The sequence below is a fragment of the Ceratotherium simum genome, chromosome 13 (assembly GCF_057802395.1).
Source record: "Ceratotherium simum simum isolate JZ-2026a chromosome 13, ASM5780239v1, whole genome shotgun sequence".
In the NCBI taxonomy this organism is placed as follows: domain Eukaryota; kingdom Metazoa; phylum Chordata; class Mammalia; order Perissodactyla; family Rhinocerotidae; genus Ceratotherium; species Ceratotherium simum.
This window is the reverse complement of record NC_141912.1, coordinates 38,870,929-39,306,714: the sequence shown is the minus strand read 5'-3', so window position 1 is coordinate 39,306,714 and position 435,786 is coordinate 38,870,929. Positions and strand designations below refer to the sequence as shown.

Here is a 435,786-nt window from a genome sequence, read left to right as displayed (position 1 = left end):
CAACATCTGTACCCAGGATACACTTGCCCAGGACTGAGAAGGAAGTGGCTACGGGTTTCACTGTCCCTTCTTCTATCTGGGTCCACAAAACTTCCAGGATATTCTACTTGTTTTATCTATTTAAATTTTGAAGATCTAAAGCCTTGGACTTGGAATTCAAGATGGCAGACTGTTAGTTTGGAGGGCAGTTCAGCACTGTCGACTAAAATTTAACATGTGCAAAAGAGGCAAAATGAGTATACGTTGTTGCCTTCTCCTCCTCCTCTAAATCACAAGTAATGACAAAAAAAGATATATAGAAAAAAAGAAAACAGAATGGAAAATAAAGAAGGGATGCCAGAAACTCAGGAAATGGTGAAAGATAAGCAACAGAGGGATTGCCTAAAATCATGGTGGGCTTGATTTGACATGTACATGTAGAAGACGCTATACAACAAACGGAGGACACGATTCTCTTCAGATACACATGAATGATTCAAGTGGCCACGTCTCCGCTAAGGCGGGCCCACATGTTGCCAAGGCAAAGGAGATGCATAGCTCTTCCTTCCCAGGCCCCTGCTCACTGCTCTCGTTCTGTGGAGAAGCAGCATGGCTCAGGCAGACGTTTATGTGCCACGAGTGACGTCACCTCTCCAAGCCTCGGTTTTCTCGTCTGTCAAGTGGAGCCAAGAGTAACATTTCACAGGACCGTGAGGATTAAATAAGACAGTGTTGAAAGGATCCTGGGCCAGTACTCAGCAGGAAGCAGGTGTGTGATACATGCCAGCTGTTCTGACTACCTGTTAACCTTACTCCATTGGCCTAAAGCACTGGCCCTTTCTATCTGCATTTTTCTATTCCAGAAATAGTTTTAAAACCCCATTTCATCATCAGGTACATTTCCCCTTTCCTGACCACTACAAACTCTAAAATGGCAGGGTCCTTTGTCCTGAGATTCCAGCTCCTCCACTGATCAGTTTTACAGGGAGGAACAGCTCCCGTCTTGCATCCTCCAACTTCTTAGTAATGGGCTGAGAAGTGGGCTGGGGTTAATGGACCCTCTGCCAGTGGTCTCGGGGCATCACTGGGTGCAGCAGAAACACAGTCGACACCTCACCTTGCCATCAGGCGTGGCTGGGCCACCACATCCCTCCTGAGTCTCTGTCATTCCCTGCAGGCTTTGGGGCATCTGAGTAACGCTCTCCTGGGCCTCGTTGATCCAGCATTGTTGATCAAGTTGTGTCCTTCTAGTCCCATCAAAGGGCCCACCCCACTGGGGTCTGTTACCCCAAACACCCTCCATCCCGGTGCCCTCCATCAGGTTCACCTGCTGGGCTCTCCCTACAACAGCTGCTCAAGGTCAGCAGTTTGCCCCAGGGCCCTGCTCACCCCCAAAGGGATCACACAGCCCTGAGGCAGAGGTGCTCAAGAGTGGATGGTGTGGAACCTACCAGACATCCATGGAGGAAAACCGCACTGCCGTTTGGGGCCAAGTCTGATGTTATCTGTCATATACTCTTGCCCAACTTCTACAGGTTCCAAAGGTTTAAGAGGAAAAAATGGGAAGACACTTTGGAGGAAATCCACCCAGTACCTTCTTAATCTGCAAACTAGGGACAGAGGCTGTTAGCGGGGGAATGCCAGGTTGAGAATTAGTGTTTCAGATGGCTACAGACAGACTCATTGTGCACTCTTGCAGTGGGGCAGGAGCGATGCTGCATTAGAGCAGTGGCCTCAACCCGGCTGCATCTTGGAATCACCTCGGCAGCGCTGTAAAAGAACACCTATGAGGATACCCACCCGAGGTATTCTGGTTGACTTGGTCTTGGGTGGATCTGGGGATGGGGATTTTTTAAAAAGTTCCCCAGGTGGGGCCGGCCCGGTGGTGCAAGCGGTTAAGAGCGCGTGCTCCGCTGCGACGGCCTGAGGTTTGCCGGTTCAGGTCTCGGGCACACACGGACGCACCGCTCATCAAGCCATGCTGTGGCAGGTGTCTCACATATAAAGTAGAGGAAGATGGGCACAGGTGTTAGCCCAGGGCCAGTCTTCCTCAGCAAAAAGAGGAGGATTGGCAGATGTTACCTCAGGGCCGATCTGCCTCAAAAAAAAAAAAAAAGTTCCCCAGGTGATTCTAAAGGAGCCATGGCTGAGAGCCACCAGGTGAGTGTCTGGGATGGTTGAACCTTCCACATTCCCCCGCTGGGGAACAGGCCAGAGGGAATGAGTCAGAGGTCTCCCAGACTGGGAGAGGCTGAGCTGGACCAGAACTTCGTCCTGAATCCCAGTCCAGGGCTGCCTTCCCTGCCGCAGGAGCTGACCAAGTGGAAGGGCCATGAGAACTGGGAGGGAAGGGTATTCCATTGAGGACCTCACTGAAGGTGCCAGAATCCACTGCCTCATCAACACCTTCTGCTCACCACCACCTTCAGTGCCTCATCAAAACCCTGGGCCTTGAGTCCACCAGGAGGGCTGCGGTCACCTTCTTGCCCCTGATCACTTTAGGCCCCCAGGGGGGTCCTCACCCCGAATCTAATGCCCCAATAGCTCCCTGGACCACTGTCCTCGCCTCGTACAACCACATTTGTGAGACAGCTCCACCCTCCAAGAACCTGGATGACTGAGCCCTCTTGAAATCCATGATGCTCAGAGGGCCAAGAGCTCCCTGCAGTCTTCTGACATCTCCTGTTTCAGTCACATCGCTGCAGACCAACCACCCCAGGACTTAGTGGCCTAAAACAACATTAATTTTGTTCGCAAATCTGCAATTTGGTCAAGGCTCGGCAGGGACAGCCCATCTCTGCTCCACTTGGTGTCAGCCGGGTCAGCCGGAAGGCTGGGCTGGGTCATCTGAAGACTCACTCACTCCCCATGCGTCCAGTGTGTGCCCTGGGAAGACTGACAGCTGGGCTCCTGGACTTCTCTCTGTCTCAGTCTGGGCTCTCCACATGGTCTCTCCAAATGGCAGCTTCAGGGTGGCCAGATTTCTCTCTTAATTGAGGTGAGATTCACATCAAATCCACCATTTTAAATGAACGATTGGGTGGCATTTAATACAGTTACAATGTTGTGCAAACAGCCCCTCTATCCAGGTCAAAACACCCCAAAAGGAAACCCCTCACCCATTAAGCAGTCAGTTCTCATTCTCCTGTCCCCCTACACCCGGCGACGACTCATCTGCTTTCTTTCTCTATGGATTTATCCATTCTGGACATTCCATTTAAATGGAATCTTATAATGTGTGGTCTTTTGTGACTGGCTTCTCTCACTTAGCATAATGTTTTTGAGGTTCACCCATGCGGTTTTTGAGCATGTGTCAGTACTTTATTTCTTTTTGCACCTGAATTGTGTGAATATACCACATTTTGTTTATCCATTCCTCCCGTGGTGGACACCTGGGACACCTGGGTGGACACTTTTGGCTATTGTGAATAGAGCTGCTGTGAACTTGTGTGTGCACAAGCTCGAGTTCCTGCTTTCAATTCTTTTGGGTGTATTCCGAGGAGTGGAATTGCTAGGTCATACGGCAATTCTGTTTAACTTCTTGAGGAACCACCAAACCATATTCTACAGCGGCCACACCATTTTACATTCCCACCAACAATGCTGAGAGTTCTGATTTCTCCACATGCTTGTCAATGCTTGTTAATTTCCATTGTTTGATCATCACCATCCTAGTGGATGTGACTAGCCAACTTCTCACATGTTGGCTCTGGGCTCCTGAAGCACATGTCTCCAGAGAGCCAGGTGGAAGTCTTACCATATGCCTTGTAGATCTAGCCTGGAGCAGGGAAGCACCACCTCAGCCATTTGCTCGTCATCAGAAGCGAGTCACCAAGGCCAGCTCATATTCAAGGGGAGGGGCTCCACTGTTTGATGGGAGGAGTGTCAAACAATTTAGGAACATGTTTTAAAATCATGACATCTCCATGACATTTCTCATCCACTCTCTTAGACCAGTGCTACTCCGAGTGCCAGTCTGTGATAAGGAGCTTACACCAGAAAATAAATCAGCACGCTGCCTCCTTCATCAGGAGTCTGTCAGCTGACCTGTGCAGGTGCTCAGCTACACAGCTGACTTACATTCAGACCCGAGCCCATCATCTCAGCCTGAGACACAGTGGAAGGACCTGTGGGCTCCTCTGAGTAGCACTGTGAACCTAAGTGACCATTTCACGCCCTCAATTCTCTCCCAGGTTTTATGGGGCCTGAAGTTTATACAATTTGGGGGCCCCTCTTTAAGAACAAAAATATGACCACAAAACTAGGTTCAAAGGTGACTATGAAGTATGAGGTGTCACAGCAAATTACACATTTTTAAAAGTTGACAAATACCTAAACATCAAAAAATCCAGAAACTCAACACAACAGTTTTAGTGATTGTGACACACCTCTCTAACACAGTCACATGCTACACAACGACGTTTTGGTCAACGACTCACCGCATATACGATGGTGGTCCCATAAGATTAGTACCATAGAGCCTAGGTGTAGTGGGCTTTACCATCTAGGTCTGTGTAAGTACACCCTATGATGTTCACACAACAAGGAAATCGCCTAACGATGCATTTCTCAGAATGCAGCCCCGTTGTTAAGCGACACACAACTGTACTGAGACCTACGGTGATTTGGCTGTGTACTCTTTGATCACCCCTCCACACGGTGATGATTTCATAAAATTGTGTAAGAACAGGATTCCTCAATCTTTCCTCTAGCGTGGTTGATAAAAACTGGTTTTGAATTATTGATACTTTAGAAAAGTTTCTTTCATCTTTACAACTCACATTGGCACGTACATTTTAAGAACTGTTGTCAAATGCGGGGAAACTGTTATCAGGTTTCTTTCATGTATGAGCTGTAAGATTCCAAGACACATCAAGAATTCCTAAACTAACCTTTAATACTCTTTGCATTGAAAAAGGTATGGTGCATTTATAGCAGTACATGCTGCACTGCCGAGCATATTCCTGACAAGAGCAAACTTCTGTTTTGAGCAAGCATGGATGAGAATCAAGCCTTCCTCTTTAAGTTCACACATCCGATGACTGGAAGAATTTTCTACAAACTAGCTTCTGGCTCCATACATTTCAAGTCTTGTCTCCCCTCCATGACTCACATACTCCCTGTGCCAGGTTCTGTGGGACATGTTCATATCGCAACAATCTTGGCCTGGCGCCTTCAAGTCACGACATAGGGTGATGGGCAGAGTGGGCAGTAGCAGTCTTCCCAGAAGCCATCCCTACCCCAGGATGATCATCAATAACCCAACTAAACACCAAAGTGACTGCAAACCACACAAATATATCCCACTAACTCAAATTAAATACGTCCCCAACTTGAATTCCCTTTAGCCAGATCCCAAAAATGCCCACGTGGCCTCAGGACCACCCAACAGAGGAGGAAGTGTGATGGAGGGGAAGTTGAAATGGAAAGAGGGACCAGTTTCAACCAACTACAGTTAAAGTATCTTGCTCTTGCAAATTTTATAAAACCTTGTGAACATGTGAACCCGTTGCTAAGGCCCAAGGCAGCACTTGGAAGGGGTCTCGGCAAGGAAGGGGCCTCCAGCTAAAACTTCATTTCACTGTAACTCTACCTCAGCTCTCATCAAACCTCTGATACTCCCTTAGCCAACCTCACATGCATGCCTCTGATGACCCTGCTTCCTATTTCCATGAGAAAACAGAACAGAGAGAACTGCCACAAGCTCCCACTGCCACTTTCACCCACCTGCCTGTGCCTGCACACCTTGCCTCATCACAAGCACCACTCCAGACTTGTCCCCTCTCTCCTACATCATCTATCTCTCCCTCTCTACTGGGTCATTCCATTGGCAAAAAAACACACAGTAAATTCTCTCTATTTAAAAATAAACTCTCTTGCCCCCACACCTGCTCCACTACTGCCCATTTCTCTGCTTCTATTACAGCAAAACTCCTTGAAAAGGAGGCTCCTGTAGCTAGGCTTCCCAGTTTCTCCTACTCAGTGACCAGACCCAGACCTCTCACGCGGCCACACCTTTCTCCATGAAACACATCAGGACTCCACTCTCTCTTGGTCTCCTCCTTCCTTGTTGGCAGCTTCTTCTCGGTCTCCTTTGCAGGTTCCTCCTTGTCTCCCTGGACCTCGTAATACTGAGATGTCCCTGACAAAAGCGTTGGTCCATCTCCTTTCCTCCATCTGTATTTACTCCCTCCCTCCCTTCGTGACCTCTGCCAGGCTGGTGACTTTAAGTACTAGCTCTACACTGATGACTCAAAAATGCACATCTCCAGCCAGGACCTCTCTACTGAGCTCCCGAGCTGTGTATCCGGCTTCTTCTCCACATTTCCACCTAGATGTCTAGTCTACACCTCAACTCAGTCTGTTCTGATCCAACCCCCAATCCTGCTCCTACCTGAGTGCTTTGTTAATGGCATCTCCATCCTTCCAGTTGTTCAGGGCAAAACCATGAAGTCACCCATAACTCCTCCCTGTCTCACCCACATCCAATGTCAGTTACTCCTATTATCTCTACCTTCAAGGTAAGACCAGAATCCGACTCTTCTCACCACCTCCCCTGCTACCTGAGCTCTGTGCCATTACCACCTATTACCTGGATTATCAAGTAGCCTCCGCCCTGGCCTCCCGCTTCCTCCCTTGCTCCTTTCCAGGCTGGTTTCCTTAAAATCCAAGGCAGACCACGTTCCTCCACAGCTCAAACCCTCAATGGTCCCCACCTCAGAGAAAATCCCACAGGCCCTCCATTTCCTAAACCAGCCCCCTGCTTATTTTGTATTGCATAATATTTATCCCTTCTAATATTCTTTGTACTTACCTTACTTTGCCCCCATCCTCCCTGCAAGGTAGGCACCACTCTACACCCAGTGCCTAGAATGGTGCCAAGCATGTAGCAGGCGTTGAATGAGGGCCACCACAGCCAGGGCTCAAGGCTGAAAGGTGCCCCTGATGGGGCTCGCAAGGTGTGGACCAGGAGCTTCCACTTTTCAAGCCTGTCCCCCGATCACTGCCCCTTCCCTTTTGGGCACTATGTCACACGGAGCAGATCCCTCTCCTCCTAGTCTGGGACTCCCTCTCCCACAGCTCCTCCTGCCGCCTGGTGGGCCTGGGCCTCTTGATTCCAAAGACCACACCAGTGCTCCCTCCCTTCCCCAGGGGGCTGGCAAATTCTCACATCTGACTCTGTGGCCCTCCTGCTCCCACAGCCTTGCCACAGCCCTGGCCCCCAAGTCCACACTCCTCCCCACAACAGCTCAGGCACTTTCTACCTCCAGGAGGAGGGCAGGATGGGGCTGTCTAGAGGAGGTGCAGCAAAGAGGGCTCTGGAACCAGCCCTCGAGCCCAGCCTCCCATGTCCGTGAACCCAACAAAGTATTTTATCACCTGTCATTCATGAACACGAGTCCCTGGTCTGGCACCATCTCATTTGGCAATAGCTTAATCACCAAAATCTGTGGGACCCACCCCCCCAGAGCCCAGCGGCTTTGCGTCCCCCTCTTCCTAGCCCGGCCCTCTCTCGAACACCTTGAAGGTGACCCATCAGTTTTACATCTTAGGCCATTTGCTGAAGCATGCCGGGGCCTGGCTACAGGCCTGTGAGCAGGGCGGAAGCAGCATCTCCAGGGAAGGAGCCTGGTCTGAAGCCCACTGGACCCCACCGTCTTGCTCCTGGCTCACTATCCATCTCAAACTCCCTCCAGTAATTGATGGGAAACACCCTTACGTGTAAAGCTGGGGAACATAATTTAGGCCAAAGGAAAGGTGAAGTTCTAGGAATCAGCCAGCAACCCCAGCCAGGAGTCTGGGGTGGCGGGTTGCTGGGACAGTGTACCACATATAAGCCGGAACCTCTGGGCTGGCCCAGCTAGAATCAACCCTAAGTTTCTCCTCAAGAAAAACAGAAGTGCTCAATGAACTGGCGCAACTTGTCCCAAAGCATGCTGATTAAGAGAAGGTCCCACGGTAAAAATAAGTCATGCACTGCGCGTTGTGATGCACCAGCTGCCTGCATCTTCCAAAATGTCTCTGACCAGGAAACCAGTATTCCACTTTGCATCGCTGGGGACCTGAACTCCCTGGGGAGTGTGGAGACAGGCTGGTTTCTGAAGACTCAGTGTCCCAACATCCTGCGAGGGCTGGTCCCTTTTGTCTTTTTTAATTTGAATTTTTTAAATCAACATTATACATGTGCATAGTCATAGTACTTATAATAATAAATATAATAAAGCTTACTGCATTCCCATTCTTTATCCCCAAAGAAAACCACTGAACTTTTAGCTTCTTCTTCTGCATTTACCTCCACATTTCTTTCTTTTTTTTTTTTTTTTAGATTTTTAATTTATTCAGTTTTTTCCCCCCAAAGCCCCAGTAGATAGTTGTATGTCATAGGTTCACATCCTTCTAGTTGCTGTACGTGGGACTCGGCCTCACGTTGGACGGAGAAGTGGTGCCTCGGGGCGCTCCCGGGATCCGAACCCGGGCCGCCAGCATCAGAGCGCGCGCACTTAACCGCTAAGCCACAGAGCCGGCCCTACCTCCACATTTCTAAATAACATGCCTATGTTGCTCTCTTGAATTTTCAGTTTTAGACATTATTTGCTGACTTCCTACCAGGGACGATGGGAACTCAGCCTTCTTATACTCTACACACACACTCGCTCGGGCTCCTAATCGAGTTCCATCATTAATTTTTACCAGAGCAACATTCATCATTATTTGTATGTGTTTACATTATTATTTGTATGTAAATTATCTTCCACAGCTGAGTCATGTAGAGTCCATGGTTCCTCTTCCTTCCTTAATATTTTTTGTTTGACAGTAATAAATTGTCTATTTTTATTTGCTTAATTTTCTAGCTCAGATTCACGTCCAGACCCTGTGACAGATGCATGAATCAAGTGTTGACACCCTCAGTCTCCTCAGACTCTCTCGCAGGCCCGGTGTGGCCGGGATGCTGTGGGCTCCCCGGTGCAGTCCCTTCACGGCACTGTCTTCTGTGTCCGGGACTCCACGTCTTTCTCCGCTTACTCCTCTTTTCCCGGAGCCGTCTCTCAGCCAGCTTTGAGAAGGGCTGAGGAGCAGGAAAATTTTCTGAAGCCCCTGCAGACGTTTCTTGGGTGTTTCTATTGCTCTGGTGCCTGTCTGGGGTCCTCCCTTCTCTGCAGCAAGAGAGCTCTCAGTTCCCCAAATGTGTGGCTGACTGCTGCCTTGATGACCACGTCCCACTCCCACCCAGGGCTTCTTGTTCCTCACTGCTGCCCCCCGGGAAGCTCTTCTTCTCTTTTGACCATGCCCTCTTCCTGGTGTGGGCTCTTGTAGGCATAAACAAAAGGCCTCCCTGATCAACTGGCAGATGCTCACGGGGAGGCACGGGGGTGCACAGTCCCACTGCTCCTCACCAGGCATGGCAAGTTCCAAGGCCACCAGACCCCTGTGCTCTTTGCCCATCTGCTTGTTAGCCTCCACCATGCACTTCTGATTTCCTGAGGATTTTTCATCATCTTCACGACAACTGTGTCGTCACTATTTATGCCTTAAACGTGGTCGGGTTGGGTACCACTCCTCTGCCACACCCCGCCAAATGTGTTGAAACATCTTAAGACGTATTAAGTGTATCCTCTACACCAGAGAGTTCACACAGCATATATACATCATTCTGCTTCTCTCTTCAGGGAACATTTCACCCTTCACCCTTCAGGCCCTTCTTTGGGTGGGGTTTGGGTCTCAGAGATGGGGCCCCCCTCCTCCCCAGAACCCAGGGACACCTAGGGGCCCTCAAGGCAGGTACTCATTTTTTCCCATCTCCCCCAGATCTGTAACCTCCTTGTGCCAGTGAAGACTTGGCTCAGCAGACACACCTTCACCCAGTGCCAGGCCTCGTGACCTCCCAAAGCAGAACCAACCAACAGAAACCAGGAGAGCAGCTATTTTGCCTGGAGACTTACTGGACACATGATCTCTAGACAATGCAGACTCTCTGCACTCCAAACTCGCTGCACACAAGAGCCCCCCATCTCTTGTGGCCAAAGGAGACTTTTTACTATTTTTCCAGTTATCCAGGTGGCACTTAGGAGAACCGGCGAAACAGAAATCCAAACTTTCATACGACTGGTTTAATTTTTTTTCAGCAGGAGAAAAAAGAATAAAGTTACAAGATTCTTTTAATATTTTCACAATGTTAAAACTAAAACTGAGCTCTAGGCTATGTGTGTAAGTAAATCTAGAACATAAAAGGGTTAAATAAGATTTTCTCTTTTAAAGATACAAGAATTTAAGCTTTCCTTACATTTAACAAACTTCACAGAACAGATACTGCAGGGGAACAAGCCCTTCCCCCCCACCCCCAGCTCTACCATCAGGAAGTGAACATGGGCTTCGAGCCCTGTGTGCCGCCGGGCTCCCCAGAGAGCCTGCTTCCCGTCGCTGCAGCAGCCGACGGGACCTGAGGAGGGCCAGAAGGGCGCGTGGCTGGCCTCTTCAATCAGAGCTTCGCAGGGGGCCTAGACGGGGCCGCCTCACTGAGGATGGCCATGTACTGGCCAGAGGGCCGTGGCTTGACAACAGTGGTAAACGCGAACAGACCTGGCCCCTCTGCCCTGGGCTGCCCTAGAGCAAGACACCGGTCTGGGTCCTGAAGCAAGAATTAAGGCTGGAGATTTTGCAGTGGATTCCACTCTGGTGGGGGTGGGCTGGGAGGAGCAGGTTGGGAAGAGCATGATTTCCTATTTCAGTACTTCAGATCAAAAAATATTTGTAGTTGTAGGTGTTTAGCTGTTAATTTGCAGACAGAGCTGAACGTTTGTTGTGGTATAAAAGGGAAAGTTGCTGGGTTAAACTATTCCAGTACCTCGTGTGTGGGCAGACCCAAACTGCCCCTGCAGGAGCCTCCAACTCTCACAGACCTGGATCAGACGGGGGCTCTGGGCTACTCACCCCTGCTCAGGCTTTCAAGGGACTCTTAATCCTGTCTACTGACCCCACCCCCACCTGACTGGTGATGATTTCCTAATATAGGCAAATAGGCCCATCACTACCCTTCCCAAGCTACTGAAGCCACTGAACTCCTCCCTGCCCACGTGAAGAGGCACAGGCTGAGAAATATGCCCTCCCACCCCCACCCAGTGGAGCAAATGTCTTTCTCGGAGCTGAGCCATGGCCACAAACCACTGTTCTAGACAGGTCAAACCCGCAGTCCCTGTGACATACGCTGCCTGCCCTTACTAAACCGCTATGTGGTACATGTGGACTGGTTATCCTCGGACTACGGGGCTGCACAGACACGAGGCGAGACCACAGCATCATCCTCTTGGCCCCTAGAGGGAGAGGGGCTGAGCACGCTCCTGCTGGAAAAGGCAGCAACTTCCCCAGGTGCTCCCCAGCACTTCTACTGATTCCTCTTGGCTATGAAACGTCTTTTAAAAAACTCCCAATATAGAAATCTAGCTGCAGAGGCCAGTTTGTAGACCCCAACGGCAGCTGCTGTGCTGCAATTAGCCTTATTTGATCAACTGCCAGATCCCTGCACTTGGCAAATGGCAAACCAGAGCCAGCGGGGTCAGGGTGTGCCCCTGGTGGCTTCTCATGACCATAGGTCCTGTGTAGAAAAGGTGGTCTCCTTCGTGGACTAGTCTTGAGTGGAGCTAATTTTCAAAGTGAGGTTACTGTTTCTCTTCTTGCGTGATGAGAGAGTTTTTTCATAGCAAGTCAGATAAAAAATTTTCATGAGAACCTGCCCCCCACCCCCATTTCCAGCTCTGTGGGAGAGCAAGGCCACCACCCAGCCCAGCCACGTGGCCAATCTCAGCAGCCTCCTGCAGCCCAGGCACGCGTGGCCATCAGGGATCCTGGCTACTGGGACTAAGGATAAGTGAAGAGGTGAAAGGCCGAACATTAACCAGAGTTTCTGGCAAAGCCATGTGCGTCGTGGGGACTTTAACACCAGCTTCTACTCCTCTATTAACTCAGAGTCTCCGTCTGGAACACTTTCCACTTAAGGCTTTTTTAAGTTTGACTCCAGCAGTGACAGGTATGTGTTGTTTTAAATCCACTAGCCATGCTCAAAAAAAATATTCTTCATGTTTTAATTTTATACAATGGCTAGCAGGCACCTTAGTAACCAGCCAGAAATCAATTTCAACCACCATCAACCCCTAAACTACAGTACCAGGATGGCTGGCTAAAGAAAGGAAACGGACTGGCTGTAGTCTGACGCGTGCCCAGTACAAGGTGTCTGGCTGACTTTGTCCTAAATAAGGCTAACATTAGTGAACTAAGAACAGCATCATGTGGTGGCCGTGCCTGGCCTTCAGGAGCACCCCTCCCCGATGCGCTGGCAGGAGCGCCCCACTTTCCGGTCCAGTTTCACCATTTTCATGATGGCTTCCTCTCGGCCGCGGCCCATGTGGTCAAATGTACAGTCATGCTGCTCAGGGAGGCGATGTAACATACAGAACACGTAACCTGCAGTAGCGGGGAGAAGCAGAGAAAACAGACTGTTAAGGTGGCCTCCAAATGCCTAAAGTCCAGCCCTCGCTCTGGTCCAGAAGACAGGAGGGGCATCTCAGTGAGTGAACAACGGCCACAGCAGGGGCTTCTGCTGCTGAAGAGAGTTTATTACCACATCCCCCCACCCTTTAACAAGAGGGCCAGCACTTCACATTCCAGAGCTCCTCCTCAAGTCAGTCTCCAAGAGGCATGACTCCTGCCAACGGCGGCTGCTTCTGCATTCAGTGCTCCTCCTGCCTGGACCCTGAGGTGGAAGCCCAAAGGCGACTGCTGCAGTGAGACACCCCCTTCCCTAGGAAGTGAGTGGGCTCTGAGCCCCTTTCCTCTCAGCCACCATGCAGGTGGGAGAGCACAGAGCTGCCAGATCAACACTTTCCCTGGCTTGGGCAAAGTGTAATATCCACCATAGGATACCCACCATTTCTAGAAGGCAGAAAGGGAGCAGAAATGATTATGGCTTAAATTACATTCTACCTCCTGTTCAGCCAAGGCTTCGGGGGCAGAGGGGTCGGAGTGATCAAACCCCAACCCACAAGTGAGCAGGGAATCTCAAAGGACAATGGATGTTTTCAAGTGCTGGAAAAGTATTACATATAAATAGAGGAAAGAACAGAAATGTTGAGCTCTAGACGCCATCTCAAAGGAGCCTGATGCTTCTAACTCCACCTGGTAGGTAGGAGGTTGAGGTCCCCACACTCAGGGCTTCGCACTTGCTCTACCCTCTCAGAAGCAGAGGAGGCTGCAGGGCTGGTCCTCTCTTTCTGGAGCAGAGACGTCCAAGGGAGACACTGGTGAGGCTGGTGGAAAAAAGGATTGAGGAGAGGCTGACAGAGCAGCGAGATGTGTACGTACAGATGAACTCCCTCTGGTAGGAAACATTGAGAGGAGGCCCTTGGGGAGTTAGCAGAGAGGCTCAGAGGACAAAGGGAACACAGAGCTGCATCAGGATGTGGCCCTTTCCCTCTCCCTTTCTTGTCAATTTCTAGGAATGCTGATGGGTGTGTACATGTGTGTGGGGGACAGACACTGATGTCCTCTGGGTCTGTCTGGTCTGCTCTTTCAGGGAGAGGGGGAGGGAGAAGTTCTGGGCTAGGAGACACTTGCCAGTTCTGGCTGGCTCCTCGCCACCACCTCATCCCATCAGTTCTATCTGACCACACCTCCAGGCCTCATGGACCTAGACCAGGTCCACAGAACCAACCTGTAAGTGAATCCGAATCCTTTCCTAAATCTCCTTTCCCTGTGCACCTGGAGCAGGCATCTCACAGCACCCTGCCAGGCCAATGCTGTCTTTACTCATTGTCTAAGCGAATGGCATCTCTTCTCAGAGATTTCTTCCTTTTAAGCCTAGATCCCAGTGGTCAGAGTGAATGTACAGCTACTCCTTGCAAACTGTGATTCGTTCACCTCCCATATATCAATTTCTTTTAGTTTCAGAGATGAGGGGTGGAGGGAGTGATTTTAGAAGACTAGCAGAAGTTGAAGCAAAGTCTGAGTGGCCAGGATGGACAACAGTTTCAACAGCCTTAACTTTTAAGATTAAGTTCACCCAGAGAAGATTCCTCAGCTGACAGGCACAGCCCTGCACTGATGCCTTGCGCTCATGCTGTATATGGGCACGCGCACATGGCTCAGGGGCCTGAGCGACCAGGCTGAGCCTGGACCATCCATTGTGCAAGAAAACACATTATTAACTGCTTCCCAGAGAGAGCAGGGCAATATGTTTGACTCTAAATTGGGACTGGGTTTAAGGAAAAGAACAGAGATGAAATTTTTGTCTCCAGAGAAGCTGAGCTCCCACTTGGTCCGAAAGCAAAGTTAAGATTAATGAGCTCATGTGTTATATTTACTGATAAGTCCATTACTCGAAGATATTGGATACCAGTTGTCTTTCTCCTAAAGGATTTCATAGCAGCAGTGTGGATGGCCTCAGTATGCATCCTCCATCTAATAAGCACAATCATCTTTTTGGACCAAAGCCCACTGGGTGGGGGAGAACCTGCTGCCAGGTCAGGGCTTGGGGTGGAGCACCAGCAGTATGGTGGCACGAAGTGTCGGCAGACATGTTTGTCACCAAGTCCTGACATATTTCCATACCCTCAGCATCTATAATAAGGGCAGGAGGACCCCTGCTGCCCCTTCCCTTCCCTTTCTCCAAGACATTGGGATGATGCAGAAGGTCCCAGGGGCTCTTCTCTCCTTCTGATGAATGGAGTTGGCTGAATAAAAGTAGCAGGAAACGCATTACCCCTGAAATTAACTCGGCCTTGGCGCAGCCTAACGCCTCATTAGTCAAAGGCAGATTGGGGTGCAGGGGAGCGGCTCCAGCCTTGACCTCACTACGGCCCCCACAACTTTGCTCAGCTTGCCTTTTGCCAGCTAGTGAACAGCCAACTCGGTGGGTTGAGAGCCCCAGGCTCTGTCGGGAAAAGGAAACAGGGCATAATAGCCACAGCCACTCCCTGATATCCCCTCTTCCCACCCAAGGATTCTCCACCCAGCCAAAAACACTTGCTTTCTCTCCCTAAGTTCTGTGTACCTCTGTTAGACATACCTTGACACATGGCTTTCATTTTTGATAGGTGGGAACCACTGAATGGCAGCTAAATTTTGGGAGCGGTGCTGATAACAATTAGTATATATGGTACTGTAATTCACTGGGGGAAACTTTGGAATGCTAACTTCCCACGTTGCTGCATTGACATTATTAGATGACATAAATTAAGCTCAATCCTTCTCCTGTCAGGATCACTCACCAAGAGGCAGTTATATGCTGGAACTTGTCCCAAATGCTGAGTAGGTATTATCCACTGACAGTAGCCAATTGGCTAAACGCATTTCGGTGTCAGTAGTCAGGAGTGGGCTGCTCTGGATATGGGGGACGGGGGTGGGGGAGGGTGGGAATGACTGGTAGGTGGGATGAATCTGTATCCTCTTCTCTTGGTAACCGCAGATATGTTTCCAGAAACCACTGCAAGTGTCATGAACTGTCAATTACTCTCTGATTGAATTCTGGAGACCAAGCTGGGTATGGAAAGAGATGAGTTCAGGCTGCTGAGGAGGGTGACTGTTCTTAATTTCAGTGATGAACACAGTTTTAAAGCACAAGGAAATTTACAGCCTCTGTCTGGGCTAGGCCTTCCTCCACGCTGTTCATTAGAAACCATTCTGGGCCTTTCCAGAGAAGGTCAAACAAGGCAGTGTCCAGAAGGAATGAAAGCACCAAGGACACTGACTGAGCAGCTGAGCTGCAACACAGGCTTGGGTGTTATCCCCCGTGGTATTATGTAATTCTTTTTTTCCTGATTTTATAAAGATATGTAGTAAAATCAAATACACGCTCTCATTCACATATATACAATCCATATCTACACTCTCCTTATGGCCCCATAGTTCAGCACCATGTTGTTTTAAAAACAATTTCAATATACTTTTGCTTATGAAAGCTATATATCATACAGTGCTTTGGAGGGATAAGGAGAAATAGGGGTAGGAGAATATGATTAAAAGGATGCTGACCCCCAAAAGAGAGGAAAACACCCATGGCAAAAGTTTTTGAAAATATGATCTGTCTGCTAAATGTGATTTAACCTCAGCCCTTTCCCCTGCTATGTCCCATGACTGGCTGTCCTGCTCCTTGGAGCCTGGGATTACTGGTTTTCCACGAAATACTGGCCTAGGGGGAAGCCAGAGGGCTCCTTTAAGACTGCTGGAGTTATTTTCAGTAAATCTGCACAAAATGCTCAAGAACTTGTGTGGGCATTGCCTTACTTGCTGGCACTGAAGACCAATTTGGCATGAGCCCTTAACTAAAAAAAGAGGGTGAAGAAGCAGCTCTCTAAGCACTTTGTCCCAGGGCCCACCCTTGCATGCCCCTCTCCACCTGCCAGCACCTGGCTTCTGACAGGCCATCCTGGGCATGGGAAGAGGGAGAGGAGGCCCAACCACAGCAAGTGATACCACTCAGCCCCTGCCCACTGGGCTGGAAGGTCTCCAGAGGATCTCCAGCAGCTACACCCTCAGTTTGAAAAAATCTTCTCCAACTAAGTAGGCAGCATCAGGAGGGGAGGACGAGGATGTCTGGCCAGACAGCCACAGTGGCTGCACCACGGGGGGCTCATCCCAGGGCCCTGCCGAAGCCTGTAGCTGTGGACAGCAAGAGATGGGGGGACAGCAGGAGCTTCCCTGACTCTGTCACTATCAGAGACATAAGATTACTATGCATAAGGCAAAAAAATACAATCCAAGACCTACCTAACCCTCTGTCCTGAAAGGATCCCATGTGAATGAGAAACGCAGAAGGCAGCATTCAGGTCACACTGAATAGAGAGGCCAGGGGGGATTCTTCTGGGAGGACAAGCATTTCAACGGACGTCACTCATGGGTATAAACGAGCACGTCTGGACTTGGACCTCCTGACGTAGACCCAGGGCCTGTGGCCCCAATGAGCCATATGCCATACAGACCTAAAGATGCCTAATACCCAATGGCCCTAAAAATACATTTCCAGCAGAAAATGAACTGGGCTCATTCTTCCAAGACTCATAAAGGTCTGACATGCAGGTTTCTAAAAATGTTCATTTAGTGGAAACCATACTTCTGACCTGACCCTTCAGCTTTTACAGCTAACATCTGAAAGTCATATAATTCATTTAGACGCCTTCATCCACAACTAAATCTCACCTCTGCTTACACAAGGAGGGGGTGTGGTTATTTTGAGACTAAACACACATGATCAAGGACAATTTGCACAAATGCCATCATTAGGCAAAGATGACATAACACCCAACACCTTGCTCTATGTGCTATGAAAGTTGTAACAACATTTCCTGTTTCACTCACTCGTTTACAAAAATCCCTGACAATCCCTGCCCAAGAGGAACACTAAGAGGCCTCACCCAGGGCCCGAGAAGAAGGGGTCTTGTGTTCTCTACCTCTCAGTAGCACCGGCAGGCAGGGCCCTGAGGGCAGCTGACTAAGATAACTGGCCTCATCTGCCAGTTCCCTTCCCTCCACTGATCCCTGCACCCACAGGCCACGGGGAATGGCTACTGTACCAGGGGTGTGGGGAAGGTGGGTCAACGAGGAGCTGGAGGGCCAAGGGCGGGAGCCCACGTCACATCCTGCAGGCAGTGCAGCCTCTACCCTGGGCCCCCAGGCCAGCACTTCCTCCAAACTCTAAGAACTGAGCAGGGATGGGGCCGGCCCGGTGGCGCAAGTGGTTAAGTGCGTGTGCTCCGCTGCAGCGGCCCGGGGTTCACAGGTTCGGATCCCAGGCACGCATCGACACACTGCTTGTTGAGCCATGCCTTGGCGGCGTCCCATATAAAGTAGAGGAAATGGGCACAGATGTTAGCTCAGGGCAGGTCTTCCTCAGCAAAAAGAGGAGGACTGGCATCAGATGTTAGCTCAGGGCTGATCTTCCTCACAAAAAAAAGAAAAAAAAAGAACTGAGCAGGGGTTGGAACTGTCTTTTTCCATGGAATTTCCTAAGAGAGACAAAGAAAGTGATGCCAAAATTCATATTCAAAGTCTGAGCCCCTGACATTTTTACTCAATCCTTGCCAGACAGAAATGTTGCTTCTCGGCTTTATCTTGGAGTAAAAAGCACCATTGGAAGTTGGCAAAACTGGGCAGGTCTAGATAATTCTGGACTTCAATTAGTTAAACATTTGTTTTCTTGCAGATTCTCCCACTCAGAGGCTCCCCTAAAGCGGCATTTTAGTAAAGCCACAGACCAGGGCCGCAGCTCCAGTGCTCCTGTGTTTTTACCTCACTTTCAAGAAATGTTCCACACTCTCGCTCATTTGAATTTTAAATTGTCAAAGGTTCAAGCAGAACCTAAAAATACTGACAAGCCTTGGGGAACGAGGCATTGTAAAATGATCCGCTGGTGTGCAGCCTGAGGGTAGCAGTACATGTATGCGTGCTGCCTATGCACAGACACGTCTGTCCTGGCGCGCCTGCCCACCAGCCCTCCCAGCCTCTGCTGGCTGCAGCCTGGTGATGAGGCCCAGGCAGGTGTGTCTAGTTCAGAGGAAAATCAGAGACTGTTCCTACAGATGCACGCAGGCTCCCGCAAAGAGCCTACTCAAGACCTCCCAAAGCTTCCTGAGAAACCTAGGTAAAGGACCCTTCAAATGTCAATTCATCAACAGGTACCACTTGCTATCTAAAGTGTATATTTTTATTACAAAAGAACAACAAACATGCCTGACCCATGTGTCTGAAAGGACCAAGCAAGCTCGCTGGAAAAAAAAACTCACATTTTTCCAGCAAGGTGAAAGTTTCTTAAAGCTCAGGACAGCTAACTGACCTCACAGCTCATTTGTAAGTGCATGCTGGGAACAGCAGGTGGCTATAGGAAAGCTTGTTGGAAAGCATTAGCCATTTATACTTCCACCAGCAGCAATCCCTAGATTATACCACATCCCCTGACCCAATGCCCAAGGCAGAATTCGTAGCACAGAAATGTACTCAAGGATCTTAATGCATTTTATTTCATCAGGCCCATGGTACAGGGAAAGCAGCTGCAGGTGTTTCAGGAATGGACTGTGTCTGCTTTCCACTCTCCTCCATCCTTGGCTTTGCATGGCGGAGGGAAAAGCATCACACTCCAAGAAACAGACCTGGATCCTGCTCACTGAGGTGGTTGACACAGTGCTCGGCTGGGCTGGGGGAGAGAATGGGCGGATGGACAGAAGTCAGCTGCCCAGGGCGCTGGAACCAAAGCTAGAGTGAATCACCAAACTGGGCATGAGTCTTTCTTTTTTTTTTTTTAAATATTTATTTATTTATTTATTTAGTGTGTGTGTGTGTGTGTGTGTGTGTGTGTGTTTGCGCGCGCGTGGAAGATCAGCCCTGAGCTAACATCCATGCCAATCCTCCTCTTTTGGCTGAGGAAGACTGGCCCTGAGCTAACATCCGTGCCCATCTTCCTCCACTTTATATGGGACGCACGTCCTCCACTTTATATGGGACGCCGCCACAGCATGGCCTGACAAGCAGTGTGTCGGTGCGTGCCCGGGATCCGAACCCGGGCCGCCGGCAGCGGAGCGCGTGCACTTAACCACCAGGCCACGGGGCCGGCCCCGTCTGTCTGTTTTTCAAAGAGAAGGAGAATTTGCAATTTAGAAGAGCCACTCTACTCAACAATTTAATAACAACCATACTGAGACAATTCTAAAACTTAAGCAATCATTTGTTTTCCCCTAAATCAATTAAAATATCAGTTAGATACAAGCTACATGTTAGAACAAAAAGCAATGTGATAGACGGCAAAGACACAAGGGCCCTGTGCAATAAACTGCTAAGGTAGCTGTGTACACTCGGCAAACAGCTCTGAGAGAGCAGTCAGCAGCGAAGGGAAATGAAACTGTGTCACAGTCCAGCTTAATGAAGCTCCTGAGAGTTTGTACACACATCATTTTAAAGGTATAAAAAATTTACCACTCTTGGTCTCCTTTTTGTTGTCTCTCCAGATAGCCCCATTCTTGCAAAAATTCTAATGACCTCTTTCCTCTCGTCTGCGGGGAATGTCTGCCCTGTTCCAGCGCCTCACTTTACCTCACATTCAGAATCAAGTCTTCCTACCTTTCATTCTTGCCTCCACTTAGGTAAAACCTATTCCTATTTTTGCTACTGTGGGTGGGAGGCTGGGGTGGGCTGGGACCGTGGAGGGTGGGTGCCTACACCATGAAGGATACTGTGCCATCAACTCTGACTTGTGAGAACCGTCCTCGAAGCAAGTGCTTTAGCTCTCTCAGTGCACGAGAAGGAGGCTGGCTGCAAGCTCACATTATGCTAGGCTGCTTTCTCCATAGGAATAATGACTTGCTCTTTCAAACATTATTTCATTTCAGTAGCTGCAAGGAGGCAGCATTAGTCTCTTGGTACCTGGGACAGTTTTTAGGATCTGAAAAACTCTCGAAGGTGCCTGCACTCCTGGCCTCCTCTCTGTCCCCCAGCTCCCATCTAGCCTCTCTAGGGGCCTCGGGAGAATAGTGAGGTACTGGCAGGAAACTTCTGTTTTTTGGGTGACCTTCTCCTCCTCTCAGCAGGCTCCTGATTTGTTTGGCCTTCTCTTTCAGCATTTCCTTGTCCTTTAAAAGTTTATCTTCTCAAACAGAGAAGTCTCCTAGAAAACTAGCTCCAAATCCACAGTGAGGGCAAGATAAAGAGCTGCACCCATCCTACCCAAGAGCCGCAAGGGCCTGGCCTGAGCCCATGGGGGCAACTCAGTCACCAGGCTCCTAGCACATGGCTCACCAGGGAACTGTGGCCTGTTTAGCCATCGCTGAAGGCTAAACTGGCAAGAGCTAGTTCATCCAAGTCACACAATGTCCAAGTGGCAATGCCTTCAGGGGGCATCAGATTATAAATGCCATGTGTCTTTCTCCACAACAACACTTGGAAAAGGAAGGGACATTTTTCCCCATCTTTCTCTGCGGGCCTTTCATCCACATGCGAGGGTTGAAGGGGAGTACAGAGACAACAGACTGGAGCTGGGAGAGACCTATTGCTAGTCTCTACCCCTGCCACTATGGCAAGTCCCTTAACAGGGGAATCTCAAGTGCTCTTTCTGGATAATCCAGTGAGGAGCTTCTGCTTTGGAGCCCAAGTACTGGATTCAAGTTCCAGCTGCACTGCTTTGACAGTTGTGTGGCTGTGAGGAAACCATTTAAGTTTTCAGAGCCTCGTTGTGTTGCCTATAAAATGGGGTTGTTATGGGCATTAAAGTAGCTAGTGCATGTGAAGCCCCTGGCACTGGCTCAAGGAAGGTCGGCTGTTATGGGATGGCTCTTGCAGCTCTTGTCATCTCTCACACCTTACACAGTACAACTAACACACTTGGCTTGAAGGCTGGGAGCCCCTCCTTCCCCTGCTCCTTCCTCCCCGACTCCCACGGCTCTCTTTCTGCTCCTCCCTCTCTTACTTCTTGGTCTAGACTCTGGTTCCCTTCTCCTTTGAGAAACCGCTACTGACAAAGGAAAATGAATGTGGAAATCTTCCTCTGAACATGTGACGCACAAGTTTCCTCTGGCCCTCTCCACAAACCTCTTTATACAGACTATAAATGCATGGTAAGTGACAAGCTCAGTGAAGACTTCTGTTGAAGTTATGCAAATTTTAGAGAAACCTGATTTAAATATATGAAGACTACACAGGGCAGCCTGGAAAGCATTCAGTGGTTAGGGACAGCATGAAAGAGACACAGAAACTTTGCAAGGACAGCAGAGAGCAGCTTCTCTGATCCTGAGGGGGTTTCTCCACATGTATGGTTGAGAATTCTGCAAGCCTCTCTCATAAGCAGAAGCAGGGCATGTGCGTTTCCAAGCTTGGTCACGAACTGACCGTGTGTCAAAGAACGCCCTATTTCCCTGCGACTGTCTGGGAGCTGTAGTGAAAGGATGAGCGAGAGAAAGGAATGGGCTGTAGACACTCCGCAAACAATCTGTTTTTACCCAAACTGTGCCAGCAACACGTGCACTTGTTTTATGTGCTTCTCTTAAGAATGAAAAGTCTCTCTACATGCGTCTTGTTTTCACCACAACAACTCAAAAAGGTCATTCTGAGGAGCTCAAGAGTGTAAGGATACTTTTGTCTATTTTCACAGAATTTTAAAGTCACAAGTCCCACAATGCCTGGTGTCTACTGTTACAGCGTGTGTGTTGGGGTCGGGGGTAGAGAAGCTGGCTTTTTGATTCTCCAGGTTTAAAGTTAGTTTATTTAAGCATACCTCCCCTGGAGGAGAAGAGGCTTACTCAGTGGCAGAATGTTTTAGCCACAGACATGAGTTCAAATTTGAAGTCAGATTATGGACTATACATATAGTTACAACCCCCACTGAATGGACAGCCGCCCCAAGATTCTAGAGACTTTCTGCCCAGATGGGTGGGAGGAGCTGACCTCATAGTCCAGTTCCAGTTCACTTGGTGAGTGGGCAGAGAGGGGGCTCAGATATGAGGACTTCACCATATGGTTACAGTCTGGGTATAAAAAACACCATGAATGGGGGACCGGCCCTGTGACATAGCGGTTAAGTGCGCATGCTCCGCTGCTGGCGGCCCGGGTTTGGATCCCGGGCGCACACCAATGCACCACTTGTCGGGCCATGCTGTGGCGGTGTCCCATATAAAGTGGAGGAAGATGGGCATGGATGTTAGCCCAGGGCCAGTCTTCCTCAGCAAAAAGAGGAAGATTGACATGGATGTTAGCTCAGGGCTGATCTTTCTCACAAAAAAAACCAAAACAAAACAAAACATGAATGGAACCTGAACATTGTTAAATCCAAGGGCCCTTTTCAGTTCTCAATGACAGCATCTGGAACAGCTGACACTCCCAAGGGCTCTGAGACATACTCCTTTTCTTGTTTTCCTTCTCTTCTCTGGTAGCTCCTCATCTACTGTCCTTTAAATATTAGAATTATTCAGGGCTAGACTCTCTTTTTGTCTCACCCTACACTCCCAAAGTTTAAAATTCTAACTATATGCTAACACCTCTGAAATTTACCTTTCTGCCCCAGACCTCTCTTTGGAGTTGCAGGCCTCTCTATCCAATTATCTACTTGGTATCTTGTATATCTCAGACTTAAGATGTCCCAAATGGAACATTTGCTACTTCCCTAGAAACCTGCTTCTCCTTCAGTGTCCCCCATTCTAAGAGAACGGGGCCACCGTGCAGCCAGTGGCTCATGACACAAACCTGGAGGAGTCATCACTGGTATCGTCTTCATTCTTCACATTCAGTTACCAAGTCCTGTGGATCCTATCTCCAAAAAGCAAATCCATGCTCTTCTTTCCATCTCTACTGCCACCACCTAGTCAAAGCCACCAGTATCTCTTACCAAGGCTCCTCTGGGTGGTTGCCCACATCAAATCCATCCTCCTCGCAGCAGCCAAAGTGATTCCATACATCCCACTCCTATCTGCAACAACTGCGCACTTTTATTGAAACCTTTAATGGTTTCCCATGCATTACAATAAGCTCCACCCTCTTAGCATGCTCTCGGTCCTGCTGCTTTTGCTCCCCTTGCGCCATTCACCCCGGAGTACTCTATGTTCCAGACACACTGACCTCCAACAAAATTCTTGCTTCTTCAGGCCTCAGTTTCAATGGCTCTTCCTCAGGAAGACCTTCCTAGATCCTCAGACTAGGCTAGGGCCCCAATATATGCTTTCATGGCATCTTGGACTTTTCCTTCAATCACTAGTCACAATTATTCATTATAGAGTCATTTGTGTAGTTTTTTCATTTAACTTGTTTCCCTTACTAGATTTCATGAAAGCAAGGACCACGCTACTGTAATTTATCACATATCCCCTATGCCTAGAATAGTGCTTGGTGCACACAAAATATTTTGGTTGAGTGAATGAATGAGAGGTTACTTACAAATAGACTGCGTTCTCTTAACCCCAGGGGACAAGTAAAGGCCAATTAAGAGCTCAAGTGGCCAAATGCAATATCCTTACCCTAACCTCTCAGCAGCATTTGTCTACTTTTCCCTCTTTCTTGAAGTACTTTCGTCTCTCATCTTCTGCGATATCACACTCCTGATTTTCTTCCCACCTCACTGGTTGCTGTTCCTTGGAATCCTTTACTGACTTCCCTTCTGAAAACCACAGAAATGCAGTCCTCCTGCATTTTCTCCTTTCATATTCTCTCTTTTAAGTAATCTCACCCAGATCCAAAGCTTTAAGAATAATCTAAATGTTGATGCCTCTTAAATTTATTTTTTTATTATTATTATTTTTTTTTTTGAGGAAGATCAGCCCTGAGCTAACACCCATGCTAATCCTCCTCTTTTTGCTGAGGAAGACCGGCTCTGAGCTAACATCTATTGCCAATCCTCCTCCTTTTTCTCCCCAAAGCCCCAGTAGATAGTTGTATGTCATAGGTGCACATCCTTCTAGTCGCTGTATGTGGGACGTGGCCTCAGCATGGACTGACAAGCGGTGGGTCAGAGCGCGCCCGGGATCCGAATCCGGGCCGCCAGTAGTGGAGCGCATGCACTTAACCACTAAGCCACGGGGCCGGCCCTTAAATTTATATTTCCATCCACAAATTCTTCCCCTAAACTCCAAACTCCTGTATTCAACTGCCTACTTTACAAACACTTCCAAGTGGATTGGCTAATAGGAATCTCAACTGTAACATGTTTAGAACTCTAATCCTCTTGACTCCTACATGAGCTCACTGCGTGATCTTCCCTCCTCGGTAAATGGCACCATATCCACCCAGCTGCTCAAGCCAAACCCAGGACTCATTCTTGAGTCCTCTTTCCCTTACTCCTCATACCAACTTTATTAGCAGTCTTATTGGATTTAACTCTAAATGATGTCCTGAATCCACCCTGTTTCTCTCCATCTCATGTAAAGGTCCTGTTGCAGGAATAAGCTCAGCATGCTGATGGAACAGAAAGAAGGCCGACAGGGCTGGGGTGCAGTGAAGCCAAGCCTCCACCACAGCTTGCTAGAGCCCACAAAGAGTCACCCTGCTTCTGCCTTTGCTGCCCTCCAAGCCTTCTCCTTCACAGCAGTTAGAGGGATTTCTTTTCTTTTTGGGGGGTTGGGGGGAGTAGAACTGAGATGTACTTGTTTTACACTTGTTAATTTATTCTTCTTTGAACAGATAATACACGAATATAATAGAAATTCAATTTGTATAAAATAATATTCAGCAAAAAGTCAGTCTCCCATTCCATTCTCTGTTACCCTCCCCAGAGGCAAAGCAACCAACACTACCAGTCCTATGTAATCTTGAGAAGCTATGCATACACAGCATTTATGTTTATCTCCCAGAGGGATATTTTAAAAAGGTAAACCAGATCATGTCATTCCTTTGCTTAAAACTCTTCAATGCCTTCCCACTACTTGTAGAATAAAATTCTAACCCCTTGCACAGGCCTACTAGTCCCCATCTGGTCCCCGCCTGCCTTTCCACTCTCATCGTGCACTGTGCTCCAACCACACTGGCCGCCCTTCTGGTCCTCAGACATGCCAAGTTTGTTCCTGCCTCCAGAGCCCTTGTTGTTCTGTCTAGGACACTCTTCTCCTAGCCCTCTGAAGGGCTGGCTCTCCCAGCTTTCATGCCTCAGCTCAGCTTTCACATCCTCCCAGATGCTGGCCTCCCATCCCTGCTCATGGCTCCCCCTTGCTCTCCTCATTCTCTGCCATTCTATTACATCATGGCACTTACTCCTATTAGAAAGTTATCTTGTTTATCTGTTCCCTTGTTTACTGCATCTCTCTCCCAAAGAACAAAAGCACCATGTGGTCAGGGACTTTGTCAGTTTTAGTCCCTGCTGTTCCTCTGGAACTCAACGAAGATTAGTAAGTAGACTGAACTAATAAATAATTTGAGCCAACATTTAACTCATTAAAAATAGAAGAAAATTACTTCTAGCAATAAAAGAATATTAAATGCTGGTGACTGTGCCCCTTACTCCATTCCTGGAGAGGACCACCACCATACAGCCTAATTCCAATTACCCAGATGAACAGGGGTACAGTGAGCGCAATCTAAAAACAACTATTGTTTGGCTTTGGGTATATTCCATTCTTTTACACAGTAGCAGGTTTACTTTCCTAATTATGCTTTTCTATTGCCATTATTAATATGAGCCTATATTCGCTGAGCTCACTCTGAGAGGCAACCCAGAAATGTCCAAGATGGCATTAGATGCTCTCCTGAAACTAAAACTGCTGTAACTTGTGATCACAAATAAGCTGAGTACAGAAAATGAAAAACTGAACATAATCACACAGGTTCCCACTGACATTCGTTTCCTACTCTACCCTGGTATTTTGGTCTATTACTCTGGATTCTGTGGAAAATTAATCCTGGGGTAGCAGTTCAGTTCAATAAAAGAGCAATTTAATTGATGCAAGGGTATTAACACAAACCTGACCCTTTAATTTATAAATCTGAACTTTTTCCCCTTCCCAGGTGAATCTGTAACACTCAAGTGCACAGCTCTAGAGAGTACATGTCATCCCATGTATTAATCACAAGGATGCACAAACTCCATCGTGTGCTGACTCACAGCTTCCATCTCCCAGGGGCTACTGGGCTGACATGGTTCAAGCAGAAGCACGCGTGAGTGTGCGGACAGCAGTGGCCTGCTGTTGCACAGCATGTGTCTTTACCACCCAGTGAGGAAGAGGCCTGCCTAGCTCCTTGAGGCACAAATGGGCTGCAGCTAGACTAAGCCTTCTTCTTGACCCACAGGAAATGTCTTCAATGGCAGTAACCACTGCCTGCCACATCCCACCCTATAGCCCAAGAACAACTTATCTCCTGCATCAAAAGCAATCTCTTGACTGATACTTAACAGGAAATTTTGGCCAGAGGAGAGCATCTAACACCTGCACGGTACACTTCCCCCTAGCACCCCTGCAGCCTCAGAGTACTTTTCTGGAGGACTCATTGGAATAAATGAGGCAGGCCTGGCTGGCTGCTGTGGAAGACAGCTATCGGGCGGAGTTCCCCACAGGCTAGCGTCATCTATCTCCCAGTCATCCACCCAGGCACAATACTCTGCATGTACAACAGCTGGTGAGGCCCTGTGATTATGTACAAGGAGGTACCCAAAGAAGAGGGGCACTCTTGCTCATCTCTTCCTTCCAACTCTGTTCCAGGTACTGTGTTGGGGTAGAGAATAAATTAGACAATATGGGCTGCTCTACCTCTCAACTCTATAGGCAACAACAGAGAAAGCGAACACCCTTCCAATCTCAGGAGAGAATAAGCAGTGCCACTCTCTGAAGCTCACACCACCCCTTGAGTAAATGCCGGTGGACTTCCCACACTCCACATCTCCATTTCTGTCCTCCTCCCATTTCCTTACATTTTTAATCCTTGTCTACTTTGTTTCCTTCCTCTTTCTCTCCAACACCTTTTTTCCCCTTTTTTGTTTCTCAAGGTGCCTTAGTAGCTATGGCTGCCTTAACTCCTGATCTGACAGTGGGAGGTATTTTCTGGAATGCAGGCTCAAGGGCAGGCCAAATTGGTGACGCTGGTGAGTATCCACACCAAGCAGCTTCTATGCACGCACCTCTCATCTGTCTGCAAAGCCCACAGAAGATGCTTTAATTTCCTGCTGCATTCTGCCTAACCCTGAATAGAGATGGGAATAATGTCTTTACAAACAAGGAGATGTGGAAAGGTGAGCAATTTCCTAGAGAAGCCAGCTGATCCAATTAGTTTAGGCACTTCTTCAATGAATTATAGGGCTGTCTCATTCACCTTTTTTAGTTTTTGGCCTCTGAACTTTGCTGCAATATTTCCTGCTCAGTCTTGACTACCCAAATCTGCAGTGTGAGAGCTCCTCTTCCCACTAGCTAGGAGAGCGCCATCTTCCAGCACTTATTCTCCACCTATCCAGCACTTGTTTCTTTTGAGTCTCTGGGCCTCATGCCCTTTGTAGGTTCTGTCCCAGGGACCCAGGGTCCCTAGCAGCATGACTTTCAATCTCAGAGACTGAACAGTTCTAGTGCCCCAGAGTTCTATTAACATCAGGCATGTGTGAGAGCCACCCATGAACACTGTGCATGGAGCTCTGGTAGTGGGCAGATGTATTGAGCTCTAAGGCAGCCTTCTCCATATCTGACTTCCAAAAGATGGCAGTGTCCCCCAAACACAAGTTCTCTTTTTGTAACACTGGCTACAATATCACTCAACACTGCAGAGCTTCTGTTGCTATTTGTCACAGTCTTACTCAGGATCACTACCGGCAACAAGATAGCAAAACCTGAAGTGGCGAGGCTTTTCCTGGAGTCTGCATCTCCAGGGTCCAATAGTTGAGGAGTAAGGGCTATCATGTGATTTTATCAGAACCTTGGTCTGCTTAGGTAAAAGCACTTTCCAGAAGCAGAAACAAACTTCATTGATATTGATCTCTTCAGAGGAAAGGTGCTATAGAAATCTCATCTAATAAATAAAGGATTCAGGCTCCAGTGTTAGGCTGTCAGTCCAGCAAGGGAAAGAAGCTATCAGACTCAAGAAGTCAAAAGTATTTATTGGTCATCTGTGCACTGTTTACAGAGCTCTATTCTAGCGGCTGGGTGGAGGAGAAGGAAAAAAAAGAAGTCACTAGTTCCTGCCTTTAAAGACAGCTGGAGGTGCACAGAGAGGAAAACAGCTGAAGGACACAAGTAGCAAAGCAAGAAATCAACTGCAAATAAAATCAATACAATCCCGCTATGTGTAATAAATCGGGGGCACTGAGGAGAGGTCAACCGCATAAGGTATCCTGGAGGAGATAAGTTTTCAAGGAAAATGAGGACACGAATTAGCACTCAGGAGAAAATGGAATGTACATGTCAATAAGGATTAAGTGCCACTGTGTCTCGTATTACCCAGGGAGTGGGAGACAAAAAGGTGGCAATGCCGTGGACCCTGTCCTCCAGTAGGCTCTTGTCTAGATGGAGTGACAAGTGGCATGTGGAACACATCTATCTGAAAACAGTGCACTGAGATGACCAATTAACACAGTCTCAAGTGGTTCTCACCATGGTAGGTCGCATAAATTTTTACCACTCCATGTTCAATAAAAAGTATCTCTGAAATGGGGAAGTGCTTAAGGACTAGGCTGAGCTCTTTATGGCTGAAAATATAGATAACTCATGCTGCAGTCATCTCCTCATTGTCAAGGGCACCCCATGAGCCAGCCTGGGGACATGAAAAAGTGGTGGGATTCTGGGAGCTCAACAGACCTGGGCTCAAATGACAGGTGCTCCCTTAGTATTTCTGAGTTACCTAACTTTAAAGCTTGAGTTTTTCACCTCTGTAAAAACAGAGTACCATTTGTCCAATGATGTTTTTGTAAGGGTCAAACGATATAACACAGGGGCAGACATCCAGTATATAACAGATGCTCAATAAAGCTGTTCTTTTTCCTTTACCCAGAGGATCACAATTGCGATGGTACAGGGTTCACCCATTCATTCAAATGTTCACTAGGCATCACTGCACACCAGGGACTGCAGGAGGGGCTGAGAGCCGCCAAAGAACATGATATGGTCCCTGCCCTCTAGTGCTTATGGTCTGGGAGGAAGGACAAACATGTAGACAGACAATTGCAATATGTTCTGAGAAGTATAGCAACAGAGGCCAACCATGGACTCCACAGAAGAGAAGACTTTTGAGCAGTCTCAGAAGGAGATTAGCAGGCTAAGGGTTATGTTAAAAAAGACACCCAGAATTTGTGAGGGCCTCTGATGAGAAAACTGTAGAGACAAACACTGAGCCCAGTCTGGCATTCCTGTACCTTACCCTGTCCTTGATGTCCCTATACCAGTTCTTCAGTCCCTGTGAATACACTTGCTACTGGAGGAACTAGGATGCTGGAAAGCCAAAGTCCCTGCGTTCAAATATCTGAGGAGTGGGGCTTGCAAGAGAGAAAGATGGTTTGTATAGGTTGCTCTGGAGGGCAGAGTGAGGAGGAACGAGGACATGTTAAAGAAGGAGGCTGTTTCAGTTCAGTGGAGGAAGCGCCTAGTCAGTCTAAGCTGCCTAGCAACAAGACATGCCACACTTCCCCCAGGCTGGAGATGTACAAGGTGGCTGGATTACCTGCCAGGGCACTTCTGATATAGTTTTTGCAGCATCAGTTCAGGGGGCTGGACTGGCACCAGATGCATAACTTCTAAATCACTTAAGTGCTTGGATTCTACATCAGAGAGTGACAGGTTAGTTGGGCAGGAATGAGAGACTGGTGTGGCTACATGCAGTAGGTTTGTGACCTAGTAGTCTCTGTGACCTCCAAAGAGTCCACCTTATTCATGTGCAAGATGAATCACAGGCTTTATTTATACAAATACACCCATCCCCAAAGTCGAGTATTTAATTAAACCACAAGCATATCAAATAATTTTAATTAGATCAAGCGAGTAATGCTACCCTATCTGATGGTATACAGTATATGTCTTGTCTGCTTTTCTCCCCCTCTACCAATAAAAATTCAAGTCAGATAAAACTATGTAAAAATAAATAATGCTAAGGTTCTCTATCTAGACCTATTCCTTAAGCCAAATATTCCATTGGGAAACCCTCAGGTTGCACAGCATACCCTGGCTTCAAGAATTTACATGGAGAGTGCTCACACATTTTCTCTCACCTGCCTGGGCCTGCCTTCAAATACTACTACAAAAGGGCTTTCCCCTAAAGATAACCAGCAGGCTCACCAGAACACCACATTTCTTTGATTTCTCATTTTTTTCTCGTACATTATTAGTCATCACTGACTGGGTACCCACTATAGGCCACATACTCTAATAGGGGCTGTGGGGAAGCTACAGAACAACACATGGTCCTGGCCCCTAAGGATTTTAGAATCTAGCAGGAGAGAGGAGACCAATGGAGGAAGGCATATGCTAAACACTCAGAAGATGTAAATCCCTAAGTGAAAGAGAATGGAGTTGAACAGATCTGATACAAAACCTCTATGATATGGGTCACCTCATTTGAAATTTCTAGTAATTCTATTTGTTCTTAAATTACCTTTGCATTTCCAATGAAAAAAATGAGCTATTAAGTATATAGACAGTATATCAAACTTTGGAGTATATTAGAATTACCTGAGCAACTGCATTTTTACTTTCTAAAGAAGCAGCACCCTCCTCTGTCCAGGGACTCTCAAGTGCTGGTCTGAGGCCCACACTTTTTAAGTAGTACTGCTCAAGAGGGAACCACATAAGAATCTACTAGGAAGATGGATAGTGTCTAGTAGCAGATATTTGCATACAATGTACTGAACACAAATTAGTTTTAACTACACACATTAAAGACTCTGGAAAGACATTTCTTTAGCAAAGTTTTGTGAATAATTAATTTGTTATCAATTTGAAAGAAAAAAATTTTTAATCCTATTATTTTGACTAAATACTAATAACTATTTTTACCACAACTGGTCTAATTTGATGACATTTTGCCACAAAGGGCCCATACAAGAGTCCCAAGTCCTGAGCAAGGTTTTAGAGGCTGAACTAAGGTTAAAAGAGTCAGGTGCATTAATTTGGAGGAAATACCAAGAAATCTTCCGGGTACTTCAGAAGAGAGAAGCTGGGTTCAGTGGAGACGACAGAGCAGGTGTCCAGGGAGGGATGGGCATGAATATGTGATGAGGAGCTGTAGTTAGTGGGGACTGAAACTTACGCTGATGGGAGGAGTGGGCACTGTTGTGAGTAGTCATTTTGGTCAGAAACTCTTCAGCAGTCCTCGAGGTTTAGATTAAAGGCTGCATGAAATACCAATATTTAGCACACAGGTATGATCTGAGGCTAGTGTCCACTTTTCTGATCCCACTTTCCACAATTATAAAGAAAATGGGGTTGGACTAAATGACTGCTAAAGCTCCTTCTAATCCTGGTGGTATATGATTCTATTATTTATCTACCCACAAATTTTTATGTTTTTTTCTTGTGGTAAAAGCATTTAATTCAAACAAAGCATTTCCAAGCATCTCTCAGTGTGGTTTGCTTTCATTACTTCAAGTGAGAACAACCCAGAAAAGCATCTTGGGTGTCTGTCATGATATCGGTTTGAGAAAAAGAGGAGTACTCTCAGGTCACAGGCTTTCCCTGCTATAACTAGACAGACATGTTACATATGACTATCAACACAGGGAATATGCTTCAACTATAAACAGAAATGAATCCAGGGTTGGCAAAACTCTTTAAAACACAGCTTTGTGGACCTTTTTTAGGCCATATGGTAGTTCACGAGGGGCTATATCATCCGTTTTGGGGAAATGTATTTGAACATTTCTTATGTTTTCCTAGAATGTATTCAACAGCCACAATATTAAAATTTGTTGGGGTGCGGAGAGAGGTGGCAGATAGTCATAAAAAATCTTCAGCTAAATCATACTTAATTGTGAAAGACTGCATGCTTTCTACTGAACATCAAGAAAAAGGCAAGGAGGTCCATTCTTAACACATCTATTTAACATTATGCTAGAGATCCTAGACTTTGCAATAATGCAAGGAAAAAAAACAGACATACAGATTGCAAAAGAGTAAAATCACCTTTATGTACAAATGACATGATTATGGATGTAGAAAATCCTAAGGAATCTAGAACTAGTAAGTGAATTTAGCAAGGTTGCAGAATAAAAAATCATATACAAAAATTGTATTTAAAGTGGCAGCAAAGAACAATCTGAAAATAAAATTTAAAAATCCTATTCACAATAGCATCAAAAAATTAAAATACTTTGGAATAAATTTAACAAAAGATGTATACTGAAAAATACAAAACACTGCTGAGAAATTAAAGAAGACAAATAAATGGAGAGACATATCATACAGGTTGGAATAGTGTTAAGATGGCAATTCTGTAAATCTTCTAAAATTTGGGCAAAAACTTTAAAAGTACGAACAGACTCTTCACAAAAAAAGATATATGAGTGGCCAAAAAGTATATGAAAAAGATGTGTAACATCACTGGTCATTAGGGAAATGCAAATTAATGTGCCACAGTGAGACAATACCACAGACCCACTAGAACAGCTCAAGTTAAAAAGAATGACAATACTAAATGTTGGCAAATTATGGAGAAATTGGAACCCTAATACACTGCTAATTGGATTTTCTTAAAATGTAAAATGTATACTGACCATTCAACCCGGCAATTCCACTTCTATGTATCTACCCAAAAGAAATTAAAACATGTCCACAAAAAGAATTGTGCATGAATATTTATAGCAGCTCTATTCATAACATCCCCAAACTGGCAACAACCCAAATGTATGATAACTGGTAAATGTTAAATAAACAAATGTGGTATTATCCATACAATGAAATACTATTCAACATTAAAGATGAGTGAACTACTGACACGTAACAACATGGATGAATCTCAAAAACAACATGCTATGTAAACACACAAGACTATATATATACTGTATGAATCCACTGATATTAAATTCTAGAAAAGGCAAAATTATACCAACAGAAAACAGAGCAGTGGTTGCCTGGGACTGGAGTAGGGGAGTGTCGGGGTTGACTGAAAAAGGGTCCATGGGGAACATTTTGGGGTGATGGAAGTATTCTAAAATTTGAATTTGGTGATGGCTGCACAACTTTACTAAAACTCACTGAACTGTAAAATAGGTGAATTTTATGGTAAGTAAATTATATCTCAAAAAATATATTTAAAAAAAAAAACACACATTCCTTGCTGGGCAAAGAATTAAGTGAAACTATTTACTCTTGGAATTAAAACAAAAAACATCAATGATTCATTTCCTTTTGCAATAATCCATTTTTTATCCCCATAAAGAAGTATTCTAAGCAAGGTAACGTATCCAAATAGCTTTGATAAAGTTATTATTGTGCTGTTATTACTGGTAAGATTGGACTACAGAAGTAGTTGCAAATTTGCTACGCAGATGGAAAATATTTCACTTTCTGGGACAAGGGTCTCCCAGCTCACCTGTCAGTAGGGTACGAGACACAGGCTTTGGCAGATGTGCTCTGTACATTTTGTCTTCTAAAAGCTCAGTCTTTGATGCTCCTTTGCTGGGGAGGGGAGCTCTCCACACTTCTGATATCTCTCTACAGCCTTGTCAAAGGACATATGGTAGGTTGGATCTCTGGGACTGTGCAAACTACTGGACTAAATACACGGAGTGAGTGTTCAGTAAAAAGTCTTATTTGTTTTGCTTTAACACCTCAATCTGCAATTTATGGAGGAGCAGCACAGGACTAATCTGTTTGGTTTTATTTTATTTACTTATTTTTTTGTGAGGGGATCAGCCCTGTGCTAACATCTGCCAATCCTCCTCATTTTTTGCTGAGGAAGACTGGCCCTGGGCTAACATCCGTGCCCATCTTCCTCCACTTTAAAGATTTTATTTATTCATTTTTTTCCCCCCAAAGCCCCAGTAGATAGTTGTATGTCATAGGTTCACATCCTTCTAGTTGCTGTACGTGGGACTCGGCCTCGGGTTGGTCGGAGAAGTGGTGCCTTGGGGCGTGCCCGGGATCCGAACCCGGGCAGCCAGCATCAGAGCGCGCGCACTTAACCGCCAAGCCACAGAGCCGGCCCCATCTTCCTCCACTTTATATGGGACGCCGCCACAGCATGGCTTGCCAAGCAGTGCGTCAGTGCGCGCCCGGGATCCGAACCGGCGAACCCCGGGCCACCACAGCAGAGCGCGCACACTTAACTGCTTGCGCCACCGGGCCGGCCACTAATCTGTTTGGTTTTAGACTAAAACTCTTACTCATTAAAGATTAAATGAGGAATACAGATAGCAAGTTCCTGTTTAGGTAAAAGTATAGTCTACGTGAAAGGAACAGAGTAGCAAAGGGAGAAAATTTTCTCAAATCTGCCTCAAGAGATCCAATTACCCTTAGCTCTCACACATACAATCAACTTCCATCAAAGAGGTTTTTATTTTGGGGAGGGTGGGCAGGACATCTCTTTCTCTTGAGCCATAGGTTAACATATACCCAGCTTCTGTCTTAGAAGTACTGGAGAAAGTGTAGCTTTTCACTGCCGGACTCAGCATAAAAAAAAAGAGCTCCTAATGGGCTGGGGGGGTCTTGGTAACCACTCTCTCTCTATAACACATGGCAGAGCATCATGGACTCTCCACTCAATGGCAGTAATGCTAACACCTAACAGGCAAAATCAATTTGGTCATGATAAAGGATCTCAGGTGTTTCCCTGGGTAGCAGGGTTTTCTGACGGATCCAGGCTAGAACTCCGTACACAGAAATCAGGCATTTTATAAGAAGATACTGCCTCACTTTCTTTTAGAAACATAGGACAGAATGCTAAATGCACCCGACAGGTTCAAATCACACCCGGACAAGAGTTAAAATAAAGGCACAGACATGTGGGCTTATTTGTGATGATTTTTGATGCTGGTGAAATGGACCAGCCTGGTAATTTCATGTCACCAACATGCTTCATAATCACCACAGCTCCTTCCCCCACCCTGGACCTTAAGATATCACTATTCATTCACTGTGCAGTCCCCTGTAGTGGAGGGGACGGCTGTGACACACGCATATTCCTTTCCACTTAGTGAATCCGTTCACATTCTTCCTAGATCATTCCTCTGAAAAGATTCAACAGCCTCCTGGGCTTTCCCATGTGCTTAATTAAAAAAAAAAAAAATCAAATTAGATCATGTTGACCATATTCAAAATCACTGATGGCTTCTCAGTGCAAATCAACATCTAAACCTTACAGCCTGGAATCTGGAATCCCTTCCCTCCCTTTCTAGCAGTCTCTCCTCACTTGACCCCAAGGCTCCATCCAGCTGCACAGAGGTGACCTTCAGAACACCAGCTTTGTCCAAACATTCCCTCTTGCCCCACATCTAAGTCCCATCTTTCCTTTTAAAGCCCCAATTGTGGAAGCCTGTCCAGAGTCCTCCAGTTGGAACTAATCTTTCCTTCCCTATATTCTTATAACGTACAGCTTGTACCTTGGCTAAAACTCTTAGGTAGGCTGCCTTGGATGCCAGTTATTTTATGCGTGTGTCTGCCTTCCTTTCAGGCCCAGCAAATCTCTACGTTGAATGCATATTAAAATCACCTTGGAAATCCTTGGAAAAGTGGCTGATTCCAGGACTGGGCAAAGGTAAGTACAAGATGCATCCAGAATACATCTTGTTATGCCAGAGAGTAAGGAAATGCTCAGAAAAAAAAAATTGTGGGGGGGCACGTCACAAGGATACGGAAATCAGCTTGAAGGAACTTCCACTGGACAAATCTGGGACAATTTGAGACCAAAATAAGTATAGTAATGAATTATAAACCACTGAAAAATATAAGAGCCCATGAGTCCATACCAGTAACAGATAAATAAATAGGGGAGGGGGGTTCTCACAGAAGAACACTGAGTGCCAAATGGTAAATATAGAAGGAGGGCTGGAGTTAGAAAAAATCATCATTTTGCAACCATCATAGTAAAGATTGATTTAGGCAAAAATCATCAATGGATGCTAAATCTAGGAGACATTTTTGATGAGAAGTAGGTCACTTACGTGGTCATAAAATGTCTTCCCACAGATTGCCTACTAGTTGCAAGGGCAAAAATAGTAACTATACTGTGGAGAAACTGGATAACACCCTGACTGGGTGACTGAATCAAAATTAACAGCAGCAATGAGGGCTGATGGACATCTCTGCCTCCCAATGTAAAACCCTGAGAAGGACATATCACTTACATAGCATTCTGGCTGGGAATATGTAATTTGAATATAATCATGAAGAAACATCAGACAAACCCACAATGAACAGTGTTCTATTAAAAAAAAAGTGTAGGGGCAGGGTTGGGGAGATGTGGCCTTAAAAAATGTCAGTATCATTAAAAACAAAGACAGGCCTTGAAAACATTCCAGGTTAAAAGAGTCTAAAGAGACATGAAAACTAAATGCAATACCTACTGGATTCTGTACTAGAGGGGAAAAAACGCTTTTATAAACGACATTATCAGAACAACTGACAAAAACAGAATATGGACGAGAGATTTGATAAAAGTACTGTATCATTATCAATTTACCGAAACTGATAACTGTGATTCTATAAAATCATACCCCTACTCTTAGGAAACATTCATTGAAGTTTATAGGGATAAAGGGGCCATGATCTTTTTGCAACTTACTCTCAAATGGTCCTGGAAAAAACTTTTAATTTCCAAATAAAAAGTTAAAAACAATACCTGGGGACTTTTTCTGATTTACTTGTTTACAGTGAAGCCCAGACACTGTATTCTTTAAAAGCTTCCCAAGAGTGAGAACTGCCGAGAGCAGCAGTTCTTAAAGCATGGTCCTTAGACTAGCACATCAACATCACCGAGGCAAGAATTTGTTAAATATGCCCACACCTACTAGATCAGAACCTCTGGGTGTTGGGCCCAGTAATCTTGTTTTAACACGTCTTCCATGTGATTCTGATGCCCACTCAAGTTGGAAACCACTGACCTAGACTACAAGCTCCTACATTCTATATTTCTAGCTTCTATGTTCCCCACAAAACCTAGCAAAATGCTTTGTGTATAGTCATATCTCAATAAATGCTTGCTGAATTTAGTCTGGCAGTGAATGATAAGGCAAAAATGACCAGTGAGGCACTTAGAGATGATAAACTACTCTAAAGGTCCCAGCTAAAGCATTACTCTGAGTTTCTAAAGTGAATTTAAAATTTATTTTGAAAACAATAAAGGAAGTTGGATTACTTGAGAGGTTAGTAAAAGCACTGTTGTACCAAAAGGGAGCAGATCAGCTTACAGTTTGTTAAGTCACTGTCAATTGAAAATATGCGATAACTTACGAAGGTCTTGGACTGGTATTTAAAAATTAATTCTGTGGTTCTGGGAAGCAATGCACAGTGATTAAAAAGCCATGCTGTGTGTTACCATGCAAGATCTGCTTAGAGAACACTACATTCACATGGCTGTGATGTGGCCCAGATTTAATGAGGATGGCCAGATTTCAGAAGAACATCCTCTAGGTGGCATTTGGAGAGACAAGACTCCCGTAATGAGAGTGAGCTGATCAATTTGCCTACTGAGTAGAAAATGAAACAAATAAATCCATTTTCATGCAATTGTTTTCTATCTTAAGAAGTTAAACTGTTGAAGATACTCTAGGATGCAGGATATTATCCCAGCCTCACCACATGCCTTTCCTAATTGGCACCCTGAAAGATTTCACAGGAACAGGGTGTTACTCAGGTATCGTTGATTTAAAGGTTATCTAGTCACAGCAAGGCAGAGGAGAATTCATCTTCAAAATTCACCTCCTTGTTGAAAGCCCATAGAGTGTCTTGGCAATTAACAATTCCTATCACCTCTAGCTGTTCCCTATAGAAGACTCAGAACTCGCCTTACAAATTGCTCTTTTGAAGATCAAAGGGAAGCTGAATGTGCCTGTGTGTGCTCTTGATGAGACTGTGATTTAATGGAATTTTTAGAGAAGGCTTGCTGGTAGTGTTTGGATGACAGCCCTGGGGCTGAGGATTCAGGGGAGCTTGGCTACTCTTCCCTCTGGAACATCTTCCCTGTCTTTAATTGGCACCTCATTAGAAATTAATGAAAATGACATCCTCTGTTCTTCCTGCTCTAGGCATCGAATGCTACAAAAAGGCCCATCACAATTCATAACACACTCAATTTATATAGCAATGGCTCTTAAGCATTATTTATGAGATGTGAATTTCTTGTCAGCAGTTAATAACCTGTACAGAGTGGAAGGGGAATGGAAAAAAAGATTGTGAATATATATATATATATATATATATATATATATATAAAGATTTTCTGCAGTGGATAAGTGTTATGTTTGAGTTCAAACTATCTTCCTAAGTCTTCACTTTTAGTAGTAAATTACTGTTTCCCCCCACTCTAAAACCTTTCAGGGCAGTTAAATGTCTCTCCACACTCCATACATCCTGAAGGAAATAACTACACAACTCACCCTTTCCGAGAGAGATCCAAGCACACAGGCAGGAGGAACACAAAGCTGTTTGTCAAAGACACTCCCAGAAGTGTATGTTCCCATTGCTGTCCTTCATCTTTTAAAATGTGGCAGTAGACTCAGTCATTTTTCTGGGCACATAAGTGTAATGCTCTCAGTGGGCCAAATTGAACTCTCCTAGCTCTCTCTAGGAAGGCTACACCTGGAGGGACTGTAGAAAGCTCAGGGCTTTCTTCCCCAAAAGAAAAATCAAATCTCTCTATAAGCAGACCCTCAGAATTGGGCACAAGCCAAGAGATTACATGTTAGCTCATTTAAAAAGAATGCATGTTTGTGGCAAACCCAATTGGCACTTAGAAATCCAGCCTCCTGCCCAGGGGGTAAAGAGCACAGCAGAGTAATCTGCACTCACCAGAGACAGTCAAGTAAGTTGGCTTCACTCAGGAGCACGTGATATCACCTAACATGTATTTCTAGATTTTTTTCAACTGAGTGCTTAAGACCTTAGGAAATTAGGTGGTTTGCATCAAAGCTGAAGGGTAAATTGGGCAACTCTGGTTGGTTACAACACCTCTGGATCTCTCAGCGCTAAACTGTGAATTCTCGCTGCTTGCCTGACAAGGAGAGGAGGTATTAGTCACTGCCAGAGGCAAGATAGCACACTTGATGGACCAATGGCTTGATCCACTAGGGCAAATCCTGTGTATAGCCAGGATTCAGTTACTTTCAAGAAGGAAACAAGAATATAAGGTACAGGGAAATCCCATGATTCTAATTTAGGAACAACCAAAGGCCCGTGTTATAAAAGCAACAGCCAAATGGTCAGGTAGGCTTCACAACACTGCTAAAAGACTGAACTACTGAAATCCCCCAATAGTTCAAAGACCAAAGCAAGAATTTGCAGACTATAAAAGATTAGACAAACCCGTCAATATGGGCAAAGTTGGTTAGCCATTAGGCCCTAGAGTTTCCTTGGCTAACCACAGCATTCCTTCTCTACCTCGCCAAGAATTTAAAATTACCTGGCAGGGTTAAGATGCAGCCTAAGAAGAAGGTTCTGGGCTCACTTCGCCATGCCACACGCATGAACACAACTAAAGTTTGAAAAAACTGCTGACAGCCTCTTCTCCCATCTCTCATCCTACCTCTCTTCTTTACACTTCCACTCAAACATTTAATAGGATAACTAAATGCCAAGCTAAAAAAATAAAAACTCGTCCAGTGACACCTGGATGCCCCATGCTGGTCCCCATTTCTGAAGCTGAATATAAGCTTCTGATCTTAAATACCACATACCAGAGTGTGCAACAAACAGATTCCTAGTCATGACAGGAAAAGGAGTTCTAACTTCGTTTCCATGAGAAGCTGGTACTCCCTCCTTTCCTCCTCATTTCCAACAGGGCAGATAATTGACAAGAGCAGCAATGGCTGTCTCTTCAGAAGATGAAGGACTTTGAGTAACTGTAACTTTATAACTGCTGAGCGATCATCTAGTCCTGACCACCAGCATCAGTACTCGTAGGATATCTACAGCTATCCCAGAGGTGAAAGGAGGCTTCTAAAACTTACTCCTAAGGATAAAGGATATAGGATTCGCCGAGGCTAGAGCCAGGCCTCAAAGTCTGCCTGATGACACCTCTGTCCCACAGAACAATTTTATAATACTATGCTTTAAAATCAGGAAATAAAAACAGGGACAGGAAAACTACAAGTTAGCCGAAATAACGCAGCTACACAATTTTGTTCCTATGTTACACGACAGGCCCCAGTTTTGTTCCATTGTGGGTAGGCATAAAATTTTTAAAAATACCTCCCTGTACAGCAATTCTAAGAGTTCGTATTACACTGGATAATACAGAAGGAAAGGTTACTTTAAAGCTATTTCAAAGGGTTAACTGACAATAAATTATGGTTCAATAATTTTCTAGCCAAACTTTAATTTAAAAGGGATATGGGGGGAGAAATCTTCCATTTATTATACATAGTAAGAAGCTCATTCAAAATTAATTTAATGTCTGAATTACATGGTACATATCCCAGAATTTCGCTAATTTGGTTAATCTCTAAATAAGTCATCAACGAGGAGGAGCCAGAGTAATACGCAGTGGGGAGAAGCTGAAAGCAGTAAGCAGTGACAATGCAACTCTAAAGAAACACGTGTAAGAGTAGTTGGGGATATTTTTGCCTTTTTTGTACGTGTGAGAGGAAATCAAGGGTGTCTGGAAGTAAGAATCTTCTCCTGATTTCTCAAGCTCCAAACCAACAGCTTGCAGAAGAGGTACTCAGGAGAAGAATGAAGGACTTCAGTCTCTTAGGAATAATTTCCAAAGCTCCATCAGGGTGTCAAGGACACAGTCTCCATCAGGCCACTGGGGGAGATGCTTACCACAGCGGCACGATCCCAATTCCTGCTGCACCAGCTCCAGTTTGGTTTGGCACTGGAAGCACCGACGTCGACTCTTCTGTTTAGATCGGCTGGTTTCCTCGGATCGTTCAGTATTCTCCAGTAGTCGTGGCCGTTTCACTGGCGAAGCCTCATTCTCAGACTGTGAATCTGACCAAAAGAAGACATTTGGGGGTCAGGGTTAGTACTTGGCCTGGCAAGCACAGCTGATTAATGTACTGCCAGGCATTCTTCTGACCAGGTTACTGCCCTTTTCCAGGAACTGGACCTGTGTAAGCAAGAGCCAGTTCTGACTGGCCTGGTTTATACTGCACAAATTGTGACAAGCATGTACCTTCAGGGTTGACTTCTAACAAGCTAGGCCTGAGCTAGGAGAGGAGGGTGGGGTGGCTCAACAAAAATCAGTTCTACGTTGTTGTTTTTAAAAACAGCTGTCTCTATGAGGAGACAGCTGGAAATGGGATCATTTCCATTCAAGCTGGAAATGGGATCCTCTCTTTATCTGTATCCCTTCTTTTGGCCCTGGCTGTTTACTGCTTATATTGGTTATTTACCCCTTCTTGGACAGTTGCTTGTCTTCAAGTAGACTGTAATTCTTTAGAGAGGGGCTATATTTCTTTATATTGCCATGCTCAGCACAATTCCATACCTAAAGCCAATGTTTGATGGGTGATCCATAATCTTTTCTAGTAAAAATACTCATGTTTCTACTCCTAAACATACAAGAATCAGCTTCTAACACTGAAAATTATTCCAACTTTATTCAGAGTGAAGGGAGTATGCTTCCTTGTTCACAAGCAAGCTGCCCCATGGCCTCCACTGTGGGGTGGTAGAGGCAGCACCTGGCACCACAACTCTAGGGTTGGTGCCAAATTGGCAGGTGGAGGGAGGTGTAGTGTGTGACGACTTGCGTTCTGTATAACCTGTAAAAAAATAACTAAGATGCAATAAAGTTCATGTGATAGGCAGACTGTAAATAATTCTTGCCTTCAAAAAAAAGGCAGCACTTGGGGGCTCTGTACTTCCGGAACTGCCACCACTGCATACTGAGGATGCACCTCTAGTCAAGGTCCCAAAGTGGTTTGTGCTAAACCACCTCTGGAAGGGACTCTCCCAAACCATCTTCTTTAAAACAGATCCACGGCCGGCCCCGTGAATTAGCGGTTGGGTGTGCGCACTCCGCTGCTGGTGGCCCGGGTTTGGATCCCGGGCGCGCACCGATGCACCGCTTCTCCGGCCATGCTGGGGCCGCGTCCCACATACGGCAACTAGATGGATGTGCAGCTATGACATGCAGCTATCTACTGGGGCTTTGGGGGAAAAATAAATTAAAAAAAAAAAAAAAAAAAAAAAAACAGATCCAGATCCCACCACTTCTCACCCCTCTACCACCACCATGCTGATCTAAGCCATCACCATCTCACCCAGCCTAGTACAACAGTCTTTTAACTGGTCTCCCTACTCACTCCCTTACCCTTACAATCTATTCTTCACACAGCAGCCAAGTGATCCTGTTAAAAATCAAGCTAGAATCACTTTACTTCCCTGCTCAAAACCCTCTAATAGCTCCCCTTCTCAGAGTAAAAGTTCAGATACTTACTATGACCCTCAAAAGGCCCTGTATGATTTGCCCTCCTCTCATCTCTCTCACCTCATCTCCTGCTGCTCTCTCCCTTTACTCCATCCACACTAGCCACCTTATTGCCTCCTACCTCTCAGGGCCTTTGCACCTTCTGTTTCCTTTGTCTGGAACACTCTTCACCCAGATCTACATGGGATCTCACCTCTTTTAAGTCTTTGAAGTCACATTTTCAATGAATCTTCTTCCCTGATCACTCTATCTAGATCACTCTTGTCCCCTCTTCCCCTAGCACTGCTCTTCCTCCCTTTTCCTGCCTTTTATTCCTTCATAGCACTTATCTTTTAACATGATCCACCAGAAGAATATAAACTCTTGGAGGGCAGGAAGTTTCACCTGCTTTGTTCACTAATATGCCCCCCATGCCTATAACTCAGTAAATATTTCTTGAATGAATGAATCTTCTCCTAGGCAGTCCTGATTTTCTATTTAAAGTGGCTCCAGTGAGAAGCAGCAGACTATTGGATGTATTTTTTTTTTTTTTTTACAATCACAGTGGACAATTTTAATCCACTTCACTCAGTAAACAAGCTAACAAATATTAGATGTATTTCAATGAAGTCTGTCTGTATCCCTTTCCCCAGCCTCCCACTGTGTGAAGAAGATGCTGTCGAAGAGCACTCACTGGCACCAAAAGTGACGATGCTAATGGTTTGCTCAGAGCCCCCAGCCCACTGCATTGTGCACTGACTTACAGAAGGCACGCATGATTCTTAGCAATTGTAAACTTCATTTTTTATCTCATTTAGTTCTTCCAGTCCTACGTGACATTTTCCCCCAATACGATCCAACTAAACAAGGCCTTTGATGAAAACAATTGAAAGCAAGTTCAGCCTATTTCCCAGCTCTGCTGAACGAAGCTGTCCTAACCCAGTCGGTGTGATGACTGAGGCAGCCACAGACATGCCAGGCCCCTTCCCCTACAAGAGCAACAAGCAACAATCTAAATGTAAATCACTACAAAGCAGCCAGCCAAAAGGAATTCACCTTGTATGAGCCACATTGCTCTCTAGAGGTCTTTTTTCACAAACCAGCAATGGCACTATTTGTATTAATAACCCTATTTAGACATACTTTTTTTTGGTAACAAGAAGAGAAAATTCTAGAGTAAAAGCCTGAACAAAAAAAATGGTGTTTGTTCTGAGACAAGGTCCTAAATGGGAGCATCCTTATAAGAAATTATCCCCTGATCCCGGGGCTGGGGTGGGGGAGGAGAAAGAGAAGGGTCCACAGAAGAAGGGGAGGCAGTTGAAGCCTTTGCATTGTTAATATTGCTAAATTAATAATTAGTAATTATTAACAATTAATATTGTTAATATTGCAAATCTAGAGGGCCTTGACATGATGCCAGCACACCTCTAATGTAAAAGAGGACCACTCAGACCCTAAGCTTCTTTCATTCACACCACCATCTGATAGAACCAAGCGTGTGCCTGGAAATGCAGAGTTCACATTCAAAGCTATTTTCCACATGAGTCTGTCCCAAACTGTCAAACGTACTGTCTACCTGCATAGCACCCATCTCCATTTCTAAAGCAAACCTTTGCTACAAGGAGAAGACAAATTTGCTTTCAGTGTGACAATGCTATCCATAGCTAATTATTTTCAAATAAGCAAGGGAGTGATATGTGAAGAAAATATTTTTTAATGTATGATTCCTAAGATTGGGAAATAGAATTCGTATTTATATTATCATAATCATCATTAGTCACCAGCAAACAACCCACTTGATGAGACCTCCCCCACCAAATTAGGAGACCTGTCTAGGCATGATCTCTTTTCTTCTACTTTCCCACCTGTCTGACCAATGAGCATTCAATAATAATACTAAGGAATAAGTCTATGCTTAGGTCTCATGCTGAAATTTTCCTTTATCCATTCCACATTATACATAAAGACCACTGAGTTGTTTGTTCTGGTAGGCAGGAGGCATAGGATATTCCTGAAATAATGGGTCCTATGGGGGGTTTCTGATGCTGCCAATAGCTTCTGGCTGCACTGCACTGCCCATCCTAAAAGAACACCACTCAGCCCTAGTCAGTCCTCTGAGAGTCAACGTCTCGGCATCTTTACAAGTCTAAGACCAAAGGCATCCAACCATGTATAGAAAGTCTGAGCCGTGAGAAGTAGTCCTCAATGATTCTAAACCAAGACAGACGAAATGTTTACCAGAATGTGTTATTTTTTAGAATCAAGGAACTGTTCCCAGACATTAAGAGATCCATAACTTTTATGCTCTGGAATACACCCACTTAACCTTCACTCAGTCTATGATCTATTAAATGGAAAGGAATCCTTGTGCCCTCTAGTGCTCCCTACCACAAAGACAGAGGGAAAATAAGCTTCTTCAACTGTTTACTACCCTTCACACGCTGCCATCTAGGAAGGTGACTGTGTTATATATAACTTCTTGGTGAAGCAAACCATTCTTTGGCATTTTCTCACAAGTCAACTTAGTGTTTTAATTAGAAGCTAATGAAATAAATAGCAGTCTACAGGATCATCATGTCTGCATAAGAAATTTTACATCTCCTCTGCTAATTACTTAATGAAACTTTGTGCCATGGGGTGAGTTGCCTAAATAAGAGAAACAGATGTCCAGGGCAGGGATTCTAATTACGTAATAATTAACTAAATAATTCAACCATTCAATTATAAATTTTATGTCAATTAAAAAAGGACTACTAGAAAGAAAAGATTCAAACATGGTCAACACTAAAGGAACCCTCATCTACTGTCCATATTTGAATAAATTAAACTTTGATCATTTACTTTTTGCTAAAATCATCATTCCTGTTACCCTGAAGCGTTTTTAATTTCCCCATCAGTGACAGAAAGCACTGAACAGTCTACTTGCATAATCTGAACTTGGGCAGTAAGGGTTAAACGTGGAGAGAGAGGTGAACAGAAATAACTCTTACATGCAGTTTTAACTGTCAGAAGAAATGAGTTCTTGCAAGGAGCATGCTCATTAGCAGCAGGAGGAGTTGTAGTGGCAAGCTAGAAATTGTTCCCAGCCCAGGAGTTAAGAGTGACTTTTAATTAAGGTCCTTCACAAAGGGCCAACAAAGCACATTTCTTCTAGTATGCTTTTTCTTAAGAGCATAATCTAGTCTGTATATACCTACACAAGAGCTACCCCACTCCCATGCCAGGTTTACAGTTCTTGGTACTCACCGGACCTCCTTCCTCTGCCTATGTTTAACAGAATGAAAAAGATATCACATCAGATCTTCCAGACAATGGAAAGTTTGATCAAGAATCATAATGTGATTAAATGAGAAAGGAAAATCTGAAGAAAAAGGCTTTTACCTATCAGCTTCCAAGGTTTGAAAGTAATTACTGCTTAATTTGTGACAGAGAAACAAGTACAGTGATTTTAAAAACATATAATCTTCTGAAGAGAGAAATTCTTCTAATTGTACTTTCCTAGCCAATCACAGAAAGTAGTCGTAAGACTTTCAATTTAGCAACACAGTTTAAGTGGAAAGCTTGACTGGAGACAACAAACAGAGGTACTTCTTTTAAAATTCTTTTTTTTGTCTCTGACAGAAATTCACACTTGTTCCTTACTGTCACTGTTCTTGTCTTTATTACTCATGTTCTCTCCCGAAAATCTCCAAATAAATTGTGTCAGGCCTGTCAGAGTTGAATCTCAATCTCTCTTAATCTCCCGTCATTGTGCAGCTGGCAGCCCGCGCACACCCTGGGCTGCTAACCATAACTGCGGCCTTCTGACATCTCAGGCAGCTCTTAGCCCTCTGTAGAAGCCAACATTCACAATTTAGAATAGGAGAAAGGGAGAAGCAAAGTGGCAACAAAGAGAAGGAAGCCTTCTGTTCGCTCCACCCACACCTTCCCTCACTTCTAAGAAAGAAAGATGAATCTGTTAATCTCAGGCTCTATGACAGCTTTTGAGGTACTCAATCATTTTTTTTAGAACCTATCACAGTGTCTTGACAGATTGACATTTACGATCCCAACAGCCTGTGCAAACATCAGTAAGAGCAATAATTAACGAACCCTCACACATCACTGCTGTCTCTCCTTCGACCATTTAAAAGTAGCTTAAGCTGCTAAAACTTCTGGTCATGAAAAACACCACACTCTCACTGGAAAAACTGATAAAAGAGACTTTTAAAAAAAAGCTGTTTTATAGGTACTTTCTCTCTGCATCTCCCCTCATGCTTTGCTTTTAGAGTGCATGCAGGAATTAGAATCACCCCCGCCTGGCATTTTACTATGTGCGCCATAAAAGATTTTAGGAGAGAAAACTCCCTCATTATCCATTAACAATTTTTTTTCCACTTTGTTCAACTGGACTTCCCCCTCCTTTTTTATCTTCCTAATGGCCCTAGAACAGTTCTGGAATAATGCACCTGTTAAAAAGCTATTACGTGGGGGCCGGCCCGGTGGTGTAGTGGTTAAGTTTGTATGCTCCGCTTCGGCGGCCTGGGGTTCATGGGTTTGGATCCTGGGCCCGGACCGACGCACCACTTGTCAAGCCATGCTGTGGCGGCGTCCCATATAAAGCAGAGGGAGGTGGGCACGGATGTTAGCCCTGGGCCAATCATCCTCAGCAAAAAAAGAGAAGGATTGGCAACCAATATTAGCTCAGAGCTAATCTTCCTCACACACACACAACAAAAAGCTATTACGTGGACAGAGAAAGAAGTTCACGTCTTTGGAAGAGGCTGAGGATTAAAATTTTGTGGAGAATGCCTTCATTTTTATTTGATATATGATATGGAGATGAATCTAGCTTGAGATACACCTAGGAATGCCATGTCTTATATCATAACATCATTTTAAAGGTTAGTTTTTCGCAAACTGCCAGGCAGTACTATTCTTAAGCATTAATCTCTCTCTTCTCCTTCCATCTCTACCCCCATCCTCCCATTTTTTCTGGCTCTCTCTCTTGCTATTAGAGATATCCGAGGGTGGTCTCCTTCTCTATCACAATCTCAAGACTTAAAGCAGACCTCTGACTCTTCCTCCCTGCTGGAAACACAACACTGGGAGACCTGGGGTGGCTGATCAGTAGTGCCAACTATCCTGGGAGTGCCCTGAACTTTTGGGGTCTCTGTCCTCTTCAGTAAGCTCAAAAGACATAAGGCATCAGAAATCTTCTTGGGGTTAATTATATCATCTACCCATCTGATTTTGGTCCTCACGACAGCAGTGCAGAAGCTGCTTCTGGCGGGACTTTTTCGGATGGAAGAAAGCTTAAAGAGCAGCAGAACACATGCAAGTCATGAGCCTTGATTTGTACCCTTCAGGAGATGAGTACCCACATGTCCCAAAGGCATGTTGTAAAGACTGGGATCAGATTTATCACTTCTGCATAGCCAATCTTCCCTTCTGATTCCCGCTGGACAGTAAGCTGGAAGCTGATTTCGGTAGCACATCTTGGCAACAGAAAAAAGCAATTATGAATTCATTAAAGGATCAAGTAAGAAAAGCTAATGGGCTGTGGAAAGAACAGCTCTCCATTAAATAAAAAAATCTTAAATAAAATCATGGCACCAGAGTCCAACAGTTCTAAAGGAAGGGGTTTCCGTCAACTTTGCTTTCTTTCTTTCTTTCTTTCTTTTTTTTTTTTTTGTGAGGAAGATCAGCTCTGAGCTAACATCCATGCCAATCCTCCTCTTTTTGCTGAGGAAGACTGGCCCTGAGCTAACATCCAGCCGATCTTCCTCCACTTTATGTGGGATGCCTGACAAGCGGTGCATCCGTGTGCGCCCAGGATCCTAACCCAGGCCACCAGCAGCGGAGCGTGCGCACTTAACTGCTACGCCACGGGGCCGGCCCCAACTTTGCTTTCTTTCTAATCTGTCTGTCTTTTCTTTCTTTTTCTTGCCTATTGTACTAGCTAGGCTTTCTAGTATGATGCTGAACAGGAGTGTTGCGAGTGGACATCTTTGCCTTGTTCCCAATCTCAGAAGGTTAAGTATTCAGCCTTCATCCAACTTTTTATTTTGAAAAATTTCAAACATATAGAAAAGTTCAAAGAACAGTACAATAAACACGTGTGCACTCCATTGAGATTCAATAACTGTTAACAATCACATTGCTTTATCTCTTCCTTCCATATTTATACTTTTTCCCTCCAAACCACATGAAAATAAGTTGCAAACATCAAAATACTTCACACGTACACATCTAACAATAAAGCATTCCTTACATCAACAAAGTATCACACCTAAGAAAATTAAGAATGCCTAATGTCACCTAATAGTCAGTACATATCCAAATTATCTCCATTGTTTTAAAAGGCACGTCCAATCAAGTTTCACGTGTTACATTTGGATCTTATGGCTACGTCTCTTTTACTCTAGAAGAGTTCGCCCCTCAAACTGTTCCTTCTTTCCTTCCCTCAAATGACAGGGACTTTTTGAATAGTATTGGTTAGTTTTCCTGTGGAATGTACCACATCCTGGATTCTATCTATCTATTTTTAATGGCATCATTTAACTTGTAAGGAAGTAGATTTTTAATTGTACATCTCCTCTTCCATATTCAAGACCAGAAATTAAAACTTCCAGCAAGCACCTGACAAATCCACATGGTTGGAGGGTTGGCACAAGTAAGGGCAGGCGAAGAAGGACAAGTACTGTGTAATCAGCCCAGTTCCTAGGGCACCTTGGCAGTGGGAGGAGGAATGGTTTTCCTCTAACTGCCTCCACTGCACCTCTGCCAAACACTGGATATCAGGACATAGTTCATCTGTGCCCTGGCAACGAATGGGTGCTTAGGTGAACATTAGGAGATGAGCTAGCTACTAGTGTTTTAGCCCATGATTTCTTATAGTCTGATGGCACTGCCTGTGACTGAAGTTGGTCCCAGAAGGCCACAAGTTATTCCTCCAATAGCTTCCTGGCTTTTTTCTGACTGCCTTTCCCTCTTGACTGACTCTACACTGTCGCTAATTGTTGCTATAAGACATCTCTTCACTGCTGAATCACTCAACTCCCTAAAATTCTTCCTTATTTTAAACCTAAGGAAAAATTTCACCAGAATAAAAAATATAAAGCAAAAGCCCAGGCTCGTTTGCAAAAATAATCACAATCTCATTAAGTACAATAATATTCTCAATTTATTTGGTCTGTCTAATTTATATAGGCCTCTAGATTAATCACTCCATTCAGGGCCCTGACAACAGTCAACATTTCATTAATTATTTCTCAAGCGCCTACTGTGTACTAGGCACTGGGCTTTTAACTGGCAAATGAGAACTGTGTATGGCAGTGATGTCTCCCTTCAAGGAGGCCACAGTACAGAAGGAAAAGCATATATGCAAATAAACCTACAGCATAATAAGCAGCATATTAATATATGATCAGAATGCTATGAACAAAAAACATGGAAGTGATAAATTCTGTTGGGGGGGTTGACTAAGATTTAGAAGAGGGAAAGGTCAGAAAAGGTACCTCTTGAACTTAAGAACTAAATTGTACATACGTAGACAGGTGATTTTTAGTTCACATTTGTCATCCCCACATTCTTCTGAGGGGCCTGCTTTCCAGAATATCATTTGTATATAAGCTGTTGCTCATCTACCTTCTACCTTCTTCTCTTTACCAAAAATCATATCAATAGACCATTTCACAGTCTGGGGAGCAAAGGCACTTGGAGAACACCAGTTTGATGGGTTTTTAGAGAAACAAAGCTGCTGTTTCTTTTTCCCTTCTCTTTGACCTTAACTGCTTCAAATCTTTTTCTGGAGGTTCACGAACATCTCCCTAAAATGTCAATGACCAGCTCACAGTTTTCCTTTTATCATGTTTATTAATCTTAATATTTGTCTGTCTGTCTGCTCAGACATGTAGATGGCTTTAACTGCCAATTTTTCTCTACCTATTAAGAATCTTCCAAGCCCATTTTCTTTTTATTATTAAACGATTTATTTTGAGATAGCTAGGTCCACAAGTAGCTATAAGAAATAATACAGAAAAACTCCACGTACCCTTCACCCTAGTTTTTCCCTACAGTGACATCTTGCAAAACTCTAGTACAATATCACAACCAGGATACTGGTATTGATATAGTCAAGCTATAGAACATTTCTATCACCACAAGGATATGGTACCCTTTTATGCTGCCCTTTTACAGCCGTGCCTACTTTCCTCTCTCCTCCCTTGCTCCCTGGCTACCCCTGGCAAACACCGATCTGTCCTCCATTTCTATAATTTTGTCATTTCAGGAATTTCATATCTACGGACATATACATGGACATATAAACGGAATCATATAGTATATAACCTTTTGTCCAAGCTCATTTTTAAGGCCACTCATCACAGTACATAGGTACGACAAAAGAGATTCCTTAAGTTAAGCTTCAGTAATAACGGCAATTAACAAGCAATAAAACAAAAGCACTTATTCTGTACCAGCACTTTCTAAATGCTTTTACATATATTAACTCATTTAATTTTTATAACAAGGTTATGAGGTAGGTACTATTACTACCCTCATTTTAAGGGATGAGGAAACTGAGGCACGGGTTGAGTGAATTGCCAAAGATCGCACAGCTAGTAAGTAGAAGAGTCGCACAGCTAGTAAGTAGAAGAGTCAGAATTTGAACGCAGGCAGCCTGGCTTAGAGTCCTTGCTCTTAACTACTACGCTATCCTGTCTCCAACTGTTGTTATACTTCAAGATTCTACTTCCGCTCTTCCATGAGAGTACCTTACTACAAAGGTGAGTTTCTGCAACAAAGACCCAGCTGCCTCTGGGATGAGGATAGGGGGCAGATCCTGGGCCAAATATGGGAACAAAAATAAGCACTGATCTCTGATCCACTTAGAATCTTGTTATCCAAATATCATGGTGCAATTTCTCTAAGATACGTCTCTGTTGAACAACCCTACTTGTCCTCTGCTCTTAGAATATGACTTATAAGACTTACTCCTCATAAGACTTACTCCTCATACATTTTCTTCCCATTCCTACTAAATCTCTGCATTTCTGTGGTTTGTAGTGATAGTATTTAATTTATATAAAACCAGCTTTGTTTTTTCTCACGTTATTTTTTTTAAAAATCTGTCCAAAGAAGTTTCTTTACTGATTATTTATAGGATGATACAAAAAAGTTTTCTTCCCCAAAAGCAAAAGAAAAGCCAGTTATCTTTACTTAAAATTTTATTTCTTGTAATACTCAGAAAATGTAAAACATGCCTTCTCGCCTTTATATGGGCCCCACAGGCAGAAGTCAAAGCTTCCTCTTCTCAACCACCCTGACAGCTTCCTACAGCTCATATACCAAGTCTCCTTAAAGAAGCACAGGTAAGGGTGGATAGCCCATAAACCCATAACCCACTCCCAGGTTCTACTAAAAACCTGCAGCCACCATCCCTGTTTGTTGAGTGCCGTTCCTACTGCACTATTTACTTAAAAGCTATCACCAGGAGCTAAGTTCTGTAGAGGGGTCGCTGGTCAGCAGAACCTATCAGACCAGCAATACAGTAGTCACCCTTTGTAGCTGGCAACTGGCCTGGCACTAGTTCCTTGTTTTAGCTTCTCCATTAGCAAGACCTGTCCTGCCTGGCCAACTAAACCATATTACTTTTTTCCATAGATTTTTCAGTTACTCATTGTAACTAACAAATTACCCTCAATAGATTATCTTTCCTTTTTATAACTTGCTTGGGTATTTTAGAGTTCAACAACATTACAATGCATTGATTTTTTAAAATATTACATTTATAGCATCAATAGAGAACAGAATAAGGTAGCACTATTAAGGTGAGAGAAACAGCGAGCAAAGCACGATTAAGAAACCAAAGAGAAAGATATACTTCTCAAAGGCCATATGCCCAAGTTCCCTCATTTCTGTTCCTTGACCACAAATCATGATATATGACAAAGTGCAAGGATTCTAAGACTCTTACTCTTTTTTTTTTTTTTTTAAAGATTTATTTATTTATTTTCCCCCCAAAGCCCCAGTAGATAGCTGTATGTCATAGCTGCACATCCTTCCAGTTGCTGTATGTGGGACGCGGCCTCAGCATGGCCGGAGAAGCGGCGCTTGGGTGCACGCCCGGGATCCGAACCCGGGCCACCAGCATCGGAGAGCGCGCACCCAACCGCCAAGCCACGGGGCCGGCCCTAAGACTCTTACTCTTTTTTTTTTTTTTTTTTTTAAAGATTTTATTTATTCATTTTTTTCCCCCCAAAGCCCCAGCAGATAGTTGTATGTCATAGGTTCACATCCTTCTAGTTGCTGTACGTGGGACTCGGCCTCGCGCTGGACGGAGAAGTGGTGCCTTGGGGCGCGCCCGGGATCCGAACCCAGGCCGCCAGCATCAGAGCGCGCGCACTTAACCGCTAAGCCACAGAGCCGGCCCCTAAGACTCTTACTCTTGAATCTAAGGATTCAAGACTGGTCTTGAACTTCTGTTCAAGTATTTCCAGTATTTCCAGAAAACTAAGATCAGCCACAATTTCTTTTCATTTATCCAAAGAAGGGGAAATTTGAGAGAATCCATGAAATATCTACATATCCAGATTTATTTTCATATAACTGTATACAAGACAGGCAATACTGTTTTCATTTAGTTTCCTAGAACACTCATTTAGAAGTTAAACTGCCTAAAAATATGGAATAAGTCTTCTATTTACTCTGTAGTTACATGAAGCCTAGAGGTTTTCAAATTATGCCTTATAAGATTATACAACTGTTTTGAGCAGCTGGGCAGCACATGGACTATAGCCACTTCTTCCTACTGTTGATTTATATTTAAAGAGGCCTGGGCCGGCTCCGTGGCTTGGCGGTTGGGTGCGCGCGCTCTGATGCTGGCGGCCCGGGTTCGGATCCCGGGCGCGCCCCGAGGCACCACTTCTCCGTCCAGCGCGAGGCCGAGTCCCACGTACAGCAACTAGAAGGATGTGAACCTGTGGCATGCAGCTGTCTGCTGGGGCTTTGGGGGGAAAAAAATGAATAAATAAAATCTTTAAAGAGGCCTGAAGGAAAGGGATAGGACAGAAGTCTTCAAATAATGTTGTACCTCCCTCTCTTAGTCTCCAAAGAATGAATGGTTCCCCCAGGGGTTAACCTGACCTGGCCCTGGGTCTTCTGCCAGGAAGACTGAAAACAAGTGTCCTTTACGGAAAAACACTGAGTATGGGGGATAGGGTAGGGAAATGGACAAAGAAGAATGAGAGACTAATTCAATTTTTCTGATTTTTTTGTTAAAAATATACACACAGACAAAAATTCAAATATTTCCATGCAAATCATTTTACCCCTATAAAGCTTAACTATCCTCCCTGTGGGTGTTTTTAATTTTTCAATTATTTTGTCTGTCTGACTTATAACACAAGCCTCTAGGGGCAGGGGCAGAATTGGCTATGTTTAGTACTCCCACTGGTGCTCAACAACAAAATAATAACAACAACAACAACAACAATAATAATAAAGAATATCTCTATAACAGGGGACAAGTTCTTAATGATGGTAATCTTGCAATGAGACTGTCATCCTGTGGGCTGTGCTCCAGGTTTAATGTAAGCAGAAAAAACGTTTGAACATTTATACTTTGCTATTTAAAAAAACCCAGCATGAATGCATAACTAAGTAGATGCTAAAATTAAATAGCTGATTTGTTTTTAAACCATTTTTGTTTCTAATTTAGCATCAGCTTAATTCAGTTCCTTGCTCTACCAGTATCACTTAGTTTCTTCCACCAAAGATCTAGTCTTTTGACTCATTACTCCCAGGGTAAATCCCTGAACTTAAAAATAAATACTTCTGTGCCTCATTTTAACTCTTTCTGATGTGAGGCTAAATGAACCTAAAGTTAGAACTTAACATATGATGACAAAGAGTGCCCAGAGAAAGCCTTGTTTTTTTTTTTTTTTCTGAATGAGTACAACATTAGGCATTCATTACTCAGGGTTGTATCAGTGTTGATGTAAGTACTACCAAGTGTTTAGAGGGCTGAAGAAAGACAGCTTAAGAAAATGGCTTATGAAAGAAAGAGAAATAACCCCCTTTGTAAAACGAGCTGCTGGAAAATCAGAGGCAAGGTATTTTGCATAAAATCATTATGAAAATTGTTTTTAGTCCAAATTTGAAACATGAAAGGAGCAAGCACCTAACATTTTAACCTCAATTCAACTCTTCACTGAAAGAACTATTATTTTTCAAGATGTCCACGCCATGAACCACCATACTCAAAAATAAACTGTAAATTATATCAATGTGAACTTCCCAATTTTGAAAACTGTACTGTGGCTATGTAAGATAATACCTTGATTTTAGAAATTATACACTGAAGTTTTTAGTATAACAAAGGCAACTTACTGAAATGGTTAGGGATATGGATATAATACACATGCACACACATGGGGGTGGGGGGGTTGGCAGAGAAAGCCAATGTGGTAAAATGTTAACATTTGGGGAATCTAGGGGGGGCGGTACCTGAGAATTCTATGTAATCTTCTTATAACTTTTCTGTAAGTCTGAAATTACGTTAAAAAATAAAACAAAACAAAACTATATTCCAGAGTAATCATACTTGGAGATGACTGGCTAGAGTGCCTGCTGAATTCTTTCCCGGAAACAATGACATTGCTTAGGTCTGATGGGAAAGTGCACGACAAAATGGTCGTAGCAGGTAATCAACAGTAAGGTCAAAGCTCATGCTTCTCTAGGTTTGTAGTGAAGTCAATATTTATCTGTAAGCACATGTGAAAGATGAGTCAGACTTTTACATGTCTCTCTCTTAGTCTAAACTTCCTCCAGTCCCTATAAGGACCCATTTTTTTTTTTTTAAAGATTTTATTTATTTATTTTTCCCCCAAAGCCCCAGTAGATAGTTGTCTGTCATAGCTGCACATCCTTCTAGTTGCTGTATGTGGGACGTAGCCTCAGCATGGCTGGAGAAGCGGTGCGTCTGTGCGCACCGGGGATCCGAACCCCGGCCGCCAGCAGCGGAGCGCGAGCACTTAACCGCTAAGCCACAGGGCCGGCCCAGGACCCATTTTTTTTTTTTTTTTTTTTTTTTTGACATAATCTAACTTATGTTTTATTCAAGGAATATTCACTGTATACCTACTAGGCACAGGTGAAATCAAACATAGTTCCTGCTCTCGTGAAACTTATAGTCTAATGGAGAAGGTAAATATGAACAAAGAATTAAACAATAAAACAGGAAAGTCATCTAAATTTCACTTCAACATGATCTTGCCATAAGGAAAGGTGGAGATAAATAATAAAACTATTATTTATAAAACTACTATAAAACTATTTTTTATCTCCATCTTCTCTTTATTATTTACACAACAAGATCAAGAAGAACTTTCTGTGTGCCAAGCACTTTACAAGCATTATGTTATTTAACCTTCACAAGAAGCCCCTAGTGGTAGATAATATTATGATGGCCAAATTATAGCCGAGGAAATTTAGGGTAGAGAGATGTATGCAGCTTGTAAGTGGTAGTACCAGGATGTGAGCATGTGTCCATCTGTCCGACTCCTGGGTGTGACATTCTGACTTCTACACTATACTAATAACAGCTCTAATAAGTAATTAAACTGCTTCACTTATTGGGTGTGTCTGTGTAGCCTTCAGCTACAGGATATTTGTTTCACTTTGTGGAGTGGTTTTTTTTTTTTTTTTTAATTTTTTGTTTATTGCAGTAACATTGGTTTATAACATTGTAAAAATTTCAGGTGTACATCATTGTACTTCTATCTCTGCATAGATTACATCATGTTCACCACCAAAACACCAATTACAACCCATCACCAGGACCCATTTTTTAATTGCATCAATTTCTGCAACTGCTATTCCAGGAAGGATGATGATCAAGACCTCAAAATGTGATTCTAATCTTCCAGAAATGGATTTATCAACAGGACGCCAAAGGAAAAATGGATTTGAATCCCTGTTAGTTTCAGGAACTGTCAGTTAATGCCAAGCTGGAAAAGAGACTGCTGCAGCTAACACCTTCCATTCAAATCGGTACCACGTAAGTTCCCTCTCCCAGCCCAACTTTCTTTTAAAAGCCATCCTGCGTATGTGGACATATAATTCAAGTTGTAATGTAATAACATCTTTGAAAAAGAGTTGTTCAACTTTCTCTAGAAAAAAAGAAGCAGCACACAGTATATTTTTTCAAGAAAATATTGGCCCACATTCAAGGTAAAAATCTTAAAGACTGTCTCTGCTGTATTCTCTTTCTCTATCCCTTGCTAAAGTAACAGAAAAATTAACATAATCTGAGTTAAATGCCCTATTTTCTTGCTTATATATGTATACATTTTTAATAAGTTTTGAAAGGGTGGATGGATGTGGGAAATGCATAGCATGTAACTAATTCCCCTGTCCATTGAGCTAATAGAGATGTGGTTTATTTAAAATTCTGAGTTCTGGTTCTGCTATTTGGGAATGGCTTTCCGAAACTCTGTGGGTGGATACTGGTAATGAAACAGAGAATTCAGAACGGTGGGGAGCATAAGGCCAAATAAGCTTTTATAGCAGAGTGTGTGTATGCACTAAAAATAATTATACATATGCAGTGGGAGGCTGGTTAACCGAGCCCACAGAGGCACTTGGCTGTTCAGATAACTAATCACAATATGAAGTCCCCCATGACAAAAATGCTTCCAAGGTTAAACCATCTGATTTTTAAACATAAAGAAGTGAATTTACTGGCTAAAGTTCTCTCATGTTGGTTTGGATGCAAGTCAGTCTTTTGTGTGTATGTGTGTGAGGAAGACTGGCCCTGAGCTAACATCTGTTGCCAATCCTCTTTTTGCTTGAGGAAGATTGTCGTTGAGCTAAAATCCGTGCCAATCTTCCTCTACTCTGTGTATGGGATGCTGCCGCAGCATGGCTTGATGAGTGGTGCGTAGGTCCTTGCCTGGGATCTGAACCCACGAACCCCAGGCCACTGAAGCAGAGCACACAAACTTAACCACTACGCCACCGGGCCAGCCCCAACAGTCAGTCTTCTTATCCAGATTTTAACCACAAGAAAACTATCAACCCTCTGTGGCTCCTACATTGTGATCTGCCCCAGAAAAAAGAAGAGTTGTCAATTATAAGTATAAAAGCTCAGAGAGGAGCTCAGGAAATAAGAGTATTTTGGAAGGCAAGCTTGTGAAATCTCTGTAAGAATTACTTTCCACCAATACATACAGTAAAATTTTACTTTCAAAACAAGGCCTAGAAGCAAAACAAATGGAACAAAAAAGAAGTTTGATTTTCTCAGTTCTGATTCCCAATTTTCTTAAGAAAGGGTTTTCTGGGCTTCCTGTCATTCACACTCTCATCTGTTCAAACAAGGGCTGCTGACTGCCCTCTCCTCTCCCCTTGACCTCACTGACCTCCGGTCCCTTACTACGTTGCACTCTCCAGTCTGCTTGGCTTCGGGTCCTCATTACCAGTTCTGATTCCACCTCTTTCTCCAACCAGACTATCTGAGTTGTGTGAGTTCTTGCTCACTTTTATCTACACTCCCTCAAATTTCTCTTCTCTCTCCTTTCATTCAGATCGTCAGGTACCTTCTGCCCACATCTCTACTAACTATTGAGCATTCATCAAGCACTGTGTTAGGTGCTTTAAATGCATTATCTCATTTCCCTCATAAAAACTCTATGGCTGGGTCTATTATTCTACAGAAGAGAAAATCAAGGCGCACAGAGAGGTCTAACAATTCTTCCTGTTACGTGGTTGGTAAGGGGCACAAGAATGTGAACCCATGCAGTGTGCCTTTAGAGCCCACATTCTCAACTGCCAACCTCTGTATGTCCTCTCCTTCAGGGTTAGGGGCTTTACCCTGGGTACATTCTCATCCCCTAGACTTCCTATGAACCACAACATTCTATTGAGGCTACCCTTTCCTTTTGTGTTCCATCAATGATTAAATCAGAAGGGACAGTCCTGACTTTGTCCCAGATAACTTTTAGTTCAAGAGGACTAAACACATTTTCCTCTGACCTCTCCCCAGACCCAAGTGAAATAAAAGCACAGATATAACAGGAAGAATGAACCCATTGTAATAAATATAATTGTGTGTGTGTTTAACATAATCAATAAGAGATTTTAAACAAATTTCTAGATGTTAACAGAGATGGGAACGGGTTGAGGCTAAACTTGGTGACTGCAGAGATGGCAGCCACTGCATGCAAAGAAAGTCTTAAAAGAAGCAGAATGAGAAGCAGGGAAGAAAGCAGGGGGATCCACTGAAAGTGTATTTGTAGAACAACTGTACTGGTTTACACCTCCTACCCTTGGCAGCAGCCCACTTTTACCTGGCAAAAATCTGGATAGCTCTTCTCTAAAAAAACTGAATGACCGGTCTGGGCAAAGCAGTTTCCACGGTTCCTCATAGTCAACCCTCCTTCTCAATTTAAGAGCCTGACAGCAGGCTCTCAACTTCCTCACAAGAAGTTCTGCCAGTTAATGTCTCTACCTCACTCCACCCCACACAGAGCCCCCAGTAAAAATTCCCATTCAAGAAAGAGACACGGTAGAAACCCTTCCAACCCATCTAGGCCTTCTTTCTTAAAAGTCAACAGAAGGGCCGGTCCCATCGCTTAGCAGTTAAGTGCGCACGCTCTGCTACTGGCGGCCTGGGTTCGGATCCCAGGTGCACACCGACGCACCACTCGTCCGGCCATGCTGAGGCGTCATCCCACATACAGCAACTAGAAGGATGTGCAACTATGACATACAACTATCTACTGGGGGTTTGGGGAGAAAAAGGGAAAAAAAGGAGGAGGATTGGCAATAGATATTAGCTCAGGGCCGGTCCTCCTCAGCAAAAAAGAGGAGGATTGGCGTGGATGTTAGCTCAGGGCTGATCTTCCTCACAAAAAAAAAAAAGTCAACAGAATACCAAGATTCACCAGGCAAATGAGGAGAACCAGAAACATGAAGGAAAGAACTAAGACGAATAATAAAACTGGCCTCAAGGCAATCACAGATAACTCAACAAACAGAAGAAAACAACAAGTAACCACTAATTAATATACTCAGAACATATTACTAAATAATAATATTACATGCATAAACAAGAACAGGATACTATGAAAAAGAAACCTTCATAGAATAAGAAACAAGCTTGTTAAAAGTATGACTGTTGAAATACAATCAAACGAAAGGTTGGAAGACAAAGTCAATAGAAACATCCAGAACACAGAGGAGATGGAAAGCTGAATTCCATGAGAAAGGAGTTAAGAGAAAGATCACCAATCTAGCAGGTTCAACTTCCATACTATGAGTCTCAAAAGAGAAGAGAAAACTGGATTAGGGGAACATCAAAAACAGTCCACAGCTTAAGGACATCAGTCTTCAGATCTTATGGGCCTAGCAAGTATCCAGCATCTTGAACGGGGGAAAAAAGGATGACCACTAGACACTTCATTACAAATTTCAGAACACCAAGGATAAAAACAGGATCCTAAGAGTTCTGGAGGTGAAAAAAATCCCAGATATATTAATTATAAAAATGAAAATCAGGGGCCGGCCCCTGGCATAGTGGTTAAGGCCAGTGTGTTCTGCTTTGGTGGTCCAGGTTCGTGGGTTCAGATCCGGACACAGACCTACACCACTCATCAAGCCACACTGCAGCGGTGACCCACATACAAAATAGAGGAAGATTAGCACAGATGTTAGCTCAGGGCTAATCTTTCTCAAGGAAAAAAAAAGGAAGATTGGCAACAGATCTTAGCTCAGACTGAATCTTCCTCACCAAAAAAAAAAAAAAGAAAAGAAAATTGGTGGCAATTACTGATTGCCACCAATCATAATTACTGACTTCTCAGTAATAACATGGACCCTGCTAGAAAACAAGGAAGCAATGATTTTCATCCAAGAATTCTATACTTTATTTTCCATCAAGCTGGGGGCATAAAAGACATTTCAGATATGCAAGAACCCCAACACTCTCAGGAACTTATTTAGGGGTTGTATTCTGAAAAATGAGGGAATAAAAGAAAGAGAGAACAGTGAAGGGAAATTCTGGGGTGACACAGCAGGCTTAAAAAACACCTAGGCCAGATTGGAGCAGAAAGATGGTGGGATCCAGGAGGGAGGTCTTGGGTAAAAGGTGTAAATACACGTTAGAAAAAAAATATGGACATAAAACCAAATATTGCAAGAAAAAAGAAAGGCAATTATAAATTCTAAGAGAAAAACTGTATCAAAAAGTTAAAATCTAAATATAAAGCAAACAAAAGCGTAGCACGATTTTTGAGCACCTGATGAAAAAACAGATTTGCCACTGATGTAAAAACATTCTCCTTCAATGGCCCAGGGACTGTGACGTTAGACCCATACAAAAAGAAATTTATTTCTAGCATATAACTTGGCTGCCTGGCAAAGAACAACATTTACAGAGCCATAATAATGTAAATGTCATTTACTGGCTGTCAATTTTTAGAAACAACCTATGGACATAACATGGATGATGTGCTTGTGGTTACAAGGCCCGACTGTAAATAGTTAAACAACTGTGACAATATAAAAAGTACAAGTAGCTGACAGGAGGTATAAGAAAGTATCTCTAATCAGAGGTACTAATATTCTCATTAAGACATGGTGCTGAAAGTTGACAGATCAAGAAAGAGGAGAATGAAAACAAATAATATAAATACCAAACACTGAGATGAGGAATAGTATGAGCTAAATCTTCATATTTCACACCACTTGACATCACAAAAAGTAGAGATAAAAGCCTTTTTTTTCCTTCCACAGTTAGAAAGGTAACCTATAAAATGAAAGTACTAAAACAGAAGCTGTCAAGAGAGAAAGGCTGGTCAGTTTTGTGAAGCGGGATTGTCTCTAGACTATTACTTTCTCTTATAAACTATTCTGTGTTATGATGTGCTACCATGTGTTACTTTTGTGAAAATGAAAACATAATTAAAAAACAAAGAAACGAGCACCACATGTTCTCTACTTGTTCTTTTCTTCTGGGTTAAATGTAGTAGCCAGAGAAAGCCTCATTTTGGCCCACTATAAATTTAAACTATTTAATGACGGTCTGGATTAGCTACTACTTCCAAATCCTGTTTTCCCTCCTCAGTCCCCAACAGTTCACTCCTTACAACCTCAGTTCTCTGCTGCTACTTACAGCTGATGGTATTATCTATTTACTCAGAAAATGATGACCTTCTAGGATGAACTCCCTGGTTCATCTTGTCTCACCTGTCTGTACATTACAGGAGAAAATCTATTTATCTATACCTGCATCTCTTTCCTTATAGTCTTAGAGGGAATTAATGCTTCTAGGTTTTGCCTCTAAAGACTCTTGCTTGTGTATCTCTTCTATTTCTCCTCTAATATTTTCTATTTCTTTCTCTTTCCATGTACCTTTCCTTTGTTTCTTCTTTATTTTTTTTATTTTTTTATTTTTGTGAGGAAGATCAGCCCTGAGCTAACATCCATGCTAATCCTCCTCTTTTTGCTGAGGAAGACCAGCTCTGAGCTAACATCTATTGCCAATCCTCCTTTTTTTTTTTTCTTCCCCAAAGCCCCAGCAGATAGTTGTATGTCATAGTTGCACATCCTTCTAGTTGCTGTCTGTGGGACGCGGCCTCAGCATGGCCGGAGAAGCGGTGTGTCGGTGCGCACCCCCATCCGAACCCGGGCCGCCAGAAGCGGAGCGCGCACTTAATCGCTAAGCCACGGGGCCGGCCCCAACTTTGTTTCTTAACAAAGGCAAATTACTCCCCTGTCTTAACCACCTCCACACAAAGAAATGCCTGACCCTTCCCTCCAACTACCATTATTTATTGGTTTTTAAAGGCTCCACTAACTCCTTAACTAAATGACTTCTGTCTGCTGCCTTTATTTCTTTGTTATTCAAGTGCCTCTTTAATAACCTTCCACCAGGCTTTGGTTTCTCACCACATACACTAACTTCCTTCAGGTTTTCCAATGATTTTGTTAGCCATAGGCAACAGCTTTCCTTAGTCCTCATGTTTCCTGGGCCCTCTTATGCATCTTTCATGATCCTGTATGAAGCTTTCTCCTTTCTTGAGCTTCCTTAACTCTCCAGCTTCTTTTTCTCTTTCCCAGCTCCCTAAGTACAGTCCTTGGTCCCTTGTTCATCTGTATTCATCCCCTTACCCACTTGTACACCTTTAATCATTGCTTTTAGATTGATGATTTCCAAACTAGGCCTATAGTTATAATTTTCTTCAGGTCTATCTATAATAACCTAAAATTTAGCTCACCAGAAACTGAAAATAGTTTCGACCAGTTTTTCTCCCTCCTTGTTCCCTGCCATCTGTCACATCTGTCTTCCCTCGGTTCCCCAGGTTTAACTTTGCATTCTTTCTTCAGCCAACTCTAATCAGCCATCAAATCCTGTTGTTATTATTTTAAAACATTTTTCTCAGATTCATCTCTCTTCCTCCATTCCACTAGCCACTACCCACAGAACACTCCCTGAATAAATGGGATAAGCAGGAATTGATTTTTTGGTAAGTCAAATATTACTTTATATGCAAAAGGAAAAACTTATCCATATTAACCCAGTGGCAAGACATTTTATAGACTGAAGGACTCTCCTAAACATTAATTCTTAGTTCATCTGGTTTGTATTATTGAAATTATCATATATCAGGCTTCTTTAAAAAGAGGTATACCTATGCATAACTTAAGGCATCAAAGAACTCCATAAAAAACTACAATTTCTCTAACAGCAGGAAGTCTCCTGATAGGTTGCTTCTGAAGGTCCTGCACCTTATTCATTTAAAGGCACAAATGACAAACAACTGAACTACCAGAATGCTCATAAACTCCGGGATCAAACTGGGAAGCCCTTTTCAAAGCATTCCTCTATGGCTCTGCTACAGATTTCTCCTCTCTCAAAGCTCTAATTACTATGGTTTAGTGAAGTTGAGTGATTGAAGTTGAACAGAGCTGTATCTCAATTTTCCCAAGTCTTAGGTGCTACTCAAAACCATTGCCAATATCTGCAGTTTTCCATTCACTAGAAAACACAATCCTATTGCTTGACTTTCCCTCCACATTCCAGTATCCCTTTATCACTCCTCCTGACTCTAAGGAACTAAATTCTAACCATTTCACCAGGAAAATAATTCCTTAAAAGAAAAAGACCACATGAGTATTATATTTGCTCCTAATGATTAGCATAATTTATCCTCCCTGTCCTCACTTTTAAAAACAAACATTAGTTATGTTTCTTGCTCTCTAAAGCTGGAATTAGCTGTATTTATGTTTCTGTACTTATTCTGTCTCTTTATGGTATAAGCTCCCAGGGGCAAGATGCATGCTTATCACTTATGCATGTTCCTACAGAATCTACTATAGGACTCTATCACGGCAGTCTTGTAATAAAGTACTGGACTGGCTGACTAACTACGGTGTCTCTGCTGGTCCTATATTCCACATAAGCAACCACTTCTGAAGGTGTGATCTATAACCATGACAGCAGGCAATACAATAAGATTATGGCTTTAATCGGCCATGATTATGAAATATTTGTGAAGACTCTTCATGAGGGGGGTGCCTTAGAAGCAGACACAGGTATGAGGAATAAATGCCAGCCCACCTGCTGGCAGGAGAGGCATTGGGACTGTCTCTTCAGATAGATGAGCAAGCAGGAAAACAGATAACACAACTTGTCTTGGAAGCAAGCAGCACGATGAGGCAGTAAAAACCCATCAGCATATATCATCCTATCATGGCCTAGTGTCATTCCCAGCCTCTATTAGCCCTCGCTGCATCAGCGCAAGTCCCAGACACTTTATCCTGTTTATAATTGCTGATGAGCAGTAATAAGGCCTCCATGCCTCAGCTCTGTCCGTTCCACTTCAGCACCCACCTATTAGGTAATAACTTTTATTTACAGCCTTGCTTGATATGCTGTTCTATTAGTACAGCCAGGAACTGAGTAGGGCAAAAAAAAAAAAAAGTCTCCTTAATGGGCAGTATCATTGCGAGGCTTAGATGATTTATAATGCAGCTTTGTGGCTGTTCTATCACGCTCCTTCTGGCGAGACTGCATCAGGAAAGCTACATTTGTATCACGCTGTCCTCTAACAGACACACACGTGCTGTGGAGCAGCACCTGAAAGGCATCCCCCAGATCCACCCCCCTAAAAACCCAAAAGTTGCAAAGGAGGAGAGGGGTATTAAATTCCCTTGATATCCTTTTTAAATAGTGTTGGCTCAGGCATTTTGCCCCAGTGGAGCAATAGAACAGCTAATTAATGGAAGTTCAGGGCTTTTCTCCTTGGTAAGAGTGCAAGCTATGATAAAATAAATGACCATAAAGGCCAAAAAAACCAGTTGTAACTGCATTCAAGGATCCAAGCAAACTGAATTTGCACAAAGCATGTGGAGCATGCTTGAGCAGCTCAACACGAAAGCCTAGGCTTCTCATATACACACACCCAAAATAGCAATAAGCCTCATCACATTTCCTTTTCCTCTTTATACTTAAGTGCATTTCTATCCTTCAAGTACAAAAATTCCTCTTGATGAGACTGGCACCCTGGCTTGATATTCACTTATATCAGCCTTTTCTCAGAGGGGGTGCGACTGCTTCTCACAAGTAAAACCCAAACAAGCCCTCTGAAACAAGCTTCTGACGTCAAGTTCAGCAAATTTACGCGTTACACGTCTCGCCCACCTGTAAAACAAACACAGCGATTGGTGGCAATGGCGCCTAACTCTCATTTAAGGGTACAAATGAAAAATAGTAAGTTCTCTCTAACCCTTTATGAAATCTATACATTGTGTGAGATGCTTTTAAATTCACCTGCTATTATTTACATACTGAGTATCAAATCATCTAATTATATAGTGCACCTTGTGATCTAATTCGATTAATATAAAAAACAACTCGGGCAGATTAAAGTTTTTACAGAAAAACACACACACACACACAAGAAAAATCATTTAGCAGATTATTTCCCTTCCCTAGTTAACCACTCAAAGGCCAAAAATCACATACTGTCAGTAAACAGCCACTATGGCATACCATGATAACCTGTGGGTTTTTTCCTATGGTAAAACATGGCAAGATGGCACCTTTTAGATTAGAGAAATTTTTGCCAAATGTTTGGTATTCATTTTGTCCCCCACTCCAGAAATCAAATGAACTCCTTCTGGACCCAAGACAATGACTGCACAAGGTAAAACATTTTTTTAATACTTTTTTCCTTGCGATGACAGATTTACTGTTTTGCTCTTTCTTCAATGGTTATATTAAATGCTAATAAAAAATGAAAGGTTTATATCTTCCCTAATATTCTCCTGATGGGAACTTGCATATTACATAAGTAGGTCAAATTTCTAATTTTCTGTCTCAAGTGCTGATACTGCAGACCTGAGGGAAAACCTATACCTGAAGGACTAAAAAGAAAGAATGAAAAAGAACTGAATTACACAGTTGAACTCACACCCAAAGCCACCTTCCTTCAAAGCTCCACAGAGTCCTTCCTAGAAGAGTCACCTACAGTGTGTGATATTGACCAATACAGTCTGTAGTCACTGACTCAACTCTCTAGTATTAAATGCACTGGTTGAAATGTTTCCACGAATATTGACTCTACTAGCAGATAAAACACACAACTGTAGGTATTTCTTAAGATTCACAGGGCCACCTCTGATTTAACACTACCACCATTTAGCTTCTGAATCAATTTAAAACATCTTATATAAACCTCTTGGTAACATGACAATGCAACATTTCCCTTTAACTGGCTTCTGAACACTGACATTGAGAGTGTTTAGCAAATCAATCTTCTCTTAACTCTCAGGTGAAAGGGGGTTTCTTCTTTTGTCTTTGTAAGAATAGACAATAATATCACAAGCAGGTCGCCTGAGAGAAGGAGTCAAGAAATGGTTTGGGGTGGGGGGCTGGGGGGGAACAATGAACAACACAAGGCTATATTTAGTTCATGTCACTGTTTATCACACTGAAAGGAAAATAGGTGACCCAAAAGGATAAACATGTGCTTTCCTAAAGAAAAGAAAAGAAGAAAAAGGAAAAGAAAACTAAAGAAAGCAGGTAGGGGATATACAATTAAACTGAATTAACATGCTTCTTATAGAGTGGAAAGATGATATTTTCTGGAAACACTTGCCTTGATGTTTAATGGGACAGTTTCTAGTTCCACCTGCTTTCATCTCAGGCTACACTACAGCCCCCTTATGGCCCCACAAATGGCTATTTTACTTGCTATTCTACTAATCATAACCACATTTTTAACATACACATAGCATTTTAAAACCAACATTTTTCAAGGCTATCAGAGAGAATGTTATTTACTCAACATACTTAGAGGAAGAAGAGCAAAAGGGAATAAAGATATAGTGGAGCAAAAGTCTGTTGATAGTACCTTCAAGTCTGTAAACTTGTCTATAACTTTTTTCTTATTTTAACTTAAAAAAAAAAGAGACTATAAAATGAAAAAAACAAAATAAAGCCACATAAGAGTGGTGAACTAGGTAGCGAAGGAGCAATTTCCTTTTTTTTGTATGCTAAAAAGTCTACCCCTTAATATATTCAACCTAGGGCCTAGAGCTAGGAGTTGGTTAATGCCCCACCTGGAAGAAGCAGGGTCCTTGGGTTAGTCACTGTTCAAGAATCCTGCTAGAGAGAGACTGTTTTTCCAACAAAATTTAAGACGAGACATTGTTCTATCCATCCATTGTGACTTAAATTTTAGGTTCATCAATAGCAAGCTCCAATAAATGAAATACAAAATAACTTATTTCTTCTCCTGTAACTCTGCAAATAAATCTTATGAAAAAATAAGAAATCCTAAGAAAAGACAACAAACTTCTCTTCTTTCCTACAAGGCACTTTAAACATAAAAATATGACCTCATGAAGATGTTCACCTCAATACCCAAATATCTTCCAAATAAAGTTGTCCAAAGCAGATGACCATACCTCAGATTATAACATTCTGGCTGAAGGTATAACTTGATAGTAAGAAAAGATGAAGGACAAAAGGGAATCTTCTGGTGGTTTGTTGCCAAGGAGAGCGAACTCCTTCCTTCACAATATACTCACTCTTGGCAGGAATGTTGTGAAAATTTACCAGAGAACATGTGCAAAACATTCTGAGCTCTTTGAAGAAATGTTGACTGTCTCTAGTAATCTGAAGGTGTGATATGCTTTAACTCTCACATTCTAAACAAAAGCAACCTGGGACTTGGCAGCACTTTTTCAGCTCTTTGCTGACTGTAGATATCCGAGAGCTCTACAAAGCCACACACACCTTCGCTTAATTTTTCCTCTGCTTAAATAGCAAAATGATCATGATGCTACTGTTTTTTTCCATCTAAAGATTACACAGAATTTAGCCGTTAATAGTTCTATGTGGCTAAAAGCCAGCATCTAAAGAAAAGCCTTTCCCACCTAGTTCACAAATACAAACTGATCTTTCATTGCCACTATTGCTACTTTTTGCAATGTGCTTCTTAGACTCACAGTTAATGCAAAGCAATTTCTTAAAAAGTTTCCTCTCTCATTTTGATGGCTGCAGACCAGCCACTCTACACTGCTGTCCACCTCTCTAAATTACAATACCCTCTGATCAAACAGTAGTCACGTGAAACATAGAGACATTAATCAACCACTCAGGCTTACATTCAGGCCCTGACTTATTCAACCACATGATACAGGGTCTAATGCTAATCTTTAGCTCTAATTTTCAAAGTTCTAAAAAGAAAATGACCTGTTTACTCAAGAGATCACTAACCATTTTTGAGTGTATACTCCTATCTCAGATATGTAGCCATTTACCTTTAATATGTATATATTTGTATATGTATTTGCTGGTTTTAAATTAGTATGGACTAATATATAATTATGAAATGAATCCACAAAACAGAAATTTTAAAAGGCTGTGATAAAGAGCTTTTACTATTTTCTATCCACACCTCAAAGATTGTACATCATATATGCCCTTCTTCAGAGACCGCTGACTTAACAAACCACTTTATTCTAGCCTAAGTATCCTTTTTCTAACACACATCACTACTAAGCTGGAGGCTGCTTTAGGTCCAAACCTGTATAGACAGACTGGCTGGGAGGGGATTGATAAAATCTAATTCAGAGGCTTTCAGGCTACGGCTCCTAAGAAATGACATCACTGTAAGGTAATTATTTACTGATCATCTATGCCTGCAATCATCTAATCTCTGTGCTCTGGGAGTACTACTGTCACTATGCCCCTTATGGTAGAAGCACCACAGAGCATGTGTTAGAGGCAAGAGTCCTACTCTTGAAGAAGCCAGACATAAAGAATACAAGAACACTCCAGCAATGTAACACGAATAATCGGTGATGCTAAGAAAAATGCTCAGAATCCACACCATGGGCAACCTGCTGATTCCAGAACAGACAGAAAGATGGAGACAAAAACAGCCAACCTATGGTTCTCAAAGGAAATCAGTTAATTTACCTCTGGAAACCAGGAAACTCTGTCCTCTAGAGTCAGGACCATTATTTAAGGCTGAGGCAGTATAGCTAGCTCAAGAAGCCTGAGGGGGCACAGACAGGCTTCTGGAAAAGAAGTGCAGCAGGCTGAACTTGATGGCGTTTAATGTCTACGCTGAGAAATCTCAACTTTCCTACAGGCTTTTTAGGAGATGACCTGCATATTGCATTAATTTCCTTCCAAGCTAGAAAGTCTCCATCTTTTTCTAGAATTATGAGAATTATGTATTCACCTAAAAGAAGGCCTGGAAATGTGTGAATGAGAACTCAATGAGTTTATCATTTCACATATGGAGACCTAAAAATATTACCCTCAGTTCCTAGTTTCAGTGTCTAAGCTGAGCACAGAAGCCTCTAAATCTCTCAGGATGAGCCAATGTGCTCGACGCTCACTCCTTGACTGCTACCTGATCATGTCAGTAGTGCTAACAGCAAACCCTGCCCTGAGGACCGAGAACGGACGGAAAGAAGAAAGACTGAAGTACACTGTGTGTGTGAAGCGTTGGACCCGAAATCACCGGCTCTGAACGTTTTCAAGCTTCTGGCTGGAGTGGGTAGGAAGCTGGCTCTCCGACTTCCCACTGGCTAATCAGGACAGTCTGTCTCACTCCAGGGCACAGTTCTCTTCTATCTCAATTAGGAACTACCCAGTGGAGGTTGGGTACTGGGCACAGGAGGCATGAGACCATGCCAAGACTATCTCGCATAGCCCTGCCTCAAAACTGATCATCTGGAACAGAAGAGTAAAATTAAATTCCTTAGAGTTCAGTGCCTGAATGTTACTCTGGAACTGTGCAAGGACAGGCCTATTTGAGGTTTAACATCAAAACTACGAGCATTTAAAGAGGCTGAGGTTTCAGCGTAAATTTGTACACAGAAATAGTTTGTGATTTTTCTGTTGGGGAGTTAAAAGGACTTTTTAAGTTATGAAAAATACTTTGTGACCTTTAGAAAAACAAAATAATTACTTTGACTCTTCTAAATATAATCCTTAAGATATTTTAAATAGCAGGCTGCATTATTAGAAAAGACAAATATTGTTTAAAATAAATTAAGCTAGAGGCTAAGGGAGCAATGGGCATTATTATGACTGCTCTTTAGAAAGCTACAAGATTCATGACTTCATGTTTAATAAAAATGTCACAGAGGCACAAAACTCTTTTGGGACTCCATGCATCTGAAAAGAATGATTTCAGCATACCCCATGGCTTTAAGACAAATGAGAGAAAATAATTTCCTAAAACTATTAAGACATTATAATAGCCAAGTTAAAACACTGATTATCTGTACTACAACTTCATTCACTCTACAGCCTCCATTATTTAAATAATGTTTTTTCAGTAAGTCCAAGACTTAGACAAATGAACCACATGCTAGAAACTGGGCAATGATCCACTAGGCATTTTCTGTATGTTTCATGCCTTAATAATATTCTTCAGACATTAGGAAGTTGGTGAATTTTGATGTCCACCTTCTTAGTTCTAGCTGCCAGCATTAACTCAGTCAACCTGACTTCCAAGAGCACCACTCTGACCCCTGCTCACACTCTACTCCCAACACTATGCACGTATACATCACTTCACAACTGATGGAAGAAATCAGAGTACCCTGGCAAGGACACCACGTTAAAACCAGTAGCTATGGGCCGGCCCCGTGGCTTAGCGGTTGGGTGCGCGCGCTCTGCTGCTGGCAACCCTGGGTTCGGATCCTGGGCGCGCACCGACGCACCGCTTCTCCGGCCATGCTGAGGCCGCGTCCCACATACAGCAACTAGAAGGAAGTGCAGCTATGACATACAACTATCTACTGGGGCTTTGGGGGAAAAAATAAATAAAATTAAAAAAAAAAAAAAAAAAACCAGTAGCTAATTTCTGTGAAGAATTCAGATAAGCATGAATCCAGATAAGAATGACGTACATACCTGTACCACAGGATCTTTTGGTTGGTGTGATTAACGAGACATGAGCTGTGTCTGAGCATGGCCCACCTAGAAACATAAAGGCAGGCACATCAGTCAGGACATATCCTCTACATGCCCATGGCTGCTATCTTGGATAAACAGAAACCTAAAAAGGCAGGGATCAACCTGCAAATATGCATAAGGAAGGGTAGTGGGAAAGGTGGAGGTGGTAAGGGTAGGTTAACTCTAAGGATCTATTTTAGTTCAGCAATTTAGTCTACAGATCCATATTCTTTCTACATTATAATGTGTTTTTCATAAAAAACAACTGAGCCTCACATAATGTTAAGAAGTTAAAGGATAAACTTTTAACTAGAATTCAGATCCAGGTGAGAGGAAATTAGCCATAAGTTTGGGGAGATGAGTTTTTCCACAGAGCAATAAGCAGGAGTACTCCCTCTTAGGTTGATCACCCTACCTTTGACTTTATTGCAAAACTAGCCTTATCTGAAAGGGGGAACTCCTTAAGGAAAAACAAACTGTTTGTCCGAAGAAATAAAGATCATTTTAATATATAAAGAGAGCATTACTGACCAAAGAAGAAAATCTAGTTTAATTCTAAGAATATTATAGAGGGCCTTCATGGAATTTTTATGGGCTCAAAGATCTGCTGGATAGGTGTAATTCAAGAGTATGCAAGAGATACAGTCAGTCAGTGGGTGAAGGCTTGAAAAGCAATAATTTCATTCCGCAGAATCAGAACCACCAACAAATTCTTAAGTTGATATTGATAAATACCCCAATACTCTCCACCAACCATGCCCTACCTTCTGAAATAGGAAGTTACTGTATAAACATGAAGACCAGTGGTTCCTGACATGCCTTGGGATGGGCAGTGGTGGTGATCACAGGGGAAGAGAACACACAGCAAATGTTACATATATTTTGAAAAGGCTCCCTAAGTGACTATGACTAGCAAAGGGAAACATGGTTACTTGGCATAATTGTATGTCACCCATAACAAGATTTCATATCACTAAAGTCACTCATCAACAAGGAAGGAAAGATGAAAGAGCTCTGAGACTGGTTCCTAGAGTTGAAGATCCATGGGTTTAAGTACCTGGAGATCCCACCTAAGAAGCTCCTTGTTAGTCTACTCCTTGTTAGTCTACTCTTTCCTATACTAAGGTCGTAACAGCAGCAAAACCTAGTAGGTGTAAGACGGGGGGAATATGAAAAAGGGGGAAAAACCAAGTAAGTGTGTTGTTTATGTCAAAGGGCACTTAGTGAAAACCTGCTGTGTGCCACCATGGGTTAGTTTCATGCTTAGGGAGCTTATAATCTTGTTAGGAAGACAAAATTTGTGTAAAGAAAGAAAGAACAGTACATGGCAGCAAAAAAGAGCTGAATGGAAAACGATCAAGTGCCAAAGAATATGAAACAAGTAATAAATGCTAATAAGAAAGAAGGATATTCATCATTGGCTGGCATCACCTGGAAATACTTCCCAAGAATTTGAAAATGAGGCAAGAATAAATTGAAAGTCAGAAAGACCAAAAGAGTAGGGAATTTCAATTGAAAAAATCTTCTAGAAACATTACATTCACCAGAGAAAGCTTAATATACTAAAATTCCAGAGGTCCAAATGGGCAACTATGGCATGAAAATAAGCAACATGGAGAGACAATGAACCGCAGGAAAACCTAATATCGACTCCACATCCTTGAGAACTCTCTGGGCACTGGCTTCTATAGCTCCATAAAATGCTATAGCTTCTGCTTCCATGTGAAGGTTTTTTGTTGTTGTTGTTAATTGAAGCATTCTTATTTCTGGGAAAATATAGGCTTTTCTAAAAAGTCTCAGTTTAAGTCCTATAACTACTCCCTACTTGCTGAGTAATTTGGATAAATGGTCCTCAGTTTCTTTAACAAAAAAATGGGGATAGTAAAATTGCCCATAAACCACAGTGTTGATGAGATCATCTGTACCAAAAGACTTCATCAACTATAAAGCTTTATATTATGTAACATCACTTTTTCTTCCACCAGATTTTATACTCCCAAGGGTCAAGACCCACTATGTCATCTACTCCAGGATCATGACTATGTGGACAGTGGGCATTTAATAGTGTTCATTAAGTGACCACCGCAAGCTGCTTGACCAAATGAGGAGAGTAATGTACATTTTTTAAAAGCTTTTTTTATTGACGTATAACATACAGAGAATAAAATACTAGAATGAAGTACACAAATCTTAAATATATACCCTGAAAGGTTTTAACATATATACACTTGTGTAATGACCATCAGATAAAAATATGAGCACATTTCCAGAATCCAGAAAGTTCAAGGGAGTATTTTAAAAATACAGATTCCCAGGCCCTGACTCTGGAAATTTTGATGCAATAGGTTGTGGTGGGCACAGGAAGAGATTAGAGTACATTTTTAAACCAGCTGAGCACAATGTAAATATTAACAACACAGTTAGTTCCAATCTCTGATAACATTTCCTTTAACTTGCAGCTCAACATCTGGCTAAGATCACTGAGTTCCCACAACACTGTGAACTGCACAGAGCACAAGGGTCAATAACAGCTTAACTACCAGAATACTTTTTTAAAAGGACATAAAATAATTCATCCAGTAAAATTATAAGAGAAGGAATAACTGGTCAAATCAAAACCCTTGAAGAAATTTGGCTAGGACTCATGAATTAACACTCCCACGTTTACAAATGCAGTCTTTACCTCATCTGTAGATTGAGAGTTTATCCTTTCTAAAATTCCTAACGAATGAATTTCTGTATGTTTTGGCAAATATGCAAATAACTTTAAGGCCACCTAGCATATCTCAACATGCATCATCATGAAAGTGTTCTCCAGAGAGCTTGTTAAACTAACAACCCAATCCAATGTATTCACTACATTACAGTAAAGTACAAACAGAACCATAGTTGAGCCAAAACAAATTGACAACAAGAGTAACTGGCCACACACCGACGCACCGCTTCTCCGGCCATGCTGAGGCCGCGTCCCACATACAGCAACTAGAAGGATGTGCAACTATGACATACAACTATCTACTGGGGCTTTGGGGGAAAAAAAAAAAAAGGAGGAGGATTGGCAATAGATGTTAGCTCAGAGCCAGTCTTCCTCAGCAAAAAGGGGAGGATTAGCATAGATGTTAGCTCAGGGCTGATCTTCCTCACAAAAATAAATAAATAAATAAATAAATAAATAAATAAATAAATAAATAAATAAATAAATAAATAAATAAATAAATAAATAAAATAAATTTAAAAAAAGAGTAACTGGCAGTGATAATACATCCCAGCTTTGATAATTGGACAATATTATAAACAGAGAGCTTGGAATTAAGTTTGGTCAGGCAGACTATAACCTATGAAACTCTTTAAAATGCAGAATAGATGCTTGTGAGCACCATATGTATATTCTACACTAATTGTGCTGTCATACAAAATTCCTATATTCTAAGATAAAAGGAGTAGCCACAAGAGATTACAATATCTACCCTTACACAATTAATTCCAAATCAACTCTGTTAAAATGAATGCAGGAAGTTAAGGGTCACTCAAGGGGAACCTTTTCAGTTTTTTGTCCACAACAATAAATATATAACATGGGCCCCATGTGGTTACAGCAAACAAAATAATTTTGAGAGTTGATGGTAAGGGTCAAAGTCAGAGCATCTGCTCCACCAAGGAATGGAGCTGCTTTTTCTTTACCGGGCTTTCTAAGGCCTGAGAGAGGGGCTGGCATATGGTCCCATAAATCACTGTAAACTCTGCTCTTATTTGTGGCCTTTCTTCCTCTTCCTTCCAAGTAGCAGGGTGAACATAGCTCAAAACTGAAGAGCAAGGTGAGGAAGCCTCTTTATGACTGGGTTGTATAGGTGAAGGGGAAAGAGGGAGAGAGAGGGAGGGAGAGGGAGGGAGAGGGAGGGAGAGAGAGAGTTTGGTGGGATCAAGGTTGGCATCAAGGTTGGGCAAATAAATGTATTTCTAAGCACAGAACAATTCAGACCATTACCCTCTAGCCTATATTAGTGGCAACTGAGTTTGGAACAGTAAGTTTTGTGTTTTTAAAAACTAACAAAAAATCATAAAGTTCCTTGCTTAATGAGACAGGCTCTGGGGATTCTGAATCAGATGATATCAAGATTAACTAACCTGAACTTCTAGCCAATCACCATGAGTGCTTTTTGCTTTCTTTTGATAAAACAAATTAAATATCTGAATTTTTTCAAGTTTCTTTATTATCTGGAGATATTTAATAACAGACTATCATTTTTTATTTGATATTACATTCAGAGGACTTTTTCCTAAGTTTCAACAACTCATAGTCTGGAGTTTGCAAGTAAATAATGTCTGTGGTAGCTTGTGGTTTGTGACCAGAAGTCTGAATACTCTGTCTTGTCTTCTGGCGATGCTTCTATTCTTGTATTAAAGGTGTCATACATAATGCAGCACTATGGATCGCATTTGCAATTTCACATGGGAGTCATGAAATGAAATTCTTCAGCTGTATTCCTAACAACTAGAAATCGTTATAGCATTTGCAATAGGGTAGTAGATTTTCTTGGGGAAACAGTACTGATTTCAGCCCTGTAAAGTGGAAGACAGGGGTTAAATCTGCATACTAACTTCACTGTAACCTGCAAAACCAGAAGGACTGAATAGAGGTACCCCATTAACTATCAACATTCACATTTCAAGCCAAAGTAGCAGAATTCTTAAATTTTCTTTTTCAGCCTCCTGTAGAGTTACTAAGCATGTCAAAAAACTCTGAGCTACCATGTAGTAGTCAATTCCATAGACTGGCTGAAGATTATGACTCAAAGAGGAAGTAGAGAACACAGGTTTGGAGGGCAGCTGCATTTAGGCTGGCAATCATCTTAGGCACTCAAAATCTAAGGCTGAGTAAACACAGAAAAATAGTATTTCTCCTTAACCTTGAAAATAGAGATCAACAATCAACCCAGAAAGGTTCTGTTAAAACAGCCTTGATGACTGGTTATTTTTGGCTCCTGGTTCCACTAGCCCTCATTGGCTGCAGTTATACCATGTGCTAAAACACATCAATTAGGAAAAATGAACTGTCAAGGAGCCAGTCAGCTAAAAATTGCCAGAAGCTCAATAATCAAACAAATATTCTACGATCAGCTCTTTTATGGTAACTGGAAAACATTAATATACAAAAATAGCCATTCCTTTTGCAGATTTATAACACTTCAATATTCTTGCTTAATTAACATGACATTTACATAACAGTATCTAATTAATTTCCAACTAAAGGCACTGTGAGCTAATTAGAAATGCATCATCCTTTTTTAACCAGCTTGTCAATTCCACTCTATCATAACCTGCATATTGTTTACCTTTGCAGCATCTCACTTTTGCACACTCACTGTTCAAATGGTAATTTCGGACAACAGATTCAAGGGCTACAGTTCTCCTCTGTCTCCAGAGATCATAATATGGAGAGTTTTTTGATGTGGCGTCTCAAGAAAAAAATCTATGCAACGGACATAGTGAAATAAACTCTACACTGTCTCCTGATGTGGCAATATTAAGAATGTAAAATCATCTTTTAAAAATATTTAAAGAATCTATATTTCTTCAGCAGTAAAGTATTCCCTCTTTAAAAGCCTTCAACATACTTAAAATAGTAAATGGTAATAAATGAATATCAGGTACAGATCAGAATGCACAAGAAAATAAGTCATCTCTTCAGAAAAGAGAACTCTATCCTCCAATCTCACCCTAAACCTGCAATTCATGAATTGTTTTAATCAGGAAGGACATACCTAATCTGTCTACATAATTGAGTTTGAAAAGCACCATCGATTAAAAACAAAGATACATAAAGATATAACGAGTGGGAATCTAAGTTTACAGAAAATCTTCAGCACAAATACTAGCCCTCCCATTTCTCCAAATGAAACTTTCAAATTAAACCATTTACAAAGCTTGTTACAGAATCTAAGTGTTAATCTCTTAGTTAGAAGTTCTAATCCTAACTCATTGCATGACCTCTCACATCACTTAGATCTAAATTAGGAATTTATGAGAAGGGAATTTTCAAAGTGGTTAGAAGCTGCTATTGGTAGCTATCTATTTTGCTCATAAAGGGTTTCTCAACAAAATTTTATTACCATTCTACCCTTACCCCCCTAAATAATTACAGCGCTGGGCAGCCCCACAAATATTTGTGTGTGTGTGTGTGTGTGTGTGTGTGTGTGTGTGTGTGTGTGTGTTCTTAGCCTATTTGCTCAATAGAAATAAAATTAAAAATTCTCCCACACCACCTTCCCCAGGGAACACTACTAGGAGCAAAATGAAATCAGGAATGTTTTGCATTTGCCCAGTACTGACAGACTATTTTACAAGAGAGAGTGGACATCCCTACCGGGACCAGAGGATGTGTTTTGGAAGAAATGCTTTCTCCTGACTCAGCAATGGCCTTAGGGGCCTTAGGGGCAAAGTCTTACTCATCTTGGTATGCTATCTAGCATATCAGGTGTTCAAAATATATTTTTCAGTATTGAATGAAAATGATCCAGGCCAAAAGCAACTATTGGACATACACAGCCATTCAGAAGGGAAATGGAACTATTAACAAATACAGTTGATTTTTATCATATTTACATGTTGATCTAGCACAGTAGTTCTCAAACATTTTGGTCTTGGCACCTTTTTACATTTAAAAGTTATTAAGGACACTAAAGAGCTTTTGTTTATGTGGGTTATATCTAGTGATATTTACCAGATCTGAAATTAAAACCGAAAAAATTTAAGACTATATCTTCATTTAAAATTCATAAAAATAATTACATGTCAACATAAAAACATATTGTTTTATGAAAAATAGCTATACATTTATAAAAAATAATGAGAGCAGCCGGGCTTAAAGGAAGACACTTGGATTTTCATATCTGCATCTGCATTCAATCTGTTGCCATGTATTGTTTATATGAAGCCTGTGAAGAAAACCACCCTCACACAGCTATGTAGTTGGAAAAGGAAGGACCTTGTGGACACCCTTAATGGGTCTTGGGGACCTCTATAGATCCTTGGACCAAACTCTGAGAAACACTAGTATAGAACAAAACAGTGAATCTAAAGATTAATATAATTTCCAATTTCTCTATACTTTCCTCACAGGCCAATTGGCTTATTCTAGTCTTGCAAAGACCAATCGATGCACTAGTATAAATAATATAAAAGGTTTGCCTAATTCCAACAAAATGTTAATATTTAAGTAACTAAAGGCCAGGGATAGTAGAATAAACTCTACAGTCATAATTTCAACCCAGGACATTCTATTTCTGCTACTTATGTAGGAAGAGTAAAAACATGTTTCATGGAACTCTGAGCAGTCAAATTTGTTCAATTTTAGTTTTTCAGACACAATCTCTCATCTAGAACCCTTACAACCAAAACAGAGCTTCCCATATATTAAGATACTGACAAACACCCACCACCAATACTCCAAAATGTGATGAAGTCTAACAGTAATCAACACTTAAATTCTAAGACAGCACCATCTGGGGATCCAAACTAGAATCTTTTCTTAAGAGGTCAAAATATCACCTGGCTAATAAAGTCAGTTCTATTTTTAGACACTTGTTTCTCTCCGTGACAAAGCATATTTAGTATGGGTATGAAATCAGGAGCTGTCACTTCTCCAATTTAGGCTTTTCAGTTCTGACTATTTACAGGCTTAACTAAGGCCCAACTCAGATTTCTATATTTGCATTTTACCATCAACACGAGCATGAATCTTGTACCAACATTACTGGTGAAACCACTCAGTATTAGAAGAGCTTTTATTTTTTTGACATAGTTCAGCTACCAAGAGTGTTTTCATAAATCTTGGCTTGCATGAGCAACTAAAAGGCTCAATGCCTTCCTCAGAAAGGGAAGTAATTTGTGAATGTTCTTCATAAAAGGCTTCCGAGAAAATGGAAAAAGACATCTATTTAGGCCATAGGTATTGCCCCGTGGACATTTAAAAAGAATTTTGAACACAGGTGCCCTTCTTCCCTGACCCTTTGCTGAGCCTCTCCTATGGGTAGCTGTACCACAGCTGGCAACGTGTTCAGAGTTACACTAAATAGAAGGTATCTTAGTCCAACCTTCTTGTTTCACAGAAGTGAACACTAGCAGGTCTTACTAATAGGACCTCTCTTTGCAAATAACAGTTGAAAATGTCACAATCTGAATTATGCAGAGAAGTATTTATATTGATATTTTGCAATTTAAAAAATTCCTTTCCAAGGTGGCATCCTATAGTTTTTATTAAATCTAAAGAATCATCCTTTTGATAAATCAAAAAGTAAAATGGTTTATCAAGTAACAGAGCACATGAATACAAAATGTAAAGTTATATGTAGTCATTTTTTGGCATTGGCAGCTCTAAATTTTTGGAGAGAAGTTCACAAACACAATTAAAATATATTCATGCAAGGTTAAAATAACTACTAATATACCCAAACAGATGCCCCTATTATAATATGATTATTTCAGCCAAACACTTCTGTCATAATAAAGCTTAGATTTAGTTTAAAATCAGCACAGTGTAACCGACGACCTGTATCTATACAAAATAAAAACAATGTATCTATACAAAATAAAAACAATGTAACAACTGCAAAAGGTTAAAGCTGTGTGAAGTGTGGTTGTTCACTGTGACCTTTATTTTCACAGCAAAGTATAGAGCATTTCATTTAATAAGAACATTAAAAAAAAATCTGCATTTACAAAGAGGGGGACAGTGATGATGCTTCAAGAGCTAGCCTGAATATCAATAACTGTATAATCTCATAGGTGCCTGAGGAAATCAGGAAACCAACCTTTCAGACTAGCAGACTTCTTCAGGGATCCTTGAAAATGAGTGTTTCAAGTTTGCTAGTCTTCTCTCTTGCCAAGGGGAATCTTGAAGGGGGAAATTCAAGTGATAAAAGAAACACCTATGAGCAAAAGCTGTTATTTCCAAGAAGCAGGTGGCTATTTGCACAGTTAAAAAAAAAAAAAAAAAGTGTCTCCCATTATTCTAAAAGCTCTGTTAAGAGATGAATTGTCACCACAAAACGACAACCAAATTTCAAAATTTGGTAGGGAAACTACCTTTTTGAGTTGCCTCATCTTGAGGTTACTGAATGGCATAGAAAATAATAAAAGAATATTAAGTAGCTATTCAAAACAGGTTCAGGCAATGAGAAGCCTCTTTTTAATGTATCAAAACACATGAAGTAAGTTTCCTAAAGTAAGAAAAATTAGAAAAATTTTCTAAATATTTAAATCACTAAGCATTTACTGAGTACTGCCTTGCCAAGCACTGTGCTGGCTGCTCTGGGGCAGAGCAAAGCAGCATAAAATAAGGTCTCTGCTAATTTTGGGTTTAGCCTCTAAACTGGTACAGAGAGATGACATTCTCATGTCAAACCAAGACAATATGTGATTAGATATTACAAGTAGGAAGTAGAGGAATTCCTTGGAGGAAGCAATCAGCATGGATGAAATGGTTTTAAGGTGGGTTTCCAAGAGCATGAATAAAAATATACTATGAGTACCCCCATGTTTTCTGGGGACAAAAGGAACTGGTTTAGTTCAGAGCTGAGCATTAGTGCTGGGAAGCGTAGCAAGGTCAGATACAATGAGGGTCCAGATTATGGGGGAGAATGGCTGATACAAGATTAAGAATCTGGATGACCAAATAGGCAGTGATGAGTCAATGAAAGAATTGCCTTTTCTGTTTAACATGATATCAATGGGAGATTTTATCTGACAAGTTTATGGACTAGGGCAAGATTAGAAGCAAGAATCGTCTAAAGATTATGGCTGTAATCCTATGAAAGCACAACAGTAGCAGTGACAACTTCCCAGACCTTTAATATTTCTCCACTGAACTAACTAGAGGATCATAAACAATGACGATTAGGAAATATAAATAATATCAGAGTAATTAAAAATAAGACTTAGTTTGTGTACTTGGTACAATACATACTGTAAAATTAAAAGCACCTTTAATACAAGAAATTTAAAAGATAACAGTATTATGCATAATTTTATTGCAATAAATTTAGAAATCTAGATGAAATGGATGTTTTAATAATAATATTAATTGCCGAAATTGAATTTAAATGAGGTAGAAAACATAAACAGTCCAATATCAGATATCAGGCCAATCAGTTTTTGAATAAGTTCTTCAAGCTTTCAAAGAATAGATATGTTACATAATATTAGAACATAAGACGGCTGGTAGAGTACAGGAAAAGAAAAGTTAAAGAAGAAATCCATATGACCATCTCAATAGATGCTGAAAAAGCTTTTTATAAAATTTAACACTCCATGGGCCGGCCCCGTGGCTTGGTGGTTAAGTGCACGCACTCCGATGCTGGCGGCCCGGGTTCGGATCCCGGGTGCGCACCGAGGCACCACTTCTCCGTTCATCCTGGGGCCGAGTCCCACATACAGCAACTGGAAGGATGTGCAGCTATGACATACAACTATCTACTGGGGCTTTGGGGGGAAAAAATAAATAAATAAAATCTTTAAAATTTAACACTCCTCTCTGATGAAAAAAAATTAGCAAGCTATAAATAGAAGTTTCCTTAACCTGATAAATAATATCTACAAGAAACCTATAGCAAATATGATATTTGTAAAATATTACTAGAAGTAGTCTCATTAGAGTTAGGAATGAGAAGAAAACCATATAAAAATGTAAACAGGGGGCCAGCCCCACGGCATAGTGGTTAAGTGCGCTCTGCTGCTGGCAGCCCGGGTTCGGATCCAGGGCGCACATCCATGCACCACTTGTCAGGCCATGCTGCAGCGGCATCCCATATAAAGTGGAAGAAGATAGGCACAGTAGCCCAGGGCCAGTCTTCCTCAGCAAAAAGAGGAGGATTCGCATGGATGTTAGCTCAGGGCTGAATGTTCCTCACCAAAAAAAAAAAAAAGTAAAGAAGAAATTCTAGCAAGAAATGTATAAGGCTTATATCATTTTTTAATATATCTTTCTCAAGAATATCCAAGAAAGTTTGAATAAATTAAGATAAACAATATTCCTATATGAGAAGCCCCAATAGTGTATTAAAATGTCAATTATTCCCAAATAAATTTATATATTCAATGTAATCCCAATCAAAATCATGCTGTAATGTTTAACAGAATTTGACAAGCTGACTATAAAATTCATCAAGAAGAGAAAATATGAAAGAATAGCCAACAAAATTTAGAAGCAGAAAAACTAAAGGGGATTAGCTCTATCAGATATCAAAACATACCACAAAGCTATATTCCAGTCTCAGGAATACACAAGTAGACCAATGGAACAAAATAAAAGAGCCTAAAAACAGATCTATGTTTATATAATAATAATGGCATTTCAAACCAGGCCTAAATAAATGGTTTTGAGATAATCAGTTATCCATTTAGAAAAATAATAATAAATCCCTGTATCTCATACCATATATAAATTCCAGATGGATTCAAGAGCTAAATATAGAAAAAGATAAACTATAAAAGTATTATAAATACATAAAAAAATATTTTTATAACCCTGTGATGGAGAAATCTTTCTAAGAAAGACACAAACGTAGAAGACAAAAGACAATAGACTTGAATTTAAAAATTTGTAAATTTTCTAATGGAATACAAGGCACCCAAATCAAAATTAAAAGCCAAGTGACATACCAGAAGAAAATATTTGCAAGATATGTAACAAAGATTTATTATCCAGGATATATAAGGAGTTCCTACAAATCAGTAAGAAAAGGATGGCTAATAAAAAAATAAATAAGCAAAGAATACGGATTAGGCAAATCACTGGAGACATAAATAGCTAATAAACATATAAAGCAGTGCTCAATCTCACTATCAGGAGAGGTCAGGAGAAGGCAAGTTAAAATGAATTATTCTATTGCCTATTGCCAAAAAAAAAGGAAAGGAATACTTACCACTGGTAAAAGTATGGGAAACACTCTCAAACACTATTCTTGGGAATATAAAGTGGTAATGTCATTTTGGAAATTAATTTGGCCATGTATAACAAAATTTAAAATACACATATTCTCTGACTTGTTAGTTCCTCTTCCATGTGTTTATCACTGAAAAATGACACATGTGCCACTAGTCTCATTCAAAAATGTTTACTTCACATGGCTTATGGTAGTGAAATATTAGAAACAGCCTCAAGAGAAAAGGGAAAAAAAATAATACGGAACAGGCATATGGAATAATATGGAATATCAGAAACAGCCTCAAGAGTAAAGGAAAAATATAATAATATGGAATACTATGGAATAATAATATGGAATATGGAATTAGGCAGATCTCTGTGTGCTGACCTGGAAAGATCTTTAGTACATATTGTTAAATAAAAAAACAAGTTATAAAACAATATGTATAGTATGTTCTCATTTGCATAAAAATAAAGAAAACCTTGTATGTAAGTAAACATATATATAACTGCATAAAAAAGAATATATAACTCAAAATGAATAAACAGTGGTTATCTCTGGAAACCACAGGTTGGGCTGGGGTGGAGGTATTAAAGGAGTATTTTCACCTCCTATTCTATATAAACCTGTATAGTCTTTGCTTTACTTGTTACTTAAAAAGTAGGATTAGGGAGCTGGCCTGGTGGTGTGTGGTTAAATTCGCACACTCCACTTTGGTGGCCCAGAGCTCGCAGATTCAGATCCCAGGTGCAGACCTATGCACTGCTTATCAAGCTATGCTGTGGTAGGCATCCCACATATAAAGTAGAGGAAGATGGGCATGGATGTTAGCCCAGGGCCAATCTTCCTCAGCAAAAAATGAGGACTGGCAACAGATGTTAGCTCAGGGCTAATCTTCCTCACCAAAAATATATATATATATATTTATAGGATTAAAATTTAAGGAAAAGAAAAAAAGAAGCCAGCAAATGAGTAATTTAAGAATCATGATTTTGCTTTAATCTGGTCTTTATTTTGACTACAAGTTGAAGGTCAGATGACACTACAAGTGCTTGAAGAAGTTCTGACCCAGCTAACATTATGGAATAGAAATAATTTCCAAAAGAAAACACTGCTAAACTGTCAAGTCCCTCTGCATTGTGACAAAGATTAATTTATTTTTTTATTTATTTTTTTTTTTTTAAAGATTTTTTTTTTTTTTTATTTATTCAGTTTTCCCCCCCAAAGCCCCAGTAGATAGTTGTATGTCATAGGTTCACATCCTTCTAGTTGCTGTACGTGGGACTCGGCCTCACGTTGGACGGAGAAGTGGTGCCTCAGGGCGCTCCCGGGATCCGAACCCGGGCCGCCAGCATCAGAGCGCGCGCACTTAACCGCTAAGCCACGGAGCCGGCCCCAAAGATTAATTTAATGATCCCATACATTGATTCCTGGTGACTTACAGCCATTCAATTCAATACTGCATATAAGTGTACACTATCATACTATACTACAAAGTATCAATCTTTTTAGAACACAGTCCTAATAAGAGCAGCATGCTTTACAGAATGAGCTTCGGGATAGATAAGTGCACAGAAAAAAAATACTTTTAAATTAAAATCAAAAGAGACATTTAAAGTTTGGGCATTCTTCATTATGGGAAAGAATCTTCCACTTGGAGACTATTATATATCAGAAAAGCTCCATCTGTTGTATAATTATCTCTGATAAACGGCCTGATGTTTCGAGCTTCATTAGAGAAAAGGGAAGAGCAAGACATACATAGAGAATTGTAAATAAATCTCCCCACCATATTTCACTTAAAACCAGCCCAGCAGGAAGTCATAAAATATTTTTTAATAGGTAATATTTTCTAAATGTTCTACTAGAATAAGCCAGCCTGTTTGCCCAATATCTGGTCTTCTGAAGCAGGCCTAGTCTGAAAAAGGGAAAACTAGTTTCATTTAGGGATTATTAGCAATTTAATTGGTAAAACAAATAAAAAGTTTAGTCACTTGATGGCAGTGATGTTAGTTTTCCAGGGGACAGATAAGGGCTTGTCAGACAGGAATGAAGACTAGTCGCCAACAGAGCCCATTGCATGTTCAAAGATCCAAGGGCAGTCTAGCAACGACATCTGTTAAAATGCACCAACATTTTATTTTTTAAATGCCTGGGGGAGCTAAGGTATCACCAGGAACCAGTTTCTAAGGCAACAATGGAAATCTCTTTGTTCAACCAAATTAATTTAACCACAAATAAAGAATGTTCTCGAACTTCTATTTGGGGACTCACTGTCATATTAAAGGAAAATCCTGCCAGCACTTAGAAATGAAGCTTTAATCATCAAAAATCTTCACTAACATTTCAGTTAGTATGATTCTCACTTTTTCTGTATATCTTCTTTTGGCTACAACAAAAGTATCTCTTGGGTAGAGGCAGTAGAGAAGAACAGGAAAAAACTGGAGCATTATGGATGAAAAACGCCCAGGGCTGAGTTCTAGCCATCATGTCACTCACGGCAGGTCACCACGCAAACCTTTTTCTGATTTGTAGGAGAGGAAGGAAAATAGCTGTCCAGCCTGTGTGGCAAACTGTCAGGATGATCCCAGGAAAATAACGTCTGTTAAAGTGCTTTGTACAACTGTGGTTGGCAACTTTACAGTGGTTCTGTAAAGGACCACCGGGTCTCTGTAGCAACTACCCGATTCTGCTGTTGTAGTGCAGAAGAGCCACAGACAATACACAGATGAATGAGCATGGTTGTGTTCTAATAAAATTTTATTTATGAAGATTAAAATTTGAATTTCATGTAATTTTCACATGTCACAAAATACTGTTCTTTTTATTTTTTTCAATCACTTAAAATCATTCTTAGCTTGTGGGCCATACAAAAACAGGTAAAGGTCCAGATTTGGCCCAGGCCTGTAGTTTCCCAACTCCTCTTGTAAACTATAGTTTTAAACATGTGTTGGTTGCTGTTTACTTCTTGGTATGTGCCTCTATAGAGCTTAGGAGAATGTTCTGTATGAAGTGGGCCCTCTCTAACTGATAGATTAGAAGGTCAGAATATTTGAAAACAAACCCATTTCTTGCCATTACTCTGCCTTAGTAGCAGGTGTCAGTTCTTTTCCTCTCCTGACTAGAAAGAAACAGACAAGCCAACTCTCCTCCAACACCTCAATTTCCATCCAATATGTAGTGGCACTGGGGAGAAAAAAAGCAAACACAAAACCTTGGTAGGCATGTACATTCTAAGGCTCCCAAACCAGTCATAAGTAGGGATGCCCAGGCCTTTAAGAGCATAACAGGAAAGCTGATTTATAGAAGAGATAAAGGAAAAGGCATTTTCTCATCGTTTAAGTCCAATCTGGTAAAACTCTGACTTAAGCTGATCAGTCAACTACCATCATTTAAAAACAACTGGTTTCAGTGTTCTATCTACAGCTGACATAATCCTTTCTCTCTTCAAAAGTTGGGTTTATCACACTTTATCTCCTCTATGAAAAACCCGGAAATAGGGACAACAGTAAATAGGTAGTAGCAAAAGCAGAAAGAAATGTTATTTTGTTCTGTCTGTGCAACAACACCTCTTCCTCTGTAGTTTACATTTGTATGCAACGTCCTTTATTCTACAAATCACTATAGAGAAGGCAGCTATGTGGTGTGGGGCTGGAGAGCCAGGATACTCTGTGATCTTGGGCAAGATACTGAATCATCCTGTGCCTCCATTTCCACATCTGTGAAACAGATATGTTAATAGTACTCAAATCTTACAGCGTAATTATGAAGATGAAGTAGGTTAATATGGATAAAGTATTTGGAATAGTGCCTAGTACTTAATGAGTACTCTAATGTTAGCTGTTACCATTATTATAGCATTTAAATGCTGTGGCAAGTCTTTTGGTCACTATTTGAATTTTGTTTCCTCTGTTTTTTGAAAATGTTTCCAATGGCTCAAGGTCCATGGACTCTTCCGCAGACACACACAGGATGGGAGAGGAAGAGAGGTGTACGTGTTCAGACAAAGAAATATCACTTGGAGCTTTGGGATATGTTTTATTTGACCTTCCGTCAGGTGTTGTAAGAAATTCTTTTGGATAAAAATCTGTCCTGTTTCTCTGCTTTACACACTCTTGTCAATTGTTCTTACTCTATCTGCAGTCTTTTCAAAACAGCACTAAGGTACCCAGACTCTCACCATCTTCCTGATCATATATTTAACAGTGAGAAGTAGAAAGCAGATATAAGCAATACTTACTCCCTTGATTATTAGGAAAAAAGTAAAACCTTTTTTCAAGTCCCAACGAAGACAGAGCACTTCCAGTTCTACACAATAACAATGGATCCATAACTAGTGTATAGTTTACAAACTATGTAGTACTTGGATTTGGAATCCCAAACCCATTTCCCAGTAACTCCCACACCCTACTTCTCCATACCTTGCTAGGGAAAGCTAAGAAGGACCAACAGATAAAATTCTGGTCCCTTGAGGATTACTTATAGTAAAAGATCAATATAAGTAATCCCCTACTGCCTCTTCCTCCATCTTTCTTCTCCTAGGTAGTTCACAGCTGAAGAAAATTGCAAGGTGTCAATGGATCACATTGTCTAATCTCACCTGGGTCTTCACTGCTACTCGGCAATCACTTAAATTATCTCATGTTGATTTATAACGCATCCGCCCTGACACCTTTGACAGCTTTAACAAACCTTTCTTATTTTTCTCATCTCTATATCCTTCACCCACAAACCAGGTACACACCTCCTCACTCTAGCATAGTTTTCAACCTAGGTGAGGTAGCAAAACCCACCTGAGAAAGCTTTTGCAAATGATATGCTTATTAACCACCACTCCTGCTGCTGCCTCCCATTCACCCCCAAATTCTGATGCACCTGTTTGGGAGAACAAGCCAGAATCTCAGGGAGAGGCATATATATTTAAAAAGGTGACCTCCTCGTGAGTAGAGACCTAATCTTACTCATTTCCGTACCCAGCACTTAATCTAGTGCCTAACATATAGTAGGCTCTCAGCAAAGAGTGCTAAATGAAGATACAAACCACTGAAACAGTTTATTAAATCCATCTCATGACCACCAAATCCAAATGTCCAGTTGACAGTCTCTGCAGCATCTTCACAACGTTGAGGCAATATACTACAGTGGCTGAAAGCATAGGCTCTGGAGCCAAATGAGTAGGTTAGAATGTGAGCTACACTGCAAAGCAGGAGCTCTGCAACTTTGGGCAGAAGCTACTGAACCTCTCTATGCTTCAACTTGCTCATCTGTAAAAAAAAAAGGATAATAAAAGCATCTACCTCATAGGGTATTGTGAAAACTACATCTTAGTACATGTAAAGACCTTAGAAGAGTGCTTAGAATATAGCCAACACTTTATAAACGTGAGCTAATATTTTCAATATTATTACTAAAGCCCACATCATAAGTTGAAATTTGTTTCTTGGCTTTTGTGACTTCGCCCACTATCACTCTCCTCCTCTCTGACTTCTTCAGTTGTGTCCTCTGTTTTGGTGTCACTCACTGCTTTTCTTTGCTCTCACCCTTGGCAATCTCATTTAACCCCTCAGCCTTCACCTATCATCTCCATGTGGATGAAGCTGACTTTGACTTCTCTCCAACTCATACTGCCCAGTTGAACACTTAAATCATTGTCATATCTCTGATTAGCAAATCTCATTTCCCCAGATCTGTGAAAACCCAAGGATTACAATAACAAGCCCCAAAAGAATTAGGATATAAAATTAGCTTCACAGAGTTTAACATGAAGATGAACAGACAATGGTGTAAAGCAGTGATGTCACCAGAAAGCAAATGGATCTGAAGCTAGCAGAGTTAGACATCCTTAATCAGACTGAAGGTATTTATATATCAAAAGAAAAAACATGGCAGTCTACAGGGGCCTAGACTGGCAAGCTGTGGAAACACAGGAAGTATTGTGTCCCAGGGGCTCCAGACTTCAGGGTAGGTCTAAGCCCAGGCAGAGGAAAAGGAAAAGGGTATATAGATGGAATCTTGCACTGAATGCAAGATCTTTCCTATATGTCCTTAGAGTGCATCTGACAATCAGCCTGACTCAATTAAAAGTTCACTTCACCTAACTCCACTTGTTCTGAGTCCATGCTTTGCCTTTTGCTATATAAATCCTTGTTATGGGTTGGCTTCCCAAAAAAGGTCTGCCTCCAGAGAAAATGTCTGTCACATGGATATATTTTTATTTCCAATCCCTGTTACAAGGATTTTTCATGATGAATTAATAAAGTAACTTTTGGTTATGATTTGAGTTTCCACATAACTTAATTACAGAGAGAAAATGCTAATCTTGCCACCATGAATATTTCTATTCTCTGGGGCAGTTATATTTCACATTGTGAATTAACTTATAAGCATGGATTCTGAAGCCAAATGCCTGAATCTGAATCCTGGTTCTGGTATCTGCCATTTTGTGATCACAGGCAAATTCCTTGATCTCCTTGTGCCTGTTTCTCTATCTACAGAATGGAGATAATGATAGTATCTACCTCCTTGCCTTGTCATGAGGAATAAAAGAGAAAATATACAAAACATATAGAAGAATGTCTTGCATATAAAGCGCTCAATAAATGGTAACTATTGTTATCTCAGTCTCACATGCATTGTGGCTGCTCAAATTGGTTTGTTGTGGCCTGATCCTGGTATGTGCTGATCCAATCAGATGCGGTTCCATCACATGAGATCCTGACCAGCTCCAACCTTTCCCTTAGACAAGGAGTTCTTAATCTAAGGGCCATAGTGAGCTTTAAAAACATTTTATTCAAAATTGAGCATAAATGGATTGTGCAGTATGTATTTTTCTGAGACATGAAGCCATAGTTTTCATTAGCTCCTCGATAAGTACATGACCCCCAACAGATGTTTAAAATTAAAACAACATTACCACTTAACATTACCACTACGATTTTCATCTTTTTTTATCCTCTTAAATGATTTCTACCCCTTCCCCTGGGCCTCTATTCAATAAGTTACAATATTTAAAAAATCCTCTCTTTGCAATGTTATTCTAGTATAGTCCTTCCCATTTTCAATACTGTCAGGTTACCTCTCCAAAAGAACAAGCCTTTATGACTTCACCATAATCTTCCTTTCCAGCCTTGTCCTCCACAAATGGCCCTAAAGGAGTCACTTGCCATTGCAGAACTCCACGCAGCTTTCTTCCATAGCTCATTCTACTCTGTCTAGAATGTCTTTTCACCACCTTGTGTCTGTCTTCAACACTACTTTCTCCAGTAAACCAACACCCTTCTTAAACAGTCACTGACTTTAATACACAAGAAAGGGGCCGGCCCCATGGCATAGTGGTTAAGTGCGTGTGCTCCACTGCTGGCGACCCGGGTTCAGATCCCGGGCGCGCACCGATGCACCGCTTGTCAGGCAATGCTTTGGCAGCGTCCCATATAAAGTGGAGGAAGATCGCCACAGATGTTAGCTCAGGGCCAGTCTTCCTCAGCAAAAAGAGAAGGAATGGCAGATATTAGCTCAGGGCTGATCTTCCTCACACACACACAAAAAAAACATAAGAAAGACCATTAAAATGGGTGCATACAACCATGTATCAGGGTTTCTCAACCTTGGCATTACTAACATGTCAGGCTGGATATTCCTTGTTGTGAAGGGCTGCCCTATGCAGTATAGGATGTTTAGCAGCGTGGCGGAGGGGGGATGCAAAATTATTCCTGGTTGAAAACCACTAATATAACAAATATGTTTATTTTCCCCTGGTAAATAGTAAATTCTTTGAGGACAGGGACTATGGCCTTCTTCTTTTTGTGTGTGTGTGTGTGTGAGGAAGGTTAGCCCTGAGCTAACATCTGTTGCCAATCCTCCTCTTTTTGCTGAGGAAGACTGGCCTTGGGCTAACATCTGTGCCCATCTTCCTCTACTTTCTATGGGACACCGCCACAGCATGGCTTGACAAGCGGTGCGTCGGTGTGCGCCTGGGATCCGAACCTGCGAACCCCGGGCCGCCACAGCAGAACGCAGGCACTTAACCACTAAGCCATCAGGCCAGCCCCTGGCCTTCTTTACTTTTATATTCTCAATTTTACCTAGTATCGTGGTTTATGATAGGTTTAGATAAATATTTTTTCTCTGATAGTCTTTCCAAAGTTAGTAGACAGAACATTCTAACCTACCATAATCCAAAGATTTCTAGATATTCATTAAATTGTCTAGATATTCATTAAATTTTAAACACCAAACTTCAACCTGTTAAGTAAAGCTTTTTAAAGGCAAAAACTGCTGTGTCATAACATCTCTATAATTTTTAACAAATGCTGTCAGTTATATTTGTGCCCTAAAGGAGATAGTTATAGTATTATAAAGATTAAGTGGACAATGGCCTTCCATATCACATACATGATAATAGTATTCTACCACTGGGGGCTTACAGAAGAGTAACAGAAACCATCTCCTCCTCCCTTCAAATACCCTATATTCTATGAAGTATATAGTGTTACTGTCTCAGTTAATTGCCTAGAAACATTCAAGGCCCAGTTAGTGACAGAAGTAAGGTTTCAATCCAAGGTTCCCAAGTCAGGGGTAAATTCCCTATACCAGTGGTTTTCAACACTTGCTGCACATTAGAATTCTCTGCAGAGCTAAAAAGAACAGATTCCTGGGCCTCCCTCCACACCAATTAAATTAGACTCAGGGAATGATGCTGAAAATTAAAATTGTTTTAAAAATCCCTAGTGGATTCTAATTTGCAGCCAGAGCTGAGAACCACTGCCCTAGACTGGTTCAAAACCTCATTTACTTTAACATTTAACATAAGAAGCTACCTTTTAAGAAGACCTTAAGCTCTATGGAATGGGTGAAACTTATTCTCCAACTTACTGACTTGGGCCTATATTAAACTCGAATTAAAAGATCTGCTATCTTTTTTTCTGGGACAAGGCATTACCAAGAAGCTCATGATATAATTCTTGGGCTGCTTTCTCTATCACTTCACAGGATCTGGGCACTTACACTCCTCTTTACTTGGTGAAGTTACATTCAGTTCTGTCGGAAGCGGCTGCTGGCTGGGACTAAGAGTTGGCGTGGTTATCGAGGTATTGTTGTTGTCACTGGTGGTCTCTTCAGAAAACAAATCTGATTGGCTGTTACTTGTACTTGGAGTGGAATCGTCATCTGGTTGTTTCTTTTGAAAATCTAAAGAGAAAGAGTGCGAAAACCAGATTAAGGAGCTCACAATCTTCTTGGGTTATTAGAAAACAATGAAAGTTAGTATAAAAATGAAATGTAATAGCAGCAATAATAAAGACTAATTTGGGTGAGTAAAAGATGGAAGTAAGGGGCCGGCCTGGTGGTGCAAGCGGTTAAGTGCCCGTGCTCTGCTGCAGCGGCCAGGGGTTCGCTGGTTCGGATCCCGGGTGCGCATCAACACACTGCTTGTCAAGCCATGCTGTGGCGGCGTCCCATATAAAGTGGAGGAAGATGGGCATGGATGTTAGCCCAGGGCCGGTCTTCCTCAGCAAAAAGAGGAGGACTGGCAGATGTTAGCTCAGGGCCGATCTTCCTCACAAAAAGAAAAAAAAAAAAAAAAGGAAGTAAAATAACTGGTCAAAAACATAACAATGGTGGAGGGTGACTGGAATTAAAGCTTTCTAAGGTCTTTATATTGTTCAGAAGAACAGTAAACATACTGATTTTAACAAAACACTTTACAAAGCCAAATGAATGTTAAAATTTTAAGGGTAATCAGTAGAAGGAATAAAGGAATAAAGACAAGTTGTTCAAACCAACGGAGGACAAGTAAGAAGAAAAAAAAGCAGAGAACAAAGCAGGGTAAATAGAAAAGATGGCAGAAATAAGTACAGATGTATCAGTAATGGTAATAAATGTAAACAGACTAAGCTTAGCAGTTAAAAGACGAAAAATTCAGATTGAATAAACAAAGTCCTATTCTATGCAGTTTACAAGAGACATACTAAAAACAAACATGAGGATAAAGAAAACTTTAAAGTATATTTTAAAAAAACCAGCAAATACACATGATTAAAAAGCCAGTAATAGCTATAGTATTGTCAGAAAATGTAAACTTTAAGACAAAAAGTGTTTTAGAGATAAAGAGGATCATTATCTAATAGTAAAAAAAAAAAAAGGATTTACCAGAAGATAAAACAATTCTAAACCTGTATGCAGCTAATAACAAAGCCTCAAAATATGTAAAGCAAAGATGATTGTATTTACAGGAAACAAATTTACTATCATAATGGGAAGATTTTAATATACCTGTCTCAGACAAAATAATTAGCAAAATTAGAGAAGATTAATAAGCATACATGGACTCATTACCCAACAATTAGATAATCAATTATTTTCAAACACATGTGGAATATTTATAAAAACTGACTAAAACTTGGCTAAACCTTGACCACACATTAGGCTATAAAGCAAAAGTCTCAAGAGATGCCACAAAATTAGTAAGATACAGACATTATTAGCTGACCACAGAGCAATTAAGTTAAAAATTGACAACAAAAAATTCTATATATTTGGACATTTTAAAAATACACTTTAAACTCATGGGTCAAATCAGAAATTATAAAATTATAAAATATTTATAATTAAATGATAATGAAATGACTACTTGTCAATATCCAGTAAAGATAAAGACGCACATACATTACCTATACCCCAGTCATTTCAGTCCCAGGTATATGCCTGAGAGAAACTCAACACACATGTACAAGGATGTTAATTCTATATTGTTTGTAATAGTAAAAAGTCAGAAACAACCTAAAAGTCCATAAATTGCAATAAATTCAAACAATGGAATAATGTACATAATAAAAACAAATAACTATTGCCACATACATCAACATAAATGAAATCTCGAAATCATTATGCTAGGGGCCAGCCCGGTGGCATAGTGGTTAAGTTCAGAGGCTCCACTTTGGTGGACCAGGGTTCAAGGGTTCAGATCGTGGGCTCGGACCTATGCATCACTCATCAAGCCATGCTGAGGCGGTGTTCCACATAGAGCAACTATAAGGATGTACAACTATGACAAACAACTATCTACTGGGGCTTTGGGGAGAAAAAAGGAAAAAAGGAAGAAGATTGGCAACAGATGCTAGCTCAGGGCCAGTCTTCCTCAAAAAAAAAAAAAAGAAGAAGAAGAGTGAAGCCATGTATTAAAAAAAAAAAATCATTACGTTAACAAAAAAGTAAGTCACTAAATAACACAGTAAGATTGTACTTACATAAACGTTAAAAACAGGCGAAACTCAAATAACACATTGTTTAGAAATATGTATGTTTAAATCATAAAAAAAATTAACAAAATTCAAGATAGTAGTTACCTTTAGAGGTTGAGGGAGGGGGATGTGAATGTGCGAGTTATGCAGAAATATTCAAAATTATAGGTAATGTCCACTGACAGAGACTAGATTAGAATGGTATATTCAGGTATATTTATTCATATAATGCAATGCTCTATGGCAGTTAAAAAAAATGAATAAAGCTACAAGTATAACAGAGTAATCTCAAAAACAATGATGAGAGAAAAAAACAAGCTATAGAAGGATATACACAGTATAACAATATTTATATAAAAATTTTAAATATGTAAAAATACCACATATTGTTTATGGATATATAATTACAATATAAAAATATGCGTGGAAATGATACACCAAATTCAGGACAGTGGTTATCTCAGATGGGGGGAGAAACAGGGGTCTTCAATACCCTCTGTAATGTTTTATTTCTTAAAGCTGGTGGTGGCTATATGACTGTTTATTATGTATAGTCTCTGTATGTTTCATTTTAAAAAATCTAATGCTAGTCTACGAAGTACAGATTATACTTTACTACACCAATTCAGAGAAGAAAAAGAAGATTCTGACAATTCCACATAACCTTATCTTTTGATCCACAGAGAAGCTGCAGCTTTTATGCTCTATAACCTCATCATAATCACTGTTTTGACATGTTGCATTTACCACGTGCCAGGCACTGAACTAAATGTTTTATGTATATAACTCATTTACTTTAATCCTCAGGACAACCCTAACAAGGGAGGTATAATTAACACCACTTTATTGATGAAGAAACTGAGGCTCAGAAAATTTAGGTAATTTGTTCCAAGTTAACAGTTAAAAGGATCAGGATTTAAATACAGGTCCATCTGACACCAAAATCCATGGTCTTCAATCACAACAACATATAGAATGGTGAGCACTAAACTGATGCAAGAAAAAGGCCCCCTTGTCAAGTCTTCACCCATTTACAGCACCAATGGTGAGTGCAATGGATTTAGCCAAAGAATCACTAACCTGCTGCGCACACCAGTGATCTAAAGCCTCTACTGCTTCTTTTCTGTGTATTTACTTCTCCTGGCCACTTTCTTATTCTTTAGTGTTTTGACATTTTAAAATAGCTTATTATCTCAATGTTATTTGTACAGCACCTTCAGAGAAAAACGTGCTACATAAATGGAATAAAAATATTGCAATAATCATGCTTCTTTTTTGTCATGTCATTTCACTAGCTCTCCTATGTCAATAATTGTGTTCCTCTGATAACTATCTCTCTACTATTTAATTAGAAACGTTATAAGGCCCTAAAAGAACTGAAACTGAGTCATCATTGTGCCATCTAGCACAATCCCCAATGCCTTGACACAGACACACACACAGACTCACTAGCTCAAGCACAATAATCCTCTAAGGTTAAAGGATGTTGGTGTCTAAAGACAATTACCAGGTTCCACCCACACACATCTCTAGCCCATGCTTGCCATGCTCTGGTACTTTTCTTTCAAAAGTTTTCTTCTGTGAATCTTCATTTGACACAATGTACCTTCTTTTAACCCATCCTCCCACTATGTCTTTTCTGCATCTCAGGCACAGAAAAGGTGTGAAAAAATCATTAGGCTAACAGTCTTCATTACAACCCAAACTGGCTGCACACAAGAGAACTACCAGAAGCTCTACACGTTCTCTGCTTCAATTCAATAAAGAACCCAGGAATCACAGAATTTCACAATCAGAATTAACTTTAAAGATCCAGCTCAACCCTCTCATCTTACAGATAAAGAAAGCAAGAGCCACGAAAGTTAAAGCAATTCACCAGAAATTCAGCGTTAATCCTAAGAGTTTTCTCTTAGGCCAAAGTAAGCAGCTTGTACAATACAAAGAGCTTTAGAGTTGGACTGGATTCAAATCCTGACTTAGCTATTTACTGGGCACATGGCTAAAGCAAACTGTTTAATCTTTCGGAGCCTTGTCTGTAAAATGAAGGGAGGGAGTTATTTTTATCTCTCAGGATAACGTGGATTAAATAAGATAATGTACGTCAAGTATCTGGCACATAGGTATTTAACAAATGACAGTTATTAAAAATAAAATGTAGGGCCAGCCTAGTGGTTAAGTTCAGCTCACTCCACTTAGGTGGCCTGGGTTTGGTTCCCAGGTGCAGACCTACGCCACTTGTCAGTGGGCATGCTGTGGTGGTAACTCACATACAAAATAGAGGAAGATTGGCAACAGATGCTAGCTTAGGAAGACTCTTTCACAGCAAAAAGAGGAAGACTGGCAACAGATGTTAGCTCAGGGTGAATCTTCCTCAGCAATAAATAAATAAATAAATAAATGGATGGATGAATGAATGGATGAATGAAAGGTATTTTCCTAGTTTAAAGCAAAGGCCACTGAGTTATCTCTTCCTTTTAGCCCTCATGTTCACATCATAGTTCTTATTCTCTTGTTCCTTTCTTTCTGAATCATTTAGCATCCAACTTTTGACTACTGACAAAAAAAAGAAAAAAACCAGAAAGAAAAAAAAATCCTAGAAGTGTACTCCAAGGACAAAGGGGAACGGATTTATATCACATGTGAAAAAGTAAACAACAAAATAGGCTTCGAGACTGTCTCTCATCACTCTACTCTGGAAAGCGGTGCAGGAAAGGTACAGAAATAGTCACTTCATTTGATCCTGACACAGTAAAGACTCGTTCACCTGTTGTTTTACAATTTTCATATAAATGGGAAAACCAGAAATCTCTAAGCTTGTCTATCTCTATGAGAAAAAAAAATTAGGAATAATTATCTATTTCTGTAAATTGGTAGAGTTAATGGTATATCCAAAGGTGTAAACTTGATCTTAAAATGTGAGTCTGAGAGAGACTTATGTGAATAAAGCTTTTCCAAAATAAACTGTTATTTGTAAAACCTGGGTAAAAACTTTTCAACTTAAATGGGACTGCTGTTGAAAAGCGAACAGAACCCAAGATCTTGGCAGCTTACCTTATTAGCAACTAAGGGGAAAAACAGTTTCTCAACAAACGTACTCTTGGAACTTGAAGTATCCAGAAATGGGATGTTTCCACAAGATAGAGAAAGTGACCTGATGGTACCAGCTGAGTCAAAATGGCCAGTGAAGTCCCTGGGGCTGGTTGCCCACGTATTCACTGGACATGTTTTTCTTGTTTTCAGAATGATTTTTCTCACAGGTCAACCTTCTTACTACAAAGTGTACCTCAAAAGACTGAGAGCACCAAAAAAAGCACCTCGCTCTGCTCTGCTGACAAGCCCATTCACCTGGGCAGCCTCACTGGAACTACACCTTATCTAGTCAACACTCAGAACTTACCTTTGATATGTATATGCCCAACTGTTTACCTCTCAGATGTACTATAGAGATTTGGCAAGATGCTTAGCTCACTTAGACTCCCACCTCACTTCCAGATTATTACAATAACTATGTCTTTTTTGAAGGACTTCTTCAAGGCAGAGAATACACAGAAGTGATTTGGAACGGATTTCACTAAACTTGCTTTCTTTGAAAATAAATTATCTTTCTTTTTAACCCTCTTCAGAAACCTAATTTTTGCTCTTGGCAACATATCATGAATGCTTTTTCTTTGTCACATACAGATCTGTGTGATCACTAATGGGTACACAGTATGTCCATTCATAATACAGTACTTAAGCCAATTCACTATTGTTATAGATTTGTAGTTACCAATTTTTCACTATGAGAAGGAAGATTTCATTAAACTCACTTAGGTTTATATAGCTAGAAGTAGATCAACTGGGCAAGAGAGGATGCACATTTTTATTTTTTATTATTATTTTAAAATAATTTTATTTATTTATTTATTTTTTCCCCAAAGCCCCAGTAGATAGTTGTATGTCATAGCTGCACATCCTTCTAGTTGCCGTATGTGGGACACGGCCTCAGCATGGCCGGAGAAGCGGTGTGTCGGTGCACGCCCAGGATCCGAACCCGGGCCGCCACCAGCAGAGTGCGTGCACCCAACCGCTAAGCCACGGGGCCGGCCCAGGATGCACATTTTTAAAGCATTTCGTACATACTGTCAAATTCTCTTGGCACAATACCCTGTGATTTCCCATAGCACAAGACTTACTATGTTGTGTAAGAATCATCTGTTCACTTGTCAGTCTCCCACATTATAGAGGCCCGGGACAAAAAGAGTGCTCGATAAATGTTAACTGAATGAATAGGTGGCCAAACGTTTTTCTGTAGAAAGCCCATCACTGCATTGCATTTTAAAATTATTTATCAAGTCTTTTTAAACCTTTCACAAATTGTTTTGCGTGTCTTTAAGGGCACTCCTAGCATCATCTGGGTTAGCATTTCTTGAAGACGAACTGCTCAATATCTGTGAATTTCTCTTTTCATAATCAAAAGGTAGAGATGAGAAATTCAACTGCATTTGTTCTAACTCACTCATTAAGGCTATCTGGCCACTAATAAGGCTTCTATATTGTTATAGACACTAAAGCTGGTACAAAGAAAATCAAATTGGAGAAAGAACAACTAAGAGTTAAGTGCCTACTATGAGCAAGGCACTCTGCCAGAGGCCTTATGTTCATTCTCTCATCTCATCCTCAAAATAAACTCGGCAGGAGATGTCATCCCCACACTTCAGCAGAGGACAGTGGGGTACGGCAAGGTTGAGCAACCTGCCCCCTCCCAACAAGTGCTGGAGCTAGGATTTGAGACCCAGGTTTACACGAGTCTAATGTCCACACTCTTCCCACTACAGCATGTATCACACAGGGTTTCCAGTTCCCACATTACCATTCCCAGTCTCCAAACCCCATCTGACTCTGTATCACAGATTATAACTCCGTGTTCCCACGGGAAGCTTTAATTTGGTATTTAACACCATAAAATGCTTCATATTTCAAGTAGCCAATCAAAGTAAAATGGAAATGTTGCAAATGAAAATTTAATTCCAATATCTTGAGAGTTTGGTTCATGTGAGGCATTGTATAAAAGGCCTCCTTTAACAGAACAGGGTTCTTTTTCCTCTTCTTCATCCCTTCTCTCAATTTATGTCCATAATAGGCTACAGCCTCCCTACATAAGTATATTTCTAGTTTTTTTTTGTTTTTGTGAGGAAGATTGGCCCTGAGCTAACATCTGCCAATCCTCCTCTTTTTGCTGAGGAAGACTGGCCCTGGGCTAATATCCACGCCCATCTTCCTCCACTTTATATGGGACGCCTCACAGCATGGCTTGACAAGCAGTGCGTCGGGGCGAGCCCAGGATCCGAACCGGCGAACCCTGGGCCACAGCAGTGGAGCATGCACACCCAACCGCTTGCACCAACCGGGCCGGCCTCATATTTCTAGGTTTTTAAAGCTATACATTCCCATCCCCACCTCAATCACAAACTTTAGATATTTTAAAAAGCTACAAAGCCATTAGCAGTAGACAGCATATTCATAAACCAGAATTTTAGCCTTCTGATTAAAATCTTTTTTTTTTTAATTTTTATTTATTTATTTTTTTCCCCCAAAGCCCGAGTAGATAGTTGTATGTCATAGCTGCACATCCTTCTAGTTGCTGTATGTGGGACACAGCCTCAGCATGGCCGGAGAAGCGGTGTGCCAGTGTGCGCCCAGGATCCGAACCCAGGCCGCCAGCAGCAGAGCGCGAGCACTTAACCGCTAAGCCACGGGGCCGGCCCCTGATTAAAATCTTAATAAGATTCTAGTAGCTGAATGTTAACCTGCATTAAGAGCCTCAGCAAACACAACTGGTTTAAACAAGAATTAGCAAGAATCAAAGGACTCGTTACTATTAAAACTTTGAAATGCACTCACCTTGTATCTTAGCTTATAGGGAAAACTGTGATCTACTCAATGTGGCTGGGTTCATTTAAACTTCCTTTCATGAGCAATCTCTTCTGGCTTCTTTAACGAAAACAGAAACCTTTATCCCACCAGATTCTCACCTACGCTCTCATGATGATTCCTTTTCTTTCAAAATCAGACTGTCTTCACTGATCTCAGAATAGACAGACTGATCGATACTGTTTTGATACCGATTGATACTTTCAGACAAGTTTAAAATACACACACACACACACCACATACATATATCCTATTAATGATAAATGATTCCTGTCCTGTGTTCCCTATCTAAGCCCATAAGATAGATCTTGTCTTCTGCCCTTCTCCCCAACATTCTCCTAGAGGCTGAAGTCAGAAGCCTGGGAATCATCTCAGACTCTACATTCTCTCTCCCTTAATTCTACATCTCAAAAATCACCATGTGTAGTCATTTACAACTCCAAAATATCTCTTGAATCCATCCACTTCTCCTTTACCACTCTAATCCAAGTCATCATCATCTGTCAGATTCCTTCAATAGCACCTTAATTGATTTCTTTGCACCCTATCCTCTCTTGGCCCACTCTAAATCATTCTCCACAAAGCAATCAGAGTGATGTAAAAAACAAATTCCGATACAGTCATTTTCCTCCCTAAAAAGTTGAACAGCCTCCCATTCAGATGTTGGGCCTTTATAATCAGATCCAAAATCCTAAACATGGCTTAGAAGTCAGAAGTCTCTTCAAGAACTGGCTTCTGGTTATCTCTTCAGTCTCATCTTAAGCCACTGCTCCTCCTCTCCCTCCCCCTGCTTCAGCCATTCTGGGGACCTTTTGGTTTTTCAAACACTCCATGCTCTTTCTCAGTCTGGAGTACCTTGACCATGGCACGTGGGAGACTATATTTCTTCATCCTGCTATTCACTTTGGTGACTCCTACTCATATTTGTACCTTAACATAAGCACTACTTCCTCAGCGAGGCCCTTAAGGTTATCCATAGAAGGCACTTAATAAACATTTGTGAATGAATGAATGTCTTATTCACTGAATACCCTAGCCCCTAGCAAAATGCCTGCCACATAATACACAATATAGATTTGTTGAATTTAACTTATTTGATACTGGTGAACATAAGTTTAAAAATACTTTTTCCCTTGGACATTAATGGACTTCAAATTGCTATAAAATTTATTTACAGGAAGGAAGAATGCTTCTATATACAGTAGAAATATTAAGCACCCTTATCAATAGACAGCTGTTTGAATTTTATAAACTGTCCCTACACATATATAAATTTTCTTCCTTACTACTCACCACAGGTAACTGGTTCTGATAGGACTCAAAAGGTATTTCAAATCCTGTTTGCTTAGATTCAGACCACAAAACTGCAAGCTTTTATTTGAGAATAGAAGTAACATTAGATTGGCTCCCAAAAGCATGTTTTCATATGCTTCTTGCAAAAATAGTCAACAAGAGAATATATGAAGTTGACAGAGCTTACAAGGAAAACTCTAATCAAGTTTTATTTACTAATAAGTAATTAAGCTTATTTTATAATCTGGTTTATCACTGAAATTATACAGCCCCTAGATTGTTCGCACCTATAGAGCCTACTCCTCAGAAGTGTGAACTAGCAAACAAGTTATTTGGAGGAAGGCTTGTTTCTTATACAGCATTTATTGTGCAGACTATACAGTTTTCCCAGTAATAGTGTCTCATATTCACTTACAGGGCATAAATTAACATGTTAACATTACAGCAAATATCTAACAATCCATTAGTACTACAATAACATGCACAAGAGACACATTTACCGTATTTGGGTCTAACACAAAACGTGTCAATTTTTTTAAAAATTGAAAACACAGGGAAAAGTCTTCTTGATATTGTGACATTAACCTAGTTTCAACAAAATGAGCATTTGATGATATGCGTGCATATACACACATCCTACACATCCAGCTCAACCATCAAAATTACCAACAGGGCTAGGCATATTGTAGAAATATTAGGCAAAGCTGACAAAATAAAACAGGCAAATTAGAACCTAAAAACAAAACAAAAACCTCTAACCTGTCTGTTTACAGCTGAACCTTGGTATCATTTAAAGACCTCCCCTCAAGTATTAGTCCTTACTATCATTCATGAATCACTCCAATGGCACACGTGGCATGAACATAACTGCTGGACAGGCTGGAGCCTAAAAGATTTTTTTCAGTTCAGACCTAAGGTTTCAAATGCTCCATAAAGACTTCAATGACAACAGAATAGAGAATTAGAAAAGCATTTGGGAATAAATTTTTAAAAAGTCAGGTTACTCCCTTTTTTTAGATCCCTGATTGTTTTTACAATTATATCCACAGTCTTCATGCTACCAGCTCTTCATTTTAGAAGATACAAAAAAAAACAAAAACAAAAACAAAAACACCTCCCACTGGCCCCTCCCTTTCTGGGAAGGGGGAGGGGAGCAGTGTTCATGTTCCTGCCCACTAATACCTTTGCTTCCTCCATCTGCGAGCACAGCTCTTGCTTTTAATGAGCTATTCCCACCGCTGATACTTCATTTCCACTCAGTTCTCAGTCTCATCATCTCATATCTGGGTCACACAACACCAATCTTCAGTCGTCCTGCATTTAAACCCTATTGCCAAGCTGACCATTTCATTTGTTTCAGGAAATTCAACTCACAGTGGTAGTGTTAACTTTTGAGAGACACTTTCCCTTAAGATAAAACGTGCAAAATGTTCAGCACAAATAATTATTTTTCAAACAATGTAATATGGTATATTTTAAGAATGTCAGTTTCTTTCCCAAAGAGTAAAAGACCACACAATGATTTAAACTGCTAAGAGAAATTTTTTAAAAGGATGATATGATGGGTTTACTAACATTTTCTTATTACACCTACTAAAACATATCAGGAGAAGCGTTATCAGAGAATACCATGATTTTCACAAGATCCAAGATCAAGGCTAACTGACTAATTTTTAGCCAATGAACCCAAGGTAGCAAAAGAACTTATAATGTCTATACGATTCACAATCCCCGAAAGGCATGCCTAATAGTAGAAAGAGTAAATGTTCTTTCTGAAGAACTCTAGGATAGTTACGGAAAAGCAGTAGCATAATAATAAGGTAATGTGTCCTTCACAAAAAGGCTGTCAATTAAAGACCTAAGAGATTTCTCCACTCATGAGAAAAGTTCGTGCACAGTTATCTACGTACACTCTGTCATAGTATGCTGTTTAGGAGTATGGAATCAGACTGAGTCTGATTATGAATGAAATTATGGCTCAACCTGTTAACCACTGTGTGACCTTTGGCAAGTTATTTAACTTCTCTTGCTTTGGTTTTCTCCTTCTCTAAAATGGGAATAATAATCATATGTATTTCATAAGGTTATTGTGTGGATTATGTTACGCAATACATGTTAAAGTCTTAGAACGATGCCTGGCACATAGTAAGTCTCAAATTAACTATGATTTTTATTATTCCCCTTTTGCCTCTTTGCACACAATTTAAAAATTTGCTAGCTTGATACTGTGGCAAGGAAAAATGAAAAATAATTTCTTTGGTGCCAATAAACGATCAGATGGGAATTACACCTACCTTGGCTTCATTAACAATGTACAGTAAAATAAGCCAATCCTGGGGTTACAAACTCAAAAGTTTTCAGGAACCAGGTAGATATTATAAATGTACAAAGTCAGCTGGCCTAAAACAACAGGGAGCAGTGGTTATTGTGCCTAATTGGCAAGTGTGAGCCTCACCTAAAAGCATGTGATTTCAAACTTAAAAACAAAAATAAAAACCTCCAATGTACAACATCTCTGTGTGCTGCGAGCCAATAGTTTAAGACTTCTGACTTAAATAGAGACAAAGTATTTATTATATAAAAGTTTTTTTTTTAAAGATTTTATTTATTTGTTTTATTTCCCCCCAAAGCCCCAGTAGATAGTTGTATGTCATAGCTGCACATCCTTCCAGTTGCTGTATGTGGGACGCGGCCTCAGCATCACCGGAGAAGCGGTGCGTCGGTGCGCACCCGGGATCTGAACCCGGGCCGCCAGCAGCAGAGCACACGCACTTAACCACTAAGCCACGGGGCCGGCCCAAAAGTTTTGTACACTGAATTATTAATTCTGCATCTTGGCAAAGAAATGATTCATTAGATATATGTGAAATAGATATAAAGAGCAAATAGAAAAGTAGAGAGATATAATACAAAGAGAATCAGACAGACCTATGTTTGAATCCCGGCTAAGCTACTAAGAAGCTCTGTGACCACAAGAAAGTTACTTAACCTATTTATAGTTGTTTTCCGATCTGCAAAAACCTTAAAAAAACCTACCCTGTAGGATTGTTGTGAGGATGGGAGATAATGCAAGTGTCTTTCATAAAACAGAGGTGTTGAATAAACTTTTAAATTAATGTCAAAAACCTCATCTAGATCTAGAATAGAGACTCTTAACCTAAGACTTCTTGTATCAGCTTAGGCTAACTTATGCTGCAATAACAAATGAGCCTAGAATCTAGAAGCTATACAACAATAGTTGTGTTGTTTTTGCTCACACGTGCCTTCATTCCAGGAATCCAGAATGAAAGCGTAGCCCTAACTGGAACACTACTGGTCTTGTGGCAGAGGGAAAAGAGAGATATAGAATTACACCATGGTTTTTAAAGTTTCTGCTCATACATGGCATATGAACTTTTTCATTCACATTTTATTTGTTAAAAGACGTCACATGGCTGAGCCTGATAATGAGGATAGGGAAGTATAATCCTTCCACTGAAAGGGGCAGCCAATATGTGGGAACCATAATACAATCTAGTGTTCCTAACATGTGTGCACAGAAAATTTTCCATATAATTCTGGGTTAATCTTATGAAATTATATGCAATATTGTGTATGCATACAGGCCCATTATCCCCCTCAGAAAACAGAACATATATATTATATTCTGATAGGTATCACAGACCAAAAGGGCCTAAAAGAAATCAGATTGCGTTTAAAAGAAGTCAGGTCTCAAACATATGGCCATTACTAGTGACGTTACAATACTAGATCAATATAATAGTCTTAACTCTGATTTTCCCAGTTGCTGATAACTGGACAATGGGCTGGGGAAATAATCTGAACTTTCTACCAGGCTGCAATAAATTCTATTATAGTAGTTCCCCCCTTATCTGTGGTTTTGCTCTTGGTTTCAGTTACTCGTGGTCAACTACAGTCCAAAATACTAAATGGAAAATTCCAGAAATAAACAATTCATAAGCTTTAAATTGCAGGCCATTCTAAGTAGCCTGAAGAAATCTTGCTCAATCCCACCTGGGCCATGAATCATCCCTTTGTCCAGCATGTCCAGGCTGTATGTGCTGTCCACCTATTAGTCATTTGGTAGCAGGTCTCAGTGATCAGATCAACTGTCAGTTATCAGAATGACTGTTGCAATATCACAGTGCTATGTTCAAGTCACCCTTATTTTACTTAATAATAGCCCCAAAGGGCAAGACTAGTGATGTTGGCAATTTGGATATGCCAAACAGAAGTCGTAAAGAGCTTCCTTTAAGTGAAAAGGTGGAAGTTCCTGACTTAATAAGGAAAGAAAAAAAATCATACCCTGTGGTTGCGAAGTTCTACAGTAACTTTTATTACAGTATATCGCTATAATTGTTCTTTTATTATTAGTTATTGTTGTTAATCTCCTATTGGGACTAATTTATAAATTTAACTTTATCATAGTTATGTATGTATAGGAAAAAACATAGTATATATAAGGTTCAGTATTATCTGTAGTTTCAGGCATCCACTGGGGGTCTTGGAACATATCCCCTGGAGATAAGGCGGGACTACTGTATTGCCTCCTGAAAATCTGAGTATATGAATTTAAGTAAAACTATATTAGGCTGATACTGGTTTATTGAAAACAAAGTCTTCTCTGAAAAAACTGTGATTTCCAGGCAAGTGAAAACTCTGTTCTTTATAAAATACAAGATAGTATTTTGACTCTAATTCAAAATTTTGTGTTTTAAATTAACGAGGTCAAGCTATGTTTATTTTATTTTACTTTCTCTTTTAATGATTGCAACTCAGGCTTGCTTCTGATTCTCAAATGGACAAAGCTACTAAATCAATGTATTAAAATATTTATACCTCTCTATAAATAGAAAAAACAAGTTACTAGGAAGTCCTTCTTAGGAACCAACTGCCTTATACTAACTAAATAATCCAAATTGATTTTGTCTAAAATTCATTTAAGACAGGTGAAGTATGGCATAACTAACCCACTTAAAAATATATTTTTCATTTGGGAATATGCTTTTTATTTCACTCCCAAGCATGGGTAAATGTATTTAGAATGGGATGAGGAAGAGAAGGAAGTTATCATTTTAAAATTATGTTTCAAATATTTAATGGCATGTGGAATAGGCATATTTCTCCTTTTAAGGTTGTATTAGTACTAAACAAGTTAAGTGACAATGTTCTATGAAGACACAACTCTAATTGTCCCTTACTCTTATACTAGGTAGCACAAGAAGCCTTGTAAATCGAATTCTTTATAATTTCTTCTAATTTAGGCAATTAACTGGGTTTAGATCTTATATTAGTCTGAGAGATTGTGTTTACCGTTAATTCTGACCAATGAGAAAAAGGAAAATGAGATACTATATTTTAATTGTCACCATTGGTACTCACCTTTCATAGCAAATGCCTTTGGCTTCTTATCAGGGATGTTATAAGAAATTCTGAGTCGTGTGAAACACACACTATTTTTTGAAGGACTGTTATTGAGAACATTATTCACTACTCTTCTCACTATCCACTTTGGAGCGCATGGATATTGACCTTTGAACTGTTTGCATTTCCCTTTTTGCTTTGAAGCTGGGAAGCTCAGATCTCAATCTACACTCTGTCTTTAATGATTATACAGATGTTTATGGTAAGAATTTGTGTTCAAATTCCTCTTGTCTTCATCTTACTAATCGATCTGAATTTTCCCTTTGTCCTGATTTCCTCATTTAAAAAGAAAAAGTTTATTGTACTCTGTATGTTATTTTTTACTAAACTATCATTTTTTGGAAAGAAGTAGTGATCATTAAATAAAAATAAATATCATAATCTCATTTTTATGTGATGATTTCATAAAGATAAATATTTGTAAATAATACATATTTATGTCTATCTACATTTTAGTGAAGGCTACTAGTAAAACCAAAAGTGAGGAAAATTACTAGAAATGTATGAATATATCAAATTAGGAATAAAATTCTACATGAACTGCATTAAAATTTCTGTATCAGGAGACCAAAGTTATGGATTTTTTTTTCCATTTTACCTTTCAGGACAAAGAATGTATGAAGAAGAAATATCAACTAAATAGAACCAAACAAGTTTTAAGTCAAGACATGCCACATCTAAGTAATAGATCTAAAAATGTGAGGAGCTGAAAAGTAATGGACAAACAAAAATGAACAGATGCTTAGGAGGCAAGGTTCAACAATGCCAAAGCACTACAACAATTTCCCTTGCAGGTTAGTTACACTTCAAGTGTCGCAGCACAAATCATAGAAACCTAAGAAGATCTGCTCTGAAAAGAAGGAGTAATTCCTTTTGCATCTTCAAATGTACTTTATCAAGAGCAAAAACATCTCCCCAACACAACCAGCCCCAAAGCTCCCATTTCATGAAAGCGATTTACCATTTCACTTGGCTCTATATGTGACTAACACTGTAGTGCAAACTCAAGGGGAAAGGCTAGCACGTCAAGGAAGGCTGCAGCACATTCTCAATTTCTCTTTTAATATTGTGTTTATAAATTTGATTGATGTTCAATTCCATTCATCTTTTTTCCTAAAAACCAGAACTGAGAGTGACAAGGAAAATTACATTCTCCTCAGCCAAGTTCTTGCTGAGGTGTTAGAGAGGCTGGCACACCTAGTCAAAAGTGAACTGTGGCTCTAGCACTCAGGAGGCTCAAATTCTTCTGCAAGAGGGCTCAAGAATGAGTTTTTGTTTCAATTTTATTCATTTCAGACTGAGAAAACACTACAGTTACAATCTTATTTGCATAAATAACGTTTCCCCACAAATCTTTAAAAAAGTAAGAGCATTGACTAGCCTTACTTTCAACCAAATTAAAACCCAGCAATAAGTTTTTTTTTTTAATTAAGCTTTTTCATTTAGTCATGGTCAGAAATAAACATATCATAGGTAGTAACTAGAATATTGCTATAAATAGAAAAAAAAAGAAAAGGGTGCGGGCCGGCCCCGTGGCTTAGCAGTTAAGTGCGCGCGCTCCGCTACTGGCGGTCTGGGTTCGGATCCTGGGCGCGCACCGACGCACCACTTCTCCGGCCATGCTGAGGCCGCATCCCACATGCAGCAACTAGAAGGATGTGCAACTATGACATGCAACTATCTACTGGGGCTTTGGGGGAAAAAAAAGGAGGAGGATTGGCAATAGATGTTAGCTCAGGGCCGGTCTTCTTCAGCAAAAAAAAGAGGAGGATTAGCACGGATGTTAGCTCAGGGCTGATCTTCCTCACCAAAAAAAAAAAAAGAAAGAAAGAAAAGGGTGCAGAGGGTCAGTTTAAATGGGGAAAAATAGCAAAAGTGGCTTATACTATCAGTGATTGTAACTGGAGGGACAGATTAAAGACTTGCACTAGATTTTTATTGGATTGGTTTTTGCTGAATTGGCTACAACTATCTATACAAGAGAAGCTGTTCTTTGTGACTAGCCCCATGATGGACCGTGTCCCAAAATCTATATTTTTCACTTGGTCATTTTAAAATAATTTTACAGAATATACTCATGTAATTTTGGAGCTGAAAGGCTTTCAGAAATAATCTACTACAAGGTTTTCAATCTAAAAATTTCAAAAGTACCACTAGCATTTTAAAGAAATAGAATAGAAAAGAAAAGAGAGTGCACGGGAGATAATAAGGTTAAATTTTCCTTTATAAAATTTTTGACTTTGTTATATATATGTATTATGCACATATTTATGTGTATATTGGATCACAATGTAAAATGTATTTCTTATTATAGGATGTAGTAAAACAAGTTACAATAACAATGATCTAATACATCTTCACTTTATATAGGAGGAAACTGAGGCACAGAAAAGGAAAGAAATTGACTTGTTCTGGGCATCTTAATCACTGCAGTAGGAGCTCAAATGAGAAACACACAAATGTCTGATTCTAGAAGGGAAATGCATCCCACTATGGATGCTAATCCATAACTTCCCTAAGTAGGTTTTTGTTGCTTAATATAAATTATACACTGTTAATCGTCTATTCTTTAAAATACACCCTAAAAGTCTCGTTCAGCCATCCAGATAGTTGTGCACTATTAGTCCAGAATGGCACTGAAAGAAAGACAAACCCTTCTGTCTCCCTTTCTTGCAAACGTTTCTTGCAAGTGAAAGCCAATAATGACAAAAATCTCCTTATGCTTCTTAAAAAGCAGCTCAAGAAATATATATTGCAAGTTTAAATGAGCACACTTCCCCCCATCCCAGCTGGCCACAGGTTTGATGTATTTAGTCCACACATTATTTGAAACGCACATACTTTTCAATCCAGTACTTTAAAAAAAGGAAAACAAAACAAGTACAAAAAGATGTATATATTTTAAAAATAATGGTGACATAAAAAAAAGACACAGAAATCATCTTGAAGGGATTCACAGTGGCCAATCTGGGACAATTTGAGCATTAAAAAAAATATAGTAATGGATTTTAACTTATTGAATAAAATAGAAATTCATGGGTAACTTATTGACTAAAACAGAAATTCATGGTTCGTATTGATAAATTTAAAAGTGGGAGAAGGGAAAACTCTTTTGTTACAGTAGAAAGCAAACTAATAAATACAGAAGAAATGATGTGGTTAATAAAAATCATTAATGGATGCTAAAACTAGTGGGTGAAATTTTGATGAGGAACAGGGTATTTACATAGTCTCCAAGCACCTCCCCACAAATTCCTTATTAATTAGAGAGGAAACAGTAATTTTATCATAGGAACACCTGGGGATACCACTTTAATCACATGCCTCCTGACATGATGCTATGAAGACACGTCGCTTTCATCTTTTTCTCAAAAATGCATAACTTGAATCTAATCATGAGGAAGCACGAGACAAACACAAACTGAGGGACATTCTACAAAATAATTGTCCTGTAATCCTCACCAAAGTCAAGGTCAAGAAAAACAAACAAAAACCAGCTAAGGGACAATTCCAGGCTAAAGGAGACTAAGGAGACATGACAACTAAATGCAATGAATTATACTCTGATCCGGGGGAAAAAATAGCTATAAAGAGTATTACTGAGACAACTGACGAAAATCATGGTCTGTGGACTAGATAATAAAATGATATCAATATTAGATTTCCTGATTTTGGTCATTTTACTGTGGTGGTTATATAAGAGACTATCCTCGTTCTTAAGGAAATATACACTGAAATATTTAAGGACAAAAAGGCACAATGTCTCCAATTTATGCTCAAATGGTTCAGGAAAAGATGCATGTTGTGTGTGTGTGTCCATACATACATATATAGAGCGATAAAACAAATGAGGCCAAAGGTAAACAACTACTGAATCTGCATAAAGGATATATGGAAGTTCCTTGTTTATTTTTACAGCTTTTCTTTTAAGTATGAAATTGTACCAAAATAAAAAGTTTTAAGAGGTGTGTACATGAAGCAACCCAAGTGTCCACTGATAAATGAATGGATAAATAAAATGTGGTATATACACACAGTGGAGTATTATTCAACCTTAAAAAGGAAGCGAATTCTGTCACATGCTACAACATGGATGAACTTTGAGGACATTACGTTAAATGAAATAAGCCAGTTACAAAAAGACAAATAGTGTATGATTCCATTTATATGAGGTACCTAGCGTAGTCAAATTCGCAGACACAGAAAGTAGAATGGTGGTTGCCAGGGACTGTGGAAGAGGTGAATAGAGAGTTGTTGTTTAATGGGCACAAAGTTCAGTTTTGCAAGATGAAGAGTTCTAGGAGTTGGTTGCACAACAATGTGAATGTACTTAACATTACTAAACTGTGCACTTAAAAATGGTTAAGATGGTAAGTTTTACAGTATGTGAATCTTACCACAATTAAAAAATTTAAAATACACATAATGAATTTCTTACATAAGGTATGTATACAAGAATAGTCACTGCAATCTTTTCTGTAACACTGTTAACCAAAATGTCCTTTAAGAGGAGATAAGGCAGATCTATACGTACAGACACAGTGGGGAAAAAATGAAAAACATAGGCTTACAAAATACTATATTTAAAACACTATGTACAAAAATTAAGTTTTTTTAGTTCTTTTATCCGTTTCTCCCCCAAAAGTCTAATAGAGATGCACCATAAGTTTAGGAGTAGTAATATCCAGGTAGTAGAATTAGGAAGGGGAATATTATTTTCTATACTTATGTCATGATTGGTTCTTTCTAAAAACAGTAAGTATGTATTTTTAAAAATATTAAAAACAAAACATAGAGAACATCACAAATACCTGTATTCTCAACACTTAGAATTAACTAATTTTAATATCTGTCTTACTTGCATTGTATGTAAACATTTTTAAAAGTATTATCAGTAAAGTTGTGGTCCCCCTCACTAGTGCCATTCTGCTCCACAGACATGACCGTTGTCATGGATTTGAAATGACTACTTGTAGGTCATTTATTTATACTTGTAGTAGCCATGTAATAAATAGTACAGGTTTTTAAATTCTACATAAATGTTACTGTACTGCATCTCCCATCCCATAAATAGCTTTTCCTCAATGTTAGTTTTTACATATATCCATGCCGATACCTACGCATCTATTTTTTTCATTTTAACTTCATAAGTACTACTCCATCTTATGAATATATTATATTCCCCTCCTGACTCCCTCTGAGGCAAATCCCTGGGAAAATTCTACAAATCTTTGACAAAGCTAGAATGAAAATAGGTATAGAAAGAGTTAAAGAGAAGAGAATGGTCAATCAGGCTCTTCCACATATGTTTTGAAGCTGATTACGGACCATTTTAACCCTCAAGTTGCTAGAAATTGTTGATATCAGACAAGCAAAACTCTGAGATTCTACACACCCTTAGATCTTCTCATTCTTCCCAAACAATCTTTCATCTTGTAAGACTGCCTTTTGGTAAGGAAGCAAATTTTAAGAGGGATAAGACACTAACTTGTAGAAACCAGACTTCACATCTTTTTAATTTTATTAACAAAATACAAGGAAATACTTAGAGAAAGAGACAACTGGTTAACTCCTTTAGGGCCAGGTTTCTCAATCCTGTGAAATTTTGGAACACTGACCAATACAGCCTGGTGATCCCAGATTGAGAAACTCTGATCTAGGTTTCATCTCCAATCTTATATTCAAAACAAAACAAAAAACCCCAAACCTGTTCACTTTAAAGTCCGTGGTTTTACTTCTACCGTAAAGGCAAAAACAGCCAGATCCCAGTTAGCTTGACCTTCAGACCAAGCAGGTTTCAGGGTATGATCCAACAGCTTCAAGAGACAGTGATCCCCGCAAGCTGACTATACAGTAATAGATTTACCTCCTTTTTTTTTTTTTTTTTGTGAGGGAGATTGGCCACGAGCTAATATCCATTGCCAATCATCCTCTTTTTGCTGAGGAAGACTGGCCCTGAGCTAACATCCGTGCCCATCTTCCTCCATTTTGTATATGGGACACCACCACAGCATGGCTTGATGAGTGGTGCGCAGGTCCGCACCCAGGATCCGAAGCCGTGAACCCTGAGCCGCCAAAGCAGAGCACAGGAACTTAACCACGACGCCACCAGGCCAGCCCCTGATTCACCTCCTTTTTGATGTGCCTTGCTTTCAAACCTTTGAAACCTTTGCATCTAGAATGACATCTAAACATCTGAGACTAATATTATTTGGCAAAGACAAATGACTATGAAGGTCTATTGACAGTGAAAAGGTACAGGTAACAATTCTGAATCTTCTTAAGTTATGCCATAACACCTTTTTTTTCCTTAAAAAAAATTAAAGCACTAGGTGGGGGGAAATGACTTTCAGCTGACATTTCCCGTATGAACATCTTTAGAGACCCTGCCTCAGAACACTTCCTGGAAGCCTAGGGTGAACCTTGCCATTTTAAAATATCCCATATTATAAATAATTTCTCTTGTACATTCTTTCCAAATCCAATTAAAATGGTATATTTGTTTGAGTTTTAGTTGGTAAGATTCATTTAAAGTTCACACATTTTAAAATATCTGTATGAAATAAAAAGTCATGAGCCCTTTCATAAAGAGCTAATGGAACAACAGGCTAAGCAGAATCTCCTGTTTTGATGGCAAACAAAAGGCTGCACTGCATGTATCTTCTCTGCCTTTACCACACAGGAGAGAGCAAAATGTGTCATCAACAGGCCAGAGGGTACTAAAGCTACTTCTACTTTTAGGGTCCTCAATACAGCAACAGTAGAGAAAAAAGACAGGATGGGATGCATAAGACCAGAGGACTCAGACAGCTGATTAATCCTTGAAGCCTTGCCTGGTTGGGCTGCACAGCAGACCTGGAAGCCCCCCTTCCCCATAAGTGGACTCCTACGAAAAAGCAGTGTGGCCCTCTACTCTGCTTTTACTCTCTACTCTCTCTGTTCTTTGGCACTTGTACTAATTAATTAGCTCATACTCTTCCACACAACCCCCTCACAGATAATACATAATAAGATCACGTGAAGGAAAAGTCACTCCCTACAAAAAAAGATTAAGGATGTGCAGTTTGGGAAATTAATCTTTTATTCACCCCATTTTGCAGTAAACATTCAGGAATATGCTGGGTTTATTATCAGTTCCTTACTCTTGGTGAACAGGCAGCCACTTGGCTGCCCAGAAGAGCAGGGAGGGGACATGGGACCACAAGCTAGACACCTATCCCTCAGGAGAATACCAAAGGCGAGCTTGGACCTAAAGGGTCCTCATCCTAATTAAGGAGTACTGGCAGTGACGGGGTGCCCTTGTGTGACTACTCCCCATTGGAAGTGCTACTGTGCCCCCTGCTCTGGGCATGCATAAGTTGTTTCCTTTATCTACATTAAAGCATATATCTTTGACTTATCAGTTAAACAAGCACCGAGATACTTCTTTTGAGAACCAAAAATCTGAATTGTGACATACTCTAAATTCTTCCTGGAGACAAGTGAATACTGGGTCAGCTTAAAGGAAAATATAAGTTATATACTTATTTAAGGATGAAACTGTTTGACACAATTTATTCATGAAACCACGACACAGAGGGGAAAAAAAAGATTTTCAAGTCTTTATAAGCATTCCTGCATTGATATGCCTATCTTCTTTAATTAGCTAAAGTACCCCAACCATACTTAACCTGATCAGAATGTTCCACTTCGTGATTTGAAAAATGTGAGATGAGAATATGGCAAGAAACAGTATTTACTGACATCCCAGGAGGTGAATTACACTCAACTACCCTTGCCAGAAACTCTGTTCTGCTTAACCCCAGATGGCTAGCTTATGTCAGACATCAGGAAGACCACAACAGGAGGGCTACACCAAGGCTTGCCTGTCACTCAGATAATACAAAAAATATTTCCTACGCATTTTCCAATAATTTATGTTGCATGAGCTTACCCATACACTTTTAACCCTTTAAGAGGTTCTAAGCTAGAAACAGCCATGGGATACCTATTTTGTATTCCTGAAAAGACTGAATAGCTCAAAGAAAACAATATATATATTGAGTTAGCAGGATATCATATGACTAGAGTTGAGATCCTGCTCCTTAAGCAAAAACCACATTATATTTCACACAAGCTCTGAAGCAACTCGGTGTCTTATAAAAGCCTAATTAAACGGGAAAATTCTTGTCTGCCCAAGTAAGAAAAGCATATATTATATATAAAATGAACTGTGATTTTATAGTTTCTGGATATCCCATCAGGTGGTTTACCTTTTAAAATATATTCATATATTTAATATTACATGTTAAGTCTGCTTACCAAGTTAGCTTCTGAAGTCTCTATTTCTATTTGGTTCATTTTTATAATTTCTATCTATTGATATTCTCTATTTGATGAGTCATTGTAATCATACATTCCTTTAAACATACTTATAATTATATAATTTTAAACATTATAATTTGAAATTATTGTCTAAGTCCAACATCTGGGCTCCCTGAAACGCATTTCTATTGCCTGCTTTTCTTCCTGCGTATGGTCACACTTTCCATTTCCTTTGCATGTCTTGTAACTTGTTGTTGAAAACTGGACATTTTAGATAATATATCATACCAACTCTGGTTACTCTCCCCCTTTTGGCGGGGGGGTGGTGCTTGTTGCTGTTTGGCTGTTTAGTGGCTTGGCTAGACCAATTCTGTGGAGTCTATTTACCTTGCAGTGTGTGGCGTCTGATGTCCCTGCTCAGACTTCTTCCCTTGTTTTTATCTTTTAGCCTAGATTCCCAGGGGTCACCCCTGGGTCCATATAAAGCACTCACTGGTCAAAGGTTGTACTAAAGCCTCCTTAGCCAGCTAGGTTTTCACCCTTTACTGTTGAATGTGTGTGTGGCTTGGAGACTGCTTTTACTTTTCAGTGAATTTATGATTTTGTCCTGCAATCAACCAGGGACTAGTAGCTTGGAGGTGCTCTCTCTGGTCACTACTCAGAGAGTACAACCCTGGGCATGCACACAGTCTTCCACACCACCAGGGATGAATGTGGAATGTGATTTTATTTTTAATCCTGGTCTTCCGGGAATCTCCCCTGGGTCAAAATAAGTTATCATTTAGTCAGTGTTTGTTCACAGGTTATGCTTAAGCCCCTTAAGCCACTAAGACTTCCACATTTTGCTAATGGATGTGTGTGTGGCTTGGGGAGCATTTTTTTAATCGATGTTTTAATGGTTTCTAACATTGTGAAATTTTGGGTTGTACATTTTTGTTTGTCCATCACCATATATATGACTCCCTTCACCCCTTGTGCCCACCCCCCACCCCCACTGCCCCTGGTAACCACAGTCCAGTTTTCTCTGTCCATGTGTTGGTTTATGTTCCACATATGAGTGAGATCATACAGTGTTTGTCTTTCTCTTTCTGGCTTATTTCACTTAACATAATACGCTCCAGGCCCATCCATGTTGTTGCAAATGGGATGATTTTGTCCTTTTTTTATGGCTGAGTAGTATTCCATTGTATATATATACCACATTTTCTTAATCCAATCGTCAGTCGAGGGACACTTAGGTTGCTTCCACGTCTTGGCTATGGTGAATAATGCTGCAATGAACATAGGGGTGCATAAGCCTCTTTGGATTGTTGATTTCAGGTGCGTTGGATAGATTCCCAGTAGTGGGATGGCTGGATCATAGGGCATCTCTATTTTTAATTCTTTGAGGAATCTCCATACCATTTTCCATAGAGGCTGCACCAATTTGCATTCCCACCAGCTGTGTATGAGGGTTCCTGTTTCTCCACATCCTCTCCAACATTTCTTGTTTTTTGTCTTGGTGATTATAGCCATTCTAACAGGCGTGAGGTGGTATCTTAGTGTTGTTTTGATTTGCAGTTCCCTGATGATTAGTGATGTCGAGCATCTTTTCATGTGCCTATTGGCCATCTGTATATCTTCCTTGGAGAAGTGTCTGTTCATTTCCTCTGCCCATTTTTTGATCGGGTTGTTTGTTTTTTGTTGTTCAGTTGTGTGAGTTCTTTATATATTATGGAGATCAACCCCTTGTCAGATGTATGTTTTGCAAATATTCTCTCCCAGCTGGTTGGTTGTCTGTTCATCTTGATTCTGGTTTCATTTGTCTTATAAAAGCTCTTTAATCTGATCAAGTCCCACTTGTTTATTTTTTCTTTAGTTTCCCTAGTCTGGGTAGGCATGTCATCCAAAAAGATTCCTTTAAAACCAATGTCAAATAGTGTGTTGCCTATATTTTCTTCTATGAGTTTTATAGTTTCAGGTCTCACCCTCAGGTCTTTGATCCATTTTGAGTTAATTTTTGTGAATGGCGATAGCACATGGTCCACTTTCATTCTTTTGCATGTGGCTGTCCAGTTTTCCCAACACCATTTATTGAAGAGACTTTCCTTTCTCCATTGCATGTTCTTAGCACCTTGGGGAGCATTTTTAAGTCCACCCCACATCCTGCTCAAATTGTTCCTGAGTGGGTACAGCCTAGTGCATGTGCACAGCCTTCTAGATCCCAAGAAATGGCTATGATGCCAAGAGGGCTCTTTTTGGCTGTCTTTTTCCTTGGTCTTGTTAAATTTCTGGTTAGTTTATCTTTTTGCTTATTGCTAGCTACCTTTTCCCTCCTAACTGTGCCACTGTTTTCAACAATGCCCTTCGGCATGAACTTCTCTAGACTTTGTTCCAAATGAAGTCAGTGTCTCCACCTTTCCCCAGCCTAATGCGGGAACCTCTACCACTGCACAGGTGCTGAGGGTGAGGAGAGCAACTCACTTCTCCCAGAGTGACACCCTGGTTCATCTTGGCTTGTCCCTTCTGACATAGAACCTCTGCCCTATGAGCAAGCTGGGGCAAGGGCAATCAGGGGTCCAGTACTTTAGCTTGTTATGTCTGGGGCAGAGTCCTTGCCTTATGAGTGGGAGCTGGGGCAGGGAAGGAAGCCCGTCCTCTCAGCCACCCCTGTCCAGAACAGTGCTTCTGTAACATAGGGCTGGAGGCAGATAAGAGATGCTAGCTGCCTGTCCCTCGTAGGGAGAAACCGTATCCCTAAACTCAGAGTTGGGGGAAGAAAGAGCTCTGTATTCTTGGCCTAACCTGCCTGGAGTAGACCTTCTGTAACATGGAGCTGCGAGAGGCAGTAGATGGAGAGCAGGTTGTGACACAAACGCCACAGGCTCTTGCTGTTCTGTACAAAATTTTTGTTGAATAAGTGTTTCTTCATTTGCTGTGTGCTCTTAGGACAATTTCCAGAGATTGAAAATTAAAAAAAAAAAAATTTCACTGGATGGTTGTTTCACTAGGGAAAGGGTCTACCAACCTTCTTACACAGCTATTCCAGAAATTCCCACCCTGAACTATTTCTAGAAAATTAAGACATGGACATGAGATGATAGAATCTGCACCTTTCCTAGATTAGTGGTATGTGTTTGCTCTGTTCTTGAATGACTCAAAACTGTTTATACAACAGTTTATATTATAGAAAAAGAAAATGCAGAAATCTTTACAATAAGAATTATGTTAATGAGGAACTCCCAAATACTAATTAAGCAACATAAATTTACTGTTGTCTGTGCCTAAATATAAAGATTACTGAAAACTCAGAACGTGGGGACATTAGAAAATGTACCATCTTCCCCTTCTCAAGGATTATTTTTAAGGATTTCAAAGGTAAAATACACCATCACTTAAATTCTGGACATACATGCCCAGCCATGTATCACCCTGGTTGCCTAGAAACCCTGAGGCATGGTCTGAATAAGCAAAAGTAGAGCAGCAGAAGGAAGAAACCCTTTGTTAAAAAGAGGTTCAGAGAAAAATGCCTTGGCTATAATTGCATATTTTGAAAATGAAACTGCAAAGTAAACAAACATAATGGAAGGTTTAGGATGTCATATGTGAAGATGCCTTCTGAAGCAAAAGCACTTTAATTCCTACCGCTCTTGAGTTACACACTTCATCTCAGTTGTAGTTCACCAAGGAAAAAGAACAACTTTAATGCATGTATAAAATTTCCATAACCCCATGCATCAAAGTGTCAAAAAACCACCAAGAAAGAAAAGCTGACCTATATTTATGAACTCCAAAGGTCAATGTGCAATCAACTTTACATTAGGCTCAGGACGTGTAAAAATTAATTTCCACTGAATTCTGACTATTTAATAGCATAAATTAGATGTAAGGCAACTCATCAACAACCTTGTACATTTAACAGTAAATTTCAAACCTGATTATATTCAAAAAGACAAAAGAAGACCTGCAAAGAATGTAGTGTCTCTAATCACATAAAGAAAACATTTCCTTAGATTGGTTCTAGTTTATATTATCTATGAAATATCCATCATAATTTATATTTGGTTATATCTAAGCAAAAAGTGATCTTTAATAAGTAAATGAATTTAAATTCTAATTATTGGTATTCACTCTGGATCATGATCCTCTCAGAAGATACACGTGTCTGAGTTTAAGTACTCAACTTCCTTTAAAATAAAGCATAATAAAAAAATAATAAATTGCAAGAGCAAGTGGCTATCTTGGCTAAAGCTAGAATTTTTCAAGCAACAAAACAACATTCCATTCTATTTCTTATCTATCTATCTATCTATCTATCTATCTATCTATCTATCTATCTATCTGTCTATCTATGTATTTATTTAGTGTGAGGAAGATCAGCCCTGAGCTAACATCTACCAGTCCTCCTCTTTTTACTGAAGACTGGCCCTGGGCTAACATCCATGCCCATCTTCCTCTACTTTATATGGGACGCCACCACAGCATGGCTTGACAAGCAGTGCGTTGGTGCGCGCCCAGGATCCGAACCAGTGAACCCCAGGCAGCTGCAGTGGAGCGTGCGCACTTAACCGCCTGCGCCACTGGACCCCTCTAGTTCTTTTTAAAAGGAGAGGAGTGAAATGATTTTTAAAGTTGCCAATAGTTATAGTTCCTGTAGTGGATAGGAAAATTACTTTAGAAACCCATAAAAAATATCATATAAAATTCAGAAATTCTTGAGCTTAAGTCTCTCTTACAGACTTTTATGGTTCATTTGTTTGCGAGCTACAAATCTTCGGATACCTACCCAATTTGCAAATTGTGCTCATTTTCCTGGCTGTACAGAGATCAAATTAAAAGAAGAAAAGGACTCGCCACCTAAAAAGGCTAGTGGTCCCTCCTGTATGTTCTAAAGATCATCAGAGGGATCTCTATGCTTCTTTGTATTTAATAGTGTTGTCACCACACAACCTGATTTCCACTTAACATTTCTTGATCTTTCTTAAAACACAACAAACAGTCTGAAATTTCTGAGAAAATGGACTATTTCCTATTCCCCTATATTCAATCTAATTCTAGGGCTAGAGGAGTTTTATTTAGGGTCTAATCTGACTTTCTGTTGAGTTAATACATGTAAGGCATACAGAACAGTATATAAGTAAACCCAATAAATGGGAACTGCTATCCTCATCCTTATCCTGCAGACAACCTTCCCAACACAGAAGGCACCGAGCACCTTTCCTTCATTTCTTATGATATTTATCTCCACTCTACTTCAGCCAACCATTTACAGGCAATAATCTGACCCTCGGGACCCCAAACAGCCAGCCCATTTCAGACCATCTTAAACTCACCATCACATACTGTGACCACAATCTACTTTCCTTCCCCAGTCTGTACTCCTTTCCTTTATTCCTACTATTCTTTCTTTTCTTCCCCAGTTCCTCTTAAGTGATCAAATTCTTGCCAGTCTTATGTCCTCATCCAACTTAGCCCAAATTCCTATGGTCCATTATTTGGACCACTGTCACCAATCCCTAACTCTCTTGCATCCTTGTCTTATGTTCCACAGGCCCTGCAAACAAACCCCAACTCTAGATCAATCCCACAATCTGCTCCTAATCTAGACTGCCAAATTCTGCTAGAAAGATTTATGCAACTAGGTGGATTAGGGCCACGTTGAGCCAACTAGCCCCCCTTCAACTCTCCCTATTTGCTGGTTCTTTACCATCAACATGTAAATATGCTAAAATCTATTCCCATGATACATGCTGAAAAACAAATGAAAAAGCTCTGTTTTGATCCTTGACCCCATAGCTATCGCTCTTTTTCCTTTCTCATTCAAGATTCTCAAAATAGAAAATCTAGATGACCTTAGGTTTGACGAGGACTTTTTAGATGGAACACCAAAGGCATGACCCATGAAAGAAAGACTGATAAATTGGACTTCATTAAAATTAAAAATCTCTGCTCTGTGAAAAACACTGTCAAGAGAATGAGAAGAAAAACTAGAGACTGGGAAAAAATATTTCCAAAAGGCATATCTGATAAAGGACTGTTACCCAAAACAAAGAACTCTTAAAACTCAATAATAAGAACACAAACAATCTGATTAAAAAATGGGCCAAGACTTTAACAGACACTTCCTCAAAGAAGATATATAGATAGCAAATAAGCCTATGAAAAGATGTTTCACATCATACGTCATCAGGGAAATGCAAATTAAAACAACGAGATACCACTACATATCTATTAGATCCAAACACTGAAAACACCAAGTGCTGATAAGGATGTGGAGCAACGGGAGCTCTCATGCATTGCCCATGGAAATCCAACGTGGTACTGCCACTTCGGTGGTTTCTTACAAAACTAAACACACTCTTACAATAAGATGAAGCAATCAAGCTCCTTGGTATTTACCCGAAGGAGTCAAAAACTTACATCCATACAAAAACCTGCACACAGATGTATAAACTTTATAGCAGCTTTATTCATAATTGCCAAAACTTGGAAGCAACCAAGATGCCCTTCAGTATGTGAATGGATAAACTGGTACATCCAGTACATCAATGTACAATGGAATATTATTCAGCACTAAAAAGAAATGAACTATCAAGCCAAGAAAAGACATGGAGGAAACTGAAATGCATATTACTATGTGAAAGAGGCCAATTTAAAAGGCTACATACTGTATGATTCTAACTATATGACATTCTGGAAAAGGCAAAACCATGGAGACACTAAAAAAATCAGCAGTTGCCACGGCCTACAGAGAGGGAAGGATGAATAGGCAGAACACAGAGGATTTTTAGGGCAGCAAAACTACTCTGTATGATACTGTACCAGTGGATATGTATCATTATACATTTGTCCAAACCCACAATATATAACACCAAGAGTGAACTCTATGGACTTTGGGTGATAATGATCTATCAATGTAGGTTCATCAGTTGTAACAAATATACCACTCTGGGGGGATGTTGACAATGGGAGAGGCTGTGGATGTGTGGGGCAGGGGGTATATGGGAAATCTCTGTACCCCTTCCACTCAATTTTGCTGTAGACTTAAACTTCTCTAAAAAATAAAGTCTATATAAGAAATGACGATTCTCGGGGCCAGCCTGGTGGTGCAAGCGGTTAAGTGCGCGTGCTGCGCTGCAGCAGCCTGGGGTTCACTGGTTTGGATCCCGGGCGCGCACCGACACACTGCTTGGCAAGCCATGCTGTGGTGGCGTCCCATATAAAGTGGAGGAAGATGGGCATGGATGTTAGCCCTGGGCCAGTCTTTCTCAGCCAAAAAAGAGGAGGATTGGCAGATGTTAGCACAGGGCTGATCTCCTCACACACACATACAAAAAAGCGATTCTCAAGATATATATTCTTGCTCGATTTAAGCTTAAGAAGAGATGCACACAGTAATAACATCAGAGGAAGTAATACCTACATGACATGGATTAACAACTCAAAACCACCACCATCACCTGTTCACTGAGTAATTAATTATTAAGGGTCAGATACTGTGGCTAGTGGCTGTACCCTATTTTGAGGAAGTAAGGGCTCACAGAGATGAGGAAGTAGGGACTCACAGCGATTAAGTAATTTGCCTTAAGTCATACAGCTAATAAGGGATAGAAACAAACAGGACATACCCCCACAGAAAACAAATATGGATTGAAAGAAATAATAATATTGGAAAGTGGTTTCCTTAAAGCATCTATACAGTCCCCAGAGGTGAAATTCCTCAATGTGAGAAACTGGTTTGGTAACACTGGCGAAGAGAGGAGTGCCATGCTTAACTTAACAAGATTTGATTTCAAGTCAATCTAGCAATAAATATGAAGTTTCCTTGATGAATCCAAGATTCTAAATCATAATCTGCCTTGTTAATTTAGTCTTTACACCATGATACAGTTTGAAGATTAAATCCACAAGTTCAACACAATTCATTATTGCATAATACTTTTTAAAAACTCTTTTTAGGGAGTAGTATTAAAACAATCGTATTTATCAAATTAAATGCACTGTAAAATAAATACCATTCAGTAAACAAACGACAATTCTCATTGTTCACTTTAGTTCTTCTTTTAAAAAATGTCGAGGTCAGGACCAGCCCCGTGGTGTAGCCGGTAAGTGCATGCGCTCTGCTGCGGCGGCCCTGGGTTCAGATCCAGGTGCGCACTGATGCACCGCTTGTCAGGCCATGCTGTGGCGGCGTCCCATATAAAGTAGAGGAAGATGGGCACGTATGTTAGTCCAGAGCCAGTCTTCCTCAGCAAAAAGAGGAGAATTGGCAACAGATGTTAGCTCAGGGCTAATCTGCCTCACACAGACACAAAAAAACATCTAGGTCAACTTTTAAAAATGCTTACTAAAGTCACCTTATTTTGAGAATCATTCTTTAGAACTAATAGTTTTTTATACACCAAAAGCCACTACTGGGGAGGAGGACCCGTTATCGGCTTTTGACACAGAATCTTTTATTTTTCTTCTGGTTTTATTCAACGTCAATTTTGAAACCACATTGGAAAAATATTCTTGTTTCTTTTTATCTACTTTGGTCAAGAATCTTTAAAAAGACACTGAATATTTTTCAAGACAACTCAGCAGACACAAGATGTGCTCCCTCTGCTGGCTTTGTAGTAGTTCTTTTGAAATGTTCCTTAACGCCTTGAAGGGGAAATGCAAAATACTTCTTTTCTAATAAAGTAACTAGAGAAGGGTGGCACATCCCATTATAATGTACTGGCTGTCCTTTCAGCAAAGCAGATTCAGCAAGGGTCTATTAGACTAATCTCAACGGACTTTCTCCTTTCTTACTCTGGATGATTTTCTTATATTTTAACATCTTCATTTCTCATATGGGCTGGGGTGAAGAGGGGAAGGTAAAAGCTTCATACAAAGAGAAAGGAGAGGGACTAGTTTTGTTCACTAAATAAAAACACTGAGGCATGCAGTTTGGCATATCTGAGTTCACACAAAAGCTGAAATTGAATGTAAAACGTAACTGGTAAATTCAAATCTCTTTTAAAAAGCTGAAGAAACCACTGCTTCAGTAAAAAGGCCAACTTTGTATTAACATTTTTTCAAATCCCAAAGGGGACAGAAGGTTAGGAAATCAATGTACAAGCTAAAAAATATTCTTTCATTAGAAGTTATATTTTTTAACTCCTAGATTTTTAAGTCATTTGCAAAATAAAATTATTTTGAAACAGTATCTAGAAGTAGGGTATTTAAACAAAAGCTCTAACTCTGCTTACTTAACTATCTACAGCTATTAATTTGCCAAGTGCCATTAGATGAATGTCATGAGAGTTGTTATAGACATGCCCTATGATTGATGGACTGAGCCATCCCTGAAAGGCTTCCAGGGAGAACATGAAAATCTACCTGCTTCTTGAATATCAGTAAAATAAAAGATGAAAGGACTCTGAACTCAAGGCACAGGTGCTAACTGTGTAATGAGTACAGTACCTTACCACAGACAACTAACTGTGGATTGGCACGTAAAATTCAGCACAGAGAAATGCGAGTAAATGGAAGGGTAAATAATCCTTCCAGACAGAACTGAATTACTGCTTTAAACTACTGGCCGTCACACACATGCCGTTCTTATGTTCTCCTGTGAGCCTCCTATAAACGACAAGCTTGGTCTCACAATGAAGTTATGCAATAAATACAAGTCCCATTAACTAGATCAAACAAGCAGCTGGTGCAACGATGTCAACTCTAGCTAGAAAAACACTGCAACTTGATTTACACGCAGAAAGGTAAAACTTCCTCCTTTAAAAAAAAAATGAAGATTGGCTAAGTTGGATTGATATTTTCTAACCTATCCCTGAATTCTATGTCCCTTCTCATTATAGAGTCTATTATTATATGAAGTTTAGTTTCCATAAGGAATAAAAGTAAAGCCAAGCTAAGTCTTTATCTATCTTCTCATATTAGATATAAATAAGTTATTTCGAACTCAGATCTCAGGAATCTAGCTCTTGGATAAGGGTTTCCTTGTAGCCATTTTGGCTAAATTGTTTAAATTTTTCAGCTAGCAGGTTTCCACGTCTTTTCAATAAGCTTCTCATTAGCTTTATACCAAAAGGATACATCTATTTGCCAGCAAAGTAAGTATAATACACCAGCCTTTGTATTAGCATTTTGGGGGACAACCAAGGCATAGGTCTTATACAGAGCAGCAACATGAGCTCTGCATAGTAAATTCACAGTCACAAAACCACGTCTGATCTTCACTTTCTAGTTCCTAGATTTGAATAGATAATAATTAATTTAGAACATGACTTTCAATCAAATACTGATTATAAGCCAAGAAGTATGCTAGGTTCTAAGTAAAATAAGACATGGCTCCTACTTTGCAGGTATGGTTGAGCTGAACAAAGTTCAGGGACTCCTTTGGGCTTTGGTCACTGTTCTCCTCCAGAGTTATTAGATAAACAACTTCTCTCAGTTGCTTATTTTTTTGTGTGTGAGGAAGACTGGCCCTAAGCTAACACCTGTTGCCAATCTTCCTCTTTTTGCTTGAGGGAGATTGGCCCTGAGCTAACATCCGTGCCCATCTTCCTCTATTATGTATGTGGGTCACTGCCACAGCATGGCTTGATGAATGGTGTAGGTCTGCAACTGAGATCTGAACCCGCAAACCTGGGCCACCAAAGTGGAGCAAACCGAACTTAACCACTACACCACCAGGCCAGCCCCGTCTCAGCTGCTCTTAATTCTAGCTTTTAAAAGAGATGCAGATATTTACCAAACACCTTTTGAAAACAATCCAGACTTCTGCCTTCCCCAGAAGTTCCTCAGTACACTTGAAAGGAAATGGGTGCTCAGAGTTTTGTTCTCTTTGGGGTAATGAAGTCCATGTCTCCCCATAATTTGCTCTGCCACTTAAGGCCCCTCCTTTAATACTTCCACGACCACTGAGCAGAGCCAAATGACATTTCTGATACAACTGTCTCAAAGACGTGACAAAGATATTCTCCACAGGGTTTCTTTTGGTTAAACTTTCACCGAGTTGATATGCTCAATGAAAAAACGATTAAAGTATAGCAAGTCCATATAGCCTGGATTATCATACTACCATTACGAACATTTTCAAAGATTATTATCTCTGCTATAAGATGAAATAGTTAATATAGTTACTATATTGATCATATTACATATGATCTATAACAGAATTATTAGCATTATTATATTAACATGGATAAACGCTCAAGATAGAGCAAAAAAATGCAGGATACAAAACTAAAGTAGGATTCCAATTATGTAAAAGATATATTAAAATGTCTAGGCAGGAACTCTATTGGGCAGTTAAGTGCTAGCTCAATTAACCAACAACCTTTTGAGGTAGTTATAATTATCTTCATTTACAGTTGTAGAAACTGAGGCTCATGGAAGTTAGGAAATTTGTTCAGAGTCACAGAGCTAGAAAGTGCAGAGTAAGGATACAAGTACTAAAGTCTATGGGACTCCCAAGTCTGAGTACTTTCCTCTATGTACCAAAGTAAGATTCCAGAACTGAGACAAGTTTGCAACTAGATCTTGAACTGAGGACTGAACATGCTACGAGGAGTTTGTTGTTTCCAGAAGGGCAAGATAAGAAAAGGTAAGGCTGAGTATAGTGGGGTTGTTAGACACAGGTTTACATTTGAGGCATAAAACACATCCTCTGAATAACAGGAGAACAGCAGTTGTAGAAGATAAACCTGAAACTGTATTGAGTATTGAGGCAGCTAGTCAGGAGGTGAATAAAAGTTGTAGTAAAATCCAAGTATATGATTACAGAGTAACTATGTATCATTTTAAAGGAAAAGACAGGGCACAAACAATGAAACAAACAAACAGGTGGTAGCACCAAGAATGGAGAAGAAACAAAAAACATTATGTAGTGAAAAAAGCAGCAACTTGGATATAGAAACACCCAGGTTCTACCCTGGCTATAGAACCTTGAGAAAGAGTTTTCTCTTTTGGTTGTATCCTTCATCTATCACATTCTTCTTCAAATTATTATGTTTACCTTATCTCAGATACTACTAGAACCGTAGCAGGTTTTTACTCCATTTATTGCCCTTCTTCAATTATGTTATTGTCATCACTCCTTTTGGTTCTACGTCTATTTTAAACTCTGGAAGACACGGGAATTATTAGTTTTCACAGTCACTATTCATTTAAATTAGGCCACAATTTTATTTCACTCCTTGTTGTTCATCTCCTCTACCAGCTTTTTTGTCTGGCACTTTTTTCCCCTCCTACCTGAAGGCTTTCTTTCTTTTTTTTAGTATTTCTTTTAATGCAGATCTGAGGGTTACAGACTCCCTTGGTTTTGTTTTCACAAAAATGCCTTCTCACCTCTGTTTTTGAAGGATATTTTCCCTGTATTTGAATTACAATTTGATAATTATTTTCTTTCTGCCTTTTTAAAGATGTCATCCCACCGCCTTCTAGATTTTACTGTTTCTGTTGAACCATCAGCTGTTGGTTTTAGTATTGCTTCATTAATGAAATGTGTCCCTTTCCTTGAATACTTTAGTTTTAAGCAGTTTTACTTTTGCTGTTACCCAATTCTCTGTGCTGCCACAGTCAGTTTTACTATGATAAGCACTGGTATGGCTTTCTCTGTATTTAATGTTTTGATGATAGAGCTAAATGGAAATTACCCAAATTGGATCAAAATGAGAAAAAAGCACAGACAAAAAAGAACAGGGTATTCAAGTGAGGTCAAACAGATAGTCTTACATATGTGTAACTGTAATACCAGAAGACTAAGAGAAAATGGGGCAAAAATAATATTTGAAGATATCACAGTTGAGAATTTTTCAAAATTAATGATACCAATCCCAGTCCAAGAAGTTCAGAAAACATGAAGCAAGATAAATACCCTCCACCCCTCCACACACACATACACATACACCCCTAGGCATCACCTCTTCAAAGTGCTGAAAACCTGGAATAAAAATAAAATCTTAAAGACAACTAAAGAAAAAAGACATGCTGAAGAGCAAGATAAGAACTACAGCAGACCATCACATCTGAAACTATGAAAGCCAGAAGAAAATGGAGCAACATGTTTAAAGTGCTGAAAAGAAAAAACAGTCAATCCATAATTCTATACCCAGGGAAAATATATTTTAAATATTAAGGATGAATAAAGACCTTCTCAAATACACACACAAAAAAGGTGAAAATTTATTGCCAGATCTGTATGACAAGAAATGTTAAGCAAAGTTCAGTAGGCAAAAGAAATTTGATACTAAATAGAAACTTGGATCTTCACAGAGAAATGAAGAGGCGAAGGGGGGAGGGTAGAGGGTGAAAGGGGTAACATGGCATATGTGTACGGAGACAGACAGTAATTAGTTGTTGAGTGGCAAACATGATGTAGTCTACACAGAAATCAAAATATAATGATGTACACCTGAAATTTATATAATGTTATAAACCAATGTTACCTCAATTAAAAAATTTTTTTTCAAATGAAGAACACGAAATATAGAATAATTTAAAGTAAATATAAACTTAATGTTTCCTAATTTGTATTTGCTCTGATAGGCAACTGCTTAAAGCAAAAATAGTAGTGACGTATTATGTGTTTATAGCATATGCAAAAGTAAAATATATAACAATTTACCCTCCTACTGGAAATGCATGAGGACTACTGTTGGGCTACATCCTCACCAAGACTTCATACTTGCTCTGTACTTCCCTGATGATTAAAAGTTCTAAATATTTTTTTGTATGTTTATTGACCAGTTAGATATCTCCTTTTGTGACATGCCCGATTTTTGCCTATTTACCTGCAGAGGTTTTTTTTGTTTTCAGGAGGGTGTCTTCTTTTCTTATTAATATGTAGGTATTCCTTATGTATTCTAGATATGAGTCCTTACTTTAGTCATTGCCTAAGAGATTACAACCAAAAGTGCTGTTGTTTCAGTAGTATTACACAGATCTAAATGAATAACAGAAAGGTAAGAAATCACAAGGAAGACATTTTATTACCGTCATATTTAAAGTGTTTTGTTTGTTGATATTTAGTAGCAAAGAAACTGATAAAGTAGAAGTAAAAGCAAAAGGTAAAATCAGAATTGCTACCCTTCTGGAGATCCAGAGGCTGAAAATTTGTACAATCAGTTTATAGGATGACTGTCAGCCTGGGCAACCTTAGAGTAGCAGTCAGAAAGAGGGCCGTCCACCTGCAATAGTTCGTGGATACATCTTAATGGAGATATTTTAAAATAGTTTTAAAAACCGTAATGTTTAGGGGCCGGCCTGGTGCTGTAGCAGTTAAGTGTGCGCGCTCCGCTGCAGCGGCCCGGGATTCGCCGCTTTGGACCCCAGGCGCGCACTGATGCACCGGTTGTGGCAGCATCCCACATAAAGTAGAGGAAGATGGGCATGGATGTTAGTCCAGGGCCAACCTTCCTCAGCAAAAAGAGAAGGATTAGCATCGGATGTTAGCTCAGAGCTAATCATCCTCACACATACACACACACACAAAAGGAGGATTAAAATTTGAAAACAACTAACAAAAAAAACTGTAATGTTTAAAGATGAGTAAAGAAGCCTGACAGAATATTAATGGCTTCCTCTATAAACCCCAATTTTCTCAAGGTAGGTGTCTGGATAAAACTGAAATAGCTAGCCAGGCCCAAGACTGAAGATTTGGGTCCTACTGACCTCCCAGTTCCTCCATTGGCTATTAAGTGAGGCTCAATCAAGACAGTCAAGCAAAACAGATGTGTGTACGATGAGAGTCAAGGTCAACCTCACAGAAAACACATCTAATCAGAGGTCATTAAAACAATTCTTTACAAGCAAAAAGTAGAGCTTGATTTTGAGTGGGCTATTCTGCTCCATGCTTTCTTCACAAAGAAAGGAAAAAGCCAAGTCACCTAGCTGTACTCTATAATGGAATTCTGCATGGAACATATGAAATCTCTCCATGATAAACCAGAAGCCAGGGCAAGATTCCACAGCATTACTTCAGGCAAAGTGAAGAGCTACAACTTGGAATTAATCCACTGGCACATTAACATTGACCTTATTTTGTTGCCATACTGTTAAGGAGAGGTTAAGTGAATTCTTTACTACCATAGTACTTAGTCAGGCAAGCTTTAGCTGCAATGGGACATCATCTTCTGAACCTAATCAAACAGATCTGCAGTTGTCTGAGGAAATTAACTCAGAAAAAAGACATCTTGACTAGACAGTAAATACAAGCATCAAACATAGACTGTTGTATATTCAAATGGTAGTTTATTAAGGCTATCCAGAGATGAGTTTTTTTTAAAAGATAAAATGAGAAAGGAATTTTTTTTGAATTGTAATACAATAGAGAAAATTTGGTATAATGTTTACCTAAAACTTTGTTAATAATACATCACACAAACATTTAGGTCCTACAAACCCTACCCAATTTATAACGGAGGTAGAGGCCTTTGTTTTCTAATTCACATACACTGTTATCACGTAAAAGTATGCCATATAACTATGTGCTTTTGAGTCTAAATTTCAGTAGGAAGCACAAACTACAGAACAGAGAAATGGAAAGGAAGCGACTCAGCCTGCTACTGGGCTTGATGATACTTCTGAGATGCTGGCTAAAGGGAAGCTGACACCCCTCCTGCAATAAAGACCTGAAGACAATTTCCAAACATTCTGGCAGCAAATGTGCTCTTCTTCTTCTTTTTTTTTTTTAATTTTTATTTATTTATTTTTCCCCCAAAGCCCCAGTAGATAGTTGTATGTCATAGTTGCACATCGTTCTAGTTGCTCTATGTGGGACGCGGCCTCAGCATGGCTGGAGAAGCGGTGCGTCGGTGCGAGCCCGGGATCCGAACCCGGGCTGCCAGCATCGGAGCGCACGCACTTAACCGCTAAGCCACGGGGCAGGCCCAAATGTGCTCTTCTAAATGGAGTGACAACTTGGGGAGAGCAAACAGTGCCCTGGGGAATGTTGGTTAACCACCTTCAAGCCTGAAAAGCAATGTTTTCCAGTCCCTGCAACAAGAGGTCTGCATGAATTACTGAGAAAACAAAAGCAAGGCTGCAGAGCAGGGTCAGCTCAGATGAAATCAGCTGTGCCCCTAGCCTGTAGCTGAGGGCTCCCTGAGATGTTCTGCTGAGTCAGAGTCTTCCACTCACCCTACCACACCCTCCTAAAATATCCAGATTGGTTTCAAAGCCTCTGCTGAGAGCATCAGCCTTTTGTACAAATATTAATATTTTATAGCTACCAAGGCAGCCAGCCGTGAAGAACAGTTTTTCTTCAAAATTTTGCTTTGATTCCTTGCTACTCTGTGTGAGCTACTGAAAGCTAGATAGGTTACACACACACCGCTGGGTGTTTCAAGCCTTAGTATACTCAGTAATATTTTATAGCCTTAATTCCAAGGCAGCTAAACAATATATTCTATTAAAAACGCTCTATTAAAAAAGAGGTACCGTTAGAAGGGCAAGCTGCTGCCTAAAATATACTTACAAAAGGAAAAGTTAATCATGAAAAAAGGTATCTGCATATGCTATTCAAAGCTCCTTGGTTCTTTTGAGAAGGACCTTAAAGATTCCATGAAAATTCAGCATGGGGTTTCTGTATAAGGACTGAAGGAGAACAAGAATGGACTACTTGGAAACAACAAAGCATTTAAAGGACTTGCTGAATTTATATTTAGGAGAAATATTTGAAAAGCAGGAGGTAGAAGGACATGGAAGAAAATCACTACAATCTACTCTCCTAAATAGCCCTTATGTCTTGAGGGACTAACAGATGTTTGAGTCCACATAACAACACCATTTTGCTTGTGCGCGCCATTCATTATCCATCACTAGAGCCCATGTCCTTAGAGCCCTGCAGGCTCTTGAGGGTCTCTTTTCCTGGACTGGGGATTAGGGAAAATATTCATGAAATGGGACAGGAATTTACTTAGTTTCAAAAGAAAAAAGTCAGTAAATCCATTCCTTATTTAGTAAACATTAATCAATTAAAAAACTTGAACCTGGGATTTCATCTTTAAGAGAGAAAACTAGCTAATGTGCAGGCAGGAAATAAAACTAAATTTGTTTCCCAAATAGAGCACCTTTACCTTGAGAGAGAGATCTAGTTTATACCATACATACACACAACTATATATATAAAATTAGGTTATTTTATTAAAATATAAAGAGCCATAACACATATCACACATGGTAGACGGGAGATGTCCACTGTCAGATTTAAAAAAGCAGGTTGAGCTCATCTAAAGAGAGATCCTAAAACAATACAAAAAAATCAATGCTTACATAACGTGATGCATAACTTCAAGGCTCAGTAGGCATACTCTGAGTCCTTATATTGTTACCAAGCATTTCCTAAGTCTTCTGCGGGTAAACAAAGCCCCTGATCACAGTGCTAAACAGGGTGCAAAAGAAGTTGTTCCAGGACTTGGGATTAGAGAAGCAGGATTCAAAAAGGAAAATTATAAAAACAATATATCAAGCATAAAATGATCCAGTGGTTTAGATTCGGCGCTCTCACTGCCAAGGCCAAGGTTCATTTCCCAGTCAGGGAACCACACACCACCCTTGTGTCGGTTGTCATACTGCGGCAGCTGCTGTTGCTGTGATGCTGAAAGCTATGCGACTGGTATTTCAATTGCCAGCAGAGTCGCCAAAGGAGGACGTTTCAGCTGAGCTTCCACACTAAGAGGCCCTGGCCACCCACTTCCAAAGAACTATCCATGAAAACCCTATGAATAGCAGCAGAGCACTGTCTGATGTGGCGCCAGAAGGTGGGAGGATGGCACAAAAAGACCGGACAGGGTTCTGCTCTTCTGTCCATGGGGTCATTAGGAGTCAGAATCAACTAGACAGCTCTAACAACAACAAATAAATTAGATATGTGAGTGTTTAAGGGACAGAGAGATTAAGAGGTTTCCTTTAAGAATTAGATTTTGAAGTGAATCTGGAAAAGGATTTGTCAATAATTTATAATTTAAATAAAGGGTCATGTCTTTTTGTAACAGCTTTATTGAGATATAATTCACATACTATATAGTTCATCCATTTAAAGTATACAATTGAATGGTTCATATTCACAGAGTTGTACAACCATCACCACAATCAATTTCAGAACATTTTCATAACCCCAAAAAGAAATCTTGTACCCGTTAGCAGTGATCCCCCATATCCATCCAACCTCCCCTCCCATTCCCTCCCAGCCCTAGGCAACTACCAATCCACTTTCCGTTTCTCTAGATTTGCCTATTCCAGACATTTCACATAAATGGAATCATACAATATATGGTGTATCGTGACTGACTCCTTTCACGTAGCATAATGTTTTCAAAGTTCATCCATGTTGTAGCATGGATCATTCCTCTTTATGGCTGAATAATATTCCCTATATGGGTGAGACTGGCTAAGCAATTATAATGTAAGCAATTGTCAGATTCATCTTCTCTTTAAAGGCTAATACTTTGTAGTCATAAATACCACTAATTCTGCATCACTAAATATTTCTGAAGAACAAAAGAGACAAAAAAGAATGATGAGTTCACAAGAACGATGCAATGACATTTTCATGTATACTTTTTTTTTGGTAATCTGACCACAACATTAATTCAAGTTTCAAAAAATAAATAAAATCATTCAGAGAATTCTCTTCCTCACTTGATGTACATGACACGCCATTTTTCTTCCTTGACTTGGATATTTTGCCTACTAAAAAGAAGATGAAAATAAATCACGACTTCTAATTAAGACGTGAAAGCATAGTAATTATGAAAAATATACTGATGTGACCAAAGGAAGGCCTCTGCCTCTCCTTAGTAATGTCTACTCCTAAAATATGTGACTTGTGAATTTTTTGAGGAAAATTTTTTTAATGTTGCCATGTTTATAGCAACTTAATTAACACCCTTGAGTCCAAAAATAAAACTTATTTCTAAAGCAAAAGAATGTAATAAATGGGTCCAATAATAAAATGTACTAAAGCCAACACTGAAATCTGAAAAGAGCATCTCTCAGACGATTATGTGACATGTGAACATGTACCAGATACACTAAAAGATTCAACCAAAGGAGAAACAATGAATATATGTGTATTTTTTATTGAGGTGAAATTCACATAACATAAAATTAAACATTTTAAAGTAAACAATTCAGTGGCATTTAGTACATTTATAATGTTGCAAGACCACCAACTCTATTCAGTTCCAAGCCATTTTCACCACCCCAAAAGGAAACTCTCCCATTAAGCAGTTGCTCCCCATTCCCCCTCCCTGTTCCCCCTGATAACCAGCAATCTGAGTTCTGTCTCTATGGATTTACTTATTCTGTATATTTCATATAAATGGAATCACACAATATGTGACCTTTTGTGTCTGGTTTCTTTCACTTAGCATAAATGTTTTTGAGGTTCATCCATGTTTCAGCACACATCTGTACTTCATTCTTTTCTTTGGCTGAATAATATTCCACTGTATGGGTACACCACAATATGTTTATCCATTCATCCAATGAGAGACATATGGGCAGTTTCCACCTTTTAGCTATTGTGAATGGTGCTGCTATGAACAAGAATGTACACGTACTTGTTTGAGTACCTGTTTTCAATTTTTTAGGGGGCAAATACCTGGTAGTAGAATTGCTGGGTTGAATAATATATCTTTGAAGAAAAGGAATACCAAATACAAACAGTTATTTCTACAATTGGCCAATATCATTAACCGGATTTTTTTCCTAATAATGGAGTAGTTTAAACACTAATAGAAAGTATTAGAGACCAAACTGAGTAAGTAGAAATACCACTTAAACTGTGTGAAATCTTTTGAAAAGCTATTTTTCCCTTGAATCATTCCTGATTCTTCCACACAAGTAATGACATTTTTCTTGTGGGTGTACAAAACTGCTCTTACATTTGGATATTTTCTTCTTGCCAAAATGAAATGTTTCCTCCTTGGCTATGCCAAAAAGTCAGATTATAGACAGCTTAGAGGCAGCACATTCTGGATTTTTCTTTAGAAGAATTAGCTTTCAATTCTTCTTTTAAAATACAAAAACTTACATGTTGTCATTAAAATGTCTTAATAATTGTTAGCAACAATACCTCAATCAGACCAACTAATGTTCAATGAAAAGGGGAATGTCTACCTTAAATGCATTTTACACACACATGCATAGCTCTCTCTCCAGAGAGGTTTTCCAAATAAAAAGTATCAGAAAGATTGAAGTGTCTTTAGTTCAGAGTGTTTGGCTAGCTCACCTCTGAAAACCCCTTTTAGCCTTACAGATTTGTTGAAAGGTATTACCAATCACTTTTTCCCCTAGTAAATAACAAATCGAGAAATTCAAAAAGGATAGTACACTCTAGTAGCAAATCTGATTCTACTTATTTGCAAAGGATATACAGATTCTTTGTCTTTAAAGCTAACTCCCCCCCAACTCCAACACTTATACCTGGCTCCCTAAGTTTACAAGGGAAAAAACAAGGCCAACAAAACTAAGAGTCACCGAGTTAGCTAGTGGCAGAATTATACTAGAATCCTATCTCCTGAATTCCAGTCTAAGACTGTTTCCACCAAGTCGTATTGTGCCCTATAAGTTCAAAAGAATGATAATCCTCAATTCAAATATTCTGAATTAGTAAAAATTATACATTTCACCTACCTGCTCTTAGATAAATTCTGACCAAATGGCAGAGGAACAGAAAAACACACCGACTAAAGAAAGGGCTTCGGGCTCAGACAAACGTAGGTCTGAATCTCAGCCTTAATACTTAGGCAATATATGACCTGACTAAGTCACATTAGAATTCTCCAGGCTGATTTCCTCATTTAAAAAAAAAAGGGGGAAGGGGAGGATGTTGTAAGGATTAAATCAGAGAACTTTATAAACCTAATATAGTGCCTGGAACATACCAAACTCTTCATAAATGATAGCTGTTATTATTAAAAGAACTGCAAAACAAAAAGGGGACTTATTTCTGTTGCAGAGATTAGGTAGAAATAACTGCCTTTATAAATAGCATCTCCAAGAAGATGCAGAAACAGCACCAAAAAACGTGGCATTGCAATGACACTGAAGTCATGATCACGCTTCCTGTTGGTGAAATAAAAGGCATTTTCTTTCTTTTTTAAAACCTTCTTGCCTATTTTGAACAAAGGGAAAAACATAGTAGATGCTGATTTTAGAAAAACAGGCTATGGTTTATAGCACAGCTTTTCAAACTTTAATGTGCATTCAAAAAACTTGGGAGTCTAGCTAAAATGCAGATTCTGATGTCGTACTTGGTAGGTCTGCAGCAGGGTCTGAGATTCTGTACTTCTAACAAGCGCACAGGCTGCTGGTTTGGAGATCATGTTTACAGGATACCACATTCAAACAATAACAACAAAAACTAACTTTGATTCTGATACCAGACACTTGATTTCCAAATCACAGGATCAGAATGGTGTTGATACCATCCTAAGTCTGCTATGACATATAGATCTATATTTAAGTATTGATGGTTTCTTAAACACTCATCTAAGCCAGTCTTTCTCTGCCAGGGCACACACAGCTTCAAAATGGTGCTGGTACCACTCTCGTGCCTCACATGAACGTCTCAGAAAACAGAGGCACTTGCGGCTGAATGGGGAAGCAGGGACTCTCTTGGGTAGCCCTCTGAGTCAGGGAATCGAGGGCTACAACATCAGCCCAACTCAACTTTCCCTTTAACGACGCATGCAATGGGTAAAGAGGAAAAGTACTGCCTCTACCACCACCAATTTTTCACCCATTCACAATTAGACATCTGCCCCAAGAGGAGGGACCATGGTACCCCAACTTATCCAGGGAAAAGGGAAGAAGAAAACCACACCTACATCAACAGGAAGACAGAAGTGAGAACTTTCAATGTTATATAAGGAAGGTGGTTTTTTTCTAACCCCTCCTTCTTCCAGGTTTCACCCTACTTTCTCTAGTCAATGAAAAATTCTAGTCCTTGGGGGTATAACTGAAATTTAAACTTCCTTGGTTTAACCATGGGAGAAAGAGCTAAGGAATCACTACTTCATATAAAGAAAATAAGCATTTATTAATGAAAAGCATGGTCCATCCTTCCTCTCTGCCACCTCTCTCACCTCCACCCTTTTAAAAAGGGCACAGTAGCAGACTTAATGCTCAATGGCTTTCAGAGACAAATCATTAATCTTCTCCACATTACTTATCACTGCAGCTAGGATAATGTTTGCTCTAATCTAACAGATTTTCATTTCAAAACCAATTGTAAAGCTCAGCAGGGTGCTATATACAACTTTAATGAGAGCTTCTTACCCAAGACTCCTCCAATATGTGCTTGTTCAGAATTGTTGAATTTTACTGGTGGAGGTTGCTGAATGAAGTAAGGGAAAGGTTAACCAAAAAACAATTTAAAAACCAAAACTCACTTCCTTCTATATCTTTTCTATTCATATAAGTATAAAATAGTAACAAATTGGACCCAACTGATGATAGCATTTAGGTTTACCTTCTGTGATACCTAAGCCAGCTCTATGTATCCTTTATGGACCCTTTTACATTGTATCCTATGGCTCCCTACAATTAATGCAGAGCAACGGGAGTAGCTCTGTAAACCTGCTGACAGTTGTTTAATGGGAGAAGTGGAAAGTAGTGGACCTATCCTGGCAGTGCACTTAATGGATACACAAACACCACAGTCATCAGCCTGAAGTGATTCTGGCAGAAAATTAACTTAGAGATACAAAACTCATTTGGTAAGAAGACTCACAGCAATCTCGACATTATCAGACTGTGTAATAGGGAAAGGGGCAAAATAAGAAGGTGTGTTTTCTAAACTCCTCTTTAAGGAAAAAGCATTAAAAAAATTTTTTTTTCACACACCATCATGTAGCTTTCTTGCTTTAACATATAAGCCTGCAGTTGCCTCCTCTTTGGAAAGCAAATGCTATTATTTAATTATAAATGATGCAATGGACAGAGTATGTCAGAGATCTGTCTGTTAATATCAAAGTGTCACTAAAGCACAGTATTTTATGAGATAATCTGGAACATGTTTTCATCATAACTGATTCTACCTTTTTAATTTTCCCCTATCACTGTGACACTTAGGTCGGAGGAAGGAAGAAAACTAGCGTGTGTTGGATTATAAATTGTGACACCTTGCTCTAAGAACATAATTAATATTTCTCTTCTAATTTTCATAACTACCCCGGAGGTAGGTACAATTATCCTTATTTTACATATGAGAAAACAGAAACTTAGATACTTAATCTGCCTATCTCATAGAGTAGTTAGGTAACAGAGCTATGATTTGAACATTAGTCTGTCTGGATCTACAGTCTATGCCATACAAGCCATTCTAATTAAATAGCAAAGGCTCTTATGAGAAAACCAAAAATGGTGTTTTGATATTAATGTTCAAGATGTCTTTTGTTGATAAAAATAAGCCTATTTAAACATAAAAAGCAAAACCAAAAAAGTATTAAAAGAAAAGACGAAATTCTTTTTAATTTCAGAGGACAGCCTTTCAGTCTGACACGAAACCCAGAAGCCAAAAAAGTAAAAACTGATAAATTTGACTACATAAAAATAAAAACTTTATGCATTTCGACACGTCAAATGACAAATAACTGGGGAAAATATATGCAACACATAATACAGAAAAGGACTCATTTCCTTAATATAGAAGGGTTCCCACAAATAAAAAAGAAAAAGACAGAAAGCCTAATAGAAAAATGGACAAAGGACATAAACACACAATTCACAGAAAAGAAATCTGAATCACTCTTTCAGTGCACGGAAAAATATTCAACCTCAGGATATATGAACTAAAACAAAATAAAGTTATCATTAAAAAAAATCTATTAGATTGGCAAAGACCAAAAGTTTGTTCTCTGCTACCAAAATGGACTAAATCAAACACTGCTAGTGAAAGTATAAATTGTTGCAACCTCTATGGAGAGCAATTTAGCAATATCAAAATTAAAAGTGCACATACCCAATGACCAATCAATGCTACTTCTAGTAGCTCATCTTATAGACATAATCTCGCATGTGCAAAGTACCCAAAGTACATAGATAATAACTTCCACATTGTTTTAATAAAAGCAGGGTGGGGGGTGGATCTAAATATACAACAACAGAGAACTGGTTAAATAAGTTCTAGCATAATGTAAAACTATGCAGCCATAAAAAAAGAATGTGTCAACTTCAACTCTATTTGTACCGATATGAAATGACCTCCAGAACATAATGAGTGGAAAGAACAAGGTATAGAATGTGTGAAAAGCAAAATGAGTATACATAAAGGGAGGCAAACTGTGTGGATGAAGGTCAGAAGGAGATTTACCCTTTTTGTGATGTACCCTCTTGTGACCTTTTTAAAAATTTTGCAGAAGGTATTTGTACTTCCTTTTCAAAAAATAAATTAGTGCTTACATTTAAAAAATGAAAATATATGCTTTGAAAAGATAGTGAAAAAAGAAAAACATATTGAGATAGCTTAATTGTAACCATTTATGATGTGCTATAATATGTAATATTTTATTTCCAGCTTTATGGAGATATAATTGATATAAAACACTGTGTTAGTTTAAGGTGTACAATGTGTTGCTTTGATACATTTATATACTGCAAAATGATTACCACCATCACCTCCTTCTTGTCACAAAATAACCATTTTCTATGTGGTGATAATTTTTAAGATCTATTCTCTTCGCAACGTTCAAGTACATAGGGCAGTATTATTAACTATAATCACCATACTGTACATTAGATCCCCAGAACTTGTTAATCTTCTAACTGAAAGTTTGTACCCTTTGACCAGTATCTCCCCATTTCCTCCACACTCCAGCTCCTGGTAACCACCACTCTATTGTTTCTCTGAGTTTGGCTTTTTCGATTCTACATATAAGTGATATCATTCACTATTGGTCTTTCTCTGACTTATTTCACTTAGCAAGATGTAATGTTTTAATTTTCTTTGTATTTTATTTCAAAATGCAAACAACTAAAATATTTTCTTTCTTTAGTCATATGAGAAGATATTAAAAGAGTATGTAATATCAGCAGATCCCTTTTATAGTAAAGACTATGAACAAGGCTAAGAACCATCTTATAGACTGTTATACTATGTTTTAATTATTTAGGAGACAGGTGACAAGTGACATTACCTAACCCATCTTATTTTGAAAGCCACATAAAACATGTTAAATTCATATTCTATTGAGATAACTGGCTCTTCAGCTGTGATAGTCCACCAAGGACAGCAAAAGAGAGCTGACCGTAAAAGTCTGCGAAAGGTGGAGAAGCCAGGGGAGGAGGGGAGAGATAAAAATTTATAATTCGTTTTCCAGGAAACTAGGAAAAGCACACTTTTGAGAATAAAGGAATAGAGATTTGGGGGAAAGGGACAAAACTCAAAACCAGAGATCCAAGAATGCTGACATGAATGTTATTTTCTGTTTTTTGAGAAAATATACTCAGTTAACACCTATTTCCATAAAGGAAACAGCACAGACAGAAAAAAAACAAACAGGCCCATATCTTCAGCTAGGAAAGTAAAAGACGAAGGAAGTTCCTCAGAAGAGAGACGGAAATTATATCTAGAAATGTATGGGTTTTTTTTTTTTTTGAGAGGAGGGGGTATCCTCTCCAGTGAGACACAAACACTGTCTTCCCCTCCCTCAACTTTTCAAGTATGAAAAATAGAAATTCCAAAATGTATACTCACTTTGAGAGCATATCGTTTACTTTGCAGTTTAGTATTCACAAAATGAAAAGACAGGCTCTGCTAAAGTGCCTTCAGAAAAAATATGAACAGTGGTTTAGTGGAACTAAGCAGATCAAACTTTCAGACTTTATTTTAAAAACACTGAGATACCTCAGGAATGCATGGCTCACTGGGCACACTAATAACGAGCTTCAAATACCAGTTGAAGTCATTGTGGAATGCAAAGACAGTGAGCTTCTAACTGAATGCCAAACAGTCCCTGCCCAGATCTGCCCACAGTGGATCTTCCCTCCTCTTCTTTTTCCCAAAGCTTCCTGCCTCTGTGAATTGTGAGCTACCTTTTGGGCTCGTGTTTGTGGAAGTCATCAATCCACTGGGAGAAGCTAGACGAGGAAGTTGATCTATTTCCACCATAGAGCTGGACTCAAAGAAACCATTCCTTCACTCCCCTTGGCTTTGGGCACCTGCCACACACCCACAACTCTAAAATGCCTCTAATCCTTTCACTGAGAGGTCTTTTAAAATGAAATCTTCTCAGATGTCAACGTACTCCCATCCACCTCTCAATTTGACGAATTTGATCAGAAGGCAAGCAATGCCAGGTTAGGAAAGTTCAAGACAGTTAAAAAAAAAAATCAAGTTCTACCTTATTCTTTCTTCTACGCAGAGTAAGGAGGGACCCCCTGACTAGATGTCTGAGTTTGGCTTATGAATACAATGTTTCTAGAGATCCCTAAAGCCAGTTCTCAAAAGACAGTTAAAAAAACATATTAACAATAATCCTATATTGAGAATTTTAAAAATCACCAAAAATATCATCTTCACAAAAAGGATTTTCTTCAGTTCATGAAATACCATTTCATCTGTTATACCTGTACTAGTTTTAATAAACCCATACCTGTTTTTATTCATAATTTTCACTGCACAAATCCATTAAGGATGGAGATTTCAGGTGTTGAAAAGTTGTAAGTAACTGACATATTTTTAAGGAACTTTTCCTTTTAAAAAGCAACGGTTACCCAAGAGGAAAGCACAATAACAAAGTTAACCTCAATGATCTTTCATAATTAAGTTTGTAGGTGGATCTCAGTACAGAAATATAACTCTAATATGGTCTCTAGATTTTGGCATGGATTTTTTATTTTAGAAACTTTAATTACACCAGTCATACAGAAAACAAGCAATACTGGTATGTAACACATTGTCCCCACAACGCCATGAATCTCTACTGAAGGATCCCTCCTTAAAACTAGAATTATTTAATCTAGGTGGTTAAAGGCTAAGTGCAACAATCATATATTGAGCGCTTACCACCTGTTGCACGCTTTTTTTCTTTTTTAAACCTACCTCCTAGGTAGGTTTGATTGCTACGTCACAGATGAGCATACTAAAGCCCAAAGTCAGACAGCTGAGTAGATAAACTGGGATTCTAACCCAGATGTATATTAGACTGCAAAACCTACATTCTGAACCACTGCCTTTAGTCTCAGGGTTACAAGCAAGAACTGGTCTGCTGTTCTACGTTACTACTGATGACTGAATTAGTGGCACATTACGAACATGCTACTCTGAACGTATCTAATCACATTATCTATAAATATAGAGAAAGTTATAGAGAATAACACAATGAACTGCTATCTAGCTTTGTCCAATCTTAACATTTCACTATATTTGCTTCAGAGTCTTAAAAAGAAAGAAAACATTGCAGGTCAAGTTAAAGGTCTGTGTGTACTCCCCCCCAATCTCATTCTCTTCTCTCTTTCCCAGAGGTAAACATTATCCTAAATTTGGTTCAGGATTCGCATTCTAAGGCATGTTTTTATACTATTTCTATTAACAAGCATCTATTTAAAAGCATGATTTTTGTATGTTTTCAAACTGTATATAATGGTATCATACATATATACCATTCAGAAACTTGTTTTTCTACTCAGTCATGTTTTTGAGATCTATTCCATACTGCACTATATTCTAGTGTATAAACAAACTACAATCTTCATTCATCTGATACTGGACAGTGATCTCGTTTCTAATTATTCCACTAATACAAATATTTCTTATACCTGTCTCCTTTGCACAAGCATTACAGCATTTCCAGGGTATAGACTTAGAAGTAGAATTGCCAGGCCAAAAGGAATGCTGCCTTTACCAAATACTGTCAAACTGCTTATAATATGCAATTCATACTCCTACCAATAACAGGACCCACACATCTTTGCCAGCACTTGGTACTGCCAGACATTTTATTTTTTGCCAATATGATGAGTGTGAAATTATTTTTGTTTTAATTTGTATTTCCCTGATTAGTAACGAGATTGAGCATGTTTGCATAATTACTAACCACAATTAAAAAAAATCAACAACAGCACAATTAACTAAGCATCAAGGGAATAGATGTAATAGAAAATGGATATAATAGTAAATATTCAATGTTGAATTCTAGATAATAAGAGAAACAGTAAAAAATATACTCCCCTTCCCCTGAGGCCTTAAACTCTAAGTTTTCATCCATCAGTCTTAGTCATTATACTGGTAAAAAGCAGGAGGGTAAATTAAATAATCAAAGATATCTCCTAACTAAAAATGTAATTTAGGGGCCAGTCCCATGGCCTAGTGGTGAAGTTCTGCATGCTCCGCTTCAGTGGCCCGGGTTCAGTTCCCAGGTGCAGACCTACACCACTTGTCGGTGGCCATGCTGTGGCGGCAACCCACATACAAAATAGAGGAAGACTGGCACAGATGTTAGCTCAGGGCGAATCTTCCTCAGCAAAAAAAAAAAGTAACTGGAAATACAGTCAAACTCAAGGGAGCCAAGAACATACAATGGAGAAAGGAGAGTCTCTTCAATAAATGGTGTTGGGAAAACTGGATAGCCACATGCAAAAGAATGAAAGTAGACCACTATCTTATACCATACACAAAAGTTAACTCAAAATGGATTAAAGACTTAAATGTAAGAAACCATAAAACTTCTAGAAGAAAATATAGGCAGTACACTCTTTGACACTGGTCTTAGCAGCATCTTTTTGAATACCATGTCTCACTAGGCAAGGGAAACAAAAGAAAAAACAACAAATGGGATTATATCAAACTAAAAAGCTTCTTCTGCACAGCAAAGGAAACCATCAACAAAACGAAAAGAAAACCTAACAATGTGGAGAAGATATTTGCAAACCATATATCCGATAAGGGGTTAATATTCAAAATATATAAAGAACTCATACATCTCAACAACAAAGAAACAAACAACCCAATCAAAAAATGGGCAAAAGATCTGAACAGACATTTTTCAAAGATATACAGATGTGCCTTTTCATGTGCCTACATGAAAAGATGTTCAACATCACTAACTATTAGGGAAATGCAAATCAAAACTACAATGAGATATCACCTCAAGCCTGTCAGAATTGGCTATAATTAACAAGACAAGAAATAACAAGTGTTGGAGGGGATGTGGAGAAAAGGGAACTCTCATACACTGCTGGTGGAAATGTAAACTGGTGCAGCCACTGTGGAAAACAGTATGGAGATTCCTCAAAAAACTAAGAATAGAACTACCATACAATCCAGCTATTCCATTTCTGGGTATTTATCCAAAGAACAGGAAAATACGAATGGGTAAAGATATACACACCCCTATGTTCACTGCAGCATTATTCACAATAGCCAAGACTTTGAAACAACCTAAGTGCTCAGTAATGGATCAATGGCTAAAGATGTGGTATATGTACACAATGGAAGACCACTCAGCTATAAAAAAAGATGAAATCTTGCCATTTGCGACAACATGGATGGACCTTGAGGATATTATGCTAAGTGAAATAAGTCAGACGGAGAAAGTCAAATACCTTATGATTTCACTCATAAGTAGAAGATAAAAACAACAACAAACAAATGCACACATACAGAGATTAGACTGGTGAGAGGGGAAGAGGGAAGGAAGAGGGAGGGAGGAGGGAGGGAGGAGGGAGGGAGGAAGGGAGGAAGGCGAAAGAGGTAACAGGGCACATGTGTACGGTGATGGATGATAATTAGTCTTTGGATGGAGAACATGATGTGGTCTACACAGAACTCGAAATACAATGAAGTACACCTGAAATTTATGTAATGTTCTAAACCAATGTTACCTCAATAAAAAAAAAGAAAGAAAAGACAATCAAACTCGTCTATGGGAAAATCATATAACTCCATGTATGAATGAATGGATGGATGAATCAGACACTTAAAGCAACCAGCAAATTTCTTTGTGTTTAGAAACCTTAATTATTTTCTTAATTTGCAGAATTGTACCTGCATCACCTTTAGGCACCCTAGAGGAAATAGTATTTTGTGCCTATGAAAAAGAAAGAGACAAAAAGAGAAGTGGGCTGATGCTTAACTAAATACCACCTTTTCTATATCCTAGAGAAAAAAAGGAAATGTCTTTTCTTTTTAGAAAATAGGGCCCCAGGAGGAAGAGACTTTCAGATAAATGACAATATGAATAAAAAGAGAAGACTGAAGCCAAGAGGCACTCCACCCACCCCAGCATTGTTAAAAATTAAAAACAAAAATCTCTGTAAACATTTTACTAAAGATCTGAATTAACAAACTTTTTTTTTACAGAACTTTTAAAAAGTTTTATAAAGTTTTCTAAACTTCTACAGACAAGTTAAAAGACTAATACAAGGAACTCCCACATATCTTTACAAGATTCACCAATTGTTTACACTTTGCCTGATTTGCTTTATCATTCATTTTCTCCCTCTGAATATTTTTTGCAACCATTTGAGAGTAAATTGAACAAATATACAAACAAAAAACAAAGTATCTCTTTAAATAGCAAATATCTGGATGTTAAGCCTGTTAGATATTTATAGGTCTTAAGCCATCAAAACCTCTTGCACCTGACTTGGGAAAGATATTTTCCCATAAGAAGCAAAAGTTCTAAATGTTGCAAGTTTAACTTTAGTACCTATGCATTATACGTTAAACAGGACAGCGGTTCAGAAACTGCTTTCAATTGGAATCATGTGGGGATCTTTAAAAAATACTAATGCCTGGCTCCCATCCCAAATACTTTAATTGGTATGGGGTACAACTGGGCACTGGGATTTTAAAAATTCCCCAAAGTTTTAAAATGTACACCAAAGTTCTGAAATCAGTTCTAGGGACTAGGCACCTAACTGGTTCTAAGAAAATATGTTACAGTTCCAAGCAACTGATGAAAATAAACAAGGAAAATATAATCAAACTGCAAACTGAGGCAGGCAGAAGCTCTCAACAAACGGTTTTAGGAAAATACTGTGTGCTTTCTACGTGCTGTTCTGGGGCTGCAGGATATAAAAAGACACAGCAAAGCTAGGAAATAGGCAACGCATAATAACCACGGCAGAAGACAATAAGAACTATATTATACACCGAAAACTATAAAACATTTCTGAAAGAAATTGAAGAAGACACAAAGAAATGGAAAGATATTCCGTGCTCTTGGATTGGAAGAATTAACATAGTTAAGATGTCCATACTTCCTAAAGCCATCTGTAGATTCAATGCAATCCCTATCAAAGTTCCAACAACATTTTTCACAGAAATAGAACAAAGAATCCTAAAATTTATATGGAACAACAAAAGACCCCGAATAGCTAAAGCAATCCTGAGAAAAAAGAACAAAGCTGGAGGTATCACACTCCCTGATTTCAAAATATACTACAAAGCTATAGTAACCAAAACAGCATGGTACTGGCACAAAAACAGACACACAGATCAATGGAATAGAATCGAAAGCCCAGAAATAAACCCACACATCTATGGACAGCTAATCTTTGACAAAGGAGCCAAGAACATACAATGGGGAAAAGAAAGTCTCTTCAACAAATGGTGTTGGGAAAACTGGATAGCCACATGCAAAAAAATGAAAGTAGACCCTTACCTTACACCATGCACAAAAATTAACTCCAAATGGATTAAAGACTTGAATGTAAGACCTGAAACTATGAAACTTCTAGAAGAAAACATAGGCAGTACGCTCTTCCACATCGGTCTTAGCAACATCTTTTCAAACACCACATCTGACCGGGCAAGAGAAACAATAGAAAAAATAAACAAATGGGACTACATCAAATTAAAAAGCTTCTGCACAGCAAAGGAAACCATCAACAAAACGAAAAGACAACCTAACAATTGAGAGAAGATATTTGCAAACCATACATCTGATAAGGGCTTAATCTCCAAAATATATAAAGAACTCATGCATCTCAACAACAAAAAAACTACCAACCCAATTAAAAAATGGGCAAAAGACCTGAACAGACATTTCTCCAAAGAAGATATACAGATGGCCAACAGACACATGAAAAGATGTTCAAAATCGCTAACTATCAGGGAAATGCAAATCAAAACTACAATGAGATATCACCTCACGCCCGTCAGAATAGCTATAATTAACAAGACAGGAAACAATACGTGTTGGAGAGGATGTGGAGAGAAGGGAACTCTCATACACTGCTGGTGGGAGTGCAAACTGGTGCAGCCACTATGGAAAACAGTATGGAGATTCCTCAAAAAATCAAGGATAGAACTACCATATGATCCAGCTATTCCACTGTTGGGTATTTATCCAAAGAACTTGAAAACACCAATTTGCAAAGGTACATGCACCCCTGTGTTCACTGCAGCGTTATTCACAATAGCCAAGACTTGGAAGCAACCTAAGTGCCCATCAAGGGACGAATGGATGAAGAAGATGTGGTATATATACACAATGGAATACTACTCAGCCATAAGAAACGATGAAATCCAGGCATTTGTGACAACATGGATGGACATTGAGGGTATAATGCAAAGTGAAATAAGTCAGAGGGAGAAGGTCAAATACCGTATGATTTCCTTCATTAAGTAGTAGATAATAACAACAATAAACAAACACATAGGGACAGAGATTGGACTGGTGGTTACCAGAGGGGAAGGGGGGAGGGAGGAGGGTGAAAGGGATAATTTGGTACATGTGTGTGGTGATGGGTTGTAATTAGTATTTTGGTGGTGAACATGATGTAGTCCATGCAGAAATAGAAGTACAATGATGTACACCTGAAAAAAAAAAAAATAAGAACTATATTAAAAATATTTTAAGACTGATAGGAACACAGATTATATTTACTTTGAAGGTTCACAGGAACGGTGAGTAGTCCAGAAAGAAAGTGATATTTGAAATAGTCATTAAAGGATCAAGAGGACTTAACTGGGCAAGATGGAAGCAGAGTGAAAGCACATTCTGGGAAATAGCATCAGCAAGAACTCTGTGCCACAGAAATGTTAGAGAATGATCAGCATTCCATTAAAACCCCAAACGGGGTTGAGTAAAACACAGGCCATAAATCTTGTATATAGGAATCAATGTAACTCAAATCTGTATTTTAAGGATTAGGGATAGTGTATTTTTTTTTTTTTTTGTGAGGAAGATCAGCCCTGAGCTAACATCCGTGCTAATCCTCCTCTTTTTGCTGAGGAAGACCGGCTCTGAGCTAACATCTATTGCCCATCCTCCTCCTTTTTTTCCCTTTTTCTCCCCAAAGCCCCAGTAGGTAGTTGTATGTCATAGCTGCACATTCCTTCTAGCTTCTGTATGTGGGCTGCCGCCTCAGTATGGCTGGAGAAGCAGTGCGTCGGTGCGTGCCCAGGATCTGAACCCGGGCCACCAGTAGTGGAGTGCGTGCACTCAACCGCTAAGCCACGGGGCCGGCCCAAATTCTACGTGCTGGGATAGTGTATTTAACAGTGCCTGGCACACAGAAGTGATCACCAAGGGGAGCTTTCTTGTCTCTGAGTCTCCCTTTTTATTTCTCTGGCTTAAAACAAACAACACAACAAGTTAACTGAATAAAATTCAGAAAATACAGAAAAGTATAATTATCAAATAAAGCCATCCATAAGCATACTACCCAGAGAACCAAGGTTGATATTTTAGGTAACTCCTTACTGAAGTTGTTCACCAGTCCATATATTTTACTCTGAAATAGAAAAAAGAATTCTATAGAAACAACGGTGAGCTCCTCAGCCACTATCCTTTCCAATATACACTAAAAGAGGATCAGTTAAAGTTGCAATATGGCCATAGCAGCCACTAGAGGGTGGCCAAGTCTGATGTATCCATCACCCTCCCCTACTTTCTCAAAGCCCCTTAATTGAAATTCAAGTTAAGATTTCTGAACCCTAACACCTCATAAAGATTAAAAATTGGTTTCAAACAGAAAGGAGAGATTCCCTCAGGCCAATGAAGTGTTAACAGTTAGGATATCAAATTTGGCTGCTCAGATATTTTACCAAATGTCTCCCTCTACTTCTTGGAATTTCTCCAACAGAGATGGGGATATTTGCATTACACAGACAAAATGCAGCAGCATTACACTACTGCCTGCCTCCCCCACCACCCCCATTTAATGTACTGAAGCATATTAGGCTAGAAATCTCAACTCTGAATATTTCTACAGAATTTGCCTCAAAGTACTATACATATTCCAACTATAAATGTCAAATGTGACTACATCTTCTCTTTTATATTTTAAACTTTCACATTATAGTTTCACCAAAAAAACAGGATGACAACGAAATATAGCTATGTATCTTTTAATTAACTGAGAAAAAGGTTAAAATCATTTTGAAGATTTATATGAGATTTTATTTCCCCAGAATCCTAATTGATAAGGTACAATCACAAAGAATTGTCCTAATGATACAATCATTTACAGTATTTGATCTTATTTTAAGTATAATAGATTTATAGACAACCAGAAAACCAATTAATATAAAATAATTGTGCTGCTTTATTGTGGAGAATCAAATTATGTTCTGAGAACATAAAAGTTACAAAGCAAAATGGTAATAGAATCTGGAAAAAAACCCACAAAACTTCTTCCTATTTGGTGCTTTTAACCAAGTGCCACAAAGTCCAGATCCACATCCATTAAAAACAAACCTTAAGGAAATGCAAATTAAAACCATAATGAGACATCACCACACACTCACTGGAATGGCTAAAATTTGAAAAGATTGACAATACAAAGGGTTGACCAAGGATGTGGAGCAACTGGAACTCTCACGTTACTGGTGGGAATGTAAAATGGTATAGCCACTTTGGAAAAGAGCTTGGCAGTTTCTTATAGAGTTAAGCATATACTTGCTATACTTGACCATATATATAATCCAGAAATGCCACTCTTGTGTATTTATGCAAGAAAGATAAAAGCATATGTCAATACAAAGATCTATACTCAAATGTTCATAGCAGCTTAACTCAAAATAGTCCAAAACTGGAAGCAACCCAAATGTCCATCAACTCAAAAAACTGTGGTAAATCCATACAATGGAAAGCAATGAAAAGGAACAAACTACTGAAACATGCAACAACATAAATGAGTCCCAAAGATATTATGCTAAGTGAAAGAAGCCAGACACAAAAGACTAAATACTGTGCACTTCCATTGATATGAGTTTTTAGAAAAAGCAAAATGATAGTGACAGAAAGTAGGTCAGTGGTGGTCAGGGACTGTGGGTGAAAGAAGAGCATGACTATAAGGAAGTAGGGGAAACTTTCTGGGGTGATGGAAATGCTACACAGACCATGAGCATGGCAGTGGTTACACAACTGTATACATATGTCAACACTCATCAAATTATACTCTTAAAATTAACGAATGTTATTTAAAAGAAATTATATCTCAAAAAAAGCTGATTTTTAAAATTTCCTTTAAAACCTACAAAATAAACTGATTCTGACCCTGAATAATAGGTCAAGACTTAATAAATTAACCAGCGGGAGAATGAAAAGAGATGGTCAAAATGAAAGCATACATATAGGGAAATAACTTCTCTCCTTTGGATCTTTAAAGGACCAATTACAAATCTTTACAGGTTCCTACACGTAAAGATCTACACATGCAAGACACGCATGTGTATAGGTGGTAATTATTTTACTATCCACAACATGGAGAAGCATTCAGTCACTGTTGCTTACCACATTAAGTCTGGAACATGTCTCTTATCACTGTTCTCACATGGTCATTGTTACTGGCCAACCATGGAACCCTCAGAAACAAGCCCAGCTTTCCCAAAAACTCTGCGTCCTAATCTTTAATAAAACAAGAATGAGTTAATCCATTCATTCCATCTCTAGGGCCTGCCCTAATTACTCGGCAGAACAGCACAGCATGGGAAGCACCAAAATGACCAGTTTCCTACACTCTTACTACAGTGTCTAAAACCTCCACCACTAGAGTCACTCGAGTTATTAAATGGTGTTCAAGAGGTCCACAACTATTGAACAAAATATGTGGTTAAGGATCCACATTAAGTATGATCAAATCAATATAGCTTATGGGTATAGAATTTCTTTTTTGGGAGATGAAAATGTTCTAAAATTAGACTGTGGTGATGGCTGCACAACTCTTGTGAATATACTAAAAACTACTGAATTGTAAACCCTAAATGGGTCAATTTTATGGAATGTAAATTATATCTCAATAAAGCTGTTTTTAAAAAACCAACACAGTTTATCATGTCAGTTTAGATCTCAACACTGGAACCAGGAAATTTTTAATGTAGCATGAAGGCACTGGTTAATGACTGGGAAAAAGACAGGTGTCAGAGGGAGCCTCAGTGACCACTGGGAGAGGAATGTGGAGGGGCAGAAAGGAGACAGCATGCATTGGCTCAGGGTTGGGAGAGTGAGCCTCAGGAAGGAATGCGGAGAGGATGCCTAAAGGCACTCCAGGGTTGGTCCTGAACACCTGTTGTCCTTAATATAAATTTGTTGCTTTTCTACTAACTATGATTAATGTTTTTCTTCTCCTCTTTCCAACTTCATGATTATCAAGTTTTATTTTTTCAATCATCTACTCAAGTATCTTAGCTCATTTACTTCTTCATCTATGAAACTGCCCTGAACTATATAAAATTAGATGAACAATCACAGAATATTAAGAGACCTTAAATAACACATTGCCTACTTTCCTATTTTTACAGAAGAGGAAATTAATGCACAGAAAAAGTGACTTGCCCAAGGTTATCAGCTAAAAATGGAGTAAACACTAGAACAGACTTCTAACCCAATGCTGATTTTATATACCGGCATACACCATCTATCCTAGAAGTTCACAAAGGGTGTTATTTCTTAAAATCATGTACCTATGTATAAAATTATTTATACATATAGAAAATGTTTTCTTAATCTACCCCAAAAGAACTACGAAATAACCAAATATGAGCACAGGCACATCCAATATACCAGTACTGTCAGTCATACTCAATTCAATTGGTAAAGGAAGGCTTCGCTATCAAGTTGCCAATTTTAACAGAATGGCGCAATAAACTATAAGTTCATATTCTTTTCAGGGTTCTAAGACATTCACAAACTATTAGATATGTAAAGGATAGCCCTATGGGAACATCTATCTTCAAATGTGACCTTGCAATTAATTAAGCATTTGCCAGCTATCTTTCATATTCTGCACACAAGGTATCTAGAGAACAGTTCAGCTAAATTAAACTAAAACAGAAAAGTTACAGCTTTTCACAATCTGTCATTACTACATTCCCACAGAAGCTCCAGCAAAGGCATGAAAAGACTAACAGCTGCAGATGAAAGTAAAAAGCACACTACTGAACCTGAATTAATCTAATCAAAATGATGCTATTATATATAAACTTTCAAAATCCAGTTAAAGTCCTGTACTGAGGCTTTGGGCTCCAAGGCATCCTGTATCCTTCTGGCCAGTTAGCTGACAGAAATGAAACAAAGTAAACTCTTTCTCTCCACAATACCCTCCCCCTAAATATTCTTATTTCCTCAGGAAGACCAAAACAAATGAAAAGATTTAAATTTCAGAGAAGGTAATATAACTGCCACCTTTTTTTGATTACACACTGTAACTTAAAAGGCAGTGAGAATTATCAGTCATAACATCTGCTCCCTTAAAATGTGTCCAAATCAGAGCGAAGAGAGGTCTCTATCTTGGTGTGTGAATACAGTTGGAAGGAGGAGACCTAATCTGGCCCAGGAATTTCTTAGGAAACCCCCTCTAAAAGTAGCTGAACCAAATCCACTTTCAAAACAAAATCTGGATGGTGTCTACATATTTTAGGTTATGGCAGGGTCCTATTAAGAGTTCCGAATACAGTTTTGGCAGGCTCTTGCAAATTAACAGATGTATGAGAGAGATATGGAAGATGGCTTCGTCTTTCTGGATATAACCATTGTCAGATATTTACACAAGACTGCAGGGTGGGAGATAAACACTAGCTCTCTTATAACCTGATATCCAGCAGTGTTTTGGAAGTTAGTTACTGCAGAGGGAGAAAGAAAAGAAATCCACCACCAAAAGTGTAGGATGTTAGTGGCAAGTGAGGCGAAAAGCATTTATCCTTTGTCAAGATGTCATCCAAACCTCGTATTTTCTCCCCTTCCACACAAAAGTGCCTGGCATCAGAAATCACACACTCCTAGCGAAGAAGTTTAGAAATTTTTTTCTTTATATCTGAATTTTATTTAACTATTTGATTAGTAATATATTCATTCACAGGGCTCAAAATTCAAAAGGCACAAAAAGGTGTACAACAAAGACTCCCTTCTGCTCAGATCCTCCAATCATTCAGTTCCTCCACAAAAGGGAATTCAGGTACTTACTACTTACTGATAAACACAGGTATAAGGGAATCAACTCCAGTACAGGAGTAAGAGAGCCAGTCTGTGAACAATATGCTTTCAGGTAAGCATCATCAAGGGAATTCTTAATTAATTACAGCAGACTAAAAGCTCTGAACCCAATATACAAGCATAAAGAAATGACTATATATTTAAATATCTATTACTAGAAATTTCATTGTGATTCCTACAGATCATGTCACACTCAGCAGGTCTAAACCTATGCACTTCAACTGGCCTTTAAAAGTGAGCAATAGTCTTTGTGTAAGTACTAGACAAAATCCTCAAGCTGCTTACTTAGTACTGTCCTCAAGAAGTTTAAATTTAAGCTGTCTAAAAGTGAAACTATTTGCTGAGTGGAGAAGAAGAAAGAAAGAAAAAAAGGCATGGGGGAGGGAGAAACAGGGAGGAAGGGAGGGAGGATCTCCCCATTGCTACACATGTCCAAACAGAGCAGAGTTCTCATGTTCAAAATGTTCATTGTAAACAGAACCCTGAAACTGGCTGGGCTGGAGGGGTAGGGGGTAGAGTAGATAACTTCTAAGGTGGTTTGCAACTTTTTCATTTTTATTTCAAAATTCCATTGTTTGTTAACTGTTTAGTCCTAAAATTACAGCACAAATTTCACATTCCTCTATTTGCAATTGTACCTAGGTTTTCCTAAACATAAAACTAGGCCTGAAAAGATAAACCTTAAAAAACAGCTTCCAGGGGCCGGCCCCATGGCTTAGCGGTTAAGTGCACGCGCTCCGCTGCTGGCGGCCCGGGTTCGGATCCCGGGCGCACACCGGCGCACCGCCTGTCCGGCCATGCTGAGGCTGAGTCCCACATACAGCAACTAGAAGGATGTGTAGCTATGACATACAACTATCTACTGGGGCTTTGGGGGAAAAAATAAATAAATAAATAAAAACTAAAAAAAAAAAAACAGCTTCCAATTCCTTTAGATTACCAATTTACATCCAATTGATAAGCTAATTATAAGTCACATTGTCATTAATATTGGTGTCAATCAAGGCCTCTCTATACTACATTTTTAGGCTAATTTTAGTCGCTATTTTAAACAGCCTATTTCCTCTAATAATCCTTGTTTTGGAACACTACTCGTTAATTAGATAATGCAAAGGATATGTGAAAGTTACCTAAGTGAAACCCCTGCTTTCAGAAGGGTCCCCTAAATCAGTATCTAACTCTGCTATGCACGTGAAATCACCTGGGAATCTTGTTAAAATGCAGATTCTGATTCAGGAGGATTGAGATGGGACCTGAGATTCTGCATTTCCAGCAGCTCCCAAGTGATGCTAAGGTAGCTAGTTCCTGGATTATACTTTGAGTAGCAAGGTCCTAAATCATTCTTCAAGATTTCAAAGTATCCATTCCACAATCTCAAGAGAATTCTACTTGTGAATAATTCAACATGGCAATGTACACTACCCACCCTTTGCGAACCTACTGAAAGTGAGTTGGGTTGCTTTCTCGGTTGTGTTCAAATTTTCTATAAGCCTCTCTAGTTGCTGAACCTAAAATTAATTAAAATACTATCCTGCAGCAGTGCTTACATCAGGCAAGAATTCTGAGCTGCTACAGGCTAACAACATAGTTTTTAATTTTAAACTGTCACATTACGGTTCAAGTTCATTATGATCACTTGATTAGTAATTCCTAAATCCTGGGCCGTGGACCAGGTAATGAAATTTTTCATTCAAATGAAAAGAGAATAATAATCAATTTTTCATAAAGCTACATATTCTACTGTTACATATTATGTTTGTTATTATTTATTTTATTTATAACTCTATGTTGGTGATTTTCTTTTAAAATGTCCAACTGAATAAAATAAAAGTTGGCAATCCTATGTTGGTCACTTGCCCTCCTCTCTTTTTAATTTTAACAACTTAATGTGATCTAAAGTCTGAGAACCAATAAATTCAAATAATTTCTCCTTACCTCTCCCTTCTCTGGGAACTAGGGGTGCTGCACTCTAAACAGGGTGTGTGTGCGACTACAGAAGCAATTAGAACCACTTGTGGCATTTTTTAATCCTCCCTCCACTCCCCAAGTTGTGAATTTATTTACTAATGGAACTGTGCGCTCCCTCAGGTGATTCTGGATGGGGACCGGTGAGTGTTAAGATATTTAGACATACTAGGTGAGGCAATTCCTAAGGTCCTTGGAACTTTGACAGCCTGTGACTTAAAGGAATCTACATCTTTTGTTCCTCCCTCTTCTCTGAACAATCCAAAGCTGACAAAACCATCAGTCAAAAAAATCTCATCCTCTACTCTGTAGACTGAGCACATGTAGATTATGCAGAAGTTTTGTTTTCTCCTGAGGAAAAGCATATGGCTGTTTTGTACCCTGTGTTATTCATAACAGAAAGAAGCTACCTTTTAGCTGGGTGCAAGCAGGTTATTTTGCATTAATAACTTTGAATGAGGACAAAACACTCAGAACAGCAGAGTTCCTGAAGAAAGCCAAATTTATATTTAATTTAGAAAGGACAGCTTCTTAATTAGGCAAATTTCACATGTTCTGTATAAAAAAGAAACAATTAGAACTATTTAGTGTGAAATAAAATTAGTGTGAAATTTCTCACCATCCCACATTCTATTACATTAAATGTAGAGTCACACAACAGCTGGTCAATTTAACTTACATCTTCTGTTATTAAACATTACCTCAGGTCCATTAAACTCACTTTCTCTCCCAACTCCTTCCCCCACAGAAGACTATATATATATAAATTGTATACTGTGTGTCATATTGGGAAGATGATGACCTTTCTCTGAGGCATAATGCATGTTGATGCTATCACTACAGGAAACTGAAGTAAAACCTATATTACATATCCTCAATGTGAGCCTCAGAGCTACACCTTGCAGGAGAGAGCTGCTGAAGCTAGCTGGCTCTGTCTTCGTCTGAGTTCAGTTAGCACATCATGAAAAGGCTCTTCTGGTTCAATGATCTGTGATTACCTAATTAGTAACTTTTTAAAGGGATTTCAAAGGACCAGAATTATGGGCTTAATAAATCTGCCAAACGTCCATATATGTGCTCATGTCTCCTGAATTGTACATTCAGTTTAGTGTAGATTGATAACACCCAAGTAGTCTACTTTACCTCATACATAGAAAAGAACTATAAAACCACAGTAATATTCTGAATCCTATCCTGTTCTAGAAACCTGATCAAATTAAGATTTTTCGGCTGTAATATTCTCCTCTTGGTGAGTCACACATTATTAACTATGCAGAATGCAATAACTGTATAATTAAAAAGATTTTTTAAAAATCCATCATTATAAGAAAAGTGATTATTTGATTTCATGTGTTCAAATTCTTGTGTAACACTGTATAAATGGAAAGCTATTTGTCGTACTGGCAAAGGAAGCAAAATTACTCTGATTTCAATGAGGTTTTGAGAAAGGTAGCTTCTGTCAACACTGTTTTTCTACTTCTTACAATCAATAATTCTGCCAGATATGCTGAAAATATACATGATCATGACTTATTTAGAATCAAGTAAACTTCTTACTTAAGAAGTTTGGCCATAAGAAACTTCTGCCATCAGAGACAATACCAAAGAGGGTCAGATTTAATCAAACTGGTACTTGCCTGTTAAAATCTAGAAAACACCTTTGACTTCAGTTACTTAGTAATAATTGTCCTTCCAGAAATCCATCTTAAATGCTTTTGGCTAAAAGGAATTAAGGGTACAAAACTAGTTTTTACCCCTTTCTTTCCTTTCTTTCTCTCTTTCTTCCTTTTGGTCTCTTTTTTTTTTTTTTAAGAGAAAGACCAGGAGAAGTGCATGACTAATTTTGAGTCTAAAGGAAAAAAACAGAATCAATACAGTGTGTAAAAAAACAGTAACTGAATTGTTCAGGAGACATAAGTCACGGTCTTGGATCTGCAACGTACTAGCTATGTGCGACAGATCTCAGTTTCATTAATTCTAAAATAAAAGAGTGTAGAAACTAGTTTCATAAATAATTTTAAACTATTGGATTTTTTTCTCTTCCCAATCAGAAAATGGGCCTGTGACAGTACCATGACCACGAATTCTTTAAATACTATTTTCAAAATGCTTGAATATACATCATATCATTTTATTCTCACAAGAATTCTACAATACAAACAGAACAGGTAGTAGTAGTATCATTCTACAAATAAGTCAACTGTCTCTTGGAGTGGTTAAACAACTTAACCAAGAACCCCACACTGAACCAAGAACCCCACACTGAGAGAAGGATGGTGACTTGTCAAACTTGTTTACGAGCTCCTTCTACTACACCACATGATTTTGATCTAGAAAAGTTGGGTGCTATTAAAAGTATATTTTTGGCAACCAACTGTGAGTTCTTATTGGCAATGTAATAATACATACCCATACTCGTTTTATATACTGGCACTATAAAAAAATTATGGTTTGATTGCAAGAAATTAGCCTTAGAAACCATTTGTCAATGTCTGCCATCTTTTGGTAAAGATATTAAACCCTGTCTTTGAGATTTCAGTACCATTTTTCAAAAAATGCTTAGACAGATCTGTCCGGTGAGAGTAGATATATATAACATGCCCATAACAAGCCAAAATGAAACTATCCTATGTGGAGCTCCTGGGGTTTGAAATGGCACTAAAGAAATTTATCAAAGATTCTCTGCAAATCTGTTGAGCAGACTCTCATTTTCAATCTTCCTCATATAAAAACTTCAAAGCCACTGCTCTTTCAGAAGCTGATTATCTCACTGAAGATTGTCCATCTCTTCTTGCTACACGTTGAGCATTTCACTATTCACATATATCTCAACTCATTTGTGATGCCAAGAAAATCACCAATTTTCAGAGATGGAAGGGATCATAATGATTTTCTAGTTCAAGACTTGTATTTTATAGACTTTAGGTAAGCCCTGGCTGATTACTGACTGAGCTCCCCAAAAGAACTGTCACTCTATTTTCCAGTCTGCCATACCTTTAACACATGATGCTGATCTATTTTACAGCTAGACATTTAATGGAAGAGATGAAAGTTTTAACTTTAAATGGTTAAAAATAAAGGTTGAGAATTATCTCTGGATCTCATTTTTCCATACCATTCCCATTCTACCACTAAAAATTCAAGTTTGAAGGTTATGAATTTATATGTTGTACATTCAAATATTCAAAATTAAAAAATTATAGGATCAAAAGTACAAATGAAAAATTTATTACATTTAGTATTATTCACTTCCATCTGAATGAACAGCTACCTACTTTTTCAAAAACAGATTAAGTTTTTGAATTTACAATAGTGTGTTGCCTTATTAGAACACTGCTGTCCTAAAGCAACCCCAACAAATGCCAAAAAAAAAAAGAAAAGGAAAAGGTAAAGGAAAGAAATCCCACAGAGGAAGAACAACGATCACATCTCCAAGGTGGGCGATATAATGCTAAGAGCTAATGTGCTGGAAATCAGACTCCTCCTCTGCTAAGATTCTACCAAATATCTACTACCAGAAATCAACTTCATAATACACAGAAGTTTTCTATAATCACAAGATCCCAAACTGAATATATCCAAGTTCTAGGGTATTACATAGCCTCTCCCCATCTTCTACACCCAACTCCATGTTACCAAATTTTTACAATACAGTACTCCAAAATTCCTCCCAGGGACCACTGTACAACATAGAAAGCTGATCCTGGAAAGCTGAATGATGAGCCTTGGTCATCCTTCAGACTGACATGAAATGTAACAAAATTAATGGGGAAAGCTGAAAGGAAGAAAGAGTGAGTTGCCAATCAATATTAGAGCCCTAAAGAAAAAATAGTGTTTTCATTCAGAATACAGAAGATGATAGCTGCATTATAGAGAACCACAGAAATAAACAGTTATTCACAGGTGCCCTGAAGGCAGAAGGAAGAAGTATAAATAGGAATCTTAAGGTTCTGCATAGCTTTTAACAGTACAAGTTCATTTACTCAAATTTCATTAATTCCCAAATACAATATAAAAGATGTTTTAATAATTATAAATTAAGTTAAAATACAATGGTACAATTAAGAACTAGACTCTAAGCTTCCTGATGGTATCACCTTTATACTCATAATGTCTTCATAGAACTTGCCAAATGTTTATTGTTGAACTTAGCCTAGTTTATGTTTATATAGGCTTATATAACACATGGACACTTACAGTATTATATTTTGTTATTTTAAAGAAAATCATATCTCTTCTGAGTATTCTATAATTCAGGCTTTTATATTAAACAAAACTTCTGGGGCTTCCTCTATTTAAAATATTGACATTTGATTGTATTTTCACTGGTAAAAACATATATCCATCTGGTAATACAATAAATTAGCTCAATTTTTCCTTGCCTGGTAATCAGAGACCAAATATCTTGGTCATAAAAGAGGAAAGGGTACTTGTTACTGAACAACCACTGTGTATTACCTGCTAGTCACTGGGTCAGATATTCCAGCATCACACCTTCAAGGATATTAAAATCTAGTTAATCAGTCAATATTTCCTTTTAATCATTGAGCAATTTGATCTTTAAGTTAGTCTTGTTTTCACATTCATATGTCAATGATTTCAACAGATAAACAGAAATATCAGAAACCCAGTAGAACTGTAGCCACTTTAAATCAAATCTAAACCAAAGATTCAGAGTAGACAGATCTTGAGTCCTAAAATTACAATGAGTTTGGCAACTATTCTTATCTATATTTCAGATAATGGGAAAACTAAAACATAATAACCAGAGAATCAAGCATAAAGGCAGCACATGATTGTTAAACTGTGTGTTCACTTAATATATCAATATTTAGACTAAAAGAAAAGGGGTAAGAACTCAGGCCAACAGCCATAACTCATTTCTTTTGTGCTCAACTAGTTTTTATTCCCAGGGACAAAGAAGTTACCTTTACTTTTATTCCTCTACAGAGCTTGTTGGGAGCTATGGGAATGTACAAATACATACCTATCCATGCTTTGAAAAAGGTTTTCCAAAACTAGACAAATCAGACATCTCACTACACCGATTACATCGTATGAATTTAGGATAGTTACCTATGACCATGGGATGAATGAACAGCAAAAAAGAACAAATGCCAATATCAAGCCTGCAATTTTATGGCATAAAAACTAATGCTATACTCTCTAAAATCTAGAGCTCTGAATCTCAGGCCAGAAGTCCACTAAAAGATAAGATTCTAATACAGTTTACGTTGTTCTGCTCAATCGAAAGATCCCAAGAACACAAAATAAATTGAGCAGGAAAGAACATCAGGATGGAGATCATTTATAACGGAACACAGACTGTCTCACAACATACATTTGCATCAGCCCTTTAGTTCTCACACCCAACCATAGTTTCAGGGGCACTCTGTACCTTCCAGAAGGTTGGATACTAATAGAAATGGACTCATGAAGAGGGGAACAGTGAACCAGTTTCACAAATAACTGAACTTTGTTTCTAGGGGATTAAGGATATTATTCAAGTTGGAAGTTGGTACTATCCTCTCCAGGTCAAGAGAGTATGATTTATTTAAGCATAATGAATGAATAAAGATGAGTCAGAATGCTTTCCATACTAAGGCTTAGAGTTTATTCTGGAGATTAAAAATTCTCCCTTGCAAAAGGATACACAGCCATTCTTGCATTTCTAAATTACCCTGCATTCTTCACCCCGTTCTCCTTCGAGTGTAATTAGAGCCAACTTTGAGCTTTATCCAGCGCATCAGAGGAGGATTCAGTGTCTACAATTTTTTCATTTATGACTACTTCTAACAATACATAAAAAGAAAGAATTATTAAGTAAAGTAGAAGGTAAGCACAAGACCCAGAATCAGGATCTATGGAGTTTTCACTCTTTCACAAATTTGTTTGGAAGGCATGGGAAAACCAGTTTTTATTTTTCAATTTCAGAATTAGATGAAAAGAGTTTATAATTAATTAATAGGAACTGCTTGGGTCTTGCACATGATAAATACGAGAATAAAGATAATTCTCATATTAGAATCTCTAGGATCATCACAGGAAGCTTTTTGATTTGTTATCTGAATTTGCTTTTATTTTTAAAAAAATTTTAAATTCCATCAGAGGATAAGTATAATCAATTATAGCTGTGTGCCACTCAGAAGTTTGTTTTTCTTTTTTAAATAAGTTTTATTTTTAGAACAGTTCTAGATTTATAGAAAAGTTGCTAAGATGGTATACAGAGTTCCTATATATCCGGAACCCAACTTCCCCTATCATTAACATGTGACACTAGTACAGTATATTTGTTACAATTAACGAACCAATAGATACACTATTAACTTAGGTCCACATTTCATTCATATTCCCTTAGTTTTTACTAGCTCCTGTTTCTGTTCCAGGATCCTCTCCAGGATACCACATTACATTTAGTTATCATGTCTCCTTACATTGCTCTTAACTCTATTTCTCAAGACTTTTTCTTGTTTTTGATGACCTTGACAGCTCTGAAGATTCCTGGTCAGGTATTTTGTAGAATGTCCGTCAATTTGGGTTTGTCTGATGTTTTCCTCATAGACCGAGTTTATGGGTTTGGGGGATGAAGACCACAGAGGTAAAGGGCCATTCTTATCACATCATATCAAGGGTATATGTTATCAACATGAATTATCACTGTTGATGTTAATTTTGATCACCTGGCTGAGGGAGTGTTTGTCAGGTTTCTCCATTTTAAAGTTACTCTTTCCCCCTCTTTCCATACTGTATGTACTCTTTAGAAGAAAGTCACCGCTCAAAGCCAATACTTAAGGGGTGGGGACTTAAGGCTCCTCCTCCTTGAGGGAGGAGTTACTACATAATTTGTAATTCTTCTGCACAGCAAATTTCTCTCTTTTCCCACTTTTATTTATTTAATCAATCACTAATTATATTAGTATGGACTTGGATATTTTATACTTTCAGTACTTCATTTTGTTGCTCAAATTGTTCCAGCTTTGGCTGTTGTGAGGGCTTTCAGTTGGCCTGTATGTCCCTTTGACACACTCCTATCATTGTGGGTTTTTTTTTACAGCACTTCCTTTACTTTCTGGCATTACAATATGCTCCGTGCTCATCTTGGATATTTCCTGCCCCAGTCCTAGAACTGGCTGTTTCTCCAAGCCCTGGTTCCTTTTATTGGATAATGGCATTAAAAACTAAGATCTGGGTGCTAGGTATGCTCACTGCTACTGAGATGTCATTGCTTCTAGGCCCGCTCAGTTGACAAGAGCAAGGAAATGTGTGTATATCAATTTATGTGTACATATATCTATAAATATTTAAGTAACCATCTGTATCCACAATAAGCTAAACATGAGTTCTTACTGATGTCTCTAACACATACATCATTCTAACCTCTTCCCTTTGCTTATCTGTAAACTCTCATTCAGACAAGTAAGAAGAAACCCGACTTCAACCAGCCAGCCACTATCCATTTACATAATTGTTCAATTCCAGTATCTATGTATAGTAATATCAGAATTGTTAACCTGTACCTCCATGGAAAACAACTTTACCAGTTGGAGTCCACTACTTATGTGCAAGACAAAAAGATTTACAGACTCCACTTACTTCCAAAGTTACTTAGGTCAGCACCTTTTGCTCCTACCCCCTTCACTGAGGTTGTTTCATATATTTGTAATACAGTAAGTCTGTTTTGTCACATTCTATCTTCCATCCTGGGATCTCCCCATTCTCTAAATGATTTTTTTTTTTTTTTTAAAGATTTTATTTATTTTTCCCCCAAAGCCCCAGTACATAGTTGTCTGTCATAGCTGCACATCCTTCTAGTTGCTGTATGTGGGACGCGGCCTCAGCATGGCTGGAGGAGTGGTGCCTCGGTGCGCACCCAGGATCCGAACCCGGGCTGCCGGCAGCGGAGCGCACGCACCTAACCGCTAAGCCACGGGGCCGGCCCTCTCTAAATGATTTTTTTTTAATTTGCATACATTAGGTTCACTCTTTGTGCTGTAAGGTTCTATGCATTTTGATAAAAGCATAGCGTCAAGTGGCCGGCCCAGTGGCACAAGCGGTTAAGCGCACGCACTCCACTGCGGCGTCCCGGGGTTCGCCAGGTTGGATTCCCGGGCGCGCACCGACGCACAGCTTGTCGAGTCATGCTGTAGCGGCGTCCCATATAAAGTAGAGGAAGATGGGCACAGATGTTAGCTCAGGGCCAGTCTTCCTCAGCAAAAAAGAGGTGGATTGGCATTGGATGTTAGCTCAGGGCTGATCTTCCTCACACACACAAAAAAAAGCATAACGTCAAGTACCCACCATTCTAGTATCATACAGAACAGTTTCATTGCCCTGAAACTTGCCCCATGCTTCACCTATTTAACCCTCCTACTCTCCTCCCAAACCCGTGGCAACCACTGATCTCTGTACCATCACTTTAGTTTTCCACTTTCCAGAACATCATATAATTGAAATCATATAGAATGAACCCTTTTCAGACCAGCTTCTTTCACTCAGCAATATGCATTTAATGTTCATTCATGTCTTCTTGTGGCTTGATAGCTCATTTCTTTTTATCACTGAATAATATTCCATTGTGTGGATGTATCAGTTTGTTTATTCATTCACCTACGGAAGGACATGTTGGTTGCTTCCAGGTTTTGAAGATCATAATAAAACTACTACAAACTTTCATGTGCAGGTTTTTGTGTGGTTTTAAGTTTTTAAAGAAGGTTTCAATATAGGAGTTAACACCATCTCTTCTTCCTGAGCAACCTTCAAATTCTGTTAACCATCCACTGAAGCCATCAAAATTTCTTCCCACCAATTTTGTACATCTTCCCAAATAGCCTCAAGTTGTCTAGTATAATTTTCACTGCATTATCTGCTAGCTACTTTTTTCAAAAGCTCACTCGTGAATTTAACTCAATTGAATAAGCACTTACTAAGGGCCTACTATGTGCCAGGCACTGTACTCGAATTCAAAGGAGGAATGAAACAGTGGTCTTGGCCCTCAACAAGGGAAGTAAAGCACTTCACCTGGAGCATAAAGAACCATAGGAGTGCTTCACAGGGTACCCAAGCTTGCCCCAACACTACCTCTCCCTACAATGGCTGTCTTAACCTCAAGTAGGAGCTAGCTCAGGGCTCCCTAGAGATGTGAGTCTCTCCTCTTCTCCTGCCCCTATGCATCTGAACGGGCTAAATTCCTAGCTGCCTTGCAGGTATGACATAAACCCACTGTCATCATAGTCAATAGGCATTCCTGAGCCTTCTTCTATCAATACAATTTCATTCTTCCCACCATCTTATTTTCCTTATAAGGCTTGGAATCATATACCAGTTACATTCCTGAAAATATAAAAACTAAAAGACCCTGCCACAGAATGATAAAACTGAAATGCTACAGCACTTCTAATTTAATATTCCTTACATCTCTGCAATTCTTACTTTTCCCAATGGAAATAAGAACACAGTATAAATATCTCAACCTCTTTCTATTGTTTATATGCAAAATGACTAGATAATGCAAAATTACTTTATAAGGAATATAACATATTTTATTCTGAAAATTTATTTCTCCCTACCTAACATAAAGGTATTGCCAGGCACAAACTAACATATGATGTTCAAGAGTATATCTGACCCACTTCTGGGAATTTATCCTATAAAAATAATTCAACAAAAAATATTCTATATAGAAAAATAATCATTACTACATTATGTATAATAATGAAAAACTGAAAACAACTAGAACAATCCCAATGTAGAATGAGCAAAAGTGGATAAATAGGTCAATGGCATAATATGTAACAATTCAAAATAGTTTGGAAAAAAAAGGGAAATGTCAGATACAATGAGAAATAGTAGAATATAAGATCACAGATGCATTTACACATTGCAAAAATATGTCTATATATATATGGAGAGACTGAAAGGAAATATATAGAAAATGATTTAGGTAATGAAATTAACCACATTTTTCCTTAAATTTTTTCTTTTACAATAAAAGTTGGAAGAAAAAAAGTTAGTGTATTTCTTTACTTTAGATTGAGTTTTGCAGGTTCTTCCAAATCATAGTGAACAGAAAGAAAAGATTCTTTTACAATAAAAGTTTGAAGAAAAAAGTTAGTGTATTTCTTTACTTTAGATTGAGTTTTGCAGGTTCTTCCAAATCATACTGAACAGAAAGAAAAGAACGGGGTAGGTGGGGGGAATAATTGAGCCCAAGAAATAAAAGGAGCTAAAACATCAGACTGCCTGGTTTGAATCCAGGCTCTGCCAGCTATTAGCTCTGTAACCGTGGGACAGTTACAGATCTCTAAGAGTTCCCCTATATAAAATTTACTCTTAAAGTTTTGTCATAATAAAAAAGAAATAAGTGTATAACAAGTGCATGATAAATGTAAGTGGTTATTATTCCATTCACATATGTGTTGATCAGATAACAGTGTTGAAAAACTGTGAAGACTATCAATATAATCCTAACGCAGCACATATTTCATGTTGATTATTTCTCTGGTGTTGGCAAGACTACAACTTTTGAAAATCCTGCTCTTAAAACTTTTTCTGTAAGATGAGTGCCATTGTTTAATTTTTTTTTTTACTTACAATAAATTATTTGGTAGTATCCTGTAAAAAAATTACCTACTGACTTTCTGATACGTCAAACACATTTTTACCCATTTCACCTGTTACTTTTTCTTTTACTTGTTGTACTCATTAAAAGGCTTTTTAAAAAATAAAATTTCACTTAAGGAAAGGACTCTGCTTTACTCGTCTTTGTATTTCCCCAGCACCAGGCCACAGTACACAACATATATAGTCAACATTCAATAAATATTTATCAATTAAATTCTTTAAACATTTTTTTATTCCCATTGCAGAATTAAATTATGTAACAATCTGGCTAAGGAACAGCGATCACTGCAGATCCCTAATGTTATTTTCCAAAAGGGAATTCCTATTTTATTCTAGAACCTTTCATTAATAGAAACTTAGAAACGATGTGCACAAGAAACCAACAGAATGGGGCTATCAAGAATTGACTGCATTAATACATACCCTGGGTTGCTAAAGGCAACTCAGGTTGAAAATTTAACACTTGAAGACAGCAAGTTCTCCTAAAACCCTTGCCCCTACAATTGCAAATGAGACTGACACCCAAGACAGAAGTTCCCCTCATCTTAAGAAAGCTGAGAGAAATAAATTTCTACTAAGCAAAACACCTAAAAAGGAGAAAAAAATCTGGTTAACAGGATCTACCAGGAGTCAATAGCTGCCTTTCTGTCCTTTGCATAGCACACTGCATTAATGGAACTAATATTTTCACACAGGTGTCTACAGCATTACGTCACCTTCCTGTTTCTACCCTTGTGTTTTACTCGCTCATGCATTTCACCGTCAAATTCAAAGGAGCTGTTCAACTGCTACCTCACTGCTAACAACAAATGAAGTCAGAACCACTGGATCAGCTAGAAACAACATTCTAGAACATGATCATTAGGATCACTCCTCCTCTCTGAGATAGGAAACTTTGGGGCTGGTCCCTACTATACACCATTCTACTTGAGAAACCTGCCTGAAGTCTAGCCACTAAAGATAAAGGCTAACAAGGCAGAGAAAAGTACCTGCAAAAATCTGGCCCTACATTTTTGGTAAAGCTTCATTGTTTCAAATTACTCTAGGGAGCCACAGATGTAACAAACTGCTTAATCCAGCCTGATTTGTAACTAAGCAGCAGTGCTCTACTGATGGAAATTGAAGGGTAAGAGTTACAAATCACATATGTAATATTACAAAGGCATCTACATTGTATTTGATAAATACAGACACCCTTAAGAAGTACAGAAGTACCCTACACCCTGCCAAGCACACAATGTCAAAACAATGAAAAATGTTAAGACTCCAGCTCATAATTAGTCATTCTACTGCTAGGGAGGTGATGGCAGGTAATTTCTGTGGGAAAAGTAATGTCTGAGCGTGGAATAAGCAGTCTCTCTCTATCGAAGAAGTGGACACTTAACAACTGCTTCAGCCTGTTCATAAATATCTCCATTCACTCAGAGACAGACACCAGGTGGTCTACCTAATCTAACTGATTCTGAGTAGGAGGCAATGTAAGAAAAATAAAATCAAAGAATAAGTGTTTTCTCATTTCCCTGGTCCATTAAGGGGAAGTAAGGCACCTGTCCTTTGAAGACACTTAAGGATTCTTCCTCCAGTGGCTTTAATCTCTTTGTTCCATCTTTGAGATCATAACATTATAATCATTATATAATTATCATTTTTTCTAACAGAAGCCAACACACACACATACAGCATAAACTTGTTCTTTGAACCACAAACACACAGTTCTAGTAAGTGAATGTAAAAATGCAAAAAGTTAGAAATCAAATTCTCTCACTGGTTCTACCACAAGCTCTGTTTAAGTGGTAGTTCAATAATGATTTATTTTTACTGGTGACATTAATTCTTTAAAGGAAGATTTCCATATCTTTGCAAAAAATGAAAATATCACAGTCAGCCCCAAGAGTTCAGAATCACATGCTAAATAAATAAAACAAAACACTACTATACAATGCTCTGTAACATAAATATGCTTAAACCAATCATTACTGTGACAATTTAAATTTTTTTTTTTAATTTATTTATTTATTTTTTCTCCCAAAGCCCCAGTAGATAGTTGTATGTCATAGCTGCACATCCTTCTAGTTGCTGTATGTGGCACGCGGCCTCAGCATGGCCAGAGAAGCGGTGCGTCAGTGCACGCCCGGGATCCGAACCCGGGCCTCCAGCAGCAGAGTGCGCGCACTTAACCGCTAAGCCACGGGGCCGGCCCAATGTGACAATTTAAATTTAAGTTAAAGACAAGCTATTAAACATTTCAGAAAAGTTTTTTTTTTTTACTTTAAAAGTTAAATTCCTGAGCTTTTAAAGGAAATTGATAGATCTGCACCAACACTTTATTGTTATTAGTAACAATAAACAGCTCACGTTACCAATAATTTGGATCAAGAAATAGTCTCTTTAAAAATAAAAACATTTTTTAAAGATTAAGGGAAATGAGCAAAGGCTGTATTTCTAGATCTATGGTTCCATTATGCTTTGGGTCACATAAAGGAGACAAAAAAAGTGTGTTTTAGGCTAATAAATATCCAGATTTTTTCCTAGATTGAATAGCCATTTCTTGACCATATAAAATTTAATGTAAAAGTGAACTTGGATCCCACAGATTACTTACAGATGGAAAATATATGTGTACAATGAAGCAATCTAGTGGTCACCAACTTAAGCAAGTGATTGAAGTTAGCTATTAGTACCAAGAGTAGCATGACCTGACTTTATGGAACACCTGATGTGATGCAATAAGTAATACATGTCATCTATAAAGCATCTTGCAAAAAAATATTTAAGCTGAATTTAATCATGAGGAAACCAATTAGATAATTCTGGAATGCTAAACATTGTATAAAACTTAAAGCTCGACCAAGCCCATTCTTAAAAAAAAGTCAGGAAAAACAAAGCAACAAACCAAAAAATGGCAGAGAAACCACTGTAGATTAAAATAAAGAGACATAATCAAATGCTTGAACCTTGATTGGACCCTGGATTAAAAATAAAATTTAAAAAATGCTATAAAAAACATTTGGGGGATAATTAGGGAAATCTGAATAGGAACTGTGTATTAAATGCTATGGAACTGTTGATGTTTTTCTTAGGTATGATAATGTTATTGTGGTAATGTAAAAGAATATCCTTCTTCTTAGGAAGTACATGCTGAAGGATGAAATGTCAGGATGTCTGCGACCTGCATGCAGCAGGGCAGCAGAGAAATAGAGGGAGAAGGAGAAGAGAGGGGAAGTAAATGTCGCAAAATCCTAGTAATCAGTCGGTCTAAGTGAAGGATGTACAGGCATTCAGTGTTCTTGTCTTTTAACTTTTCTGTAAGTTTGAACATTTTTTAACTATCAAGTTGGGAAAGGGGAAGAATGGGTGCGGGAGCTCCAATGTTTTCATCCACCTGCAGTACTGTGGTTTGCTTACATCCCCAAACAACACCCAAATCATCATTTCTTTTCTTTCAGCAGCAAAAGATGATGCGTTAAATGCTGATGCATGATGGGCAGCACAGATATAAAATTCTTTTTCTAAGCACAGGAAATGCTGCCTAGAAAAATAAATTCAGAAGAGAGCCCTTCAAGGGTGAGTGAATTTAAAAGCCTAGTCTAAGAAACAACACAGTTCCCAAACCTTATTACATAAGTTAAAAGAAAAGCCCCAAACAATTTAAAGAAAGCCAGTCAGCAAGGTAGTAAAATATTTTCAAAAAATGCAAATCATATTGCCCATTTATAAATTTAAAGCCTTTATCAAACATGATTTATCACTACGGGCAATAAAACTTTAACATTTCATTTGTTTATCTTCAAATGGGTTAAGTGTGAAAAGAATGCCGAACGAGTATAAAAATTTTAATAACCAGAAATCTTTTTTTTTAGTAGGATTTCATTATGTTGCTTACAATATGTAAAAGCTAAAAGATTGAGAATAATCTTTTAAAAATATGAAACTCCAAAAGAAGATCCATAAATAAGAAAACTGTGCCATGGACATAGTGGGTACTCAAGTATTTGCTAAATGAATACTTACAGAAGACACAAATATACCATATGCCTTTAAAATATGCTACTGTCCAGCAAAATAGGGGCATGGGAAAATTTTTCCCTAATTAAGACTGCAACATTGTAATAATCAGATACATATAGTATACCCTAGCAAAATTCTAACCAAAAAATTGGTATAGTGGCTGTTTGAAGAAGTATATTTACTCTACCAAAAATTAATCACAAGTCCTAAGGGGTTCCTCCTTCACAAGAAAGACCCTCCACAGACACACAGACGGGAAATGTCTCTCCCATGAAATAGAGGCTGAGTTCAGGAAACCAACGATAACACAGGCTTTTAAGAATCAGTGTTATTCCTTATACCTCTGGAGGTTTCCAGGGTTACTTTTCCAGTGAGAAATACTCAAGCCTGCAGAACTTACAAGAGACCTTTCAGAGAACATTGGGTTCTAATGTGGCACAACATCCTTGGAGGAAACTGACTCCCAGAAATATGATCTGCTGTCCCTGACTGATCTCTTAAAGAGACAGAAAAGCCTATATCCAGCTCAAGGACACCTGCCATGCCTGGGGTCATTCTTTCTGCATCAGATAAACTTCACTTCCACGTCTATAACTAATTAGACCAAGAATCAGTACTTGAAGCAAAGTTAGACATAACAGAGGTGGCCAGGAAGACAGGGTGAAGAGGAGTGCTGGTTAGACTGGCACTGTCTAAAACGGTTATCATTGGCCACATGTGGCTATTAAGCACTAGAAACTTGATCAGTCTACATTGAGATGTGCTGTAAATATAAAATACCTGCCAAATTTCAAAGATTTAATTTGAAGGAAAAAATGGACAAAAATTAATAATTTTACATTGATTATATATTGAAATAATATTTCATATATATTGGGTTAAATGATTAAATTTAATTTCCCCTTTTATGCTTTGCTTTCTTTTTTAATAGGGCTACTAGAAATTTTAAAACTACATACTGCTCATATTACATTCTTATTGGACAGCACTAACACTAGGATCAAAAAGAGAGCTTGATAAAAGCAGCAGCAACTTATATTAGGGATATTTACCACGTTTCAAGTACGTGCTATTTCAAACACAGTATTTCTTTTAGTCCTTACAGCAGCTCTAAGAAATACATACCCTGGTTCAAGGAAAGAAAAATGTGGCTTGATGGACAGTGGGGAAGGGAGGACAGACAAAAAGAAAACAAAAAACAAAAAACCTGCCCCAAATCACAGAGCTAGTAAATACCAAACAGGGATTTGAACTCTAACCTTCTGATTCCAGAGCTTACGACCTGAACCCCTACCCCAGCAGTTCTCCAGGTGTTGTCCAAGGACCATGAGCATCACTTGAGAATTTGTTAGAAATGAAAATTCTCAGGCTGCACATCAGACCTTGAGAATCAAACTCTGGAGATGGGGCTTAGCAGTCTGTATTTTAACAAGCCCTCCAGATAATGCTGATTCAGCCCTAAAGTCCTATTGCCCTGAGCTATACAGGCAACAGCCAATCAAACCCTCTCAAAGCAGGATAACAATGAGAAGTCCAAGAAAAAGTAGTCCCTGTTACTGTATTCTTTGTTGAAGCTCTTCCAGAGACCTGCTCTATCCAGCAAGCACTGAGACTCTGCAGTTGCATCCTGACTTTCCAGGACATTCCTTCAACAAGCCCATCATCTAGGGCAGCATTTCATTTCATTTAACATGCAGATGTATTAAAGATTTAAATGCAAATAAAATCACAAAAGTACTAACAAAAAATACATAGTTTTTTAATGATGTTAATGAAGGCCTAAGTATAAACTAAACCCTGAGACTATAAAAGACTAATTCAGTAATACAAAAAATCCAACCCGGAATTATACAAAAACACCATGAGCAAGGTTTAAAAACAAAAACAACAGGGGCAGGGTGATTTTTGCAACAAATATCACAAAGGGCTAAATTCTTAATTTATAAAAAGGATTCCTACAAATCAAAAGAAAAAGAACCACCCAAAAGAAAAATGCCTCTCCAAATTAACTAATTAAAAGAGATGGGTCACAATAAAAGAAATGCAAATAACTAATTTTATTCATAGCAAGAGAAATGAATATTTAAATGAGATTTTTTTTCACTTCTCAGAATGGCAAAGACCAAAGAGTTTGAAAACCTGTCTAAAGATAAGCTTCTAATATTCTTGCCCTACTCCTATACCTTCTGCAATTCAGTTTGTGGTAATTCCATTTAGGAACTGCTCAGGCAAAAAAATCTTATCACATTTGATATGATCTCTGTCTCTCTCTGCTTCCCTCTTCCCCTTTCCCTCCTCCCCCACATCTGATCTGCCAGCAATCCTGCCAACTCCATCTTCAAAAAAAATCCCAAATTCAACGACTTTTCATCACCCTTATTGTCAACACTCTGATCCAAGCCATTGTGAACTCTCCCCTGGATTATTACAGTAACCTCCTAACTGCCCTGGCTCTTGTTCCCTATCATTTAACACAAAGGAGTCGCCCTAGCTGCCAAAAAACACATCAGATTATATCACCACTCTGTTCAAAACTCTTCAATGGATTTTCATCTCATTCACTAAAAGCTGAAGTCTTTACCATGATACATAAGTCCTTACATGATGTGAACCGCTTACCCCTTGACTTCATCTCCTACTACTCACCTTTTGCTCTCTCTGCTGCAGTCAAACTGGCTCCCTTGCTGTTCTTAAACCTCAAGAACACTTCTGCCTCTGAATCTTTGCACTTGTGTTTCCTCTGCCTGGGAGGCTCACTTTCTAGATATCTACGTGGCTAGCTCCTTCACATCTTTCAGATTTTTATTTTAAAAGGCCTTCTCTGGTCACCCTATCTAAAATTTTACTCTCCAGCCCTGACACTTCATATATTGCTTTGAAGGCATCTCTTCATTGATTCACGGCATCCAATGGTGCTAACAAAGTCTAGCTATCTGATCCTCCTTAAGTAGGGAACCTGGTATGAAATTCCTTTCAGAAGCATTTATTTATCTGTTGAGTTATGAAATTTTATCAGGTTGTATCTTATATGGTATCTCACCTCATTTATCTTATTATTTGGTGTGGGCTCACTGACTTTTAAGATTTCAGTCTTTAACACTGGAAATTTTCTTTCATTGCTATTTTGACCTTCTTCCCATTTTTTTCTGCTTTCCCTTTTTGGAACTCCTGTTAGATAAAAGTTTCTGAGGGAAAATAATTTTGAATTTAGACCTTTATACCCAGTCAAACAGCATTCATGCCAAAGAGCAAAACACTAACATTTTCCAACGTAAATTTACCACAAAGATATTTCTGATAACAATACCAGAGCATTTTCTCCAACAAAAAAGTGATTCTCAGCAGTAGGAAGATGTGAGATATAAGAAAGAGTTGTAAGCAAACAAAAAAGTTAAATTCATGGTTATGTCTTAAAAGATCACTATTTTTGTTTGTTTTTTAACCAAGCAAATAGCTAACTCCAAAAAAAAAAAATGTTTGTCAAAAAACTTTAGGTGTCCTTATCCAATTTAATAGCATCTCAAACTTAACATATCCAAAACCCATCAGAACTGCTTCTCTGGCAGCCTTCTTCATCTCAGTAAAAAGCAATTCCATCCTTCCAGTTGCTTAGGCTAAATATCTTGGAGTCATCTTTGACTCTAACAAAAAAATCCTGTGAGATCTACCTTCAAAGTATATCCAAAATCCTAACAATCCTTCCAATCTCCACATGCCCTGGTCTACACCATTATGATCTCAAACTTGAATTACTATAATAATCTCCTAAATAATCTTTCTGTCACCTCCTTTGTGCCCATAAAAGCCCAAGTAACTCTCTTAAAATTAAGTCTGATCACATTACTCCTTTAATGTGATCAAACAAACTATCCTTCACTGACTTCCCATCATATCCAGAGTAAAAGCCAAAGTTTTTACTAAACTCTACATTGACCTCCTATCTTATTCAGAGTAAAAACTAAAGTTCTTACTAAAGCCTATAAGGACCTCTACGACTGAAGCCTCTTGTTACTTCTGACTCCATCTTTCACGAGTCTCTTAGTCTTTCATACTATACTAGCTAACAGCGGCATCTTCCTTGCTCCTGGAACACTTCTTGAACACTTTCCAGCCTTAGGGCCTTTGCACTTGCTGTCACCTTTGCTGGACACTCTTCCTCCAGATAACCACATGGCTTGGTCTTGAACCTACTGACCTCCCCTACCTAAAATAGGAAACCTACACATTCATATATCCCTACCCCTAGCATCTCGTCTCCCTTTAATCTTTTTTTTTCCATAGCACTCATCACCATCTGATGTAATCTATGTTTATACATTTATCTCTCCTCCCACAAGAATATAAGGTCCTTGAAGGTAGAGACTTTGCCAGTTTCATTTTCTGCTATATTCCCAGTGCTAGGATAGTGCCTAGTATACATTAAGTGTTAGTTATGTTATTTGTGGAATAAATAAAAACTAGGCACTTTAAAAGCATGCAAGCTTCTCACTGCTTTATTTCTGGAGCCTAAAAGAGTCCCTGATATAGAGCATACTCAGTAAATATTGGAGAGAGGGAGAGAAGGAAGAAAGAGCTAACAATCTAAGTTAAGGCCACATCCTTAAATGAGCAAGAGGAACAAGAGGAGTTAAAAGAAATACGTGAACAAATCAATGTCAAATATTTATCTCAGAATAACGGCTGGCTTCAGAGACATGGAGCTAAGAAAAGCATTTAGGAAGTAGTATATTTTAATTTTGCAAAACAAAACCAAAAAACCCAGTAAGTTTATAGTTAGAAACTGTATTGAAAGAACGTGAACAGCTTGAACTACATGGGGAAAATAATGCAGAATATCAGGAATGGAGAGACAAAATAACAAAATAAATTTCAGAGCAGTAACATTTCTGGCAGGGGGTGGTGGGATGGGAAAGAGTTTGCAACAGATATAGAAGATACCACAGCAAGGATAAAATTTGGCAGGAATAGAAAGTATAAAGGTCAAACTGGAGATACATATTGAGACCACCTATTTACACAGCTTACTGGGAAAGTAGCATTAAAGTTCATACCCAGTGATACAGAAAGAATTCTACGTGCTGGGCTGGCCCCGTGGCTTAGCGGTTCAGTGCGTGTGCTCCGCTACTGGCAGCCCAGGTTCGGATCCCGGGCGCGCACAGATGCACCGCTTGTCCGGCCATGCTGAGGCCACGTCCCACATACAGCAACTAGAAGGATGTGCAACTATGACATACAACCATCTACTGGGGCTTTGGGCAAAAAAAAAAAACAAGGAGGAGGATTGGCAATAGATGTTAGCTCAGAGCCGGTCTTCCTCAGCAAAAAGAGGAGGATTAGCATGGATGTTAGCTCAGAGCTGATCTTCCTTACAAAAAAAAAAAAAAAAGAATCCTATGTGCTTCTATGGTTATCAGGAAAAAGCATTAATCATACAGACCAATGGGGTAATAATGCAGCTGTGTGAGGGCAAAGATAACATTCTACGGGAACTTTGCTTCTTTTTTTCAACTTATCGGCAAATTAATATTTTACTTCTAATGTAGCATTAAAAACTTACAAAAAAACTAACATATAGTATTTTCTCCCAACTCCAATAACCTTAACAACCAGTGGTTTTCAAAACCATGCTCTGTAACGACAAGAATATGCAAGTAATTAAAACAGTTCTAGACTTGCCTGAGAAACTCAGAATTTCTTCCCAGAAAATACCTATTAAAAGACATTCTTTTAGGGGCGGTTCGGTGGCATAGCGGTTAAGTTCTCGCGTTCCGCTTCAGTGGCCCAGGGTTCGCCAGTTCGCATCCTGAGGGTGGACCTACTCACCACTCATCAAGCCATGCTGAGGCGGCGTCCCATATAGAAGAGCTACAACTCTACAACTGTTAATACACAGCTATGTACTGCGGCTTTGGGGAGGGGAAAAAAACAGAGGAGGACTGGCAACAGATGTTAGCACAGGGCCAATCTTCCTCAAAAAAAAAAAAAAAGACATGATTTTAAAGAGAATGTTTCATTTTGAAGGCATGTCCAACAGTAATAATGAAGGCATGTCCAACAATAATAATACTCCCTTTTAAAGCAAGAGCAGTTGAAACCAAGCAAATCATGACCTAGGATCATTAGATTACACCAGTTTCTAGCAAGAAGAGCTGGAATGTCACCTCACCGATCCGGCTCTTGCTTCTCCCCTCTCCTCTTAATCTTAATTCAACCGAGTGCACGCAAATAGTCTCAGGAGTTCTGCATCACGACAGTAGTGCTTACACAGGGGTTAAGATTTAGATCCAGTAAGTCTGTATCAGAGCCAAGGTATTTAGAGTTTACAAAAATTCTGCAGGTGACTCCAAACTACCGTTTGAAAGCAGACAATTACCGCATTGAGAATGCTTGCAATTTTTTTAGGTTTTTATAGGTTTGGGTTTATAGTCCCAATACTACACATGAATAGAGCTATCATTTTTCTCAGAAAAATGCACTCCAGGATCATATTTTATATCTCTATAAAGTGAACTGTTTTTTCTACTAACTTCCAATTTGATTGTAAACTTTTTGGCAATAAAGTTATCAATTAAAGAAATACTAGATATTGTTACTGGGAAAACTTCTAGAGCAAATTCAAAACTCTTGAACCAGTTTTTCAAAATCTAGAAACTAATTCCTAAGAATGTCATCACCTGTAACCTCTGACTCCTCATATTACAGAAATAAATTTCTGTCATGCTTGGAGATTTGCTGGCTACTCACTTCAACTCCCCTCCCTTGTTCTGTATTTACAATATTTCCTAGAATTTGGGTTAAATTGCAAACTTTGCCAGCAGGTTCAATAATCTGATTCAAAGTAAAACCCCTCTCCAATCTAAATATTCTTGAATTTTTTCAAGACCACTGGATCTTCAAGATAAATCACTGATCTACATTCAGGAGTAAGTTTTAAAACTGATAAAACACAGGCTGAGTGAGATCATATGTTAATAATCATCTTTATATTCCCCATGCCTGGAACATTTAGTGAACATTCTGAAAATTGTTTTCAATAGCACAGTTATGACTTAGGTTTCTTAATAATATGTTGAGTATGAAACAAAGTTTGCCTTTAACCATACAATAAAGGAATAAACAATGAGGGAAAAAAATATCCTCCTTTCTGGTTAAGTATGGATGGTTAAACAATATAACATTCCTACTTTCTTCAGAGATTCATCCCTTGCTCTAATGATTAAACTTTCTTGGATGGAAAAATAAAAGTAAATGATTCGCCAAAAGGCTTTAAAAAAAAAAAAAAAAGGTAAGTCAATGTAAAGCTGGACAGACAGAGGACTCAGGAGTTTTTACTAATTAAAACACTTATTTTCCTCCACTAAGCTAAATATAAGAAACATACAACTAGGAGCGAGCCACTATATGTCATTTAAGGAAATTGGTGGAGTTATTTCCTCATTCTTCAAAGAAGGTATTTCTTATGCGCAGGTGGTACTGGTAGCAGCTTACTAAGCATAATTTTGGGTGCCTATAATTACATTCAACCACTGCCACCACTCCCAAATCTTTTTAAATCCTCTCCTAAGGAGTAGCTGATGAATCCCATCAGAGCTCAGTCACTTAAGGGCACAGGTTACAAACTCAAATGTCTAGAGGAACTGGACAGGCAACATAAGTGAGTAAAGAGAGCTAGCTTCAGAACAACACGGAGTAGCAAGTCTGTGGCAAACTCAAGAATGCCTGCCAGCCTAAAGGGGCAACATCTACTCAACTCCAGCCAACTGGAGCCAAACAGAAAGTAAAAGAGAAAAGAAAAATACTACACTTTGTAAGAAGCCAAACACTCAAAATTTATATGAAATCTCCCACAGTTTTAAAACACTGCAGGGCCAAATCAAAAACATCTGTGGACAATCTCTTCTTTGTGTTTCCTGTTAAAATACAAATGCTCCTGAGATGGAACACTTCCCAACACATTCTATGAGGCCAATATCACCCTGATACCAAAGCCAGACAAAGACATTACTAAGAAGGAAAACTACAGACCAATAACCCTGATGAACATAGATGCAAAAATCCTCAACAAAATATTGGCAAACCAAATACAGCAATACATTAAAAAGATCATACACCATGATCAAGTGGGATTTATACCAGGGACACAGGGATGGTTCAACATCCACAAATCAATCAATGTGATACACCACATTAACAAAACAAGGAACAAAAACCATACGATCATCTCAATAGATGCAGAGAAGGCACGTGACAAGATCCAACATCCATTTATGATAAAAACTCTCAAGAAAATGGGTATAGAAGGAAAGTTCCTTAACATAGTAAAGGCCATATACAACAAACCCACATCATACTCAATGGGGGAAAAACTAAAAGCCATCCCTGTGAAAACAGGAACAAGACAAGGGTGCCCACTCTTGCCACTCTTATTCAACACAGTACTGGAGGTTCTAGCCAAAGCAATTAGGCAGGAAAAAGGAATAAAAGGAATAGGCAACAAAGAAGTGAAACTCTCACTGTTTGCAGATGACATGGTCTTATGTATAGAAAACCCTAAAGAATCCATTGGAAAACTATTAGAAATAATCAACGACTACAGCCAAGTTTCAGGGTACAAAATCAACTTACAGAAATCAGTTGCATTTCTATATACCAATAACAAACTAACAGAAAGAGAACTCAAGAAGACAATCCCATTTACAATTGCAACAAAAAGACTAAAATATCTAGGAATAAATTTAACCAAGGAAGTGAAAGATCTATACAATGAAAACTATAAGACATTATTGAGGGAAATCAATGACGACATAAAGAAATGGAAAAATATTCCATGCACTTGGATGGGAAGAACAAACATAGTTAAAATGTCTATACTACCTAAAGCAATCTACAGATTCAATGCAATCCCAATCAGAATCCCAAGGACATTCTTCACGGAAACAGAAAAAAGAATACTAAAATTCATATGGGGCAATAAAAGACCCCGAATAGCTAAAGCAATCCTGAGGAAAAAGAACAAAGCTAGAGGCATCACAATCCCCGACTTCAAAACATCCTACAAAGCAACAGTAATTAAAACAGCATGGTACTGGTACAAAACAGACACACAGATCAATGGAACAGAATTGAAAGCCCAGAAATAAAACCTCACATCTACGGGCAGTTAATCTTTGACAAAGGAGCTAAGAACATACAATGGAGAAAGGAAAATCTCTTCAATAAATGGTACTGGGAAAACTGGACATCTACTTGCAGAAGAATGAAAGGAGACCATCTTCTTTCACCCTACACAAAAATTAACTCAAAATGGATCAAAGACCTGAAGGTGAGACCTGAAACTATAAAACTCCTGGAGGAAAACATAGGTAGTACACTATTTGTCATCAGCCATAAAGAGATCTTTTCGAATTCCATGCCTACTCAGACAAGGGGAAAAAAAGAAAAAATAAACAAGTGAGACTTCATCAGATTAAAGAGCTTCCACAAGGCAAATGAAACCAGGATCAAAATGAACAGGCAACTCACCAGCTGGGAGAAAATATCTGCAAACCATACATCCGACAAAGAATTAATCTCCATAATATATAAAGAACTCATGCAACTGAACAATAAAAAAACAAACAACCCGATCAAAAAGTGGGCAGAGGAAATGGACAGTTTTCCAAAGAAGATGGCCAACAGGCACGTGAAAAGATGCTCAACATCACTAATCATCAGGGAAATGCAAATCAAAACCACACTAAGATATCATCTTACACCCGTCAGAATGGCTATAGTCACCAAGACAAAAAACAACAAATGCTGGAGAGGCTGTGGAGAAATGGGAACCCTAATCCACTGCTGGTGGGAATGCAAACTGGCACAGCCTCTATGAAAAACAGTATGGAGATGCCTCAAAACATTAAAAATAGAAATACCTTATGATCCAGCTACACCACTACTGGGTATCTACCCAATGAACCTGAAATGAACAATCCAAAGAGGCTTATGCACCCCTATGTTCATCGCAGCATTATTCACTATAGCCAAGACATGGAAGCAACCCAGGTGTCCCTCGACTGATGATTGGATAAAGAAGATGTAGTATATATATATATATACCATGGACTACTACTAAGCAAAAAAAAGACAAACTCCGGGGCTGGCCCGGTGGCGCAAGCGGTTAAGTGCACGCGCTTCACTGCGGCGGCCCAGGGACTGTTGGTTCGGATCTCGGGCGCGCACCGACGCACCACTTGTTAATTTAAGCCATGCTGTGGAGGTGTCCCATATAAAGTAGAGGAAGATGGGCACAGATGTTAGCCCAAGGCCAGTCTTCCTCAGCAAAAAAGTGGAGGATTGGCATCGGATGTTAGCTCAGCGCTGGTCTTCCTCACAAAAAAAAATAGACAAAATCGTCCCATTTGCAACAACATGGATGGGCCTGGAGGGTATTACGTTAAGTGAATTAAGCCAGAAAGAGAAAGACAAACAGTGCATGATTTCACTCATATGTGGAAGATAAACCAACACACAGACAGACAGAACTGTTTGGTGGTTACCAGGCAAGGGGGTTGGGGGTGGGCACAAGGGGTGGAGGGATGCATTTATATGGTGACTGACAAACAATAATGTACAACAAAAAATGCACAATAAAACAAAAAAATACAAATGCTCCTGGAACAGTCGGTTATCAACTTCAGTCTAGGGATATCAGCTTGATGCCCTTAGCACAGTAGGTACTCAATAAAGACTTGCTGGATAGATGGATAGATCTGAGATTACAAAATAATTCAGATGTTAGAAGAGACTAGAAGAATAAAAAGCAAAGTTCGCATCGCTTCACAATTTCACAGAGATCTGCCTCTCCTGTCCTGCTTACCTCTTCTATATCTTAATTCTCCTTTATCTGTTCCCCTTTTTCCTTCCACAGTTGCTTGTGCTTTGCTCTGTTGGTGGCACAAATGACGGAAGAGGTAACACCTACCTAAACTTTACTGATGACTTTTTTTACTTTAAAAATTAAAGTGTCAGAATAAGGATTTAAATAAATTCTAAGGTTTTTTGGGGGCCAGGATTATTATATTCATGTATCTTCCAACTACCACTTCCCTATTCCTGGCCCCACCTGAGTTCTTAATATATAACTATTTATTAAACTGAGTTAACATCATTACAAATACATTTAAAAATTTTTATTTTGCAAAAGGACTCCCTTGAGTATCACATTCCTCCAATGCCTCACATATACCTGGTGCTCAATAAATATTTGTTCCCTCACTTATAGATCTTTATTTACTAAGAAGAAGTTGAGGGAAATAAAACTAAAGTCCTGGAAGTCTTACACAATTGAACAATTACAAATGAAACATCCCTTTTAAGTTTTTTCAAATTATTTTCATATTCAACTTGTTGAGACTATGTTTAAAAGAAAAGTACAACTGCTACAGCAGCCCCATGAACACATAACGTATACAATAACGTCCTCTCTTAAAATTAACAGACCAAGTCCTAGGCTCTCATACTCTCAAAAGGGAGATTCACTGACAGCAACTACAACTGGCTCACTGTCTTAGACAGGCTTAGTTCGACCTCGCCTTAACCTCTGGAAGGCAAGACTTGCTTTCATAGATTGGAGTTGCAATGGACATGTGGATGCTGGAAATGTGGAAGTCCATCCGGCTTCAAAAGAAGTTTTAAACAAATCATCCTTTCTTTGAAAAGGTCAAAGTTTCTGCCAACTCACCATCATCAGTGCATCAGGGATGACATTGCTTTGTTCAAATTATGTTATCAAACACAATTTAAAGGTTGCCAGAGAGTGAGATCTCTATACCCTGTCATCAACTAAAGAGCCCATAAAGGGAATGAAATGACTGGTGTTCAAATTTTTAGTTTGCTCTCTGACACCAACTAGGAGAACGTGGAAGCTAAGACTGCATATGTCTGATCCTCACTTCCAACCCATTCCAACCCACTGATAATCCACTTCTGCTTCTCTTATGCACAATGGGAGACCTAGACAGCTTTACCTTAAAAGCTCTTAACCCTCAGTTCATTGCACCCAATTTTAGTTTTCAGTTTTTCAGCAGTTCTAATTAATTACATGGATTGATATTTATTGACCTTTATTCTTTCTTAGAGTCATTGAAAGAAATTTCATGCTCTATCTTGCAATTACCATATTGGTCCACTGGGCCCATTTTATAAATCTAAGACACATTGTGGAAGTTTAGTGATCTTATTTTTCCTATATCTTGAAACATTGTGCCATTTCATCATCCTGGGAGTTATTTTATCATTATTCATCATTATTCAACAATTATACCCAACTATGCTTTAAAAAAACCTACAATAATAAAAGGAAAAACAATGGAATTGCCTACATTGAAGGATCATGCAACAGTGAAATAAATCACATCCTTCAGTTTTCTCACTGCGTTGTCCAAAGTATCTGCATCATCTTTCAAGAAGGAATAGAAAATGGGAGACACCACCTTTGTAGCTTCCAATGAATACCGCTGAGAATTTAGAGTTCCTTTTCTGCCCATGATGTCAAAGAGAAGAAAATTAACGGAGAAGACGATCCACAATTATTAGACAAATCAGATAAATGCAAAGAGACAGAAAGCACTCTAGACTCTAAGAATATATTTTTAGAGATAAAAAGAAAATACGGGGGGCCAGCCCGGTGGCGCAAGTGGTTAAGTATCCGTGCTCCGCTGCGGCGGCCTGGGGTTCGCAGGTTCGGATCCCGGGCGCGCACCGATGCACCGCTTGGCAAGCCATGCTGTGGCAGCGTCCCATATAAAGTGGAGGAAGACGGGCATGGATGTTAGCCCACAGCCAGTCTTCCTCAGCAAAAAGAGGAGGATTGGCAGATGTTAGCTCAGGGCCGATCTTCCTCACAAAAAAAAGAAAAAAGAAAATATGGTATTCTTATCCAGTCAATCATTTATCAGGAAGGACACTGTCACACAATATTTTGCAACAAGAATACAGACCACCCCATTCTGCTAAAAGTACACGTGACAGTATTCTTTCATTTTTTATGATGTTTGCATGCCAAAATTTACTTGATACAAAGAAGTTTACTCCATTTAAATTCTAATTAAAATTCCTAAAAGTTTTTCACTTTTTCTTATTTCTATAAATTATTCATAATAATGACTTAAAATATAAAAAAAGAATATCTACTGTACCCAGATGATAAACGATGATTATTTTTCCAACTTACCAGAGATTCTCAATTTTCCTCATCCTACCCCCTACACTCACCCTCTTGAAGGCTGCTACACTTCTTATAACATTTACAAATATAAAAATGTATATAATTGGCTAAATTTTTATTATACAACTCATGTTGACTTTCCATAAAGAAAAATTTTTAAGTTATTCATATACATTATATTTATATATTTATATAGTACATATATTTATTTTACAAAACTGAAATATGATAACTGTATTTCAGGTTGCTTTTTTCATTCAAAAATATAAATATTTTAAAGTAAATTAAAATTCATCTCTTAGTTTAAATAATTACTCTAAGATCCCTCCTACAGCAGCAATTAGCATTCTCGATCACTTACTTAACCTTGACTAGAAATCACCAAAATACCCTGAGATCTCACTACAGAAGTCACAGACCTGAGACTCATCTCTGCTCCCCTATGGGTGAAAACAATAACTTGAAAAAAAACAAACCAGAACATTCACAGAAAAGCATCATTTAGTCTTGAATTTGAAACAATGATAACAGCTCTCTTCTTATTCCTGAGTCCTGATTAGGCAGTACCCTGATCAGGGACTACCCTGATTTATAAGTGTTAACTTCATGATGTAATTTTTAAGTGCCCCTAATTTCTTGGAATAGAAGAAATATGTTATTCCTATGAACATAATATGATAGGATCCTAAGTCAGCCCATATTCTTCTACCTATATATCTAACATCACCCGCATTTCTATCAGCCTTTAAACTGGAAGCACTCTCTAGGTGTGGTTCTGCCAGGCTCAGGCCCCTGATTTTATTTCTCTTTTTGGAAAACCCTATGCACTTTAAATTTACCACCTTCCCTTGCTATATTCTCCTTGTGCCCTTTGAAGTATATTTCAATGGTGCTTTTTTGTGCACAAGAACAAATAGAAAGCAGAGAAATTCATGTTATAATTTTTTCAGGAGGATTCTACTTCACCAAGCAAGGTACTGCTCACCATACAATTAATATTAATATTGTAGCAGGGAAGATTTTTTCCTTTATGTTTTAATCTGGGGACAAGAACAAATCCAGTAATAGAACGTCAACATTAATTTGAGGGGAGATGAAAAATGACTTAATAACATTGCAGCAGGATTAACATTGTACAATAGATCATGGAGCCATAAAACTCTTGACAAATTCATTTTTGTATCTCTGTATATTCTTGCTAATAGGGCAGGGCACAACAGAAAGGCTGTTAATACCTTACTGCACAAATGCAGATCAAATTGCACTGCAACAGGATGTATTCTGCAGAAGAAGGGAAAAAAGAGACTTGTCCTCAACCATCTGCAGCTTGCATTTAAATGTAACAAGGAGAAGAATAAGGGCAGAGTGATTACAAGCAGGAAGCTAATGCTTCCTTGAAATCAAGTGGCACAATTTAGAAAATGAGTTGATGGTTACCAGAAAATTTGCTTCCACTTCAAGATCCTCTAGCCAAGGAATTAAGAATAGAAAACAGATCAACAAATGATACAAGATAGATTTTACCCCAAACAGAAACAAGGTGCCAAGCCAATACACCAAATAGGGGAATCCTTTGACACAAAAGAAGCTATCAGATCCTTAAACAAACAAAAAAAAGAAGCTATCAGATCTTTACCCTAAAAGTAACTTCTGCTTCCAGCAAAGATGGACTAACAGGAACTGGATTTATCCTCCTGCTTGAAACAACCAAAAAACCCAGAAAACAATACATGAGACAACAGTTTTCAAGACTCTGGACATCTAGCAAAAAAGGACAGTGATTTCTGAGAGATGGGAAACAAAGGAGACAGGCCCTATGACTGTCTCTACTGCCTTGAAGAGTTACCAGGCCATAGAACAAGGAAGAGAAAGCGAGGTGAAACCTTGCAGCAGCCTTTTCTTCAGGGGCATGCGACCTGTGCGGCTGCAGCTCAGAAGGGACCTGTACTTGGTTTAATGCTCTGCTGTTGCCATCCTGAAATTCTAAATTTTTGGACCAAGGACCTACATTTTCATTTTACAATGGGCCCTGCAAACTGTACAGCTGTTCCTCCCTCACAGACGCTCTGAGCTGAGGAAATGAGCTGAGAGGCCGGCAAGACCAATGCAGCCAGAGTTTATAGGACAGAATAACAGAGTACAGATCAGCACATGTATATTAAAAAAAACTATCTGAGTGAGGTCAGGGAAAGAATCACCCAAAAGGATTAGGGGGATAATACCTTGTCACGCTCACAAGGCTGGGAATAGGGTCTGTCCCCAAAGGTCAGACCAAGAAAACTCATAATTCAGTGGCGATGAGTAAATTACTCAAGACGACCTTGTCTTGGAAGTGGAGAACAATTAACCTGAGCACCACTAAAAAAATCCACCTAAAAAAAAAAAAATCATAAAAGCACAACTCCAAAAGATGAAATTATTTCCAAGTAAGTTAACTGCATCCCAGAACAAAGCTCAAGAAGATGTGTAGGTAGACAAAAATATCTAGCATCCAACAAGGTAAAACTCACAACATTTGACATCCAAACAAAGACTATCAGGTATACAGACAAGTAGGAAAACACAACCCATAATAAGAAAAATAATCATTAACAACTGCTATGGTCTGAATGTTTGTCTCCCATTCCAAATTCATATGCTGAAATCCTAACCCCAAGGGTGATGGTATTAGTAGGAAGGGCCTTTGGGAGGTGATTAGGTCATGAGAGTGGAGCCCTTATCAATGGTATTAGTACTCTTATAAAAGAGATCCCACAGAGCCACCTAACCTCTTCCATCATGTGAAGATACAACGAGAAGTCTGTGATCAGGAAAGGAGCCCTCAGTCAACCACACTTGCACCCTGATCTTGGACTTTCAGCCTCTAGAACTAAATATATAAAATAAATGAGAAATAAATTTCTGTTGTTTATAAGCCACCCAGTCTGTGGTATTTTGTTATAGCAGCCTGAAAGGACTAAGCCAGTAACCAACTCAGAACTAACACAGATGTTAGAATTAGCAGAAAAGGACATTAAAACAACAACATAGCAGAATCTGTAGGCTACTGCTAAAGCAATACTTAGGTGGAAATTTATAGCATTAAACATCTTTACTAGAAAAGAAGATCTTAAATCAATAAACTCAGCTTCCACCTTAAGAAACTAGAAAATGAAGAACAAATTAAGCTCAGTATGCAGAAGAAAGGAAATACAGATTAAAGTAAAAATCAAAAAAATAGAAAACAGGGGCCGGCCTGGTGGCGCAAGCAGTTAAGTGCGCGCGCTCCGCTGCGGCGGCCCAGGGTTCGCCAGTTCGGATCCCGGGTGCGCACCAACGCACTGCTTGGCAAGCCATGCTGTGGTGGCATCCCATATAAAGTAGAGGAAGATGGGCACAGATGTTAGCCCAGGGCCAGTCTTCCTCAGCAAAAAAAGAGGAGGATTGGCAGATATTAGCTCAGGGCGGATCTTCCTCATAAAAAAAAAAAAAAAAAAAAAGAAACCAGAAAAACAATAGAGAAAAGAAACGAAACCAAAAGCTGATTCTTTGAGACAACCAATAAACTGATAAACCTCCAGCCAGACTGACTAGGGAAAAAAAAGAGAAGACACCAATTAGCAATATCAGAAATGAGAGGTGTCATCATTACAGTTTTATAGATATTAAAAGCACAATGGAATATTATGAACAATTTTATACCATAAATACAAGTTGCGTGAAATAGACAAAATCACGGAAAGACAAGCCACAAAGGCTCGCTGGAGAAGAAACAGAGAATCTGAATAGGCCTGTATCTTTATTAAAAGTAACTGTGGGGCCGGCCCCGTTGCTTAGCGGTTAAATGCGCGCACTCCGCTACTGGCGGCCCGGGTTCGGATCCCGGGCGCGCACCGACGCACCACTTCTCCAGCCATGCTGAGGCCACATCCCACATACAGCAACTAGAAGGATGTGCAACTATGAAATACAACTATCTACTGGGGCTTTGGGGGAAAAAAAGGAGGAAGATTGGCAATAGATGTTAGCTCAGAGCCAGTCTTTCTCAGCAAAAAAGATGAGGATTAGCATGGATATTAGCTCAGGGCTGATCTTCCTCACCAAAAAAAAAAAAGTAACTGTGTTTGCAGTTAAAAACCCTCCACAAAGAAAACTCCAGACATAGATGGCTTCACTGGTGAATTCTACCAAACATTTAAGGAAGAAATAATACCAATTCTAAACAAACTGTTAGAGACAATTGAAGCGGAGGGGATACTTCCCAACTCACTCTATGAGGTCAGAATTTACTCTGACAATAAAACCAGACAAAGACATTACAAGATAAGAAAACTACAGACTAATATCCATGATGAACATAGATGCAAAAATTCTAAATAAAATACTTTCAAATTGAAACCACATTATCCATTAAAAGGATAATGCAACACAAAGTGGGACTTATCTAAAAAAGAAAGGGCTAGTTTAACATTTGAAAACCAATCAGTGTAATTAATTCACTAGATTAACAAACTGAAAGAGAAAAACCATATGATCATCTCAATAGACGCAGAAAAAACATTTTACAAACTTCAACATTCATTCTTGATAGAAACTCTCAGCAAACTAGGATAAAAGGGAACTTTCTCAACCTAATAAAGAGCATCTATAGAAAACCTACGGCTAACCTCATACTTAATTGTAAAAGACTGAACACTTGTCCTCTTAGATCAGATGTCTACTCTCCCCAGTTTCATTCAACACTGTACTGAAGGGTCTAGCTGGTGCAATCAGGCAAGAAAAAGAAAGGCATTTAGATTGGACAGGAAGAAGTAAACTCCCTTTATTCACAGAAAACATGATTTTTTTATGTAGAAAATCCAATGGAATCAATAAAGCTACTAGAACTAACAAATCAACAATAAAGCTACTAGAACTAATACGTTAAGTAGTTTACCAAGGTGACAAAATACAAAATCAATATACAAACCATCAGGAATAGAAAAAACCTTAAGTACCATTTATGATAACACAAAATATATTAAATGCTTAAGAATAAATCTGATAAACGATGTGAAAGACCTATACAATAAAAACTATAAGATATTGCTGAGAAAAATGAAAGACCTAAATAAAGGAAGATATATATATATATTTTTTTTTGCTGAGGAAGATTCACCCTGAGCTAACACCTGTTGCCAATCTTCCTCTTTTTGTATGTGAGCTGCTGCCACAGCATGGCCACTGACAGACAAGTGGTGAGGGTCCACGCCCAGGAACCAAACCCAGGCTGCTGAAGTGGAGTGCACCCAACTTAAACACTTGGCCACCAGGACTGGCCCGGAAGAGAGATATCTCGATCATGGATCAAAAGATTTAAGACTGCTAAAATGTCAATTCTCCCCAGTTTGGTCTACAGATCCCCAGCAATCTCAATCCAAACTTATCAGGGTTTTTTGTAGAAATTGACAACCAGTCTAAAACTCACATTGAACCTAGAATAGGCAAAACAACTCTGAAAAAGAAAAATAAAGTTGAAGAGTTAACACTACCTGATTTCAAGAATTATTATAAAGATTCAGTAATCAAGAATGTGGTATTGGCATAAAGACAAATAGATCAGAGCAACAGAATATAGAGTCCAGAAAACAAATCTACATATAAATGGACAACGTTTTTGACAAAGGCCCAAAGGAAATGCAGTAGAGAAAGAATAGCTTTTTATTGGTGCTGGAAAAAAGATAAACTTGGATTCATACCTCATACTATATATAAAAATTAACACAAAATAAATCATAGCTCTAAATGTAAAACCTAAAACTATAAAACTTCTTGAAGAAAATACAGGAAAAAAAATCTTTAAAAGCATAATCTATAACAGAACAAATGAATAAACAGAACGTCATCAAAATTAAAAACTGCTCTTTAAAAGTCATCGTTAAGAAAATAAAAAGACAAGCCACAGAGTAGGAGAAAAACTTTACAAAGCACGTATCTAAAAAGGACTTGTATCCAGAATACATAAGGAATTCTCAAAACTCAATAATAATAAAATGAACAATTCAAATTAAAAATCAGCAATTTCAACAGACAGTTCACCCAAGATATACGGATACCAAATAAGCACATGAAAAGATGCTCAATGTCATCAGAGAAATACAAATTATAACCACAATGGGATACTAGTACACACCTATCAGAATGGCTAAAATTAAAAGGACTGACTATACCAAGTGTTGGGGAGGATATGGAGGAACTAGAACTCCCCTTCACTGCTGGTGGGAGTATAAATGATATAACCACTTTGGAAAAGTTTGGTGGTTTCTTAACAAGTTAAACATACACCTATCATATGATCTAGCCATCCCATTCCCAGGAATTTGCCCAAAAGAAAAGAAATATAAGGAATATATGTCCAAATGAAGACTTTTAAGTGGATGTTTACAGCAGTTTTATTTGTAATAGCCAAAACCTGGAAACAACCAAAACGTCAATCAACATATAAATGGATAAGTAACTTGTAATATATCCACACAATCGAATACTACTTAGCGGTTGAAAGAAATCAACTATGGATACAGGAAATCATATGGATGAATCTCAAAATAATTATGCTGAAAGAAGGCAGACCTCCCCCCCTCAAAAAGGAGTATGTATCATATGACTCCATGTATATAAAAGTCTACAAAATGAAGAAAACTAATCCACAATGACAGAAAGCAGATCAGTGGTTGCCTGAGATGAGGGTGGAGCAGGAGTGGAGGGAGAGATTCCTAACGGGCAAAAGACAACTTTTGTAGATGATGAATATGTTCACTATCTCAATTGTGGTGATAGTTTCACAGGTATACACATATGTCAAATAGACTGAGGTTTATTTTTTTTTTTAATAATTTTTATTTATTTATTTTTCCCCCCAAAGCCCCAGTAGATAGTTGTATGTCATAGCTGCACATCCATCTCGTTGCTGTATGTGGGACGTGGCCTCAGCATGGCAGGAGAAGCAGTGCGTCGGTGCGCGCCCGGGATCCGAACCCGGGCCACCAGTAGCAGAGCGCGGGCACTTAACCGCTAAGCCACGGGGCCAGCCCGACTGAGGTTTATTGAGGTAAACATACCTCATAAAGCTTTCTAAGAAATGTACAATAAACATATTTCAAATATAACCCACATAAGCTAATTCAGACCACTATCCTGTCTCCATTAATAACAACTTCTCGTTTTTTTTTCTTCAGCATTTACAACACCATAGTAGCCACCCTTTACCTGCAGTTTTGATTTCTGCAGTTTCAGTTACCTGTGGTGAACCACGGTCTGAAAATACTAAATGAAAATTCCAGAAATAAATAAAATTCATAAGTTTTAAATTACGCACAGTTCTGAGTAGCATGATAAAATCTCATGCTGTCCTGCTCTGTTCCGCCCTGGATGAGAATCATCCCTTTGCCCAGTGTATCCACGCTGTATACACTACCCACCCATTAGTCACCTAGCAGTGGTCTTGGTTATCAGATTGACTACTGTGGTATCGCAGTGCTTGTGTTCAAGAAACCCTTATTTTAATTAATAATGGCCCCAAAGTACAAGAGTAGTGATGTTGGCAATTAGGATATGCCAAAGAGAAGCCATAAAGTGCTCTAAGTGAAAATTCTCAACTTAATAAGGAAAAAAAAAAATCATATGCTGAGGTTGCTAAGCTCTACAGAAGGAATGAATCTTCTACCCATGAAACTGTGAAGAAGAAAAAAGAAATTCATGCTAGTTTTGCTGTCATACCTCAAAGATGTATGTATATGAAAAATCATAGTATATAGCGTTCTGAACTATCTGAAGTTTCAGGCACCCACTGGGGGTCTTAGAACGTACCCCCCCACACAGATAAGGGGGAATTATTGTACCACTAAAAGAATTTCTTAAACTAGAATAATGTCCTTCAAAATTTCCCTTAGGTTCCTGCATTACAATTAGGAGTGCTTTTATACCTAAGGAAATGTTTTAGTGAGTCCTTCCACCAAGCTGATCTTCCTATATAGCCTATTTATCTCAGCAGTGGATTAATCCGGGTTATGCATAAAGCAAGACTGCTTTGGGTAAGACCCTATTTACAAAAAGGCCAAATCAGCCTTCACTTCACAGTGCTTGCTAAGAATCACTTTTCTGATTCAGAGAATGAACTTGAGTGAAACAGTTATTTCTCTTCATTACTTATACTAATCTTAACTTCACAAAAACAGATTTCTTGCCGCTATAGTATGAGCAAGGAAACTGAGGCAGCAGCTTAGAATGAAGCAGATAGAAATGTGAGGAGATAGCTCACCAGTTCATGGCTAACTGGCCAGTTTCTTGGGGCAAGTATGCTCACTTCATCCCATATATGACCAAAAATTATTTCTTTTGTACAGTGAATTCTATTTTCCTGTTGATTAACATAGTTTCACTTCCAGTTGACTTTCAATTGACAACTTGAATAACTTAAGGTTAATAAACTTTAGAGGTGCTAGTTAGAGGAACTTGTAAAGACTACCTGGAAAAGCAATACTTTTATAATGTGAAAAATTACTCCCAAATTTACCTACATATTAAATTTTGCAAAGAAAACATACTTGTAGGCAGAAAATTTTTCAGAGAAAATAAGTAATGTAGGTAAAGGTGAAAACTATGGGAAGTAGCCAAAAGAAGAATCATTTGCTATGAAAAAGCAAAAGCTGCTATTTCCACTTCCAAGTCCAGCAGTTTTGAGTAAAGCAAAAGTTGATTATTTTCCTACAGATAATAGGCAATAAACTCTCAGCTCACTAGAACTGTCTCTCCGAGATAGAGAACTAATCTAACCTATACCACAATATACTGACTACTGTATTGTTCATCTAAGATCATAGTAAATGCTTTACTAAGTAGACGAGAAAGAACATTTCAGAACTTACCCAATGTAAAAATTGGGAATAGTGGAAGACAGTCCTTAATTTAGTTTATGGAAAAATCAAGCACAGTAACTCCAGGCAGTGTTTAGGTCTTCAGCTCCAAGAAAATCCCAGTGGGATCACCTTCCTTCAGAACTAGCTTAGGTACTCAATATAATGCTCCAGAACTGTGCTAAGTACATCAGCACAGAACTGTGCTATCAGATGTGGCTATTTAAATTACATTAAAATGGAAAATTCAGTTCCTCACTCACACTAGCCACATTTTAAGTGCTCAGTAACCGCATGTGGCTAATGGCTACCATACTGGATAGCACAGATACAGAACATTTCCACCATCATAGAAATTTTTATTCAATAGCACTACTCCCGAGTGACCAACTTTAGAGTAAGATGGTGGCTCTCTTTCACAAACTCTTTACTGATTTAGGTATTTTCATAAATGAGGTTTCATTTTTATGTAAATGATATTTTCATTAAAAAATATAGTTTTATGAATCCATGCTTTTTAAAGCCCAGGTACTAAGGCCACCGAGGCAATGAAATTAGCTTTAGACACCATCAACCTAGAATGTACCCCAGAAAATTTTTTTAATCCTATAAAGTTTCCTCTACCTTGGGTTATTTAACTATGTGCAAAGTGCCATTAATAATCTACGGCACTCAAAGTTGTTCTTCCCCCTTTGGAACATTTGAAGGCTGACAGAGAAGAAAATCATGACAGCTTTACCAAATCAGCAATTCAGGAACTGAGAAAAAGCAGTCAAACAATTAAAAGTCATGGATATAGCGACAGAAGATCTAATGACTTTGACAAATGAACTCAGGGGAGTGAAGTGCCAATGAAACTCAATAAGTGCAAAGTTTTTTCAAAATCAACTATCACTTTATTAATGGATATAAATGTTGGTAAATTGCATGAATAATTCAGGTCCATTTTCATTTAAGTGAAATCTTCATTGAAGCCATACATTATTGACTTCACAGCACCTGTCTTCCAGTTGACTGCTAACAAAACTACTCTAATCCCAGTTTGGAACCAACAGTAGAGATGAATATTATCTATCACTCACCTACCTCTTTTACGTACGTCCCTCTGCCAAAATAAAATCTTGCTTCAATGTCAATATATAACTTAATAAGGCCAAAAATCTTACAAAGGGAAAGAAGGGCATAAAGTATAGCACCTGGTGCCAACTATCAATCTGCTAATAACATAATCCCATTCAAATAAAGTAACAGCTATTGTGACACAGGAGTTATTCTTTGATGTTTCAAATCATACTCTGGTAAATCCTAACTCTGTATAGATCCTCAAGATGAACATCCTCACAATTCCATATACCTGCAAGGGTCCAAAAAGGCTAGGCAGCCACATCTCTTATATTCTAACAACATATTTAATGTGCATCAGACATCTAGGGATGTATTTTCATTAACAGAAGAATCACTGATTAATTCTGAAGCCTTACAGGGGCAAGTATAGACTTTAAATGGCTGACAAAATAAAAAGACTGGTTTGATAAACTGAAGCTCTAAGAGCGCAGTTTATGTGCTGAACCCAGCTTTATGTGGGTCCTCTGGGTGCAGCGGGAAGAGCAGATGGTGCCTAAGTCACTGTGAAAAAAAAAAAAAAAAAAGGTACCACACTGAGTGAATTGTAACAGCTGGGTCTTACCAAGCCTAGTAAATAGCTAACAGGTTAAAAAATAGGAAGGAGGTTGTTTAACCTAGAGGAGGGAGGCACGACAAAAACTCAACGCACACAACTAACTTTGGTCTTCCATTTTCCTTCCTCCTATGCACCCCAAAATCATTTGGGGAATCCACTATTTAATAAGGACAAGAAATCGCTAGAGGAATTTGATACAAATGAAATATGAAACCTTCGTTTCTGCTATTAAGCCAGAGGGAAAATAATGCAAATATGGAAAGCAAACATCATTGATTCAGAAAAACCTTAGGTAAATCTTAGAAATAAGTGTGAGGCTGCTGACTAGAATGAATCAAGAGTAGATTTAGTCATTTAGAAGAACTTAGCAACAAGAGGAAGTGTGCCCAAAACTTCATCCAGCTATCAGCAACAAATTTAGAATGTGTTCATCATGTTACTCAGAAGGCGATCAAATCAACAAATATCAAAAGCAAAAATTTAATCTCAATTAGTGAGACGGTTGGCCAAACCAGGACTCACTCCCTCAAGCAAATACACAGAACAGCATCTCTTTCATTTACAAAAAGTGCTTGAGTGTATACAGAGGGCTGTGAATTAATTATAGTAATGAAGGGCTAGAGCACTAGATAGCTTAGAAGAAAGTCACATAACCTAAGGCCTAGATTATGTGTTCAACAATAACAAGAATTGCAAAAGTACTCTGCTCTATGTAAAGTATTTGATATGAGAGGAGTAGAGACAAAAAATTATACTCAAATGAAAGCTAAAAGATATTCCTGATGCAGGCTGGATCAATCAGATCTCTGTTAACAAACACCTTTATCAAAATCACAAACCATATCACCAATCCAAATTTTCAATGTGGATCATCACAGAGAGACTGGAAAGGAACGAATGCGAGTCCAAGAACAAGGCTTGTCTAGTCTTTTTAATTACTGAGAGCTTCCATTCCAACTCTCCTGATATTTGAGTCAAGACCTTGGACCTACTGGGTCCTCGCCCCTCAGTGGTAGGGTACTAGGTAATTCTTGCCACAAAACCAAATTCTGTCAACATTCAGTCACTGGAATGGGCTGGAATCTTAGAATGCAAATTTTTTTTGTGACTTAATTTTTACATAATTTCAAACCTTCAAAAACTACAATAGTACAAGGAACTGCCATATACCTTTTACTCAGATCCACCAACTGCTCACATTTTCTTGGCATGGAAAATCTGCTACATTTTTTATCTCTGAGCTGTATGTTTTTTCCTTCTGGAAATGACTTTACATTCTAACAAGTCGTCTAACTTCTCTCACTACATCAATTCAATAACCACAAGGGGATTTGATTGCTTCCTAAAGATAAACACTGAGCAAGAACTTACTAAGCAAGGTTCCCATCAAAGAAACAATTTCCCTCAGATACTCAGGGAGTAAATAACTCCCAAATTACTGAATTCAGGTAGAGGGGGACAGAAAAAAGTTATGAATTAATCAGAGCAATTTCAATAACTACTAGACCAATTTTCCCCCATATCTTGAGTTTTTCTGAGTAACTCATTACTACTGTATATTTGATTCACCAATATACCTTTCTCTTACTTAAAAAAACCCTCCAAATAACATATAGTTTAACTGCACTGAATTACATCTTTAAGAATTTTAGGGGTAGGATTTCACGATATCCCCAAATTACTGGATACTCTCTGCAGTGTTTCAAAAACAGGATCAGAATAAATTTTATCAATTTGGTCTGATGTGGTCCTGGGAATGAACATACTCTAGGGCAGTGTGCCACCTTGCTCACACACTGTCTAGTTCTCCCTGCTAAGAGATTTAAAACCTCCCTCTCAGTAACTTCTAGCCATCCTTCCTGCTTATTTTCCCCGTGGAACAGCACCTACCAAACATAACTGTCATCCTACCCTCATATTAACGCCCAGCTTCATACCTCCTACTGATCCTGTCCGATTGTCTGCTTCTTAACCCTTCCAAGAAGTCTCCGCATCTAGTTTTCCCTAACCCAAATCTCCATCATGTTTGGCTTATTGAACGCATAATATTCTGCCAATGGTTAAGGGCTAGCCCAATTAGTCCCTTTGGAGAAGACTGGTTTTTTCCCATCCATTCCAAGCCCTCTTACCCATCCAGGAATCCACCTCATTCTACATCTTCTGCATAACAGTAAAACTTGTTTTTCTTTTTAATGTCTAATGAGACTTCTAGAGACAGCCCATTAAGCCCCAATTTCTTGTCAAAGGAACAATTCTAGTTCTGTGATAATTTGCAGAATACAAGTTACTGACCCAGGCTGATCCCAGGAAATGTCACTTTTCAGCTCTAATGTTCAATTCCTCCCACTTAGATATTTTAGTTGGTACTCTCCTACCAGCAGGACAATCGTTTCAGAGAACTCAATGTTGCAGTTTATATATAGTAGCAAAAACACCAAAATAAGACGACTGAGATAGTATAATACAGTCATTATAAAAATTCATTTGGGAGCTCAAGTTGAGGGAAGATGGTATCCCACAGTGGGAGAGGGAAAGTGGGGAAGTGTCTGGAATGGGGAGTCAGAGCCCAAGGAGGAAAAGTAGGGCATCCATGCAGGGGAGGAGATAGTGATAGAAATGGGAGGTTGGTAACATACAGGGCAACTGATCACATAGTAAATGTATTAAGGACAATGGAAGCCAGGTTTCTCACTGTAAGAGAAAGGCATTACAAAATAAGAAAGAAAGAAAACTAGAATGAATCCTGTGGTATTAGATTGGAATTGGAGCTAATATGAATTCATGACTTTCAACATACTTAAAGATATAAATAAATATAGAGGGAAATGTGTATGCATCCACTAAGAGGGTCTGGGAGCAACAACACTCCAACAGCAATAAGCACACTGATCACCCAGATCTTGGCTTCTGAATACTATTTTCCACTAAAAAGAACCAAGCTTCCTTGGACAAATGACTAATTCCAGGGTTAGGGCAGGAAAAGTACAAGATGAGCCTGAAATATCATCTTGTGCCAGAAAGCAAGAAAATGCTCAAGAGCATTTTGTTAAGGGACATGTCAACAAAGACACAGAAATCAGCCTGAAGGGGCTTCTCATTGGCCAAATCTGGGACAACTTGGGCATCAAAACACATAATGGTAGTAACAAATTATAACCCTTTGAATAAAATAGGAAACCATGATTCCATACAGACACAAATTTAATGAGTAAGTAAATAAATAGTGCCACGGAGATGAAGTAGTTACATAGTTGTAAAGCACTTTCCCACAAAACATTTATTGATTACAAAAGTGAGAAGAGTAACTTTACAAGTTCAGCAGACAACACCTCAATACAGCAGTCAAAGTGGTCATCATTAGTAATGGGTCAAACTGAAATTGTATGACATGTGACAGGGTACAAGAAGAAGAACATCATTTATGTGATATTCCTCTAACAGTATATAACTTGAATCATGAGGAAATAAAAGATAAAAGCAAATTGAGACATTCTACAAAACAACTGCCTTGTAATCTCCAAAAGTGCCAAGTTCACGAAAGTCAAGAAAAGACTGAGGAACTATTCCAGAAGGAAATAAAGAGACATTGTGGGGATATCTACTATAAAAGACATCATTGGGACAACTGGCAAACCTGAATGCGGTCTGAGGATTAGATAATAGCAACATATCAATGTTAATTTCCTGATTTTGATCACTGTATTTTAGTTATGTATGAAAATGTTTTTGTTTTTAGAAATTAAACACTAAAATATATGGAAGTGATGGAGCATCAGGTTGGCAACTTACTCCCAAAGATTCTAGAAAAAAGTCATTTGTGATTTTTTTTAAGGTGAAAAAAGAAAAAAAAAAAAAAACCCACTCAGGAGTCTGGCAAACCTAGTCTTAAAATCAGGTTCAGCCACTTACATACTACTAGGCTTTAGACAAGTGGCTTAATCTCTCTAAATCTTGTTTGTTCATTTAATAACAGGGATCAGTCTAATGATCTGTGGTGAGAATTAAGTGAGATATGTTTCTAAAACACCTTAGCACAATGCCTGACACTTAGTATGTGCTCACTGACAGTTATACTTTCTCTGAAGATAAAATCTGATAATGCTTCATTTCCCCTAAAATACTTGAGAGAGAATACCCAATCCCGGCTGCATCTAACATTCTGCAGACTTTGGGTTGTCAAACACAGTTGCTATTTGTAAAACCTGCTGTTTGCAATTCTGTACCACAGATGCATTGTCTGTCACGGCCTTTGCAGAGAAGGAAAACAAAAATGCCAAGCTCCCCTATCTATGGTGTCCCCATTTGTCCACAAGCATGCAGTCTGGTTTTAGGTTGTGCTCTCGGGGATCCTTAAGTTATTATTCTGCCCATGACTGCTTCACCTCAGCCCACAAGGCAGTAGCACTCAGCATCCTACTCTCATCCACTTAGCAGAGATGAGTTGTCCAGGACAATGCATGCTTATCTGGACTAGAGGGAGCAGAGTTTTCTTATTTTTAAACTGAAGAGCAACTAGGGAATTGCACAGCTTAAAGGAAAAGAACAACAACTTCACCACCTGGGAAGGGGTAGAATAATAATCATATAAGGAAGGCATTCCAGAGGCCTCAGATATCCTTCATACACTGTCCAGGTCAAGAAATGGATTTGAACTGCTAGCTACTAAATGTTATAATAATAGTTCTGTTTTGTTCCTCAACTACATGTTAGTGCATATATATTCTGCCTTTTATGAGATTGTCCATACACACCAAGACAGGGCTACTCAAAGTATGGTCCACAGACCAGTGCTACTCTGCAAGTATTAACGGTCTATAATGAGATAAGTAGAGATAGTAAGGGTAAGAATTTGGAAAATTTTAGAATAACCTGACAGAATAACTTTTAAATATAATATATTAATATAATAGACAGGACATATATCTATAAATTATATAAATATAATATAAAACAGGACTTATATGTCTATTGTCAGTGATTTTTTTTATTCTAGTAATTCATTTTTATTGTATTTTATAAAAATATTGAATTGTGACAGATTGGGGAAAAAAAGAACTAGTCTTTCACCACAGTCTGAAAAGCAATACACTAAGATTTTCATATCCTAAGTTCGTACACAATAAGCTAACATTTATTGAAAACTTACCACATGCCAGGTACTATTTGCCTTACACACAATACCTTATTAATTCCTCATAGCAAGCTAAGTCCTATCTCTACCCTCGTTTTCCAGATGAGGAAACTAAGGCAGAGAGTACAACCTGGTACAACTTGCTCAAGTACCAGAGTAAATGTCTGACTTCTGAACTTAAGCCCTAAATTACTAAACCATAGAGTCTTGAAAACAATACAAAGCATGAAGAGAAGACAGTCAACTTAAAAATGATGGGAGAAAGAATTCTTGAATATATGATGGATCAGTTGGCGTTCATTGAACGTGGGTATTTTGGCCTAGCCTCCGTTGTGTGTAAAAGAGAGAAAGTAATCCACTTAACCTATCCCAAGTAAAGGTAGAGTGGGTGGTCACGAGAATAAACACATCTCACAGGGATCCAATAACAGGACCTGGGTCACTGTCAGAAACCAAAGCCGGCTGGCTGTCGGTCTCAGGGGCTGTGCAGTCATTGATATTATGCAGCTTCTCCTTTGCTCTCTCTGCCCAGGGCTTCCTCTGCTTCAACCTGCACACAACCAAAGATGGTCCAACCCAAGCATACCTGACCATCACCAGTTTAAATTTCCCTTTGCCTCTCTTAGAAGTTCACACTTCTCCCACAAGCTACACAGGTCAGAGGTTAAGGGTTGGCTACCTCATGAATCACTTCTAGGTAGTTTCACCATAAACACCTTAGTTATGCAGTGAAAATGCTTGCAGCAAAGATGTTCGCTGCAATCTTTTATGGCAAAGATTTTCATGGTGAAACTACTAAACACACATGAATCAGGCACCTCTTCTGGTCCAGTAGCTTGGCGTGGTGGTCAAGTGACACAGAACCTGGGTGAATCCATCTACAATTGCTAGGGGTCAGGGTAGGACTATCAAGTCCATATTTCTTCTACTATACTACCTGATCTTTGAGAAGATGGTAATAGTCTATAAGGTCTAAGGAAAGATTTGGACTCAAGGATTTGTTTCATTTTCTAGGACTTGGGGAGGGGAGGATAGGAAAAAAGCAAGGAATGGAACAGAGGAAGAAACAATTACAATAGAAAAAATAAGATATGGAAAGGCTTCTAATATATGAAACACTGGCCCAAGCCAAAAACAGTTGACAATACTTCCAGAAAAGTAGGATTAGTAAGATAACAGACCTCATAACTGAGATCCTGAGAATACTACAGGAAAACATGCAGTTATATATCCACCTTATGTACCCTACGTTATTGACTAATCTTCTGTTGCAGTATGGTAGAGTACTATATCCAACAGAGAGATCTTGGATGGAAAGATTTCATACTTAGATCAACAGAATAACGTTAAGTTCTAGGTTCAGAGGGAAAAGAGCAGAAAGTCAAAAAAAAAAAAAAAAGGACTTGGAAGAGAAGGCTTCCACATTCAGAAGTAGACTACAAACCTTCGCAGGAAAAACTTTTGGTATTGTTGTTAAAGCAGGAGGAAAACCTAAGAACTAGAAACAAATCATAACCTTAATTTTGAAAAAGGGGCAAAGAGGGGCACTCAGGGCAGATAATTGTCATTTAACATGGAGATCAGCAAAAATTTCAGTAAGAGTAGTTCCTGTAGGTAGAATGAATCAACAAATAAGTGCATATGGCAGCCTTTTCCAAACTTCTAAATAAAGGGAAAGTATGCCCATGGGAAAGTAGTTCCAAGGTTCTGAGATAGCTGCTTGAACACCAGCAGTGTGTGTACACGCTAAAAAGGATGTAACTCATGGAGAGTGAGCAGTTCTGCAAAAGGGAGGAGGTTGCCATTCTCAGGCAAACTTCACTAATGGCACTCCTGTTCACCTTCTGTCCAGAGAGGAAGGTGTATATGAATGTGTGCTGGCAACAGAGACCTGAAACATTTGTTACACTAAACATCTGGCATTCAAGGATTTCACACTTGGGGTTTCGAGGTTCACTAAATGTAATAAATTATTTTGCTAAGTACGAATTTGAATTGTGTTGCAGGACAGCTGTGCAAACATGAGTTACCTGGCTGATCCCCAGCTCAGTGTGGATTTACAGTTTCTATTTAATAAAGGCTCTCAAGTAATTCTTACAATAATTGTGAGAGGTAGGGTATTATCACCCACATTTTATAACTAAGCAAACTAAGAAAAAGATATGCTACACTGGTATCTTGAAGGTTTCAGAACACATTTCCCACAAATTTCAAGGGTCTACTATACTGCTGTTTCAAGGTTTATGCCTGATCTCCTGAATTAGACTCTGAGGTCTTTGAAAGGGACTATATGTACACTTCTCCCTACCAAGCTTAATATAAAGCAATAAACACAGCAGACAGTCAAGAAAATTATCTTTTGAATAAATGCAATTTATTTCCATACAGCACTTCTTTTCAAGTTTCAGAGGCCCTGGTTATAAGGGTTCTCCTTAGAAGCAAACAGTTTAAGTTTAAACTGGAAGCCTGAAGAAGTTGCCTCTCTTTGATCTCAATTTAATTCTGGATCAGGAAGATAAAAGTTATCCCAATTCAATGGAAAGATTTTCAAAGTACAGATATAACCAGGAAGCAGCTCCAGAAAATGCTTGTTTATACAAAGCAAGGATCACAAGGTTAAGGTCTTTCAGTAAGGCCCAATAGTGTTCACATCAAATTTGTACATATTCAACTATTTATATATTTGACAATTTATGTGGAATCATTACCGTTTCTATCCATAATATGCATCCATATTATTCAAACTGACATCCTCTGAATGGTGAGGCAACGCAGATAAAATACCCCCACAGCCAACAGAAAAGAAATGGTTATGTTAACTGCTTAAAACTGTAGATTTTTTAAAAATCTATTTTAAACATTGTGCATATAACAGGAGCAAGACAGAATTCCCAGATTTGAAGCCTTCTATGTGATTCCAATGCTAACATTTCCATCTTGATGAAGTCAGGCTAAATGCATGTGTAGGAAACCATCACTACTCTGGAGAAACTGTGCTGATAACACTGAAACAACATTTTCTGTTGCTGCACATTAATGTCACAGAGCTAGACTGAATCTTGATTTATGGACCACTGTATTGTGTTAGGCTAGCTTGCATCATGTTGGTTAAAACTGCAGCACAAAAGCAAAGCCCTACATTTAATTCTGAAATTCAGAATTCAGAATTCTGAAAGTGAAATGGACTGCCAAGAATAGCATATCTCTGTACTCACTATTCCATTTCTACTCACCATGGACTTAGCTCTTTAGTTCTTCACCAAGTAATACCTTCAATGAAGCCTGCAAATGGGTACTGAACCTGAAGATGACTGGTACTGAAATCTATGGCAGGATTTTGGTTCCTTTAGCCCTTTAACCATTTTTGTACATTAAGCTAAGACTCAGATTTCACTTTGCAGATACAATTAAGGGGCCCAATCATCTTAAAGCTTGGAAAATACATGAAGCAAACTTAGGAGAGAAATTTTACCATAATCACACCTACTTCTGTAGAAATTTAACTTTGTAAAATATAAGCAATGTAAACATAAGGTACATTTGCCCATCTGGGAGTCGTGAAAAGCCAGGCAAGGTTTCTTAAAAGTCATAAGTGTGGAAGAAGAGCTGATGTATACTCATCCTGAACCTTACTGTTAGAACCATGTCAGTTCAATTTTTTTCTAAATACAAATCAAATCAAGGGACCGGCCTGGTGGCACAGTGGTTAAGTGTGCGTGCTCCGCTTCAGCAGCCTGAGGGTTCATAGGTTTGGACCCCGGGCTCGCACCAACACACAGCTTGTCAAGCCATGTTGTGGTGACGTCCCATATAAAGTAGAGGAAGATGGGCACGGATGTTAGCCCAGGGCCAATCTTCCTCGGCTAAAAGAGAAAGATTGGCATCAGATGTTAGCTCAGGGCTGATCTTCCTCACCAAAAAAAAAAAAAAAAAAAAAAAATCAAATCAAGTGCTCAGTATCTTGGATCAAATATTTAGCTTACAAGATTAATTAGAGTGATGATAGAAGGAGAGCATAATAAAAAATAATCTCATTTACATATTGAGTAGACCTAAAGCAATCTTTCAAAAATCTTATTTTTATACTGAAAATTTACAGATCTGAATAGACATAAATAAAGAATAAAGACAAACCCCAAAACAATATTTTATGGCTACTTTTCTGTCCACAGTCACATTCTAAATTCTTTCCTTCAGAAACAAAAAAAAAAAATCACAATTTAACTTTGCTTTCTATCACATTGATCTGGTACAATCTCCCTATCTGATTTGTGTACAAGATTTTTAGACTAAATGTAGTGAAGCAAATCATAGACTGTAACACCCTATATGTCACATATATAGCATATCTGAGTTTTCTCCAAAGACATATGAATAAATTATTCCACTAGGAATATTTACAAGAGTCGTGCTGTCTTTCCTCATAATTTTAGTCTAGCTCTGTAATGCAGTTAACATATGAAAGCAAAGACAAGTTTCCTAGAACAGATCACATTTCCTTAACAACTAAAGGCAGAGTTCTACCATATTCCTTAGTTTCATAGAAAGTAGCTGGCAACACTATTTTCATTTTGTTTTCTTTTTCCAGCTTTATTAAGGTATAATCGACAAAAATTGTACATATTTAAGGTGTACAACGTGATGATTTGATACACATATACATTGTGAAATGGTTACAGAATCATGCTAATTAACACATCATAGTTTTACCATTTTTACCACATCATAGTTTTACCATTTACCACTCACATAGTTTTACCATTTGTTGTGTGTGTGGTGAGAACATTTAAGATCTACACTCTTAGCAAGTTTCAAGTATATAAAATAGTCATGTACTACATAACGACATTAACAAAGGACAGCCTATACAATGGTGGTCCCATAAGATTAGTACCATATAGCCTAGGTGTGTAGTAGGCTATACCATCTAGGTCTGTGTACCTAGGTCTGTGTAAGTACACTCTATGATGTTCGCACAGTGACATTCGCCTAACGACACATTTCTCAGAACATATCACTGTCATTAAGCAATGCATGACTGTACAATATTATTAACTATAGACACCATGCTATACATTAGATCCCCAGAATTTATTCACCTTATAACTGAAAGTTTGTACCCTTTGACCAACATCTCCCATTTCCTCCACCCCCCAGTCCCTCGCAACCACCATTTTATTCTCTGCTTCTGTGAATCTGACTTTTTTAGATTCCCCACGTAAGTGAGATCACACAGTATTTGTCTTGCTCTGTCTGGCTTATTTCACTTAGCATAATGTCCTACAGGTTCATCCACGTTGTTGCAAATGGCAGGTTTCCTTCTTTTCTATGGCGCACGCATATCACATTTTCTGTATCTGTTCACTCACTGACGGACACTTAGATTGTTTCCATATCTTAGCTGTCGTGAATAATGCTTCAAAGAACACGAGAGTGCAGGTATCTCTTCAAGATACTGGTTTATTTCCTTTGGATATATACCCAGTAGTGAGACTGCTGGATCATATGTTGGTTCTATTTTTAATTTTTTGGGGAACCTCTTTACTATTTCCATCATGGCTGTATGAATTTACATTCCCATCAACAGTGTACAAGGGTTCCCTTTTCTCCACACCCTCACCAACACTTGTTATCTGCTGTCTTTTTGATAATAGCCACCCTAACACATGTAAGGTAATAACTCATTGTGGTTTTGATTTGCATTGACCTGATAATCAGTGATACTGAATACCTTTGCATATACCTGTTGGTCATCTGTATGTCTTCTTGTAAAATGTTTATTCAGGTCCTTTGCCCATTTTTAAATCGACTTATTTGTTCTTTGGTTATTGAGTTCTATGAGTTCCTCATATATTTTGGATATTAGCCCCTTATCAGATATATGATTTGCAAATACTTTCTCCCATTCTGTAGATTGTCTTTTCATTTTGTTGAAGGTTTCCTTTGCTATACAGAGCTTTTTAGTTTAATGTAGTCCCACTTGTTTATTTTTGCTTTCATTACCTGTGCTTTTCATCTCATATCCAAAAAACCAGTGCCAAAACCAATGTCAAGGAGCTTTTCCTCCATGTTTTCTACTAGGAGTTGTACAATTTCAGGTCTTACAGTTAAAGTCTTCACTCTATTTGATGTTAATTTTTGTGTATCAGGTAAAATAAGGGTCCAATTTCATTCTTTTGCTTGTGGCTGTCCAGTTGTCCCAACACAATTTATGGAAAGACTATCCTTTCCTCATTGTATATTCTTGGCACCCCTGTCAAAGATTAGTTGACTATATACACAAGAGTTTATTTCTGGTCTCTTGATTCGGTTCCACTGGTCTATGTGTCTGTGTTTAAGCCATTACCAGACTGTTTTGATTACTTTTGTTTTTTGGGGGTTTTTTGAGGAAGATTAGCCCTGAGCTAATATCCGATGCCAATCTTCCTCTTTTTTGCTGAGGAAGATTGGCCCTGGGCTAACATCCGTGCCCATCTTCCTCTACTTTATATGGGACACCACCACAGCATGACTTGATAAGTGGTGCATAGGTCTGCGCCTGGGATCCAAACCTGTGAACCCCGGGCCGCCGAAGTTGAGCGTGCGAACTTAACCACTATGCCACTGGGCCGGCCCCTACTTTAGTTTTTAATACAGTTTGAAATCAGGAAATGTGATGCCTCCAGGTTTGTTTTTCTTTCTCAAGATTGCTTTGGCTATCTGGGTCTTTTGTAGTTTCATACAAATTTTAGGATTTTTTTTTTCTGTGAAAAATGCCATTGGAATTTTGATAGAGATTGCAGTGAATCTGTAGATTGCTTTCGATAGTATGAACATTTTAACAATATTAATTCTTCCAGTCAATGAAAACAGGTTATCTTTCCCTTTATTTGTGTTTTCAATTTCTTTCATCAATGTCTTACAGTCTTCAGTTCTTATTTGTTTATTTTAAACCTATGCAACAGTTCTTCCACACCAGCTTCTAGTTTCAAGATACTAGAGCCAAATTTTCTACTTAAATAAAAAACAAATCTAGACTACCTTAGCATTGCTTACCAATATGTTTTATTACACTGTGTCTAATAAGAAACTTACATGTACATGTACATGTAGTATATATACGTGTGTGTGTGTGTATATATATATAGTGTACTAAGTGTCTTACAGATTTATTTAATCCTTAAAAATCCTTGTAAATCAGATTATCATCATCCTCACCAAGCAAAAGAGCAAACTGAGATTAAGAGAAACACCAAGCAAAAGAGCAAACTGAGATTAAGAGAAATTTCAGTCATTTGTCCAAGGTCACACAATGAATGAAAGGAGAGTGGGAAGTCAATGAAAAAAATTTTGATGCCAAGTCCAGAGCATTTGACCAAGGATACAAGACATACTGAAATGTTTCTACTAGAATTGGCAAGTGATGGAAAAATAATTCAGGTTCTTCCAGAAAAAAAATTGTTTTTCCTAAAAGACAGAAAGACTCTAACACACTGAATCACCCCAAACACAGTCAACAGTTCTGACCCCTTCGGAATTGAAAGATGGCAAAGGAACAAGAGACCAAGAAAACAAGTCAGGAAAGCCATGGGTCATTTCAGTTTTCTGAAATGAGAACACTTTCCTTCATGGTATCCCTAAAAGCTCAGAGAGTTGTACAGACTGCCACAGGCTTATTTTAAGGACCTCCAGGAAGGGAAATTCCACAACCATCAGTCCACTCACAATAATCTTCACAATCATGAAGGACTGTCCATTCCCATAATTACTTCCTCCTTCCTCCCCACTCTTTTTCTCTCATAATCTGGCTTCCACATCTATCACTCTTAATGAGACTACCCTAAAACAGAATTCTTGACTTGGATGCAGGTGTCTCAATGAAATTTATGAACTTGCTAAAAAATGTATGTAAAACTATAAGCGCACATGTATGTACATTTTTCTTTCTTTTTTTATTTTTCTTTTGAGGAAGATCAGCCCCGAGCTAACATCCAAGCTAATCCTCCTCTTTTTGCTGAGGAAGACCGGCTCCAAGCTAACATCTATTGCCAATCCTCGTTTTTTTTTCCTCCAAAGCCCCAGTAGACAGTTGCATGTCATAGTTGCACATCCTTCTAGTTGCTGTATGTGGGACACAGCCTCGGCACGGCTGGAGAAGCGGTGCGTCAGTGCGCGCCCGAGATCCGAACCCAGGCCGCCAGTAGCGGAGCGTGCGCACTTAACTGCTAAGCCACGGAGCCAGCCCAATGTACCTTTTTCTGAGATAAGAATCCACAGCTTTCATTATTTTCAACAGTCTGTGACTCAAAAAAAATAACACTGCTATGTAAGGTCACAAATGACAATACTATTCATTAAATCTGACAGTCATTACTCAGTTATTCATTTTCCTCTCTCTACCTCACTTGATACCACTTATTATCCAAATGTGAAATTCTAAAATACTTCCTTCCTAAAATCTATATCACTGGTGTCATCTAGTGACTGGTGGTCACTACTTCTGTGAACTCTGTGATTTATCTCCTTTTCTTCTTCTTCCTCCAAAAATCCGAGCACTCCTTTGGGCTTTCTATATTCACTTCCCTAAGTCAGTGGTTCTCAAAATGTGGTCTCCAGACCAGCAGCAGAAGCAGCATCACCTGGGAATTTATTAGACATGCAAATCAGTCCAGCCCCAACCCAAACCCACCAAATCAGAAAATCTGGGGGGTGGGGCCCTGCAATATGTACCTTAAAACCCTTCCAGGTGCATGCTCAAGTTTGAGAACTACAGCCCTGAGCACAATAAGCTTCAACTATTAGTTTATTTTATAGTCTTTCAAATATTTAGTGAACACTAGCTGTGTGCAAGGACCTCATCTTAATATGGCAATTTTTCAAAATTGATTTTAGACCTTTCACACATTCTCAAATTCTGAGTTGCCTACAGAACATATGCAGTTCCTGCATTACCTCAAATTGAGTCCAAAACCCAAATTCATCAACACCCCCACACATGCACATAAACACAAAAACACAGGCACAGAACACAAAATTTTCTAATTCTGTTCAGTGGCTGAAAACCTTGCAGTCACATATATTTCTTCATATGAATCTCAACAAGGAGTCATTGATTCTTTTATCCCAACGTAATTTAGGTACTCCCCTTGTTCTCCATTCCCATACCACTACACTAATCTGGGACTTGACTATATCTGTGGCACAACTCTAACTCATAAACTCCCCAGAGTTAAGTGGCAGAGGTAGGAAATAAACCCAGAAGCTACTTGACGCCAGAGTTCAAGCTCTCATTCATTAAGCTCTACTGCTTCCTTGAAGCACAAAGAACTGATATCATTTAACTACCTACTTAAGATCCTAAATGTCTTATAATAGTTACTGAGTCGCAGCTGAACTTATTACTTTGACACTCATAACCAAAATACCTATTTCACTGACGTATCCACCATTCTCTTCCTATGATCCAACACTGAGCCTTTCTACAGGGGAAGGGGGAATGGAACGAGAAGGAGGGGAAGTTCTGGGGAACTTCATCACCTTAGAAGCCCCAAAACAACCCATTTGTGCTTAGCACAGTAGGAATGAATGGCACACATATCAATAAAGCAAAGGTGTAAACTCACAGGACAGCAGAAAGTCCCCCGAAAGCAACCAATCTTTGATTCATTTGAGATTCTCTCTCAGAACTAAACAACAAATCCTTGAGCCTTTCATACTAATTTTATGAATATTATTTAGAGAACTTCTGCTTCTAGCTAAGATGGAGAAAGAGGGACTGGATTTACCTGCTTACCTGAAACAACCAAAAAATAGGCAAATATATGAAACACTTTTCAAGACATCAGATATCAGAAACAAAGGATGGACAGTGACAGGAAATTGATAAGGTGGATGAATCCAAGAAAAGCCAGCCAACTCCCAGAACTAAAGATACAGAACTCAAGAGTCCACAGAGACCAAGACAGCTAGAGTTTACTGGAGGAAAGAGAACACAAGAGACTGCAGAGGGTCCCTTTTAAGTGTTTAGCTGAGTACTGATCAAGAGCATGTGTGTGGGGCCAGCCCCGTGGCTTAGCAGTTGAGTGTGCGCGCTCCGCTGCTGGCGGCCCGGGGTTCGGATCCTGGGCGCGCACCGACGCACCGCTTCTCTGGCCATGCTGGGTCCGCATCCCGCATACAGCAACTGGAAGGATGTGCGGCTGTGACATACAACTATCTAGTGGGGCTTTGGGGGGGAAAAAAAAATAAAATCTTTAAAAAAAAAAAAAAAAAGAGCATGTGTGTGAGCAATGAACCTGACGCTAAGAACCACCCAAAAGGATGGAACAATGCCTGGTACTCACACAGGACCAAGAAAAGTGCCTGTTCCCACCAAACAGAGATGAAAACTTCATACATCATGAAAAACCGGGTTGAGTACACAAAAGTGTCTTGCCTCAACTGAGTGGAATAATTAGCCCTACATGCAGAATTGCTCCAGGGCTGCATAACAAATCTTAACATCAAGATCACAAAAGATTGAAGTGTTTCCAAGTAACTTAATGGCACCCCAGAAGAAAGCATAGGGAGGTTTATAGTAATAGAAAAATATCTCACACCCAACAAGGATAAAATATGACATCTGACATCGAACCAAAGACTAACAGAGCATGTAAAGAAGCAGGAAAAAAATGACTCAAAATGAGGGGAAAAAAATCAATCAAAACTGATCAAGAACTGACAGATATTAGAACTGGCAGACAAGCACATTAAAACATATGAAATAACTATATTTTGTAAGTTCAAAAAGTTAAGATAGAAGAGCCAGCCCTGATGGCCTAGTGGTTAAAATTCAGCGCACTCCACTTCAGCAGCCCCGGTTTGGTTCCCAGGTGCAGAACCACACCACTTGCTTTGTAGCCATGCTGTGGCAGCAGCTCACAAAGAAGAACTAGAAGGACTTACAACCAGAATACACAACTATGTACTGGGGCTTTGGGGAGGGAAAAAAAAAGAGGAAGATTGGCAACATATATCAGCTCAGGGTGAATCTTTCCTAGCATTAAAAAAAAGAACTTAAAAAATATATATACATATACAAACACACACACACACCTCCACATTATTCTGCTGTTGTCTTTATAAAAAGGGGGGGTGGGGGAGGCCCAGCCCCATGGCCTAGTGGTTAAGTTTGGCATGCTCCGCTTCGGTGGCCCAGGTTCGGTTCCCAGGCACGGACCTATACCACTTGTTGGCGGCTATGCTGTGGTGGCGACCCATATACAAAACAGAAGAAGACTGGCACAGATGTTAGCTCAGAGCGAATGTTCCTCAAGCAAAAAGAGGAAGATTGGCAACAGATGTTAGCCCAGGGCGACTCTCTCAGCAAAATAAGAAAAAGAAAAAAGTTAAAACAGAAGATATAAAAGACCCAAATTGGACTTCTCAAGATGAAAATTGTAATGTCTGAGATGAAAAATATACTGGATGGGATTAGTGGGATATAAGAAATTACAAAAAATTAGTGAACGTGAAGTCATAACAATAGAAACTTTCTTAAAAAAAAAAAGCAGAGGGGCGAGCCTGGTGGCACAGTGATTAAGTGCACGTGCTCTGCTGCAGCAGCCCGGGGTTTGCAGGTTCAGATCCCAGGCACGCACCGAAGCACCGCTTGTCAAGCCATGCTGTGTCGGCGTCCCATATAAAGTAGAGGAAAATGGGCATGGATGTTAGCCCAGGGTCAATCTTCCTCAGCAAAAAGAGGAGGATTGGTGACGGATGTTAGCTCAGGGCTAATCTTCCTCGGGAAAAACAAAAACAGAAAAACGAGAGAGGGGAAAAAAAATAAGGGTATCATTTAGCTGTGGGATAACTTCAAGTGACCTAATATACATATAACTGGAATCCCCAAAAGGGGTAAGGGGTGTGCAAAACTACTTGAAGAAATAATGGCCAAAAGGTTTTCATATTTAACAAAGTTTATAAACCCACAGGTCCAAGAACCTCAATGAACCCCAAGCATAAGAAACATACAAAATCACACCAAGGTAATCAAAGCACTCAAAACCAGCCATAAAGAGAAACATCTTTAAAGCAGCCAGAGAAAAAAGGACATTATATATGAAGGAACCAAATTGAGGACAACAGATTTCTCATCACTAACAATGCAAGTAACAGGACAGTGGAGAAATACCTTTGAAATACTTAAAAAAAAAAAAAAAAAACCTAGAATTCTACACCCAGTGAAAATATCCTCAAAACAGGCCAAATGAAGATTTTTTTCGAAGTTATAAAAACTGAAAGAATTCATCACTAATAGCCTCCCCCCATAAGAAATGTTAAAGGACATCCTCAGACAAAACGAAAATAATACCAGATAGAAATATAGATCTATAAAGAGAAATGTCAAAAGCAAAGGAGACAGTTATGACACTGCTAAATATATAAGATTTTTTCTTAAGTCTCTTTAAAAGACAATTGACTACTGAAACAAAAATACTAAAAAAGTAGTAAAAGTTTTATAAAATAAGTTTATATTATAAAATTTTATATATTTATAAAAAAAGTTTATTTTATAGTAAAATCTATGACAACAGCATAAAGGTGGGTAGGGAAGAAATGAAAGTATGCTATTATAAGGCTTCTATACTATAAATGAATATAATATCACTTGAACATGGACTGTGAGAAGTGTGTATAGGACACATAACTAAAGTAAGCACTAAAATAAAAGTAAGTCAACAAAGGTGATATAATAGAATCATTAAAAATGTTCAATTAATCCAAAAGAAAGCAGGAAAAGAAAAGCAAATAATAAATGGGATACAAGGATAAATAGGAAACAAAGAACAAAATGACCTTTAATAGATTAAATATGATCGATTTAAACCTAATCACACCAGGGGCCGGCCCCGTGGCTTAGCAGTCGGGTGCACACGCTCTGCTGCTGGCAGCCCGGGTTCGGATCCCGGGCGCGCACCGACGCACCGCTTCTCCGGCCATGTCCCACACACATCAACTAGAAGGATGTGCAGCTATGACATACAACTATCTACTGGGGCTTTGGGGGGGAAATAAATAAATAAATAAAATCTTTAAACCTAATCATACCAATAATCACAATAAATATAAATGGTCTAAATATTTCAATTAAAAGGTAGAGACTGTCGATAAAGACAGACCCAACTATATGCTTCCTGCCAGAAATGCATTTTAAATATAAAAATACAAATAGGTTAAAAGTAAAGAATAGAAAAAGACATACCATGCTAACACTAAGTGAAAGAAAGCTGGAGTGTCTAAATTAATCTCAAAGTAGTTTTCAGAACAAATACTACTACCTAGGATAAACACAGTCATTTCACGATAAAGGGATCAATTCATAAATACGTAAAAATCCTAAACATTTATGTACCTAGTAACAGAGCTTCATAACACATGAAGCAAAATATGACAAGTATATTTAAAAAAAGAGAAATTCACATTTATCCTTACCTTACACCATACACAAAAATTAACTCCAAATGGATTAAAGACTTGAATGTAAGACCTGAAACTGTGAAACTTCTAGAAGAAAACATAGGCAGTACGCTCTTCGACATCAGTCTTAGCAACATCTTCTCAAACACCACGTCTGACCGGGCAAGAGAAACAATAGAAAAAATAAACAAATGGGACTACATCAAACTAAAAAGCTTCTACACAGCAAAGGAAACCATCAACAACAATTGGGAGAAGATATTTGTAAACCATACTTCTGATAAGGGCTTAATCTCCAAAATATATAAAGAACTCATGCATCTTACCAACAAAAAAACTACCAACCCAATTAAAAAATGGGCAAAGGACCTGAATAGACATTTCTCCAAAGAAGATATACAGATGGCCAACAGACACATGAAAAGATGTTCAAAATCATTAACTATCAGGGAAATGCAAATCAAAACTACAATGAGATATCACCTCACGCCCGTCAGAATGGCTATAATTAACAAGACAAGAAACAACATGTGTTGGAGAGGATGTGGAGAGAAGGGAACTCTCATACACTGCTGGTGGGAGTGCAAACTGGTGCAGCCACTATGGAAAACAGTATGGAGATTCCTCAAAAAATCAACGATAGAACTACCATATGATCCAGCCATCCCACTGCTGGGTATTTATCCAAAGAACTTGAAAACACCAATGTGTAAAGGTACATGCACCCATGTGTTCATTGCAGCATTATTCACAATAGCCAAGACTTGGAAGCAACCTAAGTGCCCATCAAGGGACGAATGGATAAAGAAGCTATGGTATATATACACAATGGAATACTACTCAGCCATAAGAAACGATGAAATCCAGCCATTTGTGACATCGTGGATGGACATTGAGGGTATAATGCAAAGTGAAATAAGTCAGAGGGAGAAGGTCAAATACCGCATGATTTCCTTCATTAAGTAGTAGATAATAACAACAATAAACAAACACATAGGGACAGAGATTGGATTGGTGGTTACCAGAGGGGAAGGGGGGAGGGAGGAGGGTGAAAGGGATAATTCGGTACATGTGTGTGGTGATGGGTTGTAATTAGTATTTGGGTGGTGAACATGATGTAATCTATGCAGAAATAGAAGTACAATGATGTACACCTGAAATTTTTACAATGTTATAAACCAATATTACTGCAATAAACAAAAAATTAAAAAAAAAAATGGATAGTGGTGATGGTTGCACAACATTGTGAAATGTATTTAATGCCACTGAACTGTACACTTAGAAAATGGTTAAAATGGTGAATTTTATGTTATGTGTGTTTTACCACAATAAAAATACCAATAAATTCTAAAAAAAAATAAAGCGCATTACCCCTAGTGAGCACTCAATAAATGTCTTAAAAAGATTAAAAAAAAAAAAAAAATATATAGAAATAGAGGTGATGGTCGCACAACATTGTGAATGTAATTAGTGCCACTGAATTGTACACTTAAAACGACTAAAATGACAGTTTTATCATATAAATTTTACCACAATAAAAAAAGCAATTGTTTTAAAAAAAAAAAAAAGAGAAATTCACATTTATAGTCAGATATTTTGATATCCCTCTCTCAATAACTGATAGAACAAGTAAGCAAAAAATCAGCAAAGACACAGTAGCTTTGAATAACACTATTAACCAATTTGACCAAATTGACATTTATAAAACACACCACCCAACAATAGCAGAATGCACACTCTTTTCAAGTGCACACAAAACACTGACCAAAACAGATGATATTTTGGGCCATCAAACAAGTCTCAATAAGTATAAAAGAACTAAAATCACACAAAATATATTGTCTGAATACAACAGCATTAAAACAGAAATAACAGAAATATCTCTGGAAAATGCCCAGGGAAGGAAAAAAGAAAACGAAACACCATAGTATACTATAATGCCCCCTAGATCATAATATTTATGTACCCATAATAATGTAAATACTGAAGAATTATCTAACCACAAATTGCACTGTAAATATATTTGGGGAGGAAGGGATAGGACAGGATGGTCTAAGAAAGCAAACATTTTACATATCATAACAAAAAGTAAAAAATTGTCTAAAAGTCATCAAAAACTAGCAATATATGTACTTTAATCATAAGTATGGAGAGTATAAATTTAGAAGAAACAGCAAAAAGAATTGAAAGTAGCTGCTTCTGGGGAAAAACTGGAGGTAGTAGAGTGGGGTAGGGCATTTGTTACACATAATATTTTGACTATTTAAACAATGTGCATGTAGTACTTTGACAAAATAAATACTTTAAACAGAGATTTCAGGGGCCAGCCCAGTGGTGTAATGGTTAAGTTCACGTGCTTCGGTGGCCCGGGGTTCGCAGGTTCAGATCCTGGGCGGGGACCTATGCACCATTTATCAAGCCATGCTGTGGCAGGTGTCACACATATAAAGTAGAGGAAGATGGGCACAGATGTTAGCCCAGGGCCAATCCTCCTCAGCAAAAAGAAGAGGATTGGCAACAGATGTTAGCTCAGGGCTAATCTTCTTCACCAAAAAAAAAAAAAAAGAGAGAGAGAGAGAGATTTCATATACATCATTTGATTCCTAGTGAGAGAGATATAATGATCCCCATTTTACAAATGAGTTGACTGCTAGTCCAGATTAAGTAGCTTGCTCAACGTCAAAGCCACTACACTTTCTTTGATAATTATATACAACACTTACCATGGCATCACTTAAACAGATAATTAAAGGAAGAAAAAAGAAATTGTTTTCAGTTTTCATTTTTATTTATTTCTGTAAATAATTTTTTTTCTCCTCTACTGAAGATGACTAGTTTATTGGTTGCATAGAACAACAAGGAATATTCACATTTAACCTTCTGTTAATAACAGATTTTTAAAAGAAATTTGAACAAAGATTGATTCCTGGCAAATATGGAAAACAAAATTGCATTCAAAATCCAAAATTAAACACTTCTTTTAATCATTATTTTTAATTGTAGTAAAATACACATAACATCAAAGTTACCACCTCAACCATCTTTAAGTGACACTTCAGTGGCATTATGTGCATTCACACTGTTGTGCAATCATCACCACCATCCATCTCCAGAACTTTCCATTCTCCCCAACCTCCAGCCCCTGGCAAGCACCATTCTACTTTCTGTCTCAATGAATGTGACCACTCTAGATGGTCATTAAGTGGAATCATAGGTAACTGATTGTCCTTTTGTGATTGGTTTATTTCACTTAGCATAATTTTCTCAAGGTTCATCTGTATTGTAGCAAAACTTTTTTAAACTGCTTTCCAAAGCAGAAAAACCTAATTCCTTGATAATGCTGTGAGAAATTAAAGCACAAGCAAATTTAGGAGTGTGAAAATAAAGAAAACCTTGTTTAAAATGGAGTCAAGGAGCCCTGTAGAGGGAGCTCTCATGCACTGCTGCTCGCTGTATCTTGGCTGACCATAACAGGAAGAAACGTCTTTTATACACCCCAGCAAGAGGAAGGAAGGTTTTTCTCCTGGCCCAGCAACAACCCAGCCAATGAGAAGCACTGCAGTTCACCCAATGAGAAGTTGTCACCACTGTGAACTCTCATTCTCCTCCAACAAACTTTCATTCAAAAACACCCCTCCCGCAGGCCGACCCCATGGCTTAGCGGTTAAGTGCGCATACTCTGCTGCTGGCGGCCAGGGTTCGGATCCCGGGTGCGCACCGACGCACCACTTCTCTGGCCATGCTGAGGCCGCGTCCCACATACAGCAACTGGAAGGATGTGCAACTATGGCATACAACTATCTACTGGGGCTTTGGGAAAAAAAAAAAGGAGGAGGATTGGCAATAGATGTTAGCTCAGAGCTGGTCTTCCTCAGCAAAAAGAGGAGGATTAGCATGGATGTTAGCTCAGGGCTGATCTTCCTCACAAAAAAAAAAAAAGAAAAAAAAAAACACCCCTCCCAACACTCCTTTCTCTGTAAAGGCAAGCTCCTCTTCTTTGTTCTCTAGACTGGCCTGTTTCGCCATACCTTGCCTGTCCTGAATTACAATTCTCTGCCATTCCCAAATAAACTCATTTTGCTGGTAAAATAACTGGCTATTTTATTTTTAAGGTTGACAAGAGATACTAGTTAAGAAAAATTAATATTCCTCTCTCAACCATGATCAGGGCACAAAAGAATAAGTCACAATGTTAAACAATTGAGAAAGGGTATCTTGGTACTTTATAACGTACACGAAGGAAGGAAAAAAAACCTAGTTTTGTTTTTGAAAAATCCAAACAATTACTTTTCCTCTAAGGTTGGTGCTCTTTTGTGTTGTGCAGCAAAGGTCTATAAGGAAGGGCTTCTGTAAATGCAGACTGGGTCTTTGTTTTCTATTTTAAGGGTGGGGCCACTCAAAGCATAAAAGTACTAACAACATTAGGTGTTCACAAAATACTGAGTCATGGTCAATATTTTATAAATCAGAAGCGAAACAGCCTCCATTCAGTCACACAGAACTCAAGTAGGAAATACACGAAATCTGACCTTTACAATATACTTTGAAAAGGTTCCCTTGATTGCAGTTTAAAAAAAGCAAGCTTGTTGTGTGCCTTTAAGTTCCCCTCCATTCTCTCACTCTGAATCTCTGCTCTGAAAACCCTGCACTTATTTCCATTTAAAACTCACAAAGAGGTCCCAGACAGCCTTTCAACGGAGGTGCCAAACAGAAAAGCACACCAGTACTTTGAGATATCAAAAACCTCACTCTGATATTAGGGTGCGGCTGGTTCCATGAATTTTGATTTATGATGCAACTAGAGTCACCCACAGAATTCTAAGGAGGACTGATAACCAGTAGTGCCTCAAGCGTCCAGGTGTCTGACAAGCTCTTAAGCAAGAGCTATGCTATTCGCAGGCTCAGAATATTAACACCAAAAAAAGAAAAAAGTCTGCTTAAAACAAAATCAGGTATTTTATATGCCAAATATATAAAAAAGTGTTTTAAGACATTCATTTTTGTTTTATAAAGATTATACCACTTGGCATGTCCAAAAATAAGTGATTACCACTGCTAACTAAGATAAGACTATGTCAGTGACGTTCCAATGCAAAATTTCCCATTGTCCAAAATTGTCTGCTTCCCTTGCTATTTTTCTAGATACTCTGTAGTTTCCCCCAACTTCTCAACAAAGTATTAAGTATCCAGTGCTGCCATTACCTTCATTCTTAAATTGCTACACAAGTTTTAAGTGGCACCACTCTATGTGACACCCACTGTAGGCCAAAACACAAGACCTTAGTCACCCCAAAAGAAAAATGAATTTGTTGCTTTTGCCTTTCCTTTCAATGAAGGCAAATTTTGGCTTGAGGGAAGCATATAAAGTTTTTCCTCTTCTCTTTTTTTAGGCTCCTCCTCCTGCAGGGCCTTTCAAGAATTTTGAGAGAATTTTCTCTGGTTTGTGATATCTTACAAAAACCAGACTACTTGATAGAAGGACTCCATAAAAAAGGTCCATTCCCAGAAGGCATATATCTTAGGACATTAAACACTTTATCTTGGATTGGAAAAAAAAAGAAAAGAAAAAGCTATAATAAAGACTTTTGTCAAGCTCAGGGGGATTTCTTTAAGGCACTAATGATGTAGAAAACATTTTTAGGACATTTTAATGATTCTCTAACTGCTATATGGGATAAAATCTCATATATAATGCAAGCCTCATATTTAAGAAAATTTTTAAGATTAAAAAATTGTAATCAATATATCTTAAAGGATACATGTGTGCGTGTGCACACATATACACACAGTTGTCAACTGTACCAACTCTACTAAACAATGAATAAACTTCAGTAACTTTGTAGAACAATCAGCAAATGAATTAACAGATAATAAACAGAAAAACGCATACACGGGCCAGCCCCGTGGCTTAGCGGTTAAGTGCGCGCAGTCCGCTACTGGCGGCCTGGGTTCGCATCCCAGTCGCGCACCGACGCACCACTTCTCCGGCCATGCTGAGGCCGCGTCCCACATACAGCAACTAGAAGGATGTGCAACTATGACATACAACTATCTACTGGGGCTTTGGGGAAAAAAAAGGAGGAGGATTGGCAATAGATCTTAGCTCAGAGCCGGTCTTCCTCAGCAAAAAGAGGAGGATTAGCATGGATGTTAGCTCAGGGCTGATCTTCCTCACCAAAAAAAAACCACATACAATTCCTTTAACGTACCCACAAATAAAAGTGTTGCTGCCACTTTGTTACAGATTTCTTTCTAGTCCTATCTTCAAAATTACTAACGTAGTAGAGTTACATTGGAAAGAGAAAGGAAATTGAGGTTGAAAGATACACACAAAAGATGAAAAAACAAGCCACTTTATTCCCACCACCTCAGTTTACTTCGAAACTCATTAGAGTTCAGTAGACATTTGGAATAAGCACCAGTGTTTTGGACAGGAAAGGCTCTAATATTCCTTCCAATCAAATATTCTGTGATCATCATTTCCTAATATCACATAATTCATGGGATTCAATACTTCTAAACTTCCTAAAAACAGTGTTACAAAACACTTGTGATGTACACTGAGTAAATGAACAGGCATAGAAGAAATGAACAATCTGGCTTTCATTTGCCATTGGAAGTCTAGGACCTGTGTTAAAAGAATTTTGAGAGAGACTCTTCATGACATTAATTTGTACCTCAAGCATGAAGATTAACAGCTACTGGATCTTAAACCATATGAGTCAAAGAAAACAACATTGTCACTTTATGCAAAGCTGGCAAATTCAGTGATTTCTGAAGATGTTGGATATTTTCAAAGTTAACTAACCGTCCTGGCCTGTTAGTTCAGCCACAGGTTAGAACAGTGTTAAGCAGAAGGTAGCAGCAGACTTAAGTCTTACTATTTTTACTCAGAAAATTGTTCAAACTTTCAAAGAACATTGTTAGAAATGTGTAGGTTTAGTTTAATTTAGTCCAATTAAACTAGCTTCCTCTAGTACCAAGCTCATTTTTCCAGAAACAATTTTTTTCAACAGGGTACACTTACATAATTTTTATTTGAATTGTTCCATAGAAATGTATTCCTCTCGTGCTCTCTTGCTTGTATAGGTTAATAAATGTTAAAATGTTGTTTACACCTTATCAAGTCTTTATATGTCTAACTTTCCTCTTGGCATCTTTATTTCAAAGCTTTTGACAAAGTCCTATTTTCTCCTTCAATATGAGTCCTATGGAAAACAGAAAAAACATAAGCAACTTCATGCTTCCTTGTGCCAATGCTGAATTCTAGAGTTTATTTGATATATCAGCTAAAAACGGAACTCTATTATTTTTAGTGTAGAAACAAATACAATACTGGAGCCAACTTATGAAGGGGTCTATGGAGTGAATTAGTAAACTATCAGCGTACGAAGATCTAGTCAAAGACATCTGTCCTTTAAATGTTTGATGAAAGTACTGCTAAAATTCCAAATAGCCTTAAGTCATGGATGGCTCAAAATTCTATTACCATCTGAAAATAAAATAATATCCAAACACTAAAGGCAAAATTTTACATTCTTCCTTATAATTTTCAAGTATCTTTTGAGGGTTCTCTATTACATTGAAAACTTGGCTTGAGATATTAGAAAAATAAAGGGGCTAATATAGCTATGGTTTTATATGCCCTCACCTTCCTAAACATGAATAGTTCAAAATTCAGAAGCTGCAGCAGCCATTGGTTAAATACTCTGGAATTTAGAGAATTTTGATAGCACATGTCTCAATCACAAAGAAAAAAGTGGATCTCAAACAATAAACTTTTAAATTTAGTTAGTCCATGAGGAAATTTACATAACCATATTTTATGGAAGTAAATCGTTACCATTCTTTCTCCAAAAAAGCGCTGATCTTTAGTAATGGTTCTTCTTTGTGAATCAAAGAGTTAAAACCATCTCTTTTACTCTCAAATGAGCATCAGTCCTACTCAGAGGTGCCATGTTTTATTTAAAACATACTTTCTCAGTAACCACTTTGTTCTAATTGGCAAGGCAAAGCCAGGTCCCTAAAGCACATAGCTCGTTACATTCAGTTTGGATTACAAAAACACACGATGAAACAAACTGCATCGAAATGTACAAATTAACGGCACAGGAGTATGGGACAGGGAGGTGGAATTAGATTGTAATGTGGAACAAAACCCACGGGGAGGCTGGGGAACAAATCACTAGTGTCTCCACAAACTACACAAGGTTTCCAAATGAGCAAATACACAAGGCAGAGGACAGGCTTTTCCATAACTCAACCAAATTGCTAAATATGGATGCCACAAAACAAGACTTTTTTTTAACACTATTATGCACACATGGAGAATGGGAATACCAACAATAAGGTTTAACAAATGAAACCTGCAGGTTGCACTGTCTAAATATGAAACTCATCTTTGCCTTTACACTGACAATGTGCAAAAAGCTCTGCAATTAAATCACACCTCCAAACATTTTTTTAAAAATCTCCTGTGAAGCTAAACCCAGGAGACTAAACTAGAAATGGTGCTTCACTATGCAGTGCAGAGAGCAAGGTTAATAAGCTAAAAGTTATATGAACAAGAAAGATGTTAAGAAATGAAGATCTCACCACCAAAATAGAAAATGCGTTAGACAAAAACACTCCCTCCAACCACATATGCACATCTTTTCCCAAATTAGTTACTCTGTGAAGCTTCCAGCACTATTTCTCTTGATTTTCCCTGGAGATCTCAAGACAAACTGCAATTGAACTACAAGAAAAGAGAACGGGAAAAGTGTACACCCCTAACCTACACACAAAGGCAAAACAACGCTACTGCTACATCCGCACAGGGTTTTTACAGTACACGCCCATCTGAACCTACTACCTTCATTCCTATCAAAAATGAATAGTGGGAGATTAGGATTGGAGTCTAAACAGCTAAAATCAAATCTCAGCTCTCTGCTTTAAAATTTACTTAATCTTGGGACTATTATTTAATCCATTTGAGCTGCAGTTTCCTTATGTGTAATATGGAGATACAAAATCACCACCAAAGTTGTAAGGATCAAGTGAGATAATATTGTGCAAAATGGCTTTATAATATAAAAGGGCTGCAGAAATCTTGGTTACTATTGCAATTGCTTCATCTCAGGGTTTTACTGCCTTGTTAAAAACATAGATATAATTGTCCATGCCCTTCTTCCATCTTATTTCACGAAGAGTAATTCTTTTTCCACTTCTATTTTAATTATCTTTTTTTTTTTTTTTGGCATTCCCCTTTTAAGATTATGCACCCTTATTTTTCTCCAAACCAGAAGTCTTAGGTTAAGGTATTTTTTTCTTCTCTATATCCAATATTTAGTCAAAAACTAAAATAAGAAATTTAAAACAAACCTTTAGTAAAAGTTAAGATTGTTAACATACAGTTACTTCTACCTTATACACTAAGAACCAGCTGAGCAGTAGAGTTTTTAAGTGATATAAAATTTTGTATCGTTGAAGATCATATTTTAGTTATACATTAATGGCTTGAAAATAATGTCCTATCATTTTACCCACCATCCCTACTGTGGATTAAGAGTTAAGTGCAAGGAGGTTATAACCAGGAAAAGCGTGAAGAAGCAACCTCACTGTAACTCTCTAATTCAAGCACAGAGGGACAGCCAGATCAAAAATTACTCTAAGTGGGCCGGCCCTGTGGCTTGGTGGTTAAGTGCGTGCGCTGCGATGCTGGTGGCCCGGGTTCGGATCCCGGGTGCGCATCGAGGCACCACTTCTCCGTTCATCCTGAGGCCGAGTCCCGCATACAGCAACTAGAAGGATGTGCAGCTACGACATACAACTATCCACTGCGGCTTTGGGGGGAAAAAATAAAATAAATAAAAAAAATCTTTAAAAAAAAAAAAAAAAAAATTACTCTAAGTATCTGTAGCATAGTGGAGTCAAGACCACTGAGGCACAAAAAAAGTCTCGTGGTGCTTCCTGAGTCTATCTGATAAGTTAACCATATTCCTGCCAAGCCTAAAAGGAAACCCATAAACCTAAACCTGATCATTCTGACTTAGTTTGCAATACTCGACTTAAGAACATTAAACACAGGAAATACTAGCAGTTAATTCTTATATCACTTTTCATGTCACAGAGTGTTGCCTATTACATGAAAAGGGGCCAATCACATCTAACCCAAGCAGGTCTCAGAACTAGGGGTCTCCAAGCTTCTTTGATAGAACTATACCATCAGAATAAAATTTGAGCATACATCTTTTACACATCTATTTGTTTTAAAAATAGTTATATATTCCTGTAGAGGAGTGAATGGTGCACCTCCCCTCATCCCACCAAAAAAAAAAATTTATGTCTATATATCTCCACCTGGAACCTGTGAATGTAACCTTATTTGAAAAGAAGACCTTTGCAAATGTAGTTAAGGATTTCAAGATAAGATCATCCTACAGAAGGGTGGGCCCTAAATCCAATGACACTTGTCCTTGGAAAAGATAGACACACACAGGAGAGAAAGCCATGTAAAGATGAAGGTAGAGACTGGAGTAATGTGTCTATAAGCTAAGGAATGCCAAAGATTGTTGGCAGCCACCAGGAGCTAGGAGAGGCATGGAACGGATTCTCCCTCAGAGCCTCCAGAAGGAACCCACCCTGCTTGCTGACACCTTAATTTCAGACTTCTGGCCTCCATAACTGTGACAGAATAAACTTCTGTTGTTTTAAGCCACCAAGTTTGTTTGGCAACTCTAAGCAAGTAATACCAATAAGATTATGTACATTATAAAAATCAACACTATATAAAGTATGATAAAAATAGATATAAGTAGAAATTCTAACATTTTCTCTCTATGCCTCAAGAGATAATCCTGTGCACCATTATGGACACCACAGCTTTAGACCAATGCGGACAGAAATAAAGCCAAATGACAGAGCCAAACTATCTTAAAAGACCTAATGACTATTAAATTTCTCCCATTTCTCCTAAAATACTGACAAATTTTCATAATTTTGCTATTTAAAGCCTAAAGGAAGCTACTTTTCTGCTACTTACAGCACTGAGCATTTTGTTTCCCATTAGTAAGGCAACAATTATTTTTGATATAATTTCCATAACAACATCATCTTCAACACATTGCTTCATTTATCTTGACTAGCATAATAATTAACCACACAATTTAAGAATGCTTATTAGTGAGACAGCAAACTACTACAGACTAAGAGGTCAGAAAGAGCTAACCGAGTTCAGCTTTGCAAATCAGTTAAGGACCTACTGCCCTTGTCTTGCTTCCATTTGAGAGCAAGGAAGCTACATCACAAAGAATAGGGTTTCTAATAGAGAAACAGTCTTAACGTATTCAAGCAAGTGTAAAAGAAAATAGAGAAAACGTGAGGTTGCAATTGTGGTATAAAAACAGTAGTTGAAACAACTTACACGTCCATCAGCAGGGAACTAGATAAACTGGGGCATAGTATAATGAGGGTGACCAATAATTTATCAACCAAACTGGGACACTTTGAGGAATACAAAGGGATGTTATTAATTTCAGTGGCACAAAAAGTATAAATTGAAGACTGTTCCAGGTAAATCAGGACATTAATTATAATAAAATATTATAACAATTAAAATGAACTAGAGCAAAATGTGTCAAAATGATTGGTTTCTAAAAGCATTTTTAAAAAAGTTGTAGAATGACTGGTGCAACATACCACTCATACATTTTTAAAATAGAATCATACATTGTTCATATAAATACCATTCATAATAAAAACTACACATATAAGGATAAGGACAGTGCTCGTCTCTGAGGTGAAAAGAGAATCACTGGCGTAAAAGAAAACTACTATGAGATTTCAGTTTACTTTTAAAGTATGTTATAAAGACAAAAAAGGGACAAAACATTAGTATTTGTTATTCTTGGCTGGCTTATGGATAATTATTATATTACTCTCTATAATATTCTGAATTTCAGACACCCACAGCAGACAGATACCCACCAATGGACACACAATGGTTGAGAGAATCCAATGAGCTGAACTCTTTTTAACAAATACATGACCAATGTGTGTGCGTTATACTTGAGAAATCTTTCTTGGACTTTCAGCTTTAAAGATATCAAAGAGTATACACTGGTAATCAAGTCAGAAGAATTAAAAAGACAGCAATACCCTATTCAAATGCTTCATTTTAAGAGCAGCAGCTGCCCTTCTTCTGGGAAAAGGTGATTTGAAAAATCAAGGTATGGGCCAGCCCCGTGGCTTAGGGGTTAAGTGCGCGAGCTCCGCTACTGGCGGCCCGGGTTCGGATCCCGGCCGTGCACCTATGCACCACTTCTCCAGCCATGCTGAGGCCGCGTCCCACATACAGCAACTAGAAGGATGTGCAACTATGACGTAGAACTAGCTACTGGGGCTTTGGGGAAAACAAAAAAAGGAGGAGGATTGGCAATAGATGTTAGCTCAGAGCCAGTCTTCCTCAGCAAAAAGAGGAGGATTAGCATGGATGTTAGCTCAGGGCTGATCTTCCTCACAAAAAAGAAAAAAAAAAATCCAGGTATGATGAGCATACAGATTCCACTATCCTACCCAAACCTCACCATGCTATAAAATGACTCACTGGAAGTGGGTATTTTGTATTATAATATATTACTGATGGGTACAGGGTTCCCACAATTTCTAAAAGGAAACATGCATAACAAGAAGTGCTTAAAAATTTCAAATTCACCCTGTTCCTCAAAATTCCACTATAACCTACAATTCTTCCCTTTCAAAAGTAACTAGAATCAGGCCACTTCTATTTTGAACTTCTAACAGAGAATGGAAGCAGAAAAGAGATTACAGTGTAACTCCAAGCAATGAGAGTTGCAAGTTCATGAGGAAATGCTTTAATTTACTTGCTATGAAATGGGAATTTGTTACCCTGTTCTGGAAATTACCATGAAACTCAAGTCACCTTGAGGAAAAATGTTCACATTTTGGTTTACCTGCCATTCCACCCCATACCTGGCATCGCTGTATCATCAACCTTAGATGTCAAGATTAAGATTCCCTATGCTGCAAGCTACAGCCAACTTTATTTTGCTCATTCCAGAAAGAAACTAACCACTTCTGGTGTCTGTCAGATATAAGTAGAATATATTTTACTTTTCTAAATATGATTTTTACAATTACATTAATAATAAAAGTCTGAACATATAGACAAACAAAATCAAAATTAATTAAAATCCTCCCCAAACACTCCTACTCTGGGACTATCAAAATTAAATTTTTCATGTACCTTCTTCCAGCTTTATCCCATACAACTACATACATATAAATTATGTGTAGTCTAATTGAAAACAGGATACTACACATATTGCTTTGTAAGTATTCTCAATCAGCATTTAATTAACGTCCCTATGTTATTTTTAAAAGGGAAAAAAATCCCAAACAAACTAATGGCAGGTTAAGAGCATAAATTATGGAACTCTGTTATTCAATAATAATTTTGGATTTTTTTTTTTTTTTTTTTTTAAGATTTTTTTCCCCCCCAAAGCCCCAGTAGATAGTTGTATGTCATAGCTGCACATCCTTCTAGTTGCTGTATGTGGGACACGGCCTCAGCATGGCGGGAGAAGCGGTGCGTTGGTGCGAGCCCGGGATCCAAACCCTGGCCGCCAGCAGCGGAGTGCGCGCACTTAACCGCTAAGCCACGGGGCCGGCCCAAACTTTGGATTTAGATAGAAAATTTAACAGCAATGAACAAGATTGATAATTTTCAGATTGGATACAAAGTACGCAGCAATGGAGAAAATGAAATCCTGCTTTAATAGTGGCTATTTCAATCCCTTAAAGACTACCCAAAGTCTATTTTGAATTTAAAACAATAACTGTATGACAACATCAAGAAATGATAAAGCGAAAATGAAATTACTACACAGAATTAATAGTTTTTCCCCCAGCTGACAAAGGCTAGTAACAGAAATATATTAATTATAATAATATTTTCTCCAAAGTTAAATATCAGAACCCAGCATGTAAGATTATTCATTTGAATAGGTACCTGAAAACAGATTCCTCCAAAACTAAGTACACAGCTCTAGAATCATACTACAATATGCTCCCTATATGACATGTATCATTTTCTTTGTTTATTGCAATACTGTTCACCAATAAAGAGGCATAAGACACAAGTTAACCATGAAACAAAGGTAAGCTTACTTAACTATTGTCCCATGAAGAGATACATGTATTTGAAAAGTTATATTGAAACTAATTTTCAGATAATTAAATAACTTCACCATTAGCTTACAATTTTAGAGATGCTTTATATGCATTTTTAATTAATCTTCAACTGACAAGAGACTCCTTACACTTTAGTTCTTCTAGTCTTATCCTTTTCTGTAAACTGACATAGTAATGTATTAAAAGTATTCCTTTTGAAAGAAACCAGTCTGTAAAAGGCAAAAAAAGAAAGCTTCTTGCACTGTGAATAATCATCTCTCCCTTATTTATCTAATTTTATGTAAATCATAGAATAGCAAGTCTCTAAAAAGTCTTATATGGAACAATATGTTCAAATCATGTCTACAGTTTAAAAGAAATTGCTTACTTTGATTTCTCAATGAAGTACTTTTTTCATAGTCTATAAATAATAGACTTTTTTTGTTTTTTAAAGAAATTAATGAAAATTATTAAAAATTAAATACATACAGATGTCTAAAAGTCCACAGGACCAACTGGTTCTTTTTACATTGAACACATCTTAAGTTTGTCTTCTGATAAGCATCTGTCATCAGTGCTACTCAAAGAATCTTCCATCCCTTGGGATATTTCTTCAAGCTCACTCTTTTATAAAGTATAAAATGATCTATAGATTGTAGCTACTTTCTAGTCACCACACTTCTCTGTCCCCAACAGCAAGCGTTTCTAAGGGTGGTGGAAATAATGCCACATTGCCGAAGGAGTTACTTCAGTCAATTTTTTAAAAATTTCTGCCTTCCCCTCTTATCATTCTGTTTGGTGTTTCTGTCATCCACACTTTTACTTAGCAAAACCATTCTGTGAAAAGCACTACTTTAATGATAGCTGGGTTTCAATATGGTAGTACAGGAGGTTATTGTAAAGTACGTATTAAATATCCCTAAATATCAAAGACCAATTAGTATCTAAGTACCATTTCTACCTTTGTAAGAGGCAAGACTATCCCTTAGATGCTATGTTTGACTTTTCATATATATTTTAACACAGCAGTCGGCAATCAGGTTTAGTTCATGCTTTCACAAAGAAAATCACGTAATCCCAACTAGTCAAGAGCTCAGAATGGACAAAGGTCACAAGAAATCAATTGGTTAACCCCTTGCCTAAAGACAGAAAGGAAATATGACCTATTTTGCAAAGAAAATGAGATCTCAAATAACTCCGCAACTTTCCAACGAATTTCTGCAATTCAGTGGTTTTCAAACTTTTTAAATCATACCCATGGTAGCACATATTTACATCACAACCTATTACATGTTATTTTCATTTATATATGTAAGTCAAAGAAAGGTTTCAAAAACAATACTCACCCTTAATATTTGTGATGCACTCTGATTTTTTATTCGACTCAATTTTTTTTTTTTTGAGGAAGATTGGCCCTGAGCTAACATCTGTTGCCAGTCTTCCTCTTTTTCTTCTTTTTTTTCCTCCCGAAAACCCTGGTACGTAGTTGTATATCCTAGTTGTAGGTCCTTCTAGTTCTTCTATGTGGGATGCTGCCTCAGCATGGTTTGATGAGTGGTGAGCAGGTACATGCCCAGGTTCCGAACCTGCGAACCCCCGGCTGCCAAAGTGGACCATGTGAACCAAACTGCTACACGACTGGGCGGGCCCCTCTACTCAAATTTTTTTTTTTTTTTACTTTTTTTTTTTTTACTGATGTCTTAATAGTTTATAACATTGTGAAATTTTGGTTGTACATTTTTGTTCGTCAATCACCATATACATGTCTCCCTTCAACCTGTGTGCCGACCCCACACCCCCACTGCCCCTGGTAACTACAATACAGTTTTTTCTGTCCATGTGTTGGTTTATATTCCACATATGAGTGAGAGCATACAGTGTTTATCTCTCTCTTTCTGGCTTATTTCACTTAACATAATACCCTCCAGGTCCATCCATGTTGTTGCAAATGGGACAATTTTGCCTTTTGTTATGGCTGAGTAGTATTCCATTGTATATATTTACCACATTTTCTTGATCCAATCATCAGTCAAGGGACACGTGGGTTGCTTCCACTTCTTGGCTATAGTGAATAATGCTGCAACGAACACAGGGGTGCATAAGCCTCTTTGGATTGTTGATTTCAGATTCCCACTAGTGGGACAGCTGGATCATAGGGTATTTCTATTAATTTTTTGAGGAATCTCCATACCGTTTTCCATAGAGACTGCACCAATTTGTATTCCCACCAGCTGTGTATGAGGGTTCCCATTTCTCCACATCCTCTCCAACACCTGTTGTTTTTTGTCTTGGTGATTATATATATATACAGCCATTCTAATGGGTGTAAGATGATGTCTTAGTGTTGTTTTGATTTGCATTTCCCTGATGATTAGTGATGTTGAAGATCTTTTCATATGCCTATTGGCCATCTGTATATCTTCTTTGGAGAAGTGTCTGTTCATTTCCTCTGCCCATTTTTTGATCAGGTTGTTTTTTTGTTGTTCAGTTGTGTGAGTTCTTTATATATTACGGAGATTAACCCCTTGTCAGATATATGTTTCGCAAATATTTTCTCCCAGCTGGTGGGTTGTCTACTCATTTTGATCCTGGTTTCATTTGTCTTGTAGAAGCTCTTTAATCTGATGAAGTCCCACTTGCTTATTTTTTCTTTAGTTTCTCTACTGTGAGTAAGCATGGCATCCAAAAAGATTCCTTTACGATCAGTGTCAAATAGAATGTTGCCTATATCTTCTTCTATGAGTTTTATAGTTTCAGGTCTCACCTTCAGGTCTTTGATCCATTTTGAGCTAATTTTTGTGAACGGCCATAGCAGATAGTCCACTTTCATTCTTTTGCATGTGGCTGCCCAGTTTTCCCAACACCACTTATTGAAGAGATTTTCCTTTCTCCATTGTATGTTCTTAGCTCCTCTGTAGAAAATTAGCTGTCCCTATATGTTTGGTTTTATTTCTGGGCTTTCAATTCTGTTCCATTGGTCTGTGGTCTGTTTTTGTACCAGTACCATGCTGTTTTGATTACTATTGCTTTGCAGTATGTTTTGAAGTCAGGGATTGTGATGCCTCCAGCTTTGTTCTTTTTTCTTAGGATTGCTTTAGCTATTCGGGGTCTTTTGTTGCCCCATATGAATTTTAGCATTCTTTTTCCTATTTCTGTGAAGAATGTCATTGGGATTCTGATTAGGATTGCACTGAATCTGTAGATGGCTATAGGTAATATAGACATTTTAACTATGTTTATTCTTTCAATCCATGTACATGGGATATCTTTCCACTTCTTTATGTCATTATCGATTTCTTTCAATAATGTCTTATAGTTTTTATTGTGTAAGTCTTTCACCTCCTTGGTAAGATTTGTTCCTAGATATTTTATTCTTTTCGATGCAATTGTAAATAGTATTATCATTCTGAGCTCTCTTTCTGTTAGTTCATTATTAGCATACAGAAATGAAACTGATTTTTGTAGCTTGATTTTGTACCCTGCGACTTTGCTGTAGTTGTTGATTATTTCTAATAGTTTTCCAAGGGATTCTTTAGGGTTTTCTATATATAAAATTCTGTCATCTGCAAATAGTGAGAGTTTCATTTCGTCGTTCCCTATGTGGATTCCTTTCATTCCTTTTTCTTGCCTAACTGCTCTGGCCAAAACCTCCAATACTACGTTGAATAAGAGTGGCGAGAGTGGGCAGCCTTGTCTCGTGCCTGTTCTCAGAGGAATGGCTTTCAGACTTTCCCCGTTGAGTATGATGTTGGCTGTGCGTTTGTCTATAAATAGCCTTTATTATGTTGAGGAACTTTCCTTCTATACCCGTTTTGTTAAGAGTTTTTATCATAAATGGATATTGGATCTTGTCAAATGCCTTCTCTGCATCTACTGAGATGACCTTGTGGTTTTTATTCCTCGTTTTGTTGATATGGTGTATCATGTGGATTGATTTGCGGATGCTGAACCATCCATGTGTCCCTGGTATAAATCCCACTTGATCATGGTATATGATCTTTTTAATGTATTGCTGTATTCAGTTTGCCAATATTTTGTTGACGACTTTTGCATCTATGTTCATCAGCAATATTGGCCTGTAATTTTCTTTTTGTATTGTCTTTGTCTGGTTTTGGTATCAGGGTGATACTGGCCTTGTAGAATGAGTTAGAAAGTGCTCCATCTTCCTCTGTTTTTTGGAATAGTTTGAGAAGAATGGGTATTAAATCTTCTTTGAATGTTTGGTAAAATTCACCAGAGAAGCCATCTGGTCCTGGACTTTTATTTTTGGGGAGGTTTTTGATTACTATTTCAATCTCTTTACTTGTGATTGGTCTATTCAGATTCTCTGTTTCTTCTTAGTTCAGTTTTGGGAGGTTGTATGAGTCTAACAATTTATCCATTTCTTCTAGATTGTCCAATTTGTTGGCATATAGTTTCTCATAGTATTCTCTTATAATCCTTTGTATTTCCGTGGTATCCATTGTAATTTCTCCTCTTTCATTTCAAATTTTATTTATTTGAGCCTTTTCTCTTTTTTTCTTAGTAAGTCTGGCTAAGAGTTTGTCAATTTTGTTTCTCTTCTCAAAGAACTGACTCTTTGTTTCATTAATCCTTTCTACTGTTTTTTGCCTTCAATTTCATTTATTTCCCCTCTAATTTCTATTCTCTCCTTCTGCTGACTTGGGGCCTTGTTTGTTCTTCTTTTTCTAGTTCTGTTAGGTATAATTTAAGGTTGCTTATTTGGGCTTTTTCTTGTTTGTTGAGGTGGGCCTGTATTGCTATGAATTTCCCTCTCAGGACTGCTTTTGCTGCATCCCATATGAGGTGGTATGGCATATTTTCATTTTTGTTTATTTCCAGCTATTTTTTGATTTCTCCTTTAATTTCATCAATGATCCACTGGCTGTTTAGTAGCATGTTGTTTAATCTCCACATCTTTGTCACTTTCCTAGTTTTTTTCTAGTGGTTGATTTCCAGTTTCATAGCATTATGGTCTGAAAACATTCTTGTTATGATTCCAATCTTCTTAAATTTATTGAGGCTTGCCTTGTTTCCCAACATATGGTCTATCCTTGAGAATGTTCCATGCGTGCTTGAGAAGAATGTGTAGTCAGCTGTTTTGGGATGGAGTGCTCTGTATATGTCTACTAGGTCCATCTTGTCCAGTTTTCCATTTAAGTCCTCTGTTTCTTTATTGACGTTTTGTCTGGATGATCTATCCATTGATGTAAGTGGGATATTAAGATCCCCGACTATTATTGTGTTGTTGTTAATATCTCCTTTTAGGTTTGTTAACAGTTGCTTTATGTACTTTGGTGCTCCTATGTTGGGTGCATATATATTTATAATTGATATGTCTTCTTGGTGGAGTGTCCCTTTTATCATTATATATTGCCCCTCTTTGTCTCTCTTAACCTGTTTTATCTTGAAGTCTACTTTGTCTGATATGAGTATGGCAACAGCTGCTTTCTTTTGTTTGCCATTAGCTTGGAGTATTGTCTTCCATCCTTTCACTTTGAGCCTGTGCTTGTCTTTAGAGCTGAGATGTGTTTCCCGGAGGCAGCATAATGTTGGGTCTTGCTTTTTAATCCATCCTGCCGCTTTGTGTCTTTTGACTGGAGAGTTCAATCCATTTACATTTAGAGTAATTACTGATATATGAGGGCTTAATGTTGCTGCTTTATCGCTTATTTTCCGGTTCTTCTGCATTTCCTTTGTTTCTTGTCCCATGTGTTTCAGACTGCCAATTCAGTTTGGTTGTTCTGTCTTATGACTCTTTTAGTTTTCTCTTTATCATATGTGATTTTGTTCTGATTATTTGTTTAGTGGTTACCTTGAGGTTTGTATAAAAAATTTTGTGTGTGAGATAGTCCATTATCTGATGGCCTCTTATTCCCTTATACTAAGTCAGCTCACTTTGTCATGATGCTGACGTCCTCTACTCAATTTTTTAAAATGCTGATCATGACCCAATTGATTTCTCTACCCACTAATGAATCACAATACGCATAGTTTGAAAAACTGCAATAAAAAAGTGTTTCAACCCATAAATGTTTATTCATCATAATGTAACTATAAATATCATGTCATGAAATTTTGTTGCTTTCCATTATAGACATTTACTAATTCTTTTAGTCAAGTCATACAAACAATATAAAAAGGTTTAATGAAAGAAAAGGATAGTACGACAGGTAGAATATTATCAAGGAAAAAGAAAAGTTAAAACTAGACAAAAAAAAGATCCTTAGCTTTAAAAATTGGAAAGATCTGTGGCAAGATCAATTGATAACTTATGTTCAAGGTGCTTAAATGCCATCCTTTTCAACAGTTTAGACATTCTTTCCATAACTTCAAATAAACTGCTAATCTGTTAAGCAAATCCTTCCTTTCATTTAGATAATATAAAAATAATTAATCCTCTTGACTGGGAAGGATAATATATCAACTCAAAGGTGGGAGAATCCTTACCCAAACTGCAGGTATTTCTGGTTTCTGCTCACAGAAGAGTCTTAATCTTAAGAGAGATATACCCAAACTTCCAAAAAAATGTACAAAATTGTGATTTGAGTAAGAAAAATACAGAACATGTGAAAGGGGGATTGATGAGGAAGGTAGAAAAACAGCACTTAGAGGAATGGAAAACAATATAGTATGGTAAAATCACTCTTGCCTGTTTGTGGGGTTTTTTTTTAGACTACATAATAACCTCAGATAAAGAGAATCAAGAAGAGCATTTTAAATCCATTGTACCTCAAATCATAACACTAGAGCCAATCATTTATTGGTGCTTCCCCAGAATACTTCCTTTAAATGTCCTAGTGATCCTGGCATAAATAGAAAATCTTGGATGAGAAGGCTCTTCAGGTCAAAGGCCCTTTTAGGCTAAGAAAGAAGCATTACACTTTTGTGAAAAAACTCCCAATGATCTTAAATCATTTCAGCCTGGCCAAACCAGGGTTCAAGATGAGAGTTGTCAAAAAATAAAAATAATACCCTCTCATTTCAGAGACAGGAATTTTGGTTGAGCTGTGAGCTTTTAGGAAGCCAGGTTGGACACCCTTCTATATATGCAAATGGCTGACACAGACATTTCTTATTCTGTTAACAATACAGAGAAAAACTATTATTTGGTATATAATTTACCAGCAATTAACAATTCAATGGTTTTTTAGTAACTCTCACTTTCCATATACTCATTTCCTTTCCCTTGTTATTCCCTTCCAACGACTTCAAACAGCCCAAGAATCTTTGATAAAGAAAAGGGAAAATATCTGAAGTGATGGTAGTTATGGGGGGGGGGGTACTTACCGTTTGGCAGAATATTTCATCAGAGGCAAACAGTTACCAAAGTTAACTTTAAACTAGTACCCACAGTTCCTAACCTAGTACCCTACCATCTCAACAAAACTTCAAATATGTTTTTACAAATTTCATTCAATTTTATGTAACACGTTACAATATACAAACTCACTTTTTCACCACATAGATTTTGAAAAAGAATCTTGAAAAATCTCTTACTAACCTAATGGTACACAACAGCTATTGTTTAAAGTGATTTTTCCTTCTTTTAAAAGTACATTGTACACTTTACAATACACTTTAAAAGAATATTTTAAATCACAGTGCCTTTGGCCAAAATAACTTAAAGTGTCTCGCACATCTCATGCATCTGCCACAATGCATTTCTTTTTTTTTTTTTTTGTGAGGAAGATCGGCCCTGAGCTAACATCTGTCAATCCTCCTCTTTTTGCTGAGGAAGACTGGCCCTGGGCTAACATCCATGCCCATCTTCCTCCACTTTATATGGGACACTGCCACAGCATGGCTTGACAAGTGGTGCGTCGGTGCGCACCCGGGATCTGAACCGGCGAACCCCAGGCCACCGCAGCAGAGCGCGTGCACTTAACCGCTTGCGCCACCGGGCCGGCCCCCGCAATGCATTTTTATACTCTTATCTTCATATGGGAACAAAATCTGCAAATGCTTCTTTAAAGTTCAATGATCTTTTTTCTTTTGAATTTCAAAAAGAACACCAAATGCTGCTTCAGCGAGCAGGATGTTATTAGTAATTTCTTTCAAATGATGTTAGGGAAATTAGCAGTGTGGAGGTAAAGACAAAGAGGAAAGAAGGAGAGAGTATTTTCTTTACACACTTGAAAATATCCTCAATATTTTTAAAAGCAAAAATGGCAAAAGTAAAGAGTACTCTTTACTCTTGTGTAAAGAGTACTCTTTACTCTTGTGTAAAGAGTAAATGGACATATATCACCAGAGAGACAATAAATAATTATAACCATAGAAAATTTAACTGCAACAAGTCCAAAGAAAAACCAAAGACCACGGCTAAACTGTCTTCACTGGTAATTGTTTAAACTTTTATATTTAGTCAGGGACATGAGACAGTCTTCTCAGCATTTGATGTGAGCTGCCTGCCTTACTCAAAGTTGCCTGGCCTTCTCCCAAAGCCACACTACTGAATTATAAGGGGGAGCTAGTTCTACGTGGAGACAGTCCTACAATCTAATGTACATTTTGTCTCATGGCTTCTTTCATCTTTACTATAAAGTTAAACTCTCATCAGGGAGGAAGCATTTCTTCATATCTATAATCGTAGATATGCAGAGTAAGAAAAGCAGAACATATTCATTTAACACGGCAGTGATACTGTTAAAAGTTGGATAAAAATCAAACTTACCAATACTTTTTCCCTTTCAAAGACCTAAAGTATTAGCCAAATTCCAAACTTTTAACAGATACCAAATGCCAGCTTTCCCAACCCTCCCAACTCCTTCCCACCTATTCCCTAGTTTAGGCATAAATGTAAAGGTCTAAAGCTTACACTATGATTATTTCCTTGCCCAAATAGCATAATGAAAACAAGATTAAAATTGATAAAGATTCTCTCCTTGATCACACTCTAGCCAGGTTCTTCTGAGCCCTCTTCTCAAGTAGGCCTAAACTTTGGTCTATAAAAACCAGACTCAACACAAATGATTTCGTCCACCCCATTCCCCCAACATTAAAAGATTTAAACAAACACTAACACAGTTTCAAGACCCCATCCCTAGGATAACCCTAGCCCCTCTTAAAGTGCCTGCCTGAGAAAGCTCAAAGCTGCGGTGATATTGTGATTTACAAGAAATACATATATATTTGGTCATTCAGATAACTGAAATATACTTCTCAGATATATTTGGTCTTCATCACAGTTTCTGACTCACAGCTCCCAAACTCCTTGGAATTTACCCCCACCCAAAGAGGACCAGCCACGTGATCCGAGGATTGTAACTTTCAGTCCCACCCCCCCGATTTTGGGAGGGGGCTTGAGGTTGAGTCAACTGCCAATGGCCAATGACTTAGTCAATCATGACTGCCTAATGAAGCCTCCATAAAAACCCAAAAGGACAGCTCGTCGGCCCTTTTTCAGAGAGCTTCCATGTTGGGGAACCAGAACGCTTCCACTTGCCACCTTGCTGGGTCGCATGCTCCATAAAGACAGAAGCTCCTTTGTTAAGGACCTCACCCCATCTATCTCTTCATCTGGCTGTTGATTTGTATCCTTTAATACCCTTTGTAATAAATCAGTAATCTAGTGAGTGAAGTGGGTTTTCTTGAGTTCTGTGAGCCGTTCTAACAAATTATCGAACCCAAGGAGGGGGTCGCGGGAACCTCTGATTTACAGCCAACGTTGGTCAGAAGCACAGATAACAACTTTGGCTTGTGACTGGCGTCTGAAGTAGACAGCGGTCTTGTTGGACTGAGCCCTTTACCTGTGGAATCTCATTCTATTTCTAGGGAGACAGTGTCAGAAGTGAATTGAATTACAGACACCCTGCTGGCGTCTGAGAACTGCTTGTTGGTATGTGGAAGCTGGCATGCTGACACACACGTTGGAATTGGGTCCAGGAACCCCTATGCAGCTGTCAAAAGATTTTAAGGTTTGTTTTAGCCAACACCTGACTACAGGCCCCTGACGACCCTACCCTAGAGCATTTACTGAAAAGAGTTTACAACTCTGCATCCTTCCCCTGTCCCTTTGAGATGTATATGGATCTCCTACAACTCATGAGTGTCTTTCTTAAGGAATGAAAACCATTCCTTTAAAACGTAATCATCAGGAAAGATAGGGCCTCAGTCTCTCAGTCTCTGTAGCAGGATAGAATCCTAACTTCATAACTGTCAGCAAGCAGACACAGCCGGCCTAATCATCATTTACACTGACCAATTCTTTGTCATTTTCACTTCCCTGACTTTACTAAGCCAAGCTAGCAACCCCTCCCCAACTCCTTCATTCTCTCTTTAAAAAGCCCAGTCATCTCTGTACAAACCGAAGTTCAGTTCACACCGGACCCTCTTCCCTATTGCAGCACTGTATCACTGATTAAAATCTGGCTTATCACTTTAACAAGTGTTCAGCTTTGTTTATCTTTGACAAAACGAAGTAATAAAGTAGGAAAGTTAAACATATCTCAATTAGTTACTTTATATAAGACCATTAGATATAAAGTTCTTTTAAAAAAAAAATGAAGCTTTCACCTTCATAAAGGAGTCGTAATTCAAGGAGTCAACCAATCAGCATTTGGGGGCTGGAAAGGGCCCTTGGCAAACATTAGGCCCAAGCCCTTCATGTTACAAACGATGAATCTAAGGTCCAAAGAGATTAAGTGACTTACCCAAGGTGATTTCAATGAGGGACTGGATTAGAAAAGAGCTATTTCAGCATGATTTTCTTCCTGACTCCAACATGAAAATATTCTTTCTCTTGTATTGTTATTGGTAAAAGCAACATTCACCATTAATCATTCAAGTCAAGATCAGAGGTGAACACTATTATCCTACTACAATACAAGTTTTTACAATTCCACTGTATGCCAATTATACACGAGGAAAGTTTGTTTGGTGCAAGTACAAATAAGATTTCCCTTCACTCAGGGAAGACTTTCAATAGTCCTAAGCAAATAGGTGAAGCACCTTGGTAAGGAGGAACTGCTTTCACACACAAGCAAAGAAAACAAAACCCCATGCATAACCCAAAGGAGGGCCAAATGATTTAGATAGTCTTAAAAACAACCAAAAGAAGAAAAATAAAAATAAATTTTAAAACCCTTTTTCTGCACTTACCAGCAAAGCATTTGGAACAGAGATTCATAGTCTTGCTGGACCTGGGGCAAAAAAAAAAGAAAAAAAAGAAACAAGAGCTAAAAATTCAGTATCACTCTAATCAAAACATAAAGATGTCTGAAATGTAGGCAAAGAATTTCCTGGCCAGGCAACTCAATTAAAATTAATGATAAGCTGCTAACCAGCCACCCCTCCCCCACAACAAAACAAAAACAAAACAACAAAAACAAAATATAACACTTTGTTTGTTATCTGTGAATTAGCCAATGCTTTATTTTTTGTGATTAGCAGCTTATGTAGCAGCAAGTTCACAAATACTGTAACATGCCCAGAAGATGACACAGGAGTCAATTTATCCCACACAATTACCAACATTCCCTCTGTTCACACTGGAACATATACCACAAAGTTATCATACAAACAACAAAAATGTAGTCTGTAAAACTTTCTCCTCATATACACATTCATTTATCTCCATAACATTACTTGAACTTCTATCTCGTCTTCTTTTCCCTCATTCTAGTCCTATTTCAGATCCTGGTCACATTATCACCTTGCTGTTGTTTAAAACTCTTTCTTCAGATGTTCCCAGTCAAATTATTTTTCATGTCCTTTCATTTGTTAATAAGGGTTACAATTCACTGAATACTAACTTGGATGGGCACTTAACATACATTATCTTATTAATCTTCCCAACATCCCTGAGATGGGTATTACCATATTGCTTTGCTTCTAAAACATGCTTTTCAAAAAATTACATTAACATTTCTAAATGAGGAAACATCACACAATTGGCTACAAGTGATGAATAATTTAACGAGGCAATGTTCCCATCACCCCCTCCAAGGTGTTATTAAATTGAGGGGTCTTAGAAATCAAGGACATACAGTCTCATCCCAAGGTCACACAGCTGGGGAACTGCAGAGGAAGTACCTGACCTCAGGTGTGAGCCAACTCGGAAGGCCATCCTTTGTTCACAACAAACTCATTCTTATAGCTTTCTTCCAAAAAACTCCTACAATACTTTATGTTGAGTAAGCTGACCTATTTACAGCCTCATTCCTCAGCAACTCCGGTCCCAGTATCTTAGTCTTTGCGCAGAGCTGCTCCTACATGTTGAATAAGCCAACTTTCTTCTGCCCTCCTTAGTAAATTTTACAATTAATGAAAGCCTCCCTCAGGAAGTATTTCCAGTACGTTGGGAATACTGGGGGGCGGGGGATTACTTCTCTTTCCCAAAAGAGAGGCTATGTTAACAGGTGGATCTTTTTTTAGGACTCTACTTAATATAAAGACATCAAAGGAAGTAAGGAAATTTAAGTATCAATGAATGAATAAAAATGAATAAATGGACAAGGAGATGTATTAATAGTGGAATCTAACATTTATTACATGCCTACTATGTGGTAAGCATAATACCAGACGCCTTCAACCCCATTTTACCAAATGAGGAAACAGGCTCCAAGAGGGTATATAACTTGCCAAAGATTACAGAACAAGTAAGTGGATGAACCTAGTCTGCCTAACTCCAAGGCCTGTGTTTTCACCAAGCCAAACTAGGGCCTCTGCTCCCAATACAGAAGCTGAGGGAGTCAGCAGTCTGGTAGTTTGGGAGAATGGCCCCACAACTAAAGACTTAGATTTAATGTATGGTAACCAAGTCAGCTCCCTGAGAAAGTAAAGCCTTTCATCTGGAGAAAGCACAACCCCTGCCCTCCCCCAAATACACATACACACACAGGGAAGCAACCCAAGGCTGCCTGTCATTTCAGTTCCAACTTAAGGAAAAGTTGGGGATGAAGGAATTCCTGTGTTACTAGAACTCCTCCCAGGAAAGCAGGCTTCTTCCAGATGTGGTCACTATCTCTTGTCCATGCAATGCCACAAAGAGCCAGAGGTAACTTGTTTATCGCCTCTGCTGCTCTCCATTGTCCAGCAGGAATCACGGAGCGCCAGCAGAGAACAACTGAGGGCAGCTCAACACCTAGTATGCGGTTTTAACACTTGTGTTCCACAAAGTTGGTAAGAAAAAAATGGCAAAATAGCATTTTTCTCTGCATTCCCTTATCTCTCTTCAGATAGTTTACGTATTTAAAATACCCACTATACCTATATACTATCTAAATAACATCCATTCCACTTTCTGAGTAGGAATTTTTCAGCAACATGGTTATCAGGTTATGAAAGACATAATACAAATACTGATATCATTAATCAAAACAGAGATGTCTGAAATGTGAAATAAACCAGATTTGGACTACAGAAATAATGGCCACCGGTAATGCCAACTCGGATCACACAGGTCAACAACACTGAACTCACAAGAACTGGCAGAGGCTTCTGAGAACTTTGTTCCTTTCTCATGTTCAACATGTAAGACTTGAAGCTAACCACAGGCATACTACTACTGACTGCCCATGGAAAAGCAGTGTGATCAACTTGCAGGGTCCTGGGATAGACAACAGAGTTCTCTATGTGGCAGCAAATATGAAAGGTAAATATGATTCTCTTATGTCCCCACTGCTCCAAAGAAATTGCTCTTATTGAGATCTCCAATGGCTACCACAATTCTAAAACCAAAGTTTAACAGGTTAATGATGGCCGCCCAATAGTATCAAATCCTAATCCCTGGAATTTGTAATCCCTGGAATTTACCTTATTTGGAAAAAAGGTCTTTGCAGATGAATTAAGTAAGGATTTTGAGCTTACCCTGTATTATCCAGGTGGGCCCTAAATGATATTACAAGTGTTTTTGTGAGAGGCAAAGGGAGTTTGGACAGACACACAGAGGAGAAGGAGACGTGAAGACGCAGGTAGAGACTGGAGGAACATGGTCACAAACCCAGGAATGTCGAGGCAGCTACCAGAAGCTGGAAGAGGCAAGAGATGGATTCTCCCCTAGAGCCTCCTGGAGGGAAAGCAGCCCTGGCAGATTTTGGACTTCTAGCCTCCAAAACTTTAAGAGAATAAATTTCTGTGGTTTTAAGCCATCAAATTTGTGGTAATTTCTTACAGCAGCCTCAGAAAACTAACACACAGGTAGGTCTCTGATCTCATCTTACTCCCTCTCTCAGCAGCATTCGACCAGATCCATCCTTCTTGAAACTCTCTCTACTCTTGCCTTCTTGTCACTCGGGTCCTAGAGTAAATCTACTCCCTCTCCCTCAGTTTTCCTCCCACCTAACTGCTCCATTTTAGCCACCTTTGCTGGCTCCTCCTCCACCATCAAGACCTTTATCTGGAGGTCCCAAGACTCGGTCCTCATTACCGCTCCTTCTCACTTAGTGATCTCATGCAGTCCCATGGCTTTAAATACATCTATACACTAAAGATTCACAAATGGTCACCACCATTCCAAACCTGCTCACCTTGCTCCAAACTCATATATCTAACTGCCTATTTGACATCTCAACACGTAGCTCAGACTCAACATTTCAAACTAGAACTCTCAGTATTCCCCCCAAACTTGGCTGACCCATTCTGTCCACCTTTATAAATGGCAAAACCTTCTTCCCAGTGGCTCAAGTCAAAATCCTAGAAATCAACTTTTGACTTCTCTCTTTCCTACAGTTTCTCATACACAATACTCAGCAAGATCCACTGGCTCTATTTCCAAAGAGACTTCAAATCGACTTCTCTTCTTTGTCAGTGCTTCTACTCTAGCCACCATTAACTTTCACCTGGGCCACTGTAAATGATCTTTAACTGATCTCCTCATTCCCACTCTTGACCCTTTACAATGAATTTCCACACAGCAGCCAGAATAATCTTTTAAAAACAAGTTAGATCATGCTATTTTCTTGCTTAATGCCATCCCACAATTTTCTACTGCATTTAGTATAAAATTCAAACTTCTTACCAAAGTTTCAAAGTCCCCTTAGGATCTTGCTCTGCCTATCTCCGCTGTTCTGTTCTTACCACTTTGCTCCTCTCACTTACGACTTTCCAACCACACTGGCCTTTTTTCTGTTCCTAGAACATGCTGCAGAGCTCTTGCCCATGCTATTCCCTCTACCGTTAAATCACTGTAAGACTGGCCCTTTCTTGTCACTCAGATCCTGGTTCAAACCTCTTAGTAGGTTTCATCTGACCACCCAATTTAAGTCAGTCCCTCTTCCTGTTTTGTTTTCTTCACAACACCTCATTTTTTATCATCTCACCATTGGCCTGTTTGCTTGTGGACTATCTTTCATCACTAGAAGGTAAGTGTCATAAGAGCAATGGTCACTCTTGCTTACTCTTGTTTGGTACTTAACTGGTACACAATAAATATTTGTTAAATGAAGAAATGAATCCTCTCTTGAAGGCACGAACCATGAAAAATCTAAGTAGATTTAAAAAATGTATTTTGTAAAGGTCATTCAAACACCACCTAGAAGACAGGGCACCCACAATTCCTGTAGCTGTCAGCCTGTCATCTCTCAGGAGCTCTGTCACACTGTATTACCTACAACTGGTAGATAATGCCACCCTGTGTATCTGGCCATGATTTGTCACTCAGGAGATAACAAGTGGCAGATACTTTCAGAAGTTTCTTTCCAATGAGATGGTGTTGGAAAGAAACTAGCTTAATTTTATTTTTCTTCTTTCAATAGATAATGTTTAACGATATTTTCTGGTTTTGAAAATACATGCCCCTTGCAGAGAATTTAGAAAAACAACAGAAGAATTTAAGCAAAAAACAAAAATCACTGATAATCCTACCCCCCCAAAAAAGAACTGTTAACATTCTGAAATGATTCCTTTTTATCTTATGGATAGATATATATAACTAAGAATTTATTATACTTAATCATATTGGTAAAGTTGTGCAGTATGTTCACAGGTGTGCATGTTCTTATGCTTCATAACATACGCACATTACACATTTTCTTTTGTATATAACACATATTTCATAAAGAAGTGTATTATAAAAATACATAAATTTCATTTTTTCATTTTCTATTTACATTTAATATTTCCCATGTCATTAAATACTCTCCAAAAATATTTTTGTTGCTCTGTAATAGCCTATTACATGCTAATATTATAATTTGTTTAGTCACTCTCTTCCTGTTGGATGTTTAATCTTTTTCCCAGATTTTTTTCTATTATAGATACTGCTATAAAAGCATTTTTGGACATAAACCTTTGGTCATAAATCTTTGAAAAACTTTCTTTAAAACTGATCCTGAGAAGGAGAATTACTAGATGAAGAAGTATGATTTTGGTAAGTATTGCCAAATTACTTCCCAAATAAGTTCTATCAAATTTACACTCTCATCAAAAGCATCTGAAAGTACTTTTTTCAACACTCTCTCACCAACATTGAGTAGTATTACTTTCAAATCTTTGCTTGATGGGAGATATGGTTATCTTGCTTTAATCATGTGTTTTCTTCTGAAATAAAAAATTTTCCAATTTTGAAGGATATTTTTTAATGACGAATGATAACCTTCCAGCTAACTCATCTTCAGGAATTACAATAACATTCCTAATTTCTGAGAATTCTAGAAACATTTTATTTATAATATTTTCCTGACATCCATACAACACTACTATCTCTTGCCACCCAGGGAAACATACACATGCCAGGTCTTCCCAAAAATATTTTAATATAAATGTGGAAATAAAAAACCCTGTCACTATATCAATGTTCTTCAACAATAGTTTTTTTTTGTCCAACAATGAGGAAGAAACTGGGGGACAAGAAAAATAAAGAAGAGTCAAAATGAAAAACAACAGTATCAGCACCTAAATATGCCAAGCCCTTCCAGTCTTATGGTCCCTAAATTTCTCTAGGTTAGGCATTGACCACAAAACTAAAAAAACCTAGACTACAAAGGGATCTCCTTCTTAATGAAGAGAACCAATCTGTAAAGATCAACTAGTCGTATTTCCCAATACAATCTCTTTTAATAATCCAGAGGAAGGAGAGGAGGAGAGGGAAAGGGAAGAGTGGGGAGATGGAGCGGAGGAGGTGAAGGAAGACAGGAAAAAACAAACCTGTCTCCTCCACTCTAAAAATCACTCCAGTTGCCTTAGAGATAAGATTAGATGATTAAAGACTAGAAACAATCTGCATGCCACCTCATACACTTAAAACCAGAAAGTCTAACTTCCTACAACAGCTGGGAAGCAGCAAACAGTTCTACTGAATCATCCCTCTTTGCTCACCCCAGGCAAACAAGAAAAAGGCCAGTTCAAACAGATGACATCGTTGCTCGCAATGACAAAGGAGGCTTTCAACAGTGCATCCAGCCCGTCTGAACCGTTACACATCACTCTAAATCATTCAGATGATGTCTGCAAAGTTTTCTTTTTAAGGGACTATTACAAAGGAAAAGATGGAGTTGTTAATAAGGGGGATTAGTTTCTAGAATATAGCAATATGGGTTGTGCTACTTTAAAAGCTAATTTCAATCTAACAATTTGGATTCCAGTTGGGGCATTGTAATGAAAAGCGTCTTAACATTTCATACCCAAATTCAAGGACACAGCATACGGCTCTGGTTTTACGTGTTTTAAATCTCTGCACTAAAAAGATACAGAGATGTAAAACAAGTCACCTTATCATCTGTGGCCCTGTACACATTACTAAAAGCTTAGTCCAGCAGCATGTAACAATTAAAAGAAGATGAGGCGTGGCCATCAATAAACAAAAAACAGTTTAAAAAAGGAGAATAAAAATTAAAACATATAAAAACCCTGTAGAAAAGCAGGAGAAAAAAAATACAATGAACTAAATTAAAATGCCAAATTAATTTTTCCACGTAAGAGAAACTTAATGACACTATCAGCTCTAATACACAATGTATACAGTGGCTGCAGCTGTCTTAACATATATGCCCAAACATAAAGAAAAGTTTTCTTCCCTAAATTTATCCTTGAAAAAGGAATTGCTTTACACGTAAATCTTTACTTTTGAGGTAGGCACCAATAATTTTATACTAAATACCAACAGGGGAGAAAGAAAAAAAGAAAGAAAAGCCTCCCTAAAACCTGGAAGTAAAAAAAAGAAAGAAAAAGCTTCCAAAAAACCTGGAAGCAAAAGATCCAGGGGTGCAGTCATGCCTAGGGGAACAACAAGTGGGATTTCAAAAGAGGAAGACCGTGTCAATGGAGTCAAACTCCCAGAGGCACCTACCCAGTCAGAGTCTGTGAAAGGGGGTGAGACAGTGAACTCTCATCTCCGGGCAGAAACACTGAAGTCTGGAAGGATGTCAGACAACACTAGTGTTGGATGCTTTGTCAAGGTTACTACGCCAACAAGTTTTAAAAGGAAGTAAAGTATAGTTTTAAATGCAGATTTAATACTCATTTCTGGAGTATGATCTCACAATTCCAAGAAGGTAGCTGCCACTGAAAAAGGCCTTTGAAGATCATTTAGAAAGCAATGCAATAAAAGTTTTGGAATGTTAGGAAGACCACAAATAACATTAAAAGGATGGCAACTCTCCTAAAGTTATATGAATGGATTCTTGTGGCTTCGGATAAAATTTCCAGTCAGAGCAACATTTATGGATTTTTAAAGTGCTCTATCTCAAACAACTTTTAAGGAAGTAAATAACGGTAAAACTGTGGTCAATAACTACACATGGTTTTAATAAAAAAATATTTAAGATATTTACGTCTGTGAAGATGTGGAGAGTTCAAATAAATCTGTTTTTTATGGAAAAAGTAACATTTTATAATTTATATTAGGAACATATACAAACTCATATAATTTTATATAACCTATGATCTTAAATATTCATGTGCAGTTACCACTGGGGTAAACTAAAGAATTTGAGATCTCTCTGTATTATTATTTTTTTTTACAACTGCAAGTAAATCCACAATTATTTCAAAATAAAAAGTTAAAGATTTTTAAAATACGTATGTAGAATTAATATTTTAATTAGATATTTTACTATTTCATCTACACCCCTAAAAGTTTCTATACTCAAGTTGACTAAAACATTTCTTTTCCTTATTGAGATAGTAGAGGACTGCCTTATATGCGGGTCTCTTCATTTGCAAATACATATATTTTAGGAAATTCAAACCCTGTGGATAGAGTAAAACTAATGCTCAGCAGAATTCACTTTTGTAGTAGAGAAAACAGCAGCAAAAAAGACTAAGTTCACTGCTATCTAGCTACCTATCTAGCTACCTAAAGAAATTGTATACAAGTTGCTTATTAAATTTCTCACTTAAACTATTCCCATCCACTTTATAAAAATAGTTTTTTAGAATTCTACAGCAATGGAGGGCACTTTCTGGAATGATGAAAATGCTCTATTAACTTTACCTGAGCGATGATTACTTAGGTGTACACACCTGTCAAAATTCATTACATCATAGACTTAAGATTGTGCATTTTACTATATATAAATTACAGCTCAATAAAGTATTATTGGTACAAAAAATAAATTTTTAAAATTCTACAATACATTACACACTACTGCTGGTCCATTACAAAAGGTATTCTTCATGTTGCTATGAAAACAATATACAGAAGATTTCCCAACCATTTGTTATAGGAGCAAAAACCTGAGAATTAAACTGAGAACAAAAAATTTAAGAGAGATAACAATGACGTATTCCCTAGCCTTATTTTTCTCCTGACTAGCTATGATGCTGACACAAATGGGTGGCGAAGAGAGGACACTACCTTTATGGAGGTCAGAGTGTTTTTTCCTGAATAGTGGTCAACATAGTTAAACAGCTATGAAAATTCTGTAATGGGCTAACAATTATACTAAAGAACCACTTCTTCCAAGGCAAAATACTGAGCTTTGCATTTTCCACCATCTTTGCGACCATCATTACATTAAAAGTACTGGAGAATTATATATGCACCTGTCCTACCCAAGTGGCAAATATTTCTGCTTCATCCTGGTGAAGTGTGCATTTATCTATCTTATTATTAAGATACTTTAGGCTTGCAAGCAGAGGCATTCACTTATCCATATTTATGGAAAATCAGACCAAACGCAGGATAATTTTAATGAAAGATGAAAGGTAAACCTAACGCATTATTATTAGATCTTCCTTTGTCAGAAAATGAGACATAAACCTGAGAGACGATAGAGTTACAAAGGTTCAAACTACAAGATTAAACAGGCTAGCAAGGGTAGCTGTACAGCTGAGGGAAAAAAGTACAAGGTACTTCTAGCAGCTGGAAAACATCCAAATAAAAAGACTTCGTACAAGATGCAACATTTTCAGCTCATGTCTTCCAGGTAATATGCAAGTACCAACAGAACATCTATAAATACGGAGGAGGAGAAAGCAACATCTAGCAATATACAAACACAACAAAAATTTAAACGTGCAGGTAATGTCACTGACATTAAAAAATAAATGCCTTTTATACTTCAATAGTACCTTTCATTTGTTCAAATTCTAAATATTTATATATCAGTCTTCTAGGATATTCTCGAGGTTAGGTGGAAGAGTGGGGATCACACCTACCTTGAATCTAGATGAGAAATGGTTGAAAGGTGATAGGAGAAGAGAAACTGCTCTCCTTATTCCCAGTCCAACGCCCATTGAAAAGGAAATAAGTGAAGTTCAAAGTTCAAAATTTCCATTTCCTGACTATTTTAGTCATTCACCACACAACAGATGATTTAAAGTCTACAAAAGAAAATTCTCCATGTAATCATCAACCTTGAGCATTTATAACACCCCAAAAGAAAAAGACAGAGTTAGAAGGAAACAGTACTTCTTTTCTGTCTCTGCCCCAACAAGACTTCATCTAAAGTATTCCTGTTCTGGGCCGGCCCCGTGGCTTAGCGGTTAAGTGTGCGCGCTCCACTGCTGGTGGCCCGGGTTCGGATCCCAGGCACGCACCAACGCGCTGCTTCTCTGGCCATGCTAAGGCCGTGTCCCACATACAGCAACTGGAAGGATGTGCAGCTATGACATACAACTATCTAGTGGGGCTTTGGGGGAAAAAAATAAATAAAATTATTTAAAAAAAAAATAAAGTATTCCTGTTCTATAATCACCGGAGATTCCACTGCTCCTTTTTTATCATATTTCATTGCCTCCCAACCCTCAAAATCATGAATTTTGATTTATAATGTCTCACACATTATAACCTCCCTACTGTTGTAAACGCCTTTATAATCTTGCCATCAGTGTAGAAACACAGGCTGCTTACAGGGGTAGCGGCAAAAGCAGTGACTTGAGAGGAAAGAGCCTGGCTTGAATGTGTGACCTTAGGTTTGGGTTTTCTCACCTATTAAAATAAGGGAGGTTACTCAGACAAGTGACCTCTGACATTCCATGATTCTATGATCACACAATAATATAACCATATATAATCTAATAAAAGAGCTACTAAACTCTCCATTATTTCTAGGCTAAATATTTACTAAAACCTTCTGATGGTGACTATTTCCTAATTTTTCAGTTTTCTCACTCTGGAACATTTTTCTGAGATCTTCACTGAATGCTTACACTGTGATGGTCTAATACTAAATAAAGTGAAGGGATGGCCCTGTGATTTCTTTAAGTGTCATTCCAATTATATGACTTGTTATCAATAGTTTTAAATGCAAAGGCATCACTGACTCTTATTTAACTGTTTTTCTTATCACTCTGAAATTCTTTGTGCTACCAATGGTACAAATCCAACCCTACTCCCATACTGAATTTCCACAGCTGTTTACTTTCCTTAAGAAAATTATCTTGCCTTGATCCTGCTGAATGCCATACTACGGTATATTCATCAACTTTTCTAAACTATCAGATATTCTGATAGATTTTTTTTTTTTTTTTTTTTTGCTGAGGAAGACTCACCCTGAGCTAACATCTACTGCCAATCCTCCTCTTTTCTTTTTTTTTTTTTTTGGTAAGGAAGATCGGCCCTTAGCTAACATCTGCCGATCCTCTTCTTTTTGCTGAGGAAGACTGGCCCTGGGGTAACATCTATGCCCATCTTCCTCCACTTTATATGGGACGCCACCACAGCATGGCTTGACAAGCGGTACATTGGTGCGCACCCGGGATCCGAACCGGTGAATCCCGGGCCACCACAGCAGAGCACGTGCACTTAACCGCTTGTGCCACCAGGCCAGCCCCCTCTTTTCTTTTTTTTATGTGAGCTGCCGCCACAGCAAGGCCACTGACAGATCAGTGGTGTGGGTTCGCACCTGGGAACCGAACCCAGGCCACCGAAGCAGACACCAAACTTAACCACCAGGCCACCAGGCCGGCCTCAGATATTCTGAATTTCAATCCAGTTGTCCACTGAGCCACCTATCCCATCCAACTTGATTGTTATTCACAGACTTAATGAGCATATTCTGTCTGTCACCATCTAAGACTCTGGAGGAAATATTTAAAAGGTCAGGACTCACCTGACAGAATTCAACTTAGAGCCCATGGCTCCTTCCACAGCACTGAGGACTGGTGTTGAGCCATGCCTAACTGTTCTAAGAAGAGCTTGATAATCATGGGTAAGTCTAACCTTCTTGGCCACAGAACTTGCCACCTCTGATAAACATATGCTACCTAAACCATCACAAGAAAAACAAGATGAAAGGCTGTAATCTGGCAGAAAACAGACCCATAACAAATAACCTAGAGCAGGTGCCCTAAGATGGTGAGTCTGCAACAGCAGCATCTTCTTCAAAGAACATAGCAGTGGTTTTCTTTGCGAGACTCCATTCAACTGGCTATATTCACCTATGCTCTTGAGACCTTCCATAAAACAGACTGACATGCCCACAGTTTGCCAAATGCTCTCCCAGTCAGCAGAGCTATTTTCCAATACCGAGGCTTATTTCCACTCCTATTTGTTGAGTTGAATGTTTTATGAAGAACCAGTTGTTTTTTGTTCCAAAATCTGTCTAAGCATTATAATTATGCCTATTTTACACTTGTTGCTGTGATCATAGTTGACTTACCACCTACACCAATAAGTGCAAAAAGAAAGTACTATTTCTATGAAATCTATGTTGAATATTTTGAATAGATTAAAAGATATGTTGCTATTAAAAAAAAAGGATGCTGTCAGATTAGGCATGAGCAAAACAACTCAAAGAATGAGGAACAAATCATGTAAACCTAAAGAGTACCCTCAGATTGCTTTGCAAATGTCTTTAGATTCTCAATCCACTTAAGGAGACCAAAACTGGACGTTAATTAACCAATACTTATGTAGGCACTTATGTGCCAGTCACCAGCAACATTAAATGAGTTAACCATTTTAAGGTAGTATGTGTTTTACAATTACTAACTTGTTGCTGTTTTTATCCACATTTTACACATGGGGAAACTGAGGCACAGAGAGGTTAAGTAACTTGCCTAAGTTCACATTCTAGTAAGAGGCAGAGTGAGGGTTCCAGCCCAGAAAGCCTAGTCCCAGAGTCATATTCCTATTATGCTAAGGTACCACAGATGGTGTATTATTTGTGTGGCTTATACAAGAAAAAGCATATGGCTCTCAAATTAATTGACTGACGTGCAAATAAAGGTCTTAACCCACCACAAAAAAATACAAATTATATATATTTGTGTTTTAAGTTATACTAAATCATCTAAGTTAAGTTTTAGGACTCATGCTTTAATACATTTTTTTCACTTACCTATCAGTCTCATTAGAATAAGAGACTTCTGGTATACATTTCTCATGGTGCGGGGCAAGCCAGTCACAATTCACAATAACAGAGTAAATGGCTTCACATTAATTACTGACATTGTTGACATACCATATTCTCTTTTCCCAGGAAATGAAGGAAAAGCATTTACAGGCTTAAATGTAACATTCTGAGATTCTACCCACGATTAATCAGCACCATAATACTAGCAATTTCAGGAATTTACAGAGGGCAAAACAAACAACTCTACCAAAATCTTAAAAAAAAAAAAAAAAAGAAACGCAGAGAAAAAGAAGTAAACTATAAATAAAATTCTTTTTTTTTTTTGAGGAAGATTGGCCCTGAGCTAACATCTGTTGCCAATCTTCCTCTTTTTCTTTTTTCTCCCCAAAGCCCCAGTACATAGTTGCATACCCTAGCTGTAGGTCCTGCTAGTTCTGTGTGAGCCGCTGCCTCAGCATGGCTTGATGAGAGCTGAGTAGGTCAGTGCCCAGGATCCGAACCAGCGAACCCTGGGCCGCCAAAGCGGAACGCGCAAACTTAACCACTATGCCACCAGGCTGGCCCCTAAATAAAATTCTTAACATTCAGAAACAATTAAATCTGGTTTTTTGGATGAATTCATTGATTTATAAGTTTATTTAATATAGAGAAAGTCTTCCTTCTTACTGGATTCCATTAATTTCTCTACTATCTTGCTGAATGCTAAATTGCAATCAAATATCGAAAGTTACTTCTAAAACATAAAATCCATCCATCTCCACATCTTATATACTACCACAATAAATTCCTCTCTGAAACTTTAAGTACAAACTACAATATAATGAGTCAAGGAGACAACTGGAATATACTTAACCAAGCATAGAAACCTAAGGAAGACAATGCAAAATATCTTTTCAATTATACAACTAATGAAGTTATTTTTAAAAGCGTTCTATGCACCTCCCCTCCATGTAGTAATTACTTCAAGCGACGGATGCTGAAACCATGGTGAAAGGTTATTCAAGCATAACACATCATATGGTCTCAAAATCTCATCCTACAAATTACTTAGTAAATACAAAAAGTCATAGCTTTAGAATCTGGCACTCAATACCTTAACTAAGTGATCAAATTTAGCTACACCAGTAAGGAGACAACCTGACATTACGTTCATCCTGACACAAGTACATTTACGTTTTAAACTAAGGAATTTAAGGTATGTTTATGATTCCATATTTTAACTCACTTTTTTACTTAATCACTGTTGTATAAAAAAGTACACAACCCCACCTATTAAGTTATCCTTGCCAAAAACGTTCAACTTAAATCATGAGAAAGCAATGACACAAATCCAAAATGTGGGATAACTGGCCTATATTCTTCTAAACCTCACTGACACGAAAAACAAAAAGAGGCAGAGGAACTGTTTTAGATTAAAAGAAGCTATAGAAATAACAACCAAATGCAATCTATAAATCATTTTTGGATTCTGGATTAGAAAAAAAGGGGTAAAAAAAGCTCTAGAAGACATTTTTGGAACAACTGGGGAAATTTCAATATGTATATAAAATAGCTGACATTATGAAATTACTGCTAAATTTTTTTTAGCTTTTTTTTTTTTTGAGGAAGAATGGCCCTGACCTAACATCTGTTGCCAATCTTCCTCCATTTTCCTTTTTTCTCCCCAAAGACCCAGTAGATAGTTGTATGTCATAGTTGTACATCCTTCTAGTTGCTCTACGTGGGACACCGCCTCAGCATGGCTTGAGGAGCACTGAGTACGTCCACGCCCAGCATCCAAACCAGTGAATCCTGGGCCACGGAAGCGGAGCGCGTGAACTTAACTGCTACGTCACCCGGGCCAGCCCCTGTAATTTTTTAAGTCTGATCATGATATTGTGATTATGTATGTACTCGTTCTTAGGAGATTCATGTTGAAATACTTAAGAGGTAAAGTGTCATGATATCTGCAAATGGTTCTGAAAAAGGTGTATTTATAGAAAGCAGTAAAAGCATGGGTAGCAAATGTTAATCAGTCAATCTAGGCAAAGAGTATACCGATACTCATTTTACTACTTATCTCAATCTTTCTGTGGGGTTGAAATTTTTCCAAATAAAAAGTTGAGGGAGGATGTCCACACAAAGACTTGTACATGAATTTTCATTATTCATAATAGCCAAAAACTAGAAACAATCCAAATGCCCATCAACTAGTGAATGGATAAATAAAATGTGATATTATCCACAGAATGGACTACTATTTAGCAAAAAGAAACACATTATAGATATTTGCTACAACATGGATGAACCTTGAAAACATTCATCTCAGTGAAAGAAGCTAGTCTTCCTTCTACATATTATGATTCTATTTACATGAAATAATCAAGAAAAGGCAAATCTATAGAAAAGGAAGCAGATCAGTGGTTGCCTAGAGATGGACACAGATATTTACCACCAATAGTCCTGAGGAAACTTTTCAGGATGATGCAAATATTCTAAAACTAGTTTGTGGCAATGGTAGTACAACATTATAAATTTACTAAAAATCATTGAACGGTACTGTTATAATGGGTGAATTTTATGGTATGTAAATTATACTTGAATAAAGTTAACAAAAAAGTTGGGAAAAGAATATTCTATGATCAAAAAAAATCAACATAAAACAATGATAATTTGGAAACGAATAAATTTGGTTATCTGCTAGTGTAGACAGGAGACAGAGCGTAAGACATCAGGCAAGCTATATAATTAAAGGGAGTTACATTTCTACAAAAAAACAGATAAAAATAAAATATTCAATAAAACGTTATTTAAAAAGAACTCCAATCCCTTATTGTTATATTCCCAAATATATTTTTATATTCCCAAATAAGGCCCCAAAGGATGATACATAAATTAATTTTATAATCAAAAGACTCTGCTCCAACAACAAAAAGACAAACCATCCAATTAAAAAATGGGCACAGGATTTGAAGAGACATTTCTCCATACAAGTGGCCAATAAGCACAGTGAAAAGATGCCTAATGTCATTAGTTGTCAGCAAAATGCAAATCACAACCATAATGAGAAGCACTTCACACCTAATAGGATGGCTATAATAAAAATTTTTTAAAAGTGTTGGGCAGGATGTGGACAAATTGGAACCCTCAAACATTGCTGGTGGGATGCAAGGTGGTGCAGTCACCGTGGAAAACAGTTTGGCAGTTCCTCAATAAGTTAAATACAGAATTACCATATGAACCAGAAATTCTACTCAGGTATAAACCCAAATGAACTGAAAACAATGGTTCAAACAAAAACTTGTACATGCATGTTTGTGGCAGCACTATTCACACTCGCCAAAAGGTGAAAATAACTCAAAAGTCCACCAACTGATGAATCGATAAATTGTGGTGTATATCCATACAATGGATTATTATTCAGCCATAAAAACAAATGAAGTACTGATAATGTGCTAGAACACAAATGAACCTTAGAAACATACAAAGTGAAAGAAGCCAGATACAAAGGGCCACGTGTTGTATGATTCCATTCATATGAAGTATACAAAATAGGCAAATCCACAGAGACAAAAAGCAGATGAGTGGTTGCCAGGGGCTGGGGAGAGAGGGAAATAGGGAATGACTGCTTAATGGGTACAGGTTTCCTTTTGGGGTGATAAAATGTTCTGGAACTAGATAGTAGTGATGGCTGTACAACATTGTGAATGCACTAAATGCCACTGAATTGTATGCTTTAAAATGATTAAAATGGTGAATTTTATGTTATATGTATTTTGCCATAATTAAAGAAAACCTTTGCCTATGAGTATGCAGCATATTTAATTATTGTTTAATTTAATTATTTATTATAATTTTTCTACTTCTTTGGCTTTTACATATACCATAGAGCATATAATAGGTATGCCATAATATCTAACATTTATTGAGCACTCACTACATGCAAGGTACATGCTAGGCATTTTTTGTGCGTTTTAATCCTAAAAAACCTATAAGGTAGGTAGGTATTGTTACCCCCTTTAACATACAAGAAACCAAGGCTCAGAGAAATGAGGCAACAACTCATAAGTTGTAGAGCTGGGATTCAAACCCTAACATTTCTAAGATTAACTCAAACATAAAAGGAAGGGAATAAACTAAATGATTTCTAAGGTACGTTCCAGTAATACAACGCTATGAACGTGCCACAAGAAAAAAGAAAATCATATCCTTCCCCAAACTGTCCTGATAGTAGCTTCCTGGTGAAACATATGGACAGAAAGTCAACACTAGTCCTACAAGACCTTCAGTATGACATATGCTAGCATTTCTTTCCCTCTACCAGGATAAGACCAAGACATTAGTTATTGCGCTGGTTATTGTTTCCAAAGAATGCAAAAGGTCCAAGGTAATTGCTACCACTTATTTCAAAGTAAATCATGGAGGGGGGTGTGGGGGAGGGGTGCAAAGGGACTGGCTGTACATAAGCACCCAAAGAAAGGAAATTTTTTAAAAATATAGATTCCCAGACTCCAACCCAGATCTAGTGAATCAAATCTCTGGGTTAATGTCCAAGAAGGCCAGGTGGACAGCCTAGTTTGGGAACTGACACCGTCAGGTGAAAAAAAAAAATTTTTTTTAGTCAAACAGAACAGAAAAGCCTGGTTTATTAGTATTGATTTTAGAGTACAGGAGTACAAGACTTATTTATAATCTAGTTATGATGTCAGATCTTTTTACTTGCACACTTACATTTCAGAGAACATGATTCTACCCAAAATATACTTGAACCTTTGCATTAATTCATGATACTCAACGTATCAATGGTACCTATAACGCATTTAAGGAATCTTTTATGGATTACTTCTAGCTACACACATATGTATACGTATATTATTTATGTATACACACACGCACACATTATATTAGTAACCTTATACAACATTCAGCACGGTGCCTGACAATCCAGCCTCAAATAGTTTTCAAATAAACAAACACAAATAAATCCAATAAATATTTACTGACACCCACATTATATGCCAGGCACTGTGCTAGGTGCTGTGACTATAACCAAGAACAAGACATACTCTCACAACACTTACTAGCAGGGACATCAGTCATTAAGCAGTCTGATATGGAAGTATCCATCCCTTTTCATCATTTTCCTTATTTTCCTTTTAGATGTGAACATTCTGCTTCATCCTTCCCTGGGGCATTATAGGATTCTCACTTTGTCATATCAATCCCTTTAAATTCCAATTTTCATTTTACATGGGGAAAATGTACATCCAAGCAACCTCTGTTACTATCTCAAAGCAATTGGAAAAATCCCAGCATCCACATTTCCATTGGGCTGAGACTTTCCAATATGCCTAATAATGATACTTTATGGCCTAGAAGTTCCAATGAATTGGCAGTAAGAAAACATTGATCTGCTTCAGTGGCACTGTAATTGGGATGGTGATTAAATGCATCATGTTAAATTTATCCTGGGCCTTTTCCAGTGTGGCAAATATAAAATGAGCTATCAGCATCAGCAGAGCCTAAACCACTCTTTCATTCTAAACTGATAGTTCTCCCGCACATCAAAGGTGATATGTTTGAGCTTCTCCATTAATAATTAGGTGGAATAACACGACAAACTCTATACACCCATTTGGCTTCCACAGGATGTACACTGCCCAGCATGGTTTATTGTATTTAGCAACTTGGGACAACCTTATGTATGTCAGAGCAGTGCATTTGCACCACTATAGTTAATGGTCTGTCAGCATTTCCATTATAAAGCAATTTTCAAAGGTTTATTGCTCTGCTGAAGAATTTCCTCTGAGCTGAAATTTGGCATTCCAGAAAAGCAAAAACTGTAGCCCGCAGTTGTTTATTTCCTTCCAAGTAGGCCAAGTAGTTTGTTTTTTTTTAAGTTAATCTGGCCCTTTATTTCAGAATTTCCTCATAAAGCCCTTTGGGAATAGCCACAGAATAAAAACCTCACACCTCACAAAGGGACTATTGTTTGGTAATAGAAGCTAACAATCTGCAAGGTACAGAGCACAGATTCCAACTTATTTATGGAAAACAATTTTTAAAAAGCAAGCATATTTTTGATGAACAAACTGCAAGTTGAAAAACTTTTTCATCAGTTTACCTAGTTATATTAAATTATTCGTGCTATTAGAGTACACTACCACTGAGATTAAAACCAATGGATGACTTTAAAATTTTCATCATTGTTAAACCTCCTTCTATCCTTCCCACTCAAGAACCACAGCTACTACTGACCTAATGTGAATTTTACCTACTCTCAATTACCTCTTACCCGAATAAGCAAAAGCTAGGTAGCAAGAAAGGATATATAGTAGATAGGAGAAGCTTTAAAGGCAATTTAGAAAATTCATAAAATGATGATCAGCCTCTGAATGACAAAGATCACAGAAAACAATTGCAGCAATGTACAAGATTGGTACATTAATGATAAACTAACAATTTTATTCAATCTCTGGAAACTGTTCTATTAGTCTGAAAGCTTGCCAGAATATTTCATGCATCAAAGAAGAAATCAACAATTCCAGTATTTTGGTTTCTTATTATTGAATCTAACTTGAAAGCTTAAATATTTACACTTTAAATTACAGGGTTTTTCAATTATACAGCTAATTATCATTCTGATACAACTTTACCCAATGAATAAAGGAATTAAAACATAAGAATGATTTTCTAAGCTTAAAAATTCTCATTATGGGGGCCAGCCCAGTGGCGTGGCAGTTAAGCACGCGTGCTCCGCTTCGGTGGCCCGGGGTTCGCAGGTTTGAATCCCGGGCATGCACCAATGCACCGCTTCTCAAGCCATGCTGTGGCGGTGTCCCATATAAAATAGAGGAAGAAGATGGGCACAGATGTTGGCCCAGAGCCGATCCTCAGCAAAAAGAGAGGAACTGGCATCAGAAGTCAGCTCAGGGCCGATCTTCCGCACACACACACAAAAAATCCTCATTATGTACAAATAAAGACCCTCTAAAACTTTGGAAATTGGTGATCAAAGCAATCTTTTAAAAATGAACACTTTTAGAGAAGTGTAAAGATTCATCCTAAATTATTACTGATACAGCTTATATATTTTGTCAATTTTCCAAATTTCGATTACTCTGAAGACAACTATCTATAATCTCCGAAATTATTAATATTTAAAACCATCTATGAAACCACTTCGAGACAAAGTAACAACACAGAATAATGTTGAAAAATGTTAAGTAAATGGGATCCAATTCATGATTACAACTATTGGAAACACAGATATGAATGCACCAGACAATGACTAGAAGGGTCTACCAAACATTAAAAGATATAGGCAAAATTTTGTTTTATGATGTTTATTGATGTTGCTATATTCTTTTTATAACATATTTTATATTCAGATTCCAAATTAATCCCACCTTTATCTCTGGCGGGCATCAACCATACTCGCCAAATTTACAAGTATAAAAGGTAAAGTGAAAAAAAGTTAAAGTCACCAAAGACAAAACAGAATAGGGTCATGTGTCATTTAACAATCAGGATATGTTCTGAGAAATGCGTCGTTTTGTCATTGTGTGAACATCATGCAGTGTACTTAAGCAAAACTGGATGGAATAGCCTACTACACGCCTACGCTACATGGTACTAATCTTATGGCACCATCATCATATATGTAGTCTGGCATTGACCAAAACATCGTTATGGGGTGCATGGCTACTCAAGATTAACCCTCAATAGCACCAGAGTTACAAGTTAATTGGTTTGATGTATAGAATCAGAGATCTAGGTAAGGAATCAAGTTACTTTTATCTTTCGCAATTTTGTTAAAGGCCTCAGCTAGAAGGTCCCTCCAGTTGTTAACCCAACACCTGTGAATCCCTTTGGCTTTTGTAAAAGAAACCTCAAGTCAGCCTGCAATGGCAGTTCAGATATTTTCCCCCAGGGATTTGCTCTGGTGTCTTGTCTTAAATCAGGTGGCCAAATATGTGTGGGTCTGTTTCTGGGTTCTTTATTCAGTTTCACTGCTCTGTTTGTCTATCTTGGCACCAATGACATAATGCCTTTATTGCTGTAACTTTCAGATAAGTCTTGATATCTGGTAATACAGGTCCTCCAGCTTTGTTGTTCTTGAAGATTGTCTTAGCTATTCTGCATTCTTTGCAATTCCACATAAATTTTAGAATCAGCCTATCAATTTCAATTAAAAAGAAGCTGCTGGGGTTCTGATTAAAATTCTGTTGAATCTGTACATCAGTGTGGAGAGAACTGTCACTTTATCATATTGAGACTTCCAACTGTGAGCATAGTAGATATACCTCCTTTTATGTAAGTGTTTTTAAAGATTTTATTTATTCAGTTTTTTCCCCCCAAAGCCCCGTAGATAGTTGTATGTCATAGGTTCACATCCTTCTAGTTGCTGTACGTGGGACTCGGCCTCGCGTTGGACAGAGAAGTGGTGCCTCGCGGCGCACCCGGGATCCGAACCCGGGTCGCCAGCATCAGAGCGCGCGCACTTAACCGCTAAGCCACAGAGCCGGCCCCGTAAGTGTTTTTAAATTTCCCTCAGTAGTGTTTTATAATTTTTGGTGTAGCAGCCCTGTATATCTGTTAGATTTATTTTTTGGTATTTGATTTTTTGTTTTGTTTTGGTGCTGTGGCAAATACTACTGATTAAAATTTCATTCTTTACTTGCTTGTTCCTTCAAATGTAGAAATAATATTTTTGTATCTTAGTATCAGATAACGATGTTTCAATGTAGGTTCATCAAATGTACCACTCTGGTGTAGGATGTCAACAGTGGCGGAGGCTGTGAATAAGAGGAAGCAGGGAGCACATGGGACTCTCTGTATCTCCTGCTAAATTTTGCTATGAACCTAAAATTGCTCTAAAAAATAAAGTTGATTTAAAAAATAAAATAAAATAAGAAACGTTAAAATACACATACACACATTCCATTTACACAGCACCCAAAAAAGTACCAAACACCTAATAAAAATCTATGACATATTCACAAGACCTCTTTTCTGAAAACTATAAAATGTAATTGATAAAAATTCAAGAAACTCTAAATAAACAGAGAGATACCTTGTTCATGGTCGAAAGAAGACAGTTCTTCCCAAATCTAAAATAATCAATGCAATCCCAATCAAAATTACAATCAATTCTTGTACAAAAACTGGGATAAGTTGATTCTAAAATCTATATGAAAAAGTAAATGGTCAAAAATAGCCACGGAAATCTTGAAAAAAAACAAAGCTGGAAGGCTTACTCTATCAGATATCAAACTCACTATACACTATAAAACTACAATAACTAAACAATTTGGCACTAAAACAAGTATAGAACAATAATCTATTGATTAATATATTAGAATAGAAAATCCAGAACCAGACCACACGCACGGACATCTCATTTATAAGGAAGGTATTACTGCAGAGCAGTGGGGGAAAGAGGGCTTTATCAACACGTAAATGATGTTGGCCCATTAAATATCTATAAGGAATAAAATGAACCTTGATCCCTACCTCACTTCATACATAGAAATTAATTCCAGGTGGATTACAGACCTAACTGTGAAAGGCAAAACAAGACAGCTCCTAAATGATAATATAAGAAAAATGTCTTTATGTGCTCTAAATAGAGAAATATTTCTTAAAACACATAAAGCACTAACCGTAAAGATTACATTGAAATACATTAAAGAATATCTTTTCATTGAAAGAAACAATAGAGTAAAAAAGCAAACCACAGATTAAGAAAAACTACCTCAAGCACACATAACTTAGTGCTAATATCCAGAATGTATAAGAACTCCTACAAATGAATGAGAAAAAGACAAACCAAAAGAAAAGGGGCAAGGGCCTTAAATAAATACTTCACAACAGAATGTTTTAAACATACAAAAAACAATGCAGTAATGGGGAAATATAAATTAAAACCACAATAAGATAATATGACACTATCAAGAGAATGGTTAATATTAAAAAGAACCACAATACCAAGTGTCAGCAAGCATGTGAAACAACCAGAACCCATATGTACAATTTCGGAAAATAGTTTGTCATCATCTATTAAAATAGACAATATAGAAACCTATATCTTAGCACTCCTAGTTATATACCCAACAGAAACACATGCTCAGGTACACTACAAGACATGTAAATGAATGCTCATAGTAAGCAACCCAAACGTCCATCGACAGTAAAATCGCAAATATACGGGCAGGTTCCTAGAATGGAATAGTACATAGAATGAAACAACGTGGTTACATCTCTGAATATTGATTAAAAGAAGTCAGACTTGAGAGAGGGTAAAAAGTGGGCTTCTGGGATGCAGACAATGTTCTATTCTGTGTTCTGGGCAGCGGTTACACAAAAATCTAATTTGTGATAGTTCACTGAGATGAACCCATCAGTGGTGTACAATTTTCTGTATGTATGCTATACACATATTTAATTTCACACACAAAAAATGAAAGAAAACAACTTCCACTTTTGACCAGTAGAGTAACAAGAACCAGATAAACTCTCCCACTTCAAACAACAAAATAAACAAAATACATAAAAACAAAGGTTCTCAAGATACTGAACATCAGAAAATTAAGGTCAGTGATCACTGAGAGACAGTAAACAAATAAAGGGAGCTTCTGATTTCTCCATTTTACAGAAGAGAGTGAGTGTATCCAAGCCACAGCACAGGACATGAGAGCCTAAGAGGGCCAAAGCAGCTAGTTTTCAAGACAGTTACGAGACAGGAGAGAGCTGCACAGAGAACTCTGGAGAACTACAGAGGGTCCTCTCTGAATATTTAGCTGAGTACTTATCAGTGTGTATATGTGAGGAAGAGAAAAGAACCACCAGAGAGGACTAGAGGGAACAATAGCCATAGCTCATACAGGGCCTGGAATAGTGCCTGTTCCCATCAGTGAGAATGGAAAACCTCACAATCCACAGGGCAGTGGGTAGAGTGCTCAGAAAGGTTTTGCCTCAGTAGTGGAGTAAATGAACCCTAGATTAAACACTGATCTGGTACAGCCTAAAAAAGCTTAAAAAACATGAAATGATCAAACTGTTTCCAAGAAACTAAACTGCATTCCAAAACAAAGCTCAAGAATATTTATAAGACTATAAAAATATCCATCACTCAACAAGGTAAATTTCACCATGTCTGGTATATAATAAAAAATTACAACAAGCATGCAAAGAAACAGGAAAATACGACACAGAGTGACAAAAAAAAATCAAATCAATCAAACCAACCCAGAACTGATGCAGATAATAGAATTAGTAACCAAGGACATTAAGACAATTTATTATAACTATATTCTATATGTTCAAAAAGTTAAGTAGAGACTTGGAAGATATAAAAAAAGAACCAAATTGAACTCCTAGAGATGTAAAGTACATTGTCTTGAGATGAAAAATACACTGGATAGAAGTAACATCAGAGTAGACATTGCAGAAGAAAAGATAAATGAACTTGAAGATCTAGCAATTACAAATATTCACAATGAAAGAGGAGAAAAAAAGAAGAAAGAAAAAGAACAAGGTATGAGAGAAAAAACTTCAAAAAGCTTAATATATGTATAGCTGGAGTCAATGAAAGGGTAGGAGGGAGACAGAAAATATACTTAAAGAAATAATAGCAGAAGCATTTTAAAATTTTATTACAACTATAAGCCCAGTGATCCAAAAAGCTCAATGAACTCAAGCTCAAAAAATATAAAGAAAACTACACCAAGGTATATCATAACAAAATTGTTTAAAATCAGTGATAAAGTCAAAATCTTAAAAGCAACCAGGAAAAACAGACAAATAGGAAAAAAGATAAGGATGACAGTAGATTTCTCATTGGAAACAATGCAATCTAAAAGTGGAGCGATGTCTTTAGAGTAGGGGGGAAAAAAACGATCAAGCTGGAACTCTATACTCAGCAAAAATGTATTTCAAAAATAAAGGAGAAATGGACCTTTTCAGACCAACAAAAGCTGAAGGAATTCCACACCAGCAGACCTACACCACAAGAAATGTTAAAATAAGTATTTCTTTTCTTTTTATTGTTGTAACATTGCTTTATAACATTATATAAATTTCAGATGTACATCATCATATTTCGATTTCTGTGTAGATTACATCATGTTCACCATCCTAAGACTAATTACAATCTATCACTATATACATGTGCCTAATCACCCTTTTCGCCCTCCTCCGTCTCCCCTTCCCCTCTGGTAACCACTGATCCAAACTCTGTCCCTATGTGTGTGTGTGTTGTTTTTATCTTCTATTTATGAGTGAGATCATATGGTATTGACTTTCTCCCTCTGACTTATTTCACTTAGCATAATACCCTCAAGGTCCATCCACGTTGTCACAAATGGCCAGATTTCATCCTTTCTTATGACTGAGTAGTATTCCATTGTGTATATAAACCACACCACCTTCTTTATCCATTAGTCCCTTTTTTTTTTTAAAGATTTTATTTATTTATTTATTTTCCCCCCAAAGCCCCAGTAGATAGTTGTATGTCATAGCTGCACATCCTTCTAGTTGCTGTATGTGGGACACGGCCTCAGCATGGCCGGAGAGGCGGTACGTCAGTGCGCGCCCGGGATCCGAACCCAGGCAGCCAGTAGTGGAGCGCGCGCACTTAACCGCTAAGCCACGGGGCCGGCCCTATCCATTAGTCCCTTGATGGGCACCTAGCTTGCTTCCAAGTCTTGGCTATTGTGAATAATGCTGCAATGAACATAGGGTGCATGTATCTTTATGCATTCATGTCTTCACATTCTTTGGATAAATACCCAGCAATGGATCGTATGGTAGTTCTACTCTTAATTTTTTCAGAAATCTCCATAATGTTTTCCACAGTGGCTGCACCAGTTTGCACTACCACCAGCAGTATATGAGAATTCCCTTTTCTCCACATCCTCTCCAACACTTATTATTTCTTGTCTTATTAATAAGTCTTTCAATGAGTAGGAAAATGATACCAAATGGAAATATGGACCTACACAAAGGAATGAAAAGCATGGAAACAGTGACTATGAGAGTAAATAGACTTTTTTCTAATTATTCTTATCTCTTTAAAAGATTTTTTAAAGCAAAAATAACAACAACATAGTATGGATTTTACAACATATGGAGAAGTAAAAGTACATAATAACAATAACACAAAGTTCAAGAAATGAAAAAGAGAAGGTCCTAACACCATACATAAAGTTGTATAATATTGCTTTAAGGCAGACTGTTATAAGGTAAAGTAACCACTAAAATAATACAATAAAAAATTATACCTAGATGACTTTTATCAAGTTGATGAAGTTCTCCTCTATTCCTAATTTGTTGAGTGTTTTTATCATGAAAGTGTTGGATTTTACCAAATGCTTTTTCTGAGTCTATTGAGATGATCATGTGATTTTTATTTTTTATTCTATTGATATATTACATTAATTTCAGATATTACACTCCTGAGATAATCCCACTTGGTCATGGTGTATAATTCTTCCTATATGTTACTAGTATTTAGTTGATGATTTTTATATTTTTGTATCTGGTCAAAAACGATAATGCTATGAAGTCTTCTTGTGATATCTTTGTCTAGTTTTGGTATCTAGGTAATACTGGCCTCATAAAAATGAGTTGGGAAGTGCTCCTTCTTATTCTTTTTTTTTTTTTTTGAAGGGTTTCTGAAGAATTGGTGTTCTTTAATTTTTCTTTAATTCTTCTTTAGACAAGTATTTATCAATTTTCTTGATCTTTACAAAGAACTAGCTTTTGGTTTCACTGATTTCCTGTATTGTTTTCTTATTATCTATTTCATTAATTTCTGCTCCAATCTTTATTATTTCCTTCTTTCTGTTTGCTTTAGATTTAGTTTGCTCTTCTTTTCCCACTTCAAGGGGAAGGCTAGAGCATCGATTTGAGATCTTTCTTCCTGCTTAGTATAGGCATTTACAGCTATAAATTTCCCTGTAAGCACTGCCTGAGCACATCCCTTACATTTTGATATGTTGTATCTTCATTTTCATTCATCTCAAAGTATTTTCTGAGTTCCCTTTTGACTTCTTCTTTGACCCACTGGTTATTCAGGAGTATGTTGTTTAATTTCCACATATTGGTAGGTTTCCCAAATTACTTCCTGCTATTAATTTCTAATGTCATTCCATATTGTAGGAGAACATAATTTGTATTATTTCTAACCTTTTAAATTTACTGGGGTTTGTTTTACCACCTAGCATATGCTCTATCCTAGAGAATGTCCTATGTGCACTCGAGAATAACGTATATTCTGTTGTTCCGTGAAGTATTCTACAGATGTCCATTAGCTCTAGTTGGTTTATAGTGTTGTTCAAGTCTTCTATTTTCTTTGTTTATCTTCTGTCTAGTTGTTCTACACATTATTGAAAGTGAGGTTTTGAAGTCTTCAACTACTATTGTTGAATCATCTATTTCTCCCTTCCTTTCTGTCAGTTTTGCTTCATGTATTTTAGTGCTCTATTATGTGAAAATGCAGAAAAAACAGAAATGCCCATCAATTGATGAACAGAAAAACAAAATGTAGTATATCCATACAATGGAATATTTGGCCATAAAAAGCAAGTAAGTATCAATGCATGCTACATCATGGGTGAACCTTGTAAACAGCATACTAAGTGAAAGAAGCCAGTCACAAAAGACCACATATTATATGATTCCATTTCTATGAAATGTCTAGAAGAGAGAAATCTATAGAAATAGAAAGCAGACTGACTCCAGCAAAGCAACGCTTGTATGTGTTGTCAGCTGAGACACAAATATAGAAAGAACTAATATGATTCTTGCTATTATGAGCAGCTACATGTATTTTTTTAAATTCCTGTTTCATCCTATCTAAAAGCAAGAATTGAGTGCTAAATGTAAGCAGCAACATAACAAACTACAAGTAACATAACAAACTACAGAACAAACATAACAACTACCTAGCTTTTCAAATGAACTATCATGAGAAGTACCCTAAAGATGATGGATGGAACATGTCTTAACACGCCAAATCATTTCACTTTTCTAACACAGCTGCAAAAGTAATCAGAAAAACATCAAAATAAATCACTGCTTAAAATACATTCTGTGTAGCTTCTAAAACTGAAGCACACATTTGAAAATAGCAAAAATATATATTATACAACTAAGGTTGTATCAACAAACAAGAATACATTTTCTATTTTTTCAAGTCTGGCTGGTTATTGAATCATGGTTCAAATCAAATACACTCCAGCCAGCAGGCAAGTATTATAAAGGAAAGCCACGCCCAATGGCCAATTCCAGACTCACCAAAAGGGGCCCAAAGCCCAGTATCAAGAACACTGGGTCTCAAAGGCACTTACTGTTTTCCTCTCACCTTTCTGTGCCTTTCTTAATTATAACACAAGAAATAAGTTATTAACTTCAACGCTTGAGACTCTCAGACTGACTTCTATTCTTGGTGTGGCAGATACTGTTGGTAATATACCCAGTCTTTCTTCCTTCCACTTCACTCATAAAATTTCCATTTTCTTCTCGTGACCCCAGGTATAGTGCCAGGGAAGAAATCAAGATTGGTCTTTGCCAGTATGGCATCCATTGTTCCTCTCTGCCAACAATTGATACAAATGTGGCTATGTGACTCAGTTCTGGCGAATGAGATGTAGATGGAAGTTTCTGGAGGTGGGAGGTGGCAAAGGAGCTACACTGGGAAAAGCTTTATTCCCTAATAATATAGAAACCAGAGCAAAAGAAGAAGTCTGTTTTTTCTTCTTCTCCTTCCTTCCTGCTTCAGATGTCCTCATATGAAGGGGAATACTTGGAGCTGCTGCAGCCATTTTATGACCATAATGGGAAGGACAAGCAAACTGCAGAGCTGCTGAGCCTACCCTGCAACCAGAGACTCCAGACTTCTTGTTAATGTCTGTATGGTTCAAGCCTCTGCTACTCAAAGGGTGATCCACGGACTCCTGCCAGTCTGCAAAATGTGTTTCCTGTCCACAAGGAGATACATATAGAAATTGAGACAAGCATTCAGAAACTTTATAGTAATTTTATATTCCCACATTTTTACTATATTTTACAAAATATAACTCTGCAATGAACTGAAAATTAAAAACAAAAACAAAAAACTAATCCTTCACCACATAATGGAAAAGCATTTGTTTAAGCCACTTTTAGTTGGGTATTAAGTCACTTGCAGCCAAAAACATACAGGGACTCAGCAACATTCAGGAGAAAGTAGTCTGTACAAGTCCTCTTCTATCCTCACCCATCTTAAGAGCAACTTTTCAGCAAATAACATACCATGTGAAATTAAATAAAAATAGAAACGAATATGGTCTGGAAAATAGTATTTTGGTCTCTCGTCTAATCAAAAATTTCCAAGGATCCCAGAGCACTGTAGAAAAGAGGAAAGGGAAGTCATTAAGAAAATTTAATGCAGGGGCCAGCCCGGTGGCATAGTGGTTAAGTTCATGTGCTCCCACTTTGGTGGCCTGGGGTTCGTAGGTTCAGATCCCAGGCACGGACCTGGGACCTACGCACTGCTCATCAAGCCATGCTGTGGCGGCATCCCACATACAAAATAGAGCAGGGTGGGCATGGATGTTAGCTCAGGGCCAGTCTTCCTCACCAAAAAAAAAAAAAGAAGAAGAAGAAAATTTAATGCATAATCCAAATGACATGAAAAAATTAAGCTCTAAAAGAATAAACCATAAATGATTGAATTATTATGCATTCCTACTGATGCCATAATTATGCAACTATATTTTAGATGTTAATTCTCTTTAGAATATAATATCTGACTTCATTAAACTAGTTCAGAGCTCAGTTGAGCTGATCCATTATAATATCAGAGACTGAGCTATGTGACATTCAAACTTGCCAGTTTGGCTTTAAAGAAAGTTAAACAATGCACAATGGAAAACTTTTTTTTAATCCATTTATTAAAATTTTTTTTTCTAATCACAATCTGCAAAAATTTTAATCATACTCTGATATAGAGAAGCTGAAACACATATATAAAAAATTTATAGCTATAGACCTAAAAAAATAATTACCTGGAAGATGGAACACAAATAAAAAAAGATCTTAACTCATGGTTCCATCTTATGGTCTTTTCCTATTCAGTAAACTAGGAAAACGCATAGGAAGAAGAGTCTATGAATGTCTTCTCACGGACAGTCAAAAATGATAGATGAAAACATACAAGTAGAAATCTCAACACAATGAAAAGCCCAACTGCACCTGAGATAGCATGACTTCACAAATCTGTTTGCCAAGGCCATTTGTTTTTCAAAAGGCTATATACATTAATTTCTCAAAGAATAATCCATATTCTGTAATTAGCAGCTAAAAGAGCTTGTCCCGAAATTATGGGTGTAGTTAACAAACATTTTAACAGCCTAATTAAATTAACTCTCGTTGATTAAACACTTAGCTATTAAACAAGGCAACTATATTTTTTGGCAAAAAATGCATATATGGTATACTTACGGAAGCTGCATCTAGCACCAACTAGAGTTCTCCAATTCAAATAGAAACAAAACTGAAATACAATTTTATATTCAAATTTCCTTGGACTTGAAATATGCCACAGACAAGATTCTTCCATCAGGGAATATAATTTAACGTGAGTTTTTCCTTTTTATCACAAGTTCATTCCCAACAACAAAGTTCCAATTTGGTTATGACTTTTCTCATAATACACATTCAGGTTACTTAACTTGTTTAAAAGACAGATATTTCTTTTAATAATCCTAATACAAAGCAAATGCTTTAGTTGGTACAAAGTACTAATGATTTTTATTTTAAAGAAGAAAGTCAAGATGATTACATATTTCAGACAAATTCTTACACATGCCAAGAACAATAAATGCATTTCTTTTAAACTGAGAAGTAGCTCTGATGTACTTTTACAAGAGAATTACTTCCATTACTCTGCAATTTCACTGCTTTCAAATCTCAGAACAAAATTTATATCTAGAATGACATTTAAAAGTAAAAAGGTTTTGTTTCACCACATCACCCCACTTCCTACTTCACTAAAACACTCTATGCTTTACAATTTTCACTGAATGAATAGTAAGTTACCAGATTAAGGAATAGAACGTGATGTATAACCAACAGCTTCTTGATTATAACATCCATAACATGTAATTCTTACTTGTAACATATACATGGATATTCATATGCACATAATACTAAGCCATCTTAAGTTTTTAAGGTAATGGCTTTACTGAAAAAAGGTGTGCTAAGAGATCAACGTGGAATCAAGGGTCTTTTCCATGCTATGACAATGGAAGATCTCCTCCAATTAGAAATCACTAGTCCTGCCCAAACAATCTGTACTCTTTTAGAATTCAGCCTTTCAAACCAACTAGGCTTGTGTTTTGCCAGATCGAGTCTAAACTTCTAATTGTCCACACAAGAAAGTGAGGCCCAGAGATGCTTCAGTGACTTGTCTAATGTCACATTACTCCTCAATTAAAATCTATCATTGGTTTCCTTATTATCTAGTTTGGTTGCAGTACTCAAGGCTAAATTTTGGCATATTCTTTGGACTTAAAAACATTTTTCAACACCCAGTCAATTGAATATCGTTAAAAAAGAAATGAGCTATCAAGCCATGAAAAGACATGGAATAACCTTAAATGCAGAAAAGGCCACATACCGTATGATTACAACTATATGGCATTCTGGAGAAGGCAAAACTATGGAGACAGCAAAAGGCTCAGTGATTGCCAGGGGTTGGGGTGGCAGGAGGGATGAATAGGCAGAGCACAGAGGACTTTTACGGCAATGAAAATACTCTGTATGATACTATAATGGTGAATAGATGTTCTTACATTTGTCCAAACTCATACAAAGTACACCAAGAGTGAGCCCTAACCTAAACTATGGCCTTTGGGTGATTAAAATGTGTCAATGTAGGTTCATCAATGGTAACAAATGTAACATTATGCTGAGTTATGGTGACAAAGGGGAGGTTATGCATGTGTAGGGGCAGGGCGTATATGGGAAATCTCTATACCTTCCTCTCAATTTTTCTATGAACCTAAAACTGTTCTAAAAAAATTAAGTCTTTTAAAAAAAATGAAAAACAAAACATTTGCTCAGCTGCTTCTACTCAGAATTAAGACTTTTTTCCCCTTTCTCGTTTTTTTTTAACGAACTGTATACCCAATTAATTGCTGTCATTTTTTTTTTTTTTTAAGATTTTATTTATTTATTTTTTCCCCCAAAGCCCCAGTAGATAGTTGTATGTCATAGCTGCACATCCTTCTAGTTGCTGTATGTGGGACGCGGTCTCAGCATAGCCGGAGAAGCAGCACGTCGGTGCGAGCCCGGGATCCGAACCCGGGTCGCCAGCACTGGAGCGCGCTCACTTAACCACCAAGCCACGGGGCCGGCCCTAATTGCTATCATTTAAAGAAGTAATCTCAAGGAAGTTATTCTGAACATTGAGGCCATTACTCAAAAACAATGTTAGAATTCTTCTTCAAAATTGTCTTCAGATCTACATTCACAAACCATAAGAAAGAATTAACATATGTGAAAGCCAGCTACAAACCAGGCACTGAAACTCTTTATTTATCCTTCATACCAATCCTATAAACTGGACATGCTCTTGGTTTTAGAGGTCAGACAAGTCTTGTAGCTGCAAAGTCCCTGGACACACCACTTACTCCTTTCAATGTTCTATAGTCACCTCAATAGAGAACTTAAGTATTCTTCAACTTAATGACCAATCTTTTTTTTTTTTCAATTTTGTCTCTAAAAAATTTGTTAGTCATTTCCCCCACCCAAAGACATATCCAAGCTCTAAGAAATGATTGGCCACAATAAATTATGAGCAGTCAGAGAAATGTTCTTCAGTCCCTGAAGACAGACCCAAGAAAGGGACTCCCCAAAACATTTTGAGCAATGATGGCACTGCTGGAATAACTAAAGAAGCTCAAACCAAGAGTTCTGAAAAGCAATCATGTGAATATCTGTTATAGAAGGCTTGTTAAGAACAAATATTTACTTGTGCCCCAGAAATGGAATTTGAAGGTGGAGGAAAAATAAGATGCTGTCAAAATTCCTTCCCAAAAACTCACTTGTGGATTTGGAAACTACTACTATCTGGCATGAGCTGGAGTGACTGAACTATGATAAATGTTCTCTATGCAACAGAAGCCTGAAGAACCCACCAATAGTTTTTTTTCTTCATTCACATCTCTCAGAAAAGTGTTCTGAGTGACATCACTGCATACTTGAATGACTCTACAATCTAATTTGCTTGTTGGTAATCTTGGCTTCCCATTTAACATCCAGAGTAGTAAATAAATGATACAAATGAGAGACTTTCACAAGTATCTTGTTCTACAGCTTGAGGCCACACTGGAACCACAGTCCTCACAATCTCTCAAAGGACAGGCAACCTTACCTGATGCAGTTCTCAATTTTGTGAATCAAGACATAAATCATTTTCAACCACCTGTAAAGTCCTGATTGGTTCCAAACAACATCAAAACCATACCAAAAAACCTCCCACATTTATGTGATCAAGTTCAAAATTAATCTCCATTACAAGAGCTATGCATATGCCAGAACTCTAAGACATCTTTCTATCTACATGAGTTCTTAAGGTTCTAGAGTTCTTAAGGTCATCCAAGTTTTCTCCACAAAGGATGAGTGTAACCTTTAGAAGCTCTAACTAAAGGTTCCCAGGCCTGGAAAATCTCCAGAACATCATAACTACTTGGGTGGGTGAGGGAAGGGAAAGCAGACAATAAAAAGGATATACCAGTTAGGTATGGGGTAAATTTCTAAAGGCTTAGCTATTTAAAAACATCTGCAAACAAAACTCACTTGTAATCTATTTTCCATACTGTCAACAGCAAAAAAAAAAAAAAAAAGAGAGAAAGGGAAGGAAGGAATGAAGGAGGGAGAGAGAAATAAGGAAGAACAGAAAAATCCAATGTTAATTCTCTCCACAGTGACAATTCTACTGGTACAACGAGATAAAATTATCCTAGGACGCACTCACCCTTCAGATGTGTCTTGTCCACTTCTTATACTATTTGTGACTCACATTACCAATTCATTAACTAGAACTGTAAAATGTTTTAAATATAACCATATACTAGATAGTGCTAGTGAAACATTAAGCAACCACTGGAATGTCCTGAGGAGTAAATGTTTATTGGAAAAACAAAAAAATTCCAAAGTCCCACAATGAACAAATATAAAAAGACACAGAGGATTTCTGATAAGAAATACCAAAAGAACTGGCCAACTACTCTCTGTTCTTCATCTTTATATGTAGCTCAGCCCAGGAAGTGGGCTAATCTAGTCCTGACCCTTACCTAAAATGTCAAAAGGGAGGTTAAAGACAAACTCTCCACGCTAAACAAATGGGCACAAGGCACATATCAGTGAGGCTGATGTCTCTGGATTATACAGGAGTTATACTCATCTCTGCTTTCCTTCTCCAGAGAAGTGCAGCAGCAGGGAATGATCTCTAGGACTGGAAAATGTACTTTCCAATGCAATCCTTCTTTCGAGCGTTAAAGGCACCCTAGATCTTGAAGCCCTAGCCTTAACAAATACCCCACCCTTGGGCAAAGGAAGAGAATAAGAGGGCTGTACAATGCTTCCAGTTTGATAACTGCCCCCTAATAAAAAGAATCTGAAGAGCCTAAGATTAAGTGCTTAATCTGGCCACCCCATAATGGAAAAAGGTAAACAAGAAATCATTGCTAGTACAAACAGCTTTAAACGTTTTTACCTAATTCAGCGTTATTAACCCAAGGCCATTGTTGGTCTTTCTATTTCAGAGGAAGTTGGATTGCTTTAGTGACGGACACAAAGAGTAATACTTTTGTTAACACTGGCCCTACAGTAAAATCCCCTCCCCCCTAGATCCATGTCCAGGGACCTAACACACAACTGGCCTGTCATTGAAAAGCACCCTAATGTCACAGCTATCTCTACACTAGCCATGCTTTAGAGAACATGGAAAATTCAACATTGGGCACATTCTACTGCAATACCACTGAAATTAAATTGGCTATTAAGAAGTGAAAAGAACAAAACTGTCCTGACACAGACCACCTGCTAAGCCCTGCACCCCAATGACCCATAGTCTTCATGTGATTATACAGGGACCTTTTTGAAGTTATTGTACTTTTTAACCACATACTAACATCTAGAGGAATGATTTTTTTTAAAACTACATTTGTTGAAATTCTAAATATGAACAGTCTTCAACTGCACTCGTACCCCAACCCTCATCCCTGCAGTCCTTGCTCTCTCAACACCAAATCTTTTCTTTCAAACTCTAAGGAACCAGGAACAAAAATCTCTATGAAAGTTCCAAAGACTTAAAATTCTTGTTTTTACCCCTTAGTAGTCTACTGCTATGTTCAAAACCCTATATAGCAGGTACCTTTTGGCTAAGGAGATCTGAAAACAGCAAAGCCCCAGCAGCCCAGCTGTTTTCTTTTCTAATTAGTGAAAGGGGAATCTGTGGAAGGATTATAGACTTAGCCTTGCCCCAGTGCTAACAGCCTCCCCCCAGCAGCAATCCTATCTCTTGCTGGCCTAAGCAGAAAGACAGAACAGGCATTCAAATCTAGATCTCTGGTATCATTTTACAGGACATATTTAACAATGACCCTGACAGTCTGTCCAGCTACCCACCAGCTCTTCAATTTAAAGGCCATAATAACCCAGCCCTCCCTTGCAGACTATCTTTTATGATGCACTAGCACACAGCAGTAGGGGATCTAATAATAAAATTTTCAAAACATATATAATGGAACAGTAATTTACGGTCTATAACTATATAGCTTTTTTAAAAAAATATTTTCCATTATTAAATACGTCCTTCACTAAAAATGTTTATAAAGCACAAAACACACCTGAAAAACTAAATTCTGGACAAATGATTTTAGGCAGTATTTTCTCAAAACCTGTAATAGAGACTTTTTAACTCCTTTTAAAAATTTTCAGTTCAGGGGATCTATCTCATCCTCGAGGATTTTTCCAGCTTGATCTTCAATTCCAAGTGGTTCATTCAAGTCAACTCTGGAACATCTCTAAGTGAAAGATTCTCACTGAACTCCCTTAGCAAGTTATTCCATTGTCTGACTGACCTCACTGTCAGGTAAAATTTTAGCAGGAGATTAGAACATTTTTCTTTTTCAGTTCCAGAACAAAGTACTTTTCAGATCAAAAAGAATTGCTGCACCATCCCTGCTGACACAATAGGATAAAGCCAAGAAGAAAAGCACTGGTTAATACCATTCAGCTACTGCAGAGTTCATTTCTAAAGCTGTAAATATAGTTTTGAAATATGAAGCTGAAAGTAACATGGACAGCCAGAGTGTGTGGGTTTTGTTGCTACATTTTTTAAATTAAATCCTTTAATGGCTATTTTGTCCATTCACCTTTTTGTTTTAATACCAGCAAAGGGGGAAAAGAAAAACATTTCATGTTAGTAAATGCTTTACTGACCTAACTCTTATCTGAACAAAAATGACCCATATCACACAACCTCTAAAAGCTTGTGGATTTTTTTAAGCTAAATATACAAAACATCACATGCAAAGATTCTGCTTTTAATCCTTAGAATACAGCCAGGCAGCTAACACTAATGGTCTGTCCCCATGCACAGCCTACTACACAACACCTTCAAAAAGTTCCAAACCAATATCTTTGGGCGATCCTGAAAATAATACAATATTTAGGTCAAAACAATTAAATATCAAATATATCTGGTTCCAAGTGTTATTTAGTTTTGCATACCCAAACTCACATTCTAAAGATCTATGTAAGATGCAAGATATCTTCTACCAACAATGAATTTACTGTCATCCATATTAAGATAAAAAGCATGTTCATTCATCCACTTCATTCAGCTATTTGAATACTCTTAAAATGTGCATTAAACACAGGCAAAACAAAGTTCCAGACCGACACATTTAAGTACCTTTGATTATGCAGTTAATTCATTTAGTTGGGGTCTGGTACACGGATATACCTATATACTTGTCCGTTACACATAGCAAAAACTCCATTTTGTAGCCACAAGAAATAATTACCCCTAGTATGCAAATCCATGAGGGTATCAAAGATAATAAAGATGGTACCAATCAATCCCCCTCACTTTCTAAAATCGATCCCACCACCCGCACTCCCTAAAATAACCTCTTCTGCATTGGGAATGAAAATTAGAGGTGGAGCAGAATCCTGTTCTTGCTGGATCAAAGATCTACGAAGCATCCTACCACACACAAAGATAATTCTCAGCAAACTTGTCCCAATCTATTCTCTCTTTGCCATCCTAAACCACTCTCCATTTTAATTCCTCCAAGGTGTTACTTTGTTAGGAACACAAAGACAGCACTTACACAGCTCACAGGGGTTTGAATGAAGAACAGTAAGTTTACTCAGGCTAGTTGTCAACCACACATAGGCTGGGCATAAAGGATTTCCTTCTGAAATTCCTGACTCCAACTGTGACCAACAAGTATGTTTGTTCCACACACAAACATGCTAAATCAATCCAATCAAATTCTGTCTGTAGAATTAATTCAAAGGGGTGAGAAGGGGTTATCTGGAGCACTTAGCTCTCCTGAAGCAAAAATGAGACACTTTTCTAGCTATTTAAGAACCTCATCAGGAACACTGGGGATTGAGTACTACCTGTGCAGTGAATGAAGCAAATTCCTCTTTTGACTTCTCATTCCATTCCTGTGATTATCAGATGTCTCTTCCTCGCCACTCTGAGAAACCTGACCAACCAGATTAGCACAAATCCTTCTGAGGAACTAATTTCCAAACCTAACAGCTTGAAGTTGCTTCTTTTCTCTTATTTCTCCTAGTTTTAAACAAAATATCTACACAACCAGAAACCAAGGAAATAATCAATTTCCATGGTAATCTGAGGTTCATATTAAATATCTACAGAATAATAAATGAGCATGCTGCACTAAAGAATTTTTCTCCTCTCCAAGCATGGGGAAAATACCAATGAAGCAATGCTTCCAAATGAGAAGTGGTATGATTTGTCCATGCTTGGGATAAACAATAAAAATCACAACTTTATTGATTCCTATTGGAGAAATGATGACATATTATCAAGAATGTCTTTAAAAAAATATATATTTTGGACACCTATACAAAACTCTCTAGCTCTCCTTTCACTTGCATAAAGTGCTTGCATAAATATATAAACAATAAAACCCAGGATCCATGTGTGACTCAAGGAAATGATTGTTGCAGGCACAGAATTAATTAAAACATTTCCAGAGTTTCCACAATGAAGCAGGAATACCTTCAAAAAAAAGGAATTTAATAAATATGCATAAAAATAACTAAACATCTAAAATAACTAATTTCAATAAGCCAATTTATATATGTGTGTACCCTAATCTCAGAAACAAGGCTAAAAGATCATGCAATGACCATCCCATTCCAAGACAACAGGGACACAGCTCTATATAATAATACCCTCACATCAATATGTGCATAAGAGGCCAACTGCTCTTTCTACCACACTCCAAAATGCCCTTTGCCTCTATCATAAACAGTATAAGACACACACCATAACTGACTTTTGTTCTTTATAGACCTTTAGGGGCTGATATGAAAGACCGACCAGAGATAAAAGTAACTATCTCATTACCTCCTCAAAAGAACCACAGATCATTTCAACTACATGAACAAATATAAGAAGTGCTACAAGGAAAACATATTCCAAAAATATAGCCTTTAATATACAACAGAGATAGGACCCCTCCTTTACTGTATTTCCTTCTATACCTTATCAGCACAGTCAAGAAGTGTCTACTTTAAAATTTTTCTAAACTTACTTGTTTTCCTGTAAAGCTGACAGAGATGCCTTCTCTTACCACTAACATGTAGGCAAGAAGTTCTTCACCTGTTCAGGAGCTACTAGTAACTCTACTTAACAGCTTATCCCAAGAAATAATAAAGAGTGACATATCTACTGAAATTGAAGATAGAAACAAATCAGCATCCATACGATTCTAAAAGTCGCCAGGGAAATGAAAACAAAACTTGGATAACTAGTAACTTGAACTGATGTCATTTCTGCTGTGCCTTCCCCATCAGTATATTAACTCATTTAAAACAACCAATTTCTGGGGCCGGCCCCGTGGCGTAGGGGTTAAGTGCGCATGCTCCGCTGCTGGCGGCCCGGGTTCGATCCCGGGCGCTCACGGACGCACCGCTTGTCAGGCCCTGCTGTGGCGGCGTCCCATATAAAGTGGAGGAAGATGGGCACAGATGTTAGCCCAGGGCCAGTCTTCCTCAGCAAAAAGAGGAGGACTGGCACGGATGTTAGCTCAGGGCTGATCTTCCTCACACACACAAAAGATAAATAAAATAACCAATTTCCTTCATCTCCTGCCTCACCTCTTCCTATTAGGTTATATATGCTAAACTAGCAATTTCCAAATTTTCAAGTAGTAAAAAACTTCCTTTCAAATGAAACCTTACAAAGAACATGAATATAAAACTGAAAAAAAGTGTTCCAGGGTAAATATATTTTCTAAGTTCAAATGTAAAGTCTTCACATATTATAAAGTCAAAGACTGAAAAAAATAAGGCTAATCTGATTAACATAAACCGAAATCAAGGGTTATGGATAAGAATCATATACAGAAATTAAATACTATATAAACAAGAACTAATATACAGATGGCAAGCAAGAAAATCCTGATTCACACACAAGTTGCTAATGATAACATTGATTTTTATTTTAAACAGGTCACCTCAGAGCCTGGGGATGCTCTTTAGATTAAACAGAGATGGCAAAAAAAAAAACCAACCATTTTGAGATCTGCACAAAAATGACTTAATGTAACAGCAACAATTAATGCATTAATGGTAGCCAATGTATTAAAATTGAGTTTATTTTTAAAATAAAATTTCTAACAAATGTTTATGAAAGCCTTTAAAGCACCTCCACAGAACAGTGAGCAACCATTTCAAATCACTGTTCTAAGCCACCTTCTATTACATTACGACTCTGACCCACCTCCCAGGAACATCTCCAATTAGACTAGGGGATTGGGGGGCGGGGGGGTCTGTTCTTTCTAAGATTAAAAACACAAAAATGGTTATTTGAACCTGATCTCTAAATATGTCTAAGACGACATAATCCTACATACTCAGGTAAATCAGTATAAACTGTTCTCCCTGTTCAAAGATGAAACTGATGACTGTTCCTCTGGTGAAACTGAAGAGTCCACAAGATTAGCCATCTCACTCAAAGATGCACCTAGACAAGCCTTTTGGGCTAGTAAATCCTACAGGTGTCATCTCTGACCCAATCAGATAAGCCAAGGGCCGACAAAGCGCAGCCAGCTGGCCCACTCTGGCCTACCACCTGTTTTTTAATGGCCCACAGCTAAGAATGACGTTACGGATTGAACTATGCCCACCCCATGCCCACCCCACCCCCTAAAAAGATATGTCGAAGTCCTAACCCCCAATATCTCAGAATGTGACCTTATTTGGATATAGGGTCTTTACAGAGGTAATCAGGTTAAAATGAGTCATCAGGGTGGGCCCTAATCCAATATGACTGGGAGATTTGTACACAGAAATGGACATATACAGAGGGAAGACGATATGAAGAGAGAGAGAAGCCAAGGAGAGAGGCTTGTAGATCTGTAAGGAGAAATCAACCCTGACAACACCTTGATTTCTGACCTCTAGCCTCCAAACCAGAGGCAAAAAATTTCTGTTGTTTACGCCACCCAGTATGTGGTACTTTGTTACAGCAGCCCCAACAGACCAACACAAACGGTTTTTACATTTTCAAGCGGTAGAGGGGAAAAAAAAACACACCAAGAATGTTATTTTGTAACATGTGAAAATTATACGAGCTCACATTTCAGTGCTGATAAAGTTCTACTGGAAGACAGTCACACTTATTCATTTATGTATTATCTATGACTGCTTTTGCATTGCACTGCCAGAGTTGAACAGCTGCAACAAAGACTGTACGGCCTAAAATATTTACTGTCTAGCACTATTCAGAAATGTTTCCCAATCTGAGAATAACTAGCGTGTCACAAAACATCACATTATATAGTGTAGATGGACCTCAAGAGAGTCAATGTTACCATTTTCCCTCTTTCAGGTGCTCTTCAGTTTCCAGTTTTTCTTCTAAAAATTAGCTACATCACGTCTACTTGCCAAGGCTACTATGTGTAGATCAAATGAGTGATATAAATGTAAATGCCTCAGTAAACTACAAAATATAATAACATGAAAATTATAAAATTCTACCCACACAAACATAAATAAGTTGTAACAAACAATTTTAAGGGCAACAACTTACATATTCCTGGACCAAGAACCTGATAAGCCCATCAATGTTAGCAGAACCTATTTGACTGATAAAACCTGACAGAATACCTCATATGACTGTCAATGACAGATCCAAGAATCGTAATTACATAAATGATTTCCACTAAAATTCAATTAGCTGAGGCAAGCAAGTCAACAAGTGTTATATATGAATTAAGGCTATGTTTACCTTTTATTACCAAACTCCCAATTCATCGATCAAACACTAGGGGCTAGCACATGGGAAGAATGATAAATTGTGTTTGCAATAACTCTTTGGTTCCAATTTCCTAAAAGCTAAAACTTCCTAATATTTGTTCATTCAAAAAACAATTAGGTACCACTGCTTTGGTCAATTGCTTGACAGTATCTACTACAGCTGAACAAAAGGGTCATACCCTATCACCCAGTAATTCAATTATTTGATACATATCCAATAGAAATGCATACATCTGTATATCAAAAGCTATGTAAAAGACTGTTCAAGCAGCACTTTTTTTGTAACAGGCCCCAAATGGAAATAACCCAAATGCCCATTTACAGTAGAAGAGATAAATGAATTATACTTAATTCACACAATGAAATACTTTTCAGCAATGAGAATGAACTACTCCTACATACAACATGGAATAATCTCACAAACATAAAGACAGGCACTAGACAAAAAGCAAAATATATTAATAATATCATTTATACAAAGTTCAATAACAGGCAAAATTAATCTATGCAGGAGAAGGTAGAAGAGTGGCTACTTTGGAGAGGCAGGCGGGAGTAGTGACTGGGAAGGGATATGCAAGGGGATTCTGAGGTGCTGGTAATGTTCTATTTCTCTCCCTAGGTCGTGTTCAATTTGTGATAGCATACTGGTGGCACTGTGCGTGCGCATGTGTATGATATATCATACTTCAATAAAATGGTTAACCAAAAAATTAAGTTCCACTTCCAGGAGCTGCTTCCTACTGGAAGTGGAACTTAATATGCTCTTAGTGGACCAACTGTCTCAAAGATAACTATAAACTCTGGACAAAATATAAAAAGTAACTACCTGAAGGTACTGGAGAGCAATCAAAAGCAGACAGACACTGTAGGGGAGTCACTAGAAAAAAGGAACAGCACTGAGGAAGTTCTTTCTTTGTTTCTTTCTTTCTTTTTTTAACGGCTTTTTGCCAGAAAGCAGGCCCAGTTAAGCACTGTTAGGTAGTTGAATTTGGATAGAAACCACACTCTTACTGGCATAAAGAACCAGAGGACAGAGTGCAGAGCGACCCCACCAGGCAGAAACTGAGGGGTGAAATCAAGGCAAGGAGAAAACCACAAAGGGAGAGGTCCAAAGTCTACATATTAACTTGGCTCTAAATCTCTGGCTGATCCTGGAAACATGAATGTGTGGGACAGACAGATAAGACTAAAAACTGAATACGGATTTAAACTGCTGACCAGGGGCCGGCCCCGTGGCCGGTTAAGGGCGCACGCTCCACTACTGGCAGCCCGGGTTCGGATCCCGGGCACGCATCGACACACTGCTTGTCCAGCCATGCTGAGGTGGCGTCCCACATACAGCAACTAGAAGGATGTGCAACTATGACATACAACTATCTACTGGGGCTTTGGAGAGAAAAAGGAAAAATAAAAAAAAGGAGGAGAATTGGCAATAGATGTTAGCTCAGGGCTGGTCTTGCTCAGCAAAAACAGGAGGATTGGCATGGATGTTAGCTCAGGGCTGATCTTCCTCAAAAATAAATAAATAAATAAATAAATAAACTGCTGACCATGGGGGAAAATGATTTGGAGTTTGAGCCCACCCTACTAAAACAAAATAAATCAATATTCTTTGGAGATACACAACAGATCCAGAATCTCTATAACAAATTGTCCATTATGTCCAGGATACAATTCCAAATTACTAGACATTCAAAGAAACAGGAAAACATGACCCCTAGAAGAGAAAAGACAACCAATAGAGAACACCACCAAGATAACCTGAATCAGTAGAGAAGAATTTTTTAAACTACCTTTACCAACGTTTCTCTAATGTTAACATCTTACATAACCCTTCCACTATAGAAACCAGGAAATAAATTAATGATACAATACTCAAGTAATTTACAAACTTTATGTGAATTCTGTCAATCAATCCATTAATATCCTTTTTCTGGCCCAACATCCAATCCAAGTCTCACAATGCATTTAGTTGTCACGCTTTGTTACTTTCCTCCAATCTAGAGTAGTTCCTCAGTCTTTTTTTATAGACAATAATTTTAAAAGCAGCTACTAAAACCATGCTCAAGAATTAAAGAAGAAAATATGCTCATAACAAATAGGAAATCTCAGCAGAAAAATAGAAACAACTAAAAATAACCAAACAGAAATTCTAAATTGAAAAATACAATATCCAAAATAAAAACATTCACTGGATGCAGACTAAAGATGGCAGAAGAGTCAGCACACTTGAAGAAAGACCAATAGCAACAAGTATCCAATCTGAACAATGGAGTGGAAAAAAACAACAATAAGAAAACTGAACAGTCATATGCGGCACAATACCAAAGGTCTAAACTTACGTGTAATAGATATAATTGGAGTTCTATAATCAGAAGTGAGAGAGAATGGAGCAGAAAAAGTATTTGAAAAAATAATGGCTGAAATTTCCCAAGTAGTGTATAACATGGAAATTTATAGATTCTAGGAGTTCTGCGAACCACAAGCAGGACAAATACAAAGAAAACAGCAAAGCACATCATAGTCAAACTGCCAACAACCAAAAATAAAGAGAAAATTATTAAGACAGCCAAAGAAAAATGACAAATCACATAGAAGAAAATAATAATATGTATTACTTCTGACATAAAAAGTAATGGAGGTCAGGGGCCCACCCGGTGGCGCAAGTGGTTAAGTGCCGGCGCTCTGCTGCGGCAGCCCGGGGCCTGGGGCCCGCCGGTTCAGATCCCGGGTGCGCACCGACGCACCGCTTGTCGAGCCATGCTGTGGCGGTGTCCCACATAAAGTGGAGGAAGACAGGCACGGATGTTAGCTCAGGGCCAGTCTTCCTCAACAAAAAAAAAAAAAGAGAGAGAGAGAGGCGGACTGGCAGACATTAGCACAGGGCTGATCTTCCTCACACACAAAAAAAATAATAATAATGGAGGTCAAAAGACAGCGGAAGCACATTTTAAGTGCTAAAAGAAAAAATCTGAGAACCCAGAATTCTATATACAGCAGAAATATCCTTCAAGAACGAAGACGAAACAAAAATATTTTTAGAAAAACAAAAGCTAAGAGAATTCACCACCAGCAGACCTGCGCTAGAAGAAATGCTAAAGGAAGTTCACTTGGCAGAATGCAAATGATACAAGATGGAAACTCCGATCTTCAGAAAGAAATGAAAAACACAGAAATGGTTAAGTATGTGAATAAATATACAAGGCTATTTTTTCTCTCAACTTCTTCAAACACATGTAACATTAATAAAAATTAAATAGCACACTCCTAATAACCAATGAGTCAAAGAAGAATTCACATAAGAAATGAAAAATACTTTGAGATAAACGAAAATGAAAACCTAACATATCAAAACTTCTGGGATACAGCTAGAGCAATTCTAAGAGTGAAATTGATAGCTATAAAGGACAACATTAAAAAAAGAAAAATCTCAGATCTATAACCTAGTCTTTCAACCTTAAGACACTAGATAAACAGCAGCAAGCAAAACTACACCCAAAGCAAGCAGAAGGAAGGAAATAAAAAGATTAGAGCAAAAACCAATGAAGGAGAGAAAAGAAAAACAATAGAGAAATATCAACAAAATCAAAAGGGAGTTCCTGGAAAAAAAATTTTTTAATGTCAAACCTTTAGCTGAACTGATCACCAAAAGACAAGAAAAGAATCAAATTATTAAAATCAGGAATCAAAGAGGGATATGACTACCCACTTCACAGAAATAAAATGGATTATAAAGGAATACTAATTTAGATAAACTCGATGCCAACAAATTAGGTAATTTAAATGAACTGGACAAATTCCTAGAAAGATACAAACTACCAAAACCAACTCAAGAAAAAACAGAAAATCTGAATAGATTTTTACAATCTCTCTTTTTAAGATCAAATTCTTTCCCACAAAGAAATACTAGGCCCAGATGGGTTCACTGGTGAATTCTACCAAACATTTAAAGAAGAAACAACAGGTATCCTTTTGGGGGCCAGTCGGTGGTGTAGTGGTTAAGTTCACACGCTCCGCTTCGGCAGCCCAGGATTTGCAGGGTCAGAACCTGGGCACGGACCTATGCACCACTTATCAAGCCATGCTGTGGCAGGCATCCCAGATATAAAGTAGAGGGAGACGGGCACGGATGTTAGCCCAGGGCCAATCTTCCTCAGCAAAAAAAAGAGGACTGGCAACAGATGTTAGCTCAGGACTAATCTTCCTCAATCAATCAATCAATCAATCAAGAATTAATACCAATTCTTCACAAATTTTTCCCAAAACATGTTAGAGGAGGGAACACATCCCAACTCATGCTATGAGGCCAGCACTATGCTGAGACCAAAACCAGATAAAGACATCACAACAAAAGAAAACTACAGCCCAGTATCCCTATGACTACAGACATAAAAATCTTCAACAAAATACTAGCAAACTAAATTCACCAAAAAAGCATTATACACTATGACAAAGTGGAATTTATCCCAGGACAGCAAGGTTTAACATCAAAAAATCAACTAATGTAATACACCATATTAACAGACTAAAGGACAAAAACCATATGATCATCTCAATAGACAAAGAAAAAGCATCTGACAAACCCAACACTCTTCCATGATCAAAATATTCAACAAAGTAAAAGTAGAAGGGAACTTTCTCACCATGATAAAAGACATCTATGAAAAACCCACAGCTAACACTGTCACCAATATGGGGCCAAGGACCAGGGTAACAACATCATACTTAATGTTGAAGTACTGAATAGTTTCTCCCTCAGATCAAGAACTGTGGTAGGATAAATAACAGTTCCCCAAAGATATTCATCCCCTAATCACCAGAAGCTGTGAACATGTTACTTTACATGGCAAAAGGAAATCTGCAGATGTAATTAAATTAAGGATCATCAGATGAACGGATTATCAGGGTGGGCCCAATGTAATCATAAGGGTCCTTATCAGGCAGGAGGGTTCAGGAGGGAGGCAGGAGGGTTCAAAGACATAGAAGGCAGGGGCCAGCCTGACGGCGCAAGCCGTTGGGTGCACGCACTCTGCTGCGGCGTCCCAGGGTTTGCCGGTTTGGATCCCCGGCGCGCACCGACGCACCACTTGTTAAGCCATGCTGTGGCGGTGTCCCATATAAAGTAGAGGAAGATGGGCACGGATGTTAGCCCGGGGCCAGTCTTCCTCAGCAAAAAAACAGGAGGATTGGCATCGGATGTTAGCTCAGGGCTGGTCTTCCTCACAAAAAAAAAAAAAAAAAAAAAAAGACACAGAAGGCAACCTAACGGCAGAAACAGAAGTTGGAGTGATGCATGCACTTTGACAATGGAGGAAGGGGCCACAAGTCAAGGCATGCAGACAGCCTCCAGAAGCTGGAAAACGCAAGCAAAGAGATTCTTCCCTAGATTCTCCAGAAGGAACCAGTCTTGCCAATGCCTTGACTGTAGCCCCGTAAAACTCCTTCTAGACTTCTGGCCTCCAGATCTATGGGAGAATAAATCTGTGGTGCTTGAAGTCACTAAATTTGTGGTAATTTGTTACAGTAGCAATAGGTAACTAATACAAGATCAAAACAAAGATGTCTATTCTCCTCACTTCAATTTTACTTTGTACTAAGAGGGTCTAACCAGGGCAATAAGGCAAGAAAAAGAAATGGTATCCAGAGAGGAAAAGAAGAAAAGCTACCTCTATTTGCAGATGACATGATCTTGTATACAGTAAATCCTAAGACATCCATTCAAATACTATTAGAACTGACAAACAAGTTGAGCAAGGCTGCAGGACAAAAATCAACATACAATAATTGTATTTCTATACACTAGCAATGAACAATCTGAAAATGAAAATATGAACATAATTCCATTTACAATAGCATCAAAATAAATAAAACAATTGGGTATAAATTTAATAAAAGAAGTGCTAAGTATGCTAAAACTATAAAACATCATTGTAAGAAATAAAAGAACTAAATAAATAGAAAGAAATTCCATGTTCATGAATTGGAAGACTTTATTGTTAACAGGGCAATACTCTCCAAATTGATTTACTGATTCAGTGTAATGCTTATCAAAATCTGGCTGGCTTTCTGAAGAAATTGACAAGCTGATCCTAAAATTTATATAGAAATTCAAGGGACCCAGAATAGTCAAAACAATCTTGAAAAAACCACAAAACTGGATGACTCACACCTCCTGATTTCAAAACATACTATAAAGCTACAGTGATTAAGACAGTTTGGTAGTGGCAGATAGATATATAGATCAATGAAACAGAACTGAGAATCCAAAAATAAACCCTCTCATTTATGGTCAATTAATCTATGACTACAGTGCCAAGACAATTCAATGGGGAATGAAGAATCTTTTCAACAAATGGCACTGGGATAACTGGACATCCACACGCAGAAAATAAAGTTGGACCCCACCCCACACACATAAAAATAACACAAAACCTATTACAGAGGTAAATATAAGGCCTAAAAATATAAAACTCTTAGAAGAAAACATAGGCGTAAACCCTCAAGACCTGGGATTAAGTAACTATTTCTCAGATACGCCACCAAAAGGCACAAGCAACAAAGATAAATTAGACTACACCAAAATTAAAACTTTTATGCTGCATACTATCACAACCCACAGAATAAGAAAAAATATTTGGAAATCATATATCTGCTAAAAGATTATATCCAGAATATATAAAGAACTCTTACAACTTAATAACAAGACAAATAATCCAATTTAAAAATGGGTAAAGGATTTGAATACATTCCTCCAAAAAAGATAAACAAATGGCCAATAAGCATATGAAAAGATGTTCCACATCATTAGTCATTACTAAAATGCAAATCTAAACCACGAGATACCATTATATACCTGTTAGGATGACTATAATCATGAAAACATATAATAACAAGTGTTGGTAAGGACGTGGAGAAATTGGGACCATCATACATCGCTGGTTGGAATGAAAAATGGTGCAGGTGCTTCAGAAAACAGTTTGGCAGTTTCTCAAAAGGTTAAGCATAGAGTTACCATATAACCCAGCAATTCCGCTCCTAGGTATATATTCGAAAGAAATCAAAACATATATCCACACAAAAACTTGTATAAAAATGTTCATAGTAGCATTACTTATAAGAGCCAAAAAAATCAACTGATGTATGATAAATAAAACATAGCATAATCACACAATGGAATACTATTCTGCAACAAAAAGGAATAAGTACTAATATATGTTACAACAGGGATGAACCTTAAAAATATTTTGTTAAGTAAAAGCAGGCAGGTGTAAAAGACCATATATTTTATGATTCCATTTATACGAAATGTCCAGAACAGGCAAATTCAGAGACAGAAATTACACTAGTGGTTGCTTAGAGTGAGGGCAGGGGGATGGGAGGAAATGAGGAGTGACCATTAATGGGTATGTAATTTCTTTTAGGGGTGACATAAATGTTCTAAAATTAGACTGTGGTGATGGCTGTACAACCCTGTGAATATACTAAAAAACACTTCACGGTATACCTTAAATGGGTGAATCGTGTTGTTTGTGAATTGTATCTCTAGAAAACTGTTAAAATAAAAAGAGGCATAGCAAAAATGCCAATAAACTAAAATGAAATCCTACAAATGTTCAATTAACCCAAAAGAACCAGGAAAACATTAAGGAACAAAAAAGAGTTGGGACAAATAAAACAAATAGTAACATAGTAGACCTAAATCAAGCCATATCAATAATTACATTAAATTTTAATTGACTAAGCGCTCCAATAAGAAGATAGATATTGTCAGAATGAATTTTAAAAAACAAGAACCAAATGTATGCTGCCTAAAAGAGACACACTTCAAATACAAAGAATCAGACAGGTTGAAAGTAAAAGCACGCAAAATGACACACCAAGCAAGGGGTAAGCATCAGAAGAAGGCTGGAGTGGCTACAGTCATATGAGAGGACGTAGACTGTATTATCAGAGAGAAAGAGGGCATAATGATAAAAGGGTCAATTCATCAGGAAAAATGGCAAGAATAAGTGTATATAAGCCTAATATTAAGGCTTCAGAATACACCAAGCAAAAATTTCTAGAATCTTAATGACAGAAAGACAAATCCACATAGTTGGAGATTTTAACACTCTTCTCTCAGCAACTGATAAGACTAGATTTACAAAATCAACAACAATATAAAAGGTCCAAAAACACTACCAATAACCTTGAACTAATTGACATTTATAGAACACTATACTCAACAACTGCAGAAAATACATTCTTTCCACCAAGACCAGCACACTTCTAAATAACCTATGGATCACAGGAAAAAAATCAGAAATGAAATTAGAAAATACTTTAAACTGAATCAAAATAAAAATATAATATACCAAAATTCATGGAAAACAGCTAAAGCAGTACTGAGAGAAAAATTTATGCCTTTGTCAATATTTGAAAAGAAGGATATAAAATGCCTGAGTCTGTCCCCAAGAAACTAGAAAAAGAGCAAATAAAACCCAAAGTAGAAGGAAGGAAATACAAACAGGAGCAAAAATCAGTGTAACAGAAAAACAAACGACAGAGAAAGTGAATAAAGGAAAAAGTTGGGTTTTTTAAAAAGATTAACAAAATTGATAAACACCTATTACCAATATCACAAATGAAATAGGCAATATCACTACAGACCCTACATATATTAAATGAATAATAAATGAATATAATGAACTTTATGCCAATAAATTCAACCACCTAGATGAAATAAATTCGGTGAGAAATACAACTTTAAAAAACTGACATAACACAGACTAAAATATCCTAATGGCCCTAACTCTATTAGAGAAAGTGAATTTCTCATCAAATGAATTCTCACAAACAAAACCAGAGGTCCAGATGGTTTCACTGGCTAATTCCCTCCAACATTTAAGGAATAACTAACGCCGCCAAGTGAACACAAACTCTTCCTGAAAACAAAAGAAGAAACAGTTACCAACTCGCTTTGAGGACAGCATAATCCTCAAAGCAAAACCTGTCAAGCAAAACTACAGACTAATATTCTTCATAAGCATACATGTAAAAATCCTTAACAATACACTATCATATTGTATATATTAACAATAAAATATTCCAATTAACAAATGGAATCCAGTAATATATTAAAAATATGATACATCATGACCAAGTGAGGTTTATCCCAGGAATGTAAAGCTGTTTTAACATTAAACAAAAAACTCATCATCATCCACACTACAACACTACAGAAGAGATCTCTTTATCACAAGTCTAATAACAGTCCCTCACTTGCTCAAAACTCTTTGGTGGCTCCCCATACCCACAAACAAGCCAGAAACTTAAACACAGCATGGAAGGCTCCTTTCAAAACCCCTCCCCTGCACAGCAGCTACATCTCTGGCTACCAATCTCCAACATGCATCCCATACTCCTGCTACAACCGCCATGCCCTCTGCCTAAGATGTGCTTGCCACTCCCCTTCCTCCTTCCTTCCACTCACAAATTCCAAATCTCTACCTCAGCGGAGTTCCTCTGAAAGCCTTCCTGACCTTGTCAGGTTTATTTCATTTCTTCTCTCTACATTCCCACTGCATCTTTTGTAACCCCCAATTACAATAGATATTACCATTATTTCTTTGTTTTTTCCCTATTGAACTATTACTCCTATAGCAGGGGGCAAATCTTTTTTACCATATTTGCAGACTAAAGGAAAAACTCATATGATGATGTCAATAGATGCAGAAAAATCAGTTGACAAAAGTCAATACACATTTGTGAAGAAAAAAAAACTCTCAGCAAATTAAAAATTAAAAGAAATTTCTTCAACCTAATAAAGGCACCTAAGAAAAATCTACAACATGATACTTAACTGCCAAGAAGCATTAACCTCAGTAACAATAAGCAACATTTATATGTGCTTATTTATCTCTCACTGGTCCTCACAACAACCTTGTTTAAAAGAGGAAAAAAAAAAAAGGTAGGGAGCTATTATTGTCCCAATCACGTAATAGCAACTCTGGGTCAGAAACATTAAATCTTATATACCCAAGTAAGAAAGCCAGTACAATAATCCAGTCTTTGATCTAAAGTACTTTCCCACTATAGTATGCTGTATCTTGTCTTCAGGCTCATGTCACAATGAACAACTAGTCCCTCCCACAAACCATACTTTGGTATCCTTGTCAAAGGAGTGTTGGTACCTGGTGTGGTAATTCTTAAAGTCTCCTAAAAATGCCACTGGTTTAGGTGATTAGAGCAAATAGTAAGATAAGCAAACAGCTATAATATTTCATGAGTTGATAAAAAAGGACAAGTAACACTAAAGTAGAATGAAAAATTTTAAAACACACATTAACAAGAACTTCAGATCCCCTTGCCTCAAAATGGCTTTGCCCCACAGAGGAAAGGTCACAACCATTGGTCTATAATCTTTCCCTTTATAGGTCTAAAATGCAGCAGATAAACAGGTAATTCAGGGCCTTATTTGAATTTGTATCAGTAATCTGCTACCTGTCAAGGCCTTAACTGAGCAGCGGTCAGCTGGAAGCTAAGGACACAGCTCCTTAACAGAGAAACCAGTGACATGGCCACTTCTGAGCTTCTGTTTCTGATTCATATGAATTTTTCATGCAGGAAAATATGAATGCTGTCTTAACATCTTTCTATCTGCGATACACCCACAGCCAGCAAGTTCCACAAAGAGGCTGGATTTGCTTCTTCACTGCACAACATGCACTTCACCTCAAAATACACAGGGAAATCCAAGCCTATTCAAATAATCTGTTAACAGAACTACAAAAAAAGATAGGATTTTTCTTTAAACTCGCTTTGCCACCCAGCTGCCTCTAGATCAATCATTTCTATACATCCTCCTTTGTGTCTTTTTGTGTTCCCTAAAGTGAACATTTGACTTTGAGTCATCATTTGTCTAGGACAAAACATAAAACAATTAAGATAAAATAGGCCTTCTCCACAACGGACTTACCTTCTGTGTGAACATCCCAGGTCCTCATAAAGAAGCCCATATGATTCATAACACAGTGCCCTTTATACACGAGTTCCTAAAACGCTCACTGAATTTCTTATCTGACCTTACTACTGTTGAAAGTCAGTGACCACAGAGGTATCTCTCCCTGACATTTACTGTGATTGAAGTAAAAATAAGGACCTCTTTTCTTCAAGTGACACAGAAAATTCAAAGGTCACTGGATACTACACTACCAAGCAGAGTGCACCAGTATCTCAGATACTTCTGTACTCAAAATGTCTGCTTTCAACAATTTTGGGGAGTGTGCTATGAAAATCATTAATTAAGCAGTCAACAAAATAGCTTTATCATAACTACTTTATGAATAAGCCAATATTATAACTTCAAACTTCTCTTTAATTCCAAAAAGAATTCAGCAATGTTTGGATAATGTCTTTAAAAATAAGACACCCTTTTTAAATTTAATTCTTTTCTTCTTAATTATCTAAGAAACTTTTCTTATCAATAATCTAAGAAAAAAGGGGGGGTGGTTATCAAAGTAATTTAGAATTCCCTCAAGTACCACATCATGTAACAATGTTGAGCAAACTACAGACCAACACTCCTAACTTCACAATACCACCCTCAAATCTAAGTTCAGGTAGAAATTTAAAACATTCAAAGAATAATAATCTCAACCAACCACTTTCTAACACAGTTTTTTTTTAACTCGCCTCTAGCTGAATAATTCCAATCAACCATCTCACCGTGAGCCTGGGGCTGGCAGAGCTGCTGCCAGCTCCAAGTTAAAGTTAGGAGCTGCCACCTTAACAACAGGCAGGAGTTGCCACAAGAGATGTGGCATTGAGGCACACAGACCAGAAATTAAGTAAAGCAGCCAGAAATTCAGGAAAACAGAAGGATGCAAGTCCCCCTCCCAGTTTCACAGTTGGAACAAAGAAGAAATTTTTGCACCCACCCTTCTACCCCCAAACCTGCCTCTGGACCACATGCTCTGTGACCCACTCGTAGTCACTCCAGCTCTTCCTTTCCAATGGCAACATACCTCCCTCCTGCTTCCTCAGGACCATAAAAGCTCTAAAAAAAATTGTCCTTTGTGTCCCTACGCTGCAGCTGAACTCTTAGGCCAATTTACTTTCTCCATTCAAACTGCTCAAACCACATCTCCAACCAATATAGTCCATTTCACATAAAATCTGTTTAAAGAAATAGCATAACAGATATTACAATGCATGTAAAATACGTAGTTTCTAAATTTTCAGCAAAAAGGGAAATTCTTCAGTTAAAAAAAAAGCTAAGAAGGGGCCAGCCCAGTGGCATAGTGGTTAAGTTCAACACACTCCACTTCGGTGGCCTGGGTTCATGGGTTCAAATCCCAGGCGTGTACCTACACCACTCATCAAGCCATGCTGTGGTGGCATCCCTTTTACAAAATACAGGAAGATGGGCACAGACGTTAGTTCAGGGCCACTCTTCCCCAAGCAAAAAGACAAAGATTGGCAACAGGTGTTAGTTCAGGGCCGCTCTTCCTCACCAAAAAAAAAAAAAGCTAAGAAAATTATTAACTGCAAATATAGATATTACTTTATCTAAGTTTAAAAAGCAAAATTTCAACAGAGAAAAAATTATATATATATATATATGAAAACGTGACAGGCCTTATTTTACATATATGTGTGTGTATAATTATCTTGAACTGGTCTTCATACCAAAAGGGTGTTCAACTCTTGTGCACTGTTGGTGAGAATGTAAAGTGGTGCAGTGACTATGGAAAATAGTATGGAGGTTCCTCAGGGCCAGCCCGGTGGTGTAGCAGTTAAGTTCACGTGTTCCACTTTGGCGGTCCAGGGTTTGCCGGTTCGGACCCTGGGCACAGACCTACTCACCGCTCGTCAAGCCATGCTGAGGCAGCGTCCCCCATAGAGCAAGGAGAAAGATGTACCACTATGACATGCAACTATCTACTGGGGCTTTGGGGAGAAAAAAAAAGGAGGAAGACTGTTAGTTCAGGGCCAATCTTCCTCAAAAAAAAAAAAAAAGTATGGAGGTTCCTCAAAAAATTAAAAATAGAACTACCATATGATCCAGCAATTCCACTTCTGGGTATTCATCCAAAGGAAACAAAATCACTATCTAGAAAAGAATCCGTACCCCCATGTTCACTGCAGTATTATTTACAATAGCCAAGACATGGAAACAACCTAAGTGTCTATCAGCAAATAAATGGATACAGAAAATGTGTTATATACATGAGAAAGAAGGAAATCCTGTCATTTGAAACAACATTTTGGTGCTTATTTTTTCTTCAATCACAGATGGACCCTGAGGGCAATATGCTAGGTGAAATAAGTCAGACAGAGAAAAACAAATACTTTATGATCTCACTTATATGTGAAATCTAAAAAACAAACAAACAAACTCATAGATACAGAGAACAGATTAGTGGTTCCTAGAGGTGGGGGGTAGGAGGTGGGTGAAATAGGTGAAGGTGGTCAAAAGGTGCAAACTTCCAGTTTAAGATAAGTAAGTCCTGGGGATGTAGTGTACAGCACGACTACAGTTAACAATACTGTCTCATATAGTTGCTAAGAAAGTTGCTAAGAAAGTAAATCTTGAAAGTTCTCATCACAAGAAAAAAAATTATAACTGTGTGGTGATGGATGGTAAACTTACTGTGGTAATCACTTCACAATATATACATAAATAATTATGTTGTACACTTAAAACTAATACAATGCTATATGTCAATTATATCTCGGTTTATTAAAAAAGACTATTCATGGGCCGGCCCCGTGGCTTAGCGGTTAAGTGCGTGCGCTCCGATGCAGGCGGCCTGGGTTCGGATCCCGGGCACGCACAGACGCACTGCTTCTCTGGCCATGCTGAGGCCGCGTCCCACATACAGCAACTAGAAGGATGTGCAGCTATGACATACAACTATCTACTGGGGCTTTGGGGGAAAAATAAATAAAGAAAATTATAAAAAAAAAAAAAGACTATTCAACACAGACATAATACACTTGACAATCTGCTATATCCCCTCTCCTAACCATTCCTCATCATGTCCCATAGGGAAGAAGAATCTTGCACAAAATCTATAATCTTTCCCATGCAGAATTATGGTAACTACTAAACAGTTCTCATATTCAATTAAGAAACCGTCATTTTGCTTATCTTAGATCTCCAAATAAGTGTGTAATTATGGGGAATGATGTCTGGTAAGAACACAAAGGGAAACTGTCTACACATGTGAATGTAAAAATAAATCGTGGAGTCAGGCCTCAAAGCAAAAGCCCTATTTGATTAATTTTTTTATTTAAATTCAAAAGCAGAACTTTTAAATTATTGCTAATCTTAAAATTGATCAAGGTATGTTTCAGCAACTTTATAAACCTGGTAAACATTTATCTTTAAATGATCAGTTGGGAAAGAATAAGAGTCCCTACCTTAGTCCTCAGTCATCTAAAGAATCCACTGCCCTCATGAAGCTTAGTTTATATTAACAATCCAATTTATCCACCCATTTTAGACAAAAACAATTTGACCTGACAGAATTCAGCAAATGGTCCAAATAGCACTTGTCCTGGACTGTGTTTGGTTTGTCTCCCAGACCAGACGGATGCCTAGTCCTAGTTAGGCACTTATTATAATCAAAGCCACGACTGCTTACCCATTTGAAAATAGGTTTGAGAAACCATGTTGGTTAAACTGGATGGAAAAATCTGTGAAAGCTAAAACTTTTCAACAATAACACCAAAAAAGGTCATCATTAAAAATCAAAGAAATCAAAGTGTAACTTAAAGAATAAAAGTAAAATCACACAAAATTTTCTTTTGCCATTTCCTCTTTGAGTGCATTTTTAAAAAGAACTCTGAAGTCAGATCCAGACTCAACAGGAAAGAATGCCATGGATCAATTACCCCATTTCCACCAGTGACATTGGTGGAGAAAGGGCGAGCAGAGCAGCAGAACACATATAACATATTTTCTATCCCTACTACCAAGAGTTCAATAAAATTTTAGCAAGCTCTAAAAACAGTGAAACGTTAGAATAAAGCTCCAGTTACCCATACTTAATGCCTACTAAGAAATGTTTCCAAATAAATTCTGGAGCGTGAAAATCACACATCTATCTATGCTCCACGGCCCTATCCAACTCTCTCTTTCATTGCAGCCAGGGAAGCGTAGGCATCATCTGCACCCAGACAGACACAGGATAAATCCTAGAACTTTCATAATTTGTAAATGGAAATGCTAACAATAGTTTTAATCCCTGTAAGTTTTACTTCATCTATGAAATGTAGAGAGTCACACCACACCAGATGATTAATGTGAGGATTACCTCAAATAAGTGAGTAAATCTCTTGGGACAGTGCTTTTCACTGCAGCCTAAATAAATTACACTAATATCCTACTCATACCTTGTTGTCATGTTGTTTCCTCTGCCAGAAATGCTTGTCCTTCTCCTCCTCCCTTCTGCCTAGCTACTACTAGAACTACATCTGTTCTTCAGTCTTTTTCAAGTCATTCTTGATGCCTGCCTTTATCTATAACACCATGATGGCCTTCCTCATCTTTAGTATCCAATTGTTTACTGCCTGTAACATTCAACATGCTATTTAATGAGACACTGCTCTGAATTTTGCTTAATATTTCATTGGCATGTAGTATAGCTCTCAAGCAGTGGAGAAGCTCCAAGCCTTCATGGCATATCATCTCATCCTTCTATGTCCACCTCAACACCTATCAGTGCTTTACAGAAACTAAAACATTCAGTAAATAATTGCCACATGAAGGAATGACCAAAAAAGGCACAGAAACTACAAGCTGTTCTGTTTGGGAAAAAAACTGAGTGAAAAAGGTAGCTGAGGTGGCTCTTGGGAAAACAGAAGAGTAAATTTATGATACCTGCTATAACTAAAATCTAGTTTACCTTAAAAAAAAAAAAAAAGCTAAACGAATATCCTCTGTATTAAATACCACTGCAAACAAGTTACAAAAAAGGAAAGATATAATGCAATCAATGCCTTACTCAAAACGATACCTCCTATACAGTCACTTCTTCAGAGAATATAAAATTTGACAGATATTCTCAGCTTAGAATTAGGATTCTTTTCCCTAATTCACTGTTTTTCTAAAGAGTCATCCAGCAGCGGGAGCGCAAGTTCATTAACACTGTAGTCACAAAACACAGCTAACAAATTTTTGAAATTATGAAAATATTTTTAAAATTAAACTTCTGAATACTAACCACAAAAATCACTGGAGCCCATGTGTTTGCAAATTATAATATTTCATAATAATATTTCTACATCATATAAATACTCCATAAAATTGTCACTTCTTACCTCAAGTTCTTCTGTGATACAGATACATTCAAAAAAATAAAATATAACATATATCCTTATTAAAGGCAGAAAAATAAATATTAATCAAAATTCAAATGACAATGGAGAAAAGCTGCTACTTTCTAAAATGCTACCCAAACTGAAGTACAAGGCCAGTCTCATAATCCCAGCAGCCACTCATCAATTCAGCCTTCATCTATTGTTCATCCCAAAGCCTCACCTGCTGGTCTCCAGGCTGCTGCCATCGTGACCCTCTCCAATAAGCAAACCCCATTCTTAGTCTGTGACCATAAGATTCCTCAGAAAATAGTTAAGGCCTTAGAAATTATATATCTCTGAGATACAATTTTAGCAGCAGCACAGTCTCTGCTGACAACTACAAACAAGCATGGCTAAAAACGGTATGGGGAAAGGAGTGATAGGATAGGAAATACTGAAGGTCAAGTTCAAATTGCTAGACTACTCAGACAAAATTACTCTAAGCAAAAGTGAGTCACGACTGTGTCTTTAACAAAAAGCACTGAGACAAAGAGAAACTAAACGTAACACCCAAATTTTCTCTGTTCTGATTAAAAAGTACTTTTATATACATTACCATATTTGATCCTTACAACAACCCTTCTGAAAAGTAGGTAACATGCCTATTTTACAGTTAAGGGAACTAAGATATGGAGAGGTTGTCTTACTCAAAGTAACAAAGCTAACAAGTGGTGGGGACAAGATGTTAACTTGGGCTTTCTGGCACCAAAATCAAAGCTCTTTGCATCACAACATGATGTCTTCCTGAAGCAAGGCTGGAAAACGTGTATCAGAAATGTGGCTGACCTGCACCCACAAGCACAGAAATTTTTTTTCAATAATAGATACATAAACAATTATATGCCAGGGGCCAGCCCAGTGGCATAGTGGTGGGGTCACGCACTCCGCTTCAGTGGCCCAGGGTTTGCTGGTTCGGATCCTGGGCAAGGGCCTGAGCACTGCTTATCAAGCCGTGCTGTGGCAGCATCCCATACGCAGAATAGAGGAAGATGGGCAGGGATGTTAGCTCAGGGCTAATCTTCCTCAACAAAAAGAGGAGGACTGGCAATGGATGTTAGCTCAGGGTCAATCTTCCTCACCAAAAAAAAAAAAAAAAAAAAAAAAAACACAATTATATGCCAACAAATTGGACAACCTAGAAGAAATGGATAAATTCCTAGACACACACAACCTACCAAAACTGAATCATGAAGAAACAGAAAATCTGAACAAACCAATTACCAGTAAAGAGATTGAATCAGTAATCAAAAACCAAAAAAGTCTAGAACCAGATGGCTGCATTAGTGAATTATACCAAACATTTAAGGAAGAATTAATACCAATCCTTCTCAAACTCCTCCAAAAAAAAAAGAAGAGAAAGGAACACTTCGCAACCCATTTTACAAGGCCAACATTACCTGATACCAAAACCAGACAAGGACACACAAGAAAATTACAGACCAATATCCCTGATGAACAAAGATACAAAAATCCTCAACCAAATATGAGCAAACTGAATTTAACAATATATTAAAAGGATCATACACCATGATCAAGTGGGATTTATTCCAGGGATGTATGGATGGTTCAACATCTGCAAAATCAGTATGATAAACCACATTAACAAAATGAAGGTTAAAAATCATATGATCATCTCAATAGATACAGAAAAGGCATCTGACATCCATTCATGATAAAAACTCTCAACAAACTGGGTATAGAGGGAATGTACCTCAACATAGTAAAGGCCATATATGACAAGCCCACAACTAACATCATACTCAATGGTTAAAAGCTGAAAGCTTTTCCTCTAAGATCAGGAACAAGACAAGAATGCAAGCTCTCGCCACTTTTATTCAACATAGTACCAGAAGTCCTAGCCAGAGCAATTAGGCAAGAAAAAGAAATAAAGGGCATACAAATTGGAAAGGAAGAAGTAAAACTGTCTCTATTTGCAGATGGCATGATATTACATATAGAAAACCCTAAATACTCCACCAAAAAATTATTAAACTAATAAACAAATTCACTTATGTTGCACAATACAAAATCAATATGCAAAAACCACTTGCATTTCTATACACTAATAAAAACTACCACAAAGAGAAATTAAGAAAAGAATCCCATTTCCAAATGCATCAAAAAGAATAAAATACCTAGGAATCAATCTAACCAAGGAGGTGAAAGATCTATACCTAGAAAACTATAAGACACTGATGAATGAAACAGAAGATGACACAAAAATAAATGAAAAGATATTCCGTAATCATGAATTGGTCGAATATTGTTAAAATGTCCATACTACCCAAAGCAATCTACAGATTCAATGTAATACCTATCAAAATTCCAATGGCATTTTTCACAGAACAAGAAAAAAAAATCCTAAAATTTGTATGGAAGCACAGAAGACCCCGAACAGCCAAAGCAATCCTGAGAAAGAACAACAAAGCTGGAGGCATCACAATTTCTGATTTCAAACTATATTACAAAGCTATAGCAATTAAAACAGTATGGCATAAAAAGAGACACACAGATTAATGGAACAGAATAGAGAGCCCAGAAATAAACCCCTGCATATATGGTCAATTAATTTACGACAAAGGAGCCAAGAATATACAATAGGGAAAGGACAGTCTCTTCAATAAATGGTGCTGGGAAAACTGGATACTCACATGCAAAAGAATGAAATTAGACCTCTATCTTACATTATACACAAAAATCAACTCAAAATGGATTAAAGACTTGAACGTGAGACCTGAAACCATAAAACTCCTAGAAGAAAACATAGTAGGTAAGCTCCTTGACATCAGACTTGTCAAATGATTTTCTGGATTTGACTCCAAAAGCAAAGGCAACAAAAGCAAAAATAAGTAGGATGACATCAAACTAAAAAGCTTCTGCACAGCAAAGGAAACCATCAACAAAATGAAAAGGCAACCTACAAATGGGAGAAAATATTTGCAAATAATATATCTGATAAAGGGTTAATATCCAAAATATATATAGAACTGACACAATTCAATAGCCAAAAAAAAACTGAATAAAAAATGTGCAGAGGAACTGAATAGATATTTTTCCAAATAAGACATATAAATGGCCAACAGGTACATGAAAAGGTGCTCAACATCACTAATCATCACAGAAATGCAAATCAAAACCATAATGAGATATCAGCTCAGACCTGTTAGAATGACTATCATCAAAAAGACAAGAGATAACAAGTGTTGGTGAGGACACAGAGAAAAGGGAACCCTCATGCACTTTTGGTAAGAATGTAAATTGGTGCAGCCACTATAAAAAAGAGAATAGAGGTTCCTCAAAAAATTAAAAATAGAACTACCATATGATCCAGCAATCCCAGTTCTGGGTATATATCCAAACGAAACAAAAACAAGATATCAAAGAGATAACTGCAATCCCACGTTTACCAAAGCATTATTCACAATAGCCAAGATATGGAAACAACCTAAGTGTCAACAACAGATGAACAGATAAGTAAGATTTGAGAGAGAGATATATATATACACATATACACACACAGACACTGAAATAATATTCAGCCATGAGAAAGAAGGAAATTCTGCCATTTGTGACAAGATTGATGGACCTTGAGGGCATTATGCTAAGTAAAGTAAGACAGACAGACAAAGGTAAACACTTCATGGTATCACTTATATATGGAATCTAAAAAAAAAGAAAGTCAAACTCATAGAAACAGAGAGTAGAAAAGTGGTTGCCAGGGGCTTGAGAGAGGATGGTAAAAGAGTACAAAATAATAACAACAACAATAACAACAACAACAACAGATACATGAATAGAAGTCAGTGTGACATGCCCAATGCTGGCCCTGGTAGCATATCCATTCTTTCTAGCCCTTCCAGTCCAAAGAAATGACAGCGCAGTTACCTGTAAACTCAAAAATGATGTTTGCAGCAGAGCACTGTAAACACAAAAGAGCATTAACAGCTCCTCAAAGAGTAAACACATTGGTCTTCAAAGCACTACACAAAAGATTGTTCTAAAACAACAGCTTAACCTTTTATACTTTTTCTTTACCTGGTTTAACAAACAAGTTTCACTCACACTCAAGAAATACTAAATATATAGCATTAGAAAAGTTGGACAGCAATACATGCCATTCAAGTTCAAATCAACAAATACGAATATATAACAGGATGTATTTTATACTCAACGCCCCACTTTTCAGTCATCTAGGTAGGAATGTAGGCTTTTCTTCTATTATTTGCAAATTAAGATTTTTTTTTAAGAAAAAACTAACCTCCACTGGCAGAAGCGATCCTCTTTCATGCGCCTAAATCCTCAAGAAAGACAGATTTCAAAGCCATGATACTCCACAATCCACTCAAATGCTTAATCAAACCTTTGTGCACTTCAAGTCTAACTCTTTCTCCCACCACATCTTGGCATTCTGGTAAGAAGTCTTGAAAGGTCCTCAGTATCTACTGCAAACCATCTACAATTTACCATCCTCCCCCTAAGAAAAGCACCTCTTGAGAGGTTCTTCTGGCATAGTTGCCTGTGTCTATCAGTAAAGATGACCCTGCTATTCTCATTGTGCCAGACTAAACCAGGGATTGGTGCTCCAGCCTAAGGCAGCCATGGACTAACTGAACACTTAGAGTCAAACTTGGCAGAACAGGGGTAACTGCACATGGAATGGCCACAAACCTATCCAATCAGACCCTCCAGTAAACACCAGGGCACAGAGAAGGCAGGTCACTAGGGTTTATGCAGCACTCCAAGTGATTCTAAACTCTCCATAAGGACTACTCCTTATTCCAGCCTGGGAAATATTAGAACCCTGAGTGAATGCACAGTTAACAAGCAGACAATATCCTCCGCACACTCCACTCAATAAAGCCCCATTCCTGAAGGTCTCTCTTCCACACAACCCTAAAAAAGTCTAGCTAATACAACTGATCTACTTCACCAACATGTTCACACATCACATCCAAGACCTGGTCAGTGAACAGCCAAGCCTTCACACAAACCATTATGCTCCTCTGGCAGTGGGGACAGGTAAAGTTGAGGTTAGATCCTTCCCATTACCTAAAATTCTCCCTCATCACAATAATCTATAATAATCCTGACCTACTTGACAACTCATCTCCTTCAAGACCATTCCAACTGACTTATCCAAATGACATTCAATTGCTCCTTTACTCTGTGATGCCTCCATATACTTACTGTGTTCTATAAATCACACGTGATTTCAATAAGCTTTTCAGATTCAGTCCAACCTACAGTAACAGAAATTGCCTATACTAAACATTTGAAATTTGCTGGGCCTCAATTTCCCTTTTTTAAATAAAGACCTTTATTCCCACATGGTTTGACTGGTATAATTATTTACAATTGTTTCCACAGTACCATGTTCTTCAGATTCACTTGTAATTCACTTTGTAATTATTCACTTGTAAAAAGCATTTATCTCCCCAATACAAGGCAAATAAACTGAAGTCTTTACCATGTCTATTCTTTTATATGTTTCCACAAAATCCAACAGTGTTTTACCCTTAACAAGTGAAGAATTTTGTTAAAAACATAATATTTATCATAAGCAAATTATTTTGAAGGACATTTGAAAGTGGGATATTTTTATTACTCCATTATTCTGGATTTTCTAATACAGTTGCACAAACATGTAAAAAGTACAGTTATGACCATGGATTGTATTTTAGGTACAGCATTTACCATGTTAATTATCATTATTAAATACATCTTCATAAAATTATTGCATATAAACAAATGAGAAACATGTGTATTTCATTATTTAGAAAGCACAAAGGTATTAGGCAGTGAACATAATGCAGGATATCAAGAGAACAAAATCAGATTGTGCCCTATGGAGTTTAGAACTTCAGAGACAATCTAAGGTAAGTACAAACAGTATGCATGTAGGGGTGAAGGCTGCCTCTGACTAAAAGGACAGGGAGTTAAGGGAAAATGAAAGTCAGCAGGTGGTGTTTGCTTCACTGAACAAGTGGAGCTTTGAGTATGACCTGAAGCAGTCAGAAAAAGCTAAATATGTGGAATACTGAAAGAAGCAGTTACCTGGCATAGCTAGAAATGGAATATCAGGTGCACAGGAAGAATGCATGGATCCAAGAAGAATGCTTCTACATGAAGCCATGCAAGTGAGTTGATAGAAAATAAGAACAGAGAAGAAACAGAACCAATACCAAGGTTTACACAAGGATGGACTAGGTCTATAAGAGGCAGAGAGGAAAATAGAGAGGGTTATGCATCATCCTTGCATGCAATGTCAGAGTTCAAGAAGAGTGTAATGCAGTATTATGCCTGAATACGAACAATGTCATTACTTCACAAAGTTTCTATCCAGAAAGAAAATTCTTCCTAGTTATTCCTCAAAGAATGAGGCAGCAATAATTACAAAGTACATTAACTATGTATATTCACAGTCCATAAAGTTTTACATATGCTCTCCCATTTCAAAATATAATTTAGATTTTATATTCATTAAGTCATTGCAACCCCCCAAAAAAAGGAAAGAAAAGGTGTTGCTTTTCATTTGATTAACAAAATCAGAGTACTTGCTCTCTGCTCTCTTCAAATTTTAACCTTCGAAACACATATTCCTGGTAAGAAAAAAATTCCTAACATCAAAACCAATTTGCTTTCATCTTCCATTAGGTGCAAATAGCTGTCAAAAATTAGTATGGCCAAAAAAAAAAATCAACCACTGTATTAAATTATGGACACAAATTTCAACTGTTGCAGAATCCAAAGTGACTCCCTCAGTGCAATCTTCCAAAAAGCAGGATTTTAGATGGTTGCTATCAGAGAGGATCACCTAGCGATGGGAAAGGAGAAGAAGTAATTAATAAATTTCCACACCACAATCTAGCAAGACCTTAAATGCCTCACTGCAGAACTATTATATTTCTCCTGTGAACCTCAAATTTCTAATACTTTGTCTCCTAAACTACATTTATTACTAATCTATTGGCTGTAGTTTTTTTAGACCAAAACATATATAACTTGAGAAGCTTCTGATCAGCATAAACAACCCTAATTATAAGTGACACAATTTTAGGCCAGCCCAGTCCTCACAAAAAAGAAAAAAAGAGAAATAATTTTTGTTTAAACTTGACATTTTGCCTATGTCATCTCATTAATATAGTAGTTAAAAGAAAGTGTGGAATCAAACACCTGTTATAATCCTGACTCTGATCTTGGGCAAGTAATTTGAATCTGGGTCTGGTTCCTCATCTATAAAATACAGATATTACTAATACCTATCTCATAGAGCTGTTAAGGCTAAAAGGAAACAGTACACGTAATACTCTTTGAACAGTGCCTAACAAACAGAAAATGTTCACTAAATGTTTTAATCACTATTAACATTTCTCTAGGCTTTAAAATACATTAAAATAACCTACGGGCCTCCACTACCACCTCCAAGAACCTCTAAGAAGTAGAGGGACCTGAGGTTTTATAATCATGTTCAAATATGTCCTCCACTACATTCTGAAATTAAATCAATAATACACTTATTACCTGAATTCATGCCTCCCTAAAGACAGCACACTCAGAAAAATGTTTTATCTGTTGTTTTCTCTCTGCCTGGTGGACTTATAGTGGGTTAGCCCAGTAAAAAAGGGCAAAATCCCTAATTTTTCGTATTTGAGTTTTCTATCTTGAACATGCATTACTTTTGCAATCAGAAAATACAATAGATATTATAAGATTAGTTTTTCCCCTCAAAAATTTATTTTGGCAGTCAGAAATTCTTATGCAATCTACTTATTTATTCAAGTGCCTAGTAAAATAGCTTAAATTCTTAGAGGTTTTAGTTTAAATTTTCTTGCTACTTCTTATACCTAACACATTGCTCGTGAGCAAAGGCTTGGAAACAAAACACATTTACTAAACCATATTATATAAGTAAATTTTATATATCAGCAGTTCCCTTTTAGAGTACAATCTGTTTGTAATTCAATTGTTTGGAACTCAGAACTCATTTTCCCTTAAAAACAATGTTGTTAAGCATGGTTAAAGTTCCTAGATGAACCCAAAAAGATTATGTGGCCATAGTATTCCTGAATTCCAGCAGTAAGAGCTATTGACCTAGGTTGTAAAATCCAGGATCAAGCCATACAACAGCAAGAAACAGAAGTTTAAAAAGCCCAGTTTCAGGGTCAGCCCAGTGGCACAGTGGTTGGGTTTGCGTGCTCTGCTTTAGCGGCCCAGGGTCCGCAGGTTCGGATCCTGGGTGCGGACCTACACACTGCTTATCAAGCCATGCTATGGCAGGCATCCCACATATAAAGTAGAGCAAGATGGGCATGGATGTTAGCCCAGGGCCAATCTTCCTCAGCAAAAAGAGGAGGACTGGCAACAGATGTTAGGTCAGGGCTAATCTTCCTCACCAAAAAATAAAAATTAAAAAATAAAAAAGACCAGTTTCTTTTTTGAAGCTCAGGAATAGCCCTTGGCAAAATTTTAAAATAGGCAGTTTGTCCTGGTATCTGTTGACTGCCCTCTAGTTTGTGCCCCCGGGCTCTCATGTTGCCCCTTGTGCCCACCTATTATGGAAACCCACCCAAGCCTGGTCTCCCATGTTGCAATCTTACTCAGTCCTCTTCTCCCAAGCGTCTTGCCAGGGTAACTGATCACATTTAGGTATTAAATACAGAGTCATGTGAATGAACCAACTCATACTGAACCCCTTAATTCTAACCTGGAGCATTTCTGGTGATATAAAATGAAGTGAAATATTTAGGCCACGTCAAAATAGGCATTAATTAGACGATGTTTCTATGACCTCAATAAAAGTAATTTTTAAAAGACATTATTGACCTAGAAGGGCACCAGTCACAATCAGCTTCTCACAACTCTTATCTTACACTTCTTTCTAAGCCCACCAGGTTTCGAAAAGTACCAAAACCCTCAAAGACATCTATAGCAAAGATCAGAAGCAGCAAGTGAACACCCTTTGAGAAACTTAAAAGTTTAGGAAATACACATAAGAACATGTGAAATTAAGGAACTATGATTTAGTCTAAATTAACACCAAATGCTAAGGGAATACAAAAATTATGTCTTAAGAGAGATTATAAATATATGAGGAGGAGGCAGAAAGTTATTCCAGGAAGAGAGAAAATGAGAAGGCAAGGAGTTTGGAAAAAGCAAGATATGTGTATGAGGTGATAAAAGACACCACACCAGGATAAAAGAGGAAAGAAGCATGGTTTTGATCTGGAAGTATATGGGGCCAAGCAGAAAAAAGTCTTCAAGCAAATAGGTACAGTTTAGATTTGAACAGACAAAAAACTGAGCCACTGCCAGGTAATTCTTTGTTGTGGAGAATGTCCTATACATTGCAGGATCTTTAACAGTATACTTAGCCTCCATCCACTTGATACCATTAGTACCTCTCTCCACCAAGTGGTGACAACTAAAAATATCTCCAGACACTGTGATATGTCCTCTAGAGGACAATTCCAACCTTCTCACACCCATGGAGAACCACTTATCTAGTCCAAGCCCCTTTATGAGATAAAGAAACTAAGCCTCGGGGAAGTAACATAACTTGCTAAGGTCACACAGCGTAGTTTTGGTTTCGCCCGAGCCAGAATATAAGCCAAGCCAAGCCAAGCAATGTGTTACATCAACCTTTGTGATCTTCCTAAATTATGCTTAGAATGGCTTCAAATGATTCTTTAGAAGTTATCACAAAATTGTTTTTGATGCCTAAATTGAACATTTTACCTGCAACATATACTGTATGTGCTATAATATCTTTCCATTATTTATGTACTGCTTTAAAGAATCAATCTTTAACCAAAAAAACCTCAAAACAAAACAAAAAATAAACTAAGCTATCAAAGGAACCCAAGCAGACAATGTGCAACTGCTACACTAAAACATTAGCTGGTCAGCCATGAGCACTTGAGTGTTCTAAGAAGCCAATTTTTCTAAACAGCTGAAAATCTGTCCTTGTAATTACCAAGTATTTTTTTTTTCCAGTTTTAACTCTGTTGGACAGATAAACTTTTATATATTGCCTTTTATATACTGCCTTGCCCTCTTAAGTGAGAATATCAAAGACAATTTAAACTCTATTTTAAGATTCAGGATCATTATGAAATCTATTCATAATTGTATTATAACACTTTGAGATCCTCAGAGAATATTATAAATAGGGAACAACAATTAAGTTTTATGTGGCTCAAGGAGAGTATATGTGGAAAAAAGTGGGAGATTAAATGAAATAGTACAGTTTGAAGCCAGAATAAGGAGTCTGAATTCTATCTCAAAGAGTAAGCACTCATCATGCTCTTTTGGCAGGTAAATGACATAAACAGGTCTGTTTTCTGAAGACCACAAATGAATAGAACGGAGGAGAGAAAGACTGGAAGCCAGCAAGAAGCTCCATTTACAGGTAAAAGGCCAAGCAGGAGGCAGAGGCTTCCTCAACTACGGTGGTAACGATGACAAGGAGGGAGAAACTAAATATAAGATATAGCTGGAAGACTAACTTGGTGAATGATGGGTGGGAAATGGAGGGGGTATAAAGAGTCAAAGATGACACCGGCTTCCAGCTGGGTAGACAGAACTAAGACTGGGAAAACAGTAGGAGAACGTCATTTCCAAGGAAAAAGATAATGAGCTAGATTTGGGTTTTAAGGCCTAGCCTCATGACCTCAGTAACGTAGGCTTTACTTAAGCAAGAAGTTTCTAATAAATTTCATCCTCAGTAAGACAGGGAAAAATAAAACCCATCCAATTTGTTTGTGAAGATTCAATAAGACAGTAAAAGCACTTTGGAAAGAACCAGTCTACTATAAGGAATGAATATTCCTCTTTTTTTTATTCCTATTTTTTTATACCACTAAGTACAATCTTCATCAGGTAGCTTCATTTTCCTATCACAAATCATTTCAATCACCACCCTAAATAATTCACACTAAAGCCACCAATGGCTTCTTCCTGGCCATTTCTGTTCTATTTTCCTGGTTTTTTTTTTAATGTCACCACTATGTTTCACCTATGCCTTGACATTCTTTACAGCATCTGTTTCAAGAAAACCATACTAAGGACATTAACTCTGAAAATTTCTTTTCCATTAACACATTTTTCATCTCTACATGTTTCTTCTACTCTATCTTGTCTACTCTATTTCCTACAACCCCAGTCCTACTTCAGATCTACACTACTTCAATAGTCTTATGGCCTCCAACATCTTCCCCAAGGTTAAAAAAAAATTCACCCCACTGCTCCCCCCACCAAAAATCTTCCTGGTTGTGAGGATCTGACTAGTCTGGTTAAAGAGGAGAATCACTGAGGTGAATGTGTGTTCCTTTTTGTGTTTAAACCTCAGGACAGAAAAGTGTTGTAGGAACCTGGAACACCATACCCCTTCCTTCCCAAAAGAACCTCCAAAGCTGACTCTGACTTTGTAAAGAAAATAAAGAGTTTTACAAAGAATAAGAAAGGGTGGATAGAAAACAGAGAGGCGAAATCAAAATACAGAAAAATAGATGACTGCAACACAATCCGCCGCAGCTGGTTAAATGTTTTATGGGGCATGTTTCATGGCCTATAGCTACCTTCACGCCCTTCAAAATTAACTGTCCCCCCCAGAAAACTTTCTGTTTAGATGAGGGATGGACATCACACACCCCTGGTGGCAGAAGGAAATTAGAAAACATCCATATGTAGTCAGAGGTGAATCAATTTAGAAAATCCCTCTAAGGAACTTACTAAGGCTCTCAAAGTGTGGTCCCCAGAAGAGCAGCATCGGCATCTACATCACTGGGGAACTTGTTAGAAATGTGAATTATTTGGCTCCATTCTAGGAATGGGGCCCAGCAATCTGTTTTTCAACAAGCCTTCCAGATGACTGTGATGCACCCTAAAGTTTGAGAATTACCAACGGATAAACACTTGCCTATTATTAAGGTCCTCAGAGCCCCCTTGAATCCAGGTTTATTAGGAATACCATGGATTTTACTCCTGGATTAATGTGAGATTTCCCTGTATCCTTGAATACCTAGAATAGGGCCTCACACAGAGAGCCTGACTAAGTAAATGTTTGTTGAATGAATGAGTGAATGGCCCTAAAATAAACCTTTCCTCTTACTAGTTTTTTTTTTTTTAATTTTATTTATTTATTTATTTATTCCCCCAATGCCCCAGTAGATAGTTGTATGTCATAGTTGCACATCCTTCTAGTTGCTGTTTGTGGGATGCGGCCTCAGCATGGCCGGAGAAGCGGTGCATCGGTGCGCGCCTGGGATCCGAACCCAGGCTGCCAGCAGCGGAGCACGCGCACTTAACCGCTAAGCCACGGGGCCGGCCCCTAAACTAGTTTTAATGGAACTGTTTCTTGTAACCAAAGTAATCTTAATTAGGCAATGTGTATGGGGAGTGGGAGTGGGGAACACACAGGATGGCCAGAGTCATTTGGAGCTAGCCCATAGGGCCTTAGAAAAAGCCAGGACACTGTTTTGAGAAGAAAGAGCTAAGAAACCTACCCTGTCCAAAAGAAAAAGTGAAGGAATTTCAAGGGGTAAAATTCAGAATTTAACAACCGGGTCAAGGAAACTGTAGCTAGAAGGAACCGTGATTTGACCTGCACAAGGCTCTGAGGCCAAAGCAGAAAATTACCATGCTCTTTCAAGGACCTAGGATGTTAATAAATAAAGACTTTGACCTCTGCCTCAATGAAGAGTGACAAAAGTCTGTATCTAATGGTTAACCTGATCTGCATATAATTTATACCTTAAGATTCCATCACACCATGGAAATAATTTATGCTTTTCAACTCTGCTGTAGCAGACAGAAAAGGGCAAGACCCATGAAACATAAGAGTAGCCGAACTAAATTCAGAGAGCTCTTAGAAGCAGATTTTACCTTCTTCCCTATCCCCTGTTGATACTCTGAATATTGACAGCAGAAATTTACTCCCCAAAACACAAAAGAATAAAAAAAAAACAAACCAAAAACTTTCTTGGGTGGGGGGCTGCCTCTATTGTCAAATCCCTTAACTCCAATTCCCTGTATGTCATAGAAAGATTCTTCTTTCTCAAATACTGTATTAATAATATTACAGTCCTTCAGTGTTCTCCTAATGAGACCATCTTCCCAATGGTCTCATAAATTGTATTTAAACTACTCACCATGACCATTTTTTTTTTTTAAGGGAGGCATTATTCCACTTAGACTATTTCCCACTATACCCCCACTTATGCCCTGTGCTACAGTAAGTAACTGTATCACCTAGTAGATGTGTCACCCTCATGTAGACTACTTGAGGGCAGGGACTTGTTCTTGTATCCCCAGGGCCTAGAACCACGTTGGGCACAAAGCAAACAGTAGAATATTTGTTGACTGATTGACTCCCATTTCCACACCCATTCCTAATCCCAGTTTTAGAAAAATCTATTAATTTTAATCTATCCTTTCTCAGACAGAAAACCTCACCTTTTCCAAAAAGCGTCGCCTATCGGACCAAAGAGCTTCAACTGAAAGAAAACCATCTTGCTTCTGTTAACGCATATATACAACTATCACTCACTATATGTTTCAATCATCTATGTTTTATTCTTGTGTATCTCCCGTCTTAGATAAGATACTCAAGGGCTAGAAGCAGCCCCCACTGAAGTAGTAAACCTACTGGGGATGTGCCCAGGGTGAAGGCAACGTTCTAACAATCCACTGCTCAACTTGCTGGTTAGATACAACATAGCCATTTTACAGGTACCTGCAGCCGGCCCTAGTGGCAGCAGCAAGAGGGAGCAGAGAGGAAGGGATATAGCAGAGAAAGAGAGCACACCTAGATGAGACTATGACAAAGGAAGGGAGAGAGTGGCAGAACCCACAAAGCCTCACTCAGTCTTTCCTCAGGACATCATAATCCCTCCCACAAGGCACTTAAGTTATAAGTAGTCCATCAGCTATCCTTCAGCACATTTTCCTGCTATTATCACAACTCTGTTCCATCTTAAACATGAAGTTTTAAGCAAAATCAAAACACTAATGGCACAAGCACAAACTAGTAAATGAGGCAAATCATTTGGGGAAGATAGGTGATTATAAATTACTTACCATGCCCCTCCCTCAAAGAAGGGGTGCAGGGAGAAAGACAAAAAGAAAAAAGAAATAGCACAAAGCAACTCTAAAAGGAGAACTCTGGCTCTAGGACGTGGTACACCTGTACTCCCCACTTTCTCCCCCCATCTCTCTCATCCTCCATCTTCACTCCAACTTTCCGGCCATCTGCTGCTATGCTAAAGGGCAGTAGGAATGTAGAATCTGAGCTAACTCATCTCAACTTGCAAGGCAGCTTGTTTTAATTACCCGAATAATACAACACCATTGGCTGATACGCCTTAAGACTTCTGTTAAACCATGGAGTTGATTTTTTATTTAAAGATCTACTTCTACAGGAAAACATGATGTTGAAGAACCTCACTTGTCAAAACTAGATCAAAGTTATAAAAGTTCCATACAAAACAGAAGTTTAAACGAAGAAGTTGACAGCTTCCTCCTCAACAGTTCTCTTATCCCTATCTATAATTGTCTTCAACTTCATATAATACAAAACTACCAGCATTAAGGCAGTGGAACACATCCCTTTCCTGTTTTTTCAAACAAGTTTTCCTTGATAAACTCAGTCATTTTCTTAGCTAGATAGCTCCCTCTCCAGTTTAAAAGTTCCACAGCTGGTTTAAGTTATGACGCTCAAGCAGTTCTATTTCTGCATTTCCTAATTAAAAACTTACCAGAAAAACAATTTTTAACCAAAGCCAAAAAGAGATTAGAGAATAATTTATGATGAGGCTACAGAAACAAAGGGAATATTCCAGAGGCAGACTACTCAGTTTCCCCATTCAGTGCTGCAGCTCCAGGAGGCTAATGATTCTTCATTTATTCAAAAATAAAAATGATGATAAAATTCCCTGGTGCTGACAGCAGGTGATTTTAACTTCACCGCTGCCTGACAGGCACCTACAGGCTTTACCTGGCCTCAATCTGTCCGGTTTGGAACTGCCAATTAGTAGCTTCTCAAAAGCAAATCTCAATGTAAGCCATTAAAAAAAGTGCTTTTCAAAGTGTCAAATACAATGGATTAGTCAAACTCAGCACATCAGAACAAAATAAAACCTGAGTGCCCAATTCAGGCTTCAATTGTCAAAGCCAAGAGACAAAAGAACATCATTCCAGAACAAAGGAAGGATCAAATTCTCAAAACAGTTGTGATACACATACTCCCCCTCTTAAATACAAAGAATGCTGCAGCAATCTAACAGGTGTCTTCACTGGTAATCTTAGCCTTTCTCAATTGAGGTTCCAAAGCAGAGAATTAAGCACTAACGCCCTTAGGCAAAGGCTGGCAAATCTTTTCTGTAAATATTTTAGACTTTTCAGACCATACGGTCTCTGTCACAACTACTCAATTCTGCCACTGGAACTCAAAAGCAGCTGTCAACAGTTAAGTAAATGAATGAGTGTGACTGTTCCAATGAAACTATTTATAGACACTGAATTTAAATTTCATATAATTTTCACAGAAAAAAATTTTTTTTCAATGATTTGAAAACATAAAACCATTCTTAGAAAAAAACTTTCTTAGTTCTTTGGCTAGAGTTGTCTCTAGGTTTGCCGACCTATTCCCTAAGGTACCCTTTGTATGTAATAGATTAACTTCTCTCCCATGCATCTAGAATGGTACTAATTGTGTACCATACTACAGAGAATTGAGAAAACAGTCAAATCATTTTGTGCGTCTACAGTGCTCTGATTATCTAATAGAATACTCTGTCTAGTATGAAGCTAACTGATGAGATTTTATTAGCACTTGTTAACTTGGGCAAACAACTTTACACAAGTTATTTTTTTTAAGTCTCAAAATATACAAACAAACTTTCACATCCAATATATTTCCAGCGGATGATATAAATCAATGTTGCAAATTAAATCTCTGGTTACTGTATTGCCAGAAATAAAGAAATTCTTTTAGTAAAGCCAAGATTTCAATTACTCTTTCAATCTATTTTGTATCTTCAGATATTCTGTTTCTTCTTAAAGCAGAACCTACCTGAATAAAAATGACAAGTATAAATTACAGTATTGCCTCAAACACTTACATACTAGATTTAAGTCCCAGTTCCACCTCTTTCTAGATGAGTGAGCTTGAGCAAGTTCCAGACTCTCTTTACTCATCTGTTAAGGAAAGGAAATACCTGCAGCCCGCCAGGAGCAGTCAAAAGTGTACAATTAAACTTAGGTGAAAGAGTTTGTATACTATACAGTGCTACAGAAATTCAGCTGCCATTATTAGGTCTCAATGACTTTCTTCATATTATCATTTTCCGCTTTTTTATAAGACTTGCTGGTTTCTGCTAAGCCTCAAGTTTAGTGCAATACTGTGCAACTAGGAGTATATTCCATTCAACACGTTTAATTTTTTTTTTTTTTGAGGAAGATTGGCCCTGCGCTAACATCTGTTGCCAATCTTCCTTTTTTTTTCTCCCCAAAGCCCCAGTACATAGCAGGATATCCTAGTTTAGAGCTGTAGCTCTTCTATATGGGACACCGCCTCAGCACGGCTTTATGAGTGGTGAGCAGGTCTGCGCCCAGGATCCAAACCAGCAAACTCCAGGCTGCTGAAGCAGAACGCGTGAACTTTACCACTACACCACCAGGCTGGCCCCTCAACACATTTAATTTAAGCAAAGCATAACGTGAGGGACTGTGGAGGAAATAAAGATGACTGAGATGGTCTCAGCATTCAAACAGCTTAACATGAACTCAGACATGTACACATGATAAGTCAGCACTGTAAGAGCAACAAGTGAAAACCAAGAAGAATGTACTGTGGAATCAGAAAGTTTTCACAGATTATTTAATAAGGGCCTGGGTATGTGATGGGAGACATACTGTAGCAGGGGGGATTGGTACAGAGGTGAGAGAACACTCTGCACACCCTAGAATGCAGCGTAGTTCAAGTTCTAAAACAAATTCCAAAAGAAGTTTTTAAAATCTAACCAGGAAAAGAAAAACCTTACTATTAGTCTTTAAACCTCTCAAAAGTAAACATCTTCAAGGAGAAGCAAGGGCTCATTTTAAGCTAAAGAAATGGAGAAATTACAAACCATGCTGATTTCAATCGATTTCATCACCATTTCCCAAAGCACTTTACAAACATTATCTAAGAGGATATGTTCAGAGGGGACTGAGTTACAGGGATGGGATAAGTGTAGCCTAGCAGGTCTTTGAGAGAGTGGGGACTGACATTCTCAGCTCTCTTGATGACACATGCAATATATGAACCTGCTCCAAAAACCATTTTCTTAAATTCTGCAAGTTATCACAGTTCTCAGTAGGAAAAAGCAATATGACAAGTTAGTTCTTAAAAGAATAAGCTATGGGGCCGGCCCCATGGCTTAGCCGTTAATTGCGCACGCTACACTACTGGCGGCCCAGGTTCGGATCCCGGGCACGCACCGACGCACCGCTTCTCCAGCCCTGCTGAGGCTGCGTCCCACATACAGCAACTAGAAGGATGTGCAACTATGACACACAACTATCTACTGGGGCTTTGGGGGGAAAAAAAAAGGAGGAGGATTTGCAATAGATGTTAGCTCAGAGCCGGTCTTCCTCAGCAAAAAGAGGAGGATTAGGTCGGATGTTAGCTCAGGGCTGATCTTCCTCACAAAAAAAAAAAAAAAAGAATAAGCTATGTATGCTTCCTTTGGAGAAGAGGGGACTAGAAAATCTGACATTCTTCTAGTTTATTTTCTTATCTACATTATTAAAAACCTTTTCCATAACCAAATTTTATTCATGTTTACCCCTCTGCCAACAACAACAAAATAAGTTTACCTTGGAGCTGTGCCTGGGGATTGTAAATTTTAACTCAGAAGAAAATTTCTAAAAAAAAAAAAGAGTGATAAGGGTGTTCGGTAATTCAGTTACCTCTCACTCCTAAGACTGCCACTGCACCAGTCATGCCACCAGTGGAAGGTTAAGGATGACCCCAAACTCTTTGCTACTCCTCTCACTGAGAGATGGAGTCCAACTCCCTCCCCTTGAATCTGGGCAGGCTCTGTAACTGTTTTGACCAGTAGAATAAGGCAGAAGCGATGCTATGCCAGTTTCCAGCTGAGCCTGTCAACTGTGAGAAATGATGATAAATTGTTTTTAAGACCCTAAGTTTTGGAGTGGTTTGTTAAGAAGAAACAGATAACTAGAACAGCCACCAGATCACAGCTCCAGCTTTCAGGCCTTTCACCTCGCCAACAGCCAAAATGCTGTTTCACTTATAAAAGGAAATAAAAACTCATGAATTATAACTTTTGGGATAGGTTTTGAACAGAATATGCCGTCAACTCTGAGAGCATAAATAAGACGACCAAAGTGTCCTAACTCCTCCTAAGAAAAGCAAACTGCCAAAAAAGAACGTCAGTCAAGCTCCAAAAGGAAAGGTTATAAAAATCAAACTCCTGCAGGTGATGCATTTATTCTTTACACCAAAGAAAACCCTCTGGTCTAGAAGGTTAGACAGATACCAAGAAGGAGTCATCTCCAGAAAGCAGTATTTGGGAAGAAGGAGAATAACAGTCATCTTTATGCTTTATACAATTCTGAATCGCTTGAAATAAGCACATAATACTTAAAAATTTTTTTAAAGATATTTCCTTTGAAAAACAGCAAACCACTGTAGCCCTAACAACTTTTAAATGCCTTTTTGGTACATTAAGAATGATAGCGGGCCGGTCCCGTGGCTTAGTGGTTAAGCGCGCGCTCTGCTGCTGGCGGCCCGGGTTTGGATCCCGGGCGCACACCGACACACTGCTTGTCCGGCCATGCTGAGGCCGCATCCCACATACAGCAACTAGAAGGATGTGCAACTATGACAAACAACTATCTACTGGGGCTTTGGGGGAAAAATAAATAAATAAATAAAATTATTAAAAAAAAAAAAAAAGAATGATAGCAAATGCCATTCTTAGCTATGCTTTCATAGAATGAAGGATGGTGTCAGCCCCCAAATGGATACCTATTTTTAACAATGGGTAGAGCCTATGCTCTAACTTGTATCTCTCACCCCACCAGCCACACGCTCTTGCACAGTGTCACATGCCCAGTTAGCACAGTGCCCAGCAAGGGGAGGAGGACTGTGAAATTGCTCTGACTTCCTTCTTTCAAGCTTTGAAGGGTACTAGGTGAGAGGAAAATAGTTTCAGAACATCCCCCCATGCCTCCAGCAACTCTGCTAGGATTCCTTGCAAACCATTTCCCGTGGTGTTCTCCTCTCCAAGCCTCTGCCACATTCTCAACCCCAAGATAACCGGCAAGATGGTTGGATATATATGAAAGAGAGTGGCAGCAAATCAAATCGGAAAGATGCAGGGCAGAAAAGAAAAAGATATTCAAGGGAGGAATTATTTTTTAAGTTTTCATAAACTATCCACATCTCTAGCCTCTTCTCTTTATACCAATTCCTTGCTCCTAAGAAAGTCCATCAGGAGACAGATAAGTAAAAGATGAAATTCAGAACATTTCATTCTGCTTCTGGTTATTAATGTCAAGTAAAGTACTAAAGTCGAAAGGCAATCACCAGAAGGAAAGCTACAAGGTTTTTAAATTATCACAAGGTTTTGTTTAGGTTGTTCTTCCACGTTTCATTAAGTGTTGAGAATTCACTGTTATCTATAAGCACTTCCAGGGGCCCTTCCCAACCCTCGGTTTATCAGATTTCCTAAAAAGATAGAAACACAAGTTCAGCAAGTTCCAACTACTAATATTTCTTCCAAAACATCATTTATTAGAGTCCTATGATCTCAGATTTACGTTTTTCTCTTTACTAAGCCCTGATACTTCAATTTAGCTTCCACCCCTCGTAGGAAAATACAAATACATAAATCAAGATACAAAACGAACTGATAAATCAGAACAAATTCTATAAAAACTAGACAAACATAGAAAAATATAAGTACAGTTTAGCAAATTTAGGAATAACACATAAAACAGATTAGTGAAAAATCACCAAAGGATCACCCTTGCTAAATACATTAATAATACAAAGCAACTTGAAGAGCAGGAGATGGAGGAAAGGGAATCGTGGAGTTATTTTTAAAGCAGTATAACAATATGTAAAGTTAAGAAATGATCTTATTATATTCAGCATTAGTTGGACATCTATTAACTTTTGGGATATGTTCCAATCACTTTTGGGATGGGAGAGGGGAGAGAGACTATAAGGATCCACTGATGGCAGAAAAATTATCAGAGGTTTGCAAATGTTAAAGGAACATGGGCTGTCTGATCCAGAAAAGAAAAAGAAAAGAGGTCTCACTTACTAATGATTGTTGGGTATATTAAAGGGTTTTTAAGAAGGAAAACACTGAGTAATTGCAAAAAGAGGCTCAAATGTCAAGTCATTAAGATCATTAAACACTGGTCTCTGAAGAGGAATACAGTGGCCCACACAGTTCCCAAAACAAAACTGTCATATTAGCTCTCAGTCTTCGGCTGTCTTGGGCTTCAGGGTGACAGGCAGAATTTTACACAATTGGATCCTCAAAAAAAGCACCTTACTAGTCAGGGCACAGTGAGCTAAAGGCATTAAGACTTTAAAAATCACCCCTTAGTAGAAATCAATACATAATGGATGAGATGGCTTGGAACTGAGGTCCTCACGTGTGCTCATGGGTCTAGAGTATCTCCCAAACCATACCTAAAATCAAACCAAAGCAACTAGAAAAAGCAAGGCTGGAATACAAAGTTATCTAAGAAAATTACAATCTATTCTAGTCCATTTCCTGATGTCAGGTAAGAATGTCTGCTGATAAGTGATTTTTGTATTAGTATTGTTATCATTTAAAAGCAAATTAAGGTGTCTATAAACATAACAAAATAGTACCATAATCATCACTGATGAATATCAAAAACATTGCAACTGAGTCAAAGAAGCCTTAACCCAAAAGAATACACACCATATGATTCCATTTACATGACTTTCAAAACACACAAAACTAATCTACAGGATGGAAAAAATTAGATCAGTAGTTGCCAGGGGACAGAAAGAGAGAGGAGAGAGGCAGACCGGGAAGGGACACGAGGGAACTTTCTGAAGTTTGAGTAACATATAATACAGTTTAGTATAGTATAATATTGATCTTGATAGAAGTTTGGGTTACACAGGTGTATACATTTGTCAAAATTCATCAAACAGTATACTTAAGATTTGTATTTTTCACTGTATGTAAATTGTACCGCAAATTAAAAAAACAAATGTTAAACTAGTTAATAATACGCATGTTGAAGCGTTTGGAGATAAAATGTACTATATCTGCAATTTACTTGGAAAATAAAAAAATTAGATGGATTAATACAGTCATGCACTGCATAACGACGTTTTGCTCAACAGCAGACCACATATATGACAGTGATCTCATAAGATTAGTACCATATAGCCTAGGTGTATAGTAGGCTATATCATCTAGGTCTGCATAAGCACACTCTGATGCTCACACAGTGACAAGACTGCCTAACAACGCATTTCTCAGAACACATCCTCATCATTAAGCAACACATGACTGTAGATAAATAGGGGAATAGAAAGCAAATAAAGCAAAATATTACAGAATCTAGATGGTAGGTAAATGAGTGTACAATTTGTGTATAACCCTCTCAATTTTTGTTTTTAATGATAAAATGTTAGAGAAAAAAGGAAAACCAGATATTAGAGAAAGTCTCTTTCCATTAAGCTGTTACTCAAAGAATTAAGGCTCATCTGGAGCCTCTTCCTTCAAACAGGGACTATCATTACCCTCTACCATTACTGGAGTAAAATATTTACTCAAGATCACCCAATTCCCTCTATACTGATTCTTCTATCACCCAACAACTTTCTGAGTTATGTTTCTCAAGTGTCTTGAAATCACAAAAGGAATGCCCTGGACTGAGGTAAATATATAAAGCATTATAGTCACAAAGTATATCCTAAAAAGTTTTTAATCAATTAGTTCTGTGCTTTGTTAATATAATTAATCTTTGTTTTACCTCTGATTTTTCTAATCAACTGGTCCCTTACGAGTTTGGTTAGCATAATCACCTCCCCAAAAGTCTTAGGAAACCTCCAACAAAAGAGTTTCTGGTTTTGGAAGCAAAGGACCAGACTTTGGACAGTGATATCTCAAAAAATTATAGCAACCCTGTGAAGGCAGCTGTGCCTGAAGCAGCCAGCTGGTTTTCTCATCTGTAAAATTCAGACTGTATCTGTCTTGCCTACAACAGGCTTGTGAGGATAAATGAGTAACATACATGAAAACATTTTAAAAATAAAGTTCTACACAAATGTAATATATTATTACGGTTCCATGACGTTACTAACGACCTACTGAAACCACCTGTTTACTGGACAAATAAAAGAAGAAATATTTAAACAGATTACTACCATAAAGGAATAAGGTCACTTAAGAGAACTTTCCAGTACAAACACCTGACCCACAGTGATTAGTGTTGACTCATATGGATATCTGTCTGAGTCAAGAACAACTAGTCCCAATTTACCCAACAAGTCTTCTTGTTTCACCCATATTCAAGCACACAAAGTAACAGAAGAGACCGACAACTGATGAGTATAATGGCTGGTGGCATACTTGTGGGACTGCTACTAAATATCTCTTGCAAATCCAAGATTTGCAAGATTTGTGTTCCAAGTAACACAACTAAGCAATTACAAAGGCCCTAATTCAAGCAGTGATCATCAAGTAAATTATCTTGTCCATTTCAGACAAATCCCCACGAAGTTTAGCAGCAGTACCTAAGGGTTTATATCAAGACCTCTTTCTGGTTTTGAAAATAAATTTCTCCTCAATTCGTATAGCTACTCAACAGATTCGGCACAACTTTAAGATTATTCACTTAAATGAGAAATACTATCATACTTGAAGGCAGGGTCATTTGCAGAAAACTGAGACATACTTAAGAGTACAATTTCTCTCCCTCTTTTTTTTTCTTTCCTTTTTTTTTTTTTAACCCAGTTCCATCTCTTTTTTTATTGCAGTACCATTGGTTTATAACATTGCAAAAATTTCAGGTGTACATCATTGTACTTCTATTTCTGCATGGACTACATCATGTTCACCACCAAAATACTAATTACAACCCATCACCACACACATGTACCGAATTATCCCTTTCACCCTCCACCCTCCCCCCTTCCCCTCTGGTAACCACCAATCCAATCTCTGTCCCTATGTGTTTGTTTATTGTTGTTATTATCTACTACTTAATGAAGGAAATCATACGGTATTTGGCCTTCTCCCTCTGACTTATTTCACTTTGCATTATACCCTCAATGTCCATCCATGTTGTCACAAATGGCTGGATTTCGTCGTTTCTTTCTCCCTCTTTTTTTTAAACGAATGAGTGAAGGGGAAAAAAATCAAGTTTCATTTAAAAGTTTTAGTTTGAGCCTAAAATTCTAGGCTACAGTAACCACACACTGTGTGCACAGAAGAAACAAACAGAAAAAGGAGCTGATCAAAGCTTATCCCAAGGCCTTCATCCTTTGGTACTTACTGATTAGTTATAATGTGCTCCACATCATTATATATTACAAAGCATACAAACATGTATCCTTTATACAATCCTGTAACAACAGGAATCTGGTAAGAAGCATGAAATGCATGCTAATTCCTTTGGGTAATTTTTCAAAGCGTCAACAGGGCTCTTCTCTGTCTCACAAGCAATTCAATTGTACAGAAAAATAAAAAATAAACATGAAAATATTTAAACACTTGCTCTTCAATACAGCAATGGCCCACCTAAAACAAGATTTAACAAACTGTGGACACAAGTTATCTTTCATATCAGAATCTGAACACAAAACACCACCTAAAGCTGTTTATTGATTCAGCAAGGTTCCCACAAAACACACATTTAAAAGCCAAGCCCAGCCAAAGTCCTTGTAACAGTTGAGGGGTAAAAATCTAAATCTCAAATGTTTAAATGGAAGAAAAGATGGCATTCCATATGTGAATATAATATGGCAAGTATTAAATAATGCAGTCCAGCTACCTGCCACTGCCTGCATATTATGAAAATATATTTAACCTTCTATTTAAAGGAATCACTACTATTTCCAAGTAGTTTAGAGTGGAACTGTTGCACAGGGGGGAGCAATACAAGCTCTGAAGAGAGTAGGGCCACTTACTTGCTATGTAAAACCTTAGAAAACTGACTAAGCCTCCATTCCCTTCCCCTGTCTGTAAAACAGGAAACCACTATTCCATCAATCACACAATTCCCACAAGGATTAGGAAAATATCACATATAAGTGACTGGCATCCAGTAAATGGTAGCAATTATTACTGCTTCCAGTACTAATGCATATTTTAGCTAACACATAAAAAAAAAATTGAAGCAAAGAAGAAATTGCAAAGGAAATGAGAAAATACTCTGAGAGAAAACCACATAACCAAAACTTATGGGATCCAGTTAAAGCAGTGCTTAGAGGGAAATTTATACCTGTAAATGTCTATATTAAAAAAGAAAAATCTCAAGTCAAACTAATCTCCTACCTTAAAACATGAGAAAAAGAGCAAACTAAACCTAAAACAAGCAGAACAAAGGCAATAATAGACTTAAGCGGAAAGTAACGAGATAAAGAAGAGAAAAACAACAGAGAAACAGAGATTTAGTAATAGAAAAACTTTCTACAAAGAAAAGCCCAGACACAGATGGTTTCACTGATGAATTCTATCAAATATTTAAAGAAGAGTTAATACCAATTCTTCACAAACTTTTCCCAAAAAATGGAAGAGAAGGGAACACATCCCAACTCAATCTATAAGGCCAGTACTACCGAGTCCAAAACCAAAGATATCATGACAAAAGAAAACTAGAGACCAAAATCTCCTATAAATATAGATATAAAAATCCTCAATAAAATACCAGCACAACGAAACCCAGCAACAAATAAAAAGGATTATATGCTAGACCAAGTGGGATTTATCACAAGAATGTAAGGTTGGTTCAGCATCTGAAAATCAACCAAAGTAACAGATCATATATCGATAGTTTAAAGGACAAAAAACACATGACAATTTCAACAGACACAGAAAAAGCATTTGAACAAATCCAACACCCCTTCATTAATAAAAAAAAAAACCAGGGGCCAGCCCGGTGGCATAGCGGTTAAGTACACACGCTCCGTTTCAGCGGCCCAGGGTTCGCAGGTTTGGATCCCGGGCACACATCGCTACACCACTTGTCAAGCCATGCTGTGGCGGCGTCCCATATAAAGTAGAGCAGGATGGGCACAGATGTTAGCGCGGGGCCAATCTTCCTCAGCAAAAAGAGGAGGATTGGCATCAGATATTAGCTCAGGGCTAATCTTCCTCAGAAAAAAAAAAACAAAAAACACCTCAACAAACTAAGGATAGAAAGGCACTTCAGCCTGATAAAAGGCATTTACAGGGGCAGGCCCAGTGAGGCAGTGGTTAGGTTGACGCGCTCCACTTCGGCAGCCCAGGGTTCGCGGGTTCAGATCCCAGGCACAGGCCTATACATTGCTCATCAAACCATGCTGTGGTGTCATCCCACATACAAAACAGAGGAAGACTGGCACAGGTATTAGCTCAGGGACAATCTTCGTCAAGCAAAAAGAGGAAGATTGACAACAGATGTTAGCTCAGGGCCAATCTTCCACACCAGAAAAAAAAAGGTCATTTACAAAAAAGCTAACATCATTACCACAGCTAACTTCATCACTAATGGTGAAAGACTGAAAGCTTTCTTCCTAAGAGCTGGAACAAGGATGTCTGGTCTCATCATTTCTACTCAATCTTGTATTGGAGGTTCCAGCCAGGGCAATTAAGCAAGAAAAAGAAATAAAAGGCATTCAGATTGTAAAAGAAGAAGTAAAACTATCCCTATTTGCAAATGACATGATCTTGTATGCATAAAAATCCAAAGGAATTCACTAAAAAACTATTAGAACTAATAAGTTACGCAAGGTTGCAGGACACAAGAACAATACACAAAAATCAATTGTATTTCTACACACTATCAATGACCAGTCTGAAAATGAAATTAAGAAAATAATTCCACTTATAATAGTATCAAAACACAAAATGGGTATAAATTTAACAAAAGAAGTGCAAGACTTATACACTGAAAACTATAAAACATTATTGAAAGAAATTGAAAACATAGATAAATGAAACAATATCCCAATGTTCAAGGATAGGAAGACTAAATACTGTTAACATGGCAATACTCCCCAATTAACCTATAGATGCAATGCAATTCCTTTTCAAATTCCTAGCCAGCTTCTTTGCAGAAATTGACAAGCTGATCCTAAAATTCACATGGAAATGCAAAGGACCCAAAACAGCCAAAACAATCTTGATAAAGAACAAAATTGGAGGACTCACACTTCCTGACTTCAAAACTTAACTACTAAGTAAGTGGCATAGATCAATGGAATAAAACTGAGAGTCCAGAAATAAATTCTTACATTTATGTTTAACTGATTTTTCAGAAGGCTGCCAAGACAATTCATTGGAGAAAGAACAGTTTTTCAACAAATGGTATGGGGACAACTACATATCCACATGCAAAAGAATGAAGCTGGAACCTTATCTCACACCACGTACAAAAATTAACTCAAAATGGATCATCCATTTAAATGTAAGAGAAGAGCTAAAACTATAAGACCATTAGAAAAAAAAGTTGTAAATCTTCGTGATCTTGGATTAGACATTTTCTTAGATACGACACCAAAAGCACGAGCAACCAAAAACAAAGATAAATTGGACTTCATCAAAACTAAAAACATTTGTGCTTCAAAGGACACGATCTGAAAAAACAACCTACAAAACAGGAGAAAATATTTGCAAATCATATATCTAATATGGGACTAGTATCCAGAATATATACGTATAAAGAACTATTACAACTTAATAATAAAAAGACATATAACCCAATTAAAAAATGGACAAAGGATTCGAGTAGCCATTTCTCAAATAAATATATAAAAGGCCAATAGGCACAGGAAAAGATGCTCAACATCATTAATCATTAGCAAATGCAAATCAAAACTACAATGAGATACCACTTCACACCCAGTAGGATGGCTATAATCAAAAAGATGAACAATGACAAATGTTGGCAAGGATGTGGAGAAACTAGAACCCTCATACATTGCTGACTGAAATGAAAAATGATGCAGCTGCTCTCGAAAACAGTCTAGAAGTTATTCAAAAAGTTAAACACAGAGTTACCATATGACCCAGCAATTCCCCTCCTAGGTACATATCCAAGAGAACTGAATACATGTATTCAAACAAAAACTTGTACACAAATGTTCATAATATTATTCATAAAAGCCCAAAGTAGAAATAACCCAAATGTCTACCAAGAGTTGAATGGATAAACAAAACGTGGTACATCTGTACAATGGAATATTACTCAGCCATAAAAAGAAATGAAGTGCTAACACATGCTACAACATGGAAACCTTGAAAACATTATGCTAAGTGAAAGAAGGCAAACACAAAGGCCATATATTTTATGATTCTATTTATGTGAACTGTTCAAAATTCGTAAATCAATGAAAACAGAAAGCAGATTTGTGGCTGCCAGAGTGAGAGAGGAATGTGAAGCACTGCTAATGGGTACATAATTTCTTTTTGAGATGAAAATTTTCTGGAATTAGACAGCAGTGATGGTTGCATAACTTTCTGAATATACTAAAAATCACTAAATTGTACACTTTAAAAGGATGAATTTTATGGTGTGTGAGTTGTCTCAATATAAATAAGGTAAGCAAAAAAATGATGAGGAACAAAGCAACTGAAACTTACTTTCTACATTCAATAATGCTGTAGCATGAAGGCCATATCCAAAAATTTTCAATCCCCTTTCAAACCTTTTGAAAACAACAATCTCAAGGTTTCAGCTAAAACAAAGAGCAGCAGCAGCTCTTCAAAGATACATCTAATTCTGAGCCAGGAACCCAAGTACCAACTTGCTAATCTTTCTGGGTTAAAATGCAGCAAACTGTCTTTGTCTGCAGATCCAGCCACTGCCCACATTACAGCCCAGGGCCCTCCTGTCTGTCACTATGTTGTAAAGCAGCAGTGAGTCAAAATAGCTTCAACCTCACCCTCCTGGCCTCTGATATTTCTAAAAGGAAGCAACAGTAAGTTGCCATTATACTTGAGACTATTAAACTGTATCGATATAATTTTAAGCAAATTTAAAATGTATCTTTGTGTACACTTACCATTAACACGTATTTTACATCAACATATTTACCATTAACACAATGGTATACAACTGCACTCTAATAAGAGCTCATCTACAAATTCAAATGGCCCAGATGTCCTTGATCAGAGCTCAAATGCTGAAATGCTTAAAATTCCTTAAAGTCAGAATATAGCAGTCATATAGCTAAATAAACTGAAGACTGTTTATACAAAATAACATGCAGTAAAATAATATTTTCAAAATATCTGAAAAATTCAATTTGATCTTTACTCTCAATCCCACTATGTGTGAACTAATATGCCCTTTCTTCTTCTGTAATACTGACACATACAACCCATAATCATGAATGAAACAGTATAAATCAGTATCAGCCAGAAGTTTACCCCCTCATCTTACCTCATATCTCATCTAATTTTTCCTATATATTAAGCTTTATTTTTAAGAAACAAATTTTATTACTTTCCACATAATCAGTTCCTTTCTACCCCATCCCTATACCCTGGGACAGGGGGGTGGAAGGGGAGTATTTAGTGTCTTTTCAGTGACATAGACGCACTTCAAAAACACATAACACACAAATGGAAAGACTTCAGAAAAGACATCTGAATATTTACAGGGATGAAAGTCCAGACTAAATAAAAGGGACTTCTTCCTAGAAAAACAAAAGCTGAGAGTGGAATACATCTATAAAATTAAGTAAAATATCAAGACAGATGAGGTGAGTGCATTCTTGTCCACCAGGACCTATAGACTATAAGGACCAAGTACCTCTTCAAACCTAAAATGTTAGAAGTTTAAGTTTTGTTTTTTTTAAAAATCTAACGCAAAAATTTAAATAATTTTATTACTGGAAGAGAATTAATAGAAACCAAAATTATAAACAGATTCAAAAGTTTCTTAATTCATGATTTACAGATTCTTGGATCATTACCAGAAGTTGTTAATTTCTGGTACACATGGGATATAATTATGGCAATTTTCCATAAAAGGTATCTTGGTATCATGCTGGGCCAGAACATTGCTGAGATGCACAATGTGACTAAAAAGGCATTATTTAAATTCTTCTAGCAATCTTAAGCAGCAGAGAAGTCCTAATCATCATCTTACTTGACCACTCTTTGCAGCATGACCCTAGTGCCACTTCCTCATTGAACTATCCCCTCTCATGGTTTCAGTGACCCTACACTCACCTGATTTCTCCTATCTATGTCCATCCATCTCCACCCCACACTCCTTATTATACTTGTGTTTCTGAGGGTTCCATCCTCAGCTATATTCTCACTCTAAACAACTGGATCTCAAAAGGAAAGTGACATATAGGGGTAGAAGTCAAGGGATGGAAGAAAAAATTCTCAGATCCCACACTAGACATACTAAATTAGAGCTGGGGGAAGCAACAGTAACGTGTTTTTTAGAAAAGGCTACCACAGTGATTCTGACAACCCCATCCCGACTCCAGAGAGAACCACTGGTCTAACAGCACTTTCTATGTGATCCTACCTGCTCAGCTGTCTTCAGCAACAACCTATGCACTCATGTCACCCTAAATGGTACAGTCCTGGCTTACCCTCTCTCCTAAACTCTGGACGTCTAAGGCATTTCCACATTTAAATGGTCTATAAGCCCTAAAATTCAACATACCTGACACCATTTTTGTAGCATAGTAATAATAATAATAATAATATCCATCAAGAAGTGACTAGATAACCTGGTTAAACTAAATCTAGCATGTGCACCTATAGGAATACGCCCTGCCATTTAAAAGAAGCAGCAAGAAATGTATATGCTGATTTGCAAAGAACTCTAAAACATAATTAAGTAAAAAGAGCAAGGTACAGAATAGTGTGCAGTATGCTACTATTTGTGTTAGAAAAAAGGATAAATGCAGTGTATGCACAGGAAACTCTTGGTGGGATACTCAAGAAACTTAACCACGATTCTCACTAGAAAGTGGAACTAAAGGTATGGTGTAGGAGGCAGACATCCCTTTCACTGTATACCCATTTGTGTTGTTTGAATTTTTTAGTACATGAACACATTCCTTTTGTAATTTAAAAAAAGAGAATTAAAAGATAGTACAAAACTATATAGGTACATTTACATGCTATCTGAAAAAGCACTCATGTCCAGAATACATAAAGAACTCCTACAAATGAATAAGAAAAAAAGCAGACAACCCAAAAGAAAAATAAACAAAAAGTCTGATAGGCATCTCACAACAAAGTTTAGCCAGATGGCCAACAAAGAAAGGTACTCAATTTCATTAGTCATCAGGCAAATGCAAATTAAAACCACAATGTGATAACCCTACACACAACTAACAAGAGAGAGACAGTCAATATCAAGTATTGACGAAGATGCAGAATAACCAGAACTCTCATATCCTGGTAGTGGGAGTATACACTGATACAACCACTTCAGAAAAGTGGCAGTATCGACTAAATCCAACCATATACACACACACCTTATAACCCAACAATTCTACTGCTGGGTATATACCGAAGAGAAACAGGTGCTTATGTCCACCAAAAGACACATGGAAGAATGTTCACAGCAGCATTATTCATAATACCCCCAAAACCAGAAAACTCCAAAAAGCAGAATGGATAAATCATGCTATCATACAATGGAATACAACAAACCAATGAAAAATTACTACCTCTCTACACAAATGTAAATGAATCTCATAGTCATAATGCTGAGGGAAAGAGCCAACACCAGAGTAAATATTATATGATTCCATTTACATAAAATTCAAAAACAGGCAAAACTAATCTATGGTGACAGAGGTCAGAATAGGTTGGGGGTATCAACTGGGGTAAGGCACCAGAGACTCCTGCCAGGGGACTGGAAATGTACTAACTATATGTCAGTCTGTGTGAGTGGTAGTTATTCAAGTATACACATACGAAAAAAATCAAGTTGTACATAAATATTCATCAAACTTAAGAGAATGAGAGGACAAGCCACAGAGAAAATATCTGCAAAAGACATATCTGATAATCAGAGGACTACTATCCAAAATATATACAATGAACTCTTAAAACACAATAAGAAAACAAAAGACCTGAACAGACACCTCACTAAAGAAGATGTACAGATAGTAAATAAGCATCTGAAAGATGCTCAACATCATATATCATTAGGGGATTGCAAATTAAAATGAGATACCACTACACACCTATTAGAATGGCCAAAATCCAAAACACTAACACCACCAAATGCTGGTAAAGATGTGGAGCAAGAGGAACTCTCATTCATTGCCAGTGGGCATGTCAAATGGTACAGCCACATTGGAAAACAGCTTGGCAATTTCTTACAAAACTAAACACATGCCTATCATACAATCTAGCAATCACACTCCCTGGTATTCACCAAGTTGAAAACTTACGTCCACACAAAAACCGGCACATGAATGGTTATAGCAGCTTTGTTCATAATTGCCAAAACTTGGAAGTCACCAGTAGGTGAATGGATAAACTGTGGCACATCCAGACAATGGAATATTATTCAGTGCTAAAAGAGAAAGGAGCTATCAAGCCATGAAAAGACATGGAGGAACCTTAAATGCATATCACTAAGTGAAAGAAGCCGATCGGAAAAGGCTACATACTATATGACTCCAATCATATGACATTCTGGAAAAGGCAAAACTATGGAGACAGTAAAAAGATCAGTGATTGCTGGGGGGTGGGGATATGAATAGGCGTAGCACAGAGAATTTTTAGGACAGTGAAACCATTCTGCATGATACTAGAATGGTGGATACAAAACCCACAGAATGCACAACAGGAGTGAACCCTAATGTAAACTACGGACTTTGAGTGATAATGATGTGTTAACGTAGGTTCATCAACAGTAACAAATCCTGGTAGGGGATAGTGCCAGTGAGGGAGGCTCTGCGCGTGTGGGGACACAGTGTATGGAGGAACTCTCTGTACCTCATGCTCAATTTTGCTGTGAATCTAAAACTGCTCTAAAAAATATTTTTTTAACTCATCAAAATATATACTTGAACTGTGAGCAGTAAACTAAGTTATGCCTCAACAAAAAAGTGGACAATAAGACCTAAGAAAAAAAATTTTTAAGGTAACCTATGGCATTAGAAGTCAGTATAGTGATGACCCTTAAGGAAGAGGGCTAGGTAGTGACTGGAAGAGGATGAGGGGGGGCAGGGCTGGGAATGCTATTTCTTGATACATGTGCTGGTTATATGGGTATATTCACTTTGTGAAAAAATTCATTTCACTACACACTTAAGATTTACGCATTTTCCACTACGTACGTTATACTTCAATAAAAAGTTTACCTTAAAAAAGGATACAATAAAAGTATGTTGAGGGGCCAGCCCCGTGGCTTAGCGGTTAAGTGCGCATGCTCCACTACTGGCGGCCTGGGTTCGGATCCTGGGCACGCACCAACATACTGTTTGTCGGGCCATGCTGAGGCCACGTCCCACATACAGCAACTAGCAGGACGTGCAACTATAACATACAACTATCTACTGGGGCTTTGGGGAGAGAAAGGGGAAAAAAAAAAAAAAAGGAGGAGGATTGGCAATAAATGTGAGCTCAGGGCCGGTCTTCCTCAGCAAAAAGAGGAAGATTGGCATGGATGTTAGCTCAGGGCTGATCTTCCTTACAAAAAAAAAATATATATATATGTTGACATGCTATCTAATTCACCAAAAAAATCTACTCAACTTGTCTTAAAACTAATCATCTCTTCCCTACAACCCACTCATCATCTTCCATACAGAATCACTTCAACTTAGAAACTTCCAAAGTATAAATTTTCTTCTACCAAACAAAATTCTGCACACCACTGACAGATGCCAGTAGCTGCTGCTTCTAAAATTTCACTTTGGACTTAGGAATAAATGGATTCACAAATGACCTTTCAAAATCTAGCCAGTTTATAAGTAGAACTTCTGTACCCACCATAAGTGACGGACACCATCTTTTACCCAGTTGCCCATGTCAGAAATCTTGCTGCCTCTCTTCTCCTTTCCACCTCCCCCACCCTATCCTCCATCCAATCTGTCTCTGCTGTTATACTCAAGCCCTCCTTCTCCAGTCCTCACTGACCCAGTACTATGGACTGAAATGTTTATGACCCCACCATCCCCAAAATTCATATATTGAATCCTAATGCCCAATGTGCCCAAAGGAGGTGATTAGATCATGAAGGCTCTTCCCTCATGAATGGGATTAGTGTCCTTAGAAAAGAGGCTGGAGAAAGGTCCCTTATCCCTTCTGCTATATGAGGTTATAGTGAGAACACAGCGTCAATGAGGAAGCTGGTGCTCACCAGACACCAAATCTGCCAGTGCCAAATCCATGGATTTCCAGCTTCCATAACTGTGAGAAATAAATTTCTGTTGTTTATAAGCCATCCAGTCTATGGTATTTTGTTATAGCAGCCCGAATGAACTAAAATACCCCGATTTCAGCCTACACTCATTCTCAGCTCTCCTACTAGGGCATTCACTCAGGGTTGCTTTTTCTAGGGTCCACGGAGCCCACAGTCCATGGATAAAAGTGTATTTAGATCTAAGTGGTTTCCTTCATAATCACAGGAATTTTATTTTATGTATTATTCTGAGAAGGGGTCCATGGGCTTCATCAAATTGCCAAAGGGATCCATGGCCCAAAAACATTTAAATGCTCTAACTGGACTCTGCTTCCATGCTTATACCCTCCAATTCTACTCCACACTGCCACCAAAGTAACTTTTTTGAATATAAATATCATCTGTCATTCATGCTTAAAATCCGTAAATGGTCCCAACTGCTTCCACGATGAAATCTAAACTCAATAGCACGGCAATCAAGTATGTTCATAACTGCCCCCTGCTCATCTCCCCAGCTTCATCTTGCCTCCTGCCATACACTGCAGCTAACATACTGCGTTGTATTTGCAATTCTCTGAACTCAGCACGCCTTCTCACTCCTCTCTGCCCTTGCACAAGCTGTTTGAAATGCCTGGAAAGCCCTTCCGCACCATCTTCACATGGTTAACTCCCGCTCATCTGTCATACCCAGCTTAAACACCATCTCCTCGGAAGCCCTCCTGGCCATCTTCCACTTCCAATCTCAATAAGATGCCCCATCAGTGCTCTCACAGTACTCTGTGATGATCTCCGATAGCACTTTCCTCACGGTGTTTTGTCAGTTTATTAGTCTGCTTCCCCTTCTAGACCGTGAGCTTTCTTAGGGCAGAAGACAGAGCAGGGCATATCATGTCTAACAGAGCTCAAGATACACAAGAGTGCTTAACAAATGCTTGCTCAACAGGGGACTGGCTCTGGAAAATACACAAACTGGCAAAGGCCAGTCAGGAACCTCATCAACTAACTAGGTGGCACTAGTCTGGAGATTACCATAAATACAAATTGCCCAGTTGAGGCGAGATACTTCTGCATCTATTAATCCGCCACTAATGCTCTTTTATTCAAAGCTGGGAAGTTAGCCCTTAATAAACGTAATTACCATGGTCAGGCACTGTGCCAAGGGCTTGACAGGCATTAGAGCTCACTAAAACTTAAAGCAACTCTAAGATACTCCTTTTAAAGACAAAGAGGCAGAGAGGTAAATTGCCCAAAGTCAAGAAAAAAGTTACAGGGGCCGGCCCTGTGGCGCAAGCAGTTAAGTGCTCGCGCTTCGCTGCGACGGCCCGGGGTTTACAGGTTCGGATCCTGGGCACGCACTGACGCACCGCTTGTTAAGCCCTGCTGTGGTGGAGTCCCATATAAGGTAGAGGAAGATGGGCATGGATGTTTAGGGCCAATCTTCCTCAAGAAAAAAGGGGAGGATTGGCATCGGATGTTAGCTCAGGGCTAGTCCTGAGTTTAAACAGAAAGTTATAAAGGCAGGTTTTAAACCCAGGACTTTGATTCCAAAGCCTCTGCCTAACCATTGAGCTCAGCTGGTTTTCTGGAGATAAGAGATCAGCATGCCCTTTGTTCTTGGAGGTGTTTTGAAAGAGCCTGGGTTTGACGAGAGGGGGCCCTTCATTAACCTCTCAGCAAATGAGAAGGTCTTATTCCCCAGGTGGCACTACTAGTAAATTATTTAAGATTTAGGGCCGGCTCCGTGGCTTGGCGGTTGAGTGCGCGCGCTCTGATGCTGGCGGCCCGAGTTCGGATCCCGGGCGCGCCCCGAGGCACCACATCTCCATCCAACCCGAGGCCGAGTCCCACGTACAGCAACTAGAAGGATGTGAACCTACGACATACAACTGTCTACTGGGGCTTTGGGGGGAAAAAATGAATAAAAAAAAAAAAAATCTTAAAAAAAAAAATGGTTAAAATGGTAAATTAAAAAAAAAAAAAAGATTTAATGTAACCTCTTTCACATGTATTAGTTGCAAAATCTTTTAAATGAGAAGGGCTTGTGAGAACTGTTTTTCCAAGAACAGCACAAGATGGGTGCAACTTGGTTGAAATCGCCACTAGGCTTGGGGGTTGAAAAGGGAGAAGAAAAGTCAGTCCCAAGGAATGGAGCTGGTCATGGCAATACCAGCAAAGGAAAGAAGCGGACTGAGTCTCCACGGCGTGCTGCAAAGAAACACCATGACACCCCATTCTTTGACTAGCTGAGAAGGTACCTTTGGGCTTAGCAGATGAAAGAGCCCAAGGAGTTCTAAGAGATGGAACACCAATTCTGCTGAAAGCTGCTGCTGTTTCCACTAAACTTTAGTTTGGAATCTGCACCACAGCTCTCATCCTATGATCTTTAGCAATTATCTGTAAGACCCCAGAGGACTCACATTCTACACTGCAAGATAAGACAGAATGTTTTCTTGAATCCCGCCCACCAACTGTTCACATTAGTTTCTCCAGCCCTTACAGATGTGGCCACCTCTCATATTTTGACTAGAAATTGGTGCTGGTGACCACAAGTCATCTTCATTCCTAATTACCATCACCCCACTTCCATCCATATGTCCCCATCCTCATCCCCTTTGCACTCCAGTCTTCCCCTTGACCACGTTCTTTGTCCTCACTCTTTCAGCTCACCTCCGAATCTGGTATCTGATACCTATCTGTCCACTGACTTTTCTGTACCCCAAGTTTAAACACAAAACCAACACACTCCATTCTTTCTGTCCCTAGCTCAACCCAAAACACACACAATGTAAGTATCTAATTTATCCACAATGAAAACTATTCAGGTAAACCTAGAAGGCTTTCAACTATAGGATTAGAGTATCTAATTACTAAACAGTTTAAAACCAAGAGGAACAAAATGCAGTCTTTAGGGAAATGCACTTCCATGTAACAGGTTTTACTATGGTTATCATTTTCTGAATTAATCCATACTGATCTTATTGAGATTATAAACTCCTAAAAGACTCTAATATACACCATGCAATACTCCACACTTTCACTCAAGATTGTATCCTTATCATTCAAGTCACAGCAACTGTTCCTTGATTAGATCCTGCCCAATATGCACCGAACAAAAAGATTAGCCTTACATGGATGACAGGAGAGCTAATTAACAGTGACCTATCGACAGAAACAGGGAATACAGGCCTCAGAGATTATATGAACACGTCCCCCCAATCCACAAAAGAATAAACAAAAGTTCTCCTTAGCAAGCATTTTTGTGGATCAACACCCAAGAATACTCCTTTATTTTTAAAGGTGAGTAGCACAGCTTTGTTTTCTATTAAAAGGGAAAGGCAAACTAGATAAAACTGTATAAAGTCATGCACTGTGAAGATTTTGTACATACACGCAAAGTTTCATACACAAACATACAATGACTTGAAAAACCTGGTTTTCTGGATTTCAGTGGCATCTGAAGAAGAAAATGAAGAATATCATCCATGATTCCCAAGGACAGAAACCAAAAAATCATAATCTAGAAACATCTCACACTGAAATACACCAGACCTTCTACCTCTAGTTTATTTTTTATTATTTTTTGATGGTTAACACATTTCGACCAGTTTAAGAATGACTATATTATTCAACCTACTTTATGTCTCATTCGTTATGTCAAAAAAGAATCCTTTCAGGAGATAACTTTGCCAACACATCTATCCATATAAGCCACCCTAGAAAGGGCTGAAAATTGAAAAATGATGACCTGAAATAGGCAGAGACTTTGAAAGCACAGACTTGATCAGCAAAGCCATCCACCCAAACTGTGTTCAATTCTGCCCTCATTCTTCTAGTTCAGTACCATAAGCTACAGAAACCTCCTCACACCATGTTCAGGAATGCCACCAACTCAAGCATACAATAGAAAAGCAATGCCTGGCCCAAGAACCTGACTGTGAGAAGAGTTATTTGTGATGTTTCTGAATGGTCAGAATACTTGCAGGAAGTGTCGCTGAGAGTGTGATTATTTTATATAAATGCACTTCAACTTACCAGTGTATAAGAGTCCAAGAAGTAGACAAGACATCAACAGCTGTTACTCCACACCACTCCACTTTAGCAGAAAGAAATGAGAAAAGGCACTTCCCAAAACGTCCCAAGTACAGTGTCACCAACCTCACTCTTTGCCGAGTCATTAATGAGGCGGTATTGAGGCTCAATAGAGCCTGCCCACCTAGAAATACAAAATGCTGTGGTGTGATGTGATCTGCCCCTACCCCTACTCCACCCCCACAGACCAGAGTGGTAGGTAGCAAGCTGCATCAGTGACCTCTCCCAGGACATTCTTCTGCCCTAATACAAAATGGCACCTGCCTATGGTACAGAACATCTGATACAGCTGAATGAACAGATGCAGTCAGCTAGTACTGCCTCCTCTTCCTACTGTATTCTTTCTTCCCCTAGGTAACAGCTGCAGCCACAACCTCAGATGTCTGGCACTGTCTGCAGCTCTGTCCTCTGGCCTCAAGGATGACATGGCATTTTCACTCATCTTGTGCCATTCCCTCAGCCTGGTGCGTCACATACCAGTTTGGTTTTGCCCACTGCTGCTGGATATTCCAATATACTCCAACTTCCTCTGTATATAGAGACTTGAATCTACCAGAAAATCCAATGCATTTATCCTTAATCACATATCAAAAGCTGTCATATGAGATTTACATTTGTGAAAACAAATATTATTCCTCTACAAAAGTCACACAGTTCAAGGTGAATAGCTTCAAAAATTCTCTCACTAAAGAGGAAAAAAAAAATTGATTCTCTATTAGTCCAACACCTCCCTGTATAGGCCTCTGAGATTGCCAGTTTAATAGTGCTAAGAAAAGAGCAAAGATGATTGACTCAAAAGCTAACATGAAAAAAAAATGCTCAAATTATAAACTAACTTGTACTGAAATTCTAATTCCCAAAACTGATCAAAGGAGCACTTCCCAGTAATCTGGATTAACAGAAGTATTGCTTCCCCCAATGGAAATAAAATATGTTAGAGCTGGAAAGAAGCTTAGAGCTAAATTAGACAAGTCCTTCATTTTCAGAATATGAGAAAAGAGAGATCTGGAGAACTCAAAAGAAAATAGGCTTGAACATCAATTATATCTCAATAAAACTGGAAAAAGAAAACAGGATAGAAAATCCTGGCTGCCTATCAGGTAAAACGTTCTAGAAGAACATTGTCCAACAGAACTTTCTGGGAGGACGAAGTGTTCTATATCTGTGTTCCCCAACAGGGTAGCCACTAACCACTGAGCTAGTGAGTACCTCAAATGTAGCTAATGTAACTGAAGAACTGAATTTTTAATTTTATTTAATTTTAATTAGTGTGAATTTAAATTGCTACATGTGCTAGTAGCTACAATTCTAGAACATGGTCTTCGATTCTGGTTACTAAAAACTTCAAATAAAGTTGCTTAACCTCTCTTCTGCATTTAACACATACAGGAAACTTCTTCCTTATGTCTAAATATCTCATTCAGCAACATAATCTTGTTATAGAGGGACGGAGTCCAGAGCAGGATCAGCCTGTTTCTCAAAGCCCCTAGTAGAACTGAGTGACATCAGAGTCATCCACCCAGTTGGAATGAAGATCCTCTTTTACAAAGCACTCTGACACAAAGACAAAGCCCCACAACACCCAACAAGCCTGAATCTGGACGATTTTTTTAAGTGTTTCATTAAAATTATACAAGTGCTGGGTTGTGACCAATCACTTCCTACATGTGGCTTTGCTGAGATACCAAACTTAACCTTTCTTCAAATAGAAAAAAGAATTTTTAACCTTAATCTTCATCTATGATTACTGTAGGATTTCAAACTTTGTATCAGTTTGCGCAGACACAACTTCCTTATGACCTAATAAAAAATTCAAATTATATTAGTTCTCACTCTCTTAGTACTCTGTTCTCAGTAAATAATATTTAATACACAGGGTTTTTTTTGTAAGGACTTTATTCATGTCAAAGGATTCTCAGCCTTCTGATTTTTCCAGCTAGGAAAAGGTTTATTTGTGAAAACAAACGTTAACTTTAATATCATTAAGGATTATGAAGAGATTTTTAATCAAAACTTTTCAGTACAACTTAAAGTACTAAGTTCTCTTCTTTTTTGGGTGGGGAGGAGGGTGCTGAATGGGAAGAAGGGTGAATGCAGAGAAGAGGTTGATACCAAAAGAAGTTTATGTCCCATATGTTAACTGGATCTAACTCTAAAAGGCTATTGCCTCAAACCAATGTAAACAAAAGACCAGGTTTTTTCTTTTTTTTTTCTTTTTTTTTTCTTTTTTTTTTCTGGTGAGGAAGATTAGCCCTGAGCTAACATCTGTTGCCAATCCTTCTCTTTTTGCTGAGGAAGACTGGCCCTGAGCTAATGTCTGTGCCCATGTTCCTCTATTTCTTATGTGGGACGCCTGCCACAGCATGGCTTGATAAGCAGTGCATAGGTCCATGCCCGGGATCCGAACCTGCAAACCCCAGGCCACCAAAGCAAAGCACTCAAACCTAACCACTACGCCACCAGGCCAGCCCCAAGACCATGTTTTCTTAAAAAAAAAAAAATTATCTCCCCGTACTCCATCACATCAAAGGGGCAAATTTCATATTTTCTGGATGCCCCAAATATAAGCAGGAAAACGGAGCAAATAGATATACATAGTGACAGTGAATACTTTATTTAAATCATGTTGTATCTTCAGATGCACACAATACTCAAAGATGCAAAGTAAAACTGCACAAACAAGCTGTTCTGTTTTAAAGAGAATGTTTAGGGGGGTTTTATAATCAAAGGATAATTACTGACATCACTGGAATGTACAGTCTACTGATTAACTAGTGATTCATGCTGTGTTCTCATGAACTTGAAAGCCCAGGTTAAGCTGGTTGAAGCATGGCAACATGTTCCAACTGGGAGACTGAGACTGAAGAATCAAAACCAGTGTGAGGGCCACACACTGCTAGCAGCCAAGCAGACTAGCCAGATGACTCACAAAGTGACAGAAACAGAGTTCCACATCAACTCCCAAAGCTTAGGCCCAGAGAAAATAAAAGAAAAAAATATAGATCGATAGATAGATAATCTAACTAGTCAGTATCTTGTGATTGCCAAAAGTAAAATGGAATAAAACAAATCATGTTATATGTTCAATCAACTTTCTCTAGAAACCATATCAGGAATGGAATTTATTTTGAGAGACTTCTCTTAAGCTCTGCCTAACCCCATCTTTATTTAACATACATCATTATCTAGCAGATCTAGTTGGTAAGTAAAATGCTTCAAGAGAATAGATCACAAAAATAAAATACTAATAAAATTTATTTCCCTAAAGAAAAATGTACCTCATAGTACTTCTTTTATGACATGATTCATTAGAAAAAACAGCTTCTTTTTTCTTATCAAAACAATGAATAGTTTACCTAATAAATTCCATATTTAAATACTCCATTATTCCCTAAATACCAGACTGAACATTTATGTCTACTATACTTTAAACTTATTTATGAAAGAAATAATACTTCCCAAAGTTTCCATAACATTACATTGTGATAGAGATTGTTTCCAATTGTAAAAGCAAAATATAATAGTAATTGGATTTTTATACTCACTAAATAGAATTAAGGAAAAAAAGTCCATCTTTCCCCATCCTACCTAATTATCCTAAAATATAGTCAGTATATTCTTACTGTCTTATTCTTCCTATCTTTCTTTATAATATTTTAGGTCTGCTCTTTCAACAACTTTTGAAAATATCTGTGAAGAATCTACATACCTCAGTACGTTTTAAATGTCTAAACAATGGAAAATGCAGCTTCAACTAACACCACTTATATCTGTATAGTTTAAAAATGCTTTTGTGTATGTATTTATTTCAACTAAACAAAAGGAACTAATTGTACCAATGTACTAACATAACTATTTCATTTCAGATTTGACAATTACAAACTTGTATGTTTTTTGCATGATTACTAAATGCCTAAAATAAGCCAAGAAAATGCTCATATTTCACTAAAAGTTTTAAGTCCACGTCTCAGGGAAAAAACTTTATATTAGGGTCATTAACCCTAAAAACATTGTATGTATGTACTATACAAACAACTTCCAACTTTTATAAAGAGGTAAATCTTCAACAATTTCCAAGATAGCAAAGTTTCCCAGTGGAGAGATGGTCTCTCTATAAAATGATAACTTAATTACCTGCACACAATGACACAATATAAACCAAGAGGGAGAGAACTAGAACTTCACATGCTCTAGGCACTAACACATTTGCATCGTATGCTCCTCTAGGATTCTCCTTTCTAATTGTGTTACCACAAGAAAGACCTCAAAGCTCTCCTACTTAACCAAGTCCCACTGATTGATGTCCTGACTAGACAATGCTGAGCAGCAAGTGCTACAGTCTAAGGCACCGGAGAGAAGAGCAATCTTAAAGGAACTGCCTTTAGTCTGCTGGTGCCAGAACATTCTGCTGAGAGGCTCCTCTGCAAAGGGCTGGGTGTGGGCCCTGGCTAGCTGACTTTACAGACCTATGGCTTCCACAGATTGCAAGGCTGACTGAAGTTTTTAGAGAACACACTCACCTTCATTTTCATGAAGGGAAAAGACAAAAGATACCTCCTGAATGGCTTTCACATCTATCTACTTCTCTCCATTCTCTCTGGCCACTATACCGGTGCAGGCCATCATCACCACTGGCCTGGATTACTCTTCCTGAGAAGTCTCCTGTACTTGGCAACACCCTGCGTACATACATACAACATATTCATACAGACACACACAATCATACCCACACACCCAGGCCACTCTCAAGATCATCCAATAATCTTTCACATGGAAGTAAATCATGTCACTACCCGCTCAAAGTTCTTCAACAGCTCCCCAGTGGACTCAGGATCAAGTCCAAAGTTCTGAGCATTACCTATGGGGCCCTCTATCACCAAATGCTCTCACCATCTCAGTCTCATCTCTAGTCAATTCCCCTTCACAATCTACCAATCGACCTCAATGAACTTTCAGTTCCTCAAAAGTGTAGCGCTCTCTCTCACATCCAGGCCTTCACCCATGCTATTCCTTCTGCTTGAAAGAAACACTCTTCTCCCTATTTCCATTCTCGTAGCCTTCCTGCAGGGCTAGGCAGGTGTCACTTCCTCCAGGCCACCTTCCTCTACCTCCACCTCAGCTAGTGTAGGTGTCCCTCCCACTGCACCCTGTACCAAGCCTAACACACTTTATTGTAACTGTCACTTTACTTCTCTATGCCCCTTGCTCCCAAAGGATGAGGCCAGTGTCCCCTCATCCACCATTATATCAGAGGCACTCAAATATTTGTTGAATATATTCTAAGTTTACTTATCGAACATAAAATGAACATAGCCCACGCAATAAGGGAAACATGTTCAAAGTCAGTTATGATATGATGGAAACTAGGCAGCAATTTCATTACACTTTGGTGTAAAATGGAAACTACACAGGTGCCTACAAACACCTTTCGGAAAGGTTAAAGCGTTACATGTTAAAAAGAACACTTTTCACCGTAAAAAAATATTAGTTTTGTGTTCACTACTCCTGTTGACCAAACTGCAGTTCATAAGAAGCGCCAGATTGAAAGTATCAAGAAAGATGCCCTGGTTGCTTATGGGTCAAGTATGGCATCAGTGTAACTATTCCTCTCTGCTACTACCAAACTCTCAGCATTACTCAGAACTCTGCTGACTAAAGGTAAAAGGCTATTCTATTTCCTTAGTTTCTAAGTCTTGCTACAAGTGTTTCAATAAGGGTTCCACTCATGATAACGGTCCCAAGGACACAAGCATGTTGCCAGGAAACAGACCTCTGATACATCCCAGGCATTAGTTGCCACTGGCAGCTACTTTCTTTGAGCCACATGTCTTCTTACAATGAGTTACAATCTGAGGCTTGTGACACCAGATTTTTCCAGGGCAGCAGACTGATGTCATAAACATGATGATGCTAAGCAATCTAAAGAGCTCACCAGCTCCACCCTAAACTCCCTGTGTGCAAGGGGCAAGTTATCCACGCTCCCTAAGCCTCAGTTTCCCCATCCACAAATAAAGAGAATGGTTCCTACCTCGTAAGATTCCTATGGGAATTAGATTGTCCATGAAAGCACTTAGCAGACAACTCAATTACTATTTTCAAATCAAAAAGGGGAAACTATAAAACCTAAAATATTTTCACATCTTCAGCACTTTTGGTAACGCCATAACTTACATTTGACTAATGTCCTTCTGGGAATTTTTTGAGAAAGAAAAAGCAGAAAGATGAGTAAATGAGAATCTATTTCTTTGTCATAACCTTTGGATTTGACAATTTCCACAGAAATCTACATTAAGATCCACTTTCTAATCTTTCTCTGCATTCCCAAAAGTCACAGCCTTAATTTGTACCTTAACTTTTCCTAGGATCTGGGAGATGGAAAAGATAAAATACTCCAATACATCTTCCCAAGATGTCCTCACCAGAAATATCATTTCCTTAGTACTTCTATGTACCTCAGTGTACTTCGAAAAGTAGACTCTTTGGAAAATAAAACAAAAAAAAGGGCTCAATCACAAAAATTGGACTTCATTCCAAGTCTCCAGTTTTTTAACAAGAAAATTAGTCATACGGTATGATGGAGGCACCTGTTAGGTAAGAGGGATGGCAATCCACGAAACTCAAAAGTATTACAAGGAGAATTTAAACTGCAACTCTAGGTGAAAAGTCGATTTTCCACCTCATATTTTTTCACTCTAACACAGGATGGCCAAGTAACAATATATGCTAGCCAATGTGAACATTTCTATCATTTTAAAAAAAGATAAGGAGAAGGGAATTTGAGCCAATTCAGCAAATTGGCTCTCACGTTCCCAAGCCAGACTGATTTTGTTGTTGTTGTTTTTCTGACCAAGAAATTTTACGGATCTTCTGAAACGTGTTTTAAAATAAAGGTGAGACCTCAACAGTCTTATAACTACCCCAGGCTGGGTTCTGGGCTCGACTGTTAAAAATGAGTGACGTGTGAACAGCTTCCTAAAAGCAAATGGGGCACTGGGATATAATTTAGGAAGTGATGATGCAAGTCTCTTGGGGACAGGGAGGAGGGGAGGTGAAAAAGTCAAAGGAAATACCCTCCTGGTGCCTGGACACCAACTCATATCAAGGGGGGAGGAAGGGCTGAAGGGCTGGCCTCCACATGCCAAGGGATGGGGGCACCCAACTTCACCCGGAGGTGCCAACGCCGCCCCCTCATCCCTCCCCGCTGCCCTGCCCCCCTCACCCGTGGCCCAGGCGGCCCCTGTTGCCCGAGCCTCGGGCAGGCGAGTCCCCGAGGGTGGCAGTGCACCCCGGGCAGGGCCTTCTCTGCCCACCTCAGCTCGCCACCCGGCGCCCCTCCCCGGGACGCGGCCCCTGCCCCCTCCCGGTAGGCCCGGCTTGGACCCAGGCCCGAGGGTTCCGGCCTCCCCGGCCCCGAGGCCTGCCCGCGCCCCCGGCCCCCGCCCCCGCCCCCACCCCCACCTGGCCCGGCACTCACCCCCAGAAGCCGCAGGGACAGCGAGGCGGCAGGCTGGGCGCTTTGCTGCGCTCGCTCCCGGCGTCTCCCATGGTGCTCGGCGGCGGCGGAGCTCGGCGGCGGCAGCGGTGGCGGCGGCTGGGCCTGGGCCCCGCTCGGAGGAGGCGGCGGCGGCGGCAGGGGGCTCGGGGCGGGGGGAGGGGGAGGGAGCGGGCGCGCGGGCGGGCGCGAGTCCGGGGCTCCGAGCCGGGATTCCAGGCCGGTCAGCTGGAGGCGGGCCGCACCACTCGGCCTGCGGAGACGGGGGGGCCGGGGGAGGCGCGGCGAGGAGAGGGAGGGGAGCTGAGGAGGAGGGGCGTGCGGGTGAACCGAGGACCTCGGGGGAGGAGGGAAGACCCGGCGCCCTCGGCAGCTCCCACCGCCGCTCCCGGCCAGAGCGATGTCCCGTGCGGCGGCGCTGGGAAGGACCTGAGGCGCCCGCCGGCTCTGGCGCAGCAGCGGCGCCTGTGAAACCCCGGGCCCCGCTCGCTCCGTAACACTCTCCCCTCCCCCGGAGGCTGCGCTGACCGGACAATGGGCGCTCCGCCCCCACCCCTCCTCGCGCACCCCTCCCAAGGAGTCACAATGGTCTCGCCCGGGGGAGCCGCCGCCAAAGCCCAGCAGCTGATCAGCTGGGATCCGGGCGTGCCACTTTGTTCAGCGCCTCAAAGGCAGAGTACACAGGCTGTGGGCAAAGCTGAGAGCGTCGGACTATCACTCGGCGACAGGCCTCTGAGGTTTTCGTATTCTTGGAACTTTTAAGATCTGAGACACACTTATCTTCTCCCCGTCTGAAGAAGGGGAGCAGGCTTCTAGGTATTCTGGGGCGCGTTGCCTCCCCCCAAACGCTAATGGTACGCCCCAAGCGGGAGGGGGAGGAGCAGATTAGTTGTTTAGGGTAACTTGGGCCAGTCCCAGAGCGACGGCCGAGCGTTGCGCATGCGCCCGGAGACCCCGTAACCGGGTACAGGGAGGGGCCAGGAGGGAGGGCTTCCAAACCCGGAAGTGGGTCTCGGTCTTCTCGGGACTGCCGGAGTCTTCAGCTGCCGAGGAGGTCTTCGAACCTGCCGCTGTGGGCCCTGGACGATGCCAGAGAGCATTTCTCCACAAACTGCCAACCTCTTCTTTCTTCCCAGTCCTCCCACGCCCACCCACTCTTCCAGTTCCACCCGGAGAACTGGTCTCCACTGAGCAGCAATGAACTTCTGGGAAATGTCCCTCCGCTCCCCCGACACAGCAAGGGCGGGGCGAGAGGGTAATAGCTCGGTCAGTTTTCGTGCTCCTCCCCCCCTCCCATGGGTGCCCCCAGCCTCAGAGACAGAAGTCCACTTGCTATGCCTACGTTAGGAGAACCTCTCTTTCTAGAGTGGACATGTTTGGTGTTTAGGGGGAGCTATGGCCAAATCAGTGATAGAAATCGATGTGGCCAAAGAAGTTTGAGCCACTAAAAAAATGACTCCTTTAGCGCTCCTTGTCTTTGATCCTGAACTGATTGTGAGCTCCAGCCAATCGGCAGCAGAAGGCGATTGTTGATGGCTAATTTTAACGCGGAGACTGGGGAGGTGATCACAGCTGAGGCCCTCTAAGTCCCTGCTACTTCCAGGAAGGCTTCCTGGCTCTTAGAAATAGCTGCTGTGTACCCTCGATCCGCCGGGGATAAGAGAGCCTTAGAGGGTATTACCTAGATTAATTTTATTACTAAATGTTATTATTTTATTTCTAGACATACCATTTTGTTTGTGTATGCTCTGTGGACTTGTTAACGATGATGTCGTTTCTTTTGGCCTCCAAAGAGCAAGGATTACATTTAGCTTAGCATCCTTCTAAAGATGTTGTTGATGATGAAGACGTGATTTCGAATATCAAGCCACTTAGAGCCAAAGCACCCCCAAATGTGACAGCTGACTTATTTTGTGTAATATTTAGTTTCGACTTTGTGGATTTTCACGAGCCTTCAATAAATATTTCTATCAAAAGTCCATAGAATGGATGAAACCATACAGCACACCTAGCTCTCACTGGACTCATATTGCCCTTAAACCTTCATAAAATTGCCACATTCGTGAAAGACTTACAGTCTTTAACAAACTGAGATTAAGTGGAACTCTTTCTCTATTGGCATCTTGATGATTGTATTTTATATATGGAAAAGGAAACCCTAAAACCAAAAGGAAAATTTAATATAAAATGTGGTTGTCATCTTACAAACTGCTTGCCTACCTATTTGCCAGTTTTTCAATTTAACAGGCAGAGAACCAGCAGGGATTAATTAGTATCTATGAATCCCAAATCCCAGGAGAAAGAACCTTATTGGTCTAGCTTATGTCAGGTTGCTTATTCTTAGTACAGTCGCCTTTAGCCACTGGAGCAGTATGTAGACAAGGCTCTTTGTTTTGTAAAGCAAACATGACTGTCAGAGGCCCATCCTTGTAGCCTGCAATTCTCAAAGAAGCTTGGTTATGTTCTTGACAAAATTTCCAAAGGTGTATGCCACAGACCAAAAGAAAGAGTAAATTGCAGCCTGAAATTCAAAAGCCTAAAGAACAATGAACATGATCAAGAATTTTCCAGGGGGGCCAGCTCGGTGATGTAGTAGTTAAGTTCACGCTCCGCTTTGTTGGCCCAGCCCAGAGTTCGCAGGTTCGGATCCTGTGCACAGACCTGCGTACTGCTCGTCAAACCATGCTGTGGCAGGTGTCCCACATATAAAGTAGAGGAAGATGGGCACAGATGTTAGCCCAGGGCCAGTCTTCCTCAGTAAAAGGAGGAGGACTGGCAACAGATGTTAGCTCAGGGCTAATCTTCCTCACCAAAAAAAAAAAGGAATTTTCCAACACACTAACTCCCACTTGAACTATTTCTAATAGTTGAATAGGCCTAAATTTCAATGACACTCCCTCAAAGAAGCCATCACTGACCCTCAGCTCCAATTAAAATTATGTTGCCCCATTTTTATCTCCTATGGCACCTTTTTCCTTGGTAGCACCTATCACAGGTTATAATTAACTATTTGTGTCTCCTCTCCAAAGGTCATGTCTGTTTTGTTCACTGCTATGTACACAATGCCCAGGGCACATTTGGTAGGCATTCAATAAATATTTGTTGAATGAATTAAAAAGCACAATAATTTGTTAATCAATGTGAAACCCATATATTAATTGGCATCCTAATCAGACTATCCTGGGAGAATGTCTCCATCATCACCCACCTTCCCTTAGAAGACACTGAAACTCACTGCGAGATTTTTTGTCACACTGTAGTTGTATGAAATGAGACCCAGTGTTCATCTGCTTCCTGTTAGGATGGCCCTGGCCAGCTAACTCTTCACTCTTAGTTCCCAAGGTTTCTTTCTGAAGAGCCCTTGAACAAATTTTCTGTAACATGCCCACTTAGTTGGCCAAAAGCTCAGAGAGGACATAAAATTTCAGGGCATCATCAAATTAGGGGACCAAAGTGTGGGGGTAATTGGCAGAAGTGCTTTTGTCATAATTGTCTTGACTATTTTCCTAGTGTGGATTACGTTCCAGATGAACCTGTGATGTGCCTCTTGGGGGCAGTTTGTAATCATCATTGGCCCAAAAGGAGCCATCTCTGTGCTCAGTAGGGTCTAGTAAAGGATAATATTAATGCTTCAGCAGCCAGAGCTCTTGAAGTAGCAACTGAGGTTGTATGAAAAAATCCTAGTCTGACTAAGAGCAGGGGTACACAGGGACTGCTTTCTTGGTAATACTGAGTCCCAAGACCTTAGCCCTGGAAGATACAACCAAAAAGGAGGAGCTTGTAGAGACTGAGGGAAAGCAGATGGTCCTCCAACTCTGATTCTAATTCTTACCCCACAACTCTAACTCCCAGTTCAAACCCTTTCATCATTATAATTCATTCTCACCTGGTATTAGCCCCAATGTCCAATCCAAACTCTAGCCTCAGTCTTAATCCTAATCCTAATATCATCTGTAAAATTTAATCCTAGATTTCAAACCTAATCCCAACCCTAATTCTATGATCTTAACAAAGGCACCTTGCCTTGCCAGTGCGTTATTTTCCCCGGCTCTTCTTTCTGGTGTCCCTTCACCCTGACCCACTCCTGGGAGCAGAGCCCTATAACACCCTGGACCTCTGGGGAGAGTGGGAGCCAGTTTCAATAATTTTACAAAAGAAAAGAGCCTGGGGCTGCTGGGAAAAAGTAGAGCATCTCACCTGCGCAGGACGCAGAGACCCTGCACAGTCATAACACGTCTGTTGCGTAATTCAGGAGCTGCAGTCTAAGTCACCTGTGTAGACTCAGAGCAGAAGACCTGAGACCCTTCTGCAAAATGATCGGGTTAGATTAGATGAGTGGCTTTTAAACCATCTTCTCAGAGCAAGAATTCTGGTTTCTGCTTTTCTCCCTCACTTGGGTTTTGTTTTCCAAAGGAAAAAAGAAAAACAACAACTTTTTTTTTTAAAGTCACGGAACCAGACCCTCTCTAAGGTTTCTTCTGGCCCTCCAGTTTTCTGATGTGCAGTTGATTCTTTTAGTCACTTACAGTCCAGTTGGCATGGATAAACTTTCAGAGCCAAGGAAAAAGAAGAGCAACCAAGCATACCGTCTCCAGCCCTTCTCAGGAAACTAAAAATAAATTAAAGAAAATGAAGAGTGTGATGGGGAAGAGTGGAGGAGAGGAGAAAATGCTGCCATTTCACGTCCTGTGTTCTCACGTTCGTGAAGCAATTGCTAATTTCCCTGCTGCTCACACCCATCTTGGTGTAAAATTTGATTTTACTGACTTTTAAATTTCTTTTCAAGAATGGAAATAGTGTTTTTCCCAGAAATACTTGATCTTTGTGGGGAAAAAAATTCAAATAATGAGAAAGCAAAAGTCGTCCCTAACACCACCCGCCAGAGATACCCTTTGTTAGTGGTTTGGTATGTAGCCCTCCAGGCTTTTCATTTATATATGATTATATAAACGGGGTCATTCAGCACATAGAGACTCTAGCTGATTATTTTTAACTTAGAAGTATGTCATGGACATCTTCCATGTCTATGCATGTAGCTTTGCAGTACTGTCTTGTAGCTAAACGTATTAGGGTTCTCCGGAGATATATATGATATATATATCCTATTGGTTAGGGTATATACAAAACCATATATATAAAGTATCATGGCCTTTTGATCTACTCAAGTCTTTAACAGGTTGGACGACAAGTCCTGCCCACATTGGGGAGGGCAATCTGCTTTACTCAGTCTACTGATTCGAATGTTAATCTCATCCAGAAACACCCTCACGGATACACCCAGAATGTTTCACCAGATATCTGGGCACACCATGGCACAATCAAGTTGACATGTAAAGTTAACCGTCACTCTAAAATCGTGGGCTCCAAAGTCAAGTTGCCTGAGTTCAAATGTGGTTTCTACCACCCACCACCTCTGAGACTTTGGGGAAGTTAGTTAGCCTGTCTGTGCCTCAGCTTCCTCATCTGTTACAGGAGGCATCTGTAATGGGCTGTGCCCAGTTTCTCTTTAGTGGTCCCACTTCTCCTTCTCCCAGGCCTTCTCAAAGATGCACACCCTAACTGGGTTTAGTCAGGGAGCCCTATACTCTGGCCACAGGAATTCAGATCGGCTGAGGGAGAGCCAGGGCCTCCCTGGGCTGACTTACTATCTTTGCCTTCTAAGATCAAGTGTCCTTAGGATCATGTAAGCCCAGAGCTACTGAGAGACCTACCATGTGGAGCCAGGCTACCTGAGGATGGAGCCAGCATAGAGGAAAGAAGAGAGATGGAGAGAGAGAAAGATTAAATCATCAAGACATCGTTTGAGTCCTTGAATCCAACTAAGTCTGAACCAGAACTACCCTCTAGACTTTTCAGTTACATGAACCAATAAATTCCCTTTTCTTGGCCTAAACTAATTTGAGTTAGGTTTCAGTGACAAAAGTCCTGACTATGCATAATAGTATCTACCTATGTCATAGGTTTATCGTGAGGATTAAATTATATAATCCATGAGGAAATCTTAGCATAGTATGTAGCATATACTACAGGCTCAATAAACAGTCACTATTATTATTATTCATTTCTTTTTTAATGGCTGCTGACCACTCTGCTGTATGGGTAAACCATTTAATGAATCCCCTCTTAATTCATTTATCCTATCAGTCATTCATTTATTCATTCAGCAGACACTTTTTGAGCACTTACTATGTGTTAGGCACTCTTTTAGGCATTAAGGATGCGATGGTGAATGAGACAGATAAGCTTCCCTACTCTAGTTGTGCTTATCCTCTAGTGGTGGAGGCAGGCAATTAAAAAAGTTTTTAGGGCTGGCCTGGTTGCCGAGTGGTTCAAGTTCTGCCTGCTCTGCTTCGGCGGCCCAGGTTCGCAGGTTTGGAACCCGAGCGCAGACCTACTCCACTCATCAGCCATGCTGTGGAGGCATCCCATATACAAAATAGAGGAAGACTGGCACAGATGTTAGCTCAGGGCTAGTCTTCCTCAAGCAAAAAAAAAAAAAATTTAAATGTCTTGAAGGACAGGTCCAGCTTTCCACTTTTATAAAATATTTTACAGTGAACATTTACATGTTTGTCCTATTGATGTCTTGGAGAAGTTTTTTAGAAAAAGAATTGCAATACCATTTAACATTTGCTATATATAGCCAAACTTCCCTCCAGAAACGTTGTACCAATTTACACTCCCTCCAACAGTGGAGAAGGCCAATTTCCCCACACCTCAGTAGCCTTGGGACATCATTATTCTTTTTAATTGGTGCCAATGTAAAAGGTAAAAAATGGCACCTAATGGATGTTTTAATTTGCAGTTTTTGTTTATTAATGAAGTCTAGATTATTTTTATATCACATATATGCCATTTGAATTTGGATTTATTTTTGTGTGCATTATGTTTGCATTATCCGTTTAAGTCCTTTGTCTATTTTTCTACGATTTCTTTTCTTATTTAGTTTGATATTAATATTGATATTAAGAATATTAACCTTTTGTCATATGTACTGCAAATGATTTCTCTGTCGTTTGTCTCTTAACTGTATCGAGGCTTTTGATTTTCAAGAGTCTAAAATCTAGCAGGAGAACTATGAGAATTGACCTTGGCTACTGTTTGAATTGCTAATATGGGCAACTTTTTTCTTAAGGGCTCTTCTTGCTACTTACAGACAAAAAAAGAAAAGGAGAGAATTAAAGGGGAAAAGATAGGAAATTGCAGAAGATGGGGGGCAAGTGCTGAGGGGAACCCCATCCCCTTGGCCTACTCAACCCCATCTCATCTTGGGCAGGCTCAGCTCCGAGGCAAATGGCCAAGGCCTCCATGGGTCAGCCCAGCCCCTTGTGCTTGGTGCCAGCCCTGAGCTCCCTGGGGTGAATCATCCAGGACATATGTCTTAGCCTTCCCGATTTCCTGTCCAGAGGTGGAAAAGCAGCCAGAAGCTGTGGCCGTATAGCTCTGTCAGCCCCCAGGAAGCGGCCTAAAGTTGCCCATCAAGTCCCTCGCTCAAGTTTGCAGAGGTAATTTCTAGGCACCATGTGTGGCCAGGCTGGGCTCCAAGAACTGACCCAACGAGGAGAAGCAAGGGTATTTGAGGAAGGGGAGTGATTAGGAAAAGAAGGGTTCAGATTCATTGTAGGATGAAATTCGGGAGGGAGCCAGAGTTGGCTTGGACTGGAGAGTCAGGAGTAGGCATTTAGAATGCCAAGCAGATTAGTATCTCAGGGAAATGGTTATGATTGAGGAAGGGGCATAGATGTCCAGGATGGTGTTGAAAGGCTAAGGCTGGTGTCTTAGTGTGGACCCTCCCTCAGAAGCTGACCCTGCAACAAGAATTGGGGGGTGCAGAGAACACTTCTAGGGATGGCAAGGTAACCAATAAAGGTTGTGTCATCAAGCTAGCTCTCACTGGGAGTGACTAGAGCTCAGGGACCTGTGAGGACTATGTAAAATCACACCTCGAAGTTATCCCAGGTGAGGGGCGGGGGGACTGAGTATTTACATCCACTTCTGTTCATAGTTGACAGCTGCTCACAGCGCTTCAGCCTGCCTTTTGCTGGCAGAGCAACCTTCCATCTTTCAGGGAAAGCCCTCAGGCAGAGAGGGACAAGGACTGGACATTAGAAATTAGTGGGATCACTCTGAAGTGGTAAGGCCTGAGGGATATGGATGGGGCACCTGCAGTGTTTGCCATAGCTGGGGATAGTGTGTATACATAGATTTGGGGAGTGTAATATTTGGTAAAATTACCCAGGGGTTTCTTCCTAAGGCTGTGTTGCCTTCTGATTAGGAGTCAGGGAGAAGAGTTAAGGTTACGATTGGGATTAGAGCATTGGGGTTCTGTTAGGGGCAATCAAAGAAGCTATTCATCCTGTCCAAAGTTACACAGCTAGTAGGTGGTGAGCCAGGTCAGGATGTGGCCTGGTCTGTGTTGCTCCAAAACCTGTCAAGAGGACAGAGTACAGGATGGCCTGGTGAAGGGAGGGAGGTATCCACAGGATCCTTGCCGCCTGGGCTTCTTCCCCGGCAGCCAGGGAGTGGGGCTAGGAGGGGGCTGCGCAGCTGCCATCTGTTCTCTTGGCTCCACTGCCTGGCAACTGCCTGCCCATTTCTGCTCTCTGCTCTGGAGGAGGAAGCATTCCTCCACGGCCCATCGGGCAGGACGAGGAGCTGTGTCCTCGCCAGGGCTGCACCACATGATGGATTCAATGATTATGACTTTCTGATGTGGGGGCTGCTCAGTCATGTAGCAGACCCAATCCCATCTGGTGTATCTTTCTTGAAAGAGCTGCTGGAAGGAAAAAATCTGCGTAGTGCTTCTGCTGGTAGGAGTGTGTGCATGTACACAAATGTACAGGTGTGTACACAGGTGTAAATCTGGGTATGTGTGTGTGCACACACACAGGTGTGGATGTGAACATTGGGAGTTCAAAACCATTGTGGTTCTATATCCTTCTCAGAGATCCCTTAGGGAATAGGTCATTAATAAATAATAATGCTCTTGTTTTTTGCGTACTTTCCACATGCCGGTAACTGTGGCAGGTGCTTTAAACACATTGGTTATTATAGTTAATATAAACCTTACAACTACCTGCAAGGGAAATTTTATCTTCTTCATCCTGCAGGTGAGGAAACCAAAGTTCTCAAGGCTGAATGAGCTACTCGAAGACTTAATTTTTAAGTGGTAGAGCCAGGATTTGAGACCATGTCTGTGATACCGCAGTGCATGATATTTAATTTTCATCTTCTCCCAAATATTCTCAGAATGAGAATGAACAAGCAGGCTACTGCTACACACAACAATATAAATGATCCATATAAAACTAATGTTGAGCAAAAGAAGTCAGACACAAAAGAATACCTATTACATGATTCCATTTATATAAAGCTCAAAAACAGACATAAATAATCTATGCTGTCAAGAGTTGGGAGAATGGTTACTCTTGCAGAGGGCAGGGAATGACTGGAAGGGGGCACTGGAGGGACTTTTGGGGGAGCTAGTAATAGTTAATATTTTATTTCTTGAGCTGGGTGCTGGTTACATAGATGCATTCAGTTTGTGCAAATTCATTAACTGTGTATGTATGATTTGTGCACTTTTCTATATGAATGTTTCACCTCAATAAAAAGTTCAAAGTGAAAAAAAAAAATCTTGCCAGAGGCTATGAGGGATTCAGAGAAAAGAGGCACCACAGAGGCTGCCCTTGGAGGGGGCTCTTGTTCTAATCAAGTAACACAGTCTCAGCCTCAGGGAGCTCTCAGGCTGTGGAGTGGGGAGGGGTGTTGAGGTTAGTGGACTCCAAGCTGAGTGCTCCAGAGGGGCTGGCAAAAAAGAGTGAGAAGGGCTGAGGAGAGTTATAGATGGTACCGAGTCTAAAGACCAAGACATGAGAGAAGCTTTCAAAGGTGGTCACTGTGTAGTGGCCAAGAGAAGATGGTGGCCTTTGAAGCCCAACAGACCTGAGTTGACCTCCTGGCTCCATCTCTACTGGCTCTGGTACCTAGAGAGAGCTATTTATCCTCTCAGAGTCTTGGTTACCTCCCCTATGCAATGGGTCACGGATACCAAAGACTGCTATAAGGATTAAATGACATGATATAGTTAAAACATTGGGCACAGAACATGGTACATGGCTGGCATTCAGCAAAGGTATGTTTGGAAAGTGGAAGAAAGGATGCTCTGGAAGCTGAAAGCACCCTCAAATATCAGATGGTCTGGCAGGTGGAAGATGCCTCCCACTCATTCTGAGTGGCTGTGGCCAGAACAAAGTGATTTATTATCCATGAGGTAGGGCCTGGACTGTGATGGGTGGGCAGGAGTGAAGTTGGTGGTGGCAGCTGAGATGGACTGATCCACTCTGCAATGCAAGTCCCACTGGGAGAGATCCCAGAAAAGAGACCCAGGAAATGGATCCAGGCTTAGGGCAGTGGGGAGAGGTTTCCAGGTTGACATCCCAGCCAAAGAGGAACTTTTGGGGAGAAGAATCTGATTTAATGGAGGCTTATGAAGCTGTGTGCTGTGGAAACACTTGCCCTAGGAAAGTGTTTGGAGTCTACCGCTCAAATTTTTTCCACAAAATGCAGAGACTGATAGAATTTGTTCTAAAAACTGGTGAAGGGACCAAGTTTGGCCAGACTGAGAAAGCATCAGCCCTCTAAAGACACAGCTCACAGATGAGATACCTAAGGAAGAACTTTCTAACTCATCTCTTAACTCAAATGTCAACCACCCAAAGAAGCTTCATTCCCCAATGTCTCACTTAGAATTGTGCGCTTTCTCTTTCATACTCCTGGAGCATACTGTACACACCGCACGGCCTATGAGACATTCTGCCTGGAGAAGGGAGAGAGCCTTGCCTCAGTCATTTTTCTTCTTATAACATAAAACCCAAACAATAGTGGCTTAAACACGACAGCAGTTTATTTCAGTTTCATTTAAGAGAAGTCCATAAAAACTTGTGCTTCGAAGGGCATCATCAAAACAATGAAAACACAAGCCACAGACTGGGGGAAAATATTTGCAAATCATGTGTTTGATAAAGGACTGGTACCCAAAATATATGAAGAATTCTTGAAACTCAATAATAAAAAAATTCCATTTAAAAATGGACAAAGGATACAAACAGACATGTCAGCAAAGAAGATATGTGAATAGCTAATGAGCACATGAAAAATGCTCAAGATCATTAGTCATTAGGGAGATGCAAACCAAAAGCACAAGCAGATACCACTTCACATCCACTAGAATGACTATGAGCAAAAAGACAGACAATAACAAGTCTTGGTGAGGACGTGGGAAAACTGGAACCCTCATATATTGCTGGTAGGAATGTAAAATGGTACAGCCACTTTGGAAAGTTGTTTGGCAATTTCTTAATAGATTAAACACAGGTTTACTATACAACCCAGCAATTCTACTCCTACGTGTCTACCCACCAAAAGAAATTACAAGATATGTCCCTGCAAAGACTTGTAGATGAATTTTCATAGCAATGTTATTTATAATAGCCAAAAAGTGGAAACAACTGAAATATTCCTTAACTGATGAGTGATATACCCACACATTGGAATCCAATTCAGCAATAAAAGGAAAGAAGCACTGATACATGCTACAACATGAGTGAATGTCAGAAACATTATGCTCAGTGAAAGATGCAAATATCCGCATATTTGTGACTCCATTAACATGAAATGTGCGGAAAAGGCAAATCCATAGAGGCAGAAAGTAGATTTGTGGTTGCCTGGGGTTGGGTGGGCATGAGGGCAAATGGTACAAAGGTTGTAGTGAGGTTGCACACCTTTGTAACTTTGTTAAGTTACTCCTGTTGTTCCTTAACTTTTCTTAGTTTTTATTGAGGTATAACATACGTACAAAAAGGTGCACAAACCTTAAATATACAGTTTGATTTACGCACACACACACACCCCTGCATAACCACCACCCATATCAAGATAGTGAACTTCTCTGGCCCCCCAGAAGTCCTCTCCTCGCCAGTCCCCCACAAAAGTAAGCACCATTCTGTCTTGTTTTATGATAGAGGAGTATTGCCTGTTCTTAGAACAATACTACCCCAGAACAGGCACTCAGTGGGGGTCACCCCCCCCATTTTCTGCTCTCACGTGGCTCTTGATGTTTGCCCTGGGCTCCTTGGCCACTGTCTTCTTCTTGCAACACTCTGCCCCACACTGGACACCACCCCTCTTTCTTCATCCCCTCAAAGTGCCACTAACACATCATGACAGTGTTGATTTTTAATGAAGATTTGGGGTCAATTGAGAGTAATTACAACACAGGGCAGAAAGCAACCTAAAGTTCCTTGTTAGGCATCACAAGCCCTAGAACTGTACTGGCCGTTCTCTGTCATTGGGTAGGTCCCACCCTGGGTTCCTTCTCCATCATGTGATTGCCTGCCCCCTGGCCCCAGTGAGGATCACAAACTCCAAATCCTACATGGGACAGGAAAGTAACATCCAAGGGTGAAATGGCCTGGGTGTAAGGAGGGACAGTGATGAACTCCAGGGTACAGGCCCCGTGAAACAAAGGCAGCCACATTCAGCTCCAATCCTGTTGCTCAGGCAGGAGGAAGAGCGTGTTTTTAATGAAAGTGGTCTACATTCTGCCAGTTTGCACTATCAGCTCCAGACCCTTCTGGATTTTCTCTCTCCCCTTTTCCCGGCCTCCCACTTCCCCTACTTTGCTATGCAGAGCGCTTCAGTTCCTCTTAGCCAGCGTCTCCCCATCCGGGCTGGGCCCACAGTACCTCCTCATTCTCACCGAAATCTCCTGTCAAGACTCCCCCAGGTGTTTTCCTAAATGAAAGAGCCATCTACTCAGGAGGTAGAAGAGACTGTATCCACTTTTTAAAAAGTAGCACTTTTGTTTTTCCTGCTTGAGTCTCATTTTCAAGATGAAGAAACTGAGACCCAGAGAGGTTAAATAACTTGCCCTGAGCAAAAAACTCTTAACTGGTGAAACTGGAAGTTGAACCCTGACTTCAAAGTTCATGGAGGTGGCTTGTTCATCTCTGTGTCCCCAGAACTTGGGAAAGCGTCAGAGCTCAATTAATGCATGTTGTTGTTGACTCGAATTAAAAGATGGATTTGCAGGAGGAAGGCATCCTAGACCTGTGAGGAAAACTGGAGAGGAGAAAGGACAAATTGTTTAAGGAGTTGGTGGAGGGCAGTGAAGTGACAGGGGGCTGGGCCCCTACCCTCTGGCTTCCAGCAGTGGGCTGCCCCCTCACTGGTTCCTCTGCCTCCTGCCCAGCCTGCCAGGGAGACTGGCCCTCAGGGAAGAAGATGCTGCCATCATTCATCAAAGCCTGGCAGCCTGAGGAAGTTCAGGGCCTATCCTGTAGCACACTTTCAATCAACTTTGGTTCAATTTATTCCCTCTAAATGACTCTGAAATGTAAATAAAATTAAATTAATGCTACTGTATTTGTCTCTGGTTAGGGCTGTAATGGGCTGCAGTAATGCTGCCCCTGAGATCAGCCATGGAGCGAGAAGCCCAGACAACAGCTGGGTGGGCAGCTTCGTGTCCTCCTCACACAACCCCCACCCCCATCCTCCCTGCTCTGGAAGGACAGACTACACTCTACAGATACATCTATTTTGGGGAGTGAGGAGAGTTCATATCACTTCCGCCCTTTCTTCTTCCACCTCAGACCAAGCCAACCCAGACCACCTAATTACTCCCCACAGATACTCTCCACAGCATTCCCACTGCCCTCCATCACCCTCTCAAAGTTTTCGAGCTTGAGAACAGGGCAGAAATGCTTTTTCTTTGCCCACCAAGCCAAGAGCCACAATGGCACCCTCACCAGGACTTGATCCCTGGGGCTACTCACCCTTCCACAGAATGGGCTCCATTGCCCTAGATTGAGTTTTCTGAACTTCAGCACTATGGACATTCTGGGCCTGATAATTCTTTGCTGGGGGGGCTTGTCCTGGGCATCATAGGATGTTTAACAGCATCCTTAGCATCTACCCATCAAGTGCCAGGAGCATCCACTCTCCCAGTTGTGACAACCAAAAATGTCCCCAGATATTGCCAAATGTCCCCAGTGGGGCAAAATCACCTCTAGTTGGGAACCTCTGCCCTAGAGGAGGGGACTGGGGGGATTGGAGAAAGGAGGCAGCATGAGGGAGGGGTGGACTACAAAATCCTCCAGGGCACATGTGTCTTTTCACTCTCCACCAGTCTCTCAACATAGTTTCTTAAAATATAGTTTCTTGTCCCAAAATAGTTTCTTAAAACATATTAACATTGTTCCAACATAAGTAATAAATGACCAACCAACCTTTGGACTAAACACCAGGAACAGCACCTGCCCTCTTCTATCAAGAAGCCTGGCTCCACCGTCTCCCACTCCAGCCCCCCAGTTTACCTAGCCCAGCCTCAAGGACTGCGCACCAAGAAACCAAGAAAGGGGTTTTCTTTTAGGATTTCTTCATTGGTAGAGATGCCCCAAGTGAAGGAATTCTCAGTAGATTGGGATTCTCCAAGGAGGAAGAAATTTCAAAGAGGAGATTCCCGAAAGAAGGAAATTCCAAATAGGAGGCGATTTTCCCATAGAAGACGACCCCCAACACTTTTTGCAGACTGGACTGTTAGAATTCCTCAGTATCTTCCTAGTACTCAACTGCCAGAGTCCCCTGGTAGGGCAGGTTGGGGGCTGGCAGAAAGCTCTCCCAGAGTGCATCAGGAGGAGCTGAGAAGGGAGAGGAGCATTATCTTCCAGGGTTCAGAGGTCCTGATAGCAAAGGCAATAGCGATGAACTTGTCCTGGAAGAGGGGGGACAGGGGCAAGTCCCCACAGCACAGTGCCCTTCCACCTCTCACTTCAGCCATCTCAATTTACAGAAGGAAATGGTGGGAAAACAATCTGGGATTTTAACTCTATTTTTAAATCTCTTAAAGCTTTCACGTGGTTCTGAAGAAGATCTCGCCAGAGCAGTCTAGCTTATACAGAGGAAATGAAGAAAATGAGTGATAATCACAGGACAAAGCCTGAGCCTGGAAGTCCAGGAGCCTGGGAGGCTCTGACCTCCCACTGGATCCATTATCACAAAAAGAATTAAAATCCCACCTCCCATGCTTGGATTTCAGCATAATCTGATTTGTGTGTACGTGTTCACTACAGTTCTACCTTTTGCCAAAGTCTGTTCCTAGCAGAATTTCTGATCTTTGAAAGTCAGTAAAAACCTCAGCCCAGAAGCACATTCATCACCTGGAGAATGTCCATCAACCAGCTCCGTGTTTGTAGGATGTTTGTTTGAGCCTTGTCTCCTGGGCTCACTAACTTACCAAAATATGCTGATCTGGACCCAACCGCACTTGTGCTAAGTCTTTTGAATTTCTTTTCTGCTAATTCGGTCATGCTAGGAGACCCTAATGCAGATGATAAAGAATCACTGACAAGACAGCAGGTAAGCGTTTCACACATCTTCACGTCCGTCAGCACAGCGGTGACTTCCAAGTACAGCCTCCGCCACTCCCAGGTACAGAGGAGCTGCTCTGATCACTCTGTGCTGGTAGACACCGTGCACCGCCCTCTGGAGGACAGATGGAAGGGAGTGGGTTTAAAGTGCAGTGGGAAAGCTTGAAGCTGTGCTGGCTCTCAGTGACTCCTCCAGCTCCTCTATGGAATCCCTCTTCGTATCAGACTCACGGGCGCCTGGGCCTCTGCCTGTCTGCTCCCTCCTGCTGCAGCCCTCCCTGTGCTGTCCCTGCCTCCCAGCTCTGGATGGAGCCTCATTCCTAGGGGCCAAGGGCTGGGCCTGGCACACAAAGGGAACTTCATGGACCCTGTGTCTCCCTATCACATTCCAGGAGGCATCGGAAATAACGCTGGACTGTAAGGATTTCAGATTATTTTCCAGACCCTTCCTGGAGAGCTGGGGTTAAATCTGTGCCTCTTTCATTTCAATGCCCATTCAGCACAAACAGGATTAAGGGAGACTCTCTCTGCCCACCAGGGCCCCACCCTCCAACCCTGTCTCCCCTAACCCTATGGTCCATGACCCCCAGCCTCTCTCCAAGAGCCTCCTCCAGGATGAGCCATTAGCACATTATTGATGACACAGCGCTTGGTCACAGTGCCAGTTCCCGTTCTAGACTTTGATGGATGATGAGTGACTGGAGAGGGAAGTGTGTGTGTGTGTGTGTGTGTGTGTGTGTGTGTGTACTAAACAGATGAGGGGAGGGGAGGCAGACAGACACAGAAAGAGGACAGGAACAGGAGGCAGAAGGAGAGGCCCAGATATGAAAATTGACTGAGGAAGAAAGAAAGAGGTGGTTTGGGAGAGGATGAGAACCAAAAGGGGCTCTAACAGAGACCTGAGTGGATCTAGAGGAGCCGGAGGAGTTGAGTTTATTTCCTACCTGTGCCTCAGTTTCCTCATCCATAAAATGAGGACAATAATAGTAACTACCTTATAGTGTGATTGTGAGGATCAAATGAGTTAAGATACCTACAGTACTCAGAACAGTGCCTGGTTGTTTTATTTTGTTGAATATGAATATTAGCCATTATTATCATCATCACTAATGTCAGTATCATGGTCACCTCTGTGTTTCCAGCCTTGGGGCACAGGACACACGGGGAGAAAGTCAAGCCTCCTTTGGCTCCGCTTCCCCATCCTCCTCGCTGCCTGTGTCCTTCTTGCCAAACATACCCTCTGCCAACACTTCTTAGCACCACTCTCTATCTCCGGGGACACCTTTTTTCCTGAAAACTCTCAAAGTTCTCTCTCTCCTGCATTTCCTCACTAAATGGGACAAGTAGTTCTATTTATCTGAACTGTGTGTCTAAAAAAAAATGGACACATTGGTTGAATAAAGTAGGAGATAAGGCTGAACAGACAGTTTGGATTCAGTGTTAGAGGGCTTTGAAGGCTAGGCTAGGGTTTAGGTTTGTTCTGAAATAAATGGGGAGCCTTGAGTGATGCCTAGAGAAAGAGCCTGGTGTGGTCTGGGGTAAGCATCCACAGGATTGGCTTTTAAGGACTATTAAGTACAGGGTAGTATTTTAAGCTCTTCTCAGTTATTTACACGTCTGTGAGAGTTTCAAATACTTTCATGGGAGCAGGTCTGATAGCAGAGAAGAGGAGAGAAGGCATGAGGGTTTGGGACAATTTGGCCTGGGGACAGTTGGCCCTAATGTAGGGGCTTATATAGACCCCAGGTAGGCAGGGCCAGGCATTTTATCCCGGGCACTTTTCTGTGACTGAGAGAATGGTACACACCCGAATTGTGCTATGTGTGTGTGTGTGTGCTTGTGCATGTGGGTCGGGGGCCAAAGCTCAAACACACACTTTGGGACACACAGTAGAATCTCCTTCGCATTATAGGGGTGAGGAGGTAGAGCACCATGATTACAAAAGCATAATCTGACACCATACTACCTGGATTCAAATCCTGGCTTCTAAGTGTGCAACCCCGACTAAGTGAATAAAGCACTCCACGCCTCAGTGTCCTCCTCTGTAAAGCGGGTGTGAGGATATCACCTACCTCACAGGGCTGTCTTGAAGAATAAATGTTGGTACACTTAAATTGCTTAGAACAGGACCTGGCAACAGCGTAAGTCCTCGATACAGCATGGTCCCTCCCCTTATAGTTATTATTCCATTATTATTAATATTACCACTATTCCATTATTATTAGTATACCACTATTATTAGTTGTAAGGCACCGAATTGAGAATGAGGATACCTTGATCTCATCTTGATTTCTGAGATTTCGCCTTCTTAGCTCCCACACTCCTGTGGGGCTGTCCCTCCTCCTTCCTTTTACAGGGATGGTCTCCAGGGGTCAAGTTAGTTTACTATGGCCCTGCACACTGGCCCCTGGGATTGGATCAGGGATGGTACCTGCCCCAAGCTTTGACATTCGGAGGCTCTGCGTAAGCATTTGACATTGAGAGAGAGAAAGAAAGCTCTAGGGAGCCTGAGTCAGACCCAACTTGAGGCTGGTCCTATAATCTAAGCTCATCTGGGGCAGAGACCTCATATGTTGGGGTCCAGCTGTGATGGTACCTGTGGATTCCACAAGATACTCCTCTGTCTTTATAATAATAAATTTCCCCTTTCTTCCTTAAACTAGTTTCTGTTGCTTGCAACCAGAGTACTAACAAACACAGTCTTATATGTGTGTATAATTTTATTCTCTGTGTGTGTAAGTATGTGTGTATATGTGTGTGTGTTTATATATATACTCCCCTCCAAAACACACACACACACACACACACACACACACACACACACAGACATTTCCCACTTCAGTCACCTGTCATTAATCAAGGTCAGGCCAGTACTCTGTACCCTGTGGCCAAAAGATAGACAGCTCATGGCTTGCACTGCTTCCTCCCACGTGGGCTCCAGTCCTAATGGCTTCCTGAAGTTCCATAAATATGACTCACGCAGCCACACCTCCACGCCCTTGCACATTTGGTGTCATCTACCAGAATGCCTTCTCTTGGAGCTGACTCCTCCTCCAGTTTTGAGACTCAGCTCCAGCATCACCTCCTCCAGAAAGCCTTCCCTGAATCTACCCTTCTTCCCAGTCTGCACTCCTCCTTCTCTATCAGGAACTCCTCCTTTGTGCTTTGGTGATAATTTCACCAACTGGGCACTGGCCACACTGTGTCTGTCTACCCAACTGACTTCCCAGGGACTGGGAGTCCCCAGAGGATAGTGACTGCACCTTCTATTTCTGAATCTCCAGCGCCCAGTTTCGGACGCACAGGGGATGCTCAGTGCTGTACCGAATAAGTACAGACGTTGGGGTGGGGGATGGGGACAGATGTTTCTTAGTATTTACTGTGCATGCTAGGCTTTTTCTGTATGTTACCCCCCTTGATCCTCCTCAGAGCAGCCTTCAAGGTAGACATTGTTATCTCCATTTTACAGACCAGGAAACTGAGGCTTAGAGGGTATATTAGTTAGGACAATGTTCTGTTGCAAGTAACAAAGACCCCAAGAGAGAAGTTTATTTCTTGCTTATGTGAAAGTCCAGAAGTGAGCTGTCCAGGCTAAAGTATGGCAGCTCTGCTGCGTCAAGTCCTCAGGGCTTACTGCTCCACCATTCCTAGAGTGTGGCCCTTGTTATCATGGTCCGAGATGGTGGCTAGAGCTCCAGCCATCACATCTTTGTTCCAGGTAGAATGTGGATGAAGGGAGAATGAAGAAGAGGGCAAAGGATGCTTGACTTTTAAGGAAGGTTGCTCAAAGCTGTCACATGACATTTCTTCTCATGTCTCATTGGCCAGAACTTAGTCACATGGCCACCTAGGTACAAGGGAGGCTGGGAAATATCTTCTGGGTGGCCATGTGCTGATCTAAAATTGGGAGGTTCTGTTACTATGGAAGAAGAGAGGCAGCACTAGCAGTCTTTGCAACTGAAAGGTTAAGTGATCTATCCAATGCTGTGCAGTGGAGAAGTTGCCAGAGGTGAAACTCAAGTCCATCCCTGTGAAACACAGGACCTGTGTTCCTTTTGGTAAATCGTCCTGCTTCCTATGATCAGGAGGACAGGACAAGGTGATTACAAAATTTTTTTTTTTTATAATTTTTGATTTATTTATTTTTTTCCCCCAAAGCCCCAGTAGATAGTTGTATGTCATAGCTGCACATCCTTCTAGTTGCTGTATGTGGGACGTGGCCTCAGCATGGCTGGAGAAGCGGTGTGTTGGTGTGCGCCCGGGATCCGAACCCGGGCCACCAGCAGCAGAGCAAGCACACTTAACCGCTAAGCTACGGGGCTGGCCCTGATTACAAAATTTTAATGTGGTAGAGCATGATAGGGGTTGGAGATAAGGAGAGTTCTGAGATCAAGATCAACAGAAACATGTGCATTATAACACAAGTTCTGAGTCTGCCCCACAGGGATGGACAACCTCCACGTGAGGGGCTGGCAAATATCACTTGGCCTGAGCATCCTCTCAGAGGAGGAAACCAAGGCTCCCAGAAGGACTGAGGTCACTTCCTGAGTGATAGTCTCAAAGGGCAGAGTCTTGTACCCCAAGCCCAGACAGGACTCTAGGGAGGATCTGGGAGGGGGCGAGCTTTCCTCATGATGGTCTTAGCCCTCCAAGGTGGCCTGGTGCTGGGCTACAGAGTGGGATTACCAACTATTAATAGGAAATTGCTGGATTTCACTGCTAGAATGAAGCCTCAATCACTTCTTGAGTAAAGGTTTGCAGGCTTAAGCCCTTGGGGATTGGACATGGTTCTGTTCTCCCAGGGGGACCCTCTAGTCAAGGTGAGGCACTATGGCGCCAGCGGGGATGAGCAGGAGGGGGCGAGGGAGGAAGCAGCCTCGGCCAGTGGAGGCAAAGGTGTTCCCTGCCTGGAGCTGGCTGCCGTGGGGAGTGGGAGCACGCTGAAGGGCCTCTGAATGATGATTGGGTTCCAGCACACTTGCATCCTCTTTCAAGCTCTCCAAACACCCTCTCCCTCCAAAAGCATAAATAGTGCTATTTCCAGCTATGTGACTGGGCCAGTCACTTCACATTGCTGAGCCTCAGCAACTTCATCTATGTAATGGGAAAAAATACTATTTTGAGGTCAGAATAGAGGTTACCGACAGGGGTTATTGGCTGGGATGAAGCATGAGGGAGCCTTCTGGGGCACCGGAAACGCTCTGTATCTTGATCTGGGTATGGTTATGCAGGCATACGTAGAGGTAAAGATTTGTCGAGCTGTATGTGCACTTAAGGTTAGGGCCCTTTACTGCACGTAAGTTATAGCTCAATAGAAAAGCAAAGAATCAGAAAAGATGTCCCTCATTCTCAAGTCTAGCCTGAAGGGTGGTTGTGAGGATTCACAGAGAGGGTGAAAGCAAAGCATTTCACACAGTCTGTCTGCCACTATCATGTTCTCTCATTCTCTATTTGCACCCCTGACGGATTTGTAAGACATGATCTCAAAGAAAGTAGTTTCTCCGAGTCCTTCTGGGGAACAAAACGGGAAGTGTGATTAACTACATAAATCAACCAGGAAAACTTCCCTGACTTCTCAAACTCCAGGCATAAACCCAAATAACAAATGAGATATCCTGGCTTTAGGGAGGAGCGGTCTCATCATGCCCATTTTGGAGTTAGCTGAGGCGCAGAGGGAGAAAGGGACTTGCCCAGGGCGGCCAGCATGTAGGGGGTCCCGGAAGATCTAGCACCCAGGCCCCCTGACTCCCAGTCCAGTGCTCTTCCCAGCGCAGCGACAGCCAGGACAGCCAGAATGCCAGGCCTGGCTCCCCCTCGCCCCCCTGTGGCCAGCCTAGGAACATTCCTGTTGCTAGGCTGCAGGGACTGTCTGTGCACAGATGGGCAAGGCAGCAGCTGCCCCTCCTCTCTGGAACCCTCTGCACTCATTACAACTCAGCCATGAGTCATCCCAAAGGATGAATGAGCTGGAGAACCACCCCACCTCCTTGAGGTGGGGGCAGGAATCCCAGAACGGCTTCCCTTCCTTGCTGCACATTCTTTGCAAACTTGCTTGCTAGGCCCTTACAGGGGGAGAGATGGCAGTGTTATCTCCCAAGTGCCCTGGCTGACCTCTTGACCCAGCCAGCTCCATGCTGAGACTCTAGAGCCTGCATATTTAATGTGTCCCGGTGAGAGTTCATTCATTGCCTGTAGGGTTCCCCCACCCTCCTTAGGCACCTGCTCCCATCCCAATGCCTCTTTCTCCTCCCTACACCCCCTTCTCCCTGCTCCCTAACATGTACTCTCTGACTTAACCTCATTCAGCCAAGAAACCCTTCCTGGCTGAGATGAGAGCCTGCCAGGGACACCCTCAACTCTGCAGTCCCACCCAGCCAGTTTCTCCATCCCAATAAATCCCAGTTGGTAGCCAGTCTAAAATAAGGCTTAAAAGTAATTTTGGTGTGAATGCCTGCGTCTATTTATTCACTCCTCCACTCAGTCATTCAATAAGCATTTATTGAGTGCTAACTGTATGCTAGGTATTACGCTGGTTACTGAGAATGCAAAGATACCACGCATGGTCACAGTCCCTAATTTGGCACTCAAAAATGTTCCTTTGCACTCTTCCTCCTTCCTTTTAAGAGCTCTGGTTCTGAATTTTTTTTCCTGCTTACTAGCTGCGTGACCTTGAGCAAAAAATGAACAAGAAAAAAAATCATTATTATAGATGCCAAGTACTATGCTAGCTGATTTACATCTGCCATTTAATTCTCCTGACAACCCTATGAGGTAAATATTATTATTCCCATTTTTCTAGGTGAGGAAATAGAGGCTCAGAGAACTTGGATAAACTTGTCCAAGACCACACAGCTAGCAGCTGGCAGAGCCATGATTTGAACCTAGGTCGTTCAGCCTCCCCAAACCTCTGTTTCCTCATCTGTGAAATAGTATCTGTGCCATAAAATCCATGCTAGACACACCCGAGAGGGTTTTAAGAGCTTTTTCTGCTTTCCCCTGCCCCTAGATTCTGGGTATAGACTTTGGCCAGGATCTCAGCTTTGCCAGGAGAGGCACGAAGATCCATAGTTGGAGGCTTATGAGGTCTGTTCAGGGAGTCCTGAGGCTGCCTCTTCTCCCACAGACACGTCCACACTATGAAGTTGTAGTAATCTCACCCCAGCATGGCACAGCTCTGCTGTGGAGGAAGTGGCAAGTGGTATACTGTCGTTTATTTTACAAGTCAAGTGTGTGTCTCAAAATAATGTTAATGGATTCATCAAAAGACAGGTACAAGGGGGTTCAGAGCAGCTTCATTCCTAATAGTCAACAACTGGAAACAACACAAATATCCACCAAGGAGAAGTTGAACAAATAAATTGTGATTATTTATATATTATATATATTTATGTTTGTACGATGAAATACTACTTGGTAATGAAAAAGAATTCCTATAACCACATGCAACACCATGGATGAGTCTCACAGATATAATGTTGAGTGAAAGAAGCCAGGCACACAAACATCACATACTGTATGGTTCCGTTGATATGAGGTTTGAGAAGAGGCAAAATTAATTTATGGCAATAGAAATCACAATAGTGGCTACCTTTGGAGGGGTGTTGACTGGGAGGAGGCATACACTTTTTGAGGTGCTGGAAATGTGCAAATATTCCATGTCTCGATGTAGGTGGTGGTTACATGAGTATATCCATGTATAACAATTAATTGAGCTGTATGCTTGTGTTTCATGTACTTTACCGCATATATGTTATACTTCAATTTGAAAAATAATATTTATGTCTCCCAGAGTGTTCCCCATGCCCCAGCACGCTCCCAGATTCCCTCAACACACCCTCCCAGAGGACCACCTGAACAGAATGGATAGATGAAAGCTTTGCCTAAGGGGGGGAGGTGTCTGGGCAGGTGGGGAGAATCGGGGGCTCTCTCAGGGGAGAGGGCAGGGTGGGCGCCACTATTCTCAGACTCCTCTCCATTGCTTTAAAAGTGAGGGGGTGCCCCTTGCCTTCGCCATCCCCTAGGTCACTTTGAGGGGGTATTGTCCTTGGTTTGTGGGGTTGTACCCTGGGGTTCTCTCCTGACACACTAAGTGAATGGCACCGACAATCTGCAAATCCAAAGAAATATTTCTTTTAAGCAGAGACAGTGTTCAGGGCCCTTGCAGGGCTCTACCTCGTTTAAACCTCTGGGGTTTATTGGATTTTACTGCTGAGGAAAGAAGCCCTGAGAACTGAGCAGCTGGTCGAAGGTCTCCTGGTGAGTTAGTGTCGAGCTGGGTGGGAGCCCAGCCTCTTATCTCCCCGCAGCTGGAGTAGGGTGCTGGAGTTGGGGGAATTTCTCCTGGGGGGGGGGTCTTTCAGAGAGGGGTGGGGCTTCTCCATCATCTGGTGAGAAAGCTGGCACCTCCGCGTGGGAACTTGCATGTGGGAAAGAGGATATGTGGTGACTGGGCTGACTGTGGGAGTGTATGGGGCACGTAGAACGCAAGGACTTTCCCTCCGCACCACCCCAAGGGAGGAGAGAGCTGGAAGCGTTCCTGCTGTTCTGTATCCATGACACCCTTTCCTCCCACCCCTCCCCAGGCCTCTGGTGCTGCCCTGGGCGGTGCTAAACTGTTTCAGTACAATTTGTGCCACGGTTGGTTTTTGCTTTAAGAGGATTTCCCTTTTTTATTGGCTGGTGGGAGAGCTGAGGGCGGAAGCTAAGGCCAGAGAGACCTGGGGTGAGAGGCAGCACTGCACAGAGAGGAGGGCTGCTCACACTCTGATGTGGAGCCCTTCAGACCACACTCCTTGATCCTGGTTCAAGGGAAAGAACACCCACAGTTCATCTACTGTGCAGGAAAGAGATGAATAGACACAAAACCTGCACTCCAGCCAGGCTTGAGGTACTAAGGATGGATGACAGAGAAACAGCTCAGCCCTTTCCTTCTGGGAAGTTCTCTCTGTTGTCTGACTTTCATCCCTCCTATTAGAGTTTCCTCCCAGCCCTTTTCTTCTGTCAATGGAAATGGAGAAGCTGAAGGTCAGTGGAGCAGGGAGGCAAAGAGATGCTCACTCCAAGCCCCTCTCCTTGCCTTTCCTCTGAGTTCCTGAGAAATCTCTCCTGGACCTCCTCATTTGGGGAAGACCCACCTGCTTGCTTTCTGCACCAGCCCCTTTGGGTCCTTCTCTGGGTCTGAGATGGTGCCTGGTACAACCTGGGTACCCCCAATGGGTGACTGGAGGTGGGCCCAAGGTCTGGACATCCCAGGAAGAGCGGGGGGCAGTGGCAAGTTGCTCCAACCAAACCCACACATTCCACCCTCCAGGGCTTCTTTTTTTGTGAGGAGATCAGCCCTGTGCTAACATCTGCCAATCCTCGTCTTTTTTTGCTGAGGAACACTGGCCCTGGGCTAACATCTGTGCCCATCGTCCTCCACTTTATATGGGACGCCGCCACAGCACGGCTTGCCAAGCAGTGCGTTGGTGCACGCCCGGGATCCGAACCGGCGAATCCCGGGCCACCGCAGCGGGGTGCGAGTACTTAACCACTTGCGCCACCAGGCCAGCCCCCCCAGGGCTTCTTTAATTATCAAATATTTCCCACTTAGTTTTAATAATTTTTATTTATTTATTTATTTTCCCCCAAAGCCCCACTAGGTAGTTGTCCATCATAGTTTAACATCCTTCTAGTTGCTGTACGTGGGACGGGGCCTCAGCATGGCGGGAGAAGTGGTGTGCTCGTTGGTGCGCGCCTGGGATCTGAACCCCGGGCCGCCAGCAGCGGAGCGCGTGCACTCAACCGCTAAGCCACGGGGCCGGCCCTCCCACTTAGTTTTAATTATGAATTTTTTTTACTGAATAGGTCCCCAAATCCAAAAGCCACAAACTCCCTCCACTCCTATCCCCAAACACTCCATTCTCAGAGACAACCAACCTCATCAGTTTCTTGAGTTTCCTTCTGAAAATATTAGGTATAGATCCATAAATACGTGTATATTCTGTTTTCCTCTGTTTTACACAAACACACACTGTGCTTTTCACAGAGTATCTTGGAGGTGGTTCCACATGAGTACATATCAAGCTTTCCTCATTTTCATGCAGCTGCATCGTATTCCCTAGTGTGGATTGTAACATATATACAAAGCACCTACTAAGTGCCAGGCACTAGGCAGTGGGGTTATAATAGTGAACAAGCCAAAGTTCCTGCCCTCATGGGGTTTACAGTCAGGGAGACAAAGATAAGAACACCGGCAAGTACTTTTGCTGTATAATAAGTTTTGTGATGGGAGAACTGTGTTTTAAAATAGAAAGCCAGGGGCGTGCCGGGAAAGGCTTCTGAAGGAAGTGACATCTATAGTAAGACCGAGTGGGCATTAGCCAGATGGGGGTACGAGTGGGGAGGAAAGAGTTTTAAGCTGAGGGAACAACACATGTAAGAGGCAGACATAAGATATTCTGGGCACTTGGTGATTCAATATGGGGCGGGGTGGGGAATGAGGTTGGTGTGGTCAGAGGGGCCCCAATGGCTTGCCTTGTCAGCCTTGGAGGAGGGAAGACTTTAGACTTGATCCGTACAGTGGGGAGCATCGAAGGGATTCAAGTGTGACTGACGTGATGGGGCTTGTTTTGGAAAGATCCCGGTGGCTGCTGTGTGGAAGGAAGATGGATGGGATGAGGGACCACAGGAGCAGCAGGGAGGCCGGCTGGGTACTCCATCCACCAGGCCTGAGACCTTGCCCTGCTCACTGTCTCAGCAGCCCTCCCCCCCCCCCTTTTCCCCTCCCCAATCCCTTCTCCAGACACCCTTTCCTACCTGGATGCTTTATGCAGACTGTGTGCCCTTCCTGTCACGAAACTCTGCCGTCTCTCATCCTTTTTCAAGTATGTCAGTGGTTGGTGCCTGGTAATCACTTAATTAGCTCCTTCTCCTCCTCCTTCCTCCAAACTTTCAGGCAGACTCTTGTTCTCCAGGGAACCACTCACTCTTTCCTGGTTGGTTATTCAGCAATTTCTTGGGGTATGGGTTCTCTGGTTCCCTGACTGATGTCTGGGCCCAAGGATGCCCAAACTTGGTACCTCCCTATCAGACAGGAATTGGTGCCTCTCCCACTAGACAGGAATTGGGTTCAAAGTCAAGGGGCTCTCCCTTCCTCTCCCCTCTAGACTCCACAGTCTCTATTGGATCCAGTTAGCCCTTTCTCAGAAGGCCCCCAGGAGAATTTCCCGTCTCCTGGTTATTCATGCCCTTTCAGATCCATTTTCTGCCCTTCCCCACGTTGCTTTGTGCGCCAGAAGGCTGACCCCTACAACTGCATCTTTTGAACTCTCTACCCTCTGCCTTCTAGTTGAGTTCGGCTGATGGGAGGCACCAGCAATAGATCTGAGAGCCTGAGAGCAGGAGGAGAGAAAGCCTCCTCACAACCCCCCACTGCCCCACCCCTTCCAGGCTGCAGTTTGGGCAGTGGCTGTGTGTCTCCACCAGGGCGTGGGCTGCAGCTTCTGTTGGATGGGCTGCCAGCTCCCACAGCTACAGCTCTCGCCAGCTCTCTCCCTCTCCCCCTTCATGCCTGGGATGGTAACTAGCCTTAGGTGCTTCCTCATCTCTTATTAGTTTCCTTAAAGCTGCCCACACCTCTGTAAATAGTCCCTTCATTTATATGCCTTCAATTAAACCTTTGAGTAATCCCTGTGTTTCCTGCTAGGACTGATGGCTACATCCCTGAGTCCCCCACCCCATCACGCTCCCTCCACCCTGTGCTGGGGGAGGAAGTTTGTGTCTCTCCCCTTGGGCATTGATGATTCTTCTCTTCGATCTTGAACAAGTTGCTTATTCTCTGTTTTCTGGAGGGTAGATGGGGTTAATGGTCAGACTTCATTCCCAGGGTGTTTGCAAGGATCCAGTATGTCTAGCACCGTGTCTGGTATATTCTAGAACCTCCCTAAACATTGGGTTCCTTCCTCTTTGGGAAGTGGCTTCCACTCTACATCTGTCTCCACTTGACCCAGGGAGAGATTCCCTCTGAGAAAGGAGCCTGTGCACCCGAGAGAGGGAGGGAGCTAGGGACTGGAGGGAGTGTTCTGATGAAAAATCCTGTCCCCAAACCGTATGTGAGACTCCATTAACCTAGAGAGTGCCTCTCAATGCTTCGTTTGCCTTTTAAATAAAGAGCGGGGTGGGATGTGTGTGTGGAGGATCTGCTCATTACAGGAGGACCCGAAGAGGCTGCTTCCCCTCCCCAGGCCCACGCTGTCACCATTAGCGCAGACTGGCCAGGCACTGCTCTCACTCCATTAGCCTTCAGGAATAAGAAGAACGATTTCTTTAGGCAAGAATAATTATTTCTACCAGCTTTCCTCCTCAGCTTGCTGCTGCGCTGGCTGGACTGCGTGTGCTAACTGACAAATTAATTTCTATTATTTATATTGGACTAGAGAGGAGCCACATGCCTGGGGAGTAGAGGGAGCAGGGGGATGCTGGGAGAAGAGATGGGAGATGGAGATGGAGAGACGGGGACAGGGAAGTGGAGAGAGAAGAGCACAGGGGAAGGGCAGAGAGAGGGAGGGGATGGGAAACACAGAAACAGAAGAAAAGACAGTCAGATGGTGGGATGGCAAGAAGCAGAGGAGGATGAAGGAGCCAGAGGGAGGGCAGGCTGAGTGGGCTCCAGGCTTGGGAGGGCCGGGCCAGGGCCGTGGGGTTGTGGGCACTGGCTCTGCTCCCTGCACCTGTGGGGGAGGCTGAGTCTGGGCACACAAGCCTGCAGGAGTCTGCCCCTCCAGGAAATCTGCCAGAGAGCCAGCCTCCAGGTCCTCCCCAGCTGGGACATGCACCCGCATATCATCTAGCACTCAGGACGAATGCTCAGCATGACCTATCAAAATGCACAGAAATGTCTCCTTCTCCTCCAGCCTCCCAGGCTGCTGCCAGCCCCTCACCTCCTCCTGGGAGACTAAGAAGGTCTCGCTGAACTTACCCCACCCAAATCAGAACCACAGGAGGCTTGGAGGAGACGTGCCCCTACCCACCTCCACCTACCCTTCTCTCCTCCCTGTTCTTCCTTCCTCCTTTCCCTCTCTTCCTCCCTCCCACTTCCCCTTCCCCTCCTGAGATGAAGGGGGCACTACCCTGGCAATCACCTTTCCCAGGGGGAGAGCCTAGAGGGGCACAAGATGCAGACACCCCCTCCCTCTATGCAAAGACTCAGGATCTCTCCCTCCAAAAGGAGAGTAGATCAGGGTCTGCCTCCCCAGCCCCACTTCCTGCCAGGATGCAAAGCCAGAGTTTACCTGGCTTCCTAAATCTTGGTCCTGTATCTTTTCAAATGATATATGCTACATGTTTGTTTATTCATTCATTTTCTTTCTTTTTTATGGAGGAAAATCTTAAGAGTGCAGCCCAATGAGTTTTTACAAATGTATACGCATACTCGTGTAACCAGCAACCATTTAGATCAAGATAGAAAACACTCCAGAAGCCCCCTTCATGCCACACTCCCTGCCTATGCCCACTCCACCCCTACCACCTCGAGGTAGCTATTATCCCCACCTCTATCACCACAGGTTAGTTTTGCTTGTTAGTGAACTTCATATAAATAGAATCATGGAGCATATACCCTTTTGTATCTGGCTTCTTTTGCTCAACATTACCTCTGTGAGATTCGTCCATGTTGCCGTTTGTGGCAGTAACTCATTGTTTTTCATTGCTATACTCTATTGTATGAATATACCACAGTTCATTCAACCATCCTCCCATTGTTTTTTTTTTTTATATTTTTAAATATTTATTTACTTATTTTGTGTGTGTGTGTGTGAGGAAGATCGGCCCTGAGCTAACATCCATGCCAATCCCCCTCTTTTTGCTGGGGAAGACTGGCCCTGAGCTAACATCCGTGCCCATCTTCCTCCACTTTATATGGGACGCCACCACAGCATGGTCTGACAAGCAGTGTGTCAGTGCGCGCCAGGGATCCGAACCCACGTCGCCAGCAGTGGAGCACGCACACTTAACCGCTATGCCAGCCCCAACCATCCTCCTGTTGATAGATATCTGGGTCGTTTTCAGTTTGGGGCTATTACGAATCAAGTTCCATGAATATTCTCACACTCTGCACATAAGAGCAGTGTAACCTTGGTACACTGGTTACCTAAACTTCTCTGAGCCCCAATTTCCTCATCCTTTTCTAAAATGAGAGGGACGGAAGATATTAACCATCCTGATAGTTAATCATGAGGATTAAATAATATGTGCAAAGAATCCAACACACTGCCTGGCACACAGTAAGTGCTTAATAAATGCCACTTCCTCTATCTTGTTATCTGTTGGGAGCTGGGACAGGTGGTTGCAGTATATAGTTTCTAGCCTGGGACCCTGAGGTGAGAAAGCTATCTTAATAGTAACCACCATCACAACAAAATAATAACAACGGCCCTGATGACTATTTTCTGAGCACTCACGTGGCAGACGCTGTGCTATAGACTTTGACTGGTATTCCTGCCATCATCTGTGGCTGCTCCTTGAGACCCAATTCTCTGTGACCTTTCAGGTTTCCTAGAGCATTAGGTATGATTCCCATTTTACAGATGTGGAAACTGAGTCTCAGAATAGTTTAAAGGATTTGCTCCAAAACACTCATCCATTTGGCCTGAGAGTTAAGACATGTCTCTTTCACTTCTGTGCCTTCTCGCACCCCACAGAGGGTCTGGCTCAGGATCGGTGCTCCTGTTGGTGGAATAAACAGAAAATGAAGTCCCTCCTGTGCCCAATCCTTCCTCCGGGACAGCCTTTATCGGGGAAGTATAGCTGCCGCCTGCCACCCCACTCTCTGTACGTGATTTCTCCCCTGGAGAGGACTCCTTTGCCTTAAACTGCTGTGCAACAAGCCACGGGGAGCTTTATAGCCAGTGTTGAAAGTGAGCTGTGTCGCCTCATTTGCTCTTGCCTTGCGTATTGGAGAACCCCAGCATCCTGGGCAGATAGGAAACCCCTAGGTGTTGTCACATTTGGCCTCTGGCCTGGGGCTCAGTCCTAACCAGGTCAGTGGCCTGCCTGCTCCCCAAAGCCCTTAGAGAAGGGGCTGCCTTTCCTAACGCTGGGGGAGGAAGCAGAGAGACCTGAGGCTGGGGATGCAGTGCTGGGAGGCTAGGCACCTGACTCCAATCTGGCTTGTCCCACGGCCTGTGTGGCCTCAGGTAAGCTTCATGTCCTCTCTGGACCTTGCTTTCCTTGTCTAGGACAGGTCTGGATGAATTCAAATCCTTTCCAGCTGCAAAATACACTTTGGAAGAGAGACAAGGGCATTTTCACTCCACTTCAGAGAATTTGATGAATGAGTGTGAGTGGGGGAGTAGTGGAGGCTGCTGCCGTTCCTCTCAGGGCCTTGGGCCTTAGATGCCCCATGAAGCTTTCTCCCCTTGCTGCAGCCATTCAGAGAAGGGGCTGCTAATTGTAAGGTAGAGGGCCGCTAATGAGCCAGCTGAGGACCTCAGAGACGGCTCTGATGGTGCTGAAGGGCTTCCCTGAGTTTCCCTAAAAGCCCTGGTGGCAGTGAAGCCTCCATTAGTGCGAGGATTAATCACCAGACAGGTCTCAGCCACCTCCTTCCAAGGTGCCCCTAGCTGTCCCAGCTGCCCCCAGCTGCCCCTGCTCCTCCCTTGGGGTTTAGAGATTCCCCCACCCATGACCCGCCCTGTGTGATCCCAAATGAGAGAGCAGGGCAGGGAGATAGGAGTCTGTGGAACTGGGCCTGGTGGACATGGGAGACAGAAGGATGGGGGATGGAGACCTGAGAAACAGGCAGAGGCCTCTAGGGAATGATTGCAGAGGTTTTGACAGACCCCAGGAGATGCAAATGATATGCAAAATATGCAAACCATTAGTGATTAGTTGTGGGTCAACAGCTTGGGTCCTTTGAGTAATACTAGTTGACAGATCTGTGCTCTAAGCCTCTGATGGGGCCCAGGGGAGGGTCAGGCGGTATAGCCTTGGTGGGCCAGGACCAGGATCTCTGACCCCTCAGCTTGCCAGCCCCCTGGGGCACCTTCCCAGCCCACCCACCCTGGGCAGTGAGGGGTTCAGGCAGCCAGAGGCTCAGAGAAACCCCTGTTCACGCTGCAAACTGCCCCACCCTCTCCAGATCCTGGGACAGTCCTTAGCCCTGAGGTGGCCGTGCCAGGCTCGCTGGCTCCATCTCCCACCTCCTCCCCTGCCTTTCATGGTGTGATTTCCCTTGTCTCCCCCTCCCCTTTGCCCTGTCCTTTGCCCTCTAGCCTATCAGTCTGTCTGTCTCCTCTCTGGGCCTGCTCTCTGGTTACCTCCACCTGCTTCCCTCTCTCCCCCCGTTAGTTATTCCTGGTGACCTTTCCTAGGTGCTCTTGATGAAGAATTTACCAACTGCAATGCTCTTGTGCCTCAGTCACTTACTTTGCACCTGGTTCTCATTTGATGGGTTCTGAGGACCCAGCCAGCCCTGATGTAGGGGGGACTTGCTCCATCATCTCACTTCATCAAGAAAATTTGCAGCTACCAGTCATGCCTGCTTCTGAGGGCAGCACAGAGGGAGCTCTGAGAGGGCACCTTGCCCACTAGGCCATGCTGGACAGGCAGAGAAGCCTTTCCATTCTGGCAGAACCAGGAGTGTTGCACGGCCTTCTGAACACCTCAACCTGCTCCCAGCGCCTGTTTGAGGGGGAAAATTCTTCCTGGAGTCTTTGCCAAGGCAGGAGGAGAGCAGAGAATTAATCAGTATTTGCCAAGTCCCTGCTGTGTGCCTGGCAGTGTCTAGGTACTATAAAATGAAGTGGGGGGAAGAGGAGTGGGCAGGGTGTCTTCAGAGAAGCCACCTTCTAAAAGCCCCTTCCTTCACGTGCCCCGCCAACAAGGGGAGGTCTGTAGGCCTGGCGGCCTGAGGAGGGAGCTCCTCCTCTGGGTCATGTCTCTGGGAAGGTGAGGGCCCTGAAGCAGGGCGGTTTGAGGGAGACCCTCAGAGGGCAGGGAGAGAAGCAATTGCCTGACCTTCACCCCAGGGCAGGGCGCTGCAGGGGCCTGAGGCCAGTGACACTGGACCCCACCGTCTGACTCTCTGTAGTGGTGGCCATGGGTAGCAAGGGGGGACCAGGCAGGTCTGAGCAGAGGACAGAGGGTATGGACCGCCTACCAGCCCCATGCTGGCTCCTCCTCTGGGCTCCTGTGCCGCCTCCATCAAGTGCTGACTCTTGGAGGATGAGCTGAGGTTGGTATTGTCCCACATGGTAACACAGTAAGACATGTTGTTGTGGGAGGTGGCAGTAGTGGTGTTTGTCCCTTATCTGGCCCAGGGACCCTCGCCTGTTCCCTGTGTCCTCCATCACTCTCCCTTTCCTTCCTGTAAGAGAGGCCAGGAGGTGAAGAGGAGGGAACTGGGAGATCTGGGGCCCTGAGCCATGATGGCAGTTGGGACTCCCTGCATGGAGGGATTATCCCGCCTGCCTCCTGGGGTTGTGGTGAGAACCAGAGGAGAATGTTGAGGGGCTCTGGGGACTTGAAAAAGCTCTGCAAGGTAAGGGTAAGGTCTCCAGTGCATAGCCTCCCACGAGGACTGCTTTGCAGGCTCATGTAGATGTATAAGTTATAGTGTGCTTGTTAAACCTGCCCTTCTCCTTCTCCTGCACTCCGCATTCTGAGAACTCTGTTACACACTGCCTCCACTGTCCGTCACTCCCCTTACCCCCCAACCTCTGGGATGGAGACCCCCATTTCCCACTCTTTTTCTCCCCTCCCACTCCAACCCCTCCCCCCAGCAGTGTCCTTTGTGACATTGTTAGAATGGCTGAGAATCAGACCCCTACCTCCCAAGGGCCTCTCAGCGTGTGAGCAGCATCAGCTTTCCAGCATCCCCCTCTGCGGTGGCCCAGACACCGCTGGCTGCCCCTGACCTTCAGGCAGTCCCAGGATCATCTTTCATCTCTCCTATCTGCTCCCCCTACCTCTAGCCTGAGGCCTCCCTACTTGCTGCCAGGCTGTAAGGCTGGCTGTCTGTGCAGCCCCGAGGGGGGATCAGGTGTGTCGGGGTTGGGGCTGGACTCTCCCCTGGGGCCTGGGAGGAACTGAACAACTTCTCTTCCCTTCTCCGACTGGGCAACCTGAGCCCCCATCTCTCAAACTGGAGCAGAGAAATGCATAGCAGGGAAAGGGCCCACAGAACATGTCTGGATTCTGGGCAGCCTAAGGCCCAGGATGCTTTACTGGGCTGGACTTGAGGCTAGAAGGGGTGGGCAAAGAAGGAAAAAGAGACAGGGGCTGGATTAGGATGCTTCAGTCAGCTCAGGCATAAAATTTAAGGGGCACCAAAAACTTAGTAATCAGGAGAAATTATATTTTCACAAAACATTTTTAAAAATCCAAATTAATGCAAAACAAAATCCATCATTGTGGTAGGCAGAATAATGCCCCCTCAGCCCCCAAGAGGTCTGTGTCCTAATCCCCAGAACTTGTGAATATGTTAAGTTATATGGCAAAGGGGAATTAGGGTTGCAGATGGAATCAAAAGTTCATCAGCTGACCTTAAGGTAGGGACATAACCCTGGATTGTCCCAATTCAGAGGGCTTTTTTGGGGGGAAGGGTAAGTGTTTCTTTTTTTTAAAGGTCCCTTACTGGTCTTGTTTCCATGAGTGGCTGTGACCAGGGGAAAAGGGAAGGGGAACCAGGTGGTGCAGGGAGGGTCCCTGGGTGGGACCAATGAAATCACAAGGGTCCTTAAAAGTGGGAGAGAGGGGCAGAAGAGCCAGAATCAGGGAAAGAAGTGTAAGGACAGGAGCCGAGTGGGAGTGACGTGATGTGGTGTGTTGTGATGTGATGAAGATCTTGCTGGCTTTGAAGATGGAAGGGGGCCATGAGCCAAGGAATGCAGGCAGCCTCTAAATGCTGGAAAAGGCAAGAAAACAGATTCTCCTCTTGAGAATCTTAGCCTCCAGAAAGGAACGTAGGATAATGTCAGACTCTGTCCTACAGAAATGTAAAATAATAAATCTGTGTTGTTTTAGGGGCCTAAGTTTGTGGTAATGTGATAAAGCAACAACAGGACACTAATGCAATGAGGAACCAAATATCAACATTTTAAATAAAGACAGGATCAGGAGACTCTAGGCCCCTGGCAGGGAGTGTATGGATATGTATGTTGAGATCTTGCATGTCTGAAAATTTCTTTATTCTACCTTCCCTTTGGTTGATAGTTTTGCTGGGCATGTGACTTTAGATAGAAAATCATGTTTCTCAGAATTTAGAATGCATTGATTCATTGTCTTCTAGCTTCTACTGGTATGGTTGAAAAATCTGATTCCATCTTGATTCCCTTTTCTTTGCAAGTGACCTATTTTTTCTCTCTGGAAGCTTTTAGGATATCTTTTTTATTACTAGTGTTTTGAAATTTCAGAGTGATGTGGCTTTGTAAGGGTCTTTTTCTGTTCATTGTTCTGGATGATTTCAAGCATGTCTTTTAGTACTGGGAAATTTTCTTGTGTTACTTCTTCGCTTATTTTTCCCCTCCACATGCTGTGTTTTTCTTTTTCTGATACTCCTCTTAGTCATATGTTGGATTTTCTCACCTGATCTTTGAATTTTTTTATTTTGTCTCTCTCATTTTCCCACTCTCTGTCTTTTTGTTCTACTTTGTGGAAGATTTCCACAACTTTATTTTTCAAGCCTTATACTGAATTTAAGCAGTTATCTTGAAAAATTACTTTTCAAGATAACTGCTTATATAGCCCCTCACTTCCAGCTGGTGTGTTATCCCTGAGACCAGGTGCCCTTTGGTTCTCTCTCTCCTGGGAATCAACCTCCAGTCTTCTGCTGGGGTGGGCACAGGGTAATTGGCTGAGGTCTGAGAGGAGACTCAAGGGCTAATTGCTCCTACTAGAGACTTTTTAAACCAGTCTTCCAGTGTTCAGCCTCGCTCTTTGCCCCCATCTTCAGTGGAACTTGGTGTCTTCAGGGCTCAAGCCTCGCTGAGGTTCTGTGGTGTGAATCGTCTGCCTTCCTGTTGGCATACTCCCTCCAACTCGTGGACTTAAAATGTTACTTTTTACAGTAAAAATCCATTACCACCCATCTGTCAGCTTTCCAACTTCCAAAAATTTTAGTGACATCTCTCATCTGCTATCAATTGTTCTTCCATTCTCTTTCTTTTTGTGGGTTTTTACCTTTAAAAATATCTTTAGGGCCAGCCCCGTGGCTTAGTGGTTAAGTGCACACGCTCCGCTACTGGTGGCCCAGGTTCAGATCCCGGGAGCGCACCAATGCACCATTTCTCCGGCCATGCTGAGGCCGCGTCCCACATACAGCAACTAGCAGGATGTGCAACTATGACATATAACTATCTACTGAGGCTTTGGGGGAAAAAAAGGAGAAGGATTGGCAGTAGATGTTAGCTCAGAGCCAGTCTACCTCGGCAAAAAGAGGAGGATTAGAATGGATGTTAGCTCAGGGCTGATCTTCCTCACCAAAAAAAAAAAATCTTTGTCATTTAATGGTATTTTAGGAAGGAGCAGAAATAAATGTATACATGCAATTACTTTGTTTAATCAGAGGATTCATATTCTTTTTTTTTTTTATTTTTGGTGAGGAAGATTTGCTCTGAGCTAACATCTGTTGGCAATCTTCCTCTTTTTTTTCTGCTTGAGGAAAGTTAGCCCTGAGCTTCCTCTATTTTTTGTATGTGGGATGTCTCCACAACATGGCTGATGGGTGGAGCGGGTCCACTCCCGGGATCCGAACCCAAGAACTTGGGCCGCCAAAGTGGAGCACATGGAACTTTAACCACTTGGCCATGGGGCTGGCCCCAGATGATTCATATTCTCAATTTTAATTATTTGATTTTGGTTGCTATAAGAAAGGTCATGCACTCTCTACTTTGCCACAGGCCTCACCACTCCCTGCAGTGACGTACCTGGTCTGACTGGCACATTTATATTTCCCACCTGGCTTCCTCCTTTTGGCGTCTACATTTGTTATCACTGCTTCAGGTACCCTTAGAGATCAGAACTTCAGAGAACCATGGTGAAGGGGGTGTATTTAGCAAGACAATTTCTGTCTCATTTTCCCCACTTAAAAAATCCAGGAACTGAGCCGGAGAAGTGGAAAATATCAGAATTAGAAAATCAGGGCAGGAGAGGAAGGACTTAAGAATGGCTGACCTTGGCTTGGTTGAATTACTGATTTCTTGGTTGTATAACCTGCTGGCTCCTGCTTTTTACCCCCTGGCCTCAGTCTTCCCATTTGGCTAATAGGCACAATCATCTATGCCCAGTGGAGTGAGGTTGGCATGGAGAGATAAGACATAAGAAGCCTCAACAGAAGGAAAGCTGGGAGCTTTGCTAATTTCGCTTTTATCTGTATTGTTACGTGTTATCTTGATTGGCGTTGAACTATATTGTTCAGGTATATCTGCTCCTCCCCATTGAAACTAACTTCCTGGGCCTTGTTGCCTGGAACACTGTCTGTTGGAAGGAGAAATCTTGATACTGTGAGTCAACGGTTTGGGAGTCCTGTTTTTGGAATTGGCGCTTCCCAGCCGGGCGACCTGAATACCACACTCTGGGTTCCTTGGTAGTCCCCACACCCATCTGCCTCCAATACTGGAGGGTGTAGGGATCCTCCAGTCACTGAAGAGACAAAAAGCAGTGAGAAGGATTCTGGGAGGAGCTAGAGATGCAGAGGTGGTTGAGGCCCAGGTTGAGGCTCATTGCTGTCTGGCGGGGCGTTGATGAGGATGCTGAGCAGGTGCTGCGTGTGGGAAGGGGAGAGGAAGGTGGAATTCGCTACACTTCTCCAGTGAGGGCCAACGAAGCGTTGGTGAAATAGTCAACCACTCCTCCTCTTTCCATCCCTCTCCTCCTCCCTAAAGGCCCAGGGGCCCCTGCCAGATCTTCACACCATGAAGGAGTTCTCATCGGCGGGTGTTGTTGGTTGGGTTGAGTTGAGCGGCTGCATCCCAACATTCTCCATCCTCGCAGGAGGCTGGGACCCAGGAGAACAGGTAATTCAGTCCATAACTGCTGTCTCCAAAGGGTCAGCCAGGAGCAGCCACCTGCTCACTACCCACCAAGGCTAGTGCCCCATGGCGCTGGTCCTAGGCCAGGGAGCCGAGGGGAAAGCAGAACCCGACAGCCCCAAGGCCCTGCCACCTCTTCCTCTTCCCTCCTCCTCTCCCCTGCCCCTTCCTCTGCCATCCCCCAGGAAGCAGCAGACACAATCAGCAACTTTAATTTTTTTAAAAAATAAAAAGGCACTTTAGGGCTTTACAGAGGAGGCTGAGGCCCATTAAGACACAAATTAAATCTTTGTGGGAAGAGCCAGAGTGCAGATTCCCTGTGTGAGGAAGGCCCCTCACTGGCACAGCTACCGCCAGCCCCAGGCTTCCTCGGCCTTGGGCCTCATGTCCCTCTCCTCTTCCCCCCAGGATTCAAGTGCATCTTAGCGGTTGAAGGAAAATTAATCAGTCCTGGCATTAAGTAGGTTATAGGGCAGGGCTAGAGTTGGGTAGGAGGAGAGAGAAAGAAGCAGGTAAGGGAGTCGAGGAGTGAGGGGAGGGGCAGAGGAAGGGAAGGGGGGGCACTCTGCCAGACACTCTCCATATTGCTTTATTTATCCCTCTCACCAAGAGTAGGAGGAAACTACTATTGTTAGCCCCCATTTTACAGATAGGGAAAACTGAGGTTCTGAGAAGTTAAGTGACATGACCAAGGTCACACAGCTAATGTCAGCTGGGATTTGAATCTCCTTTCAGAGGAGAGGGGAGGGGAAAAGGGAGAGAGAGATACACACACGTTGTTTCCCCTGCCTCCGTCTTCTCCATCTACCCCCAGAACATTTCTTTGCAGTCAGTTCAGGAGCCAGGAAGTCTTTCTGACTGTACTTTCCTGTGACCGTTCACTTTTGAGGGTCCCACAGAGAACGTGTACTCTCTTTGGGCAAGGGCATATATGGTACCCATGGATGGATGGGTGTGTGGGGGCGCCATTAGCCAGTCTACCCAGTTAACCTGTTGGGAGCCATGCCAGGCTGAGGGGTTTCTTCATTAGGATTTGGACAAAGAAGGAGAGGCTGAGACTGAGAAGGCCTTGGGCCCCGCAGGATCAAGTGAGGGGGTTGGGTGCCAGTTGGGGAGGATGGTTGGGGGGAGGTTGTCATAGAGCCTCCGGGTCCCTGGCTCCCTCGCCTTCCTCATACTTGTCGGGGTGCTGACCCGCTACTCATCCACTCACTCAGCAAATGTTTATTCAGCACCTGCTGTGCAGCTGGTGGGGGCTAAGCGCTTCAGTTAGGGAGCAATAAGAATAAGAATAGTGTCGTATTTCATCTTCCTGTGAAGCACATTTTCTCCACAATTTTAACATTTCTCAAATCAGGATGCGTCTTACAAGCAGTGAATGTTACAGTTATTTTCAGTGGTGTTTTATTTTTCTTAGAACACGTAAAGTCATGGTGCATCCAGACCATAACAGCTTAGATTTGATGAAGTTTGGTAATAGCTACGCGTACAGTACTTGCTACCTGCCAGGAGTGGTTCTAACTGCTCTCCGTGTATTAACACCTCAGGTCTTCCCAACCACCCCTGAGGTGGGAGTTATTACTGCTCTCACTTTAGAGGTGGGAAAACTGAGGCACAGAGAGGTGAGTTTTCATCTCTCCCTCAAGAAGTGCACAGCCCCATGGGGGGCCTTGTCAACACCAATGCCAGGCTTGTAACCCCAACAGAGCTGTGTGCGGGGCAACAAAGAGGACCCCAGAGGGGGGAGCCCACCCTGGAAACCTCCAACACAGAGCTGGCTGTGGGGGCCTCCCCACTAGTTGAAGAGGCCTGTCTCCTGGCCCCCATTCATCTCTCCCTGCCCCCACTCCCCTCTCCTCCGTGTGTGGGGTACAGTGATTAATCGCGGAAGCAGCTGTCACTCCTATCAGCTCAGCCCAGGCTACAGGGAAGGGGAGGACGGGGTGGAGAGTGGAGCTGCGGGGCGGGGAGCCACAGAGAACCTCAGAGAGCTGGAAATAGAGCGCCTTGTCATTCCTGGCCCCTCCCTGGAGGAGACACATGGGCATTCTCAGGGTTTGCATCTCTCTTTTTCCTGGTCTGACTCAGGCACATGCTGATGGGGAGCATTTACAGTAGGGAGGAGAAAAGGGAGAGAAGTTACCAGAAATCCTGCCCTAACCCTCGCCCCACCCCGTCCCCGCCCCCCCGCCCCCGCCCCCACCCCCCGCCCCCATACCATCCATGCTCCAAAGCAGGCCAAAAGCCAGGTTGCAAGGCAGAGGGCCTGAGGTGTTGCTGCCCCTGCTCCAGACTAAACCTGTGCCCCCAGGGGAATCTCTGTGCCTCTCTAGGCCTCAGTTTCTCTATCTGGACAGTGGGATTAATTCCCCACAAGAGACCCTGGATGGGGGGGTGCCTGAGAAGCACCCATTCTCCAGGCCTTTGTTCCTCCTGTCTTCTCTCTCCTGACTATGCCCCCCGCCCCCCACCACTCCGTTCAGTCCAACTCCTTCCCCAGCCTGACTCTGCCAAGTGCTGGGAAATGAAGACTTCACCTGCCAAGAGGAGCTGGGAGGGCTGCCGTGGGCCCTGGCAGCAGCCGGGAGCTGTCAGGCTGGTGGCCTTCTCTTGCCGGTGCTGGAGGTAATTAATTAATCGATCCATCCGGAGGCGCACGGCAGCATCTCCTGGACTCAGCACAGTGGACAGAGACAACAGCAACTCCGATGGAGTTAGGGCCTGGGAAGCCCTGCCAACCTCGGCCACATGGACCTTGTCTGAGGGGAGGATGGGAGGTCATCTTCCCAAGACTGGTGTGTTTATGCTTGTTCACTCATTCAACAAACACTGTTGAGTGCCTGCTGTGTGTCTAGGGTCAGATTCCTTGAAAGCAGAGCCTGAGACAGGGATTCAGACACACATGGTTCATTAGGGGGTGCTTGCTTTTCAGGAACCCTTTGTAGAGGAGGGAGCTGTCTTAGTCTGCTCGAGCTGCTGTAACAGAATGCCATAAGACTGGGTGGCTTCACCAACAGACATTTATTTCTCACAGTTCCGGAGGCTGGGAAGTTCAAGATCAGGGTGCCGACTGATTTGATTCCTGGGGAGAACTCTCTTCTTGGCTTGCAGATGTTCACCTTCCCACTGTGTGCTCACATGCCCTCTCCTCAGTACATGATCATGGAGAGATCTCTCTCGCTCTCTCTCTCTTCTTATAAGGTCACCAACCCCATTATGAAGGTCCCACCCTCATGACTAATCTAAACCTAATTACCTCCCAAAGGCCTCCCCTCCAAATACCACCACATTGGAAACTAGGGCTTCAACATGAATTTGGGAGGGCACAGATATTCAGTCCATAGCAGGAGCTGAGCAAGGAGGTGGTCTCAGCTAACGTCTAGCCTTGGCCTGATCTGCAGAGGGCTTGGCAGCATAAAACACACTGTGAAATTGTCTTCCCCTTTGAGAGGAGGGCCAGCCCTTTTCACCTCCTGATCAGTCGGTTATTGGTTGGGGGCTGTGGGGGACAAGTAACCTCCAGGACAAGGTGCTTCCTATCATCCAGCAGAGGGAGATACTCCAGCAAAGGGGCAGCTGGGAGCCGTTAACAGACAATATCCACAGCAGCTGAGGGATGGTGCACCTGCCCAGGTGCAGGGGATCTGGGTAAGGAATCAGCAGGTTCTACTACACCAGTGGTTCTCAACATGTGGTCTCTGGACTAGCAGTCTCAGCATCATCTGGGAAATGAAAATCCTCAAGCCTGGTCCCAGAGACCCTAACTCAGAAACTTTGGGAGTGGGGCCCAGCAAGCTCTGTTTTCACCAGCCCTCTTGGTAATTCTGCTGCCTGCTTACTCTGGGGAACACTGAACTACAGGGTACACGGTGAGTGATGCAGTCACCATCCAGTGCTCACGGGTCTTAGAGCCCAGTGTGGCCAGACCAGCAGGGTGCACATGAGTCTGTTTGTGGACCCAGGTCTGTGGCTGGTAGCTCAGCTGGTTGAGTTTTCCCAGCAGTGGTGAGACTCCCCACTATCCCCCCACAGATCTTCATCCTTGCAGGCCTCCACAGCCTAGGACCTCATTCCTTATACCCATTGTACAACACCCTTCCTCCATTACCCGACCATGGCACCACTATAAGGGGAGGGCGTTCATATTCAACCCACATGTATTGAGTCTCTTCTGGGTTCTCTCTCATAAGCTATTTTATTTGATCCCTCCCTACAGCATCCTGTTGTAGATATTAGCATCCTGGTTTTACAGCTGAGGAAACCCTGGCTCAGAATAACTTGCTAAAGTGACACTGTTCATAAGGGGATAAGAACTTGGGCCTTCCAATTCCAAGCTCAGTGTGTATTCTGCTGTAAACAACTTTGGCAGAAGTCAGAACAGTGGTTGTCTTGAGGCGGGGGTAGTGGTGGTATGGGGTACACAGGGGTCTTCTGCGGCACTGGAAGGGCCACATCTTGATTTGGGTGCTGGTGACACCCGCGTATGCATAGGTAAAAAGTCACCGATCTTCATGCTTAAGGTTTATGCACTTTATTGTATGTAAATTGTACCTCATTTTAAATAATTCAAAAATAAAAGCCCTAAACAGTTACAAAAAGGCAAAGTATTATATGATTAAACCTATATGAGGTATCAGGAGTAGTCAAACTCACAGAAACAGAAAGTGGCATGGCGGTTGCCAAGGGCTAGGGGGAGGGGGAGAAGGGGAGTTGTTGGTTAATGGGTAGAGTTTCAGGTTTGCAAGAGGAAAAAGTTCCAGGGATTGTTGGCACAATAATTTGAATATAGTTAACATTACTGAACTGTACTAAAAATGATTCAGATGGTAAATTTTATATTATGCGTTTTTTATCACAATTAAAAAATATTAAAAAATAAAGCCCTCAAAATTTTTCTTTGAAATGTTCCATGGAGTCAAGAGGCGCGAAAAGATAAATGGTTGCCCTGTAAGTGTACTGACCACGGATTGGCCTCCTGAATGAACTGGCTAGAACTTTGGAATCTTGAGGTCAGAGAAGGCAAGCCTTCCCAGTTGATTCCTGAACTCTCTCCTACAACATCCCTGCACAGGTTCCTAGCCTGTGCTTGAACACCTTCTATGACAGGGCGCTCACTCCATCCATACTTAAGACAAAAGTAATGCAAGATAATGCTGGATTCTGAGAAGATGCAGACGCACACCGAGAAGACTGTCCTTCTTTGCGTAGCTCTATTAGAAAGTCTGTTCTTGTAAGAAGCCCAACTGCCCTTTGGTCTCTGTTCCAGCCCTTAGGGCCAGGGAGAGTGAGTGACACCTTGCACAAGACGGCCCTGTAGAGTATTGTTTTGTTTTGTTTTTTGCCTTGTTTTTGGCTCCATACCTTTCACACTAGATTTCTTCTCCACTATCCCCATACTTCCCGGGTCAGGCATACAGGGCCCACGCATGTGGACTCTGCCCCTTTGTGTCCTGTTGCCGAATGAGTCAGCACTGTGGATGGTAGGAGTATTCCTGAATGTCATCCCTGCACCGGGGTAATAACACAACCATAACATGGAAGTGACTGTGAATGAAATAAACATATCCACTAACCCCAACCTAAATGGGTCCCTTACTTAGTTTCTCCCGAGCTGGATCCCATAAAATCCCATGGCCACTCTCATACTGCCCAGCATCAGGGAAAGTGTGATGAAGGGGAAGTCAGAGTGGAAAGAGATAGGGATCTTAACTGATTACGGTTCAAATATCTGTCTGAAAATTGTACAAAGTCATATGATCATGTGAATATTTTTACCAACTCCCCTCTGAAGATCTTGGAAAGGGTGTACTTAGGTGAGGGGCCCCGAAGCAGAAGCTACATCAGCTCCCTGGTGAATCCATCTCTGTCCGTGGGCTGTGAGTCCCCAGAGGACAGGTTTTTTGAAGACCCTGACCATCCTCACCCCTGCTGCCACCCCCAGACATCTCTTTTCCCTGTTAAATATGGCCGGTGGTACTACGGTTCCTCAAAGACAGGTCCCTGGTCCCTGTCTGACCTGGTGGCATTTTATCTACATCCCTTTAAAAGGGTCCAGAACTGAGTGGCAGGCTGCTGATGCCACCTGCCAGAGCAGGACATCCAGGTCTGCACATCCATTGATTTCCTCACATGGCCTTGGGGCCAGGGTGTCACAATCAGGCACTGCCCCATCCTTTATTCAAGGATTAATTTGGCAACTATTTCTGCGTGCTTTTCCTCTGCCATGCCCTGAAGTAAGGCCTGGGGATCCAGAGACGAAACAGGAGGGTCCCTGCCCTCGGGGAGCTTACATCCGCCCCTCACAGAGCTGCAGCTGTAAAGTTATGACTTCCACCCCATCCTGTTTCTGCGAAGTTAGCTTTTAGCCCCAGTTGCCGGGCCTTCCACAGATCCTTGACTCAATTTCGTCTTATTAGATTTCCTCCACTTGGCCGTTCTGCCAAAATCAATTTGGATCTTGCTTCTGTCATGCCCTGTCCTCCCTCTCCCTCCCGGCTCCACGTCATCTGTGAATGTGATAGCCTGCCTGTTATGTCTTCATTGCAGTCCTGGATAACAGTGTTTGACTGCCCAGGACAAGGACAGAGCCCCGAGGCATTAGAAGTTTCCCTCCAGGTGGACACATATTCCTTAATCAGCACCCTTTAGGGACAGTGGTCCAATCCACCTAATTACACAGTCACCCAGCCGTATTTGTCCATCTTGTTCACAAAGACATCATAAGATGCCTTGTCACATCCCTCAGTGAAGTCCAGACACACTCCGTCTGACACAGTTTCCTCTCTGTCAGTCCAGCAATCCTGTCAAGAAAAGAAGAGTGGATTCTGTTCTCCAGCCACCAATACCACACCATTTTTTTAACTTTTTACTGACGCATGCATTCAGAAAGGCCTCAAATCGTAAGCGTACAGCTCGACGACTTTTCACAAATGACACACCGTGTCATCAGGACCCAGATCAAGAAATGAAACAATACCAGCCCCCCGAAGCCCCCTCATTTCTCCTTCCCGTCACCTTTCCCTGCCGTGAGTAGCCCTCTTGTGACTTCTAACACCCTAGATTAGCTTCTCCCATTTTTGAATTTTGTGTAAATGGAATCATAGAGGATGTGTTTTTGTGTGTCTGGTTTCTTTTGCCCAAGATTACATGTGAGAGTCATCCATATTGTACGTAGCTGTAGACGTTCATTCTCTCAGATGCGTAATATTCCATTGTACGCATACAGCACGATTTATTTATCCCTTCCACTGTTGATGATCAGAGTTGCTGCCAGTTGCGGCAATTATGAGTAACGTGGCTATAAACATTCTGTTATTTATAATTTGGTGCACATATGTACTTATATTTTGAGCCTATCCCCAGGAGTGGAATCTCTGGGTCATGATGTGCGTATTTTGTAGATATTGCCAAACGGTTTTGGAAAGTAGTTGTACCGCTTTATACTCCCACCAGAAATATATGAACATCCTCACCAACATTTGGTATTGTCAATCTTTTTAATTTTATGCCTTCTGTGGGCGTGAAGTGGTATCTCATCAGTTTTGCATTTCCCTGATGACTAATGATGTGGATCACCTTTTCATGTGCTTATTGGCCATTTGAATGGCCTCTTTTGTGAAGTGTCTGTTTAAATCCTTTGATCATTTTTCTATTGGGTTGTCTGTCTTTTTCTCATTGATTCATAGTAGTTTCTTTTTTATATTCTGGATGTGCACTGACTCTCCTCTTAACCTCACCCAATTATTTTTGCAAATGTATTTGATCCCGGGAGACAACCGGGAGGGAACGAGTGTCCCTCTAGTGAGAAGCCACGTCACGGAGGGGCTGGTGATTCTAGTTGTCATTGTTCATAATCAGGCTGCCATGTTGCTAGTGAAAAGTGGTGAGAGTATGTGGAAGACAAAAGGATCCAGAAACCACACATTGAAGGAAACAGGGCGAAAGGGCAACCACAATAGCCTTTGTGGGGGACTTTGAGGTTCCTCGTCAGAAACCCTGAGCTCGGACACTGGCCTCACCACTTCTGAATGTGCAATCTTGGATAAGTCACTCAGCCTTTCTAAGCATCTGTTCCCTCCTCAGGGAAATAAAGATGACAATATCCATTTCACAGGGTTTCCTGAGCTTAAATAAGAAGGCAGTTTATCTAATGTAATATTCCATGCAAATGTCATATATGTCTTGGAGGTGGGAGGACGCCACAAGTCTGGCTTAACATAGTAGATGCTCAATAAATATGCATTGTTCAGTGCCTGATGTATACTAGGTTGGGAATCTAGTGGTGAAGAGGCTCTGATGTCAGATTACCTGGGTTCAAATGCCAGTTCCACCACTTATTAGCAATGTGTCTTTAGGCAAGTTAATCAGCATCTTCGTGCTTCAGTTTCCTTGTATGTAAAATAGGGATAGTATCGTACCCAACCGCATAGCATCCATGTATGAATTAAATGAGACCATTTATGTCAAGACCCGTACATACCAGGCTCATAGGAGGCACACATATGTTAACCATTACAATTATAATCAGGAGCTTACAATCCATCTCATATTTTCATCCTAATAAAGCAGGGTGTGTGTTGTCATTTCCATTTTGCAGGTGAAGAGAGGTTAAGTGAATTTCCAAGGTCATGTGACCTGTAAGTACCAGAGCTGGGATTTGAACCCAGGCCTCTGTGGGTATGTTGCTGTTTAATGCATCTAACTGGACTGCCATGTGGCTCATATATCTCCACTCTATTTCCAAAGACATTAGGAAAGCCCTTGTCAAATGCCTCCCTGGATTTTTCGGGGTGGGGTCAAGAAAGGCCTGAGCCCCTGGACACAGCTGCAGGGTAGGTTGGTTGTGCCAGGCCTGATGTGCCTGGAGGGGCTGAGTGGGGAGGTTGGTGAGTTCAGGAGTGCTGAGCTGCAGAGCCATCAGGGCTGGGAGCTCTGAACCGGTGGCTCACCTCAGCCCCAGGCCAGGCAGCCCGGGATAGGCCCAGAGTTTTCTGTAATGAGACTGCCACACGGCTGGACAGAGACTTATGACTTCTGGTGGTTGGGCCACCTCCTCCCATTTGTCCTCCCTGGTTATTTATCACATTTGTCCCTTTGGCGAGGCAGGGACATCGCTTACGCTGTCCAGAACAGGGAACACAATAAAGCCAGTTCTATAGGAGGTCCTGAGCCCTGTCCCCTTCATGGAGGGCAGGAGGGGGCACGGGGGCTCTCCTGGTGGGGGATGGGGCAAGGCGCCAGCAACAAAGTTAGCCTGAGTCCAGCTTCCCAGCAGGTCTCCAGCAGCATTGCCAGGACTGCAGTGATGGACATCACTCACCCAGCCACAGCCAAGCCAGCAGTAACAGGATCACTAACAGCATCCCAGCCCCCACTGTTGGTATCACCCCTCCTGCCACCCTGGGGCACTGCTGCCACCTGTAAGACTAACACCGTCACTGGTGACGTCACCCTCATGCTGCCACAGCCAGTGTCACTACCACCACCAACACCACCATTAACAGGAAGGTAATTGCCAGCCTAGCTTCGTTACTAGCTTGAGCTTGCCTCAGAGAAACAAGGTAATCAGAAATTTTATGGCTGTTTCTGCCTCCACTCCCGATTTCTGCCACCACAAGGGACCTCCACGGGTCCTGGAAGAAGTAGCATCCTCTTGTCTGGCTTCCCTGCTTCCATGGAGATGGAGTGGGGTGATGAGAGGAGCTTGGCTCTAGACAGACTTGACTTTGGACTCGTCTGTGCCGCTGACCAGATGAGAAGCCCAGAGCCAGTCACACGCTCCCCCATGCTTCAGTAGCCTCATCCGTAAAGTGGGGATAGTGAAATTTACCTCAGCAGGTTACTGTGGGGATAACAGAGCCAAGCATCTGGCACATAGTAGGTGCTCAATGCATTACACATAAAATTATTATTATAATCATCATTATTCCAGGGTGAAACTGCTCTCCTAGACACCCAGTCCCCCAAATGGCAGCCTCTCTGCGTCTGCCCAGAGAATTTCCTGGACCCCTCCATCCTGGTCACCTAGCCCAGGATAGTGTCTTCTTTCTCCATCTCCCTCTGCCTGACCCAGTTTCTGTGAAAACCCAAGTTTCACACTGAGCAGGGACGGCAGAGTCACATCTCCAGGTCTCATTGTCCTATTAGGACAACATCAGTGTAAACATTAGTTATTCACAAACCCAATTACATTTTGATTGCTCTGACCCAACTGAGATTGGGGTTACTCTCAATCCACATTTATTTTTTGGCACAAGCTTCCTAAGGTTCAGGGAGAGGAAAAACAACCTCCCTCCTCCTCCACTGTACTCAGGCAGGAATCTTTTCCCCGGTCCCCTAACTTCTAGTCTTTCTCTGCTCCAGAACACAAACATACCTGGGCACTCTGCCATTAAATGGAGAGCAGGAGGGGCTGGCCAGGGGGAGAGGGAAGTCCAAAGGTCTTTAGAGCAAAAGGAGAATCTCCACCCAGGAAGGGAGGAGGAGAGCACAAGAGGGGAAGCTGGAAAGTCTTCGCCGAGCCAGGGAGACTGAGAGAGGAGCTGCCTCTATTTGGGGTGGGGTTGGCAAGCTGACCTCCCAACACCTGGGACACTGTGTGTGCACACGTTCTATGCTGCGCCTTTACTTAACATGTTCTAATTTGAACTCTGGATTTTCCCCCCAAAGCTGCTTCTCCCAATGTCTTCTCCATCTCAGTAAATCCTTCCAGTTGCTCAGGCCACCTTGGAGTGGTCTATAATTCCTTTCTTTCTTCCACTACAATCTATTAGCAAATCCCGTTGGCTCTATTTCAAAATATGTCCAGAATGTGGCTGTTTCTCACCACGCCCTCTCCTCCCACTTTGGTCCTAGCCATCACGGTCTCTTGCCTGGCTGACCCCGAAAGCCCCCTAAGTGGTGTCCCCTTCTATCGTAGTCTATTCTCAACACAGCCGCCAGAGTGATCCTTTGAAATGTGTGTCTGACCAAGTCACTTCACTGCTCAAAATGCTGCAAGGAAGGGGTCCCTGTTTCACTCAGAGTAAAAGCCAAAGTCTTTAAGCTGCCTGCAAGGCCCTAGCTGACCTGGCCTCCCGCCTTCTCTCTGGCTTTGTCGCCTTCACTCTCCTCCTCACTCATTCTGCTCCAGCCACAAAGATGCCAAGCACAGCCCTGTCTCTGGCTTTTGCACTTGCTGTTCCTTGTGCCTGGAAAGTTTCCTCCCGGATATCTACATGGCTTGTCTCTTATCTCCTTCAGACATCTGTGCAAATGTCACCTTATCGCTGAAGCCATCTCCGTCTGTCAAGTCCCAGTGGAAAAGACGGCACACTCAAATTCAGATCCTTTGAGGAGAGCTTACAAAGGTGAGGGCAGGGTGTTTGGAAACCACAACGGAAAATGCAGGACCCCTAGGCTATTAGCAGTGAGGGGCTGGACCATCCCGAGGACAGATGACGGGTGGGGAGGTTGGGTTGGAAGGAGGCAGCTGTCTTAAAATCCAGGAGGCAAAAACCACTGAGTGGAAAGGGCAACCTGACAGAGGCTGAGGTCTGTGGTAGAGGGCTGCAGCCAGCCTGGGTACCCTCCCCTCCCCTCTGACTTCCTGTGGGGCTCCCCACTGGCCGAACTTAACAGAAGCCAGGGAGCAGGGGGCCGGGGAGACGCAGTCCACGCGGGGCAGCCTCCTGGGGCACAGAGCCAGGTGGAAAAGGGTGGAGAGTGGGTCTGGAGAGGCAAAAGGAGGATGGTCAGGTCATCAGCCATGACTGCACTGTTTAAGTCTCGCTCCCAGCGCCCTATCCCTCTTCCCTGCTTATTTTTCTGTATCCCACTTACCACCTTCTAAAGTACCATAGGCTTTTTGTTTGTGTTCACGCATTGGATTGTAAGCTCCATGAGGACAGGGATTTTGTTAGTTTTTGTCCACTGATGTATCCCCAATGCCTAGAACAGTGCCTGGCATATCATAGGTGCTCAACAAATATGTAATGAAGGAGCGAATGAATGAACAGAAGGGGGAGGCGATGGGGGAAGGCCCGGTGGGATCTAATGGGGCTTGAGATCCCTGGGTTTCACCCTGGAAATTGCCATCCATAATGGAGAAAGAATGCATTCCTTGTTCAAGTAATTGGTAGTAACTGATGGTAATTTCAAGTAATTAAACACTAATTAATTCAATGAGTCAGTAATATATTTATTTATGGTATCTGTGTTTGTTCCCTTATAAATATTGGTATTACTTTTGTCAGGCAATTAAAATCCACTGGGGAAGTCACCGAGGTCCCTGGAGGTTACAGAAGCTTGGCCTGGCCTGGGCCAAGAATGAGTTGTGAGACCAATGTTGGGTGCAGACTGAGGCTGGAGCTCACATGGGGAGGAGATGGGCAAAGCAGACACTGGTAAGGGGTTGTGTGTGTGTTTGGCTGATGTTGGTTTGTGATTGGGGATTAAGATGCTCAATCACTAAATCCTTACCAACTTCTTGACTTCTTCTTTTATTCCCTTCCCCAGCACGGAAGTATTCTTCCATGGGGGACACTGGGTCTGGGAGGTCCTTCTCTCCCCTGACTTCTTCTTCAAGAGAACAGCAATGTCCTGAGCTCTTGAACTTCTGCCCTGAGTCCTGATCTTCTAGGCACGAGACCAGCTAATTCCGGGCTGGCAAGAAGATGGAGAAGGAGAGGAAAGGGGAGACCCCAGCCTACAGGCCACAGAGGACCCAGAGCAGGGCTGAGAGGAATTGTATGGATGTGAGGGGCGCTAGGGGAGAGTTTGAGCCCATAAAAGGCAAGTCCGAGGCTCTGGAGGGGTCTCGATGACTTTGGGCCAGGCAGGTGTAAGTATCCCGGTCCCACAGATGGACTGGCATGGAAGGACACACAGCGATGGCACCCAAAGAAGACACTGCCCTCCTCTTTCTAGATTCCCAGCCCAAATTCCCCCAACCCCCGTGTCAAGCCTTAGGCCACAAAGTAAACTTCCCTTCCTCCACTGTACTTTGCTTTTCAGATCTTCCACGGCCAGTTGGCAAATTATGCTTATTACAGGTTAGAAAAATACCGAATGGGCATAGAGAAGGCAGAGAAAGAAGTGCGGGCAGGGCTGGGTGTCTCAGAGGCTATAGTATGTAAGAGATCCCCTCTCTCTTCTCCTCCAGGACTGCTGTCCCCCTTCCCTGGGAGGCCTTTCCCCCTCCAAAGTGGCAGTGGGGAGGCGTTAAGCCTCTGGAGTCAGATGACACGGGGTCAGATTCTGGCTAACTCTACTACTCCCTCACCATGTGATGTGTTGGGCAAATTACTTAACATTGCTCAGCCTCAGTTTTCTCATCTGTGAGATGGGGATAATACTAGTCCCAGTCCCATAGAGCTGTTACGACGTTTAAATACACTCACGCATATAAAGCACTTAGCCCACATAACCTGGCAGGCAGGAAGTGCTTAATCTCCCATAGTTATTTGAATAACGAATTTAGGTGTCCAGCCACTTGTGACTCACTTTCTGCATTCCAGTTTGGCCTCATCTTTAACCTCAAAGAATCTCATACCCTCGTTGGTCCTGACTAGCCCTAAGAATTCTTCCAAGGGCTCAAAGGAAAGAGCCTCGTCCTTCCAGATCTGAAGTGGGCATCTTCTTTGCGGCAGACCTTTACTCCAGGCCCCTGAATGTCGGCAAAGAATTTTCTTTCCTCTGCCCTGCCCCTCCTCTGCAGCCCAGCCTCTGGAGTGGCTCAGCTGTGGAGTGACCTTGAGCGTCAGCATTCTTACTGCGTCTCTGTGACTCGCCACCATGGCAGTCTTGCTCTATCTCGCTGTTTCTGTCTCGCTGTCTCTCCGGCCTGCCTCTCCTTTCCCCTCCTCGATCTCCCTTTGTTCTCTGTTTGTCTCCCTTAATTAGCCACACTTTGAAACTGAAGTGTTCTTATTATGTTTTATTTATTGAACGGCTGTATGTTTCCTGTTCTTAATTTAAAAGGCAGATCGATAAAATGCTTTATATTCTTTGCTTAAAACAAAACAGAGCTAAGTTAAGTTGTTCTTTGTTCGTGTGGCTCTTTCTTGCTTATTTCTTTTTTTTACGGGAAGGAAAGATTCCTCATCCCTATTCCCTTAATTGACAAGAACACTTAATTCACTCACTGGCTCATTCTTTCAGTTAGTTATTCAGTAAAACAGCTATTGAGCCCCAGTTGTGTGCCAAGCACTGTGCCGGATTCAGGGGACATGTAGATGATACAAAGCAATATTCCTGCCCACAAGAGGGGAAACTTGTCTGGGCACTGATATGTGCCAGAAAATGTTAGAGGTGCTGTGTCAATGTGCAATAGTGTGGATGTCGCACAAGGGAGGGACTGGGAAAGGCTTCCTGGGTGGAGGGCAAGTTGGGCTGAGAATTCAAAGATGAGTAGATGTCTTGATTTGGACTCACTCAGAAGCAGACCCTAAGACAAGGAAAAGAGTGCAAGGAGTTAATTTGGGAGGATCCCAGGATGCACTAGTAGGGGAGAGGGGAAGAAAGACCTGGAAGGAAGGGAGTTGATACAGGGTACCTCAAGAAACAGGTTACCACTGTGGGCACCTGAGGCTCATTCCCTCTGAGGACCTCTGGGGTACTGGGTGAAACACGTCTCAGAGTTGTCCCAACTGAGTAGTGAGGGAGCTGGGGTATTTATACTCCTGTCAACTCGTATCAATCATTGGTGAGGGCCGCCCTGGGAGGCATTAATTCCTCTGCACTCCTGGCCTGCTGCACAGATGGCTAAGTGGGCTCTGGTGGCCAGAGAGAGACTTCAAGCAAAGAATGCAGATTCTGGCAGTTGGGAGTCAGGCTGGTGGGCACTGAAGTGGTAAGGACAAAGGGGTGCAATGGGGGGCTGACATCATTTGCTACGGTAGGTGTTGGGGGAGGGGAAGGGCATGCCAGAGAGGTGGAAAGTGTGAGGCAGAGCAAAAGGTGTGGTGACCCCAGGAGCCCACACATAGTTTTGGATGGTTCCAAAGTTCAAGTCAAGGAAGTCTGGCTTGGCATCTTCTGGGCCTTAGCCTCTTCATTTATGGAAAGGGGATTAAAAACACCTTCCCTACCCATCCAAGATGATTTGCACAGACTCCCCAACTTGGACCTTGCACAGAGAGCCTAATTTGGCCCTTTCCTTGAATTTCTCTGCCATACCTCCTGCCAGCCTCCGAGGCCCTGGACGTGTGAGGCTATTTATGATGCCCCGTCGATATCTGTCTTGGTGGAGGAGCATGGAAGGACGAATGGAGCCTGGGGTCCTATCCATCAGTCACTGGCTGCAAACTCTAAAGAGATTTTAATTGTGAGCTCAGATTTACTCCAGTCATCAGTAGTGCCTGCCTGCCTCTTTACCAGCAGAGAGCGGGGCCTGCAGGCCCGCTGTGGTTTGCCAAATGGACGTCTTGTAGCAACGCTGAGGAAATATTTGCTGCAGTGAAACAATGTGCTCAGCGGAAAGCAATCGCCCTAAATCGGCCCCTGACAGCCCAGCAGAGCTCCACCGGGGGCTCCTTCCACCATCCTTGCAGCTTTCTTTCCAGAGCCGTACCACTGCTACCTGCCCAGGGAACACGAATGAGCGCCTCAAACCGGAACTGGAGGGAAACTGAGGCAGGGAGCACGAGTCTCCCTCTTCTGGGACATGTAGAAGAGGGGACAGTAAGAGAACAAGGTGGGGTCGGGGGTGGCATGAGACAGGGAGCCCTGGGTTAGGAAGACCTGTACTGGGCGCACCCTGAGCAAAATGTACAGTAAATTTTAGCCCCATTTATAGCTGAAGACACAGAAGCTAAGAGAAGTGGGAGGATAGCCTGAGATTGCACAGCAAGTTATAATGGAAGGGGCTGGAAATCTCGAGCTTTGGTCTTCTGGGTTTTTGCATAAGGTTTTGTCTTTGGATCCCTTTCTGAACTCCCTTTCGTGTGTCTCAAGGCTTCTTCCCTCCCTCTTCAGGGGACCAGGGCCCCTTCACACTCAGGATTTGCTCTGGGGAAATGACCCGCTTCAAGGGGCTTGTGCCTCTGAGTGGGTTTAAGTGGTTCCTCTCCTAGAGGTGGCCAAAGTCATCTCTCCACCTGTGGGGTAAAATGACTTGTATCCTGATGAAAGGAGAGCCTCCAGGGGAGAGGAGGAGGAGGGGAAGAAGAGATCCTTCCTATTCTGTGATGTCACCAAATAAGGGCCTCCTCTTCTGCTTTTATGGGTCAGGACTCAGGACCGGGTCTGGCCTGAGTGCACATTCTCTTGACCCAAGCCTATTTTTGCAGAATTTATCCAACAGAAGAAAAAAAACAAAGCAAAACCACTAGCCCACAAGAATCTTATACTTGATGTCTATTGCCACATTGCTGGTGATAGCAAAGAACCGGAAACGTGAATGCCCATTAAAAGGAGAATGGTTAGGGCTGGCGCCGTGGCTTAGCAGTTAAGTGCGCACGCTCCGCTACTGGCGGCCTGAGTTCGGATCCCGGACGCGCACCAACGCATCACTTCTCCGGCCATGCTGAGGCCGTGTCTCACATACAGCAACTGGAAGGATGTGCTACTATGACATACAACTATCTACTGGGGCTTTGGGGAAAAAAAAGGAGGAGGATTGGCAATAGATGTTAGCTCAGAGCCGGTCTTCCTCAGCAAAAGAGGAGGATTAGCATGGCTGTTAGCTCAGGGCTGATCTTCCTCACAAAAAAATTAAAAAAAAAAAAAAAAAAGGAGAATGGTTAAATACATTATGGTCTGATTTTGGAATATCATGCAACTGTTAAAAAGAAGTAGACCTAATTGTTGACTTGTAAAGCTGCACATGAGAAAATCAAGTTGCAGAGTAATATGTGTGTTTGGATTCCATTTTAAAAAATCTGGATATGTCTGTATTTTGGAGGTAGGTAAGGAAAAGCACATGGGGAGGTCAGATTAGGATTAGTTTCCGTTGTGAATGACAGAAAAAAAGACTACAAAACAACAGTGTTTTAAACAGGATAAAGTTTACTTCTCTCTCACTTAAAGTTCTGGAGGTAAGTGGTTCAGGGCTGGTATGGTAGTTCTATTCCATGAAGTCCTTCAGGTTCCTTCTATCCACCATGAGTGGCCTCCATTCCCAAGGTCACCTCACGGCCCAAAACGGCTGCATTAACTTCAGCCATCACTTCAACATCCTAACCAACAGGAAGGAGGAAGGCGCCAAGAGTAGCATACCTCCTTCCCTTAAAAGGTCACTTCCTCAAAGTCTCATATATTAATTTTGGTTACATCCCATGTGGGTCCCATAGCCTTATCTAGCTGCAAAAATGGCTGGGAAATGCAGTCTTCATTCTAAGTGGCCATGTGCCCAGCTAAAAGTCTTTTAGGAAAAAGAGTATGGATATGAGGGATAACTAATTGTCTCTGCCCCGGGGAAGGAAACAAACTTTATATTGATGGCTTGAGGGAAGGAGTTTGGGAAGTGGCATGGAGAGTAATTGAATATTAATTTTTGTTTACATCCTACATTTATTACTTGACCTATCTGAATTATTATTTAAATTCAGTTAAATTATTTGTACTTTGTTACAAAAGTACAGTAACACTTTTTAAATAATAACATATTTGTTAAAATATGTTATTATTTGTAACATATTTGTTAAAAACCTCTCTAATGGCTCTTGTTATTCTAATATAAACCCTAAATTTCTTAGCATGGCCTTCAAAGCCCTCTCATATCTTCCTGAGCCACACTTTGCAGCTTCCTCCCCACTCCCTGTACCTTGCTATGGCCACAGGGAACCTCCTACTTCTCCCCATGAACTCCCCATCTCTGTGATTCTGTATATTCTGGTTCCTCTTCCTAAAATGCCCTTCCTGCTCCTCATTTCATCTTTACAGATGCCACTCAAAACCCAAGGAGGGAGAAATCTCCCCTCCTTGCCCCGGGTAGTAACCCCTTTCCCCAGGCCTCTGCTGCCTTCAGTCCTCTTTTAGAGCATGCACTGTGCCATCTGGTGGTTTATCTCTTCTGCGTTCCCTTTCCCCATTAGACCGGGAGCTCCTCAAGGGCAGGGACTGTCACTCATTTGTTCACATCCTCTGGCGTCCACGATAGAACCTGTTACAGAGTAGGTGTTCAATGAATGTGCCAGAAGCTCCTTGCAAGCATTGTCTCATTTAATCTTCACATCAACCTGTGAGGTCAATACCATCAGTGCCCATTTTCCAAGAGTGAGTGGCAATACTGTGTAGAGGTTGTAGACGAGAGCCAGGCAGCCCTGGGTTCATGTAATAATACCCGGGTAAATTACTTACCTTTCAAAAGCCTCAGTTTCCCCATCTATAAATTGGAGCCCATGATACAGGTCGGCACACAGTAGGCACTCAGTAAGTGGTAGAGATTATTGACTATTGGCTGGGGCTGGGATCTTTCTGTCTTCCTTCCTCTCTTTAGCCCTCCTCCAGTAGGGTGGTGTCGTGCTGCCCATATCCTGTGTCCAGCCCTGCTGCCAGGTCCAGGACAGGTCAGGTCAGCCCCAGCCCGTCCTCCCACCAGCCCTGACGTGGAAGCTGCAGGAACAAGGGGAGAAGGAGGAGGACAGAAGTTTGATGTCCTTAGGTGATTACACCCTCTCTCCAGCGCATTCTCCTGCCGCTCCTCATAGAACTCAACAGTCTGGACAGTGTCTTTGCTGCTGGCTCTGGTTCCCTTCTCTACCCACAGGACCTTGAGTCACCCTTCTGGGGGTGGGGTGGGGCACTAGGCAGATGCAGTTCTCCAGGACCTTGAAGAGAACAGGTGCCCAAGGTGGGGAGAGACCCTTATCCCATGACCCCCAGTGCCAGCCAATACCCACTTTGGCAGCCAACCCCTACAGCCTCTGGCTGGGCAGCCCTCACTCCCATCCTCGGGCACCCATTCCCTGGGTCTACCACCCCAGGAACAGAAGTCATCCTGAACTCTGGGGAAGGGACACACAGAGGCTTCCCATGCACAGGAGCAAGATTCTAGTCTAAGCCTGGGAACTCTGTAAATCCAGCTGGTTGATTTCCAACTGGATTCCACACACACATACGCACACACACACACGCATGCACACACACAGGCCAGCAGTCCCTCCTTGGGGACCCCACAGCTCACAGCTCCTCCCCAGAGTCCTGTGTAGTCAGAGGGCATCAAGCATCCCACTCTCTCCCCGTTATTAGAGGCCATGGGGAGAAAAATGCTGCCCCTCCTTGTCCTCTGGCTTCTGCTATGTCCAGAATCAGTCTCATTCAGTGACTCCTGTACTCAGACAAGCAGCTGTTAGAAAACTGCTGAACCAGGCTCGAACTTTGGTTACACACACACCAAACAAACATGAGTAGAAGCATTTGGGAGGCAGGAGGTCAGAGCAGAGGATTCTGGGAGGATCTCCCATGGGTCTCCCCAGGTGGATGGTGGGCTCTGCAGCTGAGTGCTGTGGGGGCAGGCGGGGGTTCATTCTCCTTCCTGAGTGGGGGAGGGGAGCCTATGGGCAGAGGCGGGTGACCCTTTACAGGCTGACCAGGTGACTTCTGGGTTCTGCGTTCCGAAGACCCGGCTGCCACGTCTCACCCTCTTTTGTCACATATTTCCCTGCTTCTGAGACTGTGTCTTAATGGCCAAGTCTTGACTATTCCTCCAGTCTCCTTCCTCAGACAGGTGGGGGTGGGGTAGATGTAGACACTTTAGCCTCCTTTACCGGAAAGTGGCCTCTGGGGAACTTGGCAAAGGCCGGAAGAGGACAACTCTTCCTGTCACACTGGCCACTAATTCCCAGAGTCCTGCCTCCCCCATCAGACCAGGCACCGGCTCTGGCCTCAGGGGCCGCTCAGCTAGGGTGGGGTGGTTAGGGCAAGAGGAGGCAGGAAGCAACCCCCTGTCCCTGCCCTCTGCCCCCACCCCAAATTGCCTCCTTCACCTCTCCCAGGTTGTGTTTACCTTGGCCTCCTCCCCCTGCCCTGAACTCCCAGCCGATCTGATTGCTGTAATTAGTTAATCAGTAACTGGCATAATTTCCCCCTGATTAATGCAGGAATAATCACCCGCCAGGGCTGCCAGCAATTTGCTTATCAGAGTCACTTTGAAACAGCTTTGAAAATGAACGATTGGCACCTTCCTCGGGGTTAAAATTAGAGCCCGAGGAGGCCGCCCTCTGCCATGGGCGTCTGGGATGTGGAGAGGGGCCGGCAGGGGAGCCCCCACCCCACTCCCTGTGCCCCGGCCTCGGCGGCCTTGGGTGGGGGGCAGGCAGACCCTTGGGACGCGCGGTCCCCAGGTCTCTCGGCTCCCTGGACCCTGAGCAGTCAAGGTCCTCGGGGCTGGTCCCCATCTGCTGGCCGTTGGCATTGGGCTCAGGGGCGCCCCGGGGCAGCCCGCAGTCTCCAGAGCTAGCGGGCGCCATGATTCCCACGGCATCTGGCTCCAAAAATATTTGCTGAGTGGGTGGAGGAGAGATGCTGTTCCTGCTCCCTGTGTGCCCGCCACACGGGGCTCCCGGGGACGCAGGGAGACACGGCGCACGTCCTCACCCGCTCTCATCGTTTAGAGCCCTGCGGTCATTGCAAGGGCGGATGGCGGTGCTGCAGCGCCCTCCCCTCCGGGCTGGAGCTGGCCGGCGGAGACCAGGACCAGAGGCTTGTCCAGGAGTGGAAGGGATGGGCTGACAAGAAAGAATGGGCCTGCTCTAGACAATAACAACAATAGTAGTACTCTTACGAGCAGCAAAACCGAAACCATCTCTACCTTTCACAGGGTACAGGAACTGCTCTAGGTTCTTTACATACATTATCTCATTTAATCCTTAGGAGATAGTAATAAACACTTACTGAGCACGTACTGTGTGCCATTTCTGCTTGTTTATTTTTATAATTTTACTTTTAATTGTGGAAGTTTCCAAACACACACAAAGAGAGAATTGTAATAATGAACTCCTATGCACTCAACGCCCGGTTTCTACAATCTATCAGTATTTGTCTAATTGTGTCGCCTCCGTTCTTGTACTTGTTGTTCAAGCATTTTAAAACCAGTCCTGGACGTTATATCATTTCACCTGTAAAATGAGATGCAGATAATAAGAGCATCATCCTCACAGGGTTGTTGAAGGATTTAACGAGACGTGCATGTTCAGGTCTTAGGACTCATATGCACTCTGTAGATTTTGGTTAATATTATTACAGATGTGGGGGAGCATTGAAATCTTGTCTAAATCTGTAGGGTCTAGAGGAGAAGCAAGACAGAGCTGGGGGCTGGTGCAGGGGTTGCTCAGACAGCTCTTGGGGGCGTGGGGCAGTAGAGGCTGGTGTGATTGTTGTTAATGTTTCCTGTGCGTGTGAGTCACTTATGGAGCTGAGATCGGGGACTTCGAGAGCCATGACAGGGGATGCAGCGGCCTTAGAGCTGACCTCTGGCCCCCTGGAGTTTCCATGTGGCTCATCAAGTACACGCCTCTCTCTCCAGCTCTCCTGTAGTGGCTTGAAGAGCGGACTGGACGGAAAGGGACAGGCAGGTAATCCGGGGCACCGGAGGACTAGTTCTAATTCTCTCAGAAGGGGGTGTCACAGCATCAAGTCAGAGGAACTCTGGGCGGTCCCCTGAGCACCTCAGTGCACTGGGAGGCTGGGGGTGCTCTGTGGTTGAATTTGTCCCCAGGTGCACCACTGGGGAAGGAGGGATATGGGGAAGAGCTGGTGGAAGCCGCTGCCCCTGGCAACCAGGAGCCCACAACCTCGTCGGAACACAGTGAGTTAAGCGACGATCTGTAACAAGATGCTGTCACATGGTGGCGTGTGGTTGTCCAAATCAGTTCCCAGGCCTGGCCTGCTGAGGCCGTGACCTGAGCATGGGCATGTCCGTGTGTGCACGTGTGTGTGTGCATGCATGTGTGCACATACGTGGACGCACACTCCTGCCTTGCAAACGCGCTGTCCTGTGCACGCATCGTCAAGGAACGCCTGTCACAGAGAAGCTTTTGTCAGGGTGCAAAATAAGAAGAAGTTAATTTAGAAACATCTCCCTGTCAAATAGGTGAGACTGTATGACTAGCTGCATTAAAAAAATAATTTAAACTCCACAAAAGAATTTAAAAATGGACTTTATTTTTAAAGAATCAGGCTGTTTTCTGTGCTTGGGCAGCTGCCATTGGCCAGTTTGCAGAGCGTGTAGGTAAATAAGCTTGATGGATTAGGAGTGGGAGGGAGCGTATGTATTTCTGGAGGTGAGGCTGTGCGTCCCTCCCCTGCTGTGGGTAGGTCCCACTTCCTGTGGGCAAGGTTTGCCTACTCCCTTTGCACAACATTGACACTTTGTATCCATCTCCTTCCTTCTTGAAACTCGCACTCCCCCCATTTTGCTGACACTGAACTCCTTCACTTCTCCTCCTCCTCTTCGGTGGCTCCTCCTCCTTCTCATCCACCTGCTCCTCCCTCTGTCCCCCCTTCAATGCAGGCAGCCCCTCTGAGACCCCACCTCTAGCAGAGGCCATTCGGCACCACACGCCCCCCTTTTGTGATCTCTTGGACTCTGTCTTCAACTCCTGTATTGCCACCAAGCAGACTCCCCAATAAATCCCTGTCTCTCGTCCTGAGCTTTCTCCAAGGATGCCGGCCGCAGTCCGCCTTGTGTACTGGACACTTCCACTAGGCTCTCCTTGCTAGAACCTCACATTTAATTTGTCTATATCAATTTGTCAGAATCTTCTTCTGCAAATTAGATTATCCTTCTGCAAGCCCTAAACCCTCAACTGGCACCACTGGCCTTTCAGTCCCTTTATCCAGAAACTTGGGAGTCACACCCAGCCCCGAGCATAACCTTGTGGATCCAGGGGTTCCATCCCGAACATCTCTTCCTTCTATCCCCTCCTCGCCATCCCCTGACCACCCTCCTGGCTGGAGCCTCAGCCCTCTCGCAGGGACTCTGCCTCTCATCTTGTTCCATCTCCCAACCTTCCAAACCCTAACCAGGGTATAAAGTCCAGACTACTCAGGAAGGCACGTGTGAGCGCTCCGTGTTTGGTCCCAACCACCTCCTTCCACTTCATCTCCCTGTATTCACTTCCCTCTCCTGGGACCCTCTGTCCAAGCATCACCCTGGCTGTGGCAGCTTTCCCAGAACTCACCAGGCACCTGCGTACATTTGTCTCTCACCCAGAGAGGCTCTTCTCCACCCCCTCCCCCATTTCTACCTATCCCATTCCTACCCTCTTTATTAGTTAGCATTAGGTTCAGCTGCAAATAATAGAGGCCCCAATAATAGTGACTTAAACAAGGTAGATGCTATTTCTCTTTCATGTAGAAGTCCAGATGGAGCTCTGCTCCATAAAGTCTTCAGGGACCCACTCATTCCAGTTTACTGATTTGTCATCCCTAGGATGTGGTTCCCATCCTCAGGATCCAAGACAACAGCTAGAGCTCCAGCCATCACCTCTGTGTTCCAGGCAGCAAAGAGGGCAAAGGGCATGTGTGACTGCTTTTAAGGAAGGCTACCAGAGGTACCTCATTGCATTTCCACTTATGTCCCATTGGCCAGCTGCAAGGGAGGATGGGATTTTTTTTGAATCATGTACCTGGCTAAAAATCCAGTCTGGGGTCTTACTACTAGAGAAGAAAGGGAGAGAGGATATTGGGGAACAACTAGAAGTTTCTGATGTCATCTGACAGAGGCCCATTTAAGTGCCTCGCCCTTCAAGTGCCTTCTCAGAGCCCCAAATGGAATTAACCACTTCTTCCTGGGCCCTTGCCCACAGCACTTACCAGAAATTCTCTCTACTATGTATTGCAGTCAGTTCTGGAGTTGGTCTTCCCTCCTACGCTGTGAGCCTCTAGAGGCAGGGGCAGTGTCTTCTACAGCCTTGAGCCTCCTCCTGGCCAGTCGCGAGGGGGGCGGAGAAGGCGCTTGGTGAGTGCGTGTTGACCAAAATTGAGCCCTTAAGCCTCTCAGGTCCTTCCTCCCTGGGGACCAGTGGTGTGGCTTTGGAGGTGCCTGCTCGCTGTCAGGATCGCAGCCTGGGGCTGGTGCCCATGTGGACCTACTCCGTGTCTGTGGTTTGTTTGCATTTTTTTTCACTGAGGAAAATTTGCCCTGAGCTAACATCTGTGCCCATCTTCCTCCACTTTATATGTGGGACATCACCACAGCATGGCTGATGAGTGGTGTAGGTCCGCACCCAGGATCCGAACCTGCGAACCTGGGTCGCTGAAGCGTAGCACACCAAACTTAACCACTAGGCCACGGGGCTAGCCCCTGTTTGCTTTTGTGTAACAGCACTTTATTGAGGTATAACTTATATACCTTAAAGTGCCCTAATCTTAAGTCTACGTCAGTGACTTTTGACAAATGTACACACCCATGTAACCACCACTCAGAGTAAGAGAGAACATTTCTAGCACCTCAGAAGGCACCGTTGTGCCCCTTCCTGGTAATAGCCTCCGCAGAGGTAAACATTATTCATGCTTTGTGTGTGGCTATGGTTATATTGATGCTTATATTAACTTCAGCAACAACTGGCTGCTTGGTGACTGTGAAGAAAGCAGGAGCCTGGATTGGGCAGCATCTATCTCTCCAGCTCCAAGTCTTCTCCCACCTCTCTATGTGCCAATCACACTAGTCTTTAAGTTTCTTTAACTCACTCAGCTTTCTCTGGCCCCAGGGCCTTTGCACATGACGTTTCATCTTCCTAGAGCACTCGTCCTCCATGCATGACCTATCTAATTCCTATATGACCTTCAGATCTCAGCTCAAACATGAGGCTGTCCCTGTCTCACTCAGACTGGGTTATACACTCCGGCAGCACCTTGCACTTTTTCTTTTGTAGCAGTCATCACCCTTGTAACTCTTTAATTCCTTCTGTGGCAGACACACCCTAAGATGACCTCTCAATGAGTCACATCCCTTGAGTGTGAGTGGGACCTGTGATTTGCTTCTAATCAATAGACTATGTCAAGGATTAGAGGAGTTTGCAGTCCCAAATCCACTGAATGTGAGTGAATCAAAAAGGAGATTTTTCTGGTTTGGCTTTCCTTAATCAGCTTAAAGCCCTTACAAAAGGGACTGGGGGCCTCCCTGAGGTCAGAGACTCTCCTGCTGGATTTGAAGAAGCAAGTCACCTTGATTTCCACCTCTACAAGGAAATTAATTTGGCCTGAGGAAACTTGGAAACAGATCCTTCTCCAGTTCTCATCTCTGATGAGATGCAGCCCAGCTGACCCCGGGATGTAGCCCCATGGGGCTGTGAGCAGAGGACCTAGACAAGCCAAGTCTGGACTCCTGACCCACAGAAACTGTGAGATAAGAAATGTCTGTTGTTTTAAGCTTCTAAGTTCATGATAATTTGTTACACAGCAATAGATAACTAATATATCTGCCTTTCTCTCTAGACTATGAGCACCTTTGGGTCAGGGACCTTGTCTTATTCTCTAGTGTGGATATTCCTGTTCTCCAATCTAGAAGTTTCCAAACTTTCTTGGTTCATGATATCCTTAATGGCTTAATTATTTTCATGATGTCCCTAGATCAAAAGAAATACTAACACTTCCATTTATTAAGTAGTTATATCCAAACAACTTAATAAGTATTTATGTCCTAACAACTTAGTAGCCATTTGAAAAAATAACACACATAAAATTAAAAGAAATTAATTTTATTCTTAACCACAATTACTTGCTTGTAGGATGTGTGTACCTGTTGGGCACTGCACAACTTCTCAAACCTTGGAATCAGATTGGAAACCACCACCCCCATGCTCATATCCTGTTCCACATTGATTTTCACCTGTACGAAAACCTTTCTCCACAAAAGTATGACATCATTGAAAAGAATGTAGTGCAGTCTAATGTTTAGTGAGATGTGAAGTACCTCAAGCTAGTAGCATGCGTGGTGTACAACAGATGTTGCTGTGTTTTCTTTGAAAATTTAAAATATCCCACAGGGCCGGCCCCGTGGCTTAGCGGTTGAGTGCGCGCGCTCTGCTGCTGGCGGCCCGGGTTCGGGTCCTGGGCGTGTACTGATGCACCGCTTGTCCGGCCGTGCTGAGGCCGAGTCCTACATGCAGCAACTAGAGGGATGTGCAGCTGTGACATACAACTATCTACTGGGGCTTTGGGGGAAGAGAAGTAAATAAATAAAACTATAAAAAAAAAAAAAAAGAAGGATTTAAAAAAAAAAAAATAAATAAAAATAAATAAAATAAAATATCCCACAGTGCCCCTGTGAATTCACTGAGGTGTCCCAGGGTACCTTGACTCACAGTTTAGGAACCACGAACCTGATACGTGGAAGAGACTCAAGAAATAGCCATTAACTGAGTGACTGACTGCCTGGATGAGTGAGTGAAATGTGGTGGGAAGAGGAGCCCAGAGAGGAACAGAGAGAGCTTTGGAGTGGAAAGGCCCCTTTCTCCTCTCCTAGCACAGTGGCCCTAGAGGGCTATCAGTCAGAATCCAAACAGGAAGGCAGATGCCACTGCAGATGTTTCAAACAGGAGGAACTTAACACAGGAGACTGGTTATACAATGGTGGAAGAACAGAGAAGCCGAACAAGGGATGGTGAAGTGACTCAGAGATTCGTGAGCACAGGAAACTGCTATTACCCTTAGTCTGTAAAGACAGAGGGAGGCCCAGGCCCTAGGGAACCACAGCAGGCCTGTTGAGCAGGAGTTGGAGCCATGAAGGAAATGCAGCAGCTGCTAAAGACACCAACCGGGGCAGAGAGACAGGACACAAATACCCTGGCTTTTGCCTTCTTTTTGCCTTCCAGTCTCTTACCAGTGCCTCATATTGACCAAACCCAGCAGGAAACCAGTTGGCATAGAGCCTGATAAATGCAGCCTGCAGGGGTCAGCTCCTGTTACAGAGAAGAGTGCGGGAAGGATGGATATGAAAACATGCCCAGGATCTGCTCAAGACGGACTGAATGAATTGGTTATGTATGGGACACAGACTGGGCTAGGAAGAGGGTCACTTCACCCAGGTCCTTAGCCTGGCTTGGGAACAAGCTGGCATCGTTCTGAGAAGGGCCAGCATGTCCAGGCCTGGGCTAAAGTGGACACCCTGTATTCTCCCAGACACTGGCTATGCCCCTCCTCCCAAACCTGGAACTGAGACCAAGCCCAGATTGTAGGCTTTGCAGACAGACCTGCAGCCAGGAGTGATTTCCATCAGGTTGCTCAGCCACTCTGAGTTCTGGTCTCCTCTTCACTGTAAAACAAGGGCTTGGATAAGATGACCTCTTAGATTCCTCCTGTCTTCATCATCCTTTGATGTGTGGCTAAGCAAGACTTTGAAGGTGGAAGAAGTCCACAGAGGGTAGCTTGTAGATGGGGGAATGGGTGGGTAAGAAGGTGGGGCCAGATTCCACCCATTTTCTAGGAAAGCAGGGGCTGGAGGTGGGTCACCAACAGATTGTATGCATCTGAGCCTCACTGGCAGGATCTTGGGGAATTGTCTTCTTCCTGGAAATATTGCGGAGGCTCAGGAGCTTTCTCTGGAGGGACAAGAGGCCCAGAACAGTCTACCCCTTGGCCTCATCTCTCTTTTTCTTTTTCTTTTTTTTTTTTTTGCTGAGGAAGATTCACCCAGAGCTAACATCTGTTGCCAATCTTCCACTTTTTTTGCTTGAGGAAGATTAGTCCTTCCTCCGTGCCAGTCTTCCTCTATTTTGTATATGAGTTGCTGCCACAGCATGGCTGATGAGTGGTGTAGGTCTGTGCCTGGGATCCGAACCCACGAACCTGGGCCACCAAAGTGGAGCATGCCAAACTTAACCACTACGCCAGGGGGCTGGCCCCCTGACTTCACCTCTTAAAAGGTAGAGGGAGCTGGGCATCTGGGAAAAGGGATCACTTAACTCTGGAGGCATCTGCAATGATGCCAGGGAGGGAAATAGAGCTTGGGAGACAGATTCAAGGGGCCCTGAAAGATTGGAACAGGAATGGGGAGGAGTTAACTAGACCAGAAGTTGTCAAATGACTCATAGACCTGGAGAATGTCGGAAATGGAATATGCCTAAACATATTACCTAGTCCAGTCCCGTCACTTTACTGATGAGGAAACAGGCCCAGAGAAGGAAAGTGATTTGCCCAAGACCCCTTATCTATTAGCAGCCAGCCTCCTGACTCCCAGCCTGGTTCTTTTCTGAACTACAGCTCCCACCTCACCCAGATCAAAACTGACTTGATCTGTGTCCCTTTCTCCAGGGGCTCTTCTGGATTATCTGTTGCTCCAGAGAGTGAACTGCACAGTGAATTTTCATTAAAACATGAGTTTAATATGTGGTCCTACTGGGATGTCAGCCCCACGATGGCAGGGATGTTATTGGTTTTGTTTCCCGCGTATCCCCAACACCTGGAACAGTGTCTAGCATGTTATAGCAGCTATCTCAGTGAGGAGAATTTCCACTCTGAAATCAGAGTCTGTTAGGGATGATGTTCTAGACACAAACTTCCCCAAATGCCAGGCATTTCAGGCTTTGGTTGGGGAAGCTATTTGAGGTTTTACCCCCAAATCAGGAGGGCTCTGTTCCCCATGCCAATCCAGTGGGAGGGGGTTCACCCATCCCGCTGACCCCCAGGAGACTGTTCTATCCTTCCTCAGTCCCCCTCCCTCAATATTCTCATCTTAGAATTTCTGCAGCTGGATCTGCTATACCACAGAGTCTCTCCTTCTCCTTTACCCCACCTTCAAAGCATCTTGTTGAGCCCCATGCAGGAGCTTAGGAGAACAGTACATGACACTCTCCCCTCCCTCTTGGCCCCAGCCTGGCATCCCCCTTGGAGCTGTCTTTTCTGAAGACGTTATTTTCAAGCTCCAAGCCTACATTCTCAAACGTTCATTAGGCATCTCCTTCTGGATGGTTGTTGTGGGTTGAATTGTGTCCCATAAAAAGATATATTGGGGGTACATGTGAATGTAACCTTATTTAGAAATAGGGTCTTTGCAGATGTAATCAATACTGGATTAGAATGGGTCCTAAATCCAATTTCTGGTATCCTTATAAGAGGAGGGAAATTTGGACACAGATTTGGCCATAGACATGGGGAGAAGGCCGTGTGTCAACAGAGGCAGAGATTAGAGTGATGTGTGTATAAGCCCAGGAACACCAAGGATAGCAGGCAAACACCAGAAGCTGGGAGAGGCAAGGAGGGATTCTCCCCAGAGCCTTCAGAGGGAGCATGGCTGACATCTTGATTTTGGACTTTTATTTTAGTTTTTCTTTTTTTGGTGAGCAAGATTGGCCCTGAACTAGTATCTATTACCAATCTTCCTCTATTTTTTGTATGTGGGACACCACCACAGCATGGCTTGATGAGTGATGTGTGGGTCCACGCTGAGGATCCGAACCTGTGAACCCCGGGCTGCTGAAGCAGTGCGTGCTGAACTTAACCACTACGCCATGGGGACTTCTAGCCTTAGAACTGTGAGAGAATAAGTTTCTGTTGTTTTAAGCCATCCAAGTTTGTGGTAATTTGTTACAGCGGCCCTAGGAAAACGATACCATGGTCTACTGGTACCTCAAACTCAACACATGCGGGACAGGGATAATCACCTTCCTTTTCACTCGGACTTGAAAAGTCTGAACTCCCTCCTCATTCATTCCTTGGCAAATCACTGCCAACTCTTGTTCTTTGCCCCACTCGTCTGTCTCTCTCCTCCCTCCCCCTGCCACTTTCTTAGCTTAGATCCTCGTTCTGGGCTCGTAACCCCTGCTCCAATCCATTTCACGTGGGATTGAAGAATTAATTTTCTGTACTATAGCTATTGTATGATACCCCACTGCCCCCCTCGCCCCAGCTAAAAACCAAAACAAACAACCTTTGCAGGGGACCCTGCTGATGGTGCAGCACGTCCCCTTCACCTGACAGGTGTGCTCCTTCCCCAGCTGCTGTGAGTGTTCACTGATAATAACTCAACTGTTCCTTCTTAGGTGAATTGCCCTGGGCTACTGGGAGCCATCTTTTCCAGAAGGCTATGTCCTTGCCGCCAGGGGCAGCCCACAGCCAATGACTGACTGAGGCAGGGGTACAAAAGGCCAGCTCTCTTGCCTAAATACAGGGCTATGTCTGTGGTGTGATTTATTCTCCAGAGCTTCCTGAGGGAATAGGCTGAAGCCAGACTCTAAGTGGAGACGACATCCTTGCTTAGCCCCTTCCCCTGCCCTGCCTTGCTTCTCCTCCCCTCCTTTGTCCTGAGAGTTTTCCCTCAATAATCACATCACTTGAATACCTGTCTCAGCCTCTGCTTTTAGGGACCCCACCTAAAATGCCCTTCATTAGAGCAATGGAGTCCCTTAGTAAAATCCACACTCCTTCACTTGGCATTCAAGGCTCTCTATGATCAGACCCAGAGCACCCACCTTGGCCCCTACATCCCCCTTCCCGATAGTAGATCATTGAACTGCACACTGAGTCGGCATATGTTCCTTCATTTCCCACCTCTGAGCCTTTTCTATGCTCTTCCTCTTGCAGGGCCTCCCTCCTCTGCCTCCCTCATCCACGCACATTGAAGCACTACCCACACTTCAAGTACTGCCTCCAGGAAGCCTTCCCTGCACTCAAGCCAGAAGTTCCATCTCCCTCCTTTGACCTCCCAGAGCACTTCCTGTCTCTCTCTAATGACGTGAATCACTTTCTACTCAGTAACTCTAGGTTAACACCAAGTAAAATGGCACTATTTCTGTCTCAGTTGAGGCCCCGAAGTCAACAGGTGCCAACTGGTCCACATCCAAAGTGAGGTGCCAGACCACCCCAGCAGGACTTACAAAGGAGGTGGCCGAGAGCTGGGACTGTCTGCCGACCCTTCATCTCCAGGCCATCAGAGAGGCTGGGAAGCTGAGGGAGCTGGACGTTAGGAGGACAGAGCTATTGGTGAGCTGAGCCTCGTCTCCACATATGTGGAGGGTGGGATATGGTGGCTGGGGTTAGGACTCGTGCCTGGGAAACCTAAAGGGTCAGGGGCTGCTCTTGGCCACTTGCTTTGATGGCAGATGAACCAGCATTTGTAGGGGCGAAGGATGCTGTGAATTTCCCATGGAGCACCTGGGGGCCAACTGGGATTGACTTATATTCTTTCCAAAGGGGTGAACCAGCAGATGCCCAGAGATTGAGGGCAGATGAAATGGCAGCTGGAGAGTGCCACGCTGATGTCAGGGAACAACGACAGGTGAGAAAGCCCAGCAATGAGTTGGGAGGGGGGTGTCTCCAAAGAGCCCATGAAGGTGCCCATGAGAGGAAGAGGCAGCTTTGCACACGTGCCAAGCCCAGGAGACCTCCACTAGAGTATGTGACAGCACCAGGCAAGAAAATCCTTTCCTGCTCCATACCCCCTCCCCCAAACTTGGAGGGGCAGAAGTGGCCCCATGAGCGCGGGAAGGGAGAGGGGGCTCTACTAGGGAAAGAGGAGAAGCAAGTGAGACATGTCCCTCCCCTTCCCGCAGCAGGGGGCTGACAGAGTCAGGCCCACCTGGGCAGGCAGCCAGGGAGGTGCAAATATGCATGAAGGTGTCTCTCTGGCAATAGGTAGACTGGACTTAAACAAAAAAAGCAAACAGGGCCAGCCCTGTGGCTTGGTGGTTAAGTGCGCATGCTGCGCTGCTGGCGGCCCGGGTTCGGATCCTGGGCGCGCACCGACGCACTGCTTCTCCGGCCATGCTGAGGCCGCGTCCCACATACAGCAACTAGGAGGATGTGCAGCTATGACATACAACTATCTACTGGGGCTTTGGGGGAATAAATAATAAAATTATAAAAAAAAGCAAACAAGCTTTATCATGGAAAATTTCAAACATATCCCCATGTAAGGAGAATATTAGAATGGACTCCTGTGGACCGTCGCAGCTTCAGCAGTTATCAGCACACGGCCCGTCCTGTTTCATCTGCATGCCCACCCTTTCACTTCTCCGTTTTTTGTTACACAAGTAAATGAGAACTTTTTACTGCCTAAGAGTTGTTTTGGCTCTGTGCAGCCTTGGGATAGCGGTTTCCCCTCTCTGTGCTGTAGTTAGTACAAGGTCACGATCCCTGACCTTCTGACCTCATGTAAGATGCTGGTCATGAAGGTCCTCTGGGAATGATCGAGTGCTGGGTGGACGGGAGATGAAGATGACGACGATGATGACTCCAGGATCAGAGAGGAAATGGACGGCGTGTGTGGTTGGAGTGTGGGCGCCGTGCAATTGGCATGGGGGTGCGGCATTGGTGGTACGTGGGTGGAGTGTGGTGACGGGTAGTCGTGTGCTGGTGTGTGGTTGGCACGCGTGTGGTATGTCGGCGGGAAGTTGGGTGCCGTGCGGTTGGCACGTAGGCGGTGGCCGGGGAGTGAGGTGTGGGTGTCGGCTGGTTCACTCTGGGCTCAGGGTGTGTAAGGATTCATCTGATTTGCCCTCCCTGTGTCTCCCCTCCCGGCGGCTGACTGCATCTCATACATACCAAGGTTCTTATCACATCAAGAATTCATAATCGTCCCAAAATATTCAATGGGGATATGAAATATTTACACATGAGGCACCAGATGATGAAAGAAACAAGCCCGTTCCCAGACCCTGGCAGAAACCTCTCTTCCGCAGGGATGGGAATGGGGCTGAGAAGTGGGGGCAACTTCATGGGTCCCCATCTCTCCTCCCAGAGCTCTGGGGCCCCCGGGGTGCATACTGTGTGCCCTTGTTTGGTGGGGAGAAGCAGATCTCCAGACTCTTCCCTGCCCCCTGGGTCGCATCCCTTCCCTGACCCTCCCCAGGGGAGAGGATGCAGGGGATGGCTGAGCGGAAGGCAGGAAAACTGAGAGGGGCTTGTGCTGTATCACAGGAACCCAGAATCTTGGAAATGGAAGCAATTGCAGAATTCATTCACCCTTTTCTCCACAGAATGCTGCAGGGACCCTCATTTATCTGCTTGTTTAACTCTAACAACAGGCAGCTCATTACCCTCATTTAATAACTTTCTAATGATGAATTTCTAACTCATTGTTAGAAAGCTCTTCGTTGTATTGAAATGCGTGCAAACTCCATTTGCCAGTCCTCTTAGCCCAACAACCCTTCACTCCCTCTGAGGGTCACCTTGTCCCTCCCCCTGCCAGCCTGAGTCCTTAGTGTCTTGAGGCCCCCAGCCCTGCTAGCTGCCCTGGGATGCCCCAGAGCACAGATGGGCCCCTGAGCAGCTGTAATGGCCTCGTCTGTTTAATTAGCATGCAATTAGCCTAATGCATATTTTAACATCACACCAGAGCTGCTCATCAATCATCTGCAGCCAGGGACAGGCAGACAGACAGTCAACCCGCAGAGCAGGAGGAAGAAGGTCTTCTCAGTGACTTTTTAGGGGCACAGCACCCCCAGAGGGTTACACAGCAGCCTGGAGGGCTGTGCCATGTTAAAAGGCCTAAAGTCCTTCCCTCCAGCTTCCAGGGCAGGAAGATTGGGGAAAACTGAGGCTCAGGCCTCAGTTTCCCCAATTGCAGCTCTATCCCCACTTGGGCCAGCAGAATTGGCTGTGGCTTCCTGCTAGTAATGTTGACTCCTCAAGGATACTGCTTTCCCCATCAGGCTGGCAATCCTTTGAGAACAAGAACTCTGTCTTCTCTCTCCTCTCCTGTCTTTTCCTCATGCCACCTGGAATTCCTGGCTAAGAACTTTGATCCAGAACAGAAAGAGCGCTGGACTGGGAGTCACGGAATGCGCGTGTTATATTGACCAAACCGTGTCTTCTGGCACAATCCGTCTTCTGGCAGAGTCTGTTTCCACCGTGGTGGAGTAGAGAGAACAGAGGCTTGCAAGCTAGATCAGTGTTCCATTTCAGCTCTACCACAGGCTAGTTGAGTGACCTTAGGAAAGCGTCTTAACCTCTCTGAGCTTCCATTTCCTCAAATGCAAATGGATTATAATAATACCTACCTTATGGGGTTGGTGGGAGAACTAAATGAGTTAACACAGTGACAGCACTTATAGATGTGTAAGACACAATGCTTTCCTCCTTCCCTCCCTCCCTCCCTCTCCTCCTCTCTCTCTCCCTCGATTCCCTTCTGTCTCAGACTGTCTTGAATTCACAAGCCCCTCCATGGACTCTGGCCACTTTGCTGGTGGGGAAGTGAGACAGTAGACCCCTGGGGGACAAAAGCACCTATTGTTGGTGCTAGGTGGAGCCCTGAGTGGGGAGAGCTGGGGTTTGTGCTGAGGGGGGGTTGGGTGTAGCCTTGGGTGGGTGAGGCAGGACATTCCTGATTGACACATCTTCTACGAGGATAAACCAGAATGTGACACTGTTAACTGTCAGACCCTGAGCAGCAGAACACAGAGGAGCCTAAATATTTCATGGTCAAATTCATCAATAATGGAGACTGAGACTAAATTACATAACTGTCACCTTTCTGTTAAATAATATTTTCTGCGGGGGGCTGGGAGGGGGCCGTGGAAGCCTTTATTGCAAGTCATGAATGATTTAGGCCAGCGAATAAAAGGGATCAGGAAGAGAAGAAGGGAGAGGGATTTTCTAGGATCACCTCACTCATCATCTAGGGATGGCTGGAGGGAATCCGAAGGTGAGAGTGTCTTGGGGAGAGGGGGGTGGGTATCCCTACAGGAGGGCTTTGGGGGTTGAGACACACCTTCCAGAGCAGGATAGGGTGATTAATGTGCTAACCTGAGTCTCACTGTCAAGTGTTCCTTTTACATGGAGATGGACAGAAAGAAGCTCAGAGACACCCAGAAATCAGGGGTATGTGTTCCCATCAAATGGAGAGGTACTCTGAGTGCAGGAGTCTGTCTCCATCGTCAGACCAGGGACTCCTTGAGGCAGGAGCTTGTCTCTCCCATCAGACCAAGGGCTTCCTGAGGGCAGCAGCTATTTCTTCTCCATCAGAATTGGAGCTCTTGTAGGCAGGAGTTGTGTCTCCCCCTAGTGAAACTGGGGGCTCCCAAGGCCGGGGCCTGTGCCTTCCTCATCAGAGAGCTCCCTGAGGGCAAGAGTGCTGTCTCTCCAGCAGACTTGGGAGCCTTTGGGGGCAGAGGCTGTGCTTCTCCAACAGACCCAGGGCTCCCCGATGGCATCGGCATGATCTGGTGTCTGCCCTGATGTCAGATCAGGGGTTCCCAGAGGGCAGGTATTCTGTATCCCCAATCAGAGTGGGACTCCTGTAGGCAGGAACCGTGTCTCCTCCATTAGTCTAGGGTCTTCTTGAAGTCTTGGCCTATGTCTTCTCCGTCGGACTTGGGAGCCCCTGAGGGCAGAGGCAGTGTCTCCGCACTCAGACTGGACGCTCCTTGAGGGAGGTGCCTGAGTCCTTTTTCCTCCCCTTCCTTTTTTGCTCAGTGGAGGAGGGAAGGGATGAAGCCAAGTGGCCTGGTATCCTGGGGCCTTGGCAGCAGGCAGGCCCTTCCCTCCCCAGGAGGGAGCCCCAGTGGGCGTGTGTGCAAACTCACCCTGCACTGTCAGCCCTCTGTGGGAAGGGTAAGGGCTGGGAGCGCCGTGCCCGCTAAGTGTATAATTACACAGTACTTGGGGTAATTTTCCTCTTCCTCAAGAAGCACACGTTGGCCCTGATTTTCCTATCTGCAGATTGTAAGCTCGTAATTAGCAGCAAATTACCCACACAAGTGACAAATTTTTGTGCTTTCAAGTAAACAGACAAAATACCCACAGTTCATAAATTGCCTCTTGGTGCAGCAGGCACCTGGCTCCTGGCGATGCCCGGCCGGCCCACATGTGGCAGGGAAGGGGGGCAGAGAGTGAGGGTGAAGGCTGAGGCTGCAGTTGGAGGGATTAAGGGTAGACTGGCTGGCCTCTAGAATCAATCCTTCCCGCTCGTTGAGCAGCATCAGCAGGTCAGAATCCTTGGTCCAGATCAGCTTCATGGTCCCCGACATGGAAGTGGAGCACTAGGGTGGCAGCGCCAGCTCTGAGAATAAGAAATAGGCCCCCATGTCCCCGTCTGTCACCCAATAGCTCATTGAAACCCGTCCTGTGTCTTTTCTCAGCCATCACCTCTCTGAGCACCTCAGGCCTGCTGAGCACCACCTCTTACTTGCCTTTGAACACAATTCTTAACCTTTCTTTGTGCCATGGATGGATCCTTTGGAGGTAGGGCGTTTAAAGAGGTAATTAAGGTTAAATGAGAACATAAGGGTGGGGCCCTAATCTGATAGGACTGGTGTCCTTATAAGAAGAGGAAGAGACACCAGATCTCTCTCACACGTGCACACAGAGGAAAGGTCACGTGAGGACACAGTGAGAAGGCAGCCGTCTACAAACCAGGAAGAGAGGCCTCACCAGGAACCAACCCTGCTGGCACCTTGATCTTGGACTTCCAGCCTCCAGAACAGTGAGAAAACAAGTTTCTGTTGTAAAACCACCCAGTCTGTGGAATTCTGGCAGCCCAAGCAGATTAACACACCAGGTAACTTTTCCGAGCCTGTTTCCTCACAGGTAAAATGGGGGTAACCGTTGAGCCTCCCAGTAGGATCATAAGGATTACATGAGCCAAGGTATGTAAAATTCTTACCAGTGTCCCAGCACACAGTAAGTGTTCAACTGCCGTGCTGTTACTAATATTTTAGGATTTTGGTGAGTTAGTTCTTCCTCTCTTTGCTCTTCCTCTTCCTCTTCATTCACGTCACTCCCCACCACACTCCCAGATTTGATGAACACTTAAGATTCAATTTCCTGTGCTCCCCAATACTCTTAAGCTCCCCCATACCATCCACTAACTGTAATGCCCCTACCTTCCTGGAGAGGAGATGCCTTGCTACTGGAGGCAAATAAGCTCTAAAGCTTACACGCTCTGCCAACCTCTCCGATCTCAGCATCCTCATCTTTAAAATGGAGTTAAGAACACCTACCTCAACAGGCTGAGAAGGAGTAAAATTTCAAGATGCCTGGCCCAGGTGCCTGGTACCTGTGGGCACAATGTAATGAGAGCTGTGGTCAGTGATATTGTCCCTGGTAATCTGTTACTTTGGTGGCCTCCAATGAAATACACCTCCAAGCACTTGCATACTCCCCTCCCACGTTGATCCTGGGCTGGCCTGAGACCTGCCTTAACCAACAGAATATGGCAGAAGTGATGTTTGGGTCAATTCCTGGCAGAAACCTGAAGAAGGCCTGGCAGCCCTGGTGTGCTGGAGCTGGCTCCTACTGGCTGGTGAGAGCTGATTATTAAATTTTCAGGAATTTTATGAGCTGATTGACATCGAGTTGGTAGCTTAAAATTGGTCTTGGAAGTATTTACAGCACAGAAATTAGCAAGTACTACAAATCAGGGACCTACCTTCCTTCCCTCCCTCCTTTTCCTCTTTCTTTCCTTCCTTCCTCCCTCCCTTCTCTCTTTCCTTTCTTTTTCTATTTTTGTTTCCTGTGAAGCAAGTTACCAGAACACCACTGCCTGGCAGCTTCCACTTTTGAACCCTCATGAGCTCTAAACTACTGCATAAGAAATTCAGACATCTTTCAGGAAAGAGCACCACGTGAAAAGCCCCATGGAGAGGGAAAGGCCCTGAAACTACATGGAGGAGAACCAAGGAACCCAGATAAATGACCCACTTGAACATTCCAGCCAGCCCCCAGCCTTTTGAGCCCTCCTAGCTGAAGCATCAGACCTGTGAATGAAGGGGCCTTGGACATTCCAGCTCCAGGAAACGTCGTTACATGGATCAGATATGAGCCGTTCCTGCTGTAACCTGTCTGAATTCCTGACTCACAGAATCATGATCAGAAAAAAGGTTTGTTGTTTTAAACTGTTAAGTTTTGGGGTATTTTAGGATGCTTCACTAGGTAGGACTGCCTTGGATCCCGAGACAAAGGGCCATGGTCTCGTCATCGTGTAGCTTCTCATTCCCTTTGACATTACCTGGGTTCCGGGAAGCTCAAAGGAGAGGTGCAGCTCTCCACACCACAACAGAGGCAGCCTCACTTGCCCCTGAGCCACCCTCATCTTCCAGGAATCCCGGAGGGCGTCCCCACTCACACCCTTCCCCATCCCATAGGAGCAGACCGGAAGACGTGGAGTGAGGGATTCTACCGGGGAGGCTGGTGCGGAGCTGAGAGCGGAGTGGAGCCCCCTCCCTTCCCTGCTGACATTTGGGAAGGACAAAATTAGGAGGAAGGTAAATGTTACTCTTTTCTTCTCCCAGAGACCAGGGAAGAGAGAGGCCAACCCAGGGTTCTGATTGTTTCAAGTTTGGTGAGAGTGCCGGGGTGCTGGGCATGAGGTCACTGCAGGCTGAGGGGGTCGTTGCTGGTGGGCTTGGCATCCTGCATGGGGGTTACCTGGGACTGGTGTGGGGCAAGACTGCCCTGTCCATCCCATGCCAGCGCCCCTGTGGCTGGGTAAATCCACTGCTTCCAACCAGGGGTGATGCCACTGGTCTGCATAGTGTTACCAGATTCCTGACAGCTACTAATCCGGGGGACTTCGGAATGAGAAATTGGAATCCTGAGAATTCTTGGAAATTTCTGAAATCATAAATTAGTCTGTATTTTCCGTAACACTATATTTACATGTTTTAAATAATGAATGACTAAATAATAAACAGTGAATCATTTTTCTGTATAGGGTTTTGCTAAAAGTCTCAGAGGTCTTTTGTTAAAAAAAAAGATAGAAGGTTAAATGCATGGTTTATTATTACTATGAACCAATATATTTTGACAAGATTACGTTTCAATAACATACAAAATTTCTCCCTTCCTGATATAGACGTTTGATAAGAAAAAACATTAAAATAAAGAAATATTGGGCCGGCCCCATGGCTTAGTGGTGGAGTGTGCGCACTCTGCTGCTGGTGGCCCGGGTTTGGATCCCGGGCGCGCACCGATGCACCGCTTCTCCGGCTGTGCTGGGGCCATGTCCCACGTACAGCAACTGGAAGGATGTGCGGCTATGACATAAAACTATCTACTGGGGCTTTGGGGGGGGGGGAATAAATAAATAAAAGTAAATAAATAAAATAAAATAAAGAAATATTAACACAAAATTAATGATACGTTATTAAAAAATTGAAAGATAACACAAATATTTAATATTTATAAATTTTCATTCTTTTTTGTGTGTGTGTGAGGAAGATTGGCCCTGAGCTAACATCTGTTGCCAATCTTCCTCTTTTTGCTCAAGGATGTTTGTCCCTGAGCTAACATCTGTGCCAGTCTTCCTCTATTTTGTGTGTGGGACACCGCCACAGCATGGCTCGATGAGCGGTGTTTCTGTCCGCTCCCGGGATCCGAACCACCGAACCCGGGGCTGTCGAAGTGGAGCACACACACACAACCACCATGCCACTGGGCCGGCCCCTAAATTTTCATTCTTAAAATGAAAATTTTTTTTTACTGAGTTCACATTGGTTTATAACATTATGTAAATTTCAGGCATACAGCATTCTATTTTGGCTTCTGTATAGACTGCATCTTGTTCACCACCAAGAGTCTAGTTTCCATCCATCACCATACATATGTGCCCTTTTATCCCTTTCACCCTCCCCCCACTCCTTTCCCCTCTGGTAACCATCAATCTGTTCTCCATATCTATGTGTGTGTTTGTTTTTTAATCTTCCACATATGAGTGAAATCATACAGTAATTGTCTTTCTCTGTCTGACTTATTTCGCTTAGCTTAATACCCTCAAGGTCCATCCATGTTGTCGCTTAAAATGAAATTTTTAAAACACACAAAGCATTAATTGATCTATCTGACAGTCTTGATCTTTGTTTTGTAACAAATATTCCAGACATAAAAAAAAAAATCTTTTGTGTTGGCATTGTTTGGATCGTCAAGCAAACGTCGAAAAGTGTCTTCAATGGGGGTGTTAGGACACATATTGCTTCATGTAAGCTCTTTTTTCTTTTGACAATAAAAATACTTTATCTGCTTGCCGTGGTTTTCTTTTTGCCATTGAAATTGATCTTGCTTTTGACATTCAGATTTTTGGATCAGTTTCTGATTTTGTTTCTGAGAATTCCACAACATTCCTATGTTCTTCTCTTTGCATTTCTTCCATAGCGAATATTCAAACACTGGAAATGCCAGTGCCCATGACTGGATAGTGCTTGAAGAATGTCACGTTCGGATCCCAGCAAGGTTAACAGCACTACACATACAAAATTGCCAATTTAAGGGCTTGTTTTGCTTCCAAAACTTATTTCTTGGAATATCGCTCATAGGGTTTGTATAAAGTATACTTTGCATATAAACTTATTAATATTTATTTTATTTGTAAGAATGACTCACCGTTGGCAGCAGACAGGGCCTCAAACATACACTAATGTAGTGGCGACAGCTACAAGCAAGACTGACTAATTAGACGGTGAGATCCTCCCCTATGAGCTCCTGCCCCTGTTCCCAGAGATGTTGATGTTAACCTTCAACTCCACGTGTCAGAGTTTCCAGGTCTTACTTTCAACCTGACATCAGTTGATCCTTTCAAACCAGTAACATCTCTATGTTGATTAGGAAGCTTTAATTCTTGCAGGAGAATTTTAATACTTTTTCCCACTTTTCAGTTTTCTCCACTGACGTTTCTTAGGATTTTGGATTTGAGAAAGGGAATTCCTGAGAAATGCTGGGAAGACATTACTGCGTTGTAACACTAGGTCTACAGCATGGTTTAAGGGACGTGAGCTGTGTCCAAGGAGGGTAAACTCTTGACACGCTTGCCCCTGGATGGGATGCTGTGGCCCAGAGGTTGGAAAAGTCATTAAAGAGAGAGCTGGACTCCGGTAGAAAGACCATCCAAGCCCGCTGGCTCCCCGGTTCCCTGCCTCCCCTGCTGAACTCTTACAAGGACACATTCCCCAGGGATTTGTTTTTAGTTCTCTTCTGGTCTTTGTCTTCATCCTCTCTGGGGCATCCCATCTATGATCCTGGTTTCAATGCACTAATGAAACCTGAATTCACATCTCCAGCCAAGACATCCCCCACTCTTCTACCTAAACACCCATTTGCAAGTTTTTTGCTTCCTATCCACATGACCCCCAGACTTTGCTGGTTTAGAAGTCTGAATATCCAATGTAGGAATGCTTCCAGCAGGGAACAAAATGGTTCCATTGAACTGGAAGGTGAGTTTGTCACCAGGCCCTTTTGGTTTCTCGTGCAAAAAGGGGGATTATAGTGTTGGCTGGGGCAACTGACCCTAATTATCAATGGGAAAAAATGAGCCCAGGGAGGTGTGTGGGGCATTTCCTAGTACTTCTAGGTCCAGTGGGAGAAGTTAATGGAAGACCATAGCAACCCAAACAGGCAACACCATCAAAGGCTCAGCCTTCTCCAGACAGAAGATTAAGATTGCCCCACCAGATAAAGAACTCTGACCAGGTGAGGTATTTGTGAAGGGCAAATGAGACATGGGATGAAATGACAAATACCAGCTACGGTCTTGCCATTAGATGCAGAAATAAAGAACTATAGTATCCACCCATATTGCACTTTTTGCTTTGTTATGGATATATTGATCTATTTTAACAAAATTTCTTTTTCTCTCCCATCCTCATTCCTTATCATTTTTATACGTTTTTGATGGTTATATTTGCAATTTGTTGTATGGATTATAGAATATCAAGATAGGATCATGATGGAATTAGAAGGAGAATGGACATCCCAGTTATCCTGGTGTAATTACTGATATGAATTTGGGTTGTAAGTTTTCAGTTGTGAGGAATAATTACATTGTGTTAGGTGGAAGCAGGTTGTGATGGTGGTGGTGGTTGTCGCAGGTAAGTTTAAGAACAGAAGAAAGGTGTATGTTGATGTTGATGCTGGGCAGCCAAGAGGTGGACTGTAGTGGACATCTATGGTCATTCTTCTTGGCTTTAAACTTTCTTCCTTTATTTGAGACCTCCATACCTTGTGTATCTGCCTTTCTCCTAAGTAGAAGCCAGAGCTCACTTTCCCAGGATGCCTTGCACCAGGTATGTAACTTAATAACTAACATTTATGGAGCACATGGATTGTGCCAGACACTGTGCTAAGCACTTTTCCTGCTATATCTCAATTCTCACAAGTACTTTATGTGTTAGGTACTATCCTTAGCCTCATATTGGAGACAAGGAAACTGAGACTCGGAGATGTTAATTAACTTGTTCAAGATCACACAGCTAATGATTGGTGGAGCTGAAATTAACAAGTAAATGGTGGACCTGGGGCCATCTGACTGCAGGGACTGTGCTTTTAACCATGTGCCTCCAGGCAACATCTGTGTTTGGTGGGAGAACAAAAGTAATGTCATAATTTTAATGTGTTAAGGGTTTACTCTAGGAGCATGGAGGGGGAGCACTTAGTAGAGATCCAGGAAGACTTCTGGGAAGAGATGTTGCCTAAGCTGCGTCATGAGGGATGTGGGGAAATGGTTAGACAAAGGGGGATGGGCAGGGCACTCCAGGCTGTGGGAACTGCATGTGCAAAGGGCCAGAGGAATGAACTGGGGTGACTGGAGTGGCCATATTGCAAAAGTGCATGGTGGGGGAGGAGCGGAGGGGAGGAAGGCAGGGCCTGGATCCCGCAGAACGCAGTGTGCTAAACTGAAGAGTCTCAACTTGATCCTGGAGGCTGTGGAGAGCCACAGAGGGATTTTCAGTGGATTTGCAATTCGGAAATCTCTGGCAGAGGAGGAGATTGGTGTGCAAGGTGTGTGGGCTGGAAGCAGGGAGCTATCGGAGGCCTTTGCATAAGCCAGGTGAGAAATGAGCACAGTCACACTGAAGAAGCAACAGTGATGGGAAGAGAAAATGGACAGAGGGGATGGATACAAGAGACATGGAGAAGGGAGAATCTGCAGGACCTGAATGTGGATTTTCAGAGGAAAGGAAGAGCTCAGGGTCTTAGGTGTCTGCCCGGGTGATGGGAGAAATGGTGAGCCATTCACTGAGTTAAGAAACGCAAGAGGAAGAATGAGGTTGTAAGTTTTAAGCACAATGGTGGGCAGCCTCAGGGATCCCTGGGGCTGAAGATGCAGCTAATAACAGCTCACAATTGCTCAGCGCATACAGCATGCCAGGCCCTGTGCTAAGACCCAACCTCACAGGGATGAGGCGAAGATTAAATGAGTTAACACACATAAGGGGTTTAGCATTGTCCCTCTCACGAAGTAAGCACTCTGGAAGAATTTGCTATTATCATTACTAGCTTTGTTTTACAGAAAGGAAACTGGGCGTAGAGAGGTAAGGTAGCTTGCCCAAGGTCATGCAGGCAAGAAGAGGCAGTCTGACTCCAGGGCGGTGCCCTTGACCTCACACCATGCTCTCTGCAGGTCACAGGGCATGGCTGGTGATCAGAGCCGTGGGGTGGATGAGCTCACACAGGGGGAGTGTGGAAAGGATAAGAGCTGGGGCCAAGAGCCCAGGCCCGGGAAACACTGACAAAGCTGCCCCCAAAGACCCTCAGTCAACTGTGTGCCCCCTGGAGTGCTTTTTTTTTTTTTTTCGGTGAGGCAGATTGGCCTTGAGTTAACGTCTGTTGCCAATATTCCTCTTTTTGCTTGGGGAAGATTGTCCTTGAGCTAACATCTGTGCCAGTCTTCCTCTATTTGTCATGTGGGATGGCATCACAGCTTGGCTTGATGAGTGGTGTGTATGTCCGGGCCTGGGATCCAAACCTGTGACCCGTGGGCCACCCAAGCGGAGCGCTCAAACTTGATCACTAGGCCACCGGGCTGGCCCCAGCCCCCCGGAGTGTTTCTAAGCCATATGTTCCCAGTATATTCCTGCAGCCCACCCAAGAACCTCTGCTTCAGTCATTCTGGAGGAGTTGATGTCCTGGGCCGACTTTGAGAGACCCTGAGGCTCGCAGTGATCTCCTCCAGCCCAGGAACGGTGCTGAATGTCCCTGCTGAAAGGTGGGGACAAAGGCAGTACCTCTTAAAGGGTATGGTGACGATTGAGATGACGCTGCACATGTACCCATAAAGCTCAGTCATTGTTATTATTATTGGCCACTATCGTCGTCGTTATTGGTGCTCATGTTTGAGTCTCCAGGGTTTAGCACAGCATCTAGGACTTAACAAATACCTGCGGAATAAAGGTCTGAATCAGAACACCTTGGTTCTGATTCTGGCTTTCCCCTGGGCGAGTCACTCCGAGCCTCAGTTTCCTCTTCTGCAGACTGGAGACACTAATCCCCACCTCGCAGGGTTCCCAGGATTAAATGAGAGGATACAGTCCTGTATTTTGAGGACTGTGGAGTGTTCTACAAATGCAATGCTCAGTCATGCTCTGTCTCCCTTCCCTGGAGGGGGCTGGCGACAGACTGGGGAAGGTGAGTGGGAGGCCTCCTTGAACTGGTGGGAAGCTCGGTTCCTTGTCAGACAAGTGGGGTGAGGTCGGCAGGGTGGCTGGGAGGATGTGGCCCAGGTGTGGGCTGCCACTGGCTCACCAGGTCCGGGAGGGGTGGTTGAGACTAATGGACTGTGGCCTCCCCCATTCCTGCCCCAGCTCATGTCTAATGGTTTGGCATTCAGCGGTATTGTATCCTGGATGTATACTTGCCTCTGCACATGTGAGGGTATACGTGTCTGGGCGTGCACACTTGGGGGAGGCTCAGTGATCTCCCAGAGTAAGGAGGCAGCGAGTTTGAAATCTTCAGGAAGCCTCCTCTTACGTGTGGTAGAGATAATTGGAGTACTTGGAGCATTCGTGTTTGTTTGGGTGTCTATCCTGATATCTGTCAGCCCAGCATTGTACGTGTGTGTGTATGGACTGTTTAACAGTGCCAATGAGCCTCATGTGGAGCAACGACGGGGCCGGTGGTGATGAGGAAGCCAGCCTGGTTATATACCATGACGTACACTGGGGGTAATGATGGTGGTGGTGTTGAGGGTGAGTTGGTGATGGCCTCTTGGCTGCCACTTTCACACATTGTAGACGTTTTTCCTGTAGGTCAGGCCTTTCCTTGAGAAGGAACAGTGATGATGAGGAGGTGGGAGGAGGAGGAAGGATGAGAGGAGTCTTCATCTCTCAGTACCCAGTGTTCACCCAGCAGCCTCTCCCCAACAATCCAGCTCTTGCAATATTGATTTCTTCCTCCAGAAAGCAGTTCACGTTTGCTGTGTGACTGGGGAGGTAATAGGTGGGAGCAACTCCCTACTATGGCATTTTTATCCAGGTGGAGTGAACACACTCTGCCTGGCCCTCCCTCTAGACCTTTGCTCAAACTGTCTCCACCACCTGGAACATTCTCCATTCAGGTTGACATCTCTCCTACCCTTGAAGACTTAGCTCAAATGTACCTCTTTTATCAAGCCTTCCCAGGTAGAATTAAATTCTCTCTTCTTGGTACTCTTAGGTTGCAAAGACAACTGTAGTTCTGTGTGTCTCTGAGGCCAACAAATCTGGGTGGGCCAATGTTACATCATGAATTGGGTCAATGTCCTTCTCTGTTTTAGACTGTACGTTCCTAGGGTTCAGCAAGACACCAGGGCCTGGTACAGTGGTGTGTTGGTAAATGTATAACAACTAGCTCTCTGGGGGAACGGCCCTGATTTGTAGCAAATGCCAATTTCCATGGTATAACTACTCCTGCCATGGCTGCCTTAAAGCTACCAACGGGACCTCATGAAGGTGCAGGTGAGAAGAGATGCACATGATCAGCTCTGTGAGCTGGCATGAGCTGGTCCCAGTTCACTATTGCTGATTCATGTCTATGCTAAATGTGGATGTCAGCTAGTGCCTGGCATGTAGTAGGACCACAACACGTGTTTGAATGAATGAATGCATGGATGAATAAATGAATACATAAATAAGTGAATGGATGAAGAGCTGGATGAGTGGGTGGAATTAAATCGAGCTGCTGGAGGAGTGGTGACTGGTGGCTGGCTTTGGGGGAGTCGGGGTGGGAGAACAGAAGAGGTTGTTCTGTGTTGGGCAGGGGCATTGGTGGCCAGCACCAGGCAAATCCAAGGTATCCCAGTCCTCCACCCAGAGGTTCTTCGTGCCTCCCCCAGGCTTCCCTCAATGCTGAGGCTGCTTTGCATTCTCTCATAAATAACCTGTAATGCCGCTGAATGTGGTTTTCTTGTTGGGGCTTTTGTTTCTTCAGTCATGACAAAAGCTGCACTAATGAGTTATTGGAAAAACCAAGCCCCGCTCCAGGCCAGAGAGTCTGGATGAGCACAGAGAGGGAGGCGCGGAGTGAGGGGGAGGCGCAGAGCGTGGCAGCTGAGGCAGGAGGCTGAGATTCCCTCAGAGAGCGTGCTAGCTTGAGAGAGAGGGAATTTAAAAAGCCCTAAAGGCTCCTGTGTCCAGGGTTTTCCAGTTCACGTAGACAGTCTTAAGGAATCCTTCTCTACAACCCAGCTGTGCAGGTGTCATTAACATCCCCCTGCTCCCAGATGCTTCCACCCTGGGGCCTTTGTACCTGCTGTTCCCTCTGCCTGGAACACCCTTGCCCCCGTATATCCACTTGTCTCCCTCCCTCCCATCACTCAGGTCCTTGACTGAACCGAACTCACCTCCTCAGAGAGACTGTCCCTGACTACCCCATCCAAAGTAACTCCTTCTCCACCCCCTTGTCCTACTGGAATTTTCTTTTCATAGCACCGGTCATAATCTGATGGCTTAGGCTGGATTTCCCCAGAAGAAGACCCAACACAAGGATTCAAGGGCAAACAGCATTTGGTGACTCCAGGAAACACCCAAGGGAAATGGGGAAGTGATACAGGGAAGGGACGGTAGCCAATAAAGTGTACATTATTTATCCAGTTACCACTGTGGAGAGCTGGAGCCCAAGCCTGCAGGAACTCTGGGAGCCAGGGTAGGACACATACCTGCCTGAGGGTGAGGGAGCCGGGGTGTTTATGCACCAGCCCTGTGAGTCATTGGCTCAGGGCTGCTCCCTGGGAACTGGGGGCCCTTGGCCCTTCTGGCTACTATGTGGGCAGGCAAAGAAGGCCTGGGGCAAAGGCATTTGGGTGCTGGCAATTAGAAGTCAGCCTGAGGGCACTGAAGTTAGTATGAGAGGATATGGGCTGAGCACCAACAGCATCTACTAGACCCGATATGACATAACAATGTTATCATCTCTCTTAGCCACTAAAGTGGAAGGGAGGAACTTTGTTGTGTTCACTGGCATATCCTCTGGGCCTGGAACAGTGACTAGCAATCATGACACAGCTGTTGAAGGAGTGATGCCCATTTTCCAAATAAAGATGGTCAGGCTCAGAGATGTGAAGGACTGTGGCCAAGGTTAGCTTCATTCACAGCAGAAGTATTTACCGAGCATCTACTTTGGGTCCAGCACTTCGGTATCTCTGACTCCCATTCCTGGGCTTCCCTTAGTCACTGCCTCCTCCTATGCCCTGCGGAGGGGGAGGTGGAACTTCCTTGACTCCATTCCAGGGGGTACCCTGGCACATAAATGCTCCTCTGCCCTCCATCTGACCTGGCAAGGAGAGACCTAGAAGCCTTCAGCTGAGGTTCAAGCATGAGTTGTACAGCCAGGATCTACGCTGAGATGTTATTTTGTGTATTCCCGTTTCACTTGGAATAATGACAGGCATTTCTCCCTCCTCCACCCTAAGAAAGGAACCAAGGTCAGTATCTAAGTCTGGGCTTTCTTCCCTCAGGGAGCTTGGGTTTCGTTGTCAAAGCATCAGGGACGCCCCCAATCAGTTAGGTTTGGGAGGTGGAGGTCTCTTGAGGGGGAGTGAAGAGAGAGCGGACTAGAGAAAGATGAGGAAAAGTGATCTCACCAGGAGGGAGAAGGGAAGTGGGCCTCTCTAGCCCTGGAGGGGACAGAGATTTGGGGGCCCTGTGTCCCTCTGGCCTGCAGTGCCAGATGGGGATATTTGTGGAGGCTGATGATAAGTGCTGAGGCCCCGACGGTCTCCGGGCCCACTTGTGGTTGTTGAGAGGGCTGCTGTGGAGAGCTCTCAGGGCCTGTCCAGGGCGCCAGGGCCTGGCCCAGGCTTCAGGAGCTAAGGCAACAGGAGTCAATTACCATGGCAACCACAAGGCCCAACACCTCTTTTCCTGGGTCCCAGATCCTTCTATGACCCTGGAGTCTTCTCCCCAAACATAACTAAGGCTGATTTCTCAGCATTCTGGCAATTGGAGACTTGGGATCAGAATTTATTTGACTTGAAAAAATAAAACAGTGTGACATTTATTGCATGTGGATGTTGCTGAGTAAATTCAAACCCACTCCAGTGCCGAGGGACCTGAGGGCCTCTGGATGAAGAGGACAGAGCTGAGAGGCACACACAGGCCTCCTGTCTGCTAGCAGGCCTGGCCAGGCACAGCCAACCCCAGGTCAGGCCTCCTGACTGCTTGGAGGGCCGAAGAGACTACAGGGAAACACCTGGGGAAATTTATTTTTCTAAAAAACATATTTGAAAATCACATTTGTTTATTTCTGATTGTAAAAATAATATATGCTGCTTGTAGAAAGTTGGGGAAAAATAGAAACACATAAAGACAGAAATGCAAATCACCTATAATCCCATCGCCCACGATAATCATTAAAACGGTATTATCTGTCCTTCTCATCTTTATTCTATATACAGCCTTTTACATCATTGAGATCATACTAACATTATTTACATGATTTATATTCTATCCATAGCAGACAACAGGTCCCCAAGTTCTGCATGGTGAACGAATGAGGAACACACACACACAAACACTCCCACACAAACACACACTCTCACGCATTAACTTGCACAGACAGTGGAGGATAGAGCAGGGGAAAGAACATCAAACAGTAATAAGCCCTACCCTGCTACTAAACAGCATCGTGACCCTAAAGAAGTTACTTCACCCTCTCTGTGCCTCAGTTTCTTAATCTGTAAAATGGGGTTGACGAAACCTCATTGAATTACCTCCTAGCATTTTAGCGAGGGTCAAATGTGAGTCCTTTATCAGCTGTACAAGTATCTTTAGGCTGTGTGGGGGAGTAAAAAGAATTAGGAGTCCCAGCAGTGGCATTGAATTTGCTGTGTGGCTTTGAGTCGGTTCCTTAGTTTCTCTGGTCCTTAGCTACCTATATAATTACACGAAGGACTGGACCATGATTCCTAATAATAAAACTAATAATTTTTAGAATGCTTACTACGTGTCAGGCACTGTACCGAGCACTTCATATGCAATTTCTCATTTACTCCCCCTAACTGCCCGACGAGGTTGGCACTATTCTTATCACCGTTTTACGGATGAGGAAACTGAGACACAGAGAGGTTAAGTGAATAGCCCACAATTGCTCAGCTAGTAAGTCGTGGAGCTGGTATTAAAATTAAGGACTTGAACACTCCTGTCAATAAAACTCCTATGATGATGGGAATGTTCTATATCTGCCTTGTCCAATATGGTCACCCCTAGCCACCGGTGACTGTTGAGCACTTGAAACGTGGCTAGTGTGACTGAGAAACTGAATTTTAAGTTTTACTTTATTTAAACTTAAACAGCTACTAGTAGCTAGTGGCTGTGTATTTAGCCAGCACAGCTCTAGGTTGTCAGCTTTTCGCCCCTCTTCTTTTGTGAGAGGCAACACCAAGTAGCGGTGAAGAGTACAGACTATTGTCGCTGGAGCCAGATTCTCTGATTTGAACATCAGCTTTGCCACTTACTACCTGTGTGACCTTGGGTGAGTGACTGAACCTCTCTGTTCCTCAGTTCCCCCATCTCTAAAACGATGATAAAGCTACCTACCTCACACCGTGGTGTGGCTGGGCATTTTATGGTTATGCGATTGTCCACACTCCTTCAGATAAGCCCTGGGTTAGGGGATAGAAAGGGCCAGAGGTGGGACTAGACCGTCCTCACCAGGCAGAGTGAGAGGGTCCCTTGGGGTCCCCCCTTTCACGCCCGAGGCCAAATGTGCCTTCCCAAGGGCCCTGGGACGGTGGGTGTGGAGGATCCCTGAGAACTGAGAGAGCCAGATAATGAGACCAAGTTAATCAAAAAGGCAGCGAGTCCCCAGGGCTGATGGTGTGTCCAGAACAACAACCGTGTGAGGCAGGGCCAGGACCCCTCCCTTCCCCCAGTGCATCCTGCGGGGGTCGGCGGTCGGGGCGCTAGGCCAGGCGTGGCCCTGAGGGTGAGGGGCCAGAGAGGAGCTGGGGGCCAGAGGGCGCTGGGGATGGGCTGGGAAGAGAAGGAGCGGGGGAAATGATGTGCAGGGTAGGATAACACCAGCTTGTCCTGAGGTCGAGTCAGAGCAGAGGGAGCTGCGGCAGGGCCACCACATCGCGCACTGGGCGTGGAGGTGGGCGCCGTTCCTGTCATATTCTATGTGAATGGCGCCCCCTGGAGTTTATGCCTTGCAGCGGCCCTGTCCCGTGTGTGTGCGTGTGTGTGTGTGTGTGTGTGTGTGTGTGTTTATTCCACTCCAAATTTCCTGCCACCCTCCCCTCCCACTAATTTACATGGATCAAAAAGAGGTGATGGCTAAAGGAAAAAGAATTTGCTGGAGAGGTTAAAGAGAGAGAGAGCAAGGAGAACCACGGCCCTGTCCCTGGCCCCCTCCCTGTCCCTGACCTCAGCTTCACCCCTCCTCCCCTTCCCTCCTTTCCCCTCCCATCCCAGCCTGTCTTTTCAAGCTTGAGAACATTTGATCCTGCTTCCGAAGAGCTGCCCTGGAGGTGAGAAAGACCAGCTCAGCGAAACTTGACCCGCTGGGCCTCCTGGTGCAGACGCCAGAGGACAGAGCCACCCAGCCAGGCAGAGCCCCCACACCTTCAGGAAACACACCTGCCCTACACCTGCCCTCCTAGAAAGCATCCAGAACCAGGCAGCAGTGGGTTACTTCCCACTGCTGCTTGTTAACACAAGGATTTCCCAGACCCTTCCACTCCTCACTTGCCTACTTCCCTTCCACAGGAATTTGCTTCCCCTCATCCTGTACATAACTCAAACATTTTTTTGTATAGATTCATTATTTCTATCTGTCTCTAATCTACATATTGTCTGGATAATTTGGTCTCCTTTGTCCTGATAATTCAGGGCTTTCCCAGAGCTCCTTTGTTAGTCAGTAGACTCCAGTTCAGTTCATTGTACCCAGCAGACGGCGGCGACCACGTGCTCAACCTGCAATGGTGCAGTGAGTGATCCCAACAGGTTTAGGACACCCACCTGCCCATGAGCTCACAGCACACATGGAAACAGCGCACGGCACAGATGCCACTCTAAGCTGGGGTCGGGGGTGACATCCACGACCTGAGTAGCAGGTCGGGGTCTTTGGAGATGAGCTGATCTCCACGTGCTCTGCGGTCCCCTGAGCCAGATGGTCTCCCTGGGGAGGCCAGTAGAACGAGGCAGGGATGGAGCGTCTTGCCGGGGTGAGGCTTGGCCCCAGAGAGGGTGGGGTCTCCTCCCTGTGGGCGCTGACCTCCACGTGCCAGCTTCACAGTCTTGCCTTCAAGCAGGTGTGGTTCCCAGAAGCCCAGAGAGACTTTTGCATTAGAAGAAAATCCCCAAATACAACACCAGGCCGCTTCCTCTGGGCTTTGTTGAAACTTGGAGGGCTGCAGGCTACCGGCCTTAAAGGGGAGGAAACAATCTTGCAGTGAGAGCCAAGAAGTCAGAGTAACCAGCCCCATGCCTTCCTTGTTTTCGTCCCCTTAGCCCTTACCCATGTACTGAACACTTTAGTACTGTTACAGTGTTATCTGTCGGTTCCTAGATCTATTTCCTGCCTCCATTTTTACACCAGGATCTATAACCCTACAGCAAAGGTCTCCCCACTCCCACTGGCGGCCCTGAGGGCAGGGCTGTGTCTCCCCTCAGACTGGGCTCCCTGAGGGCAGGGCTGTGTCCCCTCTCAGACTGGGGCTCTCTGAGGGCAGGGCTGTGTCTCCCCTCAGACTGGGGCTCCCTGAGGACAGGGCTGTGTCTCCCCTCAGACTGGGGCTCCCTGAGGGCAGGCCTGTGTCTTTACCTGTTAGATGTCTCCAGCAGAGTATCCAGTGTGATGAAGACACAATGCCTGGCTCAATAAATATTTGTTGAATTAACAAATAGTCAAGAGAATCTGACTTGTCCAGCCGATTCACCCCCTTCCCAGACCAGCTCAGAGTGGGAAGACCATATGTTTTCCAAGCCAGTGTTAAAACCAAATTACTTTTGATCCCCTGAACCATCAGCTCAAAAAAGTTAAACAAAAGCTCCCCTGTTCCAACATCAGTGTGGACAAAGGGAGCTTGGGACAGCCCAGGTGACTGTCACTTGGGAAATGGTGGCATCCAGATAGGCCTTGGACACCGCTCACAAGGCTTTGGAGTCTGGCTGGGAGCAATCTTAGAGGCGGTCTAGGCGCATCTGCTTATTGTGGAAATGAGAATCTGGAGCCCAGAGAGGGAACATCACACAGTGAGGCAGAGAGCAATTGTGACACAGTGGCCAGAAAGTGGGGAGGGACCCCCTCTTTGGTATCCCCACCCCCATCCTTCTAGGTCTGGTATTTTCAGTAATGCACTGTTAAGCCAGGCAGTGAGTGTCTCTTTGCCTCACTTTTCACATCTGTAAAATGGAGGGGGCCACATGTCTTAACTTACCTCACAGGAACATTTTAAGGACCAAGTAGGATAGTGGGTGTGGAATTCCCTGGAAAGTTCAAATGTGAGGGCACCCTTCGTGATGGTTGTAAAATAATTTACAAGAGAATCCAAATAAATCGGCCTTTCCAAAGTGAGCATGGTTCCCAGTCTCACCACCTAGCCCCATCAATGTTCGTTCATCAATTCATAAGATAAGCATTTACTGAGCACCCACTAAGTGCCTGGCACTGTGCCAGGCGCTAGGGATACCGTGGCACCCCCTTCAATCAGTTCCTCACACAAAGCCAGAGTGAGCCTGCTAAATTAATGTCAGATCCTGTCCTCCTCTGTTCAAAATCCTGCCACGGCTCCCATCTTACTCAGTAAAGCACAACATCCTACAATGACCCCAAGGTCCAAATGACCTGCCCCTTTAACCTCTCTGATCTTGGCTCCTCTTTGCTCTCCCCTCCCCTACTCAGCTACGGCCAAATCCCCCTCACGGCTGCAGGCCCTTTGCACTGCTGCCCCCTCTCCCTGCAATGCTCCTCCCCCAGATACCGGCACAGTTCCATCCCTCTCCTCTTTAAGGTCACCACCCAGAAGTCAATGGGATCTTCTCCGGGACACCCTCTGTAACATTTCAGCCCTCACATTTGCTACTCTTCTTCCTAGCTTTAGTATTTTCCTTACTATCTGAATATTATTTTGTTTCCTTATTTATATAGTCTTTGTTCATCTCTTCCCTAGAATGTAACCTCCATGAGGGCAGGGGTTCTTGTCTGTTTTGTTCACACTGAATCCGCAGTGCCTAGAGTAGTCCCTGACACACAGTAGGAGCCCATCAAATATACGTTAAATGAATGAACGGCGACATGCAGACAAGGTCCCTGCTCATGAAGCCTGCATTCTGCTAGCAGAGGCCTGCCCAGGGTTTGGGATGAGGAGGGAGCGGAAGGGGCTACAGACCCCAGGCTATAGAAGTTTCTGGGGCCCCTCTTCTCCAAGGGTGTCATTGTGGGATTATATTACCACTAGTCTTGAGCAGCAGGATTTATAACAGGAGTTAACTGCTTACTAATTAGCAGCTGGAACCATTAATTGGCTATTTGTTAGAGCCGGAATTAATAAACTGGTCTTTCAGAGGGGTCATAACTCTCCCCGTTTCTCAGCCCCTCCCAGCCAGCCTGCCCCCACCTGACCAGAAAGGTCTTGCCCTGAGATTGAATCGATACCTGCCACTGTATGATTTTCAGAGACAATTTCCCTCACAAGGTGATGATACCATCCCCACAAAGACTCTTCCTCTCTCTCTCCCTTTCTCCTCTTCCAGGATCTGACTTGCTGGAGGCGAGCAAGAGAGCTGGCAGCTGGAGGAGATGGGGGAGCTTTCTAGTAACGTGCTCTCACAACAAAAGCCCAAAGCTGCCCTGCTTGGCCGAGGTCTGGGACTCCTGGTTCTGCGGCCCGTCACACACCCCCTCAGTCAGCAGCTAATTCCTGAGACTTCCTGGACTCCAAGGGCTGGGCTTTCTCAGGGGCAAAAAAATAGGGTTTTTCTTAGAGCATCTTGGGTGGAACCCAAGAGTTGGCAGTTGGGTGTTGACCTCTGAACCTCTAGGCAGCCCGGCCTCTGTCCGCCTCAGGTCTGGTGGTCTAGCTCTCATGCCCCATCCCCCAATTTGCAGCCCAGAGAATTGTTCTCTGTGTGTGAAGAGAATAGGAAACACTTCTTGTCAAAATACTAGGTACTTAGGCCCTTAACGTCTCTTCAGTTTAGAACAGTGGGAAAGAGCAAGGTCAAAGCTCCGAGGCTGTGTTAAGTCACTAAATCTTTCTATGTTATTCCATGAGAAGAACAGTCCTATCTCACATAGTTGTTATGAGGATTAAATAGTCAATACCCATGAAGGGCTTAGAACAGTGCCTGGCGTGTGGTGTCAGCTATTATTATTATTATCACTTCTCTCAACCACTCTGAGAGGGACCCTACTCATTTTACAGCTGAGGTTGAAACAGGCCAGAGAGGTTAGGACAGAACTCAGGCCTGACGGCTCCCAAGCCCAGTGCTCTTTTCCTTCTCCCCAGTCGCCTCCCATCATCAGACACAGGGCTCTGTCAGAGGCAACAGGCAGGGCACACTAGTGGGAGGGGATGACTGAATTTACAGGCACACGCAAACAGGCTGTCAAGGTATTTACACTGCATACAATTAGCTGCAGAGCATTCACAAGTGGATTAGCTACAGCAAATGTTCAATCCCAGACGGGCTGGAATTCTGTCCTCTGCTCCTCCCCTCCCCCAGTCCCTTCCTGGTCATGAGTCTTCTCTCTCCTCCAGGCCAGTGTAGGTGTTCAGAGACTGCAAACTCAAGACAATGTCACCTGAGTCAATGGGGTTCCCTGCCCCTCAGTAATGCACCCCAAAGCCAAAGAGGAGCAATTAACTGCTATTTGGGGTTGGACTAGCTAATTGAAAAATAGGAAGGCAGTGTCCCATGGCATGGATAAGTGCTCATTCAACTCAGAACGGGCAAAGCCAAGGAGAGCTGGAATCACTGTGATCACCCCCTGAGAGCTTCCTGGAGGAGATGAGGATTTCTAGGAATTTTCGAATAATAGGAAGAAGATGACAATAAAAGAAGCTACTCATCATCACACCCTCAGTTGGTGCCACTGCCTTTTCAGACTGGGTGGGGGAGGTGGGTGGGAAGAGGTCTGACAGCTCTGTAACTCTGTGGGGGCAGAAAGTGGATTTTTCTCTTTGGGGTAATGGTTGAGGGGTGGGGAGTAGAAAGGATGGCTGCACTGAGGGTGTCCTAGGTCTGGTGAATCTGGCCTATGATGGGCATCATTCATTCATTTAACAAATCTTCAGCTGGCATCTGCTGGACGCCCAGCACTAAGTTGTGTCTGGATCCCTTATTCAGCTTTGGAGCCACAGGAAAGGAAGGAGAGAGCAAAGAGGGGAGGGGATGAAGGAGGGGCAATCAGGTGGAGATGGGCTGGAGAATAAGATTCTTCAGATGTTCTCGGACTTCCTGAGAAGGACAGAAAGGGAGCTGAGGAGGTGTCAGCTGATGGTACACCCCCATGGCGCCTGGCCTTTCTCCAGACATCTCCCACCCTTGCCCTGGTAGTTAGGGGCACGTACTTCTGTGGGGGTCAGCCCCTGGAGGGTCAAGGGAGGAGGGACTAAGCAGGAGATGGGTACTGGCAAAAAAATAAAATAAAAAAAATTTTATTATCTTTAAAATTTATGTTTTAATTTGCACACCGAAAAATTAACTCATTTTTGGTGTGCAGTTCTTTGAGTTTTGACAAACGCATAGAGTCGTGGAACCAGCATCACAGCCAAGATACGGAACAGTTCCAGGGGGTAGGGGAAGGAGGGTTTATAATCTCCCCCCTCGTTAGCTGCTGCGGTTGTCCGCGCTTCCACCGGCCGCCCTAACACAATCCCTGCGCACACGCCGAGATAAATAACGGCGACAGGTGGACCAGGGGAAATGAGCAGGACCTGGGTAGGGGGACGCGACCGGAGGCGCGCCCAGCCTACATCCCTCCTTGCCGGCATTTGGGAGGAGCGCCCTCCCCATTCCTGCTCCGAGAGGGCCGGGTTGAGGCAGCGGAGTCCCGGAGTGCCAGACCCTCGCAGCTGGAGCGGGCCCGGGCTAGGCTGCCGGAAGAGAGTGCGCCCCCGGGGCGCTTGGGGGCGCCTGAGGTCCTAAGGGGAGGCAGGATGGGGAGAGGGACGAGCTGGGGAGAATGGGGGCGGTGGCCTAGGGGAGCTCCGGCGGAGGGGTCCTGACAAACCTGTTGGCAACCTGTGAACCGAGGCGAGGGCACGAGCTCCAAGCGCGCCCTCGCCGGCCCCGGCTCAGCCAGCTGCTCAGGCGGTGGCCCCCACGCCCTACGCAGGGAGAGGCGGAGGCGGCCTGGAAAGGGGCGGGGGCTCGGCCGGGGGCGGAGGGACTCCGGGGCCGCGCAGACAGCCCTGCAGACCACAGCAGGCGGCCGGCTCGCGCGCCTGCAGGACCCCAAGAGCCGCGGGCGCCCCAGCCTTTCCTTCCCTCCGACCCCCGCTTCAGTCCCGCCCCCCAAAAGTACAAAACGTTTACAAACTGTGCAGTACCCCGCGGGCTTGTGTCCCCGGGGCGAACGGCCGTGCTTGCCCCGCTAGCGTACTGCGACCGGTGCACCCGGCTCGGGCAGCCAATCTGGGTGTGCAAGGGCGGGCGAAGAGCGAGCGTGCGAGCGCGCGGCTGCAGAGCCCGCGCCGAAACCCACGTCCCTCCGCCACTGTCCTCGGGATAGATGGATCCATTTCTGCTTTCTGACATTTTCCTGCCGGGGGGTAGGGGGGACGCGGAGACAGGGAGAGAAGGGGGGAGGGGCAGAGAGAGAGAGAAAGAGAGAGAGAGAAAAAAGAAAGCAGGCAGTCTGCTTCCCTCAGCCCTGTTTTGTTTTCTCTAATTGGTCCTGGGGGAGGCGAGGAAATTGGACAGAGGCTGGGCCGGGCGAGCTGGGCTGCCTTTAATTGGCTCCTTTTTTTTTAACTGGAGGGGAATCAAACAGGAGAGCGAGCGACAAAGGGTGGGAGAGCGAGAGACCGAGCGCGGAGACGCGAGGAGGAGGGAGGAGGAAGGGAGGGAGGCGGGGAGAGCGCGGAATGAAAAGCTCCGAGGGGGGAAGAAGCAGCACAGCGAAGCCTAAGTTGCCGAGCGAGAGGGGCGCTCCCGCGGCCCGGAGCCCAGCGGCCGCCGCGCCCCGGAGCCCGGCCCGGCCCCGCCCGCTCGGGGCCCCCGCCGGCCGAGGCCGCGGGGCGGGGGCAGGGACGACCAACTTGGGGCGCGACGCAGCCCCGCTCTCCGGAGAGCGCCGAGCCCGGGAGCGCCACGGCCGCGGCCAGACGGCGGGAGCGGAGCGCGGCGGGCGGAGGCGGCGAGCGGCGCCCGCGCCGCAGCCAGGGCCTCGGCGAGAGCGCGAATATTTTTCAAACGACTCAAACTTTCCTCCTTTCCCCGCTTTCTGGGGTCTTTCTTGGCTGGAATTGCTTTCCCGATTCCCGCGGGGCGCCGGGGCGCGATTCCTCCCCGGGGTTCCTCGGTGGCTCGGCTAACTTCGCGGACCCGGGGACCCGTGGCTCTCGCCCCTCGGCCGAGCCCAGCCCGCGCTGCTCCCCCGCTCAGGAGGGCCGGGGCCGGGGCTCCTTCGACTCCGGGAGCGCGCCCAGGCCAGCCCCCCTGGGTCGTGCC

General features: G+C 41.0%; 1 protein-coding gene across 3 annotated transcripts; it reads right to left on the bottom strand.

The window, feature by feature from the left end:
* Positions 1-10,066: 10,066 nt before the first annotated feature.
* On the bottom strand, positions 10,067-340,891 carry ZFAND3 (zinc finger AN1-type containing 3). Of its 3 annotated transcripts, none has more exons than XM_087438548.1 (6): positions 340,675-340,886; positions 238,012-238,052; positions 92,290-92,472; positions 71,321-71,386; positions 41,304-41,471; positions 10,067-12,435 (listed from the first exon to the last, which is right to left on the bottom strand). In XM_087438548.1, exons 1-6 carry the CDS (start codon positions 340,743-340,745, stop codon positions 12,281-12,283), a joined length of 684 nt encoding a protein of 227 aa, XP_087294674.1. In that variant the 5' UTR covers positions 340,746-340,886; the 3' UTR covers positions 10,067-12,280. The 3 variants fall into 3 exon arrangements, with proteins under 3 accessions (XP_087294674.1, XP_087294676.1, XP_087294675.1); XM_087438550.1 differs by lacking the exon at positions 340,675-340,886 and adding an exon at positions 247,450-247,614; XM_087438549.1 differs by lacking the exon at positions 71,321-71,386 and having other exon boundaries at positions 340,675-340,891.
* Positions 340,892-435,786: the final 94,895 nt, after the last annotated feature.

What these genes read in the sequence shown, in the direction of transcription:
- ZFAND3 (XM_087438548.1), bottom strand. Translation starts at nt 340,745, where the DNA reads ATGGGAGACGCCGGGAGCGAGCGCAGCAAAGCGCCCAGCCTGCCGCCT. An exon ending in CAAAAGATCCTGTGGTACAG is followed by an intron (nt 41,472 to 71,320) that starts GTATGTACGTCA and finishes TCTTTTGGTCAG; the next exon opens with ATTCACAGTCTGAGAATGAG. An exon ending in ATTGGGATCGTGCCGCTGTG is followed by an intron (nt 12,436 to 41,303) that starts GTAAGCATCTCC and finishes CCGCTACTGCAG; the next exon opens with GTTACGTGTTCTGTATGTTA.